This window comes from Emys orbicularis, chromosome 4 (genome assembly GCF_028017835.1).
Source record: "Emys orbicularis isolate rEmyOrb1 chromosome 4, rEmyOrb1.hap1, whole genome shotgun sequence".
Lineage (NCBI taxonomy): Eukaryota > Metazoa > Chordata > Testudines > Emydidae > Emys > Emys orbicularis.
Genome location: NC_088686.1, coordinates 51,991,501 through 52,568,216, shown reverse-complemented (window position 1 = coordinate 52,568,216; position 576,716 = coordinate 51,991,501). Strand labels below are relative to the sequence as shown.

At 42.2% G+C, this 576,716-nt stretch overlaps 1 protein-coding gene across 2 annotated transcripts; it reads right to left on the bottom strand.

The window, feature by feature from the left end:
* Positions 1–114,970: 114,970 nt before the first annotated feature.
* Positions 114,971–427,407, bottom strand: PRKD1 (protein kinase D1). Of its 2 annotated transcripts, XM_065403098.1 has the most exons (19): positions 427,216–427,407; positions 252,960–253,098; positions 202,644–202,775; positions 197,502–197,662; positions 192,753–192,776; positions 160,622–160,832; positions 154,231–154,308; positions 150,091–150,295; positions 149,286–149,409; positions 148,320–148,397; positions 146,810–147,089; positions 143,935–143,987; positions 142,312–142,384; positions 140,398–140,504; positions 139,215–139,376; positions 138,065–138,163; positions 135,729–135,996; positions 117,880–117,965; positions 114,971–115,189 (listed from the first exon to the last, which is right to left on the bottom strand). In XM_065403098.1, exons 1-19 carry the CDS (start codon positions 427,405–427,407, stop codon positions 114,971–114,973), a joined length of 2,691 nt encoding a protein of 896 aa, XP_065259170.1. The 2 variants fall into 2 exon arrangements, with proteins under 2 accessions (XP_065259170.1, XP_065259171.1); XM_065403099.1 differs by lacking the exon at positions 192,753–192,776.
* Between the last annotated feature and the right edge of the window lie 149,309 nt (positions 427,408–576,716).

Below are 576,716 nucleotides of genomic sequence, written 5' to 3'. Positions count from 1 at the left end.
TTAAATTTGTGACTGAACTCCTTGAGGGAGAACTGTATGCCCCCTGCTCTGTTTTACCCACATTCTGCCATATATTTCATGTTAGAGCAGTCTCAGATTATGACCCAGCACATGTTGTTCATTTTAAGAACACTTTCACTGCAGATTTGACAAAACACAAAGAAGGTACCAATGTGAGATTTCTAAAGATAGTTACAGCACTCCACCCAAGGTTTAAGAATTTGAAGTACCTTCCAAAATCTGAGAGGGATGAGGTGTGGAGCATGCTTTCGGAAGTCTTAAAAGAGCAACCCTCCGATGTGGAAACTACAGAACCTGAGCCACCAAAAAAGAAAACCAGTCTTCTGCTGGTGGCATCTGACTCAGAGGATGAAAATAAACATGTGTTGCTCTGCACTGCTTTGGATTGTTATCAAGCAGAACCTGTCATCAGCATGGAAGCATGTCCCTGGAATGGCAGTTGAAGCATGAAGGGACATAGAATCATAGAATATCAGGGTTGGAAGGGACCTCAGGTCATCTAGTCCAACACCCTGCTCAAAGCAGGACCAATCCCCAGACAAATGAATCTGTAGCACATAAATATCTTGCAACGCCTATTCTCACTTTCAGGTTACATTGTAAACAAGAAGCGGACAGTATTATCTCCTGTAAATGTAAACAAACTTGTTTGTCTGAGCGATTGGCTGAACAAGAGGTAGGACTGAGTGGACTTCTAGTCTCTAAAATTTTACATTGTTTTATTTTTGAATGCAGTTGGTTTTTTTGCACATAATTCTACATTTGTAAGTGCAACTTTTATGATAAAGAGATTGCACTACTGTACTTATATTAGGTTAATTGAAAAATACTATTTCTTTGGTTTTTTTACAGTGCAAATACTTGTAATCAAAAATAAATATAAAGTGAGCACTGTACACTTTGTATTCTGTGTTGTAATTGAAATCAATATATTTGAAAATGTAGAAAACATCCAAAACAATTACATAAAAGATATTCTATTATTAACAGTGCAATTAATCACATGATTAATCGCAATTAATTTTTTTATTTGCTCAATTAATTGCAATTCATTTTTTTAATCGCTTGACAGCCCTAATTATTTGTTATTTCTTCATTTAAACTATCTACAAAGGCACCTATTGCAAAGTCATCTATAATAAGAGGTGTGCAAACTTCCCTATCTATGTTTCCTTCACCCTCCCCCTCTCATTTCCTACCTTTAGTTTGTTATTACCACTTACAGTGTCTTGTCTTAGATTGGATTAGGTTGTAAACTCCTCAGGACAGAGACTGTCTTCTCTAAATTTGTACAGTGTTTAGCACCAACTGGGACCTTAATGTTAATGGTATGAAAAAGGGACATTTGTTGTCAGCATTGCAGCTACTGGCTGGCTGGAGGCAATGCTCTTTAAGCAAGATGGAGAGCATCCACATATATTTTAATGATTATCTTCACAACAAAGAAAGTGAAGTGGAATTTTGTTAAAAAAATGAAGCTTAAATGTTTCAGAAAACCATAAAAATTGCAGAACTGCTGTCAAATTGCAGAATCCGCAATTTTCCACGAGCCCAGAAGAAAGCCATCCAATTAGATGGAAATAGGATGTACCATCAGCTGCAAGCAGTATTCTTTTCATTAGCTCTACAACAACCATTCACTCTCCATGTAGTTGTGGAACTGCAGAAAAATGTATGTACTTTTTTCTTCTTCTTTTTTTTTTTTTTTAAAGTAAGAGGGAAATGAAAACCTCTCTTTTGAGACTCTGTTCAGGCCTTTAGTAGGCAGTAAGTGTAGTTTCCAACATTAGATACTTTCTTTTTTCAATTTTTAGAGTGAATTTAGTGCTCTGAAATGTGCCAGACTGAAATGCCTGGAAAATGAAGTTCTCTATTTTTCTGCACAATAGGTACAGCATGTGTATGCTTTCCCCACATTGGCTTGCCCACATGCCACTGCCTTATACCAGAGGCACTACCTGTACAGGCCAGGATAATTCATATTTTTGCCAATAAAACTCTCTTCTGAGCCTACCAGCAATAATGATAATCATTACTAGTCTCAGTGATGCTTCTGATTATGCAAAGCCCTCTCCACTAGAATGGGACTGAGAAAAAAAATGGTTTGTTTCATGTAGGGCTGCTAATGGTTGTCGGATGTCAAAGACATTGGGGATCATATTTTTAAAGGTATTTAGGTGTCTAAAGATGTAGACAGTCACCTAGCAGGATTTTCAAATCTGCCTGAGCAACTAACTCCCCCTGAAGTCTAGAGGGAGATTGTGACGGCAATAGCACCATCCATGTAAGTTTAGACAAACCCAACTTGGGCAGATTAGTCTTAGTATCCTCAGATATCAAGGGGACTGGAGCTGCAGGTTTCAGGGGTCACAAGGCAAGTCCTAGACACGCAGAAAACTCACAAATCCAGCCCTGAGACTACCCCTTTGTGGCATAGGTAGGGCTATCATAGCAATTGCTACACCACCGTCTCCTGGCTCTAGGGTGACCAAATAGCAAGTATGAAAAATCAGGACAGGAAGTGGGGGTAATAGGCACCTATATAAGAAAAAGCCCCGAATATCAAGACCATCCCTATAAAATCAGGACATCTGATAACCGTACCTGGCTCCTAGTGCAGAGGGTGTGTATCCTGTATAAAGGGGGCTTAGCTCTGGTGTCCCTATGGCTTGTTGATCTCTGATTATCAGTATGGCCCTTCAGAAGCCATTGGAATTGGCATAATATAGAGCAACCTGCTAAATGCCAGGAACAACTCAGGGGCCAGCCAGCCACCAGGATCAACGTAGGCCATGAAAGTCAAACCCCCTCCCTCTTGAATACATCTTTCCTGAGATGCATTGCGCACATCTATAGCTCAGTCCATGATCTGGGCCTATCTCTGCAACATAAGAGCTAGATATTTTTTTAAAAAGTGAAAGTGGAGATTAGTGTTGACATTTTTAGTGATCCAAAATAAGATGAGGAATCCACTGGCTTCACATAACCCAAACCTTGGTTCCATTAGCAGGAGGAAAAATAGTGAAACAGGAAGGTAGGATGGTCCAATAGTTAGGCACCAGCCTAAGGTCTGGAAGACCTGCCTCCAAGTTCCTGTTCTGCCACAGACTTCCTGTGTGATCTCGGGCCAGTCACATAGGGTACGTCTACACTTTGAGCTGAAGGTTTACTTTCCATCTTGAGGAGGCAAACGCACACCAGCTCTGAGTGAGGTAGCACACCAGAAATAGAAGTGTAGCTGCAGCTGGAGGGGCTAGCCGCTTAAATACATATCTAGGGTCTTGGATAGGTATGTACTCAAGGCAACTAGCTACTAGTGCTGCCAGGCTTATGCTCCTACTTTTAGCATGCTAGCTTGATGAGAGCCACCAGGAGTATTGAGATGAAAATTACATGTCCAGCTCAAAGTTTAGATGTATCCTTAGTCTGTCTGTACCTCAGTTCCCCATCAGTAAAATGGGGATAATAGCACTTTCCTACCTCATAAGGGTACTATGAGGATAAATATGTTAAAGGTTGTGAGACACTCAGATACTGTGTCAATGGGGGGCAGATGAGTGTGTTAGCTAGATAGAATCATAATGACTGACATCTGGACAAAGTAAAGACAAGATCATAACATTCACTTGGAGTGACCTTTTAATGGTTAGCAGGCTCCTGAGGTAGGTCACTGGTTCTGGCTAACAGCTTAACATGCCAAACATATCCTGCTGGGTCTATTCTTAATGTTTGACCCTGCTCCATTCTGAGTATTTGCTCAGAAACACAGAGTCAAGTGCAGGGCTGGTTCCGTGGCAGCCTAAGAAGATTATGACAATACAAAGCCTCTCTCCTGGCTGCCCGCATGATTATCTCCTAATGATCATTCTCACTCTGACTCTACTAGTGAAGACATTTGGATAGAGATGATAGATATATATTAAACATTTATTTCTAGACAATGTGTTATTTCTCATTATAAAATCAATGCTTCTTGAAAATGTACTTGTGAGTGCATTGGCAGAAATAATTTCCACCTATGCAAAGAAGATGTCACTTAAGAGGAAAAAGTTCCCATTAAGCCAAAATCTCCTGTGTTGCTCCTGTCATTCTTGTTGAGGAGTAAAAGCTGGTGCCGTCTTCAGCCAAGGAAAATGTTTTCTTGCCTGTAACACTGAACAGCATACAACACAACCTGCATATCTTGTCAGCTGACAAGTGTACTGCCTCCCACACAGTTCTGCCCAGGCATTTGATGTGCTTTTTTAGTAGCCCATAGCTATATACATTAGCAATCCTAAGGATGAAATTGTACAGTACTATAAGTTTTCCAAGATGGGGTAATCAGAAGTGGGATCACAATGAGTTAAATATCCTGCAAGAATAAAAACCTGAATGAAAGAAAATGTCATCCCCTGTGTATACAGATTGGATAAAGCTCAGATTGTTAGGAAAGTTTTATTTCCCTACTTTTTCAGCTGCCTGCAAGCTCACTAAAGATTTTTGTTATGCTCCACAGATTTCTATTATAGCCAGGAACTTTTGTTTTCTGGGACTCCATGGACATGGAATCAAAGTTTAATTGTAAAATGCCTCCCAGAATCAGTTTCCTGTCCCTATGATCATTCTTCAGGGAAAACTCCCTTCAAGGCCAACTCACCTGCTTGTTTTCTCGTGATCATGGATAGTTCTCTGAAAACATCAGCTCGATGTGCAGTGGCAGTCGAAAAGGCTAACAGAATGTTAGGAACCATTACGAAAGGGATAGATAATAAAACAGAAAATATCATAATGCTACTATATATATATATATATACACACACACACACACACACACACACACACACACACACACACACAGGTATATATCATCTGTGGTACACCCACACCTTGAATGCTATGTGCCTGTCTGTTTGTCCCATTTCAAAAAAGATATATTAGAATTGGAAAAACTATGGAGAAGGGCAACAAAAATATTAGGGGTATGGAACAGCTTCCATATGGGGTGAAATTAAAAAGACTGGGACTGTTCAATTTAGAAAAGAGATGCAAACGGGGGATATGATAGAGGTCTATACAATCATGAATGGTATGGAGAAAGTAAGTGTTATTTACTCTTTTACATAAAACAAGAACCAGGGGTCACCCAATGAAATGAATAGGCTGCAGGTTTAAAACTAACATAAGGAAGTGCTTTCAACACAACTCAAAGTCAACCTGTGGAACTCATTGCCAGCAGATGTTGTGAAGTCCAAAAGTATAAGTGGGTTCAAAAAAGAATTAGATATTTTCATGGAAGATAGGTCCATCAATGTCTATTGGCCAAGATGGCCAGAGATGCAACCCCTTGCTCTGGGTGTCCCTAAACCTCTGACTGCCAGAAGCTGGGAATGGATGACAGGGGATGGATTACTCGATAATTGCCCTGGTCTATTCATTCCTTCTGAATCTGGTACTGGACACTGCTGGAAGACAGGATACTGGGCTAGGTGGACCATTGGTCTGACCCTGGATGGCCATTCTTATGATCTGCCACTGAACTGCAGAATGTCTCTTGATCTTTATGGTAACAAGAGACAGGCAGTGCCTACTAAAGAGATGCATTTTTCTCCAGGACACCAGTAAGAATGCAGAAGGCAAATGAAATTGTTGAATTGCAGAGACTTGTTCCCTGCAGATTGAAGAGTGACTTAGAGAGGGTGAAGGGAAGTGCAAGGGGAGAAAAAGCAGGACGGGTAATAAAGGTAAATTTTATGTCTCATTCATAAGCCAGCAAATTGTATTGGGGCTCTGGGTGAGCAATGACTTAAAAGGAAGATTGCCACCTACTGAATCAACTTGCAAGCTTTCCTTGGAGTGTCTCCCATTCAAGTCTGGCCACCCTCAGGTGGAATGGCTACACACACCGTGATACATTAAAACATTTAAACATTAAGGACTAATTTCAATGATGTCCACATCAATATCATCTTCACATCATCTTTGAAAATAAACAACACGTTCTGCAGCCATGTGTAATATGGTCTGTTGATCTCTTTGAATCAAGATTATTGTTCTTTAGGGAAGAGGGATAATTTGAAGCCTGTCTACTCCTGAGCAACTCTTTGGAGGAGACATCTGTAGAGCACTTCAGAAGTTATTGCATAACATATAAGTTTTGCCCTGAGTACAGGTATGTAGACATCCACATGTATTTCCAATTGAATAAAGCTCTAAGTTAATTATATCTTGGTCGAATTCATGCTCATTTAAAAGGGGATCAGTAATATTTTTTTCACAAATGATAACACAAATATTTTAGACTTTCAGTCAGTTAAATTTCAGAATTTAACTTTAGATACAGTATAGAAAATGAGGTACTCTGCGGTCTGAAATAAATGGACTACAATTAGTTTAAAAGATCTCTTTATTCTTCATTGTCATTGAATCTCTACCTTGACTGAATCATCTTTTTTTTTTTTTTAAAGTTCTGAACATGCTTTCTATAATCCTATTGGAATTCCACAACTACTGCATTTGTAACCATAACACAGTTGCAGAATCCCAAGAGGTCTATTTTCTTCCATTTAATGTAGTAAAAAAACCTCCTGCCTGAATACAACACATATCTGTTTTGATTATGCAAACTGTTGTGTGTAATTTTGCATCTTCTTTTTATATCATCATGTCCATTGAATCCATTTTAAAGGGAAATCATTTTCTAGACTAAAATGTTATCCTAAGAGCAGCTCCATTTTTGCTGACATGATTATGATTAGGAAATTTAGATCACTGCATATGAATACATTAGAAAAGAATTTTTCTGATCTAAACTCCACAAGAGAACTAAAATATACCACAAATAAATAATCAAGCAGCTCTTATGAATTTATAAATAAGTCATGTATCACAGAGTTTTTTAAAAAGTGGCCAGTTTTGGTCTCATAAATAGCATTGCTAATTTACAGCAGAGTGAATCCAGCAACAGTGGTTTTTAATTGGATGGTAGAAATGCTAAGGTGACAGGACTGAGAACAGGTAAATCATCCAGGAATAGAAATGCACTAAGACAGAGAGCCAGCTGGTGTAGTGCTGCCTTTGTGTCAATGATCCATGTTGCATTCTGTAATAGGGACTGTTCAGACAGTCTGTTGCACAGCTGTTCTTACTTAGAAACAAACAGCCAGGTCTGTTAGTGGTATCACTCTGCAGGTATTATAATGACAGTAAGGATTTTTAGGAACGTGGTATCCATCTCATTGAGATGAAGAAGAATCAAGGAGGAACATAAGTGAGAGTAGTTGTACAAGTATTACTAACTTTCTCCTCAATTTCATGTATTCCATGGTTTGTATAGATTAAGCTAAATAAATCTAATGTGTTGTTGGTCCTGAAAAACCGGTCTATGGATAAAGACTGCTGAAAGAGAAGGAAGTTACTGCTATTTTGGTATACTACAATATTATTTCATAAGTAGAACAGGTTGGTGTCAGACATGATTAAAATAATCTTAGTTAGAACTCATGCAATGCACAACTCAGTGATTTTATTTGTAGAGTTACATTTTCAAAGCCAATTTTTGGTTCCCATTCTAGTGCTGTTCCAGTGGTGCAAAGACACTGGAAAGCTGGTTTAATCTCAATTGAGGCTTCTCCTGGAGTAGCGAAATCCTCAAATGGCACAGACCACTGCAATAATTAATTAAAACCAATTTGCTATTTGACAGAAAGTTGGAGGTTTTGAAGAACCAGATCTATTGCATTTATGGTAAAGTTTTTGACAGGAACACAAGATTTTAAAAATGGTATCTAATATGGAAGCAGAAATAAGATGACATTTGCTAGGTAGGAGGAATCATCATGGTGACTTTCTGAGGTGAGAAATTGGGATTTTGTTCAGGTGTCTTTCCATTGATTTCAATGGACTTTGAATCAGGCTGTGAGAGACAATATTGTGAGCTGCGAACCAGAAAAGGGACTTAAGTAGAATGCACTAGAAGGAAATATATTATTTATCTAGATTTGAGCCCAAGTATGAAGAATAGCAAGGAGGAATGGTGAAGAAAGAGTTTCTACATGAATACAAGGAATCAGCATTACTTTTTTCTTGCCTAACTTTGAGTCACCTAACCAAAATGTCTTGCATCTTTTGAGACACTAAGTTGGTAACTGAGGCAGTCAAAGGAGAGAATTAAACTAAAACTACACACTTCCATGATAAGATATTAACCTACATGGGGGTGATTATCTCAGGAAAACTTATGACATTATTTTTATTATTGACATTTATTTTGCTTACAGTCCTCAGTTACATCAGGGCCCCATAATGTTGGGCATCATAAATTATTACAACACTCGCTTGGTTAGATTATATTTCAGTAGTTCACACATTAAATAATAGCAAATTTAGTAAACACTAACTGGTGTAGGACATCAACTTTTCTTCATCCCTCTCTGTACAAAATATAATGGTTGTGACAGATATAATGTTGTTTTCTGGTGGTATTTTGGTAGGATGATCCTGTAGATAGTGGACACTTCAACAGTATTTCTGGTTGCCATTCTTAATACTATATGTTTATCATACATTACTGATCAGGTGTAATCATTCCTGATCAGTGTAATTGTATTGTTTTCTACTCCATTATTGTTGGTAGATACATGCTTTGCACAGAGTGTTAGATCAGTAAATAAAAGGTTAATAATATGGGCTAGGATGGAGACCATGTGAATTGTTGTGTTTCTATGGGTTACAAGATCCTGGTCAAGATCAAATTAGCGGATACATTTTTTGCAACTAAAGTTTTAGACTGCACCTGTGTTTAATTAATCTGAAGGTGGAACAGTGCTGGCTTGAGAACTGACTAGAGACTGATGTTTTTATCTCCCATTCTTTGGGAGTCTCTTTATTTTGCTTATTAAAAGTTAAGAATTTGTTAAGAAAATTTTGGTGGGTACATTGAGATTCTTCAGTACACAACAATTATTGTATGTAACATCAAGTAAAAAGAAAGTAAAAAATCAAAAATAATCATTTAATAAGTAATTTAATGAGCGTATGTGTGCAGAAAGTGTAATCTGTGGTAATTATCTATAATTATGTTTTCCTTGCAATTTAAAATAACTTGTCTTTTTCAGTAAGGAACATGCCCCTTTTTTATTTTCCTCTACCTCCTATGCCATTGACTGCCTTTTTGCAATGTGAGAGTTTGCTATTTGAACCATGAGAAAAGTAGAGAATATGGTAACTGTTTATAATTATTTGAGGATGTAAACACCATGTAGGGTAGCTCAAAGCTATAGAATGAAATTGAGCAACAGAAAACTTAGGCTATCAGGGAAAATCTTCCCATCAATTAGGTCTATTAGACTGTTTGGGAGTCTCTCTCCCAGAGAAGCGGAAACTCCCTTCTGTCTAACTTTCAGCTTTGGCCTGATGCTCCCGTTTACACATCTGTTCACTGGTAGAAGGAATGAGAGGAAAGAGATGGAGAACTAGAGCAACATTAGCATCTGAGTATCAGAGGGGTAGCCGGGTTAGTCTGAATCTGTAAAAAGCAACAGAGGGTCCTGTGGCACCTTTAAGACTAACAGAAGTATTGGAGCATAAGCTTTCGTGGGTGAATGCCCACTTCATCAGACGCATTGCTGGTACTCTGTTGCCTATTAGCATCTGAGAATTGTTGAGAAGAAGAGCCTATGAGGTCCTGGGGGGAATTAATGTGGGAAGAGAATAGGAGTTTGGGAGAATTCACAAAATAGGGTGAGTACTGGGAATTGATGGAATGTGAAGGGAAGATCGTTGGAGCTGTAAGGGAGCATTTTATGTACCTGAAGACAGTTGTGCAGTGGGGCAGCTACTTTGGAGATTCATGCAATGCTATGCAAAAGAAGGGGGAAATGTTAGGTCTGCCATGAGCCCCTGTGGGTAGGTCTGCCCAAAAATAAATTTACACATTTGGATAAAACACTCAAGAATATATGCTGTAAATCCTGCACTGGCAGAGAGCTAGTTTAGGAAAATTTAGAATTCTGACATGTCAACATTGTTTTCATCCGAAGCCCCAGCATACCATGATAGCTTAGCTGGAGAGTACACTGGTGATGCCTTTTAGAAGGTGTAGTAAGGGGAGGCTCACTATACTCACCCTAGTTCTTTTCATGGCATATTGCCTCCAGACAATGCCACTCATGCTTTGGGCTTCTTCCCCATTCACAGTGTGGCTCAGCCTCCTAAGAGACCCCTTGGAGTCCTAGTGCTACAAAGTCTTCTTGTGAAACATTCAGAACTTTTATTATGACAGGGTGTGAGGAAAACCAAGTATAATAGATGTTTCTTTTATTTATTTAGCAGAATTTACAGTACAAATAACTGATTCATAGCCAGATAGAGATAATTTATGTTATAGACAAGGATATCCCCGGAGCTCAATGAATTAAACTCTTTTGCTATTGTTCATTAGTATGTCGCATTGTCAGTATTCAGCACCTGCACCTTACCTGATGCCACATTCTATTCACACACATCTATTGTGAAAACCACTGCCACTAACTGCAAATTCAACAAACATAAGATAGAGGAAGTTATAATATTCTATCAGTTCAAATCTAAGGAGAGTGTAGTGAGAAAGGATTCAAGCCTGTTCTATTAAAAAGGTTCTGAAATCTAGAGATAGGTCTGAGCAAAAGTTGCATGTGAATGTTTCAAATCAACATACATAATATAGTCCATAAAGTATGTACAACTGTTAAATGACATCATCCTGCTCTATTGATAAATTGCTTGTGTGCAAAGGTATAAATGCCTGATACAGATAGTTCACCACAGAAAAGGTTATAGAATATTTGAAACTGTGAATTCCTTTAACACTGTCAGATTGGCAATAGATGTAATATTTGCTGATGTAAGCAGACTTAGTGATGCTAATTTAGAGACAGTGGGATAATGACAAATGACAAAGAAACTCTGAGTAATACTGTTGGCCATATCATGTCATGCCAGGTTTGTTCTTACCTGTGAGGTCAAGTGGACAGGCCGGCGCCGCCAACTTCGTCGTGCTCTTGCCAACAATGGCAGGGCTCTTTTCAGTTAGACTTTCAAACATGATGGACATAAGCAGAGCTGGAGAGGCTTTTATCAGCACATGTACTGAGAGAGGCTGATGAGGAAGAAGATTGTGATGGCTCACAGGGAACTGCTAGCTCAATTTCCTCAGAATAAAGGGGAATGTTTTCTATCCCTAACATTTACATTTTGGCTAAGTGAATTTAAACATATATGTGTTTGAAATGAAAGGGTGACATTTTCAAACTGGTGAATGTAGATTTGTGATCGTAGCTGACACTAATAGCAGTTTCACTTTTAAATGTAGGGGTAAGAGGTAGAGGTGGGTGAACCATTTCAGGAACAGGAACCCTCTCAAGCCTTTGTCCCTTTCGTGAAGCCAGAGTTAATTTTTTTATTAATGGTCTGAAATGTTCTGTTGGGATTTATCTTTGAATTTTCAATGCACTTTTTTACATTGGGGTCCAGACAGGACTGGACCTGCAGCAGCCAAAATATTGCAAGGAAAGTTCATCCTTACCTTTTTCTGGCTGGGACTGAGATCCCTGGGAGTGACAAATTAGGTTCATAAGAGATTTGTAGCAAAATTTTGTGGAATTAGAAAGTTTAGATAGTTGCATTACTTTGGATGAGCATAAGTACCTACACACAGAGAAGATATCTGATACCAAAGGGCTTATTAATATAGTAGACAAAGGCATAACAAGATCTGACCCTGTGGCTGGAAGCTGAACTCATCAAAGTTCCAACTAGATGTAAACTGTTAAAATTTTACAGTTTACATCTAAGTGAAATAAACCACTGGTACAGATTACCAAGGGATGTGGTAAATTCATCACATGAAGTCTTTAAATCAAGATTCCATGTCTTTCTAAAAGATATGCCCTGTTTCAACCACAAGTTATTGGGCTAGACCCAGGAATCACTCTGTGAAATTCTATGGCTTGAATTATATAGGGCATCAGATCAGATGATCACAATGGGTTCTTTTGCTCTTAAAAATCTGCAGGGCTAGCCTTACCATGAGGCGAACTGAGGCAGCCACCTCAGGTGCCAGACTGGGAGAGGGGAAGGGGTGACACTAGCGCTCAGAGTATAGAAAATTGTGTCTGCTGCTGGTGCATATGTATTCTCTCTGCTCTAGATGCACAGAGATGGTGGAGTGCTGTGCTGGAGCAAGGAGGGCACAAGAGACATAACAGGCAGGCAGGAGAAAAGGTGAGAGGAAATAACAGAAAGCAGCAGGAGCTGCAGGGAGAGAGAGAGAGGAGGAGGAGGAGCCTTTTATGTACCTCTCTAGCACCCCCAGGAGCCTGGACTGATTAACTCCAGCTTCTCAGGGAGCTTCCTGTTTCCTGCTGCTTCCCTGAACCCACTTGAGGAGAACAGGCAGTCAACTGAAGTAGTAGGAGCCAATTAGGCTCTTAAGACGCTGATATCTTCCCTCACTCAGGCCCTGCTACCAGCCTCCTTATCTGTTCCCTTCAATTGAGTGTTGAGAGCCACTATAGCTGGCACAGAACAGCAGTCATGAGTGAAAGAAGAAAACGCCCCTCTGGGGCAGCATTCAGAAAAAGCAAGCAAGCAAAGGAAGCTTTTCTATCTAAGCAGGAAGGAGCTCTCCTGAGATACATAGACACAAATGTTCACTGTGAGCCTTCTGGCCCCAGTGAGGATGTGAGTGGTGAGGAGATGCCTGATCTTCCAGTTAGTCAGAGTGCAGGTGACCTGGCAACTACTGCAACATCCATATCTCCATCTCAAATGGATGTAACTATGCACATTCCTGAAGAAAAGTGTAGATCAGAGAAGAGTGTGGTGGAGGCGCAAGAAACAGCTGCTGCTGAATTTAGTTCCTTAAGTCTAGATGATCCAGGACTGTGGACCCACTTGAACAGTAGCCTGAGGGACTTCCTTGTACTGCATGGGCCACAGCAAGTGAAAAACTTCATGTTCCCCAAAGACAATGAAAATAGAAGTTTCCATCCAACACATTACTGGCGTGAAATCCCCAATGGTGACCAAGTGGAGAGGCCATGGCTTATGTACTCAAAAACCCAGAATGCTGCATACTCTTTTTGTTGCAAACTCTTTCACAGTCTAATGTTCCAGCCATATTGGGTTCTACAGGAACAAAGGACTTGAAAAATCTGGCTAGAAATCTGGCATGCCATGAGAAGGCAGCAAATCACCAGAGAGCATTCCATAGGTGGAAGAGCTTGAGATGAGACTAAGGTTAAAGGCCACCATAGATGATCAGCATCAAGAGAAGATTGCATCAGAGTCTCTTTACTGGCAAAATGTTCTGAGAAGGCTCATTGACATTGTGAGAATGTTTGCTACCCAAAACCTAGCACTGTGTGGCACTTCAAATCAGTTGTATGTGCCAAACAATGGAAACTTCCTTAAAATTGTGAAGCTGATGGCTGAGTTTGATGTTGTACTCCAAGAGCATCTAAGAAAAGTCACCACCCAAGAAATGACTACCTTGGAAAAACAATTCAAAATGAGATCATACAGATACTGGCAACAAAAGTCAAACAGAAGATTGTGGCAGATCTGAAGTCAGCAAGATATTACTCTGTTATTCTGGACTGCACACCTGACATCAGCCATACGGAACAAATGACTTTAATGGTGCATTTTGTAACAACAACAGAACCTAGTGAAAATGTCCCTGCAATGGTGACTGTCAGAGAGTATTTTATTGACATTGATGATACTACAGGAGCTGGTATGACAAATGTGCTTCTTAAAAAGCTGGAATTATAGGAATTGCGATAGCTGACAAGAGAGGTCAGGGCTACGATAATGGTACCAACATGAGAGGAAAGAACAGAGGAGTGCAGACACGGATCAAGCTTTTTTTGTCCCATGCAGTTCTCATTCATTGAACTTGGTGGTCAGTGATGCAGCATCAGCTTCTAATGAGGCTGCTGAATTTTTTATGTAATTCAAAGCATCTATATATTTTTCTCTGCATCAACTCATCGATGGCAAATTTTGAAGCAACATCTGGGAACATCCTCTCTGACACTGAAACCACTGAGTGCCACATGATGGGAAAGTCGAGTGGAGGTGATAAAGCCTATCAACACCAAATTGGGAAGATAGATGATGCCATAGTTGCCATTATGGAGGATAATGCTATGACAGGAACTGTTCGTGGGAGAACAGTGGCAGAGGGAAATGGAATCACCAGAAACATACATAACTTCAAATTTCTGTGTGGCTTAGTGTTGTGGCATGACATACTGTTTGAAATAAATGTTGTAAGCAAGAGACTCCAAGTTGTTGACCTTAATATATCTGGAGCAATGGAACAACTGGACAAAGCAAAGTCATACCTACAGTCTTACCAGTCAGATGAGGAATTTCAAAACGTTCTGAAGAGTACACAGAAGTTGGCAGAGGAACTTCACACTGAAGCTATTTTCCCACCCGTTCAAGAATACAAGAGTCACCGAAGAAGACATTTTGATTACGAGGCACGGGATAATCCCATAAGAGACCCCAAACAACAATTCAAAGTTGAATTCTTTAACCAGGTGCTAGATTGTGCAATACAGTCAGTTGAAGAACGTTTCATGTAGCTCAAGGAACACAGCAGTATATTTGGGATGTTGTATGATATTTCAAAACTCCACACTATACCTGAAGAAGGCCTACACCAGCAATACAGGGCACTAGAGACAGTGTGGACACATGATGACATGCGCGATATTGATGCGAGTGATTTAGGTGATGAACTGAAAGCCCTTTCAAGATACATGTCAGCAGGATGAACTCCAAAGGCTGTTCTGGAATATATGTGCACAAATAAGATGACCACCCTCTTTCCAAATGCTTTTGTTGCTCTGCGCATACTTCTAACACTTCCTGTAACAGTTGCCAGTGGAGAACGCAGCTTCTTCTAGCTGAAGTTAATAAAAACCCATCTACGCTCCACAATGACACAGGAGAGGCTGGTCGGCCTTGCAACCATCTCAATAGAGCATGAGCTGGCCCAGGACCTTCAGGAAGCAGTTCAAATCTTTGCAACCAAGAAGGCACGGAAAGCACCACTTTGATTATTCAAACAGATAAAAATGCCAGTGTTTACTATGCAGACAAGAAAAGTTACATTTGCTGTTCAGGCATTTTAAGTTGTTCAGGCATTTTAATTTTTGAACAAGGCATTTTAAGTTGTTAGTTCTCCTTTATTGGGATAGGTAGCAGACCAGTACCATGACAGGAGTAGAACAGGAAGAAGGCAGAATTGAGACCTTTCAAAGTTTTGGCCCAAGTGAGGGGCGTCATTTGAGCTCCCCGCCTCAGGTTCTAAAATGTTGTGGGCTGGCCCTGAAAATCTGAGTCTATGAAACCCAAACTGTTAGAAGCTGAATCTGTCATAATCATCAAGTCCTGTCCATTCTTATATATAGCAAGAAAAAACAACACAGGGCTTGATTCACAAATATGATAACCTCTTTAGAGCTAAATTATATTTCATTTTCATCCAGGAAACACATCCATTCAGCATATTCTACCATGCCTGGCATTTCCTGACATTGCATCCCTTTGAATGGATATTCTATTAAAATCTGCTATCAGAACACATATGTGTAGTGGCAACAATGAATCTTTATAAAAATACTACAGAACTCCATGTTTATCTTTATAATACAGGGTAATGTATTTGACCATTACAGTAGAATACTGTAATACTTTTTGTAAAACAAGGAAAGAGGCAACAAATAAACAAAAGTATATCTTGGAATTTACTCAAAGGAAAAACACCAAGTTAAATTTTGTCAGAAGAGGCAGTTTTAAAAAGATTAATCCAGCCTATGTTTTTAATTTTCATTCTCATTTCTTTAACCAAAAATATTATGTCTTAATTTATAATTATTTAATTTTCTATATTTTTCACATTCCTACTGGAATTGAAAAAGCAGAAATCTTTGGGTCTCTCTCAGACCCTCTCTCTCAAATCCAGTCAGTTCACTGCACACATTAAATTAGCCCCTCACTCACTCCCAGATGTCCTGCTTCTCTCCTTGAAAGAGCGTTATTGGTGATGCCAGAGAAAAATGAAATATAGACAACACAATATACTAGCACTTCTTAGAAGCATTTAAAATAGCTTTTGCTGGATCATTTATGATTCTGATCAAAGGGGAGAAAACATAGGGATAAAAACACTCCAGTCAAGTCCATCTTAAATGGCATACCCTCAAAATATGGGTTTATGAATGGAGATGCTGCCACAAGCTCAACAACAGTGGAAGAAACACTCTGCAGTAATAAACAAAAATATATTGTTACATTGGGAAAAAGGTGCAATTTTTGCGGAGGTGGTGCATTTTTGTCACAAGAAACAAGATGAATGCAAATCAGTTACATTTTGGAGGCAGAGTTATGAGTAATATGCAAATAAAAGAAAAAACAAACATCCCTGCTATTCATATTTTAATGTAATAGATCCTTCTACAAAATAAGGGGTAAAGTTTGTAATTTATTTAAAGATATATTGGGCCAGATTTTGATTAGCATTACATCAGTGTAAATTCAGATTACTCAACTGACGTCAGTGAGTTACTCCATTTCTTCACAAGTGTAATTAAGATGGTCTCCATTTTGTACAACAAAATAGTGGTAGAATAGACTTGTGACAACTACATAGGGTATGAAATATAGTGTAACTGCAATGCAATTTTCAAATAGACTGAAAAAGATCATATCATTACAAGTAGAATTATACTACTATACATATTACAGGAGGCTGCTAGGATATATGTGCATGGATGTGATTAATTTATATTTCTATCTTCATGCAACAATATACAAAAAAGTAGTGAACAACTTCAAAGTGAGATTACAAGTACAAAATATGAGAAGCAGAAGTGGCCAAATGTGAGATTCACAGATTGGCAATACAACATGTACATGTGAATCCAACGCTTACAATATCTGTCAAGATGACTAAAAGGAAGAAAAAAATACCAAGGAAACTATTAAATCACACAAAAACAACAGTAAAATCTGACTTTAACCCACAAAAGCAGAGAAACACAGAGCTAAAGGTCAAACTCCATAACCGACCCTGCTTGCTTAGGTGTGAAGGATAGAAGTATGATAGAGCACTCACTGCTACGAAAGTCCTGCAAAACCTGAAAATAGAATTTCAGACTTAATTCTGAATTTCCCCCTACTACCCCTGAATTTGCATTGCAGCCTTAGCCTCATGGCTCTCAATAAAGTACATAGGGGTCACATTGCAAATGCTTTGAAAATGTGGGCCTTAATCTTAGTGTGACTATTTTAGAACTTTAATTTATATGTCCATATATTTAAAATTTTTGCAGTTACTGTTTTGGTTTCAGATTTTATATCACGGTCAAACAAAACAACATAATGCTCCCTCTTTTCCTCAGTTTCCTCATAAACATGGATAGGGAGCATAAAAAGGGGGGGGGGGTTAAGACCTCCACAGCATGCTTCCCTCAACCTGATATAATTGTACCTCTAGGGGTACGTGAAAGCTCAGTTTTGTGGATGCGGACAAGGTAGGCAGGAAACAGCTAGCCAAGATCTGTTCCCAAACTCAAAGCAGACTAAGTTCCCACCTCCCATGGACTTAAGCAAAGTTAATGTGATTTTAAGCAATTATTTGTTCATGCTGCTCTCTGTGTAGTTTGCAGCTCCCTGCTGAGGGGATTTTGGAGGTGGTCAGCGATTCTTTGATAGTATACTGATAGTATGCTTCCTATTGGAGCTGTGGAAGCTGGGTTGGGAAGGACAGATGGCAATGCAGAGGGGCAAGGAGTCTTCATATGAAACCCCCTCACTCTTGAGATTAACAGGTTTCAGGGAGGAGCTGGGGCCTGCTTCTTCTGCCCCTCCATCAAAACAGCTAGAAGCTCTCCTGCTGGGCCAACGCTACTGTTTGACCATGTGAGGGAGATGGAAAGAGAGTGAGGATCCTGTGCATGTGTCTGAGTATGAGTGAGAATGTGGATGTAAGGGAGACAGGAGGACAACTGCTGAGGGGGGGGGCTCTTGGGCAAGTGGAGATTAATTGACTGGGAGAGGTAGGTAACTGAGGGAGGTGGGGAGCAGACTGCTAGCAGGCGTGTCTAATGAATTGGAAAGGGAAGGGAGAACTAAAGGAGATATGAGGATGGATAGAACTGATGGAGAGGAAAGTACACAGACTGGAAAGAAAGGAGGAGAACTGATTAAATGTAAGGGAGGAGGGTCCGTGTGTGTGTGTGTGTGTGTGTGTGTGTGTATTTGGAGAGTTGTGTGGTGGGGCACACATTTAAAACCTACATATGTAAATTTCATGCATACTTTTCCTTAGGCTTTATAAGGTACCAATATAGGCAGGTCTAGTGGGCTCTGTGGAGGCAGGTAGGCCAATATGTAGTTGATACACTGCTGCACTCTGCTCAGAATGGCACCTCTCTGTTTCTCAACAGCCTCCTATAGCTTCCTTATTTCCATCTTGCAGGCAGCCACCTCCCATCTACAATCCCCATTGAGGATGAGAGGCAGCCACACATCTATACACAAGTTGTACTGATTTAACTATACCATTATGTTTAAAGTGATACAATCCTACAATAGTGTGGGCACAGTTATATTGGTATAAAGATGCTGTATACTGGTATAGCTGTTCCTGTATTGGAAGGGGAATAAGCTATACTGGTTTAAGGCACCTTTATATCAGTATTACTGCATCCACACTGGGAGGGGTAGTACCAGTTATCTGTTTCAAAAAAAAATCAAATTAGTAACACTGCTCTACAGCCAAAATGCTTCTGAAATAAATGTAGTCAAACATTACTAATTCTGGGTCACTGAGAACGAAAATGATGCTTAAAATTGTTGACTGGCTCTAGTTTTCAAGATATGCTATTGGGTCAGTATATACGACCCTTGACTTGGGAATGGCGGAGGATAAGTGAGTTATAAAGGGAAGGGATCTCAATTTAAACCAGAAATGACTAAAATACATCTTTGACTGGATCTATGAATAAATCTATGACTGGGTTTGGACAGTACTTGCTTTTTAGGCAAAACAATGAATGATGCAATCTGAAGCTGGTATTGCGTCATACATGATATGAATTGCATCATGTTATTCCTAGAAGTCATGGATGATGCAATCATAACGAAGCTTACATCACTCTGCTGAACAAATTGCCCTATATCAGCTCTAGAAATCATATGGTGTCGTGCTCTCTTATTTGTCAGTGTTTGATTTTGCAAAGGGACACATTTCTGTTTAGCCAAAGTGAGCAGAGATGCCTCGTACTTGTGTGAACAGTGCAGATAACTTCTGCTATGTTTGTGGTGAAGTGACTTTTGCATCACAAAAGCGCAGTATAACCACTATGGTTAAGAAAGCCTATCACCTTTCTTTTGGCTGCAAAATTGGAGATCAGGACAAGAGGTGGGCCCCACACATATGCTGCAACACTTGTGCAACAAATCTTCGCCAGTGGTTGAACAGGAAAAGGAAATCTATGCCTTTTGCAGTGCCAATGATTTGGAGAGAGCCAACAGATCATACCAGCAATTGTTACTTCTGCATGGTGCCTCCAGTTGGGAAAGGTGTGTCAAAGAAGAAAAAGTGGACTGTGCATTATCCAAACATTCCATCAGCTATACGCCCAGTACCCCACGGAGAAGGACTGCCGGTTCCTGATGCACCAGAATCATTCTCACTTGAGTCAGACGAGGAAGAGGATGAAACTTCTGGTCCTGAACCATCAATGTCACAGGACCCACATTTTCTCCCATCCTCCTCCTCTGAACCACACCTCATAACACAAGGTGAACTGAATGACCTTGTCAGGGATTTGGAACTACCCAAGAGTAAGGCAGAGCTGTTGGGCTCCAGACTACAGCAATGGAATCTCCTGGCAGGTGATGTTAGGGTTTCCATGTTCCGTGACCGTCAAAAGGATCTTGTCCCATTCTTCTTCATGGAAGGTGATCTTGTAGCCTGCAACAACATCGATGGTGTGATGGAAGCCCTCAACATCGTTCACGATCCAGATGAGTGGAGACTGTTCATTGATTCATCGAAGACGAGTCTTAAAGCTGTTTTACTGCATAATGGCAATGTTTTGCCATCAATTCCAGTTGGTCATGCAGTCCATATGAAGGAAACCTATGACAACATGAAACAACTTTTGAGGTGCATAAACTATGACCAACATCAGTGGCAGCTTTGTGGCGATTTAAAGGTTGTTGCTCTCTTGCTTGGTCTGCAGACTGGATACACAAAGTACTGCTGTTTTCTCTGCGAATGGGATAGTCGTGCAAGAGATTCCCACTACATCAAGAAAGATTGGCCACTCTGACAGTCATTGGAGCCTGGGAGGAAAAGTGTTCAGCATCCACCACTTGTTGAATCAAGGAAGATTTTGTTACCACCCTTACACATCAAGCTGGGTCTGATGAAGAACTTTGTCAAGGCCATTGACAAAACACAAGCAGCTTTCAAGTACCTCCGTGGAAAATTTCCAAGGTTAAGTGAAGCTAAGATAAAGGAAAGTGTCTTTGTTGGTCCTCAGATTCGTGAACTTCTTCGAGATGATGCATTTGACCATGCACTGCGTGGCAAGGAAAAGACGGCATGGAAAGCCTTCCAGTTAGTGGCAATAAATTTTTTTGGAAACAACAAGGCAGACAACTACAGGTTGTTGGTGGAAAACCTCCTCAAGGCATACAAAAGCCTTGGTTGCAACATGTCACTAAAGATACATTTTTTGCACTCTCATCTAGATTTTTTTCCACCGAACTGCGGAGCAGTGAGCGACGAGCACGGCAAGCGATTTCACCAGGACATTGCAACAATGGAGAAACGCTATCAGGGCAAATGGAGCCCATCAGTGCTTGCAGACTATTGCTGGACAGTGACAAGAGATGCTCCATTTAATGAATACAAGAGACAAGCCAAGAAGCGCCGAGCAGACACTGAATAGGACTAAACTATGTACATAATAGTTTTTTCCCTTTTGTTTCATAATAAATTTTATTTATATAACCCTTTTCCTGATTTTTAAAGTGTTACATAAACAGGACAGGTGAAATATCATGTAAAGCAACCATAAACACATGAAAAGACCTAGGTTTACAATTTATGATTAAAACTCTACTATCTACACAATATACATAGACATCAAATGTAAAAACTTAAATATCTTAGAAACAGTAGCCAATCCGTTGTTTTAATTGTCATATTTGAATTCAGCACATCAAAATACATAATAAATAGCACATTTTATCTCTGAAGCAGACGACTTCTCAAAAATTGTAGACCAGTGTAACCAGCAAAGTTATATCAGTACAAACACATATGTGATTTAGACCAGGCCTGAAGGCTGGCTGGTGATCATTCCAGTAAAAAGAAAGGATATATGGGGAAGGAGCAGACTACTGGAAATCAACAATTTCTCAAACAAATCAGGGAGTTGGAATTTTCATTCTGGTGGATTTTAAGTTGTTTTCATGGGGGTATATCTATTATCTTTCTTTCTTTCTTTCTTTCTTTTTTAAAGCCCCAAGTCCACTAGAATGTTCATGCAACCTGCCATAGTCTGGGGGCCTAGTAGCTCCCAGACCCACAGCAGTTTAGACAAATTGTCCCTGGCAAATATTTTTATATGTTGAAACCGATGAGAAAGAAATATAGAAATTGCCATACCAGGTAATAACCAACCACGTCATAGGGCTTCTATGGACCTCCTCTTCTCACATATTGACAGACTGGTTCCTTTGGGCATAAGCTTTCGTGGGTAAAAACCTCACTTCTTCGGATGCATCTGAAGAAGTGAGGTTTTTACCCACGAAAGCTTATGCCCAAATAAATCTGTTAGTCTTTAAGGTGCCACCAGACTCCTTGTAGTTTTTGTAGATACAGACTAACATGGCTACCCCCTGATACTTGGTTCCTTTGGTACTGTTAAAATTGTGTACTGTTTTAATCTCAGAAACACAGCAAAAGTCATACCAGATCAGATAAGTGGTCATATTGGGCACAGTGTTTCTATGGTCTCATCTGCTCACACAGTGTTTCTTTTGATAGTGTTATAGTCTTGTGAACTATTTACTTGTATTAACAAATTGTGTTTATTTTTAAAAACATCATTCTTTAAATAGTTTTGTAATGTTTACCAGTACAATATTGAATAATTCAGCAAAATACAATATGTGGAAGAAGACAAATGATAGTAAGATATTTCATTAGTGGATTATTAGTACAAGAGATTGAATGGCTCCCTGAAGTCTCTACATGTCATAGCCTACTTGGGGATATCTGAATGTAGTTATTACTGACTTATCAGATATTTGCTATATCAGACTTAAATTGTGCCAGTGGAGCAGCAGCAGCAGGCATGCAGGAAACAATTTGCTAAATTTGGTCCCAGTGTTCATCATGGATCCAATAATGAACCTCTTGAACTTAGTTTAATTCATTCCTGTATGTGTCACTGTTAAGGATATGGAACTAGGTTCTCTTTTATTTTCTAAAGGTTCCAATACATTTCAAAACTTTTGAAGGTAGAGTGTTTTTTATTATTGCATTGGGATGTTTTTATTATTTATTTTTAATATGGAATTTTTATAGATGGAAACTACTCATTTCAGAGTAAACAACAGATGTTTGCACCTATATTATGAGTTGGTACTGACATCGGTATTAAACAATAATAAGAAAACATGTCAAAAACCTTAATGATAAATAAATGTGTCAGCAAGAAGAAATATTCAAAGTTCAGTTCTGCTCTGGGGAAAAAAAAAAAACCATAAAAAAGGTACATATCTTCTCCCAGAGCTTTTTCTAACACCCTAAACCCTGAGCAGCTTCGAACAGTGGCATTAAAAACAAAAATCAATCTGCCACATGAATGTGTTTTCTTCCTCCCATTATATGTAGAGGTTTCTCCAGAATTAACCTTGCCTCAGACACAAGGTACACAAAATTCACTAGCCCAGTAACAGCTCTTCTAAACATAAAAATGGCATGGCTTTAGGCCTGGCTATCATACAGCTGTGGGGGAAAGCAAAAAAAAAAAAAAGACAGAGCTTTATATCACTCAGTATTGGGTTCATACTCTAGGAGTGTTAAACTTCATTGGGACTCAATATTCACCTCAAGTCCTGGAATGGCTGAGATTTTGGATGAGACATTTATAGAAATACCATTTTCTATGGTATATTTTCTTTCCCTCTAGATTCTGCACAGTTGGACTTGAGGGGCAAAATGTTGTTTCCATTGAAGTTAATGGCAAAACTTCCATTGACCTTAATGGAACCAGGATTTCACTCATGGTGACTAAGGGATCTGGATTTACAGGCATTGGGATACAAGCGATAGTCCCAGTAACATTTTACAAACTCTCTAAAACATTCCTAATAGTTTTTCTGTTACATACCTTTTATACACTGACTACATGATGGGATGGTGTGGAGTAAGGGTTTTGTTAACATAAATTTGGGAGGATCTGCATAATGCTGATAAACACTTTATGCCACATCATCATATACTGGTGTCAGTCTGAGCCTGTTTATCTCATGAGCCTTACAGCCAAAGGTCCAGCTGGTATCTTGAATGTAATTTTTTTCTCATTGCGAGGAAGAACATAAATTCCTTTTCCACTCTGTTACTGATAGAGGAATTAAAGCCTTCCCATTCTCAACATGATTTATTTTATTATAAAGTACTGCTGTAGGGAGTCCTAATAACTGAGGTAAAGTCTGATGGTGTGGATTTTGGAACAATTTAGAGCCTCTCAAAATGTGGGTGCAGATGGATGTCCAAGTGGTGAGGGATATTTTCAGACAAGGATTGGGGAATAGCAAGTGCTATCACATCTGCAGCTGGTTGCTGATTTTGTGATGCTGCCTGTCTGAAGCCTGAGCCAGCAACCATTAAGGACTTTATTTAGGATAAAATGTAGATTGGGCAATGAGGATGTCTGCTCTATTCTGAGCAGTATAAAACACATTTCGAACTATACACTGAAAATATCATTATGACACACCATTTAAATTAAAGCAAAATTAACTGACAAATAAGAAAAAAGGGAAAAAATATATTTGCTCAAACCATCAATAATCATAAAAGAATTCTCATCAAAAAGTGATAGGGAAATGATGCTTAACCATGGGAGAAAGGAGAGAGATGGCAGAAATGGCATGGTGCCAATGGATCAGTAGCAGACAATAATGACAAATGGACGCAGGCCATCAAATTCCAAATACGAAGCCCTATCCAGGGCAGACTGTACCTACCTCTGAGAGATGCCTGAGAGGATCTGTCTTTTTTTTCTTCTTCTTTTTTTACACTTTTGCAACATCTGGATAGCTTGCCAGGCCAAAATTTTACTCAACTGGAAAAAAAATGGAATGGGAAGAAAAGGTAATAAACACAAGGGCCTCTGTTTAACTCAAAAGTGAAGAGTACTCCAAACTGATAAGTCTGCTGACACAGAGTTCTTTGATAATAAAGGTGAGGGAAGCAGGAGGGAACCTGGGCTGATGAGGAAGGGAGACTTTTTTTTTTTAGGGGAGCAACAATAAGCTAGTAGCCAAAGGAGCTTTCACTTTAAAGTCCCTATACCCATTACATCATCAGTACATACTCACACTGGACAATTTCAGTGTTTTGATCTTCATAAGGAACCCACCCCTTTTCAAATTTAGTAGAACAAAATATTCAGATAATTCATGCCCCTTAAGTTGTGCACATAGCTTATTAACTAGTCTGTGTAAGTGTTTGAACTTCTCATTGTTGCCCTCATTCTCACCTCCTCAGTTCCTCCTATTGTTTATTACATTGGCTTGTTGCATTTTGCTTCAGTTTGGATTATAAACTTCTTAGGTCAGGAACCTCATGCAGCATCTGGCGCAATGGAATCGTCATTGGGGCCTTTGGATGCTACAATACATACAATTAATAAATAACTATCCAATTTCATTTTAAAATGCTTGCCATTTCTGCCTAGCTTTAATGCCTTGTTGGAAGATGTGCATGAAATAATATTTAGCCAGTTACAACTGAAACAAAATGCGGGTCAGCCATTTCAGCAATACAACTCCAATCTCAGTTATGGAGATTAAACTCAAATGGACAAATGGAAATTCAGGGGTCTGAGTATAGTTTGGATGGAACGTAGAAAGGATAGCTTGAGTGTGAGATGTCAGTTTGTATTGCTGGGTGAGGAATGTTTCAATTACTCCTGTGGGAATTCTGCTCCACTGCACAAGCACAGAGTTAATGTCCCCCCACAGATTTTTTCCCCCTCCTGTAGAATAATTGATTCTGACAGGGAAGCAAAGGGAAGCTGCCATTACACCTTTCACCCACCAGGGGCTGATGTGGCTCCAGAAGAGAGGGCAACTAGCTCACAGGCCTGAGCAGCCAGTGGGGGAGAAGAAAGGGGCAGAGGCTGCCTTCCTCACAGTGCCCTGCCCGTGGGGCCAGGTGAAGAGGCATGGGATATGGGTGAGACAGAGTGGGGCATATGGGGTTGCTGGGGGTCACAGATTGGATTCAGAAGGGCTATTGGGGGGACAGACTGGGGAAGGGGCACAGGAGCTAGTGGGTTGGCAACATGGGGCTGAATGGGAATGGCAGCTATGTCTGGCTGAATAAGAAGTGGGGGTGCATGGAGACATGGGCAGCTATGCCTGGCTGAGTGGGAGAGGCTAGGGGTCAGCCAGGGTCTGAAGGGGAGAGGCTCCACAACTCCCTAACAATGCCTCCCCACAAAAAAAACCTTGGTCCATACTTCTCCGAGCCACACCCAGCACCCTCCAGATTCACTCTCAGGCTCCTTCCCAACAATTACTTCTCTCTCACTCAGCTCCTCCATTACCCCTCCCCCAAGCCTTTGCACTGCTTCTGATGGGTGTGGGAAATACATTTCTGTATTTGAGTAATAATTGATTGAAACTACAAGTTCTGTATTAATATGCCTAGTAAGGAATCTATTTGTCAAAAAACATTTCCTGAATCTTTTTTTATTGTCTGTATTTTACAAACATACTTGCTGACAGGTATTTTGAAATAAATTACCAAAATTATTGAAACTGGCATGATTATATTGTATTATTTTGACAAATAAAATATGCAGAATTTTGAATAATTTTAAAATATTGTGTGCAGAATTTTTAATTTTTTGATGCAGAATTCCCCCAGGAGTATTTAAATGGAAATATCTTTTGTTAAATTCAATAGCTATCTCTTACTATGAGATTTCCCATCTTGTTGATGAATTCACTCCATGTGGTTTCCTCTGATGAAAGAAGCTAGGGGAGGAATACATTTTATTTAGTTAGTGCCATCATTTCTTCAGTATTGCTTAGGAGGTTTGCTTTTGACGGGGAGGAGTGTGGCAGGGTTGTGTAGGCGTGTTTTCGCTATTGCAGAAAGATGAAGTTATTTTCCTCTACGTTGAAAGCCACAGCAGGTTGTTTATGCTGTGTATATCTGACAGTCTAATCACCTTTCTCATATGATACAATAAGTAATATGGATAACATTTTCACAAGTACAGAAGTGACTGAAGAGCCTAAGTCCCTATTGGCCTTAGGCACCTAAATGACGTAAGTGATGTTGAAAAATATACTGTATACATTTAGGCTTGATCTATCCTTATGCTAGGAGCTTCTGAGACCCTTGGAGGTTTTTCAAGACAAACTGAACCTGAACAAGAGCCTATTGAGGGTTTTAGAAAGTTTGTGCTGGTATCTTTAGGGGGAAAATACTTATGAGATAAGTATTATGGACAACAGGTACAGCTTCAAGACTTCAGCTTTGAAACATGTTTACTAAAGGCAGTTCGCTCCCATTTCTTAAAAAAAAAAAAATCCCTGTCAGAGAAATTAAGATATAATATAGGGCAAAAGTGGTTATTTTCTTTAGGTCCTTGGGGAAAGCAATGTCTAGCTTGTTTGCATCAGTTCAAGGGAATGCCAGGGACTTTTGTATGGGGACCCATTTGTTAGAGGCATCAGTTAATGCCTCGCAGTTTACTTTGAAGCCAGAGAAGCTGCTGAACTAATAGCTTGCAGGAGGATTGAGATACTGTCCTTAAGACGAGCAAAAGAAGATGATGTTATTTATATAAAAGGCCAGCTTTCAGTGCCAGGTTAAAAAGGCAGGGATGTAGGTAGAAACCTTTGCAAAATGAAGGAGTGCAGACCTGTTCCAGAATATTTTCCCAAATCAAAAATGTAGTGGGTGCCACTTCTATTTCAAGAGTTACACACTAAGGGTCCAATTAACAAAGTAGTTAAGCACATGCTTAATTTTAAGCACATGAACAGTCCCATTTAAATCAATGGGACTACTCACATACTTAAAGTTAAACATGTGCTTAAGTACTCTGCTGAATCAGCCATAAAACTGTAAGACAGGCAATTTTACACATCTCTCAACTATATCGCATTTCAAAGGACATCAGTGAAATCCCACAATATTTTGTCCCACACAGTGTCTCTCACATCTGGGCCTTGGAGGGTTAAGAATTATGCAACTGTGCATAATAAGGGACCAATCCTGCAATTTTGAATAAATGTGATTGTATATATATTGCTGAAGTTCATTCCATACAAAAAAGTTATGATGAAAAATTCATCACAAATTCAAAATGTCCATTTTAATGGCACATTGTAGGAACAAATCCAGAGCTAACTAAAAAATACCATCCCACTACTCTACCATGTAATAAGCTAGGAAGCCAACCTGGAAAAAATACTTCTTTTCATCCCCTTTAAGAAAAGCTCCCCTCCTCCGCAGATTTAATATGTCTAAATATTGAAATGCATCTAATAAATAGTTAAGTGATAAGCCTAACATTCAATGCCTTGTTTGAAAAGAGAAAATCTTAACTGTTTGTAATTTTAATAATCCAGATGTTTGTTGTCATCTGCTTCTGTTATTATTAATAGAAACCTAATTTATAATAATTCTTCAGCACAGAGAATAGAAATTTCTACTGTTCAGCTTCATGTCCCTGTGGGGATGTCACATCTTGCTGTTTTATGAATTATCTCAAGGTGAATCATATGTGACCTTATCATCTGTAAAGGAAATCTGTGGATAAAGCAGTTTTTCTTGGAAATACATTTTATCAGGCTTGAAAGTTCATGAAATCTCATCTGTTAGTTAAATATCGTGCATGCCATGCTTCACTTTTTAGATAGTTCACATTGTTTTCCATAATGCAATTATTAGTGCCTGGGATTTTTAAATGGTACTTCAATGTACAAATCTATACTTTGTAATGATTATACAAATGCTCTTCTATGGAATTTACTAATCTTTCCTGCCTTGCATCTCTTAACAAAATGGCTGAAATGTTCAGCCATTATGGATGAGCTATTCAGCAAATCTGTGAAAGCAATTCCACTTGAAAAGGCTAAAGCACTACTTTATGAGACTGAATCACTTTGATTCCACAGTAGCAAAGTCCTTACTATTTTTACATGATTTCTTGGATTTCTAAGACAACATCCAAAATGCCACCAACCACAAACTGAAAGTGAGCTGTGCAATTTATGCAAACTAATACTAATTAATTTTCACTAAAGCAGGATAAATCAATTTCTCCTGGACAAATTCCACAGTATTTTTGCTATTCTTTTATTGTATAAATTATGAACCATTTCTAATTAATGTGAGCAACAGTAATCCTATATTCCTTTCTCACCATGGTAGCTAGTCTTTACTAGTAATTGAACTGTAGCCTTAAAACAAGGTGAGGTCATGAAGCTTGTTTATCTGACACACTGAATTCTATGCCTGCCTTAAAGGGAAAGGGATGTTTTTTGCCCTCTGGGTATTAGTCATGGTCCATGGTTCGTGGGAAAAACTTAGGAAGTCTCAAAATTGTGTTCCTATTATTTCAATTTCTCTTAGACTTTGTTTGAATTCCAAAGTGAATTTTCTATTATTCCTTTGTAGGGTGCATAGGAGGGTACCAACAGTCTTTGAGGAGCAACACCTGCAGTTACATTCAAAGGCATGACTTTTCCAAGCAGTTTCTGAGCTGCCTGGTATTGTCCCAGGAAGGATAAAGGCCTAGGTTCTTTACCTGACTGGCAGAAGCATTCCAGCACCAATAGGACTCTAAATGTTGTTTTAGAAGTAATGAGTCCTGCTGGTTTCATCCTGCAAGACATTGAAATCCCACAGGGAAGTGTGGTTAGAAATAAAACAGAGGGCTGGGGCTTTTAATGAGTTTCCTATCCACAGATGCCATCAAGCTTTTATACTATTCATTTTATTTCTACTGCTTCAACAAAGAATCCCAGAGCTGTGGGCAATACTCTTACCACTGAAGTGCACAGAACTTGGCAGAAATCTACACTTCAGAGACAATAAGAGATCATTACACGAAATAAAAGAAAAAGCATAATAATAAAAAAGAAGTTAAGTATGGAAAACTGTTTTGACAACAATGAATAAAGATTAAGCCAGAAAAGCTGGACAGCTGCTGGCATTGGGTGGGGCCAGGCGGGGGGACCCCAACAGCTCCACAGAGATTATTTGGCAAAGGTAATGCAGCCTATGGCGAGGGAATATTACCTTTCCCAGGTAAACTGTATGGGGCCAGTGCATTCCTGGAACGTGCCCCACTCAATGCTATACATCCCAGTCCCCACCTACTCTGCACAGTTAGTGGATCCTAACTAGGTGGAGTGCTCCACAGAATCAAAGGAAGGGAGGATGGTGCCACAGAGGCAGTTGACCTCTCCCTTCCATGCCAGAGTGGTACAATCTAGGCATGGAGGGGCCCCTTCCATGCATGAATTTAGGAAGATCTATAGAACACTAATAGGTATTGCCTTTCCTACATAAATCCTCTGGGAATATCTTTAAGGGAGGCCCTGGGGCAGCCATAGCTGGGAGGGGAGTGGGGGAGGTATCCTTGCTGTTCTGGCTCCATTAGAACCAGGCTACCAGAGATTCAGGTGTGAGGTAACAGCCCCAGGGCTCCAGAGCGGTACAGAAGCATAAGGCCACCCTACAGACGGCCCTAAACTCTGGGAGAATATGTGGGGTCCAATGACTCACAGCACTTTCCGTGGGGAGAAAAACTTGCCCCCACTCCAAGTTGCCTCCGACTGGAATGATATGGGATGGATACTGGAATGACATGCTGGTTTAACTGTGGAATGGGGTTTGCTGGCTCTTCTGATAAACAAGCTGTGTCAGGCTTTATATTTAGAGTGGGCCAAACCAGTTCAAATACCTTAAGAAGCCTCCTCCAAATCTTCACCCAGCTTTACAAGAAAGCTTGTTGTTGCCAGATTTCCAGCCCAATTTTACAAGCTTGAGGGCTTTCGATAGCTTGGATAAGCATCCAAGTTTTCCAGTACAAACTAGATCCTCTGCAACTTCTGAAGTTCACCAGTCATTCTTTTCCATGCACTATTATGGACTTGTTTTACATTTTAATGGTCTTTAGATGGAACAATGTGTCTTCATATCTGAAACATTTTCTGGATTAATACAGTTTGGCCTCCTAAGGAGCTGTTATCCCCTGACTCTGTAGAGTTGCATTTATTTTCATTTTTACTGTTACCAGGGGAAGTCCAGTTGTGAAATGTCCTGGGTTTGTCACAAAATTATAAAGAGCTAGTTGAGTAGATTGCTATATGTCGTCAGAATCTAGGGCGAGGGGCCTGTTTTCAATTCTATCTCTGGAGTAACTCCATCTATTTCAGTGGAGTTCCCACTATACCATGACCAGATTCAGCTCTAAAACTGGAGTTTTCTAATTCCAAGTGGTTAAAATGGAGGAAATTAAGTTCAGATGTCTTGGGCATTTGTGGAGTTTCATTATTAGAGAAACAAAGACACATAGCTCTAGGAAGCATTTACACAAATGAGTTTTCAAGCTCTAGATTTTATATTACCATAGTTTGAATGGCTTTTATTTATTGATTTGTCCTATTACTATTTTGTATTATTTGGCTCTTCAGTGTTAATGCTTTCATATTGAATATGAAGAAGGGGTCCTGATCAAAACTCTCAATGAAGTCAATCAAAGTTTTACCTGAATGACATATATACCATTGATATGTTAGTGTAAAGCAGTGGGATATCAGCCCTAAACAAGAATTATCCTATTGCTACCGAGCAGCTGCAGTAAGCAAAATAATAAAGGGTAATATGCTTTGTTTGTTTGTTTGTTTGTAAAATGAGAATTTAAAAGCTTCAATTTAAATATATACCCTAAAAATATAGTGCTCTGACTAATGGCTAGGCTGATATCCACTAGTAATTGCTGATATTCTATTTTTGCCTTATAATTAAAAAATACTTCAAATGACTCAACCATCAAGTTGTGCACATAAAATATCTAGCCTTGTTCCTATTACTATTACTTATGTGTTTTCTCCCACAAACCCTCCAGTAGAAAACTTTCCATTGATTTCAGTGGGCTTTGAATCATGCTTATTGTTTGTTACACCCATTTATTGTACCTTTTCTTAAATTAGACCCCTGTCCCGCCAGTGTATCTCCAAGGGCCAGCCCCCGTGACCACACAGAGCTCCAGTGATTTCAATTGGGTTTGCACAGGCATAGGGTTTCACACACGCAGATCAGCATCGTAGGATTGGGGCCTCTGGGGCTGGGACTGCTTTCCTATATGTACGGTGTCTATTACAACCCTATGGAAGATACTTAATATTAAAATAATGAATGAATGAATGAAAGGGATGGGAGCTTTTTGTGCTTTATTTTTGTTCATGGTCATGTAATTATTTATTTAAAAGCCAGTTGCTGTGTAAAATAAATATCAAGTGAGCTCCATAGTAAAGGCTATACCATGAACATTACTTAAAATGCAAATATGTTATTTAGTTAAGAATGCAAGTTGAAGGGCTAACTAGTATTTTGGATACATACCATGAGATACGAAACAGCATGTGCTTTCTATTTATATTGGTTACCAATCTCGATATTCAAGGGAAGAGTGTATAAAGTTAACGAGCAATTATTTGGCAAATTAGTACTCAACAACCCTGAGTAAATAGGAAGTTTGAAACCTATCTGTTATACAGCTACTTTAATTTGCATAGCACACTGGTGTGTTTGCTTTGCAAATACTTTGCAATGAATCATCATTTGTACTATACAGTCCAAAGAAAAGCAATCAAAATTCACAGCAAGACAATGAAATTAATTATAACTGTTGAATTCTGTGGTGGTAATTCCTCCTCATGCAGGAAGATTAATTGCATTGCACTTTCCTTGCACTCCACTAAATGATCTGATGAATGTATAATCATTTACAGATTTCTCAAATGCTGAAAATTGATTACCTTTGATTAGCTCTGATCTGCACAAAGAGCTCTGACAGAGTATCAGTGAAACATTACAACATTACAGACAAAGTAACAAATGATTTAATTACCAGTGTGCTTATTAATGTTAGATTCCCTGCAGTGATCCTGGCAAATCAGGGGCCTGTAATAGACCTGTGGGTTTCGCTGAATTCCATTAGGGTTTAAATAATATTTCTCACTATTTCTCAAATCCTTCTTTTCATGGCTTCTTAATAACGCTAATTAATTTTAATTTGCACAAAAATCCATCACATCTTCACAAACTTTTAATTAGATGTAAAATAAGAAAAGTCGCTGCTTTCAGAATAGAATATACATATGCTCTGCAGTTCTGTATCCTTTCAAATAAGTTTTTCATTAAAGGAAGTTATTTCTCTATGATGCTGTTTAATGGAAATTTGGAACAAATGTTGAATTGTGCATGTGGTCTAACTATGCACTTTTAGCAGCAAACATAATAATAGTGGCTTAAACATGAACCAAGTGAAAAAAACAGGATGGTAAAATGTTTAGCTAACAAATGGTAAACATCGTTTTAATACTTTTTTATGTATTGCCAATACATACATTCACTCATTTTGTTAATTGTAGTAGATAAAACACACTGATTAAGCAGCTACACTGTATGCTGAAAGAGTATTTGAAAATGAAAGAGCAAGAGAACACTAGCCCAGTTAGATACAGACCGTGATGAATGTTGTTGGCACAAACAAATCAGGCTTTTCTAGGCTTCTGCTCATGAACGCTTAGATCAGTTTAGATTGGCAGCTTCTTTGGTTTTCCCTGGTTTTATGTCATTTTATATGACATTAAATTATTATGAAGCCATGACAATAGAAACCCAGATGATCAGAGAAGTCAAACAGAGCTCAAATTAATCTCTGTTTCTGCAAGTGTTTACAGGGGAAAAAATAAATGTAGGTAATTAAAAGCTTATTTAGCACTGAAGTATTAATACATAGACAACTTATAATAATATTTTTGCATCTCAGTTTTGCACAAAAGGAGTGACTGTGTAATACTGCAGGTGTTACTATGTCATTTGTAATGCACAGGCTGGGAAACTTAAAAAATAGAGATATGCAGCCCCCAAGGCAGATGATTACATTTATTATATTCAGTGCTGTCAGCAGCTGAAAAGCTATCCATCACAATGAAACAGCAATGAGAGTCAGAAGTCTCTTTTTGTGGAGAAATATTGAAGTCAGATTGTTGATGTCAAAAGTCAAACTTGAGTTCAGCTATCTGTTTTATGAATCTGACTGAGACACATTGTGCCTGTGTTCAAACTGATATCTAGCAGAGCTCATTTTAGCAAATGTGTGATTTAAAAGTCAAAAAAACATTTGTATGAGCAAAATCTTAGCAGGAAATTTCTAGGACACTCATACATGCTATTTAAATATAAGAACTATGTCATTCTATAGTGTTTACTATTTATCATCTGCTAAACATTGAAAATTTGTTATGTCGGATACTTAAGGTTATTTTACCCATATACTGTGTACATGAAAACATTTTGTAAACACTAGAAAAAAATACTGCATTTGATTTCCTTCCCTTCCTCTTGATATTTTCTATGGGATTGGAATATATAGTATATTTCTTATTCATAATATGTTGTAGGTGTATAGGATTAGGTATGATACATTCAGCTTGCTCCTGAAGAAAATTAGGAGACTTACATGAAAATATACTGTTATGAAGATGAAGTAAGCTTTATACATTATCTGAGTGTGAAGATCCAGTGCAGGCATGTTGGGGAAAAAGCACTTTTTAGTCACAGAGAGACTGATTACATGTTCACGGCTGGAATTATCTATCTATATCAACAGTAGCTACTATTTGCTGAATCCTGCATTCTCATAGTAGAAATAGGATGATGTTAAAAGTAAAACAGAAAAAAAAAAAAAGTCAAACATACTGTAGTTTGGACTCCGCATGTCTCCTCAAATCTGAATTTGGTAAAAAAGTGAAAGGAATTAACTCCCCTTTATTCGTTTCACCAGAACTTTTAAAGAACAGAACAGAACAGAACAATGGAGACGAAAGTTATTTATGTTTAACAAACTAAACTGTGTTGAATAAACACTAAAAATTAGGATATATATATATATATATGCTGCTTGGGGAATAGCATTTAATGTAAGCATATTTAGCGGCTTACATTCAATTTTTTTAAGAGCATTTCTTTAAGAAGGTGCTTTGTATCTCAGAGAAAGCGTATGCGCTACACAATTACTGAACTTGCTATCGTCACTGCAGATTTGGTTTGTTTAACAAACAGAAGCACAGTTTGTGAATTCAAGTCAGGGAGATCCTTTTATTTTGGCTAATTTCACCATCCTTTTTCTTTTCTAGCACGGCCCTCAGGGTACATGATGTAATGGTCACCAATGTAATGGTCACGGAGGACAAAAAAAGCTATCATGAAATCAGAATTGAATGCTATGTTTAAAAAAGAAAAATGATGCCAGAATTACTTTCCAAGTAAACTCTAGGGAGAAAAACAAAAACTATGCAGATAGTGTATAAAGCTTATTGGATCAGCCCTTAGTTGGTGGTTTAAAAAAACAAAACAAAAAAGCCCCAAAATTGGCAATAAAAAACCCAAAAGAAAATGGAGAGTTTTAAAAACAATAATTAAAAAAACCCCACTGGAGGACTGATTCAGTGATACCAGATGTAATACGTGGCACTGTGGATTGAAGGGTCATGAGTTTGAGTCAAAACTCAACTCCAAGTTAATTGGCTGGCAGTGGAGCTGCACAAATTGCCGAGATAGAATATTTGTTTGCTAGCAAGGGGCTCAGCCTTCCTGTGCTTTTGTCCCCTGTGCTTGGTAGCCAGGAACTGACACTTGTATTTGCTCTGAAGGCTCTTGCATAATTGTTGTCATCTTTTTAAATAAAAGGAAAAGAATTAAGGATTCTGGTTGAGCATAAAACAGAGAGACGAATTTAAAAATATTTGAAAGCTGCTCAGAGCTGGATTATATGTATTACCCTCTCAGCATATTTTCTTTACAAAATAATACAACACACAATAGTGTACAGTAGTTTTAGTGCACTGATTTGGACCAGAAATGTGAAATACTGTGGTAGTTTATAAATCTCACTCTAACATGTTTCCAATATGTAAACAAAAAACAAAGTTATGTCTTATAGTTCTTTCAGCATTAACCTGGTCAAAATGTTGCTATGGCTAATAGAATAAAATACCTGTGATTATTGACCTTACTGAAAAAATTGGTCCTTAAAACATTGAAGCAGCAACTGGGAAGTACATTTTTTAAAAGCTTCTAAGTGTGTGCATGGAACACTTTGGATCTATGCCAGAGATATACAGCACAAAACAACATATGGAACTCTCCAGAGCCTAAAATCCCTTTCCACAAAAATTACACCACTCCCCATCATAATAAAATGACTCAAGGAGGGGTGTGTTTTATGCCTCCCAGGCAGAACTCCATAGCCCACAATTAATCTATATATTCAAGGGCCAAAAAAATGTATTGTTTTACTTGCTGTATAATTATCTGTTATGATGAACTGTGATTCTAAGGACTATTGTCTTTAAGCTTGGATCTGTGTATAGAGCAGTTGTCTGGCTGAGACCCAGGAGTGGACCTTCCATTTAGAGTCTATGCCTGAGTGATTTCTCTGGTCTCTTCCCGGCTGGGTGAAACAGGGACTGTTTCTGCATGATTTCTTGGGTTGATGAGAAGCAATTATGCCTTAAATGAAGTCATTCATGTCTGCCATTTTGTTTGCATATTTTTCAGCATTCACCTGTTATTAAACCTGTCTTCAAACTGTAAACTAGTTTCAAGTAGACTTTTGTGTCTAACACAGTTTTCTAACCAGAGGAAAACAAAGTAGATATAATGTTTTCTGCACAAATCACTCAAGCAAGAAATCCAATAAAGTGATTAAAAACCAAAATAGTCTTTAAGAATGTCCTGGGCACTTTCATTTCTGAAATTGGAAAAGATTAAGAAAATCATTCTTAGACGCAAGCTAATATTCCTATTTTGTGACCTTTATCAACTTCATTTTAGGGAAACAATGACCAAAAAATTATACTTCCTTAGACCATTTAAATGTGAAATGTGGGAAGGCTAATAATATAAGTGTAACGCCTATTTAATTTATGTGCATATAAAGCAAGAGATCCCACTCAGTTTCTCTTAAGGTGTCTAAAATCCTATGAAACATCCAAATTTTGCAAAACTTTTATTTCTGAAATGCCTCAGATTACTTTAAATACAGGCATTTATCAAACTAATACAATAATTTACTACTTCCACTGTTTAGATGCCTGGCAGAGCTTTTCCGGATAGCGGTTTCCAAGGTAATGTTAGGTACAACATTGATAAAAAGGTAGTTGTGTCATGAAAATAAATAATGTAGAACAAGGTATGTTAATTCATATTAAACTGGATATACTTTATACTAATTTACAAATCTTTTGTTGTTTTGTCATGCTTCCGAATGCATTTTTCTTAATGAGGAACACTAAATTTTTATCTGTATAATTTGTCTTTCAAAGTCTCTTCCCAAGAACCAAACTACTTTACCATGATTTCCCCCTGTGGTAAAGATACAAAGGAAAGAAAAATATGTACATCTGAGATTACCTAATACAATGGCAAAGCTTAGAAAACAAACACCCCCAAGTTTTCAGGTATCTGAATAACTCTTAATTATTTGTGTACTTCACTGATTAATATGAAGTGCACGTATTTAAAAAACCCTCCTTTTATGCTGGAAATAGTCTATTATGGCCAAGTACACGGAAACCTAACCAACAATATATTTTAGACTGATTTTTGAATTTCAGTGAAATATCAGTGGAGTTGCGGGTAGTTTGAAAGTGTTTAATTTATCAGCACTGAGCAGAAAGAAAAGCTTTTTTTGGGGGGGGGGGGAAAGAGGATTGTACTAAGGTGACCTCTGCTGTTTAAAAAAAAGGTTGCAAAAAGAAGCCCCTTCCTAAATCATTCTGCAATCCTAAATTACTAGGACAGATGTGGATACGGCGATGCTTAAAACTATTGCTAAATTTATTACTGTTTGGATAACTAGGTTTCTTTCCTATGGCACTGGAAATTTTCTCTGTTTACTGCCTTGCCATTTGCGTGCAAATTCTGCCTGTACTGGGATCCCTGCCATTACATTTTCTTCACACCGAAGGGTTTTCTCTGCTCCTGGTGGGGCAAAGTCGTGACCCAGAAAAAAATTGATTCATGAATTCTCAGGGTGCAACTAACGAAGACAGGAAATATGCCTTGGCTGAGCTCCTACTAGTGACAATTTAAAACCTGTAATTAGTTTGGATTCAAGCTGCAAAAGGAATCTGAATTTAAAATACATTAATTCAAACTGATATATTAACTTTAACAAACTAGATCCCTTATTATGTAGAATCATTATTACAGTCTGTTTAACTGTTGGAACTCAAGCTTTATTAACTTAAAAAGTATTAGAAAATGAAAGTAAGCACTGGGGAACATTTTATGTATGTGGTGGTTTTCCTGGAGAAACATAACTTTTATTGGGGTTAGTTAGCTTTAACACCTTAGTTATGGATTCTATTTTTGTAAATTCCCATCACCCACATGCAGCACAATAGCCAAGGCCACTATCCCCTGCTGATATCAGGACCCCTGATCCCCTTTAGCTAACTCCCTGACATTTCTATGAACTACACAGCTGAAATGTTATACAGTAATTAATGTTGATCCTAGCACACACACAGCCTCCAGTACAAATTAGGATGGAAAAGGTTATCATAATATTTTGCTAGTCTGTTTGGTAGACTTGAATTGCTCCCTGTGGGGGACAAACAAAAATGCTATTTTAAAGTTATATGGCATGAAGGAAGAGCGTCTAGGTAATTTTATAACAAAAAAAGTTGGAACTATTGTGAACATTTCTTCCGAAAATAGCTAATCTTGCCATTTCAACATGTTGATACTTATTAGGTTTCTGTTCCCTTAGGACCAGTTTGTAATGTTGTGGTATGCAGGCTTGCAGGCGAAGCCAGTGTATGGTGACTGAAACTCTAACTAAAGCTCTGTTATCTTGTGGAGTTCAAATCCAGGTACAACTAGCAGCTGGATCCTCTCGAACTGTCAGTGGTGTCTGAAAAACACCCAGAGACTAAATAATTTAGATTACACCATTCTGACCTGTATAATTGTTTAAATGAGTAATGTAGCCACTGACTGAAAGAGGTCAACCATCTGTAGAGGAAACATAGAATTTGGTTTCATTTCCAAACAAACTTTTGAAGAGCAATACTGTGGGAGGTAGGAGAAAGTCTGAAGACAGATCAATGGCTTATCAGCTACCCCAAGGTTAAAACTTCTATCACTTGCAGAAAGCAACATTAATAGAAAACCTTCCTGGGAGAGTAGCTAGCACAAACATAGTTTGATCCATGCAACATGTCATTAATCTGACTTTTTATTTTCTGTAGGTTAATATGAATGAGCTTTAAACAGCATTATCAGTAGTGATGTATACTAATTCATTACTCAATAAACAAGACCACAATATTATTTAAATACTTCTGAAGAAATGAGGCTCATCATGGCATCTTCCCAAGGTATGTGCATTATCAGTTTGCTCTCTGGGAAAAAAAACACTACCAAAGTTATTGCGAAGTTACCACACATGGATTACATTCCAACTGCCAATTTTCAATGGCAGAGAGAACAGGTGCCGCCTCAAAAGCTAGCATTTGCTCATATGCATCCTGCGTTTTTATGCTTTAGCCCATGTAGATATGTAATAATTGGCTCCCTAGCCACGAGTTTGTGTGCACAAGTGCCATTTTGCATGGGCAAATATGGGATTTATGAAACCACAGTCAGTGCAAGGGCACATATACAAGTGCACCTACTATTGAAAATTTAGGCTCCTCCCCTTCTCCCGCGAACCCAGCTCACTCACAGATTTGTACATGCTAACTCCACTAAGGTCCTCCTATTTAAGTCACGTTTGCAGTAATTAGGTTCCTCTCTCCCAGTAAATTCTGCAACATATGTTGCCAAGATGAAGGGAGGTGAATGAGTAACTGGACTCTTTATCATTTTCTTTTCTTCTTGACTATTTTTTTCCCCCTTGCATTTTCAGGCCTTTCCATGGCAAAGCAAACTGTTTTAGAGGCTGTAAAACTCAGAACTAGGCAATACATTTTATATGCAAGTTTGCTTTTGGGAAGTAATACATTGTGACACTGCACAAGGTGCCATCTTGTTATATGTGATGCCATCCACTGCAGAGGGCCAAACAACAGGAGAACCAAACTTCAACAGACCACTAGGCCTGCTGCTGAGCACACAAACAGCACTCCATTATGCTTTGCCTGGGCTGATGTGGTGGCCTCTTATTCAGGCCATGCTATGTGGTCAGTAAATGATGAGCTGGAGGGGACTCACACAGAGCCACCCTTTGGGGCCAGCGGAGGAGAATCTCAACTCTCATATCAAAATGAAAAAGTAATTCTTCCTTGCAAGTATAGCTTTGGGAACAAACCGACGCAAACTAATTGCTAGGGTTGGAAGTAACAAGCTACTGGGCTCCACTTTTGCAGCAGAAGCCAGGACGGAACCTAAAGTTTCCTCTCGCCCACATAACCTATTCATTTTACATTAAAAAAATGGGGTAAGTTTGGGGCTTATCCCAAAGAATTTTCTCGCTAGCCCTCCCTAGCATCCTTAAGCCGTCCCCATGCATAGTGATGCAATAATAGTGAAAAGAAATCCATTATATTTACAGGTGGGGTGGGAGTTGCAAACATTTGTTTGTTTGGCTTGCTTGAAAATGCTCAAGCCGGCTCTGCCTGTGCCAATGCTCAGCCTTCTGAGGCAGCTGATGTGGCAGATGTGCCTGCCATTGCAATGGTGGTGACAGCTGCTGCAAGGGGAACGCTCTTCTCCTGCATACCCCACCAGTGCTCCAAAGACACGTACTTCTCCTGGCCACAACAGTCGCAAGGAGTTCTGGCGGGAGACAAAGCAAAGCTACTGCTACATGAATAAAAGTATGGTCCTGTGGGTAAAGCTAATGGCGGGGTTCAGATCCCAGCTCTGCCACACACTTGCTGTTTGACTTGGGCAAATCACTTAATTGCTCTATGCCTCAGTTCTCAATTAGTTAAATGGAGAGAACAGTTCCTTTCTGCAGGCTTTGGCTCTCTTTCTATTTAGATTATAAGTTCTTCAGAACAGGGACAATCTCTTACTATGTTTTTGTTATTTAAAAAAAACCACAATACCTAGCACAATAGCTCCCTGGTCTGGAAATTCCTAATAATAATATTAATAATTAATAAAAGCAGCTATTTCTGCTCACCCCGGAGTCTGAAAACTGGTAATGGAAGGGAACCTAGAGCCCTGTTCCTCCCCAACTTGTGGAAAACCTGCTCACTCTCCTGACCTCTCCTTCTGATTCCCAATAAGCATACTGGCTAGGGAAGACTGCCAGCACTACCCATCTCAAGAACCAAAGGAGATCAATCTATTGCTCATCTACCCGTAGCCTGTCAAGCAACCTGCCTGCTACCACCTCTGTTAGAGAGGCCTCCATGAGTAGTTCTGCAGAAGAAAATTCATGCTGTGCTAGGACGATTGATAGATGAAAGGATCAGGGAGTACTGTGAAACCAGTAGATATTTGGTGAATGGGAGTGTGTGCAGCTGGTAGTTTTTTTGAGGAGGAAATAATGGAATTGGTAAACATTCACAGCAAGGGAAGAATACAGGATGGAGTGATGGAGGGGAAGAGAGAGGAAGCTTTACTCAGGACATGTCACAAGTTTCAGAGTAGCAGCCGTGTTAGTCTGTATCCGCAAAAATAACAGGAGTACTTGTGGCACCTTAGAGACTAACAAATTTATTAGAGCATAAGCTTTCGTGAAGTGGGTTGTAGCCCACGAAAGCTTATGCTCTAATAAATTTGTTAGTCTCTAAGGTGCCACAAGTACTCCTGTTATTTTGACATGTCACAAGGAGATTATATGAAGGAGCCTTTGTTAAAATTTGGGCAGCACATCCCAGGGTACATATAATCCCATGGATGTACATAGAATTTTACTGTTTTAGGCCCCAATTTTTATTCATTATTTCCAGATCTAGAAATTAAATTTAAATTACTAAACTTTATTTCATCAAGGAAGGAAGGAGAATAGTTTTATTTTCTGTTTTGACTCACTTGTCATATTAGTCTTGTCATTTTGAAACCACCTCCATGTTATTTTACCATTGTTTCTTCTAGCTAAGAAAAGAATTTGCCATACCACATTGGACCACTGGTCCATCAAGTCCTCTCTCCAGCAATGAACATCTGTTGTTTCAGAGGACGGTGACCAGGGGCGGCTCTATGTATTTTGCCGCCCCAAGCACGGCAGTCAGGTGGCTTTCGGCGGCATGCCTGCGGGCAGTCTGCTGGTAACGCAGATTCGGTGGCATGCCTGCGGGAGGTCCGCTGGTCCCACGCCTTCGGTGTCCCCACTGCCGAATTGCCGCCGAAACTGTGGGACTGGCAGACCTCCCGCAGGCATGCTGCCGAAGGCAGCCTGACTGCTGCCCTCACATCGACCGGCAGGCCACCCCCCGCGGCTTGCCACTCCAGGCACGCGCTTGGTGCGCTGGTGTCTGGAGCCGCCCCTGATGGTGACACCCTTCCCTCACAGCTCACAAAGTCAATTGTGAAATGCCACCCACAGAAAGAAAAAAGTCCATCTGACCCCTGCAGTAACCTCTTTATGCCCTGAAGCATGAAGTTTGTTCATAGATTCATAGATTCCAAGGCCAGAAGGGACCACTGTCATCTAGTCTCACCTCCTGTATAATACAGGCCATAGAACTTCCCAAAAATAATTCCTAAAGCATATCTTTTAGAAAAACATCCAGTAGTTCAACCTACTTAACTAAAAATTTCCTTGGGTGAAAGCAGCAACATTTGAATCCTTGTATTTTCTACAAAGGCATTTGCTTGTCCAGTGTGTTTGAATGTTTTTAGAGATATTGAAAAGCTGGGTCCATTTCTAGATATCATTAGTTATAAAATCTTCCAGTCCTTCTTCAAAAGCAGCTACAGTATGTGACTCAACAGTCTTTTCTATAAGGAAAGTAAAATTTTATTTGCTAGGCAATTTTCATGTATACCTCATTAAACCAAGTTTAACAAGTCTTGAAGACAAAGGACCTTATCCTGAGAAGGGTGAAGTACCTGTCAAGGAAAGTTACTTGAGTGGACTTTACAACACCCCAGCACCTTTCAGGACCAGACCCTTCTATTATATTATTTTTTGAGATGGTCAAAAGATTTTAATAGGACAGTTTTCCATCAGATGATTGAGTCTCATCATAATCAAAATATTTCTTCAGAACGTGTTGATTTCAACATACTTTGTAATGGGGAAAAAGTCAAAAGGAATCATTTTGACATTCTCATTTCTTTTTGATAAGGTAAAAACATTTCATATTGACTTTTGTTTTGATTTGTTTCAGATTTAATATTGCATTTAATATTATATGGCTAATATTTTATATCACATACATTGTTTTGACATTATTGAAACAAAATGTTTTGATAGTTCCAATTTGAATTTTTTTGGAATTTTCATTTTGCTGGAAATCAATATTCAGGTCATAGTGAGTAGTAATGTGTTATCACACAGATACCATGGCAATGTCCCCGTGATTCATATCACCATAAATATTTATCTAGCACATCACTGAGATTGAAAATGACAAGGAGCCAGATTCTAATGTCATTTACACCATCATAAATCTGAAGTCAATGGAGTTGTTCATGTTTTACACTGCTATAAAGAAGAGCAGAATCTGGCCCAGAGTGATTAAGCCCTGTACTTTCAAAAACTTGGGCAGGTGCAAATGGGCATTTGGAACACCCATGTCGGGGCTCATGTGGCAGTTAAGGACTTGGGAGGATTTTCAAAGTTTGTCTGCTCCCATATAGTCTGCTCCCATGTAGCTTAGGCCTCCAAGCGGGCAAGGTCTGGGAAATAGTTACTCAGACAGTAGTTTCAGAAGGATTCATCAGCAGCATCAGATGCTCAAAAGTTAGTCATCTCAGAGACATGCCTAAGCCAGAAGGCTCAGGTTAAGGTGCTTAAGAAGAAACCCCTCACTGGTTGCTCCACAATCTGCTCTAAGTTGTGCTCTCCTCTGCCCTGACAGGGTCCAGAGTCCAGGATGTATAAACGTGGTTTACACAGAGGCACGGCTCAGAACTGGGACGTTTACAGTCTCTGCAGCCATTTCTTCTGCAGGTATGTGAGGTTCTTCAGAAAAAGTTTCTGAAAATAACCTTTGGTTGTAGAAGTTTGGTCTTCTCCAATGGCCAGAATAAACACCAGTATTTATTTGCTTGTTAGATGGCTTATACAGTAACTAATATAGTGAGAACATACTAGCATAATCTCCAATCTAGTAGCCACAAAAGTTGATAAACCAAAACCCAGTCTAAGAAATTTAACAAATGGTTTGTGATCTACAGTTAAGATAGTCATAGAATTTCTTAGTTCTAAACATAACAATCAAGGCTATTTTTCTGAGTATAATTTTTCTCTGCCTTAGGTTCCTGAAAGCAAACAAGCTTGACCTTTCAGTCCCATTTGGCATTTTTGTGACAAGACTGCACCCATATTTACTGAGGAGAACTCATAAACTAAGCACCAGTGCTAACATAGAATTTAAAAGTACTAGTAGTCAGATATCACTAACTGCGTGGTCTGTTCAGATGTCTTGTTATTTTATTCAGCTCAAACACAGGAACCAATTTTTTTGAACTGAGTCATTGGGTTATTATTATAGCTAAGTTAGGCATATTTTTCTAGAATAATTAAATAAGACCAAAAGTGACTTCAGTTACGTGAGTCTCTTAAAAAAAAATCCACCTTTTGCTTCTAATATCCTGGCATCAACGGGGCTACAACAACACTGCAGAGACAAATACATTAAGACAAGTTACATTTAATTTAATTTCTCCAGTGAACTTCCTCATTTGCATTTGTCATGAATATATCATCCAGATAACAGATCACGCCACTTACAGTCTGTAATATTTGGTCCATGATACTTACTGAGATACTGGGTGGAGCATTAGCTATGTCATAGAGAAACCTATCACACTGCAACAATCCCCAATGGATGTGTGAGACTTTTGTTCAAATTCTAATTGATATAAGTTTGCAAAATATTTAATTTTATGCATTTTGTCCCATGGCTAAAGATGCAATCAGATATTGGCCCACATCCTGCCAGGGATTCACCTTATAGTCTCCCCTCAGTGTTGATGTGTCACTTTCCTGTGTCAGAACACTTAACTGATGCAGCAGCCTCTTCGACAAAGTTCACAAGGGACTGGACAGTTTGGCTAATTCCTCTTACTGTTCTGCAGTAGGTGCTTAAGGACCTGGTTTGGCCTTCAAAAATGACTTCTAAAGCCAGATATAATTCACTCTTCTTGCTTTTACTGAACCCACTACTGAAGCAAATGCATCAGCAAATATTTCACATTACCTTTTTAGTATATGGGCTATTTCATTTGCAAGGGACCAATTTAAGCATAAGTTCTTTAACTAGTTCTAGTCCAACAGTCATGGACCTACACTAACACTACACTGCACACAGTCCCCCTCTAGGAGAGGATGAAAGAACAAACCACATGTGACACCATGTAACACACTACTGCAAAGAGCTTAGATACTATGCTGATAAGTGTAATGTAAGAAACTTTGTAGAATCTGATCCTTTTCTGTTGTTACACTGAGGCCCACATAATGCTGTTTACATCCTACTTCCATTTTGATTTTCCCCCCATATTTTGTTGTATACTGATATGAAGTTCACAGTTTGAAGTTTGAAGTGTACATTAATCTTTTACTGTATTGCCTCTGAATTAAGATTATTACAAGATGTTCATGGATTTTCCCCCACTATGGTCAGAGTTGCTGCCTTTCATTGTCTTCCTCCATAATTCCATTAACAAAATAAGTTTAAAAGCTATCATCAGCAAAGACTTCAGCTACACCAAACAGCCATGTTAACAATGAATAATGTCTTCTCCACCTCCCCTCAGCAACTGGCTTTAGAGTGTGGTGTGGAGGGAGGAAAAACTAATACTATTCTCACAAGAGGGGAGGGGAAAGAGCTCTGCCTGAAGCCCTGATTGGCTGCCTTCTCCACTTCCCCCCATCCAGGAGAAGAGCAGCCAATCAGAGGTGGGTTTTCCCCTGTGCAGGGCTGGCACCTGAAGGCTGGAGCTTCTCATGTCCTGGAGAGTCTGGCTGCCCCAGTGACTAAAAATTGCATTGCTTACAAGAGTTGGCAACCCTACTGAGTTTTAATGCTGCAAAATTGTGGCAGTCATGAGAATAGTCCAAGAGTTAGCAGTCATGCCCATAGCAGGAGGTGCAGGGCTGCCCAGAGAGGGGGGCAAGTGGGGCAATTTGCCCCAGACCCCGGGCCCCGCAGGGGCCCCGGCCAAGAATCCCTCCCCTGGCTACTCACCCAGTGGCGGTCTGGGTCTTCGGCGGCACTTTGGCAGCGGGGGGCCCTTCAGTCGCTCCGGGTCTTCGGCGGCGGGGGACCCTTCAGTGCTGCCGAAGACGTGGAGCGACTGAAGGACCCGTCGCCGCCGCAGACTCGGAGCGCCGCCCGGTAAGTACAAGCGCCGCAGCAGGTGGCGCCTTTTTTTAGGTCCGCTCCCCCGCTTTGCACCAGGCCCCCTGAATCCTCTGGACGGCCCTGAGGAGGTGCTGCAGAGATAGCCTGCCACACCTGGAACCATTGTGCTCAACAATAAATAATGTCTTCAGGTGCACAGGAAAAGTACAGCTACAGCAACATTCCTGGATTGGCTACAGCACCTGCTTACACAATGCTGGAGCTAGCTCCATTGGATAGAACCATGCCCCTCATGTCTGTGTCACCTTTAGGGGAAAAGTTTGCATTTGTGGTCAATACAGCAATCTAACCAGCCCCAACTGCTCAGTGTGGTTGCCCCAGACCAGCGCAGAGAAGTCAGCATTGAAACAGACAAGAGAGTTTTCCAGCTGGCTTACAAATACAAGAGCAGATAAACAAGTTTGCCCTATCAGTGATACCACAGTCACTGGTAGCCAATGTGAACAGCTCAGACAGAGAGGGTCTAATTAAGCCTTGTGCTGCTGACTCAACTCCTTAGCCACCACTAGACTAAGATGCAAAGCACATGGCTAGCAAGTGTGATGTGTGTCATGTTCTGCTCATGCATCATGAAATCATGATGCATAGGCATCATGCCATGGCACAGTGTGGTCACACAATGATCATGCAATTTCCATCATGTCACTTTGCAACGTGTCAGGTTCAAAGAGACCCGGAGACACCCTTCTGGGGAACCATCAAGCAGGGGACACCTTGACCCCTGAATCTCTGTTTATTCCCTCCTCATAAAATAATTCCTGGAAGGGACAGAATATATTTCATCTACAGGTAGAGTCTTGGTAGGTGGGATTCTGCCTATCAGTCCCTGTTGCTGGTTTGATGATTCCAACTCATAATATCAGACCAGTACTCCCAATACCTGTCTCCATCCAGGAAGTACAAGTTTTAGCTAGGGATCATATTTCACGATCATTAACTAAACCTTTAAAACAGTGGTCCCCAAACTTTTCAAGGTCATGCCCCACCCCCACCCCTTTGCGTACGCGTGCGCACACACACACACACACACACGGAGCAGGGGCCGGGAGTGAGACAGCAGCTCCCGGGTGCGGGGAGGGAGCAGACAGGGGTAAGGGGACCAAGGCTGGGGCTGCAGCTGGGAGTGGGGCCAGATGCGGAGCCAGTGCCGGGCTATGGTCAGGGGCCAAGGCTGGGGGCGGGGTAAGGCGTGGGGCCGGGAGCCAGGGCCGCAGCTATGGATGGGGTTGGAGCAGAGCTCAGAGCAGAGTGGGGCTGGGTGGCCCTCCCTCCCCATCGGGGGCTGGCCCACACCCTGCCGCGTCCCCCAGAATGTTCCTCTAGGGGGCGCGCCCCACAGTTTGGGGATCTCTGCTTTAAAACTTCCATCCAGGGATTTGCTATAAATGTACTCTTCAACTGTGACAAGAGTATTTTGAGGAAATAAATTTCTTTTAATGGCAGTTGCATAGCAAAATAAAAGGTCTAATGTTGCCAACCATCATGATTTTTTCACAAGTCTCACAATAGTTTCTGGGTTTCTTCAAGCCACATTTCCTGTGTGAATATGAGAAAATCCCAACTTTTGTTTTTTTTAAAAGGAAGGTTTCAGCCCTCTGGTTGCAGAAAAGAGACTGAAAATATGATCCCTGAACGTTCAAGCACCAGTAGGCAAATGAAAACTACCCAAAACGTATTATATTTACATCTCATTGTTTTTATGCAAATCTTATGATTTGGGGGGCAGGGGGTGAGTCATGATTTTTAAACCCTGGGGATTGGTGATACTGATAATGTCTACTGATGCCGCAACATTTGTTTATTTCTCTCTCTGAGTGCCTGAAAATTGATATGGTACAACCTATTGCACAGGACATATCTGTAAGATGCATATTACTGTTATATTACCTTAATGTAAAGCTAAATATGAGTAACAATAGCTATTATATACTGTGGCCCAATCAAAGCATGGCATAAGTAGGTGAAATACCACTGAAGTCAATACAGTGTAAGAATAGAAGTAATATTCAATTTCTAATGGGAAGAGATGCTGTTTTATAATTACAGCATACAAATGTAGTTATTCCAGACAACATGCCTCCTCCTTTATAGCATTTTAAGAACTGTATAAGCCACTTTTAAGTTACCAAACCTGGGACCTCTTGTACAAAACTGTGCCATCACATCAGCATGTAAGTGCACTCTGCATAAAAAGGATGGAGATTGATTTAGGCCACACTGCGGAGCCAACCCCAGGCTGAGAGTAGCTTTATTCTCTGCTTGTTTTCTCAGATTTTTATTCATTTGCAACAAAGGAGTGTGGTGCTTTTTTGAAAATGATTCTCTTGATGAGGTCCCTGATTGTAAAGTACTTTCAAACTGGGAACCTTACCACCTTTGTTGCTGAGGGAATAACTTTTCCATTAAAAAAAAAAATGTCAGCCTGCCTTCCACCAAAAAAAGCCTCCTCATTATTTTTCGTGTGCATCAAAAGTTATTTTCCACGCCATACCATTCACAGGAATCTGGCACAAAAGTATATCAATCCCAGTGCAACCACAGGATGGCAGCCAAAATACTACCTAGTACTAGCAACAGTTTTTATAAACAGAGGTTAAGCTTTTATCTCAGCCATCCGTGTCTCTGCATCCACCTATTGGCTTTTCTGTCCCATTTGCCTCTCCTCCCAGGCTCAAAATGCACAGAGGTTCACTCACACTAGATCCATAACGCTGAAAGCCATATGATAAATTAATATATTTTGCACCTTTGACTCAAGACAGTGCTAAACTATACTTTTTATTAAGAGCCTTTCCCTAAGATGTTCCTCTTAAAAAGTTCTTCTCCCAAGTATCCTTGAGTATGGTCTGTGTTAGTGCTTAACTAACCATATGACTTCAACCCTCTTGATTGGCTACTGCCCAACATTAGCCCACTTGACTTGTTTTCACATTCTCTTTCAGGGTGAGAGCAATTTCCTGCTGTCATGAAAATTGGAATTTTTTTCTCATCACAATTTGGAATTGGTCTCTCCTGTACCCTTCTTACTCTTCCTTATATATGGTGACCTTGACAGCCAGATCTCCAAGTCAAAGGCAAATTACTAGTAAAAAAAAAAAAAGAGAGAGAGAGAGAGAGAGAGAAATGCTTAACATTTTAGCAAGAGTTTGGGCAATATTTAGCACCTGAGTGTTAGAGGAAGTGAGAATTCAAATTGTCAGCACTTAGCACTTTCATTCATATTCACTAATCTCAGGAAATTATGTCTTGAGAAACCAGCACATATTCAAAACTAAAGCAGCCAGTTTGAAAAACAATCTGCATTACATCATTTTTTTCAGTATTCAAATTAAAGATTGATTATTTTTCTTGTTTGCATTAGGCTGGGAATCATATCTCTCTAGTGCCCAGAGCAGATTGTCTAATAGCCTAATGCTGCTTCGGTTGCAGCATCCCAGGACAGAATCTCTCACAGCTTATTTGCAAAAGACATTACCAGAATCTGTCAAATCTGGATGTGAGATTATGTTGTACATTGTAAATTATAACAGCAGATGTTCTTGTAAAAAGTTGTGGTTTCTTTAAGTGATCATAGTTGATGCAACTCTGAGTCACTGTGGTCAGAGCCAAAGTTGATGACAGGCTGATTTAATGGTGCACTTTTTAACCAACAACTTGAAGAGATTAGGAGGTTGTCAGAAAGATATCAAGGAAGGTTAAGGGATTAATTTCAAAGGTCGTTTTAAATTAACAACTAATGGGTGGCTTTCTTTGATAACTCTTTTATAGCTGGGTGCAGCTGGATGGAAAAATCAACCACAAAGGGAACTTTATTTTTTGGTGTTAATGTTGGCCTTTTTTGAGCAGAGGATTTCCGAGTACCCAAGGAGCCTGCTAATTTGTCTCTGTAAAGTGTGAAGTGGACATTTCTTGATTAACAAAATTGATTAGTTAAGTTATTTCAATTTTTTCTTCATCCCTACAAACTACATTGAAAGCTCAGACCAGTGGCTAGCAAGACCAGTGTGCATGTTTGGGGTGACAAGGCTGACAATGTAAATACAAGTGCGTATCCATCATTTCAATAGTTGTATTGAGGAGGGTAAGAAGTATATTGGAGCAGCTTCCTAGCAAAGATGTAACATAAAATAGGTTGTTATATGTGCAAGAAATGTTCAGTGAAAAAATATTGCTGGATGTAAGCCATGAAAAGAAAGACATTGTCTGAATGAAGCAGTTTCTGCATCATTCTTGTATTATTGATTCCATTAATGTCTGTGTGCCATGGAAATGTTGGCATTGGTTAGACATAGGTTGTTAAACCAGTTCCATTCAGACCAGTAAAGGATCAAATGGAATTGCTACCTGCAAGATTATAGCTGTACATCAGTGTACCAACCTATTGTTATGACCTTTAATTTTGGCATTGAGGTTCACCTTGGTTTCAAGGATGTGCCTTTTGCTGTCCCCATGAAAAATTGGCCAAATTTGGCCAAGTTCATAAGTCTTTGAAAAATCTCAGTTTGCACATGTTCAGGAGAGACTTATTAAAGTTTAGCAGCTAAATTCTCTGAAGATTCCATGTATACTGAAAGCATGCCCCACCCTGGGGATGAAGGGGCTGTGCTGGACTATCTCTGAAATTGCTCCTTCTGACTGCTGGGGCACCAGGCACTGGAACAGGGAGCAGGGAGCCTGTCTCGCCTGTGCTCTCAATGCTTCTCTTGCTAGCCACTAGGAAGCATGGAGGAGGAGGAAGAGGACATGGCTTAAATCAAATGCAGAGGGGTGAGGAATGGGAGTGGAGGAAGATGGGTTTGCAGGAGCCAGAGAATGGGGAGGAACAGAGGGGGAAGGGGACAGAAGCCAATGGTGTAAAGCCTGTGAGGTGGACAGGAGCAGAGGGAGAATGAGGAAATAGAAGAAGAGGTGGAGGGTGGTAAGAGCTGGGGCATGAAAGCATATGTGGATATTTGCAGAGGTAAGGGGGCTGGAACCAGGATATTGGGTGGGGACAGGCGAAGAGGAGGGCAGGAGCCTGGGATGAGGGAGAGTTGGATAGAATAGAGGGAAGAAGTGGGGACAGGAACCAGCAGATGGTGGGAAGATAGAAGCAAATGGGGAGAGGGGAGGCAGTTGGGGAAAGGGGCAAGACTTGGGGTGGGGTGGATAGGAGCTGAGGGGGACAGGACAGAATGGTGTATAACCACTAGAGAACACTCCTCTCCAGAACCTAGAATTGAGACCATGAGTCTTGAGCTTCTACATTCCTCTGCTGTCAACAAATAGGTGTGAAACCAACTCGCAAAGTGGGTGACTCATCCCCCTCTAGTGGCTGGTCCACATAGAGGATAACAGCCTCCTACTGCTGCCAGTTACTCTACTAGTTGAAGTGCTGGAAGTCAGTGCTGTGGATCTAAAGATCTGAACTCTGCTCCCAAGTCAACATGCAGTCGATATGTTTCCATGAGATAAAATTTCTGATTTTTTCCAATTTTTAAATCAACTTTGAAAATTGCATATTTTTTCAAAATTCATTATTAGCTTGAAAAGTCAGAAGTTAGGAAATGCCGGAATTAAGAATGAAGCATGTCTAAGGTGACATGGCTTTAAGCAGGGTCCTGCTGTTTCTAATAATGTACCTAGCTACATATTTCCTTCTTGGGCCTAACTCCTGCTCATATACAGCAGTAACTAGATTTTAATGAGAGTTATGTGCCTAAATACCTTTGAGCATCTGAGAGAGGCAAAGTAGATTAAATAATATCTTTTAATGGACTACCTTCTCTTGGTGAGAGAGACAAGCTTTCAAGCTACACAGAACTCTTTGGGTCTGGGAAAGATACTCAAAGCATCCCAGCTAAATACAAGGTGGGACAGATTGTTTAGCATAGGTAATTAACACACATTCTAAGAGACCATTCAAGGTCAAGGGGCCTGATCTGCACCTTGGTGGCAGTTCAGTGGTCTTTTCATTAATATAGGATGGGGTTTATTTGCAGTCCCTTTACTTTTCATCACTTTTTTCTTTGTGTTTATACATGCAACACAGCCTTTGCACTTTGCAAGATCAAGCCAATAATGCACCATGAAGAGAATTTTAACGACTGCAATATATAAAGAAAAGCTGTTGGTCCACTAATATTTAGGTTTTGGGTTTGTGTTTGACACCCACCCAATCCTGCAAACCATACTCATCTGAATATTTCTTAGTCAGATGTGTAATTCCATTGAATTCAATGGGACTACTCATTTGAATGAAGGTTTACAGGTATCAAGCCCATGGCTTGGATCAGTCTCCAGAAAGTTGGCCTGCTTACACTGGTCTACTATTTTTAAGAAGTCGTCTGCTTCAGAGATAAAATGTGCTATTTATTATGTATTTTGATGTGCTGAATTCAAATATGACAATTAAAACAACTGATTGGCTACTGTTTCTAAGATATTTAAGTTTTTACATTTTATGTCTATGTATATTGTGTAGATAGTAGAGTTTTAATCATAAATTGTAAACCTAGGTCTTTTCATGTGTTTATGGTTGCTTTACATGATAATATTTCACCTGTCCTGTTTCTGTAACACTTTAAAAATCAGCAAAAGGGTTATATAAATAAAATTTATTATGAAACAAAAGGCAAAAAACTATTATGTACATAGTTTAGTCCTATTCAGTGTCTACTCGGCGGTTCTTGGCTTGTCTCTTGTATTCATTAAATGGAGCATCTCTTGTCACTGTCCAGCAATAGTCTGCAAGCATTGATGGGCTCCATTTGCCCTGATAGCGTTTCTCTATTGTTGCAATGTCCTGGTGAAATCGCTCGCCGTGCTCGTCGCTCACTGCCTCGCAGTTCGGTGGAAAAAAAACTAGATGAGAGTGCAAAAAATGTATCTTTAGTGACATGTTGCAACCAAGGCTTTTGTATGCCTTGAGGAGGTTTTCCACCAACAACCTGTAGTTGTCTGCCTTGTTCTTTCCGAGAAAATTTATTGCCACTAACTGGAAGGCTTTCCATGCCATCTTTTCCTTGCCACGCAGTGCATGGTCAAATGCATCATCTCGAAGAAGTTCACGAATCTGAGGACCAAGAAAGACACCTTCCTTTATCTTAGCTTCACTTAACCTTGGAAATTTTCCATGGAGGTACTTGAAAGCTGCTTGTGTTTTGCCAATGGCCTTGACAAAGTTCTTCATCAGACCCAGCTTGATGTGTAAGGGTGGTAACAAAATCTTCCTTGATTCAACAAGTGGTGGATGCTGAACACTTTTCCTCCCAGGCTCCAATGACTGTTGCAGTGGCCAATCTTTCTTGATGTAGTGGGAATCTCTTGCACGACTATCCCATTCGCAGAGAAAACAGCAGTACTTTGTGTATCCAGTCTGCAGACCAAGCAAGAGAGCAACAACCTTCAAATCGCCACAAAGCTGCCACTGATGTTGGTCATAGTTTATGCACCTCAAAAGTTGTTTCATGTTGTCATAGGTTTCCTTCATATGGACTGCATGACCAACTGGAATTGATGGCAAAACATTGCCATTATGCAGTAAAACAGCTTTAAGACTCATCTTCGATGAATCAATGAACAGTCTTCACTCATCTGGATCGTGAACGATGTTGAGGGCTGCCATCACACCATCGATGTTGTTGCAGGCTACAAGATCACCTTCCATGAAGAAGAATGGGACAAGATCCTTTTGACGGTCACGGAACATGGAAACCCTAACATCACCTGCCAGGAGATTCCACTGCTGTAGTCTTGAGCCCAACAGCTCTGCCTTACTCTTGGGTAGTTCCAAATCCCTGACAAGGTCATTCAGTTCACCTTGTGTTATGAGATGTGGTTCAGAGGAGGAGGATGGGAGAAAATGTGGGTCCTGTGACATTGATGGTTCAGGACCAGAAGTTTCATCCTCTTCCTCGTCTGACTCAAGTGAGAATGATTCTGGTGCACCAGGAACCGGCAGTCCTTCTCCGTGGGGTACTGGGTGTATAGCTGATGGAATGTTTGGATAATGCACAGTCCACTTTTTCTTCTTTGACACACCTTTCCCAACTGGAGGCACAATGCAGAAGTAACAATTGCTGGTATCATCTGTTGGCTCTCTCCAAATCATTGGCACTGCAAAAGGCATAGATTTCCTTTTCCTGTTCAACCACTGGCGAAGATTTGTTGCACAAGTGTTGCAGCATATGTGTGGGGCCCACCTCTTGTCCTGATCTCCAATTTTGCAGCCAAAAGGAAGGTGATAGGCTTTCTTAACCATAGTGGTTATACTGCGCTTTTGTGATGCAAAAGTCACTTCACCACAAACATAGCAGAAGCTATCTGCACTGTTCACACAAGTACGAGGCATCTCTGCTCACTTTGGCTAAACAGAAATGTGTCCCTTTGCAAAATCAAACACTGACAAATAAGAGAGCACGACACTGTATGATTTCTAGAGCTGATATAGGGCAATTTGTTCAGCAGGGTGATGTAAGCTTCGTTATGATTGCATCATCCATGACTTCTAGGAATAACATGATGCAATTCATATCCTGTATGACGTAATACCAGCCAATGATTGCATCATTCATTGTTTTGCCTAAAAAGCAAGTACTGTCCAAACCCAGTCATAGATTTATTCATAGATCCAGTCAAAGATGTATTTTAGTCATTTCTGGTTTAAATTGAGATCCCTTCCCTTTATAACTCACTTATCCTCCGCCATTCCCAAGTCAAGGGTCGTATATACTGACCCAAGAGCATATCTTGAAAACTAGAGCCAATCAACAATTTTAAGCATCATTTTCGTTCTCAGTGACACAGAATTAGTAAAGTTTGACTACATTTATTTCAGAAGCATTTTGGCTGTAGAGCAGTGTTATTAGTGGGGACTGGCTTACAGGTGACTTTTTTGAGTGAAGACGGAGGAGGCTTCCCTTCATCACATTCTACAATAATGAGACCGAGAAATGCTGTGTTGTATGAAAATCATTATGACCCTTTAAAATTTAAAGCACTCTGGAGAGGCTAGCCCTAAAGCACACAGCCAGGCTGTTATAAAATCCCTAGGCTTGAGAACTCTAAGTAGTCCATGTGAAGAATGTCTTGGCTACAATGGAGAAATGTTTGTCTATTGGACCATCAAATAGTTGTTTTGTGCTAAATGTGTATCACTTACATATTGGATAAAGTAATTTCCTATAAAAGGGATGTGTTTCAACCGAAAGAGCTGCATTTAGCACACTGCATCCGTTATTGGAGATTCAGCTGTCCAGCTCCTCATGGAAGTGAAAGCTAATGTGGATGAGTAACTGATATGCAGCAGCCTCTTCATATGTGGAGACGCTAAGGAGATGGATGGATACATGTATCTATGACCTAAAGAGAGATAAGGTGGGCGAGACAATATCTTTAGTGGACCAACATCTGTGGTTGGAAGAGACAAGCATTCGAGCTGCCCAGCGCTCTTCTTCAGGTCCAACCTAACACATGCAGAGTTACATTTTTTAAAAAAAAAGCAAGGTCTGCAAGTTTGCATTTGCACACACAATTAGCATATCTGCTTACCCATCTCTGGTATTTATGGATGCAACTGTAGGTTTTGCTGTCTAAAAGGCTATTGGGCGCACATAGTAATTGCATGGGCAAATATAGACATGTAGTTTCCCAAGCAGCCAGATGTAGAGGTTATACTGCAGTCAATAGCATTCAATAATATTACATAGCTTTGGGATACTATAGAGGATTTCCATTTCAAAGCAGAACAAAATACTTTTGACTTCTTCTGAAAGAGAGAATCCTATAAAACTACACCCATGTTCCCTTAACCAGTCCTCGGATATTTTCAAAAGAAGCCATCTGTCAACACGGATGAACAGAGAAAAATATATGAAAAATAACATGACCTTCTTGGTTTCTTAACATTGGTGGCAAGGACAAAATTGTTACTACTTTTATGTGAACTTTTTAAAATGCCGTGTATGGTCAAAACAGAACCAAATGGAACTTCTTAGTGAATTTAGGTCTCCTTAAAGATGCCAATTGGGCAGCTCTAGAGACTTTCTAGTCATTTAGGTTTTCTGTTTTTCCACAGAACAAATAGAGCAGAGGGAGCTGCTGCACATGCCGGTGATCATGTCCATTGTAAAGTATGTGTGGCCAGAATTTTGCATACTCTCAGATTAAACTGAGTTGTGCCTTCACTCCTGACAAATCTAGGGGTCTACACAGACCAAGGTGGCATGAGTAGCATATCCAAGGGGTTGCACAGGATTGTACATGGGCTGCCACAGTCATACTGCTATTTTTAGCATGCTACTTCAAGCAGAGCTAGCGCATGTCTGTCTACCCATGCTAGGAATTATACTCCCAGCTGCTATGTAGTGTCCCAGTGTCCCAAGTGCTTACATATCACAGGTTCAGCACTCTTTTCAACAACCTCTTGGAAATCATTATCCTGGAGCAATCATATAGAGTATCTTCTATTAACCTGGGTATTTAGCTCAAAAGTAAACATACTGACGCTCATGTTAATCCCATTTAGGATATTATTTTGGAAGTACAATCAAGTTAGAGAATAAGGGGATTTACATTCGATAACCAAAACAAGGTACCTTATGTCAAAATCATATGTTTAAATTTGAATCAGGCCCCAAGAAATCATGACATTTAAAAAAATAAGAATACATTTTGGGTTTTTATTTGCCTTCTAGTTTTTTTTACCCTAAATTGGGTCACTTTTAGCCAAGCCTGACCTCTACATCAGGGCTAGAAACTATTTTTAAAATGAAATCTGAGATTTTCACAAAAATAACCTGACTCCAGGGGCTTTAAGAAACACACCAAACATGCTGAGATTTACTATAAAATCAGGAGAGTTGGCAACAGTGGCTAGTTCTAAAGATGTGACTAGTTATTGGCTGAACAAAGAAAGACCTTGTGTTTGAGCACTGTAGTTTTGGAAACCCCAACCACAGCCAGATCCACAAGGAGATCCATGCATATCTGTCCTTGATATTGATATCACTGTCCTTATTGACACTACGGGCCAAATCTGAAACATGGATAGGTATGTCTACAAGCTTGAGGGTGTGGGCAGAAGTCAGATAAATGTAGTGTTTTACTAGCAATAAACTATATAGCAAGGAAGCACAACCATAAAGAGAACAGCTTTATTTGATTTAACTGCAAAGTTAACTTAAGTCATAACTCGAGTGTTGCTCCTGACTTGAGTCCTGTCCACGCACCAAAAACCCTTATCTCGAGTGTGGTGGTGCTTTTTAACATGAATTGGCTAGCCCATGAGGTGGTATAGGCTACAGGTCGAGTTAGCACAACTCTAGACCAAATGGAGCCCCAGGTGAGGAACATCTTTGGTGTCTCCCCCCCCCCCATTTGTTAAACTTAGGAATACCTTATTTTTTATTGAATTTGTAGCCCATTTCATGACTTGGATGCACAGTTTTCATGCACGATTTATCCCGGTCATATAAAATGGTAAATTTGCATGCTAGGATCTGTAAATCTGTATTTATTCATGCTAATAACAAAAACAGCACCCCGAGCCCGTGCTTGAGTCACCTGCCCCTAAATCCTCCCCTGAGTGGGGACACAGGATAGCTCCAAATGAGTGCCGCTAAGTCATCCAATGCCTTCCCTCATTTCTCCCCATCTGCCTGGAAAGGACAAAGAAGTTCTCCCACAATGCACTGGGAAAAAATTTGTAAAGCATCTCAGCTTAGTGCAGGGCTAAGAACCATGGAATGTGCTCCCAGAATTCCTAACGACACCTGTAAATGAGTTCAGTGCCAGTGTGGACACAACAGCTCAATTGTTTCCTGGTGCAGTCACTCTTACTTGAGCTAGGCTAACTTTGCAGTGAAGAAACATCCTCAGGGCAGGTCTTCACTACGGGGGGGTCGATTTAAGATACGCAAATTCAGCTACGTGAATAGCGTAGCTGAATTCGATGTATCGGAGCCGACTGTCCCCGCTGTGAGGACGGCGGCAAAATCGACCTCCGCGGCTCCCAGTCGACGGCGCTTACTCCCACCTCCGCTGGTGGAGTAAGAGCGTCGATTCGGGGATCGATTGTCGCGTCCTGACGAGACGCGATAATTCGATCCCCGAGAGATCGATTTCTACCCGCCGATTCAGGCGGGTAGTGTAGACCTAGCCTAAGAGTACACTCTGACTCTGCTGTTTGTCTCCATGTCACTTGCAAGAGCAACAATCTGAGCTTACATTCCTGAACTTTTAGCCTCTAGTCTCAAAATAGTAGGATGCACCTTCCCCAGGAAAAAAAAGACACATTCTTGGCTCATGTTAGCTAACACGTGGTAAAATCCTTGTGGAGACAATACTGTACAGTTTATCATTTTCCCATGAGCTACACAGGCTGAGATAAAGGCAGTGTGGGAGCAATAGGGTTTACTTCAACCTGCTAACTCATGTTAAAATACAGTAACAAACTGTCTTGTCATCAGAGGATTTTGCCTCCTGTTAGTTACCATGTGTTAGCTAACACAAGTTTTTCTCCTAGTGAAGACAGGACCCTTATGTCCTTCATGAACCTGATCCTCTTCCTCCAGTTCCACTCATATTATTTCAGTGCTGTTGCCAAATCTCAGAGATATCATCATGATTCTCACAATATTTGGTGTTTTTCTTAAAGCCACAGCTCTTGTAGTCTCTGCTTTAATTTTTAAAAAAGCATTCATGGTTCTGGAGAAAAGCTTGAGATTGTGAACCCTAAATGCTCAAAAACCATAAAGAGAACCCAAATTTTATTTTTCAAAATCCATAAAATCATAAGATTTTTAAGCCAATCTCAAGAGTTTTAGCTTCCTGATATATAGTGTTTGAACATTCTAGCAATACTGTTACACAGATGAACAGTTACCCAGTTCAAGCTCACAAATGCTCCTTTTCACTTGCAAATATGGGGTTTGATGTACTCAAGAAATGCATAGGTTTTTGAAGGTGCTTCCATTTTGTGTTCATGTTAAAAACATGGCCTGGTGTGTGTCTAATCCCAGCTCCTTACCCAAGCAGACATCACCCTCCAAAAACGAGGGACCCCTGCCTCATCTGCAGAGTGATGTCTAAGAAGGCCGAAGCACAGAACTGTCAGACCATCATGAGAAAACCTGTGTTTGTTCAAGCTGTGGTTTTGTGGACTCCTCTTTTCTATTGTCTCATTACAGAACATTACATTTCTGGTGTACTTGTACAGAGTAAGAACATCCATTAGAGAGGACAGTTTTCTTTTTCACATGATATAAACCCGCATGCTTCAGACCATAACCCAACTGGTTACTGACAAGTGTTAGGAAAAAAATTCCCATTTGGAAACTAATCCATAATTCGTTACAGGATTTCTTGTAACTTCCTCTGAAGCATCTGGCATTGGCCACTGTCAGACAAATACTGCATCAGACGCATTAGTGATCTGAACCACTATGGCAACTGCTACCTTCACTTCTAATGATTCTTATTGCCTCATACCATATAATCCCCCACTGTGAACATTCCACATAAAATAACAAGAGTGTAAGATAGCAACTGGTAATGAGTTTTCCTAATCATAGATTTTTTTACAAAAAAGATGTTCACTGATCATATCGAAGATTTAGAGTCCTATAGGACATGAAATGAGCAGTTGGTCAGATAGAATATAAATTTTAGCCCAGTCCTAGCAATCAGCTTCCAATACTGTTTTTTGGAATGTACTAGCACCTTGGTCAGTCTCTACTAACATGTGATGCTACAGCATATGTTTTGTTTAGAAACAGTAACTCTACTTTGATTTGGATTTAAAGCTCTGCCTATTCCTGACATAATCCTAGCTTTAGGCTTTGTTGAACCAGCTAGTGTTTATTATGAAACTGTCATCTCAATTCCAGTAATCTGATTGTTCGTTGCTGGTCATTACCTCACCACCAACACACTGACCAATATAAGGGGTGGGTGGGGAAAAACTTTAACGAATATGTTTCTTAATGAATTTGTTTTCTTTACATCGTGCCATTATGTGGGAATGATTGTAAAGGTTGTATTTGTGTTTCTGTTTTCAATCTCTCTCATCAGTTGTTTGCAACTATGCTAGAAAGATTCTCTCATGGCTGGAGCCCAGCAGATTGGTGCTCAGCCTGAGAGGAAGAGTATTTTTTTAAAACTTTGAAAATATTTATCGATTCATGTTTTAATTAGCAGGAAAAAAACATTTTGTTTATTTTCAGAGCATTTTCCCCTCGCATTTAAAGGGCAAATTCTACCCGCTCTGTGTTCCACTTGCATAAAGGTGACATTTTCATGGATGTTTGCTTGGCACAAGGCAGAAGAATGTACTTGGTATCCTGCCCTTGCTTTTTGGAAGATCTAGAATTGGCAGCTCTGGCTGTGCGTGGGGGGTCTCTCTCTACATTTTGCTACCCAGATCAAATATGCTAATTTTTAACCCATATTTTGTGCTCTTTTGCATCTCTGCCTTATAGGTGTTTTTCCTATGATGTGCTTTGTTCTGACTTTTAAATACAGAACAGGCCTATTTGTTATTTCGACAATTTTATTAATTTTGTACAGTGTTATCTAATGAACAGTCAACATTATGTTGCAACTTCAGAGTCCGAAAACCTAGATCTGCTGAGCATAATTTGGGGAATCTAGGGAAAATATTTGGAATAAATCAAGGTTTAAATGAAATTTCACCCTGGTCATACATATGGTGTTGATCCAACATTATTCAACTTGTCTCCAGAAAAGACCCTCCTAACAATGTCACTAGTACTACAGATGCGTACATTAGATATCAAATACTGGTAGAACATACAAAATTATTACCATTGCAGTCTGAAGGTGCTGGTGGTATTTGTTGTCTGTCACTAGTGCTTCAAGCATCTAACACTAGCTGCACTAACTTTCGGGAGAACTGAGGAAAACATTAATCATAAAAGGTTTTGTTTGTTTGTTTGTTTTTGACAAAAATTGCTTGTTTTCCAATTTGTGAAACTTCTGTTAATTTAGACATTTCAGAGTGGTTTGTAAAAAAATTATTTGTTGTGATCTGGATCTTTGCAGAAACTTGGGGGGTGGGGGTGGGAGGGAATGTACCTTCACTCCAGGATTTCCACTTGTGGTTTTGCTTCAAAACTTCAGGACAAGCTAAATGGGCTAGTGGAGCTAAGAGGTTGAGAATTCTGTTACCACCTCTGCCACTGGCTGCCTTAATAATACATCATACCTGTATACAGAACTTTATTCCAGTGATACATATCATTATCCACATTCTACCAGTGGGGAACCTGAGGCACACAGAATATATGGGATATGCTCAATGTAACACAGCCATGTGACTCTCTGTTCAGAGACTGTAAGCCAGAACAATAAGCCACTGTGTTACCTCTCTGCCTCAGCAAGGGCTTTGCTGGAACTTCAGACTGTGTGTCAGCTCCCTGCCACACCAATCTGTCCGCCTCACCAGCAAACTCTCGGAGACTCTGCCAGTCTAGACCTTGCCTTGCAGGTAATATTCAGTCAACTCCAGTTCCTGAGTTCCCCAGAGCTGTCTCTCAGCAGTGTCCAGTCCCTCTTACTGGACACTCACAGAAATTATTAAGTTTGCTGCCTCCATAGAGAGGACTCACTCTTTAGTTCAATATAATAGCACTGAGATGGTTTATAGTAAAATTAAGTTGATTAATAAAGAACAGAGATTTAAGTGATGCTAAGAAGAGAAAAGGAGACAGGTATCATTACAAACAAAACAAAACATGCTTTCTATGTCTAAAGCTTAATTTTAGCAAGTTATAATTGTTGTTTTCTCACTTATATCAAGTTATCAGAATTTCTAGCCCTCCAGGCCAAAGGAACCAACATTCACAGAATCAGGGGGTGCTGACTCCTTTGTTCCCTAAGCGATGGATAATTAGAATGTCTTTTTCCTCCCCTTATATTTTCCAAAGTCCATTGTCTTTGCCTCAAGAGCCAGGAAGACTTCCTGGGGGTGCAGACTCTGTCCCCCCAGTGTGCTCACTAAGCTGTTTCCACTGTTGCTCGTTAGCTTGATTGCTTTGTTTACTGTAAATGTACTTTCATTGTCCTCTGCCTGTAAACAAGCTGGTCAGACAGGAAAGTCACATTCTTTTATATACACGACAGGCTTGATTTATGCATTGCCTCCCAAACACATTTTAAGAACGTATTTCCAGCGCACATACATAACTCTTTACACACAACCTGTGCATATATCACGCAGTGACATTCCTGACCAACGCATCACCAGTTTACACGTGAACCCTTACAAGTTACCTTTTGGATACATATTATGAGGCAGTGCTAGCCCACTGGTGGCCCTAACCAGAAAAATTTTGGGAGGCCCTCCCATACCCCACATAATAAAAAGTTAATAGGGGGCCCCCTTGAGCTGCTTGGGGCTCTAAGCAATTGTTTAGTCTGCTTATGCCTAGCACCAGTTCTGCTTATGACAATTGTGTGTTGGGGGTAGTGAGTGTGTCAGGCCTGATGAGCAGCAGTATAGTGGCCCATCAATGGGCATTGTGGAGTTCTTAGGGTCACAAGCCAGTCAGTAACAGAATCAAAGTTAGGGTCCTAAGTGCTTAAAGCTAGGCTCCAAAACAACATATTTATGCTTGTAAATAAAGGGCCAGATTTTCAACACTGCTCAGTACCCAAGCAGCACCGACTGACTTCCATGGTTGCTACATGTTGCTCAGCACTTTTGAAAATAAGGCCACTTATTTACAAGCAAAAATATAGACTTTTCAGAGCCTGGTTTTTTTTAAGTTAGACAACTAATTTTGGCTCTAATGTACTAAATTACAGTGCACCCCAGATGAGACATGCAATCACACTGTGTCTCTATTTCTCCATCTGTAAAATGGGCTAATGAGACCTACTATTGACAAAATCTTAAAATATACATAATTTACACGGCTGATACAATACTGATTTTTAGCACAGACTTATACTGATCCAAAAAGACATTAAGATTTACATCCACCCTGTTATTCTAGACTGCTATTTTTCCTCTAAATTCCTCCACTTCTCCTGCCAAATCAAGAACAAGATGTGGCCACAAGGAGGTGCTATGAAGTTCTTTCAAAAGGTGCATGTATCACCTTAATAACAGATCCATGCTACACTGATCATAGAGGTTGCTACCTCGGCAGAGGACAGCAGACCACTCAAAATGTAACTTAATAAACTGACTGATATTTCTTTCTCATATGCAGATTTCATACCTCAGACCAAATTAAAGAACTTTGTAGTTTTTCTCAGCTAGGGTTTGGTGACCTCACAACCCCTCTTGAAACCCTTCTAGGATTTCTTTTGGGGGTTTTCCTCTTCAACCCAAACTGCTTCAAACATCCTATCCTGCTTTACCAGTGTGACACTTTCAGGGTTACCCAAGGGGCAAAGAGTGAATCATACTGCCTGCTTACAGAGTGAGGGAGCCTTTTCTGAGTCCACCAGAGGAAACTCACCTGAAACTACTGGCTGCTGGCAACACAAGTGCCTGGCTCCAGGCTCCACAAGCCCCATTCTTTCCCTCTGCAAGCTAGCAATTTGCACACCCCAGTCCTTAGGCTCCCTAAATAGTACAGAGGGAACCTGTTGCTAAATCTATGGAGATAGCTAGCCACAGTGTTTATAACATAAGAACGGCCATACTGAGTCAGACCAAAGGTCTGTCTAGCCCAGTATCCTGTCTTCCAACAGTGGCCAATGCTTCAGAAACAATGAACAGAACAGGTAATCATCAAGTGATCCATCCCGTCGCCCATTCCCAGCTTTTGGAATGCAGAACGTAAATACTGGTATTTGTCCCCCATAGCTGGAAAGATCTCAGTGCAAATTGCTCAGTGCAAAATGATTAGAGTGTCCAAAGAGAGTAGGCTCTCAGGAAGGACTGGTAGTCACTGCTCTTGTCTCCTGTCATCCTTGATTTTCTTTTAGGGCTTGCCTACATGACCACTGAGTGCACAGCAAGCCTGGGTGTAAATCTACAGCACTCTTGCCTGGCGCACACTCGGTGGCCACGTGGACCCTGCCGCTGCTCACGAAAAGTTCCGTAGCACTAGATCAAAGCAGGGTAACAGAATAGGAAAAAAGGAATAGAAAAGGTTTAGCTAACTTGATCTGCAATGATTGGTGAAAAATGTTTAACAGGTTAAAAATATAGTTTTTTAAAAAATATTGTAATTTAGCACAGACTTTGCAGAGAAACCTCAATTTGTCTTTACTTTGTTTCTCTTCAGTCATTATTGGTCTTTGTATCTTGTCTGGGGGGTGACTAATTTAAACTCTCCAGGTCCCCTCATGCCTTAAGGGTATTCTTGACTCCTTGGTACACAGCTATTCCGAGAGTTGAGTAGTTATGGATGATGGATCATCAAGCAGGCGATCCATTCATTTCAGAGGTACTTAAACAATTTCTTGGGGTTCCTGCAAAACCCATGAGATTCCTGTTTTCTTGTCTCCTGGGAAGTGCAGACCCTTCTCTTCACAATAAATTAATAATGTTGAAATTTAAATTGTCCTGCAGAGGCAATCTTCAGAATCGGCAGCCCACTGAGATGAATGAGAGGAGAGGCTCTCCGACGGGCTCTCTGTCTTCAGCACAGCCTCAGGCTGTACTCCGTTCACATTTGGAAAGTTCTCTTTTCAACCAATGTGTCTAGAAACTGATTAACTATTTTGGGTTTGTTCAATATTGTGGCCCCAAACCTTAGAATCTGCAGATGTTTATGAACCTCATGCCATGTGGGTAGGATGTGCTCCTTTGGCCTTCTGCATTCAACACTGCTTACAAATGAATTTACATGATAGACTCCATGTGGAAAGGGAGGTGTACATGGCATAGCTACATTGCTTATATATATATATATATATGTGTGGACTAATATATAAAGGGGGACACGTATTCAACTTCTAAATCCAATATATAAAACATAAGCTAATAATATACTATTCTTATGTACGTAGAATATTTTTCTATCCCCAATGGGAGCATAACTGCTACAGAAGAGCATATAATCTATAGTAATAACAGCCTTTTTAAACACAAAGCATTCTATAACATATTTCCATGAAAACTCAGAATGGCTTCGAAGGGCTTGTCAATATCGGATTCACAGGGATGTATCATCATTGATGTGAGATTTTCCCACTCATCAGGAGAGGAGCATCATATGTACTTTTCAACGTAAATAGCTATGACTGGAGAACCCAAAGTGTCCAGAGGTTCATAGTTTAGTTTATAAACTCTCAGATTCTGAACCTTCAATACAACCAATACCACCCACACACCCACACACACCCTGAACCTCTTACTAAGGGCTTCCCTATATGGAGACATAATGTGTGGTAAGCAAGGGTGTAAATCTACAGTCCATTATTGCTATGCACTAAGAGGCCATGTGGATCCTTGGATCTCAATCAAAGCACACTACAGAACTGTTAATGCACTGTAGCAAAGTCCACATGGCGACTTAGTGAAGGGCAGGCTAGAGTGCTGTAGATTTACACCCAGGCCCTGCCCTGCATTAAGTGGCCATATAGACAAGTCCTCAGTCTTCAGCTCCTACATCTTCCCTCCCCTTGATTCTCCAGTAGGCCACTCCTTCCTTCCCCTATTAAATTGCTGGGGGAAAAGAATTCAAGGTCTCAGGGAAGGAAGGACAACAGTGGGGCTCTACCACTGGGGCAACTGGACGCATTGCACTATTCACAAGGGAGGAAATCAAATCAGAGTAAGATGCATTTATTTTCATCTAATTTCTCTGCATTATCAACTCTCATCATTTTATCAGAGGTCTTGTGCTATTTTGTGTATTTCTTAAAGTTCTCTCTCCTGGAAACATTTGATTAAATAAGAATCTCAGCTTTCTGTTTTAAAAAATGTACACTTCTAGCCCTTGTGGTTGTGGGGTAAAACTCGATGTAAACCTGAGTGCACTCTACAGGCTCAAGAACTAGAATGAAAATAAAATAACCCCAAATTACATATTTTTTAAAATCTCCTGATTTTTAACCCCTGATGATTTTCGGGGGGCCTGACTCATGACTATAAATACTCGGGGTTGGCGATACTGTTTCTTTGCGCCATAGCTATGCCATGGCACATCTCCCTTTCCACAGGTGGAAAGGGCTGAGTGGTGGAGCAACGGGGGGCAGAAGGCTGTTGTGTTTAGTGGGTGCTGCTGGGAACTCAAGACAGACAGAAGCAGCTGAGCACAGATCACAGAATACCTCCTCCCAAACTCTCTAACTGCCCAAATTCCCTAGGCCAAAGCACATGACAAGCAAGATTCACTCCTGCTCCATTGACAGATTTAAGGCCCAACATCTCATGACTCCTGAGGGATATACATTTGGATAGGGGAGATTCCCAGTTTTCCAGTGGGATATACAGTCCTTGCCTCTATAGCTTGGATGGTCCTGAAATGTCAGCCTTCAGAACTGTGATATCTTAAGCTATTTTTGTCATTTTTAGAGGCTTAGAGTCTTAAAAATATTAGTTCATCATTTTCTTCTGCCCCTCACTTGAACCCGTGGAATTTGAACAGCCTGGATTTACCAGTGAAAATTAAAAAAAAAAAAAAAAATCTGCAAAATTAAACACCAAAGACCTAAAACACTTTTTAAAATACTTATTCTGCAACAACTGACAGAATACATGCTCATATGGTGGGGCACAGTGCTAAAAGCATGAGTTTGGGATGACCTGTATAACTCTCTTATTTTGGCAAGAAGCATGGCCATGGGAATAATAATCCCCTTTTTTTCAACCAAGCCATCACGTGTTCTCTCTACATAAGTTATAGAAAATATTAGTATTAAAATCCATTTATCAATCTCTAATAAGAATATCTGAAATACAGATCCAAATGATGACATCTTAGAGGGTCAGACTGAGCACAGATTTGCATGTAGACTTCACAGAAGGAATTATCTATACCAGTGGTTCTCAACCGGAGTTCACAGAGGTCTTCCAGGGGGTCAACTTATCTAGATCCATGTTTCTCAACCTGGGGGTTGCAACCCCCCAGGAGGTTGTGGGACTGTTTGGGGGGTGGGGTGTCATAGGTGGAGGGCTGGCATTAGGGGGAGGCAACCAGGGCAATTGCCTGGGGCCCCATGCCACAGGGGGCCCCACAAAGCTAAGTTACATGCTTCAGTCCTGGGCAGCAGGGCTTGGGCTTCAGGGGTACAGTAGTCTGGAAAGGTTGAAAACCACTGATCTGTACAACCAATTCCTTTCATCTTAGAAAGAAAATTTAAGTTTTAACATGGAATGATATGTATTGTTTATAATTCAGCTTCAGAGTAAATGTTTGATTTCATATAGTAGGTCCAAAGTGGAAAATAATATGGTGTGCGTTGTTCTCTACTAGTGGTGCAATTGCACTTTCATTGAATTGGATTAACAGGTGCAATATAGCTGTTTCCTTTGTGTGTGCTATTCATGGTTCTGGGCTGAACTACAAAGCTGCGGATAGTTTGGTATGTAGCTACTTTGCAGAAAGCCTCTCCCCATGTATCTGAGACCACCTGAACCTTCAGGATTAAATGGGAGGAGCAGGGCATTCCCAATGAAGGGTCCTCAGTTCTGGAACTTATTCCACACAGCACTCTGCAAGAAGCAGATTCTGCTGAATTTCAGGACATACTGTGTATATTTATTCAGGTTTTGTCTGAGGAGATATATGGAATAGAGGCTGATATTTGAGATATTGGAAGGGGATTGTGTCCTTTAATTGGTATTGTATCACTTTATGAATTTGTGATGCAGTTGATGTGTTTGTTTCTGATCAGCACCGTATATAAATGAAAAATCATTCAATGGAACTAGATCTTCACATGCTTGAAGTAATATCTACATCAGTTCACAAGATATGCAAGAGCAGATTTGAAGGTTTACTGTTCACAATTCCACACTCACTGGCATTGGACTCCCGAAGAGTGACTGTGTATTAAACAAAACCACAAAACACTTGGGTTGTGTGGGCAAGATTTTGAACTATATCAATAGGCTTGGTTATTGTAAGCATTGGATTACAAATGCAAATGATAATTTGTTTTTGCAATAGCCAAAATATAGGTTTTTCAAAAGAAAAGAAAAGAAAAGAAAAGAAAAGAAAAGAAAAGAAAAGAGTAAATACACAGTTTATCCTGATACCAAGGAAAAGCATGTTTTGAATGGTAGTGTGCATTATATATATATCCAGCAAAAAAAAAGTTCACCCTTAAATGCTTTATTACTAAAGTCAATTTCTGCACAATTTTTTTTCAGATAAAAGCTGTTACATGTATGGTAAAGCTGCACAATGGGCAATATTAAAATGAGCACCCATGTTTTCTAAAATAATATTCTTGGCCCCAATCCTGCAATCTGTTCTGCATAGGCAAACCCCACTTCTGGCACAAAGTCCCATTAACTTCAATTGGACTCTACCTGTGTGGAACAGCAGGCAGAACCAGGGCCCCTACTTCACCTAATATTTAGATTTTTTCACTCAGCTGCAAAGATGTTGCCTTTTTCCTACTTTTCCATTTTTGCCTATTGCTTTATTTCAAAAAAATACTGTAATATATTAGCATTTCTCCTCTAATTATCCAGTTTAGAATCATGTTACTATGGTAGATTTCAGCAATATGCTTTATACGAGTTCACTTTCCTAAGTATCATCCTGTTGAAATATTTGCAATCCATGCTGCTGAACACTTTTCTGTATTTTGCACCAATGTTCTGCATACCTTCCCTCAAAAGAAATTTCACCTGATGTGCAAGACATTTCTAACTGTGGTGCTGGATTCTTACCTCATTGGGACCTCAAACAATTTTGAGCATAGTCTTTTAATAGTTATATAAATATATTTTTATGGACTTAGCCCTTCTATTTTGCATCATGTCAGCTTGCACTACCTGATTCCTAATAATTTCTCCAAACTCTTTGTTATTTTTATTAGAACATTTCTGATAATATTCCTTGAGAGGCTGCTATTTAAGAATATTAATTAGCTTGTCTATCAGCACAGAAGTTGAAATCATCTCTTTAAAAAAAATAAATAAATAAAAAGTTGTATTTTTTTTTTTTAACTGCAACAGTCCTAAAAAAATTTTTTGATAAATTAATGCTGACTGAGTATGGATACAAATGTTTATTTTCTCTCAATTTGTGTTCTCTTTTCATTACCTTCTTTTCAATGTTTTTGTGACAAAGTAAATTCAAAATACCTAAAATGTACAATAGAGAGAAAATAATCATTTCAGAATAACCAGTATAACCATTGGTCAGCATCTCTATTTTGAAATGTAGCATTAATTTAAGTCAAAACATGCTTGTGTGTCCCCTTCTCTCCTCCTTTTCTTTTGTGTAAAGCAGCATTTTAAATTTTCATATCACTATAATGCAATTTAGGATGTTTCTCAGTGTTTCTACAGAAAGTGTAGAAAGAAGTCTAGAGTTAGTCCATAAATGCCCTCTCGTGACGGTCTCCAGAAATGCAAGTCTTTTTACCTTTGATTTTACACTTGCTCCATACCCAGCACAGCAGTTCAGCCAAAGGATGCTGAAATCCTTAAAGAAAATAATTAAATGGTAACTTTAAGGATCAAAGATTTATTTTAGTTGGGCTCCCTCTGAGTACTTTTTTTGTGGGGGGGGGGGGGGGGTGGAGGGCCGGAGATTTTAGGATAAGCATCCAACTCCTGGCATTACCCAACACTTACTAGCTCTCATGGCCCTAAAAAGCCTACTGTGAGACACATATGTTAGGTACCTTTTTCAAAGAAAAACTTTACACCAGTATAGTACATTACAGTACATCCGGGTGCTATCCAAAAGATAGAAAACTATTAAAATAAAGATGGGGCCAATAGTTCAAAGGGCTGTTTTCTGTATTGATGATATAGAAAACTAAAAATTTGGCCAAAAAACAAACAAGCAAAACCTCCCAGACCATATTAAATATAAAAGTGGTTAGAAAAAAGGCCAAAATAGACAGATTGGACTGCAATTAACCTTGCACTGCAACTTTAAAAAAGCTACAACATGATTGCGATGGAATAGGGCCTATTTTAACATCTTCTGCGTAGATAGGAAAATGAATATGCATTTGAAAAAAGTAGTTAGTTCTTTGAGTTGTAACAGAATTTCATTTCATTATCGTCACAGAGTATATAATTGTCTAATTCTATTCTATTTGTTGGGCGGTACTCTTTCCTGATCTGTTAGATTTTATTAACTGAGTGAAAGTATCTCACTATGACACATACCTCACCCATTGTTAGATTTGCTCCCTGGTTCCTGGAATTTTGAAATTGAAATTTGTGAATAATAAAACCATTTTCCCTGCCTCTGATTATAACAGAAGTTGAAAAATCTCCACCTCAGATGCACCCTTTTCTGTTCCCTAGATTTGTTTGTGTAGTCAGGGATTTTCCTTAGAATAGTCCCTCTGGTGGACATATTCAGGGATGAATTTCTATAGGGGAGGGTCCTTAAGCAAGAACACCCTACTCCAGCCGATCCAGTGAAGCTGCAGAACGGAGAGCAAGAACAATGCAGCCTACCTTATGGAGTGAGACATTAGCTCCACAGTACACAGCGTCTAGAAAATTAAGAGCTTTACATAACAAATTATTTGTAATACATTGAATTGAATCTGATGGTTTACTGACAACCAGTGTAGGCTCCTGGCTCAATTCCCCCTAAAGTCAATGGGAAACTTCAGTGGGAGCTGGATTAGGCCTTAGGATCACGGAGGCATTACTGATTTTCTCAATTTTATACTCTGGAGCAAATGTAAAGCTGCATTTTGCATCATCCAGCTCCATTTCAACCAAAGCAAATTTGCAATATTTTACTCTTAATTTAGAATAGGTCATGCATATCACTCTAATATATAGAAAAAATAAATTTGGAGTTCCCCTCCTTCCACCTGACTATTTCTTTCTGAGCATATTGGACATATATTCCAAGGCACTAAAATAACACCAACTGTATTCAGCGTAAAGTAAGGCAGTCTAAAGGTGTCCAAAACCATTTCAGACAGTCCAGTGACTGGTAATTTAGGAATTATATAGGTCCATTTATTCTGCATTCAGCAATAAACACACACAGCATTTGTGATGGACTTCACTGCACTACACCAACACAAAACACTATGAATATTTTATATTTATTTACACACTTCCCCTCTTGCAATTCTTTTTGGAAACTTGGCCAAAAGGGGAATAGTGTACTCATCTTTTTCTGTGAGCTTAACAAGGAATTCCCATCTTATATAGCACTCCAGTAATTTACGTTTCTCTGTCTAGAAAGAAATAGCACCCTACAGATGCATCAGGCACTGATTTAATTCACTACATTATTGTAAGTATATCATTAAACAAGAAAAGATGCATATTATGCTGTTTATGTACTGGAACATCATGTCTGGGTAAAGATCTTAACAACAAAGCTACGTCAACAATATTTATCTTATTAAAAACCCCAGTTTGATTTGCACTGCTGTGTACTAATATGCCATATCCTTAAGTTACAAGAGGATTTTCTATATTGTTCTGGTGATGGTCATCGTAATTTGAACACTGAGTGCAAACAGGAGCGCCGCCAGCTTTTCTGCCGCCCTAGGCAGTGGAAGGTCCCGCCCCAAAATGCCGCCCCCCACAGAGGCAGCGGAAGGTCCCGCCGCCAAAATACCTTTGGGGTCGCTGCCCCCCAAATTGTAGCGCCCTAGGCGACCGCATAGGTCGCCTAATGGGTTGCGCCGGCCCTGAGTGCAAAGGAGACTAGTGAAACACCAGTGCTCTATTAACACACACAGTAAAAGTAGCTATAGTGTTTGCACTGCTCTGAGTACAAATGAGCCCATAGTTTGGGTCCTATCTCACCAGTTTAAAGGATGGCAGAATTACCCAAAAAGACTCAATCTGCCTTTACATTGACAGTAAAAAAAAAAAAAAGAAAAGAAAGAAAGAAAAGAAAATATTACCATGGTAAGCATGGCCCCAACTTCCTTATACTGAGAAGTGTGAAGATGTCTGTTCTCAGCGTTGACAAAATATTATGTTCTCTTCAGGAGTTTCCACACCATCTAGTGTTGTTTACGGATATTTATTTATATATATTTTTAAATGACTCAATCTGCTAATTATGCACATAGCTGGCCTGTGTAGCCACGAGTTCCTAGAGCTGTCAACCCTTTTCTTCCCTCCCTCAGTTTGCTACACCCACTTGTTGTGTCTTATCTTGAATTAGATTATAATTTTTTTTCCAGCCGGGGCAGTTTCTTCTTATGTCTCCTATTTCCCTGCCATTGCAGGGGCCCCAAGCGCTGGTGTACCTCAGTCCCTCATATTCTCTTCCTGTGGCACATAATAGTCTAGTCTCCTGTGAGCTGTGATTCCGTGGTCTAATTTCAGTTGTTGGGTTTAGTATGCGGGCACTGAGTGGTGTTGACGGCCTGTGACATACAGGAGGTCAGACTAGATGATCTAGTGGTTCCTTCTGGCCTTAAATTCTAGGACTCTATACGGTGCCTACCTTGCTGGGCCCTGATCCTGACTGAGGCCTCTGGGTGCAATATATTATAATAGTTTTGTCATAAGGGATCAAAATGCTGCATCCAAATTAGGCTTGTCCCTTTGGAAGTGGTTAGTAGCTATATTTTCATTCAGAATGTACCCTCAGGGTTGCTGCTGGCATTGTTATAGACACAGGGACTCTGCTTAGCATGACCACCATACTTTTATAAAGACAAAAGTGCAATGCTTCCTAGGTTATACAACTGTCTGCTCCATCTAATTTCCATAGCAAAAGATACAGCTCACCAGGGGATAAGGAGAATGTATTACAAGTTGTTAGGCTACTCTTTCTACCACTGCAGAAGATTCATCCCCTCTACCACTTACATCTAAATAAACTTCTGGATACGGTTGTCACATCAACATAAAATGCTGTGTTCCAGATAGGACTAGCTCTACTGTGCTACATGCCACTGTGGACATATCTGCAAGACATGTCACAAGACAAATGTTTTACCCTGACATAGGCTGGAGAACAACATCCATTAAAAAAAATTCTGCTTCACACTTAAGAAGCATTAGGCCTTTTCAGTACGTCCTCTTTTATTTCTAGTTGCCAGCCATCATCCCCAATCATTCGATGACAGAGATTCAGACTGAAAACCACCCAACACTAGTTGTAACTCAAGACAGACATTTTTTCAGTTACCAAATATGGATCATGCACTTTTCAAGGGTTGAGTCTATCTTTAGGTTAGTCCCTTCATACTAGTGCTTCCATCTAGCCTAACCTGCAGAAGCAAGTAAGTCAACGAGATACAATTATATGTGCTCCTGTCGTGATGCATGTGCGAGATGGAGGTATGTTAGCTAGGGGACAGACTGGAGCAGAGCACCTTGACTTATAAGTTGTACATACACAATTTCCCAGGAGTAGAGAGCTTAGCTATTATGTGATACATTCCAATTTTTCAGCTACTAGGAGGGTTGAGTTATCCATTTACATTTCACCACTTGGTTGGTACCCACCGAAAAGAAGGTCAAATATTTCAATCTTTGTTCCTCTCTAAATTTCCCCAAGCGTTTTATAAGAAGGTTGTCTCTTTTTTCCACTGTCTCCATGAAGATGTGATGAAATATCAGTACAGTTTATTTTATACTCATGCTAGTAAATATTAACTATGAATATATAGTACTCAGGTGTCAGCAGAAGCATGTAATATGGTGTCCAACTCTGAAATGTTTGACAAGCTGTTAATACAGAACCATTAAAAGTGAACTGTAGAGATACGGAACAGTTAATGTACTTATAAACCAGTCTGTAAAGTTCTAGGCCCACATTGCATTCTGAACTTACTCAAAAGTCACATTGATACCAATGGAAATACTAACTGAATTAGGAATGTAACATTGAGACCCACGGGCCTAGATTTTCAAAAGTGACTAGTGATATTAGGTACCTATTTTGGTTACCTATCTTAAGATGGGTTTCTGAAAATCATGCCCCTTTAAAGGTGTATCAAGTTAGGCACCTAAAAATGGAAGTACCCAAAATCAATAGTCACTTTTGAAAAAAATAGTAATTTTGAGCTTTCAATTTTGTAACTTTTCCTTGTAAACATATAGTGCAACATAGTTATAAGGAGTGAAGAAAACCCCGAAGTTTATGGTTTCTCTTGAAACAGTGGCCAAGAAGTTATCATGATATCATTAATAAAAGCTGCATTCATATTATTTAGAATTTCACTTGTCTACACTCAATGGAATTCTCTTTCTATTACTGAGCTGCTTATTATATTACCTGGTTTGCAATTCACATTTAAGCCTAAAAGTATAAAATGTTTATTCTTAGTAAGAAAATGGACAAAATACTTGAATTCAATAAAAAATAAGCTTTCTGATAGCTGAATCATCTTGATTTCACAAACTCATCATCTACTTACTCCATAAATGTCTTGAAATTGAATTGTGAGTGCTCTCTCTATATATATACACACACACACACAGGGAGGGGTAAGATCATTTTGATTTGAAATCATATTTTGCCCCCATGGGACCTGATTATATCTATTTTTGTTTGCTTATGCAATCCATAAGAACATAAGAATGGCGACACTGGGTCAAACCAATGGTTCAGCTATCCCACTAGCCTGTCTTCTGACAGTTACTAGTGTCAGATGCATTGGAGGGAATGAACAGAACATGGCAATTTCAAGTGATCCAGCCCATTGTCCAGTCCCAGCTTCCAACAGTCGGAGGTTTAGGGACACCCAGAGCATGGATTTGCATCCCTGACCATTGATGGACTTACCTAATTCTCTTTTGAACCCAGTAATGTTTTTGTCCTATATGACATCCTATGGCAATGAGTTCCACAGGCAGTCTGTTTGTTGTGTGACAATGTACTGCTTTTTTTTTTGTTTTAAACCTGCTGCCTATTAATTTCATCAGGTGACCCCTAGTTCTTGTGTTATTTGTTGGGATAAATTACAATTCCCTATTCATTTTTCTTCATACCATGCATGATTTTATAGACTTTTATCATACCCCCCCTTTAGTCATCTCTTTCATAAGATGAACAATGCCAGTCTTTTTAATCTCTCCTCCTATGGAAGCTGTTCCATACTCCTAACCATTTTGTTGCCCTTCTCTGTAACTTTTGCAATTCTAATATATCTTTTTAGAGATGGGGTGACCAGCACTGCATGCAGTACTCAAGATGTGGGCATACAATGGATTTATATAGTGGTATTATGATATTTTCTGTTTTATTATCTATCCTTTTCCTAATAGTTCCTAACATTGTTTGCTTTTTTGACTGCTGCTGCATAATCAGCAGAAGTTTTCAGAGAATTATCCATGAAGACTCCACGATCTCTTTCTTTAGTCAATTTAGACCCCATCATTTTGTATGCATAGTTGGGATTATTTTTTTCCAATTGAATTATTTTGCATTTATCAACAATGAATTTCATCTGCCATTTTGTTACCCAATCATCCTGTTTTGTGAGATCCCTCTGTAACTCTTCGCAGTCAGCTTTAGACTTAATGATCTTGTTTAATTTTGTATTGCCCACAAAAAAAGATAATACAAAACTATGCAAGGAAAGCTACTAAAACATCTCAAGATATTAATGACATCAGAAAAAAACTGAGTTTTGATTACATGGTCAGCAAAGGTTATTATCAGAACTCCTTGATCAGACTATAAATCAATATTTCTCTCTTTGCATACTCAAATTCTCTCTTCTTCACATTTATACATATCTTCATGTTATGTGCTTGATTCTCCTTTCAATTACACCGATTTTATACTGATGTAACTCCATTTACTTCAGTTACTTGCAGTTACTTTTCATTTACACTAGTAAAAGAGGAAAATCAGGCCTTGTACATAATGTATGGGTCAAATGTAGATGAAAATGCACTATAATGTTATATATCCCTAAATTCTACAAGCTTTTCTTTTTCTTAGTTTTCCTTGTTACATTAAAAATGGTCTTTTAAAAGCAAGTGTTCCACATAAATATGTGATCTTACCCAGTGTGACATAGGCTTCTAACGTGTGATTTTATTTAACAAGCTAACAACATAAAGACCTCAATTTCAGTAGCTAAAATATGTTTTAAATTTTAGTTTGGGTTTTTTTTAAATCAAACTTTAGAAATTAGCAAAAATGTGTGACCGGCAGGGGGGATTTAAGGCCTTCATGTACCTCCCATACAGAAACATACCTGCATTACTACATCTCACAAGAATTGCCCCCCCTTTTGTCATAATAAGGGAGATAATTTAATTGATTGCCTATAGTATTCGAGACCCATCCACTGTTATTTACTATATTCAGTCATCTTTGATTTACATACAGATACAACTAAGGGTATTATAGTACCTCAGTGCAGAAATCTGAACTCCATTTTACAATGACAAAGATATTTTAAAAAGGTCTTTTTATGTTGCATTTTTCAGAAGGTAATCTGGCTTGGTATACTGTATGACTAAGTCATGGTGTATTGCATCTTTTGTAGAATGTCTTCAGTTGTCCAAGCATAACAACCATAAAATAAAGGGTGGGGTAGGGTGTGCATGCAAGACCAGTTATAATACTAAATGTGTCGAGATATCTGAAATACTATGCTCTTTATTTTGATATGAGATGGTAGATGTGCATCACACATGTAAAATGTTTGTTGCTAAGAATGTGTGTCTACAGGTGTGGAACGCCCTGAGGATGAGTAGAGCGGATACCCTCTCCTGCAGGTGCAGACTCCAAAAGGCAAGTTCCTGTTATTTCTCCCTCCCCACTCCCTTTTCCTTATCTTGCCTTTGGAGGGTCTCAATTCACAGTAAGTATCACTTGTGCATATAGTGGACTATATTTATTTAGCTAGACATGTGACTAGTTCTTTTCAGTGAATAAAACACAAAATACACTCATTTGAGGGAATGGAGTGGTTTAATTTAAATATTTTAGGAGTGTTAGAATACTAAGAAACATCTGGAAGAACAGATAAAACTAGATAAATGTTTAGCCTTGTTATGAGTAACACACTAGCATACGATTAGGTTTATAATGGTTGTAATTTAACAAAACTGTTGTATGAAATATTTTGTTTAACATTCATTAAAAACTGCTAATGCACTTATGTTTTTCATGGACTACATTTTTTTTACACGTTATTAGTAGAATACAAATATGCAAAAAAGCAAACAGTTTGGAGTTAAAATGGGAAAAGAAATTTTACACCAATCTTGTCTTTAATTTGTATGGGGGAAATTTTTTTAACCACAAATTCTGTATTTTAATGATATTATCCCAACTCTATTTTTTAAAACTCATTTTGTCACTGTTTTGTAACAGAAACACTGTAAATATTATAGATGTGGTAAACTATTATACTTGTTTTCTTATAAATGAAATGATCTGTGCCAACACTGACAAAATGAATTAATGTGTTACTAAGGCAACAGTCACATTATATGCTTTCTCTTTCACAGTATGCGGTAGAGCATATGGTTTACTCTTAATGGAACACTAGCTTCTCATTAACATACCAGTAGCAATGTCAGAACTTACAAACCAGCATAACAGGAAAATGGAAAAAACTTATAAATTAGACCCTTTCAGTACTATAGAGAAGGAAATGACTGATGTTCTAAGGTACAATATTTAGCTAAAGCAGTGCCCTATTCTGCACCTTCCTTTTCCAAAAAAACTTTTTTCTCATTACAAATACAAATATAAATATTGAAGTGCAATTATTTTTTTTACCTTGCTTAAAAATGATTGGCACTCTCAATAACTCTTTTTTTAAAATGGTGTTTCTGTGCCTTTTCCCCCCTCACAGTATGTTTTAAATAGCTGCATTTTTTCCCTATACCAACTTCTCAATACTAAGCAAACTTCTGAATATAAAAGCCAAAAATTGCTTCTCCCATAAATGGGATATCCCTCAGGTGAATCCATTGGAGGAATCCGGGATGTAAAATGAACCACACATTTTCATTAGTTAAGGATAACCGGGTAAAAAAAAAAAAAACAACACACCCCTCCCCCTCCTCCACACGCAAAGGCAAATGAAGTAGAGCCACCAAATGGCTGTGTCATCATTTGGGGGAAAGGATGAAAGACAGTATTTGTTGAACATCCAGAACTGCCTGATGGTGACTGCTATATTACACACAAGTTATTATACCTGCAATAAATATCATTTGAATTTGCATAATTAAGCATTGTCTTTTTTATTTATTTAAATGTCTGCTTTACTAACAGTTTGGCTGGATCTGTGACAGAAAAGCAGCCCCGTAGTATGTTTTAAGAATGGCCATACTGGGTCCGACCTATGTCCATCTAGCCCAGCATCCTGTCTTCCAACAGTGGAAGGTGCCAGATGCTTCAGAGGGAATAAACAGAACAGGGCAATTTATCAAATGATCCATCCCCTGTTATCCACTCTAGCTTCTGACATTTGGAGGTTTAGGGCCACCCAGATCATAGGGTTGCATCCCTTACCATCTTGGCTAATAGGATATCTCCATCAATGGCTCCCTTTAAAAAAAGGAATTGTTGAAAATTTATTTATTCACTGCTTGACTAAAGGAATAGAGTTCATCTTCTGAGTGTGTGTGAATATGACAACATCTCAAAAACACAAGAAACTGAAATTCTATTATTTTTCCAATCTCAATACCCATATTAGTTGTATTTTCCTATAAATGATAGGGCACTACATAGTGGAAAATTACTGAAATAAATACAAATATTCTCAGCACTGCTGGGCTTGCAACATTTTCACCTACATGCCACCACCACTGTCTTTAGGCTCCATCAACACTGCCACAGTGATACAGACAGGGGATCTGGTCACAATATGGTTATCCACTGACCCAATTACAACATGGTTAAAAGTTGTTAAGCCTTGGACACTCCAGGTTTTTAACCCAGTTACAGGGTCACAGTTACTAAAGTACTAAATTTAACAGTATTGGGATTGGATTAATGGGCAAGTGTGCTCTAAACTGGTCCCAGATAGTTATAGTTGTAGTGTGGATGGTGTTTTCTTGTCACAGTGGACACGCCAAGGTATATTTGACTCTTATTTGATTTCAAAACAGGTCAGAGACCATAGCCTGTTTATATGATCAAGTGCATTTTATTTGTTTGTTTTTGTATGGTATCTGAAAAAGACGACTTAAGCCTGAATAAGGTGAGCACACAAACAATTTCATCACCAAAGACTTCCACTTATAGTGCAAAAAACAAACAAACAACACACACCTTATTTCTCTCAAGTGGGGAGAAGATGGTACGTATTAATGTGTTGAGATTGTTATCATGGGCCAGACTGTAATATCTTTACTCACAGTCAGTAGCGTCTTATGCCAGAAGTTGTGCTATCACACCACTGAAATTAGGTTGCAAGGCACTATTCTATGTGAGTAAGGTTATCACAATCTTGACCTATGTGAGGTCTAAGCAATTCCATACGTTTTTTAAGTTTATAAATTTGTGTTCAATATTATTGTTTTTAAAATTATGACATGTTTAGAATTTGAGATAGCTGCTGATCAAAATAATATATTGTTAAAGGTCAATAAATTTACAGTTCAGACACTTACCAACCTATAAATCAAACCAACATGCAATATATAATTAGCATAGAAACAGAGTTTGTATTTCCAGTTCAGCTTCAATAATTAGCCTACAGAGGATTACATTTTTCCTTGTTCAGTCTCTGCTGATTAAATTGAAAGGTTTACTCTTGGTCTCCCACTATTCTTCTGATTCTTGTTTATTCTGCATCAGATTCTTAGCCTGTTTCCAACAAATTGTGAGCTATTTCTGCAACCAGGAGTTAAAGAATTTGCAATCCAGCTTTAAGAAGTCAATCTGTGCCCCTGAATATTTTTAGCACAGATTGACAGTACCCTAAAGTAGCTTGAAAGACAGGATGCAAACACTGGAAGTGCTTACAATGGAGATCGCCAAAGTCAAAAAAGACAAGAGCTGTTCACACCCAGGTGTGTGCGTGTATATACAAGAGTAAATAAACACAGTAAGGCATGCTTCATTTGTGGAAACCTATTCTTTCAATTAAAGGAAAACACCATGAAAATGAGTAATTATCAGATTGGGCCATCTTTTCTCTTTTCCCAAGTTTATCACAAATGTGCAATTTACAAACCGTTTCCTCACCCCAACCAACATACCTAGGCTGTCTAAACAGATATGTTCCATAAGTGTCAATTCAGCTGTAATGATGCAAACTGTTAATGCAATCAGTTCTACACCTTAACTCAATAATGAATTCAATCCCAGGTCTTGTGCAGTTTTTCTAAGTGGAGTCAATAAACTTTCAGTAGTTAAAACTTTTTAGTTTGCAAGATATATTTATTCAGATTCCCACCTCCACTGCAAAGCCTGAAAAAAATTGCATGTTGTATCACTGGTCTTTCCGGATCAGCCTTTCTGCAATAAAATCACAAATCTCTTCTCGTCACCTCTTGCACCTACATACTATTGAAAACACATTCCGTTGAAGCCAACTCTTGCCTTTCAATAGAAGTAAAAACACAGAATGATGTCTATTATATAGGTGCACACGATGGCATTGTAAAAATGTCATTTGATCTGGTCACTACCTCACTTAACTGCACTAGATGTCTGCAGGCAGAGATCAGAATTTATAAAGAAAGCCAATTACATTACAATACAGTAGAAGATAATAAACTTCTAATGATGTTCCTGACTCAAAAAGAGATAATTAAAATGTGAATCTATCCGACCCCAGCTTCTGTCATCTTTATGTAGCCAGCATACCGACAATATCCTTGTTTTTTTAGGGCAAGGAACTCTATTGTGTAACAATAAAATAAGAGCAATTTTTTAAAAGTAGATGTTTGGCTTAAAACTGTGAGCAAGTCGAAACACTGTTGCAACCATATTGGAGCTCATATAACCCAGGACCCTGCAACAATGGTTGCTTTCCCTTGAGGGCATTATTTGTGTGTGTTTCTTTTGGTGCCCAGGCTTAAACCTCTTCATGGGCTCCATGCGATTCTAAGACACTCCTTTCAACACAGAGAGAAAAATTAATTAGAAAGCAAAGGAAGAGAGCTTGCTTATCATTTGATCAGGTCATTGACATAAGAGCTCCAAACTTTAAAAAAAAAAAGCTCTCTGGTACACCTGCTCTTCAGGTCTCATCAATTTTATCTGAGTAAAGTCAGTGCTTTTAAGCTCGTCCACTAAAGAGGTCGCAATTGCGATGGGGACAGAAAGAAGTGTTGCCAGCTCTTTATCTTGATCTGGCTGTTTGTTTTTGCACTGATGTATGTAATGAAACAAAGAGGGTTTAATCGTTTCAAACAAAAGCCTTTTGGTACCCAGAGGGATCTCATTTACTCTGCTCCAATTCTTCTTGTTTCAGGTTGCAACCTCTTCCTCTTTGCCGATCCACCAGGCTGAGTTTCTTACCTGGGGCTTAAAATTGCGAGGTGTGAAACTCTTCTTTTGTTTTGACAGGTGCTCTTTGCTAAACATCAGCCTAGCATTGGTGGTGCTAATACACAGAAGAAAAAACTTCTGATATGCTAATGACAGTAGTTACCAAACTTCTGTCTTTAATGAGTTTTATTAGCTTACTTCACTTTTAGTTCTTAGGATAAAGTGGTGAAAACAAATTGTGCTGATAGGAAGGGAGTGTGAAAGTTTGTTGCTTGTTAGGCGTGTGCAGGAATATCTCCCAATTCTATATATAAAAAAGTGCTCTTTGTGGAATAAAGGCGCGTGCACAGCAAAGACCTTAGCCCCTTTTATAACGCTGCTTGAACGCCTTGTTTGCGAAGGTAAAGAGAATGCCTAGAACATTTCAAGTGTACCGCCACTTTGCTTGCAAAGTCCTTGCGGCAGTCTTTTCGTTATACTACAGTGCCTCGCACACTGGGGCCTTACTCCTTAATTGGTGGCCTCTAGGGGCCACCGCAACACGAATAATGAATAACAGCACGTGGCATTTTTTTGCCAGCAAGCAAATCACTGGCAGTGCATCGTTTAGCTGGAAGTCCATAGGGTAGCAAATACATTTTTTCCTTTGTAATTTTTGGACACACAAGAAAATAGAAGCTGATCTGAGATACCCAGCCTGTTCTGAGAAGCAGTGATAATGGGCAAATGAGAGGTCACCTGCCCTCTGAAATTTACTACTGCTCTACCTTGTAAATTTGATAGGCACAAGACACAATTTGCTTTGCGGGATATCTAGGTAAGATTAGGAAAGGGTCTCGCTATACCTTAATTCAGCCCCTCAAGTCTTTCTTTCATCTTCCATCCTTTCGCTTACACAGTCTTTTCCCCCTTCCTTCCTCTTATGCCTTCCTTCCTCATTCATTTATGGCAGGATCGATTCCCTACCTCACCTGAGAGGAGTCTTTATTAGCACCTCCTTAACTGCACCACTGATCTGTCCCATTGACCTTCCTACAACACAGGACATTATTTCTCATAGCAAAAAAAAAAAAAAGAAAGAAATCCCCCCCCCCCCTGGCTACTTGGCCACCACTACTTCAGATCTGTTTCCTTCTTTTTAACTGACACCTTTTCACTAATGAGGACCTTCCTCCTAAGACACTGATAGATATACAGTTTGACAAGTAAATCAGAAAGATCTTTTCCTTTTTTGACAGTTAAATAATGTGGAGCTGACGCAGATTTTGATCTCTTGTCGGTTTACAGGGAAGTTAAAGCGCTCCAGCTGCAATTACAAGGCTTAAAGAGAGAGAGAAGTTAGAGGGAGGGGGTAGGAAAAGGAACACATCGACTGCAGCAGTTAGCAAATATCTTTCACACACTCACACCCATACACACAATGTCTTTTGGCAAAGTGCAGTTACAACTTATTTCCCTATTCTGGGGAAATAAATCCAGCATCTGAAAGGACAATTCTCTAATGGTTTGACTTCCGTTTTTAATGCTTTGCTCTACATTTCCACAGGAGAGAAAAAGCAGAGCTGTGGGACCCTGCAACACAGGTGGACCTGACCTTTTTTGTTTTGTTTGTTTTGTTTAAAGATATCCAGATTTTGAAATCTCAGGAGTCTATGATTTCCACACTGGCAGGGAGATGAAATGGAATAGATAACTTAAAAGGTTTTTTCCGTCTCTAGACTGACTCTATTCTATGAGCAAGCCTTAGAGTCAACAAGCACCTCATTTGCCCCACCTGTCAAATGTTGGCTACAAAAGGTGCATCCTGCCAGCCCATTCTTCTCTTTCTGCTAAGAGAGGGCATTTCCTCCTCAAGCCACGTATTTCTCATTTGTGAGGACCTACATAACCTACTCATGGCTTCACTCCTGAGTAATCCAGTCATCCCAAGAAAACCTTTATACCTCAGTCAAAAACCCTCGCAGAAAAGAGGATCCGAAAGCACTTTACTGTATAGCTGTAATTTCAACTTTTCAAAGTTTCAACTTTTTGTCAAAAAACAAACCAAAAATGTTTTGGTCAAAAGACAAAATGTGTTGGTTTTAGAGTTTTTGATGAAAAGTCAAAGTTTTCCAGGACAGCAGCCACTGTTGATAAACAGTCTCATTTAGTTGAAGAAACAAACAAACAAACAAACGTTGAGAGAAAAATTTTGATCAGCCCCCACTTTACAGCTCTCTATATCCGGCACCATTGAAATGCATATCTCCACAAAATAAGGACAACAACCAACGACTTTGTGAAATTGGGAGAGGGGAAGCGTTACCCCTTTACCCCTTACCTCTTGCTAGAAGAGGTAGTGGGATCTTTAGTGAAGGGCTAACAGGACCTTGGCTCATCCTAAAGATCCACAGCTGTTAACCACCATACTACTTGACTTACATACTTTGGAAGACTGAAGGGCCAAGTCATTCCTGCTGAGATTTTACCTCTCTGGTTCCAGAGAGAGGCTAGATTCTACAGCTTTCAACACTAAACAGCTTGTCATAGTGGAGAGGGAGGGAAGGAGCACAGCAAGTCTTCCACAGCTGGCATAAATTTTATTATTTATAGGTTATTATATATGATTGCCATAGGTGTTCATGAGAGAGACAAGGTGGGTGAGGTAATATCTTTTAATGGACCAATTTCTGTTAGTGGAAGAGACAAACTCTCAAGCTATACAGAGTTCTTCATCTGGTCATGACACTTCACAGATGGAATAAAGGGCCCTGGATCTAGGAGTTTACAGTCTTGATTAGAGATTACATGAAACACAGACCAGGAGAGGGATGTCATGCATATTGATTTACCTGGAGGAAGATAGACTAAACTTACTGGATTTAATGCATGACTTTCCAATAAGTGTCTAGAGTACAGCGAGACCTGCACTAAGAACTACCTGAATTAAACATTTCCTGTCATAAGTGTCCTGGTTTGTTCCATCTCTATGCATCTGGCCTTTAGCATGGTCACATCATCAAGCTTCTGTCAGGTGCTGAAGTGACATTAAATCAGATAGGCAAGTCACAAGAGTAAGGGACAACAGAAAAACCATCAAATGCTAAACATAATAGACATCACTAGATTCCTCTAAAGTTTAAATTGTTGGACTCGTGCCCTGACAAACTGGCCAATTCTCACAGGCTGCAGCATGTGTGGGTGCAAGGATCCCAGGCTAGGGGTTCCCAGAGGGAAGTAAAGAGTTAGAGCTTGGTTGCCTCCTCTGCCTAGATTTTTGAAGCCACCCAATGCCAAGACAAGCCCGCCTCTCCCACCAACCAGCTGTGAGACATGAAGGTATGAGCAGTGCAGTAGTGTCAGAGGTAAGGGGGAGTTTGAAGTTTGTGGGATGGGCTAGGGGAGGTATAAGTGTATTTTGCAGGACTAGATCATAATAGTCCCTTCTGACCTTAAAAAAAAAAAAATCTATAAATTTATGACCCCCTACCTCACTGCTCCCTTTCCACTCCCCAACTCCTATTGTCTCTGAATGGAGATTTATTCTGAGTTCTCTTTAGCTCCAGTTCAATTGCTGCCCCCAGCTGGGGAATTCCCCTGTGCTGAATCCCTGAGAAGCTGCCTAGCTAACTAGCCAGCCTCTGTCTCTTCATACCTCTTTCTTTCTCTGTCCTAAACTCACTCTCAATCCTCCAACCAATGCACCCCTGTCCCTTTCCAGCCAACCTGCCCACAACACCCCATCTAGCTAATCTTTAATTATAGAAGTTGCCATTTGTTTTGTACAATTTTAGTTATAAACAAGTGGTTGAAAGGGCGGCAAATAAACTGGGTCCAAAACAAGCCTATTTGCATTTGAACTTGTTCTGCCAAGGGAAGCTAATCCCAAAGGCCCTGGCCTTCACCTAACAATGTCCTGCCACCCATCACAGTCTGTTCAACTGAGGCAAGTAACAGTAGGAACCTCTCTGCCAATCTTCACAGCTGAGAAGAGGTACAGCGTATGACACAGTCTGTCAAATTAGCAGGTCTAAGACCATCCAGGGCTTTAAATGTAATCACCAGTACATTGAATTGCACATAGAAATGAATGAAAAGCCAGTGCAGAGGCCTGAACAGGGTGCTCTGTGCTCATAGGACACCACACTGGAGGCAGGCAGCTGAATTCTGCACTAGCCACAGCTGTTGACAAATGGAGCCCCAAGTAGAGAAAATTACAGCACTCAAACCAGGGCAGGTGAGGCTGATAGTTGCAAGGACTATATCAGGTTAGAGAGGCTGGGACAATATCTGTCTTTTTCAGAACATGTGTAATATGGACCATGCAACTGTCAGCCTCACCTTTGTCACCTTCTGGCTTGACTGCAGTAATACACACAATCTGTGTCCTCCTCTGCCTCCCTGAGCCCATCACAAAGTCAGAATTTCAGACTACTCTTTCTTCCTTTTACTCATCAGCCGTCTAAAAGCTCAATATGAATCTAATGGGCAAGAGGAATCCTGGGCCTGGATATTTTAAGCATGCCTACAGGGGTTTGTTTGCCAGAGTTTGACTACCTTGTGAACAGCTTACTGCAGTTCTTGTAAAAACCTATTTTTAAACTGATATCTGGTTGCACTTGCAGAAGATGAAAGATTTATCTGTAGGGCTGCGGCAGGTGAGAAATGTGAGTTTAACAACAGCTCCCTCACACAGGTTGGGTTGTTCATTTGTTTTTTTGGTAGGAAGGGATAGAGGGAGAGAGAGATAAAGCTGTTAACACTAAATCTATATGAGTCCTCTAAACCAAAATACCTGAAATTTAGCTTCATGGAGGGTAAAGCAAAATGTGAGAGACCAGCTACCATGAATCACAAAGAAGTATCTTACAGTCCAAGTATATTCCCAGTCTCAACAGCTTTTTGATCCATGATAGGCACTATAGCCAGGTTTATTTAAAAACAACAAGCAGGGTGGAGTATTCAGACATTAGATACTTCACCGTAAGGATTCAAAACGGAATGGCTCTTGAACTGAAATGAAACACATGGCAAATATTTCACGTCCTCTCACACCTGGGGCCCAATCCTGCATATGTTTTGTACACAGAACTCCTGCTGACTCAGAGTCAATGCCTGAAATCCTGATCTTATTTACGGTCAGCAGGAGTTTTGATCTTAACTTGTTGATTTCACCCATAGGGTATTCTGCTCACAGGGGTTCAGTACTTACAGTCACAGGCCCATAATGTTTCATTGGTCATTTAATCTGAAAAAAAAAATCCCTCTAAATAAAACTAGAATGTCTTTAATAACATTCATTGAGGTTGATTCCAGTGTCTCCAAAGAATGCAGTTCTTCCAAGCGCCTCTTCTAAACTGAATCCCTGCATTTTAGTCTTTTGCCTTTAATTGAAGTTAGTCTATTTCACATAATCAATTCTTGAGGATTTAGAAACGCTTATTCTGGCAATACAGGGTCAGCCTATCCAGGTTAACATGGAACAAAAGGATAAGGAAATTAGGAAATGCATTTTCAGTCACATTTTGCAAATCAGAATTTGCTAATCTGAAATGAAAAGACCAATGAGTGATTTTTGTTGGTTCTTTTTTTGCATTTTACATGCTGATGCAGGGCTTGAACTGAAAACCCGAACATAACAGTCACTAGTCACACAAGTGGTCCTTTTGGCATCACTGGGACCACTCACCTGTAAGGACTGCTTAGATGAATGATTTGCCATTTCAGGCCCAGACTGAACACCTGGGATTGCCAATGCATTCAGACATACAGATGGCTGCAAAGAGCTTGTGTGTGGCTCTCAAATTATTTTGTTAATGGTGCCATCTCCTGGTAGCTATTTGCGAAACTCATTTTTGCCCCCTGAAACCTTGTTAAATGTTTACACATTTATTTTAGAACTACAACAACATAGAAGGGAGATAAATTTAAAAAAACTAATTGACATTGGTAAGGCATTTGTAAACAGAAAGGCAGTTTATTAAATAAACCCTTATTTAATAATGTTTTAGAAAATAATTTATAAGGTGTATGTTTATTTGGTTCTTTTTTGGAAAAGTAAGTTTTTTCATTGCAGATTTTTCCAGAATTTCTTCACTGCTTACTTTTATATTTAATCAATATTGGAAGTAAATGTAACTGCTGTTCACAGACAGAGATGGCTCCAGCTACAATCCCAGATTTCAAATCCCCAAATTTTGAGGAAATTAACATTTGGACCCAAATGTTGCAGCTTGGGCTCATATCTAATCACAAGCCAGGCAATGCTTGACACATGAACATAAGAATTGCGTATTGGAACAGATCAATGGTTCATCTAATCCAGTGGTTTTCAACCTTTTCTCATTTGCAGACCCCTACACATTTTTGAGTGGAGGAGTAGACCCCTTTGGAAATCATAGGCATTGTCTATGGATCTCCAGGGGTCTGTAGACCACAGGTTGGAAACCACTAATCTAATCCAAAGGGTATCCTGGCCTAAAATTTTAAAACGGACTAGTGATTTTCCGTACCTCACGTTTTTGGGTGCCCAATTTGAGAACCTTGTAGGGGCCTGATATTCAGAAGTGCTGAGCACCAGCCCTATAAAATCAGGCCCTTAAGATGTTTTAAGTTAGGTCCCTTTAGTTGAGGCACACACTTTTGAAAATCCTTGACTCTAACAGTAGGCAATGTCACACACTTAAAAGGAAGGAAACATCTATGTAGTACACCTAATTCAGCAGGATTAGACTATGTGAGGGAATGACTTCCTGAAAGTAACTGGTGACCTTACCCCCCAATGCATGAAGGTTAGTAGCATTGACTTGTTAGTAGCCTAATCTTGTAGTTAATGCATTGCAACATGGACTATGGAGATCTATGTTCTGATTCTACCTTAAACTTCTGTGGAAACCTTGGGCAAGTCACTTAATCTGTCTTTGACTCAGTTCCCTGTACCATCCCTCATAAAATGGGGGGGGAAATAACATTTCCTCCCTCTTGGGGAAGTTGTGAGGATAAACATTTGCAAGGTTTTCAGGTACTACAAAACACAGAAAGCCACTAAATAACATTTTAACTAGAACTAGTTGCGATTTTTCTGACAATTTTATTTTAGATGCAGATTCATCAAAACAAACTTTTCACAAGAACACACTGTATTCAACAAAACTTTAATCAGAAAGGTTTCTCAGGTCTATGATAGAATCACTAGTCAAAAGCAGAAAAAAAAACCCACCTCTTTATCCTGGTGTTTAGAACCCTCACAGAGGATGTGAAACACCCAGATTCAAGTCCCCTTTTTTAAATCAGCCTGAGCAGGGATTTGAACCTGGATCTCATACAGATAATGTGAGTGTCCTCACCACTGGCCTATTGGCTATCAGGGAGGTAGCTAATCTTTTTTTTTTTTTTTTCTCCCAGGAAAAAAAAATAAAGTCAAAAGGTCTTGATGTCATCCCACTTCAGAATAGGAAAAATTCCAAAAATCACAAAATTTTTCACAGAATGGGAAAACATTTCCTTCCCAGCTCTATTTCTAACTAGTGTAAATGGGATGCTATTCCTTCATATATACTGTATGGGCTGGATTCTGCCCTTGGTTTCACAGATGAAATTCCCACTGAAACCAGAGTCGGACCTATGTGTCTAATTCTTGATGTATTTTCACCAAGCTAATTACCACAGTTCTTTCCTGTAGCAGTACATTCCACAGGCCAATTATGCAGTGTGTAAAAAAGTAATTCATTATTTTTGTGTGATTCTCTATAGTGGATTTTACCATTTGTAAAAATGATAGAGACTAATAGCACAACCTGGAGTCATGTCTAGTGTAGACCAGCTTCTCAATAAAAACTGTAATATGGAGCCAAAGTCCTTTTGCCATTGCAAGCTTGGCTAATAATATTGTAATGGGCTACGACAAGTGTGTGGTTTGAGAGAGACATTGGGTGGAGGGGGATAGAAATGGAAACAAAGTGTTCTTTTGATAGGTGGATCTGCCTATCTCCAGCTCTAGAGAAGACTGGTACTACTATATAAGGGCTCTGGTTGCATTCAAGTTTGTCAGACTTTTCTGACACTGTAATAATGCCTAAATAGCCCTGATGCTACACTCTCTTACCATAGACAGAACCTTTCACATTAAAGGTTCTCAAAGTGCTGTACAAATTTTACTGGCTGATATATAACTATACACTGATCTACACATGAACTATACATTGATTGCTTCATCCACTACTGAATTGCAGCTACCCATGGTGTGAGGTGTGCCAATTTAACAGTACCCTGCTTTACTACACAACCTATGCACCACTTTCAAATGAAGAACATAACTAATCCTTCATCTCTGAATCATTTGTGGGTTCTCCCAAAAAACACTTACTTCAGTCTGCCTTAGCTCACAATTAAGTATTTCCCCTCCTCATTCTCCCCCAAAATTGAATGTATACTTCATATTAACTGTTTCACAGCTAGTCATCCACTCTGGCATCTGGGTTGCAGGGGTGCTGGAACTATGGGTGCTGGGGGTGTGGCAACACCCCCTGGTTTGAAGTGGTTTTCGTCATATACAGGGTTTACAGTTTTGTTCAACAGCTTTCAGCACCCGCATTATAAAAGTTGCTCCAACACCACTGCTGAGTTGTAGTAGCACCCCCTCTTTCATTGTAGTCACAATGGTACATTAGGTAAACCCAATACAATGGGCAGCACTGAAGGTGCATTTTCCCCGCCCCAATATCACTAGTACTTTAAGCAATATGAAAGGAAAGTAGCTCCATAAGGGAACCCCTTGGGTATTATTACATTATAGCTTTTGTTTTTAGCAACACATTTTCATGCATCCTCCTGAGGGGAAAAACATTGACTTTAAGTACGTTGTTTTTGCTAACAGTAAAAGGGATTTTTTATTTTTGTCGCAAGGCCTAACTTTAGGTGCCTAGAAAAATCACAGAAACAACACTGCCAAAATGCTTGAGTTAGGTGCCAGGCTCCTATACAATCAAAGGGGATAGATAGAATGCAATCTACAAAGCCAGCACACTGAGTAAGCTGCCTAAACTAGCCAATGGGAGATGCCAGTGACCTCTCACAAAGATAGGCACCTAAATCCAGGTTGCAGAGAGGTGCTTATCTCTGCTAACACTGCACCAACTAGGGGAAGATAGCATTTCTCCACCTAATGCAGGGCCAATCCAGTAGGAATGCTCAATGCCATTTAACTCCACACAAACAGCAGAGGGGGGGGGGGGGTGCTGTTGTAACATTTAGTCCAGTGGTTAAGGTACTCACCTGGGATGTGGGCTCAAGTCCCCCCTCTACCTGATGAAGAGAAGGGATTTGAACAGAACTGCCACCTCTCAGGTGGGCATGCTAATCACTGGTCTATAGAGTCATTCTGACACTCTCTACGGCCCAGTTAATATTTAATTATGTAATTAAAGTGAAACAACTTCTATAGGAGAGGTTGAGGGAGACCCGTATCAGAAAATCCCATAGTCCAGTGGTAGGGATCTCTCAGGGGATGGCAGATCCCTGTTCATAATTCCTTCTCCTCATCAGGCGGGGGACGGGACTTGAGCTGGTGGTCCCTTCCCACATCCTAGGTGAGTACCCTAATCACTGGGTTAAAGTTTGTAAGAAAGCATGTCCTCCTCCACTGTTTCGTGGGGAGTTAGGTGGCCTCTGAGCACACCTACCAGATTGCCCCACACAGCATTTAGGCAAAGAAGTGCCTATCTTCTGGGGCTTAGGTAGGACATAGGCATCTGGCTGCCTAAGGTGAGGGAACAGGGAATATGCCAAGAAGCAGAAACATAGGTGCCTAGGGAGTTTTCACTGCACAAACTTAGATGCTAAGCGAGTTCAGGCACCCACAGGGTTTGGCAGCAGCCAAGTGGGAGTTTTGTGAATCACAGTGGTATCTATCTATGGGGGTTAGGCACTTAATTATCTTTGTGGTTTGAGACCTAAGGGAGTCTCAGTCTCACACAAAGCAAGTCAGCGGTAGAGCCTGGATTAGAGGTTTTTTGTCTCCCAATCCAGTGTGTTGCCCACTCCATCACACTGCCTCACACTTCAATAGTAAGATAATGGCACAGATAACTAAGTTGATAGCCTCTTTTGCTAGTTTTTGTCATTCTGTCCTTTAGGGACTTTGCAGAGATCGGAGAGAAGCATGAAACATTTTTATATCCCATAAACTGCAATAATTATCCATAAGAATTCCAAGCACACCACATACAGCATAAATGCACACTCCACAGCACCTCTCCACGTGTATTGGAGGACATAGCCAGAGCCTCCACACTGGTCAAGCTTCTCATGTAGGAAGAAGCAATGGACTGCGTACACTACTCCCCTTCACCTCAGCTCCTGCAGTACTGGCTACATTTTGGGGCTGAAGAATCCACCCTTTAGTCCTATGGGTTTTGAATCTGTTTCCTGAGCACACAAGCATGTTTATTTGGGCTTTGCACTCCCCCCTCCCCCCCAGTATTTGGTCCTAAGGCACAAATCCTGCTCCACAAGCAGAGCACAGATACCTGCATGAAGTAAACTGAAAATATAAAAATATAATTTCCCCCTGCTCTTTTCAGCTATAGTAACCCTCATTGCTGCTTGTAACTAGAGTAAGAATGAAATCTTCAGGCAAAAATGAGATTTCAGTTTGACTATGCAACTTCTAGCAGGTGTAAGATTTGGGTCCAGGACTTGCCCTGGACCTGCAAATAACTCCATGCAGATGGAGTTCTTTGCACCCCACTGAAATTATGGGTCTCTGTACACCAATCTGTAGCTTTTTACAGGATCTGGGCTCTAGTCACTGATATAGTATATTAAAGGATCTATTTTTAATGTACAGTTAAAAATGTCTTCAAAACTAATAAAATTTTATTTAAACTTCTTCCTAAATTTCCTTTCCACAGCAAAAGCACCTCGTTCTAATTTAAGAACATCATCTGCACTATGAGATCAGACCACTGTGCATGAATTCCAGTACCCCATTTCCAGGACTGGCCATAACTTTACACACCATAGTGAAAAGAATATACAATTTGATGTCAGAATACGTAGGCTGAGCCAGAACAAAACCCAGACAAGTAGACTGTTCACAAATAAAACATGCATCTCAAGCTTTGATACTTTTGAGTTTCTGTTGTGGCCTATTAAATTTCAGAAGAGTCACCGGACATGGGACCAAATTGTACCATGAGGTCTAAACGTGCATTCTGCAACAGCAAGACTTCCAGAATGAGCATCAAACACAAGAGGGATGATCTGCTACACACTACTCTCAGTTTAGCTCAGACACTGGAATTGTCATGAGTCATGGCTGGAAAAGTAGCAAATGAGTTGAAAACCCAGTGGATTACCTGCTTGCTTTCATAGACTTTAAGGCCAGAAGGGACTATTCAATCATCTACACTAACCTCCTGTATCCCACAGGCCATTAAAATTCACCCAGTTACCCCTATATTGAGTCCAATAACTTGTTTTTGATTAAAGCTTGTGTAATACATTGTAGCAGGTACATTAAAGACAGTGTCAATAGGAAATGTGCAGATAGATGAACACAACACAAGACAGACATCTGGGAAGTTTAGGGGACTCTCAGAATACAGCACAGTTAGTCTGATCATCTCTGTAACATGCCACAAAAGACACAGGTACAGTTGTCACCATTAAAAAGTCAATATTCCCAACACTGAACCACACAGTATTATCTGCGATTACCACAGTTTCCACCCTCCATTTAGGGTTGGAAATAACCAATAGTTGACAAATATTTATCTTTAATGGCACATGCTGCATGGAGGAAAACATCTCAGCTGTGGATAGGACACCATCTTGGAGGCACTAAATTTAGCTGGCATTTGAGAAGCATTCACAGCTCCTGAATGTAGATTGGTCTCACTCACAAACAAGGATGGGCATGAATTCCACCTGCTGAAACCTTTGCTGCTGTGAATTCCACCTTACATGCTGTACATGGTAAGCTATTTATTTTTCTGTGAAGTACAGAAGTTAATGCTGAGTATATTCCTCTCTGCATTTGTGCAGAAGTGATGCCTTATAGTGTGATGGGTAGTGGCTTGCCCCACTTTTATACTTTTCCCAGCATGTCTCTTTTTTACCTTGCACCTGTGTCACAGGCTAATGACTGAAGCAAAGTAATCCTGCATTGTCATTTGCCTCCTTTGACCATATGTTTGTTTCCATGCTCCCCTATTTCAGTTTAAAATATAGCTACACAGCACCTTCACACTCACAACTGTACGAATTTGCCATCACCTTAGAAACAAAGGGGAAACATAACAAGAACTTGAGAATACTTACCAGCTAGAGAGAGAAAGGTGCAGCAAACATCCAGTCTCAGAATGACCACTTTAGGGTTGCAGTTTCTTGGCTCTGCCAAATTTAAAGGGCCAGCACCAGAAAGACATTCTGGAAACTGTTCCTGTAAAAGAGCAAACCTAAACTGACAAGGGTTAGTAGGAACCAATCAATCACACAGGAAGATAGTCTTGGGGAAGGGGATCTTTCTGTGTCCCATGTAGTTCTGATTTGTTTACCGGTTGAGATGGTTGTGAGAAAATCAACCACCCAGGGCAGATGCTGATCATGGTGTTTGAAGCACTACAGGAAAGTGCTCTGGTACTATGGTGATGAAGTTGCTACAAGAACCTACAAGGAAATTTATGCAAGGGAATATTGCACCATAAAATCTGAAAGCAACAAAGTATCTACAGCATAGTACTAGTACCATGCAGTCTTTAAAATAGTACTAAGTAAACTTCATCTATCTAGATCAGTGGTTCTCAACTTGCAACCCACTCAGCACAGAACTTTGGCCCATGTGACATCCTCAGGTAATATTGAATGCAGCCCACATAACACATTGTGGGGTGCATATGCAGCCCACAATGGTAAATAGGTTGAGAACCACTGATCTATATATAAAAAAAGTAAATTAGCAAAGCTTTGCAACAAACTGAAGGCTACTAATACTTAACACTTTACATATATGTGAACTTCAGAAACAACAATGTGTTCTTCTGTGGGGAACTATCCCCCATCTACAAACAGAGAAACTGAGACAGAGAGGTCAAAGAACTTTGCCAAGTTTACACAGTGAGTCAGTGGCACCGCCCAGATTAGAATACAGCAAAGGCTTCATTATAATTGATACTATGATTTTTTTTCTTCGAACACCTGTTTAGAAAAGCTATCAAAGTGAATCCGAAGAAGTGGGTATTCACCCACGAAAGCTCATGCTCCTATACGTCTGTTAGTCTATAAGGTGCCACAGGACTCTTTGCTGCTTTTACAAAGTGTTGCTGATATTCAAACTCTTTAAAGACCTTTATACAAACTAAGTTTTTCATAAGTGCTTGGCACAGCATGTTAATTAAGCAATTACATGGTTTATCTCACAGTGTATGCATGTGAGCTATGCTGGATTGTGTGTGCTGTTATGTTTTTATTGGCAAGAAGTGTTTGTGGACAATAAAAGCATTGTTGTAAATAATGTTCTAATCTGCAACTATTTTTAAACTGGTCTGCAGCCATCTGTCTGAAGATAAAGTTTTGCAGTAAAGCAACTTTAGCTCTGCTAGCTAGAAGGCTGCTGGCGTCTAAGCTGGTAAGAGTGCTGTGTGGGTCCTGGGGATCAGTTTCTATATTTAAATATGTTAGGCCTTCGTTAAGGAAATCCAAGTGGGTGCTTGTGGTTCTTCAGTATACAGCAATTATCAGTATAGCATAATATAAATAGTAGTGATAGCTGTGAAAGACACATTCTTTCCAAAATTAGTCAGGGAGAAAAGTCAGCTATAGCTCTTTTTTCACATTACTATATTTATTAAAAATCAAAACATTGGCACAATATCTATATTTGTGTGTGTGAGAGGTGATAACTAAAATGCAGAGGCATTTCTGGTTAGTTCATCCGAAGACTCCTCGATTCAAGACATAGCACATACTGTATGTCTCGGTTAACACCTTCATGCAAATATCCAAAACAGCCACAAGGTGGCAAGGTACACAAATACACCAAAGAAACATATTCCTCCTGTAACCAAAAAAGTACAAATTGTATGAGAATTTGTTAGCAATAATGATTATAAGAACAGATTCATCATCTTCAATTTCCCAGAAGAAAGGTACTTTGTTGAATATAATAGTTAATACTAAAAGTGTGCTTAGGGTTGGAACCCAGTGATTACTAATGATTCTTACTGGTCATTTCCTGTGCTCAAGTAAAAGTATGAATGGGGATGGAGGATGAATAAGCTATTTGGGCCCATTGCTCAGCTAACATGAATCTGACAATATCACCTCCAGGACTGGATGGTTCAGGAGATTGGAAATGAGCTGCAGAGCTTTTTGCCTTTGATCACTGATTTGAATCCAATTCAGGGTGGTAGTTGTTAATTGTTTGGCCCAGATGAGATGGACCAAAACAGGTCCCACCAAGATGGACTTGGTGATTTCAGCCCAGTGAACAATTGCTCACATTGTGGAATGATGACAGCTACTTGGCAAACCTGTCTGCAGTCAAAGAAAAGAGGTTAAGGCCTTTTCTGGATGCAAGTTGTATTGCTTTAGCTATACCCAGTAAACTTAAAGCAATAGAACCCCTGGATCAACACAACTATAGTGGAATAAAGGTGCGTATACATAGGCTATGTCTACACTTGCCATTTAAAGCGCAAAATGTCCCTTTTTTGCTCTAAAACCGTGGGAGCATCTACACCTGTTAATGACTTTTTGCGCTGAAACTCAGAAGTTTCACCGCAAAAAGACAACCACCTTCACGACAGGCATTGCGCTGTTGTGAAAGGGAAGACATGTTCTACCAGTGTAAACACCTTTTGGCCTCCGGAGGATATCCTACAGTTCCAAAAGTGACCACTCTGGCCAGCATCACCACTGCTCTGACGCCAGGTAAACGGACATCCGTCCCTCCCCCTGTAAGCTCCGGGAAGTTTGAAACTCCCTTTCCCTTGGCTTGTAGATGTGGCAGGGAAAGCAGCCAGACAGCAGGGGGTTTCAAAAAAATATGCCACGAAAGAAACAACGAAGTAATGGGGCTGCTGGGACGTGAAGCAGTGCAGCACGGGGCATTGAGCAGGGACCTAGAATACTTTCCGCTCACCCGCCTCTTCCCACAAGATCTATTGAGAGAGCTGCACTGCAGGATAGCTGCCTTCATCAGCAATGGAAGTGCTGTTAGTGTAAACACTCTCTGATGCCTGAGGAATTAAGTGAGTACACAAACCAGCGCTTTACTTTCACTGGTTCCCTATCACCGGTGAAACTTATAGCGCAAACACTCTGCAAGTGTAGACATACCCCTAGCTATTCCTGCATGAGAAGGGGAGTAAGCTATACTGGTGTAAGATGATGTTTATACCGGTATAACTGTACCCACAGTATCACCATAATTATATCAGTAAAAATTCACACACACTACAGCCAACATGGTGATATTGGTACAAAAACTGTGTGTAAAATGGACATAGAACAAAATGGGCATGGAGATTATCTAGGAGTAGTCCTTTTGCATGAAGACTGAAACATTTTGGTGGGGAACCTTATGTGACTGCTGCCTGGTTTGTGCCTGCTCTGTGGATTTCAGTCTTCAGATCTTGTGAATCTGGCACTTTTTACCAGCACAAATCAAGAGATTTTGTGAACCCTGTGGCAGTTTTGCTGGCAAGTTCTGGAAACAAACAATCCCTGCAAGTTCTCTTAAAAGTTCATCAAATTCAAAGAAAACATTCAGCTTCTGATTATTCCCTACTTCACCCTCACAACTAATCCTGACACTTTCCGATAAGAGTTCTTCACAGGGTCCTAGTGCTTTGTGTGCGATTGGCCTGCAAGGATTAGAGAAGCTCTCCACCGTTTTAACCTTTTCTTGATTCCAAGTCTGTGCTTACTCCACTAGACCACAGTGCGTCCAATCAAACCACTTAATCTATGTGTCTCTTCCCCATATCTATAAATGGGGATAAATATATACATATAATGGGAATTTGGCTGCGAGTATTGTAAATCATGCATAGTTTTGGATTTTGCCTATGGTAAGTATAATTATTTACACATTAGTATAAAAAGTTAAACATTTTTAAATCAGCAGATCCAGAAAAAATTGCATACAAGAGTTTTAAAAGAGCTGGCTGATGAGTTTGCTGGACTACGAATATTGCTTTACAATAAGTCTTGGAGCACTGGGGAAGTTCCAGAAGACTGGATGAAAACTAATGTTGTGCCAATTTTTAAAAAAGGGTAAATTGGATGACGTGGGTAATTATAGGTCTGTCAGTCTGACATCGGTCCCAGGAAAGATAATGGAATGGCTGATAAAGAATTAAAGGAGGGTAGTATAGTTAATGCAAATCAACATGGGTTTATGGAAAATAGATCTAGTCAAAATAACTTGATATCTTTTTTTGATGAGATTACAATTTGGTTGATAAAGGTATTAGTGTAGACTTAATATACTTAGACTTCTCTAAGGTGTTAAACTTGGTGCTACATTTTTATCAAATAGGTGTGTTTTCAATGGAGTACCACAGGGATCAGTTCTTGGCTCTATGCTATTTAACATTTTTATCAATGACATGGAGGAAAATATAAAATCATCACTGATAATGTTCGCAGCTAACCCCAAAATTGGGGGGAGTGGTAAATAATGAAGAGGACAGATCACTGATTCAGAAGCGATCTGGATCACTTGGTAAACTGGGTACAAGCAAACAATATTTTTTAATATGGCTAAATGTAAATGTGTACATCTAGGAACAAAGACTGTAGGCCATAATTACAGGATGGGGGACTCCATTCTGGGAAGCAGTGACTCGGAAAAAGATTTGGGGGTCTTGATGGATACTCAGCTGAACATGAGTTCCCAATGTGACACTGTGGCCAAAATGGCTAACGTGATCTAGGGATACATAAACAGGGGAATCTCAAGTAGACGTAGCGAGGTTATTTTACCTCTGTATTTGGCACTGGTAGAACCACTGCTGGAATACTGTGTCCAGTTCTGGTGTCCACAATTCAACAAAGATGTTGATAAATTGGAGAAGGTACAAAGAATAAATAAAGTATTAGAAAATATGGCTTAGACTGATAGAGGGAAGTTTCTGAATCAATTTAGTTTAACAAAGCAAAGGTTAAGGGATGCCTTGATTACAGTCTGTAATCATCTACATGGGCAGAGCCGTCCCTAGGGGACAGTGAATCGGGGTGACCGCTCCAGGCCCCCTGCTTTGGGGGTCCCCCACAGGTCAGTCCGATTGGCCAGCACCGCATGGGCAGTGGGTGCACCGCTGACTGAGGGAGGCTACCCCCAGCCATGCCCCTTCTAGCCGAGGAAGAGCACGATGGAAGGGAGAGCGCGCGGCACTGCTGCGGCCTCCCCTGCCCTGGGAAGGCAGGCAGCGTGGCCCCAGCCCCTTGGAGCCCAGCAGCGCCACTGAAGCGGAGCCCTGGGGGCGCGGAGTGTGGGCAGGGCCATGCCTGGCTGTTTGGGGAGGCACTGCCTCCCCATCGTCCCCTACTCGCCCTCAGCGTGGGTCGGTCCTGGAAGTGACGTCACTTTCGCCCCGGGCCTAGCACCTCCCTAGGGATGGCCCTGTACATGGGGACCAAATATTTGATAATGGGCTCTTCAATCTAGCAGAGAAAGCTATAACAGGATCCAATGGCTGGAAGTTGAAGATAAATTCTGACTGGAAATAAGGCATACATTTTTTGACAGTGAGGGCAATTAACCATTGAAACAATTTACCAATGGTCGTGGTAGATTCTCCATCACGAACAATTTTTAAATCAAGATTGGATGTCTTTCTAAAAGATGTGCTCTAGGAATTATTTTGGGAAAGTTCTATGGCCTGCATTATACAGAAAGTCAGACTAGATGATCACAATGGTCCCTTCCGGCCTTGGAATCTATGAATTCCCTCCACTTTACAGATGGGAAAACTGAGATAGAGAGGTTAAGGCTCAGCTCCTCAGAAGGTATTTAGATGAGTAACTCCCACTGAAATCAACGGTGCGTAAATACCTTTGAGGATGTGAGCCTAAGTGACTTGCTTGGGGAGTACTAAATTGATCAGGCATGGGAGGCAGAACACCTGGGTGCCAATACAGTTTCTGAAGCTGATTTGCGATGTGTCCTTGAGCAAGTAGTTTAACTTCTTTCATCCTCATGTTACCCCATGTGTAAAGTGGGAATAGTAATATGTACCTAATCAAGGAGACCTGACTAATATTTGTAAAGTGCTATATAATTACATAGTTTTATAAAGGCCTGTAAGTGGCAGAGATGTGAATAGAATTCAGGAGGTCTGGTCTTCCAGCCCTGTGTTCATTCCATGTAAGTATGGAGACCTCCTCCCACAAACACATCTCTTCTTGAAAGGAAGTTTTTCTTTGATTTCGTTGAAATGTTGTAAATGGAAATTCAGCAACAGTCATCAAAACAATTTTCCCCCAGTGAATATTTCCCACAGATTTTAGAACTGAATTAAAGACTTTCAGTTCAATGGGCTTAATATTTTGGGTCTGGTTGATAATATATTTTGAATGTTTAGTGAGAACTTTCTTTCTATCATCTAACTATATATATTTTGAAGTGGAGAAAAGGCTTTTTTCAGGCCTCTATGAATGAGATGAGGACACTGACAGGACTCAGAGTAGTCACTTTTGAACCCATCTCGTTCCCTGGACCTTTTATTTACAAGGCTGCCCTTTAGGATTAAGTGAAAGCTTTGCTAAATCCAGGAATGTAAGACAAGTACCGAATGACCAGTCCGTCATTTCCTTATAGAAGGATTCAGTTATCATAGTTCTAATCAGTTTGCCTCATTTTGCTCATTACTATTTTTTTCCAGTCATGCAAATACATAATGTGAACCAAAGATTTACGCTAACATTTTACACCCCCCCCCCATCGTCCATTTTCAGAGGGCATTTAGGCACCTAAGTCTCATGTAAAGTAAATGAGATTTAGGCTCCTAAGTCCCAGATCCTCAAATGTATTTAGGCTCGAAATTCCCATTGAAATCAATGAGAATTAGGCACCTAAATACCTTAAGACCTGGCTCCACAAAGATACTGAGGTGCCTAGCCCCCAAACTTAGGCTCCTAGTTCCAAATTTATGTTCCACTGCAATCCACAAAACTCCCACTCAATTGCCGCCTACCCCTGTAGATGCCTAAACTTACTTGGCGCCTAAATCTTTGCAGTAAAAATTCCCTTTGTGCCTGTCCCAGGCAAGTTTCTGTCCCAGGCATGCACACTGCTGCCTCACTCTAGGCACTCAGAGGCCTATCTCCCTCCAAAGCCCATGTCTATCTCAGTAGGTGTGCTTAGAGGCCTCCCACTGGATCAGGTCCTATTCAAAATCCAGCCAGAAAAGAGGTACTGGTCACCTTTATAATGTTTTGTGAAGTGATTTGAGCACTTATCTGGGATGTGGGAACCCTGAGTTCAATTCCACCTTCTGCCAGCGGGGAAAGAAAAGAGGGGTCTCCTACCTCTTAGAATCATGTGCTTACTCCTGAGCTATAGGCTATGATGGTGTGAAGCTTCCTCAGTCTCTCCTGTTGAAACTGTTCCCTGGTGTTTAAATACTTAGAGTCATTGGGTGAGCGAGAGAGAGCACAAGTACTAATGATTATGCAGGCTGGTGGTTAAGGCACCCACCTGGCAGCAGGGAGACCCAGCTTCCAGTCCCCAGCTCAACAATTATTTAATGCAAAGTAGAACAGCTACAACATGGGAGATGGAGGAAGCTCAGCTCAGAATAGCTGATAGTTCAGTAGTTAGATTGTGCTTCTAAAAGTCAGGAAACTCCTGTTCATATCTTTTCTCCCCATCTCCAGTGCAGGGAGGGATGGAATTGTATTGAAGATGAACTCATACATACCTCACTGTTGAGGAGCAGCATCCCAGCCCATGTCCCCCATCCACTCTGGGGGCCCATATCCCCTTCCCCCGCCTTGCTGACCATGCGGGCCCATCCCCACCCACTGCACAGGCCCATTACCCATCCATCCCATGAGACCATCCCTCCCATCTGTCACTTGCTGGCCCATTCCATGGGCCCACCCCCCACCCTTCTAAACCATCAAAGAGACACATCCCCCTCCCAACCTGTATCCCCATCAGAAGCCACTACACACTCCCTGCAGGGTCAGTGTTGGCCCCTCTCTGCTGGGAGGAGGGAAAGAAAGGGGTCCAGGAGGCTGACGAGCACAAGTGTCTCAGCCAGATGGTACATGGCCCTGGGCCTGGCCTACTCCTTGGAGCAGGCTCCTTGCAAGGAAGATCTGGCTGCTATGATCCTGCCTTCATGCATCACCTCCGCCCTGCATGTAAGGCCCAGACAGGGTCCCCCAGTGGGACATAGCTGTCTGCATAACAGCTAAGCAGGAGTCCCCCTGCCTGCCCATGACTGAGCCCAGTGGGGGCCTGTGGGGCTGGATGGGTTACTGGGGAGTTTGCAAGACAGGGCCGGGACCCCTGTCCAGGCTGCCCTACCATGGTGCCAGGCTGGTGTGGGGGAGGGGGGAGCGTGTGCGATGATTATATAACTGGGGGGTGGGGTCAGTATTAGGGGAGGTTAATGTTGAGGTGGGCAGGGGATGGAGTGAGCATATGGGATAGTAACCTAGCGGAGAGGGAGGGGGAGCAGGGCAGTGTCACAGGTTGGCTGGCCTCTGCTGGCAGTCAGGCTCTCAGCCTACCTGTGTTGCTCTGCTGAAGAGACTGAGCCAGCCCAGACCCAGTTGGGGATAATGGATTGCCTAAGTAGCTGGCAATACTTAATTAGTTAAGGCGCACCTGGGCCTTATGAAGGGTTATGTGTGCTTAGGTAGGAGAAAACACTGGGAGGAAGTGTCTGGAGGTAAGAACTCCTAAGGGGAGCTGTCTAGGAAGAAGCTACTCCTGGGGTACTCCAGAGTTTCCTGGGGAGAGGAACAGTCCCCAGAACACAGAGATTGAAAGCTTTTAAGGGGAGGGCTTCTCATGGGGAGCCCGGTGAGGGAGCTCACCATGAAAGGAAACCAAGGAAGAGTGTTTCTAGATGGGAGAGTCTCTGTGAGGGAAGAACTAGGAATGCAAAGTTTCAGCAAAACCTGGTCCCAATGTGGGGGCGCTATAGTGTTGTTGCTATGCTGTGCCTGATGTTTTGGGACTGGTGCTGGGGAGGGGCCTGAGGCCAGGAACTGCCCTTCCAGCCCCTATGTTGCCCACGCTTTTGGGATGGGTGTGGGCCCCAGCAGGGGGATGGAAGCCAACAGCCAGGCCAGGCCTACTCTGCATAGGATGCCTGGCCTGGCATTTACAGGCTGAGCAACCCTGCTGCCTATCAGGGGAGCCTTCTCCCCCATGCCTTGTCTGTGCTGGCTGTTGTTTACTCCTTCTCATAACACAAGAACTAGGGGTCATCAAATGAAATTAATAGGCAGCAGGTTTAACACAAATAAAAGGAAGTATTCTTCACACAATGCAATCAGTCTGTGGAACTCTTTGACACAGGATGTTGTGAAGGCCAAGACTATAAAAGGGTTCAAAAAAGAACTAGATAAGTTCATGGAGGATAGGTCCATCAATGGCTATTAGCCAGGATGGGCAGGGATGGTGTCCCTAGCCTCTGTTTGCCAGAAGCTGGGAATGGGCAACAGGGGATGGATCACTTCATGAATACCTGTTCTGTTCATTCCCTCTGGGGCACCTGGCATTGGCCACAGTCTGAATACAGGATACTGAGCTAGATGGACCTTTGGTCTGAACCAGTATGGCTGTTCTGATGTTCCATGTTCTTATGACTAATCCCTCTTTGTGAGGGGGTGCACTGTAAGACATGCCTAAATATATTAATAGATTCCACAAGAGAACTTTCACTTTCTGCCTTGAAGGTCCAAAGCACAGCTATATAATGTCACTGAATGCCAAGTACCTGCCCTCTTTTGTTAATTGAATATTTCCCTAGCTTATTAACAAAGAGTAACATTTTCCAAGTCACCTAAGTGACTTACGAGCCTAAATCTCATTTTTAAAAAATACGTTGGACACTCATAAGACCCCTCCCACCCTCCCCTTTTTAAATGAAACTTAGGCTTCTAGGACACTTTTGGAAATGGGACTCGGGCATTTGGAAAACTGACTCATACTAATTTACATTCTGTAAGTGTAGCTGTGTTATTCCTCTAACAAAATAGGTTTTAGTCTTAAATTATATGATTAGGACTCAGAGTTAGGTTACAGGGCTACAGCTAGTTGCTTCCAATCTAACTCCCGATATTCCCTGTTTGACTGGTGACCCCTCATTACAGCCTCTCCAGAGTACCTGGGTCCCTCTGTCTCTAGTTCCATTAATCATGATACAGTACAGATGGTTTGTGCTAGTGTAATGCTGATAGATCCTGGTTCTCGGTGGGTGGGGTTGAATCTGGGACCTCTGAAGGTTGTGTATGAGCCTCTACTCCATGAGCTAAAAGCCACCTGGCTTTCAACCAAGGTTATAGCAGACTCATCAATCTCTAGATCAGGGGTCTCAAAGTTCCGGCCTGCGGGCCATCTGTGGCCCAAGAACCTCCCCACTGCGGCTCGTGGAGGAGAGACACATGCAGACACGCTGCCAGCAATGTCTATTGCAGGCTCCACCACGCACAGCTCCCATTGGCTGGGGGAGAGGGACAAAGATACCATCACTAGTCGCCGGGCAGAGTCAGCCATGGAGGCAGTGTCACTTTTTTCCACAATGAATATAAACAAGTCAAAATACCAAACACAACTATCTGAGACACACCTGGCTGCAATCCTGAAGGTTTCAACTGCTCAGTCACTGAGGCCAGACATCAACAAACTGACAGAACTGAAGCATTGCCAGGTATCTGGCAAACACTAAAACTCTCTGCAGGCAAAGAATTGTATAAAGTTGTATGACCGTTTTATTATTTCTAAGAAATTCGAAATAAAAAATACAATATAAACGTTTTCTTTTCTGAACACCATCTTCAGAGACATTATTGGCCTGCTGGGAGGATTTGAGGACAGGCACTAACCCTAAGGTAAATTGAGTTTGAGACCCCTGCTCTAGATGGTTGAGGTGCCACTAGAGGGGGACAGAGCACCGAACCAAGTAGGTTACACCAGTCCTCTACCACTGGTTGAATTTCTACTCTAATACTTACAACAGTCTGCACTATGCTGTGTAAACAGTAGGCTTGCATGTAACTGTAGCTGGAAAACCTCAGTGAACAATAGATTCCCCCCAGTACTTGTTTGTTCTGCAACTGTCAATGTTTCATATACAAAATCCAATATTTTTTCCTATATAGAACTTCACTGTCACTCTAATATAGATTATTTAAGTCTACACAGCATGTCACTTGTTTGTTTGTTGTTAGCACTAAATTTGCTCCTGCAGTCATCTGTGAGTATATCTTAAATACTCCCATATGAATTAGCATAAACCCAGCAGCTGACGTTTTTGTACAAAGCAAGGCTGAAATATAGAGACATTTGTACTTCCTGAATACCTGCAAGCAGCTTTGCAAATTGGCTCAGCTATGAGAGTGCTGGTGGAAGAGTAAGGGGAGGAACAGGAGAGTTAAAGGAGGCTCAGGATTTCAGGTGGCCCATGGAGCTCCTGATAATCTTTAGGAAGATGGAAGTGAAGTGGAAATAGCCAGGGGGTAAAAAAGGATCAGGAATAGCTGTGGGCAGAAGAGAGTACCAGAAAGAAGAGACCAGAGGAAGAGAGGCTGCAGCGAGGCAAGAGACAAAGGCCCTGACCATGAGGTGCACTTTGGATAGCTCCCTAATGGAATCTCACTTAAAGAGGCTTAGGTAGCACGTAGGGCAGGGATGGGCAAACTACGGCCTGCGGGCCACATCCGGCCCGCAGGACTGTCCTGCCTAGCCCCCGAGCTCCTGGCCCAGGAGGCTAGTCCCGGCCCCTCCCCTGCTGTTCCCCCTCCCCGCAGCCTCAGCTTGCTCCGCCGCTGGCGCAATGCTCTGGGTGGTGGGGCTGTGAGCTCCTGGGGCAGCGCAGCTGCAGAGCCCGGCCTGACCCGGTGCTCTGTGCTGCATGGTGGTGGCAGTGGCGGCGGCAGCGTGGCCTCGCTCCAGCCGGGCGGTGCGGCTGTAGCGCCGCCAGCCACCAGTGCTCCAGGCAGCGCGGTAAGGGGGCAGGGGGGGTTGGATAGAGGGCAGGGGAGTTCGGGGTGGTGGTTAGGGGGCCCGGGACAGGGGTGTGGATAGTGGTCAGGGGGGAAACAGGGGGTTGAATGGGGGCATGGGTCCCGGGGGCAATCAGGAAGGAAGAGGGTTGGATGGGGCGGCAGGGGGCAGTCAGGGGCAGGGGTTCTGGGGGCAGTCAGGGGACAGTGAGAAGGGGTTGGTGGATGGGGCAGGGGCTCCGGGGAGGCCATCAGGAATGAGAGGAGGGGTTGGATGGGGCAGCGGGAGTCTGGGGGCAGTCAGGGGACAGGGAGTGGGGGTGTGTGGATGGGGCAGGGGTCCCAGAGGGGCCGTCAGGGAATGGGGGGTGTTGGATGGGGCAGGAGTCCTGGGGGGGCAGATAGGAGGTGGGGGCCGGGCCACGACCCCCTCCCCTAACCGGCCCTCCATACAATTTACAAAACCCGATGCGGCCCTCAGGCCAAAAAGTTTGCCCACCCCTTACGTAAGACTCTGTATGGAAAAGGTAATACCACCAATGGGTTCCCCACAGGGTTGATATTCACACATAGTATTAACCATCCTCTTAGATGCACAGCAGCCCTCTCCCCACTGCACAAACAGGAAACCCTGGCCCCATGGAGGACCTGCCTCAGGACTAAGGACATTGTGCTATGGAGCGGCCTTCCATTTCCCTTCCCTGCAGAGAGGGGTAGATGGGTGCCTGGAGAATCTATGGAGGATGATGACACAGCCCAAATTTGCTTCAGCACATTTTGATGCTGGTGTTTTTAAAGGAGCAAGGTTTGGTTCCATGTAGATTGTTAGGCTTTGGGGGTGAGGAATATGTGAATTAAGCTGTCTGGCTGAATTGCAAACAACTCCGATTTCACAGGGTAACATTTTTGAACAGCAACAGGGAAAATTTCAGCTGGCTAATGGCTGATTCTCTTATGAAAAGCAATAAATATTTGAACAAGAAGTTTCTTAAAATATTTGGCAAGCACCCCAGCTCATATAAAGAGACTTGGGGAAAAAGCATCATTTGCCCCTAGTAAAAAACCAATTTCCTTGTCATATCCTCAGGTTTGGTAGCTAGTCTGAAAGAAAACCTCTTATGAAAATGATTTATTTATACTCCTGGTTCAGCTGTATTTTCAAACACTTCATCATCAGTTGTACATGAGAGAAAATACAAAGGTCCTGTAGTTAGCAACCTCTTAATTTATGCTATACTGTTTTGGCAGGAGTCACCAGATGGCACTGTTACTCATCGTCTTACAAGTTCCCTGTCTTAGTTCATGAGCACTGTTCAGTCTTTGAAGAAGTACTCTATTGTTGTTTTCTAATGCTTCCTTTCATGAAGTTTTTGCAAGCAGCAAGGCAGTTTTCTCTCTGCCTTAATCTCTCTAAATGAGAGTCAATTCTGGGGACAGCGTTGCTCCTTGAGAATTGGCCATTGGTGCTGAAGTTGAGATTTATGAAAGAGGGGTTTACCTTTGTGCTGTTTGTGACCACCTATGTTCAAGGACTGGTGTACACAGTGTAAATAAACAAATTGCACTACAAAAATCTCCTGCCTCTCACTGATTTCTCTTTCAAGAAGAACCTGGCCTCCACAGTCTCAATGTCTGTTATGCATCAGAGGCAAGACATACAATGAAGTAACTTGGGCTAGATCATCACTCACTATGAACATTTATGATGCCAGTCTGAACAATGTCTATAGGACACTCATGAAAGGAAACTGAGAACAATTACCTCAAACTAATTCAACTGACCTGACTCCCAGCTTTACTAAACAATACTGCAGATTTCTTAATGATAAATCAACAGCCACTGCACTAAGTGGATTTACTTTTAAATATATATCATTTTATCTATGTCAAAGGCTTGATGTTCACAATGTCCTTCAGTAGGGTGACCAGATGTCCTGATTTTATAGGGACAGTCCCAATTTTGGGGTCTTTTTCTTATATAGGCTCTATTACCCCCCACCCCGTCCCGATTTTTCACATTTGCTGTCTGGTCACCCTATCCTTCAGTTACGTAAGTTACCAGCATTGCTAGGCAGAAATCTCTTTTCCATAATTACAGGAAGAATTTCTCAAAAGAATTCCCACTTCATAATTAGTTTTATGAAACATATTTACCACAGAAAAATTTAGGTTCAACTAGAGAATGTGAGGATACTTAGCAGATGGAAAAGGTGCTGCAGCAAGTGGCAACATTGGTCATCAAAATGGTCTTTTTATGTGTCTGGCAAAAATTAAAGGGCCAGTCCCCAGAAAGGGACAACAGTTCTTGTGAGAAGATAACTCCACCATGGGAAGTGTTAGTAGACACCAGGCAGCTACTAAAAAAGTTGCTACAGATCCCTACAATACATGAAGGGCAAGAAAACAACACATAGGAAGGGGAAAAAATCAAATGTACAAATATAAAATAAGGAATAACTGGCTAGGCACTAGTATTGCTGACAAGGATCCGGGGATATAGTGGATCACAAAATGTGATGCAGCTGTCAAAAAGGCTAATATGTTGGTGTATATTAATAGGAAAATTGTATGTAAGACAGAGGAGGTAACTGTCCTGCTGTACTCAGAATGGGTGAGGCCTCAACTGGAGTACTTTTGTCTAGTTTTGGACACCACACTGTAAGAAAGATGTGGCTAAACTGAAGAGAATCCAGAGGAGAGACGCAAAAATGGTAAAAGGTTTAGAAAAGCATGACCTATGACCTATGAGGAAAGGTTTAAAAAAATAGGGCATGTTTAGTTTTGAGAACAGAAGACTGAGGGGGGATATGATATGTCATCAAGTATGTTAGGGGCTGATGTAAAGAGGACTGTGATAAATTGTTCTCCACGGCCACTAAAGGTAGGACAAAAAGCAATGGGCTAAGTCTGCAGCAAAGGAGATTTAGGTTAGTTCAAAAGTTTTTCCTGATTTCTGCAAGAGTAATTAAGGTCTGGAATAGACTTCCAAGGGAACCTGTGAGAACAGGTTAAAGAAACACTTATCCGGGATGGCCTAGGCACATTTAGTCCTACTTTAGCATAGGGGGCTGGACTAGATGACCTTAAGGTCCCTTCTAGCCCTATATGTCTATACTCAGTTCATATGATTTGCAAGATGAAGACAGCGACACGGTCTTTCATAAAGTTCTTCACTTGAAGATTAAAGTTTACAGCTGAGATGAGGTTTAGAGTGGGAATGAATGAGCAGCAATAGCCCAAGATGCAAAATGTTTCAAACCCACAATCTTTTAGATTGGTTTAAATTAAATTTGTCACAAAGATTGTCTTGCAAACTGTTTGTCATTTGCTGTGATAGAACCCTTATTTATGTTTCCTCTCAACTATAGTTTTTCCTGGGACGGGGGAGGCTTACAAATAGGGATTCCTTCCGTAAACGGTTACAGGACAAACTCCAGGATCGTACTTCATAGTTGAAATTTCAGATAAAACAGACACAAGATTTAATTTAGTGGATTATCTGCTGATTTTGTGACTAAAAGAGAGAACCTGAGCATTTCTATTTTATTTCAGAATAGTTGAGCTGATCCTGTAAGTATTGTGGAACTCCAACTGGAGTAAATGGCAGCTGTATCTGTAAATAACTTTCAGAATCAAACGTACCATTCAAAATACTACTTTTGGCACCACTCTTGCAATGTGATGCATGCAGTCCCCTTGAAGTCAATGGAGATCTGCAGGGATCCACCCACATAGGTTAGATTGCACGAGTTTTGTGCATGAAACAACGTGGATGGCTGGTCTACACTGAAATGTTACCTCAGCATAGCTATGTCTCTCAGGGTGTGAAAAATTCAAACTCCTGAAAGACTGAGGGCTTGTCTCCACTTACTGGGGGATCGACGCATGGCAATCGATTCACCGGGGCTCAATTTAGTGGGTCTAGTGAAGACCTGCGAAATCGACTGCCAATCGCTCTCCTGTTGACTCCAGTACTCCACAGGAACGAGAAGCATAAGGTAAATCAATGGGAGAGTTTCTCCTGTCGACCCAGCGTGGTGTAGACACCGCAATAAGTCGACCTAAGGTACGTTGACTCTAGCTACGTGAATAATGTAACTCGAGTTGCGTAACTTAGGTCGACTTAGCCCCATAGTGTAGACCTGCCCTGAGTTAGCCAACCTAATCCCTGGTGTAGACAGTGGTGGGTTGATGGAAGAATTCTTCCATTGACCTAGCTACTGCCTATCATGGAGGTGGAGTGCCTATAGTGATGGGAGAACCCTTCCCATTGCTGCAGTGTCTACACTGAAGCACTACAGTCGCAGCTTTCTGACACCCCATCTGTATGGCTAAAAATGTCCTTAAAAGTGATTTTTATAACAGGAATAAAATAACCTCATCACTCCTGTTTTATTCTCTTGACCATCCTTTTTCTTCAATAACCTCACTAAAAACTTTAACATTCAGTGTGCTTATTTTAATCTAATTTTGGCCTTCTCCTGGCAGCAGTTAGAGAACTCCTTTTACTCTTTTTCTTCCTTCTCCACCCACACTTAAGGAAAGTGGTCTGCAAAGTTTCCCCCTGTCTACCAAAGTGCATATTAAGCCATGCAGTAGCTGCCCCATTTCTGCTGAGGTTTGGGTGTGGCCCATCAGATGTGCAACATGTTTGGTAGCATTGTCACATTCCTCCCTACAACAGTATTGCTAGCCCTAAACATTCAAAATCACAAGTCAATTTCTCCAAAAATGAGATTGGCTTAAAAATCATGAAATTTAAACTAGTAAATGCTGGGTTCTTTTTATTACCCCACTGCCTTGAATGTTATAGGGGGTCACATTTTTAAATTTCAAGTATGGGGGCTAGAAATTTATGGTGTTTTAAAAATGAAAGCTGAGATGATTCTCACCAAATAATCTGATTCCTGGAGCTGAGGCTTTAAGAGAAACACACCAGATCTCATTCAAGCTGGCCAAACCAGAAATTTCCCCAGTTGATTAAAATGAATGGCCCATAGTTGGAATGATTATGGCTTGCAAATTGCTAATCTTCCCCTGCGGGAGCAGCCTCTAGGTTTCTTTTCCACTTGTTCTTCTGTCCGGGGATGTGGGAAGGGGAAGCAAGTAGGCAGATGTGAGGGGGAGCTAGGGGAAGGAGTCAGTGGTGCCGCTGGGTCCATGAGGCAGGGAAGCTGCTGACAAACTGGGCCTCTCCACTTTTCTCCCCTCCAAGTTGTAGAGAAAAGCTACAAGGCCAGAAATGCTAGACTTATGTGGAAGGAAACAAGGAGAAGAGAATGAGGAGCATACACACCAGTCTCAGGAGACTGGAACCTCAGCTCCTGGGGTGGGTGTTCACATCTGGGCCTGTACCAGCCACTCTACGCCCAGCTGCAAGCATGCTGTATGGGTATGGCTTTAATTTGAGTATATTATGCCTCTCTAAGTGCACTTACACAAATGTAAATTGCATAGAAAAGAGAAATATCAAGACTGACAAAAATTTCAATAGTGCCACTAGCAACTCTTGTGACACACAGAAAAACCACCCTTGCAGGAAAATCCTGAACGAATAGATAGACTGCGTAACATGTTCTGAAAGTCAACAAATCTGGCACGATAGAGTCCAAATTTCTTGACTTTCAGGCCATGTTGCAAAGCCTTTTTATTTACTGAAAGTTTTCTTGAGGGGGGGTGGATGAAACGGGGAGGGTACTTTGAGTTTTAGGGGGATGGTTTTTCCTTTTGGGGGCAGTAGAGGTTTTTGGGGTTTTAAAGTCAATTTTCATAAATTTTCTTTTATATTGCTAAGAGAACTGAAAATAATTTGCTCCTTTTGACAATACTCTGACCCCATTTTTCCCTTCACCCAGACAACAGATTACAAATGTCCAAAGCAGGCCTCACACATGAACTATTCCAATGTCTGAAAATCCAAACATCTCTTGCAAATTGGTGTTTTGTACAGTTACTAAATATTGTGATTTAAATATTCATTTGTAACTTCCACCAATAAACAAGAAATATACATAAACGGTGCTCTTTTACTGCGACATGGCTAACAGGACAAATAAAACTAAATTATAATTACACAAAATATACTGAACAAAACCTACTATTTTCAAAATATATTTTTGTAGCTTAAGAGTTTCTAAGTTCCTTATGTTTTAAAAACTGGCTTATCCTGAAGAGTGTTATAGTAAAAGGTGATTGGATTGTCATCCATACATTGAAGAGTTTAGAGACTAACAAATTTATTTGAGCATAAGCTTTCGTGGGCTACAGCCCACTTCCACGAAAGCTTATGCTCAAATAAATTTGTTAGTCTCTAAGGTGCCACAAGTACTCCTGTTCTTTTTGCGGATACAGACTAACACGGCTGCTACTCTGAAACCTGTCATTGAAGAGTTTGAGATCAAAACAAGCAAAAGTAAGTTAATAAGCAGCAAATAATGTCTGTTTCTTTTTGCTTTGCACTTTGTTGAAGATTTCTGTTATCTGGCCCAATCACCCTAAGTAAAAAGCTATGGATGGGGCTCTTGGCATGGACAGCTTTGCAAGGAATCCCTTGGTTGAGTAGAGACCCTATTCCTCCACATTGGCTCTGTCTCCTAGTGGCCTTTCCCTGGCAATACCACTGCCCATGATGGCTAGGGATGCCAACTTTCTAATCACACAAAACTGAACACCCCTGTCCTGCCCCTTCTCAGAGGTCCCGCCCATGTCCTGCCCCTTCTGAAACACCGCCCCCCAGCTCGCTCCCTCCCTCCATCGCTCACTCTTCCGCACCCTCACTCACTTTCACTGGGCTGGGGTGCAGAAGGTGGTATAGGCTCTGGATGCAGGCTCTGAAGTGGGGCTGGAAATGAGGGGTTTGGGGTGTAGGAGGGGGCTCCAGGATGGGGCAGTGGGTTAGGGTGTGGGGGGAGGGCTCCGGCTGTGGGTGGGGCCGAGGATGAGGGGTTTGGGGTACAGGAGGGGGCTTTGGGCTGGGCTGAGGGATTGGGGGTGTGTGAGGGCTCCAGCTGGGGGTGTGGGCTCTGGGGTGGGGCCAGGGATGAGGGGTTTGGGGAGTGGGAGGGGACTCCAGGCTGGGGCAGTGGGTTAGGGTGCAGGGGGGGGTGACGGCTCTGGCTGGGGGTGGGGCCGAGGATGAGGGGTTTGGGGTACAGGAGGGGGCTCTGGGCTGGGGGATTGGGGTGGGGGATGTGGGCTCTGGGGTGAGGCTGGGGATGAGGGGTTTGGGGTGTGGGAGGGGGCTCTGGGCTGGACCAGGGGGTTTGGGTGCGGGGGGGAAGGGCTCTGGCTGGAGGTGAGGCCAGAAATGAGGGGTTTGAGGTGCAGGAAGGGGCTTGGCTCCAGGCTGGGCCAGGGGGTTGGGGTGTGTGTGTGGGGGTGAGGGCTCCAGCCGGGGGCAGGGCAGGGATGAGGAGTTTGGGGTGCAGGAGGGGGCTCTGGATTGGACCAAGGGATTGGGATGCAGTGGGGGGTGGGGCGAGTTCCCAGCGGCGCTTACCGCGGCTCTGAGGAAGTGGCCGCCAGGTCCCTGCGGCTGCTAGGCGCATGAGTGGCCAGGTGGTTCTGCATGATGCGTGCTGCCTTCGTGCCCACAGGCACCCATTCCCGACAGCTCCACTTGGTCGCAGTTCCCGGCCAATGGGAGCTGGGGAGCCAGTACTCGGGGTGAGGGCAGCATGCAGCGCTTCCCTGGCCCCAGCACCTAGGGGCTGCAGGGATCTGGCAGCAGCTTCTGGAAGCTGTGCAGAGCTAGGGCAGGCAGGGAGCCTGCCTTAGCCCTGGGGCCCGCTGCGCCACTGACCGAACTTTTAACGGCTCGGTCAGCGGTGCCGACTGGAGCCACCAGGGTCCCATTTGGACCAGGCATTCCAGTCGAAAACCGGATGCCTAGCAACCTTAACGGTGGCCTATAGGGAAGCTGCATGGAAATGAAGTGTGGCTGTATTATTTTTCTGGATAACTTCCAACAGCCATAGGGGAGAGGATATGAATTCTCAAGCTCATGTATGTTAACTACCCTGTGAGCTAATCGAAGGAGTCAAACTCAAAAGGAAAACAAACATCTCCATGGATCTAAGAGTGTTTCTTCCTCAATCTCCTGATCCTGAGAAAGACCCCATTCCTGTGCTCACTGAAGTCAAAGCTCCCACTAACTTAACTGGTGCAAAAATCAGGCTCCAAAAAGCATGTTCCAAATGAGACTGTGCTCAGTATATTAAATCTTCCTAGTGTTCATAGAGATAGCCATGTCTTAAGGGGAAAGTAATTTTTAACTATACAACTCATCCTTGCTCTGCAGATGGCACATTCTTGCTCCCACTTGGAAGGGCTCCCTCAGTGGTTCCATATAACTCACTTCCACAGGCTGAAAGAATAATCTGAAAGATGCTCCTAGTCCCAACCAAGCCAGGAAAAGCAACTCAGGATAACACCATCAAACAGATCTATTTCAACAAGGCTTTTTATTGAAAACATACACAAAGGCAACATGTTGTTCAGCTTCTGAATTTACGTTAGAGCAGAATGTTTTAAGAAAAGGGGAAATACAACTGACGTATACTGCAGTTTACATTACTAAGGCATTTAGGCTTTAGAGCAGGTTGCACCATGTGTGTGTGTGCTTGTGTCTATATAAATACACATACACAGGTGGTGCATCTGACTTGAAACTGTACAGTATTATGTAATTTGTTATTTTCATGCTTTTTTATATCTTTATCTCAATATATTTTTTCCATAGCAAATAAACACTTTATCCAAATGGTAGAAGTTGTTCACAGAACAGCAGTAATAATCTACTCTTCAAGAGTTTGCTTACACTTACAATACTAATGGTGCACACACAACAAAGACTGGTATGGAAAGGTTCTCTCTTACCAATATGAGGCTCAAGTAAGAAAAACACTAGTTTGCAAAGGCACAGCGGAGACAGGTTTTAATGCATTTAATACATGAATTATTCACAATAACAAGTTTAGTGCGTCTGGGAACTTTTGTTAATACAACACAGTTGGTCACACAAAATAAAAATGCTTCTGTTGATTTGTCTTGGCAACTCGGATGCATCAACAGTGGTAACAGTATAACAGCTTTGTTCCCATCTGACAGAAAATAATGGCAGTTCTGCAAGGCAAATGTTAAACCTGACCGTATGTATTTATTAATTCCACAGTGTTTTGACAGATGATAGGGGATGCAACTTAAAGGATGCTGACACGCTCACTGAGGGCTTTCATCTCTGCTTCCTCTGGCTCAGTATTTTCATTGTGGTTAGCACTTGGATTGATAAGATGTACTGGATACTGCAAATCATGCTCTCCTGCATACTGTTCCCATCGTGAGTCATCGCTTTCATGGGTGATGTAGCGTTCTCCGATTTTACATTCAAGCTCTCTTAAATCTAACCAGGTTTGATAGTCCTGCATGAAAAACCAAAAGGGGAAGTATTAGTTTGAGTATTTGTAAAAACAAGTAATCCCTCTCCCAGTAGAGTGAGATGTACCATTCTGTTTTGCTGTCTAAATGCCTTGCTTTCCTCTTACATTGTTCCCTCTGACCGGAGTAATTACTCTAGCATGAAATTAGCCTGCATTGATGGTTATCAATTTTTTTCCATATGATTGTTTAGTAAATTCATTTGATTAGACTGTGTGATAATACACTGTACCATTGGAGTAGTACAAAGATGTCCCAGAAGGCTCTATTATGCCTTACATGGGCTGTAATGGCAGACTAGGGGCTCTTATATCATTTGAATAAAACTGCAAGGGGGAAAAAACGCACAGATAGCAAATCAGATTGATGCCCCTTCCCACCAGGTATATAATGCATGGGGGACTATACCAAGCTCTTTCCTTGCCCCACCCAGTTTATATTCTATATACCGCATCAAATGTATGATAGACAAGGCAGTTTCATAATCTCATTGTATAGTAATTGGTGACAAGATCAGGAGTCAGCTTGGACACGAGGCTCTGATTTTTCAAACCCTAAGCCAGCATCAATTTGTTCGGGTAAAAATACACGCCTCCTAGGATTCCAAAGTAGCCTTGAAATTATTTGCACAGTCAATTTTACGGGTAGAAAGGGGGTATAGGGCATTAAACTGGGACTTGAGCCCTTGCTTAATTCCAAACTCAGCTACAGATTTCTTGTGACTTGGGGAAATTTAATTAATCCTGTGCCAAGGGCCGTACCTAGTGGGGAGCGGGGCCCAGGGCAGAAGTGACGAATGCGTCACTTCCGGGACTGACCGCACCGGCCAATTGTGTGGGCCTGCGGAGCCCCCCAAAGCACGGGGCTCAGAGTGGTTGCTCTGATTCGCCATACCCTAGGGATGGCTCTGCTTCTATTTCCATTCCGCATCTGTAAAATGGGAATCCCTATGTCAATAGGGGGAGTATAAAGGAGAAAAATCCATTAATTACATAGATCAAATACTATGGTGAGGAGGGCAATGTAAGTACCTAGATTAACAGACATTGGGAATTTTATTAAATTTGTTAAAACAGGAAATGTAGTCAGTCTGATTTGCAGCCTAGAGAAATGGCAACAAATGCTAGTGGGCAGGGACAAACATCCCAAAATATAAAATTTAATTCAGAAACTGAGTTTTATAGCTGGTTCCTAATGGAGATGTTGATATTTGAGAGAGAGAGAGATGTACAAGGGTGGAAGAGGCTCTATTACCAATGTGAATATCTTTTCATAAGACAGCAAGTAATTCATGTCCAATTAAAAGGAAAATGTGGTGTGGAAAAATTACATAGCCTGTAAAACAACTGAACAATATGACAGATTCAGTAATCATTAATAGTAGTGCCTTAAAGGCTTGCTACAAACCAAGCACCTCCACATTCATTGTTGTGATTTATTTTGGTTTCTCACTCAAACAGTAGCTAAAATAGTTCATAAATACCTAGTCCCTGTCAATAGGAGAAGATAGATAGAAATATTCCTGTCAGTACACTTTGTATCTGTGAGAGGTGATTAAATATCACAATCGTGGGAGCTGTATAAGAAGCTACTTACTCCTGAGCCTTTTACAGAATGAGGGGGAAAAGTACATATCTCCAAATGGTTAGGGGCAAATGCTTCTATGACCCCCAGGATTCTCACTGCCTCGTGACTACAAATGATAACTTTGTAATTAAAGCCTACATACCAGTACAGTCTAGGAGCTCCTAATATACATGCCAGTACTTCAGGCTCATGAGGAACACAACTGTCTCCCTCACACTCCACTCTTACAGCTTGTTCCTGTGAAGTGATGAACATTCTCAACTTCTTTTGAAGGGTGCTTTGCAGGCACCTCTCTGAATGCCTGTTGACTTCAGTGGAAGATTAAGGACTTTCAATACCTTGCGGAATCAGCTTCTGAATGGTAAACCTCTCTGATAGGGGACCCAATGCACACCCACTGCCTGCATCCATTTAGTTTTCTGTATTTTACCCTGCAACAGGTTCTGGCTGCTTCCAACTTAAGTCTCAACATATAACTGACTGGAAGACAGTTCCATTGGATAGTAAAGCCTATGACTCAGTGTGAGAAACTGGTACTGTTGGACTTAAAGTTTAGGAACAGCTTTAACACTTGCAAAATTTCCTTTCATTAAAAATAATAACAATGCTGTATTCTCCTTGAAGACACAGTAGAACTTCGCTAATTCACACTGATGCATGGGAGACCTGCTGCCAGTTAATTAGCTGTGTAAATAAGCAAATTAGGACCTGATCCAAAGCACACTGAAGTGAATGTCTTTCTATCAATTATAATGGGTTTAAGATCCCTTTTTTTTTTAAAAAAAGATTCTACAGCACAAAATGTATGTTGTTCAGTTAGTTTGACAACTTAGTTTTTTATGGTATTTCATAGTACACTAGTGTATTGTAAAGTAGCATATTTTGTAAAAGTAATGAAGTCTTAGTAATATGAAACTTTGCTATCTTAAAAATAAATAATATCCTGTGCACAGGGAAAAGGCTGCCTGGAATTGAAAAAATTATCAGGGTTTACAGCTTCTACTCTGTTTAAAGACCAAAAAATGTTCATGTTTAGAATCTAAATATGCATACAGAAGGAGGGAAAAAGCATGAAGTGCAGCTTTACCTGTAACCATGGGTGGCTTAGCGTCTTGTCCACACTGTAACGCTTCCTCATTTTCACTTGCAGCAAATTATTTATGAGATCAATCGCTGAAAAAAATAATTTCAGAACATATCATGCTGAAATATAAAAACGTATGGCAGGAAGGGGTTCACAGGTCTCAGATAATGAGTTTCGGCTGGTCTGACCAAGTCAGTGTGGTTATAATCTGTATCCAAAAGGTGTCATGTAATATGTCATTGGAAAACTAATAACTCATGATCATTAATATTCTTGTGGGATGTGTGTATTAAGAGTTACGGATCTATTCTGGAATGATGACTAAAGCCAGGCATATCAAAAGGGAGTTGGTAATCAGCTCTGCCTTAGACAAAAGAATTTGCTGTGTATTTACTTCTATGACCTGCCTGGTTATCAGTCAAAGACAATGAAGGTCCATTTACATATAAAGTAAACAATGCTAAAAAGCGCGGGGTGGGGGTGGCGGGAAGAGGCAGAGACAGATTCCAGCAGGGAAGATAAACTTTATCTGGGCTGTAAAGACAAGGGGTCTGAACCTCTAGTAATAAGCAACTGAATCGACTGATTGTATACAATATTACTGTATTATAAATGTTTGTCAAGTGAGGTGTTTATGAAAGCCTATAATACACTAGTGATTAACAGCATTGTAAAATATATATATTAACACTATATAAGGAATTATGGATATTAGGCTTTACCATCTGTTTCCAAACAAAGCAAAAAACAGCCAGACAGGAGTGAACATGACAGCTATTTACCTCTCTTCTATGTACATTTTAGCATGGTGTAATCAAACACAGGAAACCCAATTTACAGGGGGTGGGAAGCCCACAGGAAGGGAAAAACAGCATGAGGTCACTCTGCCTCTTGAAACAAGGTAATTGAACTTTGGAAGATACAAGCAAGGGCAGAAGCTATCTTTGGTATCCATTGCTATACAGACACAAGCGAACAGAGCTCGTGCAAGCTTAGAAAGATGGGTCCTTCAAGCAAGGAGGGTGGGGAGTTGAAGTCTCTGAGAACTGAATATAGGTGAGAAATGTGCTCAGGAAAAGATTCTTCACATAGGAAGACACCATCTTGTACTTCTGTGAAAGGCCCTGACTATGGGAAAGTCAGCCATGACTTGGAAGAAGGAAGATTTGGTGAGCAAAACCACATAGAACAAAGCCTGTATCTTGCTAGATTAAGTTTTACACTTTCGGATGCATGTCCTCACTTTTATTCCTTGTAATCCTTTCTAACTTTATTCCTTTCAGTTGGATCACTTAACCTATGTCCTATTGTTAATTGTTTATTACTACAAACCAACTCAGTGCTGTGTTTGAAGGGAAGAATGTATTTACCCCAGTTAAGTTAATAAGCTGCAATGTGCTTTTGTCTCTTTAAAGAAGCAACAAACCTTTTTATTTCCCTGAGCTGTCCAGGAGAGGGCTGGACACTTCAGGGCACATGGTTTTGTGGAAATTTGGTACTGGGAGTGTGTTGAGATCACCTTGCTGGTTGTAACCAAGCCTGGTGAAAGCCAGCGTGGGGCTGTAGACCGGCTGCTAAACCAGAGCTGTTTAGCACACAGACACTCAGGGGGTGACCTGAATACTTGTGGGTTGGCTGTGAGTGTCCTAGGCTGAGAGCTACAGCAGCGAAGCACTGAAAGGCACCCAAGGTTGTAGGGCAAGTGGTGACATCTCCCCCTGCCACTGGTCTGAATTGAACCTTGAAGCGTGGCACCATGTTGACTATTACTTATTACCTTATTATTATTTTTTTCAACCTCAATAGGAGTTCTTTTAAAAAAGGGCAATTCAAACAATGGAAAGAATTCTGAAAATAGACCTATAATATCTGTGTTGATTTAATTGCATTATTAAAGTATTGGAGATTCACAAAGTCACACTCCAGCTATCCCTCGATGCGAGGATGATGTCTGCCAAGGGGGTTCATTGGTGGATTTTTAAGTATCTGAGGAGCCCAATTAGTGCCCTACAGATTTTCCCACAGGAGTGACAGGTGGAATCTTGGAGGACACATAGTTGTTGGCTGGACTCTTGTGCCCTTTCTTTCCTCCTTTGTCACGTCTCTGTCTCATGAGTACATCTGTTCTCCTCAAAGTGAGCTGTGACTTGGTGGATGGTGTGGCACCACTGTGTTGTGTTCCGCACCGAGTCCTCTCAGTTTGTTGGGTTGATGCCTCCCTTTTTAAGATGTACTTTCAGTATGTCTTTGAAACGCTTCCGCTGCCCTCCGCGAGCCCTTCTTCCCTGACTTAACTGAGAGAAGAGTACTTGCTTTGGGAGGCGAGTGTCAGGCATACGTACACAGTGGCCAGACAAGCAGAGTTGGTGTTTCATGACCTGCACGTCTATACTACTGATGTTGGCTGCAGAGAGAATGCTGATGTTAGTGCGTCGGTCTTCCCAGCTGATCCTGAGAATCCTCCTGAGTCCTGAGGCAGCACTGTTGGAACCACTCCAGCTGCCTGAGATGTTGTCCATAGGTTACCCAGGTCTCACACCCAGAGAAGGGTGGGGATGACAACTGCCTTGTAAACCAAGATCTTGGTGCCTGTTTGCAGATCCCTATAATTGAAAACTCATTTGAGTAGTTTTCCAAAGGATGTGCTTGCACAGTGGATCCTGTATTCAATTTCTTTGTCAAGGCTGGCTGTTTGGGAGAGGTGGACGCCAAGGTATGGAAAATGGTCCACATTCTCCAGGGGTTCTCCACCGATGGTGATTTGTGGAGTACGAAGAGTAGTTTGTGCAGGTGAGGACTGGGTAGAGTACCTTGTTTTTCCCAATGCTGAGAGAGAGAGAGAGAGACCCAGGCTGTGATAGGCATCTGCAAAAAGATTTAGGGTACTTTGCAGGTTGGTGTGTGTGTGTGTGTGTGTGTGTGTGTGTGTGTGTGTGTGTGCGCGTGCGTGACAAAGAGAGAGAGAATGACAGTCATCTCCATACTGAAGGTCAGTGATGCCAATTCTTGTGATCTGAGATTCTGTTTGGAGATGTCAGAGATTGAGGATTTGGCCATCCATATGATACTCAATCCCAATTCCATCAGGAGGGCGGTCACGGATGAGAATCAGGATCACAGCAAGGTAAATGTAGAAAAGTGTTGGAGCAATGACACAGCTCTGCTTGACACCAGTGCGAATGATGAATGGTTTGGTCTCTGAGCCATTTCACAAAATGGTGGCAGTCTTTCCATCATAGAGTAGTCTGATGATGGAAATGAATTTCTGTGGACAGCCAAACCTACACAGCACCTTCCATAGGGCATCACGATTGATAGAGTCAAAGGCCTTGGTTAGATCGATGAATGCCATGAATAGTTGCAATGGTGTTGCTCTCTGCACTTCTCCTGAATCTGTCATACCATGAAAATCATGTCAGTTGTGCCTCGGGATGGCCTGAAGCCTGACTGTGATTTGGGGAGGAGTTCCTCGGCAAGGGGGAGAAGGCGATTTAGTAGGATCCGGGCAAGGATCTTCCCTGCGATGGAGAGGAGAGCAATATCTCTGTAGTTCCCACACAAAGATATGTCCCCTTTCTTGAATATTGTAACAATGTTGGCATTCTTAAAGTCAGGTAGAATTTCTTCACAGGTCCAGATTTTGTCGAGGAGTTGGCAAAGTTTGTGCTGGAGCATTGTTCCACCAGCTTTAAAAACCTCAGCTGGGATGCCGCCTGGGCCTGGTGTCTTGTGATTTTTTTCTATCTGGGTGATGGCACGCCAGACTTCCTCAAAAGATGGGGGCTCAGCAAGGTGTTCCATTGCCGAGTGTTGTGAAATAGACTCGATGGTGTCTTCAGAGACTGTGGATTCGCAGTTAAGGGCTTGGCTACCCTTGCGAGTTACAGCGCAATAAAGGAGCCCTAGGCGCACTAGCTCACTACCCGTCCACGCTGGCAAGGCACGTAGAGCGCTCTGACTCCGTGGCTACAGCGCTGCTGGTACTCCACCTCGGCGAGAGGAATAATGTTTGCTGCGTCTTGGCTACAACGCCCGGGCGTCAGTGTGAATGTTGTGTTACTGCACTCTGATCAGCCTCTGGAAACATCCCATAATCCCCTTAAGTCAAGTGGCCACTCTTGTCATTGTTTTGAACGCCTGTAGGAATGATGGAAATGCCCTTTCAAAGCTCTGTTTCTGACAGCCGGCATGCGAGCCATTACTGTGGAATGCTGTGTGAGAGACAGAGAGGGGTGGGGGCCAAGGAGGAGGTCTGCTGCTGTCTGAACTTACAAGACAGCATGCTGACATGCTCTCAGCCCCCCCAAAACCCACTCTATCTCCCCCCTCATACACACAGCACACTCCCTGTCACACTCCACCCCACCCCTCCCATAATGCTCCACTCCCAATGCCACTGCAAGTGCCGCAAATGTGGCCATGCCAGTGCGCTCGAAGCTGTCAGTGTGGACAGATTGCAGTGCTTTCCCTACTGCGCCCTACGAAGGCTGGCTTAACTCAAAACGCTCTACATCTGCAAGTGTAGCCATGCCCTTAGTAGGCTCTCAAAGTGTTCCTTCCAGCGTTGTTTAATTGCTCCATTTTCCTTGAGGAGGGTGGCACCATCCTGGGAACGTAAAGGGGTTGGGCCTTAGCAGTTTGGCCCATGTATAGCTTTTGTTACTTGAAAGAAGCTTCCCATGTCATCCTGGTCTATGAAACCCTGGATCTCAGAGGCCTTCTCTTGCCACCACTTATTTTTGATGTCATGTAGCCTCCTTCGGACTTCGTCTTTGAGCAGGTGACAAGCCTCATGTTTTCGTTGATTAGAGGAATAATTTTGCCAGTTACAGAATGCAGTTCTTTTCTGTTGAATTAATGCTCGGATTTCCTCGTTGTTTTAGTCAAACCAGTCTCGGTGCCAATGAATGGAATATCCTATAGTTTCAGCACTGCGAATGGTATTTTTAAGTTGATTCCAATGCTCTTGCGTGTCAATGATGTTATCAGGCAAGTTAGAGAGTTTCTCAGACAGGTGTTGCTGGAACATCTCGCAGCTGGCTTGGTCCTGAAGTGCTTTGCTGTTGTACCGCTTTTGCTTAGTCTTGGGGTGTTTGCGGTGTGGTGGAGCTGCAGGTATATGATTGATCTTACTAATCAATGGGCTGTCCAACAGTGATCTGTACCTCTCATGGCTCGTGTTATATGGACATCTGTGTAATCTTGAATTCTGATTATAACATAGTCAAGGAGGTGTCAGTGTTTGGAGTGAGGATGTATCTCCCAGGAGTTTGTCTGCCTTAGGTGTGGCTGTGAGGATTGCATGAAGAGCGCTATAAAATTGCTCCTTGTTGTCTTCCTCATCAAGTGTTGGGGCATATGCACCAATGACTGTGGCATATTGGTTGTTGCTGAGCTTGAGCGGAAGAGTCATGAGACACTCATTGAGCCCCACGGGAAGCTCCAAAAGCTGACTGGCGATCGTATTTTTGATGGCAAAGCCAATCCTATGAATGTCTCTCTCTTCAGATGGCTTTCCTTTCTGAAAGAAGGTGTAGCCACCTCCATTCTTTTAATTGGACCTCATTGGTTCAGCAGGTCTCACTAAGAGATGCAATGTCAATGTTGAGCCTTGCCAGTTCTCTGGCAATTATGACAGTTCGTCCTTCTGGGCATTCACTGTGCTGAGAGTCCGTAAGAGTGCAGACATTCCAGGTGGCGAAATTCATTGTCTTATCTCTTGTTTTGGTCGTGGAGTTCAGTGATCCCAGGTTCTAAAATAATCAGATCTCAGACTCAAACACTATGGATTGCAAACCGCTGAAGCAGCATCACCAGTGCTAAATCTAGTATGAAAGGAAAATTCAAAAAAAAAAAAACCAGAACAAAATAATAAATCTAAACTACTAACAGTACTAAGGATATTTTGTAAAATTTTGGAAAGTGCATCACAAGGACGATAGGAGAGATAAGCTCTGACTCGCTCCATGCAGCAGGAGGAAGGAACTGGAGACGCCAGCAGCCCGCTGCCCCCTTTATTGCCTCGGGCAAAACCACGGGTGGCACAAGATGCATGCACAGACCGCCAAACAGTACTGCTTACAACAGCTCTGGCTCCAGGCACATAACCCTTGGTGGAATACAATAGGGACCATCACTAGAAGAAGAATTTACACTGATGGGAGGGCTCTCCTTTTGGTGTAGGTAATCCATCCCTGACAGGCAGTAGCTAGGCTAGCAGAAGAATTCTTTTGTCAACCTAATACTGTCTATGCAAGGGGTTAGTTTGGCTTAAGTACACTTGGATTTTTCACACACCTGAGCAATGTAGTTTACGCCCAAGATTTCCATAAGTTTTAACTATATGGGAACTTTAAAGAGTCTGTCATTCTGTTAATGAGATTATTGGGGGCAAAAAACAATTCTGATATTAGGTACTAAATTTCTTGAAGGAAACATCATTAATGAATTTTACTTTCTAAACTAGGAGCTTTCCTTATAAATTCTCAAAGTTAATTCTGTACTCAAGGAGTAGGTGTTGTAATTTTGGGGACGATATATTTTTCATACATAACAAAGTGGTTGAATCCATGCTTCAACTGCAAAACTCATCTCAACCTTAATTATGTAGCCACTACCAATACCTCCATAATATAAATGTATCTAACCCAGGATAGTTTTACTTTGTAAAGAACTGTTATTACTCATTGTGGAAGTGCACATCATCAAATGAGAGAATACCTTATTTGCCATCATTCTATTATTTTTTTCTATAAGAGATATCAAACATAGATGGCATTATGTTACATACACCTATGGTTATAAAGTATTAACATACCAAATGGATTGAGGCATCTAACTATACTTTAGGATGCTGACAGTTCTGCAGTTCAGGAGATAAGATTTATCATAATTTTATTCAAAAAAGAATGTGAATGAGAAATAGGAACAATATACACTTAACGTTACAAGGGAAGTACTATAGTAATTCTGGGACATAATGCCACAGCAGAATCCAAGAGGGTCATCAGAGTCATAGATATTAATTAAATCCTCAGTTTAAGTCTGGTGGATTTGAAAATACCTTGTAGTCTGAAGGAGACTTAAAATAGTTTTCTTTCAAGAAATGCTGTATGTTTTCATCATAACAAAAAAAACCCCAAAACCAAAAAAACACCTCTTCATGATATGTTTCCTTTTAAGGAAAAACACTGAACTTTCAGAGATCTGATATGGTAGTGAGCCAACTGAAAGTGAGAGCCTGAATGTCAGGTCAAATTCGAGACCGAAAACTTAGTTATTTTTTATTAACATTTTGCAAAATAAAACACTAATACAAATATCTACATAAAATTTCTCCTTCCTGTAAAACTTTGTAGACAACCACACTCTTTCTTGCATTGTTCACAACTCAAAAGCTGAAGCATTGATCCAGTATTATGCGAGATCCTGAAAACAAAACTGACTAGTCTATTGTCACTGTTACAGATGAGAGAAGTGCTAAAGTAAACAAACAATATGTTTAGTGAAAAGGGCATTAGATCTCTTTAAATTGTGATACTGTTGGACTTTGTTAAGAAAGAGGATTTGTCCATTTTGTCAACAGGTTACTACATAAACTAAATTAATGGACAGAACATGAAGAGTATTAAGTGTATTCTTCATAAATGTCCAAAAGATGTCTAAAATAATCAACTTCACTGAGAACCAGATTTTTAATAACAGCTCTGTACCCAACATCTCCCACTTTTGAAAATCTGGCCACGAGTTTACAGTTAGGAAAGTTGCTAAAAAAATTAAAAATGTAAACTACATCCATAAATCCAAGACCATGTAACCTGTCTCAGTTTTTTTGCAGGACTAAGTTTGACTATGCAGTCAGTTTAGCACCATTGTGCTACCATCTATGACAATCAATGCTACACATTACTGTGATTCATGTGCATAATATAAATGCTCAAATCTTCTGAGACTGCTTTGGGCGTCATGGCTGTATTTTCTCTTTCACCACTCAAAAGTATGTCAGCGTTGCTCATTATGATGTGGAGAACAGCCAGAGCTGAGTGAATGATTGCCAATAGAAAGTTATATATCACGTAAAGATTTTCAACATAATGAGAACATTTAAAAAAATCATTTTCCATTCAAGCAGTTCAGACCTACTGGATGTACCTAGCAAGAATATTGCTGAACAATGTTAACCTATGCACAAGCATAAAAAATTAGATGGGGCTCCATAATAGAAGAATCATTAGGATTGCCTCACCTCTATCACCATGGTCAACACCAACCATCTTCTGTATCACTCAAGATCATCAACAAGACATAATCCTTGACTCATCCTTCCTGTAGACTCTTAGGCCAGGTCTACACTACCGCGGTAGTTCGACGGCTGGCAATTGAACATCCGGGTTCGATTTATCGCGTCTGGTCTGGACGCGATAAATCGATCCCGGAAGTGCTCGCCGTCGACTGCGGTACTCCAGCTCGGCGAGAGGAGTACCGCGGAGTCGACGGGGAGCCTGCCTGCCGCGTGTGGACCGCGTCTGAACCGCGGTAAGTTCGAACTAAGGTATGTCGACTTCAGCTACGTTATTCACGTAGCTGAAGTTGCGTACCTTAGTTCGAATTTGGGGGTTAGTGTAGACCAGGCCTTAGATCAGGCCATGTCTAAGGCCAGGTCTACACTACCGCGGTAGTTCGACGGCTGGCAATCGAACTTCCGGGTTCGATTTATCGCGTCTGGTCTGGACGCGATAAATCGATCCCGGAAGTGCTCGCCGTCGACTGCAGTACTCCAGCTCGGCGAGAGGAGTGCCGCGGAGTCAACGGGGAGCCTGCCTGCCGCGTGTGGACCGCATCTGAACCGCGGTAAGTTCGAACTAAGGTATGTCGACTTCAGCTACGTTATTCACATAGCTGAAGTTGCGTACCTTAGTTCGAATTTGGGGGTTAGTGTAGACCAGGCCTAAATCTTGCCATGTATTCCTGCAGAACATCTGGACTTTCCTCTGCATCCACACAGCTAAAATTCTCCAAGGACCTCATCTCATCTCACGGTACTGCAACCTCCTCCTCTATGACTTTGACAAATCCTGTCTTTTATATTGCCCCATTTATATCCATTCCAAACACTTCTGCAAAGATCATGGCTCATTTTTTGACCATATCCTCCTCTCGTCTCCCTTTCCTCTCCTCTCTATTTGCATTCCTCCCCCACCTCCCTCTTTCTTTTACTTCCCTTCACTTTTAAGGACCTCCACAGCCTATACTCACCCTACCTTTCATCTTTCATGGGCTATGAAGATGATGCCTGCCTTCACTTTGCCAATTATGCCAGTCTTGATTGCCCTTTTCCAACAAACACTTTCATGCTTTCTCCCATGCTACACCCCCCCCTCCCCGCAATGCATGGAAGGAGCTCTCTGTAAATATCCAGAAAGCCACCTTTATTGCTTCCTTCAAATCCTTACTTAAAACTCTCCTCTGCTATCATGCCTACAAAAACTCAACGATTAGGCAGCTAGTGTGCTGTAACCTCTCCTTATCATGGTAACCAGTATCATCACATTGTTTACTTGTGCTCCCTGTCTGTTGAATCCGCCTTATTGTACACTTAGGGGCTTGTCTACATTACCGCTTAAGTTAATTAACTTATGTCGCTCAGGGATGTGAAAAAGCCAACATAGCTTCCACCTCTTGCGGAAGTGGAGTAATTATGCCAATGGGAGTGCTCTCTATGGTCAGGAATAATCTTTAGGTTAAGTGTTTTTGTACAGTGCGTAACACAATGGGGGTTGATCCTTGATTAAAATCTCTAGTCGCTACCACAATACAAGTAATAAAAGATAGTCATAAGGGGGAAAAAACAGCAAGAAATGTAAATACACTGAAAGCAGGGAGTGTGACCTTTTTTACTTCTCCAATTTTCCTCTGGCTCTGGTCTAATACCCCATCTGTTTTGCTTTGAATCTGACCATCTAAACACAAACAATAGTCGGAACAATGAGCAGTTTTTAGTAAATCACATGTCCATTCTAGTCATTGTTCCTTGGAACAAACAAGCCTGTTACACTGGTCTACAATTTTTGAGAAGTCGTCTGCTTCAGAGATAAAATGTGCTATTTATTATGTGTTTCGATGTGCTGAATTCAAATATGACAATTAAAACAACTGATTGGCTACTGTTTCTAAGATATTTAAGTTTTTACATTTGATGTCTATGTTTATTGTGTAGATAGTAGAGTTTTAATCATAAATTGTAAACCTAGGTCTTTTCATGTGTTTATGGTTGCTTTACATGATAATAATTCACCTGTCCTGTTTCTGTAACACTTTAAAAATCAGCAAAAGGGTTATATAAATAAAATGTATTATGAAACAAAAGGCAAAAAACTATTCTGTACATAGTTTAGTCCTATTCAGTGTCTACTCGGCGCTTCTTGGCTTGTCTCTTGTATTCATTAAATGGAGCATCTCTTATCACTGTCCAGCAATAGTCTGCAAGCATTGATGGGCTCCATTTGCCCTGATAGCGTTTCTCCATTGTTGCAATGTCCTGGTGAAATCGCTCGCCGTGCTCGTCGCTCACTGCTCCGCAGTTCGGTGGAAAAAAATCTAGATGAGAGTGCAAAAAATGTATCTTTAGTGACATGTTGCAACCAAGGCTTTTGTATGCCTTGAGGAGGTTTTCCACCAACAACCTGTAGTTGTCTGCCTTGTTGTTTCCGAGAAAATTTATTGCCACTAACTGGAAGGCTTTCCATGCCGTCTTTTCCTTGCCACGCAGTGCATGGTCAAATGCAGCATCTCGAAGAAGTTCACGAATCTGAGGACCAACAAAGACACCTTCCTTGGAAATTTTCCACGGAGGTACTTGAAAGCTGCTTGTGTTTTGTCAATGGCCTTGACAAAGTTCTTCATCAGACCCAGCTTGATGTGTAAGGGTGGTAACAAAATCTTCCTTGATTCAACAAGTGGTGGATGCTGAACACTTTTCCTCCCAGGCTCCAATGACTGTCGGAGTGGCCAATCTTTCTTGATGTAGTGGGAATGTCTTGCACGACTATCCCATTCGCAGAGAAAACAGCAGTACTTTGTGTATCCAGTCTGCAGACCAAGCAAGAGAGCAACAACCTTCAAATCGCCACAAAGCTGCCACTGATGTTGGTCATAGTTTATGCACCTCAAAAGTTGTTTCATGTTGTCATAGGTTTCCTTCATATGGACTTCATGACCAACTGGAATTGACGGCAAAACATTGCCATTATGCAGTAAAACAGCTTTAAGACTCGGCTTGGATGAATCAATGAACAGTCTCCACTCATCTGGATCGTGAACGATGTTGAGGGCTGCCATCACACCATCGATGTTGTTGCAGGCTACAAGATCACCTTCCATGAAGAAGAATGGGACAAGATCCTTTTGACGGTCACGGAACATGGAAACCCTAACATCACCTGCCAGGAGATTCCACTGCTGTAGTCTGGAGCCCAACAGCTCTGCCTTACTCTTGGGTAGTTCCAAATCCCTGACAAGGTCATTCAGTTCACCTTGTGTTATGAGGTGTGGTTCAGAGGAGGAGGATGGGAGAAAATGTGGGTCCTGTTCCATTGATGGTTCAGGACCAGAAGTTTCATCCTCTTCCTCGTCTGACTCAAGTGAGAATGATTCTGGTGCACCAGGAACCGGCAGTCCTTCTCCGTGGGGTACTGGGCATATAGCTGATGGAATGTTTGGATAATGCACAGTCCACTTTTTCTTCTTTGACACACCTTTCCCAACTGGAGGCACCATGCAGAAGTAACAATTGCTGGTATGATCTGTTGGCTCTCTCCAAATCATTGGCACTGCAAAAGGCATAGATTTCCTTTTCCTGTTCAACCACTGGCGAAGATTTGTTGCACAAGTGTTGCAGCATATGTGTGGGGCCCACCTCTTGTCCTGATCTCCAATTTTGCAGCCAAAAGAAAGGTGATAGGCTTTCTTAACCATAGTGGTTATACTGCGCTTTTGTGATGCAAAAGTCACTTCACCACAAACATAGCAGAAGTTATCTGCACTGTTCACACAAGTACGAGGCATCTCTGCTCACTTTGGCTAAACAGAAATGTGTCCCTTTGCAAAATCAAACACTGACAAATAAGAGAGCACGACACCATATGATTTCTAGAGCTGATCTAGGGCAATTTGTTCAGCAGAGTGATGTAAGCTTCGTTATGATTGCATCATCCATGACTTCTAGGAATAACATGATGCAATTCATATCATGTATGACGCAATACCAGCTTCAGATTGCATCATTCATTGTTTTGCCTAAAAAGCAAGTACTGTCCAAACCCAGTCATAGATTTATTCATAGATCCAGTCAAAGATGTATTTTAGTCATTTCTGGTTTAAATTGAGATCCCTTCCCTTTATAATTCACTTATCCTCCGCCATTCCCAAGTCACGGGTCGTATATACTGACCCAATAGCATATCTTGAGAACTAGAGCCAATCAACAATCTTAAGCATCATTTTCGTTCTCAGTGACCCAGAATTAGTAAAGTTTGACTACATTTATTTCAGAAGCATTTTGGCTGTAGAGCAGTGTTATCAGTATTTTTGTAGTTTTCTTCTTTGGCTTGCTTTCTGGCCCTGGGTGACTAGTTTAGTAACCACAACAGCATTCTGAAATGTAACCGAAGGGTTACACTTTTCCATTTATTATGCACAGAGTGATGTCAAATATTTTGTGTGTGTGGTGCATCTGTGAAATGGGGACAATGATAATCCTATATTCCTCTGTAAGGCACTCTGAAATCAAGGGTCACAAATGCTATAAAATAGCAAGGTGGTATTATTATATAATGCTGGTTTATATATTTAGATTTTCAAAATCATAAATGCCCCCTTGAAAGCTCAAGTCACTTTTTCATATATAATTTAAAAGTTCAAAACAACAAAAGCAAGTATTGCTACTTTCTAAAGCCAAAAAGAAGAAAAGGAAAGTCCCAACACAGCCACACAATACTCTCCAGTACACTATATTATTATTACTGTCATGTCTGTGTCTGGTTCTGCCCTCCTTCACATATTAGTCAATAAAATGTAAATTGATTTTTTGGGAAACAAATAACCTTCAGAATTATATTTACAGCATCCTTTTGAAAATGTACACATTACAAAATTTCCTAAGAACTGCACACAGTACAATAATGACCAAAAAATCCAATCGACATGTTTTATAGCTTTGTATCATTAGCTGTTTTATAAACCTGATGTAATTGTAATCCAGGTCTTTAGGAATATAAAATTGTTAACTAAACATAGTGACATAAGGTTGGGGCGGGGAAGAAGCTGGTAGATGATATGAAAGAACTGTTACATTCTGGGCTTCCAAAACTGAACAATTCTCTCCAGAAACTTGGTAAACAATTCTAACGTAAGGTGCTTTACAACCAAGCAGCTGCATTTTCTCCACCTCTGATTTTGTGTATTGTAATAATAACCTGTCTTCATGAGAAATATCTCTCAAAAAGCTAAGTATATATATTAGTCTTAGGGCTGGCCTACTCTTGAAATTTGTTGTGGGTGAACTCAAATTATTTCACATTAAAGTGCCCTGTGTCCACAAACAAAGGTGGTGGTTTGTTTCATTTTGGCGAATCACACATTAACTTCACTTTGGAAACTGGATGCTGTTCAATGCCTTTAAATTCTGGCGTATAACGGAAGTAATCTGGGTTACTGTGGTGATGTAATTTCTTTGGTAATCTTGTACAAAAACAGATTTAATTATGTCGTTCAACATCTCATCTTGTATCTACTGGCAACCTTTTGTTTATATCCTCTGTCTTCAGTTACTGTCAAGCCAGTCTCAGCTAATCTCTGAATTCCACTGAATTGCTCCAGGTTTCATCTGACAAGGTTTAATTCAGGTTTATCTTGGGAATTTTACTAGCTACAGAATGCACTTGGTTATACCACAGAATTCTCTTCTAGCTATGAATCTCCATTGGACCTGGAAGCCATTTTCAATTATCTCCTTACTTTTAGTTCCAACTTGAACCTCTCAGACCCTGAATTCATATGACCTAAAAGGGCTTCTCACCTGACCACAGGCTACAAGAACTAACTTCTTTGGAGTCAATTAAGGGTATGTCCACAATGCAAAAAAACAACAATAAACAAACCCTGCAACAGCAAGTCTCAGGCTTGTGCACAATGTGCTCGTGCTCTGGTGCTAAAAATAGGTGTGTAGATGTTCCTGCTCAGGCTAGAGCTTAGGCTCTGAAACCCACCTCCTCTGCCAGGCTTCAGAGCCAGCATTCCAGTCCAAGCAGGAACACCTACGTGGTTAGTTTTAGCATTGCAGTGCGAGCATGAGTCTGTAGACCTGGGTCCTGAGACGCACTGCTGCAGCCTTTTTTTTTCACTGTAGACATACCCTAAGAAAGTAAATATTCCCTCAGGTCTCTATCCCTTTGTTCAAGAAAACATTTTATCCAGCATGTCTTCATTGTCTCTGCAGTGCTTGCTCAGCTGCACAGGGGTATAGTATACCATGTCAGACGTCAGTGCATGCTTCATTAGGCTATATGATTTTCTTATGTCATTCACTTATCCTAGTCCCCAGATTTCTAATGTAAAATCCATCAGGTACCTTCAGGGCTGCTGAAATTTTTATTTTTTGGAAAATGTTCCTTAAAAATTTCTTCACAAGAATGTTCCTTTTTATATGTGTTGAAAGTTACTGAAAAAGTGAATATCAAAACCATTTTCATAACATTTTTAATAAAAATAAAATATATTAAAATAATGAAAATTTTAAAACATTGAAAAATTAGTCCGTTTGAACATTTCAAAATAACTGAAATCCCTCCCGATAGGTTTTTATTTTTTGTCCAGCTATAGTATGTTTCAACTATCACTGTATTATCGAGAATATAATCTAGACAAGAATTGGCCCCAAAATGGATAGCATGCATCTGTTTTTGAACATACTAAAGTTAATGGGTAGTGTTTAGATGAGAGAGTTTTATTTAGTCTATGTTAGAGATAAAATCCAGCTTGCGAAATTTGGAGTTGCATTCAGATTCCAATTTCCTGCCTGAATTCAAACAAATTCAGGTTGCTGTGACTGGGGATTTTGGTTCAGTTCATCTCCAATACCGGCTAACTGATCAAACAATGAAGTAACTGTAAATATATAAAACAACCACAATGTGTAAGCAATTTTTAAAATCAATGATCTTTTGTTAAAATGTATGGTGGTTCTCCCTCCCCCCCCATTTTATATATGACAAGCTCAGACTCTCCATTCTGCAGAATTATACCTGATGACTCTCCTAACTGAGGCTGTGACTCTGGAAAGGGTAGAGATAACACCACAGCAGGTGGGTTTTCCATAGATGCTTCTACAGAATCTTCAGCTGTGAATGTAGAGATTGATCTTCTGTCTGCTGTAGTGGGGACTTGTGGGAGACAATTTCCTGCTGCCTCTTTGTGTTGATTGCTGTCTGCTTATCTCTCTAATGCCAGGTAAAGCATCGTGCACAACACTCGGATTCAATCAGAATGCATAATATAAAAAGTTGTGGAGGTTTTTGGTGGTTTTCTATGTGTACTTTTCTACAACATTTTAAACTCTTTTTTTCAGTTGATTTTATCAAACTTTATTCTGCCACTGTAAATGCAACAACAGACACAATGCATTCATTTACCTAGCACCTTTCATCCAAGGGTCTCAAAGCACTCTATAAACAATTAATTAGGCCTAAAAGCACTCCTTTGAGGGAGGTATTATTATATATGTTTTAAACATGTCAGCGGTGGCACAGAGAAGATAGTTAATTTGCCCAAAGTCACATAATGAATCAGAGACAGCAATAAAAGCCAGAACTCCTGCTTCCAAGTCTCTGTTCTAACCACTAGAGGAACATTCCCCAGGATATTTTAAATTCTACTTCTTTAACTCTCCCTGGTATATTGTCATATGTAGTTAAATTAGGATTCTATTACTTCTATTGATTTTTTTTTTTTTGTTTGCTTCAACATTCACCAAGGAAGTTTAGAAAAAGAAATATTTTTGGATGTGGGGGTCGAGAGAGAAATAAGATAGAACAACTGTTTAAAAATGGAAACTCAACTTGGCTGAGGAAATCCATTACAAACAAATACTTTGTGGTGAAGTCATGCAGCCAGCACCTGAAGGCAGTTAGTTTTCAGTCAGCCCTGTTTGGTTAGGCCTGGTTCAGATACTTCACTAGTCTTGGTTGATGATCTCCCTAGAGACATCCAAGGTCAGTTATCCATACTGATTCTTTTATATTTAACAGCAGTCTTTGATACCATTGACTAGTGCTCTAGTTCCCAGTGTCACACTTTTGCCTGCTAAGCCTTTCCCTCCACAGTCTCTCCTGTGGTGCTGTTTTCATGTTCTGCTCCTGAAAACCAATCTGTTTGTGACCCCATCTGCTCTGTAATTGTTTAATTCCCCCTTTACCTCACCTACAGAGAGAGTGGCAAGATACAGAAGCAATATGTAGATGAGAAGTGGGTTGTAGAGATAGGTGGGGATGGAACAAGAGGAGGTGCAGAGGCAGGTAAGTGCAGCAGCAGGGAGACAGAGCAACCTCAAATCAGGGAAAATGAGCATTTCCCACAAACAGCAGAGAGCAGCCTCCAGTTGCATTTATGCTTCGGTAGCAGTGGAAGGTGGCCCCCAGAAACTGATTCTAGCCAGGGGAGTAAGCAGTATTCAGCCCACAGAGGCATAATGCCCTGGAGGTAGGGTCACCACCTGTCCAGCTTTCCCCAGGATCATCCTTTTTTTGAGGCAATTGTAAGTATTCCTGGGACATTAAAAATTCCAGTTTTTGTCAGCTGTGTAATAATATACCATTCACCACAAATTTGATCAAAGCTCCAGCTGTGGAGGGGAGGGTTAAGGAGTTCAACCAGAAAGGGGAAGGGTCACATTGTGCCTAGCCCTGACAGCTTCCAACAGGAACGCAAGTATGGTTGCCTCCCCTCGCCCCAATGCCTTGGCCTGGCCGCACTATTCCACTCCCCCTATCCGGGTGGCAGCTGCTGGCTACCTTGGCTCTGACATTCCCATAGCATAACCACAACACCTCCAACTTGAGAACCGGGCTTGGCCAGGCCAATAGAGGGCAAAGGAGCCTGAATTATTGAAAAAGCAGAGACCACACAGGAAAGGCTCCGGCTCCATGATGGATGTTCTGTTTTTTTGTACCTCAGAGGTGGCAACCCTACCTGGAGGAACTATCAGTAGTGAAAGCAGCAGGTAAGGCAAGAAAAGAATGCACTCCAACTTGCTGCTCACAACCCAGCATCTCTAAAACATCCTTCCTGCCTGATCCTACGGTGTCCCAGGGTCAGAAGTCACTCCAGTTTCTACAATACAACATGTAGCTCAGCATGCTCTTTTAATCCTTATAGTGCCTGAAGAATTAAGGAACATGAACATAACTGTGCCCCTCACTCAAGGCCCTCTTGCCCAGACTTTGTCTAACACTGCACCCCCACACTCTGAAATGCACTATTTCACCACAAGTCAGACAGTGCAGGAGGCACAGAATATTAAATCCTGTGGAGACTCAAGAAAAATTCTCATTGCATCACACGATTATTTCCATAACAAAAAGCTCTGCACTGAGAACACAAAAGTTCATTGTAATTTAACAATGATCCTAATGGTAGAAGGCCTAACAAGAGTGATGTTTTAAAAAGTTTGAATGATACTTGATTTGATTTATAATTTTAATCTCTTTTTGTCACTTGTCAAATGGAGAAAAACCCAATATAAGGCAATATAGTTATACTGTATAGGCATGCAGATTCTAGAACCAAAAACAGGATGTTACCTTCATGAGAGATTTCCTTCCAGGGATTTGGTGGGTACATGAAAGCAGCATTCTGGATTTGGTCATGAATGTCTTCATCTTCATTGAATGGAAATGTACCACTAAGGCTCACATAAATAATGACACCCACAGACCACATATCCAAAGACCTATTATAGCCTTTGTTTCTCAGAACTTCTGGAGCTAGGTAAGCTGGTGTGCCAACTACTGAGCGCCTGAATGACTTCTCTCCAATGATTCGGGCAAAGCCAAAGTCACAAAGTTTTACCTGTTTGAACAAAGTGTTATAGTAAAATCAATAGAAATAACATTTTAATTTTGTTTTACTGTCTGCCTACTTCAGATGCTTTTGTAATTCATTGCTGGGGCTCAGGGGTGAGCTGTGTCTTTGTCCTGTCTCTCTTGGTCTCTCCATGGGCACCTCTTTCAAGTAACAGGCCTATGTTCTCTCAGAGGGGAATCACACAATTCAACCCACTGTTAGCCTTGATCAACAGTTTCCCATCTGTGCTTTCCTCAGCAGGTTCAAGGAACTGTGACCAGTTGGTACACACAGTGACACCAGATACCTTTTTTTTTTTTTTTTTGAACAAGCTATTTATTTATCTATAGGAACATAACAAGTAGAGAGAAAAGGATTAAAGCAACAAAAGCCTAAATACATAAATGTTAAGCCTAACATTTCCTTCAATCAGTTAGATAGGCCAGATGTAGTCTTGGTATCTCCCTGCTCTCCTAAGGACCAAGCTACTATCTGCTCTTCTGCAGACCTGCATCTCCCTGTCTCTTCAGAGGCTCAGCCTTTAATCACTTTCAAGCTCCTTGTTTAAGAGTTCCCATCTGACAGTCCCTGCGATTTCAATATGGGATCACCACCCAGGGGCCCAGTCAGATTCCCAATTCCAAATTACTGTAAGCAAACTTAAAAGGAATTATAACCTCCACTATCCATTTCAGTACCAGCAACTGGGGATATCTACAGCCATTTACTTTGTTTCTTGCCAACCAAAACTAACTAAGACTGATTTCACCCTTAGATACCCTTTAGCCTGAATTGCTATGACCACCAGACCCACAGATTTCTCTCTCTCTCTCTCTCTCTCTCTCTCTCTCTATATATATATATATATAATGTTCATGAAATTAATACAGATATTTTCCACATTCTTCACAGTCATGGACCTAATTTTCAGACAGACAGGTGTGTGATTATTGTGGCTGTGTGTGCAAATGACCAATCAGCATGGCTAAAACCATCCATTTGCAGGTGTAAAACACCTGAATTGCATTTTAATATTGTACAAATTAGATGTCCAATTGTCTGCAAGTTTCTGCACACAAAGTGACATGGCTGATTTTTTGAAAATCAGGTCAAATATTATTGCAAAAAAAAAAGACTAGAGTCCAAGATTTTCAAAAATAACTTGTGATTTTGGATGTATCTAGTTGGGTACACATAAACAAATGCACACAAAATCACCAGTCACTTTTGAAAATCCTGGTCCATACAAATAACCATAGCTAAAACGACGATTTAGTAATGGGTATTTTTAGTATAAGTCATGGACAGGTCAAGGGCAATACATAAAAATTCATGGGCTGTGTCCTGACCATGACTTATACTATAAATACCCCTGGCTAAATCTTAAGGGGGTTGCTTCTGGGGGGCACCGGGGCTGCTGCTGGGGGGGGGGGTGAACATCTGGAGGAGCTGCTGCTGGGGGAAAAGCTGGGGGGTTTCTGCTGGGGTGGGGGGAAGATGTCCCGGCGAGCTGCTGCTGGGGGGTGGTCACCCTGGGGGACTGCTGTGGTGTGGGGGGGCAGAGCCAGCCACGGCACCAGCAGCTGGGGGCCTCTGGCAGCAACTGCACTGGCAGGCTGGGGACTGCCACTGGAGGAGCGGCTACTCCAGCAGCCCAGGGTCCGCCGCCGGCAGCGGCTGCACGGGTCACCTGGGGACTGCGGCTCAGGCAGTCCCTGGGGCCAGCCACACCAGCTGCTGCTTGGGTGGTCCCCAGAACTAGCTGCCCAGGGATGCCTGAGCAGTAGCTGGTGCGGCTGGGCCTGGGGCCACTCTAGCAGCGGACAGTGCAGCTGGCTGTAGCTGTCCCCGGGACCACCTGAGAAGCTGGCCCTAGAGCCAGCTGCTTGGGCGGCCCTAGGGTCAGCCACACTGGCCCCCGCAGAAGTCACAGAGGTCGCGGAAAGTCACGGAATCTGTGACTTTCCGCGACCTCCATGACAAACATGGAGCCCTAACCATAACTAATATTATCGAACGTCGGGACTTCTTAATATACATCAATGTTTATATAGAGAGAATATGTTCCACTTGCCTGTGGGAAAGGATCGGCTGATGCTAGCAGTACATTTTCTGGCTTGAGATCACAATGAACAATATTTTTAAAGTGAAGATGCCTCAAGGCAACAAGGATCTATGAAGAAATACATAATCATTAACATTCAGTTTAGAATTTCATTCTATTTATTTTTAATTTCAATTCCTGACAGTAATATCAACAACAATAAACAGAGGATCATTGATTACACTTCAGAGTTTCTTAGAGAAATACACAATCAAATAGAAACATAAATTTTACCAAACTTTCAAAAAATGGAGTTGCTAAAACATTCTATTATCATCACTGGCTATTATTTATAGAGTGCCTGAAAGTTTCCTAAATGCTTTACAACATGAAATAAGATAGCTTCTTGTCCCAAACAGTTTACATTCTAAATGAACACACAATTCACAAATTTTCACAAAATTCCTTTCCTTGAGTTCTGGAGTCCTACTTTTCCCCCCTGAAATTTTGAGACTCCAAAAATGCTTCATAGTTTGGCTTGCAAAGCTCTACTGTTCAAGTTCTACATTTTATAATTTTCAAAATGTGCATTCAAAGTTTTCACAGCAATTATAGCTTGTGGAAAGAAAATAGGGAGGGCCACCTGGATCCACAGAGGGATTTAGGTATTATAGTGGTAAACATGCCTTTAGCCCAGTGGTTAGGGTGCTCAACTGGGATGTGGGAGACACCAGTTCAATTCCCCTTCTCTGTCTGATGAGTAGAAGGGATTTGAAAAGTGAGTGCCCTAATTACTGGAGTAGAGTCCTTTTCATTCTGTCTCTGACCCACTTAATATTTAATTACAACAGAACAGCTTCAGCAAGAGAGGCAGAGCCCTGCATCAGAATATACCGTAGTCCAGTTGTTAGAGTGCTCACCCGAGTAGTAGGGAACCTCTATTCAAATCTCCCCATCACCCTAACTGTCTTGTGTGGATATTAGGCATGCTGAGAGCATGCCTACTGGATCGGGCCCTGTGGGGATGATAGGCAGGGCATACGAAGGTATCAACACAGGCCTTAATAATATAATACCAGGTTTAAAAAAATTACTGGTGTAAATTATGACAAAGGAAAATGTAGCAAATAATGATAACACAATGTTAAATATCTTTCTGGCTCTATAATTAGGTTCTTACCTGGGTAATTAAAAACTTTGTTATTCGTTCTGGCAATCTGCCTTTTTCACTTGACAAGATCATCTCCAACATGTCTCCATGGAGCTTTTCCATAACAACGAACACTCTTTCCGGTGTCTCAAACATACACTCCAGATTTACTACACCAGGATGATGAAGGTTCTGTTAAAGACAAATATAGCAATTGAATCAAATGAGTTTTTCCCCAATACTGTAGTGAGCTCTATTTCCATACAGCTGTTCAGACTTCAGGCCCCATACACCCCATTTTATTAAAAATAGACAGTTGAACATTTTAGGCATAATTTCAAGGTCTACAATTTTTTCTCACCCATATCTGCAAACTTTCAACTCAGATTTTACGACCATAAAATGGTAATTAGGTTTTAATTAACGCCCCATCATGCACAGATTAATTTCTATGGTAGCCTGTCAGAATGTATGGTCTCTAAACCCATTTCATATTATTTTAAAACCAATTGTGATTGAGGCCCCATTGCTCTATATAGTGAACCAACAGATAAAACAGTATTTCTGTGAAAAAGTTTTTAAGATTTTCAATGATAATTTAGGGAAGGGCCTGTTTAAAAGAAAACATATAGTGTCTTCCAGGGCATGCAATGTGCAGAAGACCAATGCTGCAACAGCTCAATCTGTCCTATGGGGAGGAGACCTCCAGTGCAGAAGGGTAAAACTAAAAACAAAACCAATAATCAAAAAGCTAGTTCTGTGCCTGGAAGTTGTGAAGCTTTTACTGATGGTGGTCTGTGAGCCAGAAAAAACACATGACTTTACGATTCCAAGTGCAGACATTTATCTATCAGGATCAAATGACACAGAGGTACAGTTACTACTCATCAATAAAAAGCACATTGACTGGCCAGCTCACAATAATAAACATCTGTAGCATTTAATTATATCCCAGTACATTTTTTCTGTGCTCTTTATATGGATGCTGATTAGCCAAGCCAGTAATATTTTGGTAAGAATTATTTAAAGTAGTTGTTTTCAAATCTTTCTTAAAAAGAAGCATCACTTAACACATTTAAGTTCTTTATCAAGGACTTCACTGCACCATTCAAATGAAATTAGCTATCACCCAGATTGGATCATATGAATTTTACATCACGATAAGTGAAGTTAATACAGTAAATAAATGGTAATAAAATAAAATAAAAAATACCTGTAAAATTGCAACCTCATTACGAAGTTGGCTTTCTTGTTTAGTTGGAAATCTTAGTTTGTCGATGATTTTAATTGCAACATCTCTTCCTGTTTTGCGATGTTTTCCTGCACATTATTAAAAAATACACCAATTAGCATGATTGGAGATGATAAGCATTTGATTTTTTAGATCTCATCTTCACGGTATTTTATGAGGACAACAATCAAGCATTTTCAAGAGAAGGCTTGCGATGAGTAGAATTGTATAAGGCATTAGAGGTTTTCTTTTGTTTTTTTTTAAGCAAATGAGCATTTCTTATGTTAAATAAATCATCATTTGACAAAGCTGCTCAAACACGATATTAATTTGGGCTATACTCAAAAAAAGAAAAGAAAAGAAAAGAACCTGTGTAGTCAGACCTTAATAATTCAACCATATGATTTTCAGACTATGGACTCAAAGCTGCAAGATTCTGAACACTATGACTCCAACCCAGCAAAGCATTTGAGTAGTCCCATTGAAACTACTCACATGCTTAAGTGCTTTAATGGATCATCACCTTGCAGGATTAACTCCTATGTATTTTACACATGATTCAGAAATAGAATCTCATTATCTCAAAAATATGAACACACTTCATTGAAAATCATTCCAAATTAGCTAATGGGCTCATTGTTTATTTCTCACAGCACTACATTCAAATGAGGTAATTTTTTGATATAGTCTGAAAGGTAAACAGGAAATACAATTTTATGAGGTTGATCCAGCTCCATTCCTAAGCATAAACCTATATCACCTCATTTCCGATTAGTTGCCCTATACTAAAAACTCCCTTTTCTTTCTCTCCATCGACATGACATTCAGGCCATTACTAGAACCAACTTTCCAATTATGTCTTAATATCTATTTTCCAGAGGGAAAGTCATATTGTAATATGTTTGTGACACTGTGTTTCTATTTTCTTCTTGCTTGACAAAAACAATTATTTCCCCACCCTTCTGACAATAGTTTAAATGAAAATAATTTCCCATACTATGGAGTTGCAGTAGCAGCTCCTTTTTTAATTGTTGTTATAGTCTAATGAAAGGATTTTTGTAAAAATAGCAATGACACGGTAAGGAACATTCACATTTTACAAGCAAAAAGTTTTTTCCCCCCCTCCAACTGACACCCCTGTGAACTCAAGTCAGAATCTTAAAGTCAAGCTGTGTTCTTTCTGGCTTATAAATTATTGCCAGAAAAAGATTCTGCAATTCAAATTCAGTGAACAATTCTGTTCATGATTTGCAAGCCAGAAAAGAATCCTATTTACTCTCCTCTAGCTACGTTCGCTCTGCAGTGCTGATGAAAGTAAAACATAATAAAAACTTACATTTGTTATTAAGGTCAGCAGATATGACTGAATAAAAACAGGGAACTTGAGTAAACAGATTCTGATTTTACATACAAAACGGTACTTTCCATCTGAAATTCGGCATGTTTTGTCTCTTGCCAGGAGACTTTTTTCCCCAAAGTTGAAATGGATCAGATGAGTCATTCATGAGATATGTGACTTTTAAAACAATAGTATTTCTTTTTTGAAAAAGGCGTGACTTTTTTTTTGGCCCTCTCATTCAAGAGACTTATGTCTGTGAACTTCAGGTTTACTGTGTTCACTAAACCTTATGGAGAATTTGTGCGTAATATCTGTGCTGGGTAGAGAAATGAAGCTGCCAATTATAAACAGAATAAAAATAAAGTAACATATTGTAAACTAAAGCAAAATAAAATGTTTAGTTTCTTAGTAGGAAATATATTAAACAGACAGCTAATTTCCTGAATGGTACAGATTCATTTCAAAATCCAAATACCCTGAACGTTTAGGAAATGTTACCTGTCATTGAGACTTGGTTTTTTTATATCAAAAACATATTAAGAAACAATTGGTCCTACCTCCATAAACAATTCCAAATTGTCCCGATCCCAACACTTCATCTGGGAAGATTTGGTATACTGTACTAATATCCTGTTGGTATGAATATAATGCATATTAAGCATTGAGATATGGAAATAAAGTCTTCTTTTGAAATATTTTTCAAATGGGAGCTAGCATATTTTTAGAATAGCACATTTTAATGAAATGTTAGAGTAACAGAGAGTCTTGGGGCATCCAGATGGATTTTCTAAAGCAAACAGCTAACTGTGATGACAGCAGGGAACGCAGTAACCATCAACTAGACAATATTGGCCCCTCAATTTTTATGAGTGGGTAGAGGTGCAGAATTTAGAGGCTCTTTTTTTACTTTTTCCAAGCCCACAGCCATAGAGAATAATATCAACAAGTTGTGAGTCTGAGAAAACCTAATAATTTTGGGTTTCAGATTCTTTAAACTTCTTCCCCAGCTGAGAGAGGTGCAGAAAGAAAAGAGCTCCCCTCAATATTAGGGTATTCAGTGAACTCCCCCTCATCAATTCCTAGTGCCTAATTGCAGGGTAGAGTAAGAGGCTTGTGTAAGACAGTTGGCAGATTCGCCAGTTGGGGCAGACCAAATAAAGGGCAAATGCTCAAGTTTAGTTCCACATCCCTATCTTCAGGGCTGTTATTTAATAAATGGAAGGTGCAGAAAGGCTCAAAATGATATAAAACTCTTTTAACAGAGCGTGTTTCTGTTTTCTGCAGCTGGACAGGAAGTAGCTCTTTCCTGGCTAATATGGAGAGCTACAGTAGGGCCTCTGTGATCTTGGGTCTCTCTGGTCTGTGACCCCTGCCTACACATATTGCAATTAGGAAATATAGACATACCTGAACTAGCTTTAATCTAGGTAACTTGTGTACCAGTGCAGTGAAGCCATAGTACTACAAACTTTAGTGCAGCTACCCCCAAGTTAATAACCAGGGTTCCAGGCAAGCTTGTTTAGCCTGTGCTGCTGCAACTTCACTGTTCTGGTACTCGATCTAGCTAGATTAAAGCTAGCTCGAGTATGTCTATGCAACCTCATGATTGCAGCATAGATATACCCTTAGAGTCAGGAAGCCTGCAGGTCACATAGTTGTTCCTAGTCATGTGCCCTGTTGACTACAGTTCCCAGTTTTAAAGGGATCAAGGGCTGTAACCGGTACACCGAGATGTGCACCCATGAGCCACACATCCAGGCCCTGGCATAGCTCCATTCTTGGGAAGATGTGCAGTGCAGAATGCCTACTCTTTCTTTGGCAACAGGAGAATGTATATTTACTAAGATTTGAGACTATCCTCTTAGGTGTATATTTTGCAGTGTTTCTACAAAACACCTATGCAGGCCAATTTTACCTGTCTTGCCTTTAATAATCAACATACTGCAACAAAAGTTAACTAAGCTACCCATTCAACTAAGCTACCAAAATGTAATTCTTCTGTCTGAAGAAAAGAGTACTGCAAGGGAGATTTCCTTAAGACCTAATTGTATTTCTGCAAAATATCACCAAGTGAAAAATGGCTGATGAGCAATTCTCTCAAACACTCCTCTTACCAAAACAGATCAATTTCTTCACAGGCTTTATCATATGTCTAACACCAACATTCAGAGAACACTCACCACATTTTCTTGAATCTGGCAGTTTGATACCGAAATACTGATGGATATATCCCCTGGGGAAAAAAGTGAAATAAATACTCTAGATCAGTGGTTCTTAACCTTTACTACAACCTGCACCCCTTTGGTTCTCAAAAATATGTTCTCGTACCTCTTATAAAAAATCATTAAAGTAGGTCAGTTCTTTAAACCTAGATATATCATAACTATAGAATGAAAGAGATAGAATTATATATTTATTTAAATTTTGCAGTTAAAATTTAACGCAGTAATCGTTAAAAATGTATAATGTTAATAAATACATAGGTTTGATGAAACAAAGTAGTTATATGTACGTGCCTGTGCTTAATTTGTGTTTTTGATGATTTACCTTCTAAAAAAATCTGGCATGTCTTGCACCCCCAGAAAGGGCATCTTGCACCCCAGGTTAAGAACCACTGCTCTAGATAGTTGTGCTTTTAGTTCAAACATTTACTAAAAGTCTCTTCCTATTACATTATATTAATACCTACTGACAATCCAGAAATTGGACCAATTAGGTCATCTTGTTCAGCTCCCCGCCAAGACTGTATATAGTCCACATTTACATGATTTGAGCAATTTGGCTTCCACTTCCTTTTGGATGTGATTCCACAGTCTGACAAAATTTCATTATTTAAATCTTTCTTTGAACAATTTCATGCTATTACTACTGCTTATCACCTCTTCATCACTTTAATCAATTCCTTTCTATCCTTGGCATTTACACCTTTCAAATATAATTTTTCAGTATGTAAATGTCATTGCATGTGGGGCAAATTATTACTATTTATTACTGGTTTATGGTGTTACCCTTATTACCCATTGTGCTTTCCAGACCTTCAAGAGGGGACAGTCATACAAAGCCTATATATTGTCTTGAGGGGCCTTTCTCTTTCTAAAGGTTAGATCCCAACCACCTGAAGACAAAGAACCCTATTCTATTCTATATTGGTTCTTATAACACCCTCACTACAATAGTATCTGAGGACCTTCAAATAGTTTATTAAGCAACATGACTAATCTCTGTCATGTGTGGCTCATTCTCTTTCTCATCCTCTGCAGTGTTTTGTTTTTGTAAGACAGGATTCAAAATGTACATTCTGCTCTGTGTTTACATTCGAGAAGGCAGGTCAAAGAGCCTTGCACCTTGAGCAGAAGGTGGTGAAGACTGTGACCGTCTTTAGTTGCTGTAGGAGTTCATTCCACAGTCTTGGACCAGCCCTTGAGAAAGCAATGTCTCCTGAGCAGCTGAGCTTTATTTACCCTATGATAGAAAGTTCCATTATGCCTAAGGAGTGGAGTTGTGAGCAACATCTTCATCCCAGACTTTAGGTGATCTTTTAGATATACAGGGCCCAGGCCATTGAACACCTTGAAAACAAGAACTGAGACCTTCAACTTAACCCTAAATTGTATGGGAAGCCAGTGAAGAGAGCAGAGGACAGGTTTGGTGTGCTTATTGTAGCTGGTGTTGCTGAGGAAATGCGCTGCGGTGTTTTGTACGAGCTGGAGTTTCCTAAGGACTGGAGGTGTTATGCCCAGGTATACTGCATTAATATAATACTGATGGGGAGTGACAAAGGTATGTATAACTGAGGTGAGAGCATCTTACGCAAGGATGGAATGGTGTCTTCTAGTCAGTCAGAGAGCACAGAAAATGATGCTCACTGATGCTGCTAGGTGAGAGCTTAGCATGAGTGAGGAGTCTGAGAGCACTCCTAAACTCCATACTGAACTGACCAATTGTGCAAGTTTGCTTTCAACCAAAGGAGACTGCACTATAGCTGTCTTGCTTGGGTTCAGCTTCAATCTGCTGTTCTTAATCCATGAATTGATTTTGTCCCAGCACTGGGCCATCTGGGTGATAGTTGTATAAGTCATATGTGGTGAAGTGTAAGTAGAGCTTTGTGTCGTTCACAGATCAGTGATCTAGAAAGTGGAAGAAACTCTATCCGGTCCACAGGGAAGTAGCAATGGGCCCCCTACCAACTCAGCAGATGTTTTTGTTGGCAGGAGAGCCACTATTACCCCAAGAATAGGCAGGACTACAGGGGGCTCCATATGGAGCTGAGTGAGTGCCTTTATCTGGCTCTGCCCACCAGCAAGCCCTCCAACAAAAGGTGATCAATGATCAGAGGAAAAGCCTACACCTCACTATTGCTCTAAATAACCCAAAATTGAGAGTGGAATATTTCCTAGCCTTCCTTGAAATATAGTTTTTTTCAAAAAACAAATGAAACTCCTATGACCCAGCTCTTGTCCCATCCTCTCCATCCCTCGGTTCCTACCCCCCTCACACAAACCGCTGCATAACTCCACTTGAGAGGAAAAGGAGGGAACCCACAATCAGGAAAGTGGAACAAAAGGAAGTGAGAACTCAATTACAGACTCTCCAGCAACCCAAAGGTGCATAACCTTCTTTATTTTTGTTGGTCTTGCGTTGGCCTCATCCCCCAAGTGCAAGCAATGTATGCAGACTTCTGGGGCTCAGGCTCCCTCAGTACACTATGTGCCCTAGTCTGAATACGGTCAGTAGTCATGTCAGTAACTCCAGTTATGAGGAGGAGGATGCACTACTTTAGGACAAGCTCTAAAGTTTCTTGTACATTGTTTGCTTGCTAATAAATTTGTATATTGAATATGCATACACTCATGCAAAACTTAGCCCAAAATGTTCCGGTGAGAAACTACAAACAACTTAAAATATATGGATGGCCAGCTCCTCCACAGGAGTACATGGGCACAACTTTGTTGACATCAGTGGAACTATGCTCATTTACACCAATGGAAGATCTGGTCCATATATATTTTAATCCACTGCCTTTATGTAAAGATGGAACTGGGTAAATCAACTTACTGTGCAGGCTGGGTCCTGATCCAACCGAAGCCCCTTTAGGAATGACAGGCATCAGAGCATGCTGAATTGCCATCTCCCACATTCTTGCAACATCCAGACCAATGCCACTGGTGAGAACACTATTATTCAGTGGTACACTTGAGAGGTTTTCTAGGTTTTCTCCAACATAATAAATTATATTTGCTGTGGTTATTTCAAAGCAATGGGGATTGGCTTCTTGCGACAGTAAAGAAAAATTTTTTGCAGGTTCCAGGGACAAAATTTCAGATAATGGAATTTCCTGAGGAGAGAAGATATTTACTTTTTTTCAATCAGATCTATCAACATGCTGTCAAGATTAAAACATGGACCACATTTAATTTCATTGTGGTTGTGTAACTAAAAGCAATGTTTTTATAAACTAACGTAGAGACTAACCTTGTAACTTGGACTTCACAATGCACAGGTCTGTTTGGGAGGCAAGTGGTCCTTTGCAAGACCAAGTAGCGCTTTTAAATGATAATTGTGAATTCATCACAGAGATGAAGTGGGCAATGTCAGGCAGGTATGAGTAGGGCTGCTCCATACATAAGCAGACCTCCATTAGAAAAATAATTGCCACATTTCTGATAGGTGCTGGAACTAGGGGTGCGCAGGGTGCTGCAGCACCCCCTGGCTTGAAGTGGTTTCCATCATATACAAGGTTTACAGTTTGGTTCAATGGCTCTTAGCACCCCCATTATACAAATTGTTCCAGCACCCCTGCCCTTTCTTGCCATAAGTAAGGTATATGTGTAGGAGAATTCAGCTGCTTTGAAGTGAGAGAGAAGACACAAATTAAGGCCCCATTCACAACAACACATGATCCTGTGTTTAATGACCATTAACTTCAATGGGACCTATTTAAAGTTAAGTACATGCTTAAGTGCTTTCCTGAATCAGGGCCCAAAAGGTCAAAGATGACAGCAAAAACTTTAAAACATTCTTTATTATTTAACATTTTTATTGCCATGATGCCCACAGGCTTCAACTACCTTTGTAACAAGGAATACCTGAGAACAAAAGCCATACCTATTACAAGTCTAAATCAGAACATTAATTGCCCAATGGACAAAATTAAAAACATCCCCCTCCATATACATAGTAATTTAGATAGGTTTTATATTATGAATGATGGGAGTGTTAGAAAATGAACCCTCTGTTCACAGATCATTTCCTAAATGGGTTTTTCAGCAGAGTCTGAATCTCTCACCAACAGTAAAAATATTATCACTTTGACAGCATAAGTATTATGCTGGCCATTGTAACATTAAATTCTACTGTGTTTTGGTTGTGACAGGCAAGGTAAAGGTAAATGTATTCAAGTTCAACGATGAAAACAAATATTGAACAGTGTAGTTCAAAGATTTACCACTAGTGTAGTACAAATAAGTATTAACTAACTCAGCTATTCACTCCAATTCTTGATCATTATATGTCAGTATTGGAAAAGATTGAAAAGCCCTGCATAAATATCAGAAGCCATCTTTACCTTGTAATATTTGCTTCCAGTATCATTTTGAAAGAGTGTAATGCATTTGCTGTCTAGCCTCCAGTAGTGTCTTTTCCTCTATAATAAAAAAATAATAAAATAATTTCTTAACAGCTTTTTTAAAGTAAATGAACAAGATATTGTTATTAAAATTCACTTTTGCAAAAGTTTTATTTAACTCTACAGTGGTTAGGTGAAGGGATCTGTATTAAATGATTTGCAGGAGGACTCTATTTGTTAGGGGAGTAGTCTTGGGTTCAGAGAGGTGCCTTTTTCTGTCCCCTTGAAAATCTGTTCAGATCCATTCAATCTGCATAATGCTCAATAGAGTTTGCTAGAGGTTTGCTGCTAAAATTACTCAACATTCCATCTGCACCGAGCATGATCCCTAGTGTTTCACTTTAGCATGCCACACAAAACGGAACTTATTATCCTTGATTCAGCAGTTACGAAGGAAAATAACTTTTTCCCCCCTCCAAGTTTTCCATGTCCCTCTTAGTAGCCGTGGATGTTCTTGCATCAGATAGTGTAATTTTCAGTTTTACAAAAGCCCTGACTCTCCTTTATGTCTAGCTAAGAAATGACAGTCAGAAGTTAAAGCTATTATTTTAGAACATCTCAGGTAATAGAGAGAGATATTGATTTTGTTTTCTTAGATTTTTTTTTTCAAATTTCTTCATATTCTTTTTGCTACAGTAAATCTGACACCTTTAGATTTGTTTTGTGCTCTAACTAATCCTCTCCTGGAGGAGTGAATATTTGTTACATGTGCTTCAGGCTTTGAGTATTAGACCTTAGATATAAAATAGTTACAACTTTAGGCCCCGATCCTGCAAACACTGAGTAGTTTTGAAGTCAATGGTACTATTTTTGTGAACAAAGTGTGTAAGTTATTTGCAGGATCAGGTCCTTCAGTATTATAAATTATATGTAGTAAGAGATGTCTTTGTTAACATTCTTTCTTACCATTGTGTCCTTGCTGGTATAGTGAACCATCCATCCCTCCTTCATTACTGTGCTACTTTTCCTTTTTGTGTGCTTGACAGATTGCACCACTCTCATTAGTGGAATATTGTTGCTTGTTGAAGGGCTTAAAAATCAATAAAAGCTTCTTAAAAAATTAGACAATTTTAGACAAAACAGAAGAAAATCCTTTCAAAGCATGACATAGTATGTCATGTGTCTACATTTACTGTTACTAGCTGATTTGCCAGTGTGTGTGTGTGTGTGTGTGTGTGTGTGTGTGTGTGGTATACTATCTCTGACTTTCAGTGACCACCCCAAGCTGAGGAATCCGATGAGGCCATTACTGGTCCTGATTCTGAGAAACAAGCACACAACTAAATGTGCTACATCATTTTTCATCCCCATTGGAGAGGTGTATACTTACATCTCAAGAGGGGGGTGAGAGAACCATTCAGTTGAAACCACAAATATTCTAACACAACTTTTAGAAAATAGCAGGAAAAAAGTAAAAATCAAAGTCTACTGCGTGCTAAAAAAAGAATATTCTTGTTTTACTTCATAACCAAACAGACCTAGAATGCTTGTTTTCTTCTCAATTTGCTGCTGCTTTATCTACAAGACAGTTATATATAGTCCTCTCTCAAATCCCTTATAAATGTATCCAGTGAAGCATCTACAAGAGTTATTTGAGAATCCATTCTCTTTAGGAATCAGAATATCTGCAGATTTTTCAAGCTTTTGACTCAGTTATAGACATAGTAGGTGCAATAAGATATGGCAGTAAAGGTTGTGCTATCTGGCTCACCTGATCATTCTGTTAGAATCATCATGGTCAGGATCGGGATCTTGCATTTCCCCATTGTCACTGTGGCATCCTGTCATTGACATCTCAGAATCATGAGCCATAGACTCGTCCATGTCATCCATAAGACCACTATTTCTTTCACTGTCATTGTCATCACTTCCCTCTTCCATGACCACATCTGACTCAGCACCAGGACTAAGCAAATCTGGAATATGGTTTTCAGAATTACATAAAAATAGCAGGGATAGGTCAAATCAAAACCATGGACTTAGGGAAAGTTCAGGTCCACATCTGATCACTACAGCCTCTAGGCCCATCTCTGCCACAAAAGTAAGCCTATTACACTGACCAAGTATGAAGTTTAACTAATTATTGGGAATCACTATCCAGAACCCCAAACCTGTCAAAATGCAATACTTTCAGAAAGAAAATTTGAAATATGATCTTCTGTTAAAACTGCCAAAGTCAAAGCAGGCATTTTTAATCTATGGGCCTTTGTTCAAACTCTCTGTACACATGGGCATTCAGCCTCTATAATTCTTGGCAGATTTTCTATGCAGCTAGAATGATGTGCACAATGCCTGATAGTTGTTGGCAGTCCACAGGTGCAAACTGATGTGTGGTTAGGTTGGAGAGCAGGCATTTCAAACCTAGCAATTTCCTGTTATGTGACCATAAGCTACTAAAATAAACTCCCAAGGTAATTATTTACCATAGCACTATATATATATTAACTAAAAGGAAAATATCACCCCCTTTTCACCACTTTCCCCCCCTTTGCATAGAAGTTGCAAAGAAGGGCATGTTAATGCATAATATTGAACAGAAGGTGCCCATGTTTAACATGAAAATAGTAGATTGATCTCAACAGTTCCATTATAAGACAGCATTGCAAAATGGATTCATCTCAGGATGGATGTGGAGTTTGTAGAGGTGAAACAAAGACAGGGATAGGTGAAACCAAGGCCAAATTACCAGTGATTAGGTTCCCCCTCCTTCCAAGTATTAAGATGAGGCACAGATTGCATCTCCTTAGTGGTTGCTAAAACTAGACTCAATCTCTAGCTGGAGCCAGTTTGATTCTGTTACGTTATGTGCTCCTTCAGCAGTAATTTAAATTTCATATTGTGTTTATATTTGTTTCTCCTAACATGGTGTTGAACTTTCTTCTTCACTTCAAGATATGAGTTGCCTAAGTGAGATTAGAACAAGAAATAACATGTACTATATACAAGATACCTATATCTCTTTAGCTCAAGCAAATTATTTTGGCCTATTTTAACCCTGATGCTACACAGGCTATGATTCAACCACCCAAAACCTGTAGTGCTGACAGATAGGAAAGACAGCATTAGATTTTCTGGGGTATTCCCTTTCAGTTATTAACACTGTAGTTGTTCCCACTCAGCTATAGCAATCTGAGACAGGGAAATATCACCTGGAAGACTCTGCGCATTCTCAATGACCCACTCATTCTATGGGGGAGGTTCTTCTCAAATGTCAGGTAATAAAAATAAAGTCAGTCTGACAGTAAAGGATGCCCAGTGAAGAAAGAGAACATGAAAGCTTTTCCTGTCAATCAACTTCACACAAATGGCAAGGGGTTGGAGGGGAAGAGAGAGGAGAAAAGATCACTGTGGCAGACGATTAGGTATGTTAGCCACTCAACTCAAAGGCAATAGTTTAATACAGTTTGGATTCTAATCATTTATATGTGGCTGTGCAAGGAACATATTATACTCCATCTTTGGCAGATGTAACCATATGGCCATGGATGGCACATTAAGGTCTGGAGCTCTGTTTTTTCCCCAACACTTAAACATTTTAAATCTTTATGTAAATAAACCCACAAGTGGTTAAAAATAATCTCTCACCTTCAGTGTTCAATTTGTTTATTAATGAAATCATACTTTGAATTTCATAGCTCCAGCCTTCAATTGCTATTCTGGGGGAGAAGCATCACAGAGCAGATGGGCAGAGTGACATTTTTATTTTTATTTATTTATTTAGATTTAAAGTATTAGAAAGACACCTATCCAAGGCTCTATTTAAACAAATACAATGAGATACAAGGATGAAACTTCCTGTTGTAGTGGGGCCCTACATTCCTGCATCTAGGATGCAGCACACAGAGTCCTAATGCTGGGTGTGGACAGGTGATGGAGAACTCACTAGGTACTGAGGGAAAGCAACATTAAGCAGATACTGTATAGGGGGACAGGAGCTGCAGATGGCTGAGCCCTGCTTCTGAAGAGCTGTACTTGGGGAAGAGAGAACTGGCTTCCTGTCAGCACCTTCTATACACTGTCTGCCTCCTTCCCCAGCAGCAGCTTCAGACAAGCTTGCTTCACTCTATCGTTTCCACAGAGATAGCACCATGTGCCTGTCATCGGCTTGGCACCAGACACACATGTAGGAGGGAAGTCAGTGAAAGCAGCATGGTACTTTTCCAAAGGGAAAGGCTGGAGTGACTGGGAAATGGACTGCAGCTGTCAGCGAGGGAAGCAGGTGGTTTCAGGCAGTGATTAAGGAGCAACTAAGGGAGTGCCTTGGTCATTCACCCCAGCTCTTGAAAAACAGCACCTGTTTCACTCTCTGCCTGTGGCTCAACTCCTTCACACCACACTTCTCCTTAGCACTGCCCTAGGTACCCCCAGCCAGACAGCAATGTGACTCATGGTCCCTCTCTGACCCCACGTAGCTCTGTGCTCATAGGTATTGGCACTGTCAAAATAGAAGTTGGATTGGAAAAGCTGCATAGATTAATTTTTTAAAAGCAACTGGAAGTTCTCTATAGAGAAGAATCAATAACATCATCAATAAAATTAACATATGAACAATTTACAGCATATTTTTGGCCCTTAGATTTGAAAATTATGCTGTGTTCTTCCTTACTTGGGCATCATCCCCAGTTACCCTGACCGAACAGAGGTATATTGCAGGAGTGGTTATGGTGAACTGAAGTATACATCTTGTCCAAGATTTAAAAAAATGACCAGAGGTTTTGGGTGCCCACTTAATAGGGGCCTGACCATAGAAATTGTTGAGCGCTCACCTTCTGAAAAAATCAGGCCCCTAATAAGTTGTCTCAAGTTGGGCACTCAAAATCACTAGCTATTTTTTAAAACCTTCACCATCATTTTCACCCTCTCTAGCAATAAACATTGAACAGTCTCATTTTTATAGTCAGTTTTCCCTAGTTTAACGACACTTTATCCAACATTTATTTTTAAAAAATCTTTATTTTACTCTCAATATCTGTTTAGTGAAGCACAGAATTAAGAAACAAGGTTTAACAGAGGAAATTGTTTAATAAAAACCTTGTGTGTACTTTATTTAAGTTATGAAGAGTTCAAGCTGACAACTTAAAATATTGCAACATGCATTAGGAAATGTAACACTTGACCACATTTTTTCTTCCCTTATCTCATGGAAAATGACATTTTCAAAGTAATCAGCAACTAATCTAAAACCACCCTCTTTTCCCCCAGTGCCGTCTGTCAAGCCTATCCCTACATTCCTGCGCTTGACACAAAACTGACACCACATGCAGGGGAAAGTGGGCAGATTTTCAAGCTTTCATTTCTGGCAGGCAGTTGATGTAATGAGCATCATGCCAACAGGAAGGGGTAGAATTTTTTTCCTGGAGGGCCTTCCCAGTTCTTTCAGGTATACATTTGTGCTCAGGAAGATTATCCTACAGTAAACACATGTTCCTTCCCAGACTAAAATACAATTTGTGTTTTCTCTCTGATAGGTAAGTGCCCTCTTTTATTGCCTAGGGGTTTGGAAGTGTTTTGGCAGCCACTGACACCCCACAAAATGTATGCTGCCGATAGCCCACACTCAGTGAAACATTTTATGGTCATAGCCTGCTGTTTGTTCTGCCAATATGGTACAGCTGTGCCTATCTACAGGTGCTAAATATCTTGGAGAACCCCTTTTGATGAACATGAAATATGAACCACCAGTGGGTTTCCTCCCACACTTCATCGTCAATACATAAACAGAAATATTATAAAGCAAAAGCCATGCCAAGGCAATGGGAAAAAACTCTTTCTCCAAATTGCTTTACAAAACTCCACCTTCCTTTAATTGTTAGTTTAAACATAGACAGTAACAGTCATGAAGATAACGTACCTCCGTTAATGGCTACTTCACCAAGGCAGTTATTTGGCACTTTAGGTGCACAGCGCTTGTGACAATTGAACCTACAATCTGATTTAAAAAAAAAAAGGAGATAATTTTGTTGATTTCCCTTTTTCACTGATACAATTACAGTTCTACACATAAAAGTTACCATCTCTGTCATTTGATTAATGTGAAGTTAACCTGAGGTGGCCAGAGAATGCTATGCTGGCCACATGCCAGTTGCCAATGCAACTCACAGGATACACACACTAGAAGTTTTCCTGGCGGGTGGGTGGGGGGGAGGGGGTGTTAGTTATGGCAATCTGGGTGGGGGCTTGTTCAGAATGGAGGTGAAGTCCTAGCCTTATCCACGCAAAGACCCGAGGGCTTGGTTTAAAAACCTTTATTCGTCCTTCCAGGGATCAGGCTGCAGTCTGACTAGTTGGTGCTACAGAATGGGGCACTATCTCCAATTCTGAAGACTGATATTGAGAATAAGAGAAATCTATCTAGGGTTTTAGATAACAATATGACTGTTCTTTACAATGGTACATAATTTTAGTATGGTATTTTCAGGACATATTTAAGTGTTTAGTTATTTCAGTAATTTTTCTCTTTGTTGTGATACTTTTAAACTTGGCTCAATTTGTCTTCTCTCTTTTTGCACATTTGTATATACAGTAGAACCTCAGAGTTACGAACTCACCGGCCAACCAACCACACACCTCATTTTGAACCAGAAATACACAATCAGGCAGCAGCAGCAGCAGAGAGAGAAAAAAAGTAAATACAGTACAGTACTGTGTTAAACGTAAACTACTAAAAATATAAAGGGAAAGTTTAAAAAAAAGATCTGACAAGGTAACGAAACTGTTTCTGTGCTTGTTTAATTTAAATTAAGTTTCAAAGCTGTATTAAGTAAATGTTCAGTTGTACACATTTGAAAGAACCACAATGTTTTGTTCAGAGTCCTGAACAACCTCCATTCATAGAAGAATATCAGGGTTGGAAGGGACCTCAGGAGGTCATCTAGTCCAACTCCCTGCTCAAAGCAGGACCTAATCCCCAACTAAATCATCCCAGCCAGGGCTTTGTCAAGCCTGACCTTAAAAACCTCTAAGGAAGGAGATTCCACCACCTCCCTAGGTAACCCATTCCAGTGCTTCACCACCCTCCTAGTGAAAAAGCTTTTCCTAATATCCAACCTAAACCTCCCCCACTGCAACTTGAGACCATTACTCCTTGTTCTGTCACCTGCTACCACTGAGAACAGTCTAGATCCATCCTCTTTGGAACCCCCTTTCAGGTAGTTAAAAACAGCTATCAAATCCCCCCTCATTCTTCTCTTCTGCAGACTACATAATCCCAGTTCCCTCAGCCTCTCCTCATAAATCATGTGCTCCAGCCCCCTAATCATTTTTGTTGCCCTCCGCTGGACTCTTTCCAATTTTTCCACATCCTTCTTGTAGTGTGGGGCCCAAAACTGGACACAGTACTCCAGATGAGGCCTCACCAATGCCAAATAGAGGGGAATGATCATGTCCCTCGATCTGCTCGCAATGCTCCTACTTATACAGCCCAAAATGCCGTGAGACATCAAGTTCTAAAATGATGGTGTCCTGTCTTCCCCACACCCATGTATAATTGTAAACCCTCTTCACCAGCAGGCATAGGGGCATATTCACTATGGTTAGTATGACTGCTATTGCCAGTTCTAGCACACAGGCACCCAACACATTTTCCCCTTTATTGCTGATTCTGGCTTACATTGTTACGGTATCAAGATGTGTCATTTCCTAGGTATCTGAAGCTAAATTTTAAAACACATTTACTGTCATTCTAACAACTTGCAACTTAATGAACCATTTGAAAGAACTGTTTGAAAACCTGCATATGAGTACTGGCATTCCTCGGGCAATGGCTTCCCTTCTCCAACATACACAATTCTGCTAGGGCCTGGTTCCTGACAGCATCGGTTCTTAGCAACAAGGGAACACTGTTGACTCATATCCAGCTTCTCATCCACTGTAACCCCAGGTCCTTTTCTGCAGAACTGCTGCCTAGCCACTCGGTCCCTAGTCTGTAGCAATGCATGGGATTCTTCCATCCTAAGTGCAGGACTCTGCACTTGTCCTTGTTGAACCTCATCAGATTTCTTTTGGCCCAATCCTCCAATTTGTCTAGGTTCCTCTGTAACCTATCCCTACCCTCCAGCGTATCTTCCACTCCTCCCAGTTTAGTGTCATCTGCAAACTTTCTGACGGTGCAATCCATGCCATCCTCCAGATCATTAATGAAGATATTGAACAAAACTGGCACCAGGACCGACCCTTAGGGCACTTCGCTTGATACCGGCTGCCAACTAGACATGGAGCCATTGATCACTACCCGTTGAGCCTGATGATCTAGCCAGCTTTCTATCCACCTTATAGTCCATTCATCCAGCCCATACTTCTTTAACTTGCTGGCAAGACTACTGTGGGAGACTGTATCAAAAGCTTTGCTAAAGTCAAGGGATAACACGTCCACTGCTTTTCCTTCATTCACAGAGCCAGTTATCTCATCATAGGTGTTCATAGGTTCCCAAGGTGTTTGTAACTCTGAGGTTCTACTGTAGCCCTTTACTAGTATTAGACTCCATGAATAATTTTTATCATTTTATCATTTATCAGTTACCCTGTGGAGATGGCTTTAACTTAAAACAAGAGTAGTAATATACTAAAGAGGAGGGACTGGGGGAAATTTGCTCTGTCTATATTGTAAATTATATCAATTTAACATAAGGAGGAGGGGGGGATGGATACTAGACTAATAGGTCATACTGGCGGTATGGTGTCCATACCAAATTGGATAACAAATGTGAGAGAGGCCAAACGGCATAAATTAAGATGTTTATACACCAATGCGAGAAGCCTAGGTAACAAAATGGAGGAATTGGAGCTCCTGGTCCGAGAAATGAAACCGGATATCGTAGGAATAACTGAAACGTGGTGGAACAGTAGTCATGACTGGAGTACAGGTATGGAGGGGTATGTGCTGTGTAGGAAAGACCGGAACAAAGGTAAAGGTGGGGGAGTAGCATTGTATGTCAACAATGAGATAAATTGTAAAGAAATAATAAGTGATGGAATGGATAAGACGGAGTCTGTCTGGGCAATACTCACACTGGGTAAAAGAACTACTAGAGCCTCCCCTGGGATAGTGCTTGGGGTGTGCTATAGACCGCCGGGATCTAGCCTGGATATGGAAAGAGAACTCTTTAATGTTTTTAGGGAAGTAAATACTAATAGGAACTGTGTAATCATGGGAGACTTTAACTTCCCGGATATAGATTGGGGAACAAATGCTAGTAACAATAATAGGCCTCAGATTTTCCTAGACGTGATAGCTGATGAATTCCTTCATCAAGTAGTTGCTGAACCGACGAGGGGGGATGCCATTTTAGATTTGGTTTTGGTGAGTAGTGAGGACCTCGTTGAGGAAATGGTTGTAGGGGACAACCTTGGCTCGAGTGATCATGAGCTAATTCGGTTTAAACTAAATGGAAGGATTAACAAAATTAAATCGGAGACTAAGGTTTACGATTTCAAAAGGGCTAACTTTAATAAATTAAGGCAACTAGTTAGGGAGGTAGATTGGACTAACATATTTATGGATCTAAAGGCGGAAGGCGCCTGGGATTATTTCAAGTTGAAGTTGCAGGAGCTGTCGGAGGCCTGTATCCCGAGAAAGGGAAAACGGTTCGTAGGCAGGAGATTTAGACCGAGCTGGATGAGCGAGCGTTTCAGACGGGTGATTAAGAAAAAACAGAAAGCGTACAAGGAGTGGAAGATGGGAGGGATCAGCAAAGAAACCTACCTTATTGCGGTCAGAGCATGTAGAGATGGAGTGAGAAAGGCCAAAAGCCGTGTAGAGTTGGACCTTGCGAGGGGAATTAAAACCAACAGTAAGAGGTTTTATAGCCATATAAATAGGAAGAAAACAAAGAAAGAAGAAGTGGGACCGCTTAAGACTGTAGATGGAGTGGAGATTAAGGATAATCTAGGCATGGCACAATATCTAAACGAATATTTTGCATCGGTCTTTAATGAGGCTAATGAAGGACTCAGGAATAGTGGCAGCGTGACGGATGGGAATAAAGGAGGGGGGGTTGACATTACCGTATCCGAGGTAGAAGCCAAACTCGAACAGCTTAACGGGACTAAATCGGGCGGACCGGATGATCTTCATCCGAGAATATTAAAGGAACTGGCGCGAGAAATTGCAAGCCCGTTAGCGATAATTTTTAATGAATCTGTAAACTCGGGGGTGGTACCGTTGGACTGGAGAATAGCTAATGTGGTTCCTATTTTCAAGAAAGGGAAAAAAAGTGACCCAGGTAACTACAGGCCTGTTAGTTTAACATCTGTAATATGGAAGGTCTTGGAAAAATTTTTGAAGGAGAAAGTAGTTAAGGACCTTGAGGTCAATGGCAATTGGGACAAATTACAACACTGTTTTACGAAAGGTAGATCGTGCCAAACCAACCTGATCTCCTTCTTTGAGAAAGTAACAGATTTTTTTAGATAAAGGAAATGCGGTGGATCTAATATACCTCGATTTCAGTAAAGCGTTTGATACGGTACCGCATGAGGAATTATTGGTTAAATTGGAAAAGATGGGGATCAATATGAAAATCCAGAGGTGGATAAAGAACTGGTTAAAGGGGAGACTGCAGTGGGTCGTACTGAAAGGTGAACTGTCAGGTTGGAGGGAGGTTACCAGTGGAGTTCCTCAAGGTTCGGTTTTGGGTCCGATTTTATTTAATCTATTTATTACTGACCTCGGAACCGAATGTAGGAGTGGGCTGATAAAGTTTGCGGATGATACAAAGTTGGGAGGTATTGCCAATTCGGAGAAGGATCGGGATATCCTGCAGGGAGATTTGGATAACCTTGTAAACTGGAGTAATAGTAATAGGATGAAATTTAATAGTGAGAAGTGTGAGGTTATGCATTTAGGGATGACTAACAAGAATTTTAGTTATAAACTGGGGACGCATCGGTTGGAAGTAACGGAAGAGGAGAAGGACCTCGGAGTCCTGGTTGATCGCAGGATGACTATGAGTCGGCAATGTGACGTGGCCGTGAAAAAGGCTAATGCGGTCCTGGGATGCATTAGGCGAGGTATTTCTAGTAGGGATAAGGAGGTGCTGGTTCCGTTATACAAGGCACTGGTGAGACCTCATTTGGAGTACTGTGTGCAGTTCTGGTCTCCCATGTTTAAAAAGGATGAATACAAACTGGAACGGGTACAGAGAAGGGCCACTAGGATGATCCGAGGAATGGAAAACCTGTCGTATGAAAGGAGACTCGAGGAGCTCGGTTTGTTTACCTTAACCAAAAGAAGGCTGAGGGGGGATATGATTGCTCTCTTTAAATATATCAGAGGGATAAATACCAGGGAGGGAGAGGAATTATTTCAGCTCAGTACTAATGTGGACACGAGAACAAATGGATATAAACTGGCCGTCAGGAAGTTTAGGCTTGAAATTAGACGAAGGCTTCTAACCATCAGAGGGGTGAAGTTCTGGAACAGCCTTCCGAGGGAAACAGTGGGGGAGAAAGACCTCTCTGGCTTTAAGATTAAGCTTGATAAGTTTATGGAGGGGATGGTTTGATGTGATTTTAGTCAATAGGTCAATAACGTGCCATCGCTGGCAATTAGTAACAATGGTCAATGATGGGATATTAATAGTTACTACAGAGAACTTTTTTCCGGAGGGTCTGGCTGGAGAATCTTGCTCGCATGCTCGGGGTTCAGCTGATCGCCATATTTGGGGTCGGGAAGGAATTTTCCTCCAGGGTAGATTGGCAGAGGCCCTGGAGGTTTTTCGCCTTCCTCCGCAGCGTGGGGCAGGGGTCGCTTGCTGGAGGATTCTCTGCGACTTGAAGTCTTTAAATCATGATTTGGGGACTTCAACAGCTGAGTCAAGGGAGAGAATTATTCCAGGAGTGGGTGGGTCAGCTTTTGTGGCCTGCATCATGCGGGAGGTCAGACTAGATGATCATAATGGTCCCTTCTGACCTTAAAGTCTATGAGTCTATGAGAACTGATTGAGTCAGACTAGTGCAAAACCCTGTGTGGACACTCTTATTTCTTTTTAAACTTGGTTTATATTGATTTGCTTAACTCCGTAGGGAATCATTATTCCTATAAATTGTTAACACACATAAAAATATTAAAACAATTCAGTGAACCAAGAAAAGGATAGCCATATTGATGTTTTATATAAATTACAAATTACTGTACACACAATTATTAATAAATTCAGATTACAGCCTGAAAAGAATAGTATTATTAAAAATTCTGTGGTCTTCACTTGTAATGATGCAATTAGCATATTGTTGATCACACTTACCTTTACACTGCAAGCCCTGTCTAAAAAGCCCTTTGAGAAGCTTCTTACAGTACTGGCACACTGTTGGGCGTGTGTAGGAGTGGATGACAAAAGTGTGAGGCACTTTAACCTTGGAAAGTAAAATCTTGTCTAGTTGAATAGGTCGTCCAATGTAGGACTGCGAATTTGACCTCTTCTCTCGCCCAATGAATGATTCAGATGGTGTCTTTTGCTGTAAATAAACAGAAAAGAAACATTTTAGACACATCTAGGTTAGTCACTGATTTTTAAAGAATGTAAGGTTCAAGCCCACTTGCCACAAAAATTAAAAAGTCTTTAATCTTAAAATGTAATTATAAATAGCTAAGCAAAAACCAAATATTACCCGAAAATCCATGACTTTGGGAAAGCATCTGGATTTAAAGTAAATTATGCCAAATCTTAAATGCCAGCTATAATTTTGCCAGACTCTGAGAAGTTGTTCCTACAGAAAACATTTAGGTACAAATAGGCAACGAATTGTATACGATACCTGGGAATTCAGATCTCAAACACCCTAGAAGAGCTCAATGATTTAAATGTCAAACCATTACAGCAAATGAAAAAAAGATCTGGAGTGCTAAGGGAAGTATGCAATTTCGTGGCTGGGAAGAACAGCCATAGTCAAAATGAACATTTTGCCAAGGATTTCTCTCTTGTTTCAAAATTTTCCTGTAATCATCCCAGATAAAATCCTAGCAGGAATATAGAGGATGATGTTAGAATGTATATGGAATAAGAAAAGACCAAGAGTGAGTGCAGCTATTTGCAGAGGCACATTAAACAGGGTGAGCTAGCTGTTCTGTGGTACTACCAAGCCAGCCAGCTCAAAGCAGTAAGTGGCCTGGGAGAGGAGGGGAGTGGAGGTGTGTGTGTGTGTGTGTGTGTGTGTGTGCTCTACCAAGCCAGACACTGGGTCTGTATTGAACAAGAAAACTGCAGCAGTGTAAACTTCATTAGGCTACCATGGATTAATAAAGAAAAGCACATCCTCCAGAAATATATACACATCCTTTAGAAAAGGCTACTCTGTGGGTTTGGGATAGAACTAGAAATAAAATAAGTTATTTTCTCTCACCAATGACAACCACTGCAGACAATCCAGATCTTAACTCATATCACAACACAGAAAGTTTTGAAGACCAGGAAAGGCATGGAATACATATTGCAGTCCAGCTATTTAGCAAAGAAAGTTTAAACATTTATTTAGAGAACAAAACTAACTTTAACTAGTCCACTCTCCCTTGGTACCAGTACTGAGGCATTATGGGTCTCAACTTTCTAGAAAAGCTGTTTTCTACAGAAAACTAACTCTAATAGAAGCGATGGTGGCTGACCAAAAAAACACCTAATTTTTTTCTATCTTTGCCGAGAACTTTCCTAAGACATGATTAGAACAATTACCCCAGAGAATGAGGGTTTGATTTGGAAAAGAGGACCAGCAACCTCAGTGTATAGATACCGTTTCAATGGTATCTCACACCAGTCATGTTTTATATATATATATGAGAATATATGCATATATGGTGGACATGCTCAGTCATTAAAGAGTACTGAGGTGTAATCTGTAATCAAATATCACAAATTATTGGCTATTTATTACTAGGGCTGTCGATTAATCACAGTTAAGTCACACGATTAACTCAAAAATTAATTACGATTAAAAAAATTAATCACGATTAATCACAGTGTTAATTGCACTGTTTAACAATAGAATCCCAATTGAAATTTATTAAAATTTTTTGGATGTTTTTCTACATTTTCAAATATATTGACTTCAATTACAACACAGAATACAAAGTGTACAGTGCTCACTTTATATTATTACAAATATTTGCACTGTTAAAATGATAAACAAAAGAAATAGTATTTTTAATTCACCTCATACAAGTACTGTAGTGCAATCTCTTTATTGTGAAAGTGCAACTTACAAATGTAGATTTTGTTGTTGTTACATAACTGCACTCAAAAACAAAACAGTGTAAAACTTTAAAGCCTACAAGTCCACTCAGTCCTACTTCTTGTTCAGCCAACCGCTAAGACAAACAAGTTTGTTTACATTTACTGGAGATAATGTTGCCCGCTTCTTATTTACAATGTCACCTGAAAGTGAGAACAGGCATTCATTGGTATTTTGTAGCCGTCCTTGCAAGGTATTTACGTGCCAGATATACTAAACATTCCTATGCCCCTTCATGCTTTGGCCACCATTCCAGAGGACATGCTTCCATGCTGATGACACTCGTTAAAAAATTATGCATTAATTAAATTTGTGATTGAACTCCGTGGGGGAGAATTGTATGCCTCCTGCTCTGTTTTACCCGCATTCTGCCATATATTTCATGTTATAACAGTCTCGGATGATGACCCAACACATGTTGTTCATTTTAAGCACTTTCACTGCAGATTTGACAAAACACAAAGAAGGTACCAATGTGAGATTTCTAAGGATAGATACAGCACTCGACCCAAGGTTTAAGAATCTGAAGTGCTTTCCGAAATCTGAGAGGGACGAGGTGTGGATCATACACTCAGATGTCTTAAAAGAGCAACACTCCAATGGGGAAACTACAGAACCTGAACCACCAAAAAAAAAAATCAATCTTCTGCTGGTGGCATCTGACTCAAATAATGAAAATGAACATGCATCAGTCCGCACTGTTCTGAATCGTTATCGAGCAGAACCCGTCATCAGCATAGATGCATGTCCTCTGGAATGGTGGTTGAAACATGAAGGGACATATGAATCTTTAGTGCATCTGCCATGTAAATATCTTGCAACGCTGGTTACAACAGTGCCATGTGAATGCCTGTTCTCACTTTCAGGTGACATTGTAAACAAGAAGTGGGCAGCATTATCTCCTACAAATGTAAACAAACTTATTTGTCTGAGCGATTGGCTGAACAAGGAGTAAGACTGAGTGAACTTGTAGGTTCTAAAGTTTTACATTGTTTTATTTTTGAATTCAGGTTTTTTTTTTTACACAAGTCTACATTTGTAAGTTCAACTTTCATGATAAAGAGATTGTACTATAGTACTTGTAATGGGGGAATTGAAATATACTATTTCTTTTTTACAGTGCTAGTATTTGTAATAAAAATAAATATAAAGTGAGCACTGTACATTTTCTATTCTGTGTTGTAATTGAAGTCAATATATTTGAAAATGTAGAAAACATCCAAAAATATTGAAATAAATGGCATTCTATTATTGCTTAACAGTGCGATTAATCGCTTTAATCGCTTGACAGCCCTATTTATTACCCACTGATCCTTTGGTAATCCCCCTAGAGCTGCCTAGCAGAAATGGTCACACAAAAGGAAATGAAGAATTAATCTTTCATCTGCCAGTAACTGCTAGGCTTCTTTAAACAAAAGCTCACTATTGCAATAATTATTGTTGTTGCCTCTGGTATTTACATGGCTACGATTTGTAAATCTGTTAAAACTTCCTAAATAAAAACATGGTTAATAAAATGTACAGTAAGCATGCTGCCTACCCAAATCTGAGTCCACTTTCCATAAATTAGAATGGTATCAAACACTATCTTTCCCAAAGCTTGGAGCATATATTTCATGATAAGAGCTAGTTAAAAATTTGGTCAAAGCCTAATTTTTCAATTACAAATGGCTTTTTGGCGAAAATGAAAATGTTTATGGAAAATGTACATTAAATGTTTCGTCAGAAACATTTTGGCTCTTTAGCAAGAAATCATAATCCAAAAAAATTCAGTAACATTTTCAGTGTACAGTATTTTTTTTTAACCTAAAGCTGCTTTTGAAAATCGGTTTTAGTGAAAAACTGAGAAGAAAAAAATGCAGAAAATTAAAAAGGAAAACAAGATTTTTAATTTTTTAAAATATTTTTTTAGAATGTTTCCATCGAAAACTAATTTCCATTTTTCTATTTGCTCTATTTATCAACCTTCATATAATCAAACCAGCCACCCTCAAATGATCCATGAGGGGCTGAGAATGGCAGCTGGTAGAAAAATCTGAACAAAAAGATGTAGCCTATCTTCTCCTCTAAAAGTATTTAGACATTTATATGGTAGGATCACATTTCATAGCAAAAGGTCTGACATGGAGAATTGCTCTGTCCACTGCTTACATTAACTTCTCCCTATGACACGAAAGACAGCTGAAGCATATCTACAGTTTCCAGTTAAAGCAGAGCAGTAGAAGTTGGGTCTAACTAATGAGGGCTAGGTCATTTAAGGCTTAGCAGATAGTAACAAGCACTTTGATGGCACCTGGAAGTGAATGGCAGGTAATATAGAGTACAGATCACAGGTGCCATGCCCTAGCAAGCTGCCCTACCTAAAAGACAGGCAGTTGTACATTGTACTAACTGAAGCGTCAGAATGGCCTTCAAAGTTACCTTCAGATTTAGCTTGCTGTAATTGTCTATCCTCAAAATAACAATAATAATATAGGCTACTATAGCAAGGTCTGTATCTGAGAGGACTCTATGCAATCTCCTGGCCAGCAAAAGGTGAAAGTACTCTTTTCTGCATCTTGCTATCTGAGAATCCAGGAGCACAGAGGATCTGCAGCACCTTGAGCTAGAAAACTCCAATAGGAGGGGGGCAGCTGAGCAGTTGTCCATTTTGCCAATGTTTTCCTTACTGTGTGTCTTCAATACAGGTCCCCCTGCGAAAAAGCATCACATCCCTCCAAAAGCTGGCTAGCTTCCATGCTGTGAGCAGCATTCATTTCTTTTTGCACTGTTGAGAAATCTGCTTGTTTCCCAGTTTAGAGCTGCTCATCGCTAGTGGGTCATGATCCCCAAATTCATCTGGAACCTCAACTGTACCTTGTTTGTGCAGTGCACTCTTGTAAGCTCAGGGAAATATCTGCACAGTTCCCCTTCTTTTCTAATTTATGACTCAGCTACACATGACCATCATACACTTGCTCCAATCCATGGAGTATAGCAGAAAGAAATATTTGATCCTTCCAGCACAGACAGAAATCAAGTTCTATCCTATGGGGCTGCAAAGTTTTACATGCAGTTACAAGTACATGCAAAAGGTCTGACATGAAGAATTGAGGGATAGCTCAGTGGTTTGAGCATTGGCCTGCTAAACGCAGGATTGTGAGCTCAATCCTTGAGGGGGCCATTTAGGGATCTAGGGCAAAAATCAGTGCATGGTCCTCCTAGTGAAGGCAGGGGGCTGGACTTGATGACCTTTCAAGGTCCCTTTCATTTCTATGAGATAGGTATATCTCAATATTTAAAAAAAAAAAAAAGAGCTTTTGCGAACAGGGAGTTTCGCAAGGGAGTTCGCCAGGTGAAGGAGGAGCAAATACAGGACCCTTGGGGTAAGTGCCTGTCTGTAGTGTGTGTTTGTTTGTGTTTGGGGCTTACTTGCTGTGTGCTGAGCTTGTGTTTGTCACTCTGTTTGTTTGTTTGTTTGAAGGACCGTGTGCTGTGGCTGGCAGTTGGAAGCTGTGAGCTTCAAAGGAAGGTCTGAAGGCTAGACGCCTCTGGTAATTGGTTGAGCCTTAATCAGTGGGCGGGGCATTCACCCAGGCCAGGGATTTATAAAGCAGCGCACAAGCAACCAGGGAGCTTTTGCGACCAGGGGCTGCTAACAGGGAGTTTCGCAAGGGAGTTTCGAAGGGGAGCAGGAAGGGAGCGCGGGTCCCTTGCCGGTTCTATCTTATACCCTTTATTCCCCTTAAAACCTATAAACCAAACTACATTCAAAACTTCTTGCTTTAAACAACCCCTTCATTAACTAGGAGACAATGCAGGCAGAAGCCCAGCTGCAGAGTGGGGGCTATCCAGTTTATTGCACTGAGTGTAGCATGTATGATTACCTGCCCTGTGGGCGGGTGGCGTATGTGTGCATTCGGTGGAAGGAGCTCCTGGCTCTCAGAGACCATGTACGGACTTTGGAGGCAAGGGTGGCGGAACTGGAGGAGCTAAGGGAGGTAGAAAGGTATGTTGATGAGGCTTTCCGGGACACTGTAGAATTGTCCCACCTCCGGTCAGACAGCCCCTGCGCTGTTGAGGAGGATGAAAGGCCCAGGGAAGCAGAGCAGTGAACAGGAGCAGAGGGAAACCTTCCCATAGTTGGGACCCTCCTTCCAGACGGTGCTGGGGTTGCCTCTCGCACTGAGGTTACCTCTCCGGGGGAGGGAACTCCAGTTGCTAGGAAAAGGCAGGTATTAGTATTGGGAGATTCGATCATTAGAAACGTAGATAGCTGGGTTTGTGATGACCGGGAGAACCGTATGGTGACTTGCCTGCCTGGTGCGAAGGTTGCGGATCTCTCAAGGCATCTAGACAGACTTATGTGTAGTGCTGGGGAGGAGCCGGTGGTCGTGGTACATGTAGGTACCAATGACATAGGGAAGGGTAGGACAGATGTCCTGGAGGCCAAATTTAGGCTGCTAGGGAAGAGACTGAAATCCAGGACCTCTATGGTGGCATTCTCAGAAATGCTCCCAGTTCCACACGCAGGGCCAGGTAGGCAAGCAGAGCTTCAGAGTCTCAATGCGTGGATGAGACGATGGTGTAGAGAGGAGGGGTTTACATTCATTAGGAACTGGGGAAACTTCTGGAATGGGGGGAGCCTATACAGGAAGGATGGGCTCCACCTAAACCAAAGTGGAACCAGACTGCTGGCACTAAACATTAAAAAGGTTGTAGAGCAGTTTTTAAACTAGGAGATGGGGGAAAGCCGACTGCTGCAGAGGAGCATGTGGATCGGACACAGACTTCTCTTAGGGGAGAGTCTAATGATAGAGAATCTCCAGGTTATAGTCAGGAGCAGAGGATGGAAGAGGATAAAGTAGGGGCCAGATCAGATGATAAACATTCACATAAAAAAGAATCTGACGCATCAGAAAAGGGCAGACAAATAAACAGTGACAAGTTTTTAAAGTGCTTGTACACAAATGCTAGAAGACTAAATAATAAGATGGGTGAACTAGAGTGCCTTGTGATAAAGGAGGATATTGATATAATAGGCATCACAGAAACCTGGTGGACTGAGAGCAATCAATGGGACACAATCATTCCGGGGTATAAAATATATCGGAAGGACAGAACAGGTCGTGCAGTGGGGGGAGTGGCACTATATGTGAAAGAAAATGTACAATCAAATGAAGTAAAAATCTTAAGCAAATCCGCATGTTCCATAGAATCTCTATAGATAGAAATTTCATGCTCTAATAAGAATATAACATTAGGGATCTATTATCGACCACCTGACCAGGACGGTGATAGTGATGATGAAATGCTAAGGGAAATTAGAGAGGCTATCAAAATTAAGAACTCAATAATAGTGGGGGATTTCAATTATCCCCATACTGACTGGGAACATTTCACTTCAGGACGAAATGCAGAGATAAAATTTCTCAATACTTTAAATGACTGCTTCATGGAGCAGCTGGTACGGGAACCCACAAGGGGAGAGGTAACTCTAGATTTAGTCCTGAGTGGAGCGCAGGAGCTGGTCCAAGAGGTAACTATAGCAGGACCGCTTGGAAATAGTGACCATAATACAATAGCATTCAACATCCCTGTGGTGGGAAGAACATCTCAACAGCCCAACACTGTGGCATTTAATTTCAAAAGGGGGAACTATGCAAAAATGAGGGGGTTAGTTAAACAGAAGTTAAAAGGTACAGTGACTAGAGTGAAATCCCTGCAAGCTGCATGGGTGCTTTTTAAAGACACCATAATAGAGGTCCAACTTCAATGTATACCCCAAATTAAGAAACACAGTAAAAGAACTAAAAAAGAGCCACTGTGGCTTAACAACCATGTAAAAGAAGCAGTGAGAGATAAAAAGATTTCCTTTAAAAAGTGGAAGTCAAATCCTAGAGAGGCAAATAGAAAGGAGCATAAACACTGCCAAATTAAGTGCAAGAATGTAATAAGAAAAGCCAAAGAGGAGTTTGAAGAACGGCTAGCCAAAAACTCCAAAGATAATAACAAAATGTTTTTTAAGTACATCAGAAGCAGGAAGCCTGCTAAACAACCAGTGGGGCCCCTTGATGATCGAGATACAAAAGGAGCGCTTAAAGACAATAAAGTCATTGCGGAGAAACTAAATGGATTCTTTGCTTCAGTCTTCACGGCTGAGGATGTTAGGGAGATTCCCAAACCTGAGCTGGCTTTTGTAGGTGACAAATCTGAGGAACTGTCACGGATTGAAGTGCCACAAGAGGAGGTTTTGGAGTTAATTGATAAACTTAATATTAACAAGTCACCGGGACCAGATGGAATTCACCCAAGAGTTCTGAAAGAACTCAAATGTGAAGTTGCGGAACTGTTAACTAAGGTTTGTAACCTGTCCTTTAAATCAGCTTCTGTACCCAATGACTGGAAGTTAGCTAATGTAACGCCAATATTTAAAAAGGGCTCTAGAGGTGATCCCGGCAATTACAGACCGGTAAGTCTAACGTCTGTACCAGGCAAATTAGTCGAAACAATAGTTAAGAATAAAATTGTCTGACACATAGAAAAACATAAACTGTTGAGCAATAGTCAACATGGTTTCTGTAAAGGGAAATCGTGTCTTACTAATCTATTAGAATTCTTTGAAGGGGTCAACAAACATGTGGACAAGGGGGATCCAGTGGACATACTGTACTTAGATTTCCAGAAAGTCTTTGACAAGGTCCCTCACCAAAGGCTCTTATGTAAATTAAGCTGCCATGGGATAAAAGGGAAGGTCCTTTCATGGATTGAGAACTGGTTAAAAGACAGGGAACAAAGGGTAGGAATTAATGGTAAATTCTCAGAATGGAGGGGGGTAACTAGTGGTGTTCCCCAAGGGTCAGACCTTGGACCGATCCTATTCAACTTATTCATAAATGATCTGGAGAAAGGGGTAAACAGTGAGGTGGCAAAGTTTGCAGATGATACTAAACTGCTAAAGATAGTTAAGACCAAAGCAGACTGTGAAGAACTTCAAAAAGATCTCACAAAACTAAGTGATTGGGCAACAAAATGGCAAATGAAATTTAATGTGGATAAATGTAAAGTAATGCACATTGGTAAAAATAACCCCAACTATACATACAATATGATGGGGGCTAATTTAGCTACAACAAATCAGGAAAAAGATCTTGGAGTCATTGTGGATAGTTCTCTGAAAATGTCCACGCAGTGTGCAGAGGCGGTCAAAAAAGCAAACAGGATGTTAGGAATCATTAAAAATGGGATAGAGAATAAGACTGAGAATATATTATTGCCCTTATATAAATCGATGGTACACCCTCATCTCGAATATTGCGTACAGATGTGGTCTCCTCATCTCAAAAAAGATATACTGGCACTAGAAAAGGTTCAGAAAAGGGCAACTAAAATGATTAAGGGTTTGGAACGGGTCCCATATGAGGAGAGATTAAAGAGGCTAGGACTCTTCAGCTTGGAAAAGAGGAGACTAAGGGGGGGATATGATAGAGGTATATAAAATCATGAGTGATGTAGAGAAAGTGGATAAGGAAAAGTTATTTACTTATTCCCATAATACAAGAACTAGGGGTCATCAAATGAAATTAATAGGCAGCAGGTTTAAAACAAATAAAAGGAAGTTCTTCACGCAGCGCACAGTCAACTTGTGGAACTCCTTACCTGAGGAGGTTGTGAAGGCTAGGACTATAACAGAGTTTAAAAGAGAACTGGATAAATTCATGGTGGTTAAGTCCATTAATGGCTATGAGCCAGGATGGGTAAGGAATGGTGTCCCAGCCTCTGTTTGTCAGAGGGTGGAGATGGATGGCAGGAGAGAGATCACTTGATCATTGCCTGTTAGGTTCACTCCCTCAGGGGCACCTGGCATTGGCCACTGTCGGTAGACAGGATACTGGGCTAGATGGACCTTTGGTCTGACCCAGTACGGCCTTTCTTATGTTCTTATGTTAACCCTTTCCTTCCTGAGCTTTAGGAATGCACACAAGGAAGCAGCTCTACATATAAAAAACAGGTGACAGTTTAGAGTTACATTTATTTATTCTTTTCAGTCAATAGTGTGACTCACTTAACATTTCCCACAAAGTTTCATGTTACAAAAAAAATATATGGAGAGAACATACAAGCTGTAATTTTAGAGACCAGAGGTCAGAATTGTGACGCTGGCAGACCAGGTGCCAGCTTCAGCAAAGGCCCCTAGATCTCAAATGAACACTGATAAATACATAGCTGGAAACTCCCTGGCTCATCTGTGTGTTAGTATTGTTAAAATAGGTACTAGAATTATAAGAATGTGTTTAGTGTTTAGACTTTATGAAGTGATTGTAAATTGCTACATGCATTAATCTCACTTATAGTATTTGTACCCTATGTTACAAGGTACTATTGAAGTGTTTGTTCTGTAACTGTAAATCAACAGACAGGAGAGAAGCATTAACAAGTGTGAAATACTAGTCTCCAACAGGAGGTGTTATCTCCTGCCCAACAAAGAGCCCTGCGCAGATTAAAAAAATGTGGATCTGCATCCAATTCGCATCCACCAGTATACACCCGCGATCCACTAGCTGTCTTTTACCTGTATCCGCATCCGCACCAGCAAGCTGTTTCACAAGGGCCAGCGATGGGGGTGGGGAGAAGGGAGCGAGTTGTGGGGTGGGGTCTTGCAGGGAGGACACAGCGCGAGGGTGTGGATTGGGGGTGAGGGACAGCATGGGGGTAGGGTCTCAAGGAGACGGCGCGGGGGGGGGGACTGGGAGGAAGGGGCATCACATCATGTGCTACTCACAAGGACTCATGAGCTCCAATCCCCATCACTGGGGGCGGGCCCTGCTGCCTAGGAGCCGGCGGGCCAAGCCTGGGACTGGGAGCGCGGCCAGTGTTGCTGGGTCATGGTGGGGATGCCTGAGGGGCTTGAGCTGCTGGATAGGAAGGGGAACGGTGAGTGGGTGCTGGACAATCTAGGTTTGTACGGTGGTGTCTAGGAAACCTACGGTGAGTGGGTGCTGGACAATCCCAATTCTGACCTGCCACCCAGTCCCAGGCGCCGCTGGTGAATAGAGCCCTGCGCAGTTGTATCTACATCCGATCCACTATCCGCAAAAATGGTCTGCGGATATCCGCATCTGCATCCACGGATGCGGATATGCGCGGATCTGAAGCGGATATGCATGGATTTGCGGGGCTCTACCCATCAACATTAGACTTTGCTGGTTGCTCTCCCTCCACGATGAAGAGGAGATGTGCAAGTGAATTCCTCCCATTAGCTGATCTGGCTGCTCAGAGAATAGGATAAAAACCCCTAACAAGAAGAAACTCTAAGCTGCTTGGACACTCAAGGGTAAGGCTTTCCAGGCATAAGCAAAAGATTCACAATGTTAGCCTGGGTTGCCCTAAGGGACATATAGAGCAAGGGTGGCGAAACTGTGGCTTGTGAGCCACCTGTAGCTCTTTTACAGTTAAAGTGTGGCTCCTGGAGCCCCCCATTCTTCCCCGCCATTCGCCACCTACCAGACTGGCAGTGGCGGGGAGAGCTCGGGAACTCTGCCTTGCAGCAGGGTGGTGGGGTAGGGGCTTCTGCCCAGCGGGGTGTGCCTGCCAGGGCTTGGGGCTTCAGCAAGAGTAGGCCTGAAGCCCCGAGCCCCGCAAATGCCTCCTCTGGGGCAGAAGCCCCGAACTCCAGCAGGCGCGCACTGGCTCTCAAACGTCTAAAGATTGTCATATGCAACTCAGAGGGTCGTAAGTTTGGCCACCCCGATACAGAGATTGCTTATTATAAAAGCTTCTATTACCTTTTGAAACTTAAGACTGCAACTCATTTTTGTACATATGTTTACCTTTTTTAACCTTGTAAAATAACTCCCTTATTTTCTTTTCCTAATCATATTGCTATGAGATCTAAAGTGCAATTGACCTGGGGTAAGTGACTGGTCCTTTGGGACTGGGAGTAACCTGAATATTGTTGTGATTTTTGGTGTAAGAGACCATCAACCCAAGAAGATGGTCTGTGACTCCATCGTTAGGCTGTTATAGTGCTTGAGGAGTTTATATTTGGTACTTGGTTGGTCAAATCAAAGTATAGATATCACAGTCAATTTGGGGTTTGTGCCCTGAGGCTGCTACTCACCATCTTGAGCCACTGTAGGACAGCTTGACAAGAACATTAAAGGGCAAATGGAGAAAATTAAAATATTTTTGGTTTCTTTACCAGAGTTGACATTTCCAGTGCAACAAATTTTGTTCTGTCAATCAGATACTTAAAAAGCCCACAGCTTTTAAATTTTAAGAACCTTTTTTTAATTTGTACATTTAAAAATGTGCTTTTTGTCAACCAGTCTCTTCAGCTGTATTTCTGCAAGGACATTTAGTAATGTGTGGACGGTATGTGAAACTCCCTATGACTGAAACAAAGTGAAAACATTTCTTCAGCCAACACCTCCCATTTTGGTTTATAGATCCATTTTCCAAGGAATTTTGTAGGTTTCTCTTAAAATACTTGCGCTTAATGGGTCTGTAAAAACCACGGGGCTAAGCAACAGCATAAAGCTAGAACACAGAGTTAATGGGATTGTGTCAACTTAAGTGAAGTCGTGATGAACTCTCACTTTTTTACAAGCCCAATTATGAAATGCAGGCCCTCCCCCCTCCACAGCCACAGTGAGCCCTTTGGCAGGGGAATCCGTCTGGTTCTGCAGCACAAGCAAATGTGTGCACATGTGTGTGCACATGCTGTGAATGGCAGAGAGCTCCGCTCCACGCAAGTTCTCTACGTGGCAGCATTCAGGAGGAATGGGCAAGTCAGAGGAAGGGCTAGAGATTCTGCTGCTACATGGATCCCCTTGCCTTCACCTTTCCCTTGGGTGGTATAAAGGGCAAGCAGAGGATACTTTAGCCATTATGCCTCAATAACATCCATGGGGCAATGCTGTGTCCTGGAAAAGGATACATTCCTCCCAGGCATCTGCCCATTCCCAGGGCCAGATACTGAGCTCCGGATTTGCCCTTTTGCGCACACAGGACACAATCAATGATACATGTGCCACACTGCGTTTTAATCTAAGCACTTTCTACTTTTGAAGAAACTAATCCTTGAAAGGGTTGCCTTATTTCTAACCTATCATCTGTGGAGCATTTTTCACAATGTCCTACTGTCTGACTTGGTCTTGAAAGGTGGACATTTTTTGGATCCTTTCACATGCAGTAACATGGTTGGGTTTTTATTATTATTATTATTTTATTATTATTTAAATTGGAAGGGACAGATGGAAAGGTTTAAGTGTGGTGGAAGGGGAATAGCAACATTCAGAAACATTCAGTTTGCTTTCATTTCATTATATTATTGGCACAAACTAGAGTTTCAATTTACAAGTCTTGTCACTAGAACTACATACTGAAAGCCTTATTCTATTCTTTTGAATTTACCTACCATATGCTTATCCTATTGTCGCCTAGCTTTGTTATGTCCCTCTGGAGTCCCTCATAACCACGTCTAGTCTTGATTAAGCTAAATAAACTTTGTATCATCTGTAAATTTTGCCACCTCAATCTTCATCTCCCTTTTTCAAAACAATTTATATAATACACAACACAGATGCCAGATGCCTTCAGACACCCAAATATTAACTAGTTTAAAAATAACCATTTATTCCTAATTCTGGTTTTCTCTACTAGAAACTTTAGAACTTCTAATATGACACACAGTTGTTTATCTTTTGCCCTGTGATTCAGTTTCTTGAACAGCCTCTTGTGAGGGACTATGGCAAACGTGTTTTGAAAGTCCAAATATGTTACATCTAGTTATCTTTTTACCCAGTTTTTTAAAAACATGCTCAAAGAATTCTAGCAGATTGTGCTTGCACAGGATTCCTTTAATGGAAGCCATGCTGACTCACATTAAAGTAAAGGGGTGAACCTCCAAGAAATAGTTGAATTTTGTTGGGACTAAATTGCATAATTTTAATGAGAACAAAGAGGAAGAAATTCTACCACCAAGAGACATCCATTACATTTTTAAAAACAAAGAACTGGGTCCAATGGAATTTTCAAACAATTAAGATCCATCAACTTTTTTTTCTCCATTTTTTGATCATCTCAAATTTCTCTTTCAGCTTTGATGAGGTAGGGAAGCAGCTTTCCTTAGTATATTCCTCTAGCTGTCTAAGGGGCTGGGAATTGAGGGTGAGCCAGCACTTATGGGGATCTGACCACTCTGAAGAGTTGCTGGTAGTGAGAGGGAGAATCAAGGTCACTTTGGGGTTTTTGAAGTGGGCCCAGGAGATATGCTGGGCTAGAAAGAAGGGTCCCTTCTGAGGGGATGCAGCTACCAGTGATGCTACAAAAATACTCACGGTCTCCTCCTTTCTCTCAGGGATTTTTAAATGTTTTTAAATATGCCTTCAGAAGAGCCTGTTTCTATAGCTGGAGCTGATTTCTTTTCTCTGACACAATTTCAAGTCTCCTGAAGGAAAGGAAGGGGAACTATTTTTGATAGAGTGGTAACATCTTATGTCTTCTAGAAACCATTGCCAAAGCTAGAATCCTATCCAGTGGGCACCTACTTCTTTAGTTGATGTGTTTAGTGTTTAGTTTGGTAGAGATATAATTTTTTTCCCCCTGGTAGTCAGCCAGATTACTGACTCAGCAAGTCTGGAAGCTTCCCAGGAAATGATTGCTTAACTAGATTACATTATGGAAACTAGAACAGCCAGCACTGCTCCAAACACTAGATGGTCCAGTATAACAATTTCCCAGCAAGGTAGCATACTTTTAACAGGGCAAAATATTGTATTTCAAGTGTCTTTTGTAAATACAAAGAAGTATGTGCAGTTATTTAACTATATGGATGTTAAACTGAGACAGTGAAATTGATCCAACAAAGAGACTTGAAAAATCACGAGCCAGATCATGACTTAAAAGTCAGGAGATTTAAAACCAACCAACCAACACAACTTGTTTACACTTTTGAAAATTCAACTCCCTAATGGTGAGAGAGGCAGTTCTACTCTTTCTGTCCTGAATGTAAAGAGGGACACGCCATAGATCACTTATTTCTACCCTCTGCCCCAGGCATTCTGTCCCCTCACTACTCTTCCTACATGTTGAAAAGCGGGCTTGGCAGGCCTGGCTGCTCTTGCTTAGTTGCCTCCAGTCTGTGCAATTTATGGGCTTCACTAAAGTAGCTGAAATGCATCAGTTAGTTTATGTCAGACACAGGTGATGCAGCCACTACACTGAAACATGCCGATTGTGCAGGAAGGAGGCAGCTGGGCCTGTAAGAAGCTGCTAATCCAAGGGAGGAAGATCCACGAGAAGAGGGAGATAGGGTTGCCAACTGTCTAACTGCACAAACCCAAACTCCTTTGCCCTGCGCGCTTCCTCGTGGCCCCGCCCCTTCTTCGAGGCCCTGTCCCCGCTCACTCCATCCCCGCTCCCTGCATCGCTCGTTCTCCCCCACCCTCACTCACTTTCCCTGGGCTGGGACAGGGGTTTGGGTGCAGGCTCTGGGAGGGAGTTTAGGTGTGGGAGGAGGCTTAGGGCTGGGGCAAGGGGTTTTGTTGCGGGAGGGGGGCGAGGGGTGCAGGCTCCAGCCAGACAGCGCTTACCTTGAGCAGCTCCTGGAAGCGACCATCATGTCCAGCTCCTAGGCTCAGGGGCGGCCAGGCAGCTCTGCGCACTGCCCATGCCTGCAGGTAATGTCCCTGTCCAATGGGAGCTGCATAGTCGGCGCTCGGGCAGCGTGCAGAGACCCCCTTGCGCGCCCCTGTGCCTAGGAGCCAGAGGGAGGTGCCGGTCCTTTCCGGGAGCCACACGGAGACAGAGCAGTTAGGGAACCTGCCTTAGTGCCGCTGCGCTGCCGGACTTTTAGCAGCCTATTCAAATCTCCCAGATTTGTTTCAGTAGCCTCGGGGAGTTCGAGACCGATTCTGGGAGACTCACAGCCAATCTGGGAGGGTTAGCAACCCTGGAGGGAGATGGTATTACTCCCAAAATTCCTTTTTTGCCTGCTCTCTTCCCTGAGATTCTTATCCTGTCCGAAACCTCTTCACTGCCACATAAAACTAGCAAAGTGGAGTTGACAGTTGCTCTCTCTGCCTGGGCGAGGATGACCTCTATCCCACACTCCCCAGACACTTAAAGGAATGGAACTTTAGGAAAGGACAAAGAAGACAACTTTGGAGCAGAATAAGCTGGCTCAATGGGTGGAAAACTGGCCTCTTGGGGCCAAACACAGAAACTACACCCTAAAACAACAGATCAGACTAGCCTAAAATTTGCAAAAAGCACTAGCTGCTTGAGTAATTGTAAGAGGCTTTAAAAAAATATTCCTAAAAATATACTCTGGAATTCTTGATAAATGTCACATGAGTTGACAAGCTTCTAATAGAAGAAAAATTGTTTGATTTCAATATCTGTGTTTGTGCCATGTTAATAACACTGGTCTACAATTTTTGAGAAGTCATCTGCTTCAGAGATAAAATGTGCTATTTATTATGTATTTTGATGTGCTGAATTCAAATATGATAATTAAAACAACTGATTGGCTACTGTTTCTAAGATATTTAAGTTTTTACATTTTATGTCTATGTATATTGTGTAGATAGTAGAGTTTTAATCATAAATTGTAAACCTAGGTCTTTTCATGTGTTTATGGTTGCTTTACATGATAATATTTCACCTGTCCTGTTTCTGTAACACTTTAAAAATCAGCAAAAGGGTTATATAAATAAAATTTATTATGAAACAAAAGGCCAAAAACTATTCTGTACATAGTTTAGTCCTATTCAGTGTCTACTCAGCGCTTCTTGGCTTGTCTTTTGTATTCATTAAATGGAGCATCTCTTATCACTGTCCAGCAATAGTCTGCAAGCATTGATGGGCTCCATTTGCCCTGATAGCGTTTCTCCATTGTTGCAATGTCCTGGTGAAATCGCTCGCCGTGCTCGTCGCTCACTGCTCCGCAGTTCGGTGGAAAAAAATCTAGATGAGAGTGCAAAAAATGTATCTTTAGTGACATGTTGCAACCAAGGCTTTTGTATGCCTTGAGGAGGTTTTCCACCAACAACCTGTAGTTGTCTGCCTTGTTGTTTCCGAGAAAATTTATTGCCACTAACTGGAAGGCTTTCCATGCCGTCTTTTCCTTGCCACGCAGTGCATGGTCAAATGCAGCATCTCGAAGAAGTTCACGAATCTGGGGACCAACAAAGACACCTTCCTTTATCTTAGCTTCACTTAACCTTGGAAATTTTCCACGGAGGTACTTGAAAGCTGCTTGTGTTTTGTCAATGGCCTTGACAAAGTTCTTCATCAGACCCAGCTTGATGTGTAAGGGAGGTAACAAAATCTTCCTTGATTCAACAAGTGGTGGATGCTGAACACTTTTCCTCCCAGGCTCCAATGACTGTCAGAGTGGCCAATCTTTCTTGATGTAGTGGGAATCTCTTGCACGACTATCCCATTCGCAGAGAAAACAGCAGTACTTTGGGTATCCAGTCTGCAGACTAAGCAAGAGAGCAACAACCTTCAAATTGCCACAAAGCTGCCACTGATGTTGGTCATAGTTTATGCACCTCAAAAGTTGTTTCATGTTGTCATAGGTTTCCTTCATATGGACTGCATGACCAACTGGAATTGATGGCAAAACATTGCCATTATGCAGTAAAACAGCTTTAAGACTCGTCTTCGATGAATCAATGAACAGTCTCCACTCATCTGGATCATGAACGATGTTGAGGGCTGCCATCACACCATCGATGTTGTTGCAGTCTACAAGATCACCTTCCATGAAGAAGAATGGGACAAGATCCTTTTGACGGTCACGGAACATGGAAACCCTAACATCACCTGCCAGGAGATTCCATTGCTGTAGTTTGGAGCCCAACAGCTCTGCCTTACTCTTGGGTAGTTCCAAATCCCTGACAAGGTCATTCAGTTCACCTTGTGTTATGAGGTGTGGTTCAGAGGAGGAGGATGGGAGAAAATGTGGGTCCTGTGACATTGATGGTTCAGGACCAGAAGTTTCATCCTCTTCCTCTTCCTCGTCTGACTCAAGTGAGAATGATTCTGGTGCATCAGGAACCGGCAGTCCTTCTCCGTGGGGTACTGGGCATATAGCTGATGGAATGTTTGGATAATGCACAGTCCACTTTTTCTTCTTTGACACACCTTTCCCAACTGGAGGCACCATGCAGAAGTAACAATTGCTGGTATGATCTGTTGGCTCTCTCCAAATCATTGACACTGCAAAAGGCATAGATTTCCTTTTCCTGTTCAACCACTGGCGAAGATTTGTTGCACAAGTGTTGCAGCATATGTGTGGGGCCCACCTCTTGTCCTGATCTCCAATTTTGCAGCCAAAAGAAAGGTGATAGGCTTTCTTAACCATAGTGGTTACACTGCGCTTTTGTGACGCAAAAGTCACTTCACCACAAACCTAGCAGAAGTTATCTGCACTGTTCACACAAGTACGAGGCATCTCTGCTCACTTTGGCTAAACAGAAATGTGTCCCTTTGCAAAATCAAACACTGACAAATAAGAGAGCACGACACCATATGATTTCTAGAGCTGATCTAGGGCAATTTGTTCAGCAGAGTGATGTAAGCTTCGTTATGATTGCATCATCCATGACTTCTAGGAATAACATGATGCAATTCATATCATGTATGACGCAATACCAGCTTCAGATTGCATCATTCATTGTTTTGCCTAAAAAGCAAGTACTGTCCAAACCCAGTCATAGATTTATTCATAGATCCAGTCAAAGATGTATTTTAGTCATTTCTGGTTTAAATTGAGATCCCTTCCCTTTATAACTCACTTATCCTCCGCCATTCCCAAGTCAAGGGTCGTATATACTGACCCAATAGCATATCTTGAAAACTAGAGCCAATCAACAATTTTAAGCATCATTTTCATTCTCAGTGACCCAGAATTAGTAAAGTTTGACTACATTTATTTCAGAAGCACTTTGGCTGTAGAGCAGTGTAATAAATTAAACACAAAGGACCAAATTCTCCTCCTATTTACATTTATACAAGCATGGTGAAGTCAACTGTTTCACCAGAAATAATTTCATGCTACACATTTACACTACTCCATTAATAAGTTTTTCAAAACCATCCACAGAGACTCCGTTGCTTTGGGGTTTTTTGCTACTTTTGCAGGACAAAATTTAAGCAAATGTGTGAAATATAAAATGTACATGAAATTATTCCTGTGCACTATATTGATGTTGTGTGTCAGCAAAAAGCATCCAATAAGACCACAAAACTAAGTAAGTTCAGTTTATTACCTGCATCTCTACATTGCTCTGTACATTTTTTTTTTTAAAACTGCAGTGTGTTGGTTTGTTAATTTCTGCAGTGAAGAACAACAATCTAAAAGAAAAAGAATCACCCATGTGACATTTCATTTCCAGTGTTCAGGAATACCTGTTGCAATAGTTCATATACAGAACTAATACTAGCCTTAGTTTATGAGTATCTGACAGAGTATCTGAGGTTATATATATGGCCACAGAAACTACCTGAGTTTTCATGCAATCAGAGTTGGTTTTCTTTAGTCTACATATCTCATCTGAAGGGCTGTGATTACTTTGAACTCAAGGAAACCAAACTTCAGTGAAAGATATTGAAATATTGTGCAGTCACCTGACTGAAAACAGAATTATTTTACACATAATTGTTACCTCTCCATGTTTTAGCACCTTTCTCTTTAAGACTAGAGCAGGGGTCTCAAACTCAATTTACCTTAGGGCCAGTGCCACTGCTCAAATCCTACCAGCGAGCCAATAATGTCACTGAAGATTATGTTCAGAAAAGAAAACATTTATATTTTTTATTTTGAACTTCTTAGAAATAATAAAACTGTCATACAACTTTATACAATTCTTTGCCTGCCAGAGAGTTTTTAGGGTTTGCCAGACACCTGGCAACGTTTCAGTTCTGTCAGTTTGTTGATGTTTGGCCTGAGTGACTGAGCAGTTGAAACCTTCAGGACTGCAGCAAGGTGTGCATCAGATAGTTGTGGTCGGTATTTTGACTTGTTTATATTCATTGTGGAAAAAAGTGATGCTGCCTCCATGGCTGACTGTCTGGCAACTAGCGATGGTGTCTCTGTCCCTCTCCCCCAGCCAATGGGAGCTGCGGGGGGCGGGGGCGCCTGCAGCAGACATTGCCGGCAGCATGGCTGCATGCATCTCTCCTCCACGGGCTGCAGTGGGGAGGTTCTTGGGCTGCAGATGGCCCGCGGGCTGGGACTTTGAGACCTCTGGACTAAAGTATGATTTAATCATGCAAGCTCTAAAACAAGGATAGCTAATGTTTTCAAAATACTTAAATGAGCACATCAAAGAAGTTTTGTCAGTACAGTCTATTAGCATGAAACCATCCACACATGGAAATTATGTATCCTGCACTCCCTGCTCAGACATCAATGTCAGTAAACACTGCTTTGAATGCCGTCTGTAGCCTGCCTCATTTTGTGAAGTAATAAGAAACAATTACTGGCTTTCAACAGCATTTATGAAACTTTACAAACTTTGCAGGCAGAGTTGGGGATTTCCCAGCACTAAAGCACTCTGTTGGCAAAGAGCATGCTGGGGACTGCAGATACCAAGGGGCTCATACAGAAACATATTTGTTTCTGCTCACTGCAGTCTCTGAATATTGTTGCAGGAATTTCTGGCTTGGTTTGAGTTTGTACTTCTATAGTGTGCTTTGTAACTAATAAGGCCGCATTAAAAAAAACAGTGTGGTAGGTCAGTTGTGCACACTGTACTAAAATTATAAATGAACATAAAAATCATACATCTGCTCCAAGCAGTATTAAAGGCTGACAAAGGGAAGTGATTAGCATATTGTCATATATAGGGCCTTCACTAAAAAGCAATTGTAGAGATATGACAGGTTTTAGGGGTATTCCCTGTATTTAAAATAGGTAACACGAGTAGAAGTGATAATACCTCTACCTAGAGGTAAGTGTACCCCCAACACCTGTTTTTCTTCAAAAAATTCAAACAAACCTGCCAGATACAAGAGCAATAGGTGCTATGTTTTATAAGGCAGGATTGAGCCTTATAAATGTATTCAACAGTTTAGCAAATTTAGTATGTACTTAAAAAAACCACGTGCACGTCGGTGTGTGAGGAAAAACCCAGATCTGTAAGTGCTATTCTGTTTGTGAATCCAACAGAAAACTGACAACCAGGACTCCATGGGTTCTATTTCTGGTTCTGCCACTGATGCACTGTACAGCCTTGGGTAAGTCACTTAATTCCTCTGTGCCTCAGTGGCCCCGTGTGATGAGGGCATTATGACACTTATTGCTAATAAAGTTCTTTAAGATCCTTAAATATGGATAAATAAAGTTCATAAAATATGCTATGAGGGACAATCTTGCATTAGATGACTTAATAAATCTTTTCCATCACTAACTTCTCTATGTTGATGATTCTTTAATTTGCGAAGTGTTATAATTAAATATTGGCTTGAAATCCTGGCCCCGGTAAAGTGAATGGAAAAACTCTTATTGACTTCAATGGGGCCAGGATTTCACCCTTGGTCTCCAAGTAAAGGACTGTGAAGATGTGAGTTATCATGCTCCATGCATCCACTTCAACCCCGTCTCTAAAAAGTGTCCAGCCAGATTCCCACTAAAGTCAAAGGGAATCTCTCCATTCACTTGAGTGGGAGTTGAGTCAGACCTATGGGGCAAGGTTTCAGTTCCACCAGCTGGAAAGAAAGAAGCCTTAGTCAACAATTCTTTTTGACAGTTGTGATGATGGGGAACATAAAAACCTATACAGATTGAATTAACGAAGGGAGGATCAACCCCTTGCAATAGAGTCTATATGCTCCAGAAGAAAAGATATCCTTTCATGTTATGATTCAATTACATAACACACTTGAATTACTGACTAATATTCCTTATAGGGAATTAGAATTTTTTTTTAACCCAGCTTTATTTGTGATCCTCTGGAAAAGTTTTTACTTGGCACATGGCCTCTATTATCATATTTCAGCAACTGTGGAACTTAACTTTGATACAATTTTCTCTCTTCTCTCCTATTTATTCACTTGGGCTTTTAGCAAAGGTTGACTATGGAATCAATTTAATACAGTAACTCCTTGCTTAACGTTGTAGTTATGTTCCTGAAAAATGCTACTTTAAGCAAAATGATGTTAAGCGAATCCAATTTCCCCATAAGAATTAATGTAAACACACTCACACACACACTATACGTTTTAAACAAACAATTTAATACTGTACACAGCAATGATGATTGTGAAGCTTGGTTGAGGTGGTGAAGTCAGAGGGTGGAAGAAGGTGGGATATTTCCCAGGGAATGCCTTACTGCTAAATGATGAACTAGCACTCGTCTGAGCCCTCAAGGGTTAACACATTGTTGTTAATGTAGCCTCACACTCTACAAGGGAGCACAAATGGAGGGAGGGAAGACAGCATGGCAGAGAGAGACAGAGACACACACCGTGGGTGTGAAAGAGAGACCCGTGCATTGTCCCTTTACGTACACTGACCTCACTCTAAATGCACTGCCTTTTTAAGTAGATCAGCAAGTTGAGACAGCAGCTGCTGCCAGCAAGCTCCCTCCGTCCTGGGCCCTGTCGTGTCCCCTCTCCAGATGGGGTAAAGGAGCAGGGAGTAGAAGCAGGGGGGAGGGGGACACCCTGACATTAGCACCTCCCCCCCACACACACACACGGCAAGCAGGAGGCTCCTGGGAGCAGCTCCAAGGCAGAGGGCAGGAGCAGCACAGAGGAGTGGGGGGAGGGACAGCTGAACTGCCCAGTAATTGATAGCCTGCTGGGTGGCTGCTGCACAGGGAACTTAGGGGAGCTGATAGGGGGGCTGCCAGTCCACCCTGGTTCCAAGCTCCCACCAGCTAGTTCCAACGGGCTGCTCTTTCTGCAAGCAGTGGACAAAGCAGGCGGCTGACAAATGATGTTATAAGAGAGCATTGCGCAACTTTAAACTAGCATTTTCTCTAATTGATCAGCAACATAACAACGAAACAACGTTAAACAGGAGATGTTAAATGAGGAGTTAATGTACCTGATACATACCGTAATGTGTATCCTATACCTTAAAGGGGATAGATTTTATCATATAGGTCTTCTCTAACTCTACCTATGATGACCCTTTAATATAGTAACAAAAACAGTCATATGAAGACATAAAATTTTAGTTTAAAAACTTTTTTGATTTAAAGTTATTTGTGATGACACCTTAAATGTTTTACAATTATTTAGTTTATATTTTAGGTGTTAGAGAATTTGTCTCATGTAGCAAACGTGAAACAGATTGAAATGAAAAATTTACCCTCTAATTCAGTTTGAATCACCATGTTTATTAAATAAAATCATGATTTAGCATTAAGGATTGTCATTCATTAATGGGTGCATTGCTTTTCATATTTATTCAAGAGCAATACAAATACATCCCTTTCTAAGCTAAAATGTACCATACTATAATTCATATCACTAATGCGTAGATAAAGCAGCCTTGTATTCTGGTATCTTATGGTATTTTGGCTTTTATGAATTAAAAGTAATTAAATGAGTCATTTTATAAGAAGGCAGACAGTAAAAGATTAGTTTTTTTTTATTTTAAAACCACAAAGCTTATTTCAATTAAAAAATGACTCAGTACAAATAAGGGAAATAACAGAACATTGTAGCATTATATTATCACAGAGCTTGTGCCAAAACAATTTGTAGAGGAACTAAATGCTAGCTTCATACAGTGTCTCAATCTATTTTAACAATGTAAATGGTCATTAAACCTGAAAAGGTTCCCATATTTACCTTAAGATACACTATATTTTTCTATATTATCCCACCTACGTGTCAACGTTTTGTTACTTCTTTAAAGATAACAAGAATAGCCAGAGTAGTAAAACTAAATCCAGGCAGGTTTAGCTGGAACTGCATCGAGTTATGCATAGAGTCTTTAATGCCAAATCTCCCCAAAGTTCTCTCAGCCGAAGTTGAACATTTTAATTGAGACAATATGCAAAACAAGAAAACTTCTATGTGCAATTTCTTTGCTTTCCTGTATCATGTTGCTATAATATTTTACAGTTATGTTAATTGGCTGATTCTCATTTATACATAACCACTATGGATGCATAAGTGGCTTTAAAGTGTCACCCCTACTTTGGCTATGTCTGTACTGTAATTATGGGGTTTGACTGCAGCTTGACCTAGCTGCAGAGCTAGCTTTAATCTAGCTGGGTCCCAGAGCAGTGAAGCTTTGGCAGCACACACATCAGCACGGGTTGTACAAACCTGCCCAAAACCCTGGGTAATTACTTGTGGGGATAGCCTGCACTGAAGCACATGTTGCCAGAACTTCACTGCTAGAATGTAAAACTTCACTGCTTCACTGCTACATTAAAGCTAGCCTGGTTATGTCGACTCAAGCTGCCATCACACCCCATGATTGCAGCACAGACATATCGCATGAGGCCCCTTAGCACTACCAGAGCACTGTAAAATAGCCTTAGGGAAGGAGGGAGATCACAATATTAACGCAAAAGTGATAGCAATAAAATGATTATAACTTATTTTATTAGGTTACTTGTTTGCCTCTGTGTTGAATATTAAGACATAGCTACAAGTATGTTATATCTAAGATGCTTGAAAATATAACTACATATTATATTTAGCTAGGTTTCAGAGTAGCAGCCGTGTTAGTCTGTATCCGCAAAAATAACAGGAGTACTTGTGGCACCTTAGAGACTAACAAATTTATTAGAGCATAAGCTTTCGTGGGCTACAACCCACTTCTTCGGATGCATATAGAGTGAAACATATATTGAGGAGATATATATACACACATACAGAGAGCATGAACAGGTGGGAGTTGTCTTACCAAGTCTGAGAGGCCAATTAAGTAAGAGAAAAAAAACTTTTGAAGTGATAATCAAGATAGCCCAGTACAGACAGTTTGATAAGAAGCAAGTGTGAGAATACTTACAAGGGGAGATAGATTCAATGTTTGTAATGGCTCAGCCATTCCCAATCCCTATTTAGCCCTGAGTTGATTGTGTCTAGTTTGCATATCAATTCCAGCTCAGCAGTCTCTCGTTGGAGTCTGTTTTTGAAGTTTTTCTGTTTTAAGATAGCCACCCGCAGGTCTGTCAAAGAATGGCCAGACAGGTTAAAGTGTTCTCCCACTGGTTTTTGAGTATTATGATTCCTGATGTCAGATTTGTGTCCATTAATTCTTTTGCGTAGAGACTGTCCGGTTTGGCCAATATACATGGCAGAGGGGCATTGTTGGCACATGATGGCATATATCACATTGGTAGATGTGCAGGTGAACGAGCCCGATGGTATGGCTGATGTGATTAGGCCCTATGATGGTGTCACCTGAATAGATATGTGGACAGAGTTGGCATCGGGCTTTGTTACAAGGATAGGTTCCTGGGTCAGTGTTTTTGTTCAGTGATGTGTGGTTGCTGGTGAGTATTTGCTTTAGGTTGGGGGGTTGTCTGTAAGCGAGGACAGGTCTGTCTCCCAAGATCTGTGAGAGTAAAGGATCATCTTTCAGGATAGGTTGTAGATCTCTGATGATGCGCTGGAGAGGTTTTAGTTGAGGGCTGAAGGTGACAGCTAGTGGTGTTCTGTTATTTTCTTTGTTGGCCCTGTCTTGTAGGAGGTGACTTCTGGGTACTCGTCTGGCTCTGTCAATCTGTTTTTTCACTTCAGCAGGTGGGTATTGTAGTTTTAAGAATGCTTGATAGAGATCTTGTAGGTGCTTGTCTCTATCTGAGGGATTGGAGCAAATGCGGTTATATCTTAGAGCTTGGCTGTAGACAATGGATCGTGTGGTGTGTCCTGGATGGAAGCTGGAGGCATGTAGGTAAGTGTAGCGGTCAGTAGGTTTCCGGTACAGGGTGGTATTTATGTGACCATCGCTTATTAGCACAGTAGTGTCCAGGAAATGGACCGCTTGTGTGGATTGATCTAGGCTGAGGTTGATGGTGGGATGGAAATTATTGAAATCATGGTGGAATTCCTCAAGGGCTTCTTTTCCATGGGTCCAGATGATGAAGATGTCATCAATGTAGCGCAAGTAGAGTAGGGGCGTTAGGGGACGAGAGCTAAGGAAGCGTTGTTCTAAGTCAGCCATAAAAATGTTGGCATACTGTGGGGCCATGCGGGTACCCATAGCAGTGCCGCTGACTTGAAGGTATATATTGTCCCCAAATGTGAAATAGTTGTGGGTGAGGACAAAGTCACAGAGTTCAGCCACCAGGTTAGCTGTGACATTATCGGGGATACTGTTCCTGATAGCTTGTAGTCCATCTGTGTGTGGAATATTGGTGTAGAGGGCTTCTACGTCCATATTACTACACCAATATTCCAAGACCCTCCCTAGTCTTTTATGGCCCTTAAAAGTGACTCAGAAAAGCTGAATTTTAAACTTTACCATGCTTTAACTTTATATTATTTTCTTTGTGATATGTTTAAAAGATTAATTGGTTATTGAAATTCGAGCTTTGTACAAAATATTTAATAGACGTTTAATTGCTATAACAAACAAACCGTAACTCTAAGGAGATTGTGTTAAGAAGACAAACCATGTAAAACATTAATGTCTTAGGAAAAGACCTAACTGTAAAAGGAAAGATAGAATGTGTTGTCAGAACAATAAATCTAGGAGTAAAGTTAGCCCTGCCAACCCCACTTTTCAGAGAAACGCATTGCCTTGCGTGTTTGAAACATCAGGAAAAATATATGTAGTTGGAAATGTTGTAAAACTTTTGTGTACTTCTTAAATGTGTAAATGGCACACACCTTTGTGAAATGCATACTCAAGAGGAAGTCAACCCCAGGAAAACCTCCCCAAGACTTCAACATGGATTGGTGAGACAAAGTTAACTAAAACACTGCATGAAGGGATTAGATTTAAACTCTTGTAATGATTTTATTGGGATATGAAATTGCTGCTGCAACTTAAAAAACTAACAGTTTATTAATCACCAAATGGTTAGACAGGTATTCCTGGAGAGAAGACAGGGGCAAACACTGGTAAATAGAGAAATAATAGGATTTAATTGTATATAAGCTTCTTAATATTCATAATTGGCCTGTCTTAATACAACTCCTTGTATGGATTATTCTAAGTAACTGATTTAAATATTTTCTTCAATTTCATAGGATTTAGTTAAGATAACTGACTTTGCCCAACAGTAAACTAGCTAGTTATTTATTTAAAAAAACAACAGGATCTTCCTGCCCTTAAACAAATTCTTTTGCCCAACAATAAACAGTTTTAAGTTTCTAATAAGGTACTAAGAATAGATTCACAATAATTTGGGAGAAATAATAGACCTTGGTCTCAAATTACCCAGAGACAAGTGCCTCACCAAAGGCAGGTTCACTCTCAAGGAAGTACAGTAATCTCTGTTAAAAGCTCTCCACAGAGAGACATACAAAACAGATCATAATGGAAGTAAGCAATTTATCATTTGTGTTCTGTCATTTGTGTTGTTTGTTTAATGTTTTCTTTTTCTTTCTTTAATAATAAATTAGCCATGGTTAATAATTGTAATTATTTTCCTTCGTCTCAATTATGGCATCCCCTACGGTGTGTAAAAGAACCTCTTTGACCAAATAGTGGGAGTCACATCCCTGAGATGTCAATAAGAGAAACAATTTGTAAGAGTTAGCCTACCACTTCTTTCTATAAACACACTATTTTTAGTAATTTTAAAAATAAAATTACTTGACTTCCCACAATTTAAATATACCCCTTTCTACCCAAAGAGAATCAAGGCCTACAATAGGTAATGTATGGCATCTACACAGTGCACTACCATTATTGTCTGACCCTTACAGTAGTATGTAATAAAGAGCATGTCTTTGAAATGTGCTTTCTATATCTTAACGTATTTCAATTTCTTTTAAGTGCAACCCTAACTCTGAATTTCCTGGGTTTGCCATGCCTGTTTGGGCAACAATTAGAGTGTGTGTTTATTTATTACTCTCAAGTTACTGATATAAACTCTCAACCCTTGCTCCCAGTTTAACAGTTTTATGTCTGGGAATTGCTTGAAAAATATTTAAAAATGTATATATAAATATGAAACAAGAGACCCAAAGAGACTGATACCATGTGATATCTATAATGAGTTGAAGAGATGTAGACTCAACCTTAAATCATATTTTAATGTTTAACAGTTAGAGCCAGATTCACTTTGTGCTTTGGTTACTTGGTGCTGTTGTAGAGCAGTGCAAAGAGTACAGAAAGTACTGATGAATCTGGCTCTTACTTGGAAATTGACTTATTGGTTTAGTTGTTTTGGGATATAGGATATATATTTTACATTTTAATTATTTTTTTAAAAAAATATCTAGGCAAACTTACCAAGTAAACTTTTGGGATAAGAAACTCTGGAATTTGACTGTCATAGTTAGAAAGAAATAGATTTTTTAAAATTTTTATTTTGTGAATTTCTATCAAAGCCAAGAGGCAGACAGGGCATGTGGGGCACAGAGGGGGAAGGAATGTAGAAGGTGTAATCAAGGATGACAGGGAGAAGGGGCAGAGAACTGGAATACGGAAGAGGGCAGTAGCCAACTGAAGTCTCCATCCTCCAGGAGAGGGGTTCACTTTATCCATTAGGAATCCCATTCTAATGAACCCGATCCTGTCCACTGGAGCAGGATTTTCCAATAATGAAACACAGGAGTTAACATATAGACACCGAACCCTTAGAAGCAGTGACAGATGGAGCCTAGTATTCTACCAATGAGAGTTCTTGGCACATGTACACAATCCCCCTCATTCAGTTTATGAATTTTAAACCAAGAGAACTGCAACACACAAATTAGCTAGAAAGGAAGGGATGATTGGTTGAGTTACCGCTAATATCACAGTAGCGACCTGATCTATTTATCTGACCCATCTAGAGTCTATATTATTATTATAATAATAATTAGATAAAACAATCATTAGCTTAGTTGCAACTCAAGTTTTTCAAATGTAGCAAAAACACAACTTCTGAATGAGTTTTAACTAATAATTCAGAATGGTCTGTTATATTCAGTTAAGATCATTCATGCCAAAACAAATGAGATAACAATACTAAATTTCTTAAATGGCCAACTTTAAAATAATTTTAACTAGGGGTGTCAATTAATTGCAGTTAACTCACATGATTAACTCAAAAAAATTAATCACAATTAAAAAAAATAATTGCTATTAATTGCAGTTTTAATCACACTGTTAAACAATAGAATACCAATTGAAATGTATTAAATATTTTGGATGTTTTTCTACATTTTCACATATATTGTATTCTGTGTTGTAATTGAAATCAAAGTGTATATTTTTTATTATAAATATCTGCACTGTAAAAATTATAAACAAAAGAAATAGTATTTTTCAATTCACCTCATATAAGTACTGTACTGCAAATCTCTTTATCGTGAAAGTGCAACTTACAAATGTATATTTTTTGTTACATAACTGCATTCAAAAACAAAACAATGTAAAACTTCAGAGCTTATAAGTCCACTCAGACCTACTTCTAAAATTCAGCATTTTAGAAACATATCCAAAAACAACATTCTAATATGTACACCATTATCGTCTATTTTATATAACAATATATTTGAATTTGCAAATTCAAAGCTTGTTTAAGATACTGTTTTTACGAAGGAAATGGTTAGCTTAGTTTGTCTTCCCAAAAGTGAAATCTGTTTCAAAAGTATTTTAAAATGCTAAACATGCAGTATAATTATGGCCTGTGTATAAATCATGATTTCATGGAGGGCACAGGAATCACGAAAATGCCCCCAAACTGTGAACTTTTAAATATTATTTTTAAGAGGAAAATGTCTACAATGCAGTCTTTAATATAAAAAATTACCTTAGCTAGTCAATTTCAAGTCAGAATGAATTTTACAAGTAAATTTAGTCAATTTTGTGACAGATATGGCAATTTCCTGTAATATCTTGGACCAACCTTACTGAATTAAGTTAAATCTTACTGAATTAAGTTTAAGTATCTTAGGAGTTCGTTGTATTAAAAATGCAAATGTTTATGTATTATTGTGGGATTGTATATATCATCTCGTGGAGTGAAAGGAAGAGACATGAGTAATTTTAACCCTGGGAAGTGTTATAAGCTTCAAAGGACTATTTGAAACAATGTGCCAGACAAGAATGAACTTTTAAAGTTAAGAGGGTTTCCTAGGAAATCTCTAGGGCAAGGTGTATGCAAATATACCTCCTCCAGTTATGCAAGAAATCAGCTTTTTGAAGCTCTGCCTTGAGAGGGATCCTTGTCTGTTATCACCTGGTTCATGAAAACAAGATCAGAGGCCAAACCATATAAAGGAGCGACTGACAGATTCATAAGTGTTCTTGTGCTGAGCAAAAGCTGTTATGAACTTGTAACCACAGGAAAATCCCTGTGTGGGGCTTGAAGGACTGACTCCTACCAGAGTCTTTGCTGAAGTTGGGGGGGTAAGTTTATTAGCATGAGTGTAGGTTCTTTTATTGTTTTAATGTTTCCTCTGTAATGCTTTCACCTTAAGAATAAATGCTTGGAAAGAGCTGTGTGGTAACTTATAACTGTGGGCAATTATGCTGTTTATAGCCTCTGAAGAGAAAGCAAAGCAGGCCTGCTTAGGCAGTCTGACTTGCTGGGAACTCACAGTGTAGGCAGGGAACTGTCTAGCCTAGAAAAAACTCCAGTCAGGTGGGAGAGAGATGCGTGTCTCCACCCAAGAGAGGTGACAACTGAGGAGCTGCAAGCCTGAGAGCAGGTGCCTTGGGTGGCCCTTACAGGAGGGAATACCGGTGCAGCTGCCCTGCAATGTGACAAATTTCAAGGACTAAATGTTACTTGTAAAATTCATTCTGTCCTTGAAATTGACTAAATTTACTTGTAAAATTCTCTCCATGTGAACTCTGTGAAATTTAATACTTTGGCATTTACACAGTCATGAATTTTCTAAACAAATAAATCGTGATTTACATAGACCACCAAGTATAATCCCTAATTGCTCGCATTTCAACTATTGCACACATCTATAATAAAGATGATGCTATGCATTACAAAAACATTTTCCTATGTATCCATTTTCATCCTACTACTCTGTGGGTGGATACTTTTGGGGTTAATTGGTTGTAGTACGTGCTACAGAATTAAAAAAACCCAGATTTTTTTTTCAGCCAAAGGGACATGGTTTCTAATAGACTGGACTACCAGTCTTGATATAATCTTCAGCTGAGCATTTTAATACACTCCGTACACCTGTTGATCAATAATTCTTCCTTTCCTACCAACAATGAGGAAGTTTTCAAAGCCTGCTCTTCCTCCATGGGTGCATCTCAGACAGATGTTACAAAGGGAAAGATGCCAAATTTTCACCATTTCAAATACTTTGGCAGTGTACAACATTAAACAAACTTCTCTGGGTTTCAACATGGATTTTTCCAGAGACGGTACCTTTGACATGCAGTCTCCATTACAAAAATAGAAATGTGTTCTCCTTATGAAAATTAGGATTTATATACTCTATTATATTACATAGGGCTTTAGTGTTTATTGTTACTGAGTGTTTTCCAGATGAAGTCTGTGCACTGCAGAAGTAAAACCTTTTTTTAAAACACTGCCAGCCCTGAAAATTCCCAGATATCTGAAAGTGAAGCTGGGTTTTCCTTACCGTACATCATCACTGGTAATAAAGATTCTACAGTCCAAATGATGTGTTCATTTATGGTTGAATGACCTCATAAAGAATAAAGGTGCCAATTTTACATATCCTCTTTTCATAGCAGAATCAAATTTAAGAGTTAAAGGCTTTTTAGTTGTATGTTTAATTAGTTGTATTTGTTTACTATAAATACAACAAAGAACAAGCAGTAAGCTTTGAACTTCCTAACTCTTGGTGGATGTGCATTTTGGAATCTGAATGTACTTCCTAATTGTGTGGCTGGTCATTCTCTCTCTCAAGGACAAATCAAAACTTTGGAACTAAACACCTCTGAATTTTGAAGAACATGACACACAAATCTGAATTAACCCACGTGTGTCTTAAAACGAGTTCTAACATCAGGCTGTAAAATAAAAGATGCTGAACTTTTAACACATCTGTTCTTGATATTATGAGAGAGAATGTAGTAAATTTAGTACATACCTCATAGCCAGGGCTGAAAGGAGACTGAGACAGCAAGTTGGAAAGAGGAAAAAGCAGAACAAAGTAGGGAAAAAAAAGAAAAGAAAACAATGTTACTTTTGAAGGAAGCATGAATATTTTATCATTTTACATTGAGGGGCTACTACGCAGTAGAACATAAAAATAAAAATTGATTAGGTGTTCAGATAGAACTACTAGATTATGTAACCTACTCTTTGATCTTCACATTCTTAAAATGTCTGTTGAATAAGAAGCATACTATTACTAAATTGAGAATGAAAAATAAATCACTGTCAAAACTTTAGAATTCTGGAGCTAGATTTTTTAAAAACAGCCTTTAAATGTAGACCCATTATCAATTATGAGCGCAAATGAAATAATTTAGATGCTTTACTGGCTGATTTATGTATGTAGATGATATTTATGCTCATAAAGTGGGAAGTTAAAGTTTTCTCAGAGATCAGTAAACAAATATACATAGACAGCACTATAAACAAGTTTCAAGTGTGGTGGTACAAGGATAATTAAAACATCCTTCTGTCATTCCATGATTATTGTCTCTCAAAGACTTCCATGTCAATTACTCATGTTGAAAGTAAAGAGATTTTTTTCCCCCAACTGCCTGCCCTCCAAACCAAGGGCTTGTCTACACTGCCTTGTAGTTTGAACTACAAGGGCATGATAGCAGTGCACACCAAAGTGCTGCATTGTAACTGCCCTGTGTGGACGCTGAGGGCACAACCTAAAAGATTCATAGTTTGCGTTAATGTGGTCCTCTTCAAACAGGACTATATTAATGCAGACTAGGAACCTTTTAATACATGCATGCAGTGTCCACACAGGGGAGTTACAAAGCAGCACTTTGGTGCGCATTGCTATTCATGCCCCTGTCATCCCAACAGAGGGCAATGTAGACATAGCCTAGTCTTAAGTGTCTGAAACTAAAGCTGGGTTCTTTTGGGTTCACACAGAAGTCAAACTTTGTAACTTTGTTAACAATTCTGTTGATGGTACATTTCCAGGAATAGACTCTAACTTGCTCACTCTCAGCTGTGTTGGGTCTGCAGGGTAAACAGGGGTAAAAAGTAGTTAACATTTCTTTTAGTCACTAAACCAAGCAGAATTGATTCTGAATACACCTGAATCAATCATCTCAGTAAGAAAGCTGTCACACTCTTTTATGGAGACTAACAAGAGGAGAAAGAGTGGAGGGAAGGCTTATGAGAAATGTATTTGATTGAGTGTGTCTACCCACTCACAACTGACTGAGACAGCAGAATTAGAGGCAAGGTTGAATGTTCTGTGAAAATATGGCATCTTAATACAGCATCTTCACATTTTCTTTAAAACTGCAGTCATCATTTTGCATATACAAGTTTTATGCATGCATTTTTAATGCTTAAATCTGTACACACAAAAATGAGGCCTTTTATATCTATATTAGACAGATATCTAGCTACCTGATTTTTGAGTGTGTTCAAATTATTCATCTTATTATTTTTAGTGCCCCCAAATGTTCTATGCCCACAGGACAGAGCAAATAGAGAGAAAAAAACCATGATGCCTGTCTTGCAGCATCTTACAATGACATATAAGATGCAACAAAACAAGAATAGTGAGGAAAGAAACAAGGGGGACAGAGTGGAAGGACAAAGGTTACATAGCAGTTAGAGCACATGGTTAGTGGTTCAACAGAATGTGGTGATGATGATGATGAATTTTAAGTTCTTTGGGAAAGGGACGATGTCTTCCTTTTGTATGTACAGCACCAAATGCAATTGGGCCCTGTCCAAATTAGGACTAGAGCCTTGCAACCTGTCTCAAAACCAACAGATCTGGGTCAGGTTGGATCTGAAAACCACCTAACCCTCTCAGGCTTGGGTCAGGTGAGGTCATCTCTGATCACTTCCTCCTGTCCATAGGATTGATGTAGCAGTGGCTGTGTGCGCCTCGTCCTGCCGGCCAGCACCACCTTAAAGAAATCTGTGTGCATGTGGAGTGAATGTGCTGACAAGTTGTAGTGCCTCTCGCTTGGTAGCAAGCACAGTGCAGCAAGGCGATGGCGGCCAGCAGGATCAGGGCACATAGCCACTGCTGCATCAACCCCATGGGCACAAGGCAGCCAGAGATGAATCATGTGCCTAGGCTTGCAGGAAACCCTCACTAAGCCGAGTGCTAAGGACGAGATGGCAGTGCTGACACAAGTTTGGGGGGGAAGTGTCAGGTCTGGGACAGGATTGGTCTGAAAATGACTAGAACTCTCAGGGTGGGTTCAGGTTGGCTATGTTCGGTCTGACTCTGGATTGACCAAGGCAGATCTTTAGTTGGGGCATTCAACTGCTATCACAATATAAATTACAACAAAAAATTGGCTTTAAATGAACACTGCAGAAAGAGAGAGTCCAAAAGAGGGATTAGAATGACGAGAGCTAACAGTGTATATGTACAAAAAACAAGCATGGGGAAAACTATTCATGTAAAAACAGTGGGTACAATTTTAGAGGTCACTTTTGAGAATTTGGCCCTAAATGAGGAGCATTTTCTTCATGGAAATTTTTACCTCTGGAAGAAAAGGAAAATTAGAAAGTTACCTATTTAATTTCTCAAGGTTTAAGCATTTGACCTGCTACTTGTTAAAGGTTTTTATTTTATCCATCTATATGTCATTCTGAAGCATAATTTGGTAGGAAAATGATAGCATTGTATGAGTTAATGATCTGTAAAGAAAAGAAATGTTACTAATATATATGCACTGCCACTCATTATGAACCCTACTATATTTCTTCATATTGAAATCCAGAGTAACAATCTGGATTTTTTTTAAAGTAATTTTTTTTTAAATGGCATTTAATAAAGGTGTTTAAATAATTCAAGGAACATGTGTCCAACAAGCAGACAGGCAGGCCTTTAGTCACAGAATTAGAAGTCTAACAAACTGAAACTTTCAACTGAGCTGTACAACTAATAGAGCATGTATATAGAGAGGCCTGAACCAAAGCCCAGAACACCCCTAAACTTTAGAAAAGTGTATCAATAGGATTGTTCAGCATTCTACAGCACAGACTATCTATTTAATGTTCCAGAAAGGTGCTTTAATGACAGTTCTGAAAGCCGAAGTCCACTATGCTCAGAACTCATACAACAATGGCAGCCTTGAGACCCTCAACTAAGACACCCAATTACTATATGTAGGCCACACCAACCAGACATTAGATGATCATCTGAATCATTACTTAACTGGGCTGGATACAGACAAATGGCCTAAATGAAAAAGGTTCCATATTCTGTCACCAATCCTCTGACACATCCTGCCTCCCAAAATTATTTGTAACAATTATTTTTTAGGAACAGCAAATTCTCAAGATGTAATCATGCATCAAGTGAAGTAAAAAATAATGTCCTGCCCTTTCCATACATGGCATTCAAAATTCAGCCTAGGGTTACCTAATAATTAAATATTAACGTTTATTTATTGTTCCTGAGAAGCATCTTATCCTTTTTAATCCAATGTGTCTTTTTTGGCAGTACTAAGTCCTGCAGCAATTTTAAGCTGTTTAAAATGTACATAAAGTGGCAGTCCCCCCCCTTTTAACAACAGTTCTGGAAACAATCTAAAATAGTGTCACATTGCCTCTTAATTCTATTTTTATCAATATTGTAATGACATTAATAAGTGTGCATTTCTAAAATAAACCTTGAAAAGCACAGTGCAGCTTTTTTAGCTATTAAAATATATTAATTATGGCAATGTGTATACTATTTAGGTATCCCTCTCCATGACAAAAAATATATAGTAACCTAACTTATTCTAGTCATTAACTTTTTGTTCTTAAATGAAATACATAAATACATGTATTTTATTTTAGTGAAGCTGGTTATCACCCTTATACTAAGTGCTTGTTTACAAAGCATGTGACAAAGCAGCGTGATTAGTAAAGCGCTCTAATTGTCCCATGTAGACCCTGCTGGCACATTAATGTTAACGTGAACGAGAGTGTGCCAGCAGGAGCTATATGGGACAGTTAGAGTGCAGCATATTAGAGTCCTTGATAAATCACACCCCAGTACTTTGCTGGTGCCGTGTAGATAAGCCCTAAAATTTCTTCCTAAACCTAATACTCTTTTCTAAAACAAGATGCACATGTAAACATCACTAAATACAAAAGGATTATTTGCAGAGCAAACTATTCCGAGTACTAGTTAAAGTGCTGTAGGAATCATTGTGGTTCATGCACTACACAGATGAAAAATGTCTGAACACACACAAAACCAAGAGCAGAAGTTATTCAGATATTTAATGAGCCCCCATTTCAAGTGTTCTCCTGAGGCCATTTTTCACTGTACCACAAATCAATACATATGCAGCTTTGACATGAAAGATTTTTTTTCAATTATGGAGTAAACATATTTGTCATATCAATTCTAATTTATATGAGCCTATTCTACAATCAGTTGGGACTACTCATCTAAGAAAGGGTGACATCACCAGACCCTCAAATACCATAATCCTTCAAAAATGGATTATTTACTGTATTTGGGTTATGATGGAAGCAGAGCTTGACAAATATGCATTCATATGCTGAGACAGTGTCCTTCCTGTTGTGTTAAGGTGCTCTTTTTCACAACAAAGTGTGGTAAATTTACATACCTTTCTCTCGCTGTGTCTAGTAGGAAGAACAAATCCCAAAACGTTGAATTTCATTTTTTTTTGCAACGGTCTATTATTTTAATAATTAGATAATTGCATACCAGAAGGGCCTCATCTGGGGTGGTAGGTGAGAGTTCTGCAGATACTGTCCGAATAGTGTTGAGTCCCGTTAAGGAAACATTTGAGAGTCGTCTTTTACGTACACCACTGCAGTTGTTAGGGATTTTAAATGCACACCTCTTATGGTAGTTTAGACCACATCCTGAAAAGGAAAACATGAAACCTTCCTATTAAAGATTATTTCAGAATAAAGTAGAAATGTATTTTTATATTGAACAAAAATGGCACCCTAATTTTCTCTGAAGCTATTGTTATTCAGCATTGCTATTTAGCTTTAAGTTTTGCTAGTTTAAAAAGTTGTTAAGGCAAATCTCAATGGTCTATATATAATTCAATAAACTTCCAAAAGTTACCACCATGACCAAACCTCAGTCTTAGTCCCTCATTTGAAAGAATCTATGAGCGGAAGGCACTATAGTGGCTGTACACTCAGTACATGGGAGGTAGGGAAAAAAGATTTAATTTTACGTCAGTCATTGGCAACATTCCAACAGGAGCTCAGTACAGAGACTCTGGGTAAAGTGAGAATCGTCACAGCAAATATCTATACTCTGATCTCTTACCAGTATTGCTCAAGAGCAACTTTAATGAAGTCAATAGAGTTACACTGGTATAAAATCAGATAAAAGAATTAGGCCCAGGGTGTGAGAAATTTACATGACAGAAAGGCCTTTCCTCAGATATAGATTAGACATGGACAACCTTCTGTGACACCTCCTGGGGGTACAGAATGACGCTTCCACCTGCCTTTAGTGTGAGAAAGCCTTGCCTGTACCTGTCGTGGGTCAGCTTCCTGATTCCACCGGCACGGGCAACACAAGCACTCCCCGCTTAGCCTACGGAGGCTCTGCTGGCCCTATGCAGGTTAGCGATAGGCACACTCCAAACCCCGAGTCCTCCAAGCATCCTTCCAGAGTGCCCAGCCACTACTCCACTGGATGCTCTCAGCATTCAAAGGTTTACTGCTCACAAAGGAACAGTACACCCCAGCTTACTACATACACCTCAGATCACAGCTCCACTTAACACAGGGCCCTTAGATAAGTTTATAGCGCAAATGATTAAACTTTTATTTAACCAAGTATAGAAATTTGAGAGATGGTAAGTAGAAATATTGGAAACAAATTGTTACATACAAAATAAAATCATAACACTTATCCTAGAGCCTAGACTTAATTAACGAGTTACTGTCATGTCTTATAGCTCACCCAAAATCCTTCCCACATATTACAGGCAGGCTTGGCTGGGATCTTCTGTTCAAGAACAAGCTAAATTGTCAGCTTTCCTCCTCAGTGGAAAAGATTCAGGGTGTCTCCCTGTATCCTCAATTATACCGCCACAACCATTATCTTTACTCATAAGCAGGACACCTCCCTGCTGGTTGTTGTTTTCCTGTGTGCCTCTTTCTTGGCAATTTTACAATCTCTTGATTAGCATATGGCTCAGACTGTAGCTAGGCCTCCATTGTGAAGCGGACAACACTCAATACATACATTACCAGTCAGAGAGACATAAAAGTGTCTCTTCCTTCCTACCTGACAGGAGCTGATCTGCCCTAACATACCTAAGAACATAATTTTCAGTACAGATACATAATTCCTTAGACATTATCCGTACATACATTTTGCAATGTATATGATGACCAATGGACTCTTGGCTCTTGGTAGAGATCTCACATGCCACCTTTTGGTACACTTAATATGCATACATCTGACCTTAGGGATGCCTGTAAAACTCTGTGCACCCTTTTCCACCAAAAGGTTCCTGGGTCACACCCTCCTCTGTGCCTAAATTCTGGATTTGATAGTATGACAAGACCTCATGAGGAAGAGAGCCTAGCCTGGCATTTGGTGTTGTGAGGGGAGGAGAGTTTGCAATTGGAGACAGAGTACCAGATTATGGCTAAATAAAGACGGGGGAAAGTGAAAGCTGACAAAAAATGTTTCATGTTCTTTGTTGATTTGTATCCAATTCAATCCCAATGAACCCAGTGGTATTCCCGAGGATGCCAGTCAATATAAGATTTTGGACCCACGGGATTTTAAAAAGTTATTATTACTTACAAACAACTAATATCAAACACTAAGGCTATGTCTACACTACAAATTATTTTGGTATAATTTACATTGTTCAAGGGTGTGAATAATCCACACCCCTGAGTGACATAAGTTATACCAACCTAAGTGCCATTGTAGATGGCGCTATGTCAGTGAGAGAGCTTCTCCCGCCAACATAGCTACCGCCTCTCATGGAGGCAGGAGTTATTAAGCCAACAGGAAAGCTCTCTCCCATCGGCTTACAGCATCTTCACCAAACGTTCTGCAGTTGTGCCTCTGTAAATTATGTAGTGTAAACACAGCCTGTAACTAAACACATAAAGGTGAACATCAATAGTAGTAAATCTAGTTATCCTTGCACTTCAAACAGTACAATATTTTGAAGCCAACAGTATTACTATTTGTCTATGGACAACACGGGATATACATTTTTTCCCCTTTAAAGAAGCCTGGATATCTTGAAGAGTAAGGATTGCAAATGTACCCATAAAATAGCTGAACTTTCCAAAGCAGCAGACATTCAGAAAGTTTACTGTGTTGTCTCAAGAAAGGTTCCCTAGATTCAGAAAAACGAGGAGTCTAGTGGCACCTTAAAGACTAACAGATTTATTTGGGCATAAACTTTCGGGGGTAAAAAACCCTCTTCTTCAGATGCACTTCTTCTTCCATGCTTCTGAAGAAGTGGGTTTTTTACCCATGAAAGCTTGTGTCCAAATAAATCTGTTAGTCTTTAAGGTACCACCAGACTCCTCGTTTTTGTGCAGACAGACTAACATGGATACCCCGCTGATACGAGTTTCAGTCATTCAACTACGACTTGTTCATTTATTCTAGGCCCAGAGGAGAAAGATCATCATCACTATCCTTGTTACGTTAGTCATACTAAACATCTTGTTTTGAATTCCCACAATATTTTTATTCCATTATTAGCTTTACTCCAGGAATTGCTACATTTATTTTCATGTTGTCCTTTTTCTGTCATCTCAATTTATCAATGAGTTAGGTCAGACAACCATACAAAATTACTCTTTATTTAAACACAATATCTTTTTTAAAAGAGAAGAGAGTAGATCCCATTTCTCCAGCAGAATAATGGCTTACGCCTCTTGAACTCCTCCGCCTAAATACTCTACTCTGGTCTGTGGCAAATTGCCGGCACCACTATGATGGGTCTCGTGCTTTCTCTTCTGGGGGGGGGGGGGTCAGGGCGCCGTTTCTTGCCCCTGAACTGGGATATTAACTGCCCTACTAGTGTCCTAGAGGAGGGGAGTGGAGAGGTAGGGACCCGGGCCCGCCCTCTACTCCGGGTCCCAGTCCAGGGGCCCTAAGGATAGTGGTAAACCACTTGAACTAGCGGTTCCTTCCCCTGGGCTACTTCCCTCTCCTGCCCTTCAGCTTGTGGGGGCTTCCTGCCCTCCCTCTGCACAAGCCAGGTGTCCCTTTACCTAGGGTCTTGGTCTTCTTAGCCCACCTCAGCACTTCTCCAAACTTCCCTCTGCTTCCCTCCAAACTGCTCTCTGCTCCAACACCAATCCTCTCTGCTCCAACTCCTTCCCGTGTCTGATTGAAGCAGGGGTTTTTTATCAGGTGACAGACTTCAGGTGCTCTAATTGGCTTCAGGTGCTCTAATTAATCTATAGCAAACTTTCTTCCCTCTACAGGAAATAAGGCTCTCTTCTAACCCTCTCCTGCTGCCCTCTGGCCATGCTGTATCACAGGTCATTATAAGCATTTAAATGCTTATATATAAGCAATTCAGAGGGGAGTGAGATTAACCATTAACAATGAATACACTTCTAGGCAAATTCACATGCCTTTCTGATTTTCTGCCAGCGTATCCATCCCAACCACACCCGGAGTACAAATCATAAGACTACACTAAGCCTGATGGCTTTGCATCATTACTTAATGTTAGGGAAGATAATGGAGACTCCACAAACAATTTTTAAAAAAGATTCAGGGCCTAAAACTGGACAAGAAAATGAGAAAAAAAAATTATTTTTCATTTATCAAAAAATTCTCCTTGATGGCTGGAGTAACCCTGGTCAGTGCAGCCCCCGCTGAAAACAATGAGCCATGCCTCTCAACCTGCCTAGGTTCAAATATGCAGTGTGCACCAAATACCCAAAATGAAGAAAACAAACAAAAAAAATTCATGGAGGAAAATTAACATGTGGGATTCACTTTTTAGTGCAAAAAATTCTGGCTATAATCTCAGTTAGATATTCTTCATTTTTTACGTAAATAATATTCAATAGCAAAAAGGGAATGAACACCAGATTAATGTGGAACATAGGGAACTTTGAGACTACATTGTTTGATTGTCTCTTGAAATGAAAGCCATCCAATAGGTATGCAATGAGTTTTGTGCTTTTTTTTCATACACACACAACTCCTAGTAATTTTAACTGAGGGTGCATTTACATATTGACTAGCGAAATGGTAGTGGATTTACTTGACATAGTAGTATAGGAGATAGCACAAACCATGAAAATATTTACCTTCAAATCTTTATACGAATTCCATGATTAATATCTTTGCCTTTACTTGCTGGAAATATTTAAATAAGGAAGCATTCTCTGTCACATGGCAAATACAAAATCAGAATTTCTGTTTGCTTACCAAAAGCCTTGTCTATATAAAAAAGTTGCATTGTTATTGCTTATACCACCATAATTAAACCAATTTAAATAAACCAACTGTGTGTTCACACTGTTTTACTTGCACCAGTACAGCACATATTGAATTAGAAACCATGGTGAAATCCTGGATCCATGGAAATCAAACTCCCATTGACTTCAATGAAGTCAGGATTTTACTCCATATGTCCACCCAGAACTGTGCTGCATTGATTGTACTGCTTTGCTGTCTCAATAAGTACTCTGGAGTACCTTGGATTGGCTCCAGGCTCACTATATTCTGACCAGTTTCCACAATGCATTATGGGATGCCCCTTGGAGACCAGAAGAATAGTTCTGGTGCCCACACTATTTTGAGATACTGTCAAGCACAGAAGTGGCATGCTTGACTCACTGAGATTGGAAAGCAAATGCTAATGTAACTTACCTTCACACTTAAGTCCCTGACGCACAAGACCCCACAGCATTTCTCCACAGTGGTCACAGAAGGCTGGTGCTCGGTATGAATGAACAAACAGAGCATGGGGACGGATCTGAAAGTCTTCAAATGTGGCAGAAGCTGTAAAAACAAAAACACATCAAAGATAAAGCTAATTAATACCATAACTAATCTGTGTCATTACATGATATTTTATTGTAATAGATAATTTGATATTTTTTTCAGATATGATTGAAATATAATCATTGTTATCTTGAGTTTCTCTCTTGTGGTCATTATTGTATATGGAATTATTCTTTATTCATGCAGAATTTAATTTATAGAAAGAGAAGTATGGATTCGCAATTGCTTGTAAATATTCCAAGGATAAAATGCTAGTAACTATCAGCCATACCAAAATGAATGTTAGAAAAATTTCTAAAAGTGTGCTTCCAAGTATATTTGCCAGTCCTTCAGCTGTACACTAAAGTTGCAGCAAACTTTTATACTTTCGTTTCCAACTTTTGTACTGCTTAGAATAATACTGATCTCTTACCAGAGCTATCATATTGACAACTATTAAAACCTGTGTATTTATGAAATGTTTGTTCGTAATATCTATTGAACTCATGTCCAAGCCTGTCATTTACATTATTTTATAATCCTTCATTTTTATAGTATATGATAACGTATTTACCAAGGATTTTTTTTTTAATTTGTAAATTGTTTTAAATGTTGTCATCAAAATTTAAAGGTGTGATTATTTGCCATTTTTTCATAATGGTTGTATGAGGGGCGAAAGACCTTTCTGGCTTCAAGATTAGGCTTGATAAGTTTATGGAGGGAATGGTTTGAAGGGATAACGTGATTTTAGTCAATTAGGCATTAACGTGCCATCGCGGGTAAAATGAGGGTCCGGCTGTAGAATCTTGCCTGTATGCTCGGGGTTCTGCTGATCGCCATATTTGGGGTCGGGAAGGAATTTTCCTCCAGGGTAGATTGGCAGAGGCCCTGGAGGTTTTTCGCCTTCCTCCGCAGCATAGGGCAGGGGTCGCAGGCTGGAAGATTCTGTTGTGGGTGGGTCAGCTTATGTGGCCTGCATCATGCGGGAGGTCAGACTAGATGACCATATTGGTCCCTTCTGACCTTAAAGTCTATGAGTCTATGAGTCTATGAGGTAGTTGCTACATTCATCCAGATTTATTAAGAGTCTCTCTGAGGCAATGTGATAAACAACATAATCTAGAATGAGTATTATCTGTTTTCTAGCAAAGACATAAAGAATGATCAGTGCATTAAACCTTTGCCATAAATTAGCAAAGGATTCAACCAAATTTAAAGAAATTTTTCTAAGCACTATTTTATAAGATTGCATCATTATGTGAAGATAGACACAAGCTAAGATACGTTGCATGGGAGCATTGTAGCCGCAAGTCATTATCAAACACGGAAAATGAAAGTGGATCAAGAAGGGCCACTGATGCAGACCATTTCTTAACAGGAAGCATATTACCATTTGCCCAGTCGAATGCTAAAAAAACAAAAACAGTTACTAACCTTTCCATAACTGTTGTTCTTCGAGACCTGTTGCACATGTCCATTCCAATGTAGGTGTGTGTGCGCCCTCCTCAGTGCTGATATGTCTGTCACAAGGGACAGCGATGGATGGGGCCATGAGAACGGAATGCCCACGCAAACCACCAGCGGGTCCAGCCACCAACCAAGGGAGATGAGAACCGGGGGGAGGAACCATGAGGATCGTGTTCAGATGATGGGGTTTTGGTGAGTACACCAAAGCTAGCCATGCCTGGAGAGGTCTGAGTCGAAGTTTCGCATACTGAACTACATAAGTACATGAGGTCATTTGACCCAAGAGCCTCAGGCAACTCCGTGTCATTATAATCAGGAATCCCTTGAGGTGCTCTATAAGCATCATGATTGCCTGAAGGTTGACTGGATGAGATGTATGCTGGACTCCAACTGAGCCCTAGTCCAGCCTCTGACCAGCCAGTCGTCAAGGTAAGGGTAAACCTGAACCCCTTGCCTCCTTCGGAAGACCACTACGACCACCATGCACTTTGTAAACACGCATGGTGCTGCCGATAACTGTTGAGCTGCCACAGGTCCAGGATAGATCTGAAACCTCCCTTGGCTTTCAGGATTAGAAAATAATGGGAGTAGAACCCTCAACTCCTTAAATTCTGTGGAACCTCTTCCAAGGCTCTGCACCTCTTGGGCTTAGGGTGACCAGATGTCCCGATTTTATAGGGACAATCCCGATTTTGGGGTCTTTTTCTTATATAGGCTCCTATTACCCCCCACCCCCGTCCCGATTTTTCACACTTGCTGTCTGGTCACCCTACTTGGGCTAGAAGTTGCTCATGAGAAGGGTTCCTGAAGAGAGACAGGGAGGGGGATGAGGTGGGCAGAAGAGAATTGAATTGGAGGGTATATCCCACTTCTATTGTATTTAGTACCCAAGGGTCTGTAATAATACAAGACCATGACCGAAGGAAGTGGAACAAGTGGTCCGCAAACAAAGTGCAGGTTGGATCCAAAGTCTCTGTGGCTGGTACGCTGTCCCCACGAATCCCATCAAAAGACCTGCTTAGAGTGCCTGGAATGTCTTGGGGAAGCAGGCATTGATGACGAGAGAACTGGGGTGGAGGTCTCTGCCTGAAGTCTCTGCTCCTCTTCCTCTGTGAGTCCTTCTGGGACAGTGGAGGGAAGAACCAGAAGGAAGGCTGGGGCATAAAATGCTTTCTCATAGATGCCGGGGTGTATAAGATCAGGGACTTCAGAGTAGCCCTGGAATCCTAGAGGCCATGGAGCTCTGAAAAGAGCAAAGTGCCCTTAAAGAGAAGATCCTGGAGAGTCTGTTGGACCTCCTGTGGGAGGCCTGAGGATTGGAGCCAGGAACTTCTATGCATAACCACTGCGGAGGCCATGAACCTGGCTGCTGAATCCGCAGCTTCCAGGGTCCCTTGTAGGGAAGCCCTGGCTACAGACTTCCCCTCCTCCACCAAAGAGGAGAACTTGTGTCTGGCCTCTTGGGGCATCAAGTCCTTAAACTTTAACAAGGAGTCCCAAATATTAAAGTCATAACCTGCTTGTTAGTTCGCAAAAGTGAGCTGCAAACCCCCAGTTGAGTAGTCCTTCCTCCCAAACAGGTCTAGCTTCTTAGAGTCTTTTTCCTTAGGGGTCACCCGTGGTAACCCCTGTCACTCTCGCTCACTGGCAGCTGAGACCACCAAGGATACTGGGAGAGGATGAGTATGTAAAAATTCATATCCCTTAGCCAGGACAAAGTTCTTCTTTTTGGCCCTTTTGGCTGTGGGAGGTAGGGATGCTGGGGTTTGCCATAGGGCTTTTATTGGGTCCCTGATGGCCTTGTTGAGGGGAAGGGCCACTCTTGACAGGCCCACTGTGGCCAAGATGTCCAACAAAGAGTGGGAGGAGTCCTTAACCTCCTCCATCTGGATGCCCAGGTTTTGGACAACTCTCTTAAGAAGAGCCTTATTGTTGTCATGAGAGCGCGCAATGTCAGCTCCTGCCACAGGCCTCGTCAGGAGAAGAAAAGGAGGAATCCTGCACCAGCAGGGAGTACTGATCTTTGCCTTCAGCACCGGCCGGGTCACATGGTGTTGGCTCCTGGTAGTCAGTACCAGTCCGGTACTGGAGCCTGGATCAGGCTCTGCTCGAAGAGGCGGCAATACTCTTCCCTCAGAGGCCACCGAGTAGGAGCGTCTCGATCGAGAACCCTGTGTAGGGGGAAACGCCAATGGGTTCCAGAAGGGCCACTGTACAGGCACCTGCCATTGTCCAGGAGGCCAAGCAACTGACAGAATGCCTGGCCCAGGTCCATCACAGAGTAGTACCAACTTGCATGCCGGGGCCGGTTGCTGCAGGAGATATATGATTCTGATGATGAGGAATCTGTCTGGAGAACAGAGAGGAGCAGTTCCCACTTGTGCCAGTGACCAGTGCCAAGGCAGGGAAGACCAGGACTGGGCCATCATGACCAGCTCCCCCTTAGACGGTACTGAGGGTCTCGGTACCGAGCTATAGCCAGTAGTCACATGTTCTTTTCTGCCCGCTGACACCGACACCATTGGCTCTTGTACCACTGGCAATGCCAGCACCGACAGCAGGAGCAGGTCTCTAGCTGCAGCAAAAGTCTCCAGCGTGGATGGTACCGCCGAAGTGCTGGAACTGTGCTGCCCCTCCAGTGCTGATAGATTGATCAGTGCCAGGCTCAGTGGCACCTCCAATGTGGCTGGAGTGAATGGCACTGCCTGAATTGCTGGAGCCGCGGAATGACCCTGTGCAGGTCGCGCTCTGCTGCAGTCTCCATGTCTGGCCATTCTAGGAGTCGGGGAACATCTTCTTCTGTTTCTTCCTCAGCACCGGAGATGGTGAATGGTGCCAAGGTTCTCAGATGGTGACAGGAGCGCCAGGCCTCGGCACCAGTACCAAAGGAAACTCTGCTAAAACAGAGAAAGTCTAACAACTACAAAAGAAAAGTTAGCTAACTATGAATAAAACTATGCACAACAAAGTAGGCAACAAAATCCGCTGAAGAAGATTTGTAAGAACAAGGACAGAGAAGTTCCAGCAACTGTCCTGGGTGGCAAGAAGGAACTGAGGGAGCATGAAAACACCAATGCCCTAGACACCGTTGCTATGGACGTGCGGCACCAGCAGGCACCAGAGCCGACCCGATGGATATCACTGAGGGAAAAATTTCTGGCGGCTGTACTCGGAGCGCGCGCACACACACACACACACACACACACACACACACACACACACACACACACACACACACACACACACACACACATCTAAATTGCAATGGAGATGTGCAATCACTCAAGAATAGGAAGTTTCACAGAAAGATCAAAAATTGGCCTGCACTAGCAATTTCAAATCCTCTTGGGAAAGGTGCAACAATTCCAACTGTTGGATCAGCTACGATAGTTAGAATAATCATTTTGGGATTGGCTTAAACTATGGAATAGGCAGCTACAGTATATAAAGACATTTTGGTTCCAGATCATCAGCGTTCAGATGTTTAATTTGAATCAAAGATTTGTTTGGCCTCATTATAAGAGTGGGAGTGAAACTGACAATCTGAAGGATTGGGAAGAGGCTGTAAAGAGTACTACAGGGAGATAAGCCAGGGCCTTAGCAAAGATGATATATCCCTGGAGGTGTGAACAAAATGGCGTATTTATATTTTAATCATACAATTAAAGCTACAAAAATGTCTTTTAAACCTGCATGTGAGTGCTGACCACAGCACTAATCTGTGAATAATTTAATTGATCAGATATTGCATTCATAAATACTATGGGGATGGGCATTACATAAAACAGATAGACAAGCTATGACAAACCTTAAAGCCTGTTTAGGACAGGACTTAAACATATGCTTAAATCAACCCTGGTTCAGAACAGCCCTTAAGCATGTGCTTAAATTCCATGGATGTGAACAGGATTGACCACATGCTTAGATGCTGTCCTGAATAGGAATATTTTCAGGAACTGGGGCCTAAGTAATACATCACATGATGTCAAGCTAATTTTTTATGGTTCAATCCAAATAAAATCTTGAGACCCAACCACTGCTGGGCCCATTCCTGTTCCTTTCACATTAATGGAGAGAGGACTGAAATACCAGTCAAGGGGAGGTTTTACACTAGTTATAGAGCTGATTATAATAAAGGCCAGCTGCAGTGAAGTCAGTTCTGTCTCTGTATGAGGTTGCACCACTTAGGAAAAACATTTCTAAGAATTTCTACAGAGAAACAGTGTTAGCTCTGTCTAATCACACCAGTTTTTAGACTTGGGAATTTGTATCACAGATCTTCATCATATCAAATCAAAAATGGGATCAAATGACTCACTATTATGGAATTAAACAAATCCTTTTCCACTTTACTCAACCCCAAACCCTAGAAATGTACTCCAGTCAAAAAACCTTTATCAATGGTGTGTCATTTGTTTTGTAGGGAGTTTCTAATTTCAGATTTTCCTAATAGACTATGTAAAAAACGATTTAATATTCCAGGTGCAATAATTCCATCCTTCCTATAGTCTGTCCAATAGGTTAGGACATCCTGATTCATAATTAAAATAGTTTTGAATTATTTAACATGGGCTGCAGATAAACAATATACATTTATTCAAATGCATTTCAGCTAACCAAGGTTTAGATCACCTAAGAAAAACAACTGCGGGGAGTTATTGCTCTAGGGTTTTTCAAAATAAAGTGGTCAATTCCATTGTTAAGTCAATGTTGGCCTTGGGATATCCATAAACAAAAATAATCAAAATAGATTTTACATTATTTAGCAGGCTCCTTCAAGAGTTTACTTTGGCTTGGAGTGAACATGAATTGGCATCTACACATCCAAAGTAAGGAACTGATCCTGAGATGCATTCCATGCTGGCAACTCCCATAGACTTTAGTGTGATCAAAGATTTATACACTGTGGGATCAAGCCCTGATACTTCAAAGATTTATACACGGTGGGATCAAGCCCTGAGACTTCAAAATGTATTTAAAATGTAAAATTTTTCACTTTTCTTGGACCTATTGTACGCGTAACAAACATGGGCACTAATACTTAAATTCTTAATTTTATAATGCAGTCATATTTTAGAAATAGACACACTGCATACTTTAGGTTCTAAATTCAACTATTTTAGGGAAACAGACTCTGTGTTAATAGGAATAATCTTTAAATGTTTGTATTGCCTGAAACATTCAGTTAAATCTATGCCTGGTTTGATGGCCAGTGAGATATTACATTGGTCAAAGTAAATTTGCCTTCTGTGTCATCAGCCAGAATAAATAAGTAAATCAAAACTAATTTATATTGTCTATTGGGTTTGGACCTTAAACTGTTACATAATCTAGTTGCCATAATCCAGTGGTTATTTCTGTAGATGTGGTATAGGCAGTTGGAAATGCAACAGCATTGTTGTTAACATATTAATAATCAATTTACTTATTACATGGAGAATTATGAATACCAAAATTGACTTAGGCTCCAGTTCAGCAAAGCATTTAAGCATATGCTAAAGTCCATCCCTATTCATCAAAATACATAAGCTCATGCTTAATTTAAAGCACATCCTTAAATCCAACTGAAGTCAATGGGACTTGAGCATGTATCTAAAGTTAAACACATGCTTAAGTGCTTTGTTGAGCAGGGATGGACTGCTACATTGCAGGGCTTAGTGAGAAATTATTGTCTAGGCTCATTTGTGAATGATATTTTAGACAACAGATACAATGCAGAAAAGGCACAGCACCCAGACTTTGAACAATGCAATAACTTTTATTTATCACAGAATCATAGAATATTAGGGTTGGAAAAGAACTCAGGAGGTCATCTAGTCCAATCCCCTGCTCAAAGCAGGACCAACACCAACTAAATCATCCCAGCCAAGGCTTTGTCAAGCTGGGCCTTAAAAACCTCTAAGGATGGAGATTCCAGCACCTCCCTAAGTAACTCATTCTAGTGCTTCACCACCCTCCTAGTGAAATAGTGTTTCCTAATATCCAATCTAGACCCAGGGCCGGCTCTAGGATTTTTGCCGCCCCAAGCTAAAACAATTCCCCCCCCCCCCCCGTTTTTTAATTACCCCACCCCCGGCCCCGCCTCAACTCCGCCCCTTCCCCGAATCCCCAGCCCTGCCTCCTCCCCCCAGGCTCTCAAGCCTAGGAGGGAGGGAGGGAGGGGGAGAGGCGGCGCACGCGCCGCGGCCACTCAGAGTCTCCCCCTCCCTCCCAGGTTTGAGAGCCTGGGAGGGAGGGCGAGTAGCGGCGCGTGAATCAGCTGTTTCGCGCGCTGCGGCTGCTCGGGATCTCCCCCTCCCTCCCAGGTTTGAGAGCCTGGGAGGGAGGGCGAGTAGCGGCGCGCGAGCAGCAGCAGCAGTGGAGGTGAGCTAGGGCGGCCAGGGCACATTTTTAGGGGCGGCAGGGGCGGCATTCTGGCGCCGGCCATGCCGCCCCTAAAAATGTGCCGCCCCAAGCACCAGCGTGTTTTGCTGGTGCCTAGAGCCGGCCCTGTCTAGACCTCCCGCACTGGAACTTGAGACCATTGCTCTTTGTTCTGTCAGCTGCCACCACTGAGAACTCCATCCTCTTTGGAACCCCCATTCAGGTAGTTGAAGGCTGCTATCAAATCTCCCCTCACTCTTCTCTTCTGCAGACTAAATAAGCCCAGTTCCCTCAGCTGCTCCTCGTAAGTCATGTGCCCCAGCTACCTAATAATTTTCATTGCCCTCCGCTGGACTCTCTCCAATTTGTCCACATTCCTTCTGTAGAGGGGGGACCAAAACTGGACAAATACTCCAGATGTGGCCTCACCAGTGCCGAATAGAGGGGAATAATCACTTCCTTCGATCTGCTGGCAATGCTCCTATTAATACAGCCCAATATGCTGTTGGCCTTCTTAGTTTGATAAGTTAATGAAAGAAAAAAAATCATTTTTAGTTATACCCAAAATTAGCTATTAATTTAAAAAAAAATTGAAGATTGTGACTGAAGTGAATCTGAAATTTAATTTTTCTATAAGCAGTTTTGCTACTGCTGCATTCAGTCCCACCTGCAATGGATAAACTGATGAAAAGTTTTGGTTGCTCAGTGTCATCCTCTCATTTTGTTTTTGTTCGTCAGTATTATCCTCGCTTTCTCCCAGGCTGACTCAAGTGGTAAAGAAAGATTTGACATCCCTTCTACTAAAGCTGTAATTGATCCAGCTGGGGTCCCTGCAGATTAATTGACAGGTCATCATGGCTCATGCACTCAGCATAAAAATTGAGCTTTCTACCATTTACATAGTGATGGCTACTCTATTTGTTGGTTAATTCAGACTGCAAGCAGAATATTAAACAGAACAATTTTATCTGTAACAAAGTTAAATGCAAAACATTATGTTAATGCAACATTAAGTGTTCAGAATTCAAATAAAAATAGTCAGGAAAAACAAAAATGTAAGCAGCAGTGAACCTGGTCTTGCTGCATGTCTGCAGTATTTTCTAATCACCCAATTCTCTAGTGAAGACACATTTATCATTCTGCAAGCTAGTTTCAGTAGGGGTTTAATCATGATCCAAGATCATGTTTTATGCTGACCTCATTTTCCAGTGAAGACAAGCCCAAAAGGAGCAGGATTTTATTAGGTTCTTCCTTATATTATAATAACCGTTCAAAAATGATTTTTCACTTGCTTGTAACTTTTAAAATTATTATTATATACACTTGCAGACACACACACGTAGCAAAGGCTTAACATGGATTATTTACGTTCAAAGTTTCAACTTTCAGATTCCTCATTGTGTGCCTGTATGTAAAAATAAAAGCTGGCTGGTGGTCAGAACAGAAAAAAAAAATTTAGGCTGAATGCCTCAATGCCTAAATACCTTTAAAAATATGAATCATTAACTCATAGTTAAGGATACAATTTAGTCACAGATTTAATGGATTCCGTGACTTCACAGGATATCCATGACTTCTTTGGTTTCAGCTGTTAGCAGCTGCAGCCAGGGCTAGAGCCAGGGCTGTGTGCTCCCCGCCACCTCCTGGGCCGTGCCCCTCCTCCCCCCTGCATGGCTGTGCCGGGGCTGGGCTCCCTCCAATGGGTGTGGCTGCCAGTCCCCCCCTCCATAGAGCTCCAGCTGTCATTCCTCCCCTCCCCCACTTATTTTTTAGTAAAAGTCACAGACAGGCAACGTGCTTCCATGAATTTTTGTTTATTGCCCACAACTTGTCCGTGACTTTTACTAAAAGTAACCATGACAAAATCTTAACCTTGCTCACAGTAGAAAATGCTATGCTTGGTAATGTTGCAGGATTCAGTTCATAATAGGCTATTATTTAACTCAGAACTCATTTGTTGCCATCTATTCAAGCATCCCTAAGAAATTCTAAGCCATACTAAAACATGGACATTATAACAAGAACTTTGGGAAGGATTCATTCATCCAGTCATAATGATTAATGAATTTACACTTTTCTTTCATTATAGCAAAGCACAGGGAGACATTGTGTTCTTCACTGATATGACTTTTTGACAACCAGTGGAAGGCAAGTCCTCAGTTTGTAGAAATTGTCAGAGCTCTGTTTACACTAGCTGAGGATCTGACCCTGGATTTCTGAGCTGGATTGGGGCTTATACTAAGCTTAACTTTAATGTTTGGGGCCCAATCATCTCATTCAATGGAAATTGTGACTTCCATGGAAATTAAACGCACACAGCTGACAGAATGACTGGGCCACTGTTTTATTCTCTGAAAGGAAGAAGGAGAATTGATTTATACCAATTTTGTTTCTTTAAAGTTAATTTGTCCTGGTCCCTATTTAAATTCATTTATTAGCAATATGTACCATTTTAATATAACTAAATCTATACTTGGGGGGAGGGATAGCTCAGTGGTTTGAGCTTTGGCCTGCTAAATCCAGGGTTGTGAGTTCAATCCTTGAGGGGGCCACTTAGGGATCTGGGGCAAAATCAGTACTTGATCCTGCTAGTGAAGGCAGGGGGCTGGACTCAATGACCTTTCAAGGTCTCTTCCAGTTCTAGGAGATAGGATATCTCCAATAATTTATACTGAGATAAGGAAACTCAGATGGGGAAAACTTCTGTCTCCTATGTATTCTGGACATTTATGTAAACACCTGTGAACGATGTAAATTTTGGTTACAAGGAAATTCCATAATGAAATTAATATCCTTATTTATCCACCACAGCTTTATGCCACTGAGGAATAAGCACTAAAATCTAGATGGTTAAATAGTTCAAAAATATTTGCTCAATATATACATACATTTTTAATTTCTGAGAGGAAAAAGATTAATATTAATGAGTAGCCAATATATATGACTCATATTTAACTTCTGTATTTCTGAAGTTCAATTTAATATTCTTCTGTTAATTTTAGAGTGATTAGACAGTTTTAAAAATACAACCTATAAAGCAGAACAGACTTTGCATTCATTTGAAATCCAAACACAACATCCTTTCATTATGAATTTACCTGTTTTATACTCAAGGGGAAAATCAGCCCTAGCTTAGTTTATACATTCAATCTCTGCTAATCATAAAATTGCACTTCAGAGATAATCATTTAGCACAGGAAAACAAAGTGAATACTGTAATTAAAGTTCATTTAAGTTATGGATCCAAAATGGACATTGACTAGACATATTAAAGAATTCAAATGACTGACAGTAAAGCAATAGCTTATAATATCTTACTCTGTTATAATCAGTCTGATTTGGATTAAAATCATATAGTAGACAAATTCACTAAACACAATGCCTCCATTACATTTATACTTGTTTCTCTCTGATTTACTATATTCACAGTCCATTGGAGAATATTGGAACAGTTGTGCCCAGGCCGAAAAGCATCTCCATTTGGCTTGATAGCAGGTTCTAGTAGACTCTTTTCTACTGTGGTTAAGGATCACCTGAATGGGGGCCAAACATGAGCATTCTATTTCCAACACCCACCCAAAACCCAGGCCATGAGATGAAGTGAGCCTGAACTCGGGTGCCTGAACTCTTCCCTCCATCTTGGGTTAGGAGATCTGAGAACGGGTGAATCCTGACTGGTGGATGGGCATATATTATTAAAATCTCCATTAACCAGAACTGCCTGGGCCAGTAGGGAGCTAGGAGAATGATGTTGGCTCTGTTGTGACTTATCTTCCCTATGACCTGTGGAAGCAGGGGAAGGGAAGGAAAGGCATATCTGAGGACGTTTGTCCAAGACATCAGCAGAGCACTGCCATGGGAGTCTCAACCCATGGCTCCTTTGAATCAATATAGGGGGAGATTTCTATTCATTAGGGATGCAAAGAGGTCCGACAACAGAGTACCCCATTGTGACAACAGTGGTGGGAACAATCACCCTGGAGTTGATATGGTCCTTGCTTGGTCAACAGATTGAGTGGAGCCAAGCCTGTAGGCACTGTAAGTGGAGACATGTAGGCGCATGTGGCCTAACAATGAAAGGTACTGTGCACTGTGGTTCCTGGTCTGCAAGTGATGTGTAAAATCAGGGTGCTCAGTGCATGAAACCTTTCTGAGAGGAGGAATTCTCTTGTATAAATCTAGTCCAGCCTTACCCTTATATAGTTGATTGACCTTGTAGGTAACAAAACAGATTTTTCTTTGTTTATGCAAAAACCTAGGGCTGTTAAAAGTTGTATGAGAATCTTAGTTGCTGACCTGACCTCTTCACAAGATCGGCCTACCAGGAACCAGTTTTCCAGGTATGGGAATACCATATAGCCCTGGCATCTCATCTGGGCTACTACCTCAGAGAAAATTTTTGTAAATACTCTGGGTGCTGTAACCACCCCAAAGGGGAGGACTCAAAACTGGAAGAGTTCCTGGTCTACCACAGAATGTAGAAACTTCCTGTGTGATTGGCAAATGTCCACATGGAAATATGTGTCTTTTATGTGGAGAGCAGTGAACCCTTCCTGAAGGCAGGGGAATACACATACCAAAATAATCATCCAGAACTTCAGTTTTCAAATAAAGATGTTGAATTGCCAAAGGACCAAGATGAGTCTCACTCTCCATCTTTTTTTGGAAATTAGGAAATTCAAGAAGTAAAATTATCTCCCATAGTAATGAGGTGAGATATGCTCTATGGCCCCTGGGTGTAAGAGGCAGTCCACTTTCTGTTGAAGAATTACGTTGTGAAATTGTTCCCCGAAGAGGGATCAGGAAAGGAGTTTGTGAGGTGGAAATGAGAGAAACTCTATGGACTGTCCCTGGTGGATAATCTCCAGAACCCAACTGTTCATAGTGATCTTGTTCCAGTTGTGGGCAAAGAGTGTAAGATGGCCCCAAAAGTAACAGGGGATGAGTTGGTTGGGATCAGCGGTGGTACAGGGGTCTCAATCAATATGTCAAAAGTGTCTCTTCATTGGTGATTGAGAATGAGTAGAGGCTGTGGCAGCAGCTAGGGCCGAGAAACAAGGCCTCTGAATCTTCTGACGTTTGAGCGGTGGCTTGTCTTTGTGCTGGTAAAAAGGTGCATGAGAAGGGGGTGGCCTCAGTCTATAGGGTTGCCACTAGTGTTTCCTCCTGAGGGGTCGAAGTATAAATCACCAGGGAACACAGAGTCAATCTTGAGGCTTTTAATGAGTATCATCAGGGAATCATCTGTTTTCTCATCAAAGAGATTTGACTCACCATAAGGGAGGTCCTGGATGGTGTTTTGGACCTACCTAGGAAACCCTGATGATTGCAGCCAGGAGTCCCTCCTCGTGACAAGATCAGTGGCCAAATTTCTGGAATCCATACCTGCCACATCGAGTGCATGTCTGCCACATCTGCAGGGCTGCCTTTGCCAATAGCATCCTCTCATCTAGAAGAGAGTGAAACTGGGTCCTGTTCTCTGTGGGAAGCTTGTCTCTAAAGTCCGCAAGCCTGGAATAGGTATTAAAATCATATTTCACTAACAATGCTTGGTAGTTAGTGACACAAAATTGCAGGCCTGTGGAGGGGAAGACCTTCCTCCACAGGAAGTCCAGTCTTAGAGCCAGTCCTTATCTGCCAGGGTAGCCTTTTGATAGTGTGACCTGTGGATTGAGATCCACCTCTTCCTCCTCATACACCAACGGAACTGGTGGATGAGAAGGAGAGGAGCAGTACAACTTCGGAGAGGGGCCAAGATGCCTGCCATAAGAATCCCATGGACTCCAATGAGGCCAAAATGAGGGATCGTCTGGTTGCAGGGAACCCCCTGGAAATCGGTATGGTGGCGGAACGGCAAGCATAACCCTTCAACTGTCTAATGGGGCTTAATTGCCTCTGCAGAGATTCTGGTACAGCGATCTCCTCTGATTCATCCGAGTCCGAGAACTGCTCTGTTGGCAGTGGCTCAGTCATCACCAGGGCACTCCTGCTGGATGGTTGGAGGTCAGAGGGCTCCTGGAACAGTGATGTGGGCTCCTCCTCTGGAATAAGGAAATCCCTTAGGAGGGATGGGCCAGAAAGAAATGGAAACTGCAGATAAGGAAGAAATATATCCTCCAATGTTATATAAGTCTTGGTGTCTGAGGGGTTCCCGCAGTTAATTCTGATGGATCCAGTGCATCAGCAGTAACCGGACAGTCTTTAGATGAATACGGTGGTACTGACAATGGGTCTGGATTAGCACTCATAGACAGAAGTGTTGAGTATCTATCCTTATGCTTCAGTACCAAGGTGACAAACAGAACTGGCGGATCTTTCTTTTTATGTATTCCTTGGCAGTGGGAGACTTCACTGGAGTCGGGTCCTTAGGTTCCGCTTGTAACATCTTACCCAACCTGGACCGGATTGGGGAGGAAACACGTTTTTTATGGACAATCCTCAATGGATATCTATCCTTGTGCTCATGAGAGTGCCCTCTACTCTCATGGAAAGCCCTGGGAGAAGAATCCTTGGGCACAGATGTTGATGGCTCCGCTCTAAGGAGGTGCTTGAAGGGGTACAGCTAGGCAGTTGAGGCCAATGCACAGTGGGGTCTCTCTGGTCTGGATAGGAGAGGAGCCTCAAAGTCTTCTCCATCAGGTGCTTCCGTAGATGAAGGAAGGAGCAACAGATATTGCACTTTTCAGAGATATGCGCCTCATCCAGACAGTACAAGCAGCATTGATGTTCGTCACTGATGGAGAAGGGTTGAGGGCAGGAGACACAATTCTTGAATCCCGGGACTCTGGGCATCATCTCAGAGCTGGGGGGAGGGGTTCCCCAACCAGGAAGAAATATTCTAACTTTTAAACTACTAATCTAAGAATATAACTATTTACAAATGCTTTCTATAGAGGTTATACTACAAAGTGAAGAAGAACACAACTACAACTCAGGCCATGCAGCAGTAAGGAGGAACTGGTGAGGCATTGACGTGCGCTGACAATTAGAACCTTGATCAGAAGCACGAGAGCTACTGTGCATGTGTGTTCCAACAGACACAGCTTTGAAGAACTTCCAGATTCGGGCACATGGTGTGCATGTGTACCCAGTGGAAGGAATACACATAGGGACTGGTTTCAGAGGGGTAGCTGTGTTAGTCTGTATCAGCAAAAACAACAAGGAGTCCTTGTGGCACCTTAGAGACTAACACATTTATTTGAGCATAAGCTTTCGTGGGCTATAACCCACCTCATCAGATGCAGGGAGTGGAAAATACAGTTGGCAGGTATAAATACACAGCACATGAAAAGATGGGAGTTGCCTTACCGAGTGGGGGGGGGGAGGGGTCAGTGCTAATGAGGCCAATTCAATCATGGTAGATGTGGCCCATTCTCAACAGTTGACAAGAAGGAGTGAGTATCAACAGAGGGAAAATTATTTTTTGTAGTGACCCAGCCACTCCCAGTCTTTATTCCGGCCTAATTTGATGGTGTCAAGTTTGCAAATTAATTCCAGTTCTGCAGTTTCTCGTTGAAGTCTGTTTCTGAAGTTTTGTTGTTGTTGAAGAATTGCCACTTTTAAAGTCTGTTATTGAGTGTCCAGATTGACAGAGCCAGAAGGGTACCAAGAAGTCACCTACTACAGGACAGACCTCTGATGAGGTGGGTTATAGCCCTCAAAGTACTGTACAAAGACAGAAGCCACATACGATGCAATGTATCCACATCCATGTTTTATATAAAGCGGGGGCAGAGAAGGAGGCTAAATATCTCTTTTGAAATTCTAATAGAGGGAACAGAAAATGCATTTATCATTTCACAAAAATGTGTTTGTATTCATATGGACCTTTGTTTTCTGCGATGAATTCTTTTTGCATTATAAGATAAGCACTTGATGTGGATTCAACATGCTAATCTGACGATACTGCCATAGTTAAAGGGCAAATATGTAATGAAATATCCATTAAAAAAATAGAGGACAGCATGTATCATGAGCTCTAAGTTTGGCTCAGGACTTCAAAGCCTTCCCCTCAAATGAGATAGGGTCAATTAAAGAGTAGGCTGCTGAAGTACAGTACTTGAATAATCTATTGGGCTATTTCTGAAAGGGATTTATTATAGTAGATCAAAATGATCATACACAAAACACTTCAAAACAGAGGGACTCTGATGTATATCATACTAGACAGAAGGCAAAAAAAACAAATGAAAAAATGAAAGATGGTGAGCTTGATCCTGGCAAAAAATAAGATGTGGTTTAAGCAAACCTTGGATGCAGCAGACAGTTTGTCTACTGCATAATCAGAAATAAAAATATGGAGCTAATTACAGCTACTTTGGAAATAGACAGACATTATTTTAAACACTAATTGAAATGGAACTCACCCTTCGACTCTACCATCCTTTCCCGAACCTGCTGTAAAATATATTGCCAAAATCATATCATATATATATACTTGTTCTTCCTCTGTCCATATAGAAATCAAAGTTCAAAGTTATCAGTGTTACACTGATGTAACTTTTAAAATGTCTACTTTGCTGAAACTTTAATCTTAAAAATATGAATTGATTAATTTTATTATTGAGTACCCTATTAACCCCAGACCACTCAGATGCTACTTGATACACTTTCAGAGTACAGCTAAAAAATCCAGCAACATAAAAACAGACAAAATATTTCAAAATTCTATGACTTCATTCCTAAAACATAAAAAAGATAGCCTTCCATCCTCTTCTATCTACAAAGTGATCTGTAAGTGGTTATAATTGAAAAGTAGTGTTTTAAGGTTTTTTTTTTTTTTTTTAATGCGTGGAAATGAGCTAAAGGAGAATGAAATCTACAACATAAGGCAGTTCCAGCATCTGTCAGCTTGAAGTGCAACAACGAAACCCCCCAAAAGTGGGTAGCGCTGACACCTACCAGAATGAGGCTCAATATTTTTCAAACAAATCTACATTAATAAGGCAAATAAAAGCCTTATTTAGGTCTTATTATACTAAAAGTATACTATGCATATTTTTCAAAATATCAAAACATTAACCTCCCACCAACAGAAATACTTTACTCTCTAAGCAACCACACCATCTTCTGGTTGACTCCTCTATTCTAGAGATCGCTGCTGCAATCACTACGGGTGGGATCTAGACACATCTACAACTTCCTTTAGTAACGGGAGGAACAGTTCATACTGTTTTGTATCAAAATCTTAAGGTCTGGTATGACCAAGAAAGCCAGATGGCTAAATTATTAACCTATTGCATACCCCAGAGCACCATGTTTTATCAATTCCAAAAGAAGGACAAATCAATGACTACCACCTATCCTGGATGTAACTGGTGTCAAGGAACACTGAAGCTGAAAAAACAACTACTTTCTTAACTACTTGCACTAAAAATGGAAGACTACTGACAGGGAAATAATAGACAAGCACATTTTTGAAGTGAGGAGGGAATGATCCTCCACATGTGTGAAGATGGTCTGCACCCTTCCTTAACAAAATGAATCACCAATAAATCTGTTAGCAATGGCCCCACAACCAGCTCACTGATTTAAAGAAGTTAGGATGGAGAGGAGACAGAAATGCAGTTAAGTTTCAGTAAACCCAGGAAATCACTGACATCTCTGTACCCAGCCAGAGACAGACAGTCTGTCAGGATTCCAAGGCTCATACACATTCACATTCATACTCATACACATTCAGAGGAAAACTTGCCTGGAGGCAGTCTATCTTTCCTACAGATAACACAGCAAACTCCTTATGATGATCAACTGAAAGAACTACTAATGGGGAGAAGCAGTCTGGTTAATCAGACTATGTTAGCCAAAAGAGTTTAGGTGGATAGTTCTTGACACAGTCGTGGGTGAGGACAAATAAAGTGTCTACCTCCAATACAGCTTCTTTGTTCACGCACATGAAATCCTTGTATAAAAGACTGGAAACCAGCAATCTCCCCAACACTACTTCAATCTACAACTAACTTACTCCAATTCCTGTGTATCACCGCTAACCAACAGCTGTCTCCAGGCCTAGAAGACAACCAGTATACTGCAAAGGACCAAGGAACTAAGAATCCCCTCAATGGCCAATAGCTGTTGTTGAGTTGATATGGCTACCTCGCTGGTGGGGTAGTCCAAATACAGTATTCATTTTCAGTTTAAACTGATTTTTACCAAAAAAATTCCCAGGTTTTACAAAAAGTATTATACATTTTTTTCTGATTTTCACCCTATTTTTGTATCATTCAAATGTATAAAAAATAACTTGTTTTATTAGGAAAATACAATTTATTGCATGAGACATATGTATTATGATAATACATTAGTCTGTGAGTATACGTAAAGCTGCCTGTTGAAGTAAGGCTATGAATTAGTCTAGAAGATCCACACAATAAACAAACAAACACGCAAGCAAGCTCTGAAGTGCATGCACATCTGAACGTACTGATGAATCACACACCCACCACATACACATTTCAAGCTGTTGGCAGATAACGGTTTAAAGATTTGACACACTAAAATGGGAAGAAAACAAAAATCAGTATCAGAATATGTTTCAGAACACAAGGAAGTATTCAAAAGTTTAAAAAAAGAAAAAAACAGGAGAAAAGGATGAAACTGACTGTATACACTGCAAATGGTGTGGCCCAATTATTAAATGTAAATATTTACCGGCTAATAGTTCTAAGTCTACAACAGTAAGCTGTTTATTCAAATGAAAAGTTTTATTTGGGGATTAGAGATATATTGTTTTCTTAAACTCAGAGGTGGCGTTGTGTTTTGAGTTCTGTTTAGTTCTGCAGCAAACCACACTGATGAACCAAATTCAAATCATTAATCTACTGAATACTTTCCCCCTCTGTCTTTCCATCCACCAAAATAAATCCCGATATTTACCTAGAAAATTATTAATAGTTTTTTAATCTGATTTTCACCTGTTTTTGTTGTGGTAATAAATACTGATAAATTCCCAGGAAAAATTAAATAAAATAAAAACTGAAAACAAAGGGCCCTAAGTATACGTCAGGACACTGCCGAGAGCCATAGAATTCATTATTCTCCATGGGCAGCCATGGTGGCTAATTTGCAGGAGTACAGTAGTAGGCTGTATAACACCCAATAAGGTGGATTCTGAGCACTCTAATCAAAGCATACCTAAAGACAAGGTAAGCAATATGGCAAGTCCTGAGGGAATTCTCCTCAATGTTACAAGTCATCCTTGCTTCCAGAAAGACATAATGAATCAGCAGTACATTATAATTTAAACATATTTTCAGGACAAAGATAAAAGCTTTTTAATGCAGTATTGCAAAGCCCAGGTGACTTATCAATAAGCATTGCAAATTAGGATTGTCATGTTGCAATAATCTTACAATGGTATGTAGCTCAATATATTTTAGAGTGTAATAATGAAAAGAAAGGTATAATATAATGTGCAATATATATTTATTTACATAAGATGATATATGTGCATTATTGACAAACATACTGTATTTATTTTGGGATAGAACAAGAAACTCTTTCAGTAACATGAAAGAAAAATATCCTCAAAGTAAGTTATCAATAAATTTTGCAAGTAAATTCTTACAGTAGCTGTAGGACTTAGATGGATAAGTGACAGTTTGAGTGGGAGAAGTGCTAATATAAAGCAGTGTAAAATTTATAACAAGAGAGAATTTTGCAAATGTGTGCTTAATTAGACATAGCACAGCCATCCAGGAAAAAATATTTTCTGACCAATTACATTTTCTTTTATGACCTTTTTCATTTTTTTTCCAGTTGGAATTGAACTATGACTTAGTTATTTCTCTCCCCTGTTTATCATTGAATATAACTTGGAACTTTGATTCCCCAGTTTGTCTACAATAAACTGAATCTTTTCATTATTTTATGTGTTAATATAAATGCCCATCTTGCATTTATAAAGTTGGTGCAAACAACTGCTTTTCAAAGTAACTTAGTGCAAAGTAACTTAGGGTATGTCTACACTACGAGAGTAGTTCGATTTTAGTTAATTCGAATATGTGGAATCGATATTACAAAGTCGAACGTGTGTGTCCACACTAAGGACAGTAATTCGACTTTGTCAGTCCACACTAATGGGGCAAGCGTCGACATTGGAAGCGGTGCACTGTGGGCAGCTATCCCACAGTTCCCGCAGTCCCCGCTGCCCATTGGAATTCTGGGTCGAGCCGCCATTGCCTTCTGGGTAAAAAAATGTGTCGAGGGTGGTTTTGGGTAACTGTCGTCATCCAACCGTCATTCCCGCCCTCCCTCCCTGAAAGTGCCGGCGGGAAATCAGTTCGCGCACTTTTCTGGTCAGTGACAGCGCGGACGCCACAGCACTGCAAGCATGGATCCCGCTGCGACCATCGCTGCAGTTGTGGCCGTTGTCAATGCATCGCAGCTCATCATCGACCTTTCACTGAGGCAGATAGAGAGAAATCAGGCGAGGAGGCTACGGCACCGGGGTGAGGACCTGAACTCCGAGAGTAGCACACGCCTGTCTGAAACCACGACACCCAGTGCCGAGGACATCACGGTGGCAATGGGTCTTGTGGATACTGTGGAACGGCGATTCTGGGCCCGTGAAACAAGCACGGACTGGTGGGACCGCATAGTGCTTCAGGTCTGGGATGAATCCCAGTGGCTGCAAAACTTTCGCATGCGGAAGGGGACTTTCCTCGAACTTTGTGAGTTGCTGTCCCCTGCCCTGAAGCGCAAGGACACCCGGATGCGAGCAGCCCTGACTGTCCAGAAGCGAGTGGCCATAGCCCTCTGGAAGCTTGCAACGCCGGACAGCTACCGGTCAGTCGCGAACCAGTTTGGCATGGGCAAATCTACCGTTGGGGTTGTTGTCATGCAAGTAGCCAAGGCAATCGTGAAGGTACTGCTGTCAAAGGTAGTGACCCTGGGAAACGCGCAGGCCATCATAGATGGCTTCGCCGCGATGGGATTCCCAAACTGCGGTGGGGCTATAGATGGGACTCACATCCCTATCCTGGGACCGGACCACCAGGCCAGCCAGTACATCAACCGAAAGGGCTACTTTTCAATGGTGCTGCAAGCACTGGTGGACCATAAGGGACGTTTTACTAACATCAATGTTGGATGGCCGGGCAAGGTTCATGACGCTCGCGTGTTCAGGAACTCTGGTCTGTTTAGACGGCTGCAGGAAGGTATTTACTTCCCGGACCACAAAATAACTCTTGGGGATGTGGAGATGCCTACAGTGATCCTCGGGGACCCAGCATACCCGCTAATGCCCTGGCTCATGAAGCCCTATACTGGCGCCCTGGACACAGAAAAAGAACTGTTCAACTACCGGCTCAGCAAGTGCAGAATGGTGGTGGAGTGTGCTTTTGGCCGTCTCAAGGGGAGATGGAGAAGCTTACTGACTCGCTGTGATCTCAGCGAAACCAATATCCCCATTGTTATTGCAGCTTGCTGTGTGCTCCACAATCTCTGTGAGAGCAAGGGGGAGACCTTTATGGCGGGGTGGGAGGTTGAGGCAAATCGCCTGGCTGCTGATTACTCCCAGCCAGACAGCCGGGAGATTAGAAGAGCCCAGCGGGATGCACTGTGCATCCGGGAGGCTTTGAAAGACAGTTTCCAGACTGAGCAGGGTCACCAGTGAATTTTAAGTTTGTGGACTCAGAACCTGAACTTGCCACCATTTCTTTACCCAGTTACCGTTGACTATCCTCTCCAGTTACATACCCCCTTCACCCCCTTCCCAAAAAATAAAATCTGTTCTGTTTTGTTAATGAACACCGTTGTCTTTATTACTGTTTTCGCGGGAATGTTTTAAACCTGGGACGCAGACTGTGGCGGGGTGTGGGTTTAGTGTTGTGATGCAAATGATGCTTCTAAACTCCAGGAATGACGGGTTCCGCAGTGGTGGACTGGTTGTTTCAACAGAGCCTGCCAGCCCTCCTGGGCGGGACAGCGTGTATGTGTCGGCAATGTGACTGTCTGGCAGGGGGAGGAGGGTTACAGCTCCCCTGCTGCGGGGCTCTGTGATGCATTAGATCTGTAACTGCCCTCCCCCGCCACAAAGTCACAGAGCAACCCCCCCGCCCCCCAGAACATGAAAACCACCTCCCAGATTGAACAGGGTCACTAGTCACTGCACTGGGTATGTGTCCTGATCCTGGACCTGACCCCGCCTCTGTACCCTGGTAAAGGTGACTGTCCTGTCCAATTACCATGCCCCTTCCCCTCGTTCAGACAGACTCTCCTCCAAAATAAAATCATGGAAACAGTAATTAACAGAAACGAATATTTTATTATGAACCAGACATGAAACGTGGGGGTTGAAACTTGCACGGGGGCTTCTGTGAGGTGTGTAGGAAAGGACTTTTAAAATTTTGGGGAATGAGAGCCTTCTAGTGCTAGAGCAGTCTGCAGGGGTTGACTGAAAGTTTTAACGGCCCTTGCCGCCCCTCCTTCTTTGTACTTTGGGTGAGGGGGGTGTGGGACTTGGTGGCGGGGGAGGGCGGTTAGAGATAGACTGCAGCGGGGCTCTGTCCTCCTGCCTCCGGTCTTGCAGAACATCCACAAGGCGCCGGAGCATGTCCGTTTGCTCCCTCAGAAGTCCAAGCAGCTTTTCAGTAGCCTGCTGGTCCTCCTGACGCCACCTCTCCTCCCGTTCCATGACTGCTCGGTGCATTTGGGACAAGTTCTCCCTCCACTGTGTCTGCTGGGCTGCCTGGGCTCGGGAGCAGCTCATTAGTTCTGAGAACATGTCCTCCCGCATCTTCTTCCTCCTCCTAATCTGCGCTAGCCTCTGGGAGTGTGCTGACAGGCTGGGTTGGGAGACAGTCGCAGATGTGTCTGTGTGAATGGGAAAAATGGAGTGAATTCCTGAGACAGATAAATGAAGTTGTGTACAAAGAACCTAGTCTTTCTCTGTGAACAAGACCATGCACTGCACCTCTCACATGGGCACTCAGGACAAGGTCGAATTTTCGGCCCTCGCCTTCAGTGCCTGGGGTCCTGCAGTGGTCTTGCAGTTATCTGAGAAGCGTGGCAGGACACCTGAACTTCTGTAGCGTGCAATCATGGTAAGCCGTAGACTTCTGGCTGCTTAAAACTGTACTAGTAGCACTGGCCTCCTTTCACATTGAAAGCAATGCCAGTCTCTGCTGCCAGCAATCAGGACAGCATGAACTATGCCCCTGTCCCACCCCCTCGCGGCTGTTCCAGGGAAAGATCCCTGTATGCTGCCCCTCTCCCTCCACCGCGTGGCTGTAAAGCAGTCCCAATACTAACATTCCCCTCCCTAATTCAAAGCAGGGCGTCATGAGCGACATCACCCTGCTGAGGATCTCGGAGTCCCAGAGGGAAAGGATGTTTCGAGAAAGCCTTCAGAAACCAGGGCCGTTTGCCGCTATGCTCTGCAGGGCAATGATACCAGAGTATCTGATGGTGTCGTGGCGCGGTAACGTGTCCTACCACGGAGGGCCCAATAAGATCGCCCTACCCAGGAACCTGATGAACAGGCTGGAAATGTACCTTCATGAGACCTACGAGGAGTTCTCCTATGAGGATTTCGCCTCCATCCCCGGCCATATTGACCGGATTTTCGCGTAGGTGCACTGGGACTAAAGAGTGGAGCGTCTTGGGCAGCATAATCATGACTTACCGGACATTGTAAAAAAATTTTTAAATACTTGGGACTAAATTGTGAAGAGCCTAAGGCAGACAAATCATGAAAAACCCTTTGTTACTATTGTAAATATTCCAGTTTTTTTGCAGATAATTGTTTACATATTTAAGCACTTTAAGAAACAGCCATTGTTAATATTATAAATATTTCAGTTCTTGTAAAAATAAATGTTTAGATATTTAAAGCACTTACTGCTTGATCCTTCCCCTGATTCTGTCTCCGGGGTAAGGGATGGGGACGGTTGGTAGGGGATCTCGGTAAGGGTGATGAAGAGATCCTGGCTGTCGGGGAAATCAGCGGTGCCAGCGCTGTCGACTGCCTCGTCCTCCTCATCTCCTTCTTCATCTTCCCCGTCCGCTAACATGTCCGACGAGGAACCTGCCGCGGACAATATCCCATCCTCAGAGTCCACGGTCAGTGGTGGGGTAGTGGTGGCGGCCGCACCTAGGATGGAATGCAGTGCCTCGTAGAAACGGGATGTGTGGGGATGGGATCCGGAGCGTCCGTTTGCCTCTTTGGTTTTTTGGTAGCCTTGTCTCAGCTCCTTGATTTTCACGCAGCACTGCGTTGCATCCCGGCTGTATCCTCTCTCTGCCATGGCTTTAGAGATCTTCTCGTAGATCTTTGCATTCCGTCTTTTGGAGCGCAGCTCTGAAAGCACGGACTCATCGCCCCACACAGCGATGAGATCCAAGACTTCCCGATCAGTCCATGCTGGGGCCCTCCTTCTATTAGATTGCACGGCCATCTCTGCTGGAGAGCTCTGCATCGTTGCCAGTGCTGCTGAGCTCGCCACGCTGTCCAAACAGGGAATGAGATTCAAACTGCCCAGACAGGAAAAGGAATTCAAATTTTCCCGGGGCTTTTCCTGTGTGGCTGATCAGAGCATCCGAGCTCGGACTGCTGTCCAGAGCGTCAACAGAGTGGTGCACTGTGGGATAGCTCCCGGAGCTATTACCGTCGATTTCCATCCACACCTAGCCTAATTCAATATGGCCATTTCGAATTTAGCGCTACTCCTCTCGTTTTGGAGGAGTACAGAAGTCGAATTTAAGAGAGCTCTATGTCGAACTAAATAGCTTCGTGGTGTGGACGGGTGCAGGGTTAATTCGATGTAACGGCGCTAAATTCGACATAAAAGCCTAGTGTAGACCAGGCCTTAGCGATGCAGCTGCTTTACCACTACCTTGGATTATTTTGTCAAAGTTACCGAATAATTAGTTGATTACTTCTTATCCAATATGTTTATAGAACTCAGAACATTTCACTAACATGGTAAATATCTGAAATTTTACATAGAGGTGAATTAAGGCAACAAGAACTTTAATGATTAAGTCTGTGCATTGAACCAGGTTTCCAAGTCCCAGTCTTTTGGTCAACATAGAACATTGTAATCCACACATTCATGATATCTAAACTTGATAACTGCAGCTCAGATTTAGGAATCAAACCACATACACTAAGAAAGCTCAAATTAGTACAAATCAAAGTAGCCCTTCTGCTTAGCACACAGGACACTAATACATCCTCTCTCTGTATTGGCTCCCCAATTAATAAAGTTCACAATATCTACACCTCTTTATAAGTGATCATGAACTTCCATGAATATCTATACTCCCTTAGAACTGTGGAAGAGTTGACCCAAATGGGGAGGATTGTGATTGCAGGAGACAGAACTTTCACAGGACACTGGACTAGACTATAGAGCTCATTTCTGCAAGTGATAAGACCTGACCACTATCAAAACTAAATACCTAATTCCATACTCCAATTTAGTTTTCCTCCAATAAGTGTTTTCTACATCTAGGCATATCTCATCAGATCAGTTCTCAACCACTGCAGGGGCCTCGGGCATTGGTATACCTCGGTCTCTCATATTCTTTGCCTCTGGCACATAATAGTTTAGTCTCCAGAGGGCTGTAATACTTTGGTCTAATCCAGGTTATTAGGCTCATTACAGGGGTAACTGGGTGGGGTTTAGTGGCTTATGTTGTGCAGGAGGTCAGACTAGATGTACTGGGGTCCCTTCTGGCCTTAAACTCTATGGCCATGTCTACACTACAGGCGATACAGTGGCACGGCTACTGTGCAGCAGTTATGGCACTGTAGTGCTGTAGCGTAGACGTTTCCTACAGAGACAGATGGTTTTTTTGTCTCTGTAAGAACTCCAATTCCCCAAGCAACAGAACCTAGTTCAACAAAAGCATTCCTCTGTCAACCAAGCTACATCTACAGTGTGTGTGGGGTGTGTGTGTTAGGTCACCACAGGTACAGTGCTCAGGGATCTTTTGCATCCCTGAGTGCCATAGCTATCTCAACCTAACTTTTAAGTGTAGACCAGGCCTATGACTTATTTAAGTTATTAACACAGATACACACAACACACACACAAACAAAACCCTAATGAATTAATCAAGTTAATTCTCCTAAGGTATGCAAAGGAAAAGGCAAGATATTATTATTTATATTTTAAATATTTAGAAAACGTGATGGAGGGTCAGACAGACAGATAGAAACACATAAAGACCAAAATAACAAACCCTGATTTCACCAGTATCTTGTGGAAGGAAGGGAGATGGTATTGGAGATGAGAGATTTTTGTAAAATTTCAAATATTGCAAATATTTGATGCAGCCTTTACTCATGAAATAGTAATGAAATAAAAATGGTAGCACCTTATCTTTTCCAGAATTAGAATGCAAGAAAAAATGTTTTTTAAAAAGGTTACATATTTGGAGTTCCCCTCAATGAAAATTCCCCATCATACAATAACTTCGCCTACAAATAAAAATCTCATTTTTTTCTAAAATGTACTGCAAAGTTTCAGAATGCAAACTGACATTACCAATAATTACCTACTCTTTTGGCTTTAAACTGACTCATAAGAGCTTGACATGAGTAAGAAATGATTAGAGTTCAAAAAGGCTTGTTTAAAAATGTCAAGAGAATTCTGCTCCTCGTAAAGAAATATTCCACTTTCCCTCTTACAAGCTACATATGCAAATTTTTGTGCTTATTTTCACACTTCTCTGTTGCTGAAATAATCATAAGAACCAAACAATACACTAAATCATCTACTCAAGAATAACTGGCACTGCCTATATTTTTGCAATAGTAGTTCAAGCAAAGTTGACAGGTTAAGTGATTCCCTATTGACATTAACCTATCAGGCATCACTTTCCAGTGTATAATGGTGATGCCAGCTAAACTTGCAGTCTTGGGGTTATGACTAGAATGAGGCTGATGGTGCTGGTGGAATGCCTACTCCTCTTCTAACCTTCCTTCCTTCCCTCCTCTCCCCCACTCCCAACCACTCTTCCTGCTGTGGAAAAAGAAACACTGCTAGAAGCAGAACAAAGCAGAAGGGGGTAAAATGCACCTGGGTGCAGAGGAAGAAAGACATCTGCATCCACAAGGTAACAACAATGGCAGCCCCTCGTAGTCATGGAAGAGACATTAAACATAACAAACAACAACAACACTGCTGAGTCCCTGATGCTTCAGACATACAGGCATCTATTTTACAAAACACAAATCTTATGAATGACCAGTTATACATTTCACGTGACGAGGGGCGAGGGGAACACATAGCGACAATGGAGTAGATAAAGAACAAATCAATATAGCTTCCTGCTTCAATGCCTTCTATGTACTGAAAAATGCTTTGGAGTGGTTTTAAGGACAAGAAGTGCAACTTATGCATTTTACTCACAGTAATTGTCAGATATTCAATTTTGGGAACTCTTTGATTTGATGAACTTCTCCATCCGCACAACAGGGGCTCTTGGGACACAACATTGTAATAAGCTATTTGGAAAGGGGGGCAGAATTAACATTGGCAGCAGTGTAACACTCCATCAAGTATTAAAATATGACATTTATGGTAACTGCACAGATTTGATACAGTTTGATATATTTTCCTGTATCAGAAAAAAGTCACATATAAAATATATTTTAAGCTTCATTTGTCTTGCACTCCAATACAATGTCACAAATTTAGGGTTTACATGATGGATCTTCTATGTAAAGTTGACAATGAAATAAAAACAATTTCTGAACAAAAGTAATGGACCAAATCCTGCTCTGGTCAGCTCAACAAGGGAAAGCAGAGATGCTACCATGAGATTCTCCTGCTCTAGGAAGTCTGTCAACCCAGGCACAATTCCTCACAACAGACTGGCAGAGTGCACTCTGCAGATTCTGACTAGGTGGTATGATCCAGATTCTGCTTTTCATTATCAGTCAAATATCCCTTTTAATCCAAGGAGTGTAAAAAGGGCATGATTGGAGTTCTTTATAAGCAGACACATTACAATTAAACACATGCAAATTGTCTTTTCTGTTCGATATATACTTTTTTGTGAACAAAGTATAGAAACTTACAACATTTATGTGGTTTTGTGGCTTAAAAACAGTTTTAATAAAAGCCGTATTTTCCATCCTAGGTAAATAAGATAGTGCCAACTAGATGTCAGCAGAGCCATCATATTCCACCTGGCTAGGACAAAATTCTTATCAACTCTGATACACCTCATTCATCTCCTATGCCAGCAAGAAGAAAAGTGAGAAGGATTCAAAAGCAATGCCCTCTCAGTGGGTCTGGGCAGAATCAGGGTTCAGACTGAACTGGTAACATGGCAGTATGGAATGCCATCACTTCTCTGTGTGGGAGTCTTGTTATACTGAATCTCAGCTTTTATTTAAAATTAAGTAAGTCTAGCTGTTATGGCTGTGCAGAAAACCTCAGAAATGTGATCCAAATATAACTGATGCAGAGATATGTATGTGAGTCTGCAGAGATCCTCGAGCAATAGCTCTGAGTGTTGTGTTCTGTTCCATTCATCTCTGTGATAGGTTAAATTAGGTGCCCAGTGATCATGATCATAATTTCTTACTATTTAATTCCTCATGTGAGAAATGAGAGGGAGAATCACAGATCTGCACAATTTACTGTGAGTGATGTTACAAATAGGTGGCATTTAGGAGAAATCACTTTTTTAAGTTCATTCAAGTCAGAGTACAGCCCATGGACATATCAAGGCCCCCACCAAGGGGAGCCAAGCTCAAGGACCCCAGTGGATCTCAGACAGCATGCACAGATTTATATCTCTCAATATATTGTGAGAAATCTTATTTTGACAACTCACAATTGTAGAGCTTATGTTGTGGGTGGAGCTTGGAAGAAAACCACCACCTTTTATTCCTCCCTTAGAGCAGATATTTCTGAATCATATCAGAAGCTGTCAGGACTCCTCCTCCTAGTTTGAGAGCACATTCTGTAAAATCTATTTCCACATCTTCAATAGAGAGGAAGCAGAGTTATGAGATCTTCAGTGCTTTCTCTGAAGCGTTGGAGGCCTGTGTTCTGGGGCTAAAGCCTCAGTCTTTAATTATTATCCATGCTGGGGGCAGAGGGAATCAACACATATGTGTAGTTATGGGTTCACCCCTCCCGACTTAAGGTATTTTTAATCATAACCACTATCAGCCCTCATATGTAAAATCTAGAACTAAGTGAAATTTTTCGTTCACAAATACATTTGCCAAAACATGCTATTTTGGGGCAACTGAAACTATTCACTTATTAGGTTTAAATTCAGTGAATAGTTTTGGCTGATTAAAAATAAAGAAAAAAATTCCAAAAAGTCAAAACAGTTTGTTTCAACATTTTCAAATAAACCATTTTGACATTTTGTTTTGAAATGATTTTGAAACACTGTTTCAAAACAAGGTTTGAAACATTTTGTTCAACCTGAATGAAACTGTTTCAGTGATAAAAACAAAACAAAAAATTCAGTTTGGTTTTAAATGATCTGAATTTATATATATATATGTTTGTTCATTGAACTGAAAAATCAAGTATTTGCTCAGCTCTAGTAAAATCCTTTTCTTTTCCCCTGCTCCATGCAATACTTTTTCTTTTCTATTTTCCCAAGCTTTCAGTATTGCGGTAGTTTCATCAAGTCTTTTTGTAATGTATTTCAGATTACTATACAGTGCTCTGAGCACATTTGTGTGGGAGAGATGAGAGAATTTCAGAAAGATATTATATATCAGGGGGTAGCCGCGTTAGTCTGTATCCACAAAAACAACAAGGAGTCTGGTGGCACCTTAAAGACTAACAGCTTTATTTGGGCATGCATCTGAAGAAGTGGGTTTTTTACCCATGAAAGCTTATGCCCAAATAAATCTGTTAGTCTTTAAGGTGCCACTGGACTCCTTGTTGTTTTAGAAAGATATTATTTATCTGTATTATTGAATGATAACCTATGTTGCTGATGCAGCACATTAAACGTCAGTCCATCTCATTGTCCAGTTAACATCAATAATGCCACCATATCAGAACTATCCTGTTTGCAATGTTGCTCGTTCCTTTAGCTACACATTTTCTACATATTTCTTTAAAATGACAGAAAATATTAGAAAATAGAAGAATAAAAGTCTTGTGTTGTGGTGCATGCAGGAGCAAGGAGCTAAGAGAGGTACATGTGGCCACAAAAGACTTAAGAGCCTTCTCAGGGGAAGTCCACACTATAAAATTAAATCAACTTAAGTTACGTTGACATACAGCCACCACAGTAATTTAATCAGTTTGGCACATTTGCATTAGCTCCTTCTGTCAGCGGTGCGTGTCCTTATCAGGTGCGCTTGCACTGATTTAACTGTCACTGTGGGACATTGTAGAGCACAGGTAGCCGGGGCCCTGCCATCCAGCTCCAGCTCTCAGCCTCAGGTGGCAGGGTTCCAGCTATCCAGGGCTCACAGCCGAAATAATCTGATGTAGCTACTGACACTACACTGTCAGTGACACTGCGTCAACCTAACTACATGGACCTAAGTGCTATGGCTCTCGTAGAGGTGGAGTTATTAAGTCAGGGTAATGGGCGACTTCCATCGGTGGGAGCAACATTGTAGTGTAGACGCTTACAGAGTTAGGTCAACATAAGCTGCCTTACATCGACCTAACTCTGTAGTGTGGAGCAGGCCTCAGTAGTGACCTGGATGTGCTCCAGAAGTCACCTCTAATGAGCTCACTGAGCCTGACAGTATATCATTAACTCTAAAAGTGCCTTCCACAGTGGCACAGGATTTAAGCAGAATATATTTGGTTTCAAAAAGTTTAAACCAAGCTGAAAATCTGTTTGTTTGAACTCTCATTCTACTGCTCTGATATGAACTTCTGGGAATTAGTAAGCAGTCCAAACCCAGAAGCGAGGGAAACAGAGACAATATTAAAAGAGGGAAATCAAAGGAGAACCTGCAGACCGCAAGACCCGTGAACCAAATTCAACTGTAGAAGAGGATGTGACATTCACCTGAAATAGTGTAAGCTGAAGAAATGCAGAGACCACCAGGATGCAGTTCTGCAAATCCAAAATGGATTATACTAATTCAGAATAAGGCACTTTTATTCCAGAATAAAAGCATCCACACATGAAATTAATCAGGAACAGTTAATCAGCAATAGCTATTATGGAATAATTCCCCATGTAGACAAGCCTAACTCTACTAGCTGGTAGCAGCAGTTGTTTGTGGACTAGCCACTAGAAAGGGACTTGACACATCTAGCCAGTGTGTTACACATTCACAACCTTTATATTCTGTCAAAATCCTTTTATGCAACATAGCAAAACAGACAGACACAGGGGTCTGAAATATACTAGTAATTACCATTACTACTTGTTAAACTCTGCAGATTATACAGCGGATGATGTGGGCACATTACATTTCTAATCACATTAAACTTTCCGTATTGCACTGTACATCTTAGATCTAGAACAAACTTGTTAAAATGATAGTATTTGAATACTTCCAATACATTTTTCCTAAAATGGAATTACACGTTTAAGAAATGATAAATAGCTTATTCTAAACCATAACTTTTCCTAGGTGATTTTCTAGAGCTTTTAAAATTATGTAATGTAAGCCCCAGAGTACAAAAAAAGAAAGAATCATATATTTCTATTGCCTTAAACTGTACGGTACATAAATACAATAGTAAGCACAAGGGGAAAATATATTCAATTATTGGTTGTCAAGTCCTTAAAAAGACCTTGCAATGAAGCAAACTGCTATATACATGGGATGACACACAGTGCTGGGATTTGACAACTAATTGCACTGACAAATCCACTTTCTCTGCACTGACTAATATTGATGTGTATGATGATAATTAAGTGCAGTGGATCAGGATAGCTTTGGACATCAGATATCAAGGCCGCAGGGGGAGGTTAACCATAGGCCAGACTGGTGGCATACAACGAAACAATAGCGCTACGCACTATGTCTGCTCAAAAACATTTATCATGTTGTATTTTGAACCTACTGTTCTTTGGAATGCACACTTTTGTTAATATTTTTAATGTAATTTAGAAACAACTAACATTTACTTAGGAAAAACCTATGAATAGGTTATCCAAACAAGTAGCATGGTTCTTTGGCTTTTACCAGTTGGTCAAACTCTAAAGATGTATCTTTTGTTGTCACTCAAACCTGATAGTCAATATGGAGAAAATTACATGTTAAAAAAAATGAATTTGAGCCATAAATATATGTTTTCAGTACATGTCCAAAACATTATTACTTGTAGATGGAGCAAACTACACTAATGACCTTGTGTATTATCCAACCCAGTGATCCTAAATTCTGCAACAATGCCTACACTTTGTGATGCACCAGTGATGAATTTTGGAGCGAACTGAAACTATGTCAACCATATATATGTTAGACAATTACAGCTATTGTTTTATTTTTTATTCTAAGATCAACCCATATTGTTTGAATACTCTTCTAATCATTTTATATTGCTGTAAAAAAAAAAATTCTCAACTGTCCTGTGTGGGCTTCTTCCCCACCCAGGATGGTTCCTCACCATGATATCTGATTATTACTCTGTGATAGCCCCCTCTGCTGGAGCTAGGAGCATGCCATTGATCAGCAGTTTTGCACCCAAGAGAACACAGATCCCAGAAGTTTTTCTCCCTCTATCAGACTGAATCCATAGTACACAGCAAATGAATCCAATGACATACTACTTGTTGTGGTCCTCCTGTCTGCTTGATGGTTAAGCTATTAAACAGTATGGCTGCTTCCTGCAATAACTTCCATCTATGGTCTACCGATGTTGTCAATTGCCCTATTGCTTTCTTGGAGACACAGAATGTGGAAGTACATTTGCTCAAGTATATTTCCATGTGGCTGACAAGTTTGGTCACAGAAGGGAGCAAACAGTGAGCTGTTGTTGGCATGCTATGGTGCCCAGTCCCAGACTTAAGCTTGTAGTCACTACAGGAAGGTGTGTGGGGGAGTGGATTCACTTCTGAAATTCTGATCAAATCTGAGAAGCTCAATAATTAGTTGCATCAGTTGAGAAAATCATGTGATGGTGTTGTGCATGATAGCCCAATTCTTTTCTGGAAATGGGTAATTTTACAGTAGACTCAACTGGCCTGTGTCTTCTCTCGGGTCCAATTGTTAGTCTTGGAGTTATTTGCTCCCATAGTGGGACTTATGGGTCTCAGTGGCTTAGAGCTATTGATCAGGGTTCGTAAGGGGTATCTTTCCAAGTATATTAAGGTATGCAACAGTTATGGGTAGTAACTAGATTTAAAATAGCTGATACCAGTGCCTTATAGAAAACTAAACAAAAAGTGTGGGAGAAGGAGTTGGGGGTGTGTGTGTGGGAACTGGGTCTGATAGCTAGGGAGGAAACTGACTGGCTGGACAAGGAAACTGGGACTAGGAGGTGGGGATACTAATATTGGGCAAGGAAACCGAGACGGAAGATTGGGACTGGGATCCACTGAGGAGAGAGAACTGGGGGAGGGAAGAGAAGGAAGACTATCAGAGGAAGAGCCAAGAGTGAAGGGAACTGGGACTGGCAGGGCAAGGAGATGGGGACTGGGATGAAAAACCAGGAGTGAGAAAGAGACAGAACTGGGACAAGGACAGGTTAGAGGAAATAAGGTAGAAGAGGGAGAGGGGTCACACTTGGGGGAAATGAGCCGGAGAGTCTGTGCCCACCAGAGAACACTCCCCTCTACAGCCTGGAATGGAAACCAAGATTCCTGAGTCCTGCCATTCCTCTGTTGTCAGCAAATATCTATGAAAATGAAACCCACTGGAAAAGCATCCCATCCTCATCTTGTGCTGCTCCACATAGAGGATGACAACCTACTCCTCCTATCAGTTATTCCATTAGCTCAAGTGACAGTGGTTGGTGTGGTAGCTATAGAGGTTCTAACTCTACAGGCGATCTATGTGGGTATCAATATGATGCCATATGATGGAATTTTTGTTCACTTTTTAATAACCTAGGAAAATACACACAAAAATGTTAAGAGAATATTAATAATGTTGCAAAGTCAAGAACTCAGAATTTAGGAAATGCCAGAACTAAGATTGCCTTTGCAACCTTAATTCAGTCCCCTTGTCCATATGCATAGCAATACAGTTGTTAATTAAATGATTGCATAGTACTTTTTCCCTAGGATCACTGCATCATTCACTGCAAACAATGGACCCACTCTGAGGCTGAATCAGGGTTGTGTAGTGAAGGAGGCTGTTGTCTTTAGGACCCCTGCCTCATTTGTTGCAGAAGTTGGAAGGTGTGCAGTGAATGAGGCAGGGGATTGCAGGAAGAAAAGGGATGATTTCACTCCTGGTTATGGGAGCTGGATTCAGCCCTGGAGAACTGGATTCTATCCCTGCCTCTACCACAGAGCTCCTGTGGATGTTGGGCAAGTAACTTAAACCAAACTGTTCACAAATGGTCACTAAATGTGTATCCCTCATCTTCTGTGTGTTCAAGCTTGGGTCTGATTTGCAGAACTGCTGAGCACTCAGAGCTGCAACTGAAAACAATGGGAGCTGTGCTTTGAACACATAAAGTACTATATAACATTAAGTATTCTGAAAAATCAGGTCTTAGGAATCTGAATTTGGGCACCCAAAATCAGTGGATACTTTTGACCTAAATCTCTCTCTACCTCAGCACCCCATCTGTAAAATATGGATAATACTACCCCCTTACCTCACAGAGGTGTTATGAAGATAAATTAATTTAATGTTTGTGAAGGACTTAGATATTATGGTGATGAGCATCATAGAAAAGCCCTTGAGAAAATTAATAATTCTGTCTGCAGCACAGAGTTTGAATAGTGTGCAGTAAATAAGCCCTGGGGCCATGTATTAAACAATGAGGAGAAAACAAAATATTGAAAAGCTGCCCATTACGTGAGCACCATCCATTCTGTGCACTGAATGAGGCAGGAAAAACACAGTATGTGATTGTGTAATTAAAGACTGTATCATAATGCATACACACAAGGGGGCTGAATTAAGATTGCACTAGCAACCTTAATCCTGGCATTTCCTAACTTTTGAGTGTTTGACTTTGCAGCCTTAATAATTTTTTTTTAAAACTTAGTTTGTGTAACAGACTCAAACTCATAGACTTTAATGCCAGATGGGACCATCATGATCTTCTAGTCTGAGCTCCTACATATTGCAGGCCACAGAATCTCACCCACCCACTCCTGCAAGAGGTCCATAACTTCTGGTTGAGTTACTGTAGTCCTCAAATCTTAAATTAAAGGCTTCAAATTGCAGAAAATCCACCATTTACTCTAGTTCAAACCAGCAAGTGACCTATGCCTCATCCTACATAGCAAATGGTGGCATTTTCTAGCCAGTTCAATGGAGACTATGAATTTTCACATCATATTACATTAGCTCAGACAACTAGAAGGCATGGCGTCCATAGATGAGCAGCGTGATATTTGTCACCACTATACTGTCATTAATATTATAAGCACACTGAATATGAATTTTTTCCATTTTCAGGTTCTTGCTCTATAAATCATACTGGCACATTATGTGCATATGGCTGAGTATGATTTAATGTTTCTAACTACTGTGAAGGAGCCTGTTAGGCAGTGTTCTTTCATATGACCTAATATGACAATCAGACATAAAAATGGTACTGAAAGAAAACTCAATTACATTTGCCATCACTAAAGAAAAATTCTCTTGAAGCTTTGCAAAGAACGCTTGATAGACTATGAATCATTTCCCTTTCAAATTGGGGGAGGGGGATAAGGATTTTTTTTTTAATGTCTCACATTTTACTCTCATTATATTAAGAACCCAATACACAATGGTAGCTGTATCTCTCCAAGGGCAGAATTGAGACAATCAAATTGTTTATGGTATATCAACACTGACGTAAGATTTTATATTTTAGGTAAATCACTTTAATACTTTTTTCCATTTCTTTTGATGTGATTATTCTTACAATTTGCCCAGCAGATATATTTTTAACTTTTTAAAAAAAATTAAGTTTTAATGTATTCCCTGTTTGACATAACAAAATTGTAAAACTCCTACAGCTTTCTCCTTTTTTTGATATTATATAAGAACCCTGTAATTTTACATGCCAGAAAAGACAGAGCACCTGAGAATAAATGCCTATTCAAATTTATAGAACAGCATTCAAAGATGCATTATGTTTCTCTAGAGGAACTAAAGGTCAGAATGTATGAGAAGACAAAAATGTTTTTCAAATAAACCTATTGAAATGTTTTTCTGATTACCCATCCTACTGCAAAATTTTCTTAAAATTGTTATCGGTATTCATATGGGACATGTCAAGGTGTAGATATTTCAAACACAAAACTATCTGATAGATTTGAGTATTTGAAAATATAAAATGAGACTTTAGGCAATAAAAAAGTGATATTTTAAATACATTTTTTGTCTCCTGATTATTTGGGTTCCTTTCATCTGTGCTCGGCATTTAGGATATTTAAGCGGTGCATGCAAGTTCACTGAGATGTCATTTTTACATGAAGAAAGAAAAGCACAAATAAGTTAGAGAAGTTCTGTATAGCAACATTCTGAAATTCCCTGAAGGAGTGCTGACAAGTGTGTCAGGCATAAAATGAAGGATAAAGCCCATTTCTCGATAAGAACTAGCTTACAACACAACTCCATTTGTCAAAAATTCCCCTTGCTTTTTGTTAAGAGTGGAATTCACAGATCATCAGGACCCTTTGGCCACCAATGGTTTAAAGATATCTTTTTGGTGGTTTGTTCTGGTACCTATGTAGACCAAGTATATGATAGAGAAGCTGGGGACTTGAGAAACATGGTAGTTTATGTGAAGCTCCTTCTTACAAAGTAGTCTGCAGAATGAAAAAGTTGAACTATTATCCTAGAGTGTTCATCTTCCTTCCCATCTTAGAGCTCTTGGGAGAGTTGAGGAAAGGAGGACAGTTAGACCATCAGAATCCCAAATGTGTGCCAACCAGTGTTTTGAGTTGAAGGAGGTTTCTGGTTTTATACAGTCTGTCTTAGTCTACCACATCGGAATAGTCAAAGAGCCCAAAGGCTATTGCATCATATCTGCCTAAGAAACATAATAAAATGAGAGAAAAGGGGTGATGAGAACAGTAAGAAATATGAGAACAGAAGCGAGGAGAGATTTTTTAAGTTTGATAAATTTATGCCTCACTTAACAGGCCCACCTAGAGCTTGTGAATTATGTGTTTTTGCCCTCAACTCAATCCCACCTCCCACAATGCTGTGCTATAATAAGTGCCAGAAGACCAAGAGATAACAGATTGGGTACACGTTCCATTTATGCCATCTGAAGGAAAAAATGGTGGTTATTCCTGCTTAGATGATTACTAGATTATTCAAAATGAAAAGCAAGTAGACAACAGCCGCAGACCAGAACCTCTTCTGCGGAACTTGAAACTGAATTACAGGCCAACCTTTCTAAAGGTCTCATTAATGGGAACATGGCAGTGGATTGGATAACTACATTTTTAGAAAGTAAAATACAGGCTAGGAATGTAAGGGTGCTGAGAATTCTGCCAGACATTCATTAGTTACATTTATGGAAGAGTTAATGAAAAATATGCTGGGCTTCATGTTCAAAACACTTTACAAACACTGAACCCTATTCTCTCCACTGGAATGCATGCTATAGCCTTTCAGAGGCAGAAAGTGTGACCAATTGTCTGTCTACAGAACTGGATAGCAGAGTCCAGAAAGTGGGTGGAGTTTGCTGAGGAGGGGGCTAGGCAAGGGGTCTTGAGAGATTCACTGATTCGGTGCTTCCCCATGGCACCCCACATAAGTTAGGCTTCTACGGAGCCCTATCATGTACTAAAACTGACATCCCATTACAACAGCCTTCTCCCATCCCAAGAAGAATTGCTCCTCTGATATAGCCACCACTGTGGATGTAGTCACTGCAGAGCTCTATCAAGGGCTGATTCAGCTCTAATTAATTCCCATAAAATTCTTGCAAGATAGGCAGACATTAGGCCCAATTTACAGATGAGAAAACTTAGTCTGTCTCAAGGCCACAGACAGAGTCATCGTGGGCAGAGTCAGGAATAGAAGCCAAGGTTTCCAGATTCCCAGTTCAGCTTTCAAAATACGAGACCACACCACTTTCTGAAAATGAAGAAAAATTCTGATAATACATTATTTGAAAATATAGCATGCGATTTTTAAGGAGATCAATTAGTTCAATCTGTGGTCCACTGACCTTAAATGTTCAAACTTTAGGGCAGATGCGCAAGGTGGGGAAGATAACTTTTCTATACCCATATTGGCCTGCAGACCAGGTCTCCAAGGGGACATGCCCTGATAATGATGTGACACTTATCCTTCTCCCTGTTCCCTAAACTGGATAGGGCCTATGTTGCATTGAGCAGGTACATGTTGCTCCTTACTAGAACAGCAAAAGGTGGCCCAGCTACACATACCCAAGCCTGTTCTGTGGGCCTTGCCAGCAGGATTCACACAGAAGTGGACGCATGAGCCCTCAAACCTGCTCCCTTTTATTTATCTGTCCATCAAGGGCAGAATTTGAAAATAGCAAATAAAACTGAAAATATTTTCAGCCTCTGAAAAACTAAAGCATTAAACATGTAAATGAAAAAAAGCCTCCTTTTTAATATCAATAGTGCCTCACAACCTGTCATGGCCCACAACCTTGTAAACTGGAGGGAAGGGGAAGGGGAAAGGAAGGGAGAGAAAGTATAGACAGTCCATCATCCTATGGAGAAGCCTATGATAGACTCCTCTCCTCCCCGATCCCTCCAAAAACGCTCAGAACTGCTGAAAGCATTTTAACGCGTGTTTTCTTTACTAGTTGCATTTATCTAATAAGATAACTTTTTACATCCATTGTATGAAATAGTTATCCCCATCAGAGTTGTTTACATGTTTTCAAGCCAAGTCCTAATTTAAATTGTAATTATTAAGGTTGTGTGGAAAATACTAAACTGCCACAGAGATAAAAGCTACAAAACAAAAAGCCTGAAGCAAAATTTAATTACTAATAACCAATATGCATACCGGGTTAAGCCATTTATTGATTTTCAAATTTTGTTGCCATTTAATCTGTTCCTGATAAATCTTTGAAAGACTGGCCTTTATTCAGATTCAGGAGCCAATTAATGGTTGGCACCATTTGCATGTTACAATAGTTTTCCACCATCAGGTGGAAAATCAGAACCCAGCCAGTTGCGACTGAGGTCATTTTGCCATTGTTTTCAAGACAGGAGAATCAGGCACCCTATGCTGACCGTCAGACATGAATGGTGAAAATGGGTATGAACTATACATTGGGGGTGTTAAGCATTTGCTTAACACCCCCAACACTCTAACTCTGCTCTCTCTAAAGCGAGGCCAGCATTGAGCTGTTAAAAATACCTCCAGGCACTACAACAACATAAATGTTTAATAATAATAATAATAATAATAAATAGAGACTGTTATATCCTTGGGGGCAACAGTTTTAGGAAGAAATCACTGGAGACACAGAGAGCTGTAAACCTTGTAGCAGCCATTTATTTCCACACTCAGGACTAACCAACAGCCAGCCAAAGCTGGCTGGGCTATCCCCTAATAAGCTAACTCAGTTGCCATAGCAACACAAAGTTCTATTACCACGACAACCAAATACACAACATATCCCTCCCCCCTTAATAAGAATGTCCCCTAAATAAAACGAACACTAAACTAGAGAAGGAGGGTAGACTGCCTCCATTCCTGGCTAAACGCCGGGGATTATTTTGCCCGTAACCGTGATTTCGCCCTAGCTAAAGATCCAGCCGACGAGGAGGTCTTCTGTCTCTAGGTGGATTACGGTGAACTTCTGGTGTTGTTGCACCCGAAAGTGTCTTGGGCGTGGGCCTGACAATGGGCTCAGGGTTCGTAGGGCGAATGGGTGAGGATGGGGTATCAGCTTGTGCCGGGCAGAGGGGTATCTCTGCCGCTGGCAGTAATGGAGGGGAAAAGTCAGGAACAGGTGACTCTCGATTCGGTGTCTCGCCAGAGGTGGTGAAGTCAGGCAACTCAACTGAAGATGTGTCCTGAGGACTGGTATGACCTGGCAGCAACTGATCTACATGTCGCCGCCAGATGAGATCCTCTGCAGTCCGGACTGTGTAGGAAACAGGTCCCGTTTGAGCGATGACAGTGGCAGGGACCCATTTAGATCCAGAAGCATAATTCCGAGCCAAAACCGGCTGTCCTAGGCTAAAGGTTCGGTCTTTTGCTCTAGGTGCACGCCTGATGACTTGATCTTGCTGCTGATGTTGCACAATTTGTCGGGGTTCAGAAGGTTTCAGCAGATCAAAGCAAGTGTGCAGCTGTCGTCCCATCATTAGAAAGGCCGGGGATGCCTTGATTGTAGCATGAGGTGTGTTTCAGTAGGATAGTAAGAAGGTGTCCAGATGCTTTTGAATGGATAATTGTCCCCTTGACGATTTCAAAGCTTGTTTCATTGTCTACACAAATCTTTCAGGGAATCCATTGGTGGATGGATGATATGGTGCTGAAGTGATGTGGTGTATCCCATTTGCCTTCATAAACTTTTGAAACTCCTGAGAGACGAACTGCGGTCCGTTGTCACTCAGAAGTTGTTCTGGCAGACCAAAACGACTAAAGAGTCCTCGTAGTTTTTGGATAGTACTCTCTGCAGTAGTGGACTGCATTATAGAGACTTCTGGCCATTTAGAATGGGCATCTACCACCACCGAGAACATGCTTCCTTCAAGGGGGCCAGCGAAGTCAACGTGAATACGTTGCCATGGGTTTTCAGGCCAGCCCATGGATGTAGGGGTGCCCACTGGGGTGCATTCCTCACACCCTGACATGACATACAAGCTCTTGCCTTCTCTTCAATAGCACTGTCCAATCCAGGCCACCAAAAATAGCTTAATGCAATTTCCTTCATGCGCACTATTCCACAGTGACCGGAATGGAGCTGTTCTAACATCTGTGATCTCAGTGGTGGTGGGATAATGACACGTCTCCTCCACAACAAACAACCAGATTGGATTGATAACTCCGTTCTCCTGGATATGTAGGTAACAAGGTCGGGTGAGACCAGAGAGGTTCGTCGAGATGTTCCATTCAAATAGGTTTGCCGTCCAACAACGGGGCTACCCAGTATTCATGTGAGCCCACTGCCAAGGACAAAACGTGGAGTGGCTCTTCTGCTTGTGAGGAGGTATCCCCTTGGGCATCCTGGGTCTGCTCTAGGGAATGCAGATTTCCCTTTTTGGTCAGCCAGACCACAGGCCTCTTTTTCTTTTGTTTACAGGCACACGCAATGTGTCCCTTTTTGCCACAGTGTCGACACACCAGGTCCTTACACCAGCATTCTGATGCAGGGTGACCCGGCTTACCACCGCGGTAACATTCCTGACACCCCACAGTTTTGTGGGTAGGTTCTTGTGACACCTTATGCACCCTAGGGGATGCACCGATGGATTGTGCCTCCTTTGTAGCCAGTTCCATGGAGACAGCAATATCAAAGGCCTTCTGTAAGGTAAGCTGAGCCTCTGACAATAGGCGCTTCCGTATAGCTTCACTGTGCAGGCCACTCACTAACCTGTCACGTAGGGCATCATTTAACATCTCCTTAAATTCACAGTGTTCTGCAAGCTTTCTCAAAGTTGCTACAAATTGTACAACTGTTTCGTCATCTTTCTGGTCTCTTTTGTGGAACCTATATCTTTCAACAATTACCAGTGGTTTTGGAGAAAAATGGGACCCCAGAATTTCCACAATGTCACTGTAAGATTTAGTCTCTGCCTTAACAGGATGCAGTAAGCTGCGTAGCAGGGAGTAGGTCTTAGCCCCTACAACATTTAAGAATATTGGCAACTTCTTCTCTTCTGTAACGTCATTTGCAATAACAAAAAGCTCAAAACGCTCAGTATATACATGCCATTGCACTATAGTCTCCTCAAAAGGTTCCAGTGGCCCTGGAAGTGTAGCCATGATTTGAGTTTCAGTTTGCACAGTCAGTGCAAACAAGCCAGTTCTCACCCCCTTCCAGCAGCAAACAAGGTTTGTTTGTTTGTTTTTTTGTACCTTAACTTCTACTTCCTTCTGTTGCTGGGGCAGCACATATACCCCATCCTCGTCGCCACGCTGTTATATCCTTGGGGGCAACAGTTTTAGGAAGAAATCACTGGAGACACAGAGAGCTGTAAACCTTGTAGCAGCCATTTATTTCCACACTCAGGACTAACCAACAGCCAGCCAAAGGCTGGGCTATCCCCTAATAATCTAACTCAGTTGCCATAGCAACACAAAGTTCTATTACCATGACAACCAAATACACAACAGAGACCTCAAACAGATTGGGCCTCAGAATGCAAGGCACTGTAAAACAATATAGAAATGCAGGTATAGTAGGAAGAGAACCTGAGACATAAGCTCTTGTATTAAAGGCCTGGTATGAGGTCTGAGGCCTGAACTAAAGTAATGGTCAAGCCTTGCTAATATAAAGCAAAAGTTAGCAAGAGACAGGCTGTGAGCTCACAGAACCTGGCAAGAACAGGGCTGATACTGCAAAAACACACACATTCCTAAGAAAGGCTAGGCACAGGACACTCACGCAAACACATTCCAGAAAGATGGTACCAGAACACCCCATACAAAGTATGGTACAAACACCTCCCATCCTCAAAGATAATGAGAACACATTGACCTCTCCTAAAGATAAGGTCAGGATAATCGTGTGATGGATAGAGATGTTTTGATCAAACCAACACATACAAGGTAATGGGTGGTAACAACCCATGTCAGGGGGCAATACGTAACTTGTTTGTATTAGGGTATAAAATGAAGTCTCAGAGGGAGTGTCTTTGGCGGGCCTAGGAGATAATGGAAATTAACTAAGCTAGTCCATTCCATCAGGCATACATGTGTTAGTGTACCTGTAACCATTAAACCAGGACATAGGACCGTGCTTCATTGACAATAAACCTGACCAAATTCCTTCGGGGGAGGGGGGGAGAGAGAGAGAGAGAGAGAGAGAAAAGTGATTGTTGATTTATATTTTCACACATTATGATGCCAACCTGGCTATGGAGACTGTTGGGTGTAGTGGTAATGATCCAAAAGGCAAAAGGATTGTCGGATACCAAGAAGATAAATCAGACACATCCCATGGCCAGAAACCTATGGACGCAGATTCCAAGCAACTCTACTGCGCTGGATACTGCGAACCAAACCTGTCCGGCCAGAATGGTTTTAAAATTGGTGTGTGAAACAGAAGGGAAATGAGAAGCGGAACACATCCTCAGAGAATCACCTGTGGCCATACAGATGGCCTGGGCATGAGTATTGGAGTCATAACCCAGGCACAGCATATTCCCACAAAACAATTAATTAAACCAAACGATGAATTGAAAAAGAACTGACTTTAACCAAAGAGACACAGAGACAGTATAATTGTTGTTGGAAGGAAGATAAGGAGGTTAACTGTGAACAATGTATTACCCAATGTATCCCCTAATACCAGTTCTAGTACTATACTTGAGAGGCATCCATTGACCATGAATCCACACAGATTAAGGAACAAAAAACAGAAACACCATAAAAGACACAAGTCTTATTAACCACACAACAAATAATGAATCATCACTTGGAATATCCCTAGTAGGAGATAACGTGGCTCTACCATATAACATTCAATCATACCCAAAGGAAAGAGCAGAGGTATTGATTGGTTCAGAGTCGGTTACACAGTAATTGGTTATATCAAAGGAATTGTTAAAACATATGGGTTACGGTCAAATAGAATCACCTTTGTTAACCTGGAGGATAGGTGGAGTGCCTCCATTTATATAAAGAAAATTTAGCTAGAAGATAAGGGTATATACCCAGGAACTTGGACCATGGCCTCAGACATTAGGAAATGCATTTATCATGTACAGGTACGTGAAGGAGCCTGTCCAACTCAGACACCCACCTTACCCCCAACCACTCACGTCACTACTGACACTATCTCGTCAATGGAATGTCCAAACCTACAACCTTGACCCGCATCAGGACTCTTCCTGAACCCTACCACAGAATATGTGGTAGAGAATGTGGGATGGATATATATGCCAATAAAACTAAATTTTGCTAACATGACCATGCCAATACAACGTCCTCAACAATACAAAATTGGTTCAATTCAGAAATTGAAATGCAATTGCGATTTTGGAAGGGTTTTCAAAATCCCTTACTAAAACAGCAAAGGAGAAAGAAGAGAGGTCTTATGGGCACCGTATTGGGAGGCTCAGGTCTTGGCATGTCCATATAGAATTCAGCAGATATCAAAAATCTCAATCTAAAAATAAACAGCATCGTTAATAGGATAGATAAGGCAGTCAAAACAGGAGGAGGCATTAGCAGTCTATTGCTGGATCCACATGCAATTACCATTGACAACATACATTCAACTGCTCCAGGGTTCAGTCACCTGAATTCTACTATTTTGTCAATTATTAACAGCATGGAAAAGAATGATGTTTCACTGGCAGTTGTCTGTGTGGCCTCTGTGACAGAGTAATTGAAATGATCAAACAAAGTTTATTACAATTACAAAATTGGCCATGAGTACGAGACCACACAGCCATTTTAAAACAAATACAGTAGCAAGGAATAAATAATATTGCTCCTGTATTTCTGCAATTTGGTAAATTTGATAAGGTTTCAAGTTTAGATCATGATGACAGCAAAAGTCTTCACATCATGACGGCCATCCTAAGGTGGATGCAAGATCCAGTCAAGGTGTACTATGCCAACAGCGTGGGAACTTTGGTAAATAATATTTATGTACAGCATTATCCCACTGTGCTCCTAGTAACTGAAACTGGCTTAGAAATTAATCAGGCTTGTTGCACAAAACATAATGGTTGGTGGCTGTGTGAATGCTATGCTACAATTGATACCAATAACACAAAAAGAGGCTGGGCTCGTTTGGTACAAAAAGAATTAGCCAATCAGATGGTATGAATACAAGATGTGGTATGTGCTCTGGGATATTCCAATTTTTCCATACACGGAACAATTTGTCCTGGAATCAATACGGGATTTTGTGTGTAAGTCACTAGCACAATTCAAATCGGAACCTATGCCTTTTGGCCAACAAGTAGTGTCAGGACTGCCACTGAAATTATTACTCACCCTGGAAACCTACAAGATTTATTAATTGAATTGTTTCCCCCAGTGGAGTAATTACAATTGGACATACATGATTTAGCAGCAAGAACCAAGGAAGCCTTAATACCCATAGCTCATCTTTCCAACAACAAATAGAAGAAGTAGAAAGTGTGCAAAGAGAGGTGTAAACTCCTTGATGGGAAATTCCAAAGGATGTTACTCTACATCCAATAGTCAGGACACTTAGAGTAATATTGATGGAAATACAAGCCATAACAGTAATTGCTCTGATGGGAATGTGTTGCTACATGCAACATCAAACCAAAAAAGCCAAATTACAGCTACACATAGGCATTATCTACACATACACACACACACACACACTGATATATATATATATCAACTATCCATATATTACCATTTATCTGAAGTTATATAGGAAATATATCTGGTATTCATCTATTCAAGGATCATGTAACCCCATATATATATACCTATACTACTCTATAAGATATAAGCACAATACACTTATAAACCTGACCAAAGCCCTTCTCATTGATCACAAATGAAATAAATATAAAGGCCTCCTCATGCCACCCAAAAGTTATCAAAGAACAACTCTAGACCCCACAGATCAGTTATGGTCCCGGGCCTAACATTCCTAGGTCCACTGAAAACAATTGGAAAATGAAATCTGTCCATCAGTCATACAAGGGAATGTGCAGACTACGGGACAGATGGGGCATGAATGTATGGATGGTAAAGTAAGGTGACCACATAATAGTGTTTAGCCTACTGGGTCATCTTCAGTCAACGCATTATGCTTTTCTAGGACAATGGGTAAACATCCTCCCCATAAAAAAGACAAAAAGTGGGGGAATGTAGTAGGAAGAGAGCCTGAGACATAAGCCCTTGTACCAAAGGCCTGGTATGAGGCCTGACCTAAAGTTGTATGAGAACACACTGACCCCTCCTAAAGATAAGGTCAGGATAATCGTGTGATGGATAGAGATGTTTTGATCAACCAACATGTACAAGGTAATAGGTGGTAACAACCCACATCAGGGGGCAATACATAACTTATTTGTATCGGGGTATAAAATGAAGTCTCAGAGGGAGTGACTTTGGCTGGCCTAGGGGGATTATGGAAAGTCCCACCATTAACTGAGCTACTCATTCCAACGGGCATACATGTGTTAGTGTATGGTCCCATTGAGCCAGGACATTGGGACCATGCTTCGTTGACAATAAACCTGACTAAGTGCCTTCGCTACGAACTGAGTTTGTGGTTATTGGGCAGTTCGATCAAGGTCTACTGCGCCAACTATCTGCGCAGAGCTGGGACAGCACACAGAGAACACACACAAGCAGCCAACATATAACAACAGCAGGGTATATTAATTTACATAAATTATGTATTTAAAAAAACAAAGATCTCATCTCTCACTTCTCATGCAATATCACATTGCAGATGCCAGAGTGGCTGTGGGTTTTGCATCTGCACATTCATTTGAGATCTGGCTGTTTTCACAGTCCAGTCTATCAGAGCATAAGAATGCAAAACTTCTTCACTGGCCTACTAAGAGATTCTAAACATTCTCAATTTTCTATTTTAATTTTGTTTCCAATCAGGATACACTGTGCAGTTACACTGTTCAATGCATTCCTGCACTTGTAAAGGGGAAACATTCAATTATGTAAATTACCTAGAATTCGTATGAGACTAACAAATGTAATTAACTGAGATCAATCACAGTGCTGATGCTGGTCATAAACAAAACTAGATAAAACCATAAAGCTGATCAATACTGTCAGAAACTATAGAGCAGAGTCAGGAGTGGCACCAGGGTTTTTGGCGCCCTAGGCGGGGGTCCTTCCGCGCTCCCGGTCGTCGTCGGCAATTCTGTGGCGGGGGGGTCCTTCTGCACTCCCGGTCTTCGGGGCACTTCGGTGGCGGGTCCCGGAGCGAGTGAAGGACCCGCCGCAGAACTGCCGCCGAAGCCCCGGAGCGCGGAAGGACCTCCCCGCCGCCGAATTGCCGCCCCCCCAAATCCTGGCGCCCTAGGCGACCGCCTAGGTCGCCTACATGGAAGCGCCGGCCCTGAGCAGAGTTTCTGGGGAGGGGATGGGGTATATAATAGGGCACTACAGGGGTTTTGCTTAACTGAAATTTTTGTTTAGTTGGACAGAGAAGAGGACATCTCTATGTGACATCAGCTGTCAGACTCAAAATCCCAGGCCTTGGACCAGAGAAATCTCAATAAATGAGGTGTGTGGCAAGCTGGGAAACAGAAAAAGAGAGTCTGACCAACCCTAGGTGCTGTTTACTTTCATACAAAAAGCCTGCTGCTGATTTAACCAATATAACTAGTGTAAATATTGTGGAGTTATTTATATTTGCACACTCTCACGGACAGACATTAGGTTTCACCAGTGATGTAAGGGCATGAATGCCTTAGTACTTAAATTTTTCCAGTAGTACAGTTCTCCTTTACTGCCTTAAAGCACTATATCAGGTGTTACTTTTGAAGATTTAAACAGCTGGTTTTCTAATTTTGGCAAACTGAAAAGCATTTTATGTGGTCTGCATTTCAAAAGAGAATAAGCTACACACCAAATAAAAGACTAAGTGCTGGATTGACTGTAGCATTATTACTGATTTACTGAACTGTAGTGATTACATACTGTAGCAAATATGGCACAGAAAATAGGGAAGTTGGCATCTTTTCAAAATGAGTAATCTGCTTCCTGATATGGAAAATATGAATGCCCTCTTGCTGACTTACAGGAATGCTTTGGATCTTGACTTCTTTAGTGTAGCCTTCATCTTTGCCTTCTTGAGCAAAGGGTATTGTAAACAGACCTTCTCTCATGCAACAGCCTTATGGGAATGCTATGGTAAAGAGAACAACTGGGTTTTGATGATTATGAACTTATCCTTTCATTCTTCTTGCCAGTATTTCCCAGGACTCAAACTCTGGCTCTCTCCATGTTATCCCTCAATGATTTTTGCTGTGGCTTCAGTTACTACCTGTATGTTGATGCCTCTAACTTCTCTCTCCTCACCCATGACCTTTCCCAAGCATTTAGATGGTTACTCCAGGTGTGTCTCCAGCACTCTACCTGGATGTCCCATGAAAAAGCTAAGCTCCTCATCTCCCTCCCCATCACATTTCCCTTAAAAGTTCCAGCATCCTCCTTGGTTTCCACCCTTTCAAACTTAACATATTTTTTATTTCCCTCTCTCATTTATTCCCACATTTAGGCTGTTACCAAATCCTATCTACATCTCTAAAATTTTCTATTTTTTCTCCATCCTCATCACCAAAATTCTGCTCATGTCTCACTTTTTCTACTGCAACTCACTATTTTCTGGCCTCCTTAACAACTGAAGATGCTTCTTAAGTCCATGCTCTCATCTCACCACTCCATTCATACTGCTCCCCTCATATCCCTACCTATGCACATCCCACCTCCATGTTAGGGCTTATGTTTCTTGTCCATTTTGACCTTCCTCTTTGCTCTGACACTACCTTGTGCCTACCTATTCCTTTAGCTTCCTTCTTTCCCTATTGCCTCCATGACTTCTTCCACACTATCCCCTTATATCTATAACAACATCACTACCCCAGTGGAGCAAATATTCAGCATCTCCTTTTTCCACATTCCGCCTCAAAATATAATTCTATGTAGTATATATAATCCACTATAACAGACTTATTCTACCATCTGCAAAAGTGCTACTATTAATTCATTTTTAAGACACTATAATACTGTATGTGATAATTCTATCTCTTGGTCAGCCAGAAATTTGTGTCTCTGATCTGTTCTCTTAGGTTGGAACCTCCTCGGAGAAGGGACTATGGCTTCCATTATCTTCTATCTCTCCTCTGATTTGAACCCCACTCCTTACTTTACCCTGTCTTCAGTGGAATGGGAAGCGAGATGTTGATGTGAGGAACTCTCCGTTGCCTACCTAATATTTTTGTATGTAGGAGGACAGAGAATAGACAGCTGATCAAAGGCACTGAACAAGCACATCTTTCATATATCTGGTTTTGTTTATGTTTTCCTAGATATTGTTTTTCTGCTTTCCATTTAAAACCCGCTGTGGCTTTTGTTTGTAACTAACAATTACTAGACTTAATATTGATATATTCTCTGTCCATCAGCAAAGAAATGCTATCGGACTGGTTTTCTCAGTCTCATAACCTCAGGATAAGTGAGTGTTTGTGCAACACCCACTTTATAGGTTTTGAAGCATTACCTGAAAATAAAGAGGAGTAGGAATCAGGGCTTGCAGGAACAATTTCTGCGTAGCAAGCAGGAATAAGAATCCAAGAAAGCAAGTGCATATGTTGAGACAATTAGGAGATGGAACAAAGAAAGGTGCATATTTATTTATTTAAATTTATAATATCTGTAGGCATGCATGCTTGCCTTTTCTTAATAATTTAAGAATATCAGAATTTATAAAATTCACTAGCTGTACAACATGACTCATTTTTCATGATGGTTTTAAACCTCAGCCTTCCTTTCCCTACCATTTTGTTTGCTAGTTATCTTCATTTTCTGTCCCTGCCTAATTTACATTTCAAGTTCTTCGAGGTTGGGTCTATACTGTTTTAAAATCCATATAACGCCAAACAAAAGTATAGTCCTACATAAACCTGTATTACTGATAAATAATAATAATAATGGTTTGTGCCATTGGTGTATATTTGATCAACTAAAACATTAAACAATTGCTACCTGATGCCTGTTATTATATACATCTCATTTTAAGCTACTTTTGATGTAAATGCATGCTATATTTCAAGTATTTTTATCTTATTTGCTATGTTTTGGTTTTACCCTATTCCACAGAAGACATTTATCCTCCCACATCAGCATTTTTCCTTAATGTATACTGTGTATTATTACTCTTTACCTATGTTGGAGATAATTTCATCCTTTATTTTTAACATTAAGTTGCCGCTTTATTAAAAATTATGGCAAAATCAGGCTATCAGAGAACATGCAGTATGACAGGGGGAAAAGGCATACCATGAAAAATTCATTAAGGGCTAATTTCTGTCCTCAGTTATATGTGCACAACTCCAAACTGTTGCACACATATATTTGACGGCAGATTTTGGCTAAGCATTTAATCCATAAAACAATCTAAGATACCTAACCAACAACAAAATATTGTAGGTATTCATAATTACAAAACATGATAACAATCCTCAAGAAAACATACACTTTACCTGACAAGACAACCTCAATTAGGTCTCCTTCTTGGATATCAGTAGCTGACTTCACCAGCTGGAGAATGTTTTCAGAGGTAGGATCATGGCGAAAAAGTAGAATTTTATCATACATTCCATAGAAACCACATTCAGGAAACTGCAAATACACAATCATGAATATTTATTATTATAATATAAAATACAGATGTGTAAAATATAATTAACACAACTAACACTTATTTTTGATAATGGACCTGTCCTCAGATTTACATATGACAAAGCTACACATTTACATAGATGCGTTTTTTTAGCTGATGGACCATTTCTTATCCAACAGCTATCCAAGTATGAGGCTTATTACCCATATCAGTACAATGTGTGTGTAATAAATACTTCTGTAGTTAGATTATTTTCAGGCTCTGGAGCTGTGTCCCCCGCACCCCCCCATGTAGGCTCTTTTATGCTTCCTTCCCTTGCAACGACTGCTACAGAACTTTCTTACAGATTTCCAGCCTACCCTTAATGCTATTGCTAATACCACTATTTAGATGAAGTGGAAAAAGATGCCCCTGGAGTTCAACTCAAGTCACCTCCATGATATTTCTCATCTCAATGTAAATGGGAATCCTGAAATATTCTAAAACCAGAGCCCTTTGCGTATCAGTGCCATGAGTTTCAGCATTATAGAGCCATACCTTTCTCATTCCATATATTGTTTCCTTTAGAAACCTCAAATTAATATCATCCAGTCCTGAGGCTGTCCCACAGCAAAGCTCTGGGGAGGACGACAGATGGGGGCAAACTCCATACGGTTTACCATGTGGAATTTTCTTGGAACCATCCCTTCTGATTGGAGGGGTATGAGGGTTGCACTCCATTCTGTCCATCCCACTACTTTTATTCCATTCTAGGCATGAGGGTAGGTACTTTGCCCTCCTTTCAATTCAGGATGGGGCTTCATTCAAATCTCATTGGAAGAGGCTACCTGGGAGAGAGGCTGAATCAGCATATCTCCAAGCCAGCCTCACCCACTTGTTCAAAAATAAGAGCTCAATTTTTCTGGCAGCAACAGATGGCTACTCTCCTCCTGGAGAGTGAGAGTTTGCAGTGCTGTACTGCACCTCTAAGAAGAGTTTCTGCCACTGGAGGTCTTGGGAAATGATGGCCCTTTACATTCTTCTTAGTATAGCCTCCTGTTACTGCAATCCATAGAGGAGTGTCAAGGTGAGTAAATCCAAAGTCACACCTGGTACCTGACATTCATTTTTTAATACATATTTTATCTTTGGTCTGTGCATATCTGTGTCTACACCCTAGACCAAAGTCTGCCCCTCAGTTGCACCCAAGAAAGCATATTACCTTCAAAAGGCTTAAATGAATGCAAAATTCAACTTCATGGGTTAAATTCAACACTTGGCAATGCCAGTGTAAATCTGGAGTCACTTCGCTGAAGTATTTGGAATGATTCAGGATCTACACATGCATAAATAATTTGGCCCCATTTTTCTATATCTGCATCTTTGACTTGCTCTATTTCCAATGGCCTGAATAAAATAATAAAAAGGCAGGTTTTTGAGGATCACAAATAGAACAATATAAAAGCATCGCCTACAATTTTATTTTCAGGGCAGGGAGGGTGACAGGTTCTATGTCTATCTAGATATCAGAATAATAATTTCCAGGTCTTAATTTTAATATTTTAAAATAAAAACAACCTACCTGCCCAACTCTAACTCCTACTTGATTCTGGGATCCAAAGCTGCCTCCTATTACCTCATAGGAAATGCCATCTCCTGCTGGAGTAATGTCAGTGTTTCAAACACTTTAGATAATTTAAGTTAGTCATTATTTGAAAGTTCTCCTAAGAAAATACTAGGCACTAGGTGTTGATCCTACATCTTAATACGTGAATGGCAAAGTTCACGAGTTCAATAGTGCAGCATCATATCTTATGTACAAAGATAAGGACAGTAAGGAACATTTCCTGAAAAGTGCTTAACAGATCATATACATAACTAAGGACTTGTCTTCACTACTGCACTACATTGGCGCTGCTGCATCAATGCAGCTGCGCCGATGTAGCGTGTCTGGTGAAGACACAGTATGTCAATAGGAGAGCGCTCTCCCATCAATGTAATTACTCTTCTCAATGAGAGGGGGAAGCTATGTCAGCAGGAAAGCGTCTCTTGCCGACATAGCACATTGTAGACACTGCTTTAAGTCGATGTAAGTTACATCGTGCAGGGGGGTGGTTTTTTCAAACCCCTAAGCGACATAACTTACATTGATTTAGGCGGTAGTGTAGACAAACCCTAAGCCATTTTTTATTTTCCCCAACCCTATAAAATTAAATGCTGCAAATTCATGAACATCTAATTTCAACATATGGACACCTGGGTCAAAAATTTTGAAAATGACTACAGATTTTGGGTGCTTCCATTTTTGGATGCCCAATTTATGGAATTTTCAGAGGGTGGGTTATCAGCACATTCTGAAAATCAGGCCTGTACCTGAGCTTCTCAGGCAGAGTCTCAGTGGGGCTCTTGTTATGTAAAGCCAGTTGTTTACCAAATAAAGCAGAGTTCGTGCAAACAACATAAGCACTGAGTGACCACTGAACATCACATGGCCCATTTAAGTCATTTCAGGTTGGCACCCAAGAACAGAGAAACACAAAATCACCAGGTCACTATTGAAAATCTTGGCCTGAATGTTTAAATTTAGAAATATAACACACTAGAAACCAAACAGCATTGTTATGAATTCATCTCAGCTATTAAAAAGCTCTTCCTAATTTTACTGCCATCTTCAAACATTATATCTTTTTAACATATTTTTTTAAATAGTTTAAATCTGGTACCAACACAGTGTGAAAAAGTACAATGTGGGTAAAAAACAAAAAACCTGTATAGTACTACTTCATTAGGCCAATGTTTCTGATTTTTTTCTTCCTCCCAGACCTAACTGCATACTACATCTTGTCTAAAAATTATTGAACATAATGAGATCAATAAAATACTGGTTAAATAAGGTGAAAACTTCTAACAACTCAGTTTATTTCATATTATTTGCCACAGATGATTCAAACTTGTTCAGAAATACATTACAACTGGCAGGAATAACAACATGCTCTTCAGGGCACGACCATCTTTTTGTTCTATGGACCACACCTAACACAATGAGGTTCTGCTCCTTGACTAGGCTGTCAGGTGGTGTAGTACTACAATTACTACTAATAATAATAAAATCATGCAATTATTTTCATATAATAAATTGAAGAGCAGGGCTAGTGATTCAACTTTTAAATAAGAATGTGCATCTTAACTTAAGAATAGCAACTAATCACACAGACAACATGTAACCACTTGTATCCTTAATATTCCGTCCACTTGTTTTTCAGACAAAGCTCTTCTTGATTCACCAACAAGAATTCTTATTGAATTTGCTGGGCCCTTTAGAAAAGGCGTCAGCGTGATGCAGTGTGGGGCATGGAGGTCACCATGACAGCAGAGTTTCAGACACTGTTTAGTTGTCATGGCAGCAGAACCCAAGGCTTTTTTTTTTTCAGATTAAATACTTATTTATGGGACAAAACAAGTGTATGCATATCAGCTTTTGATTTAATAGGGAAAAAACAGGCTGATAGTCTTTCAACTATCACACTTTTAGAACAGAAACCCTGCATATGAGATTTTCAAAAACTGTTTTAAATAATATTTTAAAGGCAAAATGATCTACTGCACTGCAGCACTTGCAGTAATTGAAAGAACACACTGAAAAAATAAACATGGGAAACAACGTTCCCTAATTTGATAATAAGCATCAGTTTTTATGTAAAGGTGTTTGAGTTTTGAAATCTGAAAACCCTCATTACGCTAAACAGGCTTTCAGAAAAGCTCAAAGCTTGTAAACTCAGCTTGAGCTTATTACAAGACCAGTAAGGTTTTTTCAGAGTCTTTGTTGTTGTCAGCACAAACATCTCAGATAAGTGATTTCAAATCTCTCCCAATTTTAAGGAGCCAAACTTGTAATTTTGAAAACATAGCCACCAATGTCTGAATTTAATATTAAAGGTTCAATTCAATTCTACATCAGCAAACTAACTCCAGGTTATGAGGGATTTTTGACAATCCTGTTGCATTTCATGGTAAATACATGGATATCCAAGTCAGTGGTGCTGGAACAATTTTTATAGTAGGGGTGCTGAAGGTGGAAACCATGTATTTGGGTTGTTATTACTACTTCAAGCCAGGGGTGCAGCAGCACTCCAACGCTCCGAGTTCCAGCACTTATGTACCTGGCACTGATCTTTACAGTAGGTTAAGTGGACTAGTATCTTTTAATAGTTTAATTTAACTGTGAATTTAAAGTTCAGCATTACTCACATGTACTACAAGAAACATAAGAGGCTGATAACAAAGGACTAAGAATCAATAGAGAAGGTCCAACTAAAATTACTATGAACTATGGCTGAATTTTAGCTGAAGGTTTTCTTTTTTATGTATGTAATTTGAGTAGATCTACAATTGACATACTATTAATTTATGGCACATACCAAACTGTAATTGACATGATATATAACAATAGCATATGTGTGAACAGGCCTGTGCCTTTGCTCAGCAACCAGTTGTAAGTACTGGGCAACTGGGGGGGAAGAGGGGGTTGGCACAGAATTCATCCAGCAGTACTTTCTATCTCAATCTTATTGGGCCTAAGCAATGGGAACAAAATCACCCCGTTCCCAGTAAGCACAAGCTAACCAAGCTAGGTGAATGAGCAACAGGATGGACAACAAAACTCAATTTTGACAAATGCAATGTAACGCACACAGGAAGAAATAATTTAATTTAGAACCCATCTAAGCGTGTATTTAACGGTAAACACTCATGAAAAAGACTTGGGCATCAATATAAAGAGCTTAACACAGTTGTCAAAAAAGCAAACCAATTGTAAGGATGTATAGAGAATGGGATGGAAAATAATACTGAAATTATTACGAATGTCATTATATAAATCAACGGTATGCATTCTCCTGGAATATTGTGTTCAGCACTGATCACCCTCTCTCAATTAAAAAATAGGAGAAATTAGAGTGAATAGAAATGCATCAGAAAAAGATCAGACACATTAAAATACTGTCATTTGAAGAGATATTTAATCGATTAGGACTATTTCATTTAGAGAGGAGATTAATAAAAGGGGACATGATTCAGGTCTATAAAATAATAAAGAAAGTAAGTCAGATGCTCTTTTTGACCTCCTCTCATACAAAAACTAGGGAAATGGCAATGAAATGTAAAGACAGCAACTTAAAACTGATAAAAGGAAATACTTTTCTGGAAAAAAATACCCACTCAGTGCCTACTTAACTTGTGGAACTCACTGCCACAAGATATTATTTGAGGACAAAACCTTAGTAGGAATAAAAAAACACTAGATGTTTACATGGAAAAAAGAACATCCACCATTATGGTAGGTAAGGTAAATTGATAAAGTGACACAAGCCTTCATACTTCAAGAATAGATAAACTACTAACTGCCTATAGTTGGGAAGAAGCTTCTATTATCAGCAGTTTATTCCATAGTTGTCCCTGATGGGAAATTTTGCACATTCAGTTATTCACCCTAGCTCTAAAAATAGTTATATAATACCACTATAACTGAAGTATCCCAATGTATAAGTATCCTCTGCTGGCTTGACATTCTCTGGGGAAAAAAGCATTTTCTCTGGGAAAAGATAAGGAACTACTCTCAGAGAAACACTGACGCCCACGCGCCAAAAACACTGTTAAGTTTAGCTCCATTTGAAAAAGGAAATAATATTAAGGAAAGAAATGTTAATTTCATGTTACTTAAAAGATAAACAATGTAGGCAGGTGGAAAACATATACTAATAACTAAAAAAATGTTTCCATTAAGCAGAAGTGTTCCATTAATCTATACTTCCCTGAGGCTTACTATTACTGTGTACTTTGGATTCAATATTAGTGTAAGGAAAGAATTTCTCCCATCTTCATAATTGGAGTAGAGGGAGGGAAGAGAGTTTAAGTTTCAAAAGTATTGAAAATCAATTTCTAAATATATTGTAACTACAGTAACCGTCGCCAAGACTTTCAATGTGGGCAACATGTGAGTAAGCATCCAAGATTCCTAGGAGATCTATTTTTACACAGGGTTGTTCATAATCTTCATCAGTCAGGGAGAGAAGAATCTTGGAGGATTTATTTATTTATTTAGTCTGGCCCCAAATATAAATAGAAATACTTTAGGTATCTAAATAATACGGTACATTAAAATATTAAGGAACAAAACTCACAGCTAGGGTAAGCTAAAGCAAGCTTAAAGAAGTGGCACCTGCTTATTTCTTAAGGTCTGATTTTGTCCCCAAATTTCTTGAAGGTGACAAATTATTCAAGCTACCTCTGAGGACATTTTTCTGGTTCAGCACTGACTTATCTCAGGACTTGAAAGAAACGGTTACTTTATCTTTTTAGCAAATTTGATCTACATCAAGCTGCTGTAGGAAAGAATCAGTTTTCTAGAATAGAAGACAGTCTGAAAAGGAACTGCAAGTGGAAAGTTTAAGAGACTGGTCTTGAATTCTGCCATACTCCCCACAGTGTATTAGTTAGCTCCGGGTATTCACTTTTGGTAAACCCCAGCAACTGTACAATGATCTAACTAGCCTTCTGGAAATTTCCAGACACTGTTGATAATGGGTCCCTGTCATGGGGTAAGTACACCCCCATCATGGGGTGTCATGTCAAAAGAAAGGGAAAGGCTGTATCGCAGCCAGTTAGGTTCTATGCCAGGGGTAGGCAACCTATGGCCGAAGGTGGCACGTGAGCTGATTTTCACTGGCACTCATACTGTCCGGGTCCTGGCCACCGGTCTGGGGGGCTCTGCATTTTAATTTAATTTTAAATGAAGCTTCTTAAACATTTTAAAAACCTTATTTACTTTACATACAACAATAGTTTAGTTATATATTATAGACTTGTAAAAAGAGGCCTTCTAAAAACGTTAAAATGTATTACTGGCACACAAAACCTTACATTAGAGTGAATAAATGAAGACTTGGTACACCACTTCTGAAAGTTGTTTTGTTGCTGACCCCGTTCTATGCTGGTGATATAAAATGTGGTAGTACAGCCTAGTGGCCGGAGTCAATAGGTCGGCCCTCCCTCACAGGGCTGCATGGCCCAATGGCCAGAGTCAACAGAGCGGCCCTTCCACACTGCGTGGCCAAATGGCTGGAGTCAATAAAGTCACCCACGTCCCTGGGGCTGTGTAGCCTACTGGCCGGAGTCAATAAATCTGCCCACCTCCGAGGAGCTATGTTGGCCTATCGTCCCGCTGGGGAAGTGGGGCACCACCTAGGGGTGTGTGGTGTCCAGGGTAGGGGACTTGGGCTCTCCCTGCTTCTCTGAGTCCCAGCCCAGGGCCCCGGCAGTGGTGAGGGTGCTGAGTCAGCGAGGATCCTCCCGAAACATGGTGACCTGTTCCCTGGTTCTCCAACCAGAGCAATGTCTAAATTCCCTGCGCTGCTTCCTACCCTGTCTTCCTCAGTGGTAGTACACGGTTCCCCTGGATCTCTGGGGTCCTCAGCGGGTGAAGCTCCTGATGGCTCGGTCCCTTCTCTGAGTTCCGCAGGCAGCCTGGAATCCGTCTGGGGCTCAGCGCACCTTGACTCTGTGGTCGGGGCCTGCAGCAGCTCTCAGGAGAAAGCCTGCAGTCTGTGTTCTTCCCCTTCAGCAGCCTGCCAGACTGAGCTGGGCTGCTTCCTTTCATACCTTGCCTCCAGGCTAAGCATGCCCAGCAGAGGCAGAGGGGCATGGCCTCCTCAGCCTGCAATGCACAGTTAACACTTTCTGGGCCAGTGTGGGGTAGGTAGACTCTGTCACGGTCCCATATGGAGCCTGGTAGGAGTATTGTGAAAACTCCTTAGGCTCACTGTCTGACCTCTCACATGACAGTGGAGGGGCATGGCATGATTGTGAGGATATGCCCCGTGCCCATAGGCACCGACTCTGTGGGTGCTCCAGGGCTGGAGCACCCACAGGGAAAAATTGGTGGGTGCTTAGCACCCACCGGCAGCTCCCTGCTCCGCCCCCCCATCACAGCTCACCTCTGCCTCCGCCTCCTCCCCTGGGTGCACCATGTGCCCGCTTTTTCCCCTTGGCTCCCAGCACTTGCACCGCGAAACAGCTGATTCACATGGCAAGCACTGGGAGGGAGGGGGGAGGACGAGGAACGTGGCACGCTCATGGAAGAGGCAGGGCCGGGGCCGGGATTTGGGGAAGGGGTCCAATAGGGGCAGGGACGGGGCGGAATTGGGGCGGGGACTTTGGGGAAGGGGTTGGAATGGGGAAAGGGTGGAGTTGGAGCGGGGCCAGGGGTGGGGAGGCGCGAGCACCCACCGGCGCCGGGGAAAGTTGGCACCTATGCCCGTGCCTGGCAAAGGCTTGGTGCCTTAACCTCAGTATCAAGGGGAAGAGAGTCAGGTGCCTCTGTCATGCTCAGGGTACCACCCTGATGGAATTCCGCTGGTACTGATCACTCCAGTATTGTTGTCAGGGGAGATGAAGACCTCATCTGTGCCAGTCTCTCTGGTGCCGAGAGGGCTAATATTGCTGGCGGTACCTATGTCAATTTGCGTACCGGGAGCGTTTTCCTAGGGCATTTGCCCTTCTCTCTTGGTACCGAAGATTCAGTACCCGTGCCCAAAAGGTCTGTGGGTCTGTCAGAGGTACCAGATACCGATGGGCGCCGTGAGGCATGGATGCTGGATTGTGGTCTTGAATAATCCAGCTGTGACGTAGCACTCCATATGCTTTATGGAAATATGCTTATGAATATGACATAACTGGAATATGCTTTATGCTAAACACCCCTTTTATGGTATCATTAGAAAGCTTGTAATCTTCTGAGTGTGTTCATCCTATTTGTTTGCATGTATTATTTCTATGTCTGGAGTTAGGAGAATAAGATATAAATTTGTATTACTGTTGTAAACATATTAAGTGGAAGCCATTAGGGGTGCTTCAGAATCAATACACTGTGAATGGGTTTATTTATCTGCAAGCCTTCCTGTGTACGTGTGGGCCAGCCCCTGGGTAATGAAGAATGAGGTCTCACAGGGACATGTGACCATGTCACTGATGCTGAAATCCACCTTAAATCAGGTACTTTTCCATTTAGAACGAGGGGTGGGGACCCAGTTTCCCGTCTTGTGCCAAAGCTATAAAAGGGTGGAACAGAACAAAGGGGGTGGCCAGTCCTGAGAAAACCCTTAGTTACCACCTAAGATGTCTGCTGGAACTAACAAGGACTGTACCAGGGGAAAGTATTGGTCCCAGACTAGGAAGGAAACCTGTGAAAGAAGCCTGGGAAAGAAGCTTATTGGAACATCTCTGAGGGTGAGATATTACCTGTAATCAGTTTCTTAATGTATTAGGCTTAGACTTGCGTGTTTTTGCTTTATTTTGCTTGGTGACTTACTTTGTTCTGTCTGTTATTACTTGAAACCACTTAAATCCTACTTTTCACACTTAATAAAATCTCTTTTGTTTATTAATGGACCCAGAGTAAGTGATTAATACCCAGGGGAGCAAACAGCTGTGTATCTCTCTCTATCAGTGTTATAGAGGGCAGACAATTTATGAGTTTACCCTGTATAAGCTTTATACAGAGTAAAACGGATTTATTTGGGATTTGGATCCCACTGGGAACTGGGTGTCTGGGTGCTGGAGAGGTAACCTGCTGAGCTGTTTTTGGTTAAAGTTTGCAGCTTTGGGGGTGTGGCCCAGACCCTGAGTCTGTGTTGCAGCAGGCTAGCGTGTCTGGCTCAACAAGACAGGGTTCTGGAGTCCCAAGCTGACAGGGAAAATGGGCTCAGAGGTAATCTCAGCACATCAGGTGACAGTCTCAAGGGGATCTCTGTGACCGAACCCATCACACCAGCTTTTCGTTAATCGATAAAAGGAGGAACTATTTAATGAGAAATTAATGTGCATATAATTCTCATTAGAGATATTTAAAAGGTTTTCTTACATAGGAATTCTAATTTTTAAAATAAAATGTTCACATAAATCAATTATAGGTGGCAATAATTAATGAGAAGCCCTCTACTGTTGTGTAAAAACATATTATCCTGTATTATATCTTGACAGATTATTGCTTAGTGAAAGCTATTAGTAAATCTCAGTAGGCACGCTCAATTTATTCACACAACAATAATTAGGTGTGTGGATTTACAACTGAAAAAGCACTTCACACTATCTGTCTCACACCGTGAACAAAACTGTCAGTATAGCAAAGAGAAAACTTCATGCTTCATAATAAATCTACGAGTTTTATTCATTGCCTTAATGAACTAGAGGCAAGGGACACAAGGAAAATTTCAGACAGAAATTAGTAAAAAACTAAAGCCTTCTGTACACATAAAAGTTGTACTGCTTTAATTATACTGACAGAGTTAAAATGGCACAACCCTAATCGCGAGGATACAGCTACACCAATATATTTTATTCTGTATGAGAAGTACAGTAGAAACTGAAAATTACGAACACCAGAGTTAAAAACTGACCAGTCAATCAATCACATACCTTATTTGGAACCGGAAGTACTCAATCGGGCAGCAGAGATTTAAAAAAAAAAGGCAAATACTGCACAGTACTGTGTTAAACATAAACTACTAAAAAAAAGGGAAAATTTAAAAAAACATTTGACAAGGTAAGGAAACTGTTTCTGTGCTTGTTTCATTTAAATTAAGTTGGCTAAAAGCAGCATTTTTCTTCTGCATAGTAAAGGCTCAAAGCTGTATTAAGTCAATGTTCAGCTGTAAACTTTTGAAAGAACCATAACATTTTGTTCAGAGTTATGAAAATTTCATGTAATGAACAACCTTGATTCCCAAGGTGTTTGTAACTGTAGCACCTTTATATCAGCATATCTGCATCCACTCTAGGGTTGTATTGGTATAACAATTTTGGCAAAAAAATCACAACCCTAACCAACATACCGGTAGTTATATTGATACAACAGCTAAGCATAGATCAGGCCAAAAGCCCTGATCCTGAAATTTACAGTCCATTGAAGGCACTTCCTGATGCCCCATTAACTTCACTTTCCAGTATTCCCACAGAAGTCAATGGGACCATTTAGATGAGGCACATACATAAAGGTCAGCAGGATCAGAGCTGATAGCAGATTGTACATTAATTTAAATAAATAAAACTAAGAAAGTCTTGTGTCTCTGAACACAGAAGGAATAAAATAGCAGGAAACAGTTTCTTTTGCTCACAACACCAAGAGCACCTGTCAGCCTACATCCTGACCCAGAAACCTCCACCAGGTTTCTTCCAGGGTCAGTATTGTGCTTTCAGCTGCTCCTTTAGGCTGTCTCTCTCTTTCCCAGTTTTTCTGTTCTGCCTACCCACTCACCCACACACAGACACACCCCTACCAAAACAATATTCAGCCAAAAGCTCCTGTGTGGGTTCACTCACTCCTCTTGTCTTAGGTGGGGGTTTTAACCCAACCCATAATAAAGTTCCACCCAGATCAGAATAATAGTTGTAATAGATCACAGCCCCATGAATATGATCACAAAAACAATGGATAAATTATTTTCATAAATGTCAATGACAGAGAGATAGCCCTAGTTCAATTGCCACCCTAAAGCAAAGGTATGTTTACAAAAAGCATTTCTAATCTTTGCCTCTCAGTGAAGTGAAGCTAATGTTATGCTGATAATTCCTTCCTGCAAGTATTATAATGCTATGATATTAAAAATACATATCTGGTAAGTGTTTGATAGATATTCATTCTTAAAAGCTTTTTTAAAGGTGATTATAAATAATTGCTTCAAGATTTAAATAAAACAAATGTTATGGGTTTTTTTTTACAAGTCATATTATAGTCAGTACTGTACTAGAAACTAGAGAAAAAAAACATTAGTACTTGAAATCAACTGTGAGATTGTATTTAAAATTGACAAGCTTCCTTGCATTTCCAGAAAGCAAACTTTAACTATTGTCAGACATTGTATCCTTAGAAATGCTAAATAGCCCCTCAGAGAGAACACTACTGGATGGGTAAAGTCCTGCACATCTGTGGATATCCGCAAAAATGGTCTGCAGATTGCAGAGTGGATTCAGAATGGGACTTCAAGATGGGACTTCAAGAAATGATATGCTATTCACTAGTCTGCAAGATGATCTGGAAAGATGCTACCTACCTTATGTTCCCACCACTCAAGGGTCTCCTTAGCATAGAACAGAGGGATAGGCGATGTTGCATGCCAGCTCCATCTCAGCAGTTTTGTAGAAACCAAAGTGACAGGGATCAGTTGAAATTTTCCCAATACCTCTAACACACTTAAAGAAATTCACCTGAAAACTTTCCTCATTGGCTGGAAGACAGGCAACTATGCAAATTATGTGTTCTCTGCCAGAGTCAGTCAAAATAACATCAAATTGTATACAGATCATTTCATGAAAGGGTTTTCATCAGATCTTTAATGACCCAAAATATTTACCAGTTAGTTCATTAAGCACCTTTATGAGGACAGTCATTGAACTCGATACAATTCGTACTGAGATAGGTACAAGTGAAATTATGCTAAGCTGAGCTAACAGACTAAGCGTGAAATCCTGGCCCCACTGAAGTCAGTGACTAAACAACTATTGACTTCAATGAGGACAGGGTTTTACCCCCAAGAATACATGTCACATGCTGACCCTCTGAGGTATTCCAGGTGGAAACGCACTGGTGAGGCAATGCAAGAAATCTTGTACTGCTGCTGGCCATGCTATACCTATTCTGTAGATAAACACTTGCAGGACTGTCCAGCAAATAATGGAGAGGTAGGGATCTTACTCTGAAGCATCAGGTATCGCCCTGTCCTGGACATCTGGATCAACCTACTTGACAGACCAATGATCTAATTGGGTATGGTAAATCATGTTTTCCTAAATAGAAGGCTTCAGTTTCCATTGCTGTGAGCCAGGTGAATTTGAGGAGCACCGCATTTCACTTGTTCTTTAAAACAAAAACAAACAAACAAAACTTCACACCCAAGCTATCTAAAATTGTACATGATATCCTTTTAATAGTTTCTTGCAGCTCAAGGACTCAAAGACAAACTATTGGGGGGAAATGGTTGATAACTATTAATATTTTGGGATTCCAACATCATTCCAATCAGCCAGTCGATTTATTTTATTACCGTACAGGCAGAACTTTTAAAATTTGGTATACCTAGTAATTAGCACTGTTGTATGATTATACCTATTTCCAACATGAATTGGAAACTTCTTTCAATGGCTTGTATTCATCACATATGAAATGATATGGATGAGTAAGAATATTCAATTTTCCCCTTTCTGCTTTATTAAAATAAAATTTTCATAGAGTTTAATCAAAAGGAAAAGGAAAGATGGAATTTTTTAATGTAAGCAGTAAGTATACTTTCTTTACCAGGTTTTTTTAAAATAATTAGTTGAGTGTTGTAAAAGACTTGTATTTCTCAATGAAGAACTGCTGGGGGGAAAATAATTTCCTATCACATAAAGTACTTTCCCTGACAGAACTAGAAAAGCAGCTCCTTAAGTTTTGCTGTTTCTGAGGGATTATTTCCCCCCTGTACCTCTACTTTAAATATTACTATTAATTTATTTAATTTATTAAGATTTTAAACCAATAATATGGCAATATTTGTGGGGTTCTTGCTCTTTTTAAATTATTGCATTGATGCTGCAACCAAACATCCATTTGCAATATTATAGCATTTACTATAATCCTCAAGCTGTTATGAAAAGACTAAGAATAAATGTCACCTGAGTGCCCAAAGTGCAAAACAGTATCAGGAAATATGAAGGGGTATTTTCAGAAGCAAAAAAGGAACATTAGAACTACCACTAGTCTCTTTCCTTTTCGTCCTCATATCTTTCTTGTTCTTTCCCCCACGTTCATCTCACCTTATATTTTATTCTATTTAGCACCATATTTATTTCTCTCCTGTTCTCTTCTCCAACACTCCCTGTTCAATTCTATCTGTTATGGTCTACCTTTTTTATTGCAAGAAAACACACAGTAGAAAACTCAAATGCTGAAACACTTCTGCTTTGTCCAAAGCCTATAACAAAACCAATATAAAGACTTCCACTGACCTTGATGTGCATCACATTGTCCTTTATCTGCAGAGTCAGCTACAGAACAAAATGGATGAAGATTGTGTGTAGTCAGTTTCCCTCTGTAGGTGTAGTTAACATGTGAACTGTTCATATCATCTGAGTCCTGGGTTGAATATTGGCTTGTTCCTTTACCCTTGTAATGAATACTGGACAAGCCCATGATTGTTGCTGCTGGTATGGACTGTCCCTGAACAGACAGGCTTATCTACACAATTTTACTAAATTGTTTTCCCCCCCTACTGATTTAGTTAAATTGGTGCAAAATATGTGTGTAGACAAGGCCTTAGCATGGATCATATAAGCAGGAGAGACCCTAGCAGGAACTCTTTTGGAGTCCTTTTTTAGGCATGACAGAAGACTAACAATCCAGCAGGACTTGAGGGTAAGCATTGTCTTATAGCATGTGGATAAGGCCAAGCACACTGAAAGTTTGCTGATACTTTAAAAACTTAAAAAACAAACATAAAACACATCTCACTGAACCAATAATTAGCTTAAGGTAATTAAAACATCTGAATCAACTATATTTACCAAAACACAATGTTCTCCTTAAGGCTTCTTAAAATACAAATGTTCTTTATTTTTAGAACTCAGGATTTCCTTTCCCTACAGATGTTACAACACTGAAAATTTATGACACTAAAAAGTGGATAGCAGATTTGGCAAGGGGCCCTATTAACAAGCTTTTAGTTCTCGCTTATATACAACAGCCACTGTTAATGTACTACCTTGCAAACATTAAAACATGATATACTGAAAAGGCTTATCTACAAAACCCAAGACATAATGAAAATATTTATCCTTCCTTTGTAATAATGAAATTGTTGAAAAACTTTACAGCTTTGTTATATCATGTAAGTATCTGAACCAGTATATTATTACAAAAAATTGTTTCACATACAGCAATATGCTACTGCAGAACGATGCATTCCAGCAGTTTAGACAGAGCCTGGCCTAGGGATGAGGCCACTGGACTAGCTGGTAATAGGAGAAGACAGCCTCAGGGCAGGCAATGGCACCTACAGTTTGTGCATTTAGGAAGTCCCTTCTTGTTCTAGAATATTACAGGCATAGTAATAAACACTTCAATTTAAGGATAGGGAATTGCAGGGAATTGCTCTGAAACTTCTTATCTCTACAACCAAAAGGAATTTTTAAGTGTGCCCACAATATTTGCCTGACCTCAGCAGCCAAGTGGCAGAGGCAGTAGCTGCCGGTTCCTCCTCCTTCCCTGCCAGAAAAGTTAGTATTTAGAAGCTTGAGGCAGCACATGCTGTCCTGCCCATCCATGATGATATTCAGGCTTGCCTAGCCCACATTGTATTAATCTCCAGGCCAGTTTTAGGCCAAGCCCATCTAGCAAAGGAACAGACAAAGACTGGCAGACGAGGAAAGAACACAGGAGATTTGGAGAAGAGATGGGAAAGAGAAGCAGCAGCAGAGGAGATCTAAAGAGAATGCAAGGAAGCAGAACAGACAAAGAGGGGGAAGAGGCAGAGAAGGGAAGAGGAGGCACCGAAAATACACCTAGAAAAGAGGCAAAGTAGAGAGATCTACATGAATGAGAGAAGGAAAGGAGACGAGACTTAAAAGGGTCAGAAGAGAGTATGACAAGGGTGAGAAGGATCTGAGTAGGAGGAAAGAGATCATGAAGGATCTCATGATAGGGAAGGGGGATCAATTTATTGATCTGGGTTAGGGGGCTAGACAGGGGAGTCATGGTGGCTGATTGAAGACAAAGATGTTAAGCATGGGAAAAGTGACAATTCTCACATACTCTGACAACTTGTAAGATTGGTCTTGTATTAAGGTCTGGGTGATAGTTCAAGATACTTTGTAAAGTAGACACACAGGGCAATACCTGCATTGATCCCACTTTTATTGAAGCAAATTCTTCCTGTGAAAAGACAGTGAAAGTTTGATATCTAATGTAATGAGTAAGTCAAACAGAGAAGACACATGATCATTTGGAGCCCTCCAAACATGGAATAAGCTACCGTCAGCGGCGTATTATCGCCTAGGCCGACAAGGCCTAGGCCTAGGGCGGCAAATTTGCAGGGGCGGCAAATTTGAGCACCCACAGAGAAGCTCCCCTCCCCGCCCGCTCCAGGTCACCTCCACCTCTGCCTCCTCCGTGAGCGCGCCGCCGCGTCCTGTTTCTCACCCCTCCCTCCAAGCGCTTGCGCTGCGAAACAGCTGTTTTGCGGGGCAAGGAGGGAAGGAGGAGGAGGAGGGGGAACGCGGCGCGCTGGGGGAAGAGGTGGGGCCGGGATGGGGATTTGGGGAAGGGATCCAATAGGGGCAGGGAGGGGGTGGAATTGCGGCGGGACTTTGGGGAAGGGGTTGGAATGGGGGCGGGGAAAGGGTGGAGTTGGGGCAGGGCCAGGGGCGGGCGGGCGGCAATTATTTCAGGGCCTAGGGGCGTCAAAATCATTAATCCGCCACTGGCTACCATACTAACTACTGTGATATAGGTGGTAGCATTACATGCTTTTTCCTTTTATCATTAGGACATCTTCTATATTTCCAAATATAGACAGCCTACATATTTATTATAAAACCCACTGCTCTTCTCCTCAGTCTTTTACCAAAAATCTTTATTCTACTCCCTCCCCCATCTCTACTCAACCATAATTATATATCTACACCAATAGCACATAGCTGACCATAAAGCAGGGAGACTTGAACAGTCAATACGTTTTCTCGAGTGAGCTCTCAAAAGGGGAGGGAAAAAACATTGTTACATAGCCCAAGTGATATTCATTTAAGTCAAAAAATACAAAGGAAATATTCTACACTAGTTGCCCAAGTATTGTTTAAAGTACCGTAGTTAATAAATCTGATTTCTTCATATAACATCCAATCTGAAGACGAACAAGTGAGTAGTTCACCCCTGCACAGTGACCTTACCTAGCTGCAAACTACTTCCTTTTTTTTCAGTTGCCATCTATGGGATAACCAACAACTACAGAGGAAAAGTACAGTTGAGCTCCTGAACAGAAAAGTCTATCTGTGTCCATTCATTATTGTCTCTTTGACAGACTGACCTCCCTGTGACCTTCTCGTGTGCCTCATTCAGGCTCTAAGAGAACTCAAGCAGTTCCTTGTGACCAACCCTAAGCTAGACAGGGAATCACTTCCTCTCTAGTACAAACCTTAACAAACTTGGTCCTTTTGTTACTATACCTGGAACAGCTGTGTGTCTGTTTCCCTTCTAACACAATAATCATGATGCTTGCTGCCTAACATAGTGGGTGTCCATTTTCAAAAAAGGAGACAGAGCTGACTGTGGCAACTATCGAGGCATTGCCCTCCTCTCCAACGCTTGGAAGATTCTTGCTAGAATCTTACTGAATTGCCTGCTCCCTCTTGCAGAGGAATTACTTCCAGAGTCCTAGTTTGGCTTCTGACCATCACAAGGCTCCACCGACATGACTTTTGCAGCCAGGCAGATCCAGGAAAAATGTCAAGACCACCACCAGGAGCTGTATATGGCCTTTATCGATGTGACTAAAGCCTTGACCCTATCAACCATGAGACACTGTGGAAAATCATGTCAAAGTTTGGCTGCCCAAGCAAATTTATCACCATTGTAAGACTCCTCCGCGACCAGATGACTGCCTCCATCCTGTGCAGTGGCTCTACCTCTGAGCCCTTTGTCATCCGAACTGGTGTGAACAAGGTTGTGTACTGGCACCACCCTTTTCTCCATTTTCTTAGCAGCTAGGAAAACATTAACCCAAGACCATCTACCACAGGGCATTGGAACCCAATATCAGACTGACGGCAACCTCTTCAACCTTTCTTATCTCCATGCCAGAACTAAAGTAATATTGGCAACTATAACCGAACTCCAGTAGGCAGTTGATGTAGTTGCACACTCAAAAGAGGATCTACAAACAGCCCTTAATTGCTTCTCTGAAGCTTACAAAAGTCTAGGGCTAACTTTGAACATCAGCAAAACAAAAGTTCTCCACCAGCCAGTCCCTGGTCAATCATCAGATCCAGCAAGGAAGATCTACATTGACAAAGAAGAACTGGAAAATGTAGAATACTTTGCCTATATTGGCAGCCGTCGAGACGTAGATGTCAAGATTCAGCACAGAATCCACTGTGCCAGCCTTGCCTTTGGCAGACTGTCTCACCAGGTGCTCAACAATCACAACACACACTAGACTTTTAGTCTATAAAGTGGTGATAATCCCAACACACCTCAATGGCTGTGAGACTTGGGTGACCTATAGAAAACATCTGAAAAACCTGCAACACCAGCACTTTCTTCTAAAGCTTTCTCTAGCCCCGGAGCACCCACGGAGTCGGCACCTATGGTCTTGCCCTATTTCATGCAAATAATAAATAAAAAGAGAGATTGCTTTCCTCCTCAACAAGGACACATTTAACAAAATTAATGTCTCTCTTTCTGAGCCACTACATACCTCTCACTATTTCAGGTGGCTAAAGTGGGACGGGTCCTGTTCCTGGTGGGGGGGAGGCACAGGGGGAGATGTTACAGAGCAAGCCCGCCTCGCCACTCGCCACACAGTGGTGGCTCCTGCAGCTCTCGTCCTATGGGGCTGGCTGGGCTTGTTCACCACCCCGACCCCCACACAAAGGGTTGCAGTGCTATTCAGGTTTGGGCTGGCCCCCCTGTGCAGTACTGTGACCATGTCCACTGGAGGCCAGATTACAACATGCAGAGTGGGGAGCCAACTCCAGCCAGTCCTACGGGACTGGAGCCACTTCAACCGGGACAGGGAATTTAGGAGGTCAAAGCGGGCAGTTACACAAACCCGGGACTCTTGGGAAGTATGCCACCATCTGACACCAACACTCAATGTATGAAGTTCTGATTAGAGTAGAACCTCAGAGTTATGAACACCTCGTGAATAGAGGTTTATTGTAACACTGAAACGTTCATAACTCTGAACAAAAAATTATGGTTGTTCTTTCAAAAGTTTACAGCTGAACATTGACTTACTATGCAGAAGAAACATACTGCTTTAAACCATATTAGTTTAAATGAAATAAGCACAGAAACAGTTTCCTTACCCTGTCACACCTTTTTTTGATACTTTCCCCTTCGTTTTTTTAGTAGTTTACCTTTAACATAGTACTATACTGTATTTATTTTTATTTTTTTGGACTCTGCTGCTGCCTGATTGTGTACTTCCAATTCCAAATGAGGTGTGTGGTTGACTGGTCAGTTCGTAACTCTGGTGCTCATAATGCTGAGGTTCTACTGTACTTAAACTAAAAGTTGGGGGGATTGTAGACTTGTTTGTTTTTAAATTGTAAGTCATTCTTTTGTTACGGAGTATCAATAAATTGCGCCAACTGAACAAAAAACAACAGATGAGTGCACTTGTGATTAAGGAAACAAACAAACCAAAAAATACCCCAATAAATCCCTGCAAATACAAATTTACAAGTGTCTACATGAAATGAGGCAACTGATACCTCCTAGAAATCTTTGGAAACCATTCGGTTTTGTAAGCATTATTCCAGTTGCATAAAAAGGGATCTTTAATGATTATGCCTTTATTTGCACCAGGTATTTGTTCCCTATAAGACATCCTAACTAGGACCCAATCCTGCAATCTGATCTGTGTGGACAAACCCCTTCTACCTCTGAAGAACCCATGCTGACTTCAATGGGACTCCATTTGGATCAAACTGCTGAATTAGTGCCTAGGTTCGTTTGGGAAACCAGAGTGGAGCTTCAATCTTTTTCTTCCTGCTTTAGAATGACGCTCAGGCAGGACACAAAAACAACTGCTGGCTCTCTTGTTCACTGTAGTCCTATTACCCAGCTTTCTAAAATGCCAGTGAAGTGGAAGATAAGCAGCACCATTCCACTCTTCTCCTCTGATGACTATTGCACCTTGCCCTGCCTAATGTACATAGTCAGAGCCGGAACGGAGTTCAAATTGGAGGAGGAAAATTCCTGTATGTCATACTTTAGAAGGATCTTGACAACCCACTGCTCCCATCAGCTTCTGACAGGGCAGGGGGCACAAAAGATCAGAGAGAAAGGAATGGCCCAGTAGTCCAGAGCAGTCAGACCTCGTTAGTAGTATTGTTGCGGGAGGGTTGGAAGGGGAAAATGGCTCTGATCAGAGGGTGGTAAGAAAAGATGATAGGAAGTCACCATAATCTTTAATGAATAATATTTGACTGTTCTTCTATAGGACCTTCAATTGAAAATTTATAAAATAAGCATAGTAACACCCCTGTAAACTGAAAAATATTCAAATGCCTAGAAAGTTATTTTTTCTCAATTCCTTCCTTTCCCTTTCTTCTTCTCTTTCATATCCCCCCTTTAATTTTAAATGTGCTGCAGTATCAGTCACATCAGGACTTAAGCAACCTTCTAATTTTTCCACCAGGAAACTCAACATTAAGTACTGAATTTCAGGTCAATTTGACTCAAATCGGAATATTTGTTTTTTGAACTAACCCAAAAGGTTTAGTTTTGAATCAGTGAAAAAACATTAAACTGTGTTTCCCTAAAGTCAATGCACTAATGGGAGCAGTGTTCTAGCTTCCATTCTCTCCTATGAGCTGCGGTCCCTGAAGGACTACATTTCCCATAAATCAGTGCACTCATTTCTGTCTGAGAAAGCTGCATGCTGCACAATGTGAGTTACATGACCGGGTTTATAATGGAGCTGTAGTCCAGCCACGGAGCTGGCCCATATGAGAGATTGGGGGATTGATCTACAACTGCCTCAGGCAATGTGACATAGGGAAATACAGTTTTTGAAATGACTCAAAAGGAAGTGTTTTGGGTCATTTCAAAAATTCAAAATGAAGCACTTCAATTTCCAGAATGTCAAAATGTTCTGTTTCTATAAAAAATGTTGAAACAAAACATTTTGATGTTTCCAAATTGAAACATTTTGGAATTTCCATTTCATGGAAGATTTCAATATTTTGTCCCATTTTCGGATGAAAACAAATGTTGAAATGTTGTATCTTCCCACAGAATGGAAATTCAGAATTTCACTCAGCATAGTTTTTAAGCAGAATTTCCCACTGAAATCAATGATAAAATCAACTTAAATTTGATGGCTGGATCTGGCCTTTTCTAATTTTAGAAAACGAAATTTCAATGTGGTCAAACATAGCATTTATGAAAAACAAACACAATTTAATAGCTTAATAGTAACATCTGGTGGTTGTCTTCTATATATAAAGATTTGTAATTATCATTAGAAGTTATAGTTAGCTACTTTTATTTATTTCTGTGATTAAATTAGCCCTGCAATGTATCATATGCATGCAACTCTATGTCACATCAAATTGTACCAATAAAGCAAAATATTCATTATCATAATTAGCAATCCACTTTGCTTATCTTCCTTGATTATGACAATTTTATTTGTTCATTGAACATTTACACTATTTTTGAATTAGGGTATAGGTATACCAAAATGTATAGATACCCAAGGGTATTTATAGTGTAGATGTTTCCTCTTCCAAACAGGCCTACTCCCAACTCCACTGCTCCAAATCTTTATATTTTATTTATTGTTAATTTGTTAAGCTTATGACAGATGATGAATTAACAACATTGGAAAATTAAGTCCTCTGTTACTCCAAAGAGAGCCTACTGCATATGTGGGAGCAGGACACAATTCTACACACTGGCCTGACAATTTGCCTCAACAAAAAACTTGAAATGTTAGGAGAATACAAAACTATGGTCATGCAGAAATTAGCCCCTCTGTAGAGAGTGCTGAGAAAGATGATTTGGAAGTTCTGTTTTGGATTGGATGATGATCATTTCGATGAAGATCAGTGGAATTAGACTGAAACAACTAAATTCACAGATGATGAACATTACTGTGCTTTTCAATGCTAGATAAAGCTAGCCCAGGGTGATGATAACTAAATATCATCCTTAACTATTGGCAATTTGAAATCCTATGTAAAATGAGCTTGTGGCATCAGTTGCAAAGTTCTATTGAACAGGTCTGCAAAATGCATGATTACATGATTTTATAGAAGCATTGAATACTGTGTGTTACAGAATGGCTTGGAAGAAGAAGATGGAGAACCATAATTATATAATTCTTTTTCAACTAACACATTACATCAGTGTCTTTTTACAGAGCATGCAATTTTATTTCAAAACTCTTCAACATGTAGCTTAGGTTTCAAAAATTAGACAAACAGGCCATCACTATTTTAAATTTTTGAATTTAAATATATTTAAACAATTGTGCAAAGCTATTAATTTTTGGTTTACACTTCAACATATGCATTTAGATTAGATACACAGCCACAAAAGACTGCAAAAACAGTGATGTCTAAAAACCAGGTCTTGTTCTGCACTGTTCTTAAAAAAAGCTAGAAAACAAGCCTACAGCTGGTTGGTTGGAAAAACTTTCTGTTGGAAAATGTAGTTCCTTCGAAACTAGAATTGCCCATTTTGACATTTAGATTTTTTCCATCAAAACTTGTATTTCAAAATTGTTTTTATTTTAGATTAAATATTTCATTATAAAATAAAAAAGTAAAAATTAAAATGGAAGTTTCAATTTTGTTGAAATAAAACATCTTGCTCAATCCAAAATAAAAAAAAAATCAGAATTTTCTAAATCAGTGTTTCCCAACTTGGGACGCCGCTTGTGTAGGGAAAGCCCCTGGCGGGCCGGGCCGGTTTGTTTACCTGCCACGTCCCCAGGTCCGGCCAATCGCGGCTCCCACTGGCCGCGGTTCGCTGCTCCAAGCCAATGGGAGCTGCTGGAAGCGGCGCGGGCCGAGGGACATACTGGCTGCCACTTCCAGCAGCTCCCATTGGCCTGGAGCAGCGAACCGCGGCCAGTGGGAGCAGCGAACCGCGGCCAGTGGGAGCAGCGATCGGCCGGACCTGCAGACGCGGCAGGTAAACAAACTGGCCCGGCCTGCCAGGGGCTTTCCCTACACAAGCGGCATCCCAAGTTTGGGAAACACTGATCTAAATCATTAATGAAGATATTGAACAGAACTGGACCCAGAACTGATCCCTGTGGGACCCAGCTCGTTATGCCCTTCCAGCATGACTGTGAACCACTGATAACTACTCCCTGGGAACGATTTTCCAACCAGTTATGCACCCACCTTATAGTAGCTACATCTAGGTTGTATTTCCCTATTTTGTTTATGAGAAGGTCATGCGAGACAGTATCAAAAACCTTACTAATGAGCCTTGCATGATGATTTCGGACATTTGGAGATGGAAAGAACTCTAGAACTCATTTGAGCCAATTCTATTGTCCCCAGATAGCTGAAGATATTCTCAGGAAATGTGCTTATTGTGCTTAAAGGAAAACTTTACCTATCAGAGCTGTATATCTGATAAAGATCCCCAGCAGCAAGCTTTGGAACTGGTATGCATTCATTTCCTGTCTCTAGAGGTGGACCAGAAAAATGTGGAAAACATTTAAGTGGTGACTAACAATTTAACCCAGTATGCCCAGGAATACACAACCAGAGACCTGAGAAACACTTTTCAGGATACAGCTTTCAGCTCAAATACAGTCAAACCAACAAAGAGACTTGAAATGTTGCCTTTTGAAAGAGGTACTCGGTATAGCAGAATTAAAAAGTCAAGGACAACCCCACAAGGTGATCCTCTGCCAGAACTATTTAATCAGATTATTTTTACTATATGGGGGACTTTACATCAAGAGAAGAAGTCAAACTACAGCCCACATTGCATTTTTGGTGCAAGAATGCACAAGTGAACAATGCAATGGATGTTACATCACATTTCCTAATGTTTAGGCAGGATAATCCATAGATTTAAACTTTGGAGTAGAAGCTTTCACCCCTTTAACAGAAAGGTTGGGGGTGATAAAGTTTTCAACAATTTGACTATAAGGTGTACTGCTAATCAAATACTTAAATTTAACTGAAGTCCATGGGCCAGGTTTATTGAACTGAATGGAAAAAAAAAAAAGTATGTAGTCCTTACAGATTCTGTCCTTGAGTGCAGTGTCAGTTTGAAGTAAAGCTGTCAAAGTGAGATGATCTATAAATTTAGTGTGATTAAAGAAGCTTTCTGTATTTAGACCTGAACCTCCTAATTAACCTGACTATTCAATCCATGAGCAATTAATAAAATAAACAAATGTGTGACTTGATATATTTCAGAGTAGCAGCCGTGTTAGTCTGTATCCGCAAAAATAACAGGAGTACTTGTGGCACCTTAGAGACTAACAAATTTATTAGAGCATAAGCTTTCGTGGGCTACAACCCACTTCTTCGGATGCATATAGAGTGAAACATATATTGAGGAGATATATATACACACATACAGAGAGCATGAACAGGTGGGAGTTGTCTTACCAAGTCTGAGAGGCCAATTAAGTAAGAGAAAAAAAACTTTTGAAGTGATAATCAAGATAGCCCAGTACAGACAGTTTGATAAGAAGCAAGTGTGAAAATGCTTACAAGGGGAATCTATCTCCCCTTGTAAGCATTCTCACACTTGCTTCTTATCAAACTGTCTGTACTGGGCTATCTTGATTATCACTTCAAAAGTTTTTTTTCTCTTACTTAATTGGCCTCTCAGACTTGGTAAGACAACTCCCACCTGTTCATGCTCTCTGTATGTGTGTATATATATCTCCTCAATATATGTTTCACTCTGTATGCATCCGAAGAAGTGGGTTGTAGCCCACGAAAGCTTATGCTCTAATAAATTTGTTAGTCTCTAAGGTGCCACAAGTACTCCTGTTATTTTGACTTGATATAGTCTGTAACATAAACAAGAAGCTCACATTCATTTCTTACTATATAACAACTTAGCACGTATCATCAAGAGTTTCTAGAACAAAATCTTCAACTCAAATTCTACACCCCACACACTCAAAATTTAGAGGCAAGTTTTAAAAGCTTCACTGTAAAATATGTAACAAAAATATACATCATTTTGTTTCTTTAAACAAGCCTATTCCTTTAACCAGATTTTAAAATAACTTGTTTTAGCATTAAAATGTGTGATTTCTTTGAGAAACTGAGTAGGACCTTTTTACCTGCTGGGCTTAATTTCAGAATCTATAGAGCGATTTTAAGAATAATTTGTTCTTTCATCTCTTCAGCAGATTACAACTATTTTTATTAAAAATGGAAAATACTCTCATTGGGAAGCATGTTCTAAGAAATACCTTGAAATGTTTGACATTCTTTCAAGTGGGCTCCCCTCTGCTGCAGTGAAACAGAACTAAATGTCATTTTAACAACTATATTAAGGCAGTTGGTTCTAATTTTCATACAGATTATCAGTTTGTCTCTTTAGCTTGTCTGCCAGTAAAAGGTTTCCTTTCGTTTTCTAGTATAAGGGTAAAAGTGCATAAAGAACTAAGAGAATAGGATGACCTGTTCACTTATCTATAATGCGCAGGAAAAAAAGTTGACTTCAATCTCAGTGACATATACTGGAAATCTCACACTGCCAGTTTTAAAAAGTCCTTGGAATTTCTAAAATTATACATGACAATTTCCTAAATCAAAAAGTATTGCATCCAATACAAGGGAAATCTATATTAGACTTCACCTTAACAGATAAAAAGGAACTGATGTCTGTTCTAAAAATTAGTGGTTACTTAGGCGCAAGTAATCATGAATTGATATTTATTGTGTGCAACCAGAATAAAGTCCGAACCAGTAATATATAAACTTGGTGCTTTAAAGGAGCTAATTTCATAGAGCTGTAAACAATTATGAGACAAGTCATCTGAGAGAGAGAATTTGAACAGAGAAATGTGTATGATAATTGACTCAGACTACAAGCTCAGAAAGAACCACCATGATCATCTAGTCTGAGCCCCTGCACATTGAAGGCCACAGAACCTAACCCACTCCTGAAATAGACCCCTAACCTCTGGCTGAGTTACTGAAGTCCTCAAATCATGGTTTAAAAACTTCAAGTTACAGAGAATTCATGGTTTAGAACATTTCACTAGATGCCCCAAAAATCCACAACTGAGAAAGAAGACTATGCTAGATAAAAAAAAACCTTGCTGGTTCAGGGATTGGGAGTGTATTTAATAGCAATGAATATAAACTAGAAGCTAGGAATTGTGGGAAATTATTAAGGGAAACAAAAGAACACAAGAAAAAAATTAATGGCCAACAGAATTAAGGACAATAGGAGGGAGTTTAAATAGTCTAGGAACAAAAGGAAGCCTAACAATGGAATTAGTCATTTACTTAACAGAAATGGTAAAATTGTCAACAATAATGCAGAAAAGTCAGAAGTGTTCATTAAATATTTCTGCTCTGTATTTGGGGGAAAAGTACGATGATATGACTATATCATATGATGATGAAACGCTTTCCATTCCAACAATAACTCAGGAGTATGTTAAACAGCAGCTACTAAAGTTAGACATTTTAAAATGAGTACAGCCAAATAACTAGCATTCCAGAGTTTTAAAAGAGCTGGCTGAGGAACTCAATGGACTATTGATGTTGACTTTCTGGGATGTTCCGGAAAACTGAAATAAAGCTAATGTTGTCCTAATATTTAAAAAGAGTTATGGGCCTGTCAGCCTGACATCGATCCAAGCAAAATAATGAAACAGCTGATATGGGATTCAATTAAAAAACAATTAAAGGGAGGTAATATAATTAATGCCAATCAATGTGGGTTTATGGAAAACAGATCCTGCCAAACTAACGATATCTTCTTTTGATGAGATTACAAGTTGGTTGATAAAGGTAACAGCATTCATATAATATATATAGACTTCTGTAAGGTTTGGTATTGCAAGACATTTTGATTAAAAAATTAGACCAGTATAAAATTAACATAGTTGCATGCAGTGTTGTAGCCGTGTTGGTTCCAGCATATTAGAGAGACAAGATGGGTAAGGTAATATCTTTTATTGAACCAACTTCTGTTGGTGAGAGAGACATGCTTTCAAGCTACAGAGAGCACTTCTTCAGGTCTATATACCCTCCTTGTCTCCATAAAATTAACATGGCACACATTAAATGGATTAAAAGCTGGCTAACTAATAGGTCTCAAAATGTAACTGTAAATAGGGAATCCTCATCGAATCAATGGGTTTTTAGTGGGGTCCCACAGGAATTGGTGCTTGGCCCTATGCTATTTAACATTTTTATCAATGACCAAAAGGAAAAAATAAAATCATCACTGAAAAAGTTTGAAGAGGATACAAAGACTGGAGGAGCGGTAATTAATTAAAAGGACAGTTTATTAAAACAGAAAGATTTGGATCACTTGGCAAACTGGGCATAAACAAAACAATATTCAACTCAATACAGTCAAACGTAAGGTCATAACCTAGGATCAAAGAATGCAGGCCATACTTACATAATGGGGGGACTATATCCTGGGAATCAGTGGCTCCGAAAAAGACTTGGGGATCGTGGTAGACAACCAGCTGAACATGAGTTTCCAGGGCGATGCTGTGGCTAAAAGGGCTAATGTGGTTTGTGGATGTATAAACAGGGGAATATCAAGTATGAATAGAGATGTTATAGCATCTTTGTATTTGGCATAGGCGAGACTACTACTGGAAAACTGTGTCCAGGTCTGGCGGCCACAATTAAAATACAATGTTGATAAATGGGATGGGGTTCAGAGAAGAACCGGGAGAATGATTAAAGAATTTGAAGACATGACCTACTGTCAAAGAATTGAGGTGCTCAATATATTTAACTTCTCAAGAAGATTAATGGGTTACTTGATCACAGTCTGCAAGTACCTACATTTCAAACAGAAATTTAATAATAGAGGGCTCTTGAAACTAGCAGACAACAGTATAACAAGATCTAGTGGCTGGAAACTGAACCTAGACAAAATCAGACACAAAACAAGGCAAAAAAAATTTCAGTGAGAACAATTTGTCAAGGGTTGTGGTGGATTCTCCATTACTGGCAATTTATAAATCCAATCTTGGAATTTTTTTTTTTTCTAAAAGATGTGCTCTAGTTCAAATAGGAATTAATTCAGGAAGTTCTATGGCCTGTGTTAGGCACAAAGTCTGACTAGATGATCACTACAGTTCTTTCTGGCCTTAAAATGTGTGAGCCTACAAAGATATGCACCAAAATTTGTGGTGATGGTAGTTTTGGAGACAAGGGGGAAAGGTGCGAGAATCCGCTTGGGCTCAGTGAAAACTGCAGAGAATCTGCTTCTCCTCAAAGACACACGAGAAAATTATTCTTATTATTCTGATGATGTATTCTGTTGATGCTGAAATTGTAACTTGGCATTTTACAAGAAAGCAAAGTCAATGGCTTTCCATTGATTAAACCAGGCTTATTTTCAGTTGTTTACATTCAACTCTTTGTTTTCGAAGTATTATAAGCAACAGCTCTACAGTAAGTCTTCTGGAATGTACAGACATACCTACATATCTGTATTCAATAGAAGCCATTATACTCCGTTAGAGGTCAAGAACAATAGGATACAGTGCATGTGTAAAGCACGTTTCTTCAATTCAATGTTCCCTTTAAAAGGTCAGATTCCGGCTACATTCCTTTCAGCCTACCTAAAATTCCCCCTCTAGGTTCAACTGGATAAGCTTTCCCCATTTTTCTATTCTGAATTATTGTGCAGAACTGCTCTACGTTATTAATATAGTTGCCACATTTCAGAAGAGAGGTTTCTGCATCTCAGTGGTGGGTGAATACATGTCCACCCCCAATCACTCAGCACTGACAGATTATTTGACAATTTAATTTCAGTCGGGCCTATCTGCCTCAAGAATATTTTTAAACATTTTAAAAGTCAAGATAGAAGCTGCCTTAGCTTTTAACCCATCTGTGAGGTGGTTCTCAGAAATGATTTCTTCCAGAGGTGAAAGGAACCATACCATCACCCTTGAACTTTGCACTGACTTCCTGTCTCATTTGCCTTCAACTGAATTACTCTCACTTTCCAAGCTTTGCAAAACTGTTCCCAACTATATCTCATCTGCCCTCATTGTTAGACAAACCTGCAACTGGACCAGGGCTGCTCACTGAACTGCACTGACTCATCCCTCAAGCAGAATCTGTAGTGACTCATCCCTCAGGCATGCTGCAGCAGCCTAACCCTGGGCAGGGTCAGATGACCCCCAGGCACAGGTATTTCACTGTTACCACCAGAGCCACAAATTAATCTGTGCAACAGCACCACTTGTCTAGGAACCCTACTGCTGCCTTGTTGTGTTACAGATTCCCTATTCTTCCAGCCTGCTCTTGATCCTGTCTCTGTTCCTGCCCCAGACTTGCCCAAGCCTTGTTCCAGCCTGCTTCAGCCTTATCCATGCCCTATTCTGAACCTGCTCCAAAGCTGTTCTTGACCTGCTCCAGCCCGCCTTCTTAACCCCAGACCCTTACTGACTCCAACCGACGGTCAGACTGCTTCTGGTCTTGGACTCCAATCCTGATTTGGCTTGCCTATGGATTCTGATCCCAGTTCTGACACATGGCCTGTCCCCAGACCCTGGTTTCAGCGCTACCCTCAGCCCAATCCCAACTCTACATCCAGTTTCAACCCTTAGTACAGTTCTCTACCACTGCTCCAACCACCAGGCCTGACCACCTAGATCCCAGAAGCTGACACATGTGCTCTGACAGTTTGGTGTCCTTTTGTCACTCTCTTGCTCTCAAATCCTACAAGTGACTCTGCATCTTCTTTCATGCCACCATCTAGGGCTAGAATAATCCTCCCTAATCCTGTCCCTGATTCAGTAAAGCACGTAAGTATGAGCTTCAGCCCCAATGATTTTCAATGGGATTTTAGCAAATGCTTAAAGTTAAGAAAATGTTTAAGTGCTTTGGTGAATAGGGATGGCTTCATTCAGTTCCTAAGTGCTTTGTTTCCAGTGCTGACTCCTGTTCTCTTGTCAGACATAGCTCCCTCAAATAATATACGGAAAAAAAATTCTGATAATTTTTCACCCACTTTACACAAGTATAAATGACAACACCACATGCAAAGCAATGAAAATGCAAACCTGACATTTCTAAAAAATCATATACACAACTTAAAAAGAAATTATTCTAAAAATGTGCACACAACATAACAAAGGCCCCGCTATTCTGTTATTCTAGCTCTTCAAAATTTGTCACAAAATAAATCTTACAGCAAATTTATGATCCATAATTTAAGCTTGCATTTAAAAAAAAAAAAAAAAAAAAAAAGACTGTCACTGTAAAGGTAACCTTGAAACCAAGAATAGAGTATAAACCAATGCAGCACTTTCTCCTAAATTTGCATGAAGCTTGAACAACAACTCTGAGAAATATGTACTGCCAAGCTGTCTATGATGGAAAACAAAATCTTTATGACAATATCAATACCAACAGTTATTAGCAATGCTGGTAATTTTAGCAGAAATATCAACCTAATTTTCATGTCCCAGAATCCCTAAGTAAACAATGCACACACCATTGTACCAACTGCATTATTCATTCCTATCTTTAATTCAGCAGAAAACATCCATTTTAATTCAATTTTTTAATTTATCAGAAGTTGCTTCAGTATTTTCCAGATTTCCACCAGAGTACTGTGCAATTTAGGTCTAGCTTCCCAATATAAATATCTCTCATGATTTTTACTGTTTTAACGCTTGGCTACCCCTTATGTTCCCCTCCTCCATGCTCTTTGTTCATCATCTATGCTATGCTGTATCTAACAGCTCTAAGCCCCTCAAAATAAGGATTGTTCTTTATTTATATCCAAAGTGTGATGCACTTCTAGAGAGCGATAGAAGAAGGAAAAAAAAGAAACAGTACCACAAAAAAATAATCTACAGTGGTCATTTAGTATGAAGAAGAAACATTTCACTTTACAAAAATCAGATGATCAAGGAAGGGGGTGCATTTTTTTAAATGCTTCATTTCCCTTCCCCCACTTTACTTTAATCTACTTATACGTGGTTTAGACAAACTAGAAAGCAAATCAAGGCAGCAAGGCATATATTCAGTTGTTAGGTTTTTCATCCAATGGGTCCGATCTGGTGAGTTGCTGAGTGATTTCTGTGGGAGTTGAGGTCAACCATCTACTAAAAGAGGAAACAGACAGATTGCTGCAACATTAATCACCAACACTATTTTCTCCAGCAGTCAACTTACTAAGATCATTAATAGTATCCTTTGGCAATGACTGATCTGAATGGGGCTCCTGTTGATATGAATGTGCTTCGTTCAAATATTGACCTAGATCCTGTGAGATCCTATATGCTATTTGACACTGATGAGCACCTCTTGTGAGATACTACTTACTTCCCAAGTGGCCTCACTTCTCATTAACTTCATTTATTACTCTCTTATGTAATAAAAATGAGTGATGTATAATATTAAAGAATTCCATAAAAAGAATGTTTGATGTCTACATAACAGTAAGCCAAAGGGTGGTATGTGACGTCTTTACCAAAAGCATGTTTGGGCTTACTTCTTTGTTAGAAAAGATTCAAGTAGTTATTTGTAGGGGCTGTTATCGTAAAAGGAGTGAAAGGCATGCCTTTGTTTACATGAATTTGAATCTCAAAAATTTATAGTAGGGACTAGTCAGTTTCCCTGTTGTTCTAAAACATATAGTTTCTTTACATCAATCACAACTTTATATTTTCAGGGGATCAAAGCGGTGCTGCCTATTTATGAAATGCTTTGCGGGGGCGGGGTGTCTTGGAATAACATCAATATCACAAACTGTCAGCCACATATTTTGTTAGAAGCAAGAAGAATGCCATCACATGCAGTAAGTGCAAGGAGAAGAATGAGCTCTTTAGCTATATCTTCTTAGGTACTCTTATGCCAAATAAGAAAGTGGTGTTTGTGACAGGGGTCAATGCAGCTCACAAATCTACTACTGCAGATACTTTTTTCCAAGTTCTGCTCAATGCATATGTCTACTGGATCTTTGAGAGCATCAGTGTAACATGGACAGACCCCGGTCGTCAGTGGACGGGACCTCTGGAACTTAGTGCATGAGCCTCTACCGCATGAGCTAAAAGCCAGCTTGCTGTAGAGCAGACTCATTTTATCTCTCTAAGTGGTCTTGGTGCCACTAGATGGGACAGAACACAACACCCAGGAGGTGTGTGGGTTACATACTTCCCCTAGCTGAGGAAGCGCATCCCGAGCTTCAGAGTCTTCCCAGTTGAAATTCCAGAGAAGCTCCCACTTGTAACACCGATAGACCCCGGTAGTTGGTGGGCAGGATTGAACCAGGGACCTCTGCAGCTTAGTGCATGAGCCTCTACCGCATGAGCTAAAAGCCAACTCACTGTTAGTTAAGGCTGTAGAGCAAACTCATTTTATCTCTCTCTCTAAGTGGTCTTGGTGCCACTATATGGGACAGAACACCACACCCAGGAAGTTGTGTGGGTTACAGCAGCACCATCCACTTTAACTGTCTCTTATAAGATATGACATGGATGTATCTGCCATAGGGGCTGAAATAAATGTATCCATGTTATTGTTTCAGATTCTATATAATTATGAATAAAATATAATTATGAATAAAAGATTGTGCTTTGTTTGTTTTTTCCGGTGGTGTTTATGATAAATTCAACTAAATAGTTCCTCACCTTTGGATTGGTGAGTGGGGTATGACAGCAAGATTTTCAATGGTAAAAAAATAAATGACTTGAGTGCAGTGTTCCAGTATACTGCCTAGAAGTGCCAGAATATCCATGTGTATAATAGCAAATGTCTCATTCATATCCTAAATAACAATAACCAAGAAAAATACAGTTGGTTATAACAACGAGGAGTCTTTGTGGCACCTTAAAGACTAACAAATTTATTCGGGCATAAGCTTTCGTGGGCTAGAACCCACTTCATCAGATGCATGAAGTGAAAAATACAGGAGCAGGTATAAATACATGAAAGGAGGGGGTTGCTTTACCAAGTGGGTTATGTTACCTTTGATTCAATTTAAGCAAATGTACTTTCACAAGCATGTGTTGATTGTTAATTGCTATGCTTCCTCAACAACGTAAACAAGCACTTGAGAGTGCTCTAGATTGGATTTAGTGCACCGACAGGCCAAGTCAACATGCCAGCATTCTCTGCAGGGTAAAAGGAGCAAGGCCATGAGTTTCAGAAGCAGTCTGGTGAGTGTTCTTATGCAACTTGTTAAGCTATAAACACACACACACACACACACACTCAAAATCCCCACCAAAAAAACAGACTTGGGTGACTCACGTTAGTTATATTTGACTATGCTAGCTTTATGTAATATACCAGCCAGCACAAATTGCTATGAACTAAAACAGCATTTCTCAAACTGAGAGTACTCCAGGGGGTCTGTGGGCCCAGCTGATCAACTCCTCCCCGACCCTCCATCAACTCCTCCCCCTCCCTCCCTCCCAGCACCTCCTGCACACAGGGGAACAACTCAAGGGAGGGGGTGGAATCATATCCGGGGCCACCGCCCCACTGATCAACTCCACTCCCTCCCTCCCGGTGCCTCCTGCACACCAAGGAACAGCTGTTCACAGGTGTGCAGGAAGTTCTGGGAGGGACAGGGAGGAGAGGGGACAGGGCATGCTTGGGGGAGGGCGTGGAAAGAGGTGGGGAAGAGGAGGGGAAGGGGTGGAGTGGGGATGGGAAGAGATGGGGCAGGGTGGGGCCTTGGGAGAAAGGGTGGAGTGGGGGCAGGGCTTGGGGCTGAGCAGAGGGGCCTGGGGGTCCACGAAAAATTTTAAATCAAAATGGGGGTCCTTGGGTTGCTAAAGTTTGAGAACCGCTGCACTAAAAGCTTTTAAAAATTCAAAAGCAAGAATCAAAGACTTTGACTATTGCTTAACAAGGTATGTGCACACAAAAACTATTCTTTATAATCAGACTCCTTTTCTGCCTACATTTATTTATGGACATCAGAATCACATCCCCTGCCATTTATGAACAGAGGAGAAAGCTTTTATTTATTCACAAATTGAAAAGCTGAAATAATGAGAAAGAAAATAAGTAAAAAGTAAAGGAAAATTTGAAATTAAATAAAATATTAAAGCTTGCAGTTTCAGTGGGTTTTGTCTCTACCAGCAGGTGCACACACAAATGGTGTATGAGCTTGCAATGATGTCTGTTGGTTTCATATAATTTTGCCCACTCTGGCCACAAGTCCTTCTTTGGCACATCACTTCATGACTAGAGACTATTGCTTAACTGAACCATGACACATACAGTATGTTACACTCAATTCTGAATTACCAGCCTCTCTGTAGAGGGCATAGATAATCTTCTCCTTCAAAAAGCTATCTTACTCAATATGATAGTCAGAACATGCTAAGATTAGAGGGACAAAAATGTGTCTCCATTTCTGATACAGCAGAGAATACAAAATTTAAAGAAAGAAAGAAAGAAAGAAAGAAAGAAAGAAAGAAAGAAAGAAAGAAAGAAAGAAAGAAAGAAAGAAATATTTTAAACATTGTCCACCTGAAAGGGTATTTACAGGAAGACTCGGCAGGCTGTTTTAGAAAGTTTCTCTGTAACTGTTCTATATATTTTAAGTTACACAAGAAAGATGAGAAAAAGTATATTGCTACTTTAGAGCTCCCAGAAGCTATGTGCTGTTCCTTCTGCCTCTGTCAAAGCCACTTCAGCAGCAGACTTGCCTGTCTTTTGTTAAATCAATCCTCTAAACTATAGGCCAACTCTTTTTTAGTCTTAAGTTGTAACAGCCAAAAAAGGGTGGGAGAGTAACCGCACTGTAGTGGCAATTCCAGAAAAAATTATGGCTGCAAAGACACTGAGCTGTATTCCCATGGCCTGTCCAAATGTTGCAAAGACCAAAGATTCCATGCCAACCTCCCGAAAATTATCACTCAGTTCCTTGCACAAAGGCAGACAAAGGCTTGGTGAGGAGAGGAGTTAATTTCACCTCTAATGTCCGCAGAATTAAAAAGCAATCTGATTTTGAACAAAACCTGATCAAACTATATTTATGAAAAAAGCTGCAAGAAAAAATAATTAAGCTATGCAAAGAGAGTTTCAAGTAGTAGCAGAAGTCATCACATTGGTATTAAAAAAAATCTGAAAATTATTGCTACTGCCAAAACTGGAAAAAGTTCCTTTTGGCTAAACTAAAATATGCATAAATATACAGGAGTAGCAAAAGACCATTTTTCCCTGTAAGAGCACTATAATTTTATCTAAATGGTAGTTGTTCCTGCTAAACAGAATGGTACTTGTAAGGGACATCCAACCCCATGCTTCAAATACAGCAGTCATCTCTAGAATGCTGGCTTTAGGAAATCTTCAAAATAAAAAGCAAATTAGCTGAAAAATCATAAACTACATTTTGTACAAAACACACACTCGTCAGGAAAATAATTCACCATTAAAAAAAAACCCCAAACTTCAGATCTTCTCAAAAGATAATAAAAGTCACTATTCCATACAGTGCCAAATAGTCTAGTTTAGTTTAAGGGGCTAAATAACTAACTGTATGAGGTCATATTACAGTCACTACATAAAAATGCCATTCCTAGAAGTCTGGGGAATAAATAAATAAAAATAAATGTATCACAGTGATTATTCAAATGAAATCAGTGAGATGCTTAGGATTGTATTTTACCGCTAGAACTTCTGATGATCAATAATTCATGTAAACTGAAAATGCTGATCCTTTTATTTGCATTTGCATTCTATGGAGATATGGCACAAAGTCCATATGCATTAAACTGCAAAAGTACTCACCCCACTAGCCAGCGTATAGCTTTGATGGGGCCCCGAGCAGTGAAGATATCCTCCGGGAGGAAATTCTTGGCCAGGAGCCACTGACACAGGTAATCCACGTACCGACTCCTTTATTCCCATCTTCACCTCCACTGGGCAGGGGCACCTGCTCTACCCTTCTCCCCTCCCTTCATTGTAGTGAATCGTTGTGGGGAGAGGGAGGGAGGGAGGAAGAGAGAAGGGAGTCACTTGCTGTATCTGGCCCTGGGGCATATCCCACCCACCAGTGCTGCCATTGGGCAGTGGGGATGGTGCAGGGTCAGGGGATTGGCTCCCATCTGATGGTGATGGTGGGGGAGGGTAATAATACAGTTTGCTTCCTGAGTGGGGTAGCAAACCTGAGGTAGCTCCCTGTTTCAGTCCCTGCCTTTAACTAATAGATTCTGTATTTCCCATGCCCAAAGGGATAGGCTGATTGCCGGATTTGGAGTTTGGAAGGGATTTTTTTCCCTTATGACAACATTGGCAAACTGCTCTATGGGTTTTTCTACCTTCCCCATAGCATTCAGGAAGTCTAATTTGGGGGGATTTAAATTACAATTGTTTCAACTTTGGCAGGTTCCAGTCCAGTTGGTGCATGTGGAAGGGACCAGTTCAGGGCCCTAAAATCCTTGGGCATTGGTGCTGGACTCATATGGCATGGTGAGGAGGTATGCCTCTATGTCTGGACAGCTCATGGTTCCCGTCATTCATCTCTCCCTACGTCCAACGAGGAGGAGCGTGAGTTGGGACTCTATCTTCCAGTCAGGTTTCCTTGGCTGACCTAACGGTGTAGAGGGTTCCTGGTCTTCACAACCACCCACAAGTTTAACTCAGAGAATTTTTTCACTTCAAGGTCCCAGAAACAAAGACAAGGTTTTCATCTCGAGGCCAAAAGACCAAAAACATCAAGACACTTGATCACGGCCTTGGAGAGACCAAGAGACTACCTACACTTGACCAGAGCTCGGAGAGCCGAGCCCATGGCACCAGTTGAGATTCACAGTGGAGCTACCCTGCCAGGTAGTTGGAGTGGTTTATCTCAGGTGGCCATTAGATGTTAGTAAAGATGCTGCCTATGCATTTAACCATATTACAGTGCCAGTGGCTCAATGTTTCCAAATCCACATCAATTACTTCTTTTACTCATAAGAACCTGGAAAAATATATATGTTGTTTCCCCTCAATTTTTGGAGACAAAACTAAAATTTCTAACTTTGTTTATACCATGACTTGGTCATATTACACTAGAACTAGCTAGGACAAGTACCCCTGTATATTGCCATCAATGGCTACAAAGAACTGCAAACTCCAGAGAAATGAATGATCTAGAGAAACAGAAAAGTGGAAGACACTTCAGTGGTCTCCCGGTGTGGCTCAACAAAAACCTAGCAAAATACCATAACTCTATAAAAAAGGCCAAACATCCACAGGGGTTGAAGTATCTAAAGACCTCCAGCACGTGCTCTCCTATATCTGCCTCTGTGTACTATACAAACTGCCCCCCTCCCCCCACTATGACCAAGATTATTTTATTAAATTATTAGATTGTTGTGGTTAAAAACACATTGGAAAGCTGGAAAATTCACTACAAGAGTTTGAAAGTCAAGAAAATAAGTTCCACAATAACCTTAATTCTGAACTGTTTGCTTTTCTTATCAACAACAGTGACCTTACTGCCATCCACCATACCTCATCCATATTTCCAATACAGACCAGAGACTGTCATTCCCCATGTGGTAAATACAGATCTATAAAATACCAATCATAACCACATATGGACTGGAAACTCAAAAAAGAAACACCAACACATCATCTCTTTTTATGTCAGGGAGGCAACACACACACACACACACACACACCCTGACCTTTGAGTTACAATACTAGCCAGAGCCCTTCTGCACTATAAATACAGTCCTATAGCCCCTCCATTGTCCACCCTACTGTGTCCCTGCCCTCCATATTGGGGGGACTTGAATGGAGATCTTTCCTACACTTCACAGAGGCTGTGTAGGAGGCAGCTTTGTGCATTTGTTCCAATTGGCCTTTTGGGGAGGAGAGTGGAGAGTCTTGTGCAGATCCTGCACTCGAAGGGTGAATTTAAACTTCAGTGATTAATGTACTTTATTTTATATAGTGCAACAATGTATGAAAAGGTTTCCTTTCTACAGGGTTTTGCAGAATATGCCAAGGGCATGAGTAACTTTCAGCCACTGATAAAAGCTGCACTTTTTATCAGTCACTAAGGTGAAAAACCCCAGCAAATAATGGGGACAAAACATCCATTAAGATCTACATCAAAATAATTTTATTCTTCCTTGAACTCCTTACTAAATAATAGAATCACTTTTTAAATTGAAAGATTTAGCTTTATGTATAAATCCTAGCATTCCTATACATAATGCACTAACATTACCATGTGCGTACTCTAAAATTGGACCATATGCAAACTGAAAAGAAATTTAGTGGATAACCACTAATCTTACTAAAACAGTAATTCATTACTAATTTGTTAATCGGAGTTATCCTCTTACACATAGGTGCATTAGACTACAACAGTACTGGAAAAAATCTTTTGAACCAAATCAGTATGAAAGCTGAAATCAACTACCCCTTTAGGATCAATTTTCATCCATTCTATGCTACTAATGTAAAGGAAGTATCACAGTAAAGCAAACATTAATTGCTAATTTAATTGTAAATATTTTAAACAAATAGGGTAAGTAATCCAGAAATGTCCAAAGACTTTTTTCCCCAACAGTTAATATGTGTTGATAAAAAAAAATAACACCAGGATCTCATCAATAATGACAGCACAGAGAATCAAAGAAGAGAAGCTGAGAGTTGGAAAAGAATTATTAGGTGATTATGTTTAATACTTGTACCAGTGTAGGACTCTTTCATATCTATATTGGAGTTTTCTCTAGCACCAGTCATCAGAATGTCTAAATGCTGACATAATATCCATTTCAGTAGAGCTTAATATTAGTTTTAATAGTTTAAGAGAAATAATTTTTAACTTCAGATCTACAAGTGGACATTTAGAATCAAGAAGGATCTCATTATCAAGCCTGCTTTGAACAGATTTCCCACCATGATGCATAATCCAGAGATAAAAAAGCTCTGGTCTTAAAGTAGGGCTCTGACAAAAAAGAAGAATATTCAGGAGATCTTCAATGATCTGAAACTCAAAAAAGAGTCCTACAAAAAGTGGAAACTATGTCAAATTACAAAGGATGAATATATGCAAATAACACAAGTATGTAGGGACAAAATTTAAAAGGCCAAGGCACAAAATGAGATCAAACTAGCTAGCGACATAAAGGGTAACAAGGAAACATTCTACAAATACATTAGAAGCAAGAGGAAGACCAAGGACAGGGTAGGACAGAAAATGTGGAAATAGCAGAAGTATTAAATGACTTTTTTGTTTCAGTTTTCAACAAAAAGGTTAGTAGTGATTGGACATCTAACATAGTGAATGTCAGTGTTAATGAGGTAGGATCAGAGGCTAAACTAGGGAAATAAGTTAAAAATTACTTAGACAAGTTAAGATGTCTTCAAGTCACCAGGGTCTGATGAAATACATTCTAGAATACTCAAGGAGCTGACTGAGGAGGTATCTGAGCCATTAGCGTTCATTTTCGAAAAGTCATGGAAGATGGGAGAGATTCTAGAGGACTGGAAAAGGGCAAATATAGTGCCTATAAAAAGGGAATGAGGACAACCCGGAGAATTACAGACCAGTCAGTTTAACTTCAGTACCCAGAAAGATAATGGAGCAAATAATTTAGTAATTTGCAAACACCCAAAAGATAATAAGGTGATAAGTAACAGCATTGATTTGTCAAAAACAAAGCATGTCAAACCAACCTAATAGCTTTCTTGGACAGGGTAACAAGCCTCGTGGATGGGGGGAAGTGATAAATGTGATATATCTTGACTTTAGTAAGGCTTTTGATACTGTCTGACATAACCTTCTCATAAACAAAACTACAAAAATACAACCTAGATGGAGCTACCATAAGGTGGGTGCATAACTGGTTGGAAAACAATTCCCCAAGAGTAGTTATCAGTGGTTCACAGTCAAGCTGGAAGGGCATCAAGTGGAGTCCCGCAGAGTTCAGTTCTGGGTCCAGTTCTGTTCAATATCTTCATCAATGATTTAGATAATGACATAGAAAGCATACTTATAAAGCTTGAGGACAATACCAAGCTGAGAGGGGTTGCAAGTGTTTTGGAGGATAGGATTAAAATTCAAAAGGATCTGGACAAACTGGAGAAATGGTCTGAAGTAAATAGGATGAAATACAATAAGGACAAATGCAAAGTACTCCACTTAGGAAGGAACAGTCTATTGCACAAAATGGGAAATGACTGCAGAAAGGGTCTGGGGATAATAGTGAAAAGCTAAATATGAGTCAACAGTGTAACACTGTTGCAAAAAAAGCAAACATCATTCTGGGATGTATTAACAGGAGTCTTGTAAGCAAGACATGAGAAGTAATTATTTTGCTCTACTCTGCGCTGATTAGGCCTCAACTGGAGTACTGTATCCAGTTACAAGCACCATATTTCAGGAAAGATGTGGAGAAATTGGAGAAAGTCCAAAAAAGAGCAACAAAAATGATTAAAGGTCTCAAGACCTATGCCCTGCTCTGTCTATGTCCTCCCCACATATTGCATGCCATCTCTCCTGGCCCTACGGGCAGGGAACTGTAATGAAGGCAGCCTATGTCCCCTTCCTTTCCACGATGGGCTGCTCTGGCACATGAGCCAGCTGCCCTCCCTTCTGGAGTCACATCAGCCCTGGTGGGTGAAAGATGTAACTGCATCTTCCCTTCGTTTCTCCGTCAGAATAAATTATTCTGCGGGGGGTGGGAGATATGCAGGGACACTCATTCTGCACTTGCACAGTAGCACAATATTTCCCCAGGCATGTTACCTGTTTTGCCTTCTTTATTCTCTATATTGTGGAATGAAGCTATTCAAGAAAACATTCAAGAAAATGTTATTAATACTGCACCATAAGTGAAGAATAATTGTCCATCCCTTCTTCATATTGAACTACAGCCCAGAAATGGTGGAATTTAAATAGTATTCATTTTGCATTTATTTTTATTGCTATTCAAAAGACATTTGGCATCACCAGGAAAACAACAAACCTTGAAAGTGCTGTACAGAATCCTCCCTATTCTTACCCCCTCCTAGAAAATTCATCCTCATTCTCAGACCAAGTTACCACAGCAACAAGTGAACTTCCACAAAGCAATGAATATAATCAATGTGCGGAAAAGATAGTCTATTGGGACAAATGTCTAACAACTTAGACTATCAGCAGGTACCAAAAGAGTATTTAGGAAAGGCAAGAATGATTTGACAAGAACGTTAGCTCAATGAGTAGATATTTTTCCAAAGCGCTAAAGTTTCCAGTGGGTATACTATACTCTGTTAATCATGACACTAGTCAATAGCAATTACTTCCAGCAGAACACCAGCAATAGGTTTTAATAGGAATCTCTTCTGAAAAAAAGTATACTTACAGTAACAATCAATATATGAAGTGATGATTTTATACACTGCAGTAATATGAATCCCTATATATTTGTAAACACGCTCCAGGACAAGCAAAATGCATTAAAATATAGGACTATTGAAAACATAATCTATTTTTCATTGGGGAAATTTATCACACTAGATAAAATGTAAATTCCATCTGGGATAAATTATTAATGCAATGTAAGAAAGAAACGAGATTTGCTATCCCCATTTACAACAGGAGTTACCTGTTTGATTTCCTCAAAATGCACCTACACGCTGACTTTATTAATAGTCTGTAATCACTGTAGGATCAACTAACCCCCCAGGTGAACATAGGTTATTGAGAGACAGGAGTCATTTTAGGAGCCTATTAAATATGAAGCTATTACAATGTATGCTACTGATTTACTGGTAGACACTAATATACTGTTTTAAATATTGTTTTCTTTATCATGTTTTACTGACAGTAGCAGGAACATGGAAATATAAACAATATATATTTATGTATCTCTTTACTTTGGAGGTTATGTCAGATTTAACTATTGCCAAACAGATGCTCATTTTTCTTAAAGGAAAAAAAGAGGGAAATTATAAACATTCATGGAAATTTTCCACAATGGACTTGTATCAGAAGGGTAGAAGCGTGGGGGGGGGGGGGGCACATTCTATCATTTCACTCTCTAACCATCTTAATGAACATTTTTCCATTGTTTTGTTGGGGACTGAGGCATATGTAGATTATAGGAACAGCGAAGACTTTGACACAGACATAGCTCTGGTGGGCAGTAAGTATGGCTCGATATTACAAAAGATATTCATTACTAAAATTAGCTTAAACTTTAATATTAACAGCATCATTAACATAGAATTCTCCATCTGTAGATATGAAAGATCTAATCAAAGACAAGTAAGCATCATTATCCAGTTTTACAGATGAGAAAACAGACCCAAAAGGAGGAAGTTAATGGTACAGCCAGAAGGAGTACTCAGGTCTTCATTCACTGACTAGACCAGGTGTAGGCAACCTACGGCACGCGAGCTGATTTTCAGTGGCACTCACATTGCCCGGGTCCTGGCCACCGGTCCGGGAGGCTCTGCATTTTAATTTAATTTTAAATGATGCTTTTTAAAGATTTTAAAAATCTTATTTACTTTACATACAACAATAGTTTAGTTATATATTATAGACTTATAGAAAGAGACCTTCTAAAAACATTACAATGTATTACTGGCACGTGAAACCTTAATTCAGAGTGAATAAATGAAAATTTGGCACACCACTTCTGAAAGATTGCAGACCCCTGGACTAGACCATGCTGCCTCCTTATCAGTCAACTTGGGGGGAGGAGGAGGGGAGAGGGACCCCACTTGATGAGTATGGCACATCTTAAGCACAGAGCTCACAGAATGGAAGGCATATTTATAACCAATGAAACCCCTTTACAAATATGCCATACAAAGAATAATCCTGGTTTTAAAGGCAGGACTACTAAAATTAGACTTGAGGAAGCTTAGAACATCTTAGTCAAACAAATCCTGTGGGAAAGGGCCTTGGGAAAAGGAAAACTCAGAGAAGATACATCAGAGTTTTTCCCTGGGTCAATCTTTGGGGGTGGGACAAAGTTTGTAGCTGTTCCACTGCCCTCTTCAAAGAACATTTCCAAATACTTGGAGGGCGCCTCAAAAAATGAGGATAGCCTAATGCTGCCTTATCTTTGTGTCAAATTCCCTGTGAGCACTGAACAGAGATGGCACAGCCCTTGTTTCCTATCTCTAGCCTGGCCCCACCTGCTCCCAACACAGTTTCAGATCCCCAGATAAACGGATGGCTTTCTGCTAGGTCCGGGACACAAGGTCAGCCACCCACTACCGACTACTATCAGTGCCTGGTAAAAGGGCTGGCACATATAATTTCTTCCATACAGCAAAGAAGGAATCAGGGACTGAATTACAACTCTGAGTCATTATTCATTCCCTAGTCTGGGCCAGAGGCAGGGCAGCAACATGCTGCCCCTTAGTGAAGACTGAAAAGGCACAGTCTAGGCCTTCTTTTGTAAGTATAGTTGGTTAATACAAAAAAGTGTACAAATATTGTGTTTCTATATAATAAATCACTAACAAATCTATTTGAATATAGCCATTTGGGGCATACATTCCTACAAAATTTTGGCCTGTCTCAATAAAATACATCTGAGAGGCCTCAGATGAAATAGAGAAGCAGTCTAGTATCACATAGTAATGCAAAACAGCTTAAAGAGGAAGTTGCTTCTCTCAATATTAGAACACAGGCTTTTTGGATGGTGACACAGTCCACAACACAATGTAAATAGATACTTCAAAACAGAAGAGAGTTATTTATTTTTCTGGTTTCCTTCACTTTCATTAGTTCACTTTCATGCAACTGTAAACATTAGCCAAGTTACAAAATGTATTTTCTCTTTGATTAATCCAACAAGAATACAGTAACTCCTCACTTAACATTGTAGTTATGTTCCTGAAAAATGCAACTTTAAGTGAAACAATGTTAAACAAATCCAATTGTCCCGTAAGATTTAATGTAAATGCGGGGGGTTAGGTTCCAAGGAAATTTTGGGGGGGCAGACAAAGGGCATTATACTGTATATTGTACAGTACTGCACTGTGGTTGGAAAGTGCCCCTGGCTTACCCCACACAGGCACAGCCCGCTGCAGGCAAGGACGCTAGGAAGCACCTTTGCAGCAGCAGCGGCAGCTTCCCCGGAGAACAGGCTTAGATTTTGCCGGGAATGCTCCAGGCCCGCCTCTTCCTGTCCCCGCTCCACTTCTGGCCCACCTCTTCCCAGCCCCACTCCACCTCCTCTCCAGAGCACGTCACATCCCTCCTCCCCCCCCCCAAAGTACTTAGGACTAAGTGTGAAGTGCTGGGAGGGAGGGTGGAGGAGGAGCAGGGAAGCCCCATATGTCCACTCCTCCCCCTCCCGCCCAGAAAATGCTAAGCGCCGCTAAACAGCTGTTTGGCGGTGCTTAGGAATTTCTGGGAGGGAGGGGCAGGAGCTGGGAAGCGCCATGTCTCTGATCCTCCTCCACCCTCCCAGAAAATCCTAAGCACTGTCAAACATCTGTTTAGCGGCTCTTAGGATTTTCTGTGAGGGAGGGGGAGGAGTGGAGACGCGGGGCTTCTCCGCTCCTCCCTCCCAGAAAGTCCTGGGAGGGAGGGGGAGGAGGCAGAGAAGCGGAACTTGTGCAATGCTCCCTTGTAAAGTTGCTGCTCTTCCACAGAATCTTACAAGCAGGCAGCCACACGACGTTATAAGGGAGCATTGCACAACTTTAAACGAGCATGTTTCCTAATTGAGCAGGGACGTAACATTGAAACAACATTAAGTGGGACAACGTTAAATGAGGAGTTACTTGTATGTATTAAAACTATTTTTAATCACTTAATGAAAAAATGCAGTGAGAAATGATATTTCATTCAAGTACAGATGTGTTCTATAGTTTAAAAATGTTAATGAAACCATCAGAATGATTCAGATTCTAAAGTGATAGTAATAAAGTAGTAAAAAGAAAAAACATCCCACTCCAGTAGTGGTCTTGAACTATCTATTCTACCTCTATATACACTATGCTATTTAGCACATGGCTTGCACTAATTTTCAGATTATTTATGAAACATCATAGTGGTCCCTTGCTAGAGATAATTACCCACTGCCAGAAAGATCCTGCACCTGAGATACAGGTTAGTAAGGAATTTGCAATGGTCGCTTTGAACATTTCAATATGAATATCAAAAACTCTACACTTAAAAGAATGTAGACTCAGAACCCCCAGCAACAAAGTAAATTTCAATCAATTCCCCTCAAAGTCAAAGAGACTGTACATTAAAAAATGACATACTGTAGAAGGGACAAAAGAGAAAACTTTTCTTGGCTAAAATACAGTAATGAAAGAATATTGTGCGAAATGTTAAGTCATTATAAATAGTTTTAATACATATTCATGTAAGCCTGTCCTCTGTAACAAACACAATGAGAAAATATATAAATATTCTTTGCATAAAACAATCATTAATTGAAGAGGTACTTAATTAGAGAGTCTGGAACAAATTTACATGAATTCTCTTTATGAGTTAGATCACATTTATTTCAGCCCTCTTAACCACATATTCACTTTTATTTAGAGCTTGATCCTGCCCTCTGCTACGCTACAGCATGGAGATGAAGGAAAAGGTCACACAAGTACAGCAGCAAGCAGAATACCACCTTAGAGCACCAGACATTGTCAGCTGGAACAGTGGTTTTTCCAATCATGAAAAAGCAAGTGCTAGCTGTCAGCACCACACAGAAAGAAGCAGAAAAATGCTTTCCAAGTTTTATGTCTATGTAGGGTTTGATTAAGCTTCTTTTCAGAATGTTCTTCAGCTACCATCTCTACTCCTCGTATTTAATAAGGAATCAATGGGCACAAATTCTGATGGCTATACCTCCATTTTCACAAATTGCTTCCTCATCCAGCTTCTTTTCCCGGATTCATGCAGTAACAATTATCTATTATCTCTCAGAATTTACTACTCACTATTAAAGGGTTCAAGTATCAGAGGGGTAGCCGTGTTAGTCTGGATCTGTAAAAAGCAACACAGAGTCCTGTGGCACCTTTAAGACTAACAGATGTATTGGAGCATAAGCTTTCATGGGTGAATACCCACTTCATCAGACGCATTAAAGGGTTGTCATTAGAAATAGAGATATACATCTACATAATAAAATCCCACTAATTCAGTCCACTAGGCAGAAGACATTGCAAATTAATGAATAGAACAGGCAGGTAAGTGCATGTGCCACTTACCAGTTGCTGCATCACATACTTCCCCTCCCCCCAGTATAGAACCTCGCTAGTTAGCACTCTTGGAAACTGCACACACAGCCCTATAAGTATTGTGCATTTTTGGCTTTGCAGTTATCTGAAATGTGAACGAATAGGGGAAAGTTTCCTCTTTTCCACTGACTCATAGACTCATAGACTCATAGACCTTAAGGTCAGAAGGGACCAATATGGTCATCTAGTCTGACCTCCCGCATGATGCAGGCCACAAAAGCTGACTCACCCACAACAGAATCTTCCAGCCTGCGACCCCTGCCCTATGCTGCGGAGGAAGGCGAAAAACCTCCAGGGCCTCTGCCAATCTACCCTGGAGGAAAATTCCTTCCCGACCCCAAATATGGCGATCAGCAGAACCCCGAGCATACAGGCAAGATTCTACAGCCGGACCCTCATTTTACCCGCGATGGCCCGTTAATGCCTGTTTGACTAAAATCACATTATCCCATCAAACCATTCCCTCCATAAACTTATCAAGCCTAATCTTGAAGCCAGAGAGGTCCTTCGCCCCCACCGTTTCCCTCGGAAGGCTGTTCCAAAATTTTACCCCTCTGACGGTTAGAAACCTTCGTCTAATTTCAAGCCTAAACTTCCCCACTGGTGTGTGTGGCTTTTTTTTTTTTTTTTTTTTAATCCCTACTCCACATACTCAAAATGGAAACCTTGCAGGATATTTACAACGGATGAAACTTCACATCTCAATTCAGGTTTAAGAGGTAGGTTGTAACTAATGACCATATGAGCCACCTACAGCCAGAATTACCTAAATGTGTTATCTCCCACAAGCAGGGCCGGCTCCAGGCACCAGCTTGCCAAGCAGGTGTTTGGGGCGGCCACTCCGGAGAGGGGCGGCACGTCCAGCTATTCGGCGGCAATTCGGCGGATGGTCCCTCACTCCCGGCCGGAGTGAAGGACCTCCCGACGAATTGCCGCCGCAGATCGCGATCGCGGTTTTTTGTTTTTGTTTTTTTGCCACTTGGGGCGGCAAAAACCCTGGAGCCGGCCCTGCCCACAAGAAAGATTTTTTACCTTTCTCTGAGGCACCACCACATTCAGGTGACAATGACTAATTTTTCAGCATGGTTTTTGTCATGGCATTCACTTTTCCAGAACTGTGTGTTCCTCTCCAGTGGCTATTAATATAATTCAACAGGGATGATGGGTTGAATGTAATACAGTATCAACACAAGGCTATTGCCATGACAATTCAACCTGGAGAAAGGAAAACAATGTCCTTGCACATCTAGGCCCACCTTGCTAACTAAGCAAAGGGAAAACAACATTCATTCAATTCTATACCTATAGTACTACACATGATTAAAACATCTGAGTTTCCATCCTTATGCCTTCCACGTACACACATATTAACCTGAATACAAACACACTCCTTATTTATAATCTTAAACATAATATGAAACTCAATTTGCAGTTAGATGGATGTATTCATATTTTTATTAGACACTTATATTGCAACTACAGTTGGGCCTACCCTACAAAAAAGGTTATTTTTAACAGGTATTAGTGAATGCTTAACTAGTGTGTTAAATCCTAGCATGGACAAGGCAAGCTTTAAGTTTAACATGTGTTAGCTGGCCAAGGTAAACATTAGGCTTAACACCATTCAATCTACAACTGCTCTGTCTACGCTAGGATTTTAATATGTTAGCTAACATGTTAAAATACACCTTTTTTTCCTAGTGAAGAGAAGGCTTTTATATATGTACATAATTAACCCAGAAATTTCTTAACAATATATTTGTATTGATTGTATGAGTGGACTTTGGAAGGCCTAATATCTAGAATCTCTTAAAGCATTTACACTCAAAATTATTTTACATTGCATTTTAAGTAACACACTGCCTGCACATATTTATGTGTATTAGTTATCAACATGGGTAGAGTCTGCAAATTTGTACTGCTTTTCATTATCCCTTTGTTAAAAACTATTTGTTCACTAAAATATACCAAGAACTCACCAGGACATAATTTTTTACTCTACTATTGATCTCGTTGTCATTACCCAAAGGCATGGTATATGGCTGTGCACATAAGAATGCAAGTCATAAATTCTTTCTCTGGAGCATCCTAAATATCTTGCGGTGGGTGCAAGAGAAAATGATGAAAAAATAAGAAGTAAATAGTGTATTATGATTCAGCTACCATACATCCTCGCATGAAATGTACATGATTTGCTTCAAATAAAAAAATTCCTAGTTCTTTGAGTATCCTACTGCTTTAAAATGTTCAGCATTAGTTAGTTTCAACAGTTGTGTCAGATTGGAATTACAACAGTGCTTGTGAACAGGCAGCAATCTTTGAAATGATTTTGTTAGGAACAAGAAAGGTTCTATGAAATTAGCCTGATTTGTTTTTAATTGATCTCATTTGAGAATGATGACATGTCAAACTATTTCTAGGATGAGAAACTGTTCCTCCTGTTAGTGAAAATACCATTATCTTCTGATTCAAATGACTGCAAACAAAACAAAACATAACTGCTATTCAAAACATTACTATGAATAATGGATGTTAGTCTCCAAGGGATGATATTAAGAGACCTAAAGGAGACAGGTGTTAGAGTGTAGAGCTCTATGCTCTACACTCTACCCAAGTTATGGGAGGTTTTTTTGTTTATTTTACTTAAGACACCAAAAGAAAACAGTGAGTATTTACTGCTTGTGTGTGTGTATGTACATGTACATACCCATACCCATACATACATACACACAGCCTACTTGTACAGGCTGTGACTAAAATATCTGACATTTATTGCACTGGAATACTGACCTAGGTCCCTCAAGTCCCCCACCACTGTCCAGTGGGGAGAGCGAGCAAAAGCATGGAAGTCATTTGGAACTGAGGAATGAATGAATTGAACAAAAGCAGGTGTGTGGTATATTTATCCCCATCACATATCTACTGACAGCCCTCCACAGTTCCATGTTGGGGGAGGGGGGGGAAGAGGGACATAACTAGTTTATCCAATATGTAAAATAAATACTTTGATCCCAATTAAGGGGACAGGGTTGTGGGCATGCTTTCATCACTACAGAAATCCCCTGCACTGATAGGTGGAGATTTGAGTGTTTTGCAGCATGATCTTGGGATCTGAGTTAGGGCACGTCTTCACTGGCAATGTGCTTTAATGTGGCTTATGTTGTCACGGCATAGCGCTGGGAGAGAGCTCTTCCAGCGATCTAAAAAACCGACCTCCATGAGCACGGCTTCCAGCACTGGTGCACTCTCTAGACTAGCATGTTACAGCACTGAAACTTGCAGCGCTCAGGAGGGTGTTTTTTCACACCTCTGAGCAAGAAAGTTGCAGCGCTGTAAAGTGCCAGTGTAGACAAGCCCCAAGTCATTTAACCATTCTTTTCTTGAGCATTTGTTAATGGCAGAAAGATAGCTGGTCACCTGATGCCAGCTCCTCCCTCACTGTTTTCAACTGCAAAAATGTCATTAAAAGAAGTTAAATACACCATAATTTCCCTCTCCATGTACACAATTGCTGTAATTGCCTCCTAGGACAATCGGCTGCAAGGCCATCAACCTTCTGCTCCCCCCGCCCCGCAGGTGCAGACACTTCCAGGCAATATGGCTCCACTGCAGCCCACAGCTGCCCTCAGGAAACCTCTTCAAGTAAGGAGAGCAAGGATTAACCACCATGAGGTGGCAGGTGGCAACATATAATAATGGCCAGAGCTACATACAGATATGGCTATTAATAAATATTATAACGAAAACACCCTCCCAGCCAAATAGTTATACCTGGCTCTTACCCAGCACTTCTCATCTGTAAAACTCAGCGCCTTAAAAAGAAGGTCAGTATCATTATCCCTATTTTACAGATGGGGAACTTGAGGCTCAGGGAGGGGAAGTGACTTGCCCAAGATCACCCAGCAGGCCTACAACAGATTCAGAAACTGAACCTAGGTCTCCTGAATCTCAATCCAGTACAACTATCATGTCCCCTAAAGACAGCAGTGGTACTGATGGTTCTGGAGGCAGAAGCAGGAAACCAATTATTAAGCTCACTCTAGTTTTTACAACATTGGGGGAGAGGGGGAGGAAAGAGGGGGGGAAAAGAATAAAGTGGCACTTAGTTTTACTACTAGCCTTTTCCCACAAAGAACTATATGAAAGAACCCAGTGCTTTATATAACGGGCTGGGCCCTAGTTTCCTCACAGACCTCTCTGTGTAATTATACAGCAGCTGTGCCAAAATGAATTACCCAAACTAACACAAACCCTAAGCTGAAGTGGGGCCAGGTGTTAGGATGTTTTCAGTGAGGGGATTCTTAATGGTGGAATTAATTTCCCCAGCCAGTTCACTAGCTCACCGATTTGTGAAGTTAAAATACATTTTGAGTTGCAGGATTTGGGAGCGTCGGTGTCAGATTAGGTCCAAGAGCACTAAAATGGTCTGATTTATAAACTGAAATAAATAATTACTCTGAATCATACTGTGTGAATTCTATACATTCTGAGCTGTACTATGCTAACCATATTTTGTACTGTAAGTAAGGCCATACTTGAACTGCAGGATAAGTGTAAAATAATTGTGGCTGAGTTGCAGACAGGATAATGAAAAATCATGGAAAAGTATTAATTGCGGTAATTTGGAAAAGCCAGCGAAGACCTATTTGTGTAAGAAAAAATTGCTGGAACTATAAACACTCAAGTATTATGTTATGCCTGATAATTATTTTGATAACCAGACACTTTGCTGTAACTATATTACAGTTATTAATGTGCAGGGCTGACAGTGGGAACCCCAGCCACTCGGGGCTGACAGCCTGAGCCCCAGCCGATAACAGCTCAGATAAATGCGGTTCTACTGTACTAATGGGGGGAAAGGGTGTGTTGCAAACCTCAAAACTGTATGCTAAATTGTGAACTGTGCAAAGTAAGCTAATTAAAATCAGTATTGTGGGGGAAGCCTAATATTGTGGGATCCTCAATTTCCGCAATATCTCAAATTAAGTAGAGAATTAACTGAAAGGAGATTATCTTTGCCTTACTATGAAATAAACACATTGAATACTGGCTACCCATAAACAGGATATTTTATTACTGATCCTAAACTAACACTCTGAGTTGATTTTTTTTTTTAAATCTTTTCCTAGCACAATAAAGTACTCAGAGAAGAGATTCACATTACCTTATGGGGTAGGGAAAGTCAATCGAGGACTGTTGCAACCTTTAATCATATTCATATGTTCATATGCATAATGTAAAAATATCACAGAAGGACAAGAAAATAATGAGTCATGCTAATACAGCGTTACAACTTATATGGTTGAAAAAGGAAGGTCTACATTCTGGTATTACATAAAATACTCTGTCTCTTCATCTGCTTATTGTTGATGGCCAACAGCATGAGGCGCCACAGTGGTGAGTCAAACCCTGTTACAGGTTTACTTATTTTGTTTGTGTTTTACAAAACCCTTAAAAATATGAAATTACTGCCAGCACTCTTGTACTATCTATCCTAACTTTGGTTTAGAAAACTTGGAACCACAGTTATTTATATAAAATGTTTGGTCAATTACTGGACCTGCTAATAATCTCAAAGCCATATACTGCTTTGTACTTCATCATTAGTAAACCTAGCTAATAAAATACTACAAAAAAAACAGAAGTACAATATTTAAATTGCATGAAAGTGTTTAATAACAACTTGCTTAATTTTACGCTTTGTCTAGCCTTCAATAAAATGTCCTAGCACACTGCTATCTGGGGGAAATTGAAAACACATTTGGGAGAGCAAGTTTTGGACTCTAATTTATATTAATTTACTGCAAATTTTGCTTTACAAATGCATTAGTAGCTCGCATGCTGCTTGCACTTTTATCCTGCAACAAACTGATGAACTGCCATATAAATTTCCCATTTCTTAACTGAACTCAAGGACATCATAGAATTTGATAAACCATCTTGCCAGATTTTGTGTACACAAATCCATCTTCAGCCTATCCTTTAATAAACTACAGTGACTACTGTTGACTTTTCCTTTCACCTTCTGTACAGCTATGCCAATTCTACTATTGCTGCAGCTCTCATGACATTTTTACATTTTGGAAGATTGTAAATGCTGTCAACTAAGACAGTGCCTTCAATAAACTAAATAAATTACACTAAATGACTCCATTACTATAAACAATGGAATACCCACATTAACAATTGATGCTAAAGATCTTGGCAGCCCAAAAGTTTATCGTTAAGGTTTAGCTTTTGCTGCTGAGGATGTAAAAACTCTAAGGCTACATACAAAATAGAAATGTGCTTGCATTTTCTTTTATTCCTCATTTTTGTTGTAGACAGCTTCCAGTGTTCCTTTCCCAGTATGTACAAGAAAGCCGGATTCAGTCTAAGGCAGCAGGGGCAGAAGATGGGGTGAGGGTATCACATAGAGCCAGAAGATCCTTTTCAGCTTGTTTTGGAGTTGGCTTGTTTTTAATACAAACCCAAAATGCACAAAGTTTACTTTTCAAGTTCATAATTCATTAGCATTTTAGTGATATTTTAGATTATGCTTGAAACCAAGCAAACTTTGTACCATTTCAGATTGTTGTGAAGGCTAGGCTGTGAACCGCCTCCCTTGCTCTAACAGACATTTTTAGCAAGAGGCACTGTAGCTTTTAATGCCTTCTATGATCTAGGCAGCCCCATGTTAGTTCTTCAGTGAGCAGGGCCGGTGCAAGGAAGTTTCACGCCCTAGGCGAAACTTCCACCTTGTGCCCCCCCCCCAGCCCTGCGGCAGCTCCCCGTTCCCCCCCCCCCCGCCCAGAGGTGCCCCCCAGATCTGCGGCAGCTCCCCCCATCCTGAAACACCCCCCCCCCCGTGGCAGCTTCCCACCCCCCGGCCCGGGGATCCGTGCGGCAGCTCTGACCCAGGGGAACCCCTGGGCTGCCTGCCGGTGGCTCAGACTCCCTCTCCCTCCCAGCGCAGCGGCCGCTGTAAAAAAAAAAAAAAAATTGGGGGCACCGATTTTTGGCGCCCCCAAATCTTGGAGCCCTAGGCAACCGCCTAGTTGGCCTAAATGGTAGCACCGGCCCTGTCAGTGAGTAAAACATATTAGACCAGCTCCTTTCTTCCACCAAAAAGCTTCTGGCATGCAACTTCTGGAGGTAGATAGCCTGCTTGTCCCAACCACACTACCTGGATTCACCATTCCTATGCTCTTTTAATACTGATGCTGAAAAACGCCCTAGAGTTCACTGGGATTAAGATTTCAACCTACCTAATTTGAATGTACAAATGTCATTTGTGCAGACTCAGTCTGATTCTGCTCTCAGTTACGCGGGTGTAAATTAGTAGTAACAACTGAAGCCACTGGGTTTATACAAGTGTAAAACCAGTATAAGTAAGAGCAGATTCAGGCCCAAATTCTGGCTATCACATATTAGGATTTGCAGTATTGTAGCGATGTTGGTCGCAGGATATTAGAGAGATAAGTTGGGCGAGGTAATATCGGTCCAATAAAAGATATTACCTCACCCATCCTGTCTCTCACATATTAGGATTTACAGGTGAAAAAATTGTATGCACAGGTTTGTCTGCCCAAAGAATAGCTTCCACCTGAACAGTTTGACTTGCATACCTCAAAATGTTGTATAACTCATGTGCTGAATACTGCTCGTTGCAAATGTAATAGCTAAATATGGTGGAAATGTGCCCAAATTCCTTCATAGATCAAATACTTAATTGAAATGGCAGGATAGAGTTTAAAAAAAAACAACAAGGCTTGTGGCGGGGCATGAGGAGGGAGACTGCATATGTGGCCTAACGGACACTGCTACCGAAGTTCTCTGATCAGCAGGGTAGGGACGTAAGTACACATACAGTGGAGCACCCATAGGGATGCTATGCGAAGAAGTCTAATTTAGTCTAAAATGGTGTAACTTACATACTGAGGGAATCAAGTTGGTGTAAATTACACCAGTTTAGACACAACTCTGAATTTGAACAATGCCCTTTTTCTAAAGCTGAATGCCTAACAAAGGGCAGCCGCAATTTCTATGAAAAGGAGAATTTTCTGAGAGCACCTGATCTTCAATTTCTGTGACCATCTACAGCCGCAGTTATCACAAATATTATCTTCACTCCTCCTTATGCTCGTCCCTCAAATGTCTGCTTGAACGCAGATCCGAGGGGGGGAAATGAGTGAAGTTTATTAAGCAGTTTCTTTTGATAATGTAAAATGGTTCAGAGTTAAATGAATCATCATACCAGTCAATTAAACTCATGAGTTTTGAAGGGTTAAAAGTAAGGCAGGGAAGAAAAAAGGGTCATTTTCTATTAAAGATATGTTTAAAATCAAATGTATAAAGGGTTAGTCTATCCTGCAGCCCCAGAGCTCCCGTGGTGGGGAGAGACACCTCTCCCCTGCAGCCCAAGTGCTGCTGTTGGGAGAGAGGGTTGGGGGGAATCCTCTCTCCCGGTCGTAGCCCTGGAGTCCCCTCCTGCACCCCAAACCCCTCATCCCCGGCCCCACCCCAGAGCCTGCACCCCCAGCCAGAGCCTTCATACCCCTGCACCCCAACCGCTGCCCCAGCCCTAAGGCCCCTCATCCCTGGTCCCACCCCAGAGCCCGCACCTCCAGATAGAGCCTTCACACCCCTGCACCCCTGCCCTGAGCCCCCTCCCACACTCCGAACCCCTTGGCCCCACCGCCACCACATGACTTTTGTTATGTGCACCAATATGAAGGTGATGTGTCTCACATCGCATCCATATTGGTGCACATAACAAAATTCATTCCGCACATGGGTGGGAAAAATTACAGGGAACACTGTCCAGCAGTCAGGGCACCAGTCTAGGATTTGGGAAATCCTGGTTCAATTTCCTGCAGACTTCCTAAGTGACCTTGGGCAAGTCACTTAGTCTCTCTGTGCCTCAGCTCCCCATCTGTAAAAAAAACAGTGATAAGAATACTTCTATATCTTAGAGGGTTGGTGCAAGGATAAATAATTTTAAAAGCATTTGAGAAGCATTTTGAGGTTTACTGATTAAAAGTGCTATATAAGGCCATATCTACACTACAAATTTTTGCCAACACAGGTTATTGTCAGCACAAAACCACCACAGTTAGCATAGCACTTGTGCACATGCATAATTGGCTTCTTGCATCACTCACCAGGAAGGCTTGTGTCGATGCACAGTGTGGTACAACATGGGCAGGTATTCCAGTATGCAAGTCACCAGTGTCCAGCACACTGTCTTTTGGCAATGCATAGTGGGGCAGAAATGAGTCACACAGAGTGACTGGGCGCAAGAGGTCAACTTCCCGCATGCATCTTTCTCCATCCATAATGTCATCTATATTCCATAATTTTCATGTTTTTCAAAGTCCCACAAACCCATGTGATCCTCCTTGCTCTCTGCCATTTCTGACCGAAGCATGAAGCCTGCACAGCTCTGTGCTATTGTCACAAGCATTGCAAGCACAGGACACATGATACTTGGGAATTTGCAGAGCCACAAGAAAAAATGAATCAGCAGCGTACATGGCAATTTTGTAGAGGATTACTGTGGGACATAAACAACAAGGAGTCTGGTGGCACCTTAAAGACTAACAGATTTATTTGGGCATAAATAAATCTTTCGTGGGTAAAAACCTCACTTCTTGTGGGACATAGCGAGAACCAGTTCAAGATTCTAGGAGGCGTTCACGGAGCAGCTTCAGATGGTGGAGCACGCTTCTGGAGCCAAGAAATGAGCACTGACTGGTGAGATGTACAAGGCCACTGTAGCGGGGTGAACACCCACTCCAGCCCTGAAGGGGTTGGAAAAGCCCTGCAGAGGGCTGGGGCTGTAAAAAGGAGTAAAACCCCAGCTGATTGGGGAAGTGGCTGCAGCTGGGGCCACGCCCCAAACTGAGCCACTAAGCCTTATAAGAAGGCCAGGGTAGCCAGAGCTGAGGGAGTCTCCCTCTGACAGGAGAAAGAGACAGGCCTGGCTGTAGGGAGCTTACCCGGGGACCTAGAGTAAGGCAGGGCTGGGGAAAGGCGTTGGGGGCTGGGAAGCCCTAGGCCAGCGACTCCCCAGGCTGCAGGGCCTGGTCCTAGGCCCATATAGGTATTGGGGTTGCAGAGGGGCAACCTGAGGGTGGGTAAAAGCAGCCAGTCCAAACCCCTTGTTGCCAGTGATGATTGGCTGATAGACTGCAGTCTGCCCCAGCGCGTGGGGGCTAGATGGTGACTGGCAGTAGCCACGACTGAGGTGACATTGGGATAAGGGGTGGGGGTTCCCCTGGGTGGGGAGACCCAGAGAGAGAGTGGGGTACTGCCAGGGGGGCAGCACCTAAGCCAAGGGGTCCGGGAGGGACACGGGGGCCAACGACAGGCGGGACACCTGGCCTGCAGAGGGCGCTCTGGATGCTGGCAAGCTAATTCCCATGGATGACCAGCAGGAGGCGCCGCAGGGGCGAGTCCACGCTTGATTACAGCCACATTCCTAGATCTGTGTGCTGAGCCTGCCCTAGTGCTCCAGGACAGGGACCCCAGAATGAGAACTGTCCTGACAATGGAGAAGTGAGTAGTGATTGCAACTGTGGAAACTTGCAATGTCAGAAATTGCTACTAGTCAGTGGGAAATTATTTTGGAATTGGAAAATCCACTGTGGGGCCATTGTCATGCAAGCATGCAGGGCCATTAATCATCTCCTGCTACACAGGACTTCCAGCAATGTGCAGTACGTAGTGGATGGATCTGCAGCAGTGGGGTTCCCGAATTGCAGTGGAGAGATAGAAGGAACACATATCCCTATTTTGGCACCAGACAACCTTGCCACAGAAAGGGTTACTTTTCTATGGTTATACAAGAGTTGGTTGAACACCAGGGACACTTCACTGACATCAGTGCTGGCTGCTCAGGGAAGGTGAATGACGCTCGCATCTTTAAAAACACAGGACTGTTCAGAGAGCTACAAGCAAGGGCTTTCTTTCCTGACCAGTGGATTAAAATGAGCAATGTTGAAATGCCAATACTGATCCTGCAAGGACCCAGGATCCTTTGCTCCCTTTGTGGTGTCACAAAGCCAAACACTGGCCACCCTGACAGCACCAAGAAAAGATTCAACTACTGGCTCAGCAGATACAGAATGACAATTGAATGTGCCCATGGTAGACTGAAGGGACGCTGGCATTGTTTACTCACAAGATTGGATCTCAGTGAAAAAAAGCATACCAATGATAGCTGCCTGCTGTGTCCTGCATAATACCTATGAAGCAAAGGCAGAAAAGTTGTAGGCTGAATTTGAACAGCCAGACACAAGGGCTATGAGAGCTCAACACAGAGCTATACATCTCCAGGAGACCTTGAAAGAGCACTTGAACTATGAGCCACAGTAATGTGTTGAAGTGTACTGTGCTCTACCTGTCCCAGCTGTTTCGGGGCCTGTTAGGAATTGTGTGGTGCTTGATGTACATCTATGAACATAACACTGTCAATGCACCTATTAATTTTGTAGTGCTTATTGTACATTTATGATTATTACACTGTCACTGATCCTTATGAGTTGTCACACTGTACAGTAACAAGTGGGTGCTTTGAGTACTGCTAGGCATTCTGCAGCACATGTTGGAAACTAATAAAGATGACAAGTATCAGGGGGTAGCCATGTTAGTCTGTATCCACAAAAACAACAAGGAGTCCAGTGGCACCTTAAAGACTAACAGATTTATTTGGGCATAAGCTTTCGTGGGTAAAAAAAACCTCACTTCTTCAGATGCGTGGAGTGAAAGTTACAGATGCAGGCATTATAACTGATGCATCTGTAACTTTCACTCCACGCATCTGAAGTGAGGTTTTTTTACCCACGAAAGCTTATGCCCAAATAAATCTGTTAGTCTTTAAGGTGCCACCAGACTCCTTGTTGTTGTTTTAATAAAGATGAATTATTTTCTAAGCAATAGAACTTTATTGAATAATGAAAACACTGCAAAAAAATTCTGTGCAAGTTAAAAGCAAATGCATTCAAAACTTAATGTATGGAACAGAACTTAAGAAGGGGAAAGAACATTTTAGCACCATTTTAGCAACTGTGGCTCTCATAGGTCAGTATGTGAAGCTGTGGTTGTCCACGCATTCCCTGGATGTGGAGTGGTAGGGATAGGGATGCGGCCTCCAATGTCACATGGAATGTTGAGAGATCTGATGAAGCACTGGCTTGCAGGGTCTCGCTGAACATGTCATCCCAAGTCCTCTTCTTTCTTCTCCTCATCTGGCTCAGGCATTCTGCACGTGTTGAGGGGGAACCCCCTCAAGGCCACAAGAGCAGCAGCTATACATAAGACACAAGTACTAGTGTCAGTATAGTCACAACGGAAAGCGAAAGTTAAGATTCAGAACCACCTTCCCTTACTCCACTGAAGTTTCAAACAAGACAGGCTTATTGACACTTCTGCATTGGAGTGCTTGTGCATGGCACCACTCACAGCACCAGTCCTGTTGAATATGGCCTGCTAGGGAAGAGGGAAATGACAAGGGATTGCTTGGTTGCAAGAAACTAAGTATAAGGCAATGGCATTGAATACTGGCACCTTTTTCCACAGGCAGTGATGATTTTAGCTAAATCTCACTCATGAGGGTGACAAAGGCCAGCAGCAGCTGTACTCTCTGTACATCTCAAAGTTGTCCGGCCCATATTCCACTAGCCTGTTTGTGGCAATGGTGTCTACCGAAGTTATAGCCAACTGACATGGGAAAATGTCCTACAATGGATGAAGACGTAAGGCTGCCATTCCTAGATACCTTCAGGAGAGGATTGCAGAGTTACTCCATGAAAGTTTCATCAAGATCTCTAAGGAGGATTCATGGGACGTCCTCATGTACATAAACTACTCTGTATCCCCCCTCTCCCCGACCTAACTCTACAGAGGAATGAAAAGCAGATGACAACTCTACCTCTCTTTGTTGTACTGCTACCTCTTCCAGTCTGAGTACATTAATGAAAAGTTCATAGCTATGGGCTGCTAAGTTGGGGGCACCATTGGTACAGCATTGTAATGTCAAATACATTTGCACACTTACCTGAGGTTCCTTTTCCTGCAACAGACTCGCCTGTGCTTGACTACTGGGACTGACTGGACTATGGTGAAGCCTCAGACAAGTCCTGGTTCACAGCACAGCTGGAGCCCCTGGTTGCATGTCCCCCATCTTCCTCCTTCTTTTCCTCATCCTTGCTGTTCACAGCAGGGGCCTGTGACTTGGGCTCCTTGAAGTGATCCACAGTGGTCTGCGGCGTAGTGATGGTGGTTCTGACAAATATGGCATGCAGTTCTTGGTAAAAGCAGCAGGTCTGCAGCTCAGCACTGAATCAATTCTTGGCCTCCCTGGCCTTCCAATATGCCTCCCGCAGTTCCTTTGCTTTCACATAGCACTACTGCCAGTCCCTGACAAACCCCTTCTCCTGAATCCCCTGTACAATGTGCTCGTAGATGTCCACATTTCTAAAGCCGGTCTGTAGCTGTGCCTGTACAGCCTCTTCTCCCCACAGGCACGGGAGATCCAATATCTCCTGTCTGCTCCAAGCCAGACCATGTCTGGAGCATGTAGCCAGCCAGTCAGCTGCTCACAACAATGGAGAGCTGCTGGGTGTGCTTGCCAAGCTGGACAATCGGGAAAAGGAATTTCAAAAATTCACAAAGTTTTAAAGGGGGAAGGGGCTTCCAGTCTCCATGACCTCTGGGCAGTGGAGGTCTCAATTGTGACCATAGCCATCAGTGTCTGGCATTGTGGGACAGCTGATGAAGGACTGTTAGGATCTACATAGGTAAAGCGATGTCTACGCTCACACTGTGTTGACCTCAGTACATCAACCATGGCTCAATGCCATTCAGGGAGGTGGTGTTACTGCATCGGTGTAACGGGGCACTTACATCAGTGGGAGACCAACTTAAATGTAGACACATGTACAACTAGGACAAAGCAAGGTGGCTTACATCAACCTAACTTGTAGTGTAGACCAGGTCTAAGAGACAGGTATTTACTATTATACAAAACAAAAAGGATTGAATCCCAAGGTTCAGGGAGAAACTCACCTCAGCTTTAAATAATGACAATAATAGTAATGGCATTACTACATTTTTATAGTAATTCATTTTAAAACAAGGAATTTAGCAAGCAGATTTAATTTAAAAAGAAGATGGGACCAAAAGCCAACTATTTCATATACAAAATCCTCTGCTTAAAATACATTATCTGAAACACAAATGTACCCAGCTAAAACCCAAAATACTAGTTTAAACAGACCAAATCCAGGAAATTATTAATTGAAAGTGAATCCCTCCACCCAGCAACAAAAAACAGAGAAACAAGGAGTTTAAAGCTTAAACATTTAGATTTCCCAACCCACAGCTACTATCAATTTAATGCTATCATTTAACCTCTTTACAGAAATGATACCTGTAATCAGTAACTCAAAATAGCAACCAGTTCTTAAAACCAACTCTGTGAACCTAATTCTTTCCATATTGTAAATTCTTTTTATATCATGATTAACTCGCTGTCTGGATCTTCAGCGTTATCTGCTTCCCCAGTCACTATTGAAAGTGATCTGTTTTTCTGGCTGAATCATTTGAATAAATAATATCTAGTCATCTGACTGAAAGTATTCATTACACTCAAGCTGCAGAACATAATCAGCAGCAGCAGATCAAATTTAGTAGCTTCAGCAACAAAGATGATGGTATTATTCTCAAATCCTTTTTCTCTGAAATTGCAAGAATTTGATCCGGCATTGTTCATTGATAGATGTCTCCCCAACCTCATAACATGCTTACGTCACTCATTTGAAATATTTCCACCTTAAAAAAGGGTTCAATCTACAATGGTATTTTACTATGATTTCAGCATCTTAATTATTTTTAGAAAATACTCTAGTGCTTCTCTTCAGACAACTGAGCTGGAGATAATTCTCCAGTAAAACAAATAGGACCATATTTGCAAATAAGAGCCCCATAGTATGGAAAATACTTAGGTAAAAGCTTACTTTTTAGGAAGAAAGTCATGCGGGGATATCAGAAAACAGAGGAGAAAGATTTAGAAGCACATGTCAGTTGCTAGATAAGAGCAGGAGACTGTCCCTTCTTATCCTGTATCAGAGGGATAGCTGTGTTAGTCTGGATCTGTAAAAAGCAACAGAGTCCTGTGGCACCTTATAGATTAACAGACATATTGGAGCATAAGCTTTCGTGGGTGAATACCCACTTCATCAGATGAATGTAGTGGAAATTTCCAGAGGCAGGTATAAATTTCCAGACGCAGGTATAAATTTATACCACATATATTTTTGCCACAGGACTCTTTGTCCCTTCTTATCCTGGTTCAGTAGCCTCTGATATAATGCATTTGAAAAATCAACCATTTGCATTGTTAACTATACAATAATGCCTATTTGTTCTTTTATCACAGTAGTCCATTCCTAACTGGAAACCACAAGTGTTTTTTCTCCATTGACTATTTTAGTTCTTATAGTCTAGCGGTGAGTAGTGCGATGCCATCGTTTAAAATCTTTCAGTTCCCCACAAAGTGACATCCCAGCCTACTCTGCAAGCTTTCTGTGTAATCAGAACATGCACAGTTGGAAGTCAGTGCTCAAGGCACTTCAGTACTTTAATCAATCAATGTGCATTTTAAGTGAGTTATTTGCAGCAAGCAAACTCCCAGATGGTGGTCAAGTCCCAGACTTAGCAGGTTTCTAACGTTATCCTAAGCACACAATACAAAACAAAAATGTTTTTTCAATATTAGAGAAACAAGTGATTTAGAAAATATAACAAAATTAACACTTCTAAAAATAGTACTCATATATGTGTAGAGGTCTATTATAGTGGTCTTCTCTGGGTCTTCTGTGCATCTGGCTGGTGCATTACAATGGATGTGCATTGTCAGCCAAAAGAACCTCCCCTAGGGTTGCCAGGCTTCCAGTTTTCGACGGGAGCACCTGGTTTAGACCGGGCCACTAAAAGTTTGGTTGGCCACAGTGGCCGGCTCCGCGCAGCTCCCAGAAGTGGCTGGCATGTCCCTCTGGTTCATTGGTGCAGGGGCAGCCAGGGGAGTTCAAAGCATGCTTCCCCTGCCTGCGGCATGGGCACTGCCCCAAGCGCTGGCTCTGAAGCTTCCATTGGCTTGGAACCGCAGGCAATGGTATCTGCAGGACCGGCACCTGCGGACAGAGCCCCCTGGCTACCCCTGCGCCTAGAAGCTGGAGGAACATGCCAATCGCTTCCGATAGCCGCCTGAGGTAAGCACTGCCTGGAGCCCACGCCCCAACCCCTTGCCCCAACCCTGAGCCCCCTCCTGCACCCTAAACACCTCAGCCCCACCCCCCAGTCAGGAACACCCTCCTGCACCACAAACCCTGCATCCCTGGCCCCACCCCAGAGCCTACACCCCCAGCTAGAGCCCTCACCCCCTCCCACGCCCCAACCCACAGCCCAGAGTCCCCTCACACATCCTGAACCCCTCATTTCTGGCCCCATCCTGGAGCCTGTACTCCCAGCCTAGAGTCCATACCCCCTCCCACACTCCAACCCCTGTCCCAGTCCGGAGCCCCCTCCCACACTCCAAACCCCTCAGCCCCACTCCCCAGTCCAGAACACCCTCCTACACCCCAACCCCTTCATGCCCAGCCCCACGCCAGAGCCCTCACCCCAACCCCCGGCCCCGGCCCAGTGAAAATGAGGGAGAGTAAGCGACGGGGGGGGGGGGGAGGGATGGAATGAGGGGAAGGGGTGTTCAGTTTTCTGCAGTCAGAAAGTTGGCAACCCTAATCTCTCCTCAAGAAAGTAAAGCTTGACTATAATGTAGTGAGCACAAAACTAGCATTATCTATATGGCCAGCTTCACTGTGCACTGCTGAGAGAATGCTAGATGGATCAAGCAATAGTGAGCCTTCACTTTTAGGCCACTGGTTTGAAGTAACCCTGGTTGGGAGTGGTGGAAAACGTTTCCTTATCTGTTAATTTTTATCACTGAAGTCTAGAGCACCAGATCAATACTTGGATAACAGTTTCTTCCAAGCAGCAGACAAAAACAGAATACTAGCATTTTCAATGATCCGTGTAGGGGTCTAGCCTTCTCTTAGCCTTCTGCTCAATATTTAGAAAGCAGTACCAAACAAAAAATAGATTGACATTATTATTCAGCAACCATTAATTCTGAACAGCTCAGTGACATTGTCTCACTGCTGTGAATGTCAAACCAGATACCCATACCCTACAGGACAGAAGTCTGGACTGGACCCTTCTCTCTTCCATACTAAAGCAGTTAAACATTTTACTATAAGAGGGAGCACCATTTGACTACTGCCTGTAATGCATTTTTTTAACAGGTAGCACCTGTGATGCTTGAAAGTCTGATCTATAATGTTTGGCAAAGATGTAAACAGAGCTCAGGTAGCACCCAAAAACACATGCCCTTGGAGACACTTAATAGAAGCTGATTAATGTAAGACAAGGAGCTTAAAATGCTGCGGGTAGGACTTTGATTGGTGGAACTGGTGTGCACATCTGTGTCCGAGGGAGAGAGGCATGTCCAAGTGGAAAAAGGAAGATTGGGGCTGCCTGAACAAGTACACTGTGCTGCTTGTTGTTGACTGTACATCACAGAAGCTAGAGATAGTGCTTCTGGGTCTGATGCTGCCTAAAGGGATTTGGGACGATAGGCCAAAAAGCTAACCCCCTGTTTTTGATTCCTCCTGTGTTTGGAGAAGCAGGATTTTGTACATTCCTTGTAAATTAACAAACTGCATAAAAAATTAGCAGGCTCCATTGTCAATTTCTACTCCAAACTGAAACACCCTTGGAGCCCTGAACTTTGACTAGCCAGGCAGACTGAAAAGGAGTAAAATATCTGTAAATTCTGGTGAATGATGAAAGTATTAGACTGATATCCCTTCTATGTGTGTCTGTAGGGAACTAAGGACAACAAAGTAGCCTTCTCTAGGATTCTCAGATTTGGTGCAGAAAGTCCATAATGTCTTAGATTCAAGTGAAAGGCTGATGATACCTTGGACCTAAATTCTGGGACAGTTGTCAAAAAGATCTTATCCTAACAGGGGAAATAAAAAATCATATGGCCACTTGCGGGAAAGGCCTTGTAATTCCCTTACTTTTCTGACCAAAAGCACCTCTACTAGGAAGCGACTTAAAGGATAAAAGTTCCAGGGAAGTATTATTCAACCTTTCAAAAAGGAGGAGACATGAGAACATTCAGCACCAGTTTCAAGTTTTATGCAGGAACCAGGGGGAAAGGGGCTAGTCTTTGTTCATTAAGTGCTTTCAGGAATCTAGAAACTTCATGGTTGAAGTCCACCCTCCATATCCACTATTTCCACCCCCTACTCCTATCCCCACCTTCAACTCCATCCCTCTTGTGCTACCATTCCCAACTTCACACCCATCCCCATCCTTCCTCCATCTCCCTTCTCTTGCAGTCTCTGAAACACCCACTCCATCTCTAAAAAGATGTCAGTCAGCCACAACCTCTTCATATCTCACTCACTCCCGCAAAGACCTGGATTTCTTCCCCTGACACCGCCTCTCCAGGATGCCTCTCCTCTCACATACTATGCGCTGGATCAGACTACAGTGAGCATGCTGGACTTCTCCTCTGCTCCCGCAACTTCCAACCCCTTTCTCTTCTCCCTTCCCACTCTTTCTCCTCTTTTGAACACCAGTGCATCTGACCCTTCTCTCCTCTCTCCTTCCATGTTTGCTGTCATATACCATCCATCCAATCAGCTTCCCATCAGCTTTCCTTTCTGATTTGGACCCTTGGATCTCTCTTGTTCTCCTCACAATCTCCCACACCAATCCTCTGTGATTTTGACTTCTGCATGGATGACCCATCTGACCCCTTAGCTGCAGGTTTCCTTGCCCTCACCTCTAAATTTGACCTGCAGTCTCGGTTCAACTCTCCTATTTCACCTAAAGAGACATTTATTTGACTTGATCTTCACCAAGCACTGCCCTCTCTGCTCTCCTCCTCTAACTTCTCCACTGGCCCCGAAAAACATATCCCATCCTGATCTCCCTCATGCCTACTTTTATCCCCTCCTTGCACTTCTCCTTAACATCTCACTCATCTCTGGCTCTTTCCCTCAAAATACAAGTGCGGTTTAGTCTTTCCCATCTTAGGGAAAAAACCATTCTTGACCCCCACTTGCCCCTCCAATTACCTCCCCATCTTCCTTTCATCTCTAAGCTCACTGAACACACTGTTAATTGCTATCTGGAGTTCCTTCTCCTCCAATTCCATTCTAGATCCTCTCCAATGCAGCTTCCATTTCTTGCACTCCACTGAAACTACTCCTGTCAAAATCTCTGTCATCCTAGCTAAAGCTCAGAACTGATAATCCACTCTCCTCCTCCTTGACCTGTCAGCCACCTTTGACACAGTCACCATGCTCTTGTACTTCCCTTGGCTTCACTCTGTCCTTTCCTGGGTCTCTTCCTACTTCTGTTTCTTCAAGTGTGTCCTTTGGAGGACCCTTTCTCATACCTGCCCTTCAACTTTCTGTGAAGGTTCCACAGGGCTCTGTTCTTGGTCCCCTTCTCTTCTGACCCTACACCTTATCTCTGAGCAATCTCATCTGCAAACACAAATTCAACTACTATCTTTATACTGATGACTCATAGACCTGCCTCCTTCTATCCAAACTAAAATCTCAGCCTGTCTTTCTGACATTTCCTCATGGATGTCTAACCATCAGCTGAAGCTCAACATGAAGCTTCATAAAACAGAGTTCATCTTTCCCCCATCCCCAAAACCTCTCCACTAACTCTGTTCTCCATCATTGGACAACACCACCATATTGCCTGTCACACAAGCCTGTTACCTGGGTGGGTGCCATCTAAAACTGAAACGTCTCTCTAGGTCCTCACATCCAGGCTATGTCTAAGTCTTGATGATTTCTGCATAAGATCTTAAGATACAGCCTTTCCCATCCATCCACACAGCAAAACCTCTTGTCCAGGCTTTTATCACCTCACATCTCAATTACTGCACATACCCTTCTCTCTGGCCTTCACAAATACAATCTTGCCCCATTCATACCCATTCAGAATGCTGCTTCAAAGATCATTTTGCTAGGACATTATTTCAACTATGTCGCCCCTCAGTGATGGGAAAGCTCATTGGTGGTGTCACCTAGTAGTTAGGTCACTATGTCTCTATTCACCCTGCTTCTGATGTCTCTCGTTGGCAATGATCACCCCTGTGGCATCCAGCTTTTGGTGGGTGTCAACTCGGACATCAGGTCGGGTCACCAATTTATTCTGCCCCCTCTCCGGGGTAACAGAGTCCCAAGGACTATATAGGGTCTCATGCCTTTACAACAGAAAGGGACTTCCTTCCATCTGTCTACTGACCCCAGTGGATGGCCCATGCCAGACATTGGGTTTTCAGAGTCTCTACCCTCTCCTTATTTCTGAGGGAGGCAAGTGTATGTAAGTGAAGGTATTCGTCCTCTCTGTAACAAGGCTGGATGGTAGGAAAACCAGGGCCTTCCACTCCACTGGGGCCTGGCCTAAGGCCCTGTAAGAGGCACCAATGTCAAGCACCCAGAAGTACTTTGATGCTACCTCTGGGCCATTTCCTATCATCCACCTCCCTCACAAAGTCTTAAAGTGGCTCACAACTGAGAATACCAAATTTAAGACAAGCTGCTGGGGGGGAAAGGGCAGACACACCCCAAAGCTGGTGGTTATTCTTCTATGAGATATACTAAACCAGCAACAACAGTAAATTTCTGTCTCACCACACTGGCTAACAAGAAGTCAGAAATGCAACCTCCTTACGTATTCCAGTCCTGGATTCAACACCCAGACACTAGACTTAATTATGAGTGGTTATTTAAAACCAGTTTCATCAAACAAAAGGTTCTTCTGATCCCAAAGGACCAGCCACACACCCAAGTCAATATTCAACTCAGATCTTACCCAACAATCACTCTGCCAATCCTTTATCTAAAATCTAAAGGTTTGTTTATAAAAAGAAATAAAGATGAGTTAAAATTGGTTAAAGGAATCAAATACATACAATAATTGCAAAGTTCTTGGATCAGGCTTGTAGCAGTGATGGAATAAACTGCTGGCTTGTTCAGTCTCTGGTTGCTTCCAAAACATTGGAAGATCCTCAGTCCCTTTGTACTAATGGAAGCATTCTAACCAGTTCATAGTCCAGAGGCTTGAGCAGGAAAGAGGCAAAATGGAGATGCTTCCAGGGCCTTTTATAGTTTCTGCCATGTGGAAGGAAACCCATTGTTTCAAACAAAGCCCTCCGCACAGCTTGTGGAAAAATACAAGTAACCAGATGGAGTTTGGAGTCACATGTCTATGCCTGCTTCGCTTAGTCATAGCAGAGGCCATTACCCATACTCTAGTTCAGTGGTCGCCAACCTTTTTATGCACAAGATCACTTTTTGAACTTAAGATCAACCCAGGATCTACCTCGCCCCTTTCCCGAGGCCCCACCCTGATCACTCCATTCCCCCCTCCCTCCATCGCTTGCTCTCCCCCACCCTCACTCACTTTCACTGGGCAGGGGGTTGGAGTGCGGGAGGAGGTGCAGGCTCTGGGCTGGGGCTGAGGGGTTTGGAGCATGGGAGGGGCTCCGGGCTGAAACTAGGGCAGAGGGTTGGGGGTGCAGGAGTGAGGGGTGCACATTCTGGGAGGGAGTTTGGGTGCAGGAGGGGGCTCCAGGCTGGGGCAGGCGGTTGGGGTGCAGGGTCTGGGAGGGAGCTCGGGCGTGGGGGTGCAGGAGGGGGTACAAGATGCAGGCTCCGGCTGGGAGGCGCGGACCACAGGCAGCTCCCACTCGGCGATGCAGCAGGGCTCAAGCAGGCTGCCTGCCTGCCATGGCCCCACGCTGCTCCCAGAAGCAGCTGGCTAGGGCCCCTGCGGTGGAGGGGGGCAGTGGGTCTCTGTGAGCTGCCAGCGCCACCCCTGCAATGCCCATTGGCTGGAAAACTGCCAATGGAAGCTACGGGGACAGTGCTGGGGTGGGGGCAGCGTGCGGAGCTGCCTCACCCCCCACCCCCAGGGGCCACAGAGACCAGCCAGCAGCTTCTGGGAGTGGTGTGGGGCCACTGCAGGTAGGCAGCCTGCCTGAGCCCATGCGCCACAGGACTTTTAACAGCCCAGAAATTGCGATCAACTGGCCGAGGCTTCAGGATCAACCAATCGATCACGATCGACAGGTTGGTGACCACTGCTCTAGGTAGAATGGCCTCAGGAAAGTCCATTAAGTGTAGATAGGAATCTTCCATGGTCCAGTATGAGTTAAGTGTTCTTTGATGGGCCATTCAACTTGAATAGTTCTTTCACAGTGTGCTGGCTAAATACCTTGTGGATGTTACCCAGAAGGAAACACATTTGAAATACAGGTATAGAGCCAATACTCATAACTTCAAATACAAAAATGATGAATGAATACAAATAGGATAATCATATTTAGCAAATCATCTCTTTTTCAGAGACACCTTACTTGACACACTTTGTATAAGATTTGTTGTGATTATATAATAGTGGTAGCAACAATGATCTACCTTGTCATGTTTTAATCCATATAATGAGACACAGCCCCATAAGGCTCTGCAGGCAGCCTCTTCCTCCCAGTGAAAAGCTCCTGTAATGTCCTTCTTCAGGAGCTCTCATGGTAGGTCACCCTCCCTCACCTGTCTGCCCTCTTCTGAGCTATCTGTCTCCCTTTTAAGCTCCACCTCCAGCTGGAGCAGGCTATGCAGCTGCGAAGGGGCAAAGTTGCCTGGGGCCAGAGCTGCTCCTTAACCTCTTCAGTTCTAGTCTGGGGTTTATATACTCCATCACACCCTCCCTCCTGGGAGATGCTCCCCGTAAACATATGCAAAGCTACCTCCTTATGAACCTCAAAACTCTCTTACTGTGATGTCTACCAAAAACATGACAATGGTTAGTCAGCTGGTGTGCTGATACCACAGCCTATCAAGTTGACCAATGCTGTCTCACTGTTTCTTTATACTCCCCCATCTGTTTGTACCCAACAACTGTCTCTTATCTTATCTTTAGATTATAAACCCTGTCGGGTAGGGACAGTCTCCCCCCACCCGCCTGGCCCTAAGTGTTTGTACAGCACCTAGCACAATGGGTTCTTGATCCGAGGTGCTATGGTAATGACAGTCACGGACTCAATACACTTTAAACAAATTAAAGAAAAAATGCCATCTCAAGCCACAGAATGACTTTTTTTTCAGCTTATTTAGTATTTTACTGGCTATACTCTAAAGTATGACTTTCAAATGTGAACAGAGGAAAACCATTTTCATTGAATACTTTCTAAGGCAGCTGCACAAGCCTTACTTCAGGCTAAATATTTTATTATATGCTGAGTAAAATGGGACACCTTGCACCAGCTTGGAATGAACAGCAACCATTTGGCTCCATGGTGCCACATAGGAACACACTCAATACAGTCTACTTTTATGCAGCTATCTTATAATAACCTAACAACAAATGCATAACACACTTTACGATGTGTTCATTTGTAAGTACAGGTAGCCCCTATAATAAAGGCAAGGTCAGTATCTCCTTGGCTTATGAGGCACCCAATGCCACCCATAAAAACTGCCTTCAGTCAGCTTTAACCTGTTTACTGAACCTGTTAAAATTAGTTTTTGGTTTCTCATTAAAGAATCAGTGCAACTTACTCATTTGGCTGGAGGCAAATATGACTTACCTGAGAGTGGATAGAGCATTTAAGAAATACAAATACTTCTTCAATCTGAAGAAAGTCCTTCATGAAGGAGTAATGTATGCATACATATAGCTATTAGCTCAGCTTTCTTTAAGATGATTAAAGAAACCAACCCAAGAGGATCTAGATCCTAGTTAATATTTGAAGTAGAAAAGCACTTTAAATAACAGTTTGAAATTAGAAATAAAAATAAGATATTTTGAACAACAACTACATTGCTGACAGTGCAATACAGGAAATAGCCAGTACGGTATCTGCATTGTAATGACACACAATTCTTAAATTAAAGCAAAATAAGATCAGTGTTCTACCTGCCAGTTGGATAATCTGACATCTAAAAACCGGAAAAGTTCTTCTTAAAACTTGACTAAGTTAATTATTCTTCAAGATGTTCTAACCAGTCCTTGGTGATAAAAAATTGTTTCCATCCCAATGAGAATAAACACACATACAAGAAAGGTAGCCGATCTATATCTTCTCTGACAGAATTCACAAAAAGCTTTTTTTGTTACTTCATTAATATTTTTATAACAGTTTTGCGCAGACATTTGCTACTCTGTCTACTTCACTTGTAAATACATTTTAAATGAGCTAATTGAGACTACATAAATTTGCAAGTGTTGTTGCTTTTCCTCCAGCATTTATTCACAATTCAAATCTTAAAATAGCTAATCTACTGCATTCTGGGGCGAGTCTGTGAATACAGTATTTAAAGCACATTGTTTGAGCATCTGGAAAGCTAAAAATCTTCTAACAGCCCATCCTCCTAAACATATTATTAGAGAATAAGATTAATCTTAGATTTGTTTAAAGCCATAGCTATGAATTATGTATAGTATATTACAAACTATCTTTTTTTTTTTCCAGTTTTTTTATAACAATCGTAGTTTTACTAAATCTGTCAAACTGACCTGGAAAAGAAAATTTGCACCAATAAATTAAATCTAGTGGAATTGTCCAATCTTTTAATCAATAAATTATTTTGCCTCCAAGAGACTGAATTATGGCAAAAGTTCTTAATGTTCTTTGAGGTTTTTTGATTAGATGCTGTTTTCCAAGTATTGAAATCACTCATTCCTAGTTATTAGCCCTATACCAAACATCAACCAGTTTGTGGCATTACAGTTACTATAACAAGACATTATGGGGAAAAAAATTCATGGAAAAGTTTTATAATTGAATGCTTTATTAATTTTTAACACAAAAAAATGGCATTTAAATTACTATAAAAAGCTAGGATAGCCCACTGAAATACAGCTGAACAGGAAAACATTTTCTGGGAGTTCAGAGACAATAAAACCATAATTAAGTTTATTTAAATTTTGCTCACTAGGATAGCCTCTTGAGATGCACAACTAATTTTCATGAGGACATCAGGACCACAACGATCAAACGTAACTCCAACAGGAGTTAATGAGCAAGCCCTAAATTGCATGAATTTCCAGAATTTTAATAATTTAATGTATACTGTATAGAATAAGGAAGTGAGGTGAGAGAACAAACTATCATATGTGAAATTGATTAGTGTGGTTGAAAAGGCATCCAGCCAGTTCTACAAATTATATTCTAGGAAATCAGTGCCCAGTGTATCAAAACCTGCTGTGTGACCTAATAGGTAGGGGAAAATGACTCTCTAAATATTAGGAAGAGCTCATAATCATTCTATTTCCCACTTCCTCAAAACTCCATCAACAAATTACCACAGAACCTTTCAAGAGCGTTCCTTTTTTAACACTACTTCATAACTAAATTGTACACTTCTTAGAGAAGTATAAGAAAAGATTTATAGTAATGAGAAAAGCAATATTAAAAACACACTCATCTGTAGATTTCAGTCATGATACTGTTTAAAGATTAGTAAATTACAGACCCTCTCTCTTTAACTTTTACACCTTGGATTTTATTTTATATCATTTGTTCTCTGTGTGTGAAGATTTAAGTCTTCAATACCCCATTTGCTCACATAAGAACTGAAGTCCTAGAAGTATATTTTTAACCTCTTAGAGTTCTCTGGTAATTACAAAAATGCAAGACAACAGTAACATGTTATGATTAAGTGTTAATACTTCAGACAAAAGCAAAACCTCCTTTTACATAGCTCAATGCTTGGTGAATTATATTTTTTAAAGAATATCAATGTAACTTTCTTCTCAGTACTCTAAAGCTATTCAAGCTATGAACACAAAACATTGCTTAAGTGATTATTACAGTAAATATATCTTGTGTATCTGTGGAAGGATTTGGGGAAGGGGAAAAAAAGGAGTTCTCACATTAGTTTGAAAACCTATTCTTGGATGGTTCCTTATCCTTCGGATAGTGGACTGGGGAGGGGAGGGAAGGGCTTGACTAGAGCTGGGTGAAGTTTTTTGGACAAAACTTTTTTTTCCACTGGAAAACGTCTACCAAATCATGTTGCAAAGTGTTTTGGTCGTATAAATAAAAATTTCATTTTGACATTTTCAAAACAAAAGCTTTTGATTTTTTCAATGCAAATTTTACTTCAATTTAATTTAAAAGGTTTTTAAAACAAAAAAAATCCTTAATTATTTTTATTTTGGTGAACCAAAACAAATTAAACATTTTATGTTTCTGGATAACCCAAAACAATGGAAAAAAATTTGGTTCAGCCATCAAACTGAAAAATCAGTCAGTTGGACTGCTCTAAGCTTGACTCTTGGATTTTTTTTTCTTCTCAGTCTTCCATTGAGAAATGAATACTTAATAAAATATTATACAGTAAACTATTTATTTTAAATGTCACAATATAAAACTTATTGACCATACTGAAATAAGCAGAACAACTTTGTTAAATGTAATTTAAACCTTAACACAATACATGACCTATCTATGCTTATTTTGGACCTGATCCAACAATCTTTGACTTCAATGGCAGATCCCTGAAACCTTGGCTTCCTTCTCAACAACTACACTTCTATTATAGAGGGGGAAAGACTGCTAATAGTTCTAAGATACTCTAGTGCATACTACAATAATTAAACTGAAATATTTGTTTCAGCCTAAATACATGACCCTAGTCATTTTCACTAAGCTCTTTCCAGAACTACTAGAAACATGCTACTGCACATGAACAAAAGCATGATCCAACTCTTTAGATTCTGTTTCTTATGTTACTTCAGAAATACAATCAGGATAAAGAAAAATGTAGGTTTTCTGCAATCCAACCTTCTATTTAAACTCTTAAGACTATGTACTGAAGTATTTAAGCAAAATGAGAATACATATTCCATCTGTGACAGCCATAGGGACTCAATTCCCTAGCTCTTCTGCATTAACTCTAACGTATAGAGGCTATTTTGGGAGATTTTAGAGTACAATTTCTATTGCATTGGGGTGGGAAAGGTGTTAACGGCAATATAACTTACATGCACATGAATTCATGATATCTTAACATTATAATGTGATCCCTCAGCATGTGAAATGACTTAATATAGTTTCATTTTCTCTTGATACAATCTCCATGAACCCACAGTTACAGTCTTAAAACTTCTGTGAAAACCTTAGCACAAATTAAAATAAACAGAAAAAATATATTATCTAATTTAAGTGTCACATTTCAAACCTTTTTCCTCTAACATAAAAGGCTGGACTCCAGAATACAAACTAAGGTCCCATTCCTGCAATCAGACCTATGCAATAAGACCCCTGGGACCTGCATGTATGCAAGCTTCAGGGTCTAATGATAAATTATATTTTTCTGGGTTCTCTGTTTTGATGCTCTCCAACAGAAGTTCACAATCTTTTACATATTGTAACCCTATGTTGCAAGAGGAAAAATTTCAGACCGTACTCCCATCTAGCCATAAAGAAAGCTAGGGTGGCTATCATTGCGAATCCCCTCATGCTCCAGAATTAAAATTGAAAAATATATGTATAAACCACCTTTTAAATAAAAGGAAAAAAGAAATGTGTAGCTGGCTTGAGAACTTGTACAGTATCTCAAAGTCAACGATATTGACTATCTTCCAACCAGGATCTTTACATCTTCAACTCTGATTTTTATTGTACTCTACGAAAGCTGATTAAAGTCTTTCACTGAATCCAATGAGCATTTTATCAGAAGCTATGAAAGCAAATCTACACACACACACACACACACACGCTGCAGCCTATTAAAAATCCCATTATGTCAACACATTGGTGTGATTATACCTAATTTACATATATATAACCTTATCTCACATTGGACTAAATGTATGCAGTGTTGTAGCCATGTTGGTCCCAGGATATTAGAGAGAGACAAGTTGGGTGAGGTAATATCTTTTATTGGACCAACTTCTGTTGGTGAGAGAGACAAGCTTTTGAGCTTACACAGAGCTTACACAGAGCTCATCTTCAGGTCTGGGAGAACATTTCCAACAGAAGTTGGTACAATAAAAGATACTACACCTCATCAGATTAAATTGGCTGTTTCTAGAAAGTCGCAGTGTACATCAGGCCCTGGTTTTCATCTGATCCCTATGCACAGGTCAACATGAAATGAGCTGGTCTCAGTATAGTGAGCTGGTAAAAGTGTCTAAATCACAAAAGCACCATGAAAACTGGAACAAGTTGTTACTCTTGTAGGCAGTGTCAGCAGAGGCTGAATCTGCCTTAGGAGTGCGCTACTCTCTTACCCTTATCTATTTTTACTTCTAAGGACTTACACTTCCCATTACTGTAGTATCTGAAAGTCTCCAAAATATTTATGTACTTTATTCTCACAATGTATCTAAGAGATATAGAAGTATCATCCCTATTTTACACAGAACGAAATACCTCTGAGAGATTGTGACTTGCCCAAGGTCGTCACACAAGTCCATGGAAGAGATGAGAACTGAACCTGCATCTCATGAGACCTAGTCTAATGCCTTAGTCAACCGGTGGTTCCTAGAGAATAGTTTAGACACACATTGGTGAGACAGTATTAGGAAGCTTGCACAACCCATGCTGTACCTGTTCCATAGAGGGTCCATTCTCCAGAGCTGTCAGCACCTATCCTGACCACTAAAATCACTTAAAAATAAAAGTCAAGTGCACCAAGGCAAATATGTGTGTTACTAGTGATTAACAAAGACTTTACAAATATACTGAAGTATGCAGACTTTGGAGTAAAGTAACGTACTATGCATTGATGCTAGACAAAAAGCACAAATATTTCTGACAGAAAACTGAATGAAAAAGATTCAGATACAACTTCATTTGAAGTGGTCATTAACAACAGAATGAACAGGACATACTGTACAATTTTGATTATATTGAGTCCCTGATTCTGCAACACAATAAACTGATAGTATAATGCAAACAGAGAAAAATCCGAGTTGCTAATGATTCTGGTAAGGACAATAATTTACATACTGCCAAGGAAGCCTAGTGGTTTTATGTATACTTTATTTTCTGGTTGGTCTGTTGTATAATTATATGAAACAGTGTTGCATCGTTTACCTCATTTTTATTAAAACATACAAATGTCCTCATGATTAAGGAATCTGTTAAGAAGCTGTGAAATTAACATTTACTTTCCACTGAGACTATTAATATGCAAATTAATGAATATCAAAGAAAGAATAATGGATTTCACCTTTCTGTAATCAAACATTCTGGGAAAGACATTTTTCTTTAAAAGGAAAACCACACATGGATAAGGTTACCAACAGCTCAGCAATGTAAGTGAAATAAATAAAACAACAAAGGAACAAAAACATGGCATTAAATACAAGTTTTTAGCTAAACTCAAACCCTCTTTGGTTGCAAGTGACTAAATGTAAATGAACAGAATTTGGATTTTGTAAAGTGCCTTTAATTCTTAGGTTAACCCCCAAAGCATTTGACAAAATAATTAAGATTTAGATACTGGTACAGTAATGAACTAGATGGCTTTATAGGGAAACATTAGCATTTATGCATTCACCCAGCCTTATTTTACTGGCAATAGGAATGCTGGCTTAGACTCTGGAGTTATCCCCATTCCATCTGAGATCTTTAACTTCCACCTCAACAGCTACCAGACAAAGAAGAGCAAAAGAATGCTGGGGGACAGCATCTATATCATATGCACATACTCCCCAGCACAACTTTGAATTCCTAGTGGGTCAATAATGAGTATGAGACCAAGTCCTTTCTGGGGGCAGGAAATGAATCTGCTACTAACAACCATACTGATACTGGAACTCTTTGGGAGCTATTGAAAATCCCTTGTAAGAGGGGGAGGAACACTTGACTGTACAAGTAAATAAATACTCAAGCACAATTAACATCTAATGAGTGGCAACAGTGTTTGAAGAATAAAAATCAAAGTTTAAAAAGGTGATTCAGAAAATCATAGGACTAGAAAGGACCTCGAGAGGTCTTCTAGTCCAGGTCCCTACACCCAAGGCAGGACTAAGTATTATAGACCAGTAGTTCTCAACCAGGGGTACAGGGCCCCCTGAGGGACCAGGAGCAGGTTTCAGGGGGCTGCCAAGAAGGGCCATCATTAGACTTGCTGGGGCCCAGGGCAGAAAGCTGAAGCCCCACCATATGGGGCTGAAGCCCGGGGGCTGAGCCCTGCCACTTGGGACAGAAGCTGAAGCCCGGGCAATGTAGCTTTGTGGGCCCCAGGCTATTGCCCTGCCTGCTACACCCTAATACCAGCCCTGGCTTTTATATGCAGAAAACCAGTTACTGTGGCACAGGTGAGCTGTGGAGTTTTTATAGCATGTTGGGGCCTCCAAAAGAAAAAGGTTGAGAACCCCTGTTATAGCCCATCTCAGTCTGCTTTGAAGAGAGTCTACACACATCATATACACTTCAAATTTACCCCCTTCCTGAGGTTTGGCATTGCTGGTAACTCAGACAACAAATACACCGCTGCCTATACTGTCTACCTAAACCTAGCGACTACAAAGGTTTCTCTCCAGGGTTTCCTTTTCCCAATACCTGGTTATCTCTGCCTCAAACAGGCAATTCAGCCACTCTCATCCTTGTTGAAGCTAGCAAGATCCACATGGATGAGTTTGAATAATTACCCTGCATACGTGTGCAAGTTCCTAGCACCTGAGGTTAGGGAACCTCAGAAAAGTCTTTCATTAATATAAGAACTGTGTGACACTCTGACCTCCAAGTAGCACTCTGGGCTGGAACCCCCCATATTACCCACCATGATATTATGTGTTTTGTACAAAGAATGCCTTGCAAGGGATCATTTTGTAAGCTTTGATCTGTTGAACATTAATATCCTGTTGGATTGTATGTGTTGTTATATGTGAAGTTATGAAGTATTGCTATATGTGTCATAAGAATGGCCATATTGGGTCAGACCAAAGGCCCATCTAGCCCATTTTCTTGCTTTCCAATAGTGGCCAATGCCAGGTGCCCCAGAGGGAATGAACTGAACAGGTGAGCCATCCCCTGTCGCCCATTCCCAGCTTCTGGCAAACAGAGGCTAACCACTAGGGACACCATCCCTGCCCATCCTAGCTAATATCCATTGATGGACCTATCCTCCATGACTTTATCTAGTTCTTTTTTGAACCCTGTTATAGTCTTGGCCTTCACAACATCCTCTGGCAAAGAGTTCCACAACCTGAATGTGTGCTGTGTGAAGAAATACTTTTTTTTGTTTTAAACCTGCTGCCTATTATTTTCATTTGGTGGCCCCTAGTTCTTCTGTTATGAGAAGGAGTAAATAACACTTCCTCCTTTACTTTCTCCACACCAGTCATGATTTTATAAACCACTATCATATCCTCCCCTTAGTCATCTCTTTTACAAGCTGAAAAGTCCCAATCTTATTAATCTCTCCTCATACAGAGGCCATTCCATACCCCTAATCAGTTTTGTTGCCCTTTTCTGAACCTTTTCCAATTCCAATATATCTTTTTTGAGATGGGGCACCACATCTGCACGCAGTATTCAAGATGTGCTAGTATCATGGATGTATATAGAGGCAATATGATATTTTGTGTTATTATGTATCCCTTTCTTAATGATCTCCAACATTCTGTTCACTTTTTTGACTGCCACTGCACATTGAGTGGATGTTTTCAGAGAACTATCCACAATGACTCCGAGATCTTTTTCTTGAGTGGTAACAGCTAATTTAGACTCCATTTTATATGTATAGTTGGGATTATGTTTTCCAATGTGCACTACTTTGAATTTATCAACATTGAATTTCATCTGCCATTTTGTTGCCCAGTCACCCAGTTTTGAGAGATCCTTTTGTAGCTCTTTGTAGTCTGCCTGGGATTTAACTATCTTGAATAGTTTTGTATCATCTGCAAATTTTGCCATCTCATGGTTTACCCCTTTTTCCAGATCATTTATGAATGTCACTGAAATGTGTTGTGAGGCTGGGAACCCCCACTACAAACCTTTCTGTTACAGCATCCGAAGAAGTGGGTTGTAGCCCACGAAAGCTTATGCTCTAATAAATTTGTTAGTCTCTAAGGTGCCACAAGTACTCCTGTTATTTTAACAAAGGAGTAGCCATCAATAGCCAGACAGCTTTAATGGCTCATCAACACCCATCAAGAAAAGAATCCACTATCCAAGAGAGACTCCTTAGAGAAGGCAGTAGTGTAGCCAGGTGGAAGGAACAGGGGGAGCATCAAAAAAAAAAGGTGCCACCCACTGCGGCGCTTTTACTGACGGGGCGGTGCTTTTACTCACCCGGCGGCGCTCTGGGTCTTCGGTGGTACCTCGGCAGCGGGGATCTTCACTCGCTCCACAGGTCTTCAGCGGCATTTCCTTCAGTGCCGCCGAAGACACCCGGAGCGAATGAGGAGGGCCCACCGCCAAAGTGCCGCCGAAGACCCGGAGCGCCGCCGGGTGAGTAAAAATTAAAAAGGCGCCAAGATGCTCAGTGGGAGAGCGGCCGCTGCCCCGCTCCCCCCCAGCTATGCTACTGAGAGAAGGCACATATGCAATGGAGACTGCTTGACCAATGGGGACTGCCTGATCCCCATGTCACAGCAAGGATCTTTCCAGCAATCTTGAAGAAAGTATAAAAGAGGAGAAGTTACATCATCACATGGCCTCTCCCCGCCGACCCCCACCCCACCCCCCAATCTCAATACCTGGAGGAAAAAGACTTTGAACTGGGGAAGAGTGGTGCTATACTGGAAAGGGAGTCCAGTTTGTGTGTTGAGGAACTGTAACCCACTTCTACCATCTGACAGGGTGAGAAAAGCTGTTTAGACTAACATTTTAGAATTTAGAAAGCGTGTTTACTTTTTATTTTCTTAAGATAACTATCTCTGACCTATATGACGACCACTTATTATTAAGGCTAAGATTTAGCCGTGGGTATTTTTAGTAAAAGTCATGAACAGGTTGCAAGCAATAAACAAAAATTCACGGTCCGTGACCTGTCCATGACTTTTACTATAAATGCCCATGATGACTAAATCTCTGTTCCTGGGGCCCTGCTGCTCTGGGGACCCCTGCTCCAGCGGTGGGGGCTGACTGCCCCCAGTGGCCTGCTGTTCCAAGGCCCTTGGGGACCACTCTTCCGACGGCCTCCGAGGCCACCCCCAGGACCACTGCTGCTCAGGCACTCCCTGGGGCCGCCACTGCTTGGGCAGTCCCCGGGGCCACCCTCAGGACTGCTGCTCAGGCGCTTCCCGGGGGCAGCTCCCTAGGGCAGCCCAAGCAGCGGCCAGTGTGGCTGGACCCAGGGCCACTCCAGCGGCGGCTGGTGTGGCTGGCCACAGGGCGCCTGAGCAGCTGGCCCCAAGGCCAACTGCTCGGTGGGCCCTGGGGTCAGCCACACCAGCCACTGCAGCTGTGGAAGTCACAGAAAGTCACAGAATCCATGACTTCTGCGACCTCCATGGCAGAATCGCAGTCTTACTTAAAATTAAAGCTGCAAGTTTATCACGGTAGTCACGGATTCCGTGACTTTCTGTGACTTCTGCAGCGGCCAGTGCACCTGGCTCAGGAGCAGCTCAGGCAGTCCCTGCATCAGTCACACGGACCGCTGCTGGGACAGTCTTGGGCCACCACGCCCCCCACCCCAGTAGCAGCAGAGTTTGGGTTTGGGTGTGCGAGGGGGCAGGGGGTTGGGGCACAGGACGGGGTGAGTCAGACTCTAGGTGGCCCTTACCTGGGGGGCTCCCCAGAAACGGCGACATCCGTCTCGCTCAGCTGCTGGGTGGAGGTGTGGCCAGGCAGCTCTGCATGCTGCCTCCGTGCCCCTGCATGTGGATGTCTGTGTAAGTGCAGTGCCTATCAGAGGTTTGTAGCTTTAAATCGGCATCACACTGTGAGAGGCAACCCAGGTTGATGGGTTTGGTGGTCCCGGCAGTCCCACAGTCCAGGTTACACCCAGGGCCCCCATCACAGACTGACTCCTGTGATTTAGAGTCACTTCGAAAGACTAGGACCTGTCAATTATAAAAAGGGAAAGGAGACAGCTTTCCAGAATAGGACTCAAATTTTGTAAAAATATTTATTATAGATTATTAAACGTGCTTGATTTTAACACATTGTTATCCAATTATTGTACATCCCTGCAGTGGGTATTTCATGAGTGAGATGCATGAATTATACCAGTGGTGCTCAAACTTTTCCAGTTACGCCCCCCTCCCCCTTACCTGTAACAGAATCTGTCCATGCCCCCCACCCCTACCCCATCCATTACTGCACAGTCAAGTCTTCCTCAGAAGTGGAGCTTGGAGCAGAACTGGGGAAGGGGGAGGAGCTGGGTTTAGAGGCAGAGCTGGTTGTGGGGGGAGAGCAGGGGCAGAGTGGATCTGTGGCTGCGATCAGAACTGGTCTGGAAGTGGAGAGGAAGCAAGGGCAGAGCTGGGCATGGTGTCACACAAGGACTGGGGGTGGAGAGGGAGTGAGGGTGGAGCTGGGCCTGGAGTCGGAGCAGGGCCGGCTCCAGGAACCAGCAAAACAAGCAGGTGCTTGGGGCGGCACATTTCTAGGGGCAGCATTCTGGCGCCGGCCATCATAGGTGCCGACTCCGGGGCATGGGGAAAAAGTGCCCCCGCCGCCCCAGCTCGCCTCCGCCCACTCCCCTGAGCGCGCCGTTGCCGCTCCGCTTCTCCCCCCTCCCTCCCAGGCCTTGTCTACACTACGAGAGTACTTCGATTTTAGTTAATTCGACTATGTGGAATCGATATTACTAAGTCGAACGTGTGTGTCCACACTAAGGACAGTAATTCGACTTTGTGAGACTTTGTGAGTCCACACTAACGGGGCAAGCGTCGACATTGGAAGCGGTGCACTGTGGGCAGCTATCCCACAGTTCCCGCAGTCCCCCCTGCCCATTGGAATTCTGGGTCGAGCCCCAAATGCCTTCTGGGTAAAAAAATGTGTCGAGGGTGCTTTTGGGCGCCTGTCGTCATCCGTCCGTCACTCAAGCCCTCCCTCCCTCCCTCCCTCCCTCCCTGAAAGCGCCGGCGGGAAATAATTTCGCGCGCTTTTCTGATTACTGACAGCGCGGACGCCACAGCAGTGCGAGCATGGATCCCGCTGCGACCATCGCTGCAGTTGTGGCAGTTCTCAACGCCTCGCAGCTTCTCCTCCACCTGTACCAGAGGCAGCTGCAGATCAATCATGAGAGGAGGCTACGGCACTACCGTGACGGCATGAAGTCGGACACTAGCTCCGACCTCTCTGAGAACATGAGACCCAGCGCCCGTGACATCTCGCTGTCACTGGGTCTTGTTGATACTGTTGAACGGCGATTCTGGGCCCGTGAAACCAGCACGGAATGGTGGGACCGCATAGTGCTGCAGGTCTGGGATGAATCCCAGTGGCTGCGCAACTTTCGCATGCGGAAGGGGACTTTCCTCGAACTGTGTGAGTTGCTGTCCCCTGCCCTGAAGCGAAAGGACACCCGGATGCGGGCAGCCCTGACTGTCCAGAAGCGAGTGGCCATAGCCCTCTGGAAGCTCGCAACGCCAGACAGCTACCGGTCCGTCGCTAACCAGTTTGGCGTGGGCAAGTCTACCGTGGGGGTTGCTGTTATGCAAGTAGCCAGGGCAATCGTCAAGCTACTGCTATCTAAGGTAGTGACCCTGGGAAACGTTGAGCTCATCAGAGATGGCTTTGCCGAGATGGGATTCCCAAACTGCGGTGGGGCTATAGATGGGACTCACATCCCTATCCTGGGACCGGACCACCAGGCCAGCCAGTACATAAACAGAAAGGGATACTTTTCCATGGTGCTGCAAGCACTGGTGGACCATCGGGGACGTTTTACCAATATCTACGTTGGATGGCCTGGCAAGGTTCATGACGCTAGGGTGTTCAGGAACTCTGGTCTGTGTAGACGGCTGCAGGAAGGTATTTACTTCCCGGACCACAAAGTAACTGTTGGGGATGTGGAGATGCCTACAGTCATCCTCGGGGACCCTGCATACCCGCTAATGCCCTGGCTCATGAAGCCCTACACTGGCGCACTGGACTCAGGGAAAGAACTCTTCAACTACCGGCTGAGCAAGTGCAGAATGGTGGTGGAGTGTGCTTTTGGCCGTCTCAAGGGCAGATGGAGAAGCCTACTCACTCGCTGTGATCTCAGCGAGACCAATATCCCCATTGTGATAGCTGCTTGCTGTGTGCTCCACAATTTGTGTGAGAGCAAGGGGGAGACCTATATGTCAGGGTGGGAGGTTGAGGCAAATAGCCTGGCTTCTGATTACGTCCAGCCAGACAGCAGGGCGATTAGAAGATCACAGCGGGACGCACTGTGCATCAGGGAGGCTTTGAAAGCCAGGTTCCTGACTGAACAGGGTCTACAGTGACTTTTTACTTTGTGGACACAGATGCTGAACCTGCCCCCGTTTCTTTACCCAGTTACTGTTGACTATCCTTCCAAGTTACATACCCCCTTCCCCACCTTCCCAACAAATAAAATCTGTTCTGTTCTGTTAATGAACAAGGTTCCCTTTTCTACTGTTTTCGCGGGAATGTTTTAAACCGGGGACGCAGACTGTGGCGGGGGGCGGGCTTACTGTTTTGATGCAAATGATGCTTCTAAAGTCCGGGAATGACAGGCTCCGCAGTGCTGCGTTGGTTGTTTCAACGCAGCCTGCCAGCAGTCCTGGGCGGGACTGGATGTATGTGTCGGCCAAGTGACTTTCTGGCAGGGGGTGGAGGGTAACAGATCCCCTGCTGCGTGGCTCTGTGATCCAGGATAAGGACCGCGGCATAGGATCTCTAACTGCCCTCCCCCGACACAAAGTCACAGATCAACCCCCTCGCACCCCAGAACAAGAAACCCGCCTCCCAGACTGACCAGGGTAACTGGTGACTGTGCTGTGTATGTGTCCTGATGCTGGACCTGCCCCCGCCTCTGTAGCCTGCTACAGGTGACTGTCCTGTCCAAGTAACAAACCCCTTCCCCCCCTTCAGACAGAATCCCCTCCAAAAGACACTCTCGGAAACAGTACTTAACAGAAACAGATGTTTTATTACGAACCGCACATGAAAAGGGGGGGGGAAGGAAACTTGGACATGGGCTAGTGTGAGATGGGTAGGAAAGGACTTTTCAAAGTTTGGAACGAGAGCCTTCCATTGCTGCAGCAGTGTGCAGTGGCCGACTGACAGTTTTAACGGCCCTTGCCGCCCCTCCTTCTTTGTACTTTTGGTGAGGGGGGTGTGGGACTTGGTGGCGGGGGAGGGCGGTTAGAGATAGACAGCAGCAGTGCTCTGTCCTCCTGCCTCCGGTCTTGCAGAACATCCACTAGGCGCCGGAGCGTCTCCGTTTGCTCCCTCATTAGTCCAAGCAGGGTTTGAGTAGCCTGCTGGTCCTCCTGGCGCCACCTCTCCTCCCGTTCCATGACTGCTCTGTGCATTTGTGACAAGTTCTCCCTCCACTGTGTCGTCTGGGCTGCCTGCTCTCGTGAGCAGTCCATAAGTTCATAAAACATGTCTTCACGAGTTTTTCTCTTCCTTCTTCTAATCTGCGCTAGCCTCTGGGAGTGTGATGCCAGGCTGGGTTGGGAGACAGTCGCAGATGTGTCTGTGGGAATGGGAAAAAGGGAGTAAATTCCTGAGCCAGATAAATGAAGTTGCTAACAAAGAGCATAGTCTTTCTCTGTGAACAACACCATGCACTGCACCTTTCACATGCGCACTCAGGACAAGGTCGAATTTTCGGCCCTCGCCTTATGTGTCTGGGGTCCTGCAGTTGCGATCAGAGAAGCATTGCAGGACACCTCTACTTCTGCTGCGGGCAAACATGGTAAGCCGTAGACTTGTGGCAGCTTAAACATGTAATAGTAGCACTGGGCTCCTTTCGCACTGAATGCAAGGCCACTCTCTGCTGGCAGCAATCAGGGAAGCATGAGCTCTGCCCCTGTCCCACCACCTCGCGGCTGTCCCCGGGAAAGATCCCTGTATGCTGCCCCTCTGCCGCCTCCACCGCGTGGCTGTAAAGCAGTCCAAATACTAACATTCCCCTCCCTAATTTAAAGCAGGGCGTCATGTGTGACATAACCCTCATGAGGATCTCGGAGACCGAGAGGGGAAGGATGCTGCGTGAATGCATGCAGAGGCCTGGGCCATATGCCGCCATGCTGTGCCGCGCACTGATCCCCGACTACCTCATGGACTCATGGCGTGGGAACGTGTGCTACCACGGGGGACCAAACAAGATTGCCCTGCCGTTGAACCTCGTGCGCATGCTGGAGCGGTACCTCCAGGAGAGCTATGCGGAGCTATCCCAGGAGGACTGTCTGTCCATTCCCGGGCACATTGACCGCCTTTTCCTTTAAGTTGAGCATAACGGACTACAGAGTGGAGGGGCCGTGTTGTGGACTAATCATGAATATCCGGACAGTACTTGATTTTCTATACATAGTTAGTAGTAAAAAGTTTACTAAGCCAAATAAATCATGAACAACAAATTACTGAAATAGTTATTATTCCTGTTTTGTTATAAATAAAAGTTTCTATGTTTAACTGAGTGACTGAAAAGCCCATTCTTAACAATATAAATATTCCACTTATGTTAAAATGAAATGTTTAGATGTTTAAAGCACTCACTGCTTGATCCTTCCCCTGATTCGGTGTCCGGGGTAAGGGCTGTGGACGGTTGGTAGGGGATCTCGGTAAGGGTGATGAAGAGCTCCTGGCTGTCGTTGAAATCAGCGGTGCAAGCGCTGTCGACTGCCTCGTCCTCCTCATCTCCTTCCTCATCTTCCCCGTCACCTAACATTTCCGAGGAGGAACCGGTCGTGGACAATATCCCATCCTCGGAGTCCACGGTCACTGGTGGGGTAGTGGTGGCGGCCGCACCTAGGATGGAATGCAGTGCCTCGTAGAAACGTGATGTGTGGGGCTGGGATCCGGAGCGTCGGTTTGCCTCTTTGGTTTTTTGGTAGCCTTGTCTCAGCTCCTTGATTTTCACGCGGCACTGCGTTGCATCCCGGCTGTATCCTCTCTCTGCCATGGCTTTAGAGATCTTCTCATAGATCTTTGCATTCCTTCTTTTGGAGCGCAGCTCTGAAAGCACGGACTCATCGCCCCAGACAGCGATGAGATCCAACACCTCCCGCTCAGTCCATGCTGGGGCCCTCTTTCTATTAGATTGCACGGCCAACTCTGCTGGAGAGCTCTGCATCGTTGCTAGTGCTGCTGAGCTCTCCACGCTGTCCAAACAGAAAATGAGATTCAAACTGGCCAGACAGGAAAAGGAATTCAAATTTTCCCGGGGCTTTTCCTGTGTGGCTGGTCAGAGCATCCGAGCTCGAAGTGCTGTCCAGAGCGTCAACAGAGTGGTGCACTGTGGGATAGCTCCCGGAGCTATTACCGTCGATTTCCATCCACACCTAGCCTAATTCGATATTGCCATTTCGAATTTAGCGCTACTCCTCTCGTTTTCGAGGATTACAGAAGTCGAATTTAAAAGAGCTCTATTTCGAACTAAGTAGCTTCGTGGTGTGGACGGGTGCAGGGTTAATTCGATGTAACGGCGCTAAATTCGATATAAGCTCCTAGTGTAGACCAGGCCCCAGGCTTGCCGGGCGCAAAACAGCTGTTTCGCGCAGCAAGGCTGAGAGGGAGGAAGGGAGGAGAAGCCGAGCGGCGGGCGCTCGGGGGAGGCGGCGGTGGTGGAGCGGAGGTGAGCTAGAGCGGGGAGCGGTTCCTCTACCCCCCCATTACTTCTGGCACCCCCCACCCTAGCTCACCTCTGCTCTGCTCTGCCTGCTCCCCTGAACATGCCACTGCTCCACTTCTCCCCCCTCCCTCGCCTGAGAAGGAGGGGGGAGAAGCAGAGCGGCGGCGCGCCCAGGGTAGCAGGCGAAGTGGAGGTGAGCTAGGGCGGGAGGTCTCGGGGGGACCCGCAGGAAGCAATGGGGTGGGGGAAATGCGGCACACCTGGGGGAGGAGGCGGGGCTGGGGATTTGGGGAAGGGGTTCGGAAGGGGTGGAGTTGGGACGGGGACGGGGGCAGGGGGGCATGAAAAAAAAAGGGGGGGGGAGGGCGGCCAAAAAATGTTTTGCTTGGGGCGGCAAAAATCCTAGAGCCGGCCCTGAGTCGGAGCAGGACTGGGAGCTGAACAGAGTTGGAGGTGTAGCTGGTCTGGAGGCGGAGCAGGGCTGGAAGCGTGGTGCTCCCCCTGGCCCTGCCGCACCCTCCCCCCCCACATACACACACTTTGAGAACCACTGCATTATACTATGATCCAGAAGCAAAAGAAGCCAACACAATCTAGGATCAATGTGTGAGGAAAGCTTAGGAAGTTGCATATATGTGCAAAATCTAAGGAGTCACAGGAAACTATCCGTTTTTTATTTTGTAGTTCAACGTTTAGATACCAAAATCATAGGGATACCTATCAAAAATACCTAAAGACAGATATTCAACACCCAATTCACCATTGCCCTACATTTTGTGCAGTCATTTACATCAATGCATGAGTGTAAAGTGTTACCAAAGCAGAATGGAAGTGTTTTACACCCAGTTTGCAACAGTGAATGTGGCCCTGTAGATGAACAAAAATACAAAGAGAAACAACAGTTTTGTGTGCAATGAACAAGCAAATATGAGTGCCCAGGAATTCACATATATATTTATTTCAACACCAAGCCTATTTATTTAAGTGATAAACCTAAGAACATCCTCCCAAGTCCTTAACACACATTCTATTTCCCCACCCTCCACTCGTTTTTGACAAGCTAAAACTACTAATTTTTCTTGGATGGATTACTGAAAAAGACAGACACTGAACCCTCAAACACCAGTGTGACTAGTTTTTGAAGATAAAATAAAAAGCAAATACTGTCTTTCAAACAGTTGTTGCTTAGCAATATGCTGCACACAGATAACAGGAATGGTGACATCAGCATAGATACAATTCACATACATATTGCAAATGCATCGATGAAAGAAGTGGGAACATAAAGATTCAGGTATAGAAGCTAGAGAAACCACAGACAATGTCCACAGACATGCTTTCATGTTACAAACCCAGAAAAGAAAATTCATCCCATCTTCTTAGGAGTGAAAAATGTTTAGAGATGCTACTATTCCTTGCTCTTTGGAGACTCTTATAAATGACCATCTGGGGTCTGGCTCAAACTAAAGGGCTGAGGGAGAGAATTCCATGGAAATACACAGTTCTTTTTTTCTATAAAAACCCTCCTTTAAATTCTATTTTAGCCAGTTTCACATATAAGAATAATATGGTAGCTAAAACAGATTTACTATGTCTCTTTAAGGCCTACATTTATCTTTGATCTCCTATGGGGTCTCCAGTAGTAGTGTATTACTTTATTAGTCACCTATAAAGAACTTTGGCTGAACCAAAGACATATAATAAACATTTAAATGATCCAAAGGTATATCTCAACTCATAATAACAACAATACCTAGCTCTTACAGATAGATTTTTCACTCATAAATCTCAAAAGCAAATTAAAACAAAAGGTAAGGATCATTATCCCTATCATATAGGTCAGAAAACAAAGATAGAATGCTGTAATGATTTGCCCACTTGCAGGTAAGTGGCGGAGCTGGGAATAAACTCAAAGACTCCCAACTCTCAGTCTAGCGTCAAATGGTGTCTCCTGTATAACAATTTAGTGTAAACATCAAAGGCCCTAAGTTCATCATCAACTATGTTTTCCAAATGAAAACTGAGCACACCCTATAAAGTTTGGATGTCATCAACACCACATCTCAGAGCCCTATTTATTGTCCCAGAAATTGTCTCAGTTACTACAGTATTACTAGTTACTACTGTATTACATTTTACTATTTATATTTACATATTACTATTACATAGTTACTACAGTATTACGTGGATTCTTCAAGCAGCAGCAATGCCACTATAAAGTAAAAACACAGATAAAGCTATGTTCTAAGATCATAGAATAGCAACATTCATGATGGAGAGGAAAACGGCAAAAGTAATAGTATAATACTCTCCTCTGAATCCACTATCATCTGATCCATCAAGAAACACCTACAACAGCTGAGCAGTCACTCCCAGGAAGAGTGATTTGTTAAAAAGAGCACAGATCAAAGAACATAGAGGAGGAGTGGGGAATGGATTTTTTTTTTTTTAAAAAGGTTATCACTGTCTATCAGCACCAATATTTCTTTTAAAAATTCTCCCAATCTCATAAAAATACATGTTGTTCTTTAGAAAACAGTGGGGAAAGAAAAATAAAGAACATACAATACATGACTTACCATATAAGCACAACTGTTTCTAAGTTGTGTTTTAACATTCACAGTATTATTGCAGCTGTGTTGGCCAAAGAACATGGTAGGTGAGGTAATATATTTTACTGGACCAACTTCTGTTGGTGGAAGAGACAAGCTTTCAACCTTCACAAAGCTCTTTTTCTAGTCTGAAAAAGGTATTCACAGTGTCACAGCTAAATACAAGGTGGGACTATTGCTAACCATAAGGAGTTAACATGTTGCAAGAAACCACTTAAAATGAGGTAGGCAATTAATACTTCTGTAGTCATAGGAAAAAGGAGGATTAGCAGGTTGTTGTGAGCCATAAAACCAGTGCTTCTATTGAGACCATGATTTATAGTGTCTACCAGAGTTTCGAATTTAAGCTCCCAGACTCATCTTTCGATGGTGATGTGCAGGTTTCCTTTGAGCATAAGAACTGATAGGTCAGATGTGAAGTGATCACTTTGTGAAAAGTGTCCATCCACAGGTGATAGGTGTTTCTGTGTTTTATCATTTTTCTGTGTGTGTTCATTTGTGAGTATAGTGAATGTCTGGTTTCACCCACATAGTTGTTGCTGGAACATTTGTTGACTGGATGAGATACACCACACGTTGTGATAGGCATGTGTAGGACCCATGGATCTTGAAAAGTGTGCTGTGGAGAGTATTGATCACCATAGCAGTTGAGATATGACTGCAGGCTTTGCATATGTTGTTCTGGCAGGGTTTGGTACCACTCTGAGTTGGTGTATCCTAGCCTGTGGGAAGCTTGTTTACGATGATGAGCATGGTGAGTTTCGGGGGTTGTTTGAAGGCCAGAAGAGGAGATTCAGGAAAGATTTGTTTCAAGATGTGATCCCCATCAAGTATGGGTTGTGACTGTTTGATGATACCCTAGATGGGTTCCAGTGTGGGGTGGTAGGTGACAACTAGGCGTGCCTGGTCGGTGGGGATTCATTTTTTGTATTGAAGCAAGTTTTCTTGGGGTATTTGGGTGGCCCGTTCCATGATGCGATCTACATCTGATCGAGCGTCTTTGTTTGGATGAAGGCAGTTGTAAGTGTTTTAAGGTATGTATTCCAGATTTTCTCCTTGGAGCATATTCTGTGGTAGCTGAGTGCCTGGCAGTAGATAACAGATTTTTTGGTGTGCCTGGGGTGGCTGCTGGATATGTGGAAGTATTTGTGGTGATCAGTGGATTTCTTGTATACAGTTGTCTTTAGGTTTCCCTTGCTGAAGCTGAAGAAGAGCTCTGAGAAGCTAGGAAGCTTGTCTCTTGGACCAACAGACATTTGTTTCCTAACAATAGGTAGTGATAATGCTTGACTGAAATGACACTATATGCAATGTATTATTACTCACAGTTTTGTGTTCATTTTTCAGTGGGACCTTACTTGTAGCCTTTCTTCCTTCCTTGTCTCCCCCTCACCCAAAGTCCTTTGCACTTATCTTTCTTTGAATAATATATTCATTTGTTGAGTATTGACAATATGCCTGGCATTCTATTCAACAAGTAGAAACACAGCCCTGCTCCCAAGATTCTTAAAATCTAAGGCGGCCCTGATCCTTTAAGCTGCTCGAGTTAGTGTGCCACTACACCCACACACAGCTCCACTGACTTTGATAAAAAGTCCACCAGCACAGATCAGATTACAGAATCAGGCCATTGGAATTGCCAAGTGGCTGCTTCCATAATATGTCTGTTTACCTGGTACACAGTTTGTTTTAAAAGCAGGTCTCTTTCGCATTCTCTGGTTCATCCTTCACATATTAGCAACCATAAACCTAATCAATATATTTGTTTCATTTATTTTCATGGTTTGTACAGTTTATGTAATTGCAGATCTAAAATATATAAAATGGATTTTTTTCAAAGTTATTTTAGATCTCCAAATCATGCCCTCCAATCCAACTTCTAGTACATCATGTGTAAAATTTATAAGCTTTGTCTGAAGGCAGCAAAACAAAACAAAAAATCAGACATACAATTATGAATTTAAAATGTGGGATTATATAAACATGCTTTGATTTAATTAATAAAGGCAGTTGAAAGAAATTCAAAACAATGAAGGCACTTGAAATTATAATACCCTCTTGCCAATCAGCCAAACTTTCTTCTCACAAAGAATTACTCAATAGACAAACATTGAGTCTAATATCAAAGGTCACTTTAAAACATTGATGAAATATTTAATATATTTTCTAAGGGAGCATGTAAATATACACACTGGAAAAACTAATACCACTCAATTTCCAAATCTGAAGCAATTTCTTAATCATTTTCTGAAGTCTAGGCAGTGTTTGCAAAATGGTTTGTGTAATATGGCTATCACATTTATAATCTCTCTTTCTCTTCTCCACCTATTATTGTTCACACACACATTTATTAAATAGCTAACAACCAAAACAACCGGCAGCCTGTCTTTTTCAATCTGAGCATAGCTCTGTTGTGGTTTGGTCAGTGTTTGGAAAGCCCATGCCACTGGACTGACCCCAATCCAACTTTTTTTTTTTTTTAGTTCCCAAAAGTTTATTACCATTGCCATTCTGTACTGTGCTCAAGCTTCACATTGAAAGACGGCACTAAACTGTGACAGATGCTCCCCATCACACCCCCAAAAGCCTCAGCAGTGGGAGAGTTTTTGTCTGAGTCAGCAAGGGAAACACACCTTCGAGCCCCTTTAAAGGATTCTCACCCCACCCCTTTTTGAGTGTGCAACATCCTCATGGGCTTGAGAGGGCAGCAATCTTGTAGTAACTGTGTGACTGCTAGTATGGTGGTTGATTTACTGGATTAAAGGGTGTGGTGGAATCCCATCAGGTCCTGGGCAGCTAAGGGGAAGGTTTATACTCCCCTTCCCAGGGTGCACCCAGGAGTAATGGATCATGCCTGCCCCCACCACCATCAGCCCACTCCCTTGGGATTAGAGTAGGGCCACGTTTCTTGGTTTTACTACAACAAAATGCCAGTTACTTTCTGGGGCCGGCAGGGAATTTTTTCTTCACCACCAGACTGGGCTGGGTTGGAAGTTTCCCCCCTTCCTCTCAGCAGCCCAGAGACTTAATGGGTAGGTTAGGACTGTAAACGTGTTCATATTGTCAGAATTAGGCAGAGGTACGTGCTTAACAAATGTCCTGATTCCTGGATGAACTGGAAGCAAGATTAAGGGAAGGGCCCCCATAAAGAAGGTGGGGAAGGGATGGGACTCTAATATCTGGTATAGTGTGGGACCACCCCTTTTCCCCAGACTCCCTACCTTCATATGAGAAAAGGGGTGTTGGGAAGCCAACAACAGTGCTGGGGCAATGTTAAGGGGTTGGAAATGGGCAGGGAGGACTGAAGGCGTCCCTCCTCACATGGTAGGGATTGTGGAAGGATGATCTGCACGAGTTATTGTCAGATAGCTTCCCAGGTGCATTAGTAAAGCTGCAGCCTAGTTAAACCACATTCCCAGTGTCATGTCTTTCTTTCTGTGGTGCTGGGACAATTAGGAATGACTGTGTTGAGCCATGATTGTCTGCTAAGAAATACTTCCAAAAGATGCAGTGGATCTTGGGGAGCTTCTTGTCACCGTGACTCCTGGTCAGTGTAGTTCAAAATTGTGACTGAAGCAGTCACTGTAGTGGGGACAGGGGCACTTCTCTACTATTGCTGGAGGACTGTTTTAACAGACACAGGTAATGCATTGTCCACACTGGCATTGTGTCAGTGGAAGTATGTCAACTGTGGACTTGTATCCTTTGTGGAAGCAGTGTTATTTGGGCAACAGAAAGGCTGGGTTTTGCCGGCTTACATCAAATTTAGATGTGGACATGTTTGGGGAAGATGCGGTCTTTCTGTTTGTACAATTGCCTTCATTTTTCTTGGGTCCAGTTAACACAAAGTATGTGTCCTACATAATGAAACCCATTCAGCTAGATATATCATGTGCCATGTTCACTTGAAGAGGTTTTTTTGTCTTTAGCAAATGTTATAAAACATTTCACTCTCTCTCATTGCATTTTTCTTCATCTTTTTCCCCCCAACTCAACAGATCACCAGAATTGCAAGCAGCAATTACAAAGAGCTGGTTATAAGATTACAATGTAGAGAGATGCAGCAACAACTTGTACCCCACCCAGATTCTCCAAGATCCAGAACATGGTGCTTTGGTACATCTCAGGTGCTGAGGTAATCTTTAAGGGAAGTCGCCTTGAGCTAGTCTACACTAGAAGCACTATAGCAGCACAGCTGCACTGATGCAGATGCGCTGCTGTAGTGCATCTGGTGAAGACGCTTTATGCCAACAGGACAGCGCTCTCCCATCAGCATAATAAAACCACCTCTGCAAGAAGCGGTAGCTATGTCGGCAGGAGAAGCTCTCTCACCGATATAGTGCTGTCTACACTGGTGCTTAAGTCGGTATAACTTATGTCATTCCAGGGGGTGGCTTATTCACATGCCTGAGTGACATAAATTATACCTAAGTAAGTGGTAGTGTAGACCTGGTCTTAAACATATACCTGCCAAAAGAAAACTGGGAGGCGCTAAGTTTCTTTACTGAGTTTGTCCTGCCAAGACCCTTAGCTTGCATCCAAAACTAAAAATACAGTGGTGCTCAAACTTTCACACTGTGGTCCATTCCTTAAGCATTAAAAGCATGCCAGGCAAGTTACACACAGCACTGGAGCTTGAACACCAAGCCAATGACAGAGCAGGGCACAACATATAAATGCAGGTGGAGCCCCATGTCAAAGGTGCACAGTCATACAAATAACTACCATATGCAGAGCATGCAACACAGACACATAGTAGGGAGTGTGCTGTCCCAGACACAAATTGTGCTGGCTGAATAGCTGGAGCAAGCTATACATAGAGAGGCACATCAGTCAGCTGGCCCCAGACAACTGTTGCTGATAACTGAGCTGAGATCCATAAATAAGCAGTGCTCCCCTGGTTGAACACATGAACAGCAAGACACCCAAAGGCCCCAACAGAAGGCAACAGTGTGAATAGGGCTTGACAAGTCATGATGCCAAATGTGGCTGTGTTACTCTCTTCAGCAAGTTCAAGAAACCCCACCTCTCCTTACACATACAGCTCTATTGCTGACCCCTGACGTGGGCAGGGGCATCTGCAACTGCAAGAGCAGCCAAAATGGCTGCTGGAGCAGGGATACACAGTGACCGCAATGGTGGATCACTATCTAACCCTCAATAAATTGCAGTACATTATTCTGGAGACTAACCTGTGCAGCAGCACTTGTGAGGAAGAAGAATAAAAATTAAGGGGAAATAAGAGGTTATTACACTGAAAAGAATTAAATTAAATTAAAAAAAGGTATTACTCATTTGCGTCTGGTTTTTTAACACTGAGATAGCATTCAGGCCCACATTTCTTTTTTCTTCTTGGTATTTGTTTGACTTAATTTTAATTGGAAAAATGCCATAAACCTGAAATACAGTTGGTTGTAAAAAGTGTGCTTCTGTTAATTACTATTATACACTGAAACTTTCCATGCTGTACTGGTTGCTAGTCTCTACTAGTTAGGAATATTAATCAAGAATTCTATCAAAGCAAGAATTTTCCACAGTTGAGGGAAAAGATGATGACTGGATATGTATCTAAGATGTTTGTTCTTCTCAGTCTGAATTATGTAGTTTCAAAGCAAACCTAATACAGGCTGCAAGCAATAGACAAAAGAAAAATATCTCAGAATGCTTTATCTACTGCCAATGCTTGTAATGAAGAAAATAGCCTCTTAAAGAGTTCCATTTAGGAAACTAATTTCTCAGGAAAAAGCCACTACAAAAAGTTTATTATTGATTAATTATTTAATGGCAGAAAACAAATGTTGCTTTATATTATATAACACACACATGCCCTAGGAACAAAGAAGGTTAGGAAGCTTTTTAATATACATTCAGAAGCAACAGTAATAATAAATGGATGAGAGGATTTGGTCTACCATATGTACTGTAACTATAATACTTTATAGCTCCTACAAAATGAATCCACTCATTTAATTTTATTTTTCTACAGTAGTAATTTTACTAGAAATTATTTGTGCATTTCTTTGTAAGTTAAGGAAACAATCTCAACCCTGTACCCAGGGGCATGCTTACAGGTTCTACTTCCTATAGCAGCAGTTCCCATATCAAGGTAAGTCAGTATCCATAAGCAAACTCTCTCCAAGTGCAGAGTTAGCACAATTGCAGATTTTAGTTCAAATCTATCACTTTAAATAAATTTGTATGGGGGGGGGGGAAGAGAGTATTAAATAAGATAGTCTGAGGGCTTGTCTATACTTACCACGCTGGTTCGGCGGCAGGCAATCGAACTTCTGGGTTCGATTTATCGCGTCTTGTCTGGACGCGATAAATCGAACCCAGAAGTGCTCGCCGTCGACTCCGGTAATCCTGCTCGGCGCGAGGAGTACGTGGAGTCGACGGGGGAGCCTGCCTGCCGCGTCTGGACCGCGGTAAGTTCGAACTAAGGTACGTCGACTTCAGCTACGTTATTCACGTAGCTGAAGTTGCGTACCTTAGTTCGAATTGGGGGGTTAGTGTAGACCAGGCCTTAGGGATAGCTCAGTGGTTTGAGCATTGGCCTGCTAAACCCAGGGTTATGAGCTCAAACTTTAAGGGGGCCACTTAGGGATCTGGGGCAAAAATCAGTACTTGGTCCTGCTAATGAAAGCAGGGGGCCGGACTTGATGACTTTTCGGGGTCCCTTCCAGTTCTATGAGATAGGTATATCTCCATTTATTATTATTATAACATTTTAAGATTAGTATACTAATTATTTCAGTGTTCATCATTTGTATATATTGAAAGAATGTTTTGCTTTATGAACAAACTTTATTGTGAAATTAAGCATAAAGACGTATTAGCACAAAATACACCTCTACCCTGATATAACGCGACCTGATATAACACGAATTCGGATATAACGCGGTAAAGCAGTGCTCTGGGGGGGCGGGGCTGCGCACTCCAGTGGATCAAAGCAAGTTCAATATAATGTGGTTTCACCTATAACGCCGTAAGATTTTTTGGCTCCCGAGGACGGCGTTATATCGAGGTAGAGGTGTACCATCTGCAAGTTTTATCAGTGAGAGATCTGGCACACAAAAAATGGAACATGTAGCAGAGCAAAATTATTTTCTGTATTTTCATGAAAGCCTAATAAGAAAAACCCCTTCTGCTCACATATTATATGTATAACTAAACTTAGGATACTCAGAGATGAGTGCACAAATAAGCCTTCTATTAAATGCATTTTTCATTTTGAAATGGAAAAGATTCCTCTAGCTTTCCAAATATTTGTACAACAGATACGTGGAAGCTATTCTTAGTCAAGTTACATTTTTAACTCATGCTTCCAACTCTCTTTTAAAAAATGAGTTGATTTTGCCAGTTGTAATTGAGTTTCTCTAATCTGGTTTGTTTACTTCTGTGATGGGGTGTGCATACCACACACTGAACAAGAGAGGGTCAACCCCACGCTATGGGCAGCGGAAGTCCCGCCCCTCAGACTGTGCTGTTGCCTCAGTATAAAAGGGAGCAGCCCAGCTCATTCTAGGCTGACCGCCAGAAGGGAAGGACCTTCGGCGGAGGCTCCAGCTGAAGAGCCGTCACAGCCTTTGCCTGTGGGAGCCGGAGATCCTGATAGTCGGACTGGAGGTCTGTGGCCAACAGAGCCCCAGGGAATTATTGGAGCCCGAAGACCCCAACGTCCCATGGACTGCAGCTTCTGGAAGTACAATAGGAAGTGACCCAGAGAGGGTGAGTGAGTGGTATCTCTCACCCGAGCGGGGTCAGTGTATTTCGGTGGGATTCCCCGCTGACCCAGTGGTGGACCACTCTGCCAGTGTTAGTGCCCCAGGCCGCTGTCGCACTGGTGGTGACCCCCTGGGTACTGGCTGCTACACAGGACTGCCCTGTGTCTGTGGGCTGTTATACTGACTCTGGCCACTAGGCTGCGCTGCCGTGAATGCAAGAGCCGCTGTAATTGACTCTGCCCTGTGTTGGTGGGCTGTTATATTGACTCTGGTCACTAGGCCCGCTGCCCTGAATGCAAGAGCAGCTGTCATTGACTTTGACCATTGGGCCACACTGCTCTGACCCCATATTGTCTCCATATTGTCTCCGGCCTCTGGGCCGTGCCACTTTCAGCCTAAAGACTGCCAGGAAGACTGTAACCGCAGTGGTATCACAACCCCACCACATCCCAAAGGAGGATGGGGTATGCATACCACATGACAACTTCTGTATTCAGAGGCTTTTAAAACAAAATTACCAGACTGAATATATTTGTCTTTTGAATTAGAATTTATTTAGTTATAGTGTATTAACAATGAGTTTTGTTTGCTAGTGTTCAACTTGTATAAATAACAGGAGTACTTGTGGCACCTTAGAGACTAACAAATTTATTAGAGCATAAGCTTTCGTGGGCTACAACCCACTTCTTCGGATGCATATAGAGTGAAACATATATTGAGGAGATATATATACACACACATATATATATATATATATGTATATATATCTCCTCAATATACGTTTCACTCTATATGCATCCGAAGAAGTGGGTTGTAGCCCACGAAAGCTTATGCTCTAATAAATTTGTTAGTCTCTAAGGTGCCACAAGTACTCCTGTTATTTTTGCGGATACAGACTAACACGGCTGCTACTCTGAAACCGTTCAACTTGTATGATTCTTTTGCTGTTTTTCTTTAAACACACACAAATACAGCATGTGATCACTTTAAAGAAACAAGAAATTAAAGTATCAGAGGGGTAGCCGTGTTAGTCTGGATCTGTAAAAAGCAACAAAGAGTCCTGTGGCACCTTATAGACTAACAGACTTATTGGAGCATAAGCTTTCGTGGGTGATACCCACTTCGTCGGATGCAAGAAATTAAAGGATCAGATATGACCAGCAAAAAAGGGAGCAATGGCAAATTCAAACCCTTCTGATATATTTTAATTTTAAGGAGATCATAAAAACAAATATTTTTCCTTTAGTATTATTTACAGTGCAGTCTACTTGAAATGTGACTCCATAAAAATGGCATATATGGTAAGAGAGTTCACTAACAAATTTCTTCAATTTAAAAATAAGAATCTAGGGTGAAATCTGGGCTCTATTGAAGTAAATGGGAATTGTGCTATTAATATTAATGGAGCAGAATTTCTCCCATTTTTTTTCTAACTGCTATCCCTGTAAACAGACAAACTGGGTTCCTTCTGTCTCATTCAATAACCAGAAGTAAGCAGTTGCAAGCCAAACTCTGCTTTCATTTATGCCTGTACAAGACCACTGTTGTCAAATCACACTCTCAGTAACACCTCCGCAACCCTATGTGAAACTGAGGGCAAAATCCAGCCCTGTGATTGGGACCTAGGCCCTAACCTTACAAAAACCTATGCATATAGTTAATTTTCCATGTGTGTGAAGTCCCACTGATGTCAGTGTAATTATTCACACACAGAAAGTTAAGCATATGTATAAATCCTTGCAGAATCGTGACCTTAGTTGTTAATTTTGTTGTGGATACAGGGAAGCAAGAGAAACTAACTCACTCTGTTGCCCCTGCTCCACTAACAAGGGGAAAACATTAAAACATAATACTGGTGTTTCTCTGATTTACACCAATGTAACTCTGAGCAGAATTCAGCCCTTTTCTTAATTTAGCAAAGTAAACAAATACCACACAAGGACCTCCTGAATAAGGTGGTGTCACTTTTGCATTGTCACCATTCAAATGGCAAAGAAACTTTAAAAAAATGAATAGTTCTAAACACTGGAGAAAGTTGCACCAGTTTAAATTGTTCTTTAAAAATCAATTTAGATAAACCAGCGCAACCCCTATGTGGACAATTATTTCTGTTTCAGAGTGACTTATTACCGTTTAGCTTAAGCATGTTCCTAATTGACTTAATGGTTATTAATAATAATAATAATAATTATTATTATGTGTACTACTGTAGCATTCAAAAATAAGCCAGTTTAAACCAAAATATGAGTGTCCATGCAGCCTTTTGCACTGGGTTTAACTAAATCAGTTTAAAAATTTCACCTCTAGCTAAGCTGGTACAACTTTCTCAGGTAGATAAGGCCTTGTATAGCACTATGGCTCCACATAGCCCTACGCTGTCAAACAACAACATGAACGCAAGGGTCCCAAGGGGAATGTTCCAAAATTATTTAAAAACTGACACATACCATTGAGGGAAGGGAGTTTAAGGAATAGGAGAATATAAACAAACAAGGAGGGGAAATGGGTTCAATATTTCCATTGATGACTTGTCTTGGATAATGGAGTGGAGAATACGCTTATAAAATTTGCAGGTGACACCAAGCTGGGAGGGGTTGCCAGCACTTTGGAGGATAGTATTAGAATTCAAAATGACTTTAAGAAATTGGAGAATTGGTCTGAAATCAACAAGATTAAATTCAATAAAGGCAAACACAAAGAACAACACTTAGGAAGGAAAAATCAAATGCACAACTACAAAGTGGGGAATAACTGACCAGATTGTAGTACTGGTGAAAAGGATCTGGAGGTTATAGTGGATCACAAATTGAGTATGTGTCAACAATGTGATGCAGTTGCAAAAAAAAAGTAAATTTTAAGGTGCATTAACAGGAATGTCGTATGTAAGATATACGAGGTAACTGTCCCACTCTACTCGACACTGGTGAGGACTCAGCTGGAGTACAGTGTCCAGTTCTGGGTGCCACGCTTGAGGAAAGATGTGGACAAATTGGAGAGTGTCCTGAGAAGAGCAACAAAAATTATAAAACTTTTAGAAAACCTGATCTATGAGGAAAGGTTTAAAAAACTGGGCTTGTTTAATTTTGAGAAAAAAAGACTAGGAGGTGGGGAAGGGTCCTGATAATAGTCATCAAATATTGGGGGAGGGATAGCTCAGTGGTTTGAGCATTGGCCTGCTAAACCCAGGGCTGTAAATTCAATCCTTGAGGAGGCCATTTGGGGATTTAGTTGGGGATTGGTCCTGCTTCGAGCAGGGGGTTGGATTAGATGACCTCTTGAGGTCCCTTCCAACCCTGATATTCTATTCTATGATATTAAGTGCTGTTATAAAGAGGATTGTGATCAATTCTTCTCCATGTCCATTGGTAGAAGACAAGAAGTAATGGGCTTTATCTGCAGCAAGGGAGATTTAGGTTAGTTATTAGAAAAGACTTTCTAACCATAAGGGCATTTAAATTCTGGAATAGGCTTCCAAGAGAAGTTGTGGAATCCCCATCACTGGAGGTTTTTAAGAACAGGTAAAACAAAACACCTGTCAGGGATGGTCTAGGTTTACTTGGTCCTTCCTCAGTGCAGTGGACTGGACTTGATAATCTCTTGAGGTCCCTTCCAGTCCTACAATGCTATGATTGTATAGCGAGTCTAACATGCCTGTGTTCTTGCTGATTAAGTAGCTTATTTTAGGCAATGATGTTTCCCCCCCCCCCCAGTTTTGACCCTCTCTTCTTGCTAGGGTGACCAGAGACCAAGTGTGAAAAATTGGGACAGGGGTGGGGGGGTAATAGAAGCCTATATAAGAAAAAGCCCCAAATATCGGGACTGTCCCTATAAAATCGGGACATCTGGTCACCCTACTTCTTGGTGAGAGGGATTCTGACAAGTTTGATTCCACTGTATTCAGTTAGTTAGGGCACAGCATGGAGTGCTCTCCTACCCCAAGGTACAGAACAGTGGTCAAGCCATGTTAGATATACATGGAAGCATCACTACAATAAATGCTCCAGGATACCGCAGCCATGTATTTGAAGGCAAGTGTAACCTTTAATTTAGATACAAAATTTAAAAACAACATAAGCCCAAGGTTTGGTCCTGGATTTGGTTACAGATAACTTATTTAATTCATTCTAAGAACAATGAGTGACACAATGCGTGATGAAATTCCAAATTTTATTATTTAATATTAAAGCTGGCATACATAAAAGAATTGCAGTATAACAACATAACTCTACATTTATACTCCCATTCCTAAAATGAAATCACACCAAGGGATGATCAGTCCCCTGATGAAGGAATGGGTGTAAAGTACTTCCTTTAAGCTACGTATAAATTGAGAGCCATCCTATTTATAGTAAATTATAATTAATTAACATTAAATCCACCATTTTACCATATCTATTCTTCTGCAACCATATTTAATCTTTCATACCCCAAAACGCATATATCTTTTACTTCTGTATTGGCTATTAACATCAAAACATCAATCTAATTATCATTTGCATCATTGCAGATTCTGCAGTTACCAATATTCCAAAACATTGAAAAATTCCCCTACAACACTTGCTAAAACAAAACCACATTTACTACATGACCCAAGCTTATGCCTTGAGTCACTTCTATCAATACCTCTTATTCAGTCATGCTAACAAACTTAATTTTAGCTAATATGAAGCCTAAACTTTAGGTCTAAAGGACTGCTCCTTACTTTCATTTCAAAACATTTTTAATTAACGTAAGCAAACATAACCCTCATGGACTACATAATGCAGAAAGATTTGCAGAAAGCAGGGTTTTAGTCCTTGAATTATATGATTAAACTTGTATTGCTACCTTTTCTCTCAGATGTCTACCAGTCCTTCCACATCTGGATGCCTCTCCTGAAGATTTGTTTACTGGTTTATAAATTTGCTGTGTTATGAATACAGAAATGTCTTTGACCCAGATTTGAGCCTTTGAAGGTTGAGAGGTAACGTATGTCAAGGGAACAAGCAATCAAGATTTAGAGTTATTTTGTGTGTGTTTGGAGGTGGGGGTTAAAAATCAAAATAAAAAACAATGCTGTTTTTATAAAATTATAAATGAAAAGAAATGCATTGTACTTTATTAATGCCACTTGTGCTCTCCCTCCCTTCCCCCCCCCCCCCCCCAAAAAAAAAACAGTGATGGTGGGGAACAGGGATAGCATTTATTTTATTTTTTTTTAAAAGAACATCATGATCCTTTGGTGATGTAGATTTTTTTTTAATGAAGTAGAAGAATGTCAGGAATGTCACACAGATTTTATGTGCCCCATGAGGCATGTGCTTTTTCAAACTACCTGCCCTTTACAGAAAGTACTTGCCTCAGGGGATCTAAATAATAGGAACTTCAAGCCCTGCACATGTATGCAAGAGTGACAGCAGATTTAGTTGTCTACAGGAAGTAAAGTTAATTGTGCCATTAAATTCCAACTCACTGGATTGGAAGGGTGACAAATGAACCTCCATTTGAGATTATGGGGTTGATTTCAATTTGCTGTGCATTTCATTATCATTAGTTTAACAAGTTACCATATATAAAATGCATTTGGTTAAAATATTAGTACTTTCAAATCTGAATTATACAATATTTTTAAAGCAGAGATTTGGGAGCAAATTAGAACTATTTCAGAAAATGAATCCGATTAATGCACAAAGAGTACAACTCACAAATGCCAATATGACTTAATAGCTGCAAGTCTTTTGATCTGGCAGCGATTTTCTTCTGGTATACTTTACAAAAAGTGAACAGGAAACATGGGAACAAAATTCTGTCATGAAAGCTACTACAGTCATCTTAACTACTTGTTCAAATGCAGTTTGGTAGGCATGCTCTCAGAGAGAGATTAAATTTAATATGTTTCAAAACCTGGAGTAGCAACAGTATATAAACTTCTTTTAATAACTGTATCTAATGATAGGGGAAGTTGCAGGATGAAAGTAGAAAACTGTCAGTAAAATATACTGGGGGCAATTTTATGGCAGGTCAGTGCTCTGCCATGTGTGTAATCTGGAAGCAGGCCCTTGCTGATCTCCCTGGACAGATACCACACACCACTCCAGAGTGATGTGGTTACAGCAGCCAAGTGCCCAGCATCACTTCCTAATGGTCACCCCTTGCCAGCTCCAGAGCTGGACTCCAGATGGAACAATGTCCAATATTTTCCAGCTAAAAAGCTTGATCAGCCTGTCATGAGTTTTTGACAATAAAAGGAATGCAGAAAATCCACATAACTTCTTAATATACAGTATATCCTGCATACAATTATGTAGGCACAAACCACTCCAGGGCAGTTCTAGCTTATGCTCAAACCTCATGGCTTAGGGGGAGGACTTCTGAGCCAGCAATTCCCTGCTCTGCAGGGAGAGTGCATTTCCAGACGAATAGTTTGTTCCTTCAATTGCTGGATCCTCCTTCACTATCAAACTGCTCTGTAGGTCCCCGTGGCTGCCTCTCCTCCCATCCCTGGTTTCTGCTATGCCAATGCATACAGTACATCTCACCACAGCAGGAGTAAAAGGGATGTGATGCTTCCTGGAGGGACCCAGGATTGTGAGGTACCTCGCTACCACCTGCCCTTACTGGGAAGAAGCCTTATCTGTGTCTGCTGTGGGTCAGCTCCCAAATACCAGCAACGGCTGGCAACACAAGCACTATCTTCCAGGCCTCCGCAGGCCCCACTTTCTCTTCACAAGTTAACGATAGACATGCTTTAGTCCCGCATTCTCCAAGTGCCTCTCTACAGTACCCAGCCCCTGCTCCACTGGACACTTACAGAATTCCCAGATCCTCTGTTCCCAAAGGAACAGCCAGTGGCGTAGCCAGGGTCTAAGTATAGGGGGAGCAAACATAAAAAAGACGCCCCCCCTTGGCTCCTCCTCTGGCCACGCCCCCTTGGGTCCTCCCGTTTCCCCCCCCCCCCCCAGATTAACCCCGGGGCCCGGCTCAGGACTCCTGCGGGCTTCCCGGGGGTGCGGATACCCCCGTCCCCTCGCGGTCCCGGGAAAGTCTCTCCTTCCCAGCCCGCTCTGCAGGTGTCCCTCGCTGGGCTGCGCCGCCTGGCCCCACCCACGGGGTCCCGTCCCCCCCGCCCCGGGCTCCAGGCTCCTGCGCCACACCAGGGCCCCATGTACAGACAGCGCGGCCTGTGCCCCTGCCCTGCGGGCCCTACCCCAGGGAGCCCCTCGCCCGGACCCCCCAGTGCAAGGCACCGGACCCCCGCCGCTCACCTTCCCAGCTCGGGAAGGTCGCAGAGATCGTCCCGGCAGCTCTTGATTGCCACCTAATAGGCTAATTGGCCCCTCTGGCCTGCTTTAACCCTTTCAGGGAAAGTGTGGTGAGGACATGCCATCACAGACGGAGTTGGGGGAAGAAGTCAATGCATGTTGACTCTTTTTTCTAGTAGTCACCACTAGCAGCATATTTTTCCTTAAAGGTCTGAATTTTGTCTATAATGCAAGCTTCCCAGGCTGACATAATTAACAGGGTGCCATGTTTTAAAACAGAAAGACGTTGGCAATTTGTCAAACTGACAAAACTTTTATAGACCAACTGCTTGGTTAGATAACCTAGAGAAACCTGCCTGCCTCAATACCCGCTGGATTTGAATTGAGAACTAGGTATTCTTAACTTTCTCTGCTACACTGCTGCGCTGTGAACCAGTTCCCTCTTTTCACCTCCAGGGCGGCTGCGTTTCAGGACTAGATTTGCTATGGGCTGTGGATCAGGCCCCAGATGGAGTTTGGGTATCAGTTTAAATTGGCAAAGCCCTTTAGGAGCCTTCCCGCTGGAGCGCTCTCGGGTCACGGGATCAGGATCTCTCTAAGCCCTGCAGAAATCATCAGCGGTCGTTTTCTCTGCAGTGACTTGGAAGAAGAACTCAGACTAGCCCCGAGCTGAGGTTCATTCCCACCCAGAAGACACTAACTGCGGGCTTAAGGGAAAGGACCATAAATCCCCTGCCCAAGCTTGTGCTCTCCAGTGCGGGCTGCCCCTCTCTCGTGTGCTGAATAACGCCACCCATCATTTTCTCGGCATCTAGGAGCCGTAGGCAGGATACTGAGCCGCAGTTGTTCTTGCGGAGCCGTGCTGGGTAATGATCAGGGCTCCAGCCCCTGCATGGACACGTGCGGAGGAGGAAATTGACGGGACGCATGTCCCCCGGATCTCCTGCGCCCTGGCCAGGGCCCGTCCCTGCGCCGCCGCCTGTCCCCGGCCGATCCTGGCCCCGCGCCACAGGTGGATCCCAGCTCCAGCTCCGGCTCATGAGTCGCTGGCCGAGCCTCGCTCCATGGCGCATTAGCAAGGGGCGGGGAGCGCTTGGCCGCCAAGCCCTGAGCCGCCGCAGGAGGTGGCTGCGGCAATGTTGGGGCCGTGCTGAGCGTGGGGCGTGATGGCCGAGGAGCCGGCCCCCTCGCCCCTCCAGCCGCGCCTGCCACCCCCCCCCCTCCATGGCTCATCCGGCCGTGCTGCCCCCAGCGCCGGCCCGGCAGGTGCCGCTTTTGGGGAAATGTGCTGAGGGGAAGCGGCTGCTTCCTCTGCACCCCGCTAGCTATGCTACTGGGAACAGCACACCACAGCTTACCAGTTACACCACAGGACACAGCTCCCCTTCTCACACAGCACTCAGATTTGTTTATAGAGAAAGCAAGTTTAAGTTTATTTCACAATTAACAGAGATCCAAATGACAACAGGCAGGTTGGAAACAAAGGGTTGTATGTAAAGTAAAATCATAACACACATACTAGAGCCTAAACTTAACAAACAAGACATGGTCATGTCACACAAAGCAGAAACTCACCCCAAATGCTTCCAGGATAACCATTTGGACTGAAAATTTTCCCTGCCAGATGTCTGCCCCAAGCTGTATGTTTTGGGGAAAAAATCAGCCAACCCTGTTCAGCCATTCCTGAGAACGAGACTAGGAAAAAACATTGTTTAGCCCATATTAAAAAGATTCAAGATTACTTCCTGTAGACAACCTTTTCTTTGAGAATCTCTAGTTCCTCGTGCTTTGGAGCAGGGACTTCAAATTTGACGGGGGGGGAGCGTTTGTGGCAGAGATGTGCTTTTTGCTGTACCCATGAAAATCAACCCAAATTGGTGAAATTATAAACTTGAGGGTGGGGGAAGGACACAGTTTGCACATACTCAGTAGAAACATTTTAGATTATAGCAGCTAAAATCTCAAAGATTCCATCCACACTGAGTATGTTCCAACTCAGGGCTGAGCAGGACTTTTCCTGTAAATGCAGCTCTGGGCTGCTACAGGCCATGACTTCACAAGGCAATGGAACTGAGAGCAGGGTACCTGTCTCTCCTCTGCTATCAATGCTCCCCCTGCTGGGCCTAGGCAGAATGGGAGGGGAAGCTGCCTAATCCATAACACCGTTGCAAAAAAAAAATCATCATCATTTTGGGATGTATTAGCAGGAGTTTTGTAAGCAAGACCTGTGAAGTAATTCTTCCACTCTACTATGTACTGATAAGGTCTCAGCTGGAGTATTGTGTCCAGTTCTGGGCCACACATTTCAGGAAAGGTGTGGACAATCTGGAAAAAGTCCAGAGGAGAGCAACAAAAATGATTAAATGTCTAGAAAACATGACCTATGAAGAAAGGTTGAAAAAATTGGGTTTATTTAGTCTGAAGAAGAGAAGACCAGGGTGGAGGGAGGGCATGATAACAGTTTTCAAGTACATACAAGGTTGTTACAAGGAGGAGGGTGAAAAAATGTCCTCATTAACCTCTGAGGATAGGACAAGAAACAAGGGGCTTAAATTGCAGCAAGTGAGGTTTAGGTTGGACATTAGGAAAAACTTCCTGTCAGGGTAGTTAAGCTCTGGAACAAATTGTCTAGGGAGGTTGTAGAATTTCCATCGTTGGAGATTTTTAAGAACAGGTTAGAAAAATACCTGTCAGGAATGGTCTAATTATTATGTAGTCTTGCCTTGAGTGCAGGAGAATGGTCTAGATGATCTCTTGAGGTCCTACACTTCTATGATTCAATATGTAGAGGGAACAAGACATGGACCTGCAGAAAGGATGGAGAGACTGGGACTAGAGGCTGTTAGGGGGAAGGGAAACTGGGACTGTGAGTTGGCATGGGAAAGGGACTGGGAGAGTGGGAGTCAAGCAAAGACTGAAACTGGGAGTGAGAGAAAGACTGGGACAGCTGGGCAAGGCAGCTGAGAAAGGGGACCTGTGGAAAGTAGCGGTACATAGGACTGGTTGGGCAAAGAGAGAAATTGTGGGAAGGGGAGGAGAGAGACTGGGAGCCAGTGGGTGGGAGAGATTGAAATCAGATGGGGAGCTGAGGTGGGAGGAGAGAAGAGGAGATAGGGATGGTCTGGGCAAGGAGGTGGGGAGATTGAGATATGACAAGGTGAGGGGGAGACTTAGGACCATCTGGGTAAAGAGACTGAAATAAGGAGCTCAGAGGGGATGGGGAGACCTGAGATTGGACAAGGAGTCCAGGGAGGGGGGACTGGCAATGGGAGTCAATGGGAATGAAGAATGTGATGTGTGGGTGGGTGGGTGGGTGGATACACAAACTGGACAAGGAGCTGAGGTGGGGGTGTGTGACACTAAGTATAGCTGACTGGGGCAAGGAGAAGGGGGTAGAATTTGAAATGGCTGGGCAAGGAGATTGAGACTGGGGGACAGCAGAGAAAGAACTTGGACTGAGGTAAGAAGCCTGAGGAGTGGAGACTGGGACAGGCCTAGGTGAAGAGAATGGGACTGGGAAAAAGAAGCCAGGGGTGAGAAAGAGACAGTCCAATTGGGACAAGGACAGATTAGAGCGAATGGAGCAGAAGACGTCATGCTTGGGAGGAACAGGCAGAACAGTCTGTGCCCACAGGAGCACACTCCCCTTCAGAACCTGGAATATAACCCAAGATTCTTGAGCCTCATCTGTCACAGTTCAGAGCAACTGCTTCTGTATTTCCCCCTCATGGTCTAGCAGGAGCATCCACTTTTAGGATCCCAGCTGCGCAGCTGTTACCTCTCGGGCAAAGACCCATCTCTCTTCCTGTTGACCAAGATTTTTTCAGGCTGCAGAGTTTTCTGCCTACACTGTGAATTCTCCAGAAAGTCAAACTATGTCAGGTGACCTGCTTTGCTTTCTCCTCAGAGCCTATAAACCAGTGCTCTTCACTATTTTTGAAGTGGGGGCCACTCTGGCATAAAACCTTCAGTGTGAGAGCCACATCAACTACTTAATTAACACATTGCTTACTACTCCTTAATGATGTAATGTTACAGAGCCACTTGTGTAACTAAAACAATAAAACGATACTCCTTTTATAAAATAATAACCAGGAAAATATATGGAATTAAAAAGGCATCAATGAGAATAAACTTTTTAAGAGCAGAATAATGCAAAACTTACTTTAAAAACTGGATGAGCGAAAGTGTGTTTGTTCCTCCTTGACATTGTTCATGCAGTATTTGTAATCTGTCGTCACAATCCTAGTAAGGCAGTCCAAATGTTCATTGGTCAATTTGTTCCTCTGGGTTTTTTTCACAATATTCATTCCTGAAAATGTGGATTTGCAGGTATACATACTGACAAAAAAATGACAGCATATTTTGCACACAATGTTTCAGAGATGGGTATTGTGTATCCAGAAATGATAAACACATGTCTTAAGTTCAGACTTCATGATGTCATTTGTCTGAAGTTCCACAATTTCACTCTCCCGTTTAGCACGGTCAGAACAAATGTTTGTGATAACTCTTCCAACACTTGTACAAATGAATTGTAATTGAAGTGTTTCAAAAACTCAGAATTTTCTGAGGTGACTGCTCTGAGTTTTAGAAAGTGAACGAACTGCGTGTCGGGAATGAATAATGTTGTAATCTTGTTTTGAAAAGCAGTTATGACATGCAACATTTTACTCGGAAGTTTCTGTTTCCCTTGCAACTGGAGATTTAGCGCATTCAAATGGCAAATGATGTCAGTCAAAAATGCCAGCTTAATTATCCACTCTGGATTTTCTAAGTCTTTCTCCTTCTTCCCCTGGCTTTCAAGGAATTCACGAATCTGAGGAAGGAGACCCAAAAATCTTTCAAGGACCCTGCCACAAGATAACCATCTCACTTCATTGTGCATTACTACGTCGCCATATCCTGTCTCATATTCTTCCAGTAATGCTCGAAACTGCCAGTGATTCAGCACTCTTGAAACAATAAAATTGACCACCTTTACAACCAACTGCATGACACTTTGCATTTCACTATTTTTTAGTCTACCTGCAAGTGCTTCTTGGTGTATAATGCAGTGAAACACAGCAAATTTGGGTATTTCCTTTTGTTTCCTCATCAGGCCAATCAATCCATTCTCCTTCCCTCGCATATTTGGTGCACCGTCTGTACACATGGAAGTTAGCTTTGTCCAGTCCAAGTTATTTTCAGCAAAAAAATTGAGTAGGGCAATCAAAATGTTTTCCCCTTTTGTTTGACCATTCAAAAGGTATTAAACACAGCAGTTTTTTCCAGGAATAATTCTTCTTTGGGGAAATGAACCCAGACACACAATTGTGAGACGTCACATATATCTGTACTTTCATCCACTGCTATGCTAAAACACAGTGCTGCCAAAATATCTGCAGTTAACTGTTCTCGGATTTCTTTTCCGATTTCCTCCACCATTCTCATTATGGTTGTGTCAGACATTTGCAGCCCTTTTATTTGCTTTAGGATTGCATTTTTGTTATTGAAATCAGCATACAGGATTTCCGCAGAAACCAGAAAACACTCTTTAACAATCTCTGCATCAGTAAATGCCTTTTAATGTCTTGCTAAAATCCATGAATTTCGAAAGATGCCTCTGTCAAACATTCTGCAACGGACCTCGATCTCTGTATTATTTTTTGCTGGCCTTTTAGTGAAGCAGCAAGTTGTTCAATTTTACTTTTTCTTAAGTTACTTGCAGGTGGGTAGTTTCCACTGAAACTGGCATGCGCTCTTGTGTAATGGCATTCTAAATTGCTGCGCTTAAAAGCGGAACACGTCTGCTGACAAATTAAACAAACAGGCTTCATGCATGTTTCATTAAGCACAAAGAAAAACTCATCAGTCCATTTTTCTTGAATCTTTCGGTTTTCATCTTCCAAAGGACGTACCTTTCTCTTTTTTTTGGCTGGCTCTGGGATGGGGCTCAGGGCTGGGGCAGGGGCTTGGGGTGCAGGAGAGGGTATGGGGGGCTAGCCCCGGGAGGCTTCAGGTTGGGTGGTGGAGGAGAAATGCTGGTCCAGTTTAGCTGGGCCTGCTGTACTCATGCTACTCCTGGTCTTAATGCTGCAGAGCTATTCAGAACCTTCCCATTGAAGGGGCAGCACTTACTTCAGGCAGCCCCGGCCCCACGCCACTCCCGGAAGGGGCCACCATGTCCCTGCGGCCCCTGGGGAGGCAAGTGGCTCTGTGTGCTGCCCCTCTCTGCAGGCACCACTCCCACAATGCCCATTGGCCACAATTCCCCGTTCCTGGCCAATGGGAGCTGCGGGGGCAGTGCTTGCAGGCAGGGGCAGCATGCAGAGACCTCTGCTCACTTCCACACACACCCCCAGGGCTGCGGGGGCATGCTGTTCGGTTCCGGGAGCGGCCTGGGGCCGGGGCAGGCAGGGACCCTGCCTTAGCGGGCAGCCCCGCTACACTGTCAGAGATCGCCGGAGATTGCGATCAACAAGGAGCTGCACTTAGAGTCGATGGGAGCCGCCACTGGCTCGCGGGCCTTGCAATGAAGAACACTACTATAAACAGTGTAATTTGCCCACAGGTATAAGGTACCACACACAGCTCTTCCTAAGTACATGTATTCTTAAGGTGAAGGCATTACAGAGGAAAACATATTAAAAACAATAAAAGGCCCTAATGCATGCTAATAGGCTTATCAGATATCACCTCAACTCTAGCAAGGGCTCTGATAGGAATCAGTCCTTCAAATTCCCACACAGGGGTTTTAAACTCCTAACACCGTTTGCTCAGAACAAGAATGCCCATGAATCTGAGAGTTGTTCCTTTACGCAGTTTGAGCCTTTGATCTTGGGACCCTGGGAATAGGGAAATTAGCAGACAATGGGTTTCTCCTGACGGTGTAGCTTCAAAAAGTTGGGTCGAGAGATGGGCATATGTATTCCCCTCCTCCCAAGTATTTCCTATGAAACCCACGCAACTAAAAGTTTATTCTTGTCTGGCACATTGTTTAAAAGAGTACTTTGAAGCTCTGTACACTTCAGAGGGCTTATATTAGTCATGTCTCTCCCCCCCTCCAGAGAAATTACATAATATCCCATAATGATACATAAACATTTGCATTATTAGTACACTGAACTCCTAATCAACTTAATTCAGTAAGGTCTGTTCAGTATACTGCAGGAAATTGCCATACCTGTCACATTGTCATTCCTCTGCTGCCATTAAATATCTGTGAAACCCAGTGGCAAAGTGTCCCTCACCCACTAGTGCTGTTCCACATAGAGGACAACAACCTCCTACTGCTATCAGTTATTCTGTCAGCTCAAGCGGCAGAAGTCTATGCAGTCTAAAGTTTCCATACCTGACAATGGCTCATGGGGGTGTCAATATTATGAATTTCTGTTTTTTCAGTTTCCTTTTTTTAAAACCTAGGAACTTATATGCAGAAAATTACATTTAAAAAAACATTATTAATGTTACAAAGTCAAGCACACACTAGGTAAGTAATGTCAGAATTAAAGCGGTCTGTGTAATCTTAATTTGGCCTCCTTCTGTGTAAGCATTATGATATAGTCTTTACTTACATGATCACATACTATTTTTTCCAAGGGACGACTGTCTCATTCAGTGCACAGAATGGATGGTGCTCACTTAATGAGCAGCTGTTTAATATTTTGTTTTCTCCTCGTTGTTCAAGGAGGGGCCCAAGGCCATATTTATTGCACACAATTCAAACCCTGCAATGAAGGCAGAATTATTAAATTTCCTCAGGGCCTTTTCTACAGTGATTACCACTATTATATCCAAGTGCTTAAGAAATAAATTAATTTATTTTCACAAGAATTCTCTAAAATGAAGGGATATTATTCCCATTTTACAGATGGAGAACTGAGGCACAGAGAAATTAAGGCCAAATTATCCACTAATTTTGGGTGTCCAATTTGAGACACCCAGAACCTCATCTTTCAGAGTCTATTATATAATACTTCCTATGTTTTAAAGCACAGCTCTGATTGATTGCAGGTGCAGCTGTGAATACTCGGCACTTCTGCAAATCAGACTCCAGGGTCTCAAGTCAGGCACCCAGAAAATGAAGACTGCACAATTAGAGACCATGTATGAAAAGTATGGCTTCAGTGTTTTGCCTAGCATCACAAAGGAATACTATGGCAAGGCAGGGATAGAATCCAATTCCCCAGGACAGTATCCAGCTACCTAACCATGAGATCTCATCCTGCAGTCCCCTGCCTCATTCACTATGTACCTTCCAACTTTTGCCACAAATAAAGTAGGGGTCCTACAAACAAGTCTCCTTCACTATACAATCCTGATTCATCCCCCAGAGTAAGTCCATCTTGTGTACTGAATAAGATGGGGGGAAGGAGTACATAATCATGTAATTAAAGACTATCATAATGAATATGGACAAGGTGGGTAAATAAAGATTACACGGGCAACCTGAATTCTGACATTTCCTAACTTTCGAGTGCTTGACTTTGCAACCTTAATAACGTTCTTTTAACATAATTTTGTGGGTAATTATTTATATATCTCAAAATCTCAACACTATTATCCTTGGGTACCCCTTTTCTATTCCTTTGTTTGGCTAGGTCTACATTTAAAAGTTTTACCAGTATAACTATTTGGTTTGGGGTATGATTTTTTTAAACCACAACAGTTATACTGGTTATAAATGTGCCTTATACTGGTATAAATTATTCCTCTTTCCATACAGGAATATGCAATATTGGTATAACTGCTATCACACTAGCACTGTATTGTTTTAACTATGACAGCATAGTTAAAATGGTAAAACTTTCTAGTGTAGACAAGGCAATAATTTTAAAAATGTTTAAGCAGACAAATTATCTGTACCTGGAAGACTACACAAAAAAAAAGGAAAATTGAACTGTTTACACCTTATTAGCCTACTTAACCCACGCATCTTAGGTTGACTATATTCTAGAAAATTTACTACAACCATGTTGACAACAACAATTACATTGACAAGCAACAAAATTAGTTTTCTTTTTGTACAACCCGTCCCCATGAACTACATCTCCTTCTGCCAACTAATATCAAGACTATCAAAGCCCCAGTAGAAAACAAGACTATATAGAACAAATAAAAAATTATGACTTTCCTGAAATTTACAAGGCAAGGAACAACATTAAGACTAAGTAGAAACAGAACTGCTGTATTTATAAATGAGCCATTTTTTCTGTAACAAGACAAACATAAAAATGTATCAAATTAGGGAAAGGGTTTTTTTTTCCCTCCTGTTCTTCATCTAAGAATGGCAAAACCAGTTTAAACAAAGTTTTGGTACAGGATTAATATTGTTTTGGTTCTGAGGTACATGATTCACCATTAGGTATTATTGTTCCCTAGCAAGCTTTTTTGTTCATCTTGCTGGGTTAAGGAACCAGAAATGAGAGACGCTTTGGGTGTCACTTGTGCAATTGCCCAGTTGACATGGGTCTACTGTTATCTAATCTATGAAATGCACCAGATAAAGGTAGTTATAGCATAAACAAAGACAGAGTAATGTAGGTAGCCAATAAAGGCACAAACCCTTTGGACCTTTTTCTATTGAAAAAGAACAAAACTTTAAACAAATCAGTGGAGTAAGCCCAAGGTGAGAAGTTGGATTACTGGGTTCTTTACAGGAAGTTTGGGAGTGGATTCCAGCACTGAGCCTTCTGAAGAACCTGCAGATAGAATGCATCCTCTCAGCTGATTAATTTCTATTACTAGAAGCTTCTACTACTAGAGAAAACAGCAGTACTGGGCTCCTTGAAGAGGATCCTAAAGGTGAAAGCACTAAATTCTCCATGAAGCAGATTAATTTTGGTGGGGGGACAATCTGAAATACTTCCTAGAAATACTTAAAGAAGCACACATGCACAAATACATCATATGCTTTAATGGAAAATAGTATAATGTTGGAAATCTGTTGTGGATTAAAAAATTCCCAGACTGGTCTTCTATGATCTGAAAGGTCAGATTTAAATTCAATAAGGATAGCTTTCTGTTCATTGTACAAGTGTTTTATTCATCTTCTATTTTTCAGGACATCCTGGAGACTGTCCATGTCTTGAAATAAATGTAGTAGACCTATTCTGGTTACAAAAAGAGTTAAGAATTCTAACTGATTTATAATCAATGAAGGAATTTATTATGTTTAATGTAATTCTGGCTTGATGCTTGTAAAGACTTAAAGGACCAAACCACAAAAAGGATAACAATTTTTATAATTTCAATCGCTAATTAAAACAAAAATGTAGCATTTTCTAAATCAGCATGAGCTGAATTCATTCTGTTAGGAAGAATGCCTATAAAATCAAAACACAACCTATATTTTAGAAGAGGCTGGGCTGAAACTATGGGCAGTGATTTCTTGAACGTATTTTAAGGATATTACTTCTGAGTTTAACTGCATTTTTGTACATTTCATTAAACTGCATATTTAGGATAATCTAAGGGGAATAAAAAAAATGGGATTTTTGTGCTACTCAGAATTGTATTCCAGAGGCCTCCTGCTAAAACTGATTAAATTATTTGCTTTGGCTTTAATAATGTTTTACCTTGGTACAGAATGTTTTTCAAGGTTGTCTTTTTTTTATATAAGAATAAGACATGTTCACCCCCCAAATCTGGTTTTGAATTAACCCCGGATGTTTCCCCAATAGAGAAATTGATCCTGTTCTCGACTGCAATAAGAAAAATTCCCATTTTCCGCATCTCCCTAGTGTTTTCTACTATGTTAACTATTCTTGTGGCATTAGCCATTGCTTACATGACTGACACACACTTCAACCAGCCTCTTCTCTGCTTTCTTGATAACACACCTCCTTACTTCACTATTACCCAAAGAAGTTCATGGTAATTTGTAATTGTATTCCCCCCCCCCCAACAGGAGAAGTAGAGAAAATGGGTGCAATCAGAACTGATTAGAACCCTAGTTCAGATTTCCTCTGCATTTCATGCAATCCATGAAACAAATAAGGCCCGAATTAGGTTTCAATGCATGATGAGCAAAAACACTCCCCTTCAGCTGCAGTTCTTTTTCACATGCATTCATGCATACTAATATTTTAAAGTGCAATGCTAGAGTTGGAGACGATTACAACACATTCAAGTTTTGTTAATAAGTGGTCACTAATATCAAAGCAAACGGCATGACAAGCAGTGCAAAATTTACATCCTACAACAACAATTGCAGGTGTCCAAAATATTGAGATGTATGGCTTGATTTGCCTTGATAAAACATGGCACATTTGTATAGACATGCTAATCAATTTATCTCAAAATAGACTGAAAACCCATAACAAATTACTGCCGCAATCCAACAACATTTGCCAGTCTTAGACTATAGCAGCAATGCAAACACTGAAATCTCACATTAGCTTGAGATTGAAATATGTATAGTAGAACCTCACAGTTATGAACACCTCGGGAATAAAGGCTGTTCATAATTCTGCAATGTTTGTAACTCTGAACAAAATATTACGGTTGTTCTTTTAAAAGTTTACAACTGAACATTGACTTAATACAGCTTTGAAACTTTACTATACAGAAGAAAAATATTGTTTTTAACCATCTTAATTTAAATGAAACAAGCACAAAAACAGTTTCCTTACCTTGTCACATCTTTTTTTTTTTTTTTTTAAACTTTCCCTTTATTTTTTTAAGCTTACTTTTAATACTGTTCTATATTTCCCTTTCCCCCCCCTCATCTCTGCTGTGTGTAGTTGAACAGTCAGTTTGTAACTCTGGTGTTCGGAACTCTGGTGTTCTACTGTATCTCCTTTTCCACTGTTTTAACAACAAACTTTAGCCTACAAACCTTACTTGACTTGAAAATGTCATAAATGTTTAATCTAAAATTCATAGCTCCACTTGGTTTGTATACCTTGTCTGGCATTATGGGTAGCACTCTCAAACCCATTGAGGAGACACATTTGGCAATTTCAGGACCCAGATATCAAGCTGTCTGAGCAGGCATTGTTCTAGAATTAGCATCTTGTTTACTTAGCAATCCCTACATGGAATATTATTGATGGGTTAGAAGCTGACACTTGAGTTCTTCCTGTGGCTACAGAATTAACAAACTACAAAAACTGATTTATTCTCCGGTATTATTATTATTTGTCTTTTCAGCTACTATTCAGTTTAAGTATTTGGGGTTTTTTAGAGGTTTGGTAAATCCAACAATTAGTCTATAAATATAAAAGAGCTGTAAAAAATTTTAAAAAATAAATAAAAAGATTGTAACAAAACCCCCAAAAAACATGCAAAACTGAAATGCAGCCAGGTTTGGTTACACACTGGAAACTCAGCCAAGTTTACTGAAAATCTCCTTAAGGTTCACAAAACCTTCCAGGAAACCTGAACCAATTTATGGCTTCCACACAAAACTAGGTGAGACAATGACAAACCAATGACGCAAAGGTGAATGAGCAGGTGAAAACTCATGTGACTCACTACAAAATAAAACATTCACATAATCTTTTGCAATATTAAATGGTTGCTTTTCATATAGCTTTTTAAAATAGAACTTTCATTTTAATCACTTAATTCCCCATGTTTCTCTTCAAATCAATACACTGTACCCAAGTACCAAATATTCTATCTGGAACTAAAAATATTTCTACTCATTGCAAACAAATCACATAATGCAGTATTGCTAGGTGTCTTCAGAAAAAGGTTTAATAAAGCTAGGGTGAATGTTAAAAATATAAAGTAAGCTTTACTGTTAAGTAGTAAGAACATCTAACAACTTGATATTAACTTAGATCAACTGCTACATTTGTTTTCTACTAAGAGTGATCTGGAAGGTAAGTGAGCAGACTATACATCCAATTTTCATGTCTTTAAATGGGACCCTAGCACAGTGAGAAGAAAAGAAAGTTCACAATGTAAGGCCTCCATTTTGCAAACACAAATAAGCTTAACTTTCAGCTCGTGAACAGGCATAAGGTTAATGACATGAATGTTCATAGAACAGAGCCCTAAGATGCCTTTATGTTTTTTAAATTTATTTTGTAGTAAACTAACTTACTCTATTTGACAAAGACATATCAAAAATTAAAATAAAATCCAGACTGGAGAATGAGCTGTGGAAGAAAGGAGGGGAAGCCACTTTTTTAAAAGTATGGCACTTTGTGCATTTCTGAACATTATAGTGGCTTAAATCCTCTTCATTTATGTGTTTGAATATTCTTCTCTTTAGATAAACAGATTACATGAAGATTTCTGTCTCCTTCCCCAGACAAGCTGTGATTAAGTTTTTTAAAGGCGCATTTGGGCATTAATTTTGTAATTGACAGAAGCAAAGGCAGCTGAGGCACATTATTTTCCATCCACTGCATTCTGAAGCTATATTAAACAGGTTCTGGAGCTGTGACATAAGTGATGCTGCAGGTCAGGAAGCAGAAACTGGAAAATAAATACAGGTAAACAGTAGGCAAGATATATTTACTTTTATTTTTTTCACTGGCAGTGTGGGGAGAGACACACATCTGAAAAGGCAAATAATCCTTTACAAATGATGTTCCTGTTTTTGCAGCTTCTTGTTAAAGTTACTTCTTTAACAATAATAGTGCAAGTTGGCACAAAGTTGACAATATAGAGTAAACATCATATTTCATAAAGAGCAAATTTTTTTTTTCTAACAAAAAATCCAACCTACAAAAGCTGTTAAGGGGCTAACTACATTATACAACTTGTTTTAAATGTTTACATTAGAGAACTCATGGATGGCCCCTGGCTGTTCTAGTACTTAACCAACATTAGTTGACCCAGGTTTAAAAACTTAATTCAGATAACACTGTTATCACAATGGGCTCATTTTTTTGACATTTAGCCAGAAAGGGTAGTCTCAAAAAACAATGTACATTTTTTAGTGTGTGTTAGATTAATAGTGGGAAGAATGGCAGAAACAGGAATTTAACAACTCAGAAAGTTTCAACATTTCAAGTTTCATTCTCAGTATATTTACTGAGAATACAAAGGCATCATGAATTCTTAAGGAATGCCAGCTGACGTACAGAACAGTGAGAACTTTTGTGCTTTGAGAATACAGCCACATAAGAAGTCTCTGGATATTATTTAATTTAGAAACAACTTACACTATTTAATTTAACTTTAAAACAACAGGTTTCTTTATACTTTGACTATAATCATAGAATATCAGGGTTGGAAGGGACCTCAGGAAGTCATCTAGTCCAACCCCCTACTCAATGCAGGACCAATCCCCAGACAGATTTTTACCCCAGATCACTAAATGGCCCCCTCAGGGATTGAACTCACAATCCTGGGTTTAGCAGGCCAATGCTCAAACCACGGAGCTATCCCTCCCCCAATAATTAATAAAAATATAAAATAATTTTATAATTTATAAAAATATTGTTCCTGAATGTAATTCAGAATTATATACTAGCCAAAACAGAATCCTGAACCCAAACATCCCTTAACTTTGAGATAAGGTTAAAACCTCAGTTAAACATTTTGAGATTTGAATGTAAACTAAGATTACCTAGACTTTACTCTAGGTGTGTGTTAGTGGTTTTGTGCCTCTCAGCTTTTTCCTGAAAATATAGATCTTAAATAAATTATGAAAAATTGTTAAAACAAACACTAGTGTCACCCAAAGCACAATACGCAGTTTTTCAACAGCAGTGGTTTCTACCTGTGTACTATAAACATGTACTGTGTTTACACTATTTCCCACAAATCAAGAAGCAGCACTGAGCCTGGATTGCCAATTTCCAGTTCTGTAAATGGAATAATTGTTTATAAGAGCTGCTGTGTTTGAAGCTCCATGTGAAACTAATGATCTTATATATTGCATTTTTTTCTTGTTTGGCATATTCCCAGTTACCCAACCTGCCAGGGAACAAGTGTTTATAATATCTGAAATTGTTTCTGAAAGCATAAAACAAATAACCAAAAGCAATTTTCAGTCAGAAAACAGTAGTTTTCTGCTGTACGGGTTATTGGCACTTGGAGCAGTTTACAGGAGTGCAACCAAGGGGGGAGAGGAGAGGAAGGGGGACCTTCTTGCCACATCAGAGGGTTCACATACAGTTGGCTTTGATAAACATTTCACTGAAATTCAAGATTACATGCTAAGTATTTACAATCTTGATTCTGAGGGTTTTACTATAAGATATCACACTAACTGTATGGACCTATACCAGGGGTGGGCAAACTTTTTGGGCCGAGGGCCACATCTGGGTGGGGAAATTGTATGCAGGGCCAGGATAGGAGTTTGGGGTGCAGGAGGGAGTGTGGGGTGTGGGAGGGGGTGCGGTGTGCAGGAAGGGGCTCCGGGCAAGGGATTGGGGCAGAGGAGGGGTGCGGGGTGTATGAGGGCGCTCAGGGAAGGGGGTTGGGGTGCAGGAGGGGTGCGGGGTTCGGCGGGGGGCTCAGGGCAGGGGGTTGGAATGCACAGGGCTGCAGGGTGCAGCAGGGAGCTCAGGGAAGGGGGTTGGGGTGCAGAAGAGGTGTGGGGTATATGAGGGGGCTCAGGGAAGGGGGTTGGGGTGCAGGAGAGGTGTGGGGTGCGGCAGGGGACTCAGGGAAGGGGGTTGGGGTGCAAGGTGCAGGCAGGAGGCTTAGGGCAGGGAGTTGTGGGACACGGTGCAGGAGGGGTTCGAGCTCCAGCCTGGCGCCGCTTACCTAAAGCGGCTCTGGGGTGGCAGCGGCGCGCACCGGGGCCAGGACAGGTTCCCTGCAAAGACCCCAGCACAAACAGTTGGGCAGGTGCCAAGCTGAATATCCCTGACTAGATTACATTTTAAATAAATGAGTCAGCTAAATTTGGAGATACAGTGAAACCCCGCTATAACGCAATGATTGGGGTCCAAAAAATTCGATCGATATAAATGCGGGGTCGCGGTATAGCGGGGTTACGAAAAGTTTACCATTTAAAGCCGGTCAGTTTCAAGCCGGTCAATTTCTCTTGGGCAGAGAGCAGGGGAGATGTGCAAGGGGCAGAGGAAGAGTGAGGAGCAACTGGGGAGGAGAATGGCTCTTCCCGCCAAAAGGAGAAGCAGGGGTAAGAGGCAGTGGGGAAGGCACATTCCTTTTTTTGTTTTTTTGTTTTTCTTTGGCAGCGCTCCGGCCGGGTTGTTTTTTATTTTGGGTTTGGGTTTTTTTTTTGGTGCTTCGGCTGCGCTCCGGCCACTTTTTTGTTTGTTTGTTTTTTGTGTTTCGGCAGCACTCCGGCCTTTTTTTTTGGTTTGCAGTGAGCAGGGGAGATGTGCAAGGAGCAGAGGAAGAGTGAGGAGCAGCTGGGGAGGAGAATGGCTCTTCCCACCAAAAGGAGAAGCAGGGGTAAGGGGGAAGAGGCAGTGGGGAAGGCACGTTCCTTTTTTTTTTTTTTTTTTTTTGCGCGCTTGGGGCGGCGGGAGCCACCTTATGATCGCGCTATATCCGAATTTGCATTATCGCAGGGCGCGTTATAGCGGGGTTTCCCTGTACTCCCACATTCACACACTAACTCTGAAATCTCAGAAGCAACTCTGTGCATAGAGGTGCAATCATATTGGGTAAAAGTCCGTTATATTTGGAAGTTGGGGTTCAAAAACTGTCATGCCTGCATATCAAAAATGTTAAGGCCAGATCTAGTATCACAAATTAGAATTAGTCCCTGGGAGAGTAAGATATGTGCTGTCACTAGGGTTGCCAGGCATCCGGTTTCGACTGGAACGCCCGGTCAAAAAGGGACCCTGGTGGCGCCAGTCAGCACTACTAAGTGGGCTATTAAAAGTCCAGTTGGTGGCAAAGCAGGGCTAAGGCAGTGGCCAGCATGTCTGGCCCCTAGGCGCAGCAGGGGCGAACAGGGAAGCTCCGTGTGCTGCCCCCGGCCCCGGCTCCCATACCGTAACTCCTTCTCAGTCCCCGCACCCCCACCCGTACCTCAACTCCCTGCCCCAGATTGGAACCCTCTCCTGCACCCTATCTGCTTCCCAGAGCCTGCACCCCACATCCTCTCCTGCACCCCAACCTCCTGCCCCAGGCCTGAGCCTGTTCCCGCACTCCAAACCCCTTGGCACCAGCCTGGAGACACGCCCCTCACCTCAAACCCCTCATCCCCAGCCCCACCCCAGAGCCCACTGTGACGGGTTGGATCACAGAACCCCCCTTGGGAGCTGCCACCTGATGTGCCAAGACTATTTCTACCCTGCTTTCCCTGCCAGCTCAGGATCCCAGCACCCTGTCTTGCTGAGCCAGACACTCCCACCTGCCCCAACAAAGACCCAGGGTCTGAATTACTTGCCCCAAAGCTGCAGGCTTCACTGAAAGCAGCTCACAGAAGTGTTCCTGTCTTTAACACTCAGATGCCCAACTCCCAATGGGGTCTAAACCCAAATAAATCCATTTTACCCTGTATAAAGCTTATACAGGGTAAACTCGTAAATTGTTCGCCCTCTATAACACTGATAGAGAGATATGCACAGTTGTTTGCTCCCCCAGGTATTAATACATACTCTGAGTTAATTAATAAGTAAAAAGTGATTTTATTAAATACAGAAAGTAGGATTTAAGTGGTTCCAAGTAGTAATAGACAGAACAAAGTAAGTCACCAAGCAAAATAAAACAAAATGCGCAAATCTATGTCTAATCAAACTGAATACAGATAATCTCACCCTCAGAGATGCTTCAGTAAGTTTTTTCCTCAGACTGGACACCTTCCAGGCCTGGGCACAATTTTTTCCCCTGGTACAGCTCTTGTTCCAGCTCAGGTGGTAGCTAGGGGATTCCTCATGATGGCTCCTCTCTCCCTTTGTTCTGTTCCACCCCTTTATATATCTTTTGCATAAGGCAGGAATCCTTTGTCCCTCTCTGGGTTCCCACCCCCTCCTTCTCAATGGAAAGATACCAGGTTAAAGATGGATTCCAGTTCAGGTGACATGATCACATGTCACTGCAAGACTTCATTGCCCACTTGCCAGCACACACGTATACAGGAAGACTTACAGGTAAAACACAGCCATCTGCAGACAATGGTCCTGGTTAATGGGAGTCATCAAGATTCCAAACCACCGTTAATGGCCCACACTTTGCATAATTACAATAGGCCCTCAGAGTTATATTTCATATTTCTAGTTTCAGATACAAGAGTGGTACATTTATACAAATAGGATGATCACACTCAATAGATTATAAGCTTTGTAATGATACATTACAAGAGACCTTTTGCATGAAGCATATTCCAGTTATATTATATTCACTCATTAGCATATTTTTATAAAACCATATAGACTGCAACTTCACACCCACATCCCCAGCCAGAGCCCTCACTCCCCTCCCGCATTCAAACCCGCTGCCCCAGCCTGGAGTCCTGTACCCTGAATCCCTCATTTCTGGCCCCACCCCACAGCCTGCACCCCCAAATGGAGCCCTCGCCCCCTCCCACACCCCAACCCCTTGCCTCAGCCCAGTGAAGGGTGGGGGACAGCGAGCAATGGAGGGAGGGGGGGCTGGAGGGAGGGGGCAGGGCCTCAGAGAAGGGGCAGGGCAAGGGTGGGGCCTCAGGGAAGGGGTGTTCGGTTTTGTGCAATTAGGAAGTTGGGAACCCTAGTCACATTAGTCATGCGACTGCAGGTGAAACAAACTTGATATGATACTTCACAAATACATATTTAACAAAACAAAATATGTTTGGAAAGCAGAAGTAACAGTGGGAAGACTGGTACTGCTTCTCTGAGAACCACTTTCTAAAATAGGCTCCATCCCCTAGATAGCCACAAAAGAAATGGATGGAAGTTTGAGTCCGGAAAGCAACTGTAATTTATTCAGGAATCATAACAGCTTAGGTATGTTTACCATGGCCTTGATCCTGTGCTTACTGAATTTAATGGCAAAACTCCCATTGCCTTCAAGGGTGTAGGATCAGGCCTAAACATAGATAAAAAGCAGCTCTCTTAAGTCTGCATATATGTCACTCAGCAGGAATTTTTAGAAATCTATTAAGTTTCCTTCAGCAAAACACAGATTGGAGAGGATCAAAATAATGTCTGACAATCAACTCTACCTAAACTTCAGCCTTTGCTTCACTGGGGCCTGGTCTACACTAGGAGTTTATGTCGAATTTAGTGCCGTTACATCGAATTAACCCTGCACCCGTCCACACCACGAAGCTATTTAGTTCGACATAGAGCTCTCTTAAATTCGACTTCTGTACTCCTCGAAAACGAGAGGAGTAGCGCTAAATTCGAAATGGCAATATCGAATTAGGCTAGGTGTGGATGGAAATCGACGGTAATAGCTCCTGGAGCTATCCCACAGTGCACCACTCTGTTGACGCTCTGGACAGCACTTCGAGCTCGGATGCTCTGACCAGCCACACAGGAAAAGCCCCGGGAAAATTTGAATTCCTTTTCCTGTCTGGGCAGTTTGAATCTCATTTCCTGTTTGGACAGCGTGGAGAGCTCAGCAGCACTGGCAACGATGCAGAGCTCTCCAGCAGAGATGGCCGTGCAATCTAATAGAAAGAGGGCCCCAGCATGGACTGATCGGGAAGTCTTGGATCTCATCGCTGTGTGGGGCGATGAGTCCGTGCTTTCAGAGCTGCGCTCCAAAAGAAGGAATGCAAAGATCTACGAGAAGATCTCTAAAGCCATGGCAGATAGAGGATACAGCCGGGATGCAACGCAGTGCCGCGTGAAAATCAAGGAGCTGAGACAAGGCTACCAAAAAACCAAAGAGGCAAACTGACGCTCCGGATCCCAGCCCCACACATCACGTTTCTACGAGGCACTGCATTCCATCCTAGGTGCGGCCGCCACCACTACCCCACCAGTGACCGTGGACTCTGAGGATGGGATATTGTCCACGGCCGGTTCCTCGTCGGAAATGTTAGCGGACGGGGAAGATGAGGAAGGAGATGAGGAGGACGAGGCAGTCGACAGCGCTTGCACCGCTGATTTCCCCGACAGCCAGGAGCTCTTCATCACCCTTACCGAGATCCCCTACCAACCGTCCACAGCCGTTACCCCGGACACCGAATCAGGGGAAGGATCAAGCAGTGAGTGCTTTAAACATCTAAACATTTAATTTTAACATAACTGGAATATTTATATTGTTAAGAATGGGCTTTTCATTCACTCATTTAAACATAGAAACTTTTATTTATAACAAAACAGGAATATTAACTATATCAGCAATTGGGTGTTCATGATTTCTTTGGCTTAGTCAACTATTTAGTCCCAACTATGTATAAAAAATCAAATAATGTCCGGATTTTCATGATTAGGCCACCACAGGACGCTCCACTCTGTATTCCCTTCTAGTGCAGTTAAACGAAAAGACGGTCAATATGCCCGGGAATTGACAGAGAGTCCTCCTGGGATAGCTCAGCATAGCTCTCCTGGAGGTACCGCTCAAGCATGCGCATCAGGTTCCGTGGCAGGGCGATCTTGTTCGGTCCACCGTGGTAACACACGTTCCCACGCCATGAGTCTATTAAGTAGTCCGGGATCATGGCACGGCAGAGCATGGCGGCATACGGCCCTGGCCTCTGCATGCTCTCCCGAAGCATCCGTCCCCTCTCGCTCTCCGAGATCCTCATCAGCGTTATGTCGCACATGACGCCCTGCTTTAAATTAGGGAGGGGAATGTTAGTATTGGGACTGCTTTACAGCCACGCGGTGGAGGCGGCAGAGGGGCAGCATACAGGGATCTTTCCTTGGGACAGCCGCGAGGTGGTGGGACAGGGGCAGAGCTCATGCTTCCCTGATTGCTGCCAGCAGAGAGTGGCCTTGCTTTCAGTGCGAAAGGAGCCCAGTGCTACTATTACATTTTTAAGCTGCCACAACTCTACGGCTTACCATGTTTTCCTGCAACAAAAGTAGAGGTGTCCTGCCACGCTTCTCTGATCGCAACTGCAAGACCCCAGGCACTGAAGGCGAGGGCCGAAAATTCGACCTTGTCCTGAGTGCGCATGTGAAAGGTGCAGTGCATGGTGTTGTTCACAGAGAAAGACTATGTTCTTTGTTAGCAACTTCATTTATCTGTCTCAGGAATTCACTCCCTTTTTCCCATTCCCACAGACACATCTGCGACTGTCTCCCAACCCAGCCTGGCATCACACTCCCAGAGGCTAGCGCAGATTAGGAGAAGGAAGAAGAAGACGCGTGAGGACATGTTTTATGAACTTATGGACTGCTCACGAGAGCAGGCAGCCCAGACGACACAGTGGAGGGAGAACTTGTCACAAATGCACCGAGCAGTCATGGAACGGGAGGAGAGGTGGCGCCAGGAGGACCAGCAGGCTACTCAAACCCTGCTTGGACTAATGAGGGAGCAAACGGAGACGCTCCGGCGCCTAGTGGATGTTCTGCAAGACCGGAGGCAGGAGGACAGAGCCCTGCTGCTGTCTATCTCTAACCGCCCTCCCCCGCCACCAAGTCCCACACCCCCCTCACCAAAAGTCCAAAGAAGGAGGGGCGGCAAGGGCCGTTAAAACTTTCAGTCAGCCCCTGCACAGTGCTGCAGCAATAGAAGGCTCTCGTGCCACAAAGTTTGAAAAGTCCTTTCCTACCCATCTCACACAAGCCCCCGTCCAAGTTTCCTCCCCCCCCTTTTCATGTGCAGTTCATAATAAAACATCTGTTTCTGTTAAGTACTGTTTCCGAGAGTGTCTTTTAGAGGGGATTCTGTCTGAAGGGGGGAAGGGGTTTGTTACTTGGACAGGACAGTCACCTTTAGCAGGCTACAGAGGCGGGGGCAGGTCCAGCATCAGGACACATACACAGTGCAGTCACCAGTTACCCTGGTCAGTCTGGGAGGCGGTTTTCATGTTCTGGGGTGCGGGGGGGTTGATCTGTGACTTTGTGGCGGAGGAGGGCAGTTAGAGATCTTATGCCGCGGTCCTTATCCTGGATCACAGAGCCACGCAGCAGGGGGTCTGTAACCCTCCGCCCCCTGCCAGAAAGTCACTTGGCCGACACATACACGCAGTCCCGCCCAGGACTGCTGGCAGGCTCCGTTGAAACAACCAATCCAGCACTGCGGAGCCTGTCATTCCAGGAGTTTAGAAGCATCATTTGCATCAAAACACTAAACCCGCCCCCCGCCACAGTCTGCGTCCCCGGTTTAAAACATTCCCGCGAAAACAATAAGAAAGAGAACCTTGTTCATTAACAAAACGGAACAGATTTTATTTGTTGGGAAGGTGGTGAAGGGGGTATGTAACTTGGAAGGATAGTGAACAGTAACTGGGTAAAGAAACGGGGGCAGGTTCAGCATCTGTGTCCACAAACTAAACAGTCACTGGAGACCCTGCTCAGTCAGGAACCTGGCTTTCAAAGCCTCCCTGATGCATAGCGCGTCCCGCTGGGATCTTCTAATCGCCCGGCTGTCTGGCTGGGCGTAATCAGAAGCCAGGCTATTTGCCTCAACCTCCCACCCCGCCATAAAGGTCTCCCCCTTGCTCTCACACAGATTGTGGAGCACACAGCAAGCAGCTATCACAATGGGGATATTGGTTTCGCTGAGATCACAGCGAGTGAGTAAGCTTCTCCATCTCCCCTTGAGATGGCCAAAAGCACACTCCACCACCATTCTGCACTTGCTGAGCCGGTAGTTGAAGAGTTCTTTCCCTGAGTCCAATGCGCCAGTGTAGGGCTTCATGAGCCAGGGCATTAGCGGGTATGCAGGGTCCCCGAGGATCACTGTAGGCATCTCCACATCCCCAACAGTTACTTTGTGGTCCGGGAAGTAAAGACCTTCCTGCAGCCGTCTAAACAGACCAGAGTTCCTGAAAACCCGAGCGTCATGAACCTTGCCAGGCCATCCAACGTTGATATTTGTAAAACGTCCCCGATGGTCCACCAGTGCTTGCAGCACCATGGAAAAGTATCCCTTTCTGTTTATGTACTGGCTGGCCTGGTGGTCCGGTCCCAGGATAGGGATGTGAGTCCCATCTATAGCCCCACCGCAGTTTGGGAATCCCATCTCGGCAAAGCCATCTATGATGAGCTCCACGTTTCCCAGGGTCACTACCTTTGATAGCAGTACCTTGAGGATTGCCTTGGCTACTTGCATGACAGCAACCCCCACGGTAGACTTGCCCACACCAAAGTGGTTAGCGACTGACCGGTAGCTGTCTGGCGTTGCAAGCTTCCAGAGGGCTATGGCCACTCGCTTCTGGACAGTCAGGGCTGCTCGCATCCGGGTGTCCTTTCGCTTCAGGGCAGGGGACAGCAACTCACACAGTTCGAGGAAAGTCCCCTTCCGCATGCGAAAGTTGCGCAGCCACTGGGATTCATCCCAGACCTGCAGCACTATGCGGTCCCACCAGTCTGTGCTTGTTTCCAGGGCCCAGAATCGCCGTTCCACAGTATCCACAAGACCCAGTGACACCGAGATGTCCTGGGCGCTGGGTCTCATGTTTTCTGATAGGTCGGAGCTAGTGTCCGACTTCATGCCGTCACGGTGGTGCCGTAGCCTCCTCTCCTGATTTCTCTGCAGCTGCCTCTGGTAAAGGTGGATGAGAAGCTGCGAGGCGTTGAGAACTGCCACAACTGCAGCGATGGTCGCAGCGGGATCCATGCTCGCACTGCTGTGGCGTCCGCGCTGTCAGTAATCAGAAAAGTGCGCGAACTGATTTCCCGCCGGCGCTTTCAGGGAGGGAGGGAGGGCGGGAGTGACGGACGGATGACGACAGGCACCCAAAAGCACCCTCGACACATTTTTTTACCCAGAAGGCATTTGGGGCTCGACCCAGAATTCCAATGGGCAGCGGGGACTGTGGGAACTGTGGGATAGCTGCCCACAGTGCACCGCTTCCAATGTCGACGCTTGCCCCGTTAGTGTGGACTCACAAAGTCTCACAAAGTCGAATTACTGTCCTTAGTGTGGACACACACGTTCGACTTTGTAATATCGATTCCACATAGTCGAATTAACTAAAATCGAAGTACTCTCGTAGTGTAGACATACCCTGGGTCACCTGCAAAGAACTAGAATTGTTTTGTTCCTTGGAACTACAGATCAAATTATTTATGAAGCTATTCGATTTGTTCAGCATATTGCCAATTACCAAATGCTTATTTGTTCAACGTTTGTTGGCAAGTTAAAAAGCGGGAGTGGGGGAATATCATTCTACTCATCTGTCCATGAAAAAGCTTGTAGCTGCAATCAAAGGAATTTGCATGTTTGAGACTTTTTCTTGCAACTGCCAACTTCTCTATAAGCTGCAAACAAAGATTCCTGCTCCCCTGCAATTTTTTATATTTTTAAGAACCTGAAAATAACACTGTGTCATCTGTTAAGAGTCAAGAAGTGGCCTCAGAATTGCAAAGAGTAGTATAGTCATGGAGTCTTTCAGACAACGAAGCTTGCATTGATGAATTACTTGGAAAATAAGCCTGCGAAAAGCTTCCTAGTCTGAGTGCTGCTGAAATTCCTGGATCTTTGCGGATGCAAGTTAAACAAATATAAGCCATTTGTAAACTGGAATAAAATGTATCCACACAGGCATTTGCACCAGTTTAACTAAAATGTGTATTATAAAAAATTTAGTTAAACTGAATCAATTATGTTTACCAGGACATAGTCTGGGTATTACTGTATTCATTTTAAATAGCATGTTAATGTTTTGGTCCTAGATGAGCTGACTTTTCCACCAAGAAAAATAAAAGTGAATAAACATGATTCAGAAATGTTGACTTGGACTTTCATATCTAATATTTGAAACCAACCATCAAAAAAAAAAAAAAAAAAAAAAAAAAAAGAGTGGGTGATGTTGCTTATGCATATTTTCTTTCATGATGAAAGGTGTGAGCTTTTTTATGAAAAGAAGGCATCATTTTCTCCATGAAGTAAGAAATTTCCAGCCTCCATACTGTACTGTACATGTCTTCCTTTTCTTTCTATCCCTTTGGAAGAACATTTCTATTTGACAGTTGCTATGGAGTAAATCAGTGTATACCAAGCAGTCAAAACAAAAGCATATTCATGTGGAAACTCATGCTGTTGAGATTTACGGATATTTTTGTGAGTTCATGTCTAGCCTGTTGCAAATCAAACTCCCCTCTACCCCACATATGCATTTAGTTAATGAATGCCAACATATTATGGAGAAATTACTTCAGGAAACAAATTAGGCCGCTTTTTTTTTTCTCTTTCTTTCTTTCTTTCTTTCTTTTTAAGCCAATTATACAGGCTCCAAACTCAGAGTTAGTTTTAAAGTAAATGTGGCAGTGTGTACTAACATGTTCAGCCCTTAGTAATTCTGAACTTGGGAAAAGACTTTTTGTCTTTCAGCTTATGATCAATTATATCATAAGTGGTATTCTAGCCCAAGGGATAGGCAGATATCATCTCTTTGGTAAGTACCTTCTACAAGCATGTCCAACAGCCCACTTTCTCACAAAATTAATCATTCCATAAGTTGTATTCTCTCCATGAGGATTTTCAAGAATTAAAAATGAAATGAAATGAAATAAAATGGTCTTTTATCTATGAAAGAAAATACAACTGTACAACCACTAACGAAACTATAGCATGAAGACACTTCAATGACCCCTCAAAGTTGTTTTTCAGTTTTAATAGCTGGGCTAAAACTGACCTACATTCGTAAGTGCTAATGGACTCTGATGTAAGCATACAGTTGTCATTGTCAGGACACAAATCTGCCCTGAGCAATGAAAACATGAACAACATGGAAATATGATCATGCCTATTTTTCTCCTTCAAAAAGTTTCTAGAAAGAAGATACAAATAATTTTGCTTTAGCTATAAAATTTGGCTCTGCGAGCTCTTCTACACCATTGCAGATTTTAGAGGAAGTGCGCCAATAATTCAGCAGATGAAGACAGACTGAAATCAACCAGAAACAACTGGTTTGTTCCTGCTTTCTCATTAGAACATTCACTGGCAGAGTAAAAGCAGAATGTTCCATTAGCACTAATGGAAGGTCCTACATTTGAACTTTTGCTACTAATCATGGGGCAATAATGAGACTTTCCTACAATGTCCTCTCTACTTAGCACTGTGCAACAAAAGCTACTATTTTAATATGTTACCATGTTAAGAAATATCTTGACTTCCTCACAACCAGCAAATTCAGAGTTGCTAGAGATTACATTATGATGAAGGGAAGGTAAACCATTCTCTTTCTGAGTAAACTGTACAATAATACCTAGCTCTCATCAGTAGATCTCAAAACGCTTTACAACGGAGCTCAGTATAATTATACCCATTTTACAGATGGAGGCAACAAGGCACAGGGATAGGTAGTGACTTCCCAAAGGTCACCCAGTAGACTAGCTGCAGAGCCAAGAACAGAACCTAGGTCTCCTGAATGCCGGTCCAGTGCTCTATTTGCTTGCATATTGGGAGATTAAGATTCTGAAGACTACTTTAGTAAGAAAGTTGTAAAAAGAAGGCCTTGTTCATTCTATGGTTGAGTAACAGAAATTTCTAGAAGTCATCACATCTTAATTAGAAAAACAGGTCAGCCAGCAGCAAACAGAGAATACAAAGTATAAAGACATCATCTGGTGTGATGATTTTTAAAAGCTCTAAAATTCCTGTAAATATCAGGAAACTAAGAATATGGCAGGGTAGATAGACAAGATGGGTGAACTAGTATATTTTATTGGCCCAACTTCTATTGGTGAAAGAGACATGCTTTCGAACTTACACTGAGCTTTCTCTCTTTCATAACAGAATTTGGTCCAATAAAAAAATATTACCTCATCCACCTCTCTAATATCATGCGACCAACAACTACACTGAAAATAAGGCAATGTATCTATTTCCCCAGTATCCAGAGATTATAGACTTGTTATGTATGTCACTGCAATCTCTTGAACGAACCTACACGTGTGCTACCTTGAGAGATATAGGGAACTGCATTTCTGTTTGTATTGTTATTGCATAATGAGAATCCCCTCATCTAGTTTTAGATCTTTGCCATAGGAAAAACCATGTTTTCAAGACATCTGTTACATTAGGAAACTGGTTTTTAAACCTCTGAAAATGTTCACCAATAACTCTGTATATGCTATGAAACTTGCTACTGACAACTGAAAAAAGTTTCAGCACTAGTATGGACAGATCAAAAACATTTTCAGAACTGTTACAAAAGTTTTCTTGAATCCTAGCTCCACCCACAATAGTGCTCAAAGTTGTTTCTGTTCAAGTCAGGTTATTATAACAGGTCTATCATTGTGAAGCCTGCATGCCCTATTTATCCTGTTTAGGCTCAGAGTTAAACCATTTCAGCATCACTTCACAGGAGCTCACAACTATTGTCTCCAATTGGTCAATTTCCTAGTGTAGACAGGCCTTATATACCCATACTTTGAGAGAAACTGAAAAATTGTGCTGAATTAAGAGGATGCTGCCTTCTAATTTAGCGCAAGGCAGCCATTCAGGCACAGAATGTGTAAAATATTGAAAGAGGAAAAAGCCACTACATTTTTTGACTTGCTGTACTGAATGGCTAAACTGACTGAATTTTTGGAACTGAAGCAGGCACAGGAAGATTACTGAATCCTAAAGGAAAGGCAGAGCTACTGGTGTTTACTTCTCTTTCATGACAAAAAGACTGATTTAAAGTTTGTTAATTTATGTTTCGATATAACCTTTAAAATGGCAAATTAAGGAGAAAGTTCCCAAAGCAGATTCAGCAAGCCACCACTGCATCTACATTCTGTGCAACAACTGCTGACATAGTTCTTGCCAATTCTACTCATACAACATGAGCTTCATCAGCCAAGAAATCTAAGGTAGTGTGAAGTAATATTCTTAGCTACTTCCTCTGACTTCTTAAAGAGAATTATCTAACTATTTGCATATACTAGAACAATTTATGAAGGCAAAAAAATGAAAAAGGATTATAAGAGATTCAAATTCACTATGTTTTACCTGCCACATGTTTGGAAGTATTACCTTAGGGTCTGCATTAATGTAGAAGAATAGGAGAATGTACCTGCTCTTACTTATTAAAATCAATGAACTGACACTTTATAAGAAATGATTGGCATTAGGCATCAAGCATTTTTCTGGAAAGAAGCTTGCACACCTCCCAATGGCACATTTGGTAGCTGCAGATGGCACTTGATAGCATAATTTTCCAGTAAGTGATGTGCCAAAATTGGAGCCCACAAATAAATTAAGTCTGATATCAACTGTTTGCTGCATGCCAGTTCCATTATGCCATCTTCTTGAGATGGCTCACATGTGTACTGGCCCCTGAAATACTGCAAATTAACTACCTGCAAGTGAAAGTACATTTGTGAAACAGCAACTAAATGAAAATAAATGCAGGATTTTACTGTGTGCAAAGCCTGTTAGAGATGCTCAAATAAGTTGATAGGAGGATAGATCATATAATGGTGATCAACTGGTTAGGGAGTTAACCTGGGACTCTCAGACCCAGGTTCAAATCCTAGATGCGCCACAAACTACCTGCATGATCTCAGGGTGCCTCTACACAGTGGGTGATAAAACACCCACAGCACTGAGTCTCAGAGCCTGGGTCAGCTAACTTGAGCTCACAGGGCTTGGGCTGTGGGGCTAAATATTGCAATGTAGACATTCAAGCTCCAGCCCCAGCCAGAACATCATCTACACTGCAATTTTACAGCCTGAGCCCTGAGGGCCTGAGTCAGTTGACCTGATCTTTTACTGCAGTTTACATATATACTTACTCTCTTTGTCTTAATTCCCTTCTGTAAAATGGGGACAACAGAACTTCCTCACACAGGTGTTGGGAGGATAAATACATTAAAAATTGTGAAGCACACAGATACTACAGTTGGGGGGCGGGAGTGTCTATAAATACCCATGATAATCATGTTGCCTACATACGTATTTGGAGAGCTTGATCTCAGGTCTCTGAATATGGCACTCTGTGACCCTCCTTCACTTTAACGTAATGTTACACACCCGTCCCAAAAAGGATGTAGATGAAAAAAGCCCAAAGAAGGGCAATAAAAATGATTAAGGCATTTACAGGATTCCATATGAGGAGAGACTGAACAGATGAGGGCTTTTTAGTTTAGAGAAGTGACAAGTAAGAGATAACATGATGAGATAACAGGAGTATAGAAATAAGGAAAATGTAGAGTAAAGATAAATTGGGCACTCTTACTTACTCTCCCTCATAACAGAAGAGCAAGAGGACACAGGACCTTGAAAAGGTATCAAGACTAGAGATCTATGGGCACTGGGGGTTAAAACTTATCTGCTGTGGGGGGAAATCCACAAGAAGACAGTTGCTAAATGGTTTTAATATGGACAAAAATATATGAAAATATTTATTACAAATGGATCTAAGAGAAATTCAAAACCAACAGGAAAGAATATTTAGAACAAAGCTGTTTAAGAAATCAGCTAATATGGTACAGTACCCATAATGGCAATTATTTAACTTTGCTGTCTGAATGTAATATCTATAGTCTTCAGTATGAAGTTCTCTCACAAATATTGGTTACAAGTTATACATTCTGAAAATGTTTTTCAACTCCCCCATCACTGTACCTCCACATGCACATCATTCTGTTTTTCAAGAAACTCTGTAGTGAAAAGGAGTTTGGATAAAATAAAACAAAATTCTTTAAAATGAAAGTTGATGGAGACAGTTGGATGTTATTGTAAATTTCTTTCTTTTAGCAGATTTACATAATTTATTTGCACTTGTTTATTGAGACATTTACTATAGATATCAATCAGAATGTGTCATCTGGTATCGGAAAAGACAGTTACCTTTTCCGTAACTGGTGTTCTTCAAGATGTGTTGCTCATCTCCATTCCATATTAGGTGTATGTGCTCGCCACATGCACCAGTGCCGGAAGTTTTTCTCTTAGCAGTATCTGTAGGGGACTGGCTCTGGCGCCCTCTGGACTGGTACCTGCATGGCGCGGTATAAGGGACACCGCTGGGTCCCCCTACCCTCAGTTCCTTCTTGCCGAAAACTCCGACCACGGGGAAGGAGGGCAGGTTGTGGAATGGACATGAGCAACACATCTCGAAGAACACCAGTTACGGAAAAGGTAACTGTCTTTTCTTCTTTGAGTGCTTGCTCATGTCCATTCCATATTAGGTGACTCCAAAGCAGTACCCTTGGAGGTGGGTAGGAGTTCACGGACATGTAGATTGCAACACAGCTTTGCCGAACCCAGCGTCATCGCTGGCCTGCTCAGTGATGGCATAATGAGCAGTAAACGTGGGGACAGAGGATCACGTTGTGGCTCTACAGATGTCCTGGATAGGGATGTGCGCCAGGAAGGCCATTGAAGATGCCTGTGCTCTCATTGAGTGGGCTCTGATGACTGGCGGCAGTGGAACCCCCGCCAGGTTGTAACAGGTCCTTATGCACGAGATGATCCAATTGGAAATCCTCTGCGAGGACACCGGAAGACCCTTCATCCTATCCGCTATAACGATGAAGAGTTGAGTCAATTTACGGAAAGGCTTGGTACATTCTAAGTAAAAAGCCAAGGCTCTCTGGCTGTCTAGGGCGTGAAGACGCCTCTCCTCACTGGTCTTGGGCGGTTTGGGACAGAACACCAGGAGGAAGATGTCCTGGTTCATATGGAAGGTGGAGACCGCCTTTGGCAAGAAGGCCAGGTGGGGCCGCAACTGAACCTTATCTTTGTAGAAGACCATGTACGGCGGTTCTGAGGTCAAGGCTTTAATTTCTGAGAATCGTCTCACCGACGTCACCACCACCAGGAACGTGACCTTCCATGACAGATGGGAAAGGGAGCAGGAACCCAGTGGTGCAAAGGGCAGGCCAGTGAGCCTAGAGAGGACCAAGTTAAGATCCCACTGCGAGATGGAACCTGCATCTGTGGGAAGAGTCTCTCCAGCCCTCTGAAGAATCTGACCATCATGTCATGGGAGAACATCGGCGGGTGAAAAGAGGAGATGGCACAAGATGCACTCTAATGGAAGATGTGCCAGGCCCTGGTTCCTCAAATGGAGCAGGTAGTCCATGATAGCCTGTATGGAGGAACGCGAGGGAGCGACGCCCCATTCGGACGCCCAGCGGGAAAACCTCGTCCCCTTGGCCAGGTAAGTCAGTCTAGTTGAGGGCTTCCTACTTTCCAGGAGGACCTGCTGGACTCCTTCTGAACAGGTCCGCTCCTCCGGGTTCAGCCACGCAGCATCCATGCCGAGAGGTGGAGGGAACCAAGGCTGGGGTGTAAGAGCTGACCGTGGTCTTGTGACAGCAGGTCCAGTCGGTTGGGCAGGGGCCAGAGAGTGGTCGCCGACAGGCTCATGAGCGTGCCAAACCAATGCTGGTGAGGCCACGCCGGGGCGATCATGATAACCCACGCCTGGTCTCTCTTGATCTTTGCCAGAGCCCTAATGATGAGTGGAATCGGAGGGAACACGTACATCAGGCTCTCTGATCACGACAGGAGGAAGGCATCGGAGACCCTGTCGAGAACAAAACCGATGGCATTTCCTGTTCTGTCTTGAAGTGAACAGGTCCACTTAGGGAGTCCCCCACCTTTGGAAGATCATGCAGGCTACCTCTGTATGGAGCGACCACTCGTGGTGAGAGGAGAAGTCCCTGGTGAGCTGGTCTGCCAGCCTATTCCCAATGCCGGGAGGGTGACAAGCTTCCAGGTGGATTTTGTGGCTGATGCAGAAGTCCCACAGACGGAGCTCCTCCTGACAGAGAACCGATGAGCGCGCTCCTCCTTGCTTGTTGATGGACAACATAGCCTCGATGCTCTACATCAGGACTCATACCATCTTGCCCAACAGGTGGGGCAAGAAGACTCCGCAGGCCAGCCGGACTGCTCAGAGCTCTTTGACATTTATGTGTAACCGCGCCTCCTCTAGGGACCATATCCCCTGTCTGGAGTATGCCGAGATGTGCCGCCAGCCAATGTCCGAAGCGTCCGACACCAACTCGATGGAGTAAGGAGGGTTGTCAAACAGAACCCCTTCCAGGACTGTCCTGTGGTTGGTCCACCATCTCAGCGAGGTAACTATCACGTGGGGAATGGTAATGATCTTCTCCATGGGGTCTCGGGACTGGGAATAGACCGTCACCAGCCATTGTTGGCGGGGCCACATCCAGAGCCTGGCATGGTGGACCACGTAAGTGCACGCTGCCATGTGACCCAGCAGGCGCACAGATAGACCCTGGCTGTAGTCAAAGGGAATGCAGAGACTTCCGTAATGAGGTTCACCACCATGTGGAACCTTTCCAGCGGCAGGAACGCCCTGGCACAGGTAGAGTCGAGGACTGCTCCGATGAACTTTATCCTCTGCATTGGCACTAATGTAGACTTTTTGTCATTCACCAGTAGGCCAAGAGAGCGGCACGTGGCTTGAAGCCCTGCGATGTCCCTTCAGACTTGTGACCTGGAGCCACCCTTGATGAGCAAGTCATCAAGGTACGGGTAGATCTGGACATCCCGGCGCCTGAAGCAAGCCGATACCACCGACATGCACTTAGTAAATACCCTCGGTGCTGTTGCCAGGCCGAATGGGAGGACCGTAAACTGTTAGTGGTGGGGCCCCACCGTAAACCAGAGGAAGCGTCTGTGTCCTTGGAAGATCGCTATGTGGAAGTATGCGTCCTTCAAGTCGAGGGCGGCATACCAGTCTCCCGGTACAAGGGAGGGGATAATAGAAGCCAGAGAGACCATGCGGAACTTTAGCTTCTCTAGGTACTCATTGAGGTCTCACAGGTCCAGGATGGGCCATAGACTGCCCTTGGCCTTTGGGATTAAAAAGTAGAATAGAACCCCTGGTTCCTGTACTCAAGAGGAACTTCTTCCACCGCACCCAGCTGTAGTAACCCCTTTACCTCCTGTGTGAGGAGACTCTCATGAGAGGGATCCCTGAAGAGGGACAGGGAGGTGGGTAGGAAGGGGGGGTAGAAAGGAACTGGAGGGTATTACCCCGTTCCACTGTGCTGAGGACCCAGCGGTCTGAAGTTATAGCGGTCCAAGCCAGGAGGAAAGGGGAAAGGCGGTCGGAGAACACTAGGAAAGATGGATCCGGGGAATAGTCTGGTAGGTTGCCCTCGGGCGCACCCTCAAAACGACCGTTTGGCCCCCTGCTTATTATACGGGTCGAGACTGACTGGGCAGAGGGTGAAGGCGGGTGGGCTTGGGTGGCGCTTGTAACCCTTGGCTCGTTTATGGGGCTGGTCCTGCTGAGGCTGGCTCCCCTGGCCCTCAGGCTCCTGCGGTTTGACCTGCTTACGTGCCGGGGCTGGGACGTAAAGACCCAGGGTTTTCAGGGTGGTGCGGGAGTCCTTGAGGCCATGCAACTTGCTGTTTGTTTGCTCCGCAAATAGGGCCCCACCATCAAAGGGCAGGTCCTGCAATGACTGCTGGGCCTCGGTGGACAACCCAGAGAGGAGCAGCCAAGAGACTGGCCGCATGGAGATAGCGGAAGCCATGGTGCGGGCAGCAGCAGCATCTGACGCCACCTGGAGGGCCGCCCTGGCCGCAGTTGTGCCCTCATCGAGGATCGCTCTGAATTCCTTTTTGGAAGCCTTGGGGAGCAACCCTTTGAACTTGGCCATAGCTTGCCACATATTGAAGTCATATCGGCTAAGGAGGACTTGGTGGTTGGCTACTCTCAGCTGAAGGGTGGAACACAAATAAACTTTACGTCCGAAAAGATCCAGCCTCCTCGAGTCTTTATTTTTGGGGGTGGCCCCACGTTGTCCCTGCCTCTCCTTGTGGTTAACTGCCTCGACCACAAGGGAATTAGGGGATGGATGGGAGTATAGATACTCGTGCCCTTTGGTTGGCATGAAGTACTTACATTCGGCCGTTTTAAGTTAGGGGCCAGGGAAAAAGGGGTCTGCCACAGGGCATTAGTTATTTTGGAGACCCCTTCATGAAGGGGTAGGGCCACCCTGGCAGGAGCTGAGGACCAGAGGACATCAAACAGAGAGTCTGAGGGCTCTTCCAGTTCCTCAGCCTGAAGCCCCAGGTTAAAAGCGACCCTCTTCAAAAGTTCCTGGTGTGCCTCCTGAGGAACTGGGTGAAGGGGCCCTGTGATAGCCTCGTCTGGCGACGACGAGGACAATGCCGGTGCTGCGGGAACCTCCACATCCATTGGTGGTCCAGCAGCTTGCTCCCCTGGATCCTCTTGGACCTGCAGGGTCTTACCCCCCGAAGCGTCCACCACCGGAGGGGGACAGGATACCAAGGCCACTGGCCTCTCCGAGGCTCCCGAGACCCATTGGGCAGCCTAGGAAGGTTGGGTGAATCCCCAGGGTGAGCCCCCAGGCCACTTTACTTGGGGCCATGAGGCAGGTTTCGGTGCTGATAATGTAGTCGGCACTGCCAGTACTGAGGCTTGTCCCATCGTCAGGAGCCAGAGCTACCAGCGGAGCAGTCAGTACTGGGTGACCAGGATCGGGCTGAGCGGTGGCTCTTGTCCAACCAGTGCCAGTCGCTGCGTCCCGAAGCCGACCTGTCCGAGCGAAACTGTCTTGGTCGGGCTCTCGGGGACCGACGGCATTCGGCGGATCTGCGTCGGATACCCGGTGATCCACACCTCATGCTACTCGACCGGTACTGGGATGTCAAATGGGACCAGGAGCTACTACAGGCCAGTTGCCGGGAAGATCATCCTGAGTAGGGCAATCTCCTTCTTGGAGACGGGCAATGATGGCCCTGCGATTGGTGGTCTCCGATGTCCGATCAGTCCGGGGATTGGTACCGGGCCCTTGGAGATGGTCGGGGCCGGTCCCGAGTTCTTGTCAGGTGGCGTGTGCCCCAGAGGGTCTGTGCCAATCCACCAGCGAGATACGCCTTGAGTCCCTCGATCGGTGCACCCAGTGCGGGGATCGAAGAGGGCTCAGCTGAGCCTGCCTTTCTAGTCCTGAGGTGTGATGGCTTCGGGCGGCCATCTCTCGATGGGGAACGGTGCCGCTGAGGCAGGGACATATGTATAGATCCCAACATGGGTTTTCCCAAGACCGGGGTACTGCTGGACCCGGTGTGGGCGACACCAGGAGGGTAAAGATCTCCTGAGCCGCTTGAAGGGCTTTGGGAGTCAATGGCACTGAAGCTGGCCTGGGCCTGCACTGCTATCCGAGGTCGCAGGTGAAGTCTGGGATGGGCTGCACCGCTCGACCTGAGCTGGGGCCCGAGTTCCCAATGGGGCCGTTGAGCTGCCCGGCACGGGTCGTGGCTCACCCCCATCCCTCTCCTTTCCCTTACGGGAGGTAAGGGATCGTCCCCTCACAGTCTTTTTCAGCTTCTTCACCAGAGCTGTGGAAGGGGACCGGTGCCAGTTCATGGATGGTGCCGGCAGAGCACTGTGCACAAAGGCCGCGATGTTCAGTGCAAAGTCAGACCACTGCTCCGGTGCTGGAATGAGTGTGTTCAGATGGATATCGCGCTCCTTCTTTGTCCTAGGTGTGAAGGACTTGCAGATATGGCACTTGTCACTTATGTGTCCTTCGCCTCAGCACCTTAGGCAGCTGGTATGTGGATCACTGACGGGAATAGGCCGTTTGCAGCAATCGCAGGGCTTCAAGCCTGGGGACCGGGGCATGCCCTATCCCCCGGCTGAGTCCCGTTCGGGACTAACGAAGAGTTGAGAACTACTACTAAGGGTAACTAAGAACTACTAACTATATACAAGTATATTACAGGTTTTCAAAGTTCACAAGAACTGAGAACGAAACAACGCTAGTCGAAGAAGTTCCAACACCATCACCAGCGGCAAGAAGGAACTGAGGGTGGGGGGGAAACCTTATATCATGCTATGCGGGCACCACTTGCTGGTCCCCTACGGATACTGCTAAGGGAAAAACTTCCAGCACTGGTGCATATGGCGAGCACACACAACTAATATGGAATGGACATGAGCAAGCACTTGAAAAAGAACTAGTTATTTTTATTGACTACTCAAAAAATTCACCCACAAGAACTCACTACCTTTTAAAAAAATAAGTGACCTTTAGAAGCCCATATTTTGCAAATTCTACCTAGATTTACTCTGTGTATAAAACATTTACTTTACATATCAGAGGAAAGGAGTCCAGCACTTCAGAAAATATACTTTGTATGTCTGATTTTTGTTATTGCAAGTACACTGAACATAGCTCCATGCACATGGAGAACTTCTTTGGCTCACTTCCATTAACGGTCCTACACTCATTGCCCCCATCCCACCACACATACAACATACTATCCTCAGTACTCACTTTTTTAGTATATTTCACTGCAGAAAACCAATTACTTGATGGCTGAAGTACTCACCTACTCAGATACTACCCCTCTGATACTTGACACCATGCAAGGCACTGCATTTAGCTGTATGGAGTGGAAATCCATCAACCTCATGAAGAAACTTGCGCAAGTACAGACAGATATCATCTTCTTTTCCAAATGCAAATGGATGGACCCATCATACCAAATGGACTGAAGGTGAATAATCTGCACAGACCACAGTGAGAGATTATGCCATACACTATCAAAGTAACTGAGGAACCACCTGATCAGCATCCTATACAGCAAACAGGAAAACATCAAAAAAGAGACTGGAGACTTTCATAAATAACCAACCTTCCACACAAATGGACTTTATTAAAATAAGACAGGAGATCTACATTACACACTTCACCTCCCTACAAAGGAAAAAGGACCGTAAGCTGTCTAAAATCCTACCTGCCACATGGGCCACAACAGTGGTACCCTTAACTCACCCAGGAATATCGTCAATTTATCCAGCTACACACTCAACCCGGCAGAAGAGTCTGTCCTATCTCGGGGACTCTCTTTTTGCCCCACCACCCCCACGAACATGATACAGTTCTGCGGTGAACTGGAAGCCTACTTTCGCCGTCTCCGACCCAAAGAATACTTTCAAGATAACACTGAACAACGCACTGATACACAGATACCCCACCACCAACAGCACAAAATGAACTCCACATGGACTCCTCCTGAGGGTTGAAATGACAGTCTGGACCTATACATAGAATGCTTCCGCCAATGTGCACAGGCAGAAATTCTGGAAAAACAACATCGCTTGCCTCATAACCTAAGTCGTGCAGAATGCAATGCCATCCACAGCCTCAGAAACAACCTTGACATTATAATCAAAGAGGCTGATAAAGGAGGTGCTGTTGTCATCATGAACAGGTCTGACTACCAAAAGGAGGCTGCCAGACAACTCTCCAGTACCAAATTCTACAGGCCACTTTCCTCAGATCCCACTGAGGAATATACTAAGAAACTGCACCATCTACTCAGGACACTCCCTACACTAACACAGGAACAAATCAACATACCCTTAGAGCTCCGACCGGGGTTATTCTATCTACTACCCAAGATCCACAAACCTGGAAACCCTGGACGCTCCATCATCTCTGGAATTGGCACTCTCACTGAAGGACTGTCCGGATATGTGGACTCTCTACTCAGACCATACGCCACCAGCACTCCCAGCTATCTCCGTGACACCACTGATTTCCTGAGAAAACTACAATGCATTGTAGAAAACACCATCCTAGCCACCATGGATGTGGAGGCTTTCTACACAAACATCCCACACACAGATGGAATACAAGCTGTCAGGAACAGTATCCCTGATGATGACACAGCACAACTGGTTGCTGAGCTCTGTGACTTTATCCTCAAGCACAATTATTTCAAATTTGGTGATAATATATACCTCCAGACCAGTGGCACTGCTATGGGCACCCGCATGGCCCCACAATATGCCAACATTTTTATGGCTGACCTGGAACAACGCTTCCTCAGCTCTCGTCCACTCACGCCCCTTCTCTACCTATGCTACATTGATGACATCGTCATCATTTGGACCCATGGGAAGGAGACTCTGGAAGAATTCCACCACGATTTCAACAGCTTCCACCCCACCATCAACCTCAGCCTGGACTAATCTACACGGGAGGTCCACTTCCTAGACACCACGGTACAAATAAGTGATGGTCACGTTAACACCACCCTATACCGAAAACCCACCGACCGCTATGCCTACCTTCATGCCTCCAGCTTCCATCCCGGACAGACCGCACGATCCATCGTCTACAGCCAAGCGCTAAGGTATAACACCTACAAGATCTTCACCAAGCATTCTCAAAACTACAATACCCACACGAGTAAATAAGGAAACAAATCAACAGAGCCAGACGTGTACCCAGAAGCCTCCTGCTGCAAGACAAGCCCAAGAAAGAAACCAACAGAACTCCACTGGCCATCACCTACAGTCCTCAGCTAAAACCTCTCCAATACATCATCGGTGATCTACAACCCATCCTGGACAACAATCACTCGCTTTCATAGGCCTTGGGAGGCAGGCCCACAGACAACCCGCCAACCTTAAGCATATTCTCACCAGCAACCACACACCGCACCATAGTAACTCCAACTCAGGAACCAATCCATGCAACAAACCTCGATGCCAACTCTGCCCACATATTTACACCAGCGACACCATCACAGGACCTAACCAGATCAGCCACAACATCACTGGTTCATTCACCTGCACGTCCACCAATGTTATATATGCCATCATGTGCCAGCAATGCCCCTCTGCTATGTACATCGGCCAAACTGGACAATCCCTACGTAAAAGGATAAATGGACACAAGTCAGATATTAGGAATGGCAATATACAAAAACCTGTAGAACACTACTTCAACCTCCCTGGACACACAATAGCAGATTTAAAGGTAGCCATCCTGCAGCAAAAAAACTTCAGGACCAGAATCCAAAGAGAAACTGCTGAACTTCAGTTCATTTGCAAATTTGACACCATCAGCTCAGGATTAAACAAAGACTGTGAATGGTTAGCCAACTACAAAAGCAGTTTCTCCTCCCTTGGTGTTCACAGCTCAACTGCTAGAAGAGGGCCTCATTCTCCCTGATTGAGCTAACCTCGTTATCTCTAGACTGATTCTTGCCTGCATATTTATACCTGCCTCTGGAAATTTCCACCACATGCGTGTGACAAAGTGGGTATTCACCCATGAAAGCTTATGCTCCAATATGTCTGTTAGTCTATAAGGTGCCACAGGACTCTTTGTAGCTTTTAACTCCGTTAGAGACAGTTTTAGTCCAAGCTTCTCAATGGAGAAGGATTAGAGGTACAATATATTAAAAAAAATAATCTTACATAGCATGAATAATATTAACAAAAATAATTATAAAGTCCCTGCCCGCTGCAAAGGCCTCTTGGATGGATGGCACCACGATCCCACTGGCACCACAGTAGTGTCAACAGATGGTCTTGCACTGGACTCAGTGGCACCTGAGAGCAGGGCGGAGTTGTCGGTGCCACTTGCGGAGCGGGGCTGGAGGAGTGGCCCGATGCAGGTCGCACTCCACTGCACTCCCCTTGCTTGTCCTTCCTCTGTACCGGGGAGCATTCCCTCTCAGAATATTGTTTTTTGAGTTTCTTTCTCGGTACCAGTGAAGGGAAATGGTGCCGAGAAATCCGTGTAGCCAAAGGAGCACTCCACATCAAAGCCCAGGTACCCGCTGCCAAGTCCAACCGGCTTGGCTCCAACACCAGTCTGAGTGTGGCTTCCATCAGTATGGCCCTTAGTCTAGCCTCCCTGTCCTTTTTCATATGAGGCTTGAACTCGCGGCATATCTGGCAATGCTCTGGCACGTTAGCTTCCCCCAGACACTTCAGACAGTTGGAGTGTGGGTCGCTCACCAGCATGGGCTTGCTGCAGGAGGCACAGGTTTTGAAGTCAGGAGAGCGGGGCATGCCCAGCCCCAGTGGCAGAGGCTGCCCCTTTAAGCTAAATGAGGGGATCTACCTATATACACTACTACTATATACACTACTACTAGAGAATAAACTGAAGTAACTAAACTTGCGAAAGGAGGAAATAACAGAACCAGTGATTGAACACCTTGCTGAAGCAAGAGAAGTTGTTCTAGCAACCATCACGGGTGGTAAGAAGGAACTGAGAGGGTGCAGGGCTGGCTGGGCCCTTTATATCTGCACATGAGTGCATAGCACCAGGGTGCGCTAGAGCCGGCCCGAGAGATACCAATGAGGAAAAAATCTCTGGTGACTGTGCCAACTGCACACACACCCCTAACATGGAATGGACATGAGCAAGCACTCGAAGAAGAAATTTTGTTACAATCACCTTTTTTTTTTAAATTGATATAGTTAGTAATAACCATGTACGTTTTCTGATATTATTAACAGTACATATTATTCTTTACATTGCAAAAATTTATCTTATGATAATGAGATGATACTTAAATAACTATGTGACTAGACTGTCACTAGTATAATATTTTAATTGTCAAAATGGCAACCACCGTGAATTTGAGAATGGTTAATAAGATTTCGTGGGTGAATACCCACGACATCAGACATCTGATGAAGTGGGTATTCACCCACAAAAGCTTATTCTCCAATACGTCTGTTAGTCTATAACAGGGGTAGGCAACCTTTCAGAAATGGTGTGCCGAGTCTTCATTTATACCCTTTAAGGTTTCACGTGCTGGTAATACATTTTAACGTTTTTTAGAAGGTCTCTCTCTATAAGTCTATATTATATAACTAAACTATTGTTGTATGTAAGTAAACATGGTTTTCAAAATGTTTAAGAAGCTTCATTTAAAATTAAATTAAAATGCTGAGCTTACGCCGCCAGCCTGCTCAGCCCGCTGCCAGCCTGGGGTTCTGTTCACCTAGGCCGGCAGTGGGCTGAACGGGGCCTGCGGCCAGGATGCCGGCTGGCAAGGGGCCGGCAGCCAGGACCCCAGACCTGGGGGGGGGGGTTCAGGGGTCAGGGCGGAGGGCTTGGGGTGTGTGGGGGGGTGCAGGGCAAAAGGCTGGGTGTGTGGGGGGGTTCAGGGGTGAGGGCAGAGGGATGGGGGTGTGTGGAGGTGCAGGGCAGAAGGCTGGGTGTGTGGGGGGGTTCAGGGGTCAGGGCAGAGGGCTGGGGTCCTCGGCTCGTGGGGTGCTCCCAGACCCCTGCCCTGAGCGGCTCATGGCAGGGGGCTGGAAGGGATATGCCCTGTTCCACCCCCTTCCCCAAGGTCCCGTCCTTACCTCTTCTCTGCCTCCTCTACAGAGCAGTGAGCATGCTGCCACTCATCCCCCTCCCCCTCGCAAGGGCCATCAGCTGATCGGTGGCAGGGAGGGGGAGGAGGAGGGGCAGGAAAGCACCACGCTGGGGGAAGAAGCGGGGGAGGAGGGAATCTTGGCTGCCGCAGAACCAAGCTTCTGCCTCCTGCCCCCGCAGGGGAGAGTGGTGGGCGGGGGGGCTGAGTGGGGCTGGGGGCCAGGACCGCGGCAGGCAGCAGCATGCCAGTCAAAATCGGCGTGCATGCCGTGTTCGGCACGCGTGCCGTAGGTTGCCGACCCCTGGTCTATAAAGGTGCCACAGGACTCTGTCACTTTTTACAGATCCAGACTAACATAGCTACCCCTCTGATACTTGAGAATGGTTGTAGTCTATATCTCTGTGCCAGCCTTTACTGGAAGTATCTAATCCATTTTGTGCCCCTTCCCCATACACTGCAGGTATGAAGTCTGACACAGATCACATTCTGCACACTGCTGCTTGACCCTCTGTCAGGCACTTTCCTAGAACAATGCCACCTCAGCGCCATGTCTCTCATCTTAGCACATTCTCACCACCAAATCATAATAGCCAAGTATAGAAGATGCCAACCACATATGAAAGAATGGCTTGAGCAACAAGCAGCAGGCTCTGAACCCATTGCATTCCCCACTACACACACACACACACACACACACACACACACAAGCAGCAATCAACTGGAAGCAGGAGAAGTGCAAAGTTGCTCTCCTACTCCAGAGCTGCAATACGGCACAGATGGTCAATCTTTGGAAAATGAGGAACTCATCCCCTACAAGCATCTGAAGACCATCTGGGACAGAAGAAGGTACTCCAGGGTTTAGAATAACCCCAGCTTGTTAACAAATGCAGGAACCCAATGGACTCAGCCTTGAAATCAGACTTCTACCCTATGGATGATGAGAGAACCCAAAGGGACTTTTTAAAGCCACCACCATTTTCCAAAAAGCTGCTGAATTCTGTGCACAGTTGGCCAGTCTGGGTTCCCCCTCATGCAGGTGCCCTCTCCACCCCGATGTAATTTCAGTAGGTGCAGCAACCCACAGCTCTACACATCCATCTGCAACATAGACTCAGAGAGGTGTGAACTGGCCCATTCATGTCAATGAGATGCTCTCAGTTCAGTGACAACACCTCAAGGAAATTATTACAGCCTGAAGCAAACAGCATTCATGTCAGTGGGTGTTCCCATCCCCCTCAGGACAAAAGGCCATGTGATATGCAACAAGTTGTCCATTCTCAACTCCTCACCCAGTGTAAGCAGTGCATGTCCCCAGTTTATGTGCTCTTAGGGTACGTCTATACTTACCTCCGGGTTCGGCGGTAAGCAATCCATCTTCTGGGATCGATTTATCGCGTCTTGTCTAGACGCGATAAATCGATCCCGGAAGTGCTCGCCGTCGACACCGGTACTCCTGCTCCACGAGAGGAGTACGCGGAGTCGACGGGGGAGCCTGCCTGCCGCGTGTGGACCCGCGGTAAGTACCTTGTAGTTCAAACTAAGATACTTCGACTTCAGCTACGTTATTCACGTAGCTGAAGTTGCGTATCTTAGTTCGAACTGGAGGGTTAGTGTGGACCAGCCCTAAGCTTTACATACAGTGGGGGGGGGGGAGGATAGGGAGATAGGCTCAGATACCGCAGAAGAGCAGGAGCAAGAGCTAGTCCCACCAAATCCCAGCTCACATAAAGGGGGGGGGAGAAATGGGGGCAAATCCATTGGGTAGGAGAATGTGGTGCTGACAGAACTCCTGACCCTATTTTCCCCAAGTCCCCCTTCTCAGTGCCCCACCCCTCTCCCACTCCCTATCACCTGACCCCCCCAATCCCTCTCCTTCCCCCATCCATCCCCCTCCCCACAATCCCCCTTGCTACACCCCAAACCCACCTCTACCTAGTTCCATATTCTCTTTCACCCCAATAACTCTCCCCTCTTATTTTGTTGTTAAAAAAAATAGTTCAAACACCTTCTCAATGTGCTCATATTACAATTTCCCCAAATAAAAAAAACCCTTTGATAGAGGCGGATTGGAGCAATAGGTTTTGTGCCCTGGGATGGATTCAACAGTGTCTGGTATGATGCTTGGATTCAACATTTCTTCAGAGCCACATAGGTCCTGTGATGTAAAGGTAGTTTTCCAGGTAGCCTCTTTCACTGCACATGCATAGTGTAATTCATTAGGCATGTTAATAAGCATGTGAGGCTTAGAACAGCTTGCAACACACGGAATTGGAGCAGCAAAATCTTGTTCACATAAAGCTTTAACTTGATTTCCCTCAAAGGGCTGGTGGGTGTCATGCATTCTGTTGGGATAGCCCTTCAATGTCTGAGATTCTGGTGCAATGATCTGAGGCCTGGTTTCATCTGTATCTGTGCACAAAAATTGGTTACTTGAATTTGCCAGCTGTAAGAAAAGCTGTTCTTCCCCAGTGTTGCATCTCAGGAACCCCTTGGTCAAATGGCCCCAAGTTTAGATCAGTAACAGAACCCCACACCCTTTGGGAGAAACACCAAAGTTCAAGACAATCCGAGTAGTTGTGCAGATTTTAGAGCACTTAGAGTTGAGCTTTAAACAGAAAGCTGGTCTTAACCTTAACTATAGCAGAGCTGTTGCGCTGATATAATATCGAAGTGTTGGGAAAGAAGTATGAGTAGTTCCAAAAATATTACTGGAATAACAATTATTAACTTCTCCCCAAAGGAGATAGTCTTAGGAACAGGCAGCGCCAAAATAGCAAAATAAAATAGATTATTATGAATAGAACCCATATTGGAATGACTGGTTATGCAGTATACAACATCAGATGGAAGTAAACCGTTGGACAATTTTCAAACCAAATTGAAGAAGAACTTTCAATGCTGTACATATCAACATAATCTACATTCTAATGGCTGGCGATTTGTTACTGCATTTTCCCTGTCTGTCTGTTTTTGAAATGTAGGCAATTTATTAGCGTCACATTATATATCATTTCCTCTTTTCTCCTTCCATCCTGATTGCTCAGAGGAAGAAGCAGTCCTCTGGCTGCTGGGCTGTAGCATGTGCAGGGAAAACTAACACTGTAAATTCTTTGTACCACTGTACAATAACAATCTTTGTAGAACAGGGGTTCTCAACCTTTTTCTTTCTGAGCCCCACCGTGCAACCTGTTATTTAAAACTCCACGGACCACCTGTGCCACAACAACTGTTTTTCTACATATAAAAGCCAGGGCCAACGTTATGGGGTAGCAAGCAGAGCAATTGCCTGGGGCCCCACACCACAGGGGGCACTGCAAAGCTACATTGCTCAGGCTTTGGCTTCAGCCCTGGGTGGTGGGGCTCGGTGCCCCAGGCTGCAGTTCCATGTGACAGGGCTTCAGCTTTCTGCCCTGGGCTCTAGCAAGTCTAACGCTGGTCATGCTTGGAGGACCCTCTGAAAGCTGCTTGTGGCCCCCCAGGGAGCCCAGAACCCCTGCTGAGAACCACTGCTGTAGGATACAGCCTTAAATGACACATTCCCTGCAGTCTGCTTCTGAAACGCACCTTTTTGCACAAAATGTTCCAAAGGGGCGAAGAGTGAGTTGGGGGGGGCAGGGGGGAGAGAGGATACGCATAATGACCACCTAACCTCCCTATGTTGAAGTCCCTATGTTTCCTCACTTCCAAAATTCCACTGACATCCTGCTCTAATAACATGGGGCCCATTTAATACGCCCTTAAAATCAACAAACTACAGAGATCTCAAGTGACCCCATCAACTGGTGAGGACTTTGAAACAAAAATCTCTTCAGAGTATAGAAAGGAGCCTGAAGAATTAAACAATGGTTTATTATACATATGAAAATTAACTTAAGAAGAGATTTTTATTTATAAAAAGAAAGGACATTTGGATTTTTTTCATCATTTTGGTTAAAAAATACTTTCAGAACCTTCCTGGGGAAAAATTGGCTTACTTGGGCCAAAGCATGATTTTTCCTACGGCATTTAAGTTTGTATATTAATGCAATTACATGCTTAGACACATACCCAATGCACTACTGAGACATAAAAAAAAAAAAAAGAAAAACCACCATCACAAAAGTCCAGTAATTCTGTACCCAACCCTGCATGTCAAAGATCCTCTTCTTAAATACCTGTCATCTAAAACAGTACATGGGAAGAAACACGTCATCCTTTCATTTTTTAAAGGGATAAGAAAGATTTACTTGTGTTGGCATATGCCTGTCATTATCATTTCAGCCAAAATTATCTATATGCTTAGGACCATGAGCTATACAGGAAAAGCATATGCCTCTGCTAAATATCTTCTACACAGCAACACACATGACAAATTATCAATACTAATCAAATTACATACCACAGAAACATAACAGTTTATTGTCATCAGGGTTATTGTGTACCAAAAGAAAATTGTATAACATAACAGAGAAGGACCCAATTTTAAGACTTATTGTGCAAGATAATGTTTGAACCAAGGATGCATTCAGGGAAAGATACCTAGACCTTCAATGCCAGAAATATATTTCCTTCACTGTAAAAATATTTCACATACTGCACCAGTTTCTCAAACAGCTGAGTAAATCTAAATAACAGTACTGTGTAGTAGGTGTTTGTTAAAAGACACATATATAGTGCTCTGAAATTATGAAGGAGCTCTGTATATTGATAATAGAAAAATCAATAAGCACCTTTCATATACAACATGCAAGTACTTTTTCAAAAAAGTTTTAAGCAGACAAGATCTGAATGTTAATTTTTTTTTAAAAATCTTAGTTAGCATTTTACTTACATTCTCAAGCTTTATCCCAGAAATACTCATTTGAAGTACTAACTGTGTAATATAAGATATGTAATAAATAAATAAATAGGATCTTTATAAACATTACATGTAAAATTAACAAAAAGTTAAGAATCTGTGCATACAAATCCTACTCTTCTGGCTCTAAAAGTTAATTCTTAATTTTATTTAAATGATCAGGGTTAACAACTCACTATTAAAAATATGTAGTTCTTACAGAGTTCTTTTCATTGGTAGATCTCATAGCCCTTTATAAAGGCAACCAGTAGCATTATCCCCATTTTACAGATGGGGAAACTGAGGCACGAGGTGGCAAAGTGACTTACCCAGGGCCACCAAGGATGTCCATTGCAGAACTGGGAATAAAACCCAGTTCTCCTGAGCCAGTTCAGTGCCCTTTGTCTTTCTGAGGCCCCCCACAACGTGCTATAAAAACTCCACAGCCCACTTGTGCCACAACAACTGTTTTTCTACATATAAAAGCCAGGACCAGCGTTGGGGGTACAAGCAGGACAACTGCCTAGGGCCCAATGCCACAGGGGGCCCCATGAAGCTAAACTGCTCAATCTTCAGCTTCAGCTGGGGTGGCAGGGCTCAGGGCCCCAGGCTTCAGCCCCATAAGGCTTTCTGCTCCGGGCCCCAGCAAGTCTAATGCCAGCCTTGCTTGGCGGACCTCCTGAAACCTGCTTGCGGCCCCGCAGGGGACCCCAGACCCCTGGTTCAGAACCACTGCACTAGGTCACACTGCCTCCCCTAAATTACAATATCCAGAAAGCCAGCAGGCCAATATATTTCAATAGATTTTAGGATGAAAATATTAATAAAATGTAAGCATTAATTATTCCAATGCAAAGGATTATTCACTCAAACAAAACAGAAAAAATATTGCACATATACAGAAAAATTAAATTGTTTTCATAACACTGAGTTTACATACAGTAAACAAAGTTTTACTGTTTCTGCAAGAAGGAAGTATAAAGATATAATTTGCTCTCACAAACTTTTACTTATTTTCAAATTGTTCCAAAACCACTAGGATTAACTCATTTACAAAGAGGAGTATAAGTGTTCTGAACACAAAGCTTGGAAACAAATAATAGGATTTATCCCTGGATTAGAAGAGATTCAGTAGGTCTTAATCTTTTCAGACATAGTTGTAATTCTCATCTACTGTAATGAATCTCATTCCTACACACTGACGTGTAACAACAGTGTGACTGGTGCATTGCCGTTAGTTATGGCTGCTAAGCATTCATGTTTATGGTTAGCACAACCCTCAAACTACGTTGTAATGAAAGTTTGGCATAAAATTCAGCAAGGAGATTGCTATTTCTTTTATAAATCTCCTATTTCTGGCATTTGGTTATTACATGAGTAAACTTAAATCTGTCTTCAACATTTTTAAAATCTCCTGTTTTATTCTATACATACATTCACCATCTAGATGAAGGTGATATGCATGTGATAAACTATACTCAGCATGCATTGTTTATCCCCTCAACTGCACTCTGGTCATTAACTCACCTCCCCAAAGACTACACCCAATGTTTAGATCACTCAGCAGCTTCATATAGGCACTATTTAAAAACATATCAGCCTACCACAAAACCATTTTTCTTTCTTTCCCCATAAATTAGAATATTCACCCAAAAATTACAATGGGACAAGATGGGCAACATGAAGATATAAGAGCATTCTTTAAAAAAATATTTTTTACCAATTATTTTCCATCTTGCTTTTTGCAATTATATCCAACTATCAAGCAAGCCACTTATCTTTTTTCCCTACTTTCTCTTTCAATATTTTAAGTTACCTTGTACATAGTATTATAGTAACTACTATAACAGAAGAATTATAGTAACTACTATAATAGAAGAGCTGCTTGACTGCATCATTCTTAAGAATACACCCTCTCTGGATATTGCCTCTTAGAGGCATGTTATTAAAAGACAACATATACACTGCATGTAAATCCAGCTGTATCCTATCCAGAGCAGAAAGTGAGTACGACTGGAATGCAAATTCACAACACACAGCAAAACCCTTGGATCACTGAAGCCAGGAAACTCCACACTCCACATGTGAGTTGTGCCTTGAGGATCCCAGAGAGATTCCAGCTGTATCAGGTGGAGGGTGTTGCTGCATTACTTTAAACAGAACAAAGTTTTGTTAATCATTATGCTGAAATCCACAAACTCAGGAGAAATACACAAAGCCATTGAAGGGTGGAACAGAGATCAGATCAACTAAACTATTTTAACACAAAATTGGAATATAATCCCAATAACCCTTGGTGCGGATTTGAGACACCACAGCTCTGTTACCAACCTTAGCCAGGTTATTCCCCAGCAAAAATCAAGTATTTGGGAGTGGGGGAGAAGAGGAGAGGAGGGAGAGGGGAGATTAGTAAGAATATGATTGGAACTACAGCACTTGACTATGACATTAAAAGTAAAAGCAGTAACTTTGTTTTCTGAATTCTGAAGTTTTCCATATCACAGTACTCCTCTTCTTGGAAGTCAGTTTGGGATAGCATGAAGATTAATGCATAGCTCACGTAGCTAAAATATAGAAGACGAATGGCAACATGTGTTTTCAACAGAATAGTGCAAGTGTTTTTTTCCCCCAGAACTGCTCATTTTGATAATCTTTTCTGCATTGTTGTTTCTCCAGTCATTACATACTATGTGTCATCCTCTATTATTTGCACAATTATGGTTTTAACTGCTGCAGCTAAGTTTGGATGAGGTTTGACAGTTGAAACACCGAGAAATGAGAATTTCCCAATGTGCCTTTCATAACATTTCAACCAAAAATCTGGTAGGTAGATTTAAGACAACTCTTTCTGTTACAGTGATTTACCAATTTTGCTAAGACACGGGGGCATGCAGAGATTTCTAAAGAAATCAGAGCTGATGTCCTGTTAGATAAGAGAAATATCATTTGCATTATGAAAAAATACACATGCCAGTGTTTTTAAATCAAGAGATTTTGCCCCTTTTTTCCTTCAGACTGTTCTAAGTTTCACTGCAGAGAATCTTCTTCCTCAGAAGTTGCTCTGTTCAGAACGACAACCTCCCTAGTGGAAAAGAACATTGAGAAGACTATACTAGTGACAGCTGCATTCACATCGTGCAAATGGCTACTGTGCACCTGAACATGTGACCATCCTGCTTGACACACTGGGGACTGACCAGCAACCTCCAGAGTTAAAAGCATGAGTTGTTACTGCTTGAGTTAAAGAGCTATGGTCTAGGTAGGGGCCATAACAACTCAGATACTCTGTGGGTCAGCACTCCGTGGGTCAGTACTCACTCACCAGCTCATTACATAAACACAAAGAAACCCAATCCTGTATGTTTAATATTTTAGCATTACAGTAACACCTCACTTAAGGTTGTAGTTATGTTCCTGAAAAATGCGACTTTAAGCGAAACGATGTTTAGCAAATCCAATTTCCCCATAAGAATTAATGTAAATGAGGGGGTTAGGTTCCAGGGAAATTTTTTTCACCAGACAAAAGACTATATTATATTATATATACACACACACACAGTATATGTTTTAAACAAACAATTTAACACTGGTACACGGTGATGATGATTGTGAAGCTTGGTTGAGGTGGAGGAGTCAGAGGGATATTTCCCTTACTGCTAAATGATGAACTAGCAGTTGGTAGTAGACTGTCTCTACGCAAAAGAATTAATGGACACAAATCTGACATCAGGAATCATAATACTCAAAAACCAGTGGGAGAACACTTTAACCTGTCTGGTCATTCAATGACAGACCTGCGGGTGGCTATTTTACAACAGAAAAACTTCAAAAACAGACACCAACGAGAGACTGCTGAGCTGGAATTGATATGCAAACTAGATACAATCAATTTAGGATTGAATAAGGACTGGGAATGGCTGAGCCATTACAAACATTGAATCTATCTCCCCTGGTAAGTATTCTCACACTTCTTATCAAACTGTCTGTACTGGGCTATCTTGATTATCACTTCAAAAGTTAGTTATTTTTTCTCTTACTTAATTAGCCTCTCAGAGTTGGTAAGACAACTCCCACCTGTTCATGCTCTCTGTATGTGTGTATATATATCTCCTCAATATATGTTCCATTCTATATGCATCCGAAGAAGTGGGCTGTAGCCCACGAAAGCTTATGCTCTAATAAATTTGTTAGTCTCTAAGGTGCCACAAGTACTCCTGTTCTTTTTGCGGATACAGACTAACACGGCTGCTACTCTGAAACCTTTCAGTGAGGAGTTACTGTAGTTATGTTCCTGAAAAATGCAACTTTAAGTGAAACAATATTAAACTAATCCAATTGTCCCATAAGATTTAATGTAAATGCGGGGGGTTAGGTTCCAAGGAAATTTTTGGGGGGCAGACAAAAGGCATTATACTGTATACAGTACAGTACTGTACTGTGGTTGGGAAGTGCCCCTGGCTTACACCACACAGGCACAGCCCGCTGCAGGCAAGGACGCTAGGAAGCACCTTTGCAGCAGCAGCTTCCCCGGAGAACAGGCTTGGATTTTGCCGGGAATGTTCCACGCCCGCCTCTTCCTGTCCCCGCTCCACTCCAGGCCCACCTCTTCCCACCCCCATTCCACCTCCTCTCCAGAGCACGCCACATTCCTTCCCCCCCCCCCCCAAAGTCCTAAGCGCCTCCAGACTTTCTGGGAGGGAGGGAGGGGGAGGAGCGGAGATGCAGGACTTCCCCGCTCCTGCCCCTCCCTCCCAGAAAGTCCTAAGCGTGAAGTGCTGGATGGGAGGGGGTGGAGCAGGCTCCACTCCTCCCCTTCCCGCCCAGAAAATCCTAAGTGCCGCTAAACAGCTGTTTGGCAGTGCTTAGGACTTTCTGGGAGGGAGGGGGAGGATCAGAGACATGGCGCTTCCCCGCTCCTGCCTCTCCCTCCCAGAAAGTCCTAAGCACCGCCAAACAGCTGTTTAGCGGCACTTAGGATTTTCTGGGCGGGAAGGGGAGGAGTGGAGACGTGGGGCTTCCCTGCTCCACCCCCTCCCTCCCAGCACTTCGCGCTTAGGACTTTCTGGGAGGGAGGGGCAGAAGCGGGGAAGCGCTGCGTCTCCGCTCCTCCCCCTCCCTCCCAGAAAGTCCTAAGCGTTGCCAAACAGCTGTTTGGCGGTGCTGTTTGGCGGTGGGGGAAGTGCTGGGACGGAGGGGGAGGTAGCGGAGAAGCGGAACTTGTACAATGCTCCCTTGTAAAGTCGCTGCTCTTCCACAGAATCTTACAAGCAGGCAGCCAAACGACGTTATAAGGGAGCACTGAACAACTTTAAAGGAGCATGTTCCCTAATTGAGCAGGGACATAACATTGGGACAACGTTAAATGAGGAGTTACTGTACTTAACCAAGCAGTCTTAGTTTGTATGTGTGAGGATTTCTTTAGGGTGCGGGGGTGTCAAGTTTCCTAAGATCTGGTGCGCAATTTGACCATTCAGGAGACACTATTTTTTAATGTCTTTAGGACTGGACCAAGTGGCCGTCCCAGTCACAGCTGCATCTTCCCTGTAATTTGGAAATTGATGTGATTATTGTGGAAATTTCTTCCTAAAGATGAAAAGAGTTTCATTTTTAAGACAAACCCATTTAAAATCTTAAAAAGAGGACAAACTGAACATATTTTAAGATTATATGCACATATTAAAGAGGGAATGTGCACTTTAAAAAGGAACAAGAGTGACGTGAATACAGGAATGGGATTTGGGAATGTTAAAATTACTGTTCCAATTTACAAATGGTAGTATATTGTATGTCATGTATTTAAAATTACACTTGCACAAGCTATAGAGAGTCAGCCACTAACAGAAAAGCCTCTAAATGCAGGCACACACAAAGGAAGGGCTCACGTCCAAGTAACATTCATGTTATTTACTTTTGTTAAGTACTATAGTTTAATACACTCAGCAGTGAACTGTCCTTAGTGATCCTTTCACAACTCCTGAGTTTCAGTGACTGCAGCACATGCACAGTCAGCAGCCCACAACCATTAACCTGTGTTACAGACAGCGGCATGTTGTCAGAAGCTGATACATTTTGCTTGGTGCAAGAAGTGCAAGTTTTCCTCTCATCCAAAAGTGAGGAAGCACACAGAATTGCAAGGAACCAAACAGACGGTGCAGAGATTCAGAGAAATAGCAAGCGCAGATGAGAAATGAAAGTAAAACAACAAAGAAAAAAAAAGTACTATAAATTAAAATTCATACCTAAGTTAGTGGTATATGCATGGATCTGTGCAAACTTTCAGCACCATTAGTGGTAGATAGCAATTTGACACAGAACTAGAGGTCATGGAAGTAATGCTTCCTAATCTTTAGGAAAGCTTCTCCAGCAGAAAAAAACAAGAGGAGGATTTAAAAGTAACAAACCTACTTCATGCACTGAGTGAGGAAGCTCTTGAAATGTTCAACATATAGCAGAAAGGCAGAAGGTTTATAAATTATTTTAACCCTAAGAAGCATATTGTTTTTGGATGGCACCAAATCTATTTTCATCCTCACCTGGGAGCATGTAGATAAGAATGTAACAGAACTGAGTCAGAAAGCACAAACTTGTGAGTTTGGTAGGATTGAAAATGATATGCTAGACAAAAAGCTGAGAGAAAAGCTATGAAGGGAACCAAAGGTCCTGGACATTTGCAGGACCTGAACAATGCAAATGGATAACATGTCTTGGCAAAACACTGAAAAATCTACATCGGCTATTCAGACCTTACCACATGAGGACCTGCATTAGTCAACTGTGCATACACATCATACAAAAAACCTATTCTCACAAAGTGGTAAAGCACAGTAAACATGTCCTGTTCGTGGCCACATGTGACAATGAAATTGAGTTCACTCTGCACACATGAGCAGAGCAGCAAAGCCACCTCAAAGGAAAGGGTACAAATCTCTGGCTGAAACAGACAGTTTGTACTCCTTGGAGAGACAGTATCATGGATTGACAATACTCATGCAGCTACCCCAACAGAAGCTTGATATCCAACTCTCTATACAAGGAATATATGTGTAAAATTTAAGCTTGATGCTGAGACTGGAACAAATATTTTATCAGAACATACCTTTAAAAAAGGGAAGAAGGAGGATCCGGGGAACTACAGGCCAGTCAGCCTCACCTCAGTCCCTGGAAAAATCATGGAGCAGGTCCTCAAGGAATCAATTCTGAAGCACTTAGAGGAGAGGAAAGTGATCGGGAACAGTCAGCATGGATTCACCAAGGGCAAGTCATGCCTGACTAACCTAATTGCCTTCTATGAGAAGATAACTGGGTCTGTGGATGAGGGGAAAGCAGTGGATGTGTTATTCCTTGACTTTAGCAAAGCTTTTGATACAGTCTCCCACAGTAGTCTTGCCAGCAAGTTAAAGAAGTATGGGCTGGATGAATGGACTATAAGGTGGATAGAAAGCTGGCTAGATCGTCGGGCTCAACGGGTAGTGATCAATGGCTCCATGTCTAGTTGGCAGCCGGTTTCAAGTGGAGTGCCCCAGGGGTCGGTCCTGGGGCCGGTTTTGTTCAATATCTTCATTAATGATCTGGAGGATGGCGTGGACTGCACTCTCAGCAAGTTTGCAGATGACACTAAACTGGGAGGAGTGGTAGATACGCTAGAGGGTAGGGACAGGATACAGAGGGACCTAGACAAATTAGAGGATTGGGCCAAAAGAAACTGATGAGGTTCAACAAGGACAAGTGCAGAGTCCTGCACTTAGGATGGAAGAATCCCATGCACTGTTACAGACTAGGGACCAAATGGCTAGGAAGCAGTTCTGCAGAAAAGGACCTAGGGGTTACAGTGGACAAGAAGCTGGATTTGAGTCAACAGTGTGCCCTTGTTGCCAAGAAGGCTAACGGCATTCTGGGCTGTATAAGTAGGGGCATTGCCAGCAGATCGAGGGACGTGATCGTTCCCCTCTATTCGACATTGGTGAGGCCTCTTCTGGAGTACTGTGTCCAGTTTTGGGCCCCACACTACAAGAAGGATGTGGAAAAATTGGAAAGAGTCCAGTGGAGGGCAACAAAAATGATTAGGGGGCTGGAGCACATGACTTATGAGGAGAGGCTGAGGGAACTGGGATTGTTTAGTCTGCAGAAGAGAAGAATGAGGGGGGGATTTGATAGCTGCTTTCAACTACCTGAAAGGGGGTTCCAAAGAGGATGAATCTAGACTGTTCTCAGTGGTACCTGATGACAGAACAAGGAGTAATGGTCTCAAGTTGCAGTTGGGGAAGTTTAGGTTGGATATTAGGAAAAACTTTTTCACTAGGAGGGTGGTGAAGCACTGGAATGGGTTACCTAGGGAGGTGGTGGAATCTCCTTCCTTAGAGGTTTCTAAGGTCAAGCTTGACAAAGCCCTGGCTGGGATGATTTAGTTGGGAATTGGTCCTGCTTTGAGCAGGGGGTTGGACTAGATGACCTCCTGAGGTCCCTTCCAACCCTGATATTCTATGATTCTAAGGCAGATTCTGGGTTCAGTCAAAACAAGAAGGCAGTCTTATGTTATTCTAAGAGCATATACTGAAGCTCCAGGATAGAACCTGTAGGTGAGCACAAGACATTCTCATAGCAGCAACAGCCAAGGGGGGGAGGGGGGAGGGAAATCAGATTCTGACTTTTCATTATTACACTACTACTAGACAAAGAAGTTTTCACTGAGCTCAACCAAGTATGAAGAATGGGAACAAAACACACTAAGGCCCCATTTTCAAAGAAGGATTAGTTGTACAATACCCAAATGTCTTTCAGGGACTAGTACAGTTCCCTGGAACACAACATACAGTAGAACCTCAGAGTTATGAACACCAGAGTTACAAACTGATCAGTCAACCACACACCTCATTTGGAACAGAAGTACACAATCAGGCAGCGGCAGAGACCAAAACAAGCAACTACAGTACATTACTGTGTTAAACGTAAACTACTTAAAGAAATAAAGGGAAAGCAGCATTTTTCTTCTGCATAGTAAAGTTTCAAAGCTGTATAAAGTCAATGTTCAGTTGTAGACTTTTGTAAGACCCACCATAATGTTTTGTTCAGAGTTACGAACATTTCAGAGAGTTACGAACAACCTCCATTCCTGAGGTGTTTGTAACTCTGCGGTTCTACTGCATACACTATACCATCAGTTACCCTGCAATACAAGGATGCAAAAATATAACATCTTCTGAGTCTGACAGACTCAAAGTTGTACTAAGATGTTTGGAAATGGTGGATGTAATAGCTAAAGTAAACACACCTACACTTTGGGTTAACAATTGGGGCGGGGAGGGAAATTAACTTAAAATATACAAGCAATCTCTGAACAGTTAGCCATTATCTTCAAGAACTCATAGAGGACAGATGAGTCCCAGCCAACTGAAGAAGGACAAACAGAGTACCCATCTTTAAAAAAGGGAATAAAGAGGCCCTGGAGAATTATAGACCACTCCGCCTAACTGGAAAGATACTGGAATAAATTAAACAATCAGTTTGGAGAGACACACGGTGGGTGAGGTGATACCTTTTATTGAACTAACTTCTGTTGGTGAAAGAGAGAAGCTTTCCAGCTACAGAAAGCACTTCTTCAGGTCTCTCTAATTACCTTGGAACCAACACAGCTACAACAAAACTGCAATCTGTTTGTAAGCACCTAGAGGATAACAGGATACAAGTAATAGCCAACATGGATTTGTCAAGAACAAATCATGACAAACCAACCTAATTTTCTTCTTTGACCTGCTTATTGGCCTAGTGAAGAGGTTCCCAAACTTGTTCTGCCGCTTGTGCAGGGAAAGCCCCAGGCAGGCCAGGCCGGTTTGTTTACCTGCCGTGTCCACAGGTTCGGCCATTCGCGGCTCCCAGTGGCCGCGGTTCGCTGCTCTAGGCCAATGGGAGCTGCTGGAAGCAGCAGCCAGTACGTCCCTCAGCCCACGCCGCTTCCAGCAGCTCCCATTGGCCTGGAGCAGTGAACCGCGGCCACTGGGAACCACCATCGGCCGAACCTGCGGATGCAGCAGGTAAACAAACCGGCGGAACAAGTTTGGGAATCACTGGCCTAGTGGATAAGGGGAAGCTGTAGACATGACATTGATTATAGTAAGGCTTTTGATGCAGTCCCACATAACATTCTCATAAGCAAACTAGGGAAATGTGGTTTAGATGAAATTAATACAAGGTGGATGCAAAAATGTTGAAAGACCATACTCAAAGAGTAATCAGTGGTTCGATGTCAAACTGGGAAGGCGTATCTCGTAGGATTCCACAAGGATCAATCCTATGTCTGGTAATATCCAATGTTTTCATTAATGGCTGGGGTAATGGAGTGGGGAGTATGCTTATAAAATTTGTGGATGACATCAAGCTGGGAGGGACGGGAAGCACTTTGGAGGACAGGATTAGAATTCAAAATGACCTTGACACACTGAAGAAGTGATCTGAATTCAACAAAATGAAATTCAAAAAATACAAGTGCAAAGTAGTACACTTAGGAAGGAAAATAGTGGATGATAAATTGAATATGCACCAACAATATGACACAGTTGCAGAAAAGGCTAATATAATTCTGGGATATATTAACAGGAGTGTCAGATGTACAAAATAGGAGGTGATTATCCCACTCTACTCAGCTCTGATGAGGCCTCAACTGCAGTATTATGTTGATTTATGGGCCCCATGCTTCAAGAAAAATGTGTGACAGCCTGTACCCTTATGTTCACCCCTTTTACAAGACTATGATAAATTTTGTACAAAGATGCCTGGTGAGGTATCATTTGAAAACTCATAATTTGCTGCTCATTATTATCCTGGCAAAATATGTGTGGCAACACCGTATGTAAAATTATAAGACTCTACTGTATAACATTACTGAGATACGTTCCAAGTTCGGAAAAGCAGACACAAACTAGTTCCTCAAAGACAAAAGGCAAACTGATGCCTCACCCAGGTGTCAACAAAATCAAATGGACTATCACCTGGTTAAGTGGCCATTCTTCGGCAGGAAAAAGGGTGTGAGAGAAATCCACACTTTGGCAAAGAAATAGCTTGAGGTTACCATGCCCCAGGCCTTCTGTCTCCTGAACCTCAGCTGGAGATGATTCTCAAAGTATGAAAATGTGGAACAGATGCCCCAAGTTACTCTTCCCTTCCTCTCTGCTCACAGAAACACCACCACCTGAAGGGCAAGGAAATTAATACTGAACTGGGGGAGGAGTCCTGGCTGAAAGGATTCCAGTTGGTAAGCCTGCTAGAGCATGTGGTGAGAGAAGCCTTTGCTTTGAATTTATTTAGCTTGTTAAATTAGATATTATTAAGATACTAATTTTGTTTTATCTTTTGTTTTCTTGTAACTAATTCTGATTTTTATGCATCATTACTTGTAATCACTTAAAATCTATCTTTCTAGTTAATAAACTTGTTTTATTGTTTTATCTAAACCAGTGTGTATTTGGATTGAAGTGTTTGGAAAACTTCATTTGGGATAACAAGATTTGTGCATATCATTTTCTATTAATGAAATGACGGACTTTATATAAGCTTAGATTGCCCAGGAGGGTGCTGAGCAGTGTAAGATGCACATTTCTGTGGGAAAGTCTAGGACTGGGAGTTTGTTGGTGTTGCCCTGCAGTGTAATTCATGACTATAGCACTCATACAATATAGCTGGGAGAGATTTACATGCTGGAGGCTGTGTGTGAGCTGACCAGGAGTGGTTGCTCTCAGAGCAAAGCAGCGTAAAAGGCACCCCAGTTTGCAGAATTGATAGGACACAGCCGGCCATCAGTCCTGATCATAGAATATCAGGGTTGGAAGGGACCTCAGGAGGTCATCTAGTCCAACCCCCTGCTCAAAGCAGGACCAATCCCCAAATCCCTAAATGGCCCCCTCAAGGATTGAACTCACAACCCTGGGTTTAGCAGGCCAATGCTCAAACCACTGAGCTAAATTGTATCTTGGGGAATGTCACAATGTGGAAGAACTGGAAAGCATCCAAAGGAGAGCTACAGAAACGATAAAAGGTTTAGAAAATATGACCCTATGAGGAAAGGTTAAAAAAATAGGTATGTTTAGTCTTGAAAAAAGAAGACTGAAAAGGGACCTGATAACAGTCTTCAAATATGTTAAGGGCTGTTATAAAGAGATCAGTTATCAATTGTTCTCCATTGAAGGTAAGACAAGAAGTAATCAGTTGAATCTGCACCAAAGATGATTTAGGTTAGATATTAGGAAAAACTTTCTAACTGTAAGGATAATTAAGCACTGGAATAGGGTTCCCAAGGAGGTTGTGGAATGCCTTTCATTTGAGGTTTACGAAACAAGTTAGACAAACATCTGTCAGGGATGGTCTAGGTGTATTTGATCCTTCCTCGGCATGGGGGGCAGGAATAGATAACTTCTTAAGGCTCCTTCCAGCCCTATATTTCTGTGATTCTATACCTGGATCCTCCAGATCTTAATAAGGCCAGAAAAAGGCAGCATTACATCATTCCAACACCAATATATGTCCAATGTCAACTAGGTGGCAAAAAATTGACATTAGAATTTGCTCACAATATGTGACAACAAGTAACTTAACATTCTGTGATGAATATTCCTTCCCTTTTTACTCCATTTTTGCTAAGATTTTTCTGAATTATTATTGATTTTTCAAAGTAACACAGAAACATATTAGAACTCATGCAAGAAAAACATATCCAGGTATCATTCACATTTTAGAGGACATGAGGTCAAATTATCATATTCTCATAAAAACCAGGAAGGATCACATAGCCTAATATTCCAGTCTCTCACTCTTAAGCTTAACTTCATCTTTCTCCTCTCCCTCCCACCACACTTACCCCTTAATGTACTAAGTCACCTCAGCTGCCACTTTGTCAGCAAGTGCAAGCACAACACCTTTAATCTTCTTTTATAAATTAGGCTCTTCAAACATTTTTATTGATCTACAATGCACTGTCTTCAAGGAAATAACTTCCCTCATATGGTTCAATGACCACTACTGCATACAGTTCCACAGATGGAAGTCTAACCAATGTCTCATATAGTGAGAATTTTACAATCCATCACACCACCAATAAAATCTTGTATATTGTTTGTCTTTATAGTGATTGCCCCTTAGTTCCATTATTTTTCTGAGATAATCCCCAGATCTTCTATCTGCTGGGTGATAGGTTCCTCATCCCCAGTATATAATAATAATCATAAACCTTTCTACATTTAATTGCATTTAGCATCACATGAGCAAGTCTCCTAAGTAATGCCAGTCTTTTTTAATCTGATTGCATTGCCCCTCATTATATACTCTACTTCCAACTTCATCATCATATGGAAACTATAGGCAAAATTCTCTGTGAAGTTCTCCTCCATAGCCTGGATCTCTTTAATATTAAGAATGTGGAATTCCCAGCAAGGTCAATGGGATTTCAGTAAAGGAAACAGTCATAGAACAAGCAATAGAAGTCTGCATCGAGCTCTGAGATTTTGTTCTCAAATTAGCTCACACTGAAATTATTATTATTAGGGCTGTCGATTAATCACAGTTAACTCACACGATTAATGCAAAAAAATTAATCACAATTAAAAAATTAATCGTGATTAATCACAGTTTTAATTGCATTGTTAAACAATAGAATACCAATTGAAATTTATTAAATATTTTGGAAGTTTTTCTACATTTTCAAATATATTTATTTCAATTGCAACACAGAATACAAAGTCTACACTGCTCACTTTGTATTAATTTTTTATTACAAATATTTGCACTGTAAAATGATAAACAAAAGAAACAGTATTTTTCAATTCACCTCATACAAGTACTATAGTGCAATCTCTTTATCATGAAAGTGCAACTAACAAATGTAGATTTTTTTGTTACATAACTGCACTCAAAAACAAAACAATGCAAAACTTTACAGCCTACAAGTCCACTCAATCCTACTTCTCGTTCAGCCAATCACTAAGACAAACACGTTTGTTTACATTTATGGGAGATAATACTGCCCACTTCTTATTTACAATGTCACCAGAAAGCGAGAACAGGCGCTTGCATGGGACTTTTTATAACCTGCATTGCAAAGTATTTATGTGCCAGATATGCTAAACATTCGTATGCCCCTTCATACTTCGGCCACCATTCCAGATGACATGCTTCCTGCTGCCGACACTCATTCAAAAAATAATGCATTAATTGAATTTGTGACTGAACTCCTTGGGGGAGAATTGTATGTCTCCGGCTCTATTTTACCTGCATTCTGCCATATATTTCATGTTATAGTAGTCTCAGATAATGACTCAGCACATGTTCATTTTAAGAACACTTTCGCTGCAAATTTGACAAAACGCAAAGAAGGTACCAGTGTGAGATTTCTAAAGATAGCTACAGCACTCGACCCAAGGTTTAAGAATCTGAAGTGCCTTTCAAAATCTGAGAGGGATGAGGTGTGGAGCATGCTTTCAGAAGTCTTAGAAGAGCAACACTCCAATGCGGAAACTACAGAACCCAAACCACCTAAAAAGACAATCAATCTTCTGCTGATGGCATCTGACTCAGATGATAAAAATGAACATGGGCACTGCTTTAGGTTGTTATCATGCATCCATGCTGATGACAGGTTCTGCATGTCCTCTGAAATAGTGGTTGACGCATGAAGGGACATGTGAATCTTTAATGCATCTGGCAGGTAAATTTATTGCAACGCTGGCTACAACAGTGCCATAACACCTGTTCTCACTTTCAGGTGACATTGTGAACTAGAAGTGGGCAGCATTATCTCCTGCAAATGTAAACAAACTTGTTTGTCTGAGCAATTGGCTGAACAAGAAATAGAATTGAGTGGACTTGTAGGCTCTAAAGTTTTACATTGTTTTATTTTTGAATGCAGGTATTTTTTGTACATAATTCTACATTTGTAAGTTCAACTTTCATGATAAAGAGACTGCACTATAGTACTTGCATTAGGTGAATTGAAAAATACTATTTCTTTTGTTTTTTACAGTGCAAATATTTGTAATCAAAATAAATACAAAGTAAGCACTGTACACTTTGTATTCTGTGTTATAATTGAAATCAATATATTTGAAAATGTGGAAAACATCCAAAAATATTTAAATAAAAGGTATTCTATTATTGTTTAACAGTGTGATTCATCGCAATTAATTGTTTTAATTACTTGTCAGCCCTAATTATATATAAATGTACAGAGTTCCTAAAACAACCACTTGGAATACTCCATTTGTAACCCCTTTCAAGCCTGCAAAAGTTTCAATGGTTCTGTTGATAAGCCCATTCTCACCTCATTCTACCTCTCATTCTATGTGACTCTCCTTTTTGTAGCCTTTAATCTCTAATATGGAACCATGTCAAATGCTTTCAGAAGATATAACTATGCTATACCCACCAAATTTCCCTTGCCTATAATGGCAGGGATACAACTACCCCACCACAAAAGTTACTTACCCCACTATTTCCTTTGCCTAATCAAAACTGACTCCTGTTAATCTAACTAGTCTTTTCCAGTTGTTCCCTCACCACATTCCTTAAAATAATTCCCCCAAAAAGCTACTGTTACACACATTGGCTTATAGTTTCTGGGTTTGCCTTTGGATCTTTTTTTATTAAAGCTTAATACTTTCAAATCTTTAGAAATCTCTCAAAGCTACTAAAAAATTTTTAAAGACCAATTAAAAAAGGATCATATTTATCTGCTTACTTCAAAATTTATCTGGATCTTGTTCTTTGTATACTTCAAAACTATCTAATTGTTTTATAATCAGTTCTGTTATCTGTAAACTACTTGTAATGTTATTTACCTGCAATAATATCGTTATACTATATACTGAAGCTCTGCCTATGTTGCTCTTGGAAAAATGATCCATGGCTCAGATATATCTCCACTTTCTTCTTCTGTATCAGATAAGTATACTGTTGATTTGTCTCTAAAAAGAATATTTCCTATTTGAAATTATATATGCAGTTCAGTTTTAATTAGGTATCTCTTTTGTATGAGAGAAAAAGGTCCTATATTCATTCAGCAGGGGGAAAAAAAGGCTAGGTAGGTTGTTTATTCAGGAGGTACACAGAAGGGAGAGAGAGATTCTGAATGAAAGGCTCAAGTTAGATCAGAAAGTTCATTTAGGGCATCACAATTTCAGAATAACTGTACCTGTATTCCCGCTCCATGGTCGCGTAAAGGCACCCCCTTAAAGGTTTCCAGCTCCCAGCCATCACCTTGGGTGGGTGGAGATGTACATCTAATTCCCTCTGACCAGGGGTTTTAAGGCTGCAGAGCTCCCTGCCATACATTCAATATCCCCAGCAAATCAGTCTCCCTAAAAGGCGGCATGTGCTTTGCTTTCTCTCTGGGCTATGACCAGTGTATTGCTAGGGTTGCCAACTTTCTAATCGCACAAAACCGAACACCCTTCCCCCACCCTAGCCCTGAGGCCCCACCGCTTCTGCGAGGCCCCGCCCCCCCCGCTCACTCCATCCCCCCTTTCTCTGTTGCTCGCTTTCCCCCACCCTCACTCACTTTCACCAGGCTGGGGCAGGGGGTTGGGATGCGGGAGGGGGTGAGGGCTCCGGCTGGGGGTGCAGGATCCAGATGAGACAGAAATGAGGGGTTCAGGGGGCTGGAGGGGGCTGGGGCAGAGGGCTGGGGTGTGGGTGGAGGGCTCTGGCTGGGGGCACAGGCTCTGGAATGGGGGCTGGGGATGAGGGGGTTTGGGGTGCAGGAGGGGGCTCCGGGCTGGGGCCAATGGATTTGGAGTGCGGGAGGGGGCTCAGGGCTGGGGCAGGGAGTTGGGGTGTGGGCTCCGGCCAGGTGGCGCTTACCTCAGGCAGCTCCTGGAAGCATCCTGGATGTTCGGCTCCTAGGCGGAGGGGCCGGAGGCTCTGAATGCTGCCAGCCAACGGAAGCTGCGAAGCTGGCGCTCGGGGTGGGAGCAGCATGCGGAGCCCCCGTGGCCACTCCTGCGCCTAGGAGCCGGACATGTTGGCCGCTTGTGGGAGCCAGGGCTTGCAAGGAGCCCGCCTTAGCCTTGCTAGGCCGCCGACCAGACTTTTAGCAGCCCAGTCAGCAATGCTGACCAGAGCTGCCAGGGTCCCTTTTCGACTGTTCCAGTCGAAAGCCAGACGCCTGGCAACCCTATGTATTGCCAGCCAGTTAAGTTACCACACAGCTCCTTCCAATCTAGCACCTTTATTCTTAAAATAAAAGCATTACAGAGAAAGCATATAAAAACAATAAATGAACCTACACGCATGCTAAAAAGCTTACCATAGACCAGGCCTGCACAACATGCGGCCTGCGGGGGGGTGAGTAGGCGGGCTCACTGTGCGGCCCACGGGGGGGGTGAGTAGGCAAGCGGCGGGTGAGGGAGGGGGGCTGAGGAGGTGAGCGGGCAGTGGCGGGGGGTGAGTAGGTGAGCTGAGGGGTGTGGGGGGCTGAGGAGGTGAGCGGGCGGCCAGTGGCGGGGGGGCAGGTGAGCCGGCAGCAGGGGAGGAGGCGGCTGAGGAGGCAAGCGGGTGGGCAGTGGCAGGGGGTGAGTAGGCAAGCTGGGGGAGGGGGGCTGAGGAGGCGAGCGGCGAGTCGGTGGCTGACCTGTTCTACTGATCTGGTCTGGCTCCCATCCCCTCTCCAAGGGTTGCAGCTGTCTGGAGGTGCCTGCCTTCCACACCTTCCTCATTCACACCTCATTCATTCAACAGGGCAATTGATTACAAAGTGGGGGGAAGATCTTATTCTACTTCTAGCAAAAAAGACATTTTTCTTTTACCTTAATTATACTACCTTAGGGGCCCGCTATAACATATTACCAAGGTTCAATACCGCTGTTTCGGTGGGGCGGCGCTGGGAAAGGAGGGCTTGTTTCTGTGGGGCGGGCAGCGCTGGGGGGGGGTTGTTTCCGTGGGGCAGGTGTTGTGTTTCAGGGGGGCTGGGCGGCACTGGGGGGGGTTGGCGGCGCTGGGGGGGGGTTTCAGCGGGGCCGGGGGGTTTCGGCCCTCAGCTGTTTTCTTTTGAGTAATATGGCCCTCGCCGCTTTACGAGTTGTGCGGGCCTGCCATAGACCAACTCCAACATAGGACTCTGGCAGATGTCAGTCTTCTAAACCCCAAAATTGTGTTTTTCCTGTGGTTAAAAGTTCAAATTAAATCTTTAGATCAGGAACCAGAATGAAGTTTGGGCAGCTCAGCCACATCTTTATACAGCCTGGGTCTTTGATCTTGCCTTCCATAATAGGGAATGAGCAGGCAGTTGGCCTCTCACCAAGCCTTTTGAAGCTATGCCTTGAGTTTTGCATAATCAGAGATGTGGAATTTGCATTAGCTACTCCCTTGGAATTCCCCAGGAAATCCACTTACGGTCCTAGAAAGTTCATACTTATCTGGCACAATTCAATATAGTCTCGAACTCCTTTACATGTCCCAGGTCTCACATCTGTCACATCTTGCCCCTAGGGAAATTACATACAATCCTGGCCCACCGTAATACAATAAGGCCTTCCAAGGATATTGCAGGAAATTGTGATACCTGTCATACTGGGGATTTAATGCTTTGTTACCTGTCTGCCTCTGTTTAAAGGTCCCAGAGAATACAGATGTGTAGGTGAGTGGAATATAGAACAAGATAAGGTGTGTAGGTATATCCTAATGCAGAGGTTCCCAAAGTGTAGGGCACGCCCCCCTAGGGGGGCATGGAGGACCACCTGAGGGGAGCGGGAGGCCTTGGCCGGCTCCCCGGGGGTGGGGAGGGAGCGCTACCCAGCCCCACCCCACCCCTAACTGTGCTCCGATCCACCCTCCAGCCATGTTCCCAGCTCACGGCCCCACACGCACGTGGCCCCGTCCCCAGCCTTGGCAATGGCCGTGACTCTGAGGCTGGGGACAAGGCAGTGAGGGGAGCCGCACCTGGCTGTGGGCCCAGCTGCTGGCCCCCACCACAGCCTGGCTGCGGCTCTGTTCCCACCCTCGCCCCGAGCAGGCCTCAGACTCACCCACAGCTGTGGCCCCAGCCTCGGCCCCCTTACCCTGTCCATATTCCCTCCCTCCCACCTCACCCCACGCCAAGCCATGGCCCCACTCCCGGCTTGGGGGGGGGCTCACAGACAGGGGTAAGGGGCTGCACAACCCTCAAAAGTTTGGGGACCACTGCCCTAATGTGTAGCAAACATAGGCATCCCTCCTGCTTGCATGCTTAGTGGAAGGCTATGAGTTTTGTTCACAGAGGGGAAAATCCTCTTGATTCTGAGTATATGTCCTTCACTGCAATTAAAAGACAAGACAAAGAAGCAATTCTCTGTCTGTCTCTCTACTAACCTCACTTCCTTCACTCCCACCCCTAGGAAGGGATTTCTTTGATTACTGTCAAACTCTTGTTTACTTTAGGATGGTTTATGCAGAGTGGAACAAATAAACCCTATGTGTTTTCTGGAGCTGTTTGAAAACCCTTGCAGACAAGGGAAAGCACTTTTTAATATTAAATTTTTCCTTAGATAAAAGTCCCTTTTCCCCATTCAGGTCATTGATTAGAGAACGGTGGCTAACTATGTTAGGGCCATATTAGGTGCCCCTGACCAAAGATAGCCAGGAAGACTGTAAGCAGGTAACTTTCTGCAGCTAATTATGTTTATCATATGTCCATGAGAGGTGGGGTACCTTGGTTCAGGAATTCATGAGAAGTGTCCAGATCCAGTCTGTTACTACTCAGATGCCTGTTGCTAACAGCAAATGTCTACATCAAAGTGTATATGGATGCATTATTCTGGCTGCAATACATCTCTACCTTTGTTTTATTTTGTTTCCATTTTTCTGTTACTAAATGGTCTGTTTGTAAAAATACAACATTCTTTATTGTGAAAATTCAGTAATACTGCAAAGTTGTAATTGGTTATATTTATAAGACTCTGTGAATAAAGTTTTATGGCATACAAAGGCCGAAATCTGTCTCTCTTCACTTTTTAACAACAACAGACACAAATTAACACTCCTGTAGCATTAGCTGTAACCATATTCTGGCCAGTTTAGGACTCACATATATCACTCACACAGATTACTCATCCCAGAAGCAGAAGTAATCCAACATGAGGCAGTGTAGTAGCCACACAAAGACCAATTTGAAACACACAAGGCACATATCATGACTGCTGAGCTCTCTGGAATATTCATCCACAGCCTATCACATGAGCTTCAGGAATGTCAACTCTGTGGGCCTGGAAAGAGACAAGACTGGGTCCCAACAGTTGCGCCCATCGGTCTACTGCTGCCTATAGCATCCACAGGGAAAGAAGACGAGCCAGCCAGTGTTTGATGTTAAAATATTAATGGTTATACCTCATAAAAATCCATGTCTTCATGTCAGAGAACTAAATAATGTATTGATTTGAGGATTGAAAGCTTGTAAAATGACACAAATTCTATGGCTACCCCACCAATTAGCCGCATTTTTATTAGCAATAATATATGAATTGTCTCAATCAAAGAAGCTCGGTACAACAGCACACTACCACAACACAACAGAAACAAATACTTTCAGATAATTAGAAAACTTGTATAAAATTTAGCTTTTTCCCCCCATTGTATTTATCAGTGTGTGGCACAAAATAAGGTATTCTTACTTTCTTAATGACTGCCAAAACAATGCATTCCCTTAAATCTCAGCCTGAAGAAGCATTCTATTGTGTTCAGATAAACCCCAAAAGGACGATAATTCAAGTTCTGTGTCTACAGACAACAAAACTTTTATTTTGCAATATTTTCTCAGTCTTATGGAGGAGATATTCTAAAAGTCAAGTGCTGACATTTTCTGGTAATTCTCATTCCTTTTCAATTATATCACCACTTTGACAATTTTACTCCACCTCAGATGAAGAACAAATAACCCCACATGAACAATCCCGAAGAATTTTGTTTTAGCGGTTCTAGCTATGAATCACATACATTCAAGGGGATTCAATTTAGTCAGCTTCAGAGCAGTTCTTAACAGATTCAGAGATGTTTGAGTTCATGCTGCCAAATGACATGTACCATTGCACCCTGATAAAAGGTCAACATGTTCCCCCCTCCATATAACTATCTCAGGATGATACTCATGCAATAGTGCTTTTTGTGGCCAACACAGAACAATACACTTTTGACAACAATCTTTTTTCTTCCCTTCACCACCCATGTCATTCACATTATTAGTTGCTAATGTAACCATATTCTCTTACAAAATAAAAGCACCTTAATCTTTATATTTCAGATACTATCATTACTCACATATACATGCACACGATCCATAACCTACGTGGGCCTAATCCTACAAGCATGTACTTAACTTCATGCACTGTGAGAGGTTTCATTTACTTTAATAGTGCTACTTACATTGCATAAAGTTAAACGTGCATAAATCTTTACAGGATCAGGGGCAAAGGCACCAGTCTTGCAGCGAGACCCAACACAAGTGAACCTCTGCATTCATGCAATGCTGCACTGACTTCAGTGAGATTCTGTAGAGGCACAGGGTCTGTCTGCACAGACTTCCCTGCAGGATCGTGGCCTAATCTAGGGGAGACATATGTGAGCAACCCTAAAGCTAGAGTGAGTTTATGATCACCATAAAAGAGGGAAAGTCTAATATGTCTAATATTACAGTCTAATATGGCAACCAAAAATGAATAATTAAATTAATTTAAATTGCATCTCCTGAATCCCAGTCTAATGCCTCATGGTACAAATTTGGAACAGATTACATAAAACATAGTACTTGCCTGGTAGGTAGTAGGTACCTACTTTACAGGCACAAAAGTACTTGAGAACAGCGTGATGTTTCAGTACAACAGTCACTTCCATGAAATTTCCTTCTTAACCTTGACAAGCAAGTTACAATTTCCTGTAATATCAAAAGTAAGCAAATGCTTAAAATTTAAACAAGTTACAGTGCTATGCTCTTGCAAAAATAACAAGCATGTGGTAAGGTAACAGGAAAACATGCTCTTAACAACAACAACAAAAACCTTCTTTCAAGCTCTTGAGCATAAAATAGTTCAGAATAAAAATATACAGAAAATAAGGAGTTGAAGGGACACTTACTCCATAAAAGGTTAAATCGTTCTTTGCTAGATTAGCCTGTATTATCGCTTCTTCATTTCTTTCTTAATTGAAAGAATCTCAGAATTCTTGTATAATCAACTGCAAGATGTTGACACTATAGTCACTGCTACTAGTGTGCTTTCAACATGTATACAGCCATCAGCTTCATATATTTGTACACTAACTTTATGATAACAGAAGAAGACGTATTTAATTTAGTCATACACATTGAAATATTCTACCCAGTAGCTCGAGATGCTTGTGCAATCTTTTAAAAGACAAAAACTAAGACCTCAATCCTACATATACTTACAACAAAGAGTAACTTTACTCATGCAAATAATATTGTGTATAATGAGACTACTCATGCAAATAAAGTTATGCTATGTAGGTGTTTGTAGGGTGGGAAAATTCCTCCAGTACAAATAATTTATAAATTACTCTTTACCAAAAAGATGTAAACCACCAGCAACAAAACTACCTTTCTTCAACCATTTCCCTCCCTCAAGCTCTTCTCTCCCCACAAAGCCTGGAAAAACAGATGACCTTTGCAGCATCTCCTGAACAAAAACAAACTGGGGCTCTGATAGACCATGGGAATGAGAGAGATCCACATTTGAGGACACTACAAAGAAAAACTCCTCAGTATCTATTTCTTTTTCAAATGAAGTTATATGTTACAGTTACTAAATGTAACTGTTTAAGATTTTTATGCCAGTTCTTACTAAAAACAGTATATCAGACATGAGAGCCAATTTATTTAAATTAGTAGTCCTTCTTTAGGCAACATACTAGTGTTGTGAAATAATGTTGCAGACACAAAATACCGCACACTGGAATACTTCAAACAGATTAAATAAATATGCTAGTCTGGGCACAAAACTATGAAGAATGGATGCAGTGATCTAGGTTCCATTATTTCCCGTACAATAAGTTATGAATGGTCGAATGGATAAAAGTACTTCATGTCTGCCTTCTATATAGAAAGCAATCTGCTTCTGTCTAGCTTTGAAAATAAACACTGTAATATTAAACAAAAGGATACATTTTCCATATTGAATTTAATTAAATAAGTGTGCACATCAAAACAAATAACCTCTTCTTAAAATGTGTTTTAAAAGTAGATATTTTAAAATCTATGCTGACATGTTCAAACTATGTTGAAACCACGTTTATTAAATACACTGTAATAAACAAAATGGAAAAGTTCACCATATTTAAGGAAACTTTGACTGATTTACACCAAGACTTAAAGTGAAACCATCAACCTAAAAACACGCACACACACCCCTGCCTGAAATTCTTTTACTTATTATACCTGAGATCATTATAATGAAAAAATTAGAGAGAAATGGTTTCTTTACTCTTTCAGTTTGTTTATTTTGGGTATCTGACTACACCATGTCTCATCATTTTCACTCTTTTCCCCTCTATAGTCAGAGTCACCTGTTTGTGTGGGTCTTTCCCACTCCAACAGAAGAGAGCAAAAAATATTATTTTGAAAATGTGTGATTGCCAGTTTAGGTGGGTTTACCAATGAAGGGGAGATGGAGAGAGCTAAGGGCAGATGTAACACCTGAAACTAGTTTTAAGTCATTTTGTGACATTTACTAGATTTCAGGTTGACTAATAATTATACCAGAATTCCAAATGAAAAGCAAACCAAGCAAATCTGTGTCATCTTTACAAAGTTTGTCACTTCATAACTTCCTGGGACAAAGATTTCTGCTCAGCATTCTACACAGGACTTCAGCTAGTCAGTGGTTCTACAACTACAGAGATCAGAAGGGCTGTTGACAGGGAGCGATTCAATTAGCCTCATTTTACACAGAGGTCACCTGCCAATTCCCAAGGCTGAAATTCAGCACCAGCTCATTCCAGCGACCCCCCTCTACCCCACATCCCTTTGTACTGCACAGACTGGCGCCTGCCACTTATCATCACTTCCGTTTTCACCCAGCTCAATTTGTCCCCAAAATGCTTTTTAAAAGCCAAGCGTTTCATAAGCGCTAAAGAGCTGGTTTAGCCTGTTGACAGCGTTTGATGGGGAACTAGGGCAATAGATCTTTGCGGTTTACCCTCCCTATCATGTTACCGCCCAGCTGCAGAAAAAATCGCCCCCGTCCTCTGGAGACGCCAGCAGACCCGCATTAAAGTGCCACATAATACATGATACGTGTGTCGGCTTGCAAGGTTAAAGCCTGCATCAAATGGCACAGAGCGCAAGGGGACAGAGGGCGCCTGGATTGCTGGACATGGCCTGCCTGGGAAGGAGAGCGCGTGAAACGCTACCCACTGGCTTGGTTCCCGGTTTGTAAAGTGGAAAGTTTCCTCTGCCACCGGGGCTGGGAGGGAGTAACACTGGAAGGAAGTTATTGTGCCACCCCCCGCCAGCTTCGTCCCCTCCCCACCCCTCCAAAGCGCACTGATGGAGGGGAGGCTTGTAAACCGGGCCCTGCCCGCATGGCGACTGAGCCATTCGAGCAGCAAGCCAGCCAGCCTGGCCGGCGTCCCGAGCGAGACTTGCACAACTAGTGCACGGGGCAAGCCGTGGAGAACGGGGCCAGGCGCCAGCGGGAGCAGGAGCGAGTCTCTCCCCGCGATCGCTGCATTCACCCCGGAGCCGAGACCCCCGGGCGGCGGGGGACCAGCTGGGCAACAGGGAAGTTCCGAGGGCGAGAGCGGTGCAGAGTTTGGGGCGGGAGCTCCGCCTCTGGGTCCCCTCTTACCTTTTGGTCCACGATGGAGCAAGCCATTTCCCGGACGTGCGCCAAGCTGAATTCCCCCGACGAGTCCTGCAGCAGCAGCACCGGCTCCCGGCTCAGCCCGATCTGGAGGTGAAAGGAGATGCCGCCGCCGGGAGCAGCCCCCGCCGCCGGCTGCAAAGGGCTGGGCGGCCGGATCACCGGAGGGGCGCTCATGGAAAACTTCCCGCAGGAGCAGCAGCAGGGGCGGCGGGAGGGGAGAGGCAGAGAGAGACAGCCGCGTGAAAAGTTGGTGGGAGCCCCAGGCGCGGTGCAGATCCCCCCGCCGAGTGCCCGGGAAGCCCCGGCGCCGCTCCCGGGTGAAAATGGCGGGGGGAGGAGGGGGAATCGGAATCGGATGCAGACAGGAAAAGGCGGCGAGACGCCCAGAGCGAGGGGGGAGCCCAGCCCAGCCGAGGTGCCGCCGCCGCTGCTGGCTCTGGCTGCGGACTGAAGGCGGCGGTCAGCGCGCCGCACGCTGCGAGCCCAGCGGGAGGGAGGAGGCAGCGCAGCCATGAGCCACCACACGGCGGCCGCCGGAGCAGCAGCCGGCCCAGCTCCCAAGTGCCCGGGGGGGGCTGAGGTGCCCGCCTCCCTCAAGCCCCCAGCTAGAGATCTCACCCCCGCCCCAGGCGAGGAGGGGCCCTTGGACCACGTCGTTTCTCCCTTCAAGACAGCCAAGCCCCAACCCCACCCCGCGGCGCCAAGTTCTCCGCTTCCCGCTTCTCTCCCGGGACACCTGGAGTCCGCACCTCCCGCCCCGCTCTCAGCCTCCTCCCGGCGCTCCCCGCCCCAAGCCGGCTCCCTCCAGACAGGAGAGCGCCTGTCTGGTCCACGAGCATCCCCATCCCGGGCGCAGTACCTTCAAAGCCGCCTTCATCCTGTCCGCTGCCCTGCTCCCGCTGCTGCCCGGAGAGCACAGGCTACGACACCTGGAAGCAGAGCGCGAAGAAAGTCGGGGAAGCTTGGGGGTTGCTCTGTGGCAGCGGAGCGAGCTCTCCCGGGCTTGGGGACCGCAAGCGTTGGCTTGCGAGGGAGGGGAGATTTGCATGAAAGTAGGAGCTCAACCCTGTCACCAGCTCCTACCGCCTGTCGCACGCGTTCCCTTCCAGCGGAGCCATTCCCCCCAGGAGCCAGTCGCACACTGGCGGGGGAGGGAGGTGGTGGATGGCACCGGGGGAGGGGAGCTGGCTGTTCCCTGCTGGCTGCTGTTGTGCCACTAGCTCAGGGTGCTCCTCCTCGGTGATTTATTTGTAGTGTAGAGGGGGAATCCATCCCATCCTCGTCCCTAAAATAACTTCCCCTCTAGGGAACGCACAGTCTGCGTTTTCAGTTGCTAAGTGGGAACTCTCTGACACAAAGATCAGGCAGGCTTTCTAACTTTAAAGCACAATGCACGTGACATCTGTTTGTATATGCCTCCATACAGTAAGGCCAATGGCAGGTGACACTTAACCTAAGTTATCAGGACTGAACTCCCTTTGGAAGTGAACTTTGAATAGCCTGAATACCAAATTAGTGTCTCTTAATTATTCGTATGGCACCTAGGCATGACGGTGATGAGTGTAAGAACAATAAGCAGAGCTCGTCAAACATTTTCAAAACTTTTTTTTCTAAACAAATTGTCAACATTTATGTTCCGTTTTTAACTGGATGTGTTATTAGGGCACTGTTTACCTGGGTCTGCTGTTTAAAGAACTGGGTTTTATTTCCACCTAGGAATTTTTCACATACACACACACAAAACACTGCTGCTTGTTGCCTGTAAATTCTTCTGAATCATTATATTCCTTGCCAGATTTTCTTCAAATTATTTCCATTTTTATTTCTGTCTTTTACATAATACTATGCATGTTCGGACTATCCATACATGACTATCTTAGCATGTTTATCAGTCACATTACTAGGTCACAAATATTTCTTCTTGCATTTAAAGGCTAAGATTTGCATTTTAGATTTAAATGAGCATTTCCAAATACATTCTTCCATTTTGGCTTTACTGCTGCAAAGCACACATAGTGCCTCTGCTAAGTCTACAATGTTGCCTTTTATTATATATATTACATACATATGAGTTGCTCTTCCATCTTTTTATACCAGCTATCCTGGTTACATTATTATTAGAAATAGTGATAATGTTTTATAACAGTTCCTGCTGTCTTATTTTATTGTCCTCCTATCCAGTATGTGACCACTTTTGAAAAAGCAGACAGTTTATTTGCAGTCCCTTTATAGCCACCCAAAACTAGCCTTGAGTACTGGAAAACTATAGCCAAAGGTCCTTTACTTTTGGGGAAGACGCTATATCAGTTGCCTAGAAACTGTCCATCCTTGAATCTTTTTGATCCATCAAGTTCTAGTGATATCACATATCCTTGATACTTGTTTTACAGTAATGCCTAGAGGCCTCAATATCATATCTGGGTTAGCTACTTCAAACAGTATCCCGCGATTCCACTTTTAAAACCATATGTGATAGCAAACCCAACATCTTTCCTAGCAGTTTCCTGGTCCCCACTAATTCTCCCTGCTTCAGAGTTGCACTTTTATAGAAGCCATGCATTTCTGGTGCTAGCCCTCTTAATTTGGCAGAGCAAAGCACCTGTAGTCCTAGTGTGGCTATTTGGCAAATGACAGCTGCCCAGTATATCTTGCTCTCTTCTAGCTGGCAGGAACCTGTTTCTGCAGAGGTCTTAAAAACAAAAAAAACCTACTTCTGCCCCTCTGCCAATCAGTAACAGATGGCCGGGCCCTTGCAGGACAGCTTCCCAGTGGAGGAGAATTCAGTAATGCAAAGTGAGGTTATTTTATTTAGACATATTTAGACATATACACCAGTCCTAGAACAGAGATGGTCACAAACAGCAAGCAGGTAATACTTTCAGGAATCTCAGCTTAATACCTGGATCCCAAGAATCATCTCATCCTCAAGAATTTACTCCAATCATAGATCAAGGCAGAGAATAAACTGCTGCTCAAACAGACCTTGACACAACATTTAGCATAATAAAATTAACACCACCATATAGCATATCTTCCCAAAACCGAATATTTTGCTGACACTCTAAAGGTGCATCTGCCTTTATGGCAGAGTGTAGAGTACATACACTGCACATCTCACTAGCACAGGTATAAATAGCAGTGTAGACAGTGAGGCATAGCTTTGGGGAGTAGGGTGCCCTACACACCAGAACCCCTGGTGTATGTACTGTACACAGCTCCCTACATGTTCAAGGAGTGCCTTCCATGTCCATTCTGCTATATAGCAGGGTAGTATCCTCCTGTCTCCCCACTGCCAGAGGCTTTTCTCCACCACAATGAAATGCTGTGGCAGAATGGAGCTGCCAGAGCCTTTCCCTGCCATGTGTAGATATGCATCACAGTGAAAAGAATGGACACAGTCTGCCTTCCACTGCAGCATGTAGCTACACATGTAGTGCCTTTATTCCACACCCCTAAGTGTAAACAGCCTTAGAAAAAGAATTTGGACAATTATGTATAACATTGCCACCTGGTGACACCTGACATATATTGTTGAAGAAATGACACATTTTCATAGGAGTATTTTGCTAAACAGCAGTGGAACACTCTCATCTGTTCAACATGTATATCCAATTATGCAAGGACTCTTTTCTTGTCCCCAGAGCAATGTATAGTGCATCAGCTGTGTTGAGGAAGACTCAATGGCAGGAACATCTCATTTCTCATTGCTTAAGCCAGGGGCAGATTGTTTCTTTACCTTGTTCTTCCCCCAGGGTTTTTAATAGGATGAGATGGAAGGCTGCTAGATCATCTGTTTTTCTTCCACCCCACATATATGTGGTCAGGGAAATAGGGATTTCCTCTCTCTTCTTTCCCTGTGTGGGATGGATCTCTTATATGCATTGACTGGCTGGGAGGGAAATGATTTAACATAATTCCTTTGCTATTCTTCCTGTCAATTCAATTTTTGCCTCTGCTGAGCTGTAAAAACTGTTCTGTACAGAATAGTAGCCCAGTGTGGAGAAGGAAACTGACACGACAATGCTGGAGACAACAGCAGCAGCTTATCCTTGAACATTAACCTCCTCCACCTACAACAGAACAAAAGTTGGGAGTGACAAAGATGCTGTTATCACATCCACTAAAATGACTTCCATTCTTGCATTGCTGCTACTGGCTTTGTTCTGTTTTTCAAGTCTCCACTCTTCTCAGTCTAGCTATTTAAAGTGTATAGCTCATGAAAAAGAAACATCTAAAATCCCTAACATCTTTGTCTATCATGACAAGATGATGTACTTTCATTGCCACTTTTCTTTGGCTGATAACATAGTTCCATGCCCAAATGAGCTTAAATTACAAGGGCCTGATCCTTCCGTACTGAAATCAAAAGTAGTAATGTCTAGCCTGGTACACTGCAAACTAGGCCCCCTTTATTCTTTTCTACCCTATTGCTCTGTGCTCCCTGCCATGCACATCTTCATGCAATGTCCTGCCTCAGTGACCAAGCAGCAGGTTCGACTGCCATCTTGCAATGGTGAGGATCCCTTGTGAGCTAGTTTTTGCTTCACCATGGTTCTGTGGCCTGCTGGCAATATCAGTTGGTGGCTTCTCTGTGGAGCTGGGAGCACAGGTGCTTGAATAGGCACCGACTCCATGGGTGCTCCGGGGCTGGAGCACCCATGAGGAAAAATTGGTGGGTGCTCTGCACCCACCGGCAGCTCCCTGCCCCGCCTCCCCGCCTCAGCCTTCACCTCTGCCTCCTCCCCTGAGCACGCCACATCCCCGCTTCTCCTCCCAGCACTTGTGTAACAAGCTGGGGGGTGAGGGGGGAGTGGAACACAGCATGCTCAGGGGAAGAGGCGGGGCTGGAGCGGGGATTTGGGGAAGGGGTCCAATAGGGACAGGGAGGGGGTGGAGTTGGGGCGGGGACTTTGGGGAAGGAGTTGGAATGGGGGCAGGGCAGGGGGGGGGAGTGCGAGCACCCACCAGCACCAGGAGAAGTTGGCACCTATGGGTACTTGGGTGTTAGGGTTCACTGATACCATTGACATCTGCACCTTTTCTGGCAAGAGGGTGAACCTGGTTTTTACCTATGTGCAATGTGCCAGCTTGCACCCCCTCTTCCACCTGCTCCAGAACTTTTTATCGAGGTTCAGACTGCATCTTTTCTTTGCACTTGTTCCTCTACTCACTTGCCATCTGTGGCCCCACAAAGTCCAAAGACCTCCTCACTAACCTCCTCCTGGTATTAACCCAGTGGCTATCCATCAGCCCAGGAGAAAGAAGCTAGATAGGGTGGGGAGTTCTCTGCAACTCTTGGTCCTTTTTCTGGTCCTTTGTCAGTTCACACACATGGGCAGGAGGGAGGATCTACTGCCTTCTTGCACTCCTCAGACAGTGGGCATTGTTTGGGGTTCTCTGCTCAGTGTCTCCCACTGGATCCATGTTTTGACCCTATGACCTAAAACCTCATCCCTGTTTTTTCTTTTTTTGTCCCCCCATAATTTGTTCATTTCTTGGTTCTGCAGCCCTTCCCTCATCTGAGGGCTGGTTCTGAGGGCAGAGCATGTGTTATAAAAGATTAAGTTCCATGGAGAAGTTAAGAATACAAGATTTGGAATTCCTTTTAATATGTTCCTAGTATCACACTCTCCAAGTAAATTGTAATGTGTGGAGGGGAGAGGGGTATTTAAATATCTGTATCTAGCATAAGGACAGAACAAAAACTTTGGAACAATCTGAAAACAAACAATTATGGCATAAATATTCAAAATGGATTTATAGTTTCTTGGAACTGCTGCAACTCGGAAAATGTGCTATGCCTGGCTACAGGCATCTAAATTGCTTCTTTTTCCAGAATCATTGCAGACACTGAAAATTTTACTGCTTCTAATCTTGTCAAAATCCCCCATTTTAATTGGAAGCAGTCATGTCTTATGTAATAATATTAACCATGCAGTGTATTGTGGATTTTAACTTACAGCTATCACAGAGATGTCTGGAAATCCTCACTACTGTGTTTTTATTTGATACTTGCCAGTAATGATAAACACTAGATTTCAGATGGACTGACAACACCTCCTACTTCCCATTACAAGGCCCTGTTTTCAGTTGCTTATAACTTTACTAAACTTTAATTGCACTACAGTTTTTCATGCCAGGTATCTGCCTCAGGCGGAATTAAAAAAAAAATTGGGCACCCAGGCAGTACGGAGGAGGCAGCTACTTGATTCAAATGCAGAGGGGACAAAAGTTGCAAGGGGAGTGAGAGAAGTAAATTGGGACAAGGAGTGAAACTGGGACGATTGGGGGAGAGACTAGCACTGGTTATGAAAGAAGACTGGGGACTGGAGGAGGAAGGAGAGGGTATGGCTAGTTAGGCAGGGACTGGGATCCAGTGAGAAAAATGGGGCAGCCAGTTGTCTGGAAGAGGGGAAACACTAAGACTGGACAAGGAGCTAGGAGGAGGAGGAGAGACTGAGACTGGCTGCACAGGAAGACTGAAACTAGGACCCAGTGGGGAGGAAGGGTGCAGGAGGAGGAGAGACAGATCTGAAAAGGAGCTGAAGTAGAGGTTGAAGGAACAGCCCAGGAAGGGAGACTGAGCCGGGTAGCTAGTGGGATTGGGACTTGGACAGTGATCCTGGAGAGGGAGTGGCCGGGAAAGGAGACTGTGACTGGGATGAGAAGCCCGAGAAGTGGAGACTGGGACTAGGTAGACTATGAGAATGGGACTGTGACAAAGATTCAGGGGTTGGGTAGAGACAGGAGTGGGACTGGGACAGGCTGGAAGGAATAGGGGAGAAGAGGGCAAACTTAGGGGTGTTATGGTGCAGGTTGGGTGTCTCCCAGCAAGCATGTCTTTGATAAATGGATTATTACAAACTTTGTTGAAGCTGATGGCATGCCAGCTGCCTTCCATTCAGGCTCACAGGCAGCTATGACCTTTGCTCTGTGAAAGACTTTTGGGGTGCTGCATTCCTGGCTACAACAATTTAGAAAGCGCAACAGCCAGTTTTGATGATTGGGCCAAAGTGAGAGATCAATTCATTGTGGAAGTTATCTAGACCAGGAGACTAAGGCCATGTCTTCCCTAGCATTTACCTCAGAAAAACTTTTGTTGCTCAGGGTGTGAAAAAGCACCCCCTTGAACGACATAAGTTTTGCCGGCATAAGCATTTGTGTCCACAGCTCTATGTCGGCAGGAGACGCTTTCCTACCAACTTAGCTACCACCACGTGTTGAGCTGTTTTTATTATGTCAAGTTGGTTTTATGATGTGTTTAATCCTGCATCTTGGCAAGGGGTTAAACTAGATGACCCTTGTGGTCCCTTCTAACCCTATGTTTCTATGATTCTGTGAATTTGTTTACTACTGCTTTAATAAGACCTTTGCACCCTGCCACAAATATTTTTTTTATTTTGTATCATCTTTGGTGTAGAAATTTGACATATTCCTCAAGACAGACAGAACACCTTCCTCCTCCTCTTGTATTTGGACATCATTCCTACTAGGGTCTCCTGCTTTCCATGCTCAGATAGCTGGAAAAGCAGGCCTTGTGTGATGTTCAGAAACAATAGTAATAGGGGACATTTTAGTAATAGATAGAAGATAGATGTCTCAGATGGAGACAAAGGACCTTTATGAATGAACTCCCTCCTATTTAGAAGGGGGAAACAGAGGTTATCTGTGGACAACTTGACCCGGGGCTTCAGGGGAGACCAACTTTAAACTAGACTGGAAGGACTGGTATTTAATGTTTGTGTTAAACTGGATGAACTTTAAAACTCCCTTATGACAAAATTTTGAGAGCTCTACCACATGTGCAGTGCTTCTTGCCCTTGAGGAAAAGTTTGACAAATTCCCTATTTTCTCAAAAACAACAAGGAGTCCGAAGTGGGTTTTTTACCCACGAAAGCGTATGCCCAAATAAATCTGTTAGTCTTTAAGGTGCCACCGGACTGCTTGTTGTTTTTGTGGATACAGACTAACACAGCTACCCCCTGATACTTGACACCTATTTTCTCAGAATTCATCCCCTCACCCATTCTGTAGTTGGACCATGAGCCTGAGAGTTTAGTAGATCCAGCATCACTTTCTTTCATTTTAGGAGTAATGATTTATAAATGAAAAACAAATTAATCCTAGAGTAAGATTTGTGGTGGAGGGAGTGCGATGGGGTATGGCAACAAGGGGTTAAGGAGATGTTCTGGGGTCAGCCAGCCATGCCACATCACACCTGCAAGAGATGCACAAACTGTAGGAGTTGTTAAAAGGGAGCAGAACAGCTCATTTGTGGGAATAATAGGGAAGAGAAAGGACTGCTACCTTGCAGCTCCTGAGAAAAGAGCTGAGAGAAGGCAGACTCTCTTCCCCTCAACAACTGCCTGAAGGTCCCTCCATGAGGGAAGGGAGGACTTCCTTCTATTGTACCCAGAGAGGGTGGAATTTCCCCCTCTCACCTACTAACCCAGTTTATTTGTGCTGAGTCCTTGTGTTTTGTTTATGGACTACTCCAGGAAGGGAGAGACTTGGAACTGACCTGGCTGGAGAGCCAAGGCATTAAAGAAGTCAGTTGCTGCCCCAAGAAGGAGAGAGCTACCATGCCATACCTGGCCTTGAAGAGGTGCCAAATGGTGAGTTGACCTCCTTCACAGCTTCCTGTGACAGATTGCAAATGTTGGACCATAGCAGGGTGGTAGGAAGTGGCCAAGGGAGGGCAGCCTTCAGGTGCTCCTGGGTGTCAGACCCCTGTTTTGCCCTCACAGGGCCCTCTGCCAGAGCCCAGTGGAGTGGGGGGCCTGGGCTCCCCTACCAAAAATTTACCTCTCCACGTTGAAAGGCCTAAGCCCTGACCTCTAGGCAATGTTCTCCAGGAGTGAAGGACATCACAGGGAGTAATACGCATAATGCATATTGTGATGGAGCGTCTGCCCCACACTAGCCCAAACAGAGTTAATAGGACCCTTGGGAGGCTGCGCAGGAGGCAGCCAATCAGAGAGAGGTTGCGAGGAGCAGCCAATCAGGGCTGGGCTGGCCCATATAAGAAAGGTGGCAAAGCAGAGCAGGGTCAGTCACTCCCTGGAGCTTGGGGAAGGAGGAGGACTGGCTGCCTTGCAAGCAGAGGGCAAGATCTGGACAGAGCAGTGCTGGGCAGGATCAGAGGAGTCAGTGTGAACTCCTGATTGACTGCTGAGTGCTGACATGCTGGGGCCTTGGGACAAGGGTGGAAAAGATGCTGGGGCTATGGGGAAGTGGCCCAGGGAAGTAGACTGTGAGGTTGGAGGGGATGCAGCATGTGGCTGCCATCTACAGGGCCTCTGCGCCGGGACCTGGAGTAGTGGGTGGGCCCAGGTCTCCCTCTCACCCCCACTCGCCACTGAGGATGTGGCTGGACAGTGAACTATGGTTCCCCTGGAAGCAGCAAGAACAGAGTGTGACACAGCCAGAGGGCTGTGTCCTGAAGAGGACGTTGTGTTCTTTGGGACAACACACTTCCTGGAGCAGATGTGATGGCGGCGAGATGTCAACAGTCAAAGGCACATGGGTGAACTAAGCTAATTCCCAGGACAGCCAGCAGGAGGCACCACAGCAGTCAGTTGAACCCCGTCACACACATCCTTGGAACATCTTTCTCTCTGGGAAACTACTAGATTTGTAATACATTTGTTATAATATATAACTTTGTAATATATTTCTTTTATTGCTTGTATAGGCTTTCTGGGTGTATAGGGGCCAATGAAAATTAATATAAAATATCTTGCAAAGTAAGGTTAAAATATTGAAATCAATTTGGACTCATTAATCTGCTTTTTATAAAGATAAATCACGAGAACTGTGATGTGTTCACATTTGTTTGCAAATATGTATCCTCGATGTGACCCATCCAATTGAAAACACTTTGTTTGCTTATGAGCAGCTTTCTCAAAATCTACACATTATTTAATGAGTTTTTATTAATGTATATATTTGGGGGGGAAAGTATGTGTTCATGGGCAATTCATGAACAGAAAGAGGAAAATTTTAATTAGTAAATTACTAATTTTAAAGTTTTATACATCCCCTTCTTTGCATGAGATAAAGATCATTGCTTCATGTGATGCAGTGCTTCTTTAAAATAGACCAGTTATCTACATCTGTCAAAGTAACTTTTGGGTGATATGAGATATGGGCTGAAATGAGGATAGTTGATTTGATGCACTCAAATATTAGAGGTGCCCTGACATTGTTGGGTGTACGTCATTCTCACTAGTTATGTCACTGATGGTGTAGCACTAAACAATCAGTGTTTCCTAAAAGTGTGCTATTTCAGGCTGATACCTGCAGTACTGAAGGCACTTCTTTTTTCCTATGGCTAGTACAGAGCACCAACTACAATTTCACATGAAAGGGGTCAAGCCAACCAGCTACATCACAAATAGCAGAATTTATTAGTCATGCCTCCTTCATATTTATAAATCGGGCACTAGATGCTGATATGTATGATGGTCTGTCATGGGGAGCTCTACCCATAGGATTTACGGTTAAGGATACTATGAGTATGGCTCCCTGACCTAGAGTTAGGGTTCCTATGGCTAGGCCACTTGGATTTATGGTTAGGGTTCCTATGGATAGTGCTCCTCGCCCTAGGATTAGGGTTGTTATGGGTAGGCTGACTTGGATTTTAAGATAGGAAAGCCCATGGGGAGGGCTTTTTTGCCCTAGCATTAGGGTTCCTATAGGTAGGCACTTAGATTTAGGGTTAGGGTTCCTATGGGAAGGACTCTCCACCCTAGGATTTGGGTTCCTATGGGTAGACCACTTGGCGTTTGGGTTAGGGTTCCTATGGATAGGACTCCATGCTATAGAGTTAGAGTTCCTATGAGTAGGTAACTTGGCGTGAGCATCAGGGTTCCTATGTGTCGGCTCCCCACCCTAGAGTTAGGGTTCCTATCGGTAGATGATTTGGAGTTAGGAGTGGGTTCCACTGCATGGGGCTCACCGGGTGTGGCTCCCCGTCTTTGCTTTAGGATTGCTATGGGTAAGCCACTTTGATTTTGGGTCAGGGTTCCTATGGCTAGGGCTCTACACCTGAGGGTTAGGGTTCCTATGCATAGGGCATTTGGAGTTATGGTTAGGGTTCCTATGGGTAGGGCTCCCCGCACTAGGGTTAGGGTTCCTATGGGTAGGGCTCCCGTATGGTCAGGGTTCCTATGTGTAGGACACTTGGAGTTAGGGTTAGGATTCTTATGGGTGGGCCACTTGCAGTTAGGGTTCCTATGGGAAGGACTCCCCTCCCTAGTGTTATGGTTCCTATGGGTAAGCCATTTGGAATTAGTGTCAAGGTTCCTATGGGTAGGCCACTTGGAATTAGCATTAGGGTTTCTATGGTTAGGGCTTGCTGCCATTCAGTTAGGGTTCATGTGGGTGGGTCACATGAAGTTAGAGTTTGGATTCCTTTGGGTAGGGCTCCCTGTGCAAAGGTTCGGGTTCCTATAGGTAGGACATTTGAAGTTAGAGTTAGGATTCTTATGTGAGGCCTCTTGGAGTTAGGGTTAGGGTTCCTATGGCTAGGGTTCCACGCCCTAGGGTTAGTGTTCCTGTGTTTAGGGCTACACGCCCTACAGTTAGGGTTTGTATGGGTACGCCACTTCTATTTAGGTTTATGGTACACATGGTTTAGTCTCCCTAACCTAGGATGAGGGTTGCTATGTGTAGGGCTCCCCGCTCGCTTAATAGGGTTCCTCTGAGTAGGCCACTTAGGGTGAGTGTTAAGGTTTCTATGAGTAGGCTCCCCACCTTAGGGTTAGGGTTCCTATTGGTAGGGCACTCTCAGTTGGAGTTAGGGTTCCTATGGATAGGGCTATCCAAGCTATGGTTAGGGTTTCTATGGGTAGGGCTCCCTAAGCTAGGGTTAGATTTCCTCCAAGTTGCCTACCCATAGGAATCCTAACCCTAACCATGGGAGCCCTACCCATAGAACCCCTAAGCCTAGGGTGGGGAACCCTACCCGTAGGACCCCAACCCTATCTCCAAGTGGCCTACCTGTGGGAACCCTAACCCTAGGGCGGAGAGCCCTACCCATGGGAACCCTAACCCTATCTCCAAGTGGCCCATCCATAGGAATCCTAACCCCAGGGCGGGGAGCCCAACGCATAGGAACCTAACCTTCTACCCCTAGGTACTGTAACCCTAGCACAGGAAGCCGTATCCACAGGGACCCTAACCCTATGGCGTGGTCATCCCATAGGAATCCTCACTCTAGAGTGGGGAACTGTACATGTAGGAAACCTAACCGTAACTCCAAGTGTCCTAGCCATAGAGATATTAACCCTAGGAAAGGGAGCCCTACCCACACCAACCTAAAATCTAACTCCAAATGGCCTACCCCTATGAATCCTTACCTTAGGGTGGGGATCTCTACCCAAAGGAATCCTAAACCTAACTTCACATGGCCTACCCACAGGAACCTTAAATCTAACTCCAGGTGGCCCACCCATACCAACCCTAATCCTAACTCCAAGTGGACAACACATGGGAACACTAACTCCAGTTGACCTACCCATAGGAACCCTAACCCTAACCCTATGGCGGGGTCCCCTACCCACAGGAACCCTAACTCTACAGCAGGGAGCCCTAACCATGGGAACCCTAACTCTGTGGTGAGGAGCCCTAACCACAGGAACCCTAACCCTACCTCCAAATAGCCTACCCATAGGAATCCTAACCCTAGTGCATGGAGCCCTACCCATAGGAACCGTAACCCAACCTCCAATGGCATACCCATAGAAACCCTAACCCAAGGTCTGGGAGCCCTAGGGTGTGGAGTCCTACCCAAAAGAACCCTAACCCTAACTCCAATGCCTTTCCCCTAGCAACCCTAACCGTGGGGCGCAGAATGCCACCCATAGGAACTGTCAACCTAATTCCAAATTGACTTCCCATAGAAACCTTAGCCTTAGGGCGGGAAGACCTACACATAGGAACCCTAACCCTAGCGCAGGAAGCCCTACCTATAGGAACCTTAACCCTAACTCCAAGTGGCCCACCCATACCAACCCTAATCCTAACTCCAAGTGGCCTATGCATACAAACTCTAACCCTAATTTTAATTGGCCTACCCATAGGAATCCTAACCCTTTTTCGGGGAGCCCTATGCATAGGACCTATGGAACCTAACTCCACGTAGCCTTCCCATAGCAACCCTAACCTTTGGGAGTGCTATCCAAAGGACCTGTAACCCTATCTCCAAGAGGCCTACCCACTGAAATCTTAACCCTAGGGAGGGGAACCCTACCCATCGGAACCCGAAACCTAACTCCAAATGGCCTACCTATAGGAACCCTAATCCTACCGCAAGAAGCCCTATGCATAGGGATCCTAACCCTACTGCGGGAACCCCTATCCATAGGAATCCTAACCCTAGAGCAGAGAGCTGTGCATATAAGAACCCTAACCCTAACTCCAAGAGTCCTAGCCTTAGAAATATTAACCCTAGGGCAGGAAGCCTTACCCACAGGAACCTTAAACCTAACTCCAAATGGCCTACCCCATATGAATCCTAATCTTAGGGCAAGGATCACTATCCAAAGGAACCCTAAACCTAATTTCATGTGACCTACCCATAGGAAACCTAACCCTAACTCCAGATGGCCCACACATACCAACCCTAATCCTAACTCCAAGTGGCTACACATATGAACCCTAACCCTAATTCTAATTGGTGAATCCATAGCATCCCTAGCCCTAGGTCTGGGAGCCCTACATATAGAAACCATAACTCTAGGGCAGGGAACCCTACCCATAAGAACCCTAATCTTAGGCCTGGGAGCACTACCCATTGTAACCCTAACCCTAACTCCAAGAGGCCTAGCCATAGGAACTCTAGGGCGGGAAGGAATACCCATAGGAACCCTGACACCAAGTGGCGTACCCACAGGAATCTTAACCCTAGGTCAGGGAGCCCTATGCATAGAAAGCCTAATCCAACTGGCCTACCCATAGGAACCCTAATCTTAAATTGAAGAGGCCTACACATAGGAAGCCTCACTCTAACACCAAGTGGCCTAGTCCTAGGAACCCTAACCCTAGGGTGGGCAGCCCTACCCATAGGAACCCAAATCCAACTCCTATTGACCTCCCAATAGGAACCCTAACCCTAGCGAGGGGAGCCCTACCCATAGAAATCCTATAACTAGAGCAGGGAGCCCTATTCTTTGCTACCCCAACCCTAACTCCAGGTGACCTCCTGATACGAACCCTAAGCCTAGGGCAGGGAGCCATACCCATAGGAACCGTACTCCTAAATCCAACTGGCCTACCCAGAGGAACCCTAAACCTAGGCTCTGGAGTCCTACCCATAGGAACCCAAACCCTAACTCCAAGTGGCCTACCCATAGGGATCCTAATCCTAACTCCAAGTATCTTAACCATAGGAACCCTAACTGTAGTGTGAGGAGGCCTACCCATAGGTACCCTAACTGTAGGGCAGGGAGTCCTACCCTTAGGATCCGTAACTCTAGGGCAGGGATTTGTACCTATGGGAACCCTACCCTAGGGTGGGGAGCCCTGCCCATCGGAATCCTAACCTTAACTCCAAATTACCTACCCATAGGAACCCTAGACTTGTGGGGGGAGGGGGAGAGCCCTATCCATAGGGAGCCTAACCCTATCTCTAAGGGGGCTACCCAAAGAAACCCTAAGCATAGGGCAGAGAGCCATACCCATAGAAACCGCAATCCTAACTCTAAGTGGTCTACCCATAGGAACCCTATGCCTAAAACGGGGAGCCATACCCATAGGAGCCCTAACCCTAGGCCATGGAGTCCTACCCATAGGAACCCTAACCCTAACTCCAAGTGGCCTATCCATAGGGAACCTAATCCTAACTCCAAGTGGCTTAACCATAGGAACCCTAACTATAGCACAGGGAGACCTACCCATGGGTACCTGTAGCGGGGTGAACACCCGCTCCAGCCCGGAAGGAGTTGGAAAAGCCCTGCAGAGGGCTGGGGCTGCGAAAGGGAGCAAAACCCTGGCTGATTGTCTGAAGTGGCTGCAGCTGGGGCCATGCCCCAAACTGAGCAACTAGGCCTTATTAGAAGGCCAGGGAAGCCAGAGGGAGCAGTCTTACTCTGACTTGAGAGGGAGATAGGCCTGGCTGCTGGGAAACTCACCCAGGGACCTAGAGGGAGGCAGGGCTGGGGAAAGGCCTTAGGAGCTGGGAAGCCCTAGACCAGCAACTCCCTAGGCTGCAGGGCCTAGTTCTAGGCCTCCTAGGTATTGGGCTTGCAGAGGGGCAGCTGGAGGGTGGGTAAAGGCAGCCAGTCCAAACCCCTTGTTGCCTGTGATGATTGGCTGATAGACTGCAGTCCGCCCCAGGGCACGGGAGCTAAACAGAGACTGGAAGTAGCTACGACTGAGGTGATGTGGGGGTTCCCCTGGGGTGGGGAAACCCAGTAAGACTGTGGGGTACTGCAGGATGCAGAACCCTGAGATAAGGGCACTGCGGTCCACGGCAAGCAGATCACCAGCCTGCAGAGGGCACTCCTGGGTCGAAGAGCTAATTCCTGAGGATGACCAGCAGGAGGTGCTGCAGGGGTGAGTCTGCTGTGCTACAGTACCCTTACCATAGGGCAGGGAGCCCTACCCTTTGGTACTCCCATCCCTAACTCCAAGTGGCCTACATATTAGAACCCTAAGCCTAGGGTGGGGAGCCCTGCCCTTAGGAACGTAACCCTAACTCCACGTGGTCTACCCATAGGAACCCTATGTCTAAGTCGGGGAGCCCTACCCATAAGAAACCTAACCCTAACTCTAAGTGGCCTTGGTAATCATGGAAGATGAGAATGTTGTGGTAGTTCACTCCAAGGTATGTTGGGGTTTAATTGAATTGGAAGTGGGAGTGGAAGATGGCAGCCTTCACGTGTCCCATTCTGTTAAGTGAGAATTCTCAATGAATTCTCACAAAATGTCGCTGAGCGATCTCCCAGTCATCAGGGCAACTACTCCTCCTACTGAAGGCACTGAAAATGAAGCACCCATTTTACTTTGGAGTAAAGAACCATATGATTTGTCCAGAACTTTCTGAACACCATTCTCAGACCATTTCTAAATAGCCTATTCAATATCAAGTACCCATGCTGACAAATTCCCTACTTCTTATATTGTACCATATCACAATACAGACTCACGAATGTCACTGTAATCCAGTCCTAGAGAATGGTGGGCTAAAGTGACCTGCAGTTTCTAAGTATTACAGGCAGACTTAATAATAGTAGTTGTTTCTCCCTCAAAAATGATTGTTATGGGATTCTAACAATTCAGCTGCAGTACATTCTCAGCAAGCAGTTAGTATATACAGTACATTTTCAGATTTTTCTTTTTAATATGTTACATAGTGATTCAGTTAGAGTGTATATATATTTTACTGAAAACAATTAGATTGTACCATATTTTAGTTGAAAGCAGCTTGGAACATAACAGATCTTGAAAACATTATATAGTATATTTGTATATATTTTCATATATTTATTCATTTATTAATACATATAAATACAGCCTATGTGCAAACTTTGTTCATCTACACTCTATGGTACTATTCAGACTCCCCTTTCACTCCTTCTAAGGCTACAAATCTGATTTTCATGTAGTTAAAAAGGTGTGTGCAAGTACAACTGTATTAGTGTTGTAACTTGATACTGGGATGATTATATAGTTATTTGAATCAATTGTTTGGGGCATGTGTTAAGAATGAAGCCAGAGCACCTACCATGGCAGACGTGCCGCTGGGCAGATGGAGAACATACAAAAGGGGCAGACTGAAAGAATCCCTCTGAACACTACTCACAAAGGGAAAACTTATGGGACTTAATACTGTAGAGGCTATGCAAAGAGTGGCCCACAATAAATAGCAATGATGGAGCTGTGTTTCTGCCGTAAGTGACATTTGATGGTGTGTGAAGGATTCAGAATCATAGATGTAAGGAAGTTATCTAAGGAAACAGTCACTGCACTGTGATTCTATCACTTAGTGCAAATATCTCTTTGGTTGGTTAGTGCCAATGAGCTCCTGTCTGTTCCACATAAAATGATGTAAAGATTCAATAAAGAACCAGAGTTCTGGTGCCAGGGATTAGAATACTGCAAGTTCAGTTCCTGGCTGACGTAGAGTTAATTTATGCATGTTTTTGACATTTGGGAGCTGGTGGAGTGTATTGTTATACTATCCCTATGCTCCCACACAGTCTGGGGGAAGAGGTGTCAGCTGCTAACTACCCATCAGCAAGAGTCATCTATTATCCTTAGGGTACGTCCAGACTATCCGCTGAATCGGCGGTATATCGGGGATTGATATATCATGTCTCGTCTAGCCGCAATATATCGATTCCCCGAATGCACTCCCGTCGACTCCGGAACTCCACCAGGACGAGCGGCGGTAGCGGAGTCGACGGGGGAGCCGCGGCTGTTGGTCCCACACCGTGAGGACCCGAAGTAAGTCGAAATAAGATATGTCGACTTCAGCTATGCTATTCCCATAGCCAGGGCCGGCTCCAGGGTATTGGCCACCCCAAGCAGCCCAAAAAAAAAAAAAAAAAAAAAGCTGCGATCGCCATCTGTGGTGGAAGGTCCTTCGCTCCGAGCCGGAGTGAGGGACTGTCCGCCGAATTGCCACCGAATAGCTGGGCGTGCCACCCCTCTCCGGAGTGGCCGCCCCAAGCACCTGCTTGACAAGCTGGTGCCTGGAGCCGGCCCTGCCCATAGCTGAAGTTGCATATCTTACATCGACACCCCCCCCCTCCAGTGTAGACCAGCCCTTAGGCTATGTCTACACTACCACTTATGTCAGTATAACTTATGTTGCTCAGGGGTGCGAATAAACCGCCCCGCCCCACCCCCAACCAACATAAGTTACACTGACATAAGTGCTGGTGTGGAGAACATCATGGCAGCAGGAGAGCTTCTCTCACTGACATAGCTACCGTCACTTGTTAGAGGTAGATTAATTGTTTAGAGCAGCTACACTAGAGAGCTTACAGTGGTATCGGTGAAGTTGTGCTGCTGTAAGCTCTCTAGTGTAGACATAGCCTAACTTTACTAGTTTTAAGCACTGAGAAACTGATAATGAGCCAGATGTCTCTGGAAAGGCCATTAACCTTCTATGGTACCACACAACCAATCATAGCAGAGTGGCAGGATTTATGACTCTGCACAAGGATGCAGGGTTCCCCTGTTGACCTGCCCTGTTATCAGGTGAGCAAATTCTGCTGACCCAGTGGCTATCTATGGACAAGGAAAATGAAGTGTGTTTACCAAATGAATTTTTGATTTGGACCAACTTCTGTTGGTGAGAGATTAACTTTCAATCTTACACAGAGCTCTTCAGGTCTCGGAAAACCCCAGCCCTAAAGAATAGCTCCCTGTAAGATTGAAAGTCTCTCTCTCTCCAACAGAAGTTGATCCAAAAATAAAATATTACTTCGCCCACCTTGTCTCTATTGTCCTGAGATCAACATGGCTACAACACTACAATTACTAACTGTTAGCTAATGTACTGAATGTTTTTGAACACCACTTAGACAAAGGCAGGGGTGTTTAAAAAGGTGTTAGTTGGCTGTGGTCAATCCTTAGTTTCAGGTAGGTGTTCAGGAATCATTTAATTAACACTTTTTTCAACACCATTTGCACCTAGTGTAGGCTAAGATGTGTTTGTTTGTTTTTAAACAAACAAACAAAGCTTGTCAGCTGGTTCTGATCAACCCTTGGTGTTCAGGTAGGGCTATAGGATTGACCACAACCAGCTCATCAACATTTGCTCATGGCTGCAATAGCTCCTATGCCTTCTCGTTCCCAGCCCTGTTCCTGCCTTGTATCGCTCCAGGCAACCTGGTCATGACCCTTGGCTTCAATTCATAACGTGACTTTGGCTCTTACCCTGGGCTCTGGCATCTGGTCTCTGACTCAGGGGTTCTGACACTTGGCTCTTGTGTATGCCCTCTGATTTCAGCCATGATCCCTGGCTCCAATTGCTGACTCCTGATCTAACCATTAGGCAGGACAGCCCATATCCTGGTGGATGTTCCTAGACCTTCAGGTAAAATCATGATACTTGGAATACTCACACCAAACGTTAACTAGAATCCTGGTGTGCTCCTCCAGCTAGCTAGCACCACATTAGGTTGCTGTTTGGAAGAACAGGACTGACTGAGCTGTGCAGAAACTGAAGCAGGCTATGTGAGAAATGAACATTGAAATAGACTCAGACTAAGGTCAGAAGGGACTATCATAATCATCTAGTCTGACCTCCTGCATCTTGCAGACCACAGAATCTCACCCACTCATTCCTGTAATAGACCCATAATCTCTGGCTGAGTTACTGAAATCCTCAAATCATGGTTTAAAGACTTCCACTTACAGTGAATCCCTCATTTACACTACAGTAACTCCTCGCTTAATGTTGTAGTTATGTACCTGAAAAATGCTACTTTAAGCAAAACGATGTGAAGCGAATCCAATTTCCCCATAAGAATTAATGTAAATGGGGGGTTAGGTTCCAGGGAATTTTTTTTGCCGGACAAAAGAATATATATACACAGTATACATTTTAAATAATTTAATACTGTACACAGCAATGATGATTATGTAGCTTGGTTGAGGTGGTGGAGTCAGAGGGTGGAAGATGGGGGGGGGGGGGAGGGCATTTCCCAGGGAATGCCTTACTGCTAAATGATGAACTAGCACTCGGCTGAGCCCTCAAGGGTTAACACATTGTTGTTAATGTAGCCTCACACTCCACAAGGCTGCACAAATGGAGGGAGGGGAGACAGCATGGCAGAGAGAGACAGAGACGCACACAGTGTGTGGGTGAGAGAGAGAGAGAGAGAGAGACTGCATTGCCCCTTTAAGTACGCTGACCCCACTCTAAGTACACTGCCTTTTTAAGTTGATCAGCAAGTTGAGACAACAGCTGCTGCCAGCAAGCTCCCTCTGTCCTGAGCCCTGTCATGTCCCCTCTCCGGATAGGGTAAAGGAGCAGGAGCAGGGGGACACCCTGACATTAGCATCCCTCTTCAACCACCACCTTACACAGCAAGCAGGAGGCTCCCGGGAGCAGCTCCAAGGCAGAGGACAGGAGCAGCACACGGCAGTGCGGGAAGGGACAGCTGAACTGCCTTCAATTGATAGCCTGCTGGGCGGCTGCCACACAGGGAACTTAGAGTAGCGGGGAGCTGATAGGGGGGCTGCTGGTCCACCCTGGTTCCAAGCCCCCACCAGTTAGCTCCAATAGGCTGCTCTTTCTGCAAGCAGTGGACAAAGCAGGCAGCTGCCAAACAACATTCTAAGGGAGCATTGCACAACTTTAAATGAGCATGTTCCCCTAATTGATCATCAATGTAACAATGAAACGTTAACCAGGACGACTTTAAGGAGTTACTGTAGTTTAAACCTGCAAATGACCCATGACCCATGCTGCAGCAGAAGGTGAAAAACCCTCAGGGTCTCTGCCAATCTGAAGGTCGGGAAATTCTTTCCTGAATCCACATATGGCGATTGGTTGGACCCTGAGCATGGGGGCATGACCCACCAGCCGGACACCTGGGAAAAACTTCTCTGTAATAACTGAGTCCTCCTCATCTAGTATCCCATCTCAGGCTGTTGGAGATATTTGCTGCTAGCCATCACAGACTGGCTACATGCCATTGTAGGCAGTCCTATCATACAATCTCCCCCACAAAACAAACAAAAAAACCACACCAAGCTCAGTCTTGAAGCCAGTTAGGGGTTTTTTTGCCTTTACTACTCCCCTTGGAAGGCTGTTACAGAACTTCACTCCTCTGCCAGATAGCTTCCAGAAATACAAGGTGTGTGAGGTAATATCTTCTACTGGACCAAATAAATACAAGGTGGGACAAATTGTAAACTGCTTACGCAGTTTAAAATGTTGCAAGAAACCACCAACAATGAAATGGGAAATTAGCATCTCTGTAGTTATAGGACAAAAGAGGGTTAATAGGTTACAAATTGTAGTTATGAGTCATAAAACTAGTCTCTGTTGAGACCATGATTTTTAGTGTCTAGCAGAGTTAGGAATTTAAGCTCCCAGGCTTGTCTTTTGAAGGTATTTTGCAGGGTTTTTTTAGAGGACAAGATAGCTTCAACTACACAGAGGGAGAGTGGGAAGTGCATAGGAAGAAGGGAAGGAAGATACATGTTCAGGGAATTGTGGGACTGGCAGTGGAGCCCAGGTACCTGCACATTTGCAACTCTGCAAAGTGGGTGGGGAGGTAAGGTCACAGTTCAACACCCGCTCTGCTCCATACCCCCAGATGGGCACACCAGCTCAGGTACTGTATTTGCCTAGGAAAGCTTGAAGGCGTTGAGTGTGTGGATTAAAGGGATCTGGGCCGAGATGAATGGCACAGCATGCAGGAAGCCTGCAACATAGACATACATTATGAGTTCCATATACTCCATGCAAATAAGTAAAGTGTTCATCCTCACAGATTGAATCGTGTTTATTTAGGATCGCCTCACTGGCTAAACATACACTGGAATCAAAGCTCCCATTCCTGTAGGCAGCAAATACAACAGCAGTACAAAATAATTTGTTACTGAATACTGCTCAAGGAAATAAAAACAAAGTGAATGAACCTTGAATAATGCTTTCATTTAATTCACGCTTCAAATTTAAGAGCAGAAAATGAGGTGGTATTTTCCTTATTCAAATATGTATAATCCCTCTGCCAGATGCCAATAGGAGCAACAAGATTCATAGATTCCAAGGCCAGAAAGGACCATTTGATCATCTAGTCTGACTCCTGTATAACACAGGCCATAAAGAACTCCCCCAAAATAATTCCTCCAGCATTTTTTAAAATCGATACTGGATATTTTTTCTTATTGTCAGTGATGGAGAATCTGCCATGACCCTTAGCAAAATTGTTCCAATAACTCATTGTTAAAAATGTACACTGTTTACAGTCTGAACTTTTCTAGCTTCATCTTCCAGTCATTAGATCATGTTCTCTCTCTCTCTGCTAGATTGCAGAGCCCATTATTAAATGTGTTCCCCATGTAGGTACTTAGACTCAGTAATCAAATCACCCCTTAACCTTCTCTTTGTTAAGCTAAATAGATTGAACTCTTTCAGCCAATCACCATAAGACATGTTTAATCACTGTTGTGACTCTTCTCTGAACCCTCTCCAATTTCTCAATATCCTTCTTGAATTGTGGGTACCAGAACTGGATACAGTACCCCAGCAGTAGTCACACCAGTGCCAAATATAGAGATATCATAATCTCTCTACTCCTACTCAAGATTCCCTGTTTATGTATCTCAGGATCACACTAGTTCTTTTGGTCACAGCATCACACTGAGTGCTCATGTTCAGCTACAACCCCCAAACCTTTTTCAGAGTCACCACTTCCCAGGACAGTGTCCCCCAGACTGTAAGCATGGCCTACGTTCCTCAATGTATATATTTAGCCATCTTAAAGCACATATTGTTTGCTTGCACCCACTTTACTAAGCAATTCAGATCACTCTGAAACAATGACCCGTTCTCTTCATTATTTATCACTTCCCCCAATTTGTCTCTTCTGCAAACTTAATCAGTGATTGTAAGGGACCGGGGCATAGGCCGTCTGGCCTATCAGTCACAGCTCGGCTGGAGTTCACATATCAGGGATATCCAGCCTCACATATCCTGAGAAAATTACAATGCATTGGTGATCTCCCAGAAAACACCATCCTAGCCACCATGGATGTGGAGGCTTTCTACACAAACATCCCACACACAGATGGAATACAAGCTGTCAGGAACAGTATCCCTGATGATGACACAGCACAACTTGTTGCTGAGCTTTGTGACTTTATCCTCACGCACAACTATTTCAAATTTGGTGAGAATGTATATCTCCAGACCAGTGGCGCCGCCATGGGCACCCGCATGGCCCCACAATATGCCAACATTTTTATGGCTGACCTGGAACAACGCTTCCTCAGCTCTGGTCCACTCACGCCCCTCCTCTACCTACGCTACATTGATGACATCTTCATCATCTGGACCCATGGGAAGGAGACTCTGGAAGAATTCCACCACGATTTCAACAGCTTCCACCCCACCATCAATCTCAACCTGGACCAATCTACACGGGAGGTCCACTTCCTAGACACCACCGTACAAATAAGTGATGGCCACGTTAACACCACCCTATACCGAAAACCCACCAACCACTATGCCTACCTTCATGCCTCCAGCTTTCACCCCGGACACACCACACAATCCATCGTCTACAGCCAAGCACTGAGGTACAACCGCATCTGCTCCAACCCCTCAGACAGAGACCAACACCTACAAGATCTTCACCAAGCATTCTCAAAACTACAATACCCGCACAAGGAAATAAGGAAACAAATCAACAGAGCCAGACGTGTACCCAGAAGCCTCCTGCTACAAGACAAGCCCAAGAAAGAAACCAATAGAACTCCACTGGCCATCACCTACAGTCCTCAGCTTAAACCTCTCCAACGCATCATCAGTGATCTACAACCCATCCTGGACAATGATCCCTCTCTTTCACAGACCTTGGGAGGCAGGCCAGTCCTCGCCCACAGACAACCTGCCAACCTTAAGCATATCCTCACCAGCAACCACACACCGCACCATAACAACTCTAACTCAGGAACCAATCCATGCAACAAACCTCGATGCCAACTCTGCCCACATATCTACACCAACACCACCATCACAGGACCTAACCAGATCAACTACAACATCACCGGTTCATTCACCTGCACGTCCACCAATGTTATATATGCCATCATGTGCCAGCAATGCCCCTCTGCTATGTACATTGGCCAAACCGGACAGTCACTACATAAAAGGATAAATGGACACAAGTCAGATATTAGGAATGGCAATATACAAAAACCTGTAGGAGAACACTTCAACCTCCCTGGCCACACAATAGCAGATGTAAAGGTAGCCATCTTACAGCAAAAAAACTTCAGGACCAGACTCCAAAGAGAAACTGCTGAGCTTCAGTTCATTTGCAAATTTGACACCATCAGCTCAGGATTAAACAAAGACTGTGAATGGCTAGCCAACTACAGAAGCAGTTTCTCCTCCCTTGGTGTTCTTAATCCATTTAACATGTGCTTTGATACCGTATAGTGCAAGGTACTATCACTCTGGATCCCTTGGGGAGTGCTTCTGTGGAACCTATTCTCCACAGCACTCCCTGGCTCTAGTAGTACATGGCCTTTTGGGGACACTGTGAGAATATCAGTCATCCCAGGCTCTGCAGACCCAGGTTCTAGTGCCCATATCCTTGCACTATACGGTATCAAAGCACGTGTTAAATGGATTAAGAACTGGCTAACTGATGGATCTCAAGAAGTAGTTGTCAATGAATGACATGTTTTTAGTGGGGTTCTGGAGAGACCAGTTCTAGGCCTGACTATTCAATATTTTTATCTATGATCTGGAAGTAAGTATAAAATTGCTGATACAAACTGTAGATGACACAAAGATAATGTGATAAATCATGATGAGGATAGGGCAGTCACACAGATCATTTGGTAAACTGGGCCCATTCAGACAAAAATGCATTTTGATGCAGCCAAATGCAAGATCATACATCTGGGAACAAAGAATGCAGGCCATATCTACAGAGTGGGAGACTGGATCCTGGAAAGCAAGGACTTGGAAAAAGACATAGGGATCAAACAACTTAACATGACTTCCCACAATGATGCTGTGGCAAGGTGATCCTTTAATGTACAAACAGAGGAGTAGGGAGAAGGAGTAGGGAGGCACTGGTGAGATCTACACTGGAATATTGCATCCAGTTGAAAATAGTGTACAGAAGAACCACAAAAATTACTTGAAGGCTGGAACAATAACTTACAGTGAGACATTTAAAGAGCTCAATCTGTTTATTTAATCAAGGTGACTTTATCCTGGTGTATAAGTACCTTCACAAGGAGAATATACCAGCTCTTGGCAGGATGGACTACGTCTGGAGGCCCCCAGCTGGAGGCCTCATGGCCCTGCATCACCCTCCCCCAGAATAGAGCAGAGAGAAGTCCTCCAGACAGCCTAGAGTGGCTGCAGAAGAGCGACCAATCAGAAGGGCTGCTGGAGTGACCAATTCGGGGCCAGAAGGGCCCTGTATAAGACAAGCAGCAGAGCAGAGGAGTTCCATTGCTGGGTGGTGCTTGAGGAGTGAAGACTGGCTGGCTGAAAGTGCAGCAGTACTTCAGGCAACTCATTGTGGAGAGTTCACTGCAGACAGGACTGAAGCCCAGGGAAGGCTGCTGAAAACTGAGTTCCTGGATTGCAGGCTGGAAGAGCAGTAGGACCAGCTGAAAGTCAGTGTGGGTAGGCTGAAGCCCAGGGGGACTGAGCACAAAACCTGGCCAGGCCAGTGAGGGTACTGGATGTGCCCCGCTGGTCTGATTGAAGACTAAGGCCAGCTGAAATACCACCAGCTGTGGGTACTGAGATGTGCCCCAGCTGTGTGGTTGAAGAAGGCAGTGCCTCTGGGAAGAAGCCTAAGAGCTGTGGCCCCATACCAGGGCTGTGATAAGAACTTGGAACTGTATACCCTGGAAGGGGGGGGACAGCATGTGTGGCTCGGCCGGAGGGCTGAGTTGCCAAAGACCAGCCAAGAGAACCAGCACCTGGGGGGGAGGAGTGCTGGTGAGAGGCAGGTGCCACCCTGATGTAAGACCAAGACAGAAAAGCAGGCTCACCCCTAACTGAGAGAAAGGGAAGGGGGCCATCCACAAGAGGTGGGTGCCCTCCCCCATGAAAAGAACTGTGTTTTCAGGCCCTATTGGCCAGAGAAAAGGGGGCCCACATGAGAGGTGGGGTGCTGATCCTGTTACACAGCTACAAACTAACTTTTTAGTTTAGCAGAAAAAGCATCATAAATCAGTGGATGGAAGTTAAAGCCAAACAGATTCAAATTAGAAATAAAGCTCAAATCTTTAACAGTGAGTAGAGAGTACCTATTCAAATGAACTACCAAGGGAAATGGTGGGTTCTCCATCTTAGTTTTCAAATTAAGATTGGATGCTTTTGTGGAATATATGTTTTAGTCAATCACGAGTTGTTGGGCTCAACAGAGGTGTATACTAACTGGGTGACATTCTATAGTGCATATTATACAGGAGGTCAGACTAGATGATCTAATGGCCTTAGACTGGTACTATATATGTGAGAGAGAAGGCATTATAAATACATACTGTAAGTTTAATATGAAATCTGGAAGACAAAACCTATTCGACCCTCAACTAACAAGCAATGGAGTTTGGGGGGGTGGGGAGGGAAGACAGCTGATACATGCTAAGCGCACCCATCCCAGAGTGGGCCTACAGGCAAGATGGGGGGTAGGGGGAGGAATGTCTATCTTCTTCACCTGGTTTGAGGATTATGCTGGGGTTTAGGCATGAGATATTATGCCTGAGGCAGTGGTGCATATACTCAAAGGATGAAACGTAGGTACCTAGAGAATGTTTACAGAAGAAATGTAGGTGCTAGGTGAGTTTAGGCATGCAGGGGTTTGTGGTTCACCGTAGCACATCTGGGATTTAAGTTCCTAAATACATTTGTAGATCTAGGCCTAACTGACTTGCTCAACATCACACAGGGAACTGAACCCAGAGTGGCACAGTCCCAGACTAACTGCTGCACCATGCTTCCTATGTGGAGAAAAGGTGTGTACTTACAAAACAAAACAAAAAATTCCTTAAATGGTATTTGTGTGTGGGTGGATAATCCCAACTGCTTCTTCAGATTTAGACTTGAGTGCTCATACCAATGTGGAAAGGCCATTACAAATACTTAGACAGCCATGTTCTCAATCTTCAATAAATCTGCCAAGTTTGAATAAATTTTATCTCTGAATAAATTTATAAGTATTAGAAAAGCCAGACCATGCATGTGACTTTTCTCCTCCCCTTTCTTAATGCACTGAGATGGTCACATCCCAATAGATGTAGCATAGAGCAGGCTTTTATCTGAAAATCTTCATATTAAAATCAGGGATGGTACAGTTAGGCATTTCCTGCTGGGTCCATATTAACTGTAACTGTGGTCACTGGACTCAGAGGATCATGAGAAAATTGGCCTCTATAACTTTGACCTAACTTAGGTGATTGAGTCTAGGCAAAAAAGTTCATTTCTCCTGTGAACTCCTGTGTCACAACTTTTCCATTATGAATGATCTGGTTTCATCCATGCATCCTTGCTAGCTGTTCCTCAGCATAAACGTCTCATTCAATGTCAATTGGAATAGGCAAGCACATTCAGTTTGTTTCATGGACACAGAGCCCCATAGTCCAGGAACATGCTACACCTGCAGAGTGAGCAAAGATAAACTTGATTGGTCTAAAACTGGACTGAGAGGTACTTTGGGGTTAAGGGGAGGAAAGAATGGAGGCAGGTCGTCAGGCAGCTTTTCTATTTTCTTCATACAGCCTTCAGATTTAAATTTGAGCATGCCACACTTTGAGGAATTTCTCTATACATAGGACATTCAACCTAGGATTTGTAAGCAATGCCTATTAGCATATTTAAATAAATTTAATTCAGCTTATTCAACTGAATCTGTGGTTGCTAGATCACATACATTCTTTCAAATGCAAAAGCATCTTTTTAAAAAAAAAAACAACCCAAAAGCAATACAATGCAAAATGCTAAGTGTTATAATGTAGTGCAAATATTTACTTTAGTGCAAGATGACAGTTGAACTGTGCAAAAGTCAGGAAATTTAAATGTATGTTTCCCACAGCAACTGTCATTCAGCTCCATTGCACAGACAGAAGTTCTACAGTAACAAGATATTACATCTGTGTAAAGGGTCTCCATGCCAGTTGCTATGAGAACTATAATTGTGAAGTTCCTGACTCTTGTGTATTTAAATCTTCAGATGTTACATTGGATTAAATTAAATCTTTATCTTTACTATACTGGAACAGATATAAACTATAAATCTTACAGTCAACACTGTAAGTGCCTCATGAGAAACTTAGATTACCATTCATTAAGATAGATGTTCAACACTTCTGCCAGAACTTTGTCAAGAAGTTCATTCTGTTGGAGACAGAGTTCTGCTGTTGTAAATACAGTGTTTCATGAGGAAAAAAAGCTGTGACTGCTTTTCTTCTTCATTTGAAGAATAGCACACTGCATGTTTGGCAGAAAAGGAATCCCATGATATCAGTCAAGACTCCCCTACAAATTTGTCTTTAAATAATAGAGAGGAGTTCTATTAATATTTTGCAAATGATTTTTTGAAGTGTTAACTAGATATACCCTATTGCTCCTGCTTTTGACTTTACAATGGTCCTTTCACTGGTTTTAAGTTTTTTTCATTTTATTAAGACTTGGCATTTGTTCAAAGCACTAAATTAATGTTAATTAATATAAGTTGGCAAGCAGTGCTAAAAATATTTAATAAATGTTACTTTTCTTTAGTGACTTCCCCCATATCCATGCTGATTATGTTTCCTTTTCACAAACATTCAAGTGATCTGGTTTTAGTGACACAAATACATGCTGAAAATGAATTTCAAGGTCAAATACATTTACATGACAAAATATTTGTGCCAGAAATGATGCTGCATTCATACAATTAGGGAATAAAAACACCACCATGTGGCTTATCTGACCAATCACAATTAAATAAGCTTAAATTGCAACTACAGAGAGCTATTTGTGATCAATCAATAGTTTAAAAACAATTAGCTAAAATTCACTCAGAAATTTGCAGTAAGAAATGCATATAAGGCAGTGTTTCCCAAACTTGGGACACCGCGTGTGTAGGGAAAGCCCCTGGCGGGCCGGGCTGGTTTGTTTACCTGCCGCGTCTGCAGTTCTGGCCGTGGTTCACTGCTCCAGGGCAATTGGAGCAGCTGGAAGCAGCGGCCAGTACGTCCCTCGGCCCGCGCCGCTTCCCGCAGCTCCTATTGGCCTGGAGCAGTGAACCGTGGCCAGTGGGAGCCACGATCGGCCGGACCTGCGGATGCGGCAGGTAAACAAACTGGCCTGGCCCGCCAGGGGCTTTCCCTACACAAGCAGCGTCCCAAGTTTGGGAAACACTGATATAAGGAAACTGTGATCTACTTATAGATATTCCATAGGCACAAATGGAGGCTTCCTATAAAAAGTAGAGTTTTTGCCTCAACCTGTGCTTCTCAACAAGTGAGTACTGATGGCTGTGATATGTTGTAACCATTCTTTATTTGAAAATAGGAGTTTTCATTTAAGTAAGTCTTTAAAATCTTCATCAGTGGCTATACAGTATGGCTGAAACTTAACATCTGTTTGTACAGTTTTAATTTTGGTAAAAATTAACTCTCAGAAGCCTACTTTGTCCCTGTGAGCAGCTGGAACTTGTCTACTTTAATGTATACATTGCAAAGACAATGTGGTAGGCTGCTCAGGGATGCATTAATGCTATTGTTTGTTCTACTTTAAGTTTAATTGCTTTCAGGAAGCAGTTAATTTACAGAGAACGAACCATTGGAAGATGTACAGAGTGAGTAACGACACAATCTGCCGGGTGCCCTGATTAACAGTTGCCTGTTTGGCATGCTTTGTCCCTACATCCTTATTGTAATATGATAGTTTTACTTTATGGGAGGTGGTGGCTAGGAATTAAGGCCTGGTCTACACAAGGAAAATAAGTCGGTATAATTACATGGCTCATGGGTGTGAAAAATCCAAACCCCCGAGCAACACCATTGAACTGAACTAGCCTAATGCCCAGTGTAGACACTGCTAGGTCAATGGTTGAATTCTCCTGTCAACCTAGCTACCACCTCTTGGAGAGACCCTCTCCCATTGGTGTAGGTCACGTCGTCACTGAAGTTCTGCAGTGGTGCACCTGCACTGTTGCAGCATTTTAAGCATAGACAAGCCCTCAGAGAAATGAAAATAAAGGAGAGCCAGTTGCAGATCTTTATCAATGGTATGTGCCTGCTCTCATCCACAGGAAGAATTTGGGCCATAAACTGTCTTTATTCTAACTCTTTGTCATACTCTTGCCTGCTCTTCTTTCCCGGGGTGGGGGGGGGGGGAGAATCTCTTTAAACTCATACTTCTTTTCTTTCAATTACACAAGTATCATAAGACTTAAACATTACCTGTACTGGTGTTTATTTAATAATTCTCTTTTTAGTCTAATTTCCATTAACCAATAATCAAAATAATTGGTATTGGAATTATTTCCCATGGCATTAACACATTTTAAATGCATATTAAATTCCCAGTTCAAATATTAACATTTAATGCCTAGTAACACTTACAAATACACTGCTGTGGGGGAGTGGATGGGTGTGTGTGAAGTCATAAGAACTTTCCATTTTTCTTCTAAATCTTTGTGGGGTATTTATGTAGCAGTCAAAATAACAGGAGTACTTGTGGCACCTTAGAGACTAACAAATTTATTAGAGCATAAGCTTTCGTGGGCTACAACCCACTTCTTCGGATGCATATATCATGTAGCAGTCATTACCCTAGCAAAACTCCTCTTAACCTCAGGGCCTTGTTTCTGTATTTCCCCAACCACAGCATTCAGCCTAATTGCAAAATTATCCTCTAGAATTTCAGCTTTCATTGGGGGGAGGGGGAACATCTAGCCCTCATGGTGGCAAAAGTAGACTTGACAACATGACCTAAATGTCAACTGATGCAGCGATATCTTCCTGACTGCACTCAACTTGAAACAATAGGTCTGAAGTGTGAACTGTCCCATCACAATGGGTTATTAACACTGAAATGTAAAAACTGTTGATGTTACCTTTACTATTTGCTGATTATTTTATCAGAAACATCCAGTTGGACACATTCCCACACTATCTCCCTCCTTAGGACCCTACTGCGCACACAGGTCTGTGCTAGCAGACCTTATTACAGGATCAGGCCAGGATCTCAATTAAGATGAGACCCAGCCACTGGATGTAGCAGAAGGTGGAGGGATTGGAGAGTGGAGGTGAGGTCCACCATAAGGGAAACTCAAGTTTACATAGGTTAGCTATATTCAAAACTTGCAGATTGTAATTTGTTTTTCTCTTTTAGTCAGAGCATTCCAGTGGAGATAGGATCTAAATTTCTAATGTAAAACACATTTTTAAAAAAAGCTCCCTTAAGGTAATACTATGTTACAGAAGCAAGAATTCAATGTCTCTTTTGTTACCTCTCCTCCCATGTTTAAAAAAAAAAAAAAAATCGGGCTCTGCTGTTCCCAGACCCTTCCTATCAGGAGCATCTACTTCCTGGGGTGGTTTTTCCTTACATGGGATGGGGCAGTCAAACCAATGCATGTTCCACAAAAGGGTCAGCTACATTCCATCTCCCCATGAATGTTTTTCTAGGCTGCTTCTATGGTGATGGATTCATCCTGATGTGGTGATTGAGTCAAATGTCCTTTCCATTACATAGTTATATCAAAATGCACTTATTCCTTTCTTCATCCTAATATCAAAAACCTCTTCCCCCTGCCTCAAACTACAGAATCTTTTCCATGTGATTAACACTTGTTCTCAATTCTCTAAATTTCAATTTTTGTCATCCATTGCTCTCTTTCATTACAATCCCTTCTTTAACCTTAAGGAAATACCCTGCATTTACAATCTCAGGTCACTAGAATGTCAGGAAAATTATTCTCACACTTTTTCTTGTCTCTTAAGAATCTGGAGTTAATTACATGTCACTCTTTTGACTAATGATGTTAGTGCCAGATTGGTTAATTAGATTCCAGGGAACTAAGCCTATTGCATATCCAGGAGGTTTTTCTCTAGTCTCCATAAACTGAATTATCTTTTTTTAGTGCAGTCTTAAAATTTGTCAGACTTGTTCTATCTGTACCACATGAGTTTGTGTCTTGTTTCTCATGCATCTCATAGTCAGATCTTTGGTTCCTCATGCCCTTAATAGTCAATTAATCATTTTACTAATTTGTGTTGGCTTGGTGAGAAATGCCTTCAGTGATTCATGGAGATTCCTGAAGCTTTGAAAGTCTTAGCAGTTTTTGCAAATTGTCATGCTTGTTAAAATCCCTTGTTAAATCCCCAATATTTTATTTTAGCTGTGTCTCTTGCCACAATGCTTCAGTAAGTTCACTTCTTTGTAGAGTGCCTTATTCTTGTCCTTCCCATTTCCAATCCAATTGTGATGCAAGTGCACTGATGAATGTGTAGCAAGTCCTTCTCTATGCCAATCTGCAGAATCATAGTACTGGAAGGGACCTCAAGAGATCATCTAGTCCAGTCTCCTGCACTCATGGTAGGACTAGGTACAGATGCTCTCCAGACACACAAACCCGACTTACGCAAATCCGCACTTACAGAAAAAGTTCTGTAAGCTAGAAAGTTGTGTGTGGGTTTTTTTTTTTTTTTTTAACATAATGATTGGGTATACGTTTCACATTTTTTCCTGAGTCTGAAGAGATGAAGTGGTCTTATTGTCTAATCAGGATCCAGGGTTACTGACCTCTGGCTCTAACAATTCTCATCTTCAATGGGATTGTGCAGCTTGGAATGATCCAACTCAGAATCACTCTTTCCCCTTGGTGCCTTGAACTACTTTACTAGATTAACAGTGAGCTGTCCCTGCCTACAAGATGTTCAAGTGTGCCCATACAAGAGTCTGGAAACATCTCGCTCAAGTAAAAGTGAGGACACCTCAGGCTTTAAAGGAGTTTTTTTCAGCTGAACTTTCAAGTTGGTGTGGTTCAAGTGACAATATAACAGACTCCAAAGGCATATCTGAGGGTCCAGGATACAAACATATATGTGACACTATGCCCCATATTCTTCATAGAAATATTGTTATAATATGATTATAGCATATCTAAAATGTATTTTATGGAAGATGGGTCATGTGAGATCATTGGAAAGGTTGATTTACTGAATATGATTATCCCATTTGTATGCATGTATCATTTCCATATCCGAAGTTAGGAATATTGATTATGTATCAATTACAAGTGGGTTTACACCTAGGGAACATCCACCAGGCAGAATGCAATCAGTTTGATGGGCCTTTAGGAAGAATAATAGGTCTTTGAAGATTCTAATCTCCCACCTTCCTGAGAAGCTTTTCTGGGATGCCACAGACAACCTCTGACTCATGGCTGCTTTGACACTGCAGGGTCATGTGATCACATCATCTGGTACTGGACTCCATGATAGAATATCAGTATTTTCCACACTGGAAAACAAAGGACTCCTGCCATATGTAAACTCTATTGAAGACCAGGGAGTGACTTAATCAGGGGTCTGTCTTCACCGAATCCCCACCCAGGATGACTGCTGGAAATATTTAAGAAATAAAGACAAAGGGGGGGGGGGGGAGAGAAAAGGCTGGGAAGGTGTCTGGGCTGCAAAAGAAATGCCTTGAGTTTTAAGCTGCAAGCAAGAGCAGCTTGTCTTCAAGAACATCTGCAATCTGCCATAAAGCAACATTTAGGGTGAGAAATTACTACTTGTAACCAGTTTCTTTAGTGTATTAAGCTTAGTTTGGGTGTTTGTTTCATTTGCTAGGTAATCTGCTTTGATCTGTTTGCTAACCCTTCTAATCACTTAATCTGTCTTTTGTAGCTAATAAACTTGTTTTTGTTTTCTCTAAAACCAGTTTGTGGAATTCATAACTGGGGGGCAAAAAGCTGTGCAGATCTTCCTCCACATGGAGGGAGCAAATGTTATGAGCTTGTGCTGTACAATTCTCTGTGCAGCAGAAGACAATACAATTTTGGATTTACATTCCAGAGGGGGTGTGCACTTAAGTGCTGGGCAGTTCCTTAGCTGAGATTTCCCATGCAGAGCTGATCTTAGTATCTATCTTTCTGCAGCTGGGTGTGTCCCTACTTCTGGCTAGGTCTACACTACAGCGGGGGGTCGACCTAAGATACGCAACTTCAGCTACGTGAATAGCGTAGCTGAAGTTGCTTATTTTAGGTCGACTTACCTGGCTGTGAGGACGGCGGCAAGTTGACCGCTGCCGCGCCGCCGTCGACTCCGCTACCGCCTCTTGCCGCGGAGGATTTCTGGAGTCGACGGCAGAACGATCAGGGATCGATTTTATCGCGTCTTCACTAGACGCGATAAGTCGATCCCCAATAGATCGATTGCTACCCGCCGATCCGGCGGGTAGTGAAGACGTGCCCTCTGTGTGCTGTAGGAGGCTTGAGGGCCTGGCTCAGCAGGACAGTGTAAGGGAGCCCAGGCTGGTGGAACAGGCAGCTCAATGGGGGGGAGGGTGGCAAACTGTCACAATATAGTCAGGGTAAACCTCCTCAGAATAAGTCTTATGGAGAACCAAGAGCACCCATCAGAGTAATAGGGTCAGGAACAGAATTAGTGCCATCTACATCAGAAGAGAAACTCTCAAGAATCAGGACTCTCCTCTGGCAAGATGATTTGGCAACAGGGTAGGCTCAGTAACCAATGGAGCATCCATTATGACATATTGTCCTAGAGGAAGTAAATGGTTTTGGTGTAAGGTCTTTAATAGGCTGCCATTCTATTCAGGCTTTAGTTGGTAGATAGGTAGCCCAGGTATTTGAATTTCTACAACATAGGGCTGTGAAACCCAGCTGTTTGAAAATTTGTTTTCTGGGGAGCTAAAGATTCCTGATAAGAACACAATCACCCACGTACAGATCACAGTATTGTACATTCTGGTTGTAACAGTCTTTATCCTGTTTCATTTTATCAGCTGCAGCCTGAGCAAGTTGATAAGCAGCATGCACATCTTTTTAAAATTAATTACATACTGGATGCAAGACTGGGGGGAAGACCCATCCACAATTCCCAACACCTGATAATAGCATCCTCAGTATATATGGGCACCTTACCCTGCCAGTGAAGTGTCCATATCTACCATGTATCATGATGTGGCTGTGTCATATGGCTCTAAAATACTTGCAGAGTCTGAATGGGGAGGATGAAATTTCTCATACCTGACATTTTTTGGAAATTTTTAGCCACCATGATTCAGCTATTTCTGAACAAGACTAGGGAAAAATGTTTTGCCCATGTTAAAACAATTCTTGAGACCTTTTCTTTGAAATGCTTCAGTACCCCCATGCTTTGGAGCAGGGAGTGTATCTTGGCAGAAGGGTGGCCTAGTGGCAGGGGTGTACTTTTTGCTGTTCCTGTGTAATTTACCCAAATTTGGACAAGTTAAAGTATTTGAAAAAATCAAAGTTTGCACATGCTCATTAGAAACTTGTTTAAATTTTAGCCACTAAATCTCTAAGATTCCCTCTTCATTGAGCATGCTCAAGCCCCTCAGTAGTCACCAGGCTGTGCATGCAGAATCCCCACAGATCAAATGAGCATGCTCCTTCCCCTGTGATGGTTGCTCCTAGCAGGTCCAGACCCACCAGAGTGGGACTGGGCACCAGAAATGAGACCAAGGAGCCTGTTTCTCATGCATGCTTAATGACCACTACTGCTGGCACATAGGTGATGTGGAGGAGGAAGTTGTCTGATTCAAATGCAGAGGGGACAAAAGCCTGAACAGAAGGGAAGGAAAGGAGCAAATTGGGACAAGGAATGTGGTGAGATTGGGACTTGAGGGGGGAGAGAAACTGTGACTGAGAGTTGTAGAGGTGAAGTCTGGGACTATTTGGGAAAGGAGGCTGGGAGCTGTGAGGAAACTGAGTGTCTGGCAATGACCTGGGAGCCAGGGGACAGGGCAGGCTGGGACTGGTTGAGTTGGAAGCTGGAAGGGAATGGGAGCCTGGTCAGGGACGGGAGATTGGAACTGGCTGGCAAGGAGTCTGAGGGGCCAGCGGGAGGGAAGTTTGGGACAGGTTGGGTTGGGAGGCTGGGCCTTGGAGCTGGTGAGGAATAGTGTGGGACTGAGAGTCAGCTGTCTGGGAAGGAATACTGAGATCAGTTAAGGAGCTAGTGGAACTGGAGAGACTGGGACTGGGTGGACAAGAAGACTGACAGTGAACCAAGGTAGGGGAACAGGGGTGGAAAAGACAGTTCTAATAAGGAAATGGGGTGTAGGGGAATTACTGGAACTGGCTGGGCAAAGAGACTGGGCCAAGGAGCCAGAGAGGAGGTGGGGGTGGGAGATTGAGTCTGGATGAGCAACTTCAGTGAATTGAAGTGAGCAGTATGCAGCTTCTGTTTATAGTTACCTAGCTTAGAACCTGAAGCAAGGGGGGTTGGAACAGGGGTGGCCATGGTCCCCTTCTTTTTACCAGCAATAAGGGTGAGTGGGGGCGAGGGGGCAGAGAAGAGCAAGTGGGGGCAAGGGGGAAGAGGTAGCATGAGGGGGCAGGGCCATGGTTTGGGCACCATTGCCCCCCCCTTTAGGAAACTTCTGCCACCCCTGAGTCCTAAAGTAGTGGCTGGGCCTGGGTTCCCCCACCAGTGAAGTGGTGTAAATACTGAGGAGGGGACAAGGCTTGTTCAGAAGCCTCAGTGAAAGGCTGAATATAAAGGGCTCAGAGCTGAGGCTGAAGGCTCTGGTGAGGGCAGATAGACAGTTCTGTTGGACTCTTGCTGGAAGGAGTTCATTTTGACTGTGACACCCAACTGGAGGGCCAAGCCACTGTGCACAGGATGGGCCTACTCTAGGGATGAATCAATGTTGAGTAGTGAAGGAGGGCTGTAGTCTCTAGGACACCAGTTTTATTTGTTGCAGACATACGGAGGTATGTAGTCAATAAGGCAGGGGGTTACTGAAAGAGAAAGGATTGTCTCATGATTAAAGACCCTGAGAGCAGCCCTGTCTTAAAAAGTTGGGGGCAATGGCCCTTTGCCCTCTCTCCACCCATCTTGGGTGCCCATGGTCATGTCCCCCTAGAAAGTTTAACACCCCTCTGTTTGAGAACCTATACCTTAAGTAAATCACTTAAACCAACTTTTCAGAGGTGGTCACTAACTGTGTGTACCCAGACAACGAGAAAATCAGTTTGAGACCCTGGGGCCTGACTTGCAGATATGCTGAATGTGCATAGCTTCAACTGAAGTGAATGGGAGCTGTGCTTTAACCGTATAAAGTGCTCTAAAACAGCAAGGTATTATATAATGCTAAGTACTCTGAAAAGTTAGCTTGTAAGCGTGTCAGGTTGGACACCGAAAGCTTGTGGATACTCTTGACTTTACTCTCGGTGTCTCAGGTCCCCTTCTGTAATATGGGGATAATATCACCATGCCTCCCCTGTGAGGTGAGGAGATAGACTAATGCTTGTGAAGCATGCAGACACTATAGCAGGGGTAGGCAACCTTTCAGAAGTGGTGTGCCGAGTCTTCATTTATTCACTTTAATTTAAGGTTTCGCGTGCTGGTAATACATTTTAACGTTTTTTAGAAGGTCTCTCTCTATAAGTCTATATTATATAACGAAACTATTGTTGTATGTAAAGTAAACAAGGTTTTCAAAATGTTTAAGAAGTTTCATTTAAAATTAAATTAAAATGCTGATCTTATGCCACCAGCCTGCTCTGCCTGCTGCCAGCCTGGGGTTCTGTTCACCTAGGCCGGCAGTGGGCTGAACGGCGCCTGTGGCTGGGACGCCGGCTGGCAAGGGGCCGGCAGCCAGGACCCCAGACCTGGGGGGGGGGTTCAGGGGTGAGGGCAGAGGGCTTGGGGTGTGGGAGGGGGTGCAGGGCAGAAGTCTGTGTGTGGGGGGGTTCAGGGGTGAGGGCAGAGGGATGGGGGCTGTGGGGGTGCAGGCAGAAGGCTGGGTGGGGGGGTTCAGGGGTCAGGGCAGAGGGCTGGGGGGGTGGGGGGGCTTCAGGGGTCAGGACAGAGGGCAGTGGGGGGGTTCAGGGGTCAGGGCAGAGGGCTGGGTGTGTGTGGGGATACAGGGCAGAAGGCTGGGTGTGTGGAGGGGTTCAGGAGTCAGGGCAGAGGGCTGGGTGTGTGTGGAGGTGCAGGGCAGAAGGCTGGGTATGGGGAGGGTTCAGGGGTCAGGGCAGAGGGCTGGGGTGCTTGGCTCGTGGGGGTGCTCCCAGCCCCCTGCCCTCAGCGGCTCATGGCAGGGGGCTGGAAGGGATATGCCCTGTTCCACCCCCTTCCCCAAGGTCCCGTCCCTACCTCTTCTCTGCCTCCTCTACGGAGCAGCGAGCACGCTGCTGCTTGGCTCTGCTCTGCTCCCCCCTCCCCCTCACAAGGGCCATCAGCTGATCGGCACAGGGAGGGGGAGGGGGAGGAGGAGGGGCACGAAAGCACCACGTTGGGGGAAGAAGCGGGGGAGGGAAGCTTCTTCCTCCTGCCCCCACAAGGGAGAGCAGTGGGCGGGGGGGCTAAGTGGGGCTGGGGGCTGGGACCGAGGTAAGCAGCAGCGTGCCAGTCAAAATCGGCTTGCGTGCTGTGTTTGGCATGCGTGCCGTAGGTTGACGACCCCTGCACTATCGTGATGAGCACCACAGGAAAAACCTGTGAGGAAATGAATAATACTGTTTTCAGAGCAGGATTTGAGTAGTGTGCAGTCAACAAGGTATGGAGCCACACGCTTAACAATGAAGATAAAATAAAATAGCTGCAGATTAACTGAGCACCATCCATCCACTGCATGATGCAGGAAAAAATAGTACACCTCTACCCCAATATAACGCTGTCCTCGGGAGCCAAAAAATCTTACCGTGTTATAGGTGAAACCATGTTATATTGAACTTGCTTTGATCCGCTGGAGCGCGCAGCCCTGCCCCCCCCCCCCGAGCGCTGCTTTACCATGTTATGTCTGAATTCATGTTATATCGGGTCGCGTTATATTGGGGTAGAGGTATATGTGATTATGTAATTAAAGGCTGTATCATAATGCATATGCACAAGGGAATTGCATTAATGTTGTACAGACAGTCTTAATTCTGGCATTCCTCACTCTTGACTGGTTGACTCTTCAACCTTAATATTTTAATGTACTTTTTGTAAAAATATATAATGTGGTGGTTGTGTATACCCAAACAAAGCTGGTACTAAAAGCTTTGGCCTTTATATGTCAGTCTGTGTTGGAGTTAGATTAGTCAGCCTTCACAGCTCCTTTTCCCAGGCCCCAGTTGCAATTATATATAAATGGCAGATTATTAAACAAAAATTGCTGCAAACTGATATAAAAAAATTCTCATCCTAAACTTATCTTTTAAAATCAGATGTGCTTTAGGTCAATCCCATTTTGAACAAAAGCCCAGCTCCATTCATGGGAGTCTTTCTAATGACTTCAATGGGCTTTCTATTAAGCCCTCAGCATTTTAACAACTTCATCACGTCTGTTTTTCAATTTTTAATAATTACACCTCAAACTTTATTCTTTTGCTACAGCTGTCTGTATAACATATTAAATATAAAGCAACACCTTTTTAGAGATGGCAGAGTTATAAACAAGACTTATTCTTAGATTAAAGCATACGGTATTTACAAAATATGAGTAAATTGAAAATTTTGTTAGGTTTAAAAGTTTGAAGTACTGTACCTGCCATCTACTGGAAATATAAAGAAGGTGCATTTAGTCAGCACTGTCAGTCTTTCAACCACTAGTCTTATATGGCTGGGATAATATCACTGCAGCTTGACTAATTTTTGCTTTATGAAAACAGTTTTGAGTTGGCTTAATTTTGAGCCATGTGACGTCTTTCATTACTCTGCCAAAGAACAATCCTACAATGTAGCTCCTAATTTCTTTCTTACCACTTTGTAACACATTAAACCTGGTTTTTTAACAAAACTTTCTTAGCTTTTTCAATGCAAGCCTTTGTACAATCAGAAAGTCATAATTACCAAATATAGGATAATATGTTTAAAAAAACTCTCTTACATAATCAAGGGTCTCCCAACTTTATTTACACAAGATGCAACTCAGAGGGAGTATGAGCCATTAATAAGCAGATCAGATATGGTCTGCAGAATATAATTCATTTTCAGTCACTAATTTGTTCCTATCTGGGGGAAAAGGTACCACATATTTTACCAAAATGCACACACTGTAGCTAAGTCAGTTGATTTTCAAGGGAAGGTGAATTACAGTATGTACATGATCTCTTCACCTCTCCAGTTCTGGTCACATAGACCATAGTAATTCATTTACAGCATGGCCACTAAGGCTGATAGAAAGTCTGAGACAAAGAATAGGTCACAACAAATTGTCCCAGTCCATCAATTTTAGGCAGCACCTGGATTTTGGGCAGCATGTCTTGGAGGATTTGATTTAGTTTATTAAACAATAAGACTTGGCTGCAGAGAAATGCAATTTTCTGATTCTATTAGCAATATAATGTGAGCGCCTTATGTTCCCTACAATCCAATAAAAAAATTATTTTGAGGTTTGTAAATCCAAAATGGACAAATTTTAGCTACCTATTATGTGTATGTTTTATGTGTGGAAGAAATAAGTGTCCTAGGCCATGGAAGATGAAACTTTTGACTTCTATTTGAATCATATCTGTATTAACGTAGTGGTGGAAATCTACAGGTATATCCAGATTCTGGAATGCTCAGTTTAAGACAGCATTTCACTGAATTTATTAGAAGTCTTGTTTTAGAATTTACCATCACTTTAGAAAATTCATTATTTTAAATAAAGTAGTGTCCACACTGTTACATTCTACTTACTGGTTACTTTTTTCCCATCCCTCCTAAAAACTCCTGTAATAATGTTGTTGAAGTACAGTAGTTATTCTATTTCAGTCTCAATTGATGCCTGTGTAATGGTTCACAAACTATTTACACACAGAGCATCACTGCAATATACACCTCTATCCTGATATAACGCAATCCGATATAACACGTATTCAGATATAACGCGGTAAAGCAAAAATGGTTTTCTGTCTCGTCTACAACATACTTTTATTCTGTTTAATCCCAGTTTATACATTTAATGGTTACCGCGTACATATTCAGTATGTATGTTTTTACAAGCCTGCCTTGGATCGAAAGTCGAAACACAAAGCCGAGTGCATTTACAGCATTTTTAAACTTTCACTCTGATCTTCACTGCATAAAAAACAGTCTGTCTGCAAGTCTTAATTAAAGTTATAACACTGACAGTTTAAATCCGTTAATAGTTTAAAACCATTGAAAGTTTAAATTAGTTTTGCAGACAACAAAACCATGTGCGAGGTGGTAGCTAATTTTCAACAGACGTTATAATAAAAACAGCCTTTGTATTTATAATCATGACTAATTTATCAAAAAGGAGAGTTCAGTCTAACTTCATCGTTGACTAACCTGCTGCTGCCTTGCCAGTTTAAAGTTGTTACAAAACCATCCGTGGTCGGCGCCTCGGCTCTTAAAATGTGGCTTGTATCAAATTACATACATACAGTATATTGTCTGTACAAATGTGCATGTATCAAAGTGGTGGAATGAATGTGCAACAATGAGAAGGCAGGGGTAAACGTATGTTGTCTGCCCATGGTCTCATTAGGCGTTCTCATCTCTCCTGCCTATTTTAATCTCGTTTCTAAATTGTGTGCAGCACAGACTAAGCTTAAGTTGTCTCACTAGTTGTATTTTTGGAAACACTGTAACTCTGCACTGACATTTTCTAAACAATTAAAAAAAATTGTTAGCATTAATATTAAAATACCATTGACGTGATGGCAAGTAGTTCACAGCCACGGAAACGAAAGGCATGGACAGTCAAAGAAAAATTGGAAGCTTTGGACAGACTGAAATCAGGAATGAGCCAAGCGAAGGTCTCAAAAGAACTAGGAGTGGGGGAATCAACATTAAGAGGGTGGATCAAAGATGAGGAAAAATTATGATCAATGCTAATTGAACTGGATGAAAGTGAAGGCCTGGAAAGGAAGCACCTAAAAACTGCCCAGGATAACCAACTAGATAGAGCAGTATTTATGTGGTTTACACAAGAACGCTCCGACAGCACTCCAATTTCTGGTGACATTATAAACAAGCGGAGAAATTGAAGAAGGATCTCAATTTTAGACACTCAGGCAGGGACGCTTCTGCACATCAAGGTAACAAATTTAAAGCTAGCAGTGGATGGCTTAATCATTTTAAAAAACGTCATGGCATTCGGCAAGTCACAATTTCAGGAGAGACACGCTCCGCAGATATAAAAGCTTGCGACGAATACCTGCTAAAGTTACAAGAGATCATCATCGAGGGTAGCTATGCTCCGGAGCAAATCTATAATGCTGATGAAACCGGCTTATGTTACCATATGCTGCCGGATAGAACACTTGCTTCTAGGACCAAAGAACAAAAGGCCGAAGGTTTTAAGGTGATAAAAGAGAGACTGACAATACTTTTCTGTGTGAATAAAACCGGTTCACATAAACTTAAATCTCTGTGCATAGGCAAATCCAGGTCACCTAGGGCTTTCCACCACAAGAACATGGATTCGCTTTTATTCATTTATCGCCATTCAAAAAATGTCTGGATTACACTGGATATTTTTGAGGAATGGTTTAATAAATATTTTGTACCAGCTGTCCGGAGCCACCTACGCAGACAAAACCTGGAGCCAAAGGCATTGCTCCTACTTGACAACTGTCCCGCCCACCCCCCAGTTGAGACCTTAACCAGCAAAGACGGGAAGATAAAAGTGAGCTACCTTCCTAAGAACACGACGTTCAAAATACAGCCCTTCGATCAAGGCATTCTAGCCACATTTAAAATGAACTATCATAAAGCCTTAGTAAAGAAAATTGTTGAGGACAACAGTAGCATAACAGATGTAATCAAGAAATTGAATTTGCTGGATGTATTTAACTTAGGTGAGACAGCCTGGCTAGGAATCACTCTGTCAATGATACAGAAATGTTGGCATCATGGTCTCAAAAGTGTTTTTGTCACTGAAAGCGATGACAACCAAGATGAGGAAGAAGATGAAGATGAGAACAACTTTGAAGGCTTTACGGAAGAAGAGGCCATGGAGGCAGAACGAGTCTCCAGGGAATTTATGGCTCAAAGTGGGATAGCTGATGTTCAAAAGTGGATGGAGGTGGATGCTATGTGTCCAACCTATGAACGACTTACAGATGTAGATATAATTCATAATGTTGCCCCTCAACCACCTGGTGCCTCAGAAAATGTCTAACCCTGAGGACAGTGATGAAGAACCCTCGGAGCCACCGCCCAAAGCTGCTCATGCGGTTGTAGGGTTAGAGATTGGTCTTAAGTGGCTAGAAAGCCAGGATGTGGATAGACTCACTGCAAATACTGCAGTTAAAATCCATAATTGACCTGGCGAAGAAGAAGGCTTGCAGTAGCATGAAGCAACAAAGTTTAACACGTTTTTTTAAAAATTAAAAAAAATTTAAGGGGTGCATCTTAAATAAGAAAGTATCTTGTACACCAAAAAAAGGTATTTACCATTTTATCAATGTCTTTAAAACTTGATTACTTTACCTTTTTTAACGTCATTTTAACCTTTTCTATAAGTAAAAACTCCCATCTCCAAAATGTTTTCAAACTATAGTATTTAATAGTTAACAGTTCATATTACTTAGCCAACTATGTTATACGTAGATTGTTAAGTGACAAAGTGGCCCATGCTCCTATTTGCTAAAATACCAAAATCCTTTTTTACAACAATTTGTAAGGATGTGTAATTAAAAGCGTTTTCTGATATTTTATGTGAGTTTTGCATTTTCCTAAGCATTAAACGCAGACCAAATGATTGATGTATGATAAAACCTAGCCCACATGGTTGCATTTAGCAGTGTTTAGTACCTGTGTTGTTAATACACTGTATCTTTTAAGTAAGCTTATAAAATAATTGTTGTAATTAAAGAAAGGAGATACAATTTAACCACTGTAGAACAGATTTATTTACTGACACCGTGTTAATACTAACAAAAATGATTTGCTGACTATTAATAACAGAAATGCTCAAGGCCAAAGCAAGTTTGATATAACGCAGTTTCACCTATAATGCGGTAAGATTTTTTTGGCTCCCGAGGACCGTGTTATATCGGGGTAGAGGTGTAGCTATCTTGTGCTGGAGGGAGGCAGACTGCTAGTCCACAGCACAAGAGGAAACTTTGGCCAAGGAAAAAGCATGTACCTGTTCCTAAGTGCCATGGGAAGCTTAATGTCCATGCAGAATAGACATGTACTCAGTCTTTGTCCTCCTCCGAAAGACTCTATTACCTTTCATACCACTGAGCAACATAGTTATATTGTCATAGCTCTGTAGTGTAGACCTGGCCTAAGAAATTGCCCATTGAGGATACAAACTTTAATTAGCTTCTTTTCAAAGGTTTAACTAACCATCTCAAATAGTGCATTGCAGATACTAGTCTGCTGAGCCAATAAATACAGGGGTTTCTGATGGGCTATACACCTTGTTTGTTGATGAAAGTTTCACCTGGTCAGGTAGAACAATTTTTTTTTTAAGCTGAATTGCACTCCCTCACCCCACTTTGGCCAGTCTGTCACAGATCACTGACAGCAGTTCTTAAATACAGTTTACGTATATAAACTTTTTTTACAATTAACATACACTCATACATCTTTATTAACCCAGGCATACACACATACTCACTACTACTATACTACATTACGCTATACTCTTCTATAATTAAAGCTGGCAGGCTTACTCTGTATGTTGATTCCACTGAGTTATATTTGCTGCTGCTGCTTGTTTTCTCTGCCACTGTCAGCTTTACTCATCTACAGATCCTTGTGGCCAGGGTCAGCTATCTGCCTGCTCTTCCTTCTCTCTCTCTTTCTGTGCTCCTGACTTCTGACTCCTAGCTTCTCTCTCAACCCTCTTAATCACCTGCCTTTTATACTATGCTAGCTGTCAGTTCTTTTCCACTATCTATTTTTAGTCTCAGGATTTCATTGGGTATCTGCTCATTATGTTTTTATTTTCCAATCATTGTCCATCACTTCCGTGACCATTAACTTTCAATCATTGTTTACTATTTTCACAACCTTTAACCTACAGTTAACTTGTTTACACTCTATTATGTGACATTTGGCCTACTTTTGGACTGCACATGCTCAGTACCAAACATTCCTAAACTCATGCCAACATTAACTCATTTTTTGAATGCATGCCAACATTACAAACATTTCACATGTGCTCACTGCCTTTGTTTACCTCAGTTATGATTACCTCATCTGACCTTTCACCTACTTTCAGTGGTGAAATACCATGTGACCTGCAGCTTCCAATGGTGGAGTGACTCTTGCTTCTTCAAAATGGAAGTAGGGAAACCAAATGGACTCTGGGAAATTTCTCTGGTAGCAGTCCAATAAAAGAGATTACTTCACCCACCTTATCTTTCTATTGACAGTCATGTTCATTCTGTCAACAGATCCCTCAAAGAAATTCAGTAACTTTCAGTTTTAATTTGCTTAAGAAAGATGAAGGACTGAATCAACCTCATCAGGAGTGGAATATTCCAGAGAATCTCTGCATTACAGACATGAACTTAGACCATTAAGCCTTCTACTACCCCACACTGCCCCTTTGGCTACCGTGCAATAGTTATTGGGGAAATGCTTTCCTGTTGGAAGTAAAATATTTGCATAACTCAATAGGCTCCAGGAGAGGGTAGCTAGGACTCTTTACGCATAATTATTGACTATCTGTGCTGTGAGCCATTTCTTTAACTCTGTTGTAGGAAGCCTAGCAGTGGAACTAGGTTTTAGGCAAAAACACTACAATGAAGCATGCATTGAGAGAGCGGAGCTTCATTGGTGTACTGTTTTCCTTAAGTGTCTTCGGTGTTAGAAGAAACTATTCTATGCTTCATCATCATGACAGGTAGGATAGTAGTTATGAAAACTATTTCTAATTAAGTAGTAAAACTTGTTGTCTGAAGCAAACAAAAGGAAATCATGTGAGCTATCACAAATATAGCTAACCAAGGTGGGATTTAGCTGTTTGAAATCTAGATCATCTTTGTGCCTAGTAGCTGGTGTGCAATTACAATTCAGCAGCCTCTTGAAAGTCTGATCAAGTAAAGCTGGTAAACTAGGTTTGCTGAATAGTCCTGAGTAATTTTCCCCCAGAAACGACAATAAACAGCCCATAAAACAATATGGGTTTCTTCTGAGTGAAAGGGTCTCTTCATAAATGAGTTTCTTTCTAGAGTTCCTTTTCTTACGCAGCATGTCTAAAAGCACTTTATACTTCATGTATTAACACCATTTAATTCATTCTGTAACCATCAAGTAGCTCATGCACCTGCCTTGGACACTAGAACTTTATTGTTCAGAAAGGGAATTTTGGCCAGGCTACCAGAGTGTTCTGCTCACTTCAATAAATAGAAAACAGTATCCTTTTCTGTACACATCTGAAGTCTCTGCAAAACAAAAGGAAGACCTTTATTCCAGTAGTTCCTTTAAAGACAGGAAATAAAAAGCCAAAATCTGACCTTTCCAATGAAGTTACAATTTGTCTACTTGGAGGCAGTCTACATTTTCTGGGGAATATGGTAACACCATTTCAAGTTTTCTGGAATGTTTGGAAAGCCTCAGATCAAACTGCTCTGAGCCTGGCCTATGAGTTTAGCATAAAGGAGTTTAACTCCTTTTCTGCTTTTGCTGTGTTGAGGCATAAAAATCAGGCAGCTTGATGTCAAACAAAAAGAAAAATAAATATGGAAATACCCAAGGACTAGGGAATGCAGAGATTGAAACGGTCCTCTCTCTAAATGAGTAAGGTACTCAGCTATCACAGTGAGTGACAGATTTAAAGAATTTGCTGTAGTGTACTAAAGGCAGATTTTTGGCTTTCCTGCCATGGCCTATGGGTAAGGCCCTTTGTTTTCAGGCTTTATCTTTAAAAATCCCCAGGAATTTACCAGTTTATTACAAAATTAAAAAAAAAACCTAGTGAAAATCAGTGCAAAAGTTAACTTAGTTTTCTGGGTAAATATCACTTTTTTTGAAAGTTAAAAAAACCCCTTAAGTTCTGAAGCATAGCTGGATACAGAAGACGTGGAGGAGGCAGTGTATTATCCTACCTGTCATGATGATGAAGCATAGAAATAGTTACTTTCTTCTAACCCTGAAGAAACTTAAGGAAAACAGTACACCCATGAAGCTCCCCTCTCTCATTGCATGCTTCATTTTCAGAAGAGGTTGAAGAGGTAGCGTGAGGAGATGCGCATTCTAGAATTACCAACTTTCTAATCGCACAAAACTGAACACCCCTGCCCCACCCCTTCTCTGAGGCCCACTCACTCCACCCCCCTCCCTCCATTGCTTGCTTTCCCGCACCTTCACTCATCTGCTGGGGCAGGGGGGTTGGGGTGTGGCAGAGGAGTGAGGGCTCCGGATGGGGATGCAGGCTCTGGGGTGGGGCCAGGGATGAGGGTTTTGGGGTGTGGGAGAGGGCTCCAGACTGGGGCAGGAGGTTGGGGTGCAGGATGGGGTATGGTCTGGGGGTGTGGGCTCTGGGGTGGGGCCAGAAATGAGGTATTCAGGGTGCAGGGAAGGCTCTGGGATGGGACAGGGGGTTGGGGTGCAGGGGTGGGAGTGAGGGCTCTGGCTGGAGGTGTGGATTCTGGGGTGGGGCAGGAGATGAGGGGATTGGGGTGCAGGAGTGGGCTGGGGCAGGATGTTGGGGTGTTGGGGGAGGTGCAGGCTCCAGGAGGGAGTTTGGGTGCAGGAGGGGTCTCCGGGCTGAGGCAGACGGTTGGGGTGCAGGAGAGGGTTTGGGGCATGGGGGTCCCGGCAGCACTTACCATGGCTCCCGGGAAGTGGCAGCCAGGTCCCTGCAGCCCCTAGACAAATGGGCAGCCAGGGAGGCTTGGCACGCTGCCCCTGCCCTGAGGGCGGGCTCTGCAGCTCCCATTGGCCAGGAACCGTGACCAATGGGAGCTGCAGGGTTGGCCAAGGAGGCTCCGTGCACTGCCCCCCGCACCAGAATAGTAGCTCTCAACCTTTCCAGACTACTGTACCCCTTTCAGGAGTCTGATTTGTCTTGCATATCCCCCAAGTTTCACCTCACTTAATTTTGTAAACATAGTTTTTTTAAAAATACAAAAGTGTCACATGACACTATTACTGAAAATTACTTACTTTACCATATAATTATAAAATAAATAAATTGGAATATAAATATTGTACTTACATTTCAGTGTATAGTATATAAAGCAGTATAAATAAGTCATTGTCTGTATGAAATTTTAGTTTGTACTGATTTCACAAGTTCTTTTTATGTAGCCTGTTGTAAAACTATGCAAATATCTACATGAGTTGACGTACCCCCTGGAAGACCTCTGTGTACCCCCAGGGGTACACATATCTGTTTGAGAACCAGTGGGCTAGAACACATTGGCTTCTAAGAGCCCTGTAGACTGGAGGTTGGAGCCAGTGGCCCTGATACCACAATGCTTTATTAAGCTACCTTTAGTGGCTGGCTAGAAGGCATTTTGACCCCTTGCTATCCATGAAAGTTGAACCATTATTAAAACACATCTGACATAGCAAAAGAAAACAGGAGAATACCAGCCAGATACTCTTGTTTTGAATACATGATTTGTTTGGCTGTGGGATATTATTCAGTCCATAAATTAGTAAAAAGAAATTCTATTTAATTTCAATTAATAATTCATTTAAGTTACCTAGTAATGTAGATCACTTGCTACTTTAAGCAAATATTACAAAAAAAACATAATTTTATCTCAAAGTTGCATCTGGATTACTAGAATACAATTGTTTCCTTAGAACTGCTCTCAGACAGAGATGGGAGTTTTTTAGCTTCATTTCATCTAAAATAGGTGACACTCCACCTCTACAATTTATTATATGTCTGGAGGTAATGTAGACAGTCAGCATCTGTGCTACACACAATCTCTTGGAGAATCTCCCAAACAGAATGAAAAGATCATTAATAGCCCAGATTTCAATCTTCTTTACACAGCTCAGGTAACAGTAAATGAGTAATTTGCTGTTCTAGCTTTAGGAAGCTTACATCTAATGGCTGCTAGGGACAGGATAATGGTATCTTAGTTATTACACCATGCTTTTCTAACCACTTTCAAGGCCTTTGCTTTCAGTTCTACCATAATGAAAAGACAGTCCTGAAAATGGGTCAGTTCTTTATTAAAAGTGCAGTGTACATCTAGGCAAAATGAGCTTGCTGCTCAGATTTATCTTTCAGCAGATTAATATGCTGTTTGTAGTACAGTAAATATGATTCAATGACTTTGATGGCTTTAGTTAATTCCATAAGTGTCTAGAAACTTTGATTTAAAGAACTTATTTTGATAAGATAATGATTCATAAATACTTTTACTGGTGGTGAAAGGTGGTGGATTAGTTTCACTAAAGAGTAGTCCTGCTGCCCTGCTATGCTTCAATCCTATGGGTGGAGGGACCAACTTGAGAGGGTAAAAGGATATGTTACACGCCATCCAAAACTTGGCCTCTCTTCCATATCTAATAAGTGTTGTCAATGAGATGTGTGTGCTAAACCACACCCTTCTCTTTGAGTTTGGGACCTGTCTCTTTAATGATCCATAAACTGGGGAAAGATAGGCATTGGGCTGCCTAACTGCAGGGCCTGATCTGAGGCTGACTAAATCGCCACACAACTTGGGGGAGGGGGGGGAGGAGGAGGAGGAAGACAATGATCTCCCTTATAATATTTAGCCCAGTGGTTAGGATACTCGCCTGGGGTTGAGACTCCCAAGTTTATAGTTCCCCCCTCCACTGCTCGATGAGAAAGATTTGAACAAGGATTTGACACCTCTTAGGTGAGTGCTTTAACCATTGGGGAGGGATAGCTCAGTGGTTTGAGCATTGGCCTGCTAAACCTAGAGTTGTGAGTTCAATCCTTGAGGGGGCCATCAAGCGATCTGGGGCAAAAGTCTGTCTGGGGATTGGTCCTGCTTTGAGCAAGGGGTTGGACTAGATGACTTCATGAGGTCCCTTCCAACCCTGATATTCTATGATTAGGCTATAGTCATTTTAACTTACTCTGGACCAATTAAATATTATTCAGTTAAATTGGAACTTTAATAGGAGAGTTTGAAGGAGACCCACATCAGAAAATCCCATAATCCAGTGGTTAGGGCACTCTCCTCAGAGGTGACTAGTCCTAAATAGTTATCAAAATATGTATCCTAGTATATAATACTCCTGGGGGAATTCTGTGTCACTGCGCATGGGCAGAATACATGTCCCCCACAGAATCTATTTTTCCTCTGCAGAAAATACATTCTTCTGGAGAGGTGCTGAAGTTACAACTTTTGCCCACTAGGGGCTGCTGTGGCATCAGAACAGAGGGCAGCTGCTCCTGGTCAGGAGCAGCCAGCCAGGGAGAAGGAAGAGGCTGCATTCCTCACAGTGCCCGGTGAGGAGGCTTGGGATGTGTGTGTATGTGTGTGTGTGGGGGGGGGGGATAGACAGCATGGGGGCACATGGGGCTGCTGAGGGCTCACAGACTGGGATTCAGAAGGGCTAGTAGAGAGACAATCTGGGGTGGGTGCTGAATGGAAGTGGGGGTACAGGGACACATGGGGACAGTGGGAGGGGTGCAGAGACATAGGGATGGCTGAGTGGGGGTGCAGGGTCACATGGGGATGGGGGTGTGTGCAGGGCCAAATGGAGGTGGGGGCAGATGTGCCTGACTGAATGATAGAGGCTAGGGGTCAGCCAGGGTCTGCATGGGGGAGGATCCCCAACTCTCTAACAACCCCCCCCCCCCAAAAAAACCCTGTTCCATACCTCTCCCACCCACACCCAACTACCCTCCAGGTTCACTACCAGGCTTCTCCTCTGTAATTACTTCCCTCTCCCTCAGCTCTTCCATTACCTCTGCCCCAAGCCTTTTCACTGCTCCTGTGGGGTGAGTGCAATACGTTTCTGTATTTGAGTAATAATTCATTTGAACTACAAGTTCTGTATGAATATGCCGAGTAAGGAATCTATTTGTTGAAAAACATTTCATGAATGTTTGTTGTTGTCTGTATTGTTAGACATACTTGTTGACAGGTATTTTGAAATAAATTACCAAAATAATTGAAACTGGTGTGATTATATTATATTATTTTCACAAAATATGCAGAATTTTAAAATATTGTGCACAGAATTTTTAATGCTTTGGCATGGAATTCCCCTAGGAGTAATATAATGCTGTACCTTCAATCTACAGCATTTTATTTATGTTCACATTCATAGTGCACTCTATTAAAATATTATTGACAAAAGGTTACCAGACTCTGGGCTCCCAACCATATAGTTAAACCCTAAGACAACTGTGCTTATCATATATGCTTAAATATCATGGTGTTAGAGTATGCAGCATACATTAAACTGAAGAGCTGTTACAGCTCTATGTAAGCAATTTTTGTCCGTAAATAATTGTGTACAATACCCTGATGCAAATTGTGAAGAAGCCAAAGTGGATGCCACATGGTCGAAGAACCACAACCAGCACAATTGCCTAAAATGCTGCAAAACGAAATCTCTTGCGAGAGGAAGAAATCACATCCCGCAGAAACAAGAAATGCCCTTAGATATTACTCCCCTGACATCATTATTTGAAGGGTCACTACTTTATGTTCATTCTGTAAATACTGTAAATGAAAACCTTTATTTTTGTAGCACTGAGCACAGTGGGAATGCTTAAAAACAAGATGGTATTTTTCACTGTGGCATATCCAGCTATTTTATGTGATTTCTTAATCTGAGTTTGGATGTATATGTCTAGCCCCTTCCTACTATTTTCATTTTCCCTTTGTGCTGAGGCAATATACCAACTCCTTCTGTTAAGCTGCATTGTTACAGTACATTTTTGATTATTATGTATTACTCTCCAAGTGTTTACAAATAAAAGTGTAAGTCCTGAATACATTCAATACCCAATCTTTTTCTATAATAGAAATAGTTGCAGCTTCTCTTAGGAAAAGTATACGTGGAAAAGCTTTGAAATTTCTTTTGTTGTAAGACAATTTCAGCACTTTAAATAACACTCTGGCAGAACTAGGCAATAGAGTGCCACTAAGGCAAAATAAACATCTCCATAATATGTTTACCCTATGACATTTGTGGAAGCAGTACTATCCTTTAACATACAATAGGAAAACAAACCTCACTCATCCCCATATATCTATAAACAGAAACAACTCCAGATGGCTTAAGCATGGAAAACAATGACTTTTTTTATATTGGCTGACTGGTAAACACAATTTTTATACCAGGAATGTATGTACTGAAGGAACTGCAACACTGATCTTAGGTAAACTTTAGGACTGGTACAAATGTTCAGCTTCATACAATAAAGGGATATGTTTGTAAAGAAAACAATGACATTTTTCAGTAATGTTCAAATCTAATGTTACAACCCTATCACAGGTTCTAGACCTCCCTCTGTGTTCTCCCACAATTGTCTCTATTTTCAGACCACCCACTGTGCCTGGAATGACTCTCCCATTCTACTCTGCCAAGCCACTACCTCTCTTTTCATTCAGTGCCAGGTCACCCACTGCCATAGAAATAGCTGTGGTACATAGCCTGGTGGGCAAACCTACAAGGATCTGCAGGAAGGTCAGAGCCTTCAATGCAGATGTCTCAGCTTTCTCTAGGGCACTGGGAATCACTCTTCCACCACCTTCGCCAGACACACAGTCCCTTACAAGGGCTTTTTCTGGCTACGGTTGTCCCTAGAGTCTCTCTTAAATGAGGATACCCAAACTTGAAGGGGCTCAGTAGAAAACGGTAATATAGCCTATAGTGTAATAATTTTCATAGTAACGTATGAATAACAGGAGGGGGGAGACTGGTCATTAATCTTAACCCCACAGGGAGCCCTCATTAGGGTCCCAGAAAAGCAGGATGATGAGATGGAAGAAAGGAGGGCAGTTGAGAGCTGTGCATGAATCTGAGGAAAACTATCAAGTTATTATCTTCACACTGTTTCTTTCCTGGGCTGTATCTCTAACATTGTTAACACTGTTTAGAAGCAGGAGGCCTGAGAAGACCATGGGTGAATTCCTGGCCCCAGGGAAGTCCATGGCAAAACTCCCATTGACTTCAGTGGGGCCGGTATTTCATCCCATGTTTTGGGGAAGTGCAGGTGAGTTTCTATAGAGGTGCTTCCTTAACCTAGCATAAAGAGATACTAGGGGATGCTCAGAGTATGGGCTGGAGAAGCTGAAGGGATGTAATGCCAAGGAAGCAGAGTAGAACCAGTGGCTGACCACAGGCATCTGCTTCATAGTAAATCACAGCACCATGTTTAGTGATGTCAACCACATATAAGCAGAAGGTGAAATCAGATGGGGATCTGGACACAAACAGCTGCTAAACCTGGTGTGTGTATTTTGAATATAAAGAATAAATACATTTAGACAAGTAATTGCTCTATGACACACTGAATATCAAGCTATTTTATTGTGACCCTACGTTCTAGTATAATTTGCAACAACAAAAAATACAAAACAGCTATGTGAAAAGGTGCTTCCCATAGACTAGGAGCTACATAAAATAATGCTTGGTTTGCCATTCATATTCTGGAGTCCTGGATTACAATGGAAAGTAATTGTGTGAATACATTGTATAAAGCACCTAGAAAATTGGTCTTTTGGCTTGATTTTTTTCCAACTGCCACTATTTCATAGTAAGAAAAAATACATAAAAGCAAGAGTTTACATGACACTTTAAGGTTCTCTTAATTCAATTTTAAACCTGCTAGGAACTGTTTCACTTTTAATTATGGTTAGCACATTTCTCCACACTGTCTTTTTTTCCTTCCCAGATTACTAACTTTTCAACACTTGAGGCACCATAGGTAGATATTCATCTACTTTAAAGAGAAATCTCTCTAGTGTTAGAGTATAGAGTGTAAGTGACAACAACAAACCTACTGAACATAGCACTACTTTCAAAATTGCATTTATAGTGTTAAAGAAAATAACCACAGATTCAGTCAGCATGAGAATTTCTATTGTTAATACATTAAATTTAGGCCATCAAAGTATGAAAATCAAATATAAACCAAATTTCCCCAACTTTGCACACTGCTTCCACTAAATATGAAATCTACTCTGGCAAATAGGGATTCTTTATAGGATCACTTATTAAGGAACCACCTAGCTCCTTTCAGAGTGCTGAACAGAAACACATACAGACATTCTCTTCACTAGAGAAATAGGTGGTGGTCTTAATGCATATTAACACAACGTTGCTAATGTAAAATGCTAGTGAAGACAAGGCAGTTATAGTTTTTTCCCCACAGATTCTAAGGCCAGAAGGGACCGTTATGTTACTCTAGTCAGACCCCCTCTAATACATGCCATAGAACTTCCTCAAAATAATTCCTGGAGCATATATTTTTTTAGAAAAACATCCAACCTTGATTTAAAAATTGTCAGTGATGGAGAATCCACCACAACCCTTGGTAAATTGTTCCAATAGTTAATTTTAAAATTATGCCTTCTTTCTAGTCTGAAATTGTCTAGCTTCAACTTCCAGCCATTAGATCATGTCATACCTTTCTCTGCTAGATTGAAGAGCCCATTATTAAATACTTGTTCCCCATGTAGGTACTTAGGCCTTGAGAGCTTACAGCGGTACAGTGGGAGAGCTCTCTGGTTGACATAATTAAACCATTCCCAGCGAGCGGAGGTAGCTATGTCAGCAGGAGAGTGTCTCTCACCGACATAGCGCTGTCCATACTGGTGCTTCTGTTGATGTAACTTATGTCATGCCGGAGGGTGTTTTTTTCACACCCTTGAGCCATATAAGTTATACTGACAAAAATGCTAGTGTATACATAACCTTAGCCTGTACTCAAGTCACCCTTTAACCTTCTCTTTAGTTAGTTAATTAGATAGTGATTGAGCTCTGGAGTCTAAGTCATGTTTTCTAATTCTTTAATCATTCCTATGGCTCTTCTCTGAACTCCCTCCAATTTATCAACATCCTTCTTGAGTTGTGGGCACCAGAACTGGACACAGTATTTCAGCAGCGGTCAACCAATGCCAAATAAAGAGGTGCAATAGCCTTTCTCCTCCTACTCAAAATTGGAGAGCTGGCTGTATTTTAAAAAAGCCTTACTGAGGATGCAGGAACAAACCATTCCGATGTGCAGAAAGAATAGCAAATATGGCAGGCGACCAGCGTGGCTTAGAGAAATCTTCTGTGAGCTTATACACAAAAAGGAAGCTTAGAAGAAGTGGAAACTTGTACAGATGACTAGGGAGGAGTGTAAAAATATTGCTTGAGCATGCCGGGGTGTAATCAGGAAGGCCAAAGCACAATTGGAGTTGCAGCTAGCAAGGGATGTGAAGGGTAACAAGAAGGGTTTCTACAAGTATGTTACAAGAAGAAGGTCAGGGAAAGTGTGGGACCCTTACTGAATGGGGGATGCAACCTAGTGACAGATGATGTGGAAAAAGCTGAAGTAGTCAATGCTTTTTTTTGCCTTGGTCTTCACAGACAAGGTCAGCTCCCAGACTGCTGCACTGGGCAGCACAGTATGGGGAGGAGGTGAGCAGCCCTCAGTGGTGAAAGAACAGGTTAAGGACTATTTAGGAAAGCTAGACATGCCCAAGTCCTTGGGGCCAGATCTAATGCATCCGAGGGTGCTGAGGGAGTTGGCTGATGTGATTGCAGAGCCATTGGCCATTATCTTTGAAAACTCGTGGCGAACAGGGGAGGTTCCGGACAATTGGAAAAAGGCAAAGATAGTGCCCATCTTTTAAAAAGGGAGAAGGAGTACCTGAGGAACTACAGACTGGTCAGCCTCACCTCAGTCCCTGGAAAAATCATGGAGCAGGTCCTCAAGGAATCTATTTTGAAGCACTTGGAGGAGATGAAGGTGATCAGGAACAGTCAACATGGATTCACCAAGGGCAAGTCATGCCTGACCAATCTGATTGCCTTCTATGATGAGATAACTGACTCTGTGGATATGGGCAAAGCAGTGGACGTGATATATCTTGACTTTAGCAAAGCCCTTGATATGGTCTCCCACAGTATTCTTGCCAGCAAGTTAAAAAAGTATGGCTTGGATGAATGGACTATAAGGTGTATAGAAAGCTGGCTAGATCATCGGGCTCAATGGGTAGTGATCAATGGCTCCATGTCTAGTTGGCAGCCGGTATCAAGTGGAGTGCCCCAGGAGTGGGGCTGGTTTGTTCAACATCTTCATTAATGATCTGGATGATGGAATGGATTGCACCCTCAGCAAGTTTGCGGATGACACTCGGGGGAGAGGTAGACATGCTGGAGGGTAGGGATAGGGTCCAGACTGACCTAGACAAATTGGAGGATTGGGCCAAAAGAAATCTGATGAGGTTCAACAAGGACAAGTGCAGAGTTCTGCACTTAGGATGGAAGAATCCCATGCACTGCTACAGGCTGGGGACTGACTGGCTAAGCAGCAATTCTGCAGAAAAGGACCTGAGGATTACAGTGGATGAGAAGCTGGATATGAGTCAACAGTGTGCCTTTGTTGCCAAGAAGACTAATGGCATACTGGGCTGCATTAGTAGCAGCATTGCCAGCAGATCGAGGGAAGTGATTATTCCCCTCTATTCGGCACTGGTGAGACCACATCTTGAGTATTGCATCCAGTTTTGGGCCCCCCACTACAGAAAGAAGCTGGACAAATTGGAGAGAGTCCAGCAGAGGGCAACAAAAATGATTAGGGGGCTGGAGCACATGACTTATGAGGAGAGGCTGAGAGAACAGGGCTTATTTAGTCTGCAGAAGAGAAGAGTGAGGGGGGATTCGATAGCAGCTTTCAACTACCTGAAGGGGGGTTCCAAAGAGGATGGAGCTTGGCTGTTCTCAGTGGTGGCAAATGACAGAACAAGAAGCAATGGTCTCAAGTTACACTGTGGGAGGTCTAGGTTGGCTATTAGGAAAAACTATTTCACTAGGAGGGTGATGAAGCTCTGGAATGGGTTACCTAGGGAGGTGGTGGAATCTCCATCCTTAGAGGGTTTTTAGGTCCGGCTTGACAAAGACCTGGCTGGGAGGATTTAGTTGGGATTGGTCCTGCTTTGAGCAGGGGGTTGGACTAGATGATTTCCTGAGGTCTCTTCCAACCCTAATCTTCTATGACGGGGTAGGCAACCTATGGCACGTGTGCCAAAGGCGGCACGCGAGCTGATTTTCAGTGGCACTCACACTGCCCGGGTCCTGGCCACCAGTCCGGGGGCTCTGCGTTTTAATTTAATTTTAAATGAAGCTTCTTAAACATTTTAAAAACCTTATTTACTTTACATACAACAATAGTTTAGTTATATATTATAGATTTATAGAAAGAGACCTTCTAAAAACGTTAAAATGTATTACCGGCACGCAAAACCTTAAATTAGAGTGAATAAATGAAGACTCGACACATCACTTCTGAAAGGTTGCCGACCCGTGTTCTATGATTCTATGCCCTGTTTAAGCATCCCAGGATTGCATTAACTCTTTCAGCTACAACATCACACAGGGAACTCATGTTCAGCGGACTATCTTGGGAAGCAGTGTCCCTGGAAAAAAATGTAGGGATCATAGTGGATAGAGTCCCCTAGCCTGTAAGTATGGCCTACATTCTTTTTTCCCTTAACTTGAGTTACTAGCTCCCCCCTAGTATTTACCTTGACCCGCTTTCACACAGTTAAAAACTACAAACTGCCTTGTCATCACTAAAATGATACCCTGTGTTAGCTAACATGTAATAAGAGCTCCAGCCTAGAGGTCTAGTTTGAGGGGGTTTTTGTGTGTCTGTGTTGTGTTTAAAAAAAAAAAAAGCCTTGTACCCATCATAGCAGATTCTGCTAGTTCTATCTCAGTAATAATCACTTGAGTCTCTTAGTGAAATTTGTTAATTCAGACTCTTAACATCACAGGATTTCCTACTCTCATCTCCTTTTCTCTCACTGGGTCATCTCATGCCCTCATTACTTTCCTTTAATATCCCCACTGCTTTACTTTCTCATTTTTCATATTATGGAATGAAGAACTTTAGGCAATAGGCCTCATTAGCCCTCACACCAATACAATTTGTTTTTCTTCCACTTTTTCCATAGAGTCTTTGTATTTTACTAGTTATGTAATAGCATTGTTAAACCCCAGAGTACATTGCTGTATTTTAGCCAAAATGCTTTATTCAACTTCATGCAATAGACAAGTGTTCAACAGTGGTATATCCTTCAATCATTGTTTTACAAAAATCAATACATCCCTCTGATCATCAAAACTGATACTTTACATGCAAAAGTAGAACTTCTTGTTAGAGTTCTTTGGGCTTGTTGGTTCAAGTAATGCCAATCAGTTTTAAATATGCAAGCAATCTGGGAGCAAAGCTTTGTTATTCTGAAGTAAGGAGATAGATTTCCAATCAGTATAGCCTTTTATAATGAATGGCAAGTTTCTTTTTATGACTTAACCAAGGTAAAGAAGACTATGATAGCAGCCCAGGAATGAATTTACAAATCTCTCGTCTATCTGTTAGCAAGGGCTTTTTAATTTTACACTATATCCAGACTGTGCTGAAGAGCAATGGACTAAGGACTTGCGGAAAACAAAACCCCAAACCATCAGTCAAATGTACAGAAATACAATTTCCCGTAATGTCCCAAATTGATGGATCATAGAATCACAATGTGTCAAGTAATATGTTAATGTGAGATCTTTGAAGTACAACTAGACACACAGGCTGCAGAGAGACAATCTTAGTATTGGACCAACTTCTGTTGGTGAAAGGTATGAGCTTGGTGTAGCTTCAAAGCTTATCTTTAGGTTTGGGGAAGGAGAGAGAGGCCTGAGACGAGCACTGCTACAACAACACTGCAAACTTAGGCTGCAAATAGATTACATATGCATAAGCCCAAAAATGAGACATATAATTCAATCATTTGCTTAACAAATGGAATGAGTGAAAGATAAGCAAATAAATAAATTAGTTTAATTTTACAGGTATCAGAGGGGTAGCCGTGTTAGTCTGAATCTGTAAAAAGCAACAGAGGGTCCTGTGGCACCTTTAAGACTAACAGAAGTATTGGGAGCATAAGCTTTCGTGGGTAAGAACCTCACTTCTTCAGGTGCAAGTAATGGAAATCTCCAGAGACAGGTATAAATCAGTAGGGAGATAACGAGGTTAGTTCAATCAGGGAGGGTGAGGTGCTCTGCTAGCAGTTGAGGTGTGAACACCAAGGGAGGAGAAACTGCTTCTGTAGTTGGATAGCCATTCACAGTCTTTGTTTAATCCTGATCTGATGGTGTCAAATTTGCAAATGAACTGGAGCTCAGCAGTTTCTCTTTGGAGTCTGGTCCTGAAGTTTTTTTGCTGTAAGATGGCTACCTTTACATCTGCTATTGTGTGGCCAGGGAGGTTGAAGTGTTCTCCTACAGGTTTTTGTATATTGCCATTCCTGATATCTGACTTGTATCCATTTATCCTCTTGCGTAGTGACTGTTCAGTTTGGCCAATGTACATAGCAGAGGGGCATTGCTGGCATATGATGGCATATATAACATTGGTGGACATGCAGGTGAATGAGCCGGTGATGTTGTAGCTGATCTGGTTAGGTCCTGTGATGGTGTTGCTGGTGTAGATATGTGGGCAGAGTTGGCATCGAGGTTTGTTGCATGGGTTGGTTCCTGAGTTAGAATTGTTATGGTGTGGTGCGTGGTTGCTGGTGAGAATATGCTTAAGGTTGGCGGGTTGTCTGTGGGCGAGGACTGGCCTGCCTCCCAAGGTCTGTGAAAGTGAGGGATCATTGTCCAGGATGGGTTGTAGATCACTGATGATGCGTTGGAGAGGTTTAAGCTGAGGACTGTAGGTGATGGCCAGTGGAGTTCTGTTGGTTTCTTTTTGGGGCCTGTCTTGTAGCAGGAGGCTTCTGGGTACACATCTGGCTCTGTTGATTTGTTTCTTTATTTCCTTGTGTGGGTATCGTAGTTTTGAGAATGCTTGGTGAAGATCTTGTAGGTGTTGGTCTCTGTCTGAGGGGTTGGAGCAAATGCGATTGTACCTCAGTGCTTGGCTGTAGACGATGGATCGTGTGGTGTGTCTGGGGTGGAAGCTGGAGGCATGAAGGTAGGCGTAGCGGTCGGTGGGTTTTCGGTATAGGGTGGTGTTAACGTGGCCATCGCTTATTTGTACGGTGGTGTCTAGGAAGTGGACCTCCCGTGTAGATTGGTCCAGGCTGAGGTTGATGGTGGGGTGGAAGCTGTTGAAATCATGGTGGAATTCTTCCAGGGTCTCCTTCCCATGGGTCCAGATGATGAAGATGTCATCAATGTAGCGTAGGTAGAGAAGGAGCGTGAGTGGACGAGAGCTGAGGAAGCGTTGTTCCAGGTCAGCCATAAAAATGTTGGCATATTGTGGGGCCATGCGGGTGCCCATAGCGGTGCCACTGGTCTGGAGGTATATATTGTCACCAAATTTGAAATAATTGTGCGTGAGAATAAAGTCACAGAGCTCAGCAATAAGTTGTGCTGTGTCATCATCAGAGATACTGTTCCTGACAGCTTGTATTCCATCTGTGTGTGGGATGTTTGTGTAGAGAGCCTCTACATCCATGGTGGCTAGGATGGTGTTTTCTGGGAGGTCACCAATGCATTGTAGTTTTCTCAGGAAATCTGTGGTGTCACGGAGATAGCTGGGAGTGCTGGTGGCGTAGGGTCTGAGTAGGGAGTCCACATATCCAGACAGTCCTTCAGTGAGAGTGCCAATGCCCGAGATGATGGGGCGTCCAGGATTTCCAGGTTTGTGGATCTTGGGTAGTAGATAGAATAACCCCGGTCGGGGCTCTAAGGGTATGTTGATTTGTTCCTGTGTTAGTGTAGGGAGTGTCCTGAGTAGATGGTGCAGTTTCTTAGTGTATTCCTCAGTGGGATCTGAGGACAGTGGCCTTTAGAATTTGGTATTGGAGAGTTGTCTGGCAGCCTCCTTCTGGTAGTCAGACCTGTTCATGATGACAACAGCACCTCCTTTATCAGCCTCTTTGATGATAATGTCAGGGTGGTTTCTGAGGCTGTGGATGGCATTGCGTTCTGCATGACTTAGGTTATGAGGCAAGCAATGTTGTTTTTCCACAATTTCTGCCTGTGCACGTCGGCGGAAGCATTCTATGTATAGGTCCAGACTGTCATTTCGACCCTCAGGAGGAGTCCATGTGGAGTTCTTCTTCCTGTGTTGTTGGTGGGAGGGTATCTGTGTATCAGTGCGCTGTTCAGTGTTATCTTGAAAGTATTCTTTGAGTCGGAGGCGGCGAAAGTAGGCTTCCAGATCACCGCAGAACTGTATCATGTTCGTGGGGGTGCTGGGGCAAAAAGAGAGTCCCCGAGATAGGACAACCTTACTTGCATCTGAAGAAGTGAGGTTCTTACCCACGAAAGCTTATGCTCCCAATACTTCTGTTAGTCTTAAAGGTGCCACAGGACCCTCTGTTGCTTTTTACAGATTCAGACTAACACGGCTACCCCTCTGATACGAGATAGGACAGACTCTTCTGCTGGGTTGAGTGTGTAGCTGGATAAATTGACGATATTGCTGGGTGGGTTAGGGGTACCTCTGTTGTGGCCCCATGTGGCAACTCTCCAATACCAAATTCTACAGGCCACTTTCCTCAGATCCCACTGAGGAATACACTAAGAAACTGCACCATCTACTCAGGACACTCCCTACACTAACACAGGAACAAATCAACATAACCTTAGAGCCCCGACCGGGGTTATTCTATCTACTACCCAAGATCCACAAACCTGGAAATCCTGGACGCCCCATCATCTCGGGCATTGGCACTCTCACTGAAGGACTGTCTGGATATGTGGACTCCCTACTCAGACCCTACGCCACCAGCACTCCCAGCTATCTCCGTGACACCACAGATTTCCTGAGAAAACTACAATGCATTGGTGACCTCCCAGAAAACACCATCCTAGCCACCATGGATGTAGAGGCTCTCTACACAAACATCCCACACACAGATGGAATACAAGCTGTCAGGAACAGTATCTCTGATGATGACACAGCACAACTTATTGCTGAGCTCTGTGACTTTATCCTCACGCACAATTATTTCAAATTTGGTGACAATATATACCTCCAGACCAGTGGCACCGCTATGGGCACCCGCATGGCCCCACAATATGCCAACATTTTTATGGCTGACCTGGAACAACACTTCCTCAGCTCTTGTCCACTCACGCTCCTTCTCTACCTACGCTACATTGATGACATCTTCATCATCTGGACCCATGGGAAGGAGACCCTGGAAGAATTCCACCATGATTTCAACAGCTTCCACCCCACCATCAACCTCAGCCTGGACCAATCTACACGGGAGGTCCACTTCCTAGACACCACCGTACAAATAAGCGATGGCCACGTTAACACCACCCTATTCCGAAAACCCACCGACCGCTACGCCTACCTTCATGCCTCCAGCTTCCACCCCGGACACACCACACGATCCATCGTCTACAGCCAAGCACTGAGGTACAATCGCATCTGCTCCAACCCCTCAGACAGAGACCAACACCTACAAGATCTTCACCAAGCATTCTCAAAACTACGATACCCACACAAGGAAATAAAGAAACAAATCAACAGAGCCAGATGTGTACCCAGAAGCTTCCTGCTACAAGACAGGCCCCAAAAAGAAACCAACAGAACTCCACTGGCCATCACTTACAGTCCTCAGCTTAAACCTCTCCAACGCATCATCAGTGGACAATGATCCCTCACTTTCACAGACCTTGGGAGGCAGGCCAGTCCTCGCCCACAGACAACCCGCCAACCTTAAGCATATTCTCACCAGCAACCACGCACCGCACCATAACAACTCTAACTCAGGAACCAACCCATGCAACAAACCTCGATGCCAACTCTGCCCACATATCTACACCAGCAACACCATCACAGGACCTAACCAGATCAGCTATAACATCACCAGCTCATTCACCTGCACGTCCACCAATGTTATATATGCCATCATATGCCAGCAATGCCCCTCTGCTATGTACATTGGCCAAACTGGACAGTCACTACGCAAGAGGATAAATGGACACAAGTCAGATATCAGGAATGGCAATATACAAAAACCTGTAGGAGAACACTTCAACCTCCCTGGCCACACAATAGCAGATGTAAAGGTAGCCATCTTACAGCAAAAAAACTTCAGGACCAGACTCCAAAGAGAAACTGCTGAGCTCCAGTTCATTTGCAAATTTGACACCATCAGATCAGGATTAAACAAAGACTGTGAATGGCTATCCAACTACAGAAGCAGTTTCTCCTCCCTTGGTGTTCACACCTCAACTGCTAGCAGAGCACCTCACCCTCCCTGATTGAACTAACCTCGTTATCTCCCTACTGATTTATACCTGCCTCTGGAGATTTCCATTACTTGCACCTGAAGAAGTGAGGTTCTTACCCACGAAAGCTTATGCTCCCAATACTTCTGTTAGTCTTAAAGGTGCCACAGGACCCTCTGTTGCTTTTTAATTTTACAGAATCATTATTCTGTTTTTTTGTACTGATAACATTTAATAAAAGCAACTAATGATTCTTAACACAACTGAGCAAAATTAATCAAGCTAAGTTGCTGAAAGCATCTAGTCTTACAACTTATTAGTAAATGTATAATCATATGGAAGTTCAGTTATAATCATAGTCTGCAAACACTCATGAAAACATTTTATCATACTTTTCCCCCCTGAAGTTATATGCTCTTTGGTGAAGTAGTGCAGGTTGTAAATTCTTATGGCTCATCATATAATATGTCTAACACACCAGGAATTACAAAATGAATTTCAGGCTGGTTTGCAAGAGAATTTTCTGAGATAATCTTTTATATGTGGTGAACTAGGTCACAACCCCTGGGTCAAATGTCATTGTGAATTATAATAATTGCAATTTATGGTAAAGACTTGAATGAGACTTGAAACCTGTCAGTACATATCATGAGGTAGAAATAAATTACAGCTTGTCATAAACAACAGATTTCAGTTAGGTGCTTCCTTTTCACTCTGACTGCATCAGACCTTCATCCACCCAGCAATTAACTTTATTCACATTAATATTCAGCAGTGTTGACAAGACTGACACAGTAAATCTGGGTTTGTATAAAAGTAAAGACAGATTGATGTAGAGTCATTATATTGTCTGGTGATTCATCACTGAGTAGTAGATCTTGATAAATGGAGAACAAAGCTATTGACTCTGGTGTTGACTTCTTGTGCCAAAAAAGGACTCTGAGTTTCTATTTTTCCTCTATACACAAAATTTTGTTTGGAAATAAACAGTAATTCTTGTTTAAAGGCTTACTAGAAGTGACACCAGTACAGTGATATAATCCTGTTCTATTATTTTAGCACATTCATGGTTTCCTGTGGCTATTTCTTGAAATTCTGAATAATTATTCTACAACGTAATCTTAAATAAAGTCAATCACTGCATTTTAAATGCTGTATTTACTCCCTTGTGAGGAAAAGTGTATATGCCACTATATACACTAGCTCTTGATTATGTAATGGCCACACAAAGAAAAGGAACAAATTTTCCATAATAAATGAAGGGGGGGGGGAGTATTAAAAATCAACATGTGGTCTGTTCCTTCTTTGCAATATCACCTAAGGGGGAGCAAAGTTAGCCATAAGAGAATACAGGTTTCCCAAAGTTTAAAAGATGCATCACAGAAGTTGCTGGGCGATGTAACAATTATTCTTTTTTTATGTTTATAATGGTTACTAAAACAAGCTACCACCCTCTTCTGCTTTTACAATCTTGTGGATTCATTACTGCATGTATGAACGATTGAGTTACTTTAAATAAGTGCAGCCATGCCCTTTCCCTTAATAACGTTCTGCTTTTATGTGAGGCTCAAAAAGTGCTTAATTTAATTAAAATGTATGGCAAAAGGCATTAAGCAAAAAGTGCATACCTCTGAAGTAGAGAAAGGAGATGTACAGGGATCTCTCTACCAATTACTGTAATGCACCAACTTCTGTGTGATGTGGCAATTAGGTAGTGTTGCCACGGGCTCTCCCAACAGTTTAAAAGAGGGAAGAAAAAATATCCTATCCTATTACAACTGTAGATGAAAATCAGGCAGACAGAGCCTGAATCTCTGTTGCATAATGTCATCTTTACATCACTTCAACACAATGGGTGGATATGGCCACTGGAGAATTTATCCAATGCAAGGGGAATTGCTCAGTGGTGTGGAGCAGTTACACTGAATCTACAACATACCCTCCCAGCCCCCAGAGTAGTGGGCACATTCGGGGGAGGGGACCCTGGGGGAAGGGATTGCGGCTGGAGCATTATTGTGCTCTAGTAGTTTCCCTGATGTCAAAATGATTCCTTGGAGCCAGAGGTAGCTGAGTGCAAGTTAGAGCAGCCTCAAAGCTGTTGTAACTTATGCCTGCAGCTGGCTAGCCTGAGAATAGGGCAATGATTAAGGTTTCTTAAAGCCATGTTTATCACCACTCCCTTCTGTTCCTGTGCTAAGCACAGGCTGATCAGGAGAGGGAATCAAGCTCAGGGTGTAATTATCTGAGTAAGAATTTTGGCTAACACCTCTGAACTTGAGAAAAGTGCCATGAGATCTTTAATAATCACAAGAAGCCTTGTAGAATCATGGCTTTATCTCTTAAAGACCTGTGTGCATAGAACTAAGAGGATGGCAGGACCTTAGCCATGAAAAAACAAAATGTTTCAGTACCACAAGGTTATAGCTGTATACTTTGTATTGCTGTAACTCTCCAAAATGTAGATTTCTCTTGCTATGTTAGTCAGCTGACATTTATTCAGCTACTAAAATCTCCTCTTTCTCAGCTCCAAAGAGAATTGTCTAAGATTTAGACAATATGCAATAAGGCATAAGTGCCTACAAAGGATTCTGGTTTGGAAGACTTCATCACTAACAAAAGAGATCTGAAAAATCACCAACCACCAGGTAGCTTTCAGAATCAGAATGAAGCACTGGAATATATTTGGGACATGTACTCTGGATGCCAACACAGATTCCCATATGAAACTGTCAAGTGGAAATCAACTGGTATGAAGAAATAAGGGTTCTCTTGGGTACCCTCAAGAAGAACCCTTAGCAGGAAGGGCAGAATAGTCAATCTCAACACAATAGAGCAAAGGGAAGTAGCAGCAAATGACAGAGGAATGGAAGAAATTGGATTCCACCCTGTGCACCAACATTGGAGCTGGAACGATGTAAATGTATGTAATAGGGCATAAACAGGGGTGGAGGGAAGACAAAATTAATAGAGGAGAATTGTTTCAATAGTCACAAGTAGTTGTCAGCCAAACCAGAGCCAGATGGTAGTGAGTGGTATGCATCAAGGCAGAAAGAGAGAGAGAAAGTGGTGATTTTCTGACGTTTAACAGGGAGCCCTTATCATGGATGAGGCAGCATGGGAGAAAGGTGGTGCTGGACAAGAGGAGCCATGGGTGATCAAGCCTGACATCATTAGTGAAGTGAATATAGGGTTGAAAACACAGAGAATTTAGATTTGAAAAGTAGGACAGACTATATGGGGGAAAGGGAGATCCTTAAAGATGGAGAGAAACTTGTGTGTCATGCAGTGGAGAAGGAAGAAAAGATATCCAGATAGGGGTATGTGGCAGTCAAAATAACAGTCCCAGAAGAGGAGTCTAGAAGCAGAAGCAGTTTTGAATAGACATGAAAGGTGCAAGGTTGGAGGCATCAATGCCAGAGAGGAGGAGATAAGGTCCTAGACAAGAATCATTGTAGTCTGTAGCGATACAAATGGACAGATCTTTGAGATGTTATAGCGGTAGAAATGGTAAGACTTAGGCATGGCTTGGATGTGTAAGTCAAATCAAAGATGACACCCTAAACATAGGCGTGTGTGGCCAGAATGCTTGTGGACTATGGTGAAAGAGAAGAATACGTTAAATATTAAGGAAATTTTGCAGGAGTAGAAATTGATTTCCTACCCACCCTCAAGTTATCATACTTGACAACCAATTTGGCTGCTTACTCACAAATCTTCTGAGGAAGAACCTTCTGGTAGATGACAGCATACCTGGGAAGTTTCAGAAGCAATGGTTTTAATTTTTTTAAAATTGTGTTTAAAATCAGAATCTAGCCAAAAGCTAGTCACAACTTTTACTATCAAGAGACTACCATATCCATAACCTGTCAATAGCATAAAGTCCATTGAGGATAGGCATTAAACATTTGCAATTTACTAAGGAATGGTTAGATGTCTTAGTTGCTGATTACAGTTCTTCCTTTCCCTTTTATGCTTCTCCTAAAACTGAGCAGAATTTTCCTCTTATAACTGTAGAGGTTTTTAAGATGTCTGCAAATATGAAACCAGGAGAGTTACTGTTCAGATGTTCAATAGAAATCTCTCTCAAATTATAATTTGAAAAAGAGACACAATTCAATTATGAGGAAATTTCATATTCAGATATGTTGAATTAGCATAGTTTTCTTCTATTTACACCATCTTCTAATATTTTCTTCTTGTAGTCTTCTTATACTCTGATTTTTGCCTCCATTTCTTCCACAATTGATGTTTAGTTTCCTTCTAGTCGTTTCTCATATGCTTTCTAATAGCCATTACCCCAAGAAATCTGTCTGAGGGTGTCTCTTCACTAGAGTTAATGTGGGCTCTTATTCAGGTGTTGCTCCTAAACTCATGCCTGTCCCCACACATAACCTTCTTACCTGAGTTTGGCAGTACTTTAAACCCAGGCTAGATGGTCCAGCTGAGGATATAGGCTAGTGCTCAGATGCCACTTTCACTCAGGCTGGTAAAACACCCACTTTGTAGGAAGAACGCAGACTAGATTGCTTGAGTACAGATAATCTTCTAATGCCTTTCCCCATCTCCCCTCAGGTACCCACAAAGGCAAACAAGTTCTCCCACAACTCACTAGGAAAGAGTCAGTGGCTCAGCTTACTGCACCACAAGAAACAATGGGAAATGCCCCTTGAAGTCTTAGCAACACATGCACACAGGTGAGTACAGCACTAGTGAGGATGCAGTGAATTGGGTAGGGCTTTGCAGCATGGCAGCTGTCACTTGGACTAGGTTAACTCAAGTACTGATCACTCAGGTTAATCATCTGCAGTGAAAACAATGTCTGGAGTTACTTTCCGCTACTTGCTCCTTGAGCCTCTTCACAAACTCTCCCAGCAATGGCTTATCTATTAACTCTGATCTCTTCTTGACTGAGCCTTTGTAGGTTTGTCTTAATTAACTCCAAGCTATCTGTGCTTTCTCTGATTACATGGCTTTAGTTTTCTCTTTAGATCCTGAAACAAGTAGCAGTTTGAACAAGTATCTAACATATTGCACCACCTCATTCTGCATACTGATCAAAGGTGGCAGTTCTCAAACCTAGGCCCATGATGTTGCTAAGCAAGAACCAGACCCACTGTTCCATAGCATTGCAAGCTCTTGTAAGGGAACTGCAGCTAACACCTCATGGCCAGAGGTTACACCCACTGATTCAGCTGGGCCTGGTAACTAGCAGCAGACTTCTGATTGGACACCACTGGGCATAAAGTTTCCTGTCCCTGCCCACCCTTTATCTGAGCAGCTAGTTGATAGGCCTACTGCTGATTAGACTTCTGAGAGCAAGTTCCATCCTGTCCCTTCCTTGTTCCTCACCCTGATTCTAGTTACTGACTCCAATCCTTGGCTTAGCTTTAGACTCTGTCCCTGGCACCTATCCTTGGTATGGCTCCTGACTCTGGCTTTGATGTGACTTCTGACTTGATGCTGATGTTGCCCACTGCTCCCCTTTAGACTTGACAAAAGCCTAGCTAAGGAGTGACTGTTTCTATCTTGCTATCTAGGAAGAGCCAAATGAAGAGTCTTCTCTTATAGGGTCAAGTTTTTAGTCTAAACTCAGGTTTGGTCAAATAAAAAGACCCCAATTTAAAAATAACACTTGTGTGTTAAAAGCAACAGAGGGTCCTGTGGCACCTTTAAGACTAACAGAAGTATTGGAGCATAAGCTTTCATGGGTAAGAACCTCACTTCTTCAGGTGCAAGTAATGGAAATCTCCAGAGGCAGGTATAAATCAGTAGGGAGATAACGAGGTTAGTTCAATCAGGGAGGGTGAGGTGCTCTGCTAGCAGTTGAGGTGTGAACACCAAGGGAGGAGAAACTGCTTCTGTAGTTGGATAGCCATTCACAGTCTTTGTTTAATCCTGATCTGATGGTGTCAAATTTGCAAATGAACTAGAGCTCAGCAGTTTCTCTTTGGAGTCTGGTCCTGAAGTTTTTTTGCTGTAAGATGGCTACCTTTACATCTGCTATTGTGTGGCCAGGGAGGTTGAAGTGTTCTCCTACAGGTTTTTGTATATTGCCATTCCTGATATCTGACTTGTGTCCATTTATCCTCTTGCGTAGTGACTGTCCAGTTTGGCCAATGTACATAGCAGAGGGGCATTGCTGGCACATGATGGCATATATAACATTGGTGGACGTGTTGGTGGACCTGGAACAACGCTTCCTCAGCTCTTGTCCACTCACACCCCTTCTCTACCTACGCTACATTGATGACATCTTCATCATCTGGACCCATGGGAAGGAGACCCTGGAAGAATTCCACCATGATTTCAACAGCTTCCACTCCACCATCAACCTCAGCCTGGACCAATCTACATGGGAGGTCCATTTCCTAGACACCACCGTACAAATAAGCGATGGCCACGTTAACACCACCCTATACCGAAAAGCCACCGACCGCTACACCTACCTTCATGCCTCCAGCTTCCACCCCGGACACACCACACGATCCATCGTCTACAGCCAAGCACTGAGGTACAATCGCATCTGCTCCAACCCCTCAGACAGAGACCAACACCTACAAGATCTTCACCAAGCATTCTCAAAACTACGATACCCACACAAGGAAATAAAGAAACAAATCAACAGAGCCAGACGTGTACCCAGAAGCCTCCTGCTACAAGACAGGCCCCAAAAAGAAACCAACAGAACTCCACTGGCCATCACCTACAGTCCTCAGCTTAAACCTCTCCAACGCATCATCAGTGATCTACAACCCATCCTGGACAATGATCCCTCACTTTCACAGACCTTGGGAGGCAGGCCAGTCCTCGCCCACAGACAACCCGCCAACCTTAAGCATATTCTCACCAGCAACCACGCACCGCACCATAACAACTCTAACTCAGGAACCAACCCATGCAACAAACCTCGATGCCAACTCTGCCCACATATCTACACCAGCAACACCATCACAGGACCTAACCAGATCAGCTATAACATCACCAGCTCATTCACCTGCACGTCCACCAATGTTATATATGCCATCATGTGCCAGCAATGCCCCTCTGCTATGTACATTGGCCAAACTGGACAGTCACTACGCAAGAGGATAAATGGACACAAGTCAGATATCAGGAATGGCAATATACAAAAACCTGCAAGAGAACACTTCAACCTCCCTGGCCACACAATAGCAGATGTAAAGGTAGCCATCTTACAGCAAAAAAACTTCAGGACCAGACTCCAAAGAGAAACTGCTGAGCTCCAGTTCATTTGCAAATTTGACACCATCAGATCAGGATTAAACAAAGACTGTGAATGGCTATCCAACTACAGAAGCAGTTTCTCCTCCCTTGGTGTTCACACCTCAACTGCTAGCAGAGCACCTCACCCTCCCTGATTGAACTAACCTCGTTATCTCCCTACTGATTTATACCTGCCTCTGGAGATTTCCATTACTTGCATCTGAAGAAGTGAGGTTCTTACCCACGAAAGCTTATGCTCCAATACTTCTGTTAGTCTTAAAGGTGCCACAGGACCCTCTGTTGCTTTTTACAGATTCAGACTAACACGGCTATCCCTCTGATACTTGTGTGTTAAATATTCTTTACCTGTGTTTACTTTGTGTTTAGTAATTTTCACTACTTGTCCTGTATAGTCAGTTGTTTCATTTGGAGTGGTGGGTGCTCAGTAGTCCTAAAAGCCAGATTTAGTCATTTTCCTTTTTGCTTGTGTGGCCCTTTTATGGAGTAATAGGAGTGGCAAGGTGAGAGCAATATTAAGAAAACATGTTAGTAAAACCACAAACCGGGAGAGGGGTTCATAGGTGTAGTGTCAAACTATTCAACGTTTGTTTTTTTATTAAGTAGATTAGAAGTTGATCCTCTAAAGGGTCAGAATCTGGCCTATAGTTTGTAACAAATTACACATCCAGTGTATAATAGAAACAGCTGTGTCAGGGATGGCTATCTGGATATATCTCTGCTGCTAATATTTCTAAGTTTTCATGGATGTAGTCTCCCATTCCTTCCAGTTGTTGTTTAAATTGCCCATATGGCATAGGCATTACAAATGTTTGAAGGTATTAGCAGCATTCTGTAATAGAATACATTGTCATGTTTATCCTATGTTTTCTCTAGTGTGTCATCGATAAGCATTTAGATCCCCCACTCCTTTGGTTCCATATATTCATTAGCTTTCATCTTCTATTTAAATACTTGTTTCTGGGGGTGATGCTGACACATTGGGATTCTAACACTTCTTCCCATGGTTTCGGTGTCAATATATCATCAGCCTGAGGGTTTTTTTCAAGCTGTAAACTGGTCATACATTTCTAAAGTCACCAACTCAACTAATGGATCACCATTTTTTTAGCTTCCAGGAACATTGGCACTGTCTACCTTGGCCCTCTCCTTTCTCTTCAATGAGGTAGTTGAGTCAGAAGTGTTAGATCAACAGGACCTCTTCACTGACTTTTTATCCCTGCCAGTGAACAAACTGCATGTCTTTAGTTTACCTAATGGAGTTGCTTTTTATTGTTCCCTACAGATACTGGATACTATAGCTGAATACTCCCAGACACTAAAAGACAGACCCTATTAACCACACTCTACCCCTTCCTCAAGAGGGTGTTGTTGGCTGGAGTTTGTTTCTCAGAGTCAAACTGACTAAGCTTCATCTGGGTTAAATTTCATAAACTGCAAACTGGCTGTAAACCTGGGAACAATGTAACTTTTGCCTAATTTGAATCAATTGTCACTTATATTGTATTGCAGTATTGTTGGCCCAATTTAGCTGGTGTGAAGCAAATTGTTGATGGTTTAGCTGAGCAGCTGGAATAATGAAGAAATTAAAACACTGTGAAGACAATGGGCACAGCCAGTATTACTAAAGGTGTGGACTTTATTGAAAGGTGGAGGTGACAAGCCAAGAGAAGCTGGGTTAGCCCAGATGGGCAGAGAGGAACTGAGTGGGATGGTAATATGAGCTGTAATTCATTGGAGGGGAATTTTAGCTTTAGTTCTCAAAAGTAAATGTCTATGAGCAGTTTTCAAAGACTCACTGAAGATTAACATTTCTTAAAGTTATACCTATATTGGACAATGTGGCTGTGAGGATGCTTTTTCCAGGTAGTTCAAAGGGAGCGAAGACTTGCTGTATCCCACCTAGGAGACACAGACCTGGCTTAACCAACCTCTATGCCCACCTCCCTCCAGCTCCTCTGCAGGAGGAAGGATGGTAGGAGGTGCGGCAAGAGCATGTTACTGTCTGGCTATGCTCAGCTGGAGCCTTTAAAGATCATTGTTAGATACTAAGATTTTTTATTTTTTTATTTTTAAATCTAGCCTTCATGGGTCACATTTTTGAAGATTGTCTTAACAACAAAATATAAACTTATGCAACATTGTCTTCCTGAGTCTGCAGACAGACTGGATCCATTTACTGAGAGGTATGAACTTCCCATATCTATCATTAGTCTCACTGTGGTGTTTAACTCTAAAGCTCAATGATGCTACGTTAGCATTGACACTATTATATTGCTGATCATTTTAATGGATGGAGTGGGGAAGGAATGCAAGTGAAGCTCACAAGAGTAGAGATTGGGAGGTGTTGCAAGGAAGAAAATATAAAGGGAAGAACTATGTTGGCACCCAAACACAGGAAAGAGGGAGGAAAAACGGAGAAATAAAAGGCAGAAATGTAGTGATCCAACAGGGGAACCTATTTTTCCCACTGAGTGATCGTGAACACTAAGGGCTTATCTACATGGTTAGGTTAATGTGCCCTATGGGGGTGTGATTTCTAAAGTGTTAACATGTTGCACATTAGTTGGTGCATATAAACCCTGCTGGTGTGTCTCACACACCCCCTTTCCGTATTATCACACTATGTAGACAAACCTTAAGGTACTGAGTAATAACTCAAAATGTAATAACTACATAAAGGCCATATTCTTTCTTGATCATTGTACACATGTTCCACTGATACAAGGGAGGCAAGATGAGTGAAGTAATATTTTTTATTGGATCGAGTTCTGTTGGTGAAAGAGGCAAGCTTTGATACAAATGGGCATTCCATTACGGATTGGGAGAAGCCCTAAATGTATACCCGATCACAGACAATAATTAAAAATGGAATTGAACTGTCTCCTCAAAGAGTTTGACACTCCTGCCCTTGTCAGACTAAAACAATAGCATCAAGAGAGGTTTTACCTTTCCCCATTCATCTAAATGTGGTGTTCTTTGAACCCTAATTGTGACTGCTTAAATGCTAACACTGTTAATTGCTTCATTGCTGAAAGATGTAGCAAATGTATTTAGCAAATGCCTTTATCCAGGGCATCTGGACAGGCCTGTCATGTCTTGAACATCCATTCAAATGAATGGAATTCCCAAAGGAAAATGCTGCCACACTATATATGCATTTAAGCAGCTGCAAAAGACATTAAACAAGCTGGGGCTGCTGGGCCCTGATTTTTGGTTTGGTTTGGTTTCAGAGGTTCCTACTGAAGAGGAAAAAAATCAGTGCTTGGTCTAATAATGCAAGTTAAAACTCCAAAATCTCTCCTTTTAGTAAACTGAATAGCTATATTACTGATGTAGATTTACAGGCCAGATCTTGAGCTGGTATAAACTGGCATCGCTCTGAAGTCAGTGGAATTATATCACTTTATATCATTTAAGGCTTTGACAAGTATTTTGACTATTCTAACTACATTAAACTTCAAATATACCAGCTTTTCTCCATCAAATGAGAACAGAGATTCAGGGTCAGTTGTGTAGTGGTGCTGATTGATCTATTTTCTTAAGTGGATGTTTTCTGTTGGGCAAGCTTTTATGAAGGGCAGTATGCAGAGTTATTTTTCCACTTACGTTTTTAATCTTATTGTTCCATACCTACTATAGTTATTTTGTAATTGATGCTATATAAAAAAATTAAGAATGGAGAAGGGAAACAATTAAAAAAGTGTGAACAAGAAATTGTAGTCACTTTTGCACATTTCAGTTTGCACACTTTTGTTTCTAAAATGGTTTATGTTCATTGTTATCAAAAACTTAAGGTGGTCATTTTTCAAAATGCAGTAACAATGGTACTGAATCAAATTAGCCACATCTGAATTTCAGGTATTTTCTGACTATATTGACTTGGTTTACCATAATATTTTAAGAATATTTGTTAATGTAACTGTATTGGTTATTGTTTTTCAAATTAAATGTAAAAAAGCGGAGCTAATTAGTGCATTCTATATTAATCTGTCAGTAAAGCTCTCCATAATCTTAAAATGTAAAGCAGGGGTCGGCAACCTTTCAGAAGTAGTGTGCCGAGTCAATGGGTATGTCTACACTATGAAATTAGGTCGAATTTATAGAAGCTGGTTTTATAGAAATCGTTTTTATACAGTCAGTTGTGTGTGTCCCCACATAAAATGCTCTAAGTGCATTAAGTCGGTGGACCGCGTCCACAGTACCGAGGCTAGCGTCGACTTCCGGAGCATTGCACTGTGGGTAGCTATCCCACAGTTCCCGCAGTCTCTGCCGCCCATTGGAATTCTGGGTTGAGATCCCAATGCCTGATGATGCAAAAACAGTGTCACAGGGCGTTCTGGGTACATGTCGTCACGCCCCTCCCCCTCTGTCAGAGCAACGGCAGACAATCGATTCGCGTCTTTTTACCTGGGTTACCTGTGCAGACAACCTACCATGGCAAGCATGGAGCCCGCTCAGCTCAGCTCACCGTCACCATATGTCATCTGGGTGCCGGCAGACGTGGTACTGCATTGCTACACAGCAGCAGCTAATTGCCTTTTGGCAGTAGACGGTGCAGTATGACTGGTAGCCGTCATCGGCTATCTGGGTGCTGGCAGACGTGGGGCTGCATTGCTATACAGCAGCAGCTCCTTGCCTTTTGGCAGTAGATGGTGTATTACGATTGGTATCCATCATTGTCGTATTCCTCAGTGAGTTCGGTCAGAGGCACCTGGGCAGACATGTTTTGTCTCCTGGAGACTCAGTCCTGCTGGCAGTCCTATTGAACCATCTTGACGATGATGGCTAGCAGTCGTAATGCAGCATTTTCTGCCAAGCACCCAGAAGATGCCGATGGCTATCAGTCATGCTGCACCGTCTGCTGCCAGCCTTAGATGTAAAAGATAGATGGACCAGATTTGTTCTGTATTCATTTGCTTCCCCCTCCCTCCGTGAAATCAACGGCCTGCTAAACCCAGGGTTTTGAGTTCAATCTTTGGGGGGGGCCATTCTGTGTGACAGTTGTTTGTCTTTCTCCCTGATGCACAGCCACCTTTGTTGATTTTAATTCCCTGTAAGCCATGTCGTCACTTGCTCCTCCCTCCCTCCGTCAGACAATAGTTTCGCGCCTTTTTTCAGCCCGGACGCCATAGCACTGGGATCATGGAGGCCGCTCAGATCACCGCGGCAATTATGAGCACTATGAACACCACGCGCATTGTCCTGGAGTATATGCAGAGCCAGAACATGCCAAAGCAAAACCAGGCAAGGAGGTGATTGCAGTGCGGCGACGAGAGTGATGAAGAAATTGACATGGACATAGAACTCTCACTAAGTACGGGCCCCAGCGATGTGCAAATCATGGTGTTACTGGGACAGGTTCATGCCATGGAACGCCGATTCTGGGCCCGAGAAACAAGCACAGACTGGTGGGACTGCATCGTGTTGCAGGTGTGGGACGATTCCCAGTGGCTGCGAAACTTTCGCATGCGTAAGGGCACTTTCATGGAACTTTGTGACTTGCTTTCCCCTGCCCTGAAGTGCCAGAATACCAGGATGAGAGCAGCCCTCACAGTTGAGAAGCGAGTGGCGATAGCCCTGTGGAAGCTTGCAATGCCAGACAGCTACCGGTCAGTCGGGAATCAATTTGGAGTGGGCAAATCTTCTGTGGGGGCTGCTGTGATCCAACGCAATCAAAGACCTGCTGATATCAAGGGTAGTGACTCTGGGAAACGTGCAGGTCATAGTGGATGGCTTTGCTGCAATGGGATTCCCAAACTGTGGTGGGGCGATAGACGGAACCCATATCCCTATCTTGGCACCGGAGCACCAAGCCAGCGAGTACATAAACCGCAAGGGGTACTTTTCAATGCTGCTGCAAGCACTGGTGGATCACAAGGGACGTTTCACTAACATCAATGTGGGATGGCCGAGAAAGGTACATGATGCTCGCGTCTTCAGGAACTCTGGTCTGTTTCAAAAGCTGGAGGAAGGGACTTTCTTCCCGGACCAGGAAATAACCGTTGGGGATGTTGAAATGCCTATAGTTATCCTTGGGGACCCAGCCTACACCTTAATGCCATGGCTCATGAAGCCGTACACAGGCAGCCTGGACAGTAGTCAGGACCTGTTCAACTATAGGCTGAGCAAGTGCAGAATGGTGGTAGAATGTGCATTTGGATGTTTAAAAGCGCGATGGCGCAGTTTACTGACTCGGATAGACCTCAGCGAAACCACTATTTCAATTGTTATTGCTGCTTGCTGTGCGCTTCACAATATCTGTGAGAGTAAGGGAGAGACATTTATGGCGGGGTGGGAGGTTGAGGCAAATCGCCTGGCCGCTGATTACGCGCAGCCAGACACCAGGGCGGTTAGAAGAGTACAGCAGGGCGTGGTGCGCATTAGAGAAGCTTTGAAAACCAGTTTTGTGACTGGCCAGGCTACGGTGTGAAACTTCTGTTTGTTTCTCCTTGATGAACCCTCCCCCCCGCCCCCGGTTCACTCTACTTCCCTGTAAGCTAACCACCCTCCCCTCCCCCCTTCGAGCACCGCTTGCAGAGGCAATAAAGTCATTGTTACTTCACATTCATGCATTCTTTATTAATTCATCACACAACTAGGGGGATAACTGCCAAGGTAGCCCGGGAGGGGTGGGGGAGGAGGGAAGGACAAGGACACACTGCAGTTTAAAACTTTAAAATTTTAACTCTTATTGAAGGCCAGCCTTCTGATGCTCGGGCAATCATCCGGGGTGGAGTGACTGGGTGGCCGGAGGCCCCCCCACCGCATTCTTGGGCGTCTGGATGAGGAGGCAATGGAACTTGGGGAGGAGCGCTGTTGGTTACACAGGGGCTGTAGCAGCGGTCTCTGCTCCTGCTGCCTTTCCTGCAGCTCAACCATACGCTGAAGCATATCAGTTTGATGCTCCAGCAGCCGGAGCATCGACTCTTGCCTTCTGTCAGCAAGCTGACGCCATCTATCCTCTTCAGCCTGCCACTTGCTCTCTTCAGCCTGTGATTCAGCCCGCCACCTCTCCTCTCGTTCATATTGTGCTTTTTTGCACTCTGACATTGACTGCCTCCACAATTCTGCTGTGCTCTGTCAGCGTGGAGGACATCTGGAGCTCTGAGAACATATCATCCCAAGTCCGCCGTTTTCTCCTTCTAATCTTCACTAGCCTCTGCGAAGGAGAAACATTTGCAGCTGGTGGAGGAGAAGGGAGAGGTGGTTAAAAAAGACACATTTTAGAGAACAATGGGTACACTCTTTCATGTTAAATTTTGCTGTTCACATTGCACAGCACATGTGCTTTCGTTACAAGGTCGCATTTTTCCTCTTATATTGAGGGCATGCCGGTTTGGTGTGAGAGATCACTCACGCAGTGCCAGGCAACAGAATTCGGCATGCAGGCAGCCATGGTAAGCCACAGTCTTTTGGCCTTTTTAACCTTCATAACATGTGGGAATGGTTTCAAACAGCAGCGCCCTCATTTCCCATACCATTGGGTTGGCCATTTAAAATGGGTTTGCAATGTAAAAGGAGGGGCTGCAGTTTCCGGGTTAACATGCAGCACAAACCCAACTACCCTCCCCCCCACACACCCAATTCTCTGGGATGATCACTTCACCCCTCCCCCCCACTGCGTGGCTAACAGCGGGGAACATTTCTGTTCAGCCGAGCAGGAACGGGCACCTCTGAATGTCCCCTTAATAAAATCACCCCATTTCAACCAGGTGACCGTGAATGATATCACTCTCCTGAGGATAACAAAGAGAGATAAGGAATGGATGTTGTCTGCATGCCAGCAAACACCGGGACCATACGCTGCCATGCTTTGTTATGCAATGATTCCAGACTACGTGCTACTGGCCTGGCGTGGTAAAGTGTCCTACCATGGCGGACGGGATAAGGCAGCCCTCCCCAGAAACCTTTTGCAAAGGCTTTGGGAGTACATGAAGGAGAGCTTTCTGGAGATGTCCCTAGAGGATTTCCGCTCCATCCCCATACTCATTAACAGACTTTTCCAGTAGCTGTACTGGCCGCGATTGCCAGGGCAAATTAATCATTAATCATTAAACATGCTTGCTTTTAAACCATGTGTAATATTTACAAAGGTACACTCACCAGAGGTCCCTTGTGTGCCCTCAGGGTCTGGGAGCACGCCTTGGGTGAGTTCGGGGGTTACTGGTTCCAGGTCCAGGGTGATAAACATATCCTGGCAGTTGGGGAAACCGGTTTCTCCGCTTCCTTGCTGTGAGCTATCTTCATTATCTTCATCATCATCTTCCTCGTACCCCGAACTCCCTTCCCTGTTGCGTGATTCTCCATTGATGGAGTCAAAGCACAGGGTTGGGGTAGTGGTGGCTGCACCCCCTAGCATGGCATGCAGCTCCGCGTAGAAGCGGCATGTCTGCGGCTCTGCCCCGGACCTTCCGTTTGCCTCTCTGGCTTTGTGGTAGGCTTGACTTAGCTCCTTAAATTTCACGCAGCACTGCTGTGCGTCCCTGTTATGGCCTCTGTCCTTCATGGCCTTTGAGACTTTTTCTAATATTTTGCCATTTCGTTTACTGCAACGGAGTTCAGCTAGCACTGATTCGTCTCCCCATATGGCGAGCAGATCCCATACCTCCCGTTCGGTCCATGCTGGAGCAATTTTGCAATCCTGGGACTCCATCATGGTTACCTGTGCTGATGAGCTCTGCATGGTCACCTGTGCTCTCCACGCTGGGCAAACAGGAAATGAAATTCAAAAGTTCGCGGGGCTTTTCCTGTCTACCTGGTCAGTGCATCTGAGTTGAGAGTGCTGTCCAGAGCGGTCACAATGAAGCACTGTGGGATAGCTCCCGGAGGCCAATAACGTCGAATTCCGTCCACACTACACCAAATCCGACCCGGAAGGCCGATTTCAGTGCTGATCCCCTCGTCGGAGGTGGAGTAAAGAAACCGGTTTAAAGGACCCTTTAAGTCGAAAAAAAGGGCTTCGTCGTGTGGACGTGTCCAGGCTTAATTTGATTTAACGCTGCTAAATTCGACCTAAACTTGTAGTGTAGACCAGGCCTTCATTTATTCACTCTAATTTAAGGTTTCGCATGCCAGCAATACATTTTAACATTTTTAGAAGGTCTCATTTTATAAGTCTATAATATATAACTAAACTAATGTTGTATGTAAAGTAAATAAGGTTTTTAAAATGTTTAAGAAGCTTCATTTAAAATTAAATTAAAATGCAGAGCCTCCCGGACTGGTGGCCAGGACCCGGGCAGTATGAGTGCCACTGAAAATCAACTCACGTGCCGCCTTTGGCACGCGTGCCATAGGTTGCCCTACCCCTGATGTAAAGTATTCTTTCACTATATTAGAGAGGGTTATGCTTTATATTTTGGCAGCATACTTGTGCATTTTGGTATAGCTAACTGATACACATCTGATGAGGCACTGTCACACTTAATAATTTTATATAAGGAAAAATGGAAAATGTAATGACCTCTTCCTCACTTGTTTTTCTTTCATGGAAGAGTGCCTTAGAGCTCCTCTTGATAGTGCTGGGCAAAAAGTTTGTCCATCTATTTTTCCACTATTAAGCAGGAACATTTAAGTCATGTGACTTCCCCTTACTAAGGACTCAATCACGTTGTCTTCAGGAAACGTATTTTATAGGGCCTTTTGCAAAAATAGAAGTTGTCTGTCAAAGAAGCCAAAAGGCTCTAGAGTATAGAGGAAAATATATGGGGCTATTTTTAGTGAAAATGTAATTTAATTCTTTGGTTATGTAACTCCTACTGCTATAGCAATGTGATAAATGAATAGTTCAATGTAAACAGAATGTTTGGAGGTCACATTAGACATTCCACACAAGCACTATGTCAAGATTTGTTGATTTTTTTTTGTTTCTCCTCCTAATTGTAGCACTCAAGGTACTCCACTGTGAATATGATCAGAAAGTTCTCCTTATACTTCATAAGTCTCTCTTAGTTAGGGGAGACTTGCTTATATTTGGCCAGATTCCAAGTGGGAATTAAGCCAAAGGGACTATATCAGCTGAGGACATACATGAGCCCAATGTGTTTTCTGCATTTATATAACTTCTCCCTCAAGTGGGTTTCTCTACTGGCTGGGGTATTAAAATAATCATCATCATAATCCCCAAACTGTTACAGTGAATCATCTGGTCAGATGCAAGGCCAGTTTTCATGAATTCTGGGGCTTTACCAATATGGAAGTTATTAAATTACTTTATTGAAAGGACTCAGTGATGATCATAATATCTGATTACATTTACAGTGTAATAGAACTGATTCCAAACCTGTTGAAGTCAGTGGGGATCTTACATTTATCTCAGTAGGCTTTGGATCAGACCTAATGTTGGTACTTGGCTTTCTCCCATAAGAAGAACTTTTAAGCCTAGACAGGACAGCACTTTGTAAGTGTTCAGCAATGAACATGGAATAATCAAAGAATTTTATGTGTTCTCCTTTCTGGATCCATTACTAGTTATTTCATGTAACATGTGCAATGACGATGATTTTTCTCTGAGGACAAATTGAGAATATTTACCTTTTTTTCCCCTTCAGATTCAAAGTCTAATTAAGAATCCCAGTGTATATTATTCAAGGCCACTTAATTTGTAATGGCTGAATGGCTTTTGTGCCATACCCATGCTCCTCTCTGGGGTGGTGGAGAGGCCACTGACACAAGAGTGGTCTGCTGGGATGCCAGCCACTGCTCTTCCATGTGCTGGCTAAGTGCTTCCTGTATCATTGCTTCCTGTTTTCAGGAGGGCTGGGTTCCATCCAGGAGGAAAGAGGACTCTGCCCACCACCCTTCTGAGCAGAGAACCAGCCACATCCAAGCAGAGAACTCTGTGTTTGGTTCCTCCTCCACAAAAAAGCTATGATGGAGTGGCGGCAATGACATCCCCTTGCCCCACAGAACCCTCTGCAGGATGGGTGTTGGCAGAGACACCCACACCCATACACACACACTCTGCTCTAAGGGGGGGGAGTTCCAAAGAATGTTCCCACTAATTATTTTTGTGTGTGTGGAATGAATGGCTGCCCAAGCTCAAATTCCACTCCCATCACCTTCCTCCTTATTCCACACCATCCTTCATTCCATCTACCTCTTCAGTCACTCATTCCCACTCCTTTTTCCACTCTCATTCATTTAGCACCTCTTTTCTCTCTCTCCTGTGCTCATGTTTGTTAAACTTGATTTCTTGCAGTCATATGTGTCAGGCTGTCTAGAGTAGCTCACAACTGAGTGCCAGTTTCAGGTCAGACACCCCAAACTGGTGGTATATTCTATTATCAGATTTCATCAAGCCAGTAACAAATGTGTACTCTTGGATTACTAAATTAGTTTTACCATAGATTCACAAAGAGCCCCCTTAGGCTCTCTAGTGCATCTTGCCATGCAGACAAACTAGAATTTGTGATGAAAGGTTATTAAAAACAAAAATCATTTCATATCAGGTTACTTCCAATCCCAAAGGATCAGTCCCTTACAGCAGGACAATGTATACTCTCGATCTTACACCAAAAACAATTCTGGAAGCCAATTTCTCTAGTGAACTAATGGTTTATTAGCCAAGAAAAAGGAATAAGAGTTAGTGAAAGGTTAAAGCAGATAAAATACATTAACCAGTTAGAGTCCAAGTTTGTAAGTGCAAAGTGATAGCAGAGATATAGTAATCTGCTAGTTTTACAAAAGTCTTTTCAGGGTTACCCAGGGTAAATCTGGTGATTTCTGTCGACTTGTTCAGTATTCCAGCCTGTTAGAATCCAAAACAGTTCAGAGATACAGGATCAATCTTATTACTTTCTGGGGAAGACAGCGATCTGGCAAGTATTTTCATCACAGCATGGGCTCTTCCTGTGCTGACTAAATGCAAACTGAACTTGTAAAATTCCATTGTTGAACACAAGGACCTATGTTTTGAAGTTAGCAATCTTTTACATTCCCAAGGCTCCAGTCTTATGTGATGGGCAATCCAGTTACAGAGATATACATAATGCATTTAGTTAACAATCTTTCCTTACTTTTCATGAAGTTTCCACATCAAGTAAATTCTCGCTTATGCTTTTGATCTAGGGTTAATTAAGTACAGGGTACACATAATGTAATGTGAGAGTAAAATAGTAAGTGAAGACAGTATTCACACACACATGAATTGGCCTATGGCTTTGATTTGACTCAGATCCACCTATCCCATAGGCCAGGAAAAGTCATGGTACCTGGGCCAATGATCCAAGAGCCAGGAACATTGGCCCCTACTATTGTTGCCAGCCAGGAGCTGCAAAGATTGGGACTCCTTTCTCTTCTAGCTGGTGGGAAATGCCATGGTGGCTGTGGCCCCTTTCCTTTCCAGATAACCTGGAGTGCACTAGAGCAAGCAGCTGGATTACTCTCTTTGGCAAAGGGGGGCACCCCTCAAACTGCCTCCTAGTAGCAAGGGATATGGGGGGGGTCTGCTTCTTCCCTGGATGTCATCCTCCTTTCCCTAGCTACCCAGAGGACCTGGGAATAACTCCTTCTCTCCTTGATTGGTGATCCCTGTGATCTTACGCCCCATATTCTTCATAGAAATATTGTTATGATACGAATATGGCATAACTAAAATATGTTTTGTGCAAGATAGGTCATGTGAGGTATCACTGGAAAGATTATGATTTACTGAATGTAATTATCCAATTTGTATCCAAGTATCATTTACGTATCTGAAGTTAGGAATATTGACTATGTAACAATTACAACTGTGTGTGCACTTGGGGAACACCCACCAGACAGTATGCATCAGCCTGGATGAGCCGTTAGGAAGGACAATAGGACTTTGAAGCAGGGCCGGCTCTAGCGTTTTTGCCGCCCCAAGCAGCGCAAAAAAAAAAAGCTGCGATTGGTGGCAGCTCTACCGCCGCTTCATTCTACGACGGTAATTCGGCGGCAGGTCCTTCGCTCCGAGAGGGAGTGACGGCCCCGCCGCCGAATTGCCACTGAACGGCCGGACGTGCCGCCCCCCTCTTCATTGGCCGTCCCAAGCATCTGCTTGCTACGCTGGTGCCTGGAGCCGGCCCTGCTTTGAAGATACTAATCTTCCTCCTTCCTGAGAAGTTTCCTAGGATGCTGCTTTGACACCTCAGGGTCATGTGATCATGTCACCTGGTACAGGATATCATCTTGAAATGCTGGTGCTTTTCCCCGGGAAGGGGGTGTGGGTCAAACAAGGAAACAAAGGATTCCAGCCATATGCAAATCCTATTTAAGACTGGGGAGTGAGTTAATCTTGGCTCTTCTCCACTGCCTCCCCGCCCAAAAAGGAAGACTGCTGAAAACACCTGAAGAAACAAAGGAACTGAGCTGGGGGAGGCAGGGGCTGAGCCCAGGCAAGCAAGGTCTAGCCTGTGAAAGGAATCGCTGAAGATTTAAGCTGCAAGGGGTGCAGTTTACCTTCAAGAAACTCTGCAACCCACTTGAAACAACATTTAGGGTGAGAGATTATTATTTGTAGCCAGTATTCCTTATTTCATTAAGATTAGTTGCGTGTTTTGTTTTATTTGCTCAGTGACCTGCTTTGATCTGTCTGCTATCCCTTATAATCACTTAAAATTTATCTTTTGTAGTTTATAAACTTGTTTTTTGTTTATTCCAAAATCCAGTTTGTGCAATTCATAACTGGGAGGGGAGGGGGGCAAAAAGCTGTGCATACCTTTCTCCACATTAGGGAGGGAGCGAATTTTATGAGTTTATGCTGTATAGATCTCTATACAACGCAAGATAATATAATTTTGGGTTTACACTCCATAGGGTGTGTGCACCAGAGTGCTGGGCAATTCCTCAAGCTGAGTTCTCCCACAGAGAGCTGATTGCAGACTCTCTGTGATTCTACAGCTGGGTGTGTCCCTAACTGTCTGTGTGCTGGAAGGGGGCTTGAGAGCCGGTCACAGCAGCACAGGGTAGAGGAAACCCAGGCTAGTGGAACTGGCAGACTTAGTGGGACCCTGGAAGGGGGGTCCAACTCATCACAGTCCCCTCTGCTGCCAAGCAGTAGCAGAGTGGCCCCCAACTAAAGCAGCAGCGGGGCCTAATCTGTTCTGGTGATGGCTGTGGGTCAGAGGTTGGCTGCAGGCTTAGGCACACATGTGAGGGAGTTGGAGTAACATATATAATAGGATGTATGCCCTTCTTAGCCAATCAGTAGTACTGATCACAGCTTGTCAGCTGCCTCACTCTGTTAGCAGGTCACAGTGTCCTATAGTCATTATGTAGAAGGTGAGTTTTGAGGAGGGACTCCCTAGAGTGGTTTTGTCACCTAGTTGGTCAAATGTTCTGACTAACATGCTGGGTATGCGAACAGGAAGATCAAGGCACTAGTAAATTATGCTCTTCCCAACAGGATTCTCAGCAGTCAGTTTCTGCAGGTTTTTAGTTTACGTTAATTTTTAGTTTGAGATGGTAAATTAAATCTACTGTCTAACAAAACGTTTCACTTCAGTCAGAACCTGTAGAAAGCAAACAAAATTAAATAAAAATAACTAACAAAAATCCAGAAGTCATTCTTAAAGCAAAAGAAATTTGACAATCTCAGTAAGTTTACCATTCTGCTATAGCTGTGGCATGCAATAACAAGTTCTGTAAAATTGTATTCTGAGTGCTTGTGTACGACCACTCAGGAAGGACAATAAAATTCTCTCTGGTCAAAGGCTAATGTGGTAGGGCCAAATTCAGCCTGGGTGTAAGACTGCAACTTCCGTTGGCTTCAAGAGTATTTTGGGCCTGCTTCCAGAGAGGCTGAATTTTGATCATGGCATGGAAGAAAAGATGAAAAGGTATTTTACAAACTTCCATTCTTATTTTTTAAGTACTGTCTGCATTCAGATTGTCTGCCATATCCCAAAACTTGTTTCTTTTCCCTTTGTGACATCTACTTTTTCAGCTAGTGAGGGATGTGTGTAGACACATGCACAAGGAAAAGAATGGCAGCAAACTTGAGCTGTGGGTTGAAACTGGGAGACAAGCATCTGTCAAAACAAAGTATTTGAGACCAAACTAAACGCATTGCAACCCAAACAATGAGTGTATTTTGCTATGACAGAAGCATTGTCCAATAAAACAGACACATTTGTAATCTACTGTCTTCCATATGACAGGAGATATGAATCCAGCATGATCACCCATACAGTTACACACCATGTGTGCACTCTAATTTATAGAGACCATTATAGGACCCTTAACGTCTGCAATAATATTGCTTACTTTTGTTTGCTTTAAGTGTGTTTATGATAATAGCTTTTCTTCCATTTACAGCGCACATGCTGACACCACATCTTTTTGTCATATCCCCAGATTCAACCTACTTTAACCTAACTTCCAGCTCTGATGTACTCTAAGGGCTTGGCTACACTTGCAGATGTAGAGTGCTGGGAGTTAAACCAGCCCTCGGAGACCACAGCAGGGAAAGCGCTGCCATGTGTTTACACTCTCAGCTGCAAGAGCAGTGGCATGGCCACATTAGCAGCTCTTGCAATGCCACAGAGAGCAGTGCATTGTGGTAGCTATCCCAGTGTGCAAGTGGCTGCAACGTGCTTTTCAAATGGAGGGGTGGGGTGGAGTCTGACAGGGAGTGTGTTGTGTGTATGTGGGGGGAGGGACAGTGTGTTTTGGGGGGCAGAGAGTGTATCAACATGCTATCTTGTAAGTTCAGACAGCAGCAGGGGGAAACCCCAACATCAGCCCCACCCCGCCTCTCTCTCTCTCTCTCACTCTCTCTCACACACACACACACATACACACACACACACAAACGCCTGCCTCGGCAGCAGCAGCATTCCACAGTAATGGTTTGCTTTGTCCCGGAGCAGATAAGCATACTGGCTGTCAGACATGGAGCTTTAAAAGGGGATGCATGCTTGCAGCCGAGTTCGAAACAATGAGAAGAGTAGCCACTTGACTTCAGGGGATTATGGGATGTTTCCAGAGGCCAATCACAGCGCAGTAATGCAACACATCATCCACACTGACACCCGGGCATTTCAGCCAGGGCGCAGCAAGCTATGTGCTTCTCGTGGAGGTGGATTACCAGGAGCGCTCCAGACATGGAGTCCAGGCGCTCTAAGTGCCTTGTCAGTGTGGACACCTCAGGAGTTAGGGCGCCAGGGGCTGATTTAATGCACTCCATATTGGCATATGGAGTGCATTAAATCAGCCCCTGGCGCCCTAACTCCTGAGGTGTCCACACTGACAAGGCACTTAGAGCGCCTGGACTTGCAAGTGTAGCCAAGCCCTAAGACTTTTTTTTTGACATTACTCTAGGGCTGCTGAAAAGGAGGGCAGTTGGAGCTAGAAGTGGAAACAGATTGTATCAGAACAGCAGTGCAGTAGCTTACTACTTTGATGTGTGACACATGTGATGTAAGTTATTGTGCTAGTAGTTCCTGGGAAGAGCTTTTTCCCCCATTGTTTTCTTTTGCAGGATCTTCTGAATTCTTGGCAGCTCCTCAGTCACTCTTATATCTCTCATTAACTGCTGGTAGGTTTCTTTCACCTATTTACTTTTTAAAAAGGGATCCAAGTTGTAAACAGTCTCCCCATTAATTTTGATTAGGTATGTGCTTGCTTTTATGCATAAATAATCTAACATCTTGGGTTTTCACATCTTTAATTTGCAACAAGTGCAAACAAACAATACTTTCAAGAATTCCTTCTGGGACTGATACATTGTTTAAAATATTAATAATATGAAAGGGGGGGTGAATAGTGAGGTAGCAAAATTTGCAAATGATAAAATCTAGGTTAAGTGAAGACTAGAAAAGACAGGAATTTTCAGGGGACTTAAAGCTACATGAATGCTGAGCACAATAGCAGATGAATACCTGTCCCCATCCTCTCTCAATTCACTGGGTTTTGTAACCCATGCCCCTTGTCAAGCAAGTGCTACTTAGGTAATGGTGAAGGACTCACTCAGTCCTTCTGTCATACAACAGTTCCACTGGCCTTGATTCACAGAATCAGGGTAACAAAACTTTATTCTTCCTGCCCCAATAACAGAGAAACTGGAGATCCCATACCAGCCAAAGTAACCACTTTCAGTTGCTGTTGTTTCATGCCAGGCGAGTGGGTGTGCCTATGCAAACAAGATCAGCCCCTGGAGTTCTTTTCCACACTCACCATAATTCACCACCAGATGTAAGGGTAGAGCTCATCCTGACTCTGCTTACACTAATAAACTTGTAATGTTCCTGTTACTTTAATTGATTTCAGAGCAGAAATGAGTCCACTTGCAGTAATAGCATCACTTGTTTGTTTCTGTCTAATATCAAGGAGCCTCATTTGGGCCTTATAAAGTGACCCTCACAGTCCAGAATGGACTTGCCTTTCTTTTTTCTAACAGTCCATGATTTTCAGTGTCTAGCAAAGTTGCAAATCTGAAATGTTTTAACTACTTATACTAACCAATCTGTTCCACCCTGTATTTAGTGCTGATGCTCTGTGTACATTTCTCAGACCTGAAGAAGAGCTCTGAATACACTCAGAAGCTGATCCAATAAAAGATATTTCCTCACCCACCTTGTCTTTGTAAGGTCTGTTTATGGGGTTTGGATCTATAAAATCCTCGTATAGATTACAGCCAATATTACCTAAGTGGCTGTCCTATTTGAGAGCAGTGATAAAATCCACCATCTACAATATTTATTTTGCTATGCATGCTTCTTTATGCCAGTTAACTGCAGCAGTTCAGTAATCATTCCGGAGACCATAGAGAGGTCCCCATGTCCATGTACAAATCAAATAGCCTTTCATTCAGCATCTCTTATAGATAAGTCATAAATGATTGCTTTATATCTGGTGACATAAGCAGAGATTAATCAGTCTCAGCTTCAGGCCTGCCCCTAGCTCAGGTTACTTTCCATCTCACTTCAAACAAACCACCATGTTAATGTTTTCACACTATTCCTTCCCTGGTGGGTGTAGTTCATAACCATAAACCTTCCAGCTCTCTTTTCTGGCTCACTTAGTCTTTTCAGTTTATAGCGCTTTTCAGCATCTACATAGCTGTCCTGTGAGGCTCAGAAATCTCTTTAGTCCTTAATCAAAGTTTCTCCTTCCTTATAGCCCTCCCTCCAGGCTTGCAATCTTTTGCAGTCCTAGCTGGGGCTTCTCCTCCTGTAGGCTCCAGATCGCTCAGCAGGCTCCTGCTCCACACCTTCTGCCTGTGAACTCTGGAAAGCTATCATCTGTCCTATTCTCAACACTGACAGGCTTCCTCCCCCAAACTATCTGAGTGAGCATCAGCTGCCCTTATATTCCCCCTCAGGTCTTGTTTCAGGTTACATGATGCCTGTACTCATTTGGTCATCAGCTGGGCAGACAGGCTATTCCTGGCACAGGTGAGATGAGCCCCAGCTCCCTTAAAATGTCAGCTCAAGCCATGATAGTACTGCATATATAAAAATGCAAAGTGTAATAAATCTTTTCCTATAGTTGTGTACCCGTGAAGTCTGTTTTATGTTGACTTAAAACAGATGTGTGTGTTACTGTTTAATCCTGTGTAAATAAAATCTGGAAAGGATTGCATAAAGATTTTTAAATCTCCTTGTGATCTTCTTTGTTAACCTTTCTTGAGTTGGTGCTACAGTCACTGTCCTGAGTAACTCTTCCTCTTTCATTGTTGTCACAGTATAATCTTTGGAACCAGTAGAGCTAATATAGGGAAAAAGTTCTGTTCTCTGTGCTTTAAGTGGATTATAAAAAGATTGAGGTGTGGTTGACATCAAATGCAGAATTACAAAATGGGGAAATACTGGCTAGGCAGTAGTACTACAGAAAAAGACCTGGGGGGATATAGTAGATCACAAACTGTTGACTCATTGAATGTGATGCAGTTGCTAAAAAGACTAATATCATTCTAGGGTATATTAATAGGTGTGTCATATACAAGACCCAGGAGGTTATTCTTCTTCTCTACTCAGCACTGGTGAGGCCTCAGCTGGAGTTCTGTGTCCAGTTCTGGGTGCTGCATTTTAGGAAAGATGTGGACAAATGGGAGAACATCCAAAGGAAGGCAACAAAAATGACAAAAGGTTTAGAAAACTTGACCTATGAGGAAAGCTTTAAAAACAAGGCATGTTTAGTATTGAGAAAAGAAGACTGAAAGGAGACCTGAGGCCCTCCAAAATCATTTATATAATGACATCTTTTAGAGTAGTCTTTCTGGTATTTAAAGACAAACTTGTGTACCAAGCATATGAAATAACATTCAAGAGTGTTTCCAATTATGTAAAAAAACTAGGATCAAATAGGCTTTTCTACCCAACATTTATTAGATCACCCGCTGTAGTCTACCACCCTGACAATGCAGGATTCCTCTCTACAATGCATTTTCTAATACCCCAGCAATTGTTGAATGTTTTCTTCCTAAAAGCTGCCTTTTAAAAATACATTAATGTAATTGTTATGGATGTGTTATTTCTGTGACTGCATCTTTGCTAAGGAAACTTAATGTCAGAAGAATTTAAGTAAATTTACAGTAGATTAATAAATTGAAAAATGCACTGATAAAACAAAGAAAACAGTCCAAATTAACATTAATGAGTTTGGAATGTTCTAACGAAAACTGAAATGAGTTTTCTGTGACTTAGAAAAATTTATAAAAACTAATTATCCTGAAGTTCAAATAATGGAATTTAATAATTAAGATCTCTTATAGATAAGAAATAAGGTGTTTTAAACTTAAAACACAAAGAAGTAAACTTAAACTGTTATTAACACTTTAAAATAGGATTTCAGCACATAGGTAGAATATATTTATCCACGCTTTTAGAAATTTTGTAGAAGATAGGGCTGACTCATGGATACTGTGATACTACAGAGTCAAGTGGTCTTGTTACCTGATACTAAACATTGCCTGGGACTTCTTGTAACTTTCCACTGGAAGGGGAGGGGGGTCAAGTTTGGGACACAAAGTATCCCCACCTTATGTAAATCCTATTTAAGGGAAGGGAGGAAGGCAAACGGGACTCCTCCTCTCCCTGGCCTGTCTGCCCAAGAAGGAAGACTGCTAAAGCCACCTGAAGGGAAGGCGGTGGCGGCAGCGGGAGGGGGGGGGAAGTCCAGACTGAGACAGGGGTCCAGTCTGAAAAGAAATATAACTAGAATGCTGAACCACAGAAACTTTGCAACCTGCCTAAAATAACATTTACGATAAGAAATTACATTTTGTAATCTGTTTCTTAAGTCTATTAAGCTTAGCTTGCGTATTTTGCTTTATTTGGTCAGTAATTTGCTTTGTTCTGTCTGTTATCTCTTATATTCACTTAAAATTCACCTTTTGTAGTTAATAAACTTATTTCTTGTTTATAATATAACCCAGTTTATGTAATTTGTAATGGGGGGGGGGGGGGCAAGAAGTTGTGCATATCTCCCTCCACATTGAGGGAGGGGGCGAATTTCATAAAACCTTTGGGTTTGTACTCCTTAAAGAGAGTGGGCACCAGAGTGTTGGGGAGAGCCCTATAGCTGAATCTTTTCAGAGCAGATCACTGTCTCTCTGTGCAGCTGGGTGTGGCCCTGCCTGTGTGCTTGGCTGGAAGAGGCTTGTGAGCCTAACCCAGCAAGGCCAGGTAAAGGGGACCCAGGCTGGCATAATAGACAAGCTCAGTGATATCTCAGCACATCAGGTGACACCCCAAAGGGCCCAAACCCATCACAGGTACCTTGTTTGTGTTTTGTCAAATCTGTAGTGAAAGTGTTCTTAAAACGAACATGTGCTGGATCATCATACGAGACTGCTGTAACATGAAATATATGGCAGAATGCGGAAAACAGAGCAGGAGACATGCAATTCTCCCCCAAGAAGTTCAGTTACAAATTTAATTAACACACTTTTTTTTTTTTTTTAACAAGCATTATCAGCATGGAAGCATGTTCTCTGGAATGGTGGCCGAAGCATGAAGGGGCATGCAAATGTTTAGTATATCGGCACATAAATACCTTGCAATGCCAGCTACAAAAGTCCCACGCGAACGCCTGTTCTCACTTTCGGGTGACATCGTAAATAATAAGCGGGCAGCATTATCTCCCATAAATGTAAACAAACTTGTTTTTCTGAGCGATTGGCTGAACAAGAAGTAGGGCTGATTGGAGTTGTAGGCTCTAAAGTTTTACTTTGTTTTGTTTTTTAGTGCAGTTATGTAACAAGAAAAATTATTTGTAAGTTGTACTTTCATGATAATAGATTGCACTACAGTACTTGTAGGTGGTGAACTGAAAAATACTATTTCTTTTGTTTGCCATTTTACAGTGCAAATATTTGTAATAAAAAAAAGTGAGCACTGTACACTTTGTATTCTGTGTTGTAATTGAAATCAATATATCTGAAAATGTAGAAAAACATACAAAATATTTAATACATTTTAATTGGTATTCTATTATTTAACAGTGTGATTAAAAGTGCAATTAATCACAATTAATTTTTTTATCATTATTAATTTTTTGAGTTAATCGCGTGAGCTAACTGTGATTAATCGACAGCCCTAGTAGAAGTATTTCTTCAGTGAGAGAGTTTCAAAAATGACTGGGACTTTTGAGTGTGTCAGTTTTTAGATGCTCAGTTTAAGACATATTAAAGGGACCTGATTTTCTGAGGGTGGGTACTCAGTACTTTCTGAGGGCAAAGTCTTTTTAAAGTACCTCAAGGTGGGCACCAAAAATTGAGGCACCCAAAATGACCAGTAACTTTTGAAATTATTGGCCAGCAGTGTTTATGCTGTTTTAAAAAGTAGACCTATATGGTACCTATAGTTTGGAATTTGGGTCATTTTTAACTAATGTTTGGTTTACTGTGTTATCTTCTCAATGCTTGGTGAGATTTTTTTCGCACATAAACAATCTTCTGAGAAGCAATTTCAGTACATCTTGGGACAACTCACTAATGGTTTTGTATGAAGTTCATGTTGCACAGGACTGATCATAGAGATCTAAGAAACCATATTTAGAGTCTCAGGATTTCAATCAAATCACATGCATCCTCATCTACTTTCTTTCTGTTATGTCCTTAATATCTTCAATTGAAATTTAGCACAATTTAACTGCTACAATATCAACAAGTTTTTGTAGTGCTAGTAATGTAACATTGACTTTTCTGGTTGGAAGGCTACTATGTTTTAACTTCAAAACATCAATTACTTATATTCTCATAATTCAGAGCTGCTTGCTGTGGGTAGTCAAAAATATTAACTGTAATGAAAATGTTTTTGGAAGAAATACTTGTTGTGGGACATCATAGAACCTTTTCTGCTCTTATGAAAGAATTATATTTTGAAAATGTTTCTGGAGACACCTACTAAGCACTCAATTAGATTAGAAAACATGCTTTATAGTTATTGAGCTCCTTGAGTCTATTTATTTAGCTTAACAAAGAGAAAATAAAGGGGTGACTTGATTACAATCTAAAGTACCTACATGAGGAACAAATATTTAATAATGGGCTCTTCATTCTAACAGAAAAAGGTATGACACGATCCAATGGGTGGAAGTTGAAGCTAGACAAATCCAGACTGGAAATAAGGTAACTTTTTTACCATTGAGGAGAATTAATCATTGGAACAACTGGCCAAGAGTCGTGGTAGATTCTCTATCACTGAATTTTACAATGAAGATGCAATGTCTTTTTAAAAGGTATGCTCTAGGAAATAACTTGGGGAAGTCCTATGGCCTGTGTTATACAGGAGGCCAGACTTTAGATAAGATAGATGTATTCAAGTTGCAGGGCCTGATGATATTTATTTTAGACTACTTAAGGAACTAGCTGAAGTAATCTCAGAACTGCTAGCAATTATCTTGGAGATGTGGTGGAGGACAGGTGAGGTCCCAGAATACTGGAGAAGGTCAAGCATTGTATCTAGCTTTGAAAAGGGGAACAAAGAGGACCTGGGAATTTATAGACCAGGCAGTCTAACTTCAATACCTGGAAAGATACTGGAACAGATTATTAAACAATCAATTTGTAAACACCTGGAGGATAAAACAGTTATGAGGAACAGCCAGAAAGATTGGTTTGGCATGATTTATTTTTCTTTCTTTGACAGGGTTACTGGCCTAGTGGATGGGGGGAAGTGATAGATGTGGTATAACTTGATTTCTAGTAAGGATTTTGACACAGTCCCACGTGACGTTCTCATAAGCATACTAGGGAATGTGGTCTGATGAATTTACTATAAGGTGAGTGCACAACGCTTGAAAGATGGTACTCAGACAGTAGTTAGCAATGGTTCACTGACAAACTGGGAGGGTGTATCTAGTAGGATCTTGCAGGGGTCAGTTCTGGGTACCGTACTAGTAGAGTGGAGAGTGTGTTTATAAAACTTCCAGATGACACCAAACTCGAAGTGGTGGTGGCGAGTACTTTGTAGGACAGGATGAGAATTCAAAAGGGCCTTGACAAATTGAAGAATTGGTCTCAATTCAACAAGATGCAATAGAGAAAAGTGCAAAGCACTTCACTTAAGAAGGGAAAATCAAATGAACAACTACCAAATGGAGAATAACTGGCAAGGTGGTAATACTGCTGAAAAGGATTTGGGTTATAGTGGATCACAAACGGAATGGGTCAACAATGTGGTGCAGCTGCAAAAAAGGCTATGTCAGAGATGGGAAGTAATTGTCCTGCTCTACTCCGGACCAAAGAACCTTTGGTGAAGGACCTTATCAAAGGCTTTCTGAAAGTCCAAGTACACTATATCCACTGGATCACCGTTGTACATGTATTTGTTGATGCCCTCAAACAATTCTAATAGGTGAGGCATGATTTTCCTTTATAAAAGCTGTGTTGACTCTTCCCTAACAAATTCTGTTCATCTGTCTCTGATAATTCTGTACTTTACTATAGTTTCAATCAATTTTTCTCGTACTGAAATTAGGCTCACTGGCCTGTAATTGCCAGGATTACCTTTGGAGCTCCCCCCCCCCCCCAATCCTCCACTTTCATCACTATATTAGCTAGCCTCCAGTTATCTGGTACAGAGTCTGATTTAAGCGATAGGTCACATACCAGTTAGTAGTTCTGCAATTTCACATTTGAGTTCTTTCTGAACTCTTGGGTGAATACCATCTGCTCCTGGTGACTTATTACTGTTTTATTTTATCAGTTTGTTCCAAAACTTCCTCTACAGACACCTCTATCAGGGATAGTTCCGCAGATTTGTCACCTAAAAAAGAATGGCTCAGATGTGGGAATTTCCCTAACATCCTCTTCAGTGAAGCCTAATGCAAAGAATTTATTTAGCTTCTCCACAATAGCCTTGTCACCCTTCAGTGCTCCTTTTAGCACCTCAATTGTCCAGTGATCCCACTGATTGTTTGGCAGACTTCCTGCTTATGATTAAGGCTGCCTGTCTGTCACAGATGTCACGGAAGTCATGGATTCCATGACTTTCCGTGACCTCTATCACTTCTGCAGCCGCAGCAGAAGTTTGGGTGTATGGAAGGGGGCTCAGAGCTGGGACAGGGAGTTGGGGTGCATGGCGGCGCTTACCTGGGGGGAGCTCCCCGGCTCCCATTGGCATGTCCCTGCAGCTCCTAGGCAGAAGGGCCCAGGGGCTCTGCATGCTGCTCATGCCTGCAGGTGCCACCCCGCAGCTCCCATTGGCTGTGGTTCCCAGCCAATGGGAGCTGCAGAGCTGGCGCTTGTGGTGGGAACAGTGTGCAGAACCTCCATGGCCACCCTTCCTCTAGGAGCTGCAGGGACATGCCAGTGGGAGATGGATACGGAGCCTTCCAGCCCCGCCAACCCTTCCCCCTCCCCCCCGGACAAGCAGGGGTCCCAGGCCATGCATTGCCACCCAGCACCAGTGGGGGTCCCGGCCCAAGTGTTAGTTAGGGGTATATAGTAAAAGTCATGGCAAGGTCACGGGCCGTGAATTTTTGTTTACTGTCCATGACTAAAAATACCCGTGACTAAAACGTAGCCTTATGATATACTTACAATTTTTTTTGCTTTCAGTTTTTGTATCTTTTGCTAGTTGTTCAATTTCTTTTTTGGCCCACCTAATTATACTTTTGGCTTGCCAGAGTTTATGTTCCTTTTTATTTTCCTCAGTAGGATTTGACTTCCAATTTTTAAAAGATGCCTTTTTGACTCTAACCCCCTCTTTTACTTTGTTTAGCTATGGTGGCATTTTTTGGGTCCTCTTGCTGATTTTTTTTTATTTAGGATATATATTTAGTTTGAGTTTCCTATGCTGTTATTGAAAAGTTTCAATGCAGCTTTCAGGCATGTCACTCTGATGACAGTCCTTTTAATTTCCAATTAACTAGCTTCCTCGTTTTTGTGTAGTTCCCCATTTTGAAGTTAAATGCTATTGTGATTGGTTCCTTTAGTATTTCCCCCCCCTATAAGGATGTTAAATTTAATTACATTATGGTTGCCATTACCCAGTGGTTCAGCTATATTCATCTCTTTGACCAGATCCTGTGTGCCACTTAGGACTAAATCGAGAATTGTCTCTCCCCTTGTGGTTTCCAGAACTAGCTGCTCCAAGAAGCAGTCATTAATGATGTCTAGAAATTTTACTTCTGCATCCTGTTCTGATGTGACATGTACCAGGTCAATATGGAGGATTTCAGCTTTCTGCATTATTATTGAGTTTTCTGTTTTTGTAGCCTCTGTAATCTCCCTGAGCATATCATAATCCCCATCACCACCTTGGTCAGGTGGTCGGTAGTATATTCCTACTGCTATAGTCTTATTATTCCAAGCATGTAATTTCTATCCATAGAGAATCTCTGGTACAATACGATTCATTTAAGACATTTACTATATTTCACTCTATGCTTTCTTTTGCATCTAGTGCCACTCCCACACCAGCATGATTTATTGTGTCATTCCTATATATGTTGTACCCTAGTATTAATGTCCCATTGATGATCATCATTCCATCAATTTTTTGTGATGCCTATTATATCAATATCCTCATTTAATATCAGGCACTGAAGTTCACCCTTGTAGCATTTGTATACAAGCACTTATAAAAGTTGTCACTATTTAGTTGTCTGCCTTCATGTGATGTAATTGAATGGAAATCTTTCATTTTACTGTTTCTCTTCAGTTCCTATCTGTACTTTATCAACTTATATCTTCTCCTCTTTACTGGGATATAGAGTATCCCCTTTAATAAATCCTCCACTAAGGGATGGGTCTCTCTGAACTGTAAGCTCCTCATCTGCACCTGTTGACTCTGCCCCCAGCCCTTAGCTTAAACTCCTCTATGACCTTTTAAATTTTACATGCCAGCAATCTGGTTCTGATTAGGTTTAATTAGAGCCCATCCTTCCTGAATAAGCTCCTCCTTTCCCAAAAGTTTCCCAATAACTACTAAACCTAAATCCCTCCTCTGAGTACCATTGCCTCATGCATGCAGTGAAACCCTGAAATTCTGCCTGTCTAGCTGGCCCTGTATGTATAACTGAAGCATTTCAGAGAATGCTATTATGGAGGTCCTGGACTTTAATCTATTTTACCTAGTAGCCTAAATTTGGCTTCCAGGACCTTTCTCCTACTTTTCCCTTTGTCATTGGTACCTCCATATACCACGACCACCAACTCTTCCACATCACATAAGATGTTTTGAGAGGTTTGTGACCTTTGTACCTGGCAGGCGATTCACCATGTGACTGACCCAGTCATCACAAAACAAACAACTCTGTTTCTAATAATCGAATCCCCCATTACTATTATCTGTGTCTTCCTAATTAGAGTGGTCCCCACCCATGGAGGGGTATCCTCAGTGTGAGAGGATACCATGACATCATCTGGAAGGAGGGTCCCCACTATGGGATCACTTTTCCTCCTGTCAGGCTCGATGTTCTCCTTCCTGAGACTTTCATCCTCAATAGCACAGAGGCTGTCAGGGTGTGTATGGGGGCAGAGGGGCAGGCCCACAGTATTAAGTCCCAGAAAGTCTTGTCTATGTACCTCTCTGTATCCCTTAGCTCCTCCAGTTCGGCCACTCTGGTCTCAAGAGCCCATACTCAGTCTGAGGGCTGTGTGTTGCTTGCACCAAAAGCACGCATATGCCACCTGCTCACAAGGCAGATAATCATACATGCTTCATTTAGTGCAATACACCGGACAACCCGCACTCTTCTGCTGGACTTGATCTCTACTGTATAATAATAAACTAAGTTCATCGCAATCAACTATAGAAAGTATAAAGACCTTTACCTGAACCAGATCTAACTGTTGTTTAAGCTCAATATTACTAAGCCGTGTGAGTTTATGCATATAAGTGTTTTGTTTTTAAATCTTTCTAATTGGAATATGGCTGAATTTAGTTATTGCATAAAAGCAAATGTATCATTATTGCATACTACTTTGTTAATTGATATATCATCCTATCAAGAAGGTGCACAGGACCTAATAGCTGAACAAGATGACATTGCTAAACGCTTCAACCAAACACAAATAAAAATTAATGAAATGATGATTTGATCAGAGAAAACAATGAAAAGGCAAAGGAAAATCATGAAGGTAGAGAAACTGTGTATTACCAATGGGAGTTGTGTATTAACTACTGTAACCAGTTCATTAGGGAATATAGAAAAGAGGAAATAGCTTATCACTAATAAAATCAGGCAATTAGCTAATAAAATCAGGCAATTAGCTAAATGGTATTGTCCTCCATGTATAACTGGCTGTTGTAAATTGGCAACGTGCTAAATCATGTAGGCAAATTCAATTTAGCACAATTTGTAATTTGGGGTCAGTGACACCGCATCCTAATCAAGGTACATGTTGTTCAAAACAATCATGCTCAGTGTCGGGTTCCACTTATATTTCTTGTAAACCGCAATATGTAATAAGGTGGCTACTATCCATTCAGTAGGTTACCTAAAAAACAGCATCTACAAGGAACATATGGATCTGTCTTGGCTACTGATGTGTCATTCAGCAATGCAAACTTGGAGGGCCTTGTTCTGTTAAGGGCTCTCAGTAGGTGTCGATGTAGTGGTTTTTGACATTGTGTCTCCATGATGAGCTGGACTAGTACTATGAGACAGATGGTAGTGGTTCCAGTCTTTTGCACTACAAAGTTTATCATGTGGCAGTGACCAGGGTGACACTAATATAATATGAATGGACAGTATTGTTTAGTAACTAAAATTTATGTATGGGAGCCTTGTTTGTAATGCTGCTGCTCCAAATGTCTATTTTACTCATGTATATAATATCGTGGGTCACACTATACTAATGCCTATTCCAGTTTAAGGAGTTATAGTTGTAATTGTATTAATTATGTATTGCCACTTAGGCAGTTTTCTTAAGATCATTTCTGTGAGATTTAGACTATTTTATCTCTGCTTTATATATCAATATGGCAAAGGTGCCACCCTGATTTAATAATAATTGTGGTGCCAAGTGGGAGATTGTTAGCCAATGTATATGTTATATGTATCACTTATACCACATCAATATGTGTTAAGTGTGCGGTATGAATATTTTATGTATGAATGTTGGGCAAGTTATACCAAATGAATTGTATTGTTTTTTCCCCACAGTGCTGTTAACTCTCATTCACTGGTATATCCTACAATCCCTTGGAACAATACAACTCAATATTTGGCATAAGTGGATAGGAAAATGGTCAAAGGCAAAATATGCTAATATTTTTACCCAGTACAAGCTGGGGTGGTACCTTCACGGACCAGTACCTGGAATGCTAGTGGCAAGTTATGGAACTGATACAAACTGCTGGGTTAGATCTTAGAAAGCACTTTATGTGTCACCTAACTCGTAAGCAACCATCCTATAAATACAAATGGTTTAAGGGGTGGACCTTTGAAGCACAGCTACAGTGTAAGATTAGCTTGCTGTGAGATAAGAATTGCTTCCCATAAGGAGGGGTATGTATGTCTCCCTTTCATATTGTATTACTTTGTCTTAACCAAACTGAGCCAATTTATTGTCAATTTGGTTTCTTGAAAATTTTCATCATGAACCACAGGTGTAGCCAAACAACTAGCTATAAAATTTATTCAGCACTACACTGTGGGGACTATAGCAGCATAGCTATGGCACTGTACTTATACAGGCCAGGGGCGGCTCCAGGCACAAGCGCAGCAAGCGCGTGCCTGGGGCGGCAAGCTGCGGGGGGCGGCCTGCCAGTCGCTGTGAGGGCGGCAGTCAGGCTGCCTTCGGCAGCATGCCTGCAGGAGGTCCAACGGTGCCGCGGTTTCGGCAGCAATTCGGCGGCGGGGACGCCGAAGGCCCGGCACTGGTGGACCTCCCGCAGGCATGCCGCCGAATCTGCGTGACCAGCGGACCGCCCACAGGTGCGCTGCCGAAAGCCGCCTGACTACCGTGCTTGGGGCGGCAAAAAACAGAGCCGCCCCTGATGCAGGCGTAACCCTGTAGTGTAAAAAGCCTACAGCGATCGAAGGGGTTTTTCCCTCACTAAAGGAACACTACCTTTCCAAGTGATGGTAGTTAGGTCAACAAAAGCATTCTTCCATCTACCTCCTGCATCTACACAGGGGCTAAGGTCAGCACAGTTTCGGTGCTGTGAAGGGTGGACGTCTCAGACCCCTGAGTGCCATAGCTATGTTGTCAATCTAAGGGTATGTCTACACCCAGCCGCTAGTTCGGCGGCTGGGAATCGAAGTTCTGGGTTCGACTTATCACGTCTGGACGCGATAAGTCGAACCAGGAAGTGATCGCCGTCGACTGCGGTACTCCAGCTAGACGAGAGGAGTACCGCGGTGTCGACGGGGGAGCCTGCCTGCCGCGTGTGGACCGAGGTAAGTTCGAACTAAGGTACTTCGAACTTCAGCTACGTTATTCACGTAGCTGAAGTTGCATACCTTAGTTCGAATTGGGGGGTAAGTGTAGACCAAGCCTAAGTGCCTTAACGTGTGCCTGCAACAGACCTGACGCAGTGATGGAGACCAGCTATCAAAAACTTGGCAGATCTTGAACAGCATGTTTAAACGATATAAAATAGTATATAAAATGCAGGTATAGTGTTTCCAGTGTGCACAGAGCTTCTGTTTGTTCTACACAGCTTCTTTTTGAGGGCTTAATGTAAATGAGCACTTCTTGTGTGAGCTGACTTCCCTTCCATGCCTTCCTGTAATTCCCAAAGCACTGCATCTCAGAGCATTGACATACATCTTTCCTATAATTTATAAGCTTTACACGAGAGAATTCTGCTCTAAGGAGAAAATTTTCAAACTGTTCTCTGAACCTAGGCCTGCACAATTGCTTGTTTATCCTTTTTTGGGCAAACAAATCCACGGTGGTACTTGTAAATCGGAATTACTCTCACAAATCAGGTAAATAAATAATAATATATGGAGATATACCTATCTCATAGAACTGGAAGGGACCCTGATAGGTCATCAAGTCCAGCCCCCTGCCTTCACTAGCAGGACCAAGTACTGATTTTGTCCCAGACCCTTAAGTGGCCGCCTCAAGGATTGAGCTCACAACCCTAGGTTTAGCAGGCCAATGCTCAAACCACTGAGCTATCCCTCCCCCTATATAAATATATAATAGCTATCTGATTTCCATGAGTAATCATGAATTATGTACAGTACTCCTGGGGGAATTCTGCACCAAAAACTTAAAAATTATGTGTACAATATTTTGAAATTCTGCATATTTTATTTGTCAAAATAACAGTATAATCATACCAGTTTCAATTATTTTGGTAATTTATTTCAAATACCTGTCAGCAAGTATGTCTGTAACAATACAGACAACAAAAAAGATTCAGGAAATTTTTTTTTGACAAACAGATTCCTTATTAGACATATTAATACAGAACTTTGAGTAATAATTTAATTACAATACAGAATCATATTTCCAGCCCCTGCCTCTACTTCCACACATTGCAGGAGGCTGACAGCTGACAATAGATATAACTGCTTTTTAAATCAAGTAAATGTTGTAAGATCGTGATGGGTGCACTTCGAAAGACTCAATGGCTCACTTCAATTTGGAAGAGCTCCCAAAAGCTTAGTACCTTTATCTTAACTACTCCAAGTTTGCAAAACTGGACTGCAACTTTTTAGAATAACTATTCCTGTACAATTTTGGCACTTACATCTCCAGTTTCAGTTGAAATGCAGGAATAAGGTACATGCAAACCAGCTTTCCATATGTCTAATATCATTCAAGGTAGATCCCAAATTGATACTACCTTGTTTATTTTTAGGGAGGGTTTTACCCAGGACTTTCACTGTTTCTCTACAGATCAAGAGCCTTTTATAATCTATTAAAGTATCCAGCATGTTTTACCCACTTAATTGGAAATTTTGCTTTTGTATGATATCAGCACAGAGTTGTATAGAGCTGTCCTATAATGCTACTGAAGAGACAAGGTGGGGAAAGTAGTATCTTTTATTGGACCAATGTTTGTTTGGTGAAAGAGACAAGCTTTAGAGTTCCACAGAGCTCTTCTTCAGAATGTTACTGTGATACACAGGAAATATTGTACAACTGTAATGCTGGCTTCCAATGGAAAGTGGCAAGTCTCTTTTGAAAATCTTGTAGTGGGCTTTGCAGGCTCTTGCAGGTTTATTTATTCTAATGAGTCTAATAAAATGTGAACAAATTCTCTGAGATCCCAATATTTCATAGTAATAGAGATATTTATGTATATTATATAGTGTGTCTGTACATTACAGGTGTTTGTAACATGGTAGTATGGGATAAGACCTTTGTCAGCATGAGGTTGTGAAAGTGACATCAGTTAAGAGTTCTGAAGCCAGGAATGAGTCCAATCACCCTAGTTAAACATTCATAAAACCTTTTATTCCATGGTATGCCATTACGTTTTCTGTAATATATGTGGACATTTACAGAATACACATTTTAAGAACCTTTAGAATTTTTTGAAAAAATTGTGTGCCTGTATTTTTGTATGCCTTCACCTGCATTTCCATGAAAACTACAGTATGGGGCTCAGAGGAAGCCATAGAAACCTATATTGATGTCATATATTAGCATTTTACACATAAGAGACTTAAAAGTGGTGACTTTTTAATCTCAGGATTGGACCTTGTAGAACTCAGTCCCCATGAGAAGCTAGGCCTGTTACTTTCCAAGTGGTATAATGGTAGAGCAATGAAATAACTAGACACACACACAAGGCATCTTCTTAAGCATACATTTCTCTGGCAGACATACAGATGAAAAATACCAGCATCGTAAGGGTTAAATTATAGATCTCTCTTGCTTTCCTCTTACATGATTCATGCACCAAACATCACATGCCTCCATGTGAAATTGGTTCACAGGCATATCCTTTCAGTGCCATGTTATGGATCCCACAACACCCTGATAAGGCTCTTGTGGGGAGATTTGAGTTTCCTTGCTACTTAGGCAATATAGGCTAAATTTCCATCTGGCTTTTACCCATGAGCCAAAAGGTAAAGGTAGGGAGTCTTGGCAAGCATTTTTGGAGAAAGACTGGCCTATCGGGGGTGTTGGAATCTCTGATGAATAGCTCTCTGTAGCTCTTCATCCCACCTCCCATCCCCCTCTTAGTATGCTCTATGATCATCAGGAAACCTTTTGCCGGCACGCAGGCTGCTTGTGCATAAGGATATAATCTACAAGAGAGAATGAAGGGAATTTAATAAAATAAGAAAAATGTGCTTTAGTAGAGGTTTCCACCATGATCTGCTACTTTTCTATTATTTAATGTATTTTGTTGTATACAACATAATGGGAGTTTGTCCTAAACTTAAAGCATCCAGCCCTGTTAATGAAAGCTGTAGCCTAAACTACACTGTTTTGGGATTCTCAGGCATAAAAATGAAAACTGATTTTATTCTTCAGGAAAAAAAAAGTTTAATTAGACCAGCAGTGGATAATAATTATAGTATCTAGCTCAAAAGAAAAGCCAACAGTTTATTAATTCAAGGAGGGCAAAGTACTGAATAAAATTGGAATGCTTTTTAATACTTACATTTATTTTATACACTGCCATCCAACTCAACCCAATCAGAAGGCAATATTTAGTACTGGAAAACACAGTACGTATTTAATTATTTCACTTCTTCCATAAACAAGTTTAATTGGAATCTAAAAACAGCAAGGGACAAAAGATCAGTTCATTAGGGACTAACTAACTGAAAAGGGCAGATAAAAACCTTTTGTCTGATACAGATGTACCTCCCGAGCACCATCGGTGAACACCAGGCAGCACACTAATCACAAAGCAAGAGGTGTTCTCATTAATAGACTTACAAAGCATCAACCAGGTCACCACAAGCTTTGAAGGTACTGATCATCAATTATTGCACTAATTGTTTGTTCTGTTTGCATGTCTCAGGCTAAAAGGCAAGAGTCACTGAAGCAAAAAAGAGACAAATAATTGCTACCTCAGTGACAGTTGGTTTTCAGTATCTCATTATTTATGATTTGTTTTGCTGTGCATGTGTGACTTTAAGTTGACTGTATTCATGCATACTCCAAGAAGCATACTGTGTAACACTTGTGAAAGCATCATGCACATTATTCAGCAAATCCAGGCACAAAACTGCTTCTCAAAGTTGTGCCAGCATCTTTCTTTGTCTTGTTTTTGTAAAGAATACCAAAAATGCTCACATTAGAGCTTGAAGGTCTGCCTGTTTTGTTTTGAATTTCAAGTGTTTAGCAATATTTTGCTCCTAAATATGCTTGCTATCTGAATGAGTACTTCTTTTTAAAAGTCTTAAAAAATATGGTTTTAAAGCCTCCCATGCCTTTTTTTACATCCTTTCCAGAACAGTGTCTATCTTTATCTTTAAGTCATGAATAATGATATTGTCTTGCATCTGAAGAAGTGAGGTTCTTACCCACGAAAGCTTATGCTCCCAATACTTCTGTTAGTCTTAAAGGTGCCACAGGACCCTCTGTTGCTTTTTACAGATTCAGGCTAACACGGCTACCCCTCTGATATTGTCTTGGTGACAGAATGGAGTTCCAGGGACAGACTTTTCCCTTTCCCCATTCCAGATAATGAAGTATTGACATGGGATTTAGAATATTTACATCAACTTCCATACCAGATGCTACATACATGGCTGAGAATATTTAGGGAAATCCTTTATTCTGTCCAGTGTTCAGATTCCTTTCCCCAAGTTAGCTATTGCCTCATAGTCAAAGCTTCAGACTTATGTGTATGTGCAACAGCAGCATCGTTGTCCTTCTGTAAAAACAATGTGTTGGCAGCAAACTTAGAGGCATGATTGGTAAAACCATGAAGACACAGACTTGAAGGCGACATGGTGACAGAACCTGCAGGCCTGATAGAAAACTTTGAAACCATAGGCAGAAAAAAAGTTCCCTAGTTATAGCAATGATGCTCAATGAGTGAATTGAGAAAGGTGATAAATAATGCTGAGATGTAAGGTCATAGTCAATATGGTCATTTTTCATAAGCTTATGTAGTTCACACTCTTCTTACTCCCCCACGAAGATGTATACAAAATAATGAGCTAAAATCATTGATATTGTGGCAGATGGATATTCATAGAAGCATTAAGGCAGACCTCAGAGTTGGAAAAAAATGAAATGTCGCAGTGAGAACAGGAAAGAGGTGATGCTTGCTCAGGCTGGCCAATGGAGAGAGAACAGAGAGCACAGGAGTGGATTGGGAAACATTGGGTTGCTGTGTAGGGAAAATCAAGGAGTCTGTCTGAGAGGAAAGTCATTTTCAGAGGGAATGGGTGAGGGTGGTGGTATGAATCAGTAAATTACTGCAGTCTTTAGTCAGAGGACTGAACAAAAACTGTCAGGCAAACTTCCACTGAAATCATCAAGGGAGTTTGCCTGAGTAAAGACCTTAGGCTTTGGCCCATTGTCCTCTGTGGAATGGTTTAGGGACCTGTTGGTCCTTAATCAATAAAACGTGCTGTACTGTCTGTTCCCCTGTATTTTTAAAAATCCTTTCATTTGACTTTGAAAACTTATACTGGCTACTCTTACTGATTTTTAAAAAAATATAGGCCAAACAGGGTAAGCCTGGGGCAGATACCCTATGAATAAGCCTCCAAGTAAGATTTTTTTCCCCCCAGTGGTAGGTTGTAAGGAATATCAAGGAATTTGAAGGAATGGGGTTGGGGGGGGGGAAGTATTTTCCTAAACAATTGTAAAGGAGGAACATGATCACAAAAATGTTGGTGAGTTTGGTTCCTGTTTAATCTTAATCTACCTGTGTAGATATTTCATGTGTTTCCTAGATCCACTCCATTTTTTCTCCCTCTCCTCACCCCTACTCCTAGACACAGGATAAAATACTCATCTCTCTTAGAGGTTTGGGGTAGGGATGTTTATATATAAAAGAAGTTACTGTAATTTTCACACTGATAATCCTTGCTTAAAGAGCATCTAGGAACCAGAATTCCTATCCTGTCCTTACTGTATTTATGTCCAAGTGCCTGAAGGCAACTACTCCTGACTGTAAATGTAATTCTTACTTGTATTGCTTTTCTCTTGCAAAAGGCAATTTCTTCCTAACAGGTTTGCACTGCATTATGTATTTCTCATGGAAATGTCAAATCAATAAATGCAAAAGTGGCACCTTAAGGTTTTTCTGTTAAATAATTATATCCCAATTACAATTTTAACTCAAATCTAGGATTCAGATTCTGTAACTAGGTTCTTCGCATAGAACCTGACCAAGGAAATGCTAAGTCTAGGGAGATATTGTTTATGCTAAATAAAATATTTCCAAAAACTCATTCATAAAGTGACACTCAGTTTGCACATGCGCTGTAGAGACTTGTTAGAGTTTGGCAGCTAACTGCTCAGAAGATTGTCTGCATTAATCATGCTCCAGCCCAGCGCTGCAGGGTGTGAATGGGACTTTCTCTGCTACTGCTCTGGCCAGCAGCCAGGGGCCACAGGGCTGCCACGCACTGGAACTGATGGCTGGGTGGCTGTCTCTTCTGTGCACTCAGTGCTCTCACTGTGGGTGCCCGAGTAGCAAGGAGGAAACAGCCTGAGTGGGGTGGAGAGGGCTGAGGAGTCTGGCCAGGTGGAATGACAAAGAGGGAAACTGGGATGAAGAGTCTGAGGAGTAGACTGAGACTGGAACCAAGGTGGGGAAAAATGTGATTGGTCAAGGAGATGAGGTGGTGGACTGGAGAATAGAGCAAGGGTGTGAAGATGAGTACAACACAGAGTCTCGGGCAAGGAGCTAAGTGGGGTGGGTGACTGGAGCAAGAACAGGCTGAAGGAGATGGGGCCAGCAGTGATCAGGCTTGCAGGGACAAGGGCAAAAGGATCTGTAACCACTGGAGAACACAGTCCTCCCCCAGTACCTGGAATAGATCCCAGGATTCTTGAGTCTCACCATTGAATGAGCAGGATTACCAGTTCTCAATCCATACAGCAGCATTGTCGTCATTGCTCTACTAGGCCAACACCATTTGCCTTCTAATTCACTTATGTAACAATAATAGACAAGGGGGGAAAATGCCAAAATAGCAAAACAGTATTCAAATAACCTAGAATATGGGGAGAGGGAGAGCAGGCACACAGAAATTGGAGGCTTTGTATTTCCATTTGCTTTTATCTGCTTATTCTGAAGATGTTACTTAATCAATTTTAGGGGTATGCCAGGGCATGAAGCATGAAATTCCCAAGTCATTGCATGGTCACAACTTTACAGAACACAAGAGCTCTTCAGTAAATACACAGATTTTTGCAAACTGTAAATCATCTGTGAGCCACTACTGTTCTACTAATTACAGCAAGAAGCTGTGCTCATTAGCTGTTCTCATCTGGCTCACTGCACGAGCTAAATAGTCCGTAAATGAGCCACCAATTACTGCTGTATTACCCCTACCACATCTTCTCATATCAAAATATCTGCACCAAATGTTGCTTCTGTTGGTATTATCAGGTTAGGAATTTCATAATCATATTGATGCAGGTAATTGGGAGATGATTGGGGTGGGTGGAAGATATGAAAATAGAATCTACAACTAAGAACATTTGGTTGGCTACCAGGAAGTGGGTTACACATCATAATGACAATTTCTGAATACAGAGAGCCACATGGGTATACAAATACTGTTCTTAATTTTAAAAAAATCTGCCTTCCTCTCCATCCTGACTTTCCTTTTTCTCATCCTTGCTATAATAGTAAGGTTCATTAATATTAGACATAGAAAAGGTGAATGGGAGGTTTTGTGAAGCTTCTGATTTAGTGGTATAGGTAGGAGATGTGAGAAGCTGGTCTTGGAGCAGTTAAGATGCTTTTGATCTTAGCTGATTGTTGGAATATGGCAGATGGAGTAAACCCAGTAGGAACTGGTGACCTTAGTGTTAGTCCAGCAGTCACTCTAGTTAAGTTTATTTTAGGGTCCATACAATTTTCTGTGTGTGTGTGTGTGGATTCTGTATCACAGACCCATCCATTTTAAGAATCTGCCTGATGCTCAAACTATCACTGTTGAGCATTTTGAAATGCCAACATTTCATCCTGGCTACCAGGGTTTCATCTTATCTTTGCCACCCCTCCCTCACATAATCAGTAAGAGTTGGCATGATCTGAGGCATACTGTTCTGACTTGATTTTGTTCTAATAGATAAAGTGGCTGTATCTAACGTTTACAATATATCAATCATTAACAATACATACTCAAGTAATAGGGGTATATGACAAGGGTGTTTGGGGGTATAGCACAGACCTAAATTTTCATTTGATACAGCAGCCATTCTTTTTAATGTGAAATATTCAATACATTATAATGATCATTAAGTTATATGTGTCTGTGTGTGTGTGTGTATATATATATACACACACACATACATGCCATATATATATATATAATTTTTAACTAAATACTGCAGTAGATCAGCTGGTGATGCATCTGGATCCAAAGCACTTTTCCACACACATGCCTGGTGATGAGCTCATTTTACATAAATGTTTCAGTTGGTAGTGGTAAGAAGCTGACCATTAGTGTTGATGTGGTACTTTTGCCAATTTTCTCTTCCCACGATTTCTGCCATGCTTCCAACATGGTGGCAATATTTGGTGGCTGTACTCAGCTGACTCTCAGTCTGGGCTTGGCCATTGTCTCTTTAAGTCTCTTGCTCTTGATGTAGGGACTGGGGCATGTATGGCTGTGCCTAATGGTTAGAGTCAGGAGCATAGAACCAGAGCCCGGGTCAGAGCCAAGTGCCCAGCCAAAGGTGACAGCTGGACATAGAATCAGGACTCAAGCCAGAGTCAGTTTCTGAGGTAGGGCAGAGAAGCAGCGACCTGGAGCAAGGCAGGAACACATGGAGGTCTGGGGTAAGGAAGATGAGAACCAAGAACAGGCAGGGCTCAGGAGTCAAGCAAGTAAGCAGGATCCATAGTAGCAGCCAGCCAAGGATTCACATAGTTGGTCAGACAATTTCCTGTGCCTCTTTCTGATTTAAGTAGAGCTTCCCAGCCAATTGACTGGGATGAAAGTCTCCCCCAATCAGGAACTTCATGAATGTGGCTCTTTGCAAGCTAGAGCTTCACTAGCCCCTTCTCCAGTGGCTCAGGTGAGTTGCAGGATGGCAGCTGTGGTCTGAGCACTACCTGGGGACCTGTGTTCAAGGCCTGCGATTCCTCATCTCATCCTTTCCCTGTCAGTACCCTCTGGGTTGTAGTAAATCAAGTTTTCCAGGGTGGTTTTTGTGTAAGACATTTACCAGGTCAGGAGAACAGACCTTCTCTGCCAGTTTCCAAGAGTGCTCTTCAGGGCCATAGCCTTCCCAATCCACAAGATACCAGAGTCTACCCTGTCTGATTCTGACATCAAGGATCTCGTGGAAAATATACTATACTCATCATGGTCTTGAACACGGATTAGTACAGGATCAGGTGGTTGGGAGTGGTGAGGGAATGGGGTCCTGAATGTGGGGCTTCAAGAGTGATATATGGAAAATTAGGTGTATTTGGAGAGAATGGGGTAAGTTGAGTTAAAAGGCGACTGGGTTATTTTACTGGCAAATTCGGTAGGGGCTAAGGAACTGGTAGACCAATTTACAAAATAGGCTGTTTGTGTGTAGGGTTTTTTGTCAAGAGCCTTCTGGCCTCCTGTCATCAACGGTCCATATATTGTTTGTAACTCTTCTTGGCACTTTCCAAGTGAACTTTTAGTTCATCTTGGTTTTGAGTATCTGTTGTATCCAGTCCAGGGCTGCTGGGTTGTGAGAAGCTGCAAGTAGCTCTGGGTAGAACTGAAGGTGGAAACCATAGTTCAGAAAACAAAACAAACAAAAGGGGCTTTGCACTGTAGACATGAATCCTGCATTATTGTATGCAAACTCTGCCTGAGGTAGCAGCAAGGACTAGTCATTCTGCTAGAAGTTTATGCAGCATCAAAGATATTGCTCCAGGATCTGGTTGGTTCTCTCCACATAACTGTTGGTTTGAGGGTGGATTGCTGCATCAAAGCTTGACTTCATTTCTTCTTTGTGGATCTCTCATATTTTGTGCCTCATTGGTTACTTCACCTTGAATGGTCCCTTGAAATTTGGGTTAAGTACTTATGCTAAACAATCTGTTCTGCCTTGTATTTAGCTGTGACACTCTGTACCTTTCCCAGACCTGAAGAAGAGCTCTGCATAAGCTTGAAAGTTTGTCTCTCTCACGAACAGAAGTTGGTCAAATAAAACATATTACCTCACCCACCTTACCTCATTGGTGTCATTTGTTTGCAAAGTCTTCCACCAGCCCATTCCAGGTGTGAAGGCTGAGAGCCCAACTCATGAGAGTTTCTGTTTTCAGGGTGATCTCAATGATGCCACCCTGGCCATGGTCATACCTCATGAAGGGGATTTCAATGTACATATCACTGCATATACCATTCAATATTCCTGGAACATAGTTTACAAAGAAAACAGTTGAGTGTGTTTAATTTATAATATCTTACTGTCTATAACTGTACAATACTTGAATATTAATTCTCATGAGTGAATATTTAAGAATTTAAGTGAGCATACTCTAAGTGTACAAGAAGAATAAGCCTTGTGTCTTGATTTGGGGATAGGAGTGGAGAGGGCATACTAGCAAGGTATACTGCTAATACAGACATAACATCAGTCCCTCCTAGCTAAGTATGTTCCATAACAAAATATTAGTGTGAAGTTTTCATTAAAAGTAACTGAAATTCAATTAAAGTGAAACAGTGGGAGGTGGTAATAAGTGTTCAACAGTGACAAGGTGTCATCAGGCAGTTTCTTTAAATTTAAGGTCTTGAAATTCAGAATATACACACACACATACACCCCCCAAAACCTGCCCCCCAACTTGGTATGTACACTAAAACAAGGTACTGCTAAAAACTTGCATTTGGTTACCAGACTATGTGGTGTTCTCAGCTGTTGAAGATCCTCCTGGAGGAATTCTATCTGCATGTACATAATAAAGTTCAGACACTGTTCTTTATAATGCCTGTCCCATTCAAGAGCTTTGGCCAGAACATCACTAGGACCAATTCCCATGTGAGGCACTTCCCAACGCTGCTGGAAGACAACATAATAATTAGATCAGGGTGAATAACCTATTTTTTTGATTCGGTGGCAGTTCCAAAAAATTGAAAATCAGTTAAAATCAAAACAAAATAAAAATTCTGAAAAGTGTAGGCAAATTGAAAATCAGTTTCAGGTTGAACAAAACTGGTCAGTCAACCCCAAATCCTTTGTTTCCAGGCTTTTTTTAAAAAATGGGAGGAGGTAATGGTGTCCTTTTTATAAGTTTTAGCCCAGTAGTTAGGGCACTCACGTGAGCTGTGGAAAACCCAGGTTCATATCCCAGGTGAGTAATCTAACCACTGGTTCTAAAGAGTCATTTTCTCAGTCTCTCTCTGGCCTAATAAGAAGTGGGTTGTAGCCCACGAAAGCTTATGCTCTAATAAATTTGTTAGTCTCTAAGGTGCCACAAGTACTCCTGTTATTTTTTCTGGCCTAATGACTATTCAAATATTTTATTTAAAATAGAACAGCTTCCACAGGTGAGACTGAAAGAATATCCTATTGCCCAGTGGTTAGGGCACTCTATGGCGACAGAAGAGACCCAAATTCAGATCCTTCTTCCACTTCAGACAGAGGGGGGAATTGGACACAGGTGTCCCACATCCCAGGTGAGTGCCCTAACCTTTGGGGGTACTGCTGCAGCAGCTATTCAGCAAATTTGTGACAACTTTGCAAATAGTTTCAGATTGATCAAAACTGCGATTTTTGGCAAATAAACTTTATCTGAAACATTTCTCCCCTCTATAATCGCAATTGCTTAGAGACAGGAAACAAGTGGTGGATTTAAAGGTGACACCACTTCAGGCAGCGTGTTTTAGACAAATTGTGACTGGGTGCCTTGATGGGCCACACTGAGAATGCCTCACTCAGGGCAGACTGCAAGAAATAGGGCGGACAATGCGCCAAACTGGTGGTTTATTCTATCATTAGATTTACCAAGCCAGTAACAAAACAGCTGCTGTAGTATCACACCGGTTAACAAGAAGCCAAACTCAGTCCCCTTTAGGTAATCTATCCCTAAGCTCCCGGCTAGACAGCCAAATCTAATATAGTGAGGGGTTACTGAAAACCTGATTCACCATATGTGAGGTTCACCAATCCCAAAGGACCGGACACTTATCCCCAAGTCAGTGAGAGTCTCAGATCTTACCCAATAATCACGCCGATAGCAATCCTTTAGTAACTAAAAAAACTAAAGATTTTATAATAAAAGGGGAAAAAAGAAGAGGGTTGCAATGGTTAAAAGATCAATATACATACACATGTGTAAAGTCCTTGTGTCAGTTTCATAGCAGAGATGGTGAGGCTGTTGATTTGTAAAAATGTTTGTGGAATCAGTTTGAAGGGTTATAGTCCAATAGGCAGTCCAGGTATAGAGTCTGTTCAAGTACTTCCATGCATTTTCCAGAGTATTCCAAATAATTATTTGGAAAATCTCCATCTTACAACTTATACTATCCCTGTTCAAAGTTTAAGCAGACTAAAGATGAAAGGACCAGGACCAGGGCTTTCCTTTATAGCTCTTCTAGCAGGCTAACCAGCCTCCTCACAGAAATTGTCACAGCAGGGTCTTTCCCTGAGAAAGAATAAGCAATGCACATCTTTGCTTTGAAGCTAATCATCTCTTTCCTATGCATACATAGGTGAACTAGTTACATAAGGCAATTAGCCTGTACTTCATTATAGCATAGATAGTTAAGCTGAATCTTACAGCTTTGATCGAAAGGTTAACTGGACACAGTCACATACATAATTAAGGCAATTAAGACATGAAAGGGAATTAGCATCTAGAAGCTAATTTGGTGTCATTATTAAACTTCTAACAGGATGTAGGTAAACACAGACAAATACATTTCCCATCTACCCTTTGATTGTTATCAATACAAAGTGAATGAGTTGGGGATTGTTAGCCTAATTAACATTTCTTTGATACCCATACATAAGTAGATCATCTTGATTACAATTGTAATGCCTCCTGTTAAGTTGTTATGGGTCATACACAGTTTAACTGGTCTGCCAGTGTCACACATAGTGCCAATTTTGGTTGGACATATTCCTGGTTGGACATATTCCTGGAGATTTAATCACATGGCATAATCTTTAAGTCGTGGAGACCCCAGGCCAAGCCTGGAGGGTTGGCAACCCTACAAGTGCTTCTTTCATCTGGTACATAGACCACAATCAGATGGTAAACATGTTGGTCTAAAGTACAATATCCAAATAGGAACTACCAATTAAAATTACAAAGGTGGTACATTTGAATACATTTAAATTTTATATGTGCTACATTAAGCCTTAAACCTTAAGAACTGCTGTTACAGAGCAACTAGGCCAGTGGTGAGTAACCTGTGGCCCGCGGACCATCAGGGTAATCCGCTGGCAGGCCACAAGACAGTGTTTACATTGACCGTCCACAGGCATGGCCGCCCGCACCTTCCAGTGGCTGCAGTCCACAATTCATAAGAACATAAGAACATAAGAAAGGCCGTACTGGGTCAGACCAAAGGTCCATCTAGCCCAGTATCTGTCTACCGACAGTGGCCAATGCCAGGTGCCCCAGAGGGAGTGAACCTAACAGGCAATGATCAAGTGATCTCTCTCCTGCCATCCATCTCCATCCTCTGACGAACAGAGGCTAGGGACACCATTCTTACCCATCCTGGCTAATAGCCATTTATGGACTTAGCCACCATGAATTTATCCAGTCCCCTTTTAAACATTGTTATAGTCCTAGCCTTCACAACCTCCTCAGGTAAGGAGTTCCACAAGTTGACTGTGCGCTGCGTGAAGAAGAACTTCCTTTTATTTGTTTTAAACCTGCTGCCTATTAATTTCTTTTGGTGACCCCTAGTTCTTGTATTATGGGAATAAGTAAATAACTTTTCCTTATCCACTTTCTCAACATCACTCATGATTTTATATACCTCTATCATGTCCCCCCTTAGTCTTCTCTTTTCCAAACTGAAGAGTCCTAGCCTCTTTAATCTTTCCTCATATGGGACCCTCTCTAAACCCTTAATCATTTTAGTTGCTCTTTTCTGAACCTTTTCTAGTGCTAGAATATCTTTTTTGAGGTGAGGAGACCACATCTGTACACAGTATTCGAGATGTGGGCGAACCATGGATTTATATAAGGGCAATAATATATTCTCAGTCTTATTCTCTATCCCCTTTTTAATGATTCCTAACATCCTGTTTGCTTTTTTGACCGCCTCTGCACACTGCGTGGACATCTTTAGAGAACTATCCACGATGGCGCCAAGATCTTTTTCCTGACTCGTAGTAGCTAAATTAGCCCCCATCATGTTGTATGTATAGTTGGGGTTATTTTTTCCAATGTGCATTACTTTACATTTATCCACATTAAATTTCATTTGCCATTTTGTTGCCCAATCACTTAGTTTTGTGAGATCTTTTTGAAGTTCTTCACAATCTGCTTTGGTCTTAACTATCTTGAGTAGTTTAGTATCATCTGCAAACTTTGCCACCTCACTGTTTACCCCTTTCTCCAGATCATTTATGAATAAATTGAATAGGATAGGTCCTAGGACTGACCCTTGGGGAACACCACTAGTTACCCCTCTCCATTCTGAGAATTTACCATTAATTCCTACCCTTTGTTCCCTGTCCTTTAACCAGTTCTCAATCCATGAAAGGACCTTCCCTTTTATCCCATGACAGCTTAATTTACGTAAGAGCCTTTGGTGAGGGACCTTGTCAAAGGCTTTCTGGAAATCTAAGTACACTATGTCCACCGGATCCCCCTTGTCCACATGTTTGTTGACCCCTTCAAAGAACTCTATTAGATTAGTAAGACATGATTTCCCTTTACAGAAACCATGTTGACTATTGCTCAAGAGTTTATGTTTTTCTATGTGTCTGACAATTTTGTTCTTTACTATTGTTTCAACTAATTTGCCCGGAACCGACGTTAGACTTACCGGTCTGTAATTGCCGGGATCACCCCTAGAGCCCTTTTTAAATATTGGCGTTACATTAGCTAACTTCCAGTCATTGGGTACCGAAGGCGATTTAAAGGACAGGTTACAAACCTTAGTTAATAGTTAATTCCTGGCCAATGGGAGCTGCAGGGAGTGTCCTGTGCTGCTTCCTGCAGCTCCCATTGGCCAGGAATGGTGAACTGGGCCACTGGAAGCTGTGGGTGACCATGCCTGCAGATGGTCAATGTAAACTCTATCTTGCGGCCCACCAGTGGATTACCCTGACGAGTTGCATGCAGCCCGTGGGCTGCAGGTTGCCCACCACTGAACTAGGCCCAAGGCCAGCACCTTGCTTTTCCCATTAACCCAGCTCAGTCAAGATAGCCACAATACTCTAAATTTATACTACTGAGCCCTATCTCTAATGTACCAGGGACTGGGGAGCCAGGAGCTTCAATGCAATGGAGTGGGGGAGCAGTCTCATTGCTCAGAGTAGAACAGAGGCTGCCCAGAATCCTGGATTGACTGGGACAATTCCAGGTTTTAAAACCGATTCCAGGGTACTGCTGTCCTGGCCAGTGTCCCAGGCATCAGGAGACAGCATCTTCTATCCCATCTACAGCTCAGTGTTATTTTTCCTCTTCTAGGCCAGGCCACCAGGAAGGAGGGACCAACAGGAAAGGATTTTAGAAAAGTAGACTCGCTTCTAGAGCACCTCCTCATGTTTGAGTGTGGTGTAGCAGACTCTGTCCTCTATTGTCCCTGCCAGATGATTGCTCTGTCCCTGCAGTGTTCTCTCTTCCCTTAACTCGGCCCTCCAGCCAGGTCACAATTTAGTCCACCCCTTCCATGGCAACAAATTAAAAAATCCAAATGTCCTTACAAAATAGTTTTTGGCCCTAACTCTGGGCCCTGTAGTCCTCATACCCCTTCTCCCATACCTCTCTGTCATCCTTGGCCCCTTCTCTGGCCTCCCACCACCTCACCAGTTTCTAGTTCAGGGATCTTATAAGTAGCAGCCAAGGTCTGCTTCTCCAGACTCCTTAGTGCTGTCTCCCTGGACTTCTTCCTACTGTAACCTGTCAGCAAGACTTTTCTCCCCCACAACCTCTCTAGATTCACCCTACTTCCAGGACCAGGACTGTCAGAACTCCCCCTGGAATCCTCCATTAAATCCCAGACCAAAAATATAAATGTAACCCTACTTGGTCTTGACCATACATCCCTCTTGCATTTCCCTGCACAGTTCCTCAGCTGAGCACCTCCCAAGGCTCTCTCCCTGGGAGGTCTGCTTCCTGCCCTTCTTTCAGGGCATGTCACCAGAGCCTGCTCCACCCTGGTGGTTGCTGTGTGTGTCTCCTCGCATTTTTTACTTCAGGAGAGGCTCCCAGAGCCAACTCTCCAGCTGGGATTTCTCCTCACACCCTCTCTATTCCCAGTGTGTGACTGCAGAGTTCTTCCTTCTGTCTCTGCAGCCTCCTTCTTCTTTTTCTTCTCGTTTTATGGCAAAGCAGACTCACCTGCTGAGTCTCTGAGTATCTGTGGTGTCCACCAAGCACTGGACACCACAGATAAGTCAAGAATTAAAGTCTTTCATCTTTCCCAGTATTCTCAAAGAATTGCAATATTGGTTTTTTCATAGGGCCCCATTTTTCTGATGCTCTTACTAGGTGTCATAGCAAAAAAATTGATACTTTAAAGCAGGGGTAGGCAACCTATGGCACGCGTGCCAAAGGCGGCACACGAGCTGATTTTCAGTGGCACTCACACTGCCCGGGTCCTGGCCACCAGTCCGGGGGGCTCTGCATTTTAATTTAATTTTCAATTTAATCTTTGGGCTTCCCCAGGGGATGCAGCTGTGGGGGAGGGATCTGGGGATCAAAGGAGAGCAGGATGCTAGCACAGCAGTTGCTGGAACTGGGGAGTGACAGGTAAAACCTTTTGCAGGGATTGAGAGTGTCCCCGGGGAGCCAAGCAGCCACAAGGAGCTCCACTAATGACTGGTAAAGAAATAGAAGTGATAGCAGCTATGGCAGGAACATTAGGAGTAGCTGAAGAGGCTGCAATTCTGCAGATAGCCACAAAGGACAATGAACTGGTCACTGCAAGTAATCCACATATGAGATTGCCAAATGGAGGACTAGGGGGAACCGTAGCATGTACTGGAGGCTGTGGGAACTGCTGATGGGGAGGGGACAACTGGGAAGGCAACTGAAGGCTGACACTGGGAGTGGGCAGCAACAGCTACCAGTGGACATACCCCAGGAAGAAGAAGAGGAGAGACTGGTCCCACAACTGGACTGGTGGGGATACTGGTGGTGTGTACAGATGGTGGTGTCACAGGGACTGCTGACCAGAGGAAGGTGATATGGAGTCAGCCAGTTGGGGTAGCAGAGCCAATGGGCCAAGCACTAGGTGAGGAGGGGTTGACAAGAGGGTACCATGCAGCTGTTGCTAGTATGGGGCAGGTGGGACAAGATATATTGGAGGGAAAGGGTAGGGTAGTCTCACTCTTGAGACTGCCAGTAAAGGTTCCTGAGGCTGTTATGGGGTGTGGGAAGCTCAGGAAGAGGGAAGGGAGAGGCCGGTGAGGTTTTTCCCTGGAACGTTGGTGGGCCTGAGGAGCAAGGGTGGGCTCTAGTGGCCTCTTCTTTGCGAGCCCAGGAGCTGGACACCAGCAGAGAGATTAGAGAAATGGAGGTGAGGAGGCAATGTGGTACTGGATCTGAGAGGGAACTGCACTTCAGGATAGTGCTGCTTTGTCGTCCCCCCGCCCTCCTCCTCCTCAAGGGGAGAGGGTATGGTAGAGAGTGGAAAGTGGCCTGAGACAACCAAGGGGAGAATCAGACAAGGAAGGAGAGGAAAAGAGACATGGAGGGAGTGGTCAGATTCTGCTGTCCTGCATTGCAGACCAGAAATCACCAGAAAGGAGGGGGAGGAGGGACAGCTATGGACATTGACAGGGAGTGCAGTGCTCTGAGCTGACCTGGGCACAGCAAAGTCTTTGCCTGAACCAAAACCCCAACAGCCATGGGAAGAGTAGAACCTGTCAGCTGCACAGCTACCCAGGAAGAAGAAATCAGTGCCCTCTGGTTTACACACTGGGCCAGCGGTGGCTGGCAAACAATCTTTAGGTTCTTATGCTGCTGCTGTGGGTGGTAATGTGAGAGGAGGGCTTGGCCTAGGAAGTGTGGTGGTTGGGATTGCAGCAGACCATGGGGAGTCAGGGGTGGGACTGGGGTGAATGAAGGGGAGCCACAGAGTGGAAATGGGTGGAGAAATATGTAGGGCAATTACGGTACCCAGCTGTGGGTTAGCCCCTGCCTGAGAAGGATGTATTGGTGAACACTCTGATATTGAGGGGTTTGCAGTTCTCTGCAGTAGATCTTTTAGCAGTGATCTAGCTGTCTGGGTGTGATTTGTGCTTCCGGGCAAATGAGCTAGTGCAAATGAGCTAGTGGAAATGTTCTGGAGAACATATGCAAGGATGTGCAAGGAGAAGAGAAGTGGAAGCAATAGGGAACTATGTGTGGCATAGGGAGCACAGTAGGATTCATGGAGAGTAGAACTTTAAGGGACTTTTTTTTCCCCTCCAATTAAACAGAGGTCTGGACTTGAGTTTGATGGAGAGTTTTATTTTACAAATTTTAGGCTATACATTCTCTGGCTATTCCTTATGAGACTAAAATAACATAAACATTACCAGAATTTTCTCCCAGTCTTCTGGGAGCTCCCAGACCCACAGTTTATCTGGACAATTGTCCATAACAAAATTACAACACCATAACCTTTTTTTTGGGGGGGGGGGGGAGGGATAAAGGAAATGGAAACGAAAAAAACAAAACAACATCAAGTCTTAAAAACATTAAGGTAATTGGTGTTTCCACCAATATTATTATATTGTATTTTCAAAAGCAATATATCATTGCAATTAGGCAATCCTATATTGTGTCTGGCCATTAGGGATGGGTAGAGGCCAGTATTTGGATTTGGTGGCATGAGGGTTCCGTTGTTTAGAATTCAGGTACTGTCCAACATCGATCAGATGACCTCAAAACACTACCAGACTCCAACACTCTCTGCCCTTATTTGCATCAAACTACAGACAGCCCTCTGCCCTGGGCACCAAGAGCTTCCATCTAGATTTCTGTGGTTGTTGTACAATGGTATCCAGGATGTCCTTCAGGCAGTAGCTGGGATGCTCTTTACTGTTTTGAATCAGGGTTGATCAGGACTCCTTCATCCCAGAAAACTCCACTGGGACTTGGGAGGCATCAGTCCTCCTCCTGGCATAAGACTGAAGATGGGGAAGCAGATATCCAAAGCCCCAAGAATGTTCCTAGGGAGAGAACTTCCTAAGAACACCCATTACTTCAGGTAAAGAGAGTCCCAGGGCCTCTTTGTAAGAGGGAGTTGCTGTGGTCCAGGAAGTTACGCAAAGACAGGATTGAAAGCATTTATCTTTCTGAACTTAATAGACTTAGTATAACCTGCAAACCCACTTGTTGACTTTTTAAATGAGTGCATTACAAAATCAAAATGAGGCTAATGTATTATGTATAATTTTAAATGCTCTTTGTTACTTGGGATTTCTGCTTTCCTGTTACGTACAGTGGGTTGTATTAAACAGCATGTTTTGCATCTGAACTAGCTTGTTGCTATCCAAATCAACAAAAAGACCAACTACAATCCAGTAAGTTGCACATTTGTCTGTTCTTCAGATGTAGCCACTTTTTATTCCCTTACTCTTTGTTAATATAATTAATGTTCAATTTCAATAGATACAAGAAAAAGAAACTGGTGTGGGTGGTTATCCTTTTTTGCTATAAAACATGGCAATAAATTCAAAGGAAAAGGGATCAAATAAAAAGGTCATAGCTCTATGTTTCATATAGTTTCTGATGATCTATTAGCTGCACAGTGACTGGGAGATTTAACATCACCTTTATCTCTCATTTGCCAGCAATTCTGCAATTATTCCAGGTGCTGCAGTTGAAATGACTCTCAAATGTTATAGGAGTAATCAGTGTATGAATGCTGGCAGCGTGCAAGCTCTGATCCAGGCTTCAGGTGCAGCACTCCATGCAGATGGAAACACTTCATTTGCTTTTTAAAAGGGGTTTTAAAACTTGGATGTAAAAATTAGTTCTGGTTAGAACTTTATACAGGATGTTTTACCCCATATCTTCTCTTTAAAAAAGGCAGAAATAAAATGTGGTTTTTTTCAACGTCCAAAGACATTAACAGCCAAACAAAATGTTGTTGATGCTGTTATCTAGGTTCTTTCACCACATCCACCACAGTAGTGCCTCCTATAACTTGGAAGTGAGGCTTTTCACAATAGTAAAAGGTGTGGGAAAGATTAAAATTGGTTTATTCAGAGAAGTGTCCTGACTGATGTGTGTGGCTTCCCCCCCCCCTTCCTCCTCCCCCAGTAAAAGAATGAGTAGGACTAATATAGTATGGGTTGAGAGAACAAAGAACACTCAAGAGTTTCATCTAAACATGAACATTTCTTAAAAGCTTTATCACTGTTCCATGAGGCTTTTGAGTCATTTTAAAAAAGATATTAAAATAAAGTGATCACAGAAATAGTTTAAATTATAAAGGTACTTTAAAATTACAAATCTATTTTTTTTAAAAACTTCTTTATAATAACTTCAATGTAGGGCACTCTCTGGGAGCTAATAACCAGGTGGAAGGAATTGATTAGTAATGATGGTCAAAAAAAATTTCTGTTTGCAACTGATTTTAGATGGAAAGTTGGATTTTTGAGTGTCTGCTTTCCACAGAATTTTTTTTATTTTTCTTTCATTGAAAAACTGAATGACTGAAAAAAAAAGTGTGGTATTCTGCTAAAACCAAATATTTTGAGCAAATATGCCCCTGAAGTGCCTACTGAGTGTTGTAGTTTGGTTGCCTCATGTCCCTGTTTTTCTCTAGGGTATGTCTACACTGCATTAAAAGATCCATGGCATGGCTGCAGCTGGCCCAGGTCAGCTGACTCAGGCTTGCAGGGCTCAGGCTGCAGGACTGTAAAATTGCAGTGTAGAAGTTCAGGGCTGGGCTGGATCCAAGGCTCTGACACTTTTCCTCTTGAACAAGGGGGAAGTTCTCAGAGCCCAGGCTCCTGCCCGAGCCCGAAAGTCAACATTGCAATTTAAGCCCCACAGCCTGAGCCTCTTGAGTCCAAGTCAGCTGACCTGGGGTCTAATGCTCAGTGCTGTGGGATTTTATTGCAGTGTAGACATATCCTTAGTGTCCAAAGTCCTTAGCTGGACTCTATCTCCCATGATGCATCTCCTCCCCTGACCAAGAGGGGAGACTATGGTGCATTATGGGAAATATAGTCTGACCAGGGAGCCTGACCATTAGAGAAGAATAACAGTATAAGGCACCTAAACTGCAATTCCCAAGAGGCACCTTGGCGGTATTTCCAAATTGAAATATTTTCATTTCCAATTTTTTATTAAGTTAAAATTTTGTATGGCAAACAACCCAATACCATGACCAGTTCTATTGATTAGTTTGTATGCATAAATTGTTCTCCTTAATCACTGAGGACAGGACAAGATGTAATGGGCTTAAACTGCAGCAAGAGAATTTTCGTTTTAGATGTTAGGAAAAAATTCCTAACTGTAAAAGTAATTAAGCAATGGAACAAATTACTTAGGGAGGTTCTGGAACATCCATCATTGGAGGTTTTTAAGAACAGGTTAGACAAACACCTGTCAGGGATGGTCTTGATAATACTTAGTCCTGCCTCTGTGCAGGGGACTGGACTAGATGACCTACCAAGGTCCCTTCCAGTCCTAGATTTCTATGATTACTCTCAGTCAGTTGTGAGTCTCTAGGAAATACCCCAAATTCACAATTGCTTAAACAACATTTAAAGTAACTTGAGACCAAACAAATGTGAGCAATCTGTCTTTAAATCTTCCACCAATTCAGTGAGCTCAGATGACCATCAGAGCTATGTGACATACCATACTGTAAGACATGTATTACAATACCTAATTTATTTAGGTTCTGATCTGACCCCTATCACCATAATATTTGGGTGCTTCCCAACATCATGAAGAATACAAATAACATTTCACTCTCTTCCTTTCAGTTAATGAGGTCTGGCCTAAGTTTATAAAATCATAGAATTGTAGGACTGGAAGGAACCTCAAGAGATTGTCTAGTCCAGTCCCTGCACTCATGGCAGAATTAAATATCTAGACCATCCCTGTCTAACCTACTCTTAAAAGTCTCCAATGATGAAGATTCCATAACCTCCCTAGGCAATTTATTCCAGTGCTTAACCATCCTGATAGGAAATTTTTCCTAATGTCAAACCTAAACCGCCTTTGCTGCAATTTAAGCCCACTGCTTCTTGTCCTATCCTCAGAGATTAAGGAGAACATTTTTTCTCCCTCCTCCTTGTAACAACCTTTTATGTACTTGAAAACTATTATCATGTCCCCCTTCTCTTCTCCAGACTAAACAATCTTTTTTTCAATCTTCCCTCATAGGTCATGTTTTCTAGAGATTTATTCATTTTTATTGCTCTTCTCTCGACTTTTTCCAGTTTCTCCACATCTTTCCTGAAATGTGGTGTCCAGAACTGGACCCAATACTCCAATTGAAGCCTAATTAGCATGGATTAGAGCAGAAGAATTACTTCTTGTGTCTTGCTTACAACACTCCTGCTAATGCATCCCAGAATTATTATTTTTTTGCAACAGTGTTACAGTGTTGACCCAGTGTGATCCACTGTGACCCCCAGATCCCTTTCTGCAGTGCTCCTTCTTAGGCAGTCATTTCCCACTTTGTAAGTCTGCAACTGATTGTTCCTCCCTAAGTGGAGTACTTTACATTTTTCCTTATTAAATTTCATTCTATTTTCTTCAGACCATTTCTCCAGTTTGTCCAGATCATTTTGAATTTTAATCCTATCTTCCAAAGCACTTGCAACCTGTCTGAGCGTGGTATTGTCTACAAACTTTATAAGTGTATTCTCTATGCCATTATCTAAATCATTGATGAAATATTGAACAGAACTGGACCCAGAACTGAATCCTGATATGCCCTTCCAGCTTGACTGTGAACCACTGATAACTCTCTCTGGGAATGGTTTTCCAGCCAGTTATACACTCACCTTATAGTAGCTCCATCTAGGTTGTATTTCCCTAGTTTGTTTATGAGATGGTCATGCAAGACAGTATCAAAAGCCTTACTGAAGTCAAGATATGCCACATCTACCACTTCCCCCCATCCACAAGGCTTGTTATCCTGTCAAAGGAAGCTATTAGGTTGGTTTGTCAAGATTTATACTTCACAAATCCATGCTGACTGTTACTTATCACCTTCTAGGTGTTTGCAAATTGTTTGCTTAATTCTTTTTCTGGGTACTGAAGTTAAGCTAACTGATCTGTAATTCCCCAGGTTGTCCTTATTTCCCTTTTTATAGATGGGCACTATATTTGCCCTTTTCCAGTCCTCTGTAATCTCTCTTCCATAGAATATCAGGGTTGGACAAGACCTCAGAAAGTCATCTAGTCCAACTCCTTGCTCAAAGCAGGACCAATCCCCAGACAGATTTTTGCCTCAGATCCCTATATGGCCCCCTCAAAGATTGAGCTCACAACTTTGGGTTTAGCCAGCCAATGCTCAAACCACTGAGCTATCCCTCCCCACCCCAGCTTCCATGACTTTTCAAAGATAATCACTAATGGCTCAGCTATCTCCTCTGTCAGCAACTTGAGGATTCTAGGATGTAGTGACTTGAAGACATCTAACTTATAATGTAAAACTTTTTCTTTCCCTATGTTAGCCTCTAATCCTACCTCATTTTCACTGGCATTCACTATGTTAGATGTCCAATCGCTACTAACCTTTTTGGTAAAACAAAGTCATTTAGCACTTCTGCCATTTCCACATTTTCTGTTATTGTTTCCCCCCCCCTCACTGAATAATGGGCCTACCCTGTCCTTGGTCTTCCGCTTGCTTCTAATGTATTTGTAGAATGTTTTCTTGTCACCCTTTCTCTCTAGCTAGTATAATCTCGTTTTGTGCCTTGGTCTTTCTAATATTGTCCCTACATACTTGTGTTATTTGTTTATATTCATCCTTTGTAATTTGACCTAGTTTCCACTTTTTGTAGGACTCTTTTTTTTTTTTTTTTTTTTTAGTTTTAGTTTTAGTTTTAGATCATTGAAGGTCTCCTGGTTAAGCCAGGGTGGTCTCTTGCCATACTTCCTATCTATCCTACACACTGGGATAGTTTACTCTTGTGCCCTTAATAATGTATCTTTGAAAAACTGCCAACTGTCTTCTATTGTTTTTCCCTTAGACTTGCTTCCCATGGGCTCTTACCTATCAACTGCCTGAGTTTGCTAACGTCAGCCTTCTTGAAATCTGTTGTCTTTATTGTGCTCTTTTCCCTCCTACCATTTCTTAAAATCATGAACTATACCATATTATGATCACTTTCACCTAAGCAGCCTTCCACTTTCAAATTCTCAACCAGTTCCTCCCTATTTGTCAAAATCAAATCTAGAACAGCCTCTCCCCCATAGCTTTCTCCACCTTCTGAAATTAAAAAAAAGTCTCCAATAGATTCCAAGAACTTGTTGGATAATCTGTGCCCTGCTGTGCTATTTTCCCAATAGATATCTGGGTAGTTGAAATCCCCCATCACCACCAAGTCCTGTGTTTTGGATTATTTTGTTAGTTGTATATAAAAAAAAGCTTCAACCACCTGTTCTTCCTAATTACGTGGTATGTAATAGACCCCTACCATGACATCATCCTTGTTTTTTACTCCTTTTATCCTTACCCAGAGACTTTCAACAAGTCTGTCACCTATTTCCATCTCAACCTCAGTTGAAGTGTATACATTTTTAATATATAAGTTGGGCCCTACCAAATTCATGGCCATGAAAAACACGTCACAGACCGTAAAATCAAGTCTCCCCCTGTGAAATCTTGTATTTTGTGTGCTTCTTCACTATACAATACAGATTTCATGGGCAAGATCAGCGTTTCTCAAATTGGGGGTCCTGACCTATAAGGGAGTTGCAGGTGGCTCACAAAGTTATTTAAGGGGGGTTGCAATATTGCTATCCTTACTTCCCACCAGCAGCAGTGCAGAAGTAAGGGTGGCAATACCGTACCATGCCACCCTTACTTCTGCGCTGCTGCCTTCAGAGCTCGGTGACTGGAAAGTGACAGCTGCTGATCGAGGGCCAAGCTCTGCAGGCAGCAGCACAGAAGTAAGCATGGGAATACCATACTATGCCATCCTTACGTCTGCTCTGCTGCTGGTGGCAGCTCTGCCTTCAGATCTGGGGTCCTGGCCAACAGCCACCACTGTCCAGCTGCCCAGCTCTGAAGATAGTGCCGCCGCCAATAGCAGTGCAGAAGTAAGGTTAGCAGTACAGCAACGCCCCCTACAATAACCTTATGACACCCCCCACCCAACTCCTTTTTGGGTCAGGACCCCTACAATTACAACACCATTAAATTTCAGTTTTAAATAGCTGAAATAATGAAATTTATGATTTTTAAAATCCTATGACAATGAAATTGACCAAAATGGACCAACACCTTCTCCCTTTTTTCCCTACCCGTCCTTCATGAGCAAGCTGTACCCTTCTATACCAATATTCCAGTCATGCATATGTTTTTTTTGTATGTGTGACAGTTTGGGATCTGTCTGTGTCTTATGAATTCCAGTTTTATTTTTATGAATTTTCTGAATGTTTATACCTTTATTGTTTCATTGTATCCTTCTGTAGTAGGGGCAGGGGATGCTTAGGCAACATTCCGTATAAATCTATTACATTCTCCTTCTTCCTTCTTGGCTGAAGTACAGGCCAGACTTCTGTCTTTTGGGGACTTTTAAGCATTATATATAATTAAACCTCAGAGTCTGCTGTATGTAAAACCCTGATAAATGGACGTTAATAGTTCCCAGTCAGTTTCACAGAGAGAGAGAGTACCATACACTTTTTTAAATAAAACAGACATTCAGTGCACACAGAAAACTTTGTAAATAATAGAAAACATTGTAAATAATATTTAGAATACTATGAATAACTTTAAACAAAATCTTTTAGACAGTAAATCTACTGGTGTTCCTTTTACAGACTTCCCCCTTTTGTTTGTTACAAAATACTCAAATATGAGGTCTCAGCATAACATTGTCTATACTTTAGCACATTCATCAAAACACATTCCCCTCTGATCTTCTCTCAGAAATGATTTCTCAGTCTTTAAAGTGTGACCATTGTATATACTGTGTGTCAGAGGGACTTGTCGGAGCTTGAGAAATGCTCTCAAGGCATGTCTACACTCTGTTTTGGAATGAGCCTCCTGGCCTGGGTTGACAGACTCGGGTTAGCAGTCCTTATGCTAGTATGGAGAAACTAAATGAATTCTTTGCATCAGTCTTCACGGTTCAGAATGAGAGTGAGATTCCCAAACCTGAGTCATTCTTTTTAGGTGACAAATCTGAAGAACTGTCCCAGATTTAGATGTCATTAGAGGAGATTTTGGAACAAATTGATAAGCTAAATAGTAATAAGTCACCAGAACCAGATCGTATTCACCCAAGAGTTTTGAAGGAACTCAAATATGACATTGCTGAACTACTAACTGTAGTATGTGACCTATCATTAAAATCAGCATCTGTACCAGATTCCTGGAGGATAGCTAATGTTTTGATGCCAATTTTTAAAAAAGGCTCCGTCCAGCAAGCCTAACTTCAGTACTGGGCAAACTAGTTGAATTTATAGTAAAAAACAGAATTATCAGACACATAGATGAACATGATTTGTTGGGGGAAGAGTCAACATGGTTTTAGTAAAGAGAAATCATGCCTCACCAATCTCCTAGAATTCTTTGAGGGGGTCAAGAAGCATGTGGACAAAGGTGATCTGGTGGATATAGTGTACTTAGATTTTTAGAAAGCCTTTAACAAGGTCCCTCATCAAAGGCTCTCTTGGGATAAGAGGGAAGATCCTCTCATGGATCGGTAACTAGTTAAAAGACAGGAAACAAAGGGTAGGAATAAATGGTCAATTTTCAGAATGGAGAGGGGTATATAGTGGTGTCGCCAGGAGTCTGTACTGGGACCAATACAGTTCAATATATTAATAAATGATCTGGAAAACAGGATAAATAGTGAGGTGGCAAAATTTGCAGATAATACAAAACTACTCAAAATAGTTAAGGCCAAAGCAGACTGTGAAGAGTTACAAAAAGTTACAAAACTGGGTGACTGGACAACAAAATGGCAGCTGAAATTCAGTGTTGATAAATGCAAAGTAATTCACATTGGAAAACATAATCCCAACTATACATATAAAATGATGGGGGCTAAATTAGCTCTTACCACTCAAGAAAGAGATATTGGAGTCATTGTAGATAGTTCTCTGAAAACATCCACTCAATGTGCAGCGGCAGTGAAAAAAGCTAAGAGAATGATGGGAATCATCAAGAAATGGATAGATAATAAGACAGAGAATATCATATTGCCTCTATACAAATCCATGGTACGTCCACATCTTCAATACTGTGCGCAGATGTGGTCGCCCCATGTCAAAAAAGATATATTGGAATTGGAAAAGCTTCAGAAAAGGGCAACAAAAATGATTAGGGGTATGGAATGGCTGCTGTATGAGGAGAGATTAATAAGACTGGGACTTTTCAGCTTGGAAAAGAGATGACTAAAGGGGGATATGATAGAGGTCTATAAAATCATGACTGGTGTGAAGAAAGTAAATAAGGAAGTGTTATTTACTCCTTCTCATAACACAAGAACTAGGGATCATCAAATGAAATTAATAGGCAGCAGGTTTAAAACAAGCAAAAGGAAGTATTTCTTCACACAACATACAGTCAACCTGTGGAACTCCTTGGCAGAGGATGTTGTGAAGGCCAAGACTATAAAAGGGTTCAAAAAGAACTGGATAAATTCATGGAGGATACACCCATCAATGGCTATTAGCCAGGATGGGCAAGAAGGGTGTCCCTAGCCTCGGTTTTGCCAGAAGCTGGGAATGGGTGACAGGATGGATCACTTGATGATTACCTGTTCTGTTCATTCCCTCTGAAGCACCTGACATTAGTCACTGTCAGAAAACAGGTTATTGGGCTAGATGGACCCTTGGTCTGACCTAGTATGGTTGTTCTTACATTCTTATGTTCTTATGCTCTGAAAATAGTTGTATAGACAGCAATTTAAAATTGTGGCTTGGCTCTGAAGTCCACTCGCCTCCCTAGGCTTCAGAGCCCAAGCTCCAGCCCAATATACAACTTCAAAGCTCTTTCTGGACCACTATTTTTAAAGTGCTAGCCCGAGTCTGCTGACCCAGGCTTTGAGGCTTGCTCCAAAATGCTTGGTCCTTTCAAACTCTTCAGGATTTCTCAACAAACAAACAGTCCGGGGATTTCAACAGCTAGCAGCATTCCAGCCCTCAGGTTAATGACTGATTGGTTCTCTCAGCTGATGAAGAAACACAGCTGTAGCCTGTGTCCCAATTGGTACAGGTATTGGGGGACCCCACGGCGGGTCCAGGCACCAGTGCTCCAAGCACGTGCCTGGGGCGGCAAGCCGCAGCAGGTGCCCTGCTGGTCACCGTGAGGGCGGCAGTCAGGCTGCCTTCGGCGGCATGCCTGTGGGAGGTCTGCCAGTCCCACGGATTCGGCAGCAATTCGGCGTCGGGTACGCCGAAGCCGCGGGACTGACGGACCTCCCGCAGGCATGCCGCCGAATCCGCAGGACCGGGGACCTCCCGCAGGCGCGCCACCGAAGGCAGCCTGCCTGCCGTGCTTTGGGCAGCAAAAAAGCTAGAGCCGCCCCTGGGAGGACCTAGCCCTCACAGTAGACACAATTCTTGGTTCTCTGTCAATCAGCTGCTGCCTCCAAAGGGCTGTTAAACTCTTCTATTTATAGCCTTCCCCCCAGCTGCCCCTTTACTCTCTGATTGGGTCAGCTCATAAGTACATAATAATGGCCATAAAGGATCAGACCAAATGGTCCATCTAGCCCAGTATCCTGTCTTCTGATAGTAGCTGATGCCAGATGCTTCAGAAGGCATGAACAGAACAAGACAATTTATCAAGTGATCCGTCCCGTCATCCAATCTCAGCTTCCGGTGGTCAGAGGTTTAGGGACACCCAAAGCACAGGGTTGCATCCATGACCATCTTGGCTAATAGCCATTGATGGACCTATCCTACATGAATTTATTGAATTCTTTTTTGAACTTAGTTATACTTCTGGTCTTCACAAAATCCCCTGGCAATGAGTTCCACAGGTTGACTGTTCATTGTGTAAAGAAGTACTCAGAGGGCAACTAGTGTATGGCCTGGCATATGGATTGCCCAGAATGAAAACTTCCTGTAAGACCACAGAGCAGCTACTAAGCACGTCTGGTTAGTTAATGCACCCTGTTCTGAAAGTTTCTGAATCTTTCTAACTGAGTTGACCTGCTCTGCTCTCTTCACATGTTCAGAGACTAAGATCTCATCTACACAGCTCCATAGCCTGGATTACAGGGGTATAAACTGTAGAGCACTCTAAAGTGTTGCACTCTAACTGCCCTCTGTAGAGCCTGCTGTCACAAATGATAAAGTACCTAGTTTGTATTAACATAGTCCTCACTAGTGTGAAGTAAGTATCTTTTAGTTCCTGCCAGCAGGGTCTACACTTAGCAGTCTATATGGGCAATTAGAACACAGCACTTTTGAGTACTCTACAATTTACATTCCTGTGGTCTGCATTGTGTAGACAAGCCCTGAGATGCATGCCTCCTTCTGACTGCTTCTTTCCCCCTCCCCAGAAGAAACAAAGTGAAATGCTGCAAGTGTAATATAAAGCATGTGAGTTACACTTGTATCATCCATCTTGTGTTAAGGGGATGAGATCTGGCATCTCATAGACTCATAGACTTTAAGGTCAGAAGGGACCATTATGATCATCTAGTCTGACCTCCTGCACAACGCAGGCCACAGAATCTCACCCATCCACTCCTGTAACAAACCCCTAACCTATGCCTGAGTTATTGAAGTCTTCAAATCGTGGTTTAAAGACCTCAAGGTGCAGAGAATCCTCCAGCAAGTGACCCGTGCTGCAGAGGAAGGCGAAAAACCTCCAGGGCCTCTGTCAATCTGCCCTGGAGGAGAATTCCTTCCCGACCCCAAATATGGCGATCAGTTAAACCCTGAGCATGTGGGCAAGACTCACCAGCCAGCACCCACGAAAGAATTCTCTGTAGTAACTCAGATCCCATCCCATCTAACATCCCATCACAGAACATTGGGCATATTTACCTGCTAATAATCAAAGATCAATTAATTGCCAAAATTAGGATATCCCATCATACCATCCCCTCCATAAACTTATCAAGCTTAGTCTTGAAGCCAGATATGTCTTTTGCCCCCACTACTCCCCTTGGAAGGCTATTCCAGAACTTCACTCCTCTAATGGTTAGAAACCTTCGTCTAATTTCAAGTCTAAACTTCCTAATGTCCAGTTTATATCCATTTGTTCTTGTGTCCACATTGGTACTAAGCTTAAATAATTCCTCGCCCTCCCTGATATTTATCCCTCTGAAATATTTATAGAAAGCAATCATATCTCCCCTCAGCCTTCTTTTGGTTAGGCTGAACAAGCCAAGCTCTTTAAGTCTCCTTTCATAAGACAGGTTTTCCATTTCTTGGATCATCCTAGTAGCCCTTCTCTGTACCTGTTCCAGTTTGAATTCATCCTTCTTAAACATGGGAGACCAGAACTGCACACAATATTCCAGATGAGGTCTCACCAGTGCCTTGTATAACGGTACTAACACCTCCTTATCTTTACTGGAAATACCTCGCCTGATGCATCCCAAGACCACATTAGCTTTTTTAACGGCCATATCACATTGGCGGCTCATAGTCATCCTGTGATCAACCAATACTCTGAGGTCCTTCTCCTCCTCTGTTACTTCCAACTGATGTGTCTCCAATTTATAACCAGAATTCTTGTTATTAATCCCTAAATGCATGACCTTGCACTTTTCACTATTAAATTTCATCCTATTACTATTACTTCAGTTTACAAGGTCATCCAGATTTTCCTGTATGATATTCTGGTCCTTCTCTGTATTAGCAATACCTCCCAGCTTTGTATCATCTGCAAACGTTATTAGCACATTCCCACTTTTTGTGCCAAGGTCAGTAATAAAAAGATTAAATAAGATTGGTCCCAAAACCGATCCCTGAGGAACCCCACTAGTAACCTCCTTCCAGCCTGACAGTACACCTTTCAGTATGACCCGTTGTAGTCTCCTTATCCACCTTTCAATTTTCATATTGATCCCCATCTTTTCCAGTTTAGCTAATAATTCCCCATGTGGAACCATATCAAATGCCTTACTGAAATCGAGGTAAATTAGATCCACTGCGTTTCCTTTGTCTAAAAAATCTGTTACCTTCTCAAAGAAGGAGATCAGGTTGGTTTGGCACGATCTACTTTTTGTAAAACCATGTTGTATTTTGTCCCAATTACCATTGACCTCAATGTCCTTAACTACTTTCTCCTTCAAAATTTTTTCCAAGACCTTGCATACTACAGATGTCAAACTAACAGGCCTATAGTTACTCGGATCACTTTTTTTCCCTTTCTTAAAAATAGGAACTATGTTAGCAACTCTCCAGTCGTACGGTACAACCCCTGAGTTTACTGATTCATTAAAAATTCTTGCTAATGGGCTTGCAATTTCATGTGCCAGTTCCTTTAATATTCTTGGATGAAGATTATCTGGGCCCCCTGAATTAGTCCCATTAAGCTGTTCGAGTTTGGCTTCTACCTCGGATGTGGTAATATCTACCTCCATATCCTCATTCCCATTTGTCATCCTACCATTATCCTTAAGCTCCTCATTAGCCTCATTAAAGACTGAGGCAAAGTATTTGTTTAGATATTGGGCCATGCCTAGATTATCCTTAACCTCCACTCCATCCTCAGTGTTTACCGGTCCCACTTCTTTCTTTGTTTTCTTCTTATTTATATGGCTATAGAACCTTTTACTATTGGTTTTAATTCCCTTTGCAAGGTCCAACTCTACATGGCTTTTGGCCTTTCTCACTTTATCCCTACATGTTCTGACCTCAATAAAGTAGCTTTCCTTGCTAATCCCTCCCTTCTTCCACTCCTTGTAGGCTTTCTGCTTTTTCTTAATCACCTTTCTGAGATGCTTGCTCATCCAGCTTGGTCTACAACTCCTGCCTATGAATTTTTTCCCATTTATTGGGATGCAGGCTTCTGATAGTTTCTGCAACTTTGACTTGAAGTAATTCCAGGCCTCCTCCACCTTTAGATCCACAAGTTCTTCAATCCAATCCACTTCCCTAACTAATTTCCATAATTCTTTGAAGTTAGCTCTTTTAAAATCAAAAACCCTAGTCCCAGATCTATTTTTGTTTATCCTTCCATCTAGTTTGAACTGAATTAGCTCATGATCACTCGAACCAAGGTTGTCCCCTACAACCATTTCTTCTATGAGGTCCTCACTACTCACCAAAACCAAATCTAAAATGGCATCCCCTCTTGTTGGTTCTTCAACTACTTGGTGAAGGAATCCATCAGCTATAGCATCCAGGAAAATCTGAGCCCTAGTATTATTATTACTAGCACTTGTCCTCCAGTCTATATCTGGGAAGTTAAAGTCTCCCATGATCACACAATTCCCATTAGTGTTTACTTCATGAAAAAGATTAAAGAGGTCTCCATCCATATCCAAATCGGATCCCGGCAATCTGTAGCACACCCCAAGCACTATCTCAGGGGAGGCTCTAGTAGCTTTCTTTCCCAATGTGATTTTTGCCCAGACAGACTCTGTCTTATCCATTCCATCACTTCTTATTTCTTTAGTCTACCTCATCATTGATATACAATGCTACTCCACCACCTTTGCCTTTATTTCTGCCTTTCCTAAACAGCACATAGCCTTCAATACCTGTACTCCAGTCATGACTACTATTCCACCATGTTTCTGTTATCCCTATAATATCTGGTTTCACTTCCTGCATCAGTAGCTCTAGTTCCTCCATTTTGTTACCTAGGCTCCTCGCATTAGTGTACAAACATCTTAATTTTTGCCGTTTGGCTTCACTGACATTCTTTACCCGATTAGGGACAGACATTCTACCACCAGTATCACCTATTAGACTGGTATCTACACTACCCTTCCTCCTTATGTCCATTCTCATACCCACGGCTGTATCCTTTCTTACTTTGTTTTCTTCCTTCTCAATGTTAAATTCCGGCGTGGAGATTACCTGGACATCTCCCAACCATCTCCCCCAAATTCCTAGTTTAAAGCTCTCTTAATCAGTTGTGCCAGCCTCCATCCTAGAAGTCTATTTCCCTCCTTACTCAGGTGAAGTCAATCCTGAGAGAACAGTCCTCTGTCCATGAATGCTTCCCAGTGGCCATACATCCCAAAGCCCTCCTTATAGCATCACTGCCTGAGCCATCTGTTGATTGCCATAATCTTGTAACACCTTTGTTGCCCTTCTCTAGGAACAGGCAGAATCCCACTGAAGATCACCTGAGCCTCGATTTCCTTAAGCGGCTTCCCCAGCCTGGCATAGTCTCCCTTGATATGTTCCAGCGAGAATCTAGCCATATCATTTGTTCCCACATGAAGGACAATCAGCGGATTCTTTCCCGCTCCCATTAGGATCCTTTTCAGCCTCAGGTCCACATCCCGTATCTTAGCACCCGGCAGACAGCACACCCTTCTGTTCTCCGGATCAGCTCTAGTTACAGGCCTGTCTATTCTTCTTAGTAAGGAGTCCCCAATCATGTAGACCTGCCTTTTCCAGTTGATGGTCTGATTCTCTGGTCTATCCCCTGCTCCCTCTGGCTGCAAGTCCTCTCGATTTCTATTGTCCCTTGCAATCCTTCTCAACCCATCCCGTATCCTCCTGGGGCTCATATTTGGTGTTGTTATCTCCATTGACTCTTCCCCTCTTCCTATAGGACTAGCTGCTCTTCTCTTCTTCCTTGCCCTCTCACCTTCAGCGACCACCTGGTGTGCCCCTTCTTCATTTTCCAACTCCGCAAACCTGTTCCTGAGCTCTATTTCTCCTTCACTAGTCCGTCTTTTTCTCTGCCTGGTTCTCTTAGTCACATGCTTCCACTGTCCACTTTCCTCACCCAGCAGTCTCCCCTCAGAATTCTTTGGTCCTGCTTCCATCTGCAAGTCTGAGCTTTTTCCTTCAGCCTCCTCATGTCTTTGCGCCATCATCTGCTCGAATCCCCTTCTAAACTCAACCAGAGTTTCCACGTGCATCTCCAATCCTCGGATCTTTTCTTCTATCAGCTCTATCAGCTGGCACTTCATGCAGACGAAACTCTTTTCAGATACCCCCTCCAGGATCATGTACATGCCGCAGCTTCCACATCCAGTCATCCTCATTGTGTCTTCCACTGCTGCCTCTGTATCGGTTATAGCCTTCCCACCTAAAACCTGTTAGTCTGGGAAACACAAACTAAACCACCACCACCCACAGCAAAACAAACCCCCAAGAGGCACCAAAACACCAGCAGAACACCACCCACTCCCTTCACTAGCCTGTCTATTCTTCTGCCTAGCTCTCTTAGTCTTCCCTCCAAACTCCCCTTGCAAACTCCCACTGAAACTCCCCTGTTTACAGCTCTGTTTGCTGGCTCCTGTGCTGCTGCAGCTGTCTATGTCCGGGTGTCTGTCCATGAATGGAACAGACATTAAGGGCCATCAACAATTGAATAAACTTTCCCTAGCAGGACAATGGAAACTATTGGCCAAAGCTTATTGACTTGATAATGTCTTATTTGTGGTAAAAACAACAAGGAGTCTGGTGGCACCTTAAAGACTAACAGATTTATTTGGGCATAAGCTTTCGTGGGTAAAAACCTCACTTCTTCAGATGCATAGAGTGAAAGTTACAGATGCAGGCATTATATACTGACACATGGAGAGCAGGAAGTTACTTCGCAAGTGGAGAACCAGTGTTGACAGGGCCAATTCAATCAGGGTGGATGTACAGAAGCAGCTGTCATAACTATAAAAGGAAGGGTAACAGCTCTCTGTGTACAGTACTAAAATCCCTCCTGGTCAGAGACTCCAAAATCCTTTTACCTGTAAAGGGTTAAGAAGCTCGGGTAACCTGGCTGACACCTGACCCAGAGGACCAATGAGGGGACAAGATACTTTCAAATCTTGGGGGGGGAAAGGCTTTTGTGTGTGTCCTTTGTTTAAGGGGTGGTTCGCTCTTGGGACTGAGAGGGACCAGACATCAATCCAGGTTCTCCCCATCTTTCTAAACAAGTCTCTCTTATTTCAAAATTGTAAGTAAAAGCCAGGCAAGGCGTCTTAGATTTACTTTGTTTTCTCAACTTGTAAATGTACCTTTTACCAGAGTGCTTATCTTGTTTGCTATACTTTGAACCTAAGACAGAGGGGATTCCTCTGAGCTCTTTAAGTTTGATTACCCTGTAAAGTTATTTTCCATACTGATTTTGCAGAGATGATTTTTACCTTTTGCTTTAATTAAAAGCCTTCTTTTTAAGAACCTGATTGATTTCTCCTTGTTTTAAGATCCAAAGGGGGTTTGGATCTGTATTCACCAGGAGTTGGTGAAAGGAAGGAGGGGGGAAGGGTCAATCTCTCCTTGTTTAAGATCCAAGCAGTTTGGATCTGTATTCACCAGGGAATTGGTGAAAGGTTTCTCAAGGCTTCCCAGGGAGGGAATCCATCGAGAATGGTGGCAGCGGGACCAGAGCTAAGCTGGTAGATAAGCTTAGCAGTTTTCATGCAGGCCCCTACATTTGTACCCTAAAGTTCAAAGTAGGGATACAGCCTTGACAGCAGCTTTTCCTCTCCTGGAATTGACACCTCCTCATCTATTATTGGGAGTGGACTACATCCACCCTGATTGAATTGGCCCTGTCAACACTGGTTCTGCACTTGCGAAGTAACTCCCTGCTCTCCATGTGTCAGTATATAATGCCTGCATCTGTAACTTTCACTCTATGCATCTGAAGAAGTGAGGTATTTACCCACGAAAGCTTATGCCCAAATAAATCTGTTAGTCTTTAAGGTGCCACCACACTCCTTGTTGTTTTTGTAGATACAGACTAACACGGCTACCCCCTGTTATTTGTCGTAGTGAAGATAGATGGCTAGAGGCCACAAACCATAAAGGATTGGAGAATGAAAAAAAACAACCACCACCAAATGTTGGGGAGATGACACAAAGAAGTTAAAACCTACTTTTTAAAATGACAGATTCTCTCTCTGTCAAGGGGAGATAAGAAAAAGAGGACTGGACAGGAGGAGAAGGGGTACAGAAGAATCCTCAATTCCCTGAAAGGCACTAAGACCCAAAAGGACTCTTAGGAAGGATGAGGAAACTGAGACAGGTTCTTGCATATACGTGTTATTTTTCTATAGCTCTGTATATCTCTTGTGCTTTCTCTATGAGTAATGTGTGTGTGGTTTAGAAATTCCTTTGCAGAACATGTGTCCTCTTTTCTTAACTGTCAGAAAGTCCCTAAAGGGTGAAACAGTAATCCAGAGCATGCACGAGAGCGAGCCAGGGAGATGGTGCTCTTGTATGGATATAGATCTCAAAGATCCAAAGAGTTAAAGGTGTTTATAAACTCTCTCACTGTCCAACATTAAAAGTTTATTGATTCAACACAAGAAAGAACAACAAAATAAAACAGACATTTATATTGAAACTGTGGTTGAATGATTATGCAAAACAAATTTAGTCAGACTTTATCAAATTATTTCTCCTTTTGGAGTCAAAATATCAGAGTCTCTTATTTTCAGAGCAACCTTTGTTGAAAATGATAAGGTTAATCTTACTCTCAGTCCTGATGTGAAAGGCATTCAGTCATCCTGTTCTTAACAAACAGACAGATACAAGATGGAGGACAGGCAGAATAGAGAAGATGGGTGAAATATGGCATTTGTTGATGTTTGTGGACCAATGGTTTGTTAGGAGTGGATGCGTTGGCTGGCAAGTTGATCATCTCACTTGCTGCTTGGACCCTGGTTAGTTATGATCTCATCAGGGCCATTATCTGTTTGGATTCTTTCTCCTTAGACAAAGCAGGTTTCGATGGATGCAATATGATTGACTTTCTAATTGGATAAAAAGCCAAGAGAATGAGATAGAATAGAAAGAAAGAAAAAGTGGGGCAGAAATTAACACAACAAGGGAAGGGAATACAATACAGGATCTTATGTGCCTTTGTGGTGCTGATAATTAGATATCCCGACTGGTGGGCTTGAGGAATGGATGTCATGATAATGTGATGACTTTCAGCATTCACAGGTGAAAGTTCCTTAAACAAGAGCAAGGCCAGGGAACCTTCCTCTCAGGAAGAAAGTCCTTTAGATGAGTCAAGATGAGTTGCTGTGCTGGTAGGTTGGGGATGAACTGGGGGAAGATGAAGATGAGACAAGATGACCTGGATTCAGGGTGGGATGGGATGTGAAAAGACAGAGCTGAAGTGAACTGAATTTTTAATGTTTTTTTCAAAGTCTCTTTTTAAGAATCCCCACAAGGGTAAAAGTGGGCATCATAGTTCATCCTCCTTATTATTTTGTTCATCAACTAGGGCTAATATTCATCACACCAATTTTGGTCTATTAACTTCTGTTTCCAAATCTTCTGTTTTTATGAAGTATAATTTCAACAGTTTTTGGGTTATATCAATGTGGCCTTTCTGGTTTAGACTAATCCAATTTTTTTTCGTCTGGTTCTCTTGCATTTGCTACAACATTCAACATCTCAAGAAAAAAAAAAAAAGCCTAGCCTACTTTTCATGGTTAGTGTAGCATTTTATGAACTTTCACATACTTTTTACATTTGAACTCACAATAGTTGTAAAATTCATTCTGTGCAAACTCTCAAATGCAACACTTTGCTATTTGCATAGAAGTGAATTTTCTAAAAATAAATAAATTGTGATTTACACAGGGCTGTACCTATAAGCAGAGTGAAAACAGTCCACACAGTTGGGAACCTTGTGTTTACTATATTGTGTGTAGAGATGAGTAGTGTGTGAAATTAACCGTGATGCAAGCTGGTTACAAACTTGATAGATAATGCCTTTGAGACCATGTATGTAGTACTTGTGTGCTCTGAAAATTTCCACAACAGTACCAAAACCAAATATTGCTGCTAGAAATCTCTACTAATAAGCACTAAGCTCTAAGAAGTTATTGACAATGACAAAAGGCTGCTAATTATTCATTCTTGCATTCATTACAGGTCCCAATGAAAGCAAAGTTCAGTGGGAGAAGTAAAAGGAACCTGAGGTGTCATTTTAAAAACGCTTGGAAAGGTTACGGAAGTAGAAAATCAAGCTAGTGTTGATGAGGAGACAGTTTAAGGCTGCTTGTTAGCATATGCTGAATGCCGCAGTGTGTGTTCAGAGGTCACATCATTAATTAATATACAGTATAAGTGCCAAAACAGATGAAACCAAGTCAGCTTCAGGTTTTCTACACTCAGAGGGATGATCGGATTACTGTTGGTTGAATTAAACATGTCAGAATAATGACATTGTTTAATGAAATGACTTTACCTTGTCAGTTTGATTTGTGTGTGCAGTGGCTAAACTCAGTCATTTGGATCAAATTCAAATGCTCTCTCTTGTTCCTCTTATGGGCAGCAGGCATGGAATAGCACTGGAGTCTTTGAGTGTACTTATCTCACAGCAGCCCTGTGAAACATCAGGTGTGTTTCGTTAGTACATTTCATATCTATGTTATACTGTATATTTATGTTCTCAACTGCTCGTCTAAATATTAAATCTCTTAAATAAAATTGAAGAAAAGTACAACCCACCCCCTCTATGCATGAGCAGGCGTACAAACCTCCCCTCTTTTTCTTCCCTTTTAGCAGCAAGAGCACAAAGGGAAGGAGAATCTTTCCCCCGCCCCTCCAACAGACTGGTAATCTCCTGAACAAACCCTACGGAATTAAGATGAATGTTCTGAATTAAGTTAAATTTATGGAATTAGTGTTAATAACTTTGGGGTACACTGTATTAAAAATTCAGTTGTGTATGTGTTATTGTGGCACTGTATGTACCTTCTCTAGTAGGGGGCGATGCTAATGTACTTTGAAGCTGCTACTCCCCTCGCAAGAGATACATATATTCTGGTTCAAACTGGATTCTCCAGAGACCAACAGACAAAGAAAAGGCTTTTGGATAAATAGCCTGAGTCTAAACAGATAAATAGCCTGAGTCTAAACAGGTCTTCTTCCTGATTCAGCAACAGTCAGGACCTCTGGTCCACAGAGGTCTCGTCCCTAAGGAAGGATTGGAAGGACTGGGCCTACTGAGGCCCCATAAGCTGGGTGCTTGTTCTGAGCTAAAGCTGTGATGAACTGGTGGTAACCCCAAGGACTCCCTTAGGATGGTGGTTAAAAGACTGCTCCTGCCAGAGCCCATGTTATAGTTGGAGTCCCTGGAAAGCTTATTAGCATGTGTGTAGGTTCTATTATAGTTTTTAAATGTGTTTTCTCTGTAGTGCTTTTTACCTGAAGAATAAAGTAAACTTGCTTAGGAAGACTGACCAATACTAAAGAAACCTTTGCTCACTGCTAGAAACCATTTAAACCATTGCCCATTGCCTAACTTCCCTTGTCTGAGGAATCAAAATGAGAAGCTATAGAAATTTTTTTTGCAAACAGTCATTTGTCAGCTGTGAGTATGATGGATCTCTCTGTCAGGAACCAGGCCAGGCATGGTACAGAGATTGCACTTATTGCTCTTGTGAATGATCTCCTCTTGTTCATAGAGAAGGGAAGTACCTTCATAATCATTTTTCTAGACTCCTGTGTGACATTTGATACCTATGATCATCAAATGCTCCTGGTCCATCTCCAAGAACCTGCCAAGATGAGTGGGAATTGTCCCAAAGTGCTCAGTTTCTTTTTCTTAGACCAAACCCAGAGTATTGTTATGGACAACTGTTCACCCTCCTCCAAAGCTCTGACTTGCAGTGTCCCAGAGGGGTCAGTCTTCTTTCCCACGTTATTCAATGTCTTTATGAAGTTGTTGGGGGAGCTGGAGAGAGAACACAGGCAGACATGGCAGCAGCAGGCAGACAGTAGCCAGCCGCAGGGTTCTTTGTCAAACAAACAGTGCCAGCTCATTTGGTGCTCAGCTGAATTCAGCAACAACTGGCTGAAGAATAACTGGCTAAACCTGAACCTGTAAAGACTGAGGCCTTGTCTATGTAGGGTGTTCATCCTGATTTCAGCCACTGTGACAGCTGCACAAGTGCAAACCCCTAATGAAGACAGATAATGCTTCCATGAGCTGTGACTTGCATTGGGGCACTTGCCCTTGATTCAGCAGGGTTAAGCTCCACCAGTGCAAATTATGACTTATAGCAGCTTGATTTCCTATCCTAGGGCTTTCCACTGGTGGCTGACCATTGATGTCTGAAATCCCCAGTATGTGCAGGCCCGGGATTGATGCTGGTAGGGAAATCAAAGTACTTTGAATAACTTGTATCCCTCCACTGTTGAGGGCATCTGCCCTCACTGTTAAGTTAACCCTTGACCCTGTGCCTTTGGGTCCTTGTGGACTTCTCAGTTGGACTGTATGCAGGAAAACCTCCCTACTTCAGTCTGTAATTAACTAGAAGATTGAACTCCATGCTATTAGATTGGCAGACCAGACTACTGTGATATTTGCATTCATGACCTCTAAGCTTGATTATTTCATTTTCCTATATCTAGAAATGAAGCCAAGCATCCATAAAAAGCTACAGTTGGTACAAAACATAAAAGCCCATCTGCTTAGCAGTGCAGGTCAGCATGAACACATCACTGCAGTCTGCCACTCTTCCTGTGTTCTTCCTATTGAATAACATATCCAGTTCAAGCTATCTGTCCTAATATACACAGCTTTCTTAGGATGGATCCTACCTGCTTGAGAGATCACCTTTCCCTCTGTGGCTGTGATATCCCACTGGACCAATTGCATTGTTCACGGGATCCATGAGTGGAGGAGATAGAATTTTCAAAGGAGCTAGAGCTAGACTAGGGAACTCCCTCCCAAAAGAGATAATGACCATGCACCTCATTGCTTTCAGAACAAATTGCAAAATGTATTTCTCAGTGTAGCTTTCCCTCAGTTAGTTTTACTTAGACAAACGCTAAACGAACCCACCTAATTTGTAAGGCCAGTAAGGAAGAAAGAGTTAAAAAAAAATAGAAAGAACTACAACAGATTAAAATGCTGGAGGAGCCACAAAAGTACCTAAATCCAGAGAGATGTGGCAGGGTGCATACCTCACAGTGGCAGAGAGAGAGTTAACTGGAGCCAGAAAACAGTCAGTGCACCCAGTTGTACCTAGAGGGTGGACTGGGCCCAATTTAGGATTAGGCTCAGCTGAGGAGGAGCTGGGTGTTTGTATTAAGGATGAGTCCCACCTGAAAGGAGTGGGGTGACAATTAATAAAGGAAGGACATCAGGTTAGGAGAAGGGAGGCATAGGGGAGAGTAGGCTTGGCTCTTCTTCTGAGAAGGGAGCTCTGGTAAAGGGCTAGGAGAGACACTGAGAAGTCATAGGGGTGGAGTAAGCTTTTGTGGTGAGCCTTGACAAAAGGGCAATGCCCCTGAGAGAGGCAGTCCGTGGGTTGGGTGTCTGCAGGAAAGAGACACAGATACACACAGAGTATTGGGAGTGGCAGACAGCAGCAAGAAGAAAACCCTAGGAGGCAGTGCTCTGTACAAGAGCAGGAAAGAACTCTGCAGAGCCCAGGAAGAGGTGAAGTCTCTGGACGAGTGAGGCCAGGAAAGGGCTGAGGGAAAGGGGCTAGACACAGGCTGAGGTAGGGAGTAGTCTGGGAAGGCATCAAGGAGATTGAGAAAGCAGATCTTAGCTTGCTATGGGATTTCTGGACTGGAACTCTGAGACGTGGATGAACTCTGAGAAGGGCCTGGATTTCCCTACTATCTACTGAGGAAGGTGCCAGAAAGTCCCCTTATATAAAGGGTGGCAGGATCATTCAGCTCAGAGTTGGGCCAAAGACCTGGTGTCAGATCACTGAACTACTGCTTTGTGGGCCTCTGATACACCAGAAGGAATGGGAATGACTGAATATGACCTGACCAGAGGGTTGAGTCATTAGAAGAAGCAGAATGCTGCAGAACTGGAGCAGCTGTTGGCAGGGGATGCTGCAGGAGGACAGCCTGCTACACCATATCCAACCATGAGAGAGTGCACTAGTTGGTAAGTCTCTCTTCTACAAGAGAATAAGTTTTTTGAGTATTTGGATATTTTGGCAGAAGGCATTGAATGTGCAACCCACCAAATGAAACTGATTGATTCATAACTTGAATTTAGTGGATAGTGGAAGGGGGGGGAAAAACTTCCAAGTGTTTAGTGAATTCAGAATTGGTTTGATGACATTCATATCCCTTTTTATTCACTTTTCATCAATATCCATGCAAGTAAAATTCTGTTCATACAAATATTTAAAGAAAAAACATGGGCCCATAGATGAATGAAATTCATTTTGTGAGAAACCTAAACTTCTGTTGGGTATAACTGGTGTAGTAGCCATCCTAGAACTTATCCCAGTGCAGGAGATGAGTAGATGGTAGTGGAGAGAGGATGAAGGAAGAGAAGGGAAATTGCAGAAGGAGGGGGAAAAAAAAAAGCTGAGAGGTAGGCCCATGCATTACCTCGTTGAGTCCCCTTCAGAGGTTACAGGGGACAAGATCTCTGCCACCTCTATGAAAGACAAATGTCAAACTGCTGATAAATGAGTGCTGATGAGTGGGGCACTTCAGCCCTGTGAATTCATCTGGAGGTCCCTAAGAAGGATCCTCCATATTAACAGTGGGATCATTAAGGACAGGGAAAACTGTCTCCACTTCAGGAGAACTCAAGCATGAGGGAGGGTAGCTGGCAGTGCCCCGTATATAATCCTTTTTTTGTGTGTATGTGTATTTGTAGAATGGAGTGGTGGCTGTTCTTTCTTCCTGGCTGCCAGGTCAGATTGGCTGAAAATTTCTCATTGCTATTGGCTTTTTTATGGACAGAAAATTAGTGTTTTGATTGACAAGTATCTGTTTTCTGCAGAAGGTTTTGACTTTTCTGCAGGTTTTGACTTTTCTTAAACCAACAAAACTGACAGTTTCAGCCAAAAAAGTTCTATTCAGAAAGTTCTGTTCATGGTATTTCATGGGTGTTGTAGTTCAGCTGTCTCACTTCTCCTGTATGAGCTGGGGAACTCCGCTGAACTAAATCTTTGATGCACCACAGTCCCTTCAGCAAGAGGAGGGACTGTGGCACATAATAGGAGATGAAGTCCAGCTGGTAAGAAGAGAATGGAGCCATGAGGCACAACAGTGACATTTCCAATTCAAACTTGACAGTTTTCTGCCAAAAATAATCAGGTTTGGCCCAAAATGTGGTGTGTTTGAATATTTTTTGAGAAAAAAAGAAAGTTCTATGTGGGAGATGGGGGAGTTTTCCAACTAACTCTACCTCCAGCACAGATCCTCCACCCACATCCTTGCTTTTGAAAAGGTGAGAGGGCAACATTAGTAAATAGCTGTAAAGGAAAAGATCAAGATCCTAGGGAAGGAGAAAAGAAAAATTAAGGTGAGGGAACACTTTAGCTGAAAAACTCAGGAATAATATGAATGATGGACAAGGTGTGCAACACTGTTGTCTTCATATAATTTTAAAGAGTTAATAATTGATTCCAACATTACAGTTAAAGAAATCTGAGTTTCACCGTTTATACTTCTCCAGTCAACTTGCCGAGAGTCTTGAGGTTATTCTTTCAGGGTCCTGTAAAGCAGACCTTCCAAAGAGATGCATGAGAGATGGTTCCAGTGTCCAAAATGTCTTTAGTTTTCCACCTTGGAATAGTGAGGACTAACTTTCCCACACACATACCAGAATCCCTTCCCACTGCTGGTGTGTTGTGGGTGTATGTGCACACTACTAGTGCTTTGCAAGAAAGGGAGGAGCTATCTGAGGATGAAGGGAGGCTCTGACCAGCCTGAAGACCATGCGGGCATAGGGGCTGTTGGGGGAAGCTGCCAACACAATCCCAGCATCCAACAGAGGGCTCTGTGAGCATGTAGTGGTAGACGTAGACTGTGTGTCCTGGAGTGTAACTGCAGATCAATTTGAAGTCAGCTGGTACGACAACTTGACCTAAAGAATATGCAACTTGATCTCCCTCAGACAGAATGAGACCACTTGCCCTGGGGCATACAAAGGTGGGTTGTTAGAACTGCTCATACCAAGAATGATTGCCTGATTAGTGGCTATATGTATTTTTTATTTGGGAATGATGCTGCATTGAAGTGAGAAAGGCATTCTGTACTAGTCACAAAGGGGGCAACAAGTGCAAACGCTATAATATCTAGCAGAGTTAGAGCACTAAGATAGGGTGCGTTTTGAAGAGGGGCATTAACAGGGACTTACATCTGCAATAAATGTCAGCAGACATCTGTGTAATTCTTGTGCAGTGTGCTGATAGTGCACAACTACTATAATTACTATCCCTGTAACTTTAACCAAAGCTACAGAACAGAGGCCCAGCTCGTCTCTCACAGAGACAACACTATACTGCAAGTATAGTCAAACTATTTATTACAGCTGGCAAGGCCAGCGATATTGCTGGGTAATGGAAAAATGTGGATTAGCTGCAGAAGTCAGATATTTTTCTGCTCACATGAAATATGGGTAGGCCAGTGCAGGGAGAAGACTCAAAGGGATTTATGAACTAACCTTCATTCTCTTTGGGCTGAGGGGGCCGGGGTATGCTCAGGACTGCTGCAGTCCTGAGTGAATTAGGATCACTCACCCTATGTAGGGGCCCCTGCTGACTGAGTCTGAAGACAGCAATCAGAGTTTCTCAGTCTAGTCCTGGCCAGAGAGTGCAGCTAGAATGAGGGACCTGGGTAGTGTGAGGCTTAAAAGGTGTCACAATTAAAAGGGTTCTCAGGACCCCTTTCAATCTAGCTTTCTCCCAAAGAGACCTCACTGGCAAAGAGAGCATCCCTGATTAGATCAGTGTGACAAAGAAACAGGGCAGCACTACAGGATACTTCTGGGAGCTTCTGTGTCCGAGAAAGCAATGCTTTGGAATTCATTTTTGGCAAAGATTTTTAAGTGCTTTCCATTCCATGTCTTTCTCTAAGTACTGTTCACCTCATGCATTAAGTCAAAATGTCAAGCAAAGTGCTTATTGTGAAATGAGCGATCTGAAGATTGCCAGGGAATGCAGAGGAACGTGACCAACTGACTGAAATGTTCAGTTTACCCAACTAAGAGTATTCACTGCTAGCATCACAATTAGTACTGGAGATGTTGGCTCATAGTCTGGTGCCCTGACATGTCCGACAGTCGCCCCTTGCTGGAAGGACTCTGGCTAACTGTACAATGCCTTGACTTGGGAACCTAAAAGAAGAGTCCTCATAGTGAGAATAATCAAATAAAAAACCAGTTAAGTTCAGGGGAGAGGGATAGCTCAGTGGTTTGAGCATTGGCCTGCTAAACCCAGGGTTGTGAGCTCAATCTTTGAGGGGGGCCACTTAGGGATCTGGGGCAAAAATCAGTACTTGGGCCTGCTAGTGAAGGCAGGAGGCTGGACTTGATGACCTTTCAGGGTCCCTTCCAGTTCTATAAGATAGGTATATCTCCATATATTTAAAAAAAAATTGGCAGGAGGGATAGCTCAGTTGTTTGAGCATTGGCTTACTAAAACCAGGGGTGTGAGTTCAGTCCTTGAGGGGGCCATTTAGGGATCTGGGGCAAAAAAAAAATGGGAGGGGGATTGACCCTGCTTTGAGCAGGGGGCTGGACTTGATAACCTTTTGACGTCCCTTCCAGTTCTATGAGATAGGTATATCTCCATATATTATTATTATTTAATGTAAAGACACTACATGCCTTGCTAGTCAACAAAGTGAACAAAAACCAAAAATACTTTGAAGTATGAAACTCAAAGAGCATTCTGGATTAGTAACAATAGTAGCACTCTGTTAGATATTGAGATTGGGAAAATGCATGGATTTTGTGCCAGAGTGATCCTAAATAAAGCGGTTATTTCTAATATATGAGTGAAGCCATAATGAGAGAGAGCTAGAACTTTGTTCATAAGCGAATCAAATATAATAGTTTACATATACCAGGGTCTAGCTTCTATCCTCTCCCCTCCGAACTTCCTCCCCACCCCAAAAAAGTTTGCACACTATCTAGAGATAGCTGCACTGAAATGCAACCACTTCTAGGGTAGGGGGAGACAACCACCCAGCACATGGCACAATAGTGTAGGAGATGGGAGATTTTAATCCAAGACATTAGTGCAAATGAGGTCTTTAATGTCCATAGAAAGCAGAGTGAATCCCAGTCGAAGTTGCATCCAAAAGACCCCCACTCAGCATAAACTGCATTTAATTCAGTTTATTGGGAGAATGAAGGGCTGACTTAACTCTGCCAAAATTAACCAGATTTTTTTATACTAAGTAGCCACATCTGGGAATCTTTTAATATTTTGTTCATTGCCTGGACTTTGTTCCAAGAGTAACTTCTTTCGAAGTCCGTGTATGTAACTGAGACTACAACTAATGTTTAAATGTTTACATCAAGTATGTAATATAGTACTCTGTTAACTGAGAAATAATGACCAAGAGAGCATTTCCTGGCAGCTAATGATTGATTGGAGGAGTGAGGGCCCTTGAGTTCAGGTTAGGCCCTTTATCCCCTGCAGATCATTAATTTCCAGGAAACTAGAACTATTAACTATGAAAATCTTTAAAATGGTAATATGACTTTTAATGTAATACAAAGGTGAAAAGTGCATCTCAGTGAGCATGCAGTTACTAGTCTCTTCCTAGCACTTAATGATCAGAGGCCTGAGCCTAGTCCTATAGAAGTCAACCCTCATTACCTAGTGTGGGAGTAGGGTTTGACAACAGTACATAAAACATCAGGAAAGCAGGCCTTTATTCACAGTATCCTTTTAGGTATAGAATAAATAACGGTGGCAGAAGACAACAATGGGGACTGATCAATCTGTTGTACTGGTATTGCTGTTCAACTAATTTAAGCTGGAGTTGTTTCTAAGGTAGTATCTGGAGTGAAATTTGAGGGTTGTAAATAATATAAAGTGAGCAAAGAGAAAATCCTTTGAGAGGCAATTTTGCTTGATAGCCCGAGTTTGATAGCATGGGAGGTAGGATTTGCATGGAAGCCCAGGATGATAGAAATAGAACAAGAAACAAATTACACATGTCCTGAGACTTCAGTCTCCAGTTTGAGAATATGGCTTGTGTTGGTGTTCTAGCTTGCATGTAAACACATGCACTTCATGACCAGATCTGTGTCCTCTTTAACCTCTTCCCACTTAACCTGCTATGGGAGGAAAAATCACCACCACTAATCTAACGGTGAAAAAAGTGACATTGTGCAGTCCTTCCCCTTCATTTAATTCTATTAACTAGTATTTATGTAACCATTCAGGAATGCAGTGGATCATGTAAGCAGTGTCCCGTGTTAATTTAGTAGTAAGATTTTCATGTTTAATCATCCTCTTTATTGGATTTGTGACTATTTTTCACCTAAATACAATGCACTCCCCATACAAGAAATGTTCTGATGGGTGTGGTATAAAAATGCTGATGGCTCAATATTTGTGTATGCTGTGCAAATTTATGGGTGACAATTCCATCAGGGAGTGCGGGCATGAAATGTGATAAAAATTCTTATTCCCTGTACCTACTAAAGCAGAAAAAAGTACCAGAATGTGACAAATAGGAGAAGCGGCAATAGTTAATTATCATGACACACAGCCCATCTGTAATTAATCCTTTTTCTTTAGCAGGATTCTGCAACTGTAGCATAAAAAAACAGGTCAGATGATGCTTTAATTAAGGCTGTACAGTGTTGTTGCTTCTACAGCAACAAGAACTGTTTTTGTCTGTAGGTGTGTGTGAAACACTACAAATATTTTCTTAACATCTTTACACAGTGCTGTTTAAGCATCTTTGTTAGCATTATGTCTGTTCTGTAGGCAAGCTTATTAGAATTCAGTAGTCTTTCCCATCTTCTTACACCCATCCTAGAAGCCACTAAAACAATCTTATTGCCATGACAATTATGGGATATGAGAAGGCATATCTCTAGAAATGAAGGCCACAAATATGGCAATCTGTGGTAAATGTCACATTAATATGCTTTTGACATGCTAGTAGTGCAATAAACTCTCAATGCCATTCACTAGACATGCATTCACTATGTCAAGATTACTTAATTCAGTAAAACTATGCTATGTAATCTTGTTAGGACTGACTATTAAGCACTGGTATATGTTGTGAATTTAGACACAGTTATTAATCTAGCTATTTTTTACAAAGCAATTGCACTTCAGAAAAATACAGCAAGACCCTGAAAGAGAGTGGACTGAAATTACTGCCTCTTTTACTTCTGTGTGATGGGAAGGATCTCTTTCTCCTTCCCACTAGTTACCTCATGTCTGCTCTGCTCAGATGCTCACACCAAAAGACCAGTTCTCTCTGACCTTTGTGTACCTTTTCTCCAGGAGCAAGAGTGATCTGGAGTGGTCCAAACAGAGCAATTCCTATATTTCAGGCACTCCCCTATATACAGTAAATGGGAAGATAATAAGCACATGGGACAATAAGTAGGCCAAACAGGTATATCATGTACCATACCTTGGGCCCAGCCAAAGCAGATGAGGTAAGCCTGGGGCCTTTTTGTTTCAATTTGTCACTAAATCAGGACAGGCCACAATATGCATTACATGGCAGTCTAGGATTTGCTACCAGCATTGGTAATGATTGCAGTGATGCCAACAATGATGATTTTAGTGAGAGTCTCATGATATTTGGTGGCTTTTCTTAAGGTCTCAGATCCCGGAGGAATGAGGAATCTCAGCTTTCATGTTTTAAAAAAGTACATTTCTAGCCCTCATGGTTTCAGGGAAGGGCTCGAAAATGTGTCCCAAGTGCAACCTAAATGTCTCCGAAAGCTCAGAAAAAGAAACCTCAATGCAGAATGGCTTAAAATCATGAGAATGTTTAAAGAAATGTTCTACCTTCTTGTGGCCTGACACTTGATTTTTGAACGCTTGGGGTTGGCTATACTGTGACTAGCTTGGTCACTGTTCTACAGAAAGTCTGCATGTTAGCGTGGAGTCTTTTCCATGATCTAAGATTACTCTCTCTAGGTAGAGTTTCCAGTTCTTGTGATATTTGGTTTTTTAAGATGTCTCAAAAGCCAGATATCAGAAGTTTTTAACTCATGAAATTTCCCTTTATTTAGAATGCCACTATTGCCCATTACTGTCAATGGGACTAAAGCTATAGACTGCCCTCAGCAACCATGGATGCCATTTTGTAACTGTCTTAGAGGGTGAAAGTGAGACTTTAAATGCTCACCACCTTCCATTGTTTCCAATAGTGCTGAAGCTAACATGGTATCAGAAAATGGCCCCTCCATCATACATGGACCAGGCAGGGGACAAGGGAACATGAAGGGGCAGAAAATGAAACTGAGGTGGGGCACAGGTAGCAGGGAGGTTGGGAGGCCAAGGAACTGACATGGTGGGGGGGGGCAAAGAGAATGTGAGA

What these genes read in the sequence shown, in the direction of transcription:
- PRKD1 (XM_065403098.1), bottom strand. Translation starts at nt 427,407, where the DNA reads ATGAGCGCCCCTCCGGTGATCCGGCCGCCCAGCCCTTTGCAGCCGGCG. An exon ending in ATACCAGCAAGGACACAATG is followed by an intron (nt 148,398 to 149,285) that starts GTAAGAAAGAAT and finishes TTTTTATTATAG; the next exon opens with AGGAAAAGACACTACTGGAG. An exon ending in CTGGAAGCAAATATTACAAG is followed by an intron (nt 147,090 to 148,319) that starts GTAAAGATGGCT and finishes TTCTCTCCTCAG; the next exon opens with GAAATTCCATTATCTGAAAT.